The 428,441-nt window shown below is 38.8% G+C and overlaps 3 protein-coding genes and 1 long non-coding RNA gene across 17 annotated transcripts; 3 read left to right on the plus strand and 1 right to left on the minus strand.

Moving 5' to 3' along the window:
• Nucleotides 1-13,600: 13,600 nt before the first annotated feature.
• On the minus strand, nt 13,601-64,513 carry LOC114224711 (uncharacterized). 9 transcript variants are annotated; one of them, XR_003612444.2, is made up of 6 exons: nt 38,240-38,258; nt 28,062-28,164; nt 20,129-21,081; nt 16,860-17,010; nt 15,062-15,223; nt 13,601-14,740 (listed from the first exon to the last, which is right to left on the minus strand). It is a non-coding gene; the product is annotated as an uncharacterized LOC114224711 (long non-coding RNA). The 9 variants fall into 9 exon arrangements; XR_015767037.1 differs by having other exon boundaries at nt 13,601-14,326; nt 14,660-15,223; XR_015767039.1 differs by lacking the exon at nt 38,240-38,258 and adding an exon at nt 64,465-64,513 and having other exon boundaries at nt 13,601-15,223.
• Nucleotides 64,514-99,326: 34,813 nt separating this feature from the next.
• On the plus strand, nt 99,327-141,022 carry NDUFV2 (NADH:ubiquinone oxidoreductase core subunit V2). Of its 3 annotated transcripts, XM_088019723.1 has the most exons (11): nt 99,327-99,553; nt 106,511-106,584; nt 107,747-107,879; nt 112,660-112,800; nt 116,503-116,568; nt 118,001-118,063; nt 118,147-118,263; nt 121,434-121,602; nt 122,890-122,999; nt 131,068-131,144; nt 137,207-141,022. In XM_088019723.1, exons 4-11 carry the CDS (start codon nt 112,798-112,800, stop codon nt 137,298-137,300), a joined length of 699 nt encoding a protein of 232 aa, XP_087875849.1. In that variant the 5' UTR covers nt 99,327-99,553; nt 106,511-106,584; nt 107,747-107,879; nt 112,660-112,797; the 3' UTR covers nt 137,301-141,022. The 3 variants fall into 3 exon arrangements, with proteins under 3 accessions (XP_087875849.1, XP_027979732.1, XP_027979731.1); XM_028123931.2 differs by lacking the exon at nt 107,747-107,879; XM_028123930.2 differs by lacking the exons at nt 106,511-106,584; nt 107,747-107,879; nt 112,660-112,800 and having other exon boundaries at nt 99,328-99,553.
• Nucleotides 141,023-142,058: 1,036 nt separating this feature from the next.
• On the plus strand, nt 142,059-264,404 carry ANKRD12 (ankyrin repeat domain 12). 4 transcript variants are annotated; one of them, XM_028123916.2, is made up of 13 exons: nt 142,059-142,363; nt 174,977-175,114; nt 186,649-186,796; nt 193,159-193,227; nt 197,210-197,356; nt 200,971-201,171; nt 204,102-204,244; nt 215,648-215,795; nt 241,358-246,060; nt 253,577-253,675; nt 256,132-256,275; nt 259,025-259,120; nt 259,729-264,404. In XM_028123916.2, the coding sequence occupies exons 2-13, from the start codon at nt 175,028-175,030 to the stop codon at nt 259,912-259,914; spliced, it is 6,171 nt and encodes a 2,056-aa protein (XP_027979717.1). In that variant the 5' UTR covers nt 142,059-142,363; nt 174,977-175,027; the 3' UTR covers nt 259,915-264,404. The 4 variants fall into 4 exon arrangements, with proteins under 4 accessions (XP_027979717.1, XP_087875850.1, XP_027979718.1 ...); XM_088019724.1 differs by lacking the exon at nt 193,159-193,227 and having other exon boundaries at nt 241,358-241,444; nt 242,033-246,060; XM_028123917.2 differs by lacking the exon at nt 193,159-193,227.
• Nucleotides 264,405-282,477: 18,073 nt separating this feature from the next.
• TWSG1 (twisted gastrulation BMP signaling modulator 1) lies at nt 282,478-352,963 on the plus strand. The gene is made up of 5 exons (XM_028123966.2): nt 282,478-282,619; nt 284,519-284,672; nt 313,808-313,907; nt 348,464-348,730; nt 351,432-352,963. The coding sequence occupies exons 2-5, from the start codon at nt 284,550-284,552 to the stop codon at nt 351,611-351,613; spliced, it is 672 nt and encodes a 223-aa protein (XP_027979767.1). The 5' UTR covers nt 282,478-282,619; nt 284,519-284,549; the 3' UTR covers nt 351,614-352,963.
• Nucleotides 352,964-428,441: the final 75,478 nt, after the last annotated feature.

Raw genomic sequence — 428,441 nt, forward strand, 5'->3', positions numbered from 1 at the left:
GGCACAGAATAGCCTCCATTCTTCTTCCCTTGGCATGGTAATTGCTAGTATTAGAGACCCTGTATCCTCTTGTCTTGGGTTCAATCGGAGGCTAGTGTGTCCAGTGGGCTCAAAGGTTATCTGAGCCCTAAGCTTGGAGAGTATGTCTCAGCCCAGGAGAGGGATGGAGCAATCAGGCAGATAAAGGAATTCGTGTCGGACCTTGTGGCCCCCGAGTTTGCACTGGCGAGCCTGGCAGAAGGACTGTGGTATCGCCCGTGTCCCAGTGGCCCCAAGTGGTCGCGACCCAGTGGTCACAGTCCTTTTGCTGAAAGGGGCCACTGGGGAGGTGACAACAGAGTGCTCGGCCCCAGTATCAACCACAAAAGTCACTGGTTGGCCCTCCAACTTCATTGTGACCATGAGCTCATGGGGGCCAAGGAGGAAAGAGCCCGGTCCCCCTCAGTCTGAATCCATTCCCGCAAGGCCTATGAGGTCCTCCTTTCGGGGTTCTTCCTTGTAGCAGCTGGGCTTCTGAGCCTTTCCCTGGTTGGGACATTCGTTTTTCCAATGCCCTTTCTCTTCAAAGTAGGCACATTGTTCCCTTGCCAAGGGAGTTCTGGGCTCCCCCCTTTCACTGGTCAGGGTCTCCCCACCTTTGTGTTGTCCTTTTCTTCCAGGGTGGCAGTGAGGAGGCTGACTTTCTTTTTCATCTTTTTGTAGGCTTCCCGTTTGGCTGCGACCCCCCTGTTCATGTAGACCTTATTGGCAATCTCTATTAGTTGGGTGATGTTCATCCCGGCAAAACCCTCTAGTTTTTGAAGTTTTTTCTGATGTCTGGGGCAGCCTGAGCCAGGAAGGAGGTGTTTACCATATGTTGGCTTTCCTGTGCCTCGGGGTCAAATGGAGTGTGTAGGCTGTACTGTAGGCTTCACATAGTCTTTTGTAGTAGTCCCCGGGGGACTCCCCTGGTTGTTGAGTGACTGAGGATACCTTAGTCATGTTCATGGGTTTCTTAGCTCTTGCCCGGATTCCCTGGAGGAGGGCTTCCTGGTACCGGCAGATGTGGGCCTGTCCCTCGGATGTGGTGAAGTCCCATGCTGGGCTCCCCTTGGGTGCGGCCGCATTAGCCCAGGCAGCAGGGTCGATCACTCTGCAGGTGCGTGCTCTTCCAGGGACTGCTGTGCACCTTTCATTATTCTCCTCCTTTCCTCTCTGTTAAACAGGGTGTGGAAAAACTTTGGCTGTCTTCCCAGGTTGGCTGATGAGTCTGGAAGAGGGATTCTACGAGTTCTACCATAGCCTGTGGCTTCTCAGAGTAGGATGGGGTGTTATGTTTCCAGTTGAGGAGGTCGGTGATGGAGAAGAGCTGATAATACATCGTGGAACAGCCGGGTTGGACCGTCCCATCTTCATCGTGCCTCTCGGGTTCGTGCGTCTCTCGTACTGGCATTTGGAGGGTGCTTGCACCCAGCCTGGGACATAGCTTGGTCGCCAGTCCTGGACAAAGTGGATCTTTCGGCCCTGGGGGCACCAGTGAGACTGATGGTGGCAGAGTGTCTGGAGCTGAAGGGCCAGGTGTAGGCGATCTTGGGGGTACGTACGGTGTGGACAAGGACGGTTCATCCTCGGGATCTCCGGCTAGGATTTGTGGAGACTGGGGCTTTTGCTGATTTTCTTTAGGATGCTTAGATGAGGCAGTTAAGACCCTGGCCTGTCCCTGCCTATTGCAAGCGAATTGCACCGAGGGGGGAAGGGTCTGAGCAATTTCTAGCCAGGAGTCAATGTACAGAAACTGGTCAGGGTGTCCTGGGTCTCCTGTTATGACTCACCATACTCGAAGAATCGTTGGGACCTCCAGTGTCCCTTCTGAAGGTCACCCGACATCAAAGGTGAGCCATTCCAATTCACATAGAGTTCTCAACTTGCCGGGGTTCATCCTGACTCCATAGTCTCCCCAAAACCCCTTCTTGAAATTTTTGATCATGGTCTCTAGAACTGTAGGTTTACTCTGCCCTCACCCCATGGTGATGTCCCTGTGTGCAGTGGTACAGAGACAGAAAAAAGTGGGGGGGGGGGTGCCTCCTGAGGTGAGGAGGCCAATCAGATGCCCGTCTGGCCGTGTCCCAAAGGAGCTTAGGTAAGGCTTAGCCGTAGTGGTCTCAGCATTGTGACTTATGATCGGAAACTATTCTGATGCCACCATAGACCATATGCCATTCACCACGGAATCACAGACAGGCCCACTCAGACTCCGTAGGCTTCTGGGGACTTTAAGGGTGCCCGCCCGTGGAGTGACAGAATCAGTCTGCATGAGCAAGCCAGGTCGGACTGCACATTCATCACACATTCACTCCAGAAGTTATTACATTCGCTCCCTGGGAATACCTACGTGTGAGACCCCTAAGAGGTCTCTGGGAGATGATTAGGCTCCCCTTCCACCCCAGTGGGGGTGGACCTGTCTGGGTCCTGGGGCCCCAGGCCTTACCGGAATAGGATGTTGAGACCAGGTCCTCACCTGTCAAGTCTCCTCGAGTCCGGCAGGAACAGTGGAGAGGGGCCAGCCCGAGTGACTGGGGTGGGAGACTGCCGAAAATTAGGTAGGGCGTGCCTTCTCCATTATGATCCCTTGTTCCGTCACCGCCCTGCCATTGCCCCAAACTGGTGGCCAGTGTGGTTGGGTTTCCTCGTCAGGGAACCAAATGTTATGGAACATGGACTGGATCGCCCGAGGGAAGAACCAAGCGGCACCCCGAGATCTTGGAGGATGGGAGGTTTATTTAACGCCGGCGGGCTCAGAGGAGAGTGGTCTCCAAAGGTCTGAGCACGGAGAACAAACAAAAGGGAGCAATTTATAGGCCTCTACTTCCGCATACTTGGCACTTTTGGCACATGCGCAAAGGGGGGCGGGGAGAAGAACCTGGATTGGTGTGCGTGGGAAGCAGAGCAGGGAGAAGAGCCCAGAAGAGCCCCGGGGCAAGGACTGTGACTCTCCCGCTGGCTCCATCGGCCATCTTAGGACACAGATTTTCCTTATCAACCTAGCGGTATTGGTCTGCTTTCCTGACTGTTAATTAGCATATTCCAGGGGTTTTGTGAGTTGAACATTTCAATTGTGGAAATGTCACTTTGCCTCTGAGCAGTTTGGTCAGAAATGTGTGCTGCCTCTCCTTTTCCCATGACTGACCGGTCTGGTTCAATTTTTCAGGTTGATTATTCTGTCTACCCCCACACTGTTTTAGGCCAGGGAGAGTGTACAGTGGGGTCCACAGCAGGATCTAAGCTTCCTAGTGGAGGTCATCCACCCCATTACTACCATTCAGGGTTCGATACCAAGTGTCTAAAACACTGTTAGCACACATCCTTAGGTTGCAAGCTCAAGCCCTGTTAAAAAACAGATGCCCCAGGGAGGCCCACGCATTAAATTATGGATTACTAAGCCCTGCCAAGGGCTTGTAGGAACTCCTTTCCAAATGGTATTTTCAGAGATGAAGGCCTGGAAAGAATGGAGATGGGGCAACACAGAAAAGTGTTCTGAGAAGAGTGTAGCAGAAGGACAGACTTTGTGGGGTGCAGAGGGTGGACCCAAGTGGAGAGGGTGTGGCCATGAAATGCAAAGGATGAAGGGGGTTGATTTTAATTGAGCCTTTATTCTATGCCAGGCATTACACAAAATGTTTTCTGTGTGTTTAATCCCTTCAGTAACCCTGGGGAGTAAAGTGTATGCTTACTTCACCCATGTGGGAACCACCAGTCAAGGTGGTTGATGATATCCCCAGGATCACACAGCTGGCATTTGATGAAGCCACCACCTGAACCCCAGTCTCCTTCTAAAGCACTTACAGCCATGCTGTAAATTGTCCTGGATCTCAACACCAATTATTTTAAAACAATAGACATTTATTTTTTATAACTCCAGAGGCTAAGAAGTCCAGGATAAAAGTACCAGTAGAGTCGGTGTCTGGCAAAGGCCCTCTTCCTGGTTGGCAGACAGAAGCCAATTCTAATAGCAACCTAATAACCGCATGACCAAATCTTGTTGCTGCAGACTCTGAGATGATAGACTTTAAAAATTAGGAGCTAAGAAGACAGTTTGGCAATTTCCCCCCAAATTAAACATAGCCCATCATGTGATCCAACAAACCTACCACTAGGTATATACCTAAAAGAATTGAAAGCAGGGACTCAAACAGATATTTGAGTACACAAATATTCATAGCAGGATTATTCACCACAGCCAAAAGTAGAAACAACCCAAGGGCCCATTAAAGGATGAATGGATAAAAAAATTATTACATCTATACTACCATGGAATATTATTCAGCCTTAAAAAAAAAAAAAAGGAAATCCTGACACATGCTGTAACAAGAGTGAATCTTGAGGCTATTACACTAAATGAATAAGCCAGTCAAAAAAAGGACAAATATCATATAATTCCACTTATTTGAGGTACTTGAGTAGTTAAATGTGTAGAGGCAGAAAGTAAAATGGTGGTTGCCGGGGGCCGCGAGGAGGAGGAAATGCCAAGTTATTTAATGGGGACCGAGTTTCTGTTTGGGATGATGAAAAAGTTCTGTGGATGGATGGTGGGGTTGGTTGCATAGCATTGTAAATGTACTCAGTTCCACAGAGCTGTACACTTAAAGATGATGAAAGTTCCTTGGTATATATATTTTACCACAATTTAAAAAAAAAATGCACAAGGACAGGAATTTAGAATTTGACCTTAAATATCTTCTTTTATTCATGAGCACAGAGCATATTCCCCACTTTATGCTATTCTGCTCTATGGTCATGAGATGGTAGAAGCTGGTAGAAGCAGTGAGCCTGACAAGATAAATACAAAGTTTCTGATGGTGAATCAACTGGTCCTACCAACTAATTTTGCAGAAAGGGAAACTGAGAGCTGAGATAACTTACCTGAGGCCACGCAACAAGGCAAGTCAGCCTTCAGTGGCCAAGGGGCACCTAAAGCCTTGGCTGCCTGGCCAGGCTTTCTCCCCTAGAGCCAACTTAAGAAATGCAGAGAACGAAGCGAATGGAGTGGTGTGCTCATGTGCACACTTACCTGCCCAAAGGTAAAAGCATGGAAATGATGTAGACATGAGAATCTAGTATAATTAAATTATTTAAACCACTTTATTTTGCCAAAAGATTCCAAAACCAAATGCTTATTTCTTCCCTCAATTACTGCACCTTGACCTTCTTCATCCCTGCACAAGGGGTGAGTCCATGTCCGAGCTATGAACTGTCAAACAAATTCCTGCTGAACAGGGGGGAAAAAGATTCAATTGAAGTAAAACTCATTCCATTTTTCATGCGCCAAGTATTTCTTGAGCACCTAATTTATGCCAGAGACTATGTATCTCAAGGAGTATAGCAGAGAACAAGCCACGCTTCGTCTCTGCCCTCATGAAGTACTGGCCTCAGGGCAGGGCACGGGATGCCAGACTAAGGGAAGCCTGCATAACTTGGTGAGACTTGGAGAGTTGCAGGAAATGACAGCCCAGTGTTGTAAAGGCGATGATGTGAAGTCTGGATAGTGAAGGAATGGTTGGCATGATCTAACAGGGTTCAGAAAAGCAGAGCCACTAAGAGATAGACAAAGACCCAGGTGGTCCCCTCTAAATTCATACACTGAAACCTACCCCCAATGGAATTGGACTAGTGTCCTTATAAAAGAGAGCCCAGAGAGCTCCCTCTCTTGTCCACCTGGTAAGGACACAGTGAGAAGACAGCCATGAATGACGAAGAGGGTCCTCAGCAGATGCCAAATCTGCCAGAGCCTTGATCTTGGACTTCCCAGGCTCTAGAACCATGAGAATAAATTTCTGTTGTTTATAAGCTACCCAGGCTGTGGTACTTTGTTATAGCAGCCTGATCTAAGATAGGTAGGTAGGTAGGTAGGTAAATAAGTAAATAGATAGATGATAGGTGGTAGATGATAGATAGATAGATAGATAGATAGATAGATAGATAGATAGATAATAGATAGATGATAGATGATAGATAGATAGATAGATAGATAGATAGATGATAGATAGATAGATAGATAGATAGATAGATAGATAGATAGATAGATAGATAGATGATAGATAGATAGATGATAGATTTGTTACAGGGACTGGCCTCATGCAATTGTGGGAGCTGCTAAGCACCTTCCATCTGGCTGTTGTCTTCACATCCGAGGCTGGAGCCTGAAGAGCTCACAGGGCAGGAAATTGGGGAAAGAAAGTTGGATGTAAAGTGGGGGAGATAAAGAAGCCTTCTTGTTGCCTCCCAGACACCCCCTCAGTCATGGACAAAAGCATACATCTGGCCCAGGAGTCGGAGAAGCTGGAAGGGAGAAGCACTCAGGGCCAGCCCCTGCCTCCCGCCAATGAGGTGAGCCAGCAGGTGCGAGACCACGTTGTCAGCTCCAGAAGCGCTGCTGCCTCATGTCCACCCTCCTCACCTCCTACAAGAGTCTCTTTTGTGGCTCATCATGACTGGACACTTATAGGGAAGGGAGTTCTGGGAGATGTGGTTGTCCTCATCAAGCTGACAGATTTTAAAGCCACCACGGGTGACAACCTATCCTAGACTGGGGGCTGGGGGAAGTTTCCAGGAGGAAGTCACATGGACGCTGAGACCCAAAGGATGGCAGGTGGTGGCCACATGGAGCGAGGAGAGAGTTCCACGAGTGTCAGAACCACAATAAGAAACAGACCCTGTCTGAGAAAGTTGGCATTTTTAAAAGGAAATGGGAACCAAGAGGAGAAAGATGTGCTCCCAAAGGATGAACTTGTTCAAAACCAAGAATATAGCACATTTTTCTAGATCTAAAATAGTGAATTGAAGCCACTAAAACAGTGGAGGAGCGGCTTTCCCAACCTGTGGGGTGATTCACAACTTTCTCTACTTCCCATCTGTCCATCCTTCCTACTTCCTTCCAGGAGTAAGGTTCCCGTCATCTGTCCCCACCAGAGCCCTGTGGACAGCACTTCATTCTCCCAGGAACAAGGTGTGAGAATATGTGCCAAATATTGCCAATTGAGGACATTTACGTGAGCCTTGGTGTCCAGAGACTTTACTGGGGTCAGTCACGGAGGCATGGGGTACCTTCATGACTGACCTTAGTTATTCAGATTCCAGCATCTCCAAACTGGGACAGCATGGCCAAGGTCCCCACCATAAATCGCACTGTGATCACAGATTATCTGGCATGGCCCAGTGCCCCAGGTAAATAAAGACCGTCTTGTCAGGCAGAATATTCCATGGGCTTAGAGTTCTCTCTCAGGAACCAGTCAAGTGCTAGACCTTTCTTCGGAATGTGCTGAGTTTGGATAACCCAAGCCTACTGGGTCAACCATGTATTGTTCATCCACACATTTTGTTCACATTTTGTTCTGAGAGGGAAATACCATGGTCCAGAGTGGGCGACACTAGTCAGGACGCTTCCTGTCACTAACCCGCCAGTGACCTCAGGTTAAGACCTATCGAGTCTCCTTCCCTTAGTTTCCTCGGCTGTGAGGTGATAGCAGTAATGCCCACTCTGAATTTCCTAAAAGGTGCTATGAGAGTCAAATGACACAGTGGATGAGATAAGTACTAAGCCTCCCGTACTTGCTAATGTCAGGGCTAATAAGGTGTCCAAGTCAAATGGCACTCTAGGGATTTCTGTCTATTTTGCAGCCATTTTGTTTTTCCCCCTAATAGTTATAAAGTGCTTACTATGTGCCAGGTACTAGGCCAAGTGCTTATGTGGATTATCTTATTTAATCCTCATATCAATCAAATAATAATTATCTGAGGAGAGTACTATTATTATCCTCATCTGAGAGGACTGAGTTTCGGTAAGGTTACCCGAGGTCACATCTCTTCTTAAATAGCAGAGACAGCTTTGAAACTGAACAAAGATAACCAGAGCCAGAAAAACCAAGCTAAGTTGGTTGCTCGCCAGACAAGGGAGGGCTGCTTCGCTCACCCAAAGGCGTTTTCAGTGACTCTCTCTCAGTTAAAAGGGAAAAGACTAGATTGGGACACAAAGAAAAGGCTTCGGCTCTCAGAAGGTGGGATTCTGAAGTGTGTCATTTCATGGTTAAAGGAGAAAATTGTGAAACCTTTGGAACTGTTCATCGCTCTGGTTTTTACAACAGAAGCCCTGTTGTCGACAGGTCTAAATGGGTTGCACAATTAAGATTGCACTGGCTCAGGTCATAGCCGGTGAGTTTGTGGGCACCTAAGAATTGGGGACATCCCTCTCCGCAGAACTGAGGCTGTCTGTCTCCAGGGCTGGAGATCGTACATTCCCGTATCTGGCCACCTTTGCTCCGTGTCAACTGTCTCCCCGCCAGCTCCCAGCCACTCTTAGCCAAACATGTCAGGGAACTCGGACTGCCTGGAGAATGCTCATTTTGTCAGTTTTTAACAGTGTCATTGTTTTTAAGGAAAAACCTCATTTTTATTAGAGAACTGCAGAAGTAAATACTCCTGATTTCTTCTACCATAGGCTCATCTGCTGTTCCTTGTCCTCCAAGATAAATCTAGAAGAGGAGACAGCTGTTCAGTTGCTACAAATCATAGGAACACTCTGGTGCAAAAATCTCCATAGAAGACTTCAAAGAAGATTTATGCCTTGAGGCAGAATTCAGAGGAAAGGCAAAAAAAAAAAAAAAATCTTGGCAAGAAGCTGCAGAAGGCTTTTACACAGAGGCACGTCTGAAACTCTGAAGAGAAAGAGAAAAGGATACCCACCATGGGGAAAAGGGCAGGCGTCCAGTGTCACCCTGTGCTGCCCCAGACTGGGACCTGTGGATGGGGAGAGCAGGGGCAAGGCCTCTAAATGGAGCCTGGACCAGAAAATCCGCACAACGAGGAGTATTTGGAAGGCGTCCAGGACGTGGAGATTGCCATCAGAAGAATCTGCTTTGGAGATGAGAGAGCTTAGAAGGGCCCCAAATGTCCAGGAAAAAGAAGGGTGGTTCAAAATAGCCAATTTTCAATAAGCCACTTTGGAGATTACCTGGAATGTTTAGTAGTAGGAATAGGAGTAGGAGTAGCAGCACTATTATAATTCCAGAAATAATTAATGTGTCCTTGAATAAGTAAGCATTACTCACAAATTGGGATAGGATTCTAAGTCTATTGCTCTTGACCCCCCCCTCCCCCGCCCCAGACTCCCATCTCCAGTCCTGGAAATGTTTGCAAAGACACCCCCTTTCATAGCCCAAAGAAGACCTACATGCTGAGAAACTTGAGTTTCTGATTGAACATGGTCTATTTTTCCTGCCCGCATGACCTACAACCTGGCCTTCTGGGAGGTGTTTCTTTTTCTGGGATGGACGATGCCTGATCCAATGAGAACAGTGTGCAACACGCTGTTCACCTCTGCCACTCACCCCCCTGGGTTAGCACAGACTCCACAGGTGAAGGGCACACTCTCCATCCACAGTGCCTCACTTCAGACACCAGCTGCTAGTTTGGGGGTCCCCAGGTCACCTGTACTTCTGACCAGTTGGCTATGAAATTGGGGTTCCCATGACCCCCTCAGGTTTAATAATTCACTAGAATGATTCCTAGAACTCAGAAAGTGCTATATTTATGATTATGGTTTTACTATAAAAGATACAAATCAGGGGGTGCCTGGGTGGCTCAGTTGGTTAAACATCTGACTCTTGATCTCAGCTCAGGTCTTGATCTCAGGGTCTCAGAGTTCAAGTCCCACTCTGGGCTCCACACTAGGAGCTTTAAAAAAAAAAGTAAGATACAAATCAGGAATAGCCACATGAAGAGATCAATAGGGTGAGGTTTAGAATGGTCCTGAATAAGCTGCTTCCATGCCCTCTCCCTGTGGAATCAAGATGTGTCACCCTCCCGATACTTCAGTATGCTCATCAACCTTGGGGCAGCTTTGGGTATCCAGTGTTTTCATTGGAATTTTATTACGCAGACACTATTGACCAAATCATTGGCCACATGACTGAACTCAAACTCCAGCTCCCCTCCCCAGAGGTGGGGAGGTCAGGCTGGTACCACAACTGGCCCTATCCTGAGTTACCTGGTTAGCGTTAACTCAGGTGTGGTCCAAGGGCTCCTAGCATTCAGGAAATTCCAAGAGTTTAGAACCTGAGACAAAGAGCAGACAAGTGCTTTTATTATACAGCACAATGACAACAACTAACATTTAATGAGGGTTTTCTAGGTACTAGGCTCCGTGCTGAGTACTTGACATACGTCTCCCTTGATCTTCAAAACAATCCTATGTGCCAGATTTATTATTATCCCCATTTTACAGACCACAAACTGAGGCACAGAGACGGGAAGTAACTTGCTTAAATTCACACAGCTGGTGAGTGGTAGAGCAGGGGTTTGAACTCATATTTGTCCCGTGGGCCACTGTGTCCCTCTCGGGCTGATTATAAAAACAGAGAAGCCCAGAGGACAGCCATTGTCCCTAGAGAAGAACTTATATATAATGCAAGGACCCAGAGTGACTTCAAAATCTTGGAGGAAAAATAATCTAAGCTTTGCACTTGAAAGAATTCAGTCTTTAGAGGCAGAAAATCTGCTTTAAATTCCACCTCTACCAACTGAGAAAAAAGCACTAAACTTTCTGGTCTGCTATCCCTTCCTCAATTAAATGGAAATTCTAAATAACATCTACCTACGAGTTTGGTCTGAAGAATAAAGGAGGTCATTTATTTGAAAATGAAGAACACTAGACCCGTGCAAGGCTTTCTTTTTTCTTTTCCACTCAGTCTGTCCCTGGTCTTTCCCCACAGAATTTATCTTCTCTCCACCCAAGCTATTTATTCCTTGTGCCTCACATGATACCCTTCAGCCTCTCTGATTGCCTTGGATTATATTTTGGTTCTCTTAGCTCAATTATTTTTACACTATTCACATGGACTATTACTTCAGCTGCGGAAAACACCAGCCTTAAAAACATGTTTTAAGCACCTAATTATACATGGCACCACACTTGAAACATAGCCAACAGGGGTCCAGGCCCGGTGGCACAGTGGGAAAGGGTGGGGCATGTCTTCTGAAGACTTGGGTCTGGTCCCACTTCTGCCTCCTCCTACCTTGTTGCCTCGAAAAGGACACTTAGCCTCTCTGAGAATCAAACTACTCGTTTATAAAATATCACCAATAATTATGCTTGTCTTGCTAACCTCATGGGCCGGGGGGAGGGTTGGATAAGAAAATGTTTGTGGAGTCTTTTGAAACCAACAAACCTTTATATGAATAGAGAGAATAATTATGTAAGACAGCAACTGAAGCAGATATTGAAGCCCACATTAAAAAGATCTACGAATGGGCGCCTGGGTGGCTCAGTTGGTTAAACAACTGCCTTCGGCTCAGATCATGATCCCGGGGTCCTGGGATCGAGTCCTGCATCGGGCTCTCCCTGCTCTGCAGGGAGTCTGCATCTCCCTCTGCCTGCCACTCCCCCTGTTGTGCGCTCTGTGTGTGTGTGTGTGTGTGTGTGTGTGTGTGTGTGTGTCAAATAAATAAATTAAAAAAAAGATCTACGAAAATCCTAGAACATTCCCATATAAGGAGCATACAGAAAAAATGGCACAAGACATGCACACAAATAAAGTCAAGTCAGAGTTGGGCTCATTTTTGGAAGGCGTTTGGCAGGGAGGGCTGGAGAAGAGGTTGAAGGATGTGTCAGTGTTTACAAGTGCTACTGTCTGGGAGCAGAAACACATGCGAAGCTGGTAGCCATATGGAAAAATCTCATGGCAAAAAGCATGAATATCCGTAAGTGTGTCTTGGACATTATACTGATGTGATTCCTGAGGTATCACTAATGCATCCCATAATGGTATTCAAAGAGCTCAACTCTTATAATGAATATGGATTTCTGTGGCTACCAACAATTGAACCCACCTCCCTGTCAGGTGGATAGAGAGAAACCCAAAGCTGCCCAGGGAGTTGGTTCAGATGAAAGCCACAGGGCTTGCTTCATCTACAGAAAATTTCCAAACACTATTTCCTCACTGGACACAAAAGAGATGAATTGTCTATATTAAAAAAAAAAAAAAAGCTTTGGGTGATACATAAGGTGGTGCTAAACTTGGGGTAATACACTTCCTTAGACCTCTAGCTTTAGCTACTTTTATCCATTCACTAAAAAAAAAAAAGAAAGAAAGAAAGAAAGTTTATTTAGAGCTCTGGGTCGCTCAGTTAAGCATCCGACTCTTGGTTTCGGCTCAGGTCATGATCTCAGGATTGTGAGATCGAGAGAATGCTGGGATTCTCTCTCCCTCTCCCTCTTCCCGTCCCCCTACCCGCCCCGCCCCATGCAAGCACTGTCTCTCTCTCTCAAATAAATAAATAAATTAAATCTTCTTAAAAAGATATTTATTCTGTGTCATTGGGAGGCAGGTAGTCTTCCATGCCACCGGGATACCCCAGGGAATGTAACTGACAAAAGCCCCTGCCTTCATAGGGCTGGTGGACTCTCGTCAGGGGCTGGGAAAGAGGCAGGGAGACAGACCATATGTGATAGACCCAATGAAGAAGGAAGCTACAGAAGAAATGAGGACTTGGTCGACACCACAGAGAAAAGGAAAGACCATGAGGGGGATTTGAAGGGCAGGATGCAGCAGCTGCCGTTTCCAATCCGGGGGCCCTCCTGAGCACGTGACTTAACCTCCCAAGGCCTCCCTGCCTTTCCCATGAAATGGGACTAATATGCGCCTCCTAGGGGCACAGCCACGGTGGAATGAGGTAGTGCTGTGCACACAGTCGGGACACAGGAGCGCCCACAAAGTCATCATGGGCAAGGCAAAACTTGAGTTTTGCACGTGGTAAGGGGAAACCGATACACACAGGAAGAGAAAGTTAGTAAGCGGGTGATGTATGGAGCTTATATTCTCTCTCCCACTGGCACCACGGAGCCTCGATCTACTTCAAGTAGAAGCAATGACATTTTGATCCACAGCAATAGAAAAGGTTGTGAGGGCAGATACCCTTGAGATGGAAAACGTAGAGACTGAACGCCGTTCTTTGACTCCTGTGCCACGGAGAAGGGGAAATGAGGAGGGAAGAAGAGAGCACAGGAGCCCCGAGGGCAAGAGCAGAGAATACTGAGAGCTGGTGGAAGGGAGAGAGGCACAGGCCCCGAGTGTTAGCGGGCTTCCAGACTTTATTTCCAAGTGGCTCTGCCCAGACAGATGCTCGGCAATGGTTTGTTTCATGAAATGCCAAGTCTCCCCCCAAAACTGAGACTTCCAGTCACTGGGCAGGACTGAGGGGACCTCAGTGAACATCAAGGGCCTGCTCGGTCTCATGGACTCTATGGGGCGGAGGAGAAGCCGCTTGCACTGGAGAGGGGGAAGCCTCAACCCACAGCCTGGGAGCAGAAGGAATACGGGATTAATCACTCCTGTGGTTAGGTCAGGCCAGTTTACGCCTCACAGCACCCTGCCGGGAGCAGGCTCTGTAGGCTTAATGCTAACATGTTGGTGGTTTCTTACCTAGCTGTTTACTTTTCACACATATCGTAGGGAACTAATCAATTGAACATTCGCATAGAGATATATTTCTATGTATTTGTATAACAAATTTTATAAGTGTATTTTATTTTATTTTTTTAAGATTTATTTGAGAGAGAGAGAGACAGAGTACAAGCAGCAGGGGAGACAGAGGCAGAGGGAGAGGGAGAAGCAGGCTCCCCGCTGAGCAAGGAGTCCGATGCGAGGATCCATCCCAGGACCTGAGCTGAAGGCAGACGCTTCACTGACTGAGCCACCCAGGCACCCCTATAAGTGCATTTTAATCGTGTCTCTAAAAACAATGCTTTTCATGACTTCCCTGGGTAACAAGTAGGCCTGGGAAGGGGATCAGCTGTATCAGATGCTGTGGGGGGAGCCGATCCTGGAGGTGGGCAGCTGCTAAGGAACCATTGGATGGAAGTACAAGTTCATCCTAATTTCAGGTTACTGGTGGCGGCGTGGTAGCTGCCCAAACAACCACCCACCGGGTCAGGGGAGTCCCCTTGACTCCACCAGTAAGGCAATGGTTTCCCATCTTTTCAAGCATGTGACTTAACCCCACCAGGCCTCCCTGCCTTGTCCATAAAATGGAAAAGACTTGTCATCACATCAAAAAGGTTTATAGACCTCATGAATAGTACTTGCATCATTTATTTTCAAAATACAGGCAAGAAGCTACAATATGTATGGTAACATCTTAAAGTTAATTTTGTGTTTTGTAGATTGCAGCAGGACCCTCTTACTCTGTGTACCACTCAACTTACAGTGCTTGGGGGCATATCAACAACGTGATGCGCTGCACAGGCTCTTCAGACACGGTGTTTGTGGAAAACAACATGGGGGTTATTTTAAAAGAACTAATGGAAAAAACAAACCACCGTTTGTCAATAGTCAATAGTTAAATAGTTAAAACCGATATATATGGGGGGAAACCCAGTACCTATGGAAAACTATGAAAATATCAAGCTTCTGTTGGATTCTGGCATTAATCCTGTCCTGGTGCTGATCCTGAGCTACATTTTTTTGGTTGGAGCTCTTTTTTTTTGCCCCCAACCTGATCTGTCTCCCCCAACCTGGCCTGTGGGGACATTCATGCGGCTGTGCTCTGGCAGAGGGCACTCCATCGCTTTGCATTTCTCAACACGCAGTTTGCCACCCCAACTTAGCAGAACAAGACTGTCTCAACTGACCTCATTCTTGCTCTCTCTCTGTTCCTGCATGTTGAGATCCATAATCCTAGGGTTTGCAGGCAATGACCATGGGGACAGGACCTGTGGTGGGAGGGAGAGGTTTATAAACCTCAGGGCTTCAGGGGCACCTGGGTGGCTCAGTCAACTAAGCATCTGCCTTCAGCACAGGTCATGATCCCAGAGTCCTGGGAATCTGCTTCTCCCTCTCCCGCTCCCCCTGCTTGTGTGTGTGCTCTCTCTGTGTCAAATAAATAAAATAAAATCTTTAAAAAAAAAAAACACGTCAGGGCTTTAGATTTCGTGCTGTCTGGAAGATTATCCTCCATCTTCAGTGGCCTTCCCCTGTTCTCACTACAAATATGGGAAGCGTGAAGAAGCACCTGTCCCTGCTCATGAGCTTACCTCAGCCACGGAGCCAGAGCTTGGTCACCTCCTGCAGGTCGCCCTCCTTACAGGTAGGTGGCAGACTCAGGCCCTGGAGAGACAGGGTCATTAATGAGAAATGTGGGGTACCATCGTCAGGATCTGGGCCCCTGTCAGCGTCTGACCAAGCTTCTCAGACGTCTGCTGAGGAAGAAGGAGAATTCTGCTGAGAAGGGACCAAAAAATCAGGAGAACCATTCAGCCTTTCCTCCTCCCTCACTGTCCATGCTGGGAGCCTTCGTGCTGTCAGTCCTTAGAATCTGTGCCTGAGCATCATCCCAGATCCAGCAGAGCCTCAGTGATGGGGATGAAGGCGGGAGGGGGCAGTTCTTGACTTGTCTGACTCATTTTATTATTATTTGGCCAAACCAGCTTCTGGGAAGCAGTCTAGTTAAAAGTGGAAAGAAGTTCAAAGTGGCAGCCAGTACAAATCCCAACTCCATCACTTACTAGTTGTTTGGCCCTGCAAACCCCTGGACCTCTTTTTTCTTTTCTCGCTAATTTGAGACACGGTGTTTTATTATCTATTTTTGTATTGAAGTATAATTAACATACAATGTTCTATTAGTTTCAGGCGCACAACATATTAATGCGTCGATTCTATTCATTACTCAGGAAGTGTAATCACCATCCGTCAGCATACAAGGATATGACAATATTATTGACTACGTTCCCTATGCCATACTTTTTGTCTCCGTGACTTATTCATAGTATAACTGGAAGTCCATACCTCTGTGTCTATTTCACCCAGCCCTCCAGCCCCCTTCCCTCTGGCAACCACCCCTTGGACCTCTTTATTTCTCAGTGTCTTCACCTATAAAATGGTAGTCACAGCAGCACCCACTTAGAGGATCGTTATGGCAAATAGGCTTACAAGGAACTTGGGGTATAATTTTAGTGTGACTTGGGACTACAGGTTAACAAGCTTGATTCTAAATATAGCACATAGTGGGCCCTCAATAAATGTTAATTCAATGAATCAAGATCAATAACAAATTCTTCAGGAGAGGTAGCTGGAAATGAACATTCACAACTGATAAATTATGTGCGGGGTGAGTTTTACAAGGGAATGCTGATAATTTGTGAGTTGAAATGGCACTGTGTCTTAAATAAAGGGAAATTTTCAGAAAATTGATTCTGTGGGAATGACCTTGGCATCCACATACCTGAATTCTATTCCTGATCCCGCTATTAATTCGCTTTGTGGCATTGAAAAACCCCGCTTCATATTCAAGGTGTTTTTGTAAACTGAAGAAGTCGGACCAGATTATGTCTAAGGTTCATGTCTACTCAGTGGATGGTTCAGTAATGGTCTCTGGTACTTCTGCCAGAAAAGCTAATTAGCTTAAGTGAAGTGAGTCAAAAGTGGTTTTAAGGGGGAAGAAGAGATCTGTGTGTTATTGAGAAATATACCTAATTCTCACCAGGATAAAAGTCACCATCACTGTGAGTCAGGATGGTCGTTATCGCCATCATCATTGCCATCACGTACTGTGTACTGCACCAGACACTACCCTAGGAGCGTGGTACACGCATCATTTCATTCAACCCTCTCAGTATTTCTTAGCACCTCACCAGATCCATTCAAGAAGGAGAGATTTATGTTCCCTAAAAAACGATGGGATAATTACCAATTACAGGACTAAAAGCTATCATTAACTAATGATTTCTGACAATGCCAGGTGCTCTGCAGACCTCTTCCCTAATCCCCACAACAACCCTGTAAAGTAGGTAATGTGAGTTCTGAGTTCATTTCTATTGCTGAGGAAAATATTACCATAAATTTTGAGGCTTCCATGGATGAAGACTCCAGCAGGGCTTCGTGGGTCCTCTGTTCAGGGCCTCACAAGGCTGCAGTCAAAATGTCAGCTGGGCTGTGATCTCATCTCATCAAGCCCACTGCTTGTGGTCCTCCAAGACGGCCTTCCCTGAAATGATAGCCAAAGTTCCCTATGGTGGCTGCACTCGGTCCCTAGCTTTTTGCTGACCTTCCGTTGGGGTCGTCCTCTGGCATGTGGTCTTCTCCACAACATGGCAGTCTGCTTCTTCAAGGCCATCAGGAAAATCCTCCTGACTTCTGTCTCTGACCTCTCGACCCTCTTTTCAAAAGTATGCCTGATTAGGTCAGGCCCACCCAGAATAATCTCCCTTTTAGTAACTCAACATTAACTGACTCGGTACCTCGATTACCTCAGCAAACTCCCCTCACCTTTGCCATACCATGTAAGAGAATCATGAACATGCTATCCCACCATATTCAAAGGTCCCACCACATTTGGGGGAGGGGATTATCCAAGACATGCATCCCAGGGACAGGAATTTGGGGGACCACCCTGGAACTCTGCAACAAGCTCTGTCTTAGAAGTCATCAGGTGCATGTCTAACGAGTCATAAGGAGCAAAACTGGAGTCGCAGTCAAGTGTGAGAGTCCTGAACCCAAGACCCTTCTTGCACATCACACCCCCGTTCTAATAGCAAACTTCATATCCCCAAAATAAACATTTTCTGAGGTCATCCAGGGCACTTGCAGTTCATAAAATACTTTATGACATGTAAAATTCAGTGTGCTTAAATCAAATTCAAGATTTCCCCCAGGAGCCCCTCTCAGCACACATGTCAATCAAATCCAGGCTGAGCCATCAAACCCAATTACCCAGAAACCAGCTGACACCAGCTATTAATAAAGCCATGTGAAGCAGGGGGGCAGACGTCCTCACTGCAGCTTTTCTCTCTCCCTCTCCGCCCCTCTCCTCACTGTCTTTGCCCAGGTGTCACACCATTGCTCCTGAAGCTACTGCACTTGGCCAGATTCCCACCTGGTCTTGTCTTGATCTCCCCTTCCCTGACCCCCTGCCCCACATGGATGGAGCGCTCAAGACATGTCTGTTGGACTAAACTCTTCTCCTCACCTCGTAATAAGCATATTTCAGACTATCTCAATTTCCTCCCCTATGATTTCAAGTGTTTGGGGGCATTTGAATTAACTGATATTCCCTGCGTATGTCCATATAGACAATGCCTCTTGTGCAGTGGCCGCGTCCCCAGCCAAGGACATGGAGTATGTGGACACACTTCCCTCCTTCCTCTTCCTCCTAGAGAGCAGAGACTTGGGAACTAACACCTGCTGAACGCCTACTGAATGCCACATACTGCAAACGTACAATTATGCATTACCTTTTAGAGCCATAGAACCTGCGCCTTGGAGAGATTAACTCATCTGGGCTCATGCCACTGATCGTGCTGCAGCTCAGAGCTGAACCCAGACTCGATGATGGCAAAGCCATACCTTATCCAGAATTCACTGCTGAGTTGGGGCTTTTTTCCTCAAATTGAGTGTAGTCCGCAAAACGTTGAACAGTGTTTAGACAAGTATGAGTTTTAAAGGAGGCTTCAAGTGTTCAAATGAAACCTCATCTTAACAGATATGCATTTCTCGAACATGGCAACCTAACAATTAATGCCACATTTAAGACTCAGTATTTATATCTATAGAGTTTTCCATACATTTCTGCTGCTTGGTACCTATGCCTGCCTGAGACATATTAGTCTTTCAGGAAATATTTGGAGAAAGAAGCCAGGAAGGGGTGAGAGTGTGAGCCCATGGGGTGTTTGGCGGTGGGGGGGTTTGGATGCTCCGTATAGGTGAGCAGAGCAGGGCCCAGGGCTGGCCTGTCAGCACAGCGAACATTCTCCCTGCTTTTGCGTGCTTCCATCGCCCCCTAGCCATTATGGGGAGAAATACCCGTCTCCGGGAAAATCCGTCATTCCTCCAGAATGTCACTTGTGAATACTTTTAGCCCCTTGAGTTGATGATCTTTGCTACAGGGTATGCCTGCGTGCTTTGTCTTTTTCATTAGCAGCTTTCTTTAGTGGCTATTATTAAAAAATGGTATCACTAAGGGTTGGCATCACTTATCTTCTCAGCCCAAAAGAATGGGATTTGTCAGTTCTTTAGAAGCCCTTTGCTAGTTAAGACGCAGGCCTGGTTTGTCTCTGAGTCCCCAACTGCACCATGAACTGTCCTGGGGCATATGTCCACATGTGCCTTGGCTTTAGGGTCAGACCAGGTGCTGTCTCCTCCATGAAGCTCACACAGCAATAGCTTCTGCTAATTCCCCATTTACCATGTGCTAGGGACCTGACGAGCATTGTCTCACATAATTCTCATGACGGCCCTATGAGGTAGTATGATTATTCCCATCTCACAGTCGGGGAAACTGAGGCATGGTGGGGGCACACACCTTGGCAAAGCCGAGATTCAAACCCAGCTGCCTCCTCCCCAGGCCTAGGACCTTCCTCCCAACACAGGCCCTGGGAGTCCCCCGGCCACAGTGGTGTCTCCATCCTCTGCTGCCATTCCTTTCTGACTCCTTTGTGTCATTTTTCACTTCTTCTCCTTGCAGGTTGTATTTCTTCTTTCTCTAAACCAGAAACCCAAACCCCAACAAGGACGTTGTCCCCCAGCATGTCATCTTTGTGCACACCGAATCTCATATGTGGTGGGTACTCGGGAAAGGCGTGTGTCCATCCATGTAACTTGTGAAATTGCAGCTCCTTTGATGACTACAGTGTTGTTAGTTCTGAGTTCAGTTTTCCCAAGGAGAGACCTGAGGACACCTGGCATCAGAATAACCTTTAGCTGGTTGTCAGCTTACAACTATGCTCTCATGGGAGGGAGGAGAGTGAATGGGGGTGTTGCCTGGGACAAATGCAAAGTAGGACTTATAACTGAGACGCAACAAAGGGGAAGGGGGAGCTGAAAACTGTCTGAAACCAGGCTCATCTGGGAACAGTGAGGCTTGGTTTACTTTTTTTTTTTTTTTTTTTGATAAATGGATTAGCAGGCAGGGAGCAAAGAGGTCAGTCTGGAGGCTCTACCCTTGAGTCGGCTGAATAGAGGCATCCAAGAAAACAATTCCCAAAAACCTGGGAAGTCTGGCTGTGGTGTAAGTGACAGGCTGCCTATGTGATGTGTCCAGAGTCCTCCCCCTTCTCTGATCAGATTCCTTTTCGGGGAGGTGAGCACTGTCCAGCTATTGATCTCACCTGTCAGGACAAAAGCAGAGGAAGGTGGGCCGTTCTTCAGCATGGGAAAGGAGAAGCAGCCCAGGATTCTGGAACAAAGAAGACTGGCCTGTAGGTTGTTTGAGGGATCGTAGACTAAGGGAATGGCCAAAAGCAGAATTGGGGGTCAAAGGCAGGAAATTAAGGTCAGAGGGAGAAAGAAAAAGAAAGAGGTTCAGTTCACAGGTTCAGTTCACAGCATTGAACAACAGCGTGGGGTGGATGCAGGTCAATCTTTAGACAGTGCTGTACTCCTGAAAGCATGAGCCCTTCACCCCTCAGACCCTGGGGAGGGCTAGGGGGGCCCTGGAGAGGTGCCTGGTGGTAAGTCTGGGGCTCCAGCACTGACTGCTGACCAGTACAAAGAAATATAATATTTTATCAACCACTGCTCTTCATCAGGTATACACTGACTGAATATCTGTACTGAGATGAGGGCAGAGGGAAGAGAATGTGACTATCTGGAATCATTAATGGACACGGAGGCCAACGACAAAGGGAAATTGGCAGCAACATGGAGGAGCTGCCCTTCCAGGTTCCCTGTCGCCCGTCATGGCGGGTCCAGCGGCCCCTGTGGTCCTAGCTGTTGACCCTCCCCACCCGGGGAGGCAGCCCTGGCAGGAGCACCCAGCCAGCTGGCTGCACGGCAGCCCGAATTTCCAAGGCAGGGAAACCGGCTGGTCAGTTGGGCCAAAGCCCAGAGTGATGCTGATCTTGGCAAGCTCTCCTGCCTTCTCATCGCTGCTCACGGGCCACAGGTGGCTCTACTCCACATGCCCGAGTCAAAAACAAAACCCTCAGCCGAGAAGCAGCCACAGAGCCATTTGCCACTGGGCTTCACGAAATGTGCAATGCAGATCACACTCCCCTCCGCAGAATTGCTGTTAGAAGATCCGGAATTTCTGACTTTCCAAGAAGGAGCCCAGCATCCGTGCCTTTGTGAAAAATGACAGGAATGAATATTTTCAGATTCAGTTACTCAAAGTCCACAGGTTCCAAGAAGTTGCAAGACCATCATCACCTCTCTCCACATTCAGCAACTGTTCCCACAGCGTCCTGAGTACATTTTCGTGGCTGTTTCTAATTACCCCCTGCACTTGGGGAGTTCATCTTGCGTCACAGTTTTGCTTTGGGCCATCGAAAACTATTTCTGTCTTCCCATATGCGTTTGGCTACCACTAGTTGGGGAAAGTTATTTTTAGCATTTCCTTGTCTTTCCATCTTTGCAAATCTGCCCTATTTAGGGAAAAAAATCTAGAAAAGAGTAATTTTTCCCCCTAAGGAATACCAGAGATGCTTTTAAAGTTCTACAAGCAACTTTTTCATGTTCAGTGTAGAAGTCAGTAAAGGGGAGCAAGAATCCCAAATCCTGGATTTTCTCCTCTACCATGTGTGCTGGCCTAGAAAGAAAACGAAGGATTCTTTTCCTCCTTCAAAACCCAGGTTGGTGTAGATCCTATAGCTCCCCCATCCCACTCCTGCTTCGGGCAGACCCACCATCCCTACACTTCAACAATCACACTAGAACTATACCTTGCTCTACTTTTTTATATTTCAGATACTACTTGCACCCCCAAAGAATTCTGTCAAATTTTTAGGTGTTTTTTAAAACACTGAAGATGAAGGATTTTAAACTACGTTTACCTAATCTATACCAGAAGCACCTTCTTTTTATTAATTAGTCATTTGGCAAGCTGCTTTAGTTATTATTTTAGTACTTGAATTTAAAATAATGGCAGCATACAAACATCTGTGTGTTGCTGCCAAAATTAAGAAATGGTATTTTCTTCTCATTTGGTTTAATATTTTGTTTTTAACTATCACTCGTCAAACATAACAAAAAAGCAGTTTTTGAACCACATGGAAACATGAATCTTTGATGAATTTTGGTCAAAGATAGACCTAGCAGTGTTACTCAGAAATGGGTTCTATTGAAACAGTTTCATTTCCTCTGTTCTTCATTACTCAAAACTCATAATTAAGACTTCTTTCAAATATGTGAGCAGAGAGCTTCATGAAAAATTAATTTGAAATTACTTAAGCTACCCCTCACCTATTAGAATGGCTCAGATCCAGGCCACTGATAAGGCCAAATGCTGGCGAGGATGTGGAGCAACTGGAACTCTTATTCAGTGCCGGTGGGAATGCAAAATGACACAGCCATTTTGGAAAACAGTTTGGGATTTCTTACAAAACTAAACAGACCCCTACCCTATGATTCAGCAACAACACTGCTTGGTGTTGACTCAAGGAGCTGAAAACTTATTTCTACATAAAAACCTGCACATGGATGTTTATAGCAACTTAATTCAAAATTACCCAGACTTGGTGACTTTCTGCCTATTATTATGTTATGAATATTTCTCCCAGTTGGCCTCCAAGTATATAGATATCTTTGTGTGGTGGACATGGAGCTGCAGTACCTGCAACCCTTTCAAGGAAAGACAATCACCAGCTTGCCTCAGTGGCAGAGAGCTGACTTGACCAAGAACATGCTCTTCCTGGGGGACCCATATCCATTGACTGGTTGTGGTAGGAGACAAAGGCCCAGCCATTTCAGCCCAACATGGGACCACTCTGACAGGCCATTTCTGCTCCAGAGCTCTCCAAAGCGTTCCTATTGTTGGCCTGCACTGTAACTGGATCTTTCCCATGAAGAAATCCCACTTCCTTCACCTCCTTTCCACAGATGATCTCCAATAAACAACATACACATCAAACACCATCTTGGTGTCTATTTCTGAAAAAAAAAACAAAAAACCTGTGACAACTTCGAAGTTAATTGTTTAATTAATAGCTAACATAACATACACCTTTACGTATAAATACACTATGCTAGAAAATAGTGTGTTTTTTTTAATCATAGAAGAAACTGGCTCTTTCATAGAATGATTATTGGAATGAAAGATTCAAAAGTTGAACACCACACCTGAAACTATTATGATACTGCATGTTAATCATACTGGATTTTTTTTAAAGGTCTTAATTAGCTTACATGAGAAAAACTAGAGTGATATAGTTGGGACAGTGATTATATTGCTTTTCAAACCTTGGTCCTAGTCATGAAATCAGAATATCATTTCATCTTTGAGTTTTAATGATCTCAAATAAGATAATAGTACATTATAACTTAATTTGTAAGCCTACTTTTGGAAGGATATATAAATTATCTTTGTGGAATTGTATAGGACCAAATTGTAATAAATGATGTAAGTCAATCTAAAATAAAACAAAACAGAACACTTGAGTATCAAAACAGTATTTTTCTAACAGCTATTATGCAAATCACCTCTTTATTTGGGAATATAATCCTTGTTATTTGCTGCCCCCTTTATCTTGCTTTATTTTTCTTAATAGCACTTTTTTTAGTATCTTTTATTTCAATATCTGCCTCCCCAGCACCTAGAATGGAGCATGACATACAATAAGTGTTCAATAAATATTGGCTGGATAGCTAAATGGATAGACGAATAAATGAAGAAAAAACTTAGGGCCAAAGGCAGATAAAACATATCCAGACCAATAATATATTTGGCCTCCCTCTTCAGGAAAATGAAGCATAGTATTAACTTGCGTTGTATAAAATTGCCCAAAGTACTCATTGTATATGCACAGATGTATCCAGACCACTCTGGAAACCATTTTTCTTTGCTCCCTTCTTCCTCCCAGCCCCACCCCTTTGATGCAGGCTGCCTGACCGCATAGCTTCAGGGGAGCTCACAAGAAGGTTGTATTCAGAGGATCAAGAATGGTAACAGATGGCTGGATGCCCTCATTCTGCAGATGCCTCTGTATCTGTGCTGCTTAAAAGCATTTTAACTAGTATAGGGTGAGACAGGTATTATCTGGTGGCAGCCCAAGTTTCTAGAATCCCAGATTAGTGCCTAGTCCCCTCAACCTCATAGCTGCTAATCCTCTGTGACAGCTCCTGTGCACCTGTTGGTGTTGAGTGCTTTCAGACTTCAGTGAATTCTGCTTCATTATATCTTGTTTGGGGTTGGATTTTCCCCAACATGAGCTCTTTGGCTAATGTAGCTGGCTCATATTTTTGTTAGACTATTTAAAGACAAGTGAATAAACTTGGAGAGGGTAAGGAAAGGTGACACAGGAGCCCTGAGATTGAGCTAGGACTTTGGCCATCCGTCCTAGTCATCAAAAGCAGTCATTAACCTTATTGTTGTTCTGACAAGATGGCAGAGATTTAGAGATTCAGTCCAGGGACAACAGCGACTCCCCAATTCTTTTGTGGAAAGAGCTGAGCAAAGAATATAACAGAATTGCACAGAACCTCATAAAAGCAATCTGTGTTCATAGTTAAGTTCACCTACAGCATTTTTGTCACTTCTGGCTACAATCAGAATGACTTTAAGGCCATAATTTTCCAATAGCTTTCCATATGAATGCAATGGATGTTTGTTATGCTAAGTCTGTAAGCAGTAGAATCTTTCTTAGTTTCTAAATGAACCTTTTCCAGTTTAAGTAATTTGCATGGAGGAAAATGTCATCTTTTCCTCTTCTTTTGCTCAGAGTGAACTGATTAGAACAAATGCAGGAGACCCCAAATGTTGAAATCAGCAGACCTTTAAATTGCATGGAATGAGATTTCTTAAAACATAATTCTACCTGGGTTGCTGAAAATGGAGCTAAGAAATCCATTAGCTCTTGGCCCTTTTCCCACTTTTATAATTATTGTTATATCTTCCTCTATTGTGAAGTGTCTATTAAGCAAATCCCATTGGGAGTGGCTTTTCCATCATGATCAGCTCATTGTTGCTATCAGTACAGAGCCCTCTGGAGACTTCACCGAGAGTCTACCCAGAAAAGAAAGGAAATGTGAGTTTGAGGAGTTTTGTTAGCATGAGATGGTGCAGTCTCCATTGTAGCAATGCTTTGCCAAAACTTTTCAGGATGCCCCTGACCTGTGAAATCACCTCAGAGAAATTATACAGGGTTTGGTGTATATTCCTTCCTTTTTTACAGAAACATGACCAGTCACATTTTTATGGTCACAGAGGGAATAAAATCCTTTCCTCTGGTGACAATTATTTTTGTTGGGCTTATAATTTTAAGGTCACTGATCGAGGTGGGGGGTGTCCATTTCCCATAGAAGGCAAGTGTAGTGAAGAACCTGATAGATCTTCTCAGAGAGGAGGACCAGATAGAATGTAAAATTATAATCATGAAGAATGTGACCATTCATCCATCAATAATCTTTTATAAGCTCAGACTTAAAGATGTCTCTCAATTAGGAAAACAAGGTAGTACGGTGTAAAATAGAGAACACAAGCTTTGAAATTAAAGGACTGTTATTGGCCATTAAAGGGAACTAATGAAGATGGGGGCCTTCCAGAATTATGATTTGGGGTCGATATAGTAGACTGGGTGGGCATGGAAGAGATTCACTGCCCTCTCCCACCATCTTTCTCTAAACATATATAACCCCCTAATAACAGACTTAAATGGGTAGCCCAGTTTACAAGATTTCAGAAACTGGTCCAATATATAAAGGAAACCAAAGCCAGAGTGGTAATGAAGAGCAGAAGCAGCATGGCCTGGGGGTATCATACCCAAATAAAGGTCTTATCAGCTGGGAGTTGAGGTTTTAACACACTGAGACAGAAGATTTAGTTCCCAAACCATGGGGAAAAGATGGTCATGAATAATGTCAGGAATCTCAAATTTTCATTTCTTTCATGAACTTATGAGTAGAAAATCTCTTCCTATGTGCCTGGAGAAGAAACAAGAAGATAGCCACCTACTCTGACCCTCGGACCAAAAGGGCCACCCACAATATATCAGAATAGAGGTGTGAGGTCTGAATTTACAATTTGAATATGGTGAGACAATCCTCATGCTAAGAAATTAATATAAAAATTCTGAAATGGGTGAAGTCACTAGAAACACAGAGGAGGCCCTGTAAATCTGTTCTTAGAGACATTTCTTTACCCCCTGTGATGAACTGAATTATAACCCCCACAATTCATACATTGAAGCTCGAGCCCCTTGTGTGATTATAATTAAAGACAGGGCCTTTAAAGAGGTAATTAAGGTTCAACGAGGTCATAAAGATGGACCCCCGATCCAGTAGGACTGGAGTCTCTCTGAGAGGAGGAAGAAGCATCAGGATGCACACACAGAGGAAAGACCATGTGGGGATGAAGTAAAAAGGGCCAGCTTCAAGGCAAGGGCAGAGGCCTCAGGAGAAACCAAACCTGCTGGCAACACCTTGATCTTGGACTTCTAGCCTCCAGAACTGTGAGAAAATAAATTTCTATGTGGAAGCCACCCAGGCTGACTGACACTCCTGGTTACATGGCAGTCTGGATACACTCACTGAAGATAAATTCACAAGAAACATGTATAGACCTTACAAAGAGAGGGAGTCAGAAGGAACATCAAACAGGAGAATTTGCACTCCCCAAAACTAAAGGTAATAGGTTAAGCTGAAAAAGGTTATAAAATAAGTCTGTTTAAAATATTTAGAGACAAAAGAAGGTGTACAAACTGTAAGTCAAGTACCGGGTAATATGGGAAGAACATGTTTTTGAAAGGAAACTATATATACACTGTAGAAATAAAAGGTATAATTATTGAGGGGCACCTGGGTGGCTCAGTCAGTTGAGCGTCAGACTCTTGATCTCAGCTCAGGTCTTGATCTCAGGGTCATGAGTTTGGGCCCCACATTGGGCTCCATGCTGGGCGTGGAGCCTACTTAAAAAGGGGACAGTATAATTACTGAAATTAAAAGTGTACTACAGGGGCACCGGGCTGGCTCAGTCAGTAGAGCAGCCCACTCCTGATCTTCCAGTCGTGAGTTAGAGCCCCAGATTGGGTGTAGAGATTACTTTTTTTTTAATGTCATAGGTGGGAAAATAGCCCATGAGACCCAGGCAAATAGAAAATTAGTGAATTGAAATATAAATCTTAAAAAAAAACCTTGCAGCATAGGATGAAAATAGAAAAGAGAGGCGGGACGCCTGGGTGGCTCAGCTAGTTAAGTGTCTGCCTTTGGCTCAGGTCATGATCCCAGGGTCCTGGGATCGAGTCCCGCATCAGGCTCCCTGCTCAGTGGGGAGCCTGCTTCTCCCTCTGCCTGCCATTTCCCCTCCTTGTGCTCTCTCTCTCTCACACAAAAATATAAATAAAATCTTAAAAAGAAAAGAAAAGAGAGGCTACGATACATAAAGGACAGAATGAGAAATCTCAAAATATGTCTGGTAAAAATTACCCAAAAAATCAACAGAAAAAAATAGAGGAGGTGGTGGTATTTGAAAAGTTAAAGGCTGAAAATTCCCTGAATTAAAAAAGGAACCTGTCTTTGGTTTAAAGGAACATATCGGTGATGTGGAAAACAAAGGCAAAAGAAATGTAGCTTAAATTAAAATCTCTTTGCAGCTTGCAGCCCATTGACAGATGCCTGAAACACACAGGGCATGACCTTCCTCCAGGAACCCGTAGCTACCTTAGTGGCTTAATGTTTAAAAGGAACCTTATCTTGACAGCAGCTGATCCCTCAAGGTCCTGAAAGACTTGCTTCCAGATTCCTTGGAGACTGGTGCTATCCCTCACCCCCACTAATTAAAAAGTACACAAGTAGTCACTCCTCACAATCCCACTGTAGCTCTTTCTGCCCACAGGTCCTGTCCCGTGAGTAGAGTAAGGGTTAAGGTGCAGGCGGTAGAGCTAGGAGGCCCCTGACTCTCCGACTGGGCTTCGAAACTACCCCTGGCAGGTGGAGATGCTGAGGCAGAGCAGAACAAGACATAAGAGAACAAACCAAGAAGGTACAAGAATCTTAAGGCCACAAGCTTCCCAGTCAGTTCTCAACGAAAGACTTCCATTAAAAGCCCTCAGTGGCAACCCATTCAGGACCCTTCTCACTCTAGAGAGCTTTTTCTTTCCTTTATGTTCTCACCTTCACTTAATATAACTTTCACTTCACTTCACCCTCTTGTGTCCATGAGATTCCTTCTTCAACTCCGTGAGACAAGAACCCTGCAAGCCTGCAACATCAGGGCCTAAGCAGGAAAAATAAAAACATAATCCCAATGAAACATATCATAATGAGCTAGCAAATATAAAAAACAAAGAAAAAAAGTCTTGAGAGCCACCAGATTATGTATCAGAGAATGGCAATCATACTGGAGAAAACTTAACAACAGTAGTCAAATGACAATGGAGTGATATTTCAAAGTTCTGAGGGGGAAAAAACTGTCTCCCCAGAATTCTATCCCAGTGACACCATCACTCAAGACCGAGAGCAAAATAAAGATGCTTTCAGAAAAGCAAGTTTACTATTTACAGACATGCTTGAAATAACTGGTTAAAATGTACTATATAGGAAGAATGGATTTGAGTGGTATGCCAGAAGCAATGGTAAGGGGCGCCTGGGTGGCTCAGTTGTTAAGCATCTGCCTTCGGCTCAGGTCATGATCCCAGGGTCCTGGGATCGAGCCCCACATTGGGCTCCCTGCTCTGCAGGAAGCCTGCTTCTCCCTCTCCCTCTGCCCCTGCTTGTGTTCCCTTTCTCGCTGTGTTTCTTTCTCTGTCAAATAAATAAATAAAATCTTTAAAAAAAAAAAAAAAGAAGCAATGGTAAATACATTGGTTATCTTCATCAGCATTTACTGTAAATAATAATGATAGCACTAAGACTGGCAAATGAGGTGAAGGTCAGGGAGAGGGGAGAGACCACAGTAAATGGAAAACACAGAATAAGATAATAGAAAAAAAATCCAATGTATCAGTACACAACATAAATGTAAATAGATCACATTTGTCTATTAGATTTTGACTCCAGGGGTGCCTGGGTGGCTCAGTTGGTTAAGCATCTGCCTTCAGCTCAGGTCATGATCCCGGGGTCCTGAGATCGAGTCCCACATCGGGCTTCTTGCTGAGCAGGGAGCCTGCTTCTCCCTCTGCCTGCCTCTGTCTCTCTCTCTCTGATAAATAAATAAAATCTTTAAAAAAAAAAAAAAAGATTCTGACTCCATTTACAAAATCCAGCTGGATATTGTTCTAGTCTTTGTGGCTTGCATTCATACTAATGAGAAGTGAGTTGGCTGTCATTCTTATCTTTGTTACTCCGTAATGTATCCTTTTTCTCTAGCTGCTTATGAGATTTTTTTTAATTGTTTGTTTTAAGTAATTTGATTATGAAATTACAGTAGCACTTATCCCCAAATTGATCTATAGATTTAACAAAATCATAACAAACTTTTTATAAGAATTTTTAAGGTAGAGATTGATAAGTTTATTGCAAAATTTATATGAATATGAAAAGGATCTAAAATAGCCAAAACAACTTTCTAAAAAAGGTTGGAGGACGTATAGTACCTGATTTATACTAATTGATCTCAAATCTTATTATAAATCAGTAATAATCAAGACAGTATAATCAAGACAAATGGATTAATGGAACAGAACAGAGTCCAGGAAAAAATCCACATATATGTGGTAGACTGATTTTTTTTGACCAAAATACAAAGGCAATTCAGTAGACCAAAAACTAGTCTTTTCAACAAATGGTGCTGAAACAGCTGGATATGGATTCACAGTAAAAAAAAATGAACTTCAATCTATATCTTGCACCATAGGCATAAATTAAATGGATCAGAGATCCAAATGAAAGAACTAAAACTACAAAACTTCCAGGAGAAAACATAGGAGAAAATTTTAGTGGCCTTGGTTTGGCAAAGATTTCTCAAATAAGTCACAGCAGCACAAACTATAAAAGCAACCCCCCTCCCCCGCTCCACATCCTTCTACCTGTTTCAGAGAACCACTGATCTGGTTTCTGTCTATGCAAGAGTTTCTTTTATTTTTTAGAAATTTCATATAAATGGAAACATAAATAGACAGTCTCTCGTGTCTGGGTTCTTTTGCTTAGTATGTTTTGTTTTGTCTTGTTTAAAGATTTATTTATTTATTTATTTATTTATTTATTTATTTATTTGAGAGAGAGAGAAAGCATGTGCACATGCACGCATGAATAGGGAGAGGGGCAGAGGGAGAGAATCTTCAAGCAGACTCCCTGCTGAGCACAGAGCCTGTTGCAAGGCTTTATCTCACAACCCATGAGATCATGACCTGAGCCAAAACCAATAGTCAGACACTTAACTAACTGAGCCACCCAGGCGCCCCTCACTTGGAATGTTTTTGAGCTTCATTCTTGTTGCATATATCAGTAGTTTTGTTCGTTTGTTTAATCCCAGGTACTACTCCGCTGGCGGGAGACAGTCCACCTTCTGTTTATCCATTCTCCAGCTAATGGACTTTTGGGTTGTTGCCACTTTGAGGCCATTATGACTAATGCTATTATGAATAGTCACAAGTGAAGGAGTACAAGTCTTTGTGTGGATGTTAGGTTTTCATGATTCCTGGAGTTATTCACTTCCCTAGGAATGGAATTGCAAGATCGCATGGTAAGTGTATCTATTTAATCAACTTCAAAAATGATTTACAAAGTCGCTGCTATTACTTTACATTCCACCAGAAAAGTAATAATGTTTCAGTCTCTCCATATCCTCATTAACACTTGTTATTGTCTGTTTTATTGAGTAGAGCCAGTATAGTGGGTGTATAGTAGTACCTTATTTTGATTTTAATTGCATTTCCCTAATGATGTTGAGTATCTTTTTATGTACCTATTAATCATTCCTATATCATTTCTGCTGACTATTCAAATATTTTGTCCTTTTAAAAAATTGGGTTTCTGGGGAGCCTGTGTGGCTCAAAGTGTTGAGCCTCTGCCTTCGGCTCAGGTCATGATCCCAGGGTCCTGGAATCGAGTCCCATGTCGGGCTCCCTGCTCAGCGGGGAGTCTGTTTCCCCCTCTCCCTCTGCTCATACTCTCTCTATATATCTCTCTCTGTCTCAAATGAATAAATTTTTTTTAAAAATCTTGAAAAAAAATAAAAAATTGGGTTTCTTATATTAGTACTGATATGAGAGTTCTTTATATATTCTGCATACGAGTTCTTTGTCAGATGTATAATTTGCATAAATTAACTCCTAGCCTGTGCTTTGTGGGGGTTTTTTTTTTTTCATTTTTAATGTGTCTTTTGAAGAACAAAAGTTTTTTCATTCTGATGAATTTTTGTGTACCAATTTTTTCTTTAATATGTAATACTTTTGGTGTCATATGTAATAAATCTTTATCTTTTCTAAGAAGACTCTACATAATTTCTCCTCTGTTTCTTCCCAGAAGTTTTATAGCTTTAGTTCTTACATTTAGATCTATGATACAATTTTTATTCTTTTTTGTGTATTGAGTGAGGGGTTTTTTTGTTTGGTTTGTTTTTTAGCACATGTACAGTTTCTGCACTAGATGTTGAATAACAAATACAACAAAGAAAAAAGACCAGAGAGAGAGAGACTGTCTTTATATATAAGATAGATTGAACAGTCGTATATAAATATAATCGTTAGTCTGGAAGATTTTATACTATCTCAGGACCTTTTGTAAGAAACGGGAAGCATTTTGGGGCTCCCATCTCATGTTGGCTAAAGGTTTGCCCTTTGGGTGTTAAACCCTCGTGCTTTCAGTTTGCATATATGTGGACACACGACTATTTCTGAGTTCTACACCATGGGGTCAACGGGGAAGCCCCAGGACCGGAAGCTGGAGACTACAGCCTGTGCCTGAAGCAAGATGCTTGCAAGCTGCACCCTCGTGAAACGAATTAAAGCCAGGAGAACTGGTCACAGAGGCAGGAACGAAGCTCAGCTAAACCAGGAGATCTTGCAGTGACACACAAGAAGTGTCTAATACCATGTCTTACCTCTCCAAAAAGAGGATCTGTAGTTGCAGGAATGTTTTTCTGGACCACAAAGTGACAGAATGCAAGGCGGTATGGTTGCAATCCGATTACACAGCAGTGATAGTGTGGAGCAAATTATCTGTGTCATAGCAAGGGAGACAGCTGCGTTAGCTCGGGGACGTAGAGATTAACCTCCGCAAGGAGGCTAGAGGGAGATTAGGGACAAGACCAAAGGGCAGTATCAGCAGCAGTGACGCTTCTGAGTCCCCTGGCATAATCAATGTCTGCCCAAGGCTCCCTGGTGAGTGCCATGGGAACCAGCAACAGTTGGGTCAAGTACAGAGCAGGAGGGTCATGGGGAACAAAGGGAGCAAGATCTCCACTTTCAAGACCACTGTGGCTTAAGAGGCAATTGGGAACTTCATTACTTAAACCTATCAGGCAGGCAGTATCCCTCATCTCAGGTGTTGCGGGAATGAAAATGACCCCCACCTGTGGAAAAGTGCCTTGGGGAGGAGGCTACAGTGGAAGCAGGAACAGCGCTTCCTGGCACTGGGGAGGCTAGATGGTGTCTCCTCCATCGGACCTGGGGGAGTCAGAGAGGTCTGACTCCTCCAAGGGAAGAGTGAAACTGAGGTTGGGGGATGAGAATGTGTGTGACAATGATTGTCTGATCCCAGGGTTACACTCAAAATACTTAACCTCAGCCATGGCATGGGCACTAATTAGTAAGAACAGATGCTAGCAGTAAACAATCAGTGGGTCATAACTCTGATGAACACTGGCCCTGACCCAGGCCTTGCCTTGCATCAGCTAAGGCAGCTTACAGGAAGGGTAACATTAGGTGACAGATTTCCTCCTGTGTGCCAACCTTCATCTATTCATAGCTACTGCTTAGAGTGCTGTGTTGAGACAAATTCTAGCGGTTATATCCCAGCTTAGTGGGAATGATCATTGTGATCCGTGATCAACTAGTGATGTCTGCTACAGTCACAGGGCTGGAAATGTCAGCAGATGGGCTGTGTGACAGATTAACTGCCCCTGGGTTAAATGTTTACATTCAATCCATCTTACAAACATTTATTGGTCATACACTGTGTGATTGCCCTTGTTAAATACAAAGTTGATACAAACATGAAAACGGCACAATTCCTATGCTAAGGAAGACCTCAGTCTAGTTAGGAAAATAGATATATAAACAGAAGTTTAACACAAATGATCATTACATCAATAGAGATATATACAAGGTATCATTATAAAAACACAAAGGAACACAATGTTAATAGAATTGTCCAGGTATATTAATTGAGATAGGATCATAAATGATTAAAATCATAGAGCTCATGTAAAGAAAAAAGAAGAATTAGGGCAGAAAATACCCACTTTCTAAACTTCCCTGCAGGGAGCCTGGGTGGCTCACTCGGTTAAGCATCTGCCTTTAGCTCAGTTCATGATCCCGGGGTCCTGAGATCGAGCCCCATATCAGGCTCCCTGCTCAGGGGGAAGTCTTCTTTTCCCTCTGCCCCTCCCCCCTGCTTGTGCTTTCTTTCTCACACTCTCTCAAATAAATAAAATAAAATTTCCTAAAATAAATTAAGTAAATAAACTTCCTTGCATAAAGTACAGAAGGCATGGGAAATGAACACTTGGAGTTGTCACCATCTTTATCCTCCAAGCCTGTCTACATTTTGGGGTATTTGTAGCTTAGGTCTACGGCAAACTGGTGGCCAACTAGTAAGCTTCCAGTTCTCACACAAGTACATTTTCTGTAAATTTGTCCACGCATTCCCAAGGTTTTGTGGATTCTGGGGCAGACGGCACTGCCATCACACTGTGTGCACACCTCCAGGGTGGGCTGTTTGTCACTGGCAGACAGTGGAGGAGAGAGAGCTGGGGAGCAGAGGAACGGGCTTAATAAAACTTCTTTAATTCTCAACTCCTTTAAAAAGAGAAATACAGAGATGAAAAGAAATCACTAAATCTACTTACTCCTTCAGTGAAGGCCTTGGAAAACAGCATTTTTTTTTAAAGCACATGAGATCAGAACTAAAGACAGTAAATTCCACCAAATGGATGGAGAAAAAAAAATACATGTTCTCTTCAGTAAGAGCAAATGTGACTACATTCAGTTATCCTGTTTTTCCCACCCTGGGTGTGGAGAGGAGCCAAGGATTCTGACTCTGCTTTCCCTGGCACATACCAGCTGAACGATGGGCTCCATGAACCAGCTGTGCCAACCTTCACCTTGAGCTGAAGGCAGAGGTGTGACGAAACTGAAGCCCAGAGAGGTCAAATGACTTGCTCCAAATCATTCATTCATTCATTTCACAGATATTTGTGAGCATCAACTCTGTGCTGGGTTCTGTACAATACCTGCAGACCCCATTACAGAGGCAAATTCCAGAGTAGAATCTATAATCTTAAATACTGAGATCAGGGGCTTTTTCTAGCACTGCTTTCCACCCTGGCAGTCCTGTCTATGGGTATTGAAGGCACAGGGGAATTTGATTCCAGGAGACCTGGGCTGCAGGACCAGGGCTGTAGGACAGAGATAAGCAGCAGAGTCTCTATCCTAGGTGAGGGAGAGGCTCTGACATTCCTTGGATACTGAAGAGAACAGAAGTGAGTACAGCTTCGAACATTCTCATAGTCTCGGAAGGGAGTGAAGAGTGAGCCCAGAAGGAGAGGGACCTCCTGAGTTTCAGAACCCCATATGGGGGCAGAACCTCAGGGGCATGGGCTGGATGGTACCCCAGAAGGGGTTGTGCCTGGAGTCCTTGGGTCCCAGCCTCAGCAAGCCTGTTCTGGGCTGGCTCGTCATGGAAGTCCTGGCCTCACCCAGGCTTTAAGGGCTGTAAGAGCTCATACCCAAGAACAGAAGGCCCCCTCCCCCAACACTGGCCTGCATGAGACTGGAGGACTTTGCAGGACCCTGATGGTCAGGCAAAAGAACCACAATCACGACCAAGATTAAATTTTTAACAATCTCTAGAGAATGAGAGCTTGGGGATTTTCTTTTAAAAAATGAAATAATCCATTGTCTCTTGGTCTGAGGCATGACCCATATTTATAGAGCCAGGCTATTTATTTAGACCAGTGTTTTTCAAGCTCTATGGCCCACTAATAGGTCATGAAATCAGTTTAGTGACTCTTGACCAGCCATTTTTCATTAACTGAAAAAGAAAGGAAAGGAAAACATCCCAGTGCTGGTTCAGGATTTCTTTTTTCAGTTACAGGTCAGTATGTGTATATAGGGTAGCAAGGTAAATATATTTTATAGTCTGGGTCACGGTCAAAAAGTTTAAGAGGCATTAAACTAGACCACATCACTATGGGTGAATAACTCCCTGCCAGCCAGCCACTCGTATTCTCTCTCCTGTTTCTACAGGAGGAATTAGGCTAATGCTTCCCAATCCTGGATCCTTAAGTATTGGGGATATTACAAGCTATTTTCAGTAATCATAACCAGCACTTAGGAAACCTATCCTGGGCAAGGGGCATCCACGACACTTCATCTCCATTTTCTAGTTAAGCTCACTCAGACCTATGTATTTAGTGGAAGAGGTGGATTTTAAATCCAGGTTCTTCTGACTCTAAAACAATGCCTTTTCCAATATACTACACTGTGTTCCCTGTCCTTCAAACACTCATAAAGTTTATTGAAATATAAAAGAGCCTACAATAAGGCTGCTCAACCCAAACAGAACAGGCTTGAGAATATTTTGTCAAGTTGGCAGATTCATGTAATAAGTCAAGTAATAGAGGACGTGTATGAAGAATTCTATAAATTACACAGCAAAATTAAAACAGCAGGTGGTATCAAGGTCAGACAAGACTGTTCTGGAGTCTTTTCCTCAGAGCTCTCAGACGCAGTAAGTTATTCACCACTTAGGATTGGCCTAATCATGCCTACTGGTGGCTTCTTTCTGGAAATTTCCATGGGCATGGGAGCCTACGTTTTGCCATCTCCTGCTTCTTCCTGTCCTGCTGTGGCTGCCTCCACTAGCTCTCCCCTACTGCCTCATTTCCTCACATCAGAACTCCTTCCTTTTCCCCTGAGCATCTGTCCCTCTCACTCTGGACCCCGGCTTATCAACTTACCAGGTTTCTCTCTTCTGGCAGAAAAAGAATTTTATGGCCCATCAGAGTGCATTTTTGTATTAACCTCAGGCTCCATTTCCTACTTTATCCTTGTTTTTATTTTTATTTTTGTTCTCCTGCTTAGGGCTATGTCTTCTTGCTATAGTCACTGTATCTCTGTAAGCCACCTTAAAGCCTTTGGGGAACAAGATAAGGATAGAAATAAATTTTTTAAACCTACAAATAGAGATAGTTTCATGTCCCTGTTTTTCCAAGTCAGTAATGTCTTTCTTCCTGTGTTTCATGTAGGCTTGGTGGAACGGGTCCCCAGCATGGAAAATTACTGAGTCACCTCATCTCATGGATCCATTAGGAGTCTGTTCTATTTTGCAACTTGGCATCTTTTTTCCTCTGGATCCAGAACAGTTATGTCCAGAATTGTCCAAGAATTGAATAGACACTCCCAGCCTGAGAGCTAACGCTCACCTGGTTGACTCTAAAACAACCTCATCCTCGGGTTTTTGTCCTTGTTTATTATTTTAATAATGTACCTTCAAAAGTACACCAATAAGATTCATCATAGTATTTTTGTCCTTAGCTTCGAGCTAACATCAAGAGGATGTTTATTAAAGGAAGAAGGAAATCCACAGCATGATTAAAAAGAAGAAGTCACCAGGAGCACAGTTCCTCAGAGTCTACTAACTATAGACTCACAGAACACTCAGTGGGGGAAAATCTAGCCTCCTGCACATGTGTCTTCCACAAAGACTACTCAAAGCTGACCCAGTGTGTTGCTGGTTTGCTCACACAGCCCTGAGCCATCTAGTAAGTAATTGATGTTTACTGAGTTCCTGCTATGTGCTAGAAAAAATGGTGCTTAAGTTTATATTTCTAAGCAGGGGAATCTTTTTAAAAATTGAAACATTACACTTAATGTACCTTTTCCCATTAGCATAAAGGCACTGCACCACTCCCAGCTGGTGTGCCTCCCCAGATTTGCTTATCTTGACCCCTGACCCCTGGGCTCCAGGTCCTTGCTCCAGGAAGAGCCACAGTTGCATCACCACTACCCGGCACTGCCTCCGGCCTTGCCTCTCTTGGCCAGCGGAGGCCACCTAACATCTGCCACAGCCCCAGCACCCTGGTGTGAGCCAAACAGATTCCAGGGGCTCTAACTGGGGCTGGGTAACACACACACAGACCCAGGGAGTTAATGCCCCAGAGAGTGTGCTTTGGCAATGAGAGGAGATAGAAGGAGCTGACAGAGAAATTGCTCACTCTTGTTCCCACTCCAGTGGCAGTCTGCCGTCCCCAGAGCAATGATTCCACACAGCCTCTACAGAATGTCCTGTGTGCAACTGCTCTCTTCTTGGGACGCTGGGGCGGACTCTGAATTACACCACTTTTTATTTGTTTTCCCTCCTTCCCTGCCCCCACCTCAGTCCTTTCCCTGCACCCTCAAGCCCTGGGATTCCCCACCTGCCACCCATACTGTCTGGTGGCGCTGTTGTCTCGGGAACCTGGGTGGAGGCTGGTGATCCTGGTCTAGTAGCCTCCCTGGACCAGTCTGCACTTAAAATTATACATAGAAACACACATCAGATTCCAACACATTGAAAAGCAATTTGGATCTTCACAGAAGTATTTTAAAGCTACTTAAAGAGAAGGGAATTTGCACCATATTCCACGTGGAAACTTTCCCCAAAGTCCCATTTCAATATCATTTTCTCCCCAAAGTCCCATTTCCCATTTCAGCAGCTCAAATTTCCCCACAGTACCTCCAGCCCCTCAAAGCCCTGTCAGCCTCTCTCCCACTCAGTTAGAAATCTTCTCTTAACTTTCCTCTCCCTTCTCTCACCAAACTTGAATTTTACAAACTTCTCATTTGAATTACGCCCTTCCCCACCCGCCGCCAAGAACAGCCGATACACAACCGTATGAAGGAAGGCTTCTCCATAGGAGGGTAACAGAGGGCTATGACTGATAAGAGTTATAATCCAGGGGTAAATCCCTTAATACTATTACTACTTTTATTGTTACTATCCATCCGCACCTTCTTACACCATTTGACCTCGAAACCAGTGGCACGTGCTGGGAAGAGGGCTGGCAAGGTCTAAGAGAGCCATGTGTGGTGGGGACACAGTGTGCACCCAGCTGGCACACACAAGGGGTAGATCAAGGCAGACCCAGGGCTCCAGGCCGCCCAGCCTCGGAGCCCAAGGGGTCCTGCTCCCGGTCCAGGGCTCCTCACCTGCACGCAGGGATGTCTGTTCTCCCCCACCCCCATCTCCTGGGGTCACCTAAACCCAGAGAGGAAGGAAGTGACTGGAGCAACCCGTGGACAGGAGGCAGTGTCCCCGCCCCGATGACGGACACAGCCAGGAAGCAGCCAGCCCCCCCCCCACCCCCCACCCCCGCCCAAGTCACGCTGAGCGGGCCGTGACTCAGCCAGAGGCAGCAGGTCCCTTGATGAAACCCTTTAAGTCTGCCCCGGGGCTGATTGGTTACTCAGCAGAGGATGTGCCCCGCTTGTTATCTGCGGAAAACAGGGCAGGGTCCTGTTAGACTGCCCCTTTTGAACAATGAGCAATCTTCCCCCTCACAATGCAGTTTCCCTCTGATGCAACCAAAGATAAAGCAACGAGGCGCTTCCGCCCAGAGGAGGGGGAGGGGCCGGCCCCGGGGCGCCCAGCACGTCTGCGTCTCGTCTGTCCCCGGGGAAAGGACCAGCCAGGAAGGGACAAAAACCTTCCGGATCAGCACAGCGCCGCACGATGAAACTGGCACTCCGGGGGTTTTTCCCCACCTGCCTTCTCTCCACGGGTTCCCTCGGAACTGAAATGTGAGCTCCTGAGCAGCACACGCTCCAGCACAGTCTGGTGCACGTTGCCTTGGCAGGTGGTCCTGGAGGAAGTTTTCTCCTCTTGGTTTGGTGACTCAGGGCTGGCTCGCGCACAAACACCAGGCAGCAGCCCCAGGGACTGGAGGAGCCATCCGTCCCCGCTCCTTCCCGTCTTCGTGGGGCCCACAACCCCCGAAACCTGCGTCAGTGCATTTGGTTTCCCAGTGAGAGAGAAAGCTTTAAAGGTAAACTCTCTCCCGGAGGTGGAGCGCACAAGCAAATACCGAGAACTGGCTGCCACTTGTCATAAAATCCATGAGACAAGAAACAACCAAACCCACGGAGAATGAGGCCCCAGGCTGGACCAGAACTATCCCTTTCATCACGTTGCTTCTTGCCATTTCACTGGAAAGAATTAAGACAGATTTCACAGCTTTGTGTATATGGAATGTCTGGTTCACTGCATGTAAGTGAACTCATACCATTCTGATTTTATAGTCAGTTCAGCCACTTTAGAAGAATTATGCTGTTATCTCCATAGAGTCCAGAATTTGCAAAAGTCTAGGTACCTAGCAGGGGATACCTGAAAATCAGCAGGCCCTACCTTTTAAACTGTTACTATTAATTTTATTTTGAGTAGATAATACATTCATGTATTCAAATACCAAATCCATATAAAATAATACACATTCGGAATTCTTCCACCCTGGGGCACCTGGGTGGCTTAATCGGTTAAGTGTGGACTCTTAATTTCAGCTCAGGTAGTGATCTCAAGGTCCTGGGATCGAGCCCAGCATCTGGCTCTGTGCTCAGCATGGAGTCTGCTCCAGATTCTGTCTCTCCCTCTCCCTCTGCCCCTCCACCTGCTCTCTCTCTCTCTCAAATAAATAAATAAAATCTTAAAAAAAGGGGGCACCTGGGTGGCTCAGTCGGTTAAGCCACTGCCTTCGGCTTGGGTCGTGATCCCGAGGTCCTGGGATCGAGCCCCACATTGGGCTCCTTGCCCTGCGGGGAGCCTGCTTCTCCCTCTCCTCCCCACTTGTGCTCTCTCTCACTATCTCTGTCTCTCTCTCTCTCTCAAATAAATAAATAAAATCTAAAAAGAAAAAAAAATTAAAAAAAAGAAAAAAAGAATTCTTCCACCCTGTCCACACTCCTCACTGTCCCCATAAGTCACCATTTTTATTACTTTCTTATCTAACCATTCAATGTTTCTTTATGCAAGTACAAACAAAAATAAATATATTAACATGATAGTCCGATTAATGGCCGCCCAAAGATGTCCTGGAACTTCTGGAACCTGTGACTCTGCTACTTTTTGTGGCAAAAGGAGCTTTGCAGATGCGATTAAGTGAAGGATCCTTAGATGTGGAATTACCCAGGTGGGCCCAATGTCATCCTTACAGGAGGAAGGCAGGAGGGCCAGAAATGAGAAAAGACAACAGAGACACTGGAAAGTACTACACTGCTGGCTATGAAGATGGAGGAAGGAGCTGTGAGCCAAGGAATTCAGGCAGCCTCCAGAAGCAGGGAAAGGCAAAGACAAAGATTCTCCCCTGGAGCCTCCAGAAGGAATGCAGCCCTGCCAATCCATTTTATTTTATTTTTTGTTTAAAGACTTTATTTATTTATTTGTCAGAGAAAGAGAGCGAGCACGAGAACAAGCCCGGGAAGCTGCAGGCAGAGGGAGAAGCAGACTCCCCACTGAGCAGGGAGCCCAATGCTCGATCCCAGGATCCTGGGTTCATGACCTGAGCCAAAGGCAGATGCTTAGCCAGCCAGGCATCCCCTGCTGATACATTTTAGACCTCTGACCTCCACAACTAGCAGAAAATAAATGTATGTTGTTTTCCACCACAAAGTTTGTGGTAATCTGCTACAGAAACAACAGAAAACAGACACAACTTATCTTCACCCTTTTCTTAAAAAAAAATTAGCACACCCGGGTTGGGCATTCCAAAGTCTTGGTGCAGTTTTAGGCTTTAGTAACTTCAGAAGTACAAATACTATAAACTTGCAAACAACATCATTTGAAAGTTTTATTATTTGAATCTCTTTTAGTCTTGTTTAGTCATGTAAATTTTATATAATACATATTTTTAAAATTTTGTTTCAGTATCTCTGATTGAAGATAAAAAACACTGAAACAAAAGCATTGATGTTAAAATTTCTTATTCCAAATTCACAGGACTAAATAGTGAATAAGAAATGTATACAATTAAGGGGTGCCTGGGTGGCTCAGTCAGTTAAGCACCCAACTCTTGGTTTCAGCTCAGGTCATGATTTCAGGGTTATGAGATGGAGCCCTGCATAGAGCTCTGCACTTAGCAGAAAGTCAGCTTGAGCTTCTTTCCATCTGCCCCTCCCCCCCATTCTCTCTCTCTCTTTCTCAAATAAACAAATAAATCTTTAGAAAGTTTTTATTCTGGGGCACCTGGGTGGCTCAGTCAGCTTCCATACTGCATGTACTGCTTTCAGCTCAGGTCATGATCCTGGGGTCCTAGGATTGAGATCGAGCCCCGCGTCGGGCTCCCTGCTCACAGAGAATCTGCTTCTTCCTCTGCCCCTCCCCCTGCTCGTGCTCTCTCTCTCTCTCTCTCTCTCAAACAAACAAATAAATAAAATCTTTAAAAAAATGTATACAATTAAGTTTTTGAGTCATGTCTTTTTAAGTTTATAGCCTTTATACTTCTGACATTATTAAGGTTTAAAACTGCACTGGGACTTTTGGGACACAGTGTACATTCTTAAGCACTTTGATTTTGTTAGCAATATGTCCTAGAGATCTTTCTGTCTAACATAAGAGTTTTGTAAGTCCTCTTACAGCTGCACAGCGTCCTGGCATGTTGGTGGATTAGCGTCCTGTTAATGGATAGTTGGGTTGTTTCTAATCACAAAGAGTGCTACTGTAAATAATCTTGTACATATATCATTTTATATGTATGCAAGTAGATCTGTAGAGCACATTGTCAGAAATGGGAACATGGGGTCAAACCCTACTTTTTCACAAGAGTAGGGTTTGGCAGATTGTTATCAAAAAGGGTTATAGTAATCCCTCCCATCTCTGTGCACATATCTGTTGGCAATGGAACTTTGCTGCTCCTGTCATCAAGAGGTAGAGTTTATTTCCCCACCCCTGGAATCTAAGCTGGCTTGTGACTTGCTCTGGCTAACAGGAATGTGAAGAAAGTGATATTGTAGGATTTCCAAGCCTGGGCTTGCAGCAACTTCTCTCTCTCTCTCTCCTTCTCAGAACCATGAGTCCTCTACATGAAGAAACTTGGGCTAGCCTCCACAAAGCTAAGAGACTAGTGGGAAGAGGCACAGCCAACTGTCAGCACATGTGAGATGAGCCCCAGTGGCACCAATGAATGATTGCAGACACATGCATGACCTCAGGAGTGACAGCAGGAATGCCGAGCTAAGCCCAACGACCTGCTGTTATATAAAACTACTCATTTTTGAGGTGATTCATTATGCGACAATAGACGATTGATGCCTCAGGAAAGTAGTTTTTCTTAACAAGACTGATTTTGAAATGATGTATAATATGTTAGCCACAGAAACCAATAACCAACTTATAGAGCACTCTGTGGACTCTCAGAAGTTTTCTGAGCAAGTCCTATTCAGCTAGTCTTTTTTTTTTTTTTAATTTATTTTAGAGAGAGAGAGAAGTGGGGAGGGGCAGAGGAAGAGGAAGAGAGAATCTCAAGCAGACTCCACATGGAGTGCAGAGCCTGACATGGGGCTTGATCTCAAGACCCTGAAATCAGACCTGAGCTGAAACCAAGAGTCAGATGCTCAACTGACTGCACCCCCACAGGCACCCCCCTATTCAGCTAGCCTTGTGTTTAGCTGTAGGTGTTGTAACTATTCAGATACACCCCAAACCAGAGCATGCCAAAAAAAAAAAAAAAAAAAAAAACTTGCTGGCCCATCACACTTTCTCACTTCCAGAGATAATAAAGGTTTAGTGTGTGTCTGAGCAGTGGCTACAGTAAGGGATTCCTCTCCACGAGGCATTACATTTCACAACTGGACAATTTCTATCATTAAAGGGAAAAACTCCACACCTACATCATCCCTTCTCGCACATACTAAGGCCTTTCTCAGTTCAAGAAAGAAAATGAAGAGTCTGAAAGTGCCCTGGTTAGCTTAATCTGGCTCAAAGGAAATGGTACATTTGATTTCAATTTATGAACTAGCACACCAGTATTTTTCAATGTCAAGAAAATCAATTTGATGTGTTGCAACCAGCATTTTTTAAATCATATATTTGTACCCATGTTTATAATAGCATTATTCACAATAACCAAAATGTGGAAGCAACCCATCAGCAGATGAAGAGCTAAGCAAAATGTGGTTTATACATACAATGGAATATCATTCCTCCTTGAAAAAGAAGGAAATTCTGACACATGCTACAGTATGGATGAATCTCGAGGACATTCTGCCAAGTGAAATAAGCCAATCACAAAAGAAAAAAGGCTGAATGATTCCATTTGTGCAAAGTACCTAGAGTAGTCAAATTCATAGATACAAAAGGTAGATACAAAAAGTACTTGTCAGAGGCTGGAGGGAGATGGGGAATGAGAGAATATTGTTTAATGGGCACAGAGTTTCATTTTGGGATAATGAAAAATGTCTAGAGATGGATGGTGGTGATGGGTACACAACAGTGTGAACGTACTTAATGCTATAGAACTGCATGCTTAAAATTTGTTAAAATGGTAAATTGTCTATTATGCATATCTTACCATAATAAAAAAAATAATTACAATAAAATGAAATACTATAGAGGGCGCCTGGGTGGCTCAGTTGGTTAAGTGACTGCCTTCGGCTCAGGTCATGATCCTGGAGTCCTGGGATCGAGTCCCACATCAGGCTCCCTGCTCAGCGAGGAGGCTTCTCCCTCTGACCCTCCCCCATCTCATGTACTCTCTTTCTCATTCTCGCTTCTCTCAAATAAATAAATAAATCTTTAAAAAAAAATGAAATAGCATAGAATAAAACATAGGTTACTTAGATGTGTTCCCTGTGAAAATTCATCAAGCTCTTCACTTACCATCATGTAATGTTTCTATATATTTGCTACACTTCAACAAAAGAATTATTTAAAACTGTAATAAAATAGAAAATGTCAGTTTTGATGACCCTTAATGAGAGTAAATGTTGTTTTGTGAAACTTTGGTTATAGTTAGGGGTGTGTGTGTGTAGTGAATCATGATGTAAAATGTATTTCTGATTGTGGTTTTAAAAATTTTTGAAAAAAACATTTGCTAGGGGCTAGTCTCCATTTCCTCTTGTTGTGGTTCCTTCCTTTTTGAATTTGACAGGCTTTTCCCAGTGGAAGTGATTTAATTTTATTTATTCAAGCAGAAAAATCCTTTCCCCGGGGTCTTCTCTTCGTCATAATCATTTTTCTCCATCTGACTGCTCATGGTAGCTAGATTTCATATGGTAGATTAGCCAGCAAAGTCATGTACAGACATTCTATCATCTTGCTCCATGAACTGTTCACAGAAGTATTAGCATACATTGTGATGAGAGATGATGATGTGGGCTTTCTGCTTCAACTCAGAAAAACTAGCGTTTCCTTAAGTCACAGAGTGTTTGAATTTAAAAAGCCCTCGGTGGTTATGGCTTCTAACCCCCTTCCACTCAGGTATGCTTTCTATAACATCCAAAACAGTGGGTTTTTCATCTTATGTCTAAACACTTCCAATTACAGTAAGGCACCTCAATTCATTGTAGAGTAGCTTCCATTGCAGAAAGTCTGTAAGAGCAGTTTCCTGGTAGAACTGGGTAGCAAATCTCTCTAGAGCCTGTAGAGACATCACCAGTCATCTAACAAACAGATTCTTGGACATGTTTAGTATCCACATTTCAAAGGCATCCTTCATGGAGAGTGTGTACTGGCTTATGAGTGCCCTTTATTATTTTGCTGTGCCAGCACAGTTATCCCAACACCATTTATTGAAGAGACCGTCTCTTCCCCCTTGTCTATTCTTGCCTCCCTTGTTATAAATCAAGTGATCATATAGGCATGGGTTTATTTCTGGGCTCTCTATTCTGTTTCATTGATCTGTATGTCTGGCATTTTGTTTGCTTGTTTGTTGGTTTGTTTCAAGTAAACTCCACGCCCAGGGTGGAGCCCAACACAGGACTTGAACTCACAATCCTGAGATCAAGACCTGAGTTGAGATCAAGAGTTGGATGTATAACTGACTGAGCCAACCAGGCACCCCTTTTTTTAAATTTTTAATTACTCTCCACACCCAACAAGGGGCTTGAACTCACAATCCTGAGATCCAGAGTCACATGCTCCACTGACTGAGCCAGCCGGGTGCCCCTACCTATGTGTCTGTTTTCATGCCAGTTCCATACTGTTTGTATTACTATAGTTTTATAATATAGTTTGAAATCAGGAAATTTGCCCTTCTTTCTCAAGATTCTACCTCATAGTCCCACCACTGCCCTAAAATTATACAAACAGCACCAATAATACCCCAACTCTCAAATTTAATAATCATGATCCAGACATGTAGTATTTCACTGCCCCAAATTTCTTCTCCTTGAATATTTTTAATCTCTTGATAGGGACTATGTTTTAAGTATATGTCCATATTATTGCCTGGGAGGGAGCCTACCATGGTGAATGCATAATATATTTCCAGCTTTGGATATCTGGGTTAAAACTCAGGCTCTAAATAAAGAAATGATGACCACCAGCCCAGTACCAGATTGCTGTTTTTATGAAGTCAACATACAAACACAAACTTGGGAAAGTCTGGGAACTTTTAAGGTTTTTTTTTTTTTTTTCTATTCTTCAGGTCCAAGAGCTGTTCCTTGAGTATTTAGAACTCTGCTAAAGGATAACTGTACTAGATCATGGCCATTTCCCATTTTATAAAAATCAGTACTTTCTGTTTCTTGGTAACATATTAATTTTCAATGAAGTGATTAAAAATCTTAATGAAATTATTTCTCATGTGTGACACATAGTAGTGACAGGTATATTAGATATAATTGAAGGACTCATTTGTCTTGCATAAATGAAAATCTCTATAATACCCTCTTATGGACACTAGATTTTAAAATACATGTCTACCAATCATTCAGCTGTGTTAAGTCCTAAGTGCTCTAAGTACACTGAAATACTTTGGAAAAGTGCAGACTTTGGAGCAGTGGACCTATTATCTTTGCACCCCTCTTCAGGATAACAAAAGAGAGTGTCAACCTATGAAACAGGACACAAAGCAAGAGTAGGTATGGACCCCTTAGGGCAGTGTGAAAAAAAGAGTAGTGGAAGCTTCCCATTGGCCTTCACAAGGGACCATAGGAAATTAGAACTGAAAGAAGCAAGTCAGGCCAAGAGTAACAATCAGGAGTGATGGAAACCACTTGGCACTTTGGTAGTTGATTCTAATGTACAGACTGAGGCTGATGATGAGGCTGGACCTGAGGAGTGGATGGAAACAGAAGACAGAAGTGTTATGCTGCACATCACTAGAAGAGTCTGGACAGAGATTGGATTACCCAGTGTGTGTCCACAGGTGGCCTCGACATTATTTTCATGCTTCTCACCCCTATTTCAATAGTAGACAATTTTCACTGAATTGGAATCCACTTTGTTTTAGCCTAAAAGTGAGTTTCAATAGTGAAATTGGAGACCTAACAACTTGACACAAATATGTATATCTTTGATTTATCTCTGTAGTTAGAACATAAACTCTGAGGGAGATGAGTCTTCATCAAAAAGAAGGCATGATAGAGAGGCATTAAGAATATTTATGCAATCATAATACAGAAAATGATTAAGAACCCAGGAGACAAAATATTGGCCTCCAAAGTATGAAGACAAAATTGATTTTTCAATGATGCCCTATAATATACTTTAACAAGATTTTTTAGGAGACAATGTACACCACTCTAGATATTGCTATTGGCCAGTATTTGCTGGAGTTTTAGGTTTACCAATATTCCAAGAAATTGAAACCCTTAAATGTAGATGTAGTTAGAGAAAGAAATTCAAGACCAGTATGAGAGAGAAGTTAGTCACCTTTGGGATTATTTGCCTATCACTGGGAATGTAAAATGTAGACAAGAAGAAAACATGATGATTACCATCTGCTTCATACATTTCAAATGTTCACCCCTATCCATGAATCCATGGGACTGCTACCACCTGAGTACCCCTCTGTTAGGGAGACAATGTTAGATTAACATTACTCGTGCCCCCCAAACTTCAGTTTGTTGCTCCCACAATTTGTGCAGATAACACACATTTGTGTGTGTTGATGTGATATGAACCTGATCTTTGGCAATACTAGTGGCAGAGATAACCTGGCACAGTATTACCTACCAGAAAGATGGCAGCTTCTGCCCCATTACTATGTGTGGTAACTTTAATTCCATCCTTGTTCTCTACTTTGTTTCATAAAGGAATGAAAATTGAATTGTGAAAACCTTGTTGTAGGAGAGGTACCTGGCCAGGAACAGTCTATAGATACAAAGGATTTTACCTCCTTTACATTACCCCTCAAACCTAGGCACCTCAGAGACCTGCGGTTATGAAGTAGAGCAAGTATTAAAAGTAGAAGAGAAAGGTGAGAGGTGCCGGGGTGGCTCAGTCAGTTAAGCATCCAACTCTCGGTTTTGACTCAGGTCATGATCTCAGGGTTGTGAGATCGAGCCCTGTGTTGGGCTCTGTGCTGGGCATGGAGCCCGTCTAAGATTCTCTCTCTCCCCCTGCCCTTCCCACCCCTCTCTCCCTCTCTAAAAAAAAAAAAAAAAAAAAAGACAGGTGATAAGACACAAAGTGGGAAAACACAGAAGTCCTTGTGACTCTTGAAAAACTTCATCTTCAAATGTACAGCATCATTTTAGCTCACCTGTTTACTCACATCAGTTTTGGTCACTGGAATTCCAGGAGTGAACATTTGTCTTCATGAAGTCCCAACCATGCATAATACTTTCTACTTTTCAGTAAAGGGATAAGTCACTGGGCAACTTGGGTGAATGGCTTGAATTTCCAGCTACACTATCACTACAGAACAAGACTTTTAAGTTCATGAACTTCCAAGTGAAAATAATTGCTCAGCTTATCTGCCCTATTGGCAAAGTTCAGACTCGAGCTCTCACAACCCTTCCATGAGATACACAATTTTCTTTCCATTCTTTTTTTTCTTCAAGGAATGTGAAGCTGATCCTAAGAGTTTGCATGTTCTTTTATTAAATTTCCATTTTGGAGTTTTTTGAAGAGGTTACATTAAATGATTACAGGGCTTTTTTGCTTAATGAGATAATTAACTTTACAATAACTTTTTTCAATTATGAAAAATATTTGCCAGACTAATAAATGGTTTTATTGTAAAAGAGATGTAAATGCTTTTATATTTCAAATTCTGGTAAAATTGACAATGGTTTTAAATGCAATGTACCTGCTTTAGTCCTCTTTGTAAATATCATGGTTTTAGGAAGTTATACCATGATTCGAAGTATTTTTATTATGACTCTAGCAAACCACAGCTAGTTTCCTTTTAGAGGCCTAATTTTATTGGAAGAATCTTGAGTTTGTAGAATACTAATTAGTTCATCTCAGAAATCATTATGAGTTGTTCACAAATGTCCAACAAACCAGCTTAAGTAGTTCTTGTAAAGGCGAGAGATACCTTTTTAGACAGTAAAAAATATGGACTTTTTAATCTATCTCATAATCCTCCTTAACCATCTAATACACCTGCATTTGCTGGAGAAAATTCGGAGAGACACAAGCCCACCATCATTAGGCAGAGGACAAAGCACTTCACACGGGTCCATTCTTCTGGTCTCTGTAACCTGACAGAGACATTGACTCCAGAATTCTGCCTTTGTGTCTCTGGTTTTCTTTTTCCATTTTTTAGTCAGTCTCAAGAAAAGGTCCCTAAGTTGGGATACAAGTTTTATTTTACTGAACAAATTTATAAAAATTTATTTTATTAGGGGGGCGCCTGGGTGGTTCAGTCGGTTAATCACCCGACTCTTGGTTTCAGCTCAGGTCATAATTTCAGCGTTGTGAGATGGAGCCCTGCATGGGGCTCTGCTCTCAGCAGAGAGTCTGCTTGAGGTTCTTTCCCTCTGCCCCTCCCCCCATTCTCTCTCTCTCTCTCAAATAAATAAATAAATCTTTAAAAATTTTTTATTTTGGGGCACCTGGGTGGTTCAGTCAGCTTCCATACTGTATGTACTGCCTTCAGGTCCTGGGATCAAGCCCCATATCTGGACTCACCACTCAGTGGGAAAGTCTGCTTCTCTCTCTCCCTCTGTCCCTCCCCCCTACTTGTGCTCTCTCTCACCTCTCTCTCTGTCAAATAAATAAATAAAATCTTTAAAATAACTTATTTTATTAGGCAAATTGTCTTGAAGCATAAGCTGTTCTGCCTTGAAAATGTGAGGAAATAATGGTGAAAAACTGGAAAGCTTTCCCTCCTAAGATTAGGAACAACATAGGGATACCTGCTTTTGCTACTTCTCAACATTATATTGGAAATGATAGTCAGTGTAATGAAGCAAGAAAGAGAAATAAAAGGCATCCAGATTGGTAAGGAAGAAGCAAGCCTATGGTACAACCAAGCCTCTTTGCTTGCTTTTGGTTTCCGTCGTTTGCTGCCATTGGTTGCAACACATCTTAGCGTATTCCACTCTAGGTTGCATGGAGTTAGAACTTTCTCAACTTTAAAAACATTATTACCTATAGGTGTTTCATGCAGACTATTCAAGAGCTAATTCTTCCGTCACTTTACTGTTTTTTAATTTATTTTTAATTTTTTTTTAAGTGGCCTCTATGCCCAATGTGGGGCTGGAACTCATGACCCCAAGATCAAAAGTTGCATGCTCAGGGTGCTTGGGTGGCTCAGTGGGTTAAGCAACAAACTCTTGATTTCAGCTCAGGTCATGATCTCAGGGTCCTGGGATGGAGCCCCACATGGGGCTTCTTGCTCAGCGGGGAGCCTGCTTGAGGATTCTCTCTCCCTCTCCTTCTACCCCTTTCCCTGCTTGCACTCTCTCTCAAATAAATAAATAAATCTTAAAAAAAAAAAATTCGTGCTCTACTGACAGAGCCAGCCAGGCACCCCTCTTTAGTCACTATAAATTGCCATTAACTCCTCAAACAAACAACAAAAACTGAACATTTTCAATCCCATCTGTCATCAAGGAAAACCATTTGGAATCATTTTCCTTTTTTAAAGAATTGATGTTTTCCCCAATATCCTTTATTCGGTGTTCACACCAAAAGGATTATAATCCTAAACAGATTTATTTTCTCTGTACTCATTTTGGCTGCTACAATCAAACATGATTTCATTAACTCCCCATAAGTCAATGGCTTTCCTTGCTTGGTTAACAAACGAGTCATTCAGAAACATAAAGTCTCATTTCCATTTTTATTTTTGTGAAGAAATTCATCTGATGAGATATCGCATTTAAAGTTTTCTAATTTTTCGGACTGTGGCTTTCCTATGAGTTGGGACTATTGTGATGATTGCTTATTTTGGTGATGTCGATATATACTGTATTTTTCAAGCAGAGGTTATAGTGTCATTGTATAATAAACATGAACTTAACTATCATCAGTTCCACAAAATTTTTTCAGAACTAGATAATATCCTGATTTGCACTACTATACAGCTGTTTTGATGACTCAGAGGTGGTAAGATTTTATTGCAATTTTTGAGTTTAGGATGTAGATTGAAATTTTCTTGAATCAGAAGAATCACTTTCAACCACTATTATCAAGCACTGAATGGCTTTAGTGATTAGCTTTGCTGAAGATTTTTCCACATTATGGAAATGTGTTCTCTGTCTTGTTATGTAAGTATTATATAATATCCTCAGTTTTTCCTCTTGTTCCTCAAAGCCTAAAATACTTATTATCTAGCCCTTTACAGAAAATATCTTTTTTTTTAACTTTTTTTTTTTTAAAGATTTTATTTATTTGACAGAGACACACAGCGAGAGAGGGAACACAAGCAGGGGCAGTGGGAGAGGGAGAAGCAGGCTTCCCGCTGAGCAGGGAGCCCGAGGTGGGACTCGATCCCAGGACCCTGGGATCATGACCCGAGCCGAAGGCAGATGCTTAATGACTGAGCCACCCAGGCGCCCTACAGAAAATTTCTTGATCCCTGATTAAAGACATTGGAATAAAAGAATTCTGTGTATTTTTACTGAGCAGTATTTCACATTTAATTACAGATGTTTTAATGATTTTTTTAAGAGTGCTTCATCTTAAGTAGGAAATTGGTAGACTTAGTTTATAATCTTGAATTTCAAGTTTTTTGGACCAAAGCATTTATTTACTGCAGTGATTTTTAAAAATAAATAAATCAGCTGAACACCCTAAAGAAGGCATGTGGGCAGTGGAGATATGCATGGTAAAAATGGTAACAAATAAGAACTTAATAATGTTCTGTATATCACTTTATAGTGTTTTATTTACCTTATTAGTTAGAGTTCCAGGAATTTTTTATATTTCTTTTTAATAATTTTGCAGAATTTTATTATGACTGCTTGCTCAAAGTAAATAAGCGGATACAGTTGTCGTCAAATTGTAATTATAGACAGTATAATTATCCCTTTTTGATGTTAGGGAGTGACAAAAGAAAATGCATTCAATTTATCATTTTTGTGATGTTTTGGAGGATTAGCAAATAACTTGATAAAGATATTACTGCTTTAAAAACTAGTGTCCCTGAAAACTTATATAAAAAGCTAATTTTGTACCCCCCCCCAAATTTTGGATTTAGGTCTTACTCATATGCTTCATTTTGAGTTAGTATATAAAATTGCACTCCATTTTAGCTTCTTTATCCTATAGAATGGCCCATTATTTTGTCCTTTAGAGACCTAAGGGCCAAAGTAACATTTCTCACAGATTCTTAAAACTGTAATAGAAAGACTTAATTGTCTTACTTAACTCTTTTGATAAGAAGAGTCTCTGACAGTCCTGATCTTATCTGTAAAAGCAATAAGATCTGTTTAATAACTTTAAAATATTGAAAAAGGCAAGGAGCATGCTTCTCCCTCTGCCTGCCACCCCCCCCCCCGCTTGTGCTCTCTCTCTCTCTCAAATAAATAAATAAAATCTTAAAAAAAAGAAGTAATTTTTAAAAAATAAAATAAAATATTTTTTAATTTAAAAATCCCACCTTTTAATTTTAAGATTGAAGTCCACTTTCCAGACCAAGTACCAATGTAGAAACTTCTAGTACATAGAATATAGTCTATTATATATTGTCATGTTTGTGAAACATATTATTCAGTATTATTAGGATGCCAAGTCTCCCCCAAATTGGTCTATGTATTCAACAAAATTCCAGTCAAAATCCCAGGAGTTATTTTTAAGAAATTAACAAGCTGACTCTAGAATTTATAAGGAAATCCATAATATCTATAATAACCAGAATACTTTTTAAATAAATACAAAGATGGAGGACTTACCTTTCCTAATTTCAAGACTTGAAACTATAGTAATTAAGACAGTGTGGTATTATTATCATTGGATAAACATAGAGATCAATGGAAGAGAATATACAGTCCAGAAATAGATGCACATATATATGGTCAATTTTTTTTTAAAGATATCAAGGCAATCCAAAGGGAAAAGGATAAATTTTTCAACAAATCTTGCTGGATATCCAGTTAGATAAAAATTAACCTTGACCCTTACCTCATACCATACATTAAAGTGAACTCGAAATGGATGATAGACCTACATCTAAAATTCAAACCTATAAAACTTCTAGAAAAAAAAAAATACCTTGGGCAGGCAGAGATTTCTTAAGACACCAAAAACATAGGTCATGAAAGAAAAAGGAGATAAATTAAACTTCATCAAAATTAAAATTTTCTGCTCTTCAAAAAACACAAGTAAGAAAATGCAGACAAGCCACAGACTGGGAGGAAATATTTACAGGATCTGACAAGGGTTTTGTACTCACAATATGTAAATAATTTTTACAACTCAATAATAAGACAAATAATCCAATTTAAACTGGGTAAGGGATTTAAATGAACCCTTCACCAAAGAAGATACACAGATGTCAAGTAAGCACAGGAAGTGGTGCTTAATGTCATTAGTCCTCAGGGAATGCAAATTGAAACCACAAGGGCACCTGTACACACCCACAGGTATGTCTTAATTAGAAGCTTGAAAATACCAAGTGTTAAGGAGGTTATGAGGCAACTAAAACTCTCATACATTGCTGGTGAATATTTAAAATAATATAACTTTTGTAAAACAGCTTGGCAATTTTTTTATAAAGTCAAACATACCATTACCATAGGACCCAGCTATTCCACTTCTAAGAATTTTTTCCAAGAGAAATGAAAATCTATGTCCAAAGACCCATACAGTAATATTTACAGCAGCTTTACCCATAATAGCCCTAAATAGAATACAACTCAAATGTTCACCGACAGCTAAATAAACATATTGTGTATATCCTATATCCATGTGGTAGAATATAAATCAATAATAAAAAGGGCGCCTGGGTGGCTCAGTCATTAAGCATCTGCCTTCAGCTCAGGTCATGATCCCAGGGTCCTGGGATGGAGCCCCGCATCGGGCTCCTGGCTCGGTGGGAAGCCTGCTTCTCCCTCTCCCACTCCCCCTGCTTGTGTTCCTGCTCTCACTGTCTCTCTCTCTGTCAAATAAATAAATAAATAAAATCGTTTAAAAAAATAATAAAAAGAACCAAATTCTTGATACCTAGATGAATCTCAAAAAATATGCTATGCAGAAGAATCTGCAAAAAAGTACATACTGTATAATTCTATTACTATGAAACTCTAGAAGAGACAAGGCTAAATCTTCAGTGACGGAAAGCAGATAGGGCAAAAGAGGACTTTTGGGAGTGATGGCAATGTGCATTAAACGTCGTCACACTGGTAGTTACGTGGCTGCATACAATTGTCAAGACTCATTAAACAGGACACTTAAAATGAATGCGTTGTAGTGTATTTAAAGGATACTTCAATAGAGTTTATTTAAAGATAAACTCCTTTCTCTGGATTTACCTTCTTCCCAAATCAGCTGACTTAAGTTTCCTCCCTTACTCCTGTCTCTTCTTATACTCGATTCCTTTTTGAGGAATATTACATTTGTTCCCTTCCAAAATAAATTGATTTTGACAGCCCTCAGCAACACCAGCTTTTGCTGATCTGCACCACCGAAAGTGGCTGTGGCAAATAAAAGACCCTCCCTCCTTGCAAGGTAAGGGCTGAAAACTATAGATATTTATAAGTTGATATTTTTTTTTCTCAGCTATATTCAAATAAGATGCCCAACGGCAGTGATAGAGTCATAACTACACCCCAAATTGCCCTATTTCCCCAGCTTAGTGTCTTTCCACCGCACATACAAGCTGCCTCAGTCAAGACAAATCTCATGGCTGCCAGAGAAGGAATACTGTGGAACAGAGAAATTGCAAGGGTAAAATAGAAGAGCATTTTCTGTTAGAATGAACATGTTTCTGGTGCCAGCTGAAGCTTAGCATGCAAAACTCCCCTTTTTGTCTCCTTGTTTAACACACAATATTTCAATAAACATCAGATAAGTCCCATATTTTCTCCAGCAGTAGAAGATGGGGAGGTTGGGGGATGTTATTTGCAATCACGGCAAATGTCATGTCACCCAGGCACACTGCTTTACAGAGAAATCTAGGTAATTATCACAAGCAAAGAGCACACACAAATCAAAGGTCATTTGAGTTAAGTTATCTGATTTAGGAATTTGGTGATGTTCTTTGCTGTTGCTGCTGCTTTTTTGTTTTCTTCAAAAAAAAATAACAAGCAAATGAACAAATTTAAGATATTTTAGGGGTGCCTGGGTGCCTCAGTCAGTTAAGTGTCCAACTCTTGATTTTGGTTCAGGTCATGATCTCAGGGTCCTGGGATCGAGCCCTGGGAGGGGCTCCCTGCTCAACACCGAGTCTTCTTGTCTCTCTCTCCCTCAGCCCTTCCCCCTGCTTGCACTCGCTCTCTCTCTCAAAAAAATAAATAAATCTTAAAAAAAAAAAGATATTTTGGGGCCCTCCCCCTGCTTGCACTCTTTCTCTCTCAAAAAAAAAAAAAATAAATCTTAAAAAAAAAGATATTTTGGGGCCCTCCCCCTGCTTGCACTCTTTCTCTCAAAAAAAAAAAAATAAATCTTAAAAAAAAAAGATATTTTGGGGCCTTTGGGTGGCTCAGTCGGTTAAGCATCTGCCTTCAGCTCAGGTCATGATCCCAAGGTCCTGGGATTAAGCCCCAGTGTCAGGCTCTCTGCTCAGCGGGGAGCCTGCTTCTCCCTCTCTCTCTGCCTGCCATTCCCCCTGCTTGTGGGCGCTCTCTCTCTGACAAATAAATAAATAAAATCCTTATTTAAAAAAAAGAAAGAAAGAAAAGAAAGTGCCTTCCCTATTCCCAGAAGAGAGGAGCATTCTTACTTCCCAAGACAGAGGGACTCAGAGAAATTGGAAGGAATGCCTTGCTAAGTTTCCCCCAGTTTACTACCCTTAACTCAGATCCTTTATCCTATTTTCCCATGACGTCCCCCTCTTCATCAAACCCAGCATAAAAACATTCAAGTCTGACAGTTTCTTTGAAGCCTTCATTTCCTTATGAAGATTTTTAGGTCTCATAAATTTATATTAAATAAATCTGTAAGCTTTTCTCTTGTTAAATCTGTCTTTTGTTACAGACACCCTGCTGAGAACTTAAGCTGGGAAGAGGAAAGCTAGTTTTCTTTCCCTATATTACCAATGAAGTTAGATTTTAGACTCCCACAGGTTGGATATTTCATAATTGTTTCACTGTCTGGAAGCTTTGTGTTCAAATATTCTGTTCAATTTAAGAATTATTCTAAAGATCAGGACGAATGAATAGATCCAACAATCTCTCCCCAGCCCTTCTGAGTTCTCCCTGCTACAAGATTAAAGAAGAAAACAACTCAGACCTAACTGTCTCTGAAAATAGGACTAGAGAACTTTTTTTTAAATCAAGAACTATTAAATCCACAAGATTTAATCAGTTATAAGCCACCTCATTTTGTTTTTCTGCTTTTTTAAAAAAAGTTTTATTTTTAAGAGAAAGATATAAAATCTCCCACTTATCTGATTTGTATGTGAATAAGAAGAACTATAAAGCTTATATATTAGTTAAAATACATTTTGTTTTTCTATTAAGCCAGTTACAGCAGAGAAACAACAGCCGGGGAGGAAAGTAGGATGAGAAGAGAAAGACGCAAGGATTCACAAGGACCACATGGGGAGAAAACACAGAACACAGCAGGGAGTGTAGACTTTCAGGGAGCAATAGTCCCTTTCCCCCCACGACGGCTCCCCAGTCTGATATTTCCCTCAAGACTTCCAAAATCCTTGTTTCAGTACAGACCTCAGCATAAATATCAATATCACCAGGATCCAAAAATACTTGGGGATGAATGTGGGTCTGCTCACTGGAGCTATGAAATTTCCATCTATGAAACTGCTCACTCCACCTGCCCAAGGGCTTTAAATTATCTTTAAACCTTGCCTTTCAGGATTCGGTAAATGAGGAAGTCCAAAAGCCGCCAAGACTCCAGATCAAGTCCTAGGCAGCACTGGGTCCTTTCCTCTGAGCTTTTGACATGTGGCTAGGAGCAATGGAGGGCCCAGCACTTCCACTGCTAGTTAAACAGCCGAGGAAAATGAGAACGAGAACTTGTACTTGAGTGTGTAGAACAGCATTATTCATTATATCCAAAAGGCGCAAACAACCTAAATGTCCAACCATGAAAGTATGGATGAAACAAAGGTTGAATATGCATATTATTTGGCCATAAAAAGGAATGAGATCCTGACACACGCTACAACATGGACAAAACTTGAAGACATCATGCTAAGTGAAGGAAGCCAATCAGAATTATAGAATTCCATTCATGTGAAATGTCCAGAACAGGCAAATCTGTGGAGACACAAAGTAGATTTATGGTTGCTTCCAGCTGGGGATAGATGGGTTGATAGAAGGGTGATAGCTAAAAGGTATGAGATTTCTTTTTTTTTCTTTAAATTTTTTATTGTTATGTTAATCACCATACATTACATCATTAGTTTTTGATGTAGTGGTCCATGATTCATTGTTTGTGCATAACACCCAGTGCTCCATGCAGAACGTGCCCTCTTTAATACCCATCACCAGGCTAACCCATCCCCCACCCCCTCCCCTCTAGAACCCTCAGTTTGTTTCTCAGAGTCCATCATCAAAAATATGAGATTTCTTTTTGAGGTCATAAAAGTGTTCAAAATTGACTGTGGTGATGGTTGCCACATCTCTGAATATGCTAAAAATCATTTGTACATTTTAAATGGATGAATTATATGGTATGTGAGTTTATAGTTCAATAAAGCTGAGGAGGAGGAGGAGGAGGAGAAGAAGAAGAAGAAGAAGAAGAAGAAGGAGGAGGAGGAGGAGGAGGAGGAGGAGGAGGAGGAGGAGGAGGAGAAATAGGCCTTTGAAGATCCAGAGTACGTCGCATAAAGCAACATCTCAAGATTTGGTTGTATCACCAATGCCTCATGCATTGTGGGTGCTGAAAAATGCTGAACTACATTTGCTTCAAGCTCCGTTTCAGAGAAATAAGCATCTGGCATAGCTATTTTTTTTAGAAAAGCATCAATCTGAATCCTAAACACATTCTTTCTCTTCAAAGATCTGTTGCTTAAAATGTCACACCTCTATAGGTTACCTCCTCACCAGAGAAGCTGAACCCAAACCCAGCATGGATAGCAGAGTAGATAGATATTGTATTACATAAAAATTTCGCATCACCCCCACAAAGACATTATATATGCCAAAATTGCCTCTGTAAAATGAGGACCTAACACCTATCTCATAAAGTTAACTTGAGAATTAAATAAAATTATGCATGAAAGTAACTGGAACAGAGTAAGTGCTTAGTAAATGGTAATTATAGCTATTATTACCCCCTACAAGAAAATTTTTCAAAACATTCTTACTCATGAACCTACCTATCCAAACAAGAACCACATTTCAAATTGTACTAATTTATAATCATTTCAATTTCTTCCACTTTCTGACTTGAAGTGATTTATTTAAGCAAAGTACTTAACAAAAATTCACTTATTTAAAATTGGCTAATGATAAAAGAAGAAATAAAACATGGAACACTTTAATAAACAAATCACTTTTGGGGCATCTGGGTGGCTCAGTCGGTTAAGCAACTGCCTTCAGCTCAAGTCATGATCCCAGGGTCCTGGAATCGAGCCCTGAGTCAGGCTCCCTGCTCAGCAGGGAGTCTGCTTCTACCTCTCCCTCTGTCTCCCCCCAACAGCTCGTGTGCTCTCTCTCACTCGCTCTCTCTCAAATAAATAAAATCTTAAAAAAATTACTTTCTTTGAAGTACAAAAAGAATTCCAATTCTACAATTTATCTAGACAGCTAAGGAGCTGTTCCGTATTTGTGGCATAGTCATGTTCACCTCACTGGGTGGCCACAGCTACATGAAACCCTCTTTTTAAAATTCTATGAAAGGGCGCCTGGCTGGCTCAGTTGTAGGAATATGCAACTCTTGATCTCGGGGTTGTGTGTTCAAGCCCCACGTTGGCTGTAGACATTACTTAAATAAACTTTAAAACACATACATACATACAATTCTACACAAATTGCAAGTATTAAAGTATTGGTTTTATACACATAGAAAGGATACAAGAGGGAAAGAGCTTTGCCTTACTACATACCAAAGGAAGGCCACCAGCCCTGAATATTTTACCTCAAAAGCATATTTTAAAATATTTTTTAAAAAAGAAAGAATGAAAGTCAGAGAAGTATTTTTTGTGTGGAGTCTGCAGTAGAGTATTACTATTGCTACCATAGCAACCAGATCACTAGATGGTTTTGCAAAGGAAGTGTCTCCCCAGACCAGCTGCCAATGTGAAGGACAGCAACTGCATTGCTACTCTGTTCTCTTTGCACCTCCCCTACTTAAGTGTTTCCAAAATGTTTCCAGAACATTGAATTCAATTTCTTGGAACCTCAGTTAGGACCCTCTCCCTGTTCCTCTCTATCCCACAATCAACTCTCTTACTCAACAAAATTCAACTTAACTCAGTTCTCCACCTCCCCACCCTGCCTTGTAGAAGGTAGTGATTGATCATGTGATAAACCAAAGGCTTCCATTGGACTTGGAGGCAGCCCTTTTGTACCTTAAAATACAATCTTGGGCTGAGACCCATTCCCATTTTTTTTTTTAAAGATTTTATTTATTTGAGAGAGAGAGATTGAGAGAACAAGTGGGAGGAGGGGCAGAGGGAGAAGCAGACTCCCTGCAGAGCAGGGAGCCTGACAGAGGACTCGATCCCAGGACTCTGGGATCATGACCTGAGCCGAGGGCAGACATTTAACCCACTGAGCCACCCAGGTGTGACCCATTCTCATTCTTAGTTTTAAGGCACTGCTTGCAATTATTGAAACTAAAGCCAGTTCTTGGAGAATGGAAGCAGTGAAAAATAGTGGCTAGGGGCTTAGCCACTACAGTTATATACACTTGATGCCAAAGGTCAAGTATCCCCTGCCCCACCCCTCCTCCCTCTTACCCTCCATTGCCAAACCACTCTGGGCCAGGGATGTTTATGCAGGGCTTTACTGGGGAACACTGCCTGTAAGAGGAAAGGGGAAGCAGGATGGGGCAGAGGGAGAAGTTCAGTTGCAATTCATTCCCAACAGAGGCCTCAGCTGACCCTGCAGGGAGCAGTGGAGCTGTTATGGTCCTTGAAGTTCCACTTCCCGTTGCCTCTCTTTGCCAGAAATCTGAATTGGCAAAAACAGAGACTTGCAGCTCAAAGGAGGTCGTTTGGATTGTAGGATCTCAGAGGCATCCGGGTTCCCTAGCACCTTTAAAACAAACTCTACCTGGCAGCTGCTGATAATTCTGGCTTATGTGAATATGTAGTAACGCTGAAAATCATCGATCTCAAACGGTGTCCGAGTGTTCAGTCTCTTCAGCAAGGACATCTGTGCTCCCTGCAAGTAGCTCCAGAAATAATTCCAGACTTTTGTCAAGCACTTCAGAGCTTAATGCTAAAGCTGTAAAAAATTACTTAAAGGTATTCTAGAGAGTGAACCCCTAAGGCCTAAGGCCTGGATCTCCCTGTGCCTACTACATGATTGGGAATTTCAATTAATAATAAATAAAGATGTGATTTTTATGTGCCACTCACATTGGTCTTTTTAACATTGCTTCCTGCAGTATTTGTGTTGGGATTTTATTTTTGCAAAAACCAGTAGAATTTTCCCTACATACAGATATGTGAAAAAAAGGGAAGTTGTTTGCGTGCTGACTCAAATTATTCTGTATACAAATACAGCAAAGTTATCCTAGTACCTGGGTTTTCTTTAAGCTTTAAGCCAAATCCTTTAGGAAGACCAAAGCAGTGAAAAACAATGCACTTTAAAAAAAATGCTGCATATAAAATGTTTGAGAAATTTAATTTTATTTCACATGTGCAGACACAAAATTTGGGTGAATACAGCAGTCAGAACTAATTTTTATAGATACCCATTACACTTCTTTACTCTGTTTTAATGTCAGTGTATATTCTACAAAAGAAAAGGGTTTCATAAATTAGTTAATTTAAAACTGAGTGCCAATGTTTTTATTTTAAAAATTAATTTTATATAATGAAATCTAAAAAAAATGTTGCTGGACAGCTTCTAATGCAGCAAGTTGGTCTGGGCCCCCTTGAAGGATGCTAATTTGGGGGTTTGTTTTCCATTGCCATGAAACAAATTGCCACCAGCCCAGTGGCTTAAAACAACACCCATTTATTAGCTCACTGTTCCATAGATCAGCAGGTTGGGTGAGCTTGGCTAAGTCCTTTGCTTAGGGTCTGACATGGCTGAATTCAAGATGATGGTCAGGCTAGACTCTTATCCGGAGTTTGTTCAGTTGTAGGATGGAAGTCCTCATTTACTTGCTGGCTGTTGGCCAGGGGGTCACTCTCTGTCCTGGAGCGAATCTCCAATGCTTCTACATAGCCCTCCTCCATTTTCAAAGCCAGCAAATGGTGCCAAATCCTTCCCCTGCTTCTTTTCTTTCTGACTTCCTCTTCTGCTACCAACTGATGAAAACTCAGGGCTTTAAAAGGCTTATGTGAGGTGAGGTGCACCCAGATCATCTCCCTGGGTTAAATGCAAGTGATTATTAATCTCAATTACATCTGCAAAATTTTTGCCACGTAACATAACATAATGGCGGGAGTAAAACCGGGAGAAGGTCGTGGGCCATCTTAGAGCTCTGCCTGCCACAGCCAGAGCACCAAACAGACAGCCAGAGTACTGACATGTACTGTCTCCAACACAATAGCCTCCTTTTTGGTGCCCAGAGGCCCGATAGATAGCAATTTTTCCTTGATCACTGGAAGGACTGATCATCGTGTATCTACTCACATAGTCCCAAGAAAGCTTTTTGGGGGAAGCAGAATGTTGTTGGGGTTTATCAGACACTCCTGCAGAGAGTGGTGTGATTACACAGAAGTCTGGGTCACTGAGACTGAGACTGCTGACTTGTCACAACAGGATATCATCTCTTTAGTGAACATCAGAAGGTAGAGGCACTTGTACTAAATCCTGACTCACTCACTAGTGCCAAATGGCAGGGAATTTTGCCTCACCAGCACTTCCTGCCCAGTGGCTCATCCAGATCAGAAGGATCCCCAGCGGTACTTATTACCCCAGGGGTAGGGAAGTACAAGTCTCTAACACATCAGTTCTTCCTATACATTCAAATGTACATGTAACAACAGTGTGCTGACTTGCCCCAAAGTCCCCATCCCACAAGTTCATGGTAGCCTCCTTTTCCTGGTGCGATCCCTCCCCAAATCCCATCAGCCAAATCCGAGTGCCTTCTCCCCTAAAGATATGATGGTCACTTGGGTGCCTGTATTCAACAGAGCCATAGGAGTTTGAGGCATTCTCCACTCTACCATCAAAGTTCCCCAGAACACTTGGATGGGTGTATATGACCTCTGTTCTCCTTGGAGACAGGGAGAACTTAGTCCTGCCTGTAATCACTTTTTTTCCTTAAAGCAGCTGAAAGCCAGGGAGAGGAAGATGAAGGGATCAGAGGATACAAGAGGAGAGAGCTGCCCTAGCCCATAAGCAAGGCACATTTCTTTTCATTTTCGATGGCTGCCTGCTCAAGCTCAACTGAACAACTCTCATTTTGGGCCCACCCAAAATTCTGTCCTCATTGCTGACACTGTTTATTTTAGTGACTCAGCAGCCAGCCACATTGCCTTTGGGCTGGGATCAGAGGGTATGATAATATCCCTGCCCCCACCTTACACCTGTCAGGGCGGGTACTACCAAAAGACAAAGAAAGACAGTAAGTTTTGGTGAGGATGTGAAGAAACTGAGAGCCTTGTATGCTGTTGGTGGCAATGCAAAATGGTGCAGCTGCTACGGAAAACAATAGGGAGGTTCCTCAAAAAATTAATGTAGAAATATCATCTGATCTAGCCATCCTATTTCTGGATATTTATTTAAAGGAATTGAAATCAGGAGCTTGAAAAGACATTAGCACTCTTGTGTTTATTGAAGCACTCTTCACAATAGTCAAGATATATAAACAACTTAAATAACCATTCACAGATGAATGGACAAAACAAATGTAGCATATTCATACGTGGACTATTATTCAGTCTTAAAAAATAAAGAAATTCTGTAGTGTGTGACAATAAGATGAACCTTGAGGACATTATGCTAGATGAAATAAACCAGTCACAAAAAGACAAATACTGCATGATTCCACTTATATGAGGGACCTAAAATTGTCAAATTCATAAAATCATTCAAAGAATATAAAGGTGGTTTCCAGGGGCTAGAGGAAAGGAAAAATGGGAAGTTGTTCATCAATGAACAAAAAGTTTTGGTTGAGCGAGATGAGTAAGTTCTAGAGATCTGCTATACAACATTGTACTTAGAGTTAACGATACTGTATCATACAACTAAAAATTTGTTAAGTGGGTAGATCTCATCTTATGTGTTCTTGCCACAATGATATAATTTTTTTAAAGAACAGAAGAAGAAGAAGAAGAAGAGGAGGAGGAGGAGGAGAAAAAGAAGAAGATTCCCTTTCAAGGCACTGACCCTCTTCTTTTTAACCAGGGTAAATAGAGACGTGGAATAGCATAATGATTATGAACCTAGATTCTAGAGACGCACTTCCTGAGTTTGAATGCTAGAGTTTCCAACCTGTTAGCTGCGTGGCCTTGGGCAAGTTATTTAACAGCTCTTTAACTCCATTTCTCCAGCTATGAAATGGGGATGATAGTATCTTGTCACCGGGGCTCTGAGGATTAAAGGAGTCAATCCATGTAGACACTCAGGAAGGCCCTGCATTCAATAAATGTTAGTTACAACCAAAGGAATTACTGCATGAATGATTTAAATAATAACTTCTATGGAATGTGGAAATCAATTAAGTATTTCTTCCCAAAGGAAAAGAACATTTGGACAAGTGTAGTTCTATCCTTTATTTTCTTTTACTGGCCAACTAACGATAATGACGGATATAAGTGTATGTTTTCTTAATAGGAAAGAAGAAGGCTTAGGTTGACTGACTACTGTTTGCCAGGCACAGTGTAGCCACTTCCACATATATTGATCGTTTCAGCTTTTTCTCACAACGAGTCAGAAAATTGGGCACTTGCCTAAAGTTGAGTAACTTGTTCCCAATCACAGGGCCTAGCAAGGTCTATGAGTTCAGGTCTGGCTACATCAACACCGATGTCCATAAATTTGCTCTGCAGGTAGTCACCTGATTCATCAATGGATAGGATGAGTTGAAATCATTATTTTTAGAGGAATTCAGTACCAGTAAGAGTTAAATTATGTATTGGCTATGCCAGACTGTATGGTTTCCTATTTAAACACACCTAGTCTAGGTGTAATTCTCTAAATGACCAAATCTTTGGTTTAATTGTTAAGGGACGTGTCTTACAAGAAAGTAAAGTTATGAAAGAAAAAAATTGCTGGGATTTGAAGGATAAATTGATGGGATGGGGTTAATAGGGCAATAATTTCGGGAAATATAACAACCAAGAAACACACTATCACTATTACTGAATTTTATTTTAGTCAATATTCCCTTGGCACATACAGACATGAACTACTACTGGCTACCAGTGAAATCTACCCTTTCCCTGTCATTTGGAAGGTATCTTGGAGGTTCCCTGGAGACAGTTCTTTAAATGTTCAGAAATAGAAGCAACCTTCCAGTGTCAGAAAAGTAAATCAAGTAAATAAAAGAAAATGTCTTAAATTCTTGTTGCCATGGAATTGTCCTTAGCAAATTATTAGTGTTGTACTAAAGAGGCTCGGGATGTATTTCACTTATTTGTTTATGTAATTTTTACTCACTATTTTCACTTTGTGGTGAGTAAAGGGAAAAGGGAAGTAAGAACACGATGACCTTTCCATTTTGTCCTAACACAGAAAACAGGAAGAGTTAGCACTGCCATCTTTTGGTTACACAATATAGTAATTGAAATCATTACACTTAACAGCCAGAAGAATGCTGTTAGTCATCACCAGGAGAACAGAAAACACTTACTTACCCAGCGTGAGTCAATTCTTTGGATGATCTCCTCAGAACATCTTTCTTCTGGAAAGTAATCACAAAGTTCCAAAATCTAAATTTTCTTTTAATAGTAGACACAGAGAGAAAGTGCTGGTGGGTTGTCTAGAGTCTCTTAAAGACTCCCGACAGTTCTAATTATATTTGATAATTCTAAAGCATTCAGAGTGGACAGAGAAGAGAAGTGGAGAATTTTTTTGTGTAATCACTGAGGCCAACTTCACAACTGCCCCAGGGGCCAAGGACTTGAATGAAAGGCTAGACTTTCTTCAATGAGGAAATACTATGGCAGAGGCTACCAGATAGACACCGCTCCCGCATCATCTCCACCAAGCAAGAGACAAGCTATAGGAAGTCTGGACGGGTCACAGGCACATTCCAGGGATGTTTTATGCTGTAGGGAAACACTGTGCTACTATGGAAGGAAGCTCTGAGTAGTTTACCGGAGGGGACTGTTTGGGGCCAGCCTCTCAGCTGCCTTAGTGGCAGAAAGGCCATAAGACACTGTTGTTACACGGCATGGGTTTTACCGACAGCAGCCCTGACAGACTTGGAGCAGGTAAAGGGTACATATTTTGAAGAGGAAACTTCTGAATTTGAAGAAAAGAGGACTCCGCAAAGGAAATATAATCCCCTCAGATCATGTGTGGATCCAGAGAAGAAGATATCAAAGTAAGTTTTTTAAAAGCCTCATCAGGGTGCCAGAAAATAGAATATAAGACCCAAATGAGGATTTTAGGAATACTGGGGATAAAAAGGAAAATATGGAAATATCAGAGCTGTTGAGTCAAAGGAAGTGACCTGAATTTGACCTTTTTTTTTAGATATCCTCGAGTGTCTCCTGATATACCCTCTTTTTGCTGTAGAGACACGTATCACTTTTCCATGTATACTGACATAGTTTTGAAGATAAAAGAGTGGAATTTACTTCTTATTAAAAAACAAAACATTTCCATAGGGTACCACAGAGTAGACTGGGTAGGGGGACCTGGCTTCCAGTGTTATGTCTTCACTGCCCTGAAGCCACCTAGGCTCCCTGAGCCTTGGTTTCCTAAATCCATAAAATAAGTTTCTTGGATTCTATCATTGCTTCTCAAGCGGGGCTCTGCAGACTCCTCTACAGCTCTAGATTACATTCAAACTAGGTTCTCTAGTTTGAGAAATATCAGATTAGATAATTTCTAATGGCCTTAGCTCTAAAATTCTGAGAGGAAAAAAAAATCTTTTTCCTTCATTAAATTCCTCAAGACCTAGAGGAGGAAGAAAAGCCAACACATTTGTCTTTTTCCCTCTGTGTTCCTTCTCCTTTTCTGACATGCAGTTAATCTATTGTTCTAAATTTCTAGAGCAGTGCTTTCCAAAAGAAACACATCTAACTTAAAATTTTATAGTGGTCACCTTTTTAAAAGAAAAAAAGAGACAGGTGAAGTCAATTTTAATGTTCTATCTTATTTAATCCAATATATCCAAAATATTATCACTTTGATATGTCAGCATTATGAAAATTAATGAGATGGTTCAGCCTTTTTTGTCATACTAAGTCTTTGGGATCTGGTGTGTCTTTCACACTTACAACACAGCCCAATTCAAGCTGGCCCCTCAGAGTGCTCAATAGTCACACGTGGCTGGTATTGGAGGATCCTATGTTCTAAGAGCGGACAACAGATGAATAGAGCCCTCCAGGGAGAAAGCTAATGCTCTGCTGTCCATGATTTCATGTTTTCTGAAACATAGCCCTGTTGGCCTACCCAACTCCAGAACCTGGAGAAGGTCTAGAACCCACAGAAAAGGCTCAATTAGATTTGCCATACTGCATAAAGTTGGGACATTACTAAATTAGTACTGTACATTTCTGAAAAGCTGACACTTACTGAAATGATGTCCCCCTCCACTGTTCCTTTAGACAGCCAGTGACTCTTCTAGGTCTTTACACCTGCTCCCCCACCCCAGCACAGCACTTACTATGGGTATCTGCTGGCTCCCCGTTCCACAGGGGAGGGAGGTGATCTCAAGGGCAATGAATGTGAATGGGGAAGGTTCAGTGCCCCAGGGGCCTAGCCAGTCTTGAGTTTCTTAAAAATAAATGCAGATAGATTCTCTTTGTAAAAATAAAGGTGTCACATTTTTTTGTGGCCTGACTACCTGTCCATCCCTAGGCAAAAGTGGACCAGGATTTCCTTGATCCTATTTTCAGCAGCCATGATCTGCTGCCTTCACCCTAAAACTGACCTTTCTACCTGTCTCCATCCTTTATCCAATCGTAAGGAATTGTAGAAAGGACTCCCATTTACTATATGGTGTGTAAAGAAGTATAAACAAATTGAAAATTAGCGTAAGCCCTTCAGCTCCATGTAATTGGTGTTCTTCATTTTTGCCCCATCAAGTACTTCATCCAGAAGCACAGTCCGCAGGAGGAAATAGAGTCCTACCCTGGGCCTGGCCATCTGCCCAGATCCTCTCTGTGTGTCACTCAAGCTATCTCTCCATCCCAGCACGGGCTTCAGACAACTCCTTTGAGGGAGATGAGGCCTGTCAAGGAATGTGAAGGGTCTGAAATTTTACCCAACTTATACATTAGCAAGTTACCCTGTTCCTGTTTCCTGGCTGCTGGCAGAAGACACGAAACTCCTGGGTCAGAGACAAAGGACTTCATTACTAACAACAGAGCAAATAACACTAGCACCTTTGCTTTAGTTCCCTTGCCTGGATGTAGCATAGGGATTACACCATGGTCCCACATGATACCTGAATATGCAGTGGGTTGCCTTGAAGGAGAGAAACATGAGGTCAAGGCCCCAGCCTTTAAGCCAGCAACACACAAGCCATTCCCCCTCTGCCGTGACCTACTTAAAGTGACTAACTAGAGAAACTGCTCTGTATCAGCAGATGCATCAACCTAACAGTCCAGCGCACTCAGCAGGAGGACTTGGGGATGTTCAGGGCCCAGGGCAGACTGCTTCTCCAGACAGAGCTCCACATACATTTTAGAATTCCAAACTTTCCTTCAGAATTACCTTAATCCCAAAACCCACAACACTGAGCACTAATGTTATAGTCCTTGCTCAAGAACAATGGGATTGTGGGTGTAAATCTGTCTCCTTTTTTTTTTTTTTTTTAATTTCAAGTAAACTCTATCCCACACACAGGGCTTGAACTCACGACCTCAAGATCAAAAGTCACTATGCTCTTCCAACTGAACCAGCCAGGCGCCCTTGTCTCCTTATATTTAAACAAAAACACTCAAACCCTCCCCTCCCTTCCACCATGGTTTCAGTTCCTGCCAGACTGTTAACGAAAATTTTCAGTTCCTGATAGACTGTAATACTGAAAAAGAAACACCACCAGCTCTCCAATTTGGATGGAGAATTCAACATAAAAAAGAAAGACATGCCTAATAAGGAACTTAAACTTATTACGTCCATAACCAAACTCCTGGGCTTCCCACACAGTGCACATGCTCCCCTTGTGCCCCCTGGAACATGGCTCCATCCTCCAGCCACACAGACCAATAGCCTTGGGGTCGTGCTCACCTCCTCTCACTGTCCCAATTCACGGTCTGCTCAGTGAATCCAGAACCTGACATGGGCACTCCCTCCATGGGTGAAGCTGCCACAATTTCTTGCCTGGATGGCTTCATTAGCTTTCTCACTGTCTTTGCTACTTTAGTCTTTGCTTTCTCATGCTGGTTCTCAGTCTAGCAGCCAGAAGGAACTTTCAACTTGAAAAGCTAGGTCATATCACTCTGCTCAAAACCGCTCATGGACTCCCAACTCATTCAGAATAAAAGGCCAAGCTCTTACAGTGACCTGCCAGGTCCTACCCAATCTGCAAGCCCCATTTAACCTCTCTAACCGAAATCCTCCCCTGCTCTAACCGCCCCACGCCACTCGCTCTGTACCCCCCGCCCACCCACACCTGCTCCTGAAACATGCCCAGCCCTTTCAGACCAGAGCACTTGCTCTGCAATTCCCTCTGTTGGTGCTTCTCCCCAAGATTCAAAGGGCTTGCCCCCGCTCCTCCTACAGGTCTTTGCTCTAAGTCACCAAGCATTTATCATCTGCCTTTTCAGTTTGCAGTCCAAGGGGGAGAGAAACAAATCAGCAGGTGCTTAAAATACAGTGGGTTTCAGGCCACATCTGGAAAAGTGTAGGGCATCGCTTCTTGGCCTTTTGGCTAAGATCAAGTGTGGAATAGTGTAGGGCATTACAGGCTCAAAAAGGAGGACTAGACTGGGGAGAGCCAGATGGAAATTCTTTTAAAAATAAGGACCCTGTGGCACATGTCCCAGTAGTGTGGCATACCCAGCATCCTAGCCCACCCAAGGAGTTCTTTTATTTTTTTAAGATTTGTTTATTTATTTTAAAGAGAGAGAGAGAGAGAGAGAGAGAGAGAGTGCAGGAGTGGGGTAGAGGGAGAGGGAGAGAATCTCAAGCAGACTCCCCCACTGAGCGTGGAGCCTGACTCGAGGTTCAATCTCACGACCCTGAGATCATGATCTGAGCCAAAATCAAGAGTCTGACACTTAACCAGCTGAGCCACCCAGGCGCCCCACCATCTAAGGAATTCTTGTGTTTTTGTTTTAACTGTGATTATATATATATATATTTTTTGTTGTTGTTGTTAAGAAGGAAGGACTTTTTTTTAAAGATTTTATTTATTTATTTGTCAGAGAGAGCGAGAGAGCACAAGCAGGGGGAACAGTAGAGGGAGAGGGGTGAAGCAGGTTCCCTGCCAAGCAGGGGCCCCAATTCGAAGCTCAATCCCAGGACCTTGGGATCATGACCTGAGCCGAAGGCAGACGCTTAATCATCTGAGCCACACAGGTGCCCCTAATTGTGATTACATATACATGTGTCAGTCACTGCCTTGATAGGTAACAGCAAAATGAGGGAGCATTTACTTATCAAAAGTGATAGCCCAGGAATCAACTAAAACAATGCTAAATCAATTAAAACAATTTTAAAGTAATTTTAAATTATTTTCTAGGGTTTACATACTTTTTATACTGAATTTAAGTATCTTCAGAATCATTACCAAACAATATATTCAAATTATGCCAATTCTTTTCTAATTATTGTCAAGGTGGGTATAACGTTTCACGACATTGTTAACTGGGTGCATCTACATACTTTTTAAAATCTATCCCTTTTCATGGACTATCCCTTCCTTTGCACATACCCCTCCATCCCACGGGCTGTTTGGCTTTCCCACTTACCTTCGTTCTTCCTATTTCTCTGTTTTTGTCTGTGGGGTTTTCTTCCTTCAAACGGCCTTGGTTCAAATAAGCTGTTAATGACGTTTTCCCTGTAGGCCCAGGGTCACAAAATCACCGTCTCTCACCATTTCCCTCGGTATCTTCCTCCTCCTTCTTCCTCCCTTTGCCTTCAGTTCCTAGAGGTTTGCTGGTTTTGTTGGGTTTTTTGTTGTTACTATTGTTTCTTTTTTCTCTTTTTTTGCTTTCTTTCTTTCTTTCTTTTTTTTTAACTGGGACTATAGATGACATAAGCCAACCTACAGTTTATTTTCCCAAAGACGCTGGAGCTTTGCCTGTGTGCCCCCTGGCCCCACCTTCTCTTCAGCCTTCCTTCCTCTCCCACCAGGCCCACGGGGAAGCAGGAATCCCCAAACAAAACCCCCCCTTCAGATTCATAAAAAAAATAGCTAACAGCCAATATGTATTAAGTCCTGACAATGTCCCAGGCATTCTGCATATACTCTGTCACTTGGTCTTCATAACACCACCAGGACACCGGCACAAATGCAAAAACACCAGGCTCAGGGCGGGTAAGCATCTTTTGTGCGGTGATGGGTATTGAGTGGTGGAACAATTTTTTTTTCCTTTCGAGGGTAAAAATTTTCTTTTTGCTCAGGCATCCTTGAAAGTGGGATTTAACCACTTTAAAACACTGGGATCAAGCCCTGTGTCAGGCTCTCTGCTCAGAGGGGAGTCTGCTTCTCCCTCTCCCTCTGTCCCTCCCACCTGCTTGTGCTCACTCTCATGTGCGCTCTCTTTCTGTCAAATAAATAAATAAAATCTTCAAAAACATTTTTTAAATTTCTTTTTAAGGAACATGATACTGCACATTTTCAAAGAAAGTCACATAAGGAAACAAAAATGGTATCGTCCTTCATCCTAGAAATAAATAAGAAGGGCATAAAATTTCCTTTTAAGTTACGACACTTGGAAGTTTAGCACCAGCATCCAAAATGAGCAGAAAAGGGGGGAAAAAAAAAAAACCTTTTACTATATGTTTTAGATTTCTTGGTTGGGAGTCTCCCCCTGTGTTACCTGGTATTCCTTCTTTCAACTCATATTACCCAAACAGTAAAAACCAGGCAGAAAATATAAGCCTAGTGGCTGCTCTCTTGTCTTCCATGCAGACATTCCCAGGATCTCGGCTTGCTGGAAAAATCTGCTGACATTTTCCTTTTCTAGTTGTCTGTTTCTTAAGGAACAATAGCAAACATTCAAATGTCCACATCTTGGTGAGTCTTCCACTTTATTGCTTGGATGTTTCTTTGGTGCTGGTAAGGCCGTGGTCTGCTTTTTTGCCTTGTTTTATTTTTTGAATGGTTGTTAATTTTTTTTAGGTCATCTGCTGCTGGTGAAGTTGCCTGGGGAGTCTGGTGTTACCAAAACCAAACTCCAACCATCGGGCAACATTGGTCAGGGGAGCTGACAGGGGGTAACAAAGCAGTGAGCAAAACTACAGCATCACAAAATTTCATTAGGAATTGTTGATTTGCAGAATACTGATGGTATCTGGCCCTTGTCTTTGAGAAAAGTTAAGTAATAGGGTTACTTTCAGAATGGCTCTTTTCCCAGTCCCCTTGGTTTCACTGTAGGGTGAGCCCCATCCACTTTGGGTTTTTTTGTTTGTTTGTTTGTTTTGGTTTGAGTAGAATGTTCTGTGAAGCTCCCCAGAGTTAGGTCCCAGGATGATTCAAGTCGCATCACTGATGAACACAGGGGTGGGATCCTCAGCAACATAAAGGAACCGCCTCCTTCTGTCTTCTCCCTTCCCATCCCCATTACCCCCAGACCGACGGCCATGCTTTATTTTGTCTTAGCAGACAATTGAGGACAACAGACCCTACAGGATTCTTCCCTGGTCTTTGGGCTTTCTACCTAAAAATGGCCCTTCTCTATCTGGTCCCAAAGTTTACTCTCCTCAAATTCACACTAACTTTGGCCTGAATTGCCTGGGATTTGGCCTCCTTCCCCTACACGAGTCCCACCACAGAAGTTGTTACGGCGACGGCCATGCTTTATTTTGTCTTAGCAGACAACTGAGGACAACAGACCCTACAGGATTCTTCCCTGGTCTTTGGGCTTTCTACCTAAAAAAGGCCCTTCTCTATCTGGTCCCAAAGTTTCCTCTCCTCAAATTCATACTAACTTTGGCCTGAATTGCCTGGGATTTGTCCTCCTTCCCCTACACGAGCCCCACCACAGAAGTTGTTACGGCTCTGGCTTCTAGAAAACCAGAAACTGCCCTTGCCTCTTCCCTCTATCCTGTTCAGTTTGTCGGAAATATCCACCACCAAGGCATTCTGGCTGGTTCGTCCTTCACTGAGTCTCAGCGCCTCTTTGCTACACTATGCAGTTGGCATCTGGGTTACCACAATGGCAGGTGCCGCTGTTGGGGAATCCATCTGCCCTACGTAGGATCTTCCAACAGCAGCTGCTACTTCCTGTTTGAAAGCTCAAGCCCCAAGTAGACCCACCAGTAAGTCAGAGTTTCCAGGCAGAGGGACTTTTCTAGTTCTCAGTTCATTTGCACAACAGAGAAGACACTAAACCCCAGGCGCACGGGGCCCCTCCCAGGCCACGCAATTGACTCTGCCAATCCCCTGACTCTTCCCCTGGCTCTCTCTGACGATTCAACTGTGGGTTATACACCTTCCCCATAAGAGAATTTTCCTCCTGTCTAGACTCCACCAGGACATTCTCCCAGTATTGAACAGTGTCTTTCACACCTCAGTCTTTCATATACTGTACTCACAATTTTTGTCATGGTTGAGTATCACTTACACTATTTATTGTATTTCTTTGATCAACTCAGCTTTTATCTTTAAACTTAATTTATTTCTGTGTTGTCCTAAATAATATCACTTTCAAGATCAATGGTTTGAGGTACCAATTATATATTATGAAATACACATTAACTAAACACAAAATTATGAGAACTGAGTCCATCTGTGTCAACATAAAACAACCATTTGTTCCAGAAAATCCTTGCCCAGGAAAATAAGATCATACACCAATAAATAACTTTACTGTTTGCTTCAGGAAATTTATGCCAATGACTTCATTCAGGAAAACAGTGTGCCCACCTGAGAAAACATTAGATAACAGTTTACTCCTGCAGATCTTCACCTTGCTGCGTCCGCCCATCCCAAGCCTAGCCCTGGTCCATTCTCTGCCACAACAGACCCATCTTTGACCACTTGAGCCCAGACCTCAGAACCCTATAAATATTCTCCCTTGAGCTCTGTCTCCTGACTCACAACTAAAACTGCCAGAGGGGTGCTCTCTTCTTTTGCACTAAGTCTAATAAACACCTTTGCTTGCTCAAAATTTGTTCTGATGATCTTTTGGGAGCTGACCATTGGCAGGGATGAAACTTTAAAATGTTCACCTGTGTCTCATCTAAAATCATCTCCTTCACTAGAAAGAGCACACAGAGTACAAGTTGACCAAGATTCCATCTAAAAACGGTAAGCACTCTAGTACTTCACTCTCAGCCACTCCCTGCCCTTCTCTTCCCCCTCCCTGCCTCCTCACCCCCCATCCTCACCCCCAAGACCTTTTCTGCACCTGAGCTCCCTGCTTTTTATGACTCTGAAGGCAGGACACAAATGAGGGGGCAAACATGATGACCCGCAGGTGAGCAGATCATATGATAGGAAGAGATATGAAGTAATAAGCAGTCTCTGTGTTTTGAAAAGAGTATTCACTTAAAACACAATAGTGGACAATTCATGGAGTCGGTTATTACATTGCTCTCTCTGTAGCGAAATTTCAAGTAAATTGGAAAACCACCACTCCCAATACAGAGCAGTATTTTGCCCAGGTGAATGCCCACATGGTATGATTTCAGAGTTTCAAGAAGGCTCCTCTACTCCAAATTTTTTGTTTTTCCCCATTTTCCCTACAACTCATAGGTGTTATAAAATTTCAACTTTAACTTTTTAACTTTAAGGACTACCTTTCTGTGTCCTTCAAGGGCACAAAATCTGGGGAGATGGGACTATAACAACCACTGATATTAACTGATCATTGTCTTAGTTCTAGCTCTGTAATGAAAGTAGCATAGACTGGGGGGCTTAAATAACCACTGGTCCTCACAATTCTGGAGTCTTGAAGTCTAAGATCAAGGTGCTGCAGATCTGTATCTGGTGAGGACTCTCTTCCTTGTTTGCTGATGGCAACCTTCTCCCTGTGTCTTCACTTGCTGGGGAGAGAGAGCAATCTCACGTCTCTGCTTATAAGGGCACTAACCCTATTCATGAGTGCTCCACCATTGTGACTTAATCACCTCTCCAAAGCTCCACCTCCAAAGGCCATCACAGTAGGGATTAGGCTTCAATGTATGAATTTTGGGGAACAGAAACATTCAGTCTGGAGCAATTATTCACTATGGCTAAGACCTATTTCAAGGCATCTCCGTGCACTACCTGTTCTTTTTTTTTTTTTCTTAAGATTTTGTTTATCTATTTGACAGAGAGAGACACAGCGAGAGAGGGAACACAAGCAGGGGCAGAGGGAGAGGGAGAAGCAGGCTTCCCGCTGAGCAGGGAGCCCGATGCGGGGCTCAATCCCAGGACCCTGGGATCATGACCTGAGCCAAAGGCAGACGCTTAACAACTCAGCCACCCACGCGCCCCTGTGCACTACCTGTTCAAAAAGAGTCCTGTGAAGGGTGGGCACCATTTTCCACAATTTAGAGATGAAGAAACTGAGGCTTGACAGGCTGGACAACTTGCCCAAGGTCACACAGACCCAGGGACCTTTATCACGTTAACACTTCACCAACATTACCATGAATGGATTCATAATGTAAAAAAAACACCTGACGTTGGTATAACCACCATTGTTCTTACAGCTTGTACATTCATTTTCTTATTTCCTCACCAGGATCCCCTCTTGAGGAGGCATGATAGGTGGTATTTTGAGCAGTAGTTTGTCAGTTTGGTTTCCTCTGGGATAAGGCTGCTGCAGGTTGCAGGAGGAAGGAGGAAGAATTAGAAAGGGACTGAGGAGAGACCGAGCTGAAGGGAAGGGGCACAAGATAGAGCTGACCCCATAGACACAGAGAACGGACTGGTGGTTGCCAGAGGCAGGAGGTGGGAGTAGGCAAAATGGGTGAAGGGGGTCAAAAGGTCCAAACTCTCAGTTATAAAATAAATAGGTCCTGGGGATGTAATGTGCAGCATGGTGACTCTGGTTAACAACACTGTATTGTACGTGTGAAAGTTGCTAAGAGAGTACATCTTAAAAGTTCTCATCACAAGAAAAAAATATAACTGTGTGTGGTGATGGTTGTTAACTAGAATTATTGTGGTGATTATGTTGCAGTATATACAAATATTGAATCGTCTATGTTGCACTCCTGAAACTAAAATAATGTTAATATGTTGATGATATCTCAGTAAAGGGACTGAAGCTGGGTCCTCTCTCTTCTCCCAGGACCTGCTCTGCTCACACAAAACACTGTTGTTATGTTTGGGTAGTAAGGCCCCCAGGATGGCATCCCACTTTGAAAAGGAAAAACCAGGCGAGATCCATGTTCTCTGTAAAATATAGAAGGCACTACAGAAGCCAGGAATACAGTTCCACTGAGATTTACAATAAATTAAACACAGACATAAGCAGAATAAGAGAGTATAGCATTAAGCTTTCACCAGACTGCCCTGAAGAAGAAAAAAGCCTTAGTGAGGTTCCAGTTCAACTGTCGGTTTTAAATTGACTTAGGGATATTTGCAATTCTAAGATATAGAAATTTAGGGCAATAAAGGAAGATAAGAGCTATTTAAAATGTTGTCAGTGAATTGGTGACTCATTGTCCACATTAGCATTAGTTTCTCACAACAGCTTCATGCGGTCAGAATCATTGGCTTCATTTTCAGGTTAGGATGCTGACACTCACAAAGGCTAACGTGCAGCTAGAAGTTTCTGTAGCAGAATTCGAAACCAGCTTTGTCCTGCTTCAGAAGCTCTGCTCAGCACAACGAAGCTCCCAGATCAGTCCTACCTTATCTTTCCATGAAAGAGAAAGCATAGATTGAGTCAGCAATTTATGTGCCTCTAAGTTACGTCATGTGCTGCCTCCAGGAATCTCAAACTGCCTTGTTTGGGAATAGAGAAGCATGTTTACATACAAGGAAACCTAATTCAGTTGAAACACAGCACCAATTTTAGCTTTAGTTTAATTTTGTTTTGAGAACAATAGAGAAGAGGTTTTCGAAGTTCTTTGAACTTGACCCACAGAGTGAAAAGCCCTTAACATCACTCCCTAGTATACACAAACACACGTGTGTAACAGAAGTTTCACAGAATAATACTCACTTAGCATGTGAGAAGCACTCTGACATTTTAGATTCTAGTCTAGTCTTTCTTTCCTCTCTTTTTTTCTTTTGTTCATGGTCTTCCTTAATAATTCTTTTTTTTTTTAATTGTGGTAGAAACACTTAACATGAGATCTACTCTCTAAACAAATTAAGTGCATAATACAGTGTTGTTAACTCTAGACACAATGTTGTTCAACTGATGTCCAGAATGTGTTCGTCTTGTGTATGTGAAACTTTATATTCCTTGAACACTTGCCCATTTCTCCTTCCCCTCAGAGCCCCTGCAACTACCATTCTACTCCTGCTTTTATGAATTTAACTATTTTAGATACCTCGGATAAACGGAGTCCTGCAGTGGAAAACGGTAGAGAGTCTCCTCAAAAAATAACAAATAGATCTTTTCTTTTTTTGATGCTGGTCATGACCCATTATATTGATGTCAGGATCCACAAATGTGTTGTTACCCATTTGTAATACAATGAAAGAAAACTTGGTGGCATCTGGGTGGCTCAGTCGTTAAACGTCTGCCTTCGGCTCAGGTCATGATCCCAGGGTACTGGGATTGAGCCCCACATCAGGATCCCCTGCTCCATGGGAAGCCTGCTTCTCCCTTTCCCTCTCTGCCTGCTTGTGTTCCCTCTCTCGCTGTGTCTCTCTCTGTCAAATAAATAAACAAAATCTTTAAAAACAAAAACAAAAACAATGAAAGAAAACTTGAATTCTTTTTTGTTTTAGATTACACCGAAGATTTGTGAAGTAGGTAGGAAGAGGTGGGGGAGGAAGGTAAAAAAGGATATTTAAAAATTAATTATTGATAGCAACTTAGTGGAAACATTAACGTTTATGCACTTTTAATTCTTGGAAAGAGGAAGAGATGGTGCTTATAAAGGCTGATTATTTTTCCTACCAAAGATGATGAAATGCCAGATTTACTTCACTAAACAGACATTTTAAAGTCTGAAGGAAACCAAAACTCAAAGGTTAGTTCATCTTCTGTGTCTCCTATAATATTCATCAGCTAGCTTGCTAACTAGGGCAAGTCTCCCTCCAAAGCAAATACACCTAGGAGCATGGATGTCACTATCCGCTAGATGGCGATATAGAACAGGCGTAGCCCCTTCCTTAGCCTTGTTTACACGGACATGCCAGTTGATCTATGCTGCAAAAGAATCTAGAAACCCATGGTCACCCAGTAATTCACACGAATTTAGCCTGAAAGTTTACTCAACGCTCCTGGCGTGTTTCTGCCTTTTCCTGGAACATCCCAGGAGGTTAGCCTCGTTCTTGATGACAGGCTAGCATTTACAATTTGTAACATCCTTGGCTGTTTCCTTGTGCAAGTACAGAGGAATTGCTGTTATATAAAGTCAAAGCCAGCATAATGTCTGTATTTATTAATAATCTGCGAATGCATATGCCATGAAACTTGCATTTCTTGCCTCTTCCGTGTAACATTTAAGAAATACCGTAGGTCCTCGCATCATTTGCCTTGCTAACAATTTCTTTATCTCTTAGTTGTTCTACATATGGTAAAGCCACTGGAAATAGTTAATGGACATTTTAGTTCTTCTTTTCCAACTGAAAAGGATGATCCTCTCAAATACACAATGGCAAGCCATTTTCCCTGAAAGAACTAAGTTGAAAATGTATCATAAACAAAAATGTGTGTTTTTTGCAAGGTAGAAGCAGTCTTTTGAAATAATCCCACGTATGAGAGATTTTTAAAGTTGTCATCAAGTGATGCCTGTTTATAAGACTTGTTTATATTTACTTGGCGGTCTTATTTTTACAATCTTTTGGTGTAAAAGAATATATTTATGGATGACTTTCTTTTGCCACTTATTATATTTGTAAATCATTTGAATTTTTGTGAATACATACTACTTTTACAAATGGGAAAGTAAAGATTTTTTGTTATTAAAATAATATGTAACTATGAGGGAAAACAGAGATTTTAGTATGTCATCACGAAAGCCATTACCAGTCGATCAGTTGAAGGCTCACATAATTTAAGGGCTGTGTGGGTTAATCCTGACTGTGGATTGCTGATTTAGAAAATGATATTTCTGAATTTAGGTCACGTCTACCATGTTCCTGTCTGCTATTAAGTATCCTTGTTAAAGTGGAAAGAATATCAAGTTGTTCATTATTCTAAATGTAAAACAATTAGTAAGAAACTGATAGTGTGGTCAGTTGTTAAAAACAGCAAAATCAATATATCTAATATTTTACCGTCCTTCAAGCTCCGTAGTAAGCCACATGCATGCGGTGGTCCATAGGTTTAGAGCAGGAGAAGTACTTGCATTCACATTAGCCCACTCTGTACTCCTTGTAGGACAAATATGGGGCATATCAGGGCTCTAAGATATAAAATTCTGCCTGTAAGGTCCTACGTCTGATAAGTTACAGAGCCTGGAAGGACCAACCATGTGATTCTGAGTTGAAAACTACTTGTCTTCCATTTTTGTGGGCTTGAAGGCTATGCCTACAAATGCTCCCCACGTGAGGAAGAGGAAGAGGAAGTCGTTTTAGCAGGCATTTAAAGCATTGCTTTTTCTGGCTTTTCCTTTACGTGCATGTGGGGAGTGAGCCAGGAGGCAGGACTGGAATAATTCAGAAGAGACTGTGCAGCCCAGTCATCCTCACACCCAGTGTCGAAAGGGTTCTTGGTGACACCTGTGGGGTAGACTGCACAGGTCCTAATGACGCTGAATCCTGATGCCACATTGATTTGTGACATTATACACCACCTTTCAAACTGCAACTCCTTGAGGCACAGCGGTGTGTTCATGGAACCAGTAAGTGTATGCTGATCACCTCCCCAGGGCCCCGGGCTCATGGTCTGGCCGGGAACACAGAATTGGGCACAGCAGACAGGCTCCCTACCCACATGGAGTTTGAAGTCCTGCAGGGCAGAGAGACATTAACAAATAAGCACACGGACAAATATATGTGATCAAATCACTAATTCTACTGTGAGACAAAAAGTGAAAGCTTTATGACAGACAACAACAGAATAAAGCATAATTTAGATGGGATGAGGGGTGTGTCCGGAAGTTTCTCTCGAGGAGCATTTTTCAGCTGAGACCTAAACAATGAGTAGGGATTTATCAGGAAAGATTGTAGGAAGAGTTCCAAAAAGAGGGACTGTCCTATACAAAGGCCCTGAGGTAGGAAAATGCTCTGCTTGTTGGAGGATCCAAAGCTCATGTGGCCCCTGTCCAGTGAGCCAAGGGAAGGTGATGGGAGATAGGACAGAGAGGCAGGTAGAGGGTCCAGCAGTGGAACTTTGTTGTCCATATGAGGAATAGTGTATTTTATCCTAACAACAGGGGCAAGCCATTAATGAGGTTTTTTTTTTAAGATTTTATTTTTTTATTTGACAGAGAGAGAGACATAGCGAGAGAGGGAACACAAGCAGGGGGAGTAGGAGAGGGAGAAGCAGGCTTCCTGCCAAGCAGGGAGCCCAATGCAGGGCTCAATCCCAGGACTCTGAGATCATGACCTGGGCCGAAGGCAGACGCTTAACAACTGAGCCACCCAGGTGCCCCCATTAATGAGGTAAAGAGGAGACATAATCAGATTTATGTTTTTATGTGTGGTTTTTTTTTAAGGATTTCTTTGAGAGAGAGAGAGAAAGCATGGTGGGGGGTGGGCAGAGGGAGAGGGAGAGTCTTTAGCAGACCCCAAACTGAGCTCAGAGCTATGAGCTCACAACCCTGAGGTCATGACCTGAGCTGAGATCAAGAGTTGGACACTTGACTGACTGCGCCACCCAGGCGCCGCTGGAATTATGTTTTTAAAAGATGACATTGGTGGCTTTGATTCAATGAGAATGGAGTGAGAGTCTTAGACCAGCTGTGAGGCTCCCACGTTGGTGCAGGGGCAGATGACAGACCTCCGCAGGGGTGGGGAAGGGAAATGAAGGAAAAGAGAAACACCCCAGCAGGGGATCAAATAGTGTGGAAGGGATGTGCACTTGTTAGGAACGAGCTCATGGGGGACGTTCAAGTGGAGATTTCATGGAGGCACGTGGCTTTAAGAGTCCCTTGTCGCAAAAGAGAAGATTAGCCGAAGTTAACGGCTTTGGTTAATATCATCCCTGAGATGAGACCCAGACCCAATGAGACCCCCTTGGGAGAAAGAGCTCAAGTAAAAGAAAGGAAGGCCCAGAACTCAGCCCAAAGAAATGTGTATGTTAAAAAGTAGTTAAAGGAGCACGAGAAGGGGCCAGCAGAGAAGTGGGAGACAAACCAAGAGAGAATTGTGAGGAGGAAGTGGCCAGTGTTGCCAAATGCTGTGGAGAGGCCATCAAGGCGAGGACCATGACCTATGTCTTAGAAATGCAATTAACAGTAGTTCACAGAGGAGAGCAGTACGTTTTAGAAATGTATTTCAACTAGAATGAGCTGCTATCCTTCCTTACTTTCAAGGAGGGTCTTTTACCCCTATAGCTTTAAAACTAGCCTGACCGGAATATTTTATTTCTGAGCACTCAGATTTCTGGGCTTTCTGTAGCAGCCAGACTGGTATAAGCTGTCAGTACCACCTTTCCTCCTTCTAACATCTAATTATGAAAAATTTCAAGCATACAGAAAAATTTTAAGAATTATACAATGAATACCCGTGTTATCTGTCAGCTAGATTCTACAATTACCGTTTTGCTATACCTGCTTTATCACACGTCTATCCATTGAACCATCCCTCCATCCACCCACCAATCCATCTTATTTTTTGGATGCATTTCAAAGTAAATTTTAGGCATCAGAACATTTCACAACCAAACACTCTAGCCTCTATATCATTAATAAGAGTTTATATCTGTTTATGGTTCAATTTCCTTTGAAGTGTTAAAAGAATGAAACTTTAAATCTTTTTTTAAAGATTTTATTTATTTATTTGAGAGAGAGAGGGAGAGGGAGGGAGCACGAGTGGGGGAAGGGGCAGAGGGAGAAGCAGACTCCCTGCTGAGATGGGAGCCCAATGCTGGGCTTGATCCCAGGACCCTGAGATCATGACCTGAGCTGAAGGCAGACACTTAAACTACTGAAACTTTAAATCTTAGTGTCCCAGGGGAGGCCTTTTGACAAATGTATAACCTTGTGTATCCATGCTATTAAGTTAGAGAACATTACATCATCTCAGAACGTTTGTCCCTGCTGCTTCATCTTTCAGAAAGTGCGGATAACGTAGGTAAGGAATCCTGATGGTGGACTTACAGTATGAACAGGGCAAGCATTAAATTCTCTTTTCCCTTCTGCCAAGGGACTCTGCCATTGCTCGTATACATTCAGCCACATTTTTCACCACAATAGAAATGGACACTGACCTCTTCCTAAAAGTGCTTTTGTAAACATTTCACAATAAACCCTTTGTAGAGGACAGTGGTGTCCAGTGAACCAAGCCCAGCCCAGGAAATCATAATTCCTCACTCAGAAGTCTGCTCTGCTGGTGCTGAGCAAGCTAATGTCATAGCCCTCCTATTTATAAAACAGGAACAATAGACATCTATATCGTACAAGCGTGAAAATTACCTTGGTGTTTTAGTATAAGAACTAACATAGCCCTGGGAGAAGAGGTAAAAAGACTCCAATGCTAGGCTGTAAGCATTATGACTAACCCGCCATATTTTCAGTTTGCCCCATCGGTGCCCTGTCCTCACCTCATTGCTAGAGTGAGAATAGGCAGAATCAGGGACATTCTGGGCACAGGGTTGCGCCTGCTTAGATTTGGCACCAGAATCAGAACTGGAGTTGCTAACTTTGTCTTACCAGTTCGAATATCCATTGTTAACAACCCCTGAAAGAGACTGTGAGGTGACTTGAGTTGTTTATTTTATTTATAACCCTGGGCTTCGGGAAGATCAGACATGAGACTGATGTGTTGGAATGAGTAGAGGATTTCTCAATCGTTGGTTCGAAGGAATCCGGAGACATAAGTTGAGGTGACAGCAGTTTTTGAGAGTTAATTGAAACTTGCTTGAGCCTTGTTCCCAAGCTCTATGCAAAGTCTAATGATCTCCCCAGACTTACCTATTAGTTACTGAGATTGTACAGGCTTGTGTTTACTTCTAGTCCCAAAGCCCCGCTCCTCCTGAATTCATGTCTCTCTTGGGTCCGCTTCCACTCCCGCCATCTGTTTTCCTGTTCTGGGCCAGCCCAGACTGGAATTCAGCCTCTTTTCTTTAACTTCTCCCATGACGACTTTCCAAAGCAAAGCCCTGTGGAACCCCATCTCTCTTTCTTTAATCTCTCCCTTCTGCTCTCTCGACTCCCAAATTCCTCTTGATGGTTAGATTCGGATTAGTTGAGCTGTGACTTTACTTCCATGTATTCTTCCATCCATAGCCCCAGGGCCTTACTTTCCACCCATAAGTGGAGAATCACGATATTTTTCTAAACAAAGGTAGCTCTCTAAGAGGATCTCTGGTGCAAATTCTTTAATGTACATACAGCCGACTCTTGAACGGCACAGGGGTTAGGGATGCTGACCTCCTGGTCCAGTCAAAAAACCTGCATAATTTTTGACTCCCCCAGAACTTAACTACTAGCAGCCTATTACTGAATGGAAGCCTTACCAATAACACAAACAGTTGATTAACACAGATTTTGTATGTTATATGTACTAAGTACTGTATTCATACAATAAAGTAAGCTAGAGAAAAGGAAGTGTTATAAGAAAAATCATATGCGAGAGAAAATACATTTGCAGTGCTACACTGTCTTTATCGAAAGATAAAGTGTGTGTGTATAAAAGGACTTATGTAGTTCAAACTGGTGTTGTTCAAGGGTCAACTGTACACACACACACACACACACACAGTGCATGTGTGGTTATATGTAAGTCATATGCATGTGCAGAACATACAACACGTAGAAACATGTAGATCATTACTTGAATGTATGTAACTAAATATATAATCCATGTCACATGTATCTACACACAAACACCTGATTATAGCCTATGTCTTCCATCCACAGAGGTCTAAACCACTTTTACCATGGAGCTGGTGAACTCTTCAGCTCCTGCTTTGTGCTCTTGGATTCTCATCTTATTTCTTCCTTGCCACCGATCCTCCTTTAGGACTGAAATGGATCCCATCTGGTTTGCATGGTTTAGTTTAGAAAATGAGAGACTGGAAATATCTGTTCGGTTCCTTGTTTGTTCAATCACACATTCACTCCACATCTGATAACTGAGCACCTACAGTGGATTGCCCTATTAGATCCTATAGAAGAGAAGAGATGGGCAAAGAAAGGAGGGGTCCATGTCCGCAGAAATTTAAAATCCAGCTGGGTGTGCAACACTTAGCACACATGAAACAACACATCCTCAAATGCACAATTCTCATCAGAAAAACAGCAAATTAGAGCAGAACGCTGAAGCCTTGCAGTGTAGCCCAATGCTGCTGTTTCAGCAGAATGAGCAGGAGGAAAAAAACCACTGTGGTCGAAAGAAACTGCTGGCTTACGGATTTTTTTTTTTTTAATTACAATTTGCATGCTCTTCTAACAGTGTTAGTTCTGCTTAGATGGCAGAGTGGCTTTCATGAAAGTATGAGCTCAGCCTTGTCTTATGCCTGTTGAAAAAAAAAAGAGGGCAGGTAAAATGACTGTAGTAACAGCACCAAGTTAGCTGAAAACCACAGTGTCTTTCAGATGAGACAAAAAAAACGCACACTGGAAATTTTTTTTTTGCTCGCTAAAAACCCCTTGAAGTTGTCTCAGAAGCACACACATAGGCGATTTCCTCTTTTCTTCTTAGGAGTGTCCTCAAGGAAAACAGCTTTCGCAATCCGAAGCGTCAGAGCAGTAGAGCCGCGGAGAGGCCTGGGTTAAGGTTGATCGAGCAGCAAGTGCCCCCTGAGTCTTAAGGAAGCACGTGGTCAGGAAGACCTTGGAGCTGGTCAGTGTCTGAATCAATCACATGTGCTTGAAGAGAAGTCGTTCTGATTCACCCCGGTCTGCACAAACTCAGAAGTCACAAGTACTTCGGAATCCAGTCTCGCTGGCATGCTGGATGCTTCGGGTTGTTGTTTTCTTTTCTGCCAATTTGGCTTTAGACTGTGGCAAAAGGGGAGACTGGAGAACTCAGACAGGGTAAAGTCAGAGCAGATATATCTACATGGCCATATTTCGGGAGAGGGACTTAATCTTTATGTAGCTCTTCCAAATCTCTTCATACAGTACAGTAATTTATAACTGAACTCTACACTGAATATTATCATTGAAAACATCCTAAACCACTTTGGAACAGGAATGAGTAACATCTGAATATGTTTTCAAAAAACCATGTCATATATACCGAAGGATATCTACATTAAAGCTGACTAACTTCATCAGTGTTCATTAGACATCAAAGTGGACCCAAGTTCAGAAAACCGAAGGACTCTCATTCTACAGGCAGATCAACATGGCCTATATGTGGTTTTGACTATTTTTTTATTTTATTTTATTTTTTTTAAGATTTTATTTATTTGACAGAGAGAGACACAGCGAGAGAGGGAACACCAGCAGGGGGAGAGGGAGAGGGAGAAGCAGGCTTTCCGTGGAGCAGGGAGCCCAATGTGGGCCTTGATCCCAGGATCCTGGGATCATGACCTGAGCCGAAGGCAGACGCTTAACGACTGAGTCACTCAGGAGCCTTGATTATTTTTTTAATTAAAAAATCAAATGTACTTTTAATGTGTGCATGGAGGAAGTTACATACGAATTCCATGAAGAATGGGAAATATTAAGATAGTGAAGGGTGATATTTGTGTATGCAGAGGAAAGATACAATCTCCTATTTCTTGGTGGTAGTGAAATATGAGAAATAACTTTTCAGGGTCAACTAACAAAAGAGGCAGAGCTAAAAGAAAACAAAAGCATTTCCTTGGGCTCCCAGAATTGCAATTTGGGGAACACAGACTTGGGCAGCAACCCAAATAGTGTCCTCTCAGGGAACAAAAGTCAAGGGTTTTAAAAGAGGGAAGAGAATGTTTGTGTAAGTTGTTTACAAAGACTTTTGATTGGTGTTATTCCTAGAAAATTAATCTTCTCTGAATACAATTGGTATTGTAAAAGCTACCACTAAGCTAAAGTCTGTTACTGTAACAAGTTGTAATTGTTTGTGCTGAGTCCTTGGAATATTTTCGGTTTGACCCAGTGCAAAAGTTCTTGGTTCCACTGGTGAGGACATGTGTAAGGCCCACCACTTCTATAGCCTCCTGGCTCCATTTGAAAACCCCTGGATGCAAGTGACCCCACTCCATTTCACCTTTCACACCACAGAGCCTCCAAAATGGACTGACTGATGCAGGTTTTCACATTCTATCCAAGTTGGACAGTGCTTTTCTAGGAATTGGCTCTGTTTTTCCTTGTATATCTCTGTGACAAAATTTAAGATAAATTATTTATTAGAGGAAACACAAATGGTCTAAATTTGAAAACATTTAGCAAGATGAACCTACCATGCTGAGCATGATACTAAGAGAAATTGGCCCTTGTTTCATAAATCTGTAGTCTTTGTTCTCGTGCTTCCTTAAACCACAGAAAAACTGGCCATTCCTGGGAAATCCTTAGTTCTCACATGATGCTCCTACTTATTCTTTTTACTTATTTATACGCTTAATGAAATCACGCAATCACATGATGTACTCAAACTTGAAAATTCTTTAAGTTGATACTTCAAATTCTATAAATTATATCCAGATCTAGTGTTAATTTTCTAAGTTTCCCTGAATGCGACCCAAGTCCTCTCCCTGTATGACAGAGGTGGTACCATAAACAAGTGGGAAGAGTCCAGACAGTCGGCCAACGATGTCGAAAATCTCAGTGGTGGCTGTCTTAGGGCAACAGGCTCTCAGGTGACTTTTAATGTGTTTCTTCATATGTTAAATAGTTAATTGAATTTTAACAGTGATCATGAGTTGTTTATATAATCAGAAAGCTATTTCCATTGTAAAAATTACAGTATTGGAAAAATTCACTTCTAGGTGTAAATAAGTAAAATTAGATTTTTATTACCTAACACCCTATGCACAGATAAGTTACCGAAAGAGTAAAGACCAAAGACGAAAATATGTGAAGCACAACTTTTATACTATTAGAATGAAATATATAGATTGTCTTCATGAACTTGAGTTAAACAGAATTTCTTAAAACAAGACAGAAAGAGCATGAATCATAAAAAAAGATTTATAAATTTGCTTGTAATTTTTAAATGATGCCAAAATTACAGCTTAGCTTAAAAATCTGGTTAAAAAACAAGCCATATGGGGCGACTGCGAGGCTCAGTCAGTTAAGCAAATGACTCTTGATTTCGGCTCAGGTAGTGATCTCAGGATCATGAGATCAGCCTCATTGGGCTCTGTGCTGGGTTGTGGAGCCTGCTTGGGATTCTCTCTCGCCCTCTCCCTCTGCCCCCCCCACCTCCCCCCATGCACATGCATAGTCTCTCTCTAACTAAAAAAAAAAAGAAAAAGACAACAAGCCATAGACTAGGAGAAGATATTTATAACATGTATTACAAAGTATCTAAGATATACAAGGAATTAAGATTATTAATAAGCAATAAAACAAAACCCCCAATTTTTGAAAATGGGCAAAAAATATGCACAAGAAACATAAAAGGAAAACAAAGTCACCAAAATGCACAAAAATATGCTCCTCCTCACCATACTGAGAGAAATACAAATTAAATTAGATCCTTCTTTATATCCATCTGATTGTCTACAAAATGTTTAATCGTACAATATGAGACATTGGAAAGATAAAAACTAGAAACTTGCAAAATCTACTAGTGGGAGTGAAAATAAATACAACTATTTTTTTTAAAAGATTTTATTTATTTATTTGAGAGAGCTAAAGGGAGAGAGAGCATGAGTGAGGGGCAAGAAGCAGAAGGAGAGGGACAAGCACACTCCACATTGAGTGCAGAGCCCAGCTCGGGCTTGATCCCATGAGCTTGAGATCATGAGCTGAGCCAAAACCAAGAGTCTGACACTCAACCAACTGAGCCACCCAGGTGTCCCCAAATACAACTATTTTGACATCAAATTAACAATACCCAGTAAAGGGGCACCTGGCTGGCTCAGTCAGTGGAGTGTGTGACTCTTGAGGTGCAACTCTCGGGGTTATGAGTTCAAGCCCCAAGTTGAGCATAAAGTTTATTTAAAAAATAAAAAATAAATAATAAGTAAAAAGGTAACTGCTTAAAAAAAACAAATAAACAAAAAAAACCCAATATCCAGTAAAGCTAAAAATCTACATTTCTTGTGACCTAAAAGGTCCTCCTGTAGAGAAACTTGCAAATATGTGCATAGGAAACAGCTATAAGAAGCTGAGGATGATCTGAAACCCATTAGATGCAAAATGAAATATAAAGTTTGTATTCCCAAGAACATTCAAATGGCAATTTAAAAAAATGAACTAGGTCTCTCTATATTAATGTTGTAACTAGATCACAAAAACATACTGTTAAGAGGAACTAAACCAGGTTGCAGAAATAAACGATATGATACAAATTATTTTAAAATAAAAAACACTGTATGTATTGATGATGTATACATATATACATAATAACTAGAGTCATGTACTGGAGATACCCCTGGGAGCATTTGGGAAGGAAAGTGAAAAAAGGTAATTAAGGAATTTTATCTGAATATTATATTACTTTTATTAAAATATAAAGCATATTGTAAGACATAAAAGTAATGACTTAGACTCTCATTCCTGCTTGACCCTGACCAGATGAGCAGAACCGCAATGTCTAGGCTATAGGAAGAGAACCTACAGGGCCTCTGTGTGGAGCCACACTTTAGTATTAGGGGCGCTGAGCAGTGGTCAACCTCAATTTCCCTTTATAATCATGACATGGATAGAACACTACTGAATGCCCAGCATGAATCCAGATGATGCCCCTCGAAGCGTGCTCACTGTGAAGAGCCATCTCACTCACAGATACCACAAGATACTAATAGTTTCTGAAATACATATCCATACCACTGGGGGGCAAAAATAGCTCTCAGCCCGAAGAAGATTACACTGAAAGAAGAAATTGAAGACTTTTTGAAGAAAACTCAGATCAGACATGGAGTTGGTCAAGTCAGTCTGAAAACTCCCCTCCCCTCCAAAAGATTGCCTTTATTTATTTATTTTTTTAAGATTTATCTTTATTTATTTGAAAGAGAGAGAGTGCGCACGTGAGCGGGGGTGGGGGAGCAGAGGGAGAGGGAGAGAGAGAATCCCAAGCAGATTCCCAGCTGAGCATGGAGCCCAACACAGGGCTTGAACCCATGACCCTGGGATCATGACCTGAGCCAAAATCAAGAGTCAGTAGCTTAACCAACTGAGCCACCCAGGTGCCCCCAAAAGACTGGAAACATGGAAAGCACATGGCCTCTCTTGGCATGAGGAAGGAACACATATGCTATAAAGAAAAGGGGGCATTTTCTCAGCAAAATTTCCAAAGGTTTTTCTTCTATCTTTGCTGCTTTCACATCTGCTGGCCATGGGATGGGGATCTCTGTCCGAAGATCAGACAACCTCTATCAACCCCTTTGGATGAACACTTGAGATCTGACTGTGTTCACAAAGCGGAGGCTGTCAACTGAAGACTGCACTTAACCATGCTATTTATTCTTGGAGAAGCAGGAACTAGAAAGCCAAGTGTTAGATGCAAACTCCACAGCAGAGTTCATACACTAAAATGCTTGTGCTTTCACATATAAGGACTGAAACTTCCAACTGTGACTCAGTTAAGTAACTGTTAAGGGTTGGTTTTCTGTCGGAGGCACCTGCCCAGTCCAGTTTCAGACTCTTCCTCAGTGTAGTTGCTGTATTTAACTGTATCCTTTGTGCTGGACTTAGGGGGGGCTCTTAGAATCAGTGTTAATCTGTGTGTGCATTAAAAAACTGAAAGAGAAAAACAAATAAATCTTCGCCAAATCCTTCAGATTAGTATATTCGCATATGGTTTAAAACCAAACTTTATCAAAGCTTTTGATTAAACCAGAAGAAAAGCAATTCGCGTCGTGGCCTTTTGGCGAAGATCATGTGTAAAAATAAACATCTGTACTTCCCTGGTGCTACTAGGGACCTTCTGGGCTTGGTTTGGGTGATTATCACTGGAGCCAGGCACAGCGATGGAAATGACCCTATTTTGAGCTTTTGCAATTCAGTGGCTGGGAGGTTGTAGGATGTCCAGAGGCCAAAGCAAGAGCATAACCACCTCTGGGACCTTTCTGGACCTTGCTTGGGGCAGAGGTGGGGCTTGATGAACGGACTTAAACCTTCTCCCATCTTTGCTGAAGGAAATCAAGCCCTAGGTTGATTGATAGCTATTAGTGACTATTATATTTGTCAATATTCTAAATATTATTAGGAAGTCTGTATCATGAAAAAAATTATCTATCAACCCAGGCCCCGGTGTTCACTCCCCTTCCCCCCCCCCCCCGGCAGTGAGCAAATCAGCTTCCAAGTCATGCCGCCCTACCCAGGCTTCCCAATGGATCACACTTCACCAAGTTAGGCCTCGTTCTTTCCTGAGATGTTTGAGCAAGACAGAGTTCAGCCTTAAGCCTCCTATTTTAGTTTATTTGTTAAGCCAGGTTTTCCCAGAAACCAACTTTGAGACAAAGATTTGAATCCAAGTAGTTTATTTTGGGGTGACCCAAGAAAGTGTTATTGAGTGGGTTACCCCTGTCAATACCTGGGGGGAGGGGTGTCAGTACCACTGGGGAACTATGGATAACAGCAGAGAATACACCTCAGAGTCATCCCACCAAAGGAGGGCAAGAAGTTCAGGGATTTTTCCTCCCATTCAAATGTCAGTAGCTGAGGGCTGCACCTGCACTCCTGGATGAAACCCCCAAATGGAAAATTGTGGGTGCTTGCAGTAGGTTGCCCTGGCATACACTGTGATGGCCAGTACCTGGGCCAGAGAGCAGTCAGCAGCTGCTATCAATACAAATAACATTCAGGGCTCTTGTTTTAGTGATGCTAGAAGCCTTCTGGGGGAAGTGTGCAGTGTCACGGGGACTATTACCCATGGGAGTCTTCCAAGGTTGCTTATGTTTGGCTTAAACTGTGCATCAGAGCCCTGTAGAGGACTGCTTTCGCAGGCCCCTCACCCCACCCTATTTCCAGGACATGCACCAGAATTCTCCGGTCTTTCAGGAAATTCCAAAGTCTTTCATGTGTTTTTTGCTCTTTTACTAACTGTGAGATTATAGTTCATCAGTCATATGAAAGGGCATGTGAAAAAGCACAAAGCATAAAATACTCTTCCTACCTTCAAGGACCATGTAGTCCAGTTGGTCAGTTAAAATGTGTACCATTATTCTTCTTTTCAGGTGGAATATGGGATAAGAACTAAAGGGACCAAGTTGCTCAAAAGCCTTTCCAGCTGGAAAACCTATAAAAACAGAAATCAAGTTAACTTGAGATTAGAATTGAAATGCCAGAATCGCAGAATTCTGTCCCTGATTGAAACCACCTCTGCTGAGTTACTGAAGATGACACTACTTTCAACATTGTGTTATAGTTAGTGTTTTGTCTGGCTATAGCTAAACTGTCAATTCCTTAAGAACAAGGATGATTTCCATGTTAGTTATCTCTTGCTACATAACAAATTATCCCCAAATTTATAGCTTAAAACAAGACAGATTTATTATCTCACAGGTTCTGTGAGTCAGGAATATGGGCAGAGTTCACCTGGGTCCTCATTCTCAGGGGCTTCCAAGCTGACCTGATTGTTGGCAGGATTAAGTTCTTCACGGACTGATAGACTGAGGGCCCTGGTTCCTGGATTGTTGTTGGTTGGAGGCCACCCTCAGCTCCTTGCCAAGTGGGCCTCTCCCATATGGGAGTTTGTTTCACCAGAGCTTGCAAACCAAGAAAGCAATAGAAACAGAAGTCATAGTCTTTTCTAACCTAATTATAGAGTGACAGCCCATCACCTTTGCCATATTCTTTTGGTGAGAAGCAAGTCACTCAGTCCAGCCATGCTTAAGAGAAGGAGATTACATAAAACCAAGAATACAAGGAAGCAGGGATCATTGAGGGGGGTGGTCATCTTATGGTTCTGCTTGCCTTACCACCTGGTATAGTAGGTGCTCGATAATGTTTATTATTTTGAACGTTTATTGTTCCTAAAACAACCGGACAAGTTGCAAAACTGCACCACAGCAAAAGAACATTAAATTTCAGAGGGAGCAAATCATATAATAGGAGGGTTTGGAGTTGTACCTTCTCTTTAGTGGACAAATCCACTTAAGAACTCGATCATGTACTAATAGCAAGACTGTGAGCTCCTTGGGGTGGGTGAGACTGTGTCCTTTATCTCAACATCTTCAACACTTACTGCCCTTTACCTGACACATGAAAGGAACTTGGCAAACATTGAATGGATTGAAGAATGATTTAGTGAATGACAAAGTCTGTCTCTCTTAGGACTTTTTTCCCCCAGGCTACACATTTAACAAAATGTTACGCCAATTTAGAAAGCAGCCATGGGGCCGTGGGGAAGTCTGTTATTGCAGAAACACTAAACAAATATTTGATTAGATGAATGTCAACAAGGTATTCCCTATGATGGCTCTGGTATCTTTATTTTACAATACCTTTCAAAATACTAATCTGAGAAAACCTATAATGTGGAAAAATAGAAGTGATGTCCAGTAAAATCTGCACTTGCTAATACAGTCAGAGTCTTCATAGCACAGGCACTGGAAAGATAGAATTTACAATGTAGTTTGATCTGGAGGTTGACTAGCAAAGATTTGGATGCTAGATGTACTCTGGGGAGTAGTGTCTCACAGATTTCAAGTTGGAGTTCAGCAGAAGAGTGAATCCATGTGAAAATTAGTGCAAACCCTTTTCTACACAAGGTCAGCTGTAAATTTTTGTAAGCCCTTAGAAGACTAGGATTGCATTGGGTTTTAAGAATGTATCAGATGAAATGCTGGTTAGAAAAGGAACTGCTTTTATTCAAAGAAACTAATCCTTAGTCTCAGAACTGATATACATTCTCCCAACCCTCTGTCTGTCTGTCTCTCTCTCTCCTTCACTCCCCCCTCACCATCTCTATATCTCTATCTCTATCATTTCCTCTATTCAAGGAAGAGTGATTTCCTGATTCTATACACATAACATATTTATGGAAAGTCACAAACATTATTGGCCAATTCAGCCTTCTTATTCTGTTTTGGGTGACTTAAACCATACATATTAATACCAACATTCCTTGGATGTTGATAGATGAGTAAGAATCAGATTGTGTACTTTGTAAGAATGACAGGGGGGTTCCCAAGAGCTACAAATTCAGCAGAACAAATCCCTTAAGTAAATAATGGAAAATGATAGTTTATTTTAAGCCCTTTGAAAAGTTGAAAAATGATGCAAAAGGAAAGGGCTCATCTGTTCTTAGTCAGCTTTTGACCTTTGACTATATAAACACAAGATACACATGAGCTAGAGCTAGGAAACAGCATTATTTCTCTACTATGCAGATGGACAAAACGAATCTTCCCATTGAGTTTTACAGAGATATACTACAGCACTATTACACAGAACATTACATTTAATCACTTATTTTTAAAGAAGGCAATTAAGATTTTTGGCAATCTCAGTAATTTTTTTTTTTTTAACCTATAAAATGAGGAGATTGCACCGGATCTTTTCCAGTCTTTCCTGCTCTAAAATGCTAATACCAGGACTCACTGAGTCAGGCTATCTCAGAATCCATACAGTAATTCTTTTATTTTGTTTTTAAAGATTTTTATTTATTTATTTGTCAGAGAGAGAGAGAGAGAGAAAGCACAAGCAGGGGGAGCGGCAGGCAGAGGGAGAAGCAGGCTCCCCGCTGAGCAAGGAGCCTGAAGCGGGGCTCAATCCCAGGACCCTGGGATCATGACCTGATCCAAAGGCAGACGCTTAACCAACTGAGCCACCCAGGCATCCCTCCATACAGTAATTCTTGTCCTTCCACCACCCTAATACCACAGCCCCTTCTAATTCTATCTAATTCTATCACATGCCATCTTGACATTAACATACAACTGTTAACACACAGTAACGTACAAGTCCCTGCCAGAAGATCTCGCTTCTAGAAAGGACAATGAAGACCCCAGCACCACCATCAAGTGCCTTTGTTACTATATGCTGAAATTACCTGGTAGGAAGTGGGCCACAGAAGAAGCAGGGAAATGTCTCTTCTAAGCTTTTTTATTAGCAGGAAGGGATCAGTTTAAAAGGTTAGCTATTTGCCACCTTGAACTTTCAGCTCCTTTCTACCAGCACATCTCTTTCATTTCCTTCAGGTAGAAAACCTACCCTCAGGAAACCCTATTTATGGCAATTCCTACATAGCCTTCCAGTCTTAGCCCGACAGGAACTCCCCCAAGAAGACTTTGGCACTTCTTCTTCTAAGTCCTCAATTCGTCTTGCACACATACTCTGCATTATAATCATTTCCTTGCAGTGTGTTAGGTCTTCCCAAGAAGGGCTATGGTCTGCCATTTTTGTATCTTCAGCGCCCTAGCGCCTAGTGTATAATTAGGGCTGGAAATATATTTGTATAGCCCATGGATGAATGAAAAGACTTTTCTGACCAATTTCACCCTGCTCTGATTACTCTTTCATTACACAGCTTAGGCTGCTTGCACCACGCCACACAAGTACATGAAGCAACCGAACTACTTAGCTGCAATATAATATTTCTTAGTCAAGGAATATTTTATATGAGCAAGGAGAATTGACTATTTAAAGAAATTTTATATAAATCTTTTTATAACTGGTCAAATTCAGATTTGCATAGGAATTTTAAGGAGCAGCCTTGTGGGAGAGAGTCCAGAGCTGTTTCTTTTGTCTAAAATTAAAACTGTCCAAAGAGCCTAAGAATTGGCTTAATTTCTTCTTCGCAGCCCACACTCACTGATGCCCTAAATTAAAACTTGAATTAATAGCAGAAAAAGGAAATATACTCTGAAGAGGTTTTCAACCACTAAAAGGGAGTATAAAAGAGAGTTATCAACTTTTTCACCCTTCTATTTCCTTTATTACACTCTTTCTCAAAATGAATACAGCTTTAGTTTCTTGTGATAAAAATAACACGTTAATTGAAATAAATTCAGACAATACAAAAAGTGTAAAAAAATGAAAATTATCTTTTTTTTTAAGATTTATTTATTTGACAGAGAGAGAGGGACACAGCGAGAGAGGGAACACAAGCAGGGGGAGTGGGAGAGGGAGAAGCAGGCTTCCTGCCAAGCAGGGAGCCTGATGCGGGGCTTGATCCCAGGACCCTGGGATCATGACCTGAGCCAAAGGCAGACACTTAACGACTGAGCCACCCAGGCGCCCCAAAAATGAAAATTATCTTATATCCAATCACCCAGAGAGAACTCTTGTTAACATTTTGATGTGTATCTTTCCACAGTTTTTTCTCTGCACATACAAAAATGTGGTCATGTTATACACGATGTTTTATAAAATCTTAAAAATTCAACTTAACATATCATGGGCATCTTTCCTTTAAAATAAATATTGATCTTTGTTATTGTTTTTAAACCTGCAGAGCAACATCCCATTGTATGGTTGTATTGTGATTTGTTTAATCAACTCTCTGTTGATGATAATCATTTACATGGCTTCCAGGATTTCAGTATTATGAATAACACTGTGACGAACGTATCTGTTTATACAACTTTGTAGACTTTTCCAGTTATTTCCTTAGGATAAATTCACAGAGGTAAAATTGCTGGATATAAGAGTTTGCATATAAAGAAACTCAATATATATTGCCAAATTACCCTCTGGAGAGGATAATCTTATTTGCTTTACTATATCATTGCATGAGAGATTGTTACTCCACATATTACCAATACCAGCAGTTAACAATCTTAAAATTTTACCTATCTATTGAGCAAAAATTATATTCATTGTTTCATTACAATGATTACTTGATAGGGAAACATTGATCAAATTCTTTTTTTTTTAAGATGTATTTATTTGAGAGAGCGAGAGAGTGCACACACATACTTGCATGCGAGCAGGGGGAGTGGCAGGGGGAGAAGGAGAGAGAGAATCTCAGGCAGACCTCCCACTGAGTGCAGAGCCCAATGCTGGTCTCTATCCCAGGATCCCAAGATCATGATCCCAGCCAAAACCAAGAGTCCAATGCTTAACCAACTGAGCCACCCAGGCACCCCTCATTGATCAAATTCTTAGAGGAAATTTCACTTGAGTCTTAGAGGCTACTAAGATTCAGTCCCACATTAGGGAAGTAACAGAGTGACCTGAATCTGATAATGGCTCAGGTGACATTCTGCTTATTATTTTTTTAGGCAGTTTGTTCTTGAGGTCTGTATAGTTAAATTACTGGCTGTTTTGATTTTCATTTTCCCTTTTGGTCCCACATATCCAACATTACCTTGAGAGGAATTTGGAAAGACAATGAAGAGGTTATTCATTACCCTTCCATTTCCCCCTCATCTCAGAGTGAAACAGCATGAAACAGGTCTAACACCTCAGTGTACCACTGTGACCACATCACCCTTCTTTGCATCCTCAAATTGCCTACTTGAAGGACCTTTATTCCCTTCTCTCTCTAAAACTATCTCTTACTCATCCAGCAATAACCTTATCTCTTTTTTCCCCTTCCTTTGAGTTTGATTCAGTTCCTCTTCTTCCCTCAAAGCAAGACTGACGCTGCATTTCATGTTATTCATTAGAAAACCTGATGAGGTCGGTCAGTATTGTTAGAAGGCATGCGAGAGGCAGAGCACGCTATGATGTGTCTGAGACTGCTTTAATAAGTATGATGTGATCTAGGAGGATGATTTAATGTTCTAATTATACTTGCAGAAATTGAGGATCAAAACTTCACAGAATCTAGTAAGAGATGAGGTCAGAATTGCAATCCAAGTCCCTCTGATTTCATGGTTTTCATTATACCATGTCCTCACTAGTGCCTGTTTGTGATAGTTTAAATGGAGAAGAAATCATAGAAATGGCAAAGCCCAAGTTCCCACATTTGGTCATTCCCTTTGACTTTATTCCAGTTCTCCTAGCTCCTAGTCCCCCATTCCTCTCTGCTCCCCAAAACCCCACACACATTCTTTAATTAAAGGGTTGACCACTATAGTTAGGGCCAACTTCCCTGGGCTAATGGTAGTTGCACTAATTTCGAATCACGGAATATGTCTAATCAGGCAGATATAATATTCATTACAGTATGTAATCAAGCCATTTTCAATCAAGACTATGTGGTTAGGTCACTAACATTTAACTCACTGGCATGTGTTGGTTTGTGACTAGAAACAATGGCTTTGAGAGTGGAGGGAAGAACAGGGATTTTTCACACATCCCCTACAATTCTATCCTAAAGACTCTGGGAAGAATAGTTGATTATGTATTAGGTTACTTTATAAGTGGGGTGACTCTAGAAATGAACTCATGTTATCAGGTGTGAGGAAGATTAATCCTAATGTTTTCACTTGAGAATTATGTGGGTTAAGGATAAGCCAAAGTCATGCTGGACATTAACAGATCTTTTGGATTGGTGAACGAAGTGGTATTACACTTACTGCCATTGAATGACTGTTGAAAGCATTTACTTTCGGTATCATCTTCGAGGGAGTGTTAACAGACTAGACTCTCCTTTAGCCCTGATCCTTACTTTTTTTTTTTTTAAAGATTTTATTTATTTGACAGAGCACAAGCAGAAGGAGAGAGAGGGAGAAGCAGGCTCCCTGCTGAGCAAGGAGCCCGATGTGGGACTCGATCACAGGACCCTGGGATCATGACCTGGGCCAAAGGCAGCCACTTAACCGACTGAGCCACCCAGGCGTCCCTGATCCTTACTTTTTGAACATTACTCTTTGCACTCTTTGGTTTTGCTCCTAGGTAACAGAAATTAGGGACACCTGCTTAGTCCTTGCTTGGACTATTAGAAACCAATGAGATATACACCTACTCCATGGACTGTGAATCCACAAGAGGCTATCCTACTACAGAGGACTCCCAAGCTCGATCCCAGGACACTGGGATCATGACCTGAGCTGAAGACAGACACTTGCCTGACTGAGTCACCCAGGTGCCCCTATGCTCAGTACTTTTAAAAAGAACTTTACAGGCATTAACTCATTTTATTCCCATAATAAAGCAATGGGTAGGGTACTATTACTAGACAGAAGCCCAGAGAGACAAACTTGCCTAAACTCACACAGCTACAAAGCAGTAGATATAGGATCTGAACCAGTAGTCTCATTCTAGAGCCTGTTCTCCTGGCCACCATGACAGGTATGGCACTGAGATAAAGAAGTCTGCTGGAGGAAGACCTGAGACCCCTGAAAGGTAAGAGTTCTTTTTCTTCCTGGGGAATGTTGTAATCTGCATATGATACTTGGAATTGTTGCGGCCATCTTGTGACCATAACAGAAGTTACAGCTCAGTATGGTGGAGTAGAAAGATGGAAGGCTCTCAAGTTTTTAAGGACATTCTAGAGTAACTGAGTTATTTAATCTTGGAACTGCTCTACCTTTGGAACTCTTTTCATGTGATATAATGAACTCAAAACTGTTTAATTTCCTTCCATTTGCTTTCCTGTTACTTGTATGGAAAAGCACTCTCACTGATACACATGTATCTAAGCATAATCCAACCAGAGACATACAACTCTTTCAGAGAGTCCACATACTTGCACCATGTGTAAGATTTTCATTCAGTTAGCAAGTATTGAATGTCTTCCATATGCCGGGTACAGTTCAAATTGTTGAATCAAACAAGTTGGGAAGGGCTGGATTCTACACCTATGGGAAAATAATAATCTGGTGGTAAATGTGGTAATGAAAGTGGAGGCAGGCATATATAAGGAAGGTATCATGAGAACTAATCTAGACCAAGAGGTCAGAGAAGGCCATGATAGAAATCAAGTGAATGCACATGTACCAGATTCAAAGAATCCATGCCATATCAGTATCATCCATTTGTATTTAATTTGTAATATATTTTGGTTTTAGTTGTATAAGACACAGTGTTATGTGTATAATAGTGTTGGGTGTATATATATTTAGGTGACTTTATAATACAATAATTATTTATTTTTAAAAGCAAATTCCTGATTTTTTTTTAAAAGTTTATTTTTTTTAGTTATTTCTACACCCAACGTGGGGCTTCGAACTCATGTCCCTGAGATCAAGAGTCACATGCTCCTCTGATTGAGCCAGCCAGGCGCCCCTATAATACAATAATTTAAATCAGCATGGAGGCCCAGAATATTTTTCCCTTTCAAATGTAAATACTGAAACCAATTTAGGAGAAGCAGACTAATATAAAAGATAAGCAAAGAAATGCAAATGGAAGCATTTGGTGTCTATTTGTAGCTCATTAGCTGGGAGCCTTCTTGTGACTTGAATTTCATAATTTGTAAAATATGATTCATAAGTGGTTGCAATGGAAAACTTTAGAGTTCTTAAATTAATGAAGAATAAAAATTTAAAATTCCTATACTGCTTTGAAAGTTCCAGAGATCATTCATAAGTTTAGCAAAGAAAATGGGCAAAACGAAGGGGTGGTACAGGACATGACACACAAGAAAAGAAGGCAGTGAAGGGGAAAATCAAGAGGCAGTAAAGTGCTTGGTAAACTCTACACAGCAGGAAACAGCACTGTGCATATTATGGCTGTTACTGAGTAAATACTTGCTGGAATTTCCAGAGATGACCAAACAAACATCAAGAAGGAAGTGGCTTTTTTGTTTTGTTTTATTATGGAAAATTTCTAACATGTACAAAAGTACTGAGAACAGTCATGAGAACTACCGCATCTTCAGTCATTACTCATAGCCAATCTTGTTTCATTTATATCTTCATTATTCTGAAGCAAATTCCAGATATATTATTTCACCCCTAAATATGTCAGCATACATATCTAAAGAAAAAGTCTGGGAAACAAGGCATTTAGTGTCCACCTCACTCGGTGGCAGTCTTCTGCATCTTCAAGTCTATAACTTGTAAAATATGATTTACAAGGAGTTACAACGGAATCTTTTTTTTAAGTAACCACGATAAAAAAAAAAGTAGGTGGTTAAATCCCCAAAAGGCTCTCTAGGATGGAAGCTCACCCCATAAATCCAGATCGGCGTTACATTCCCTAGAATCCCAACGCAAAGCTCACGGTCGCTTCCTTTCAAGGTTGAGACCCCAGCCACAGCCGGTGGGACCCAGCCTTTTATGGACCTGGCTGGCCTTCGCCCCGCCCCTTCCTGGGGAAGTCTCCGCCCACTGGGCCCCAGTAGCCCCCTCGAGCCTCCGCGCGCCCCCGCCGCCTCGTCCTAGGGAGGGGCGCGCCGCCCTGGACTCCATAGGCCTGGGCTCGGGAGCGCGCACGCCGTGCGTCCCAGGCTCGCTCGGGATTCTCGCCCCTTGCCGCAGGGAAAGGCCAACGGTTTGGTCCGCCATGTTCTTCTCCGCGGCGCTCCGGGCCAAGGCGGCTGGTCTCACGGCCCTGTGGGTAAGGAGGTTCGGAATGAGCCCAGGCACTGCCTCCGCCCTTTTCTCTTTCTCGATGTCTCCTTTTGTGGTGGGCACACGAGAGCGCTTGGCTCTGGACGGCCTGCAGGCGGCGGCAAGGACACTGCGGCCTTCGCCCTTTTCCAGCCAGGCAGGCCGCCACAGCTCCACTGCGAACGAGGAGCTCCGAGGGAGGGTCGCAGTCGTAGCTGCGGCGGGTGCGTGGCCTCCCCCACAGAACTGGGAAGTTTACGCCTAATGTGGTCAAGGAGAGGAAGAAGGAGGGGCCGCCCGGTGGTCTGTTGCTCTTTCGCCCCGTCGCGGAACAGGGGCCGGGCCTACGTCGGCCAGATAGGTTTCTAAGACCCCCCGCCCACAAAGGAGGCACCTTGCCTATCAAGCCTGATGACCTTCTTGCTGTCAGGTTGCAGCGCACTGGAGAGGACTCTGAAATTGTAGGCTCTGGCTTGCGTGTTGAAAGCGTAGAGAGCGTTTCCTTAGGCGGAGAGGTGTTTGATATAGTGAAGAGCGTATTTTGCATATCGGAAAAGTTCGGTAAATAATCGTATCGTACTATGTGAAAGAACACCACCACAAATACTGCACCCAGAAGGATTTTAAGAGCATGAATGGGCTTCTGAGTTTCAAGTACATAAACTTATTGTAGGCAAGGAAATTGAGTCTCGGGTCGAAACACTCATTCAGGTTAACTTAGAAATGGTGACTCCAGGAATGACGATTTTAACAGCATTTACTGGAAAGACGCTTTTTTTTTTTTCCTAGCAGTAAAATAGAAAGGTTGAGTCAGTTCTTAGTAGAAGACAGGGAAATAGTGCATAGTAGTATAGCATACTTCAGGGCTTTAGAGTTAGACCTGAGTATGTTTGGTGGTTTCCCTGCGTTTTCTAGCTTTGTGACACTGGGCTGTGATGTCTCTCACTTAGTTTTCTTGGTCATAAAATGGGAGGGATATTCCAATTTGCAGAGTTTAGACTTTCAGTAAACATTTGAGGTCCTGCACTGCTGGTGGATAATAATGATAGGTAACATTTGGTGAATACTTCCAGGTGCCAAGCACACGTTGTTAAATGTTTACATTCTAAATCTCATTTGTGAGGTTGGTACTGTTATTTCCCCATATTACAGATAAACAGATTTAGACAATCCCTGTTCTTGTGCAGTCGATAGTTTCATGTAAGAGAAACTTTGAAGTAAATATCATACAGTGTAAGAGTACAGTGTTAAGAGATATGAATAAGGTCAGTTTGGTTTGAAAGTGGTGTAAGATTTTTCCTGGAGGCGATACTAACAAATTGGTGACAAGGCCACATATATTAGGGAGAGAATATGATAGGTAGAAAGGACAACATAAGAAAAGTCTGTTGATAGTTGGCAGGGAAAAGCTTGGTGCATATAAGAAGTCTCAAGCAGTGTTGCTGGACTCCATTGTTGGAAGTAAGGTGAATCCAGAGATGAAATAAGAGGTGGGCAGGGCCCGGATGTCGGAGCTCCTTGCATGCCATGCCAAAGAATTTGGCTTTATCTTAGAGGCAGTGCTGAGCCATGAAGGATTTTAAAGGAGCAGAGAGACAAGGTCAGGTTTCTCTGTATTGGGTAGATGGCTGGATGGGAGTGAGGGAATATGTTTGATCAGAGCCAGAGGCAGAGAGACTAAATAGGTAAGAGACTCTTGCAGAACCCCAGGTGAGAGGTGATGAGGATCAGACCTTGTCTACTAGTAGAAAAGATAGAAATAAGAGTACAGATAGATTTTAACTTCTTCAGTTTTTGAGGCAAAGGGTTATTAGAGGTATACATTGAAAAGCAGTTTAAACAATAGAAAAGAACATATTCAGGTAGTGGAAGAAAATTTCAATCAAGTCTTATGTTAGTTTCTGCAGCTGTTTTTTTCTTTGTACCAATATTACCTGAATCATATGTAGTATGAACCCCAGAAATACTTGTTGAATTGATGAATAAGTCTAAGTTTTTGTTGTTTTTCATTTTTTTTCTAGTTTTATTGAGCAATAATTGACAAATCTCGGAAGTTTAAGGTGTACAGCATGATGGTTTGATTGTAGGAAAAACATAATATTAGGAACAGCAAACAGAATAAGCTCAAAAGATAAAAATTACCCATAGTCTCATCAGCCTGGAAATGACCAAAATGTTAACATTTTTGTGTCTGCAATTAACAGGCCTGATGGGATTTTTTTTTTTTTTTGGTAAAATTGGATGATATTGTTCACATTGTTTTGTAGGCTGTTTTTTCTCACAAAACATTTTTGATCCACTTTCCTTACCAGTAAACATTTCTGTACTGTCATTTTTAATGCTGTGTGGCATTCCATTGTGAGGATGTTTTTTATAACTTACATAACCAGGCCCTTCTAATCTTTTTTTAAAATAGAATACCAGAATGACCTAGGAAAAATCAGGAAAAGTGTAAGAGGTCCTACTAATAAAGTTTCTTTGCTAAAAGAGAAACCATTAAGGAAACCATTTACATTTTCAAAGAAATTGCTTATTTTGTTATAATTTCTGTTGTATTAGCTAACTGCCAATTTCTTTAGCTACAGACTTCAGTTTATCATTGCTTTAAAAATACCCATAACTTAGTTCTGTCTAGAAGTGCCTACAAGACAATAGTTGCGTGACCTTGAACCATATTTCTTAATTTCTTAAGTCTTATTTTTTTTCCTGTAAAGTACAGTAATACCTTAGTTAGTGATTATCAAGAATTGCCTAAAAAGTGAATTATGGAGCAGTAGATACACAGAATAGGCTTATTCTCTTCTTCAGTAATTTCCCATGGCTCTCTGTAATGTTGACATCACTTTGCAGCTCATCAGTGCCTCATTCCCAAGCCACTGCTTAGTTCAGTCGGAGTGAGGGAGTTGTGGTGTTTTTAAACATTGTATTTTCAGCTTTAGAGTTTTGGTTCTTTTTTATAGTTTCTATTTGATTTTTTTCGTTTACTGAAGATACATTTTTTTATGTCCTTAAGCATGGGTTCAGCAGTTTTGAAATTGTTGCGTGGTTGATTGTCTTTTTTTTCTGGAAAATGGGCTGTTTTGTTGTTTTATGTTGAGTAATTTTGGATTTTATCCTGGACATTGTGAACGATATGTCATAGAAACTCTAGATTTTGTTAATTCCTCCGTTAGTGTTTTTGTTGTGGCAGGCTGTTAACTCAATTGAACTCGAACTATAATCCAACTCCCTTTTGGGCAGCAGCTCAAATATTGGTTCAGTTCTTTTAGCTGGGCTGCTTGGAGTTGGCCCCATGTGTATGCATGGTTTGGGGTCAGGCACAGAACTTGGGGCTTCCCTCTGGCTTTTCCTTTTCTTGGATTTCCCACTTTCCCATCATGCCTGTGGTTGTCCCAGACTGTCCTGTGGTTCTTCAAGCCATTAAGGCTACAGGTTTTCTCTTAGAGTTTTAGCTGCCCAGCGCAGGATTGACAGCGGTCTGCCTTCAGGCTAAAATAATGTAAAGTGTAAAGCAAAAAAACTTTCATTGGCTTCATCTTAAGTATAGACGCCCCTTCTGTGTCTGTCTGCATTTCGTTGTTCTCCAATGCCTTCGGAAAGTGTTTTGGGTTTTTTATTTTTTAAAAAATAGTTTGTCCAGAGTTTATAGTTGTTAGTGGTTTGGCCTGATAATATCTACTCAGCTACTCTACAAGTGGAACCTCCTGTGGTGGCATTTTTCTTTCTAAATTTTAAGTTCTGTAGAATGAAATGTTTTCCCATTCCATTAGAGGTTCTTAAACCTGATTTTGCAGTGTCCCAGGGTATCTCCATTTTGGCTCAAGGACTCTAAAGGAGTTCTTTTTTTTTTTTTTTTAAGCATTTATTTTACTTTTCTGTTGTTGCTCTAATATATTACCACAAACTTGGTGATATAACATAACAGATTTATTATCTTGTGATTCTGTAGGTTAAAAGTTTGACATGGGTCTCACTGGGCTAAAATCAAGGTGTTGGCAGAGCTACTGGAATACTGTAGGGGACAATCTGTTTTCTTGGCTCTTCCAGCTTCTAGAAAAAGCTGCCCTTATATGTTGGCTCATGGCCCCTTTCTTCCATCTTCATAGCCAGCAAGGGCAGGTTAAGCTCTCACATCACTGACTCTGTTTCCATCATTTGTGACATATCCTTTCTTTTGCTCCCTCTTCCACATTTAAAGGGCTCTCTGATTGCCTTGAACCCACCCTGGTAAGTCAGAATAGGAATCTCCCTATTTTAAGGTCAGCTGATTAGCAATCTTAATTCCATCTGCAGCCATAGTTCTCTTTTGCTATGCATATTAATATATTTACAGTTTCCCAGGATTAGGAAGTGGGTATTTTTTGGGCATCATTACTCCACCTGCCATGGCCTTAAATACTTAAGGGGAAAGAGAAAATGTACAAATTTTTTATTCAGTGAGGTTCAGCAGGCCACTGTTGCACATTACAAATTCAGATCTTTGTATTGGACATGTGAACTCAGTCTGCATTTCAAAGATATGAATAGCTGAATTTCCCTTCTCTTTGGCCACTGTTTAATATCAGCCCAGTACTTTGGGTAATAAATTATAGATTCATTGACCATGTCAGTTTGGTTTTCTATTGAGAAACGTTGACTTACCCACCACTTTCAGGTCAGGAAACATAGTTGTAGGAAATTATTTTCATTCAACAAGCACTAAAGACAACATGTTTAAACACCTTTTTTTTTTGCCTTGTTCTTAGAGAGGGAAAGTGCTTTATATGTGGGATACTTTCCTGGGTGTTATCCCATTTTGTAGGTGAGACAGCTGAAGATTCCCAGACAAATATGCCCAAAATTACACAGTAGTAAGAGCCTGAACTGGCTTTGTTTGCAAGTCCCATTGGTTTGTTTTTTTCTTTTAAGTGCTTTTCTAAGTTCAAGTTTACTGAGGAAAATTGGTATATATGGTGAAGATTTAAACTTAATAGATGCTGTAATAGTAGAAGGGTTTGTCATTGTGAACAGACTAGAGAAGTGATTTCACTGTACTTAAGGAAGAGAGCAGAGGGGAGGAGAGGAGGAGGTTAACTTCTGCATGATGGATACAGTTTTGTTCCTAAGGGACTATCATGATAGTACCATGAAAAAATTACAGTTTGAAAAACACAGGTAATGTCATGCTCTGTTCAGGTGGCTACATTTATAGCAATATGTAGTACATATCCTCAATATTTTGAAGTATGGAGAAGGAGGTTCCTCATTATCACTGACTAAATACTTCTTAATATTCTTTAGTACTTGCAAAGATTCTGGGTTGGAAAAGATCGCCTAGCATTTCTTGTTCTTGGCATCATTACATTTTGAAGACCAGTTGTAAAATCCATCACCTGCATGCTAGGGTATAGATACCATATAGCCTAAAGCAGTAATTCCCAAACTGGATCACAAGAATGACCAATGATGCTTTAAAAATACACATACAGAACTCCTCCTGGTCATAAGCTTATTAAATTTTAAGTAATATATGTTTATTTTGAGTATTAGTCCTTAGGGCGAGAAAATAAAATAGTTTACATTTATACAGCATTTGCTCATGTTTGTTTGATTTTCAAGTTAAACCCCCTCAAAAAACGTGCTTAAGTTTTACCAGTTAATTCTTTAAGTTAAAAGCTCTTAAAATCACTTAAACTTGAACATGAATGTTTGCTCTTAAAATTAACTTGTAATTATTTAGGGTCTCATCTGTTTTTGTGATTATTGAGGCATATTGCCTTCATTTTAGGGGCATAAGAAGAAAAGAAAATTAGGAGACTGGAGTGTTACTATTTAAAGTTCCAATAATAATAATAATGATAGTTGGCCAGTACATGAGTACTATGCTTTGATTTTATAGGTGAGCAAACCTAGGTACAGAGAGGTAGAGTAACTTGCCCAAGGTTACAGTACTATAATTGGTGAAGATGAGACTGAACCTAGGTCTACTGACTGAAATGATGTTTGGATGTTTCATTTCTACGAAGTATTCCTATCCTTAGAACAAAAACCTGGCTTTTGGTGTAACTTTTTTGGCCAGATTTTGCTTGTTAATTCTCTTACAGTGCTAGAAAAATCACTTAGATTTCTTTAATCTGAATTAACATTTTTAGTTAAATTATTGTTGGAACTTTATTCGGAAGACATTTGTAAGAGCCCTCCCATGTATATTTGAAAATATAACAAAACTTAATTTTAGTGGTTAAGGCAAAGTGAAGGTTAAGGTTCATGTCAGGCAAACCTATGTTTGGCTTTTCATTTATTTAACACTGTGATCTAGGGAAATTTTTTTCCTTTGTTCTTTGAGCCTTCGTTTCCACATCTCTAAAACAGGATGATAATAATACCTATATGGTAGGGTTGCTGGGAGGAGTAAATGAGTTATAGTATTTATAAAGTTTGTAGCACAGTATCTGATGGAGAGTAAGCACTTGTATTTATTATCACTATCCTTGAAATAGGTATCACAGTTTTTATTTGTGCAGCCATTATCTACTTTATTAAACTAGAATGTACTGAAAACTTTTATTTAAAATGTAGAAATACCAACTTTGAGTGTATCATATCCAAAGACTCTTGGAGCTTTTTGTGTTCTCTGCATGTCTTTGCTCTAGAAAGCTGAAAGAAATGGCTTTTGCTTGAGCTGGCAGTGGGGGAGGCTGTAGGTAATAGGCGAGTAGGTAATTGGTGAACAATGGCAAGAAAGTACAGAGGGAGCCAGTATCACTTTCCCTTTACCTGATGTTTCACATGTGAGTTGTGACCTCCCTGCAGGTGCACACATATATTATGGATTTAATTAGTAAATGTTTGGGGGTAGTGTGAGAGGTATATTCCTTGCCTGAATTAGTTGCTAATAAAGGAAAACACCGATTTTCAGTTGCTTGACCTAGGTCCTGTTTTTCTGACTAATTAGGTTACTGATTCTGTCAGTTTTGTTTTGCAGCTTCCTTATCCTTTATGAAGTTCCTCTGGCTGGATGTGGCCTTTCATAGTGCAAATAACTGATAGAACTGAAAGGTGAGCAGAGTGGATACTGTTAATGTTTGAGCAACAGAAGAAACTAAGAAAACAAATGTAGGGCCCATGAAAGATTCTGTTCTTGGGGAGTGGGTGGAAGAATATAAAATTTAATTTTTTTTCATTTCGAGCTAGTAGTATTGGTAATGCAAATGATGATTAAAAAGAGAAGGGCTAATAGAGCAGATGACTTAGAGCCAAAAGGCCTGGGCTCAGACTTCATCTCAGTCACTAATTGTGTGGTATAGGGCAGGTTACTGTCTCTGAGCCTAAATTTCTTTAAAAGTAAAATGGAAATAATAATAACTAACCATAGATTTTTGAGGAGTCAGTGGAAAAAAGGTATCTTGAAGTACTTAACACAGAACGATTCAAGTTGAATTTAAAGAAAACACTGCCATTATTTGCCCGTTGTAAATCTCTGTTCCTTCTGAAACACTCGGAAAAAAGAATAAGCTGGAATTGAAGTCCACTGTTAATTCTGTGCTATATGTCAAACTATTCTTGTCTATTTAAAAAAAGTTACTTGAATTTTCATTGGCGTTCACTGAATTCAATAGATACTTTAGAGTCTAGTGAGAAACTAGACTCTAGTCTGGTGAAAAGAGTGTACTTTAAGGGGGAAAACTGCTTACTCTTAAAATCAGTCCAGTCCAGCTAAGTTGTTTATTTCCAGTTCCAGCACCAATAATTGGTCCTGGAATGCCTCTTCATTCCAAGGTGAAACTAAATTCAAATGGCTTATTAAGTAGTGTAAAGATGTTAATTCAGACTTTTTATATCTTAATTTATTCCTTTATTGCAAGTGTCTGATGTGGATGTTATAATGAATGTAAAATAGTTCGTGAAGCTCTTAAAGATGTCAAAAAACAAGGCAGCTTTGAAAATGGCCATGTGCTAACTTGATAGGAATGAGTAACAGTTTATGCCAGTTGAGTAACAATGAGGGCTAATATTGATCAGTTTACCCTATTTTGCTTGTTCATTGTTTTATAAACAAATTATCTGAGCCTTTTTCCTACTGTTTTGAAGAAGTTCTGGCTTCAGACATTGAAATTTAAGTTGCTTAAACGCTATGCTAATGTATATATATTTAGGTTTTCTTTTTCTTTTTTCTTTTTTTTTTTACAACCAACACATCTTTTATTTACTTGATTGAAAGTCTAATGGTACATATGAGGTTTAATCGAGTTGCTCTCCATTTTATTCACACTGACTCCACGGAGTTGTATTTTCAAGCGTGATTCCGCTCAACTGCTGCTCTTGCTGGGGCTTTGTTTTCTTTCAGGGTCAAGGTGGGTACTTTCATACAAAATCTTATTTTTAATTCCCTCTCTGGCAATTCTTTCCTGGATTCTTAGCTTTGCATAATTATACCTACAATGGAACCAGCATCCTAAAGTCACCAGGATAAATCCTCCTACTCCAATGTCACATGATCTTCTAATCCTACTAGTTAACAAAAAATGTCCAAGGCCAGCCACAACAGGTCCTAATGAACCATACAATATCGAATCCCGTGCACAGGGAATGTTTTCAACACTTAAAATTCCTAGGAGCTTAAAGGGCTGTGATAAGAAATTGCACTTGATTTGATTCTTTGTTGATACGACATGGCAGCTACACCTAGGCGGGGAGGGTAGGTGTGACGGGAAAAGCTGGAAATCCAGAGTTGGGTTTTTGTCTCTGCTCTGCCACTAACTGGGATCACTTGTAGGATATATGTATTTTTTTTAATCTCCGTGGCCCTCCATCTTCCCCTTGGCGGGCTCGCCAGGCTCCGGTGCGGTGGCCATAGCATCTGGTGGGTGCCTGCAGCCCTGCCCCGCCCCGCCTTAGGTTTTCTGTAGGAACAGAAGCGTGATATTTACTGTTGTTTTTTTTAATGTTAACAAACTGAGGGTTCTAGAGGGGAGGAGGGTAGGGGGATGGGTTAGCCTGGTGATGGGTATTAAGGAGGGCACATTCTGCATGGAGCACTGGGTGTTATGAACAAACAATGAATCATGGAACAGTACACCAAAACAAATGATGTAATATATGGTGATTAACATAACAATAAAAAAATTAAAAAAAATAAAGGTCTAAATGTTAGCAACAACAAAAAAACAGTAAATAGCTTGTTTTAAATAGAGGGCATATGTACATACTTCTGTCTGTAAATGGGAACATGTGAGCCAATGGAGGAGGCAGGTCTTTTCATTTCTAATCTGTCTCCCTATATATGGATGCATTCCAGGGTTTTCTTCATTAAACTGCTTGATTTCCTAGATCTACTCTATACTTCTAGAGCTCGCATTATCATCAAATAGTTCCATTCAGGTGGCTAATAATAAGCCCATAACCTTGTAAGCATTAGCCCTAAGATCCAGTGTGAGTTCTACCAGTAATTAGTTACATGATCTTGAGAAGTTTTCATAAGTCATTTAAATCTGGAAATAATACCCATCTTTCATGAAAGTTGTGAGAATTAAATAATGTGTAAAAAGCTTAGTGACTGACAGATAGTACTTCTATAATAATAGGTAATGATAGGTAAAACTAATATAGTACTTACTACATGCCAGGCAGCATATTAAGCACTTTACATAGATTATCTCTTTTAATCTTTACAACAGTCTTATGAAGTATGTACTGTTGTTAGTACAATTTTATAGATGAGGAAAGTGGCTCTGGAGCTGGGCTTTTAACAACTCAGCTATATTGTCTTTCTGCAAATAGTATATTTATGGAATATTAAGTACCAGGGATAGATCCCAATTCCCAAGAAGTTGAACTGTGGAAAATGTGGCTTTTAGAAATGATGAAATTGACCTGTTTGGTATTGGTCCCTTTCCACTGTCAGAAAGACAGTATTTCAACAATTAGTTTGGCGACATTAGGCAGGATGCTTTGGACTAGGGAAGAGTCAGCTAGAAAGCTATTAGAGTAATGCACAGGCCTGGAATAATGTCTGAAATGGAGTAGTGATAGAGAGGAAAAGGACTAAATATTCATTTTTAAAAACTGAAATGTTGGGGTACCTGGGTGGCTCAGTCAGTTAAGTGTCTGCCTTTGGCTCAGGTCATGATTCCAGAGTCCTGGGATCAAGCCCCACATTGGGCTCCCTGCTCAGCAGGGAGCCTGCTTCTCCCTCTCCCGCTCCCCCTACTTGTGTTCTCTCTCTGTGTCAAATAAATAAAATCTTAAAAAAAATTGAAATGTAATACATATACATGACAACTGAAACAGTATGCAAGGATATATATATTATAGTAAGTATAAAATATACATTAAAGAATGGGGTACAAGGATATATATATATTATGGTGAATATATTAAATGTATTGCATATATTAAAGAATAAATTTCCTTCCCACTCCACATCTTGATCCCCTTCTTCAGAGACAGCCACTGTTACTGGTTTCTTGTAATACCTCTATATTCTGTATTTTATAACATTTTCTATATTTTGAAAAATTAGTGGGACATGCAGACTGGTGTATTTGTAGATTTTTATCTTCTTGTCAAGAACTGTGAAGGCTCTGAGATTTTACCCTACTTCCCAGCCAACAAGTTAAACTGCTTGAGTCTAGTAGATGCTGACTGAGACTCCTGGGTTAGAGACAGAGGACTTTATTACTCAGGCCATGCAGGGTAGCATAAACTTCGTGTTCATATTGGTTCTCCTTCACCCTCACATCCCATGGGAGTGACATGGAGCAACCTCGGGGAATGCTGTGCATCGTAACTGAGGAACCCAACCCCAGCTGCAAGAGAACTTGCCCAGTGTTGGCCTGAGAGGGAGATATCCTCTACAAAAATCCTTGAAAAGACAGTCTGGAGCGAGAGGTGTCAGTGGCTAGTGCCTCTTCTCAGGTGCAGAGATGTGCAGAAACATGAAAATTGTCTACCAGCACTATTACTTATTCCCCCACTTTAAGTAAAAAAAGATTTATAAGTTAATTTCACTGATGAGAGAGGAGATAGTATTTTTCAACCATCTATAATATACTTTCACCAGAAAAATTGATGGTCTTATGTGGATATAAATAAAAATAATTATGTGGAAGTTCAGGAAGCTATCACTAATCTTTTCTTTGTGACAATGTGATAGTGACTCTGAGTCAGCTAACAAAGTGCACTTTTAAAATCTGTTTAGTTCTTAAAATGCAGTTGTTTAAATCTTCCATTTTTCAGTTATTAAATGTTTTATCCTATTAGCTAAGCAAATGTGATAATGCTTTAATAGGTTATATAGTATTTTCAGAGAAACTTTATTATTTGAACCTCAAAGCACCCCAGTAAGTAAACATCCCTGTTTTATAGGTGCAGAAATTGAGTCTTAAAAAAATTAAGTGACTTGTGTAAAGTCACATGTTAGTAAAAAAAATTTTTTTTTAAATCTGAAACTCCAGCATTTTTTCTTTGGCTTAGCTGTTTTTTTCCTGACTGTTCTCAATCAGTAGTCTGTTTTCAATGATTTGGACTTTAAAACACATAATTTTGGGTAGAAGGGCCCGTGTGTGTAAACTCATGTGCATATCCAGAATTACAGGTCAGCCAGAGAGTGCCTCAAAATAGATTTTCCAATATATAGCTACCTAGCCCCAGAGACCAATTTTCAAGATTATCTCGGTATTTTTCTTTTTTCCCATATTTTTCATTTTAAGTAAAGTTATGTGACAGATACTGAAATAATGAGGAAGGGATCAAATATTGACCCGAAACTGAAGGTATTTTAACTTAGAAATTAGTGGTGTTTAATTTGATAATATATAGGGAAGTTGGAAGGGTAAGTAGGATTAATAGTAGAGGTGGTAAATTTCATTTTGTACTTGATGAATGTTTTATTGTTTTTTAAGATTTATTTATTTGAGAGAGAGATTGTGTGTGTGCGTGCACGGAAGGGCAGAGGAAGAGAATCCTCAAGTATACTCCCCGCTGAGTGTGAAGTTGCACCTGGGGCTCTATCCCAGGACCCTGAGTCATGACCTGAGCTTGAATTAAGAGTTGTGTGCTTAACTGACTGAGCCAACCAGGCGCCCTGATGAATGTTTTGTTTTAAATAAGATTTTTTGTTTGTCAATTAATCCATGCTGCATAAGAAGCATGGAAAATAGAGAAAAATACAAGAAACAGTATGAAAATAAGACTCCCTTATAATCTTGTTAACATCATAATAACAGAGATAAGCACTTTAAATTGTTATGGCCTTCCAATCTTTTCATTAGTGTCTATATTGAATAAATCAGGATGGTAGTTTATGCTTTTTTGTTTTATAACAAAAAATATTTTCCTGATATTTTCCAGTTGTGATTGTGGCATAAATACATCTTTCAGTGTCATTATTTTTAGAAAATACAATTTTTGGCAGCTACACAGTATGATTTTTGTTGGAATTATTATTTAAAACCTTTCTATGTTGGGCCTTTTGGTTGCTTGTGTTCTGTAAAAACAATACAGAGAATATATTTCTGTATATACCCTTATCCTCATTTTATACTGTTTTTTGGATAAAATTCTAGCAGTAGAATTAGTAAATTAAAAGATGGAAGCTTTCTTTAGTCTGTCCATACACCATATCAATTTGCTCTCCTAAAAGGCTGTATCAATTTTTACCTAATGTATAAGCATACCTACTTCCATACACTCAACAGAACTGTTATCTTTAAAAAAAAAAAAAAGAAAAACCGGTACTAATTTGATAGCTGGAAATGTTATCTCATTTAAACATGCCTGTTTTATTATTTTTATTTTTTTAATTTAAATTCAATTAGCCAACATATAATAAATCAGTAACTTTTGATGTAATGTTCAGTGATTCATTAGTTACGTATAATACCCAGTGTTCATCACATCACGTGCCCTCAATGCCCATCACGCAGTTACCCCACACCCCCACTCACCTCCCTTTCTGCAACCCTCAGTTTGTGTTCCAGAGTCAGGAGTCTCTCATGGTTTGTCTCCCTCTCTGATTTCTTCCCATTCAGTTTTCCCTCCCTTCCCCCATTATTCTTTGTACTACTCCTTATATTCCACATATGAGTGAAACCATATGATAATTGTCTTTTGCTGCTTGACTTCTTCACTTAGCATAATCCCCTCCAGTCTACGGCCATACCGCCCTGAACGCACCCGATCTCGTCTGATCTTGGAAGCTAAGCAGGGTCAAGCCTGGTTAGTACCTGGATGGGAGCATAATCCCCTCCAGTTCCATCCATGTCAGTGTAAATGGTAGGTATTCATCCTTTCTGATGGCTGACTAAGATTTCATTGTATATATAAACCACATCATCTTTATCCACTCATCTGTTGAAGGACATCTCAGCTCCTTCCACAGTTTGGCTATTGTGGACATTGCTGCTGTGAACATTGGGGTGTATGTGCCCCTTCTTCTCACTACATCTGTATCTTTGGGGTAAATACCCAGTAGTGCACTTGTTGGGTCGTAGGGTAGCTCTATTTTTAACTTCTTGAGGAACCTTCATGTTTTCCAGAGGGGCTGTACCAGCTTGCATTCCCACCAACAGTGTAAGAGGGTTCCCCTTTCTCCACATCCTTGCCAACATTTGTTGTTCCCAGTCTTGTTAATTTTAGCCATTCTAACTGGTGTAAGGTGCTATCTCATTGTGGTTTTGATTTGTATTTCCCTGATGCCACGTGATGTGGAGCATTTTTTCATGTGTCTGTTGGCCATTTGTATGTCTTCTTTGAAGAAGTGTCTGTTCATATCTTCTGCCAATTTCTTGACTGGATTATTTGTTTTTTGGGTGTTGATTGAGTTTGATAAGCTCATTATAGATCTTGGATACCAGCCCTTTATCTGTTATGTCATTTGCAGATATCTTCTCCCATTCCATAGGTTGCCTTTTAGTTTTGTTAACTATCCTTTGCCATGCAGAAGCTTTTTATCTTGATGAAATCCCAGTAGTTCATTTTTGCTTTGTTTCCCTTGCCTTCAGAGACATGTCTTGCAAGAAGTTGCTGTGGCCAAGATCAAAGAGGTTACTGTCTGTATTCTCTAGGATTTTGATGGATTCCTGTCTCACATTTAGGTCTTTCATCCATTTTGAGTTTATCCTTGTGTATGATGTAAGAGAATGGCCCAGTTTCATTCTTTTGCATGTGGCTGTCCAATTTTCCCAGCATTGAAGAGACTGTTCTTTTTTCCATTGGATATTCTTTCCTGATTTGTCGAAGATTAGTTGACCATAGAGTTGAGGGTCCATTTCTGGGCTCTCTATTCTGTTCCATTGATCTATGTGTCTGTTTTTGTGCCAGTACCTTGCTGTCTTGATGATCACATGCATGTTTTAAATTACTAGTTAGTTCATTAGCAGTTATATTATGACATTTTTGTTCATATTTATTCATTTTCCTCATTGACTTATATGTGTTTATGATCTCTTCAGGCTGTTAATTTTTGGTCATCAAATGTGTGTAAGATCCAGGAGTCATCAGCATGGAGTTAAACATGAGAATAAATAAGCTTGAAGGGGCAAAAAAATCTGTGGAGAAAAGAACCTAGGACAGAGCTGAGCCCTGAGGACAACCTCCCCTGAGGGGTGGGTAAAGAGTCAGTAAAGTAAACAAAATGTTAGGGTTCAGAAGTTAGGAAAAGAGGAGACTGGATGCTTTCTGTTCTCTTAAATCCATTCTTCTTTACTTTATTATGAAGTCTTTTGTTTCTTCTCAGAATTTAGTTAAGTAATTCACTAATGGTACTCAGTAAAAATTGTTCTTTGATTAAAAACAAATCTCAGCTAAAGTGATGGCAGGGACTATCTTCTAAATTTTAGTTTCAGTTAATTTTTCAAAGCTTTATGCTGGTGGTGTTTTTTTTAACAGTATTATTTGGGAACTATGGCCTTAGTTTTATGTTTATCTCAGTCTAGGTTCTGGACAAGCAAATCAGGGGTATAAGTATAATCTTGTATTTAATTCATAGATTGATCCTGAAGCGGTTTGGAAGAATTTGAATAAAAGTACAAGAACCTAAACAATCTCCTTGATGTGTTTTATTTTTTTCTTTTAAATTTTTGTGTGTTTAAGACACAGAAAAGCAAAAAGAATATAATAAGCACTGCGTTCCTTTTGCTGCCCAAGAAAGAAAACAAAAACAACCAGAGTTAAAGCCCCCTTATGTACTGATCAAATTCTCCCCTCCCTGCCCCCATTATCCTGAAACTGATATTTACCCTGTATTTTATACCTATGTCCCACATTCTTTTAAAAATTTTTTTAATTTAAATTCAATTAACATATAGTGTATTATTAGTTCCAGAGGTAGAGTTCAGTTATTCATCAGTCTTGAATAATACCTAGTGCTCATTATATCAGGTGCCATCCTTAATGTCCATTATCCAGTTACCCTGTCCACCCACCCCCCCAGCAGCCCTCAGTTTGTTTCCTGTGATTAAGAGTCTCTTATGATTTGTCTCCTCTGATTTCGTCTTGTTTTATATTTCCCTCCATTCCCCTATGCTCCTCTGTTTTGTTTTTTAAATTCCACATATGAGTAAGATCATCTGTTAATTGTCTTTCTCTGATTGACTGCTTTCACTTAGCATAATACCTTCTAGTTCCATCCTCATCGTTGCAAATGGCAAGATTTCATTTTTGTTTGATGGCTGAGTAGTATTCCATTGTGTGTGTGTGTGTGTGTGTGTGTGTGTGTGTGTGTGTGTGTGTGTGTGTATACATACACACCACATCTTCTTTATCCATTCATCTGTCAATGGACATCTGGGCTCTTTCCACAGTTTGGCTATTGTGGACATTGCTGCTATAAACATTAGGGTGCAAGTGCCCCTTCGGATCACTACATTTGTATCTTTGGGGTAAATACCTAGTAGTGCAAATGCTGGGTCATAAGGTAGCTCTATTTTCAACTTTTTGAGGAACCTCCATACTGTTTTCCAGAGTGGCTACACCAGCTTGCATTCCCACCAACAGTGTAGGAGGGTTCCCCTTTCTCCGCATCCTCACCAACATCTGTCATTTCCTGACTTGTTAATTTTAGTCATTCTGTATGTGCCACATTCTGTACTTGGATCTTTTCTTGTTAAACAAGTGTTTACATAAACTTATTTCTTCAACTGAAATATTTGGACCTAGGGAAAAGTTAAATACATGATTGTATCACTGCTTTTACTTCTCTATTATATTTGCTTTCTTTGAATTGTCCAACTTTTGCTAGTTTCATGCTTGGTTTAATCCAGTGTTCTACCATTGTGTGATTAGTAGAACTCAGAAATCAGAGGCTTTCTGAATAGTGATTGAATTGCTTTTGGTGGTGGCAGGGAGGGTGGTAAGGGTGTTGGGGGGAGCAACAGGGCAAAGAGAAATAAAATGCAACGGAAAGTAATCAAATGGATTCCTTCTAAAACGGCTGACTATGGTCACCGCTTAGCATCATAAGCAGCTTTCTGAAACTTTATGGCTGGAGTTTCTAAACTAATTCATAAAGAATTGAAAAGGGGGCTATACTTGACTCATTTGTGCAAGAGTATATGACTCATTTGTACAGAATGAAAACATGTTTATGAAAGCCCACATTGAATGAAAGCTGGCATCCAGCTTGATTCAGAAAAAAGTGAAAGGCCATAAATTAATGGAATATCAACTCTCCTAATGCATGCTGACGAGAGTGTAGTAGAAAGGGTACATGACTTAGGAGATATATAGGTTGTGGACCTGGTTCTTCCATGGACTCATGTGTTATCTTAGGCAGGTTAATAACCTTACCTTGGATTTCCATTTCTTTATACCTCTCCTGAAATAGAGATGGGCAGGGTGTAGCACAGTGAGCCATATCTCCTAAGATCTTTTACTTATATAAATTGAGTCTGTTGTTTTAAATTATGGATCTTAAGGTATTTACTCATGAAAAATTTCTTAAGGCTTATGATTTACTAAATTTTCTTAAAATTTTAGGGGAGACATACAAGGAATTTACATAAGACAGCTGTGCAAAATGGAGCTGGAGGAGCCTTATTTGTGGTAAGTAATTACTCCAATTTCTTCAGAATGGAAAGACTTGGAAATTTGGGTAAAACTACTGTAACAATCCAAGATATCTTAAACACCAATGTCCTTGGTATATGCTAGCCATTGTGGTGATTTAAGTATAGCTAATTGAATTCATTAAATTTCAAAAGATGTGTGATTCCAGTTGAACCTCTTGAGTTTAAGTTGACACCAGGGTACCTCTGAATTGACATTATTTTTTTGGTGAAATTACTGTGAGCCCTAAACTGATTTCTAGTCTCACTTTGGGTTCTTAAAAATCAGTCATATTGGCTGACGAAAGATTCTGTGGCTGCAACTTGGGGAATCCCAAAATGGCACTAGTTTAAAACTCATGGATTTTAGTAATACAGTGAATACATTAGTAGTTCCTTTATATTTTTGGTTTCCAGGTTTTAACTACAGGTAGATGTCCATGAACTCACCAGCTTAGTTGTACAATTCAGAGATAAGATAATGTATCTCCTTTCTGTGATAAGGCGCAGTTTTCAGGGATCAATCTTGTGTTGTTTAAAGGCAATTTAGTGGCCTTGTAGGATGATTTAGAGTTAGTGGTACAGTTTTGTTAACTGAATTATTTCCAGGCTGAGTCTTAATAAATGAGTTAGCCATCTATTGAGTAGATTCCTGCTTTATATTTTTTCATGTTTGTCTAAAAGTATTAAATTTGCCACATATTTGAGATCATTGTCCAAAGTTTCCATTTTCTTTTCCTCTTTTATATCTTTGAAAAAGCAGAACTTTAAGAGTTAACATATTGAGGGATTCAGTTCTGTGTTCACCAAACATACTAAACATTAATTGATGTAAGTGTTAATCTCAGTGTGACTCATTTGATTTCCTGTTGACATGCCATTTCTTGTCAGTTTTTTAAGAGGGCCTGTTCTCTTTGTAGAAAAGAAATAAAGCTTCTTGCCATTAACTAGTTTTTGTTATGTGGGGAAGAGGTCGTGCTTGTGTACCTTCCTAACACAGTGGGTCCTTTTGATAATCTGATACACACTTTTGGAACAATGCATGTTACGTGCATACTCAAAATTTTGTGTCTTGATTTTATAAGTCTTCCAGCGATTGGGTTTTTGGTAATTACATTAGAAGATCCTGTTCTCTAATCAAGTTGGATAATACTTTTTTTGGGTTTGGTCCTACAACTAGTTCTCATAATTATTAAAGAGTGATTTCTAAAACTTTTCTGAAATTTTGAATTCTGTTAACATTACTTTGTTAATCATAGTCATGTGTATTTAATAATTAGCCATTCTTTTTGATGCAAGGATAGATTATATAATGTCAGAATTAAAGTGAAGAAATTAAGTCATCAGTAGTAGTATAGTAATATACAGAGCTGTTCATACTTTTGAGGGAATTTTGATAATTTTGGAAAATATTTTTTCCCTTTATATAGCACAGAGATACTCCTGAGAATAACCCAGATACTCCATTTGATTTCACACCAGAAAACTATAAGGTATGACTAAATTAACAGTATAATTTATAAAATATTTAATATTTTCCAGATATATCAAAATATGTGCTTTTTCTTTGATACAGAGGATAGAGGCAATTGTAAAAAACTATCCAGAAGGACATAAAGCAGCAGCTGTGCTTCCAGTCCTGGATTTAGCCCAAAGACAGAATGGATGGCTGCCCATCTCTGCTATGAACAAGGTACCAAAATCATTTTTGTGTTAGTTTGAAAAGAGGAGAGACTATGAATTTCTTCCTTATGTAGAAATTCCTCTGGCGGTTATTAATGTTAGAATCTAGGAATTTGAAGCTTTTAATCATTTATGTTTCCTCAGATGTGTGTTTTTGTTGGTTCTCTTAATGTGGAGAACTGAAAAGGTTGAGCTTCTTATCCTTGCAGGAAATAGTAAAGGCATTATAGTGAAAGTAGTTTTCTCTTTTTTCCCTTTTTGAAAGAAATGGCCATAGTAAAGATAAAAGATTCCACATGTGTATAATTTGCTGTCAAGATATTCTGAAAATTAATGTGCTGTTTAAACACTAAAATAATGGAGAAAAGGATCTGCTCACAGCTAATATGAATCTTTTTATTATTTTGCATCTTTGGCTACAGGCTTTAATAAAATTTATATAATACATAGTATTTGATGGCACCCTAGGCTTGATAATTAGCAACATACAGAAATGGTATGGGTGACCCATTTAAAGGTTAGTCTATTCATACATTTTTAAGACTCATTTTTTCTAATTGTGGTTTCAACAGTAATCCATATTTCACATTTGTTCACATATATATGAATATAGTTATATTATTAATATATATTAATTATGTTTTTGTGGTATTATGTTGCAGGGTATAGTTATGAAATGCCATACAAAAATCATATGATTCTTATGAGAATCACACAAATAAGAAGCAAGTGTGATATAATGGAAAATACATTTGACTTTGAGCTAAGAGATCTGGTTTTTCTGTGGACTTACTTCGTCATCTGTAGTGAAGATTTTGAACTAGTGTAGATCTCTACAAATTATTATGTTATGATTCCTAAGTGATAGAGTTGGGACTGGACCATTTCCAATTCAGTGCATTTGCTACTTGACTATTGCAGAGATTCTACTATACTTCATTTCTCTTTTTCACTTTCTAAATTTTATTTGGTCTATTCGGCTAGACCATTATCATCTTTCTTAAAGAATAGGAATGTCTTCAGTTGATCTAATGGAATGCCGTAGGCAGATTTTAGATTTTGTTCGTATCTCTTAATTTGCTTTGTATAGTATTCTAACATGGTTATGGACCATTATTATTTTATTACTATTTTAATTATTTTTGACTGAAAAATGTTACAAAGCAAGTTTCATTGGTACTATACTTAGTAAAATATAGTCAGGTGTTTTTTCTTTTCCAGTAAATCACATAGCTCTTTGGGTGTTTCTAAATTACTTAACATTGTTTTTTGTTTTATAATAGCAAACTTTCTAAATAACGATTTAGGTATGCTTTTTTCTTTTCTGCAAAGATTGACGTTTTTAAAGATTTTATTTTATTCATTTATTTTAAGATTTTATTTATTTATTTGACAGAGACACAGCGAGAGAGGGAACACAAGCAGGGGGAGGTAGGGAAGGGAGAAGCAGGCTTCCCGCCAAGCAGGGAGCCCCATGCGGGGCTCAATCCCAGGACTCTGGGATCATGATCTGAGCTGAAGGCAGGTGCTTAATGACTAAGCAACCAAGGCGCCCTGATTTTATTTTATTTTTTTAAAATAATCTCTGCACCCAACATGGGGCTTGAACTTAGAACCCTGAGATCAAGAGTTGCATGCTCTATTGAATTGAGCAAGCTAGGCGTCCCCAAAATTCAGTCTTTAATAATGGCAAATGTGTTGGAAGTCTTGCTGAATGGCAAGCTTAACAGAATGAAATAAAATAAAGACAACCAAGGTGAAAATGTTTCATAAGTATTGTCCTGTTCTATTTAGAATTGAATGTATATGTGTGAGAGGCAGGAAATAGTGTACAGAGAATAGAATCAAGATTCTATTTTAATATTTGAGACTTTAATGTTACTGTTTGTTTGGCTCCCCGCCCCCAGAGGAAAACCCAACCTTACGACCAAAACAATACCCAGAAGCTCACACGTTAGTACCTTAACCATCACTAAGGTGTAGGGAGATAGACAGCAGCATCCCCAGGGGAGCTTTTTCAGTTAGGCATCAGTGGTAGAGCTCCAGCGTGTGTATTTTCTGGCTCCAGCATGTGTGTTTTGAGAGAGCTCCCAGATTCAGAGGTACATGCCTGGTTTAGTGTCACCAAATTAAATTTAGCATAGTTACGTTCACAAGTGAGCCATGATTAGATGTCTTTTGAGAATACATATCCTTTAGAATCTCTAATATGAGAAAGTTCAACATATTTGTCATCTGAAATGCCATTTAACAAACTCATCTTTTATGTCAAAACATGGAAATATGCATAATTTTTAAGAATGCCAGATATCAAATCTTATGACCAGATAGATTAATGATGTTAGGTCACCTGTAAAGTTGTAGCCAGGATGATAGTCATAATAGACTATATGTGGACTATCCCTGGCAAACAGCTAAAACAACCTTGTTTTCCTTAATAGACTTGCCCTGATCAAGAGAGTTGTGCTCAGATAATGATTCCCTTGGTTCTGAACACCACTGTGTCAAAAGAAATATTTACTATAAATACCTTGATTTGAAGGGTTGGGAAGTACTAGTCCATACGATTTTTGTAGAGTGTTGCAATTTGAAATAGAAGTAGTGTTTTTGGATTGTTCTGGAGAGTTATGTATGTGTTGTGTGTGTGGTTTGTGTGTATATAAAGTGTGTAGATATGTAAATCAATACTAATAGGTGAGTTTTGATTCTCGCCCCTTTTTTGTGTTGCCATACCATTTGCATGCAGTGTACATCACTAGTAACATCAAGGCTTTTTAAAAAATTGGTGAAGGGTTGAAAACATACAAGTATTTAATTTATTGGGGCATGGTCACCAAATTTTTGCTATTTAGAAATTTTAAATTATAAAATATGAGAGTTGAAATGATCAAAGTAGAAATTCTTAACAGTGAAAGACTTAAAGATTTAGAGAAAAAGAAGATCATTTTTGCAGAGATGGGGCATGGGGTAAAGTGGAGGAGGTGCTGTAACCATTAGCTTCTGGGCTCTGCGCGATTTAAGTGTAGAAGGACTTATACCTCCCAAATATCAAGTACAAGTATATTTTCTGATTATGAAGAAGTTTTACATTTTTACCAAATTGAAATTATGCTCTTTACAACATACCTAAATCTCAATTAATAAACATTGTAATTATTTAAAAATTTCCTAATATTTTAGGTTGCAGAAGTTTTACAAGTACCTCCAATGAGAGTATATGAAGTAGCAACTTTTTATACAATGTATAATCGAAAGCCAGTTGGAAAGTATCACATTCAGGTCTGCACTACTACACCTTGCATGCTTCGAAACTCTGACAGCATACTGGAGGCCATTCAGAAAAAGCTTGGTATGGGACACATTGTATTTATAACTTTTATGAAAAATAGGATTGTCTTTCTAGATTTGACCCATTTCTACCCGAGTTTTCCAGTGTTTGCCATCTTATTGGATCTGATCTGTACTTCAGTAAATTTTTGTCTTACTGTGGTTGCCCACCTTTATTTGTTCTTATCTTGTATTTTTCCTTAGTTCTCAGCCTCAAAGTTGAGTTTTCACCTCTTTTTCCCCATAATCATTAAGTATGTTTGAAAAGCTTCTAGGGGTTTTAAAGTTTTCATTGTTTAGAAATTAAGTTTCACTCATTGTGTAATAATAGCATGTGGTACATAAAAAAGTGATTTTATTGTCCTTGTATTCTTCCAAATGAGTCTTGGAACAAATAAGATATGAGAACAGTAAGAATGCTTCAGAAAGGGAAATTTGAAATAAGATGTTATTAGAGTGGCATTTATAAAATTATAAGAACATTTTTCCATATAAAACTGCCATTGCTGCATTTATAGCTCTACATATCAAATGAAGTAAAAGGAGGTATACTTTAATCTTGTTGCTACCGAATATAAAGTATTTGCATGTTGTAAAAATAGTTGGGCTCTATTGAAGTATATAAAACAGAAAGCTGGAGTCTGCTCAAAATTTCACCCTTAGAAATTCTAATAGTTGGGTATAATTGGTTTTAGATTTTATGTTGTTTTGCTTATTTTCATTATTAAAAACACAAATATGTCTATTTGCTTTTTGTACTTTATTTTGGCTGTAGCATATATATGCCTGCCTTGTTTTTCTAAGTTATTCTGCAGTTACTTTCATGCATACATATCTTTGCATGATTGTCCTATTGTATACCGAGGTTGTTTACAAGAATAGAATTGTTGAGTCAAATTTTACTATATTTTGCCAGAATGTCTTCCCTGAAGATAGGAGAGTATGTTTTCTTTGTAGTCTTAATGATCTTTGACATTAGCAGTTTTCTGAGTCTTTGGCAATCTGATAGTGTGACTGATAATAGTACGTTAACTATCACAATCAAAATGAACATACTATATTCTGATATACTGCTCTATAACAGCAAACACTGGAGATGAGTCCCCTGAAATCTTAACTGTTTTTAAAGGAATAAGTCCATTTAAGAAATCCTTGAATGTTCTGGTATAATTATACAGAGTTGTTTTGTTGAAGAAAGTTAATGTTCTTCAGTACTTTTTGTATACCTCTGTAATTTGTTGTTGTTTTTTTAAGCCACATTGCTATTAAAATATAACCTGGTCCTTACAGTGATTATTTATATTTTTAGGAATAAAGGTTGGGGAGACTACACCTGATAAACTTTTCACTCTTATAGAGGTGGAATGTTTAGGGGCCTGTGTAAATGCACCAATGGTTCAAATAAATGACAACTACTATGTGAGTATTTAATATAAATTAAAGTTGTATGATCTCATATTTAAAATATTTTAAATATTTGGTTTCCTTTCCTGTAGATGTAAGTTTCTGAATTACTCATTTAGAAGAAACTGCATAAATATCCAGAAGGTTTTTTTTTCTGTTTTCCAAAGTTTATTAAAAAACAAAGAATTGAAAAGCTTTGCATAAAAATATGTCAAGTTTAGCTTCCACATTGTTGTCCACCAGAAGGTTTTTAAAAATTATCTTTAAACATTTTGCATTTAACTCCAGGAGATGATGACATATTTTAAAAGCTTTTAAATTATGAAAAATAATTTACATAGAAATACAGAAAATAACCACCAAGATTTAACAGATATAAAATATCTACTTACTGTTACTAGGTATTATTGTTTTTATCATCATTATTATTATTTGTAGAATAGAAGTAAGCTTCAGATGCAGGTAAACCACTCCTATGCCCCCAAAATCCTATTCCTTTCATTTCCACAGATAACCACTGTCATAAATTTAGGGTGTATTCTTCCTGTCCATGTTTTTAAACTCCTTGAGTATATGTATCCAGCCATACTAATATATTATATTGCTTGTTTTAAAAATTTTAGAGATGGTATCATTCCTATAAGTACTGCTTTATAGCTGGATCTCACAAGTTTTGATAAGTAATATTTTTATCATTTAGTTCTAAATATTTTTAAATATGCATTTTTAAAAGATTTTATTTCTTTATTTGAGAGGAAGAGCGAGCATGCATGGGGGGGAGGGAGGCGCAAAGGGAAAGGGAGAAGCAGGCTCCCCGCTGAGCAGGGAGCTCAACGTGGGGCTCAGTCCCAGCACCCTGGGATCATGACCTGAGCCAAAGGCAGACGCTTAACCGACTGAGCCATGCAGGCACCCCTAAAATATGCATTTTGATTTCTCCTTTGGCCTGTGATTTTTAGAAGTATTAGTCTCCCAAGTGTGTGGAATTTTCTAGTTATCTTTTTAAAAAGATTTCTTGCTACCGTAATTATATATAATGGTTTTCATACATTATTAGTTCATACTTCTGAGAAATTTATTCGTGGAAATTGATTCCTGCACTGTGTGTGGATTCATCAGGAAGGTATTTGCTTTACTTCTTTCTTGATCCTGTAAATACTACTGTTCCAAAAGAAAGCTCCTCTCCTTATACCATCCCCTGTTGCTCCAATGTGTAAGGTTCTAGACTAGCAGTTCTTTTTGAGGAACAGTTTAATATCTAGTTTACTCCTGAGGCAATAGCCTTTTAGGGTCTTAACTTTGTGTGTTTGGTATGTGTCCTATAGCCTGCAGCTTTGTCCCTTGACCCTTTGGGCTATGAAACTCTGAAACGAGGTTTGCTTGGTGTTCCACTTGTCTTCCTAGGTTTTCTTTCCTTTTTTTTTTTTAATTTTATTTTGTTATGTTAGTCACCATATAATACATCATTATTTTTTGATGTAGTGTTCCATGATTCATTGTTTTTGTATAATACCCAGTGCTCCATGTGGTACGTGCCCTCCTTAATACCCATCACTGGGCTGACCCATCCCCCACCCCCCTCCCCTCTAAAACCCTCAGTTTGTTTCTCAGAGTCCATAGTCTCTCATGGTTCATCTCTCCCTCCGATTTCCCACCCTTCATTTTTCCCTTCCTTCTAATGTCCTCTATGCTATTCCTTATGTTCCACAAATAAGTGAAACCATATAATAATTGACTTTCTCAGCTTGACTTACTTCACTTAGCATAACCTCCTCCAGTCCCATCCATGTGGATGTAAAAGTTGGGTATTCAGCCTTTCTGATGGCTGAGTAATATTCCTTGTATATATGGACCACATCTTCTTTATCCATTCATTTGTTGAAGGGCATCTTGACTCTTTCCACAGTTTGGCTATTGCAGACATAGCTGCTATGAACATTGGGGTGTATATGGCCATTCTTTTCACTACATCTGTGTCTTTGGGGTAAATACCCAGGAGTGCAATTGCTGGGTCATAGGGTAGCGCTATTTTTAATTTTTTGAGGCACCCTCCACACTGTTTTCCAAAGTGGCCGTACCAACTTGCATTCCCACCAACAGTATAAGAGGGTTCCCCTTTCTCCACAACCTCTCCAACATTTGTTGTTTCTTGCCTTGTCAATTTTTGCCATTCTAACTGGTATCTCAGTGTGGTTTTGATTTGAATTTCCCTGATGGCTAATGGTGATGAACATTTTTTCATGTGTCTGTTAGCCATTCGTATGTCTTCTTTGGAGAAATGTCTGTTCATGTCTTCTGCCCATTTTTTGACTTACTTGTTTTTTGGGTGTTGAATTTGAGAAGTTCTTTATAGATCTTGGATACCAGCCCTTTATCTGTAGTGTCATTTGTAAATATCTTCTCCCATTCTGTGGGTTGTCTTTTCGTTTTGTTGACTGTTTCCTTTGCTGTGCAGATGCTTTTTATCTTGATGAAGTCCCAAAAGTTCATTTTTGCTTTTGTCTCACTAGCCTTTGGAGATGTATCTTCAAAGAAGTTGCTGTGGCTGATGTCAAAGTGGTTACTGCCTTAGGATTTTGATGGATTCCTGTCTCACATTGAGGTCTTTCATCCATTTTGAGTTTATCTTTGTGTATGGTGTTAGAGAATAGTCAAGTTTCATTCTTCTGTATATAGCTGTCCAATTTTCCCAGCACCATTTACTGAAGAGACTGTTTTTTTTTTTTCCATTACGTATTTTTTCCTGCTTTGTCAAAGATGATTTGGCCATAGAGTTGAGGGTCCATATCAGGGCTCTCTATTCTCTTCCATTGGTCTATATGTCTGTTTTTGTGCCAGTACCATGCCGTCTTGGTGATCACTGCTTTGTAATATAGCTTGAAATCAGGCAACATATGCCCCCAGCTTTGTTTTTCAACATTTCCTTGGCGATTTAGGGTCTTTTCTGATTCCATACAAATTTTAGAATTGTTTGTTCCAGCACTCTGAAAAATGTCATTGGAATTTTGATTGGGATGGCATTGAAGTTATAGTTTGCTCTGGGTAGCATAGACATTTTAACAGTGTTTATTCTTCTGATCCATGAGCATGGAATGTTTTTCCATCTTTTCGTGTCTTCTTCAGTTTCTTTCATGAGTGTTCTGTAGTTCCTTTACCTCTTTGGTTAGGCTTATTCCTAGGTATCTTATGGTTTTTGGTGCTAATGTAAGTGGAATCGTTTCTCTAATTTCTCTTTCTACAGTTGTGTTGTTAGTGTATAAGAAAGCAACTGATTTCTGTGCATTGATTTTGTATCCTGCCACATTACTGAATTGCTATATGTTCTAGTAATTTGGGGGTGGAGTCTTTTGGGATTTTCCACATAAAGTATCATGTCATCTGCGAAGAGAGAGAGTTTGACTTCTTCTTTGCCAATTTGTATACCCTTTGTTTCTTTTTGTTTGATTCTGTTGCTAGGACTTCTAGTACTATGTTGAACGATAGTGGCGAGAGTGGGCATCCTTGTCGTGTTCTTGATCTTAAGGGAAAGGCTCTCAGCTTTTCCTCCTTGAGGATGATATTTGCTGTGGGTTTTTCATAGATGGATTTTATGAACTTGAGGAATGTTCCCTCTATCCCTATGCTCTGAAGAATTTTAATCAGGAGAGGATACTGTATTTTTGTCTAATGCTTTTTCTGTGTCAATTGAGAGGACCATATGGTTCTTCTCTCTCCTCTTATTAATGTGTTCTATCACATTGATTTGCAAATGTTGAACCACCCTTGCATCCTGGGGATAAATCCCACTTGGTCGTGGTGGATGATCCTTTGAATGTATTGTTGGATCCTATTAGTTAGGATTTTGTTGAGGATTTTGGAATCCATATTCATCAGGGATATCAGTCTGAAATTCTCCTTTTTCATGGGGTCTTTGCCTGGTTTGGGGATTAAGGTAATGCTGGCCTCATAGAATGAGTCTGGAAGCTTTCCTTCTGTTTCTATTTTTTGAAACAGTTTCAGGAGAATAGGTATTATTTCTTCTTTGAATGTTTGGTAGAACTCCCCAGGGAATCCATCAGGCTCTGGACTCTTGTTTTTTGGGAGGTTTTTGATCACTGTTTCAGTCTCGTTACTGGTTATTGGCCTAGTCAGGTTGTCAGTTTCTTCCTGTTTCAGTCTTGGGAGTTTATAGGTTTCCAGGAAGGCATCCATTTCTTCCAGGTTGCTCAATTTATTGGCATATAGTTGTTGATAATAATTTCTAATAATTGTTTCTATTTCCTTGATGTTAGTTGTGATCTCTCCCCTTTCATTCATAATGTTGTTAATTTGGGTCCTTTCTCTTTTCTTCTGCATTAAGTCTGCCAGTGGTTTATCGATCTTTTTTTTTTTTAAAGATTTTATTTATTTATTTGAGAGAGAGAATGACAGATAGAAAGCACGAGAGGGAAGAGGGTCAGAGGGAGAAGCAGACTCCCTGCTGAGCAGGGAGCCCGATGCGGGACTCCATCCCAGGACTCCAGGATCATGACCTGAGCCGAAGGCAGTCGCTTAACCAACTGAGCCACCCAGGCACCCTGGTTTATCGATTTTATTAATTCTTTCAAAGAACCAGCTTCTAGTTTTGTTGATTTGATTACTGTGTTTCTGGTTTCTAATTCATTGATCTCTGCTCTAATCTTAATTATTTCTCTTCTAATGCGTGGCTTAGGCATCATTTGTTGCTTTTTCTCTAGTTCTTTAAGGTGTAGTTAGTTGGTGAATTTGGGATTTTTCTATATTTTTGAGTGAGGCTTGGATGGCTATGTATTTCCCCCTTAGGACTGCCTTTGCAGTATCCCATAGGTTTTGGACTGATGTGTTTTCGTTCTCATTGGTTTCCATGAATTGTTTAAGTTCTTCTTTGATTTTCTGGTTGACCCAAACATTCTTGAGCAAAGTGGTCTTTAGTTTCCAAGTGTTTGAATTTCTTCCAAATTTTTTCTTGTGATTGAGTTCCAGTTTTAAAGCATTATGGTCTGAGAAGATGCAGGGAATAATCTCAGTGTTTTGGTATCGGTTGAGACCTGATTTGTGACCCAGTATGTGGTCTGTTCTGGAGAAAGTTCTGTGTGTGCTCGAGAAGAATGAATATTCTGTTGTTTTAGGGTGGAATGTTCTGTATATATCTGTGAGGTCCATCTGGTCCAGTGTGTCATTCAAAGCTCTTGTTTCTTTGTTGATTTTCAGGTTAGATGATCTGTCTGTTGCCGAGAGTGGCGTATTGAGGTCTCCTACAATTAATGTATTGTTATCAATATGATTATTTTGGTTAACAGTTGGCTTATGTAGATGGCTGCTCCCATGTTGGAGGTGTAGATATTTACTACAGCCTTTAGTTTAAAATCTTATTTGTCTGATATAAGAATTGCTACCCCAGCTTTCTTTTGAGGTCCATTGGCATGGAAGATGGATCTCCATCCCTTCACTTTCAGTCTGGATGTATCTTTAGGTTCAAAATGAGTCTGTTGTAGACAGCATATGGATGGGTCCTTTTTATCCAATCTGCAACCCTGTGCCGTTTATGGGAGCATTTAGGCCATTCACGTTGAGAGTGATTATTGAAAGATATGAATTAATTCTCATCATGGTGCCTGTGAAGACCTTGTTTTTATAGATTGTCCCTGTAAATTTCTGTTGTATATCACTCTTGGGGTCTTTCTCCTTTTATAGAACCCCCCCCTTAATATTTCTTGCAGGGCCGGCTTAGTGGTCACATATTCTTTCAGTTTCTGCTGGTCATGGAAGCTCTGCATCTCTCCGTCCATTCTAAATGACAGCCTTGCTGGAAAAAGTATTCTTGGCTGCATGTTCTTCTCATTTAGTACCCTGAATACGTCTTGCAGCCCTTTCTGGCTTGCCAGGTCTCTGTGGATAGGTCTGACGTTATTCTGATATTCCTCCCTCTGTAAGTAAGGAATCTCTTCTCCCTAACTGCCCCTAAGATGGTTTCCTTGGTTCTAAGATTTGCAAGTTTTATTGTTACATTCGGGGGTGTGGGCCTGTTTTCCTTGATCTTGGGAGGGGTCCTCTCTGCCTCTAGGACATGAATGTTTGTTTCATTCCCTAGATTAGGGAAGTTCTCAGATACGTTTTGCTCAAATATATCTTCTAGTCTTCTCTCTCTCCATCCCTTCAGAGATCCCAATAATTCTGACATTGCAACGTTTCATGGTGTTACTTATTTCTCTGATTCTATTTTCATGGATTCGGAGTTGTTTTTCCCTGGCCTCCCCTTTTCCTTCTTGTCTATTAATTGGTTTTCTAAATCACTAATTTGTTCTTCTGTTTCGCTTACCCTAGCTGTTAGATGATCTAGATTAGATTGGATCTCATTGATAGCATTTTTAAGTTCTGCCAGTTCGGTTTTCATTTCTGCCCTTAGAGACTCTATGTTGCCATTAATCGATTTCTCCATCCTAGCATTCGTCTTCACAATTGCCAGCCTGAATTCCATCTCCAACATCTTGGTTATATCTGCATCCATTTGTAAATCTGTGGCATAAGTCATAGTCTCTGACTCCTATTTTGAGGGTTCCTCTTAGTCATTTTGTTGAGGGGTGGTTGAGGGAATGTATAGAGTCCAAATTATTGACCACAACCCAAGCGAGATGCACCTGTTTTCTAGGGACCTTGAGGTTGCTGGTCTCTTGTTTTCCCAGCCTGTCTTCTGGGGGAGGGGCCTGCCGTGCTGTTACTCAGGCAACCCTGTTTGGGCAGAGTTGCCCTGCTCCCTGTGGCTGGGGATAGGCTCAGTGGAAACCGTTTTTTGGGGGCTTTTGTTCTCTGGCAGCTTTCCAAGTCTCTTCCAAGAGAGCACAAGAGACTGTTTCCAATCCCCTGCCTCAGAGCGGAGAGATCGCAGACTGTTCTTCAGTGAATTCTCCAGGCCAACTATCTCCGTTTCTGTCTGTGCTGCTGTACTGCAGCATCCTGGGTTGTTGAATACAGGTGGTAGGAATATGGGTATTCATGTATTGTTTTTAAATTTTCATAATAAAAAGTTGGAGATAAAATCATTAGATGACTTAAAGATTCCTTTTAGGTATGAGGTTCTGAACATTTGTTGAACCCAAGCAGTTTGAAAGCAGTGTTTTATTTTTATAAATGTTTAAGCATTGAACAAATATTAAAGAACTTCTATGTGGTGAGGCACTGGAGATGCAGTGCTGAATCACGATTTCTCTAGCATAGTATCAGAGTCCTATAAAACATTTTCTTAAGTACTTAACAGTTTTAGAGAGGGAGTAGGAGTATGGTTTAGGCATTTTTCTTTTAGTTTAATCTTACCCATTCTATTTTGACTCTTTGATTAAACTTAGGGTGCAGCTAGGCACATGGGCATGTGTATCTGTGTGTTTCAACTGTTATTATTTTAAATATCAGAACCCTTGAGGTAAAAATTTTACACAGGTACATAGTGTATAAAATATAGAGCTGCTGTCATTGAAATGGGGACTGGAGGGTCAGGGTCATTAAGATATGTTCCAAAAGTAATTTCTTTTACCTTTCTGTTCAAAAATTAAGTGAATTTGGAAACGGTGAATTTTACATGGGAAAGAAGGAAGATATCATGAGAGTATTTTATCTTTAGATTAGAGATAGATGTTAGGCATCTACTTTTATGTTATTATGACTGCTGGTGCTAATTACTATTTGTACCTCACTCTTCAAGGACAGCATTTGTTGAGCATGTGTCATGCACTGTTCTATGTATTTTCTCACTGAATCCTCAAAAACATTCTTGAAGTACGTTTACAAGTGAATAAACAAACTTAAGGAGGCTGAATAACTTATTTAAGATTACTAACTATTAAATGTTGGGAGTCAGGACTCAAATGCAGAACTCTTTCACTTGAAAGTACTACTCTGTATTGCCTCTTCAGCCGCAGCTCTTCTTGCATACTGCATTTAACAGTATATACTATACATAGGAGTTAATCAGTTACTGCTACCTTGGTGACTAACTTGGGAGCTGAGAAAAACAGAAAAACAATAAACTAACTGATATTAGGGATTTATATAGATTTCAGTAATAGGAAGTAATTTTAATTTTTTATTCTAGGAGGATCTGACACCTAAGGATATCGAAGAAATTATTGATGAGCTCAAAGCTGGCAAAATTCCAAAACCTGGGCCAAGGTATGCTTTTATTTCTATACAATAAATTTTAATGGCTTAACCTAATGTAAACTTAATTAAAAAAAAAAATTATCCCTAGGGGTGTGTGGGTGGCTCAGTCAGTTAAGTGTCTGCTTTCAGCTTAGGTCATGATCCCAGGATCCTGGGATTGAGTCCCCCATTGGACTCCCTGCTCAGTGGGGAACCTGCTTCTCCCTCTCCCTCTGCCTGCAGCTCCCCCTGCTTGTGCTCTCTTTCTCTGTCAAATAAATAAAATCTTTTTTAAAAATTAAAAAAAATTTTTTTTTAAATTTTATCTCTTAAGGGGCAGCTGGGTGGCTTAGTAAATAAAGCATTGATTTCAACTCAGGTCATGATCTCAGGGTTGTGAGATCGAGCCCTCCATTCCAGTGTGGAGTTAAGATTCTCTCTCACCCTCTCCATTAACTCCTAACCACCCCCCTCTCCCTTTCTCAAAAAAAAAATTATCCCCTAAGTTGTTGGAGCTTTGGAGTTGTCAGGAGCTTTGGATAGTATTGAAAGCAATCTGTCATCTAAAGCAACTATTTTTTTCCCTCTGAAATCCTCTCAGATAATCATCTGGTATCTACTTGAATATTTAGAGAGAAGGGGAATTTACTACAAATAAAAATCTATTCCACTGTTTAAAGGTCATACTGTCTGCCAGAAGATTGACCCAAAGTCTGTCTCCCTCTAATTTCCACCTACATGTCCAATTCTGCCCTTTGAACTGACACAAGGTAACTTTTATACCTCTTCTAAATGATAGCTCTTCCTTTACTTAAAATAGATGTCTTCTCTTCCCCAAATCTTTTTCTCAGAATTAATGTCTACCGTTGCTTCATTTTTTTTCTTTATATGACATAGTTTTGGTTTCCCTCTTCTGTAGCTTTTCTGGCTGACTTTCTTAACTTGATACTTCCACTAATCACAGTATTTGAGATATGTACTGAGCGGTGCAGAGCATTGTGGGACTATCTTCTTTGTTCTAGACATAAATAATGCAGCCTAATTACATCAACACTCACTTCAGGTACATTTCACCAATAATTGTACTTATAGTCAGTCAGAATGCTTAGATCTTTTTTAACTTACTGTTCATCCAAGTTGCTCCCATCTTGCAGTTGTGTTATACTAATTACTTTTCTTTCAGTTATGAACCTGAACTTTTGCTGCTAAACAAACCCCTTGTCCATATCTGAGTGCTTATATTGCTCAGAATTTTTTTCTAATACTAGCAAGTGTTTGTAGTTTTATGTAGTTTTAAGCCCTTTGTTTTTTTCTGTTTATGCCATATAATTTTCCTTCTCTCAATGTATGTGTAGGGTTTAATGGCCATGTAGTATTTTAATGTATTAAAAGAACTATAATGTGCCCTTTATTCCTGTTTTAAATATGTTTTCCTGCTCTCTAGCAGTTCTGTGTATGCTCTCAAGAGGTAGATAGGGGCCCATATACATAATTTGAGTTGAATTCTAAATATAATAAAAGCTGTTGTAGGAGTGTTTTCAAAAAGCAGGAAATGATGTGTAATCTTGTTAAAATTATTGTGCTAGTTACTGTGTGGCGAATAGTTTAAAATTTAGTGCATGTTGTGGGGCAGAGGAATTATGAGTAATTTCTAGCTTTTTGGTCTGAGCACCTCAATGGTTCCTTTAAAAAGGAAATTTGGGATAGAGCAAGTTTGAAGAAGAAAAGTCACTTTGTTTGGGACAGGTTAAAGTTGTGATGCCTCCTAGACATCCATGGTAGAATGCTGAAAGGTATATTTGAACCTGGAATTTAGGAAATAGATTAGGACTGGAAATATGAATTGGGGATTCATCAGTTATTATAGATGGTATTTAAAGCTGTTAAGGCTGGATGAGATTACTGGGGGTGAAATTAGTTTGTTGGTGTTTTTAACATAGGATACTATAACATCATTGTATTTTAACATTAATAAGTACCACAGTTAAGCATTTTTATTTTTTATTTTTTTAAGAATGATATATTTTTTTAATATTTTATTTATTTGAGAGAGAGAGAGAGAGAGCGCATGAGAGGAGAGAGGGTCAGAGGGAGAAGCAGACTCCCCGCTGAGCAGGGAGCCCGATGTGGGACTCGATCCTGGGACTCCAGGATCATGACCTGAGCCGAAGGCAGTCACTTAACCAACTGAGCCACCCAGGCGCCCCACAGTTAAGCATTTTTAAATAGAGATGTTGCTTGTCAGTAATTGTAAATAGTTCTTCACTGGGATTTTTTTGAGTGTTCTAGATTTGAGCCAAAAACTTCAGAATTACTGGTTTCTGAACCTATTTTTATTTCCTTTGTAGCCCCTCTTATTTAAAAAACAGAGATAGGGGCACCTGGGTGGCTCAGTCAGTTGAGGGGCAGCCTACACTTGGTTTCAGCTCAGGTCATGACCTCAGGGTCCTGGGATGGAGCCCCAAGTCAGACTCTGCACTCAGTGGGGAGACTGCTTGAGGATTCTTTCTCCCTCTGCCCCTCCCCCCCACGTGCTCTCCCTCTAAAATAAATAAATCTTAAAAAAAAAATAAAAAGCGGAGATAAATCTACTTACTTTTCAGTAATTGCAGAGCACCTACAAGTGGTGTCTATAGAGACTGTATTTGGACACGGTAGTTCTAGAATGTCTTCCCAGCATTGGAAGACAAAAACTTTTCCTCTCCTCCAAGTTTTTTGGATATATAGTATAATGAAAGAGACTGCAATTATAGTAGTAACCAAAATATAATTATAGTTATACTCCAAAATACTATTATAGTTACACTTTAAATTAACCAAAGCTGGCTGATTCTTTTTTTATTACTATTTTTATAATAAAGCACTCTGCTCACATATGTAAAAGAGGTGCTCATTGTGAGTCCTTGAAAAACTGGAGAAATTAAACTGGTTCAGCAGTACCTGATTTCTGAGTACCATTACCAGATCTACCCTGGCCAAAATCAGGAAAAGATTCATGTCTCTATGTGGTTCAGAACTGCTTTCTTTATGTTTTTGGTAAATGATGAGTAGAAAGGAAATATTAAACTGATGGTAAGGCAGTGCTTTATTTTGACATTAAATATTTGTGCTGAGATTGTTATTTTCATTTTCTTTTAAGTACCAAAAATAACTTCTTAACCTGCTTTGAAATTACTAATTAAAAAGTAGAAGTTGTTTTTTAGTATGGTTAACTAAAACTAATTTTAAGTCCAGTTTGAATTCTTCATATTTAGTTTTATAAAGATACCTTTTTGCAGAATTCTATGGGGTATAGATAATATGTGTAAAGAAAATATAGGTGGTTGCTTATGGATAACTCTAGACTGTAAAGTCACTTGTTTTTTTATACTAAAAGTAGAGGGCAGTGGTGGGTGTATCTTAGCAATATTAAAAAGATAAGCACTAATCTTTCATAAAGTGGCTTTTCTTTAAAAAGTACTTCTAAGCCATAATGTACAGAAAGGCCAAGTTTTCTACAATGCAAATAAGTTAAAATGATGAATGTACAAGTAGTGTTGGAATGGTTAAAAAACCAGATTTACCTTTTGAGTTGTAGTAAGAACAAGGTAATTAATAGATGGCATTTTAAGCATAACACTTGAGGCGCGAATCATTTTTTGTTTTTTATGAAGTGAAAACCCTAGTGTAAATTGTGAATGGAAGGGCTAGATCACGTGATGCCTCTGGTGTTTGATGTATATTTACAGATAAAATGAGGGGAAAGTTATATGATTAGTAGATGAAACACAATCTGTGGACTTTACAGCCTTTATAGCATTTTAATGTGCATTTTGTGAAGGGTGAGGGAAAGAGAAAGTTTGCAGGCAGACATAAAAGGCCATTGAAACCTCCCCTGCCCTCCCCCCCACTGAAGTGTAGGTCATGGGACTATAATTGCATGGAATAAACTTAAGAAAATGGGCCAGATTACTCTTGAAATTACTTTCTTATACAAAAGTCCAAAATTCCTTAAAGAGTTCAGGCAGGGGCGCCTGGGTGGCTCAGTTGGTTAAGCAACTGCCTTCGGCTCAGGTCATGATCCCGGAGTCCTGGGATTGAGTCCCACATCAGGCTCCCGGCTCAGCGGGGAGCCTGCTTCTCCCTCTGACCCTTTCCCCTCTCATGCTGTTTCTCTCTCTCTCAAATAAATAAATAAATAAAATCTTTAAAAAAAAAAGTTCAGGCAGTGTGCATGATTAATTCTCCCATTTATTGTTCTCAAAACCTCAGTTTTTATAATCTTCCTAAGTGAATCCTTTGTGTTGGTAAAGAAGTAGCTGAGCTTAAACCATAGAGGGAACCTAGTAAAGGGGAAGAAGAAAGTTCCTCCAAAATAATTTCATTATTTCATTAGCAAAGAGCAGCAAGTATACCTGTGTTATTAGTTAACATAAAAAAATTACAAAGCCAAATACTGTTTTTTATTAAGTTTAGATACCATTTTGCCACTTACCCTACATTAATTTTAGATTCAGACAGATAGTTCACAGTAACTGTTTTTTGATCTGGTTTTCATAGTGAACCTATAATGCAAATATAATTTCTGACTTTGTAGGCACTCTTCATTACAATACATGACTTAGTTACTTGCATTGTGTAACGTAATAGATTATGTGGTATCCCTGTCCTGTCCCCTGAACAAAAAATGATTTCCTGGGGCTCTAAAAAGAAACTTGTAAGATTGATGACAAATGTGAAGGGCAAAGCAAGAAGGAGTAAAAAAAGATGTAAACTGAACAATTCTTCAGCTGAAATCTGTGGCAGGAACAGGTAAATTAACAAAGCCAGGAAATAGGAGGGGCGAAATAGGAGAGTGGGTGTGAGCCTGGGCTCTAGCAACAGAGGTCAGACAGGGGCAGAGGTGAGTGATTACCTGGGAAAGTATGTGTGGGGGTGAACAAAAGACAGGTTCTTCTACCTCTCTGCTTACCTCTCTTCATAGATTCTACCTAAGGACCTGTTCCTGTTTTCTTTGTGGCTGTGGGTAGCTACTCTGGTCTGGAACCTGTTTTTGAAAAGTTAATACTACTAATACTGCTTTTAAAAATATGAATACCAATATACTGTTTTCAGTATACCAAACAATACCAATTGTTTTCAGTGCCTCTAAGGAACACCCTTCCTAAATCTTCAAATTCCCATTTCCTTTAATTCCTCTGTTTATTTCTGAATATAACGTATAAGTCTGTATTCTCTTCTGTTCACTGTGATTGTGGATCTCAATCTAAGTAAAATTCAAATATAAAAAGAATAAATGTAATGCTCTAGTTTATTAAAACAGGATTTTTTTAAAAGATTTAATTTTTTTTTTTTTTAAGATTTTATTTATTTGACACAGAGAGAAAGAGAGCACAAGCAGGGGGAGCAGCAGGCAGAGGGAGAGGGAGAAGCAGGCTCTCCACTGAGCAAGGAGCCCGATGCAGGGCTCCATCCCAGGATCCTGGGATCGTGACCTGAGGTGAAGGCAGCTGCCTAACCAACTGAGCCACCCAGGTGCCCCTATTTATTTATTTTAGAGAGAGGAAGAGAATCTCAAGCGGACTTCACGCTGAGCCCAATGCAGGGCTCCATCCCACAACCCTGAGATCATGACCTGAGCTGAAATCACGAGTCAGATGCTTAACCAACTGACCCACCCAGGCGCCCCTAAAGCATGATTTTTAAAAATGTTCTCTGGGCCTGTGTTATTTTCTTATAGTTCTTAGCTCTGATCCTTGGACAGATGGTGAATCCCCTAAGCCTTCATTTTTATATCTGTAAAATAAGGCCAGTATTACTTGACTCATGGCATTGTTGTAAAGATTAAATGAGCTAATAGTATATGTACACTGCTCAGTAAATGGAACTAGTAGTGTTATTTTTCATATTTATGGTGAGTTTTGGTATGTCCGTTTTCATATTTAACTTTTGAAAATCTTGCAGCAGTTGAAATATTTGAATTAAATAATCCATGTAACTCTTGGATGAGAAATAGTTACTTAACTGGGCTGTTGTGAAGTAACAATTATTTTTTTAGGTAAAGATTTATAAATGGTAATCATTAATAGTTTAATGTTACTTGCTCTTTTCAGGAGTGGACGCTTCTCTTGTGAGCCAGCTGGAGGTCTTACCTCTTTGACTGAACCACCCAAAGGACCTGGCTTTGGTGTCCAAGCAGGACTTTAATTTATATTCAAGTGTGAATATTGTCACTGGAGAAATAAAAATGAATCTCCTATCTACATAAACTTTTTATATTATTTGTTCATTTCATGGTGTATACCTAGCAACTTGCTATATAAATGTCATGTTGAAACTTCGGAGTACCATTTTAGTCTTTTGCTATCTCTGGCTAACTATGAAGACATTATTTTATAATGTAGTTAACAGTCACTCCAATGTCATCCATTTTCAACTGCCAGGTCACTTTTATCAATATTAGATTATTGTGAAGTGAAAACTGTGTCAAATTTCACATACATTTTGCTTTTCCATCTTTAAAGCCAAGTCTTAACATGATCTTTCTATAGACCTTGTTTATGTTAGTCCTCCCTTTAAACATTTTTAAATTTACAGCGCATAATTGTTAACTATATTTCCAACTGGTAAGTGACACCTCAAGCAGAGGTGTAAGAGGGATAAAGTAGTTGTCTCTAGAAGTATTATCATTTTTTAAATTTTTTATTGTTATGTTAATCACCATATAGTACATCATTAGTTTTTGTTGTTTATCATTTTTATAAAAGGAAGGCACTTGGTTATTGTATACTCCAAGTATATAGAAACTGGGCAAAGAGACGAAGTACAATCTGAGTTGGAAAGAGCAGTCGATACGCAAAATACATTCTTCAGTTGAATGCATATTTCAACTTAGAACAAAGGATAAACCTGTGTATTATATACATTCAGGAAACTAGCTATGGTGCATTAGTTTTGCAAGTTGAAAAGAAAATTAATAGCTTGAATGCATGGATAAATCTAAATCAATCATTTCAGGATTTCTCAAGTCCTTGTTTGGCCTTGTTCTTCTGGCAGACTAACCAGTCACTAGTAGTAATTATGATGCTTAAAAACATGATTATTTTTAAAAATATCTTTAAAAATTAGTTTTTGTTTTTTACATGCGAAGGTAAACAATAATTTCTTAAGTGGCATAGAAAGGTAACACAATGAAAATGCCTCTCTTCTATCCTAGGGCCCTCCTGACCTATTGACTTTTATAAAAATGCCTTACTTTGACATTTTTTTTTTTTTTTTACTAGAAGAAAAATTAGAAGTGGGGAAACTTCAAATACTGGGTGAAAAAAAGATGTATTAAGGATGTGCACCTATTATCAATTTTTATGTAATATTTTAGAAATAGAAAATTAATTTTAGATTATTATAACTATAGGCATACTGTTATACCATTATCAAAACATATTCTGTAGTTCTTAGATCATCACTTATGTTGTATTGCAGTAGTAATATATTAGGATTTTGAGTCTTGCTTAATTTTTTTGCCTATTTTTCTTACCCTATCAGTGTTAAAATACTGGTTTTAATGGTAGTTTTCTGATTAGCTTTTAAAAACACCTGGCAGGTAAAATTTTATTACAGTAATCCAGGATGGTTTTAAAATATATATGAACGCACTGATTAAAATTTCCTTACCCATTTTCAGAGATGACAGCTAAACCTGGCCTATTTCTCAAACCTGTAGGGAGAGGTAGGCATCATTTGTGTGTTTACCACCACTTGCTCCCTCATTTCCTCTTCTCAGTTCCTAACTGTGCTGTTTTTCAAAAAGGGGGTATTTGAGGAGGAAATCTTACTGCTCTTTAATGACAAAAATAAACAATTTATCATTCTCTCCACTGACAATCTAATACCGGTTTTTTGTAGCAACTACTAAAAGTTGCTAGAGGAAACTACTGATTGCTCACAATTACTTGCTGTAATTGGATGGGGCCACTGCTCCAGAAAATCCAACACCACATAATGTAACAGTTAAAAGCGTATTTGCTACAGAGGCATTACATATGTATAGACTAAGTCATATAACAAGCTATGATCTGAGATTGCATTTTTCATTTATTACATTCACCTTCCTGAAATATGGCAGGATTTTTTGAATGATCTGAACTGGACTTAATGTAGCAGAACTTAATTATAAAGCTGTGAAGAACTAAGTAAGATGGTAAGAGGGTATATTTTGCAGAATGGCTTCTAATTCAGATATCAAATACAGTTGACTCAAACAATGCCCTGCGTTGGGGGGCTGGGGTGGGTAGTAGGGGCACCAACCCACCTCTCTCCGAATTGAAAATCCTCCTGTAACTTTTAACTCCCCTCAAAATTTTACTAACAGTCTACTGTTAACTGGTAACAGAAACAGTTAACACATATTTTCTATGTTACATGTGTTATATACTGTATTCTCACAATAAAGTTACAGAAAAGAAAATGTACATCTACCTTACCTATTAAAAAAATTTCATATATGAGCAGACCCATGCAGTTCAAACCCATGTTCAAGAGTCAACTGTATACGTGTTTTAAGTGTCTGCTTAACTTTGGCTAAGACTTGAGTTTTAATGCTTAGGGTCCTTGACCTTTTAGTACTATTATGAAAACTTATTTTACCCACTTGCTGAAGATTTGAGCCAACAAAAGACAGGGCTATGCAATTAAGTCCCAGCAGCTTACTAACCAACTAGCTTGTGGATATAAACTTGTTTTCTTCAGACTTCTTTTGAGACATCTATCTGTAATAGCTATAATTTCTTGATTTGTATTTCTAGTTTCACATTGAAAAGGAAAATTAGCTCCTCTTGCCTTCCTAAGTATCATGCGGACCTTTTGAATAATAAATTGTGGCTCATTTATAACTTGCCTGTATCTTAATATGAACATTAAGAAATTTTTTTGCACCTGTCCCATTGAGTGTAGTCAATACAGTGCCCTGGAACACAGCTGTCTTAGGAATCTTTCATATATCCAGTGATTTTTTTTTTTAAAGATTTTATTTGACAAGACACACACAAGCAGGGGGAGTGGGAGAGGGAGAAGCAGTCTTCCCGTCCAAGCAGGGAGCCTGATGCCAGGCTCAATCCCAGGACCCCTGGGACCATGACTTGAGCTGAAGGCAGAAGCTTAACAACTGAACCACCCAGGCACCCCATATATTCAGTAATTTTAAGCAATACGGTTGTACATACAGTTATTGCCATAAATTATGGCTAATTTACTTCAGCAAATTCACGATTACTTACCTTTTAATTTTGAAGTGAGGCACTGCTATAGAAATAGCAATTGCCATTGCCATCAATACTAATGACCATGATTTAAATGAGAACTCAATGACTTGAAGGTATGTTAGTTGGTTAAATTTTTAGTGGGTTTCTTTGTATTTCATGCCATTAACAGTAGGGGCACCTGGGTGGCTCAGTGGGTTAAGCATCTGCCTTCAGTTCAGGTCCTCCATGGGGCTCCCTGCTCAGCAAGGAACCTGCTGCTCCCTCTCCCACTGCCCCTCCCCCCACCCATAAGCTCTCGCTCTCACTCACTCAGATAAATAAAATCTTAAAAAAAAAATGTAACAATATTCCACCTCTAGCCTAAGGTGCTCTTTTACTCTTCACATTGAATCTAATGTTTTATAGGTGGGAGAAATCAGGAAACTAGGAAGGGAAAAAGTAATCATTAATGCAAGTTTATAATTTATATAATTTGTTGAGATTTAGCTTTGTGTCCAGTAGTGACAAATTTGTAACTCCATTAAGTCATAAATAGGTGCTGTAGTTTAGAGACCATTATTGATGAGGGAGGTGGTTTCCGTCCAATTATGTAACCCCTCTGGTGGTTAAATAAAAGCATGTACAAACTGTGGCAGATTAACCTCGATGTAAATAAAAGTCAGAATAAAATGGTTTCCATCTGATTATGTAACCCCTTTGGTGGTTAAGTAATGTACAAACTGTCGCAGACTAACCTCGATGTAAATAAAAAGCGTCCATAAATAAGAGTACCCGCTGCTGGTAGGCCGAGACCTTAAATTTTCCTCACGCACTCTTCTCTAGTACTCGAGCAACTAGTTCCCTCTGAAATATTATCTCGGATGTGAAGAGAATTGCTTCTCTAAAAAGGTCACTCGAAGGTGTGAATGGAAGAGAGCGTACTCGGGGGTTCACGGTGTCCCCGCGACAGATGCACGTTAATGCACTTTCGAACTGGCACTGGGACCCCGCCTGGCGCAGGTGAGAGCGGGCGCATCGGTGCGCCGCCGAGCTCCCGGCACGCGTCAGGGTCCCCTGGGCTCCAGTACAGGTGCTGTCCCGCCGGCGCGCAAGCGCACTGCCGCGCGGACGGGCTGGCGGGGGGGGGCGCCCGACGCGTCCAGCCGTTCGCAAGTGAGAATTTAGGGGGCAGATACCCTGCCTCTGCCTTTAGACATATTTTTCCGGGTTCGACCTCACAAACTCGCCCACCCGCCCTGCAAAAATAACATGTGAATACCCTATGTTCAGCCTCTTCACCGCCGCCGCCATTTCCAGAAGTTTCCAGTCACATCCACTGCCATGGTCGCGACAAAAAGAGACTTCACAGCTCTCCAGCCCCGCAGCGTCAGCGGAGTCTGCGCTGCTTTCTTGCGCATCCCTAGGTTCCCCCTCTGTTTTCGGGCCGATGACGGCGGAGGGAGACGGCGATACTGGGTGGGTGCGGTAAGAGCCGAGCAACTAGAGAGGAGTTCCGGCCTGCACCCCCGCCGCCTCTCACTTGGTACCTTCCGACTCCTCCGCCCCACGGCTCGGGAAGCTTCTCCATAGAGTTGAAAAGAGCGGCGGGGTAGCGGGGAGGGGCCGGCGGAAGGGGCGGGCAGGCACTGGGGGCGGGGCGGTCACGCCGCCCGTCCCGTGCCCGCGGAGTCACGTGCCTGTGTCGCAGCCAATCGCCGAGCGGCGCTGTCCTGGGAGCGAGGAGGCTGTGGTGAGAGACGGACGGAGACCGGAGATGTTTTCAAGCCCGGCCTCCGCGGCGTTCGTGGCGGTTGCAGCGGCGACGAAGACAACGACAGCGACGGCATCACCGAGGCACTCGTTCAGGGGGTAAACCCTCCTGCGCCGATCGTGCCTCGGGTCCGTGAGGGTGAGGGGGGCGTGGCGACAGGCGAGGAGGAAGGAGGGGCGCGGTTTCGAGCCCCGTCCCCGGCGCTTGGGAGGAGACCCCTCAGTTCTGCGCTGCTCCCGTCCCCCCGTCCCCAGAGCAAGGTAGGGGACGCGCCCTGCCCACCCTGTCTCGTGCCGGCCGGCCTGTCCAGGAGCGGCCCGCGGCGCCGCAGGCCTGACAGTGACAGGCCGTTAGTGGCCCCGGCGCGGGTCCGCCCGCCCGCCGCCGCCCCTCCAGGAGTCCGGAGGAGCCGCGGCGCGGCCGGGAGCTGCTAGCAGGGCGGGGGCGGTGCGGGGGGACTTGGCGGGGCATCCCCCGCCGCCGTTCCCGGGGCTGGGCTACCGCCGCCTCCCGGAACATGGCGGGGTCGGAAGGAGCGTGCGTGCGAGTGTGCGCGGCCCGAGAGGGCGCCGCCGGCGTGCCGCGGCCGGACCCGGCGGGGCGGGGCGGGGCGGGGAGGGTAGGGGCGCGCCCGGCCCGCCGCGCGCGCCCGCCCGCCGCGAGCCAGGGTGCGGGCGCGGCCGCAGGACACCGCTGCGGCCCCTCCCGGAGGGAGCGTCGGAGGTACCGGGGTCCAGGGGAGAGGAAGATGAAAGGGAGAAGGGAAATTGCCGCTTTAGTAGTCAGAGGGGAAAGGAGAGCGGCACGCTGCAGCTCTGTCTTAAATGCCAGTGTAATCTATCTTTGCCGCATTGGGCAATTGGTTCTTTTCATGGTTCTGCAAATGCTCATTCTAATGGTGTTCGTAGACCCTTGGACCACGTCAGGTTCTTAGATCTCATTTTGAGGGGTAATATGGTGTGACGCATCCTCGAGGATCCCAAAGCGTTTAATAAACGGTTGTACAAAGAGGTTACCGAAGCCCAGCTGACAGCTGTTTTAATAATAACAGAAACAGTTTGGGATGGGAGTTAACACTATTGCACCAGTTGAAACCGTAGGAAACATTTTAAGCAGTGTAGTCGTTGACATTGTAATTTCTACTGGACACCCGCGGCTAAACTGCGAACGCGGGTGAAATGGGTTGCAGATTCAGTGATGTGTAAAGCCTTGGAATTATCTGTAATCCTAAAGTTGAAATGAACCTGTGTTCTTAGTCGTACTCCTTTTTTATTTTAAAAAGGTTTACGTAAATTATGAAGGAAGGCGAAACGGTAAAATAGCTATTTTAAAATAAATTGACTCTTTATTAAAAACATATGCTCAAGTAGGCTGTTACAAATCTCGGGCACTGATCTGTTTCAGTTTCTTCAGTCATTATACAAAGGCTTTCCTGGAGATTAGCTCAGAACTGGCAGAACATATGCTCTATTGGTGCCAAGTGGCTTAAAAACAAAATGAGATAGTGTTGACTATATAAGATCAAGTCATTATATTAACTAATCTTGTTGGGAAAAGTCTTTAATTTGGGCTAAACGCAAAAAAACATTTAAAGACTCAAAATGTTTCCCCAGATTATAGGCAAGAGGAGAAAGGTTTTACTAAAAATCTTTTATAAAGTTGACACCAAGTACTAACTAAATTTCTTTTAAAGGAAGGTGTGCAGTCGGTTTGACTAAAATCAAGCTTAACTACTCAGGATATGTGTTATATTTTAGGGGCAGGCAAGGTGTTAAAATTGAACTAAAATCTAAGTGTTAAGTGGTATTCATGGAAGGAAAAAAGGAAAAAAGAGAAACAGGATGCCTTTAATGTTCTTCATCTCATAGTTGTTAGTATGGTTTTATGAGCAAGCAGAGCTGGGAAAGTGAAAATCTAGGGTTGAGTATTCCATTAGGAATATTTGAGGAAGAATAGAGAGAACTAAAATACTCCAATGAGGAAACAACTTAATAGGTGAAAATATGTTATTCAGTCTCTCTGGTTTTCTTGAATATCAGGAATATCAGGAAGAAAAGAAAAAAAAAAGCCAGAATTTTGTTTGGAGACAAATGCCTCCTCAATGGAATGAATTTAAAATGAAGATGTTTTTATCAAGGTGCTTATATATTCCTTTTTGGTCCTATAGAAGTTGTTGGAAAATGTGATAGTCTTCTGAGGTAGATTGTAGAAAATGGGAGTCAGTGGGATATTTGAAAAACACTTTGTTGGAAAAGAGGTCTTTATTCTAAGGAGTAAGAAGAAGAATAATAAAAATGTTCAATTTGTTGGCATTAGTTGACTGGTAGTTAAATTTTCCTCATTCTCATGTTTAAGAGCATTATTACACTGAAAAGAGAATGATCTATGAGATTATTTCCATCATAGTCAGTAAGAGGTTTAGGCTGTTTTCTGTATATAAACTTGATGATACTGAATCCGTATCTATCAGAAAGGCATGAAAAAATTGTCTGATAATTCGAATAGGTTGCTTAAGAGTTGTTCACATCATTTTGTGACTTGGAACTTTTTGCTAAAATTAACGTTGAAATGTATTTCTAAAATGCCTGTGTTGTGTAAAGGGTACAGTCATGGTGATTTGTCCTTAGAACTGGAAGGGAACTCAAATTTTCTGGTCTCTTTTCCTCAAGAGAAATTAAGTTCTGGTAAGGTGAAATGACTTACCCAAGTCAGTACAGCCTATTTAAAAAGTCTGTGGTTGGGCCTAGAGATTCCTTTCTGTGAAAATGCTAATACCTCTTTCTTTAAGAAGTAGTTTTATGGAGTAGTGGAAAAAATACTGAAATATAAGTGATAAGGCCTCAGTTTAAATTCTTGATTTAAATAAAAAATCTTGATTTATTACTTCCTAACTGTGGTTCTTGACAAATCACATTAACTTTGAGAATCTTCTTAATCTACAAAAAGTAGTTTTCCTAAATAATTTACAGGGTTGTTGGATGGAACAAGTATGATTACATATGGAGAGCACAAGGTAAAACAGTAAACTTCTATACATATAAAAAGTGGCAATATTTAAGAAATAGTTTTACTGTGTTACAAGGTGCCTAGATCCCTAGGTTTTTGCTTAGCCTTAGCTTTATTGTTTCCAACACCTGCTGTTTTACAGATTATAACTCCCTGTAGATACATTGTCTGATCCCCACTTAGTTCTAATCTTAGTAAAGTCTCTTATGAACCTTTTAAATATTGCAGTTGTTAGAGCCTGACTTCCTCTGGAGAATATGAAGTTTCTCCATATAGCATTTGAAAACATTCTCATTTACACTCATGCATACATAATCTGTTTCTTTAACACTGGCTTTTAAAAAGTAATAGTGAAAGTATCTTAGTTGCAATGTTAATTTGTCTGTTGCTAGTTTCCACATATGGCAGTAACAGGAGATAATTTCCTTCCTAAACTCAGCTTTTGAATGGTGTGTTGAGGTTATCTTGTACATCTAAAAATATAGAAATGTTCAGACAGTTTTTGTTTGTTGGCTTTAGGTGTTATGTTTAAAGACCTTTTCTTCTAGTGCTTTAAATTGATAATACTGGAAACACATATGTGAATATTGTTTATTGTGTTATGTAGATTACCTGTAATCTTGAAGCTAAAAGTTATGAAAAACATTCATTGAGCACTTAGAATATGAATGTATCTGTGTTCAAAGTTTTAAGTAAAATATTTAAGATAATTTTCAAAATAACCCTGTTAAACAGGTACTATTATTATTCTAACATATGGCTGAGGAAAATGAGGCTTTGAACTGTTAATGCGATGTGTAGATATTCACAGACCTAAAAAAAAGTGACAGACTGTTATTGTTCCCGTTCTTAACCGTTTGTCTGTGCTCTGCCTCTCATTAAGAGTGTTTAGCTGATTTTGAAGTTTTAAGGCAGTGTTTCTTAAATTTCAGACTTTGTGAAAATGTCTAGGGGCCAGCTATTCTACCTTCTACTGTGTTGGTCAAAAAAACAAAACGAAAAGTAAACGCTTTATGAGAATCTTGGAAGGTAGGCAGCAAGCCTTTTCTGAGATGTTGAGATAACTTGGGGTTTTTTTATGTTAGTTGTCAGAAGCAAATTAATCTCACCAGCTACAGAAGGACTAGGGTTAACATTACAAGAGTTGATTTTAACAAACTCCACCTTGATGATGGTGCCATTTTTCTAAAAAAATGTATGTGACTGGAGAAAAAAAGATCACTAACCAGACTCATTTAGGACTTTTTATAAGTAATTTACTTTTATAGTAAATTTGTCCATTTTAGAAAAATTGCATCTAAGACTAGATTTTCCAATTAATGAGACCCTCCAAAATTCCAAGAAATTCAAACTCTGAAATTCTTAGAAAATTAAGTTTAAACACAGAAATGCTTCCAGATTGAGATAAGTAGAAGAGGTAAACATGAAGCTGCAAGTAATAAGGTGGAAATAACTTCTTTTTCTTTGGCATCTTAAGTACCATCTCTTCGTTGGTCAATACCTTAATATTTGCTTATTGCACAAAAATTGTTTCAAAATATGTAGTAGTTTACTTTTCTGGCTTTGGTTTGTATTTGGGCCATAATTGGGGGAAGTGTCACAAATATTAGTGATAAATACCATATTTTCTCTTTTTAAAGATTTTTTTTATTTTTGAATAATGTCTATACCCAATGTGGGGCTTCGAACTTACAACCCCAAGATTGAGTCACATGCTCTACTGATGGAACCAGCCAGGCATCTCCAAATATCATATTTTTAAACTATTTTGTTACTTGAGAGAGGTGTGAGAGAATCTTGTAGCTTCTCAGATTGTTCTTCCTCCTACATAGGAGTTTTGTCTGCCTCCTGAATTCTAATAGAGAATGAAAACCATGCATGTGTGGTTCTCTTTTCCTAGAAATAGCTGTATTGACTCAGGATACAAGATAATAGTATGTAAGAATTATGGTGCTGTGTACTTCACGAAGAATTTTTTTTTTTAATTTATTTGAGAGAGTGTGCACAAGCATGAAGGGGGGTCGGGGGGGAGAAAATCCTAAAGCAGAGTCCCTGCTGAGTGGGGAGCCCAGTGTGGGGCTGGATGCCAGGACCCTGAGATCATGACCTGAGCTGAAATCAAGAGCCGAAATCAAGATGCTTAACTGACTGAGCCACCAAGGCGCCCCAGTTCATGAAGTACTTTTTATATCAGATCCCTTGAATTTCCCAACTACTGTGAGATCAGTAAAACATCAGTTAACCTGATGGTGTTGAACCATGGGTAGGATCCAGGTTAAAATTCTCTGGCAAAATGCTACTCTTGAAATTCACTCGAGAAAGAGAAGCATTAGCAAATCTAAAGGAAGAGAGAAAAAAACACACATACTTTTATTCTCTTTTCTACCAAAGGCACGTTGTACACAGCTTTCATTCTATTTGTTATACTTTTTCTGTTTGAAACTTAAGCAGGTAGAAATACTAAAAACCTTCTTTATACCACTTTACTAATTAGTGGTGATGATAATGACAGAGGAGAAAATTAAAATTTTACAGAATGTTTCTTACCTTAATTTGCACAAAAATATTATAAGGTGGAAAAAAGCCTTGTTACATTCTGTTGTTCTATACCAAAGTCTTGCAACCTCTGAATTAAAGTAAGTCCTTTTTACCAGAGTTTAATTTTGAGTATTTGAAAGTTACTTGGTGATCAAGTTTAATTTTATTGAGCTTCTGTCCTTAAGATACTGTTAGATACTTTCATATATGTTATTTTAATCAATGATGAGAGTAGGTATGTTACATATCTAATTACGAAGATACTTCAAAAAGGTGTCACTGGAATATTTCCAACTTTATCTAAAGTTGGAAATGATACTAGTACTCATGAACTAACTTGAAATTTGTAAGTGCTATATAAATGTAATTTTGTTACTTTAAGAGAAATTTTTCTTAAGATCAACCTAATTCATTCATAGATTTATGTTGAGGTGGGTCATTCAGTGGTGGTTATTGAACCTTCAGAAATTATCCCTGACTTCCCGTGTTCATCCCAAGAATAAAGATGGATGTTCTCTTTAAGTTGCATTGAACAGGACAAAAAAAATATCTCTTTACTGAGTTTCTATTTGTCCTCATATCATTGAAAGTAAACAGGAATGTTTGACAGAAAATTGGCTTACTCATTCTTCCTTTCCTTTGTCCTTTTTCCTCCTCCTGGCTCCTCCTTCCCCCTCAGACGCCAGTGTGCCTTTGCTTTTGCAAACACCCAGTGGAAAAAATCTATACCTGTTGGTTGACAATTTAAATTTGTGTTATTAGATTTAAGTATTACCGCTATATTTTATATTTCAAGGCTTTTGTCTTTAATTATGGTATGAATATTGATTTTAGCTACAGGAATTTGGGTATTAGCTAATATATCAGGAAATAATCATTTGCATTTTGTCTTCTGTGAATTGACACTTCATATCCTTTGGCTATTTTTCTCTCTTTGTTCCTTCTTATTGGAAATCTCCAAGAGTGGCAATCAAGTATTTAAACAATTTCAAAAACACTTTTATTGTGTTTTTAAATTATAAAAATAATATATGCTTATTATTAAAATAAAAAACTATGTAATGAAAGAGTTAACAATTCTCCGACCTCCCCCTCTGGTTATTCTTTGTATATTAGAGATTGTTAATCTTCTATATGTTATAATTATTATAACATTCTGTATGTTATATTTATCATTTGAATCAGAACTTGCATTTTGCAGCCTTTTGGCAAACCCCAGAAGAAACTGGCTCTCTCCAAACTGTTAACCTTACTGACATGATAACTCTTTGGGCTTTTTTATTATGCCTTCACACCCCGAGTCCAAGAATTTCTCCTGTCTATAATTTTTGTGCACTCAGATATTAGGGAAGAAGTAGCAGAAAACAGAATCCTTTGAGCATAGTGGAAAACTGGAGTCTAACATTTAAGTCATGTTTGTTATGAAGTACCTATGGACCGATACAGGTGTAATTACAAGTGTTCTATGATTGGTAATAGGCTCTCCACATAACCTTTCATTCACTCCTAACAGTGACCTTGTGAAGTTTATCTTATTCCCATTTATTTTTTTTATTTTTGAGTAATCTCTGTACTCAACATGAGTCTTGAGGTCAAGACCCCGAGATCAAGAATCACATGCTCTACCTACTGAGACAGCCAGGCACCCTGTATCTGAGTTCCATTTTAGAGATGAGATTTGTTTTAAAATCTGTGGCTGTATTGTTTTCTCACAAAAGTACACCTTCAAAGAAGTTGGTGATATTATTAAGAGAAAAAAGGATAAAATAATAGATACGTGTTTACCCTTTTAGGGAAAAGTAATTATTTTGTGTTACGGATTATGGATTTTTATGAAGAGTGAAAGGGCTTGAATGATCCACTCTGACAGTGTGATAGTTTATCTCTGGGTATTGAATTTGAAAGTAACTAGAATTTTTATCTTTTTACTTCTGAATCTTCAAGTTGAACAAATATTACGAATATAATAAAGATTTTAAACATTTCATAGTTAACAAATTTTAAATAAATGTTTCTATGAACAGCATTGCACTTACTGTTGAGGCAGATGTTTGGGAAAATACACACAAAGACATTATTATGGTCTCTGTCTTTTTTAAGGGTTTACTCTTAAGTGAACAAAACAAAGACGTGAAATAGGAGGACAGTTTTGTTGTTTTTTTTTTAAGATTTTATTTATTTGAGGGGGGTGGAGAGCATGAGCAAGGGAAGAGCAGAGAAAGACTGACAAGCAGACTCCGCACTGAGCATAGAGCCGGATGTGGGACTCAATCCTATGACCCCAAGATCATGACCTGAGCTGAAATCAAGAGTTGGATGCCTAATCGACTGAGCCACCTGGGCATCCCACGGCAGTATTGTTCTTAAACATCTAAATTGCTTTCTGGTTGGTGTAGAAAGGAATGTGGTAAGCCCTGCAAGGACGTAGATCGTGTCTGTCTTGTTCAGTGCTGTACACCCAAATTTCATCACACTGTAAAGAGTCACTATATTTATTGAATGACCAAGAATCACCCCAATGCCAGTGACAGGAGAATGATTTGATTGGCATAAGAAGACTAAGGGAGGAAAGATAGCACATGAAATTACTAGGATGAAGAACTTAATAAAAATGAATTTGCAAGATGGGAAATGATGTAATGCAGATTTTCTTAGAAAATAATTGTAGAAATTGTATGGAATTCAATGAGAGACAAGAAGATCATTGATAAGGTTGTTAGGTTTTAAGGTTTTAGGTCCCAGTGCTCTAAGCACATACCTGAAGAAGATGACATTCTCTGCTTGTATGGAGCTTGAAATCTAGCAGGAAGAGATAGTTACTTAAAGCAAGGATCCATAATTAGGAAGAGGTTTTGTAAACATTTTGAAATTATATTGCAAATTCCTTAATGAATATGCTTTCAGGGTCTGAAATAGGTCTGTCCAAAAGACTAAGAATCACTGACTTGAAAATTTAAGTTCAGTTTTGATCTAGAATTATTATATTCTTAAATAGTCCTAAACTTGTGTTTTTAGGCATTATTTTTATAGTATATTTCCTTTTGATAGATAAAGCTGTTTTAATATTGGTACTATCAGTGAGATGTGCCTCTTTTTTCCCCACTTTATAACTTTTGTGTGGTTATGTATCCAGAAATGTTTTCTTTTTTTAAAAGTAAGACAAAATATGCATGTATTCCTTCCTGTGGGGATTGGAGTTTTCACTATACTACTGTTTTCTTGTTACTTTCTTACAGTTATTTTAATACATGGGATTTACTCTGTTCAGTTCCCCCATTACCGTATTTCTCCTTATCACTTTCTTCAGTATACTTTGATAAGGAACCAGTTTATAATCCTAAATTGCTGTGGCCAAGAAAAGCTACCAGTAATACATACATACATTACCTTAAGCCAGTTAAGAGCATGTTTTAAGTGCCCTGAAATCCCTGCACTTATCCTGAATTCTTGTGTGTAGTATAGTAGGTAGGTTATGTTGGACAGTATGCAGGATACAGAAAAAGTGAGGTAGCAGATAACTACTAAAATAAAGCCCAAACAATTCAACCCTGGTGTGAAGTCATATGAAAGCTATAAATTTTGGCTCTATTTTGAAGCAGTGTTACAACTGATGCTGTAGTTGGGTCAGGGTAGGAATAGTGTGGTATGCAGATTAGAAATAATTTAATACTTCCACTAGCATTGCTCTCTCATAAGGTACTATTTTCAGCAGCTTCTCAGCTGCATAAAGAGTTTGGGCATAGATAAAGATGAGTTTCAGGATCACAGGTTTATAATTACAGAAGCAGTGATTCTTGTAAACTATTTTTTTTATTAATGCCATGATCTTTATCCTAAGTCTCTTATATTTTTATGTACCATTGTCAAAAGTATACTAGATTATCTAAACAATTAAAAATCCTTCCATTTGAAGGTAATGTGCCCTGTCATTTTAAAAGAAAGAAGTAAAAGTAAGTTAGGGCATTACTTGGAATTAAACTGTGAGGAGTATTTACAATGGCACCAGATTTATGTTGTCTTTTGAGGGGCGGGAGAGGGGGCAAAGTTGAAATATCAAAACCTTTTTATTTTGAAATATTTCAATAATATAAAAGGTACAGGAAACAGCATAGTGACCTTTCTGGGTACCTATCACCAGCTTAAGAATTAAACATTACAAATTCAGTGGAAGCCCCCTATATGCTTTTCCTGGATCTGTTTCCTCGCTCCCTCAGGCTATCTCCCTTTCTTTGTACAAACTTCCCAACAGTGGCATTTCCCTTTCTCTAGACCTATGTAATTTTGGTTCTTTCTTCAAAGTTCCCTTCAATGACCTCTTTCCATTTTAACTTTATTCTGTATTGTATATGATAGTATATGTATAATAGTAGGAGTGGTCTGAGAAGGGGAGTTGAAAATAAGGTTGTATACATGAGGTAAAAATCTATCTTAAAATCTAGGAAAGGGAAAGTCAGATTTCAACACTACTATATGCAGAACAGAATTGATAAAGTAGACGTAAGAATAACCTAATTGTTTTTAGGAAGGTTAGTCTGATAGGAGCAGTGTGGTGTAGTGGGTCTGAAAGGAAGTGATGATTTGCTAACTCATTTTGATTGACTTTTTTCCTCCTTATTACTATATATTGGTGAGATTTTACTTGGCCTCCCAAAACACTTTATTACTATTTTGGCAGAAGACAAAGGAGCTGGTGGCAAAATGCTTAATAATGAGTGTTTCTAGTTTTCAGGATTTGGGTAATTACTCCTGACCCCTTTTAGAATCTGTTGACAGTGAAGTGAATACATAGATTCTATTAGATTTCTACTTTAGCCATTGGTAATTTTTTCAGCTCCCAGTGCCGGCGAAGCAAGGAAAGCTACGCCTAACCATTTTCTCTGAGCTTTTGCAGCCCTCTACTGGTCTATGGAAGTTACAATTTAGAACCTTGTGGGGCTAGAAAGAGGTCAGGAACTCAGCAGCTCATTTTTAGAATCTTCAAACTTTAGAAGTCATTTATGCCACCTCTCTCAATGGCAGATAAGTAGTTTATATAATACATCTTAACAATTCTGGAAATAAATGTATATGTAGATGTATTAGATACCCAGGGCAAATAGATCATTGTAAACACAACTGCCTGTATTATTTTCTTTAAAAGTCTAAATATATTGTTAGAATGTGGTCCTTTATGGTCCACTGTTTGGCAGTGTCAAAAAACATCTTTTTATCACTAATCTCTTTTGTAAATATTGTCTAATAAAGCAATGAGAATTTTGTTTTTTAAAAATTTGAGATATTATTTAGTTGCTACTGTTAGGAGATAAATACAACAGACATGCTAATTGCTTCTTTTAAATTATTTTCTTAAGATGTATTTATTTGAGAGAGTGCGCATGTGCATCAGGGCAGGAGCAGAGGGAGAGGGAGAGAATCTCAGGCAGGCTCCTCACAGTATGTTGCACACTGCCCTGCTGCCAGAAGCGGGGCTCGATCCCACGACCCTGAGATCATGACATGAGCTCAGATCAAGAGTAGGATGCCCAACCTACTGAGCCACCCAGGTGCCCCTTGAATTGTTGTATTTTAAATTACTTTCAGCAACTTCCTGTTGCTGGAGCCAGAAACTTGGGTGTCATTCTAACCTCCTTGCTATTATTTACTATTCTCCCTACCTCACAATCTGATCATTATACTTTAAGTGGTCTACTTGTCATTCATCTGATTTCTCTTTAGTCTGTCTTCCAAAGTTTCATCAGCAACACCTTTCTAAACACTATTTGAATTATGTCACTGCCTTTTTAAAAGTCTTAAAGTGCTTTTTGTCATCACTAAGATGCTACAACATAATCACAAGGTGCTTCATGATGTGATCCCTTCCTTCTTTCTTTAGATTCATTTTCTACCCATTGTGCTTTAAATTTTGTTATCCTTTCAATATGGCCTGCTTTCTTGTGTGGGAGTGTGTGTCCAAACCTGTGCACATGCTTATCCTTCTCCTTGTGCAGCGCTGTTCATATCTACCTGCCTGGTGGTCATCCTCAGGACTGTCTTAATGTTACCTCTTCTTGAAATTCCCCAAGCACACCCGCATATACATGCACCGGAGTTGGGTAATCTCTTTGTGGTAGTGCTGCCTTATTTCTGTAACATTGTTCCATATAGTAATTACCTTATCTTTTGTCCCTTAAAAACAGTAAATTTCCTTTAGGCTAGAATTGTGTCTTGTTTATCTTTAGTTCCATTGCTTAGCATATAGATGCTTAGTAAATATTAAGTGATTGAAAATTGCATGAGCGGGCGCCTAGGTGGCTCAGTCAGTTAAGCGTTTACCGTCGGCTCAGGTCATGATCCCAGGGTTGTGGGACCCCCCCCGCCCCCACATCAGGCTCCTTGCCAGCAGGGACTCGGCTTCTCCCTTTCCCTCTGCCCCTCCCTCTGCTTGTGCTCTCTCTCTCTCTATGTCAAATCTATTTTAAAAAATTGCATGAGCAAACTGGGATATGATAGCTAAAGGAAATACCCCTAGTTAAATTGTTTAGCATCACATATTCATTTTTTGAAGTTATGAGGAGAATCAGTTCTTCTAGACCAATGCTTGTTGGACATACTTTTCACCTTCTATCTATGTTGAGGAAAGAGGTGGGGGAGATAAAGAATGGTAGAATTTTAGAGCTGGAATGGACCTTATTTAAAAATGACAAAACTGAGACCCAAAGAGTTAGAGTTACAATAAGAACTCAGGTCTTCTGGTACTTATTTTGCTAAATTTCTCCTAATATGTTTTGCCTTAGGCTTGGCTGGGATTAGTAGATATTGGTTGTTTATATTTCAGGCAATTGGGGTATCTAAATATTACTCTGTTTTGTACCATAGGTTTACTTTTGTGTAATTTTGAGAGTAATATACACATATAGCTAAACCAAATTGACCATTTATCTTGTATTTGTTTTGTTTTGTTTTTTAAGATTTTATTTATTTATTTGAGACAGCGCGTACAGGCAGGGGGAGCAGCAGACAGAGGGAGAGGGTGAAGCAGGTTCCCTGCAGGGCAAGGAGCCCCGTGTGGGGCTCGATCCCAGGACCCCGGGATCATGACTTGAGCTGAAGGCAGATGCTCAACTGACTGAGCCACCCAGATGCCCCTTGCATTTACTTTGAGTAGTCTTCTGAATTACCTGCCATGCTTAAATTCCTGAAAGATATAATATTTAGCAGCACCAGCCCAAAAACAGCCCATATTTACTGGATTGAGCTTCTGTCCTGAATCTTTTACTTCCTTTCCTATTCTGGTGGCTGGGTTAGAAAACATAAAACACACAAAAGTACCTTTTACTTTCCCTCTCCCTCTGTCTGAGGCAGGCTTTCGCCTGTCATCTTGTTATACTTTCCCCTAGAACATCATAGTTCTCCAGAGCAAACCAAATGGAAGTTGACCTATTTTATTATTTTTTAATTTTTATTTTTTTAGATTATACAAGTACTACATGATCATTATAAAAGTTAATATAAAACTATAAAAATAGACCATAAACTTAAGGACTTTTAAGAACATTGTTTTAAGGACATTGTTGAGGACAGTTTATTTTAAAGGATGTGGATGTTTGTCTTCATCTTTTGCTTGCTGTTGGTTAAATTTGTCATGTTTATGATACTAATCTCTTGGTCTGGAATACAACTGTCATATTCTTGTGGGAAAATATTATGGAATAGCTGCCAGAAAATTTTGTGGTGAAAATCGGCCATTGGTATGATAAAGAACGCACAATCCCCTCTCATAGACTGAATTTTCCCTTGAATGGTTTAAGTAGGTAAGGGGGGGGAAGTCCAGTTAATATCTCAGAAGCATGCATTGTGAGGCCTTTTCCATTATTTTTTTAGAACCAGGTTTTTTTTGTTTTTTTTTTTTTTTGGTCAGATTGAGAGAGTGAGAGAGCAGCAGGCAGAGGGAGAAGCAGGCTCCTCTTTGAGCAAGGAGCCTGTTGCAGGACTCGATCCCAGGATCCTGGGATCATGACCTGAGCCAAAAGCAGACTGAGCCCCCCAGTCATCTCTTAGAGCCACTTTTAAAATGTGAGGGAATTAAGCTGTATGGTCTTTAAGTAGGAAATACTTAGTACTTATGTGTAATGGCTTATACTTTTTTGCGTGTGGGGGGGACAGCAGTAAGGATGTCATAATTTTTTAATAATTTAAGCTATCATTTTTGCATTCATAGAAAAATAGAATTTGGAGTGAAATTATTCTAAACCTCTTATTCTGGAATCAGAATTTTGGAAGGATAGGAGATCTGCATTGTCATCTAGCTTAACATTACTTTCAAGAAGAGACAGAAATACTGAGATGTGATGAAGGTCAACCAAAACATCAGTGGTAGGTCTCAGAATACAGTCTTGGATTTTAGGTTCCAAGATGAAATCATGGAGAAAGTAATGGTTACTTTCCTAACTGAATGACTCTTAAGGATCATTGAATTCTGTTGCTATACTTTGGTCCTTTACTAGTTGCCTTTAAAAAAAAAAAAGCAATTTTGAAGGAAGCATTTTTACCCCCAAAGCAGCTGCAACCCAGTGAAAGCTGAAACAGGAAAAATGGAATTCTCATTCCATGCTTATGGTTTTATCTTTACTTTCTTTGGGTAGAATGTAAAATTAGTGGTGAATTTAGAGGGCAGTATTTGAATATTTTATATGTACCAAGGACTATGCTAAGATACCATTTTATTTCCATTTCTTTATCAGTTGAGCTTTATCATTTTGTAATATAGATGAAAAATTTAAGTAACTTTAACTTTGTTTTTCAGTTGTAACATAATCTAAAGTGGATGTTTTGGGGACTTCTAGACGAAATGGTAGACTGGGGAAGCTGCCTTCTTTTTCAAATATCTGGAAATGCTAGATAAAAATAAAACATATAAAAAATTCACAGCTGAGTTTGAAAGCTAGAAAGAGGAATCTGCAGGTGCCTCAAAAGGAAAAAGGACTCATCATCATAATAGAAAACAGAAAATGAAGCCCTTTCCTATAAAGGAGACTTAGCCTGTGAGCTTTAATGCAGTGGTGGAATCCACACACCCAGGAACCGCAGGGAGCTGAGCCCAGACCAGGAGAGGTCTGAATTATTCATGAATGGGGTAAACAAAGTCTACCTGCCTGGGTTTATTTTTCCTGGTACATCTTCTTACTGTCTTTTTATTTTCAATCTTTTTAGTATCCTTTTGTGGTTTCTTTTACAAAGTATATTGCTGGATCTTATTTTTATCCAGCCACAGAGATTCTAATCTTTTGATTAATGAGTTTAATCCATTTTCATTTATTATAATACATTGGAAATTATTTACATTCTGTTTACTAAATTTCTAGTTTCTACAGTTTTTTAATCCTAAATATGTGCACACACACATGTGGGTGTGTGTGTGTGTGTGTGTATATAATATATATCTTCCCTCCAAACAAGGCAACTACTTTAATTGCTTTCTCACTGTCCTCTGGTCTGCTCCACCCCATTCTCCATCCTCAGTTTCCCAGTAGCCATGTTCATGTTCTGTTGAATTTTAGTTCTGGATTGTGAGGGGTTTTCTTCATCCTTTTTCTTACTTTTTATATAAAATATGCTTTATTAGGTTACTTACGCACTCCTACTCGCATATATCATGTAGTGTCCTCGTAGTTATTTCAGTTCTTATTTCAGTGCCTATATAAAAGCAGTTTCAACAGGGTGTTTGTATGTAAACATTCGAAGGCTTTTTTTGCCTGAAAATACCTTTAGGTAACCCTCACTTTTAAATAATAGATTAGTTTAATTACAGATTTTTGGTTTGAAATTCTTTTCCTTTAACGTTTTGAAAATATTACTGTATTATCTGTTGCTTTTTGGAAGTTCTGATATCCATTTGGTTTCTTTTCCTTTCAGTGTGACCTGTACTTCCTCCCTAGAAGATTTTGAAATTTTTGTCTTTTCCAATTTATCATGAGTCTGGGTGTAATTACTTTTCTGTCTTATTTCATTCATTCATTCAGCCAATACTTATTCGGCATCTACTGTGTGCTAGGATGTATTCCGGAAACTTTAATCTGAGGTCTTTCATCTTTTCCTCAATTCTGAAAAATTATTGGTCATTTTTTCAAATATTTTGTTTCTCCATGTTTTTCTTTCTGAGAATTTTATTATATGGATTCTGCCACTTCTAACTTCTTTATATCTCTTAATTTTAATATTTTCCCCTTTTTTTTTTTTAATCCCCTCTTAATGCCTTCTGCAACTATCCTCTACCTGATCTTCTGGCTCATTAATTCATTCTTTGGCTTATCCATTCTATTATTTATCAAATTTGTAAAGTTCTTTATTTCAGCCATTATACTTTTCTACTCTATTTCTTGTTGGTTCTCTTTAGTCTTGCTGCATATTATCAGTCTTCTCTTACCTCTTTGAGGATTTTGAATGCTTTAAAAATTGTTCATAATTTACCTCATATAGTGTACATAATTTAGAGTTTAGATTTTACTCAAAGTTCAGTGGGAAGTCAATAAAAAAAAATTAAGCAGGGCAGTGGTATCATCCAATTTGTAGTTTTAAAAGATCCCTCTGCTGCCTGTAGAAGGTGTGTATAGGGGTGAGAGAGAGAGAGTGAGAAAGAGAGGAGGAGGAAGGAAGAAGTGGGTAAGAGTAGAAGGAATGGAAATCATTTGTGAAGTTTTTGCAGTGAGCCTGTTCAAATGATAATAGTAGCTTGGGATGGGTCGCAATCAAGATGAAAGGACATGGATTTAATTTGGGATATGTAGTAGAGATAGAGTCATCATTTCTGGATTTTTGGCTTAAGTGATGGATGGATGGTGGTGCTATTTCTTGAAATGGAGAAGGTGGATGAGAGTGTGGAGGAGAAAATTTGACAGGGAAAATCAAGAATTCTCTATAGTCTTTTGGTTTCATATGCCTATTCATGTGAAGATGGCAAATAGACAGTTGGATATACAAATACAGAGTTTTAGGTAAGGATTAAAGGTACAGAGTTAGATGTCACTGGCATTTCAATGGTACTTAAAGCCATGAATCTGGATTAGGTCATTTAGGGAGTGTGTTAGAGAATAGAAAAGGGTCTAGGATCCAGTCCTGAGGCACTCCCAGCATTTACAGGTTCTACAGAAGAGGGGATGCCAAGGAAAAAATAGCTTTTTTTTTTTTAAAGGGCTTGTTCTTTTGTTTGCACAACTTTCAGCATAAAACATGTAGTATACTTTTTTTTTTTAAGATTTTATTTATTCATGAGAGACACACAGAGAGAGAAAGGCAGAGGGAGAAGCAGGCTCCCAAGGAGCAGGGAGCCCAATGCGGGACTCAATCCCAGGACTCCAGAATCATGACCTGAGCCGAAGGCAGACGCCTAACCATCTGAGCCACCCAGTACTTTGTTTAACCAGATATTTAGATTCTTTTCCCCCAGTGTTTAGGGCATACAAGTAACATTTTAGTGGATGTCTTTTTTTAAGATTTTTAAGATTTCATTTATTTGAGTGAGAGAGAGCACTTGATTGGCAGGGGAGGAGCAGAGGGAGAGGAACAAGCTGACTCTGAGCCCTCTGTGGAGCTCAATCTCACAACCCTGAGATCATGACCTGAGCCTAAATAAGAGTTGGATGCTTAACTGACTGAGCCACCCAGGTGGCCCCTGGATGTCTTTCTTTATAATCTTTGCATATCTGTGTAGCACACATGTAGGATAAATTACTAAGAATTGAATTATTAAGACAGAAGACTGCATTTATATATTAATGACTCAACCAAATTCCTTTCCAAAGAGGTTATCCCAATTTCATCACCATCAGCAATGTATGAGTATTCAGGTTTCCCTGAACCCTTGCCAGCACAGCCTTAATCTTTATCAAGTCTTTGAAGTGAGAAGGTGTTCCATCATTTTATAGTTTTAAAATTATGAAATGGATTTGAATACTTCTGTGTTTTCTTTTTCCTTAAACTGCTTCTTCATAGCTTCTGATTTTTTTTTTTTTTCTGGTAAGTTGTCTGTTTTCTAGTGATTTGTTTAAAACTCTTTGATTATTAGTCCTTTTCCATTTGGGTTGCAAATGTTTTCATTTGTTGTCTGGTTTCTGTTTGTGGTATTTGCATTTCTGGTTTACAGTTTTTATTTAGAATTTCTAACAAAATGACTTTGAGCTTTTATATCACATTTTAGAAAAAACCTAAAGAATTTTTTCTAGTATTTTTTTAAAGATTTATTTATTTATTATAGAAGAGAGAGCAGGAGCACAAGCGGGAGGGGCAGGAGGAGAGGGAGAGATAATTTCAAGCAGACTGCAGAGTCTGGAACCCAGTGCAGGTCTCAGTCTCACGACCCTAAGATCATGACCTGAGCCAAAACCAGGAGTCTGGCTTAACTGACTGCACCACCCAAGCATCCCTCTAGTATTTCTGTGGCTTAATTTTTATGTTTATTTCTTTGACCCAGATGTCAACATTTTTAACTTGTCAGAATTATTCTAAAATTTATTTGGTGAGAATTGGAAAGATAATTTTGGAAAAAAATGATGGATTAAAATTTATTATAAAGCTATACAAAAAAGTATAAAAAAATAAGATACTCAAATGCAAAAAAAAAACACAAAACCATAGAGTATTGGTATAAGAATGGAAATACTGAGTACTGAAACAGACTAGAAACTCAGACTAGAAGACAGATTTGGGCATATAAAGGAATAAGAATGATACTAAAAAATTGGCGTTACAGATAGATGGGAAGAGTTAAATGTCAAAAGAAATTAAAGGAAATAGGAGTGAATATATTCTCTAATCTTGAAGTAGAGACAGTTTAAGCCTTAAAAAAAAAAAGGATTCATAAGGAAAATACAAGCATAAAAATGTATTTTTGATAGTACATTGTACAGTCAACTGGGCACCTGTGTTCATAGCATTATTCACAGTAGTCAAGAGGTGGAGACAACCTAAGTGTCCATCAATGGATAAATAGATAAACTAATTGTGGTATATAAATGCAATGGATAGAGTATTCAGCCTTTGAAAGGAAGGAAATTCTGACACACGTTACAACATGGGTGAACTTTGAGGACATGCTGAGTGAAATAAGCCAGTCTTAAAAAGACAAATATTATAAAATTTCACTTATACATGGTATCTAAACAGTTAAATTTAGACAGAAAGTAAAATGGTGGTTGCCAGTGAATGGGAGAATTGGAAATGGGGAGTTACTGTTTAATGGGTATAGAGCTTCAGTTGGGGGTATGAAAAAGTTCTGAAGATGAATGGTGGTGATGCTTACACGACAGTGTGAATGTACTTACTGCCACAGAACCATACATTACAAGAAATAACAAGTGATTGTGAGGATGTGGAGGAAAGGGAATCCTTGTGCAGTGTTGTTGGGGATGTAAACTGGTGCAATCACTATGGAAAACAGCATGGGAATTCCTCAAAAAATTAAAAAGAGAGCTGTATGATTCAACAATTCCAGTTCTGGGTACCTTTCCAAAGAAAATGAAAACACTAACTCAAAAAGATTTATGCACTACCATGTTCGTTGCAGCATTATTTGCAATAGCCAAGATATAGAAACAACTTAAGTGTCCATTGATGAATGAATAAAGATGTGGTATATGTGTACAATGAAATATTATTCAGCCATTAATGAAGTCTTGCCATTTGCAGCAACATGGATGGGCCTTGAGGGCATTACACTAAGTAAAATAAGTCAGAGAAAGAAATATTATATGATCTCACATGTGAAATCTAAAACAAAACAAAAACACAAAGCTCCATAGATACAGAGAACATATTGCTGGTTGCCAGAGGTGGGAAGTGGGGTTTAGGCAAAATAGATGAAAGGTTAAGTTGGCTTGTAAACAGATGGCTTCACTGATGAATTTTACCAAACATTCAAATAAATTCATACCAATTATTCTCAAACTCTTCCACAATATAGAACAGGAGGGAATTCTTCCAAAATAATTTTATGGGGCCACCATTATCCTGATACCAAAACCAGACAGGATATCACAAGAAAAGAAAAATTGCCACTGCTATCCCTGATGTGAATGTATCAATGTACATAAAAAAATTTTCAAATATTAGCAAACCAAATTTAACAGTACGCTAAAAGGATCATACATGATGATCAGATGGGAGTTATTCCAGGTATATGGTGATGGTTCAGCATCCTCAAATCAGTCAGTGTGATATAGCACATTGAAAAATGAAGGGTAGAAATCATATTATCTCAATACATGCCAAAAAACATTTCACAAAATTCAACATCCACTTAGGGAAAAAATAATACACTCAACAAAAGCAGTTATAGATGGAATGTGCCTCAACATAATAAAGGTCATATGTGACAAGCTCAGAGCTGACAATCAGAGTCAACAGTGGAAGGTTGTAAGCATTTCATCTGCAATCAGGAGCAAGACAAGGATGTCCATTCTTGCCATTTTTATTCAACGCAGTATAGGTAGTCATAGCCAGAGCAATTAGGCAAGAAAAAGAATTAAAAGACATCTAAATTGGAAAGGACGAAGTAAAACTGTCATTGCAGATGACATAATATATATCGAAAACTCTACCAAAAACTGTTAGATCTAGTAAACAAATTCAGTAAAGTTTTGGGATATAAAATCAATATACAAAATCTGTTGCATCTCTGTATACTAATGAACTATAAGAAAGAGAAATCAGGAAAACAGTCCCATTTACAATGGCATCAAAAAAATTACCTAGGAATAAATTTAACCAAAGAGACGAGGCCCTGTATATTGAAAACCAGAAGACATTAATGAAAGCAGTTGAAGAAGACACAAATGGAGAGAGATTCTGTGCTGATGGATTGATGAAATCAAAATTGTTAAAATGTCCATACTAGCCACAGCAATATATAGATTCAGTGCAATCCCTATCAGAATTTCTGTGGAACCACAAAAGACTTCAAGTAGCCAAAGTAGTCTTCAGGAAGAACAAAGCTGAAGGCATCACCATGCTCCCTGATTTCAAACTGTATTACAAAGCTATAGTAATTAAAACAGTGTGTTACTGGGCGCCTGGGTGGCTCAGTTGGTTAAGCGACTGCCTTCGGCTCAGGTCATGAACCTGGAGTCCCGGGATTGAGTCCCGCATCGGGCTCCCTGCTCGGCAGGGAGTCTGCTTCTCCCTCTGACCCTCTTCCCTCTCGTGCTCTGTCTCTCATTCTCTCTCTCTCAAATAAATAAAATCTTTATAAATTAAATAAATAAATAAATAAATACATACATACATACATACATACTGTGTATTACTGGCATAAAAAGAGGCACAGAGGTCACTGGAGCAAAGAACCCAGAAATAAACTCATACATACGTGGTCAGTTAATTTACAACAGAGGAGGCAAGAATATACATGGGGAAAGGACAGTCTCTCCAATAAATGGTCTTGAGAAAACTGGACTACTATCTTACACCCTAAACAAAAATTCACTCAAAGAGCGTAAATCATGAAACCATAAAATTCCTAGAAGAAAACAGGTGTTAAGCTCCTTGACAGATCTTGGCAATGGTATTTTGAATCTGACACCTAAAGTAAAAGCAAAGATAAGTGAGACTACATCAAATTAAAAAGCTTCTGCACAGCAAAGGAAACCATCAACAGAATGAAAAGGCAGCCTACTGAATGGGAGAAAATATTTGTAAATCCTATATCTATTAGGGACTAATATCTAGGAAATATAAAGAACTACAGCTCTAGCAAAAAAGAAAACAATCCAATTTAAAAGTAGAAAGAAGATCTGAATAGACATTTTTCCAAAGAAGGACCTGCAAGTGGCCAACAGGTACATGAAAGGATGCTCAACATCATTAATCATTAGGGAAATATAAATGAAAGCCACAATAAGATATCTGCTCACACCTGTTAGAATGGCTATTATAAAGGCAGGAAGTAAGTATTGGTGTGGGTGTGGAGAACAGGGAACCCTCCTCATGCACTGTTGGTGGGAATATAAATTGGTATAGCTAATATGAAAAATAGTATGAAGGTTCCTCAAGAAATTAAAAGTAGAACTATCATATGATCTAAGAATTCCACTTTTGGGTATCTATGCAAAGAAAACAAAATGCTTGGAAATATACATGCACCTCCATGTTTATTGCAGCATTATTACAATAGCAAATATATGAAAAGAGCCTGTTTGTTCATTGATGGATGAATGGATAAAGAAATTATGATATATACAATAGAGAAGGAAAAATTCTTTTTTTGCACTTTAAGGTTTTACAGCTGGACTAAGAATTAAATTTATGTGAGACAGATTAACAGGAGAAAAAACCCAAAGTTTCATTATGTGCTCACGGAGGCCCAATAATGAAATGAGATCCAAGAAATGAGCAAGGCAGGCAGTTTTTCTACTTTACAGACAAAGACAATAAATTTGTGAGGAATTGAGAGGATGAAGAAAACATGTTCGGGAACTTCACATAGTAGGAATTCCAGGTGAAATTTGGGCTGAGGTAGTAGATTCATCTCTACAGCTTTTTCATTTTTGAAGTCCATATCTCTGATTAATAATAAGGATGCCTTTTCACTTAGTACAGGGAAGGTGCCTTTTATATGGGAGATATATTTCCTGCTTTTAGGGGGACAAAAGAGTGTGTAAGTGTCTTTGCACGGACTGTTTCCCAAGTAGCTGCAATTCAAAATAATCGATACGCCATTGTGGTAGATTTTGGGTGGCCTTACCTTGGCCCCTACAAAACACACACACACACACACACACACACGGGAATATCATTCAGCAGTAAAAAAGAATGAAATCTTGCCATTTGCAACAACATGGGTGCCCCCATGAGGACAGTTGTGCTAAGTGAAATAAGTCAGACAAAAAGACAAACACCGTATGGTCGCTCTTAAATTTAGGATCTGAAAAAACAAAAACAACAACTGACAAAAAAGCAAGTTCATGGATATAGAAAACAGTGGTTGCTACAGGTAGGGGGTAAATGGTGAAGGGGGTCAAAAGATTAAAAAAAAAGTGGGAAATTAAAAGTCATAAAGATGTAATGTACAGCATGGTGCCAGCATAATATACAGCATGGATAATATTGCAAATTTGAAAGTTGCTAAGAGTATATCTTAAAAGTTCTCATGAGGAAAATAATTTGCAACTGTGTACGGTGACAGATGTTAACTAGACTTATTGTGATTATTTCACAGTATATACAAATACTGAATTATGTTTTATGCTTGAAACTAATGTAATGTTACATGTCAGTTATACCTCTATAAAAAAGTATTTAGGGGTGCCTGGGTGGCTCAGTTGTTAAGCGTCTGCCTTCGGCTCAGGTCATGGTCCCAGGGTCCTGGAATCGAGCCCCGCATCGGGCTCTCTGCTCCACAGGAAGCCTGCTTCTCCCTCTCCCACTCCCCCTGCTTGTGTTTCCTCTCTTCCTGTGTCTCTCTCTGTCAAATGAATAAATAAAATCTTAAAAAAAAAAAGAAATTTAAAGTGGTAAATTTTATATTAGGTATATTTCACCACAATTTAAATTTTATATATATTTTAAATTTAAGTTATATTTAATTATAAATGCATAGTTATAATTTAACCACAATTTAAATTATTGTAATTTAAATTTAAATTACATGTGATTACATAAATACACAGGCATACTTTGTTCTATTGGTTTTGCTTTATTGCGCTTTACAGACCCTTTTTTTTTTTTTTTTTTACAAATTGGATGTTGTGGCAACCTTGTGTTGAGCAGGTCTGTCAGTGCCATTTTCCCAACAGCATTTGCTCACTTTGTGTCTCTATCACATTCTGGTAATTCTTGCAATATCTCAACCTTTTTCATTATTTGTCATAGTGATCTGTGCTCAATGATTACAACTCGAAACTCAGATGATGGTTAGCAGTTTTTAGCAAGAAAGTATTTTTTTTAATTAAGGTATATCCATATTTTTAACTTAATAGACTACAGTGTAGTGTAAAACATACTTTCACGTGCAGTGGAAAACCAAAAAAATTCATTTGACTCATTTCATTGCAACTTTCACTTTATTGCAGTCGTCTGGAACCAAACCCACAGTATCTCTGAGATATACCTGTGTATGTGTGTGCATGTATGCAACAAAAATGGCAGCATTGTTTTTCTGCTTTTACAAGACAATAGAAAAATCGTAAATACCACAGTAGAAAATAGCAAAGGATACTAACAAAAATCTGAAGAGAAAAAAATGGAGTAGTGGCTAAAGTGGGGTGAAAAAGTTTTTGATAGAAGTCCAAGAACCTAAGGGATCAGAGCATGAGATGGGATATAGACATAAACTTTGAAGAAAACCATGATGGGGGAGGGATTTGAGGTAGAGATAAAGACTAAGTGATAAAACTCAATATGAGGTAGAGTAACTGGGAGGTATGTAGGTGCTTGCAGTAAAAAGGGTAGAGGAAAAGTTATTTAATGGTTCCCAAATCATTGAAATTACCTGGGGAGCTTTTTTATAAGTAAACATTTTACTTTAAAGTAGTTTTAGATTTACAGAAAAATTATAAAGACAACGTGGAGTTTCTATATACCTCACACCAAATTTTCTCCATTATTAATATCTTACATTAGTATGGTACAGTTGTCATAATTGATACATTATTATTAACTGAAGTCCCTACTTTATTCCGATTTATATAATTTTTACCTAATGTCATATTCCTGTTCTAGGAATCCCATCTAGGATGCCACATTACATTTAGTCATCATGTCTCCTGCACTCCTCTTGGCTGTGATGGTTTCTCAGACTTTTCCTTGTTTTTGGTGGTCTTGACCATTTTAAGGAGTACCAGTCAGGTATTTTTGTAGGGTGCCCCAGTATCGAAATTTGTCTTATATTTTTCTTGTGATTAGATTAGGGTTATGTGTTTTAGGGAGAAAACCGCCTAAGTAAAGTTCCGTTTTCATCACATCAAGGGTACATACTATCAACATGACTTATCACTGTTGATGCTAACTTTAATCACTTTGCTGAGATAGTATTTGTCAGGTTTTTCAAGTTTCTTTGTTTTCCCTCTTTCCATACTATATTCTTTGGAAGGAAGTCACTCTGTGCAACCCACAGAGTGGGGAATAATGCTTCATTCACCTCCTTGAGAGCAGAATATCTGTATAAACTACCTGGAATTCTTCATGGAAATGGACATAGATATTTATACCTTGGGTGATAACCCAGTACCACTTTACTTATTTATTCTATTGCTGAAAGTGTTCCAACTTTACCAGGTGGGACCTCTTACAGTTGACACCTGTATCCCTTTGACACATTCCCATTGTTGAATTTATAAATTTATGTTCATTTTTTTTGAGGACTTCCTTACTTTATAGTACAAGAGTCTCCAAGCTCACCTTGTATATTTCCTGTCTCAGTCCTAGGGTCAGCCATTTTTCTAAGCCCTGGTTCCTTTGGAGAAAGGTACTAGTAACCAAGATCTTGGTGTTAGGTGTTCTCCTTGCTACTGGGGTGTTTGTTGTTGCTACTGGGGTGTTTGTTGTTGCTCCTGGGCTTGCTAGCTGATATAGGAAGGAAATCTATGTGTGTAATCTAATTCTACCTATGCATATCTATAAATATTTTTGTATGAAACCATCTGTGTGTACATTAAGCTAAACATGAGTTCATACTCTCTCAAACAATAATTCATTATCACATTTCAGCCTTCTCCTGACTTGCCTTTCTGCAGTCTCCCACTCAAGCAGTGAGAACCATAGCTCCTACCATTCACTATCCATTTACTTGAGTGTTCATTTCCAGAATACAAGATCAGTTGACCCTTAAACAACACACAGAGGTTAGGGGTGCTGACTCCCCACACAGTTGAAAATCCACATACAACTTTTAACTCCTTAAAAACTCCTTTTAACTCCTTACTAATAGGGAGAACCACAAGAGATCACTTTTTACTGCGATGCTCAATTTATGTAGAGATGATTGGCATGACTTGACATTTTAAGTGGATACTTGCAACACTGAACCCACCAGTAGTAACAGGATGTGGCTGTGAAATTATTACGGTAGTACAAGATGTGTGTGCTATAGTTAATTTTATGCAGTTATTTAATACTCTATCTTTACATTTGTTTTCATTTCTCTTGACTAAATGGTACCATGTACAGTCTCTGCATGTGTACATTTTGATAAATTAGTTTTTTATTACAGATTTCTGTATATTTTATGGTAATAAATGGTAAAATATACTAGTATCTACATATTTTATGCATACATGGGATACCTAACTCTTTTTTCACTATTTCTGGGCTGTGTAGTTCTTGTGTGAGTGTTTTCAAATTGTTGCAAATCTCTTTAATTTTTCTAATATGTAATTATTGAAAAATTCCACATATAAATGGACCTGTGCAGTTCAAACCCATATTGTTCAGGGCTCAACTGTATAGTAGTTTCAGAATTGTTAAGTTATACCACCAGGGACCTTTTTTTATTGAAATAAAATTCACATATAATTCACTATTTTAACCATTTTAAAGTGTACCATTCAGTGGTTTTAGGTATATTCACAATGTTGTGCAACCATCACCATTACCTAATTCTAGAACATTTTTAATTACCCAAAAAGAAACCTGTTTCCCTCTTCTCCCAACCCCTGGCAGCCATTAAAGGCAGCTTTTTTAAAAAGTGGTATTTATTTCCCTTCCCAGATATTCTGACTCAGTAGTTCCAAAGATAAAGCTAGAAATCTGTATCTTTAAAAAACAACAACAACAACAACAAACCATTCTGCTTTGCTTCTGGTAGTCAAGCAAGTTTGAATTACCGGGTTGCATAAGCCTAAAAGAACAGCATATTTTGAGTAAATTGAAATGTTCTGGAAGCAGTAATGTGAATCAAAGAGGATCTCATCAAAGCTAAAAACAAATGCCAACGCAGTTTGATTGTCTTTAATTTAAAAGTCGGTTTAGGCAGGGTTGAAGTGAGGGAAAGAAACCATTTTATAAAATGTCAGCTTGTTGCATCTGTGTTTAGATTTCAGTTAACTTTTAATCCATGTAGTCTGTATTCATCCATTACTAAGTTTTGGTTTCAGTACTTTGTTCTGCTTATTTTCTCTTGGGTGTTTTTCCCCCCTGACTTTTTTTTTTAAAACTTCTGCTTATCTTAGCCCACTTAGAGGAAAGCTTCCCCTGTTCCTGCCACCAAAACCTTGGTAAAAATGTACTCTTAAAGGATGAGTACTAATTGCCAAGTAGGTATGGAGCTGTAGTAGTAAAGCTAAGCATATCTGATGACTTAATTGGGAAAGATTTGCTGACAGACTTTGAGTTTGATACCTTTTTGTTTTGTAGATAGAAGCTAAAGACAAATTCTGGTATTTTGTGATACCCTTATGAGGAATTTTGAAGTCAGACTTATAGTTGGAAAATAGAGTGACTAGACTTATAATTGGAAGATAGAGTAACTAGGGCTAACAAAAAAATAATGTTTAAAGCATTGATTCTTAGGGTCCAGTGGTCACTGAATGTTACAAAACTATAAAGTGATCTAAAAATACAGAATTTTCTTTAGTTTCTTTAGAGGAACACTTCTGTAGATTTTCACTTTTACATTATGTAATCTTTTACATCCATAGCATATAACTTCACAAATTCCATTATCTACTTCTGTTCTCCAAAGTTCTCGTCTAGCCATACTACCAACTAGCGGTGTTCTTTTTCTTTCCTCCCTATCTTGCCAATAGTCTACCAGTCTTTTCTCTCTTCTTGGATTTCTTCCCTTAACCCTCACTTGTTTTGTCGTGTTGAGTAGCTTTTCCCTACAGACTGCTCCCAAGGCTTATTCCTTCTTCATTGGTTTTTCCAAAGCATTTTCTCAACAACATTTGGCTTCTTGCTATGGGCGATTTTTACTCTCTGCTAGGAAGATAAAGTTTTCTCCAAATTGTTAGCCTTAGGATGAAGAGTAAGTCATAAACAAAAAAGAGCAACTTACTAATATTTCCTGAAGAACTGGTTTTGTTATTATACTAAGAAGTCTGACTGTCAAGCAAGACTTGACATTGCAGTTACCTCAGCCTTCAAGAAGGATGCTTATCTGTGTAATTATTCTTGTCGAGTTAGCTGTGTTGTTTGAATCTGCTCTTTTTGTTATTAAATTATAACAGCATTAGTTTAGTGACATTGCTACTGGCTAAATTAGTTTTACTTGCTTGGTTAAACTTTACATACGGATTTTTATCAATAGTTTTTAGCAAATTTCCAGTAACTGGACTTTTTAGATATGCATGCATTGTGCCCCATAAATGAGTCAGTTAGACTCCTTTTGCTAAAGCAAATGCATATGTAATCCAAGAAAGTGTGCTTATAGAATATTTTTCTACTGGAAAGAAGGATTGGGTAAGGTAGATGGGTACCACCTTACATAGGTCAAGAGGTTTAAGATACAGTAGTTTTCTTCCAGTTATGTGATTTCTCCTCCCCATCCCTCACCCCCCACTCCACATCAAAAGTAGTTTCTAGAGATCCCAATGAAGGAGGCTTTGAAAAACCAGTTTGGAAAATACTGTTTAAAGTTCTATTTAAATGTAAAGAATTGTATAAAGCTTCATTTTTTCCTTATAATCTGAAAGAAAGAAATATAATCTGTGGTTTGCAAGCTTCTTCTAAGACGATTTTAAACTTAAAAATCTAAAGAGGGCAGTAATTGAGTAAGCAACAAATTTTCTATCTAAAGTGGAGGGAAGAATAAACTTCCAGAGAAGCCAGTGTTAAAGGTGATAATTAAGAGGCAGTGATAAGAAACTAATAGTTGCTACATATACTTCCCAGAAAAATGGAAACAAGTCAATCTAAGAGAAGAAAGCTATGGAGCATTTATGGCATAAGTAACAATCAGTAGAATAAAATAAATATGATGCCAGTGTTTGAATGCTTTTTAGGATCAGTCTTGTAAGTTAAAGTACTCTCACAAAGGGTTACCCTGTGAAGAAAGGCAATGACAGTTAAAAAATTTTAATGAGACTCTCATGCTGCTTAATGTAGTTATTTTTTTAAATTAAGATGATATCCCACACACCCACATGCATGCATGTTGTGTATATATATGATTTAATATGGTAGAGAAATCCCGTCTTTAATGAAATGAATCCTTTTCTAATGAGATCATTTATAATATCAGTAAAAATACTAATTTAATTTGTTTTCAAATTTTCCTAATGATTAAGAACCACTGGGATACTTATTAGAAGTACAAATTCTTGGTTTTATTTCAAACCTACTAAATGTGTATTTTAACCAGCACTCCAGGAAATTTGTATTAAGTAGAACTACATTAAACTAAAAACCTTTTGCACAGCGAAGGAAAACAATGGAAAGGCAGCCTTTGGAATGAGAGAAAATATTTGCCATACATCTGGTAAGGGATTAATGTCCAAAATATATACAACTCAATAGTAAACAAATTCAGTTTAAAAATGGGCAAAGGACCTGAACATTTCTCCAGAGAAGACACATAAATGGCCAAGTATATGAAAAGGTGCTCGGCGCCTGGGTGGCTCAGTCGTTGAGTGTCTGCCTTCGGTTCAGGTCGTGTTCCCGGGGTCCTGGGATCAGGCCCCGGATCGGGCTCCCTGCTCTGCAGCAAGCCTGCTTCTCCCTCTCTCACTCCCCCTGCTTGTGTTCCCTCCCTCACTGTGTCTCTCTCTGTCAAATAAATAAATAAATGAATGAATAAATTAATTTTAAAAATCTAAAAAAAAAAGGTGCTCAACATCACTAATCTAATCATTAGGGAAATGCAAATCAAAACCATGATGAGATCTCACCTTACACCTTTTAGGATGGCTGTTACCAAAAAGACAAGAGAGCAAGAGTTGGTGACCGTGTGGTGAGAAAGGTCCCTTATACACTCTTGTTGGAATGTAAGTTGGTGCAGCCACTATGGAAAAGAGCATGGGGGTTCCTCAAAACATTAACAGTATAACTGCTATCTGATCCAGCAATCCCACTTTTAGGTATATATCTAAAGGAAATGAAATCAGTACCTCAAAATGATATTTCTACTAATCTGTGTTGCAGCATTAGTCACAATAGCCAAGTGTAGAATCAGCCTAAATGTATGTTGATGGATGAATGGATAAAGAAAATACGGTCTTCATATTTACCATGGAATATTCAGTCATTGAAAAAAAGGAAATCCTCCCATTTGTGCTAACATAGAGGAACTTGGAGGACATTACGTTAAGTGAGATAAGCCAGAGACAGAAAAATAAATACTGTATGATTTCATTTAACATGTGGAATCTAAAAATGAACTCACGGAAGCAAAGAGTAGAATGGTGGTTGCTGGGGATTGGGGGAAATGGGGAGATGTACAGCATGGTGACTATAGTTAATAATGTATTATATACTTGAAATTTTCTAAGAGTATAGACTTAAGTGCTCTTACTACACACAGATAAAATGTGTTAATTATGTGATATGATGTTTTAATTAGCTTGATTGTAATCATTTCACAGTGTATACATATATCAAATTACCACATTATACACCATAGATACATACAGTGTTTGTCAGTTATACTTCAGTAAAACCAGGGGGGAAAGATGAGGTTTGATGAGAGTGTACATTCTTGCCTCATTGTTGATCTTAGGAGACAAAGAAAGCATTCAAGTTCTGTTCTATTACTGGGAGTTGTTTGCCATTAATCAGTATTAACTTTTATCAAATGCTTTTTCTGTATCTGTTGAGACTACCATTTGTTTTTTTTGCTTTTAGTCTGTTAATACAGTGAATTGCATAGATTGATTTTCACGCATTAAGCTGACCTTCAATTATTGGGATAAATCCTACTTGTCATGATGGATTGTCCTTTTTATATATAGTTGAATTTAATTTCCTAATATTTTATTGAAGATTTTTTGGTATATGATGATGAGCTGTTGTATTGATGTGTAGTTTGTTTGGGAGCCCAACATGGGGCTTGAACTCACAACCCTAAGATCAAGACCTGACCTGAGATTGAGTCGGACGGTTAACCAGCTGAGCCACCCAGCCGCCCCACTGTTTGTTTTTGACCCATGACATGGCCTATCTTGGTGAATATTCTGTGTGCCCTTGAAGAGAATGAATATTTTCCTGTTGTTGGGCAGATTTTTGTACAAATATCAGTTAGATTTTCTGTCTTAGAGTAGTTGAAGCTTTCAGCTGTAGTTATGAATTTGTCTATTTCTCCTGTCAGTTTTGCCAGGTTTTGCTTCCTGTATTTTGAAGCTCTGTTGCTAGTTGCATACACATTATTTAGTGGACTGATCCTTTTATCTGTGTAATATGTAAAGTTCCTCTTTGCTCTGAGATCTTTTTGTCTGATATTAATGTAGTTACTCTAGCTTTCCTTTGGTTAGTGCTTGCATGGCATATCTTTTTTCCATTCTTTTCCTACCTTCTATTTGGTTATTTGTACATTTTAAGATACTCTGTTTTAGTTTACCTAATGTGATTTTGATTATCCTGTGTATAGTTTGTATATTGGTTGCTCTAGCAGTTACATTATATAGCATAGGCTCAGAACCTAACTATATATTACATGCTTATTATTTATTGATGGACTATTTTTAGAATCTGATTTTGATTTTTATTCTGAAATTTTCCAAATAAAGTTACTGAAAGGTAATACAACCTGTTTCTGACAGTTCATAAATAGAATATTATTGCAGTTCATAAATAGAATATTATTGCTATGTATAATTTTCTTAAAAAATATTCATGACAGTCCTACATTCACCAATAACTTGCTTTGCTTGATCTACAAAGGAGCTAGTGGTTTATCTTTATAGTCTCACCTACACCAATGCCTGGGGTTGATATTATGCAGATCCATTTTGCTTTTGAGTCAGAATTTATCTGTTTATATATGACTCATAACTGTAACTCTGTAGGCTTTACACAAGGCTAGTTTTGAGGGCAGTGCTATGTTTAATGATTCTATTTATATGGTAATAGTTGAAACAGTTGAATGATCCCAAGGTAAACTGTGCCTCATGTGTATAGTATCAAAAAAGTTTCTTTATTCAAGTTTATTTCCTCCTCTATAAATGAAAGATTTGAACTATTTGAACTCTGGCTGTTTTTTTCTGTTGGAATGTATTCTGATTTGGCTATGTTCAGATTAATTTAATCTAGTTTTGATAATCTACAAGTTAAGTCCATTCATTTAAGGGATTTTGGGGTTTGATTCACCTATTGAAATCAAACATTTTAAAGCACCGATAGAACAATTTGAAAAACGTAGAAGATTTTATTAACCCTCTGTTCAAGGTGTCTGGGTTTTAATAATTCACATAGATGCTAGAATGTAGCTTACTTAGACCTGTAATATCCATCTATAGGAAATTTATTGCATGAAATAATTAAAAATTAGGCTTGTCAGTCATTCTGCTTAATGTTGTGGTCTAAGTCATGCTCCTGTTGGCCAGCAACTTCAGTCTAGCCCAGTGCTATACAGTAGAGCTCTTTGTGATAATAGAAATGTATATCTGTATTATATAGTAGTTACTTTAGTTAGTTTAACTTTTAACAGCCACATGTAGTTAGTAGGTCGTCAGACAGCAACGCTGGTCTAGTCTCATGGCTTCCCTTTTTATATGTAAAACTCCCTTCTTGGAATTTTTTTGGATTTCAAGTGTAAGCTTGTATATAAGCATAAGCTTCTAAGAAGGTTCTTGACCTATTGCAGAGCAGGAAACAGAAGGCTGAACAAATTAGAAAGAAAATGATATATGACATGATAATTACAGTATGATAAACATTAAGCAAATGGATAGGTTGATAAAGTGACTAACTGCCTGGGAATGTCTGGGAGTTGAGTGAAGGTGAATAAATACTCCAGGAATTTTAAGTAGGAATGGTTTCATAAATTTAAGTTAATTTAAAATGGAATTAGATATTATAAAATTGCAATCAAACCTATCAGATTCTTGGTTGGGTCTTCAGAAGTATATTCCAGACCAGTGCAGAACTACCAGAGAATCTGCTAGGACTTTCTACCTGTGGAGACAGGCTGAAATGACAAACGCTTTGTTACTGCTTTCATTTCTACTGCTTGTGTTTCCTTGGAAAACTGGATATTAGATATTAGTCTAGAGAAGATGGGAAGAAATATAAAAGTAGTTCTCTTTTCTTCTTTTCAGTGACAAGCTGAGTGGACTTTAATTAGAAGCTCAAATTCTTAAATGAAAACTTAGTTTAGGCTAGGACTTACAGAGACATAGAGAATATCAAATTGCATTAATTGTGGTATATACTCTTAAGTAAGTTTCATTGCATATGTATACAAATAACCCTTATATATCCATTCTTTACAGATCCAGGATGAGAAGACTGATAAAAGAAGAAGCTAGCTGAACAGCTGTAAGATGCCCAAATCTGGGTTCACAAAACCAGTTCAGAGTGAAAATTCTGACAGTGACAGCAATATGGTAGAAAAACCATATGGAAGAAAGGTATATGATTATACTAAAGATGTGTTGAGTCCTTTGGAATTGGCAAGAACTCCCCATTTAGTATTTTTAGTAATTACCCATAAAATAAAAAGCAGTTGGGTGCCAGATAAATCCAAACCATATATCTAAATCTTTTAAAATTAAATTGGATCCCTAGGAATAAGATTGTTTTTCATTCCCTGAGATAACACAATTACTAATATGTCATATTTACTTAAGAAATAATCAGTGAGAGGGGGTGAAAAAAAGATCCAAGACCTCACAATCATTTGGCATTTCTTTCTCCACCTCCTGACCCCCAGGAGCAAAACACACATATACAGTAGCAGTTGCATTTTCCATAAATTTAACCTTGGGTAAATTTACGTAACTTTTCCAGCCTCAGTGTCTCTCTGTAATGGAGGACAAGAGTACTTTAGAGAATTGTTGTGACAGTGAAATGGCATAAGTATAGTGCCTAATGCAATGCTTGTTACATAATATGTGCTTAATAAATATTAACAGCTTTTGCTTATTATTTATTATTACTAGTCATTGCCAATGACCTGTGATTCTTTTTACATCTATCCTTCTTCATTCCTAACTGGTCTCAATCTCCTTTATCTAATTAATTTTACACATTATCTTTGAATATTTCCTTTTTGTTTTTTTGTTTTTCCTTTTAAGTCTTTTCTTCCCCCAAGTCATTTTCTTATTGAAGGACATCTGAAATGTTTCTGGTTTTTCGCAAATATGAATAGAGCTGCAATGAACATTTGTGTACAAATGTTTTTTAATCCCTTTATTGAGGTATAATTATATACCCTTAAAATTCACTCATTTAATGTATAATCTAGTGATTTTTAGTAAACTTATAAAGTTTTGCAGCCATCATCACAATCCAGTTTACACCCTTTCCATCATGGCTAAATGATGCTCATGCCCATTTGCCTTCAGTCCCTATTCTCACCCCAACCCCCAGACAACCCCAGATCTGCTTTCAAAATTAGGAATTTTAAGTTTTCAGAATTTGTTTTCAAAACTGTTTTGGCTATTCAGGGTCCTTTACATTTCTAGACAAATTTTAGGATTAGCTTGTCAGTTTCTACAAAAAACCTGTTGGGATTTTTAATAAGGATTTTATTGAATAGATCAGTTTGGATAGTATTGGCATCTTCCAGTCCATCACCACTGAATATCTCTGTTTATTTAGATCTTCAGTTTCCTTGAGCAATACTTTATAGCTTTTAGTGTACAAATCTTGCACTTCTTTTGCTAAATTATTAGTGTTTTTTTCTTTTAGATGCTATAATAGTTAATTTCATTTTGGGTTTTTCATTGCTAGTGTATAGAAATAGAATTGATTTTTATGTAGTGATTTTGTATTCTGTGACCTTACTGAACTCATTTATTGGTTCTAAAAGTCTGTGGATTCCTTAGGATTTTCTACAAATGGGATCATGTTCTCTCCATATAAAGATAATTTTACTTTTTTTCCAGTATAGATACTTCTGTTTTTTTCTTGCTTGATTGCACTGGCAATCTCTGCCTTTGATTAAAATGATTAATCCATTTACATTTAATATAATTATTCATAGGGTTGGATTTAATCTGCCATTTTGTCTTGTGTTCTTTTTTTAAAAAATTTTTTATTGTTATGTTAATCACCATACATTACATCATTAGTTTTTGATGTAGTGTTCCATGATTCATTGTTTGTGCATAACACCCAGTGCTCCACGCAGAATGTGCCCTCTTTAATACCCATCACCAGGCTAACCCATCCCCCCACCCTCCTCCCCTCTAGAACCCTCAGTTTGTTTTTCAGAGTCCATTGTCTCTCATGGTTCGTCACCCCCTCCGACTTACTCCCCTTCATTCTTCCCCTCCTGCTATCTTCTTCTTTTTCTTTTTTCTTAATATGTTGCATTATTTGTTTCAGAAGTACAGATCTGTGATTCAACAGTCTTGCACAATTCACAGCGCTCACCATAGCACATACCCTACCCAATGTCTATCACCCAGCCACCCCATCCCTCCCACCCCCTACCACTCCAGCAACCCTCAGTTTGTTTCCTGAGATTAAGAATTCCTCATATCAGTGAGGTCATCTGATACATGTTTTTCTCTGATTGACTTATTTCACTCAGCATAACACCCTCCAGTTCCATCCACGTCGTTGCAGATTTGCCGTGTTCTTATATGTTTCATATTTTTTTTGTTTTTCTCCCATCTGTGCTGCCTTTTTTTATTCTAAATATTTTTCATTGTACTATTTACATTTCTGATTTCTTAAACTTCTTAAATTTCTGATTTCTTGAATTGTAATCTTAAGAAGTTGATCTCTGGATTATAATATGCATCTAATTATTGTAAGTTAATATTGACGTAATTCCAGTAAAACATAGCAACTTTGTTCCTGGATAGCTCCATTTCTTCCCCCTTTTTTTGTGTATCTATAGATTCATCAACATTTGTTATTAACTCCAAAATAGACTGTTAGGATTTTGTACAATCTTTAAAGAAATGAAAGAAGAAAGGAGAAACACATATTCATACAGTTCTTTTTACCTACAAATTTACCAGTTTTTGTCACTCTTAATTTCTTCTTCTTACAGACTCAAGTTACTGTCTGGTTGTTATTTCCTTACAGTCTCTAGGAATTTCAGTATTTACTGTAAAACAGATCTTCAGCCATGATTAGATTTCTCAGTCTTCATTGATCTAGGAATATCTTGGTTTTGCTGTATTTTAAAAACAGCTTTATTGAGATATAATTCACATACCATATGATTCACTTATTTTAAAGTGTACAATTCAGTAGTCTTTATTATATTTACAGAGTTGTGCAGTTATCTCCACTACTGATTAGAGAATTTTTACCCAAAAGAGAAACCTGTGTATCCATCAGCAGTCACTCCTCGCTTTGTCCCCAACTTTCACAGCCCTAGGCAGTCACTAATCTACTTTCTGTCTCTGTAGAATTGCCTGTTCTGGATGTTCCATACAAATTGAGTTATAGAATTGTGGTCTTTGGTGACTGTTTTCAAAGGGCAGTTTTGTTGGATATAGATTTCTTAGTTGACTTTTTTAAAGAAAAAAAATTGATTGAATGTCACCCTACTTCTTTCTTGCTTTAACTGTTTCTGATAAGTCAGCTGTTTTGTACACTTGTCAAGATGAATTTTTTTTTTTATTGCTTCTCTCTGTCATGTGCTTAGGATTCCCTTGTATTTATTCTGTTTGGGGTTTCTTGAGCTTCTTAGATCTGTAGATTAAAGGTTTTCATGAAATTTGGAATAATTAATTTACTGATTTTTTTTCATCTCACATCTGCTGGTGAACATTTCTAAGACATTTTCAGTTACTCTGCTTTTCAAATCCAGTATTTCCATTTGGTTGTTTTTGTAATTTTTCTTTATTAATATTTTCTGTTTGATAAGTCATTGTCATACTTTAATTTTTTAAACATTGTTTTATTTCTTTATAATAACCGTCAAATCTAGTATTTGGGCTTACTCAGAGAAGTTTCTATTGAATACTTTTTTCCTTGCTTTTTTTGTGTGTCTTAATTTTTATTGAAAACTGGACAATTTAGGTCATATACTGTAGCAGTTCTACAATCCTGGGTTCTCATTATTTCCCACCTGAAAGTTGTAACTGTTGCTGAGTTTATTTATTTATAATAAAATGTTAAGAATTTATCTGCAGTATTTGTCTCAACCACTGGTATCCATTTTTTTTCCTTTTTCTTTTTTGGTCTTGCTTCCACAGGGTTACCCCTGTGTCTGTGTAGATTAGTCAGCAGCAATTGATTGGTCAGAGGTTTTACTCAAATACTAGGAGCCATAAGACTTCCACCTTCTATTGACAGACTTGCCTGTGTGTTGAGGAGTGCATTCAACATTCAAGCATTTTTGTTTTGTTTTGTTTTAAGATTTTATTTATTTGACAGAGCACAAGCAGGTAGAGCGACAGAGAGGGAGGGAGAGAGGGAGAAGCAGGCTCCCCACTGAGCAACGAGCCTGATGGGGGGCTCCATCCCAGGACCCTGGGATCATGACCTGAGCCGAAGGCAGACACTTAACTGACTGAGCCACTCACACGTGCCCCTCTTCAGGCATTTTTGAAATCTGCCCTGGTATTTACTTTCTGTTAGGCTCACCCAGGTCTTCCCTTTGCTTGTGTGCAGTCAACTAAGGATATGTGGAGAGCTTGGACCCTCACAGATTTCCTCTGCATGGTACACACGATCTCCCAGTCAGTGAGGGATATATGGAGAGCTTAGCCCTTCTCAGATCTTCCCCATACATTGACATAGCTTCCCCTCTCAGCCAAGGATGTGTGCAAACAAATCTTATCTGGTACACCCTATGGTTCTTTCATTTCTGCAGTCTCCTTGGTAAATTTCTGGCTTACGCACCAGCTGCTGCTCTTCTGCAGCAGGATCACAATCTTAGGCTGATAGGACTATGCATTGTGCCCCCTCCAGTTGTTTCCTACCCTGTTTGTTATTTTTATAAACAGTGCAGCTGGGTGTGGGCTTTTGGCCTTCTATACCAATTCAGGTTGACACTCTTCGGCAGCAAAGATGCTGGTTTTCATTGCCAACCCCACCCCAGTAGCACTTCTTGCAAACTAAGCATCAGCCAGGGAATGAAAGCATTCCCCAAGCAAGAATGCCAAAGACACTCACCGTTCTTGAAAAAAAATCATTTTTCTTGAAAAAAGAAAAAGTTTTCTTGAAAATTTAGGCAGTTTTTCTTGAAAGAAAAAGACTTCTCAATTTGTTGTTTGCTTTTTTCAATTTCTAGAGCCTTGAAGTGGTTGTTTTGACAATTGTCTAGATTTATCGTTGTTTCTTGGGGAGATAAATTGCCAGTATCTTCACTCCACCATAGACAAGTTTCCCCAAATGTATTTTAATGCACCAAATGTGACAAATCCTAAGCAGAATGATTTCATTATTAGTTTTATCTAACAAACTTTATATGGGATTCTTAGTGTATTATATACTGTTTTATGACGCTAAGCATAAAACAACAGGTGGTTAAGGTATGATTTAAATCTTTATGAAGACTCTTAACTAATTACTCTTCCTGTTTGTCTGAAATGTTTTGCTCTCAGGACCCCTTTAGCATAATCAAAGATCCCAAAAAGGGGCACCTGGGTGGCTCAGATGGTTGTGTCTGCCTTCAGCACAGGTCATGATCTCCAGGTCCTGGGATCTAGCCCCACATTGGGCTTCCAGCTCAGCAGGGAGTCTGCGTCTCCCTCTCCCTCTGCCTGTTTGTCTGCTTGTGCTCTCTCTGTTTCTCTCTCTCAAATAAATAAAATCTTTGGGGGGGAAAAAAAATCCCAAAAAGTTTTTTTACATGTGGGTATATCTGTTGATATTTACAGTATCAGAAATTAGAACTGAGAAAAAATTAATTTTATATTAACTGGTTTAAAAAAACAGTAAAACTATTACTACATGTTTACACACATGATATATTTTCATGGAAAACAACTATATGGGATATATAGCTATATAAATCCAAAACAAAAACTATTAGAAGAGTGTCCTTGGTTTTGCACATATCTTTAATGTCTGATTTAACAGAAGACCACTGAATTCTCATCTGCTTCTGCATGCAGTGTATTTGGATATCACTTGTCATGTAGCCTCTAGAAAACTCTAGTATGTATTCTTGAGAGAATGAGCAAAGTACAGTAACACTGTGAGCATATTTCTGACCTTGCAGATCCTCTGAAATGGTCTCAGGTACCATACTTTGAGAATTGCTCTACCATTGTAAGAAGCACATTAATGGAAATATTGAGTGTACAGTGATGGGACAAAAAAGGAGAGAAGCAATCAACTGTAGAGGGTTCAGGGATGGTTTCACAGTAGAAAAGATACTTAATCTGAATTCTCAAGGATGAATGAGTATGTGGCCAGCAGGAAAGTAGAAGCGGAGGACAGTCCAAGATGTAAAAAAAGACATGAATTTTAACGTTACAGTAGTACATATAAAGTCAGGATGTAGCCTGTGGAGGATGGAGGGTAGGAGATGAGCATTAGACAGGGGCCGATTCATTATGGCCTTATGTGTCTTGCCAAGGAACTTGAAATTTATCCTGTAGCCATTGAGTCAAAAGGGAAGGGCTATGGTAGAAAGCAGTTAGAGTGTTATTTTAAAAATCCAAACTAAAGGCAGTGTGGGCAGCAGCTATGGGGATAGAAAGAAGTTGGCACATCTAAAAGATGTTGAATGAATTAAACTTGAGTATGTAGAAAAAGTAATCTGGGTCCACCCTGAGGTTTATTATTCCCTGAGAAGGAATCCAAGAAATGGAATGGGTTGTTTTGAGAAGAATGTTTGCTTTGTACTTGTTGATTTGGCCATTGGAACATCCAACTGGAAGTATTAATAAGCAGTTAGATAAAAATCCAGAGCTCAAAACAGCTTATTGGAAATAAATATATGAGGACTAGTGGAAAAGTAACCACATTATTATGGAGATGTCACCCAAAGAGAGTGGAGAGAGAATGGAGGAGAGTATACCCTGAGGAATTCAAATATTTAAGAGTCATCAAGAGACAGGAAATGAGGACAGAGAGAACCAGGAGAGGCTAAACAGAGAAGAGTAGCTAAGGGAGTCTGTATGCCAAATGCCACAGAGGTTAACAGGAAGGGTGAGGCCGTTGGATTTTGTCAATTGAGATACCTTAAAATGACTTTGCTTGGTAAAGGTAATTTCAGTAGAGTTTTAGGGACAGAATGCAGTGCTAGATTTAAGAAGACAATTAGAACTTCTTTTTCTAAATGTTTGAATATAGTAAAGGTTGCATTTGTGAAATTATATCTGGGTTGCTTGATATCATTTTGGGGGTTGAATTTATATGGCTGAACTTGTTAAAACTTCTATTCTTCCTAGGTACTTTGTATGTATCTTTTGAAAGCTGCCACTAAATAAACAGTAGTGGCTAAGCATTGCCTTCATAAAAGTGTAGAAACAACTAGCAAAAAGCAAACACTTTTCACTAACATACTTCTATTAAAAACATTGCTTGGTAAGTTAAGAATGCTTATTAATCATTAGATTTATACAATAAATGGGAAGAATAATACAGACTACTGTGTTTTTCATTTATTAATTTTTGGCTTACCCAAAGTGATATATTTAACTCTTCTCAATCTCTGTACAATCACTTAATCAAGATCACATACTTGTTTGTTTGGGTAAGGATCAGAAGCTCTTCTGAGGCAATGTGCATGGTGCTCATTGCCATGTTTTAGGATTTCTGAGCAGGTTGACATTGAAAGCTGTTGTTAAAAGTGATTTTCTTCAGTGTTAGATATTTAACTTAGTGAGTAGATTGGCCTTGAAGCCAGCCTCAAGCTTCTGAGTTTTTTCTTCCATACGGTTTTAGAAATGAATACAGAGTTGTTCTGATAGAGATCTTATTTACAGTTTAATATGACACAGACTATTGCTGTTATGAGATCCTAACTTAATAAAATAACCTGAATCAAAATTTAATTTCTTAAATGATTTAAGTAGAGCATTATTTTAAATAATAATCACATTCTATAGCAATATGCGTTTAATATAAAGTGCTTTCATTACCTCATTAAATATCACAGTAGGAGTTCATCAAAAATGTCTCCTCACAATTCTTCAAGTATTTTATCCTTTCAGTGCTAATCTGTAGGGTTTTTTTCCATTGATTTTAGTTTAGAAATTATTTTGTACCATTTTCAGCTGTAAGTTAGTATTTATGATCTGTAAAAAAAAAAAATCTTTGATAAAACCTTCTATAAAAATCTTAAATCTAGGTTAAATTCATGAAGTGTGAAAGTGGATATTAATCATTTAACCTGCTGAGTAGCTGTCTTATCCTTTTTATCAACATAATTCAGACCGTCATTATTTTATATCCAAGTGATAAGAGAGAAATTTTTATTTTACTGTTCAAGTAATATAATACATGTTGGTTGTAGAAAAATTAGAAAATACATAGAAGAATAATGAAAATAGAAATTGCCTTGTAAAAAACCATCAAGAATCCGAGATTGCATTGTACACTGTCCTACTTGCAAGCTAATCAGTTTCATGGATGCTGGCAGGAGATGCGAGACTCCTGAATGGGATATAAAGGAAAGTTAATTTCTCATAACAATAGCAGTAGCCGTCTTATCAGCATTTGTGCCTGTAACGTGAGCCCTGTTTCTCACAAGGGGATGCGAAGAAGAGAGCCAGGTGACAACTACATAAAAAGGGGGTTGCAGTGCAGGAGAGAAACCCCTGATCTTTTATAATGGGCTGCCTGACTTACTGCCCCTAAAGGGAGAAATTATTTATTATACAGAACAGTATACAGACCTGCCTTTGTGCTCCTTCCAATGCTACCTTCCAAGGCTGTTCTCCATATAGATATTCTTGAAAAGATAGTCCAGAACAACGGGAGTTAGTGCCTCTGTAAGATGTGCAGATATGCAAGAGAGCCATGGAGAATTCTCTCCCAACACACCAGTAATGCTGCTACCTACAGATAGCTCTTCATATTTAAGGTTGTGTCCTTCAAGAGTTTTCTATTTTTTTATTTCTCGGTAAATTTTTACCTCTTCTTTTTTCCATCTTACTGAGTTGGTAAAGGCTACCAGTATATTGTCTAACAGTAACAGTGATAGAAGGTCATACTCATCTTGCCATTGATTTTTGTTGTCATTGTTTTTTTATTAATGTATAGTAGGCCCCAGATGTTTACATTGATTTCATTACTGTGTATCTTAGCTGTTGTAGGTTATTGAAAGAATAACAGAATTAACATAAATGAAAAAGACTTAAAATATTTTAAAATAATTTAAGAGTTCTAGACTTTTCTATGTCATGGGTATGGAAGAAGAATGTGCCAGTGATTTGGTAATACAGAAATTTCAAGACAGTCAGATGTAACTATTCATTTTGAGTTTCTTTCCCCAGATCTGAAAATAATTTTTAAAGTGTTTAAGAATCTCACAAAAACCCTTTGTTCAAGTAGTACTAACCAGGATAGTTTATTTTACAGAGAACAGAGCTGGTTGGTAGCAGTTAGAAATATTCACACTGATCACCATATTGCAGAGGAGAGTGTGACCAATATGTTCTTGTGAACATTTTCCACTTGTTATCAAATTGGTTTCTTTTAACTTGTTTTATGGCACAGAACAGTATCTTTACTTACACAGATTTGAGGGAAAATGGACATCTTCACATTTTTCTTAGATTCTGTTAATAACAAAGATTCCTATTTCTAAGGCAAGTCTCTGGAATTTCATTGGTTAATCTTTGTGTTAATCATGCCTTTTTATTTCTGATGCTTTGACATCTGGGGCCTGCTGACACCAGGGAGACTGCCGCTTCCAGGGCTAGCCAATTCCCAAAGATAGTAAACAACTCATTTATGACCAACATTTCATATGCAAACCAACCAATCCAGAGTCCAGACCCAGCCACCAACCGTATCCAACTCTTCCACCCTGGCCCACTGTTCCCCTGCCCTAATAAATCACTCTAGAGCCGGGTACCAGACAGTAAGAGAAACAACGCCCATGGCCCAGAAACTGCTGACGTTACTAAAAATACCCAATCCTGAGCCCACTTACTGTGCCTTGTCTTTTCTTCCCTGAGGAAACCACAATAAAAGCTTTTCCCCTCATTTCCCTTCTCTCTTTCTGCCCCCTAACCCACCGTGGTGCTACCGTTTGTGTCCCTGTGTAGTGTGGCGTGCCCCCTCATCTTGAGAACTGTAACAAACTGTCCTTTCAGTGGCAGTGGTCTCCTTGTCTGTTGGCTTCACCATACCTGAGTAATAATAAAACCTACATTCTAAAACAACCTTATAAAGAAAATACATGCCTGTGAAGCTCAGTGTCAATGGCAGAAGTGGAAAAACAGCTCAAGAGGATTTAACTTTATAACTGAGAAATAAATAATATGAGGCTGTTATTCTTCAGTAATCTTTATCAGTTAAGATAAAAGAAGTCACATTCTCTTCCTGATTTTGTTAATAGATTTATCAAAAATGAATGTAGACTCGGTCAAAATGTATTTTTGTCACCTGGTAAGTTCATCGTATAGTTTTTCTTTAATCTTTTGATACAGTGAATTGTCTTAAGAGATTCTCTAATAATGAACTATTCTTGTATTCCTTGGGTGAACCCTGCTTGATTATGATATATTATCTTTCTAAGTTCTAAGACACTACATCTGATTTGACAGTTTGTTTAGGTAGTTTATTTTTGTGTTTATTTCATAACCAATTTAGTTGATAATTTCTGTCTTATATTCCCTTCTGGTATCAGTTTTATTTTAGGCTTATAAGATGGACTGTTGCTTCTTATCATATCTTCATGCTTATAGTATTTATATGACCCGTGAAATATCTGTCCCTTGAATTTTTTTTACTCTCTTGTAAAATCTTCTGGGCTAGGTACATTTTTTAAGCTTAAAATCTTTAGCTGTGGATTTATGGTCTTTTATGATGTTTGGTCTGTTCTGTTTCTTTCATGAACCAATTTTTAGTAATGTTTTCTAAGAGAGTAGTCTGTTTTTCTAGGCCTCTTAAACTTTTGGTGGTATAAAAATGAATACAGTATTTTTTTTAACTTTTTAATAACCCCTCTAGGGGTTTGATTTTATTGATAAATTCTACTTTTTAATTTTTAATGCCTGTTCTTCCCCCCTCTTCCTTCATTTTCTGTCTTGGGTTGAGAGCTGGTATCTTCTGCAGTCTGAGTCTATTAATTTGCTTCCGAGAGTCTCTGTAATTATCATATCTGTCATTTATCATCACTATTCTTTTTTTTTAATATTTATCTTTTTGAAAGAGAGAGAGAACAAGCAGGGGGAGGGGTAGAGGGAGAAGCAGACTCCCTGCTGAGCAGAGAGCCTGATGTGGGACTCCATCCCAGGACCCCAGGATTATGACCTGAGCCGAAGGCAGACACTTAACCAACTGAGCCACCCAGGCGCCAGTCCTATCACTATTCTTTTAAGCTCTCCTGCTAAGGTGATAGGGCTTAATTCTTAGTATCTAGCGGGTTTTTCACAAAGGAGTCGTTATAGCCCAGTTTATATGTGCAGTACCAATTTAGATATTTGGATTATAAATGTGAACTTGATAATGGTTGTAGACCATGAAGGTAGGATACTCACCTGAATGGGTGGGCACAGGATATTCACAAAGCACAGTATGTTTAATTATATACAGAATCGCTTTTTCAGGTTTATGTATTTGTTCGTTGATGATTCATCTATATTATACTTAGATACAGAGTTTTATTTATATTCAAGATATTTTGTTTTATTGTTATTTTAAAATTCTGTCGTCAAGTAAAAGTAAGGGATATGAGACAAGTTAAAAACTGATAAATTTGTTGAAACTGGGTCTTGAATACATTGAAGACAGTGGTTTACAATACCTCTCTACTTTTGTATATATTTGAAACTTCTTCATTAATTTTTAGGTACTGTATTGCCTAGCTAATATTGTTACAACTTTATTCATATTTGATTTTTAATAGAGTAAAGACAAGATTGCATCATATAGTAAAACTCCAAAAATTGACCGAAGTGATGTGGGCAAGGAGATGAAAGAGAAATCATCCATGAAACGTAAACTTCCTTTTACCATTAGCCCATCAAGAAATGAAGAACGAGATTCAGACACAGGTAGAATAATTTGTTGTTCTCTGGTAAAATCTTAATCATTCTTTCACTATGATTTTCTTCATATCATTCCTCTTGCACCCCATTTTATAGAGAAATATTTGTATTTCAGTATTTCAGATTTATCATTTTGGGGCAGAAATTCATACATTTCTCACCCAAACATGATCTCTAATCAGATAACAACAATTTGCCTCTTTCCTTACTCTCCGTGTTTATTACAAATCTCTTACCACTTTCAGAACTTAATTTCTTGGGGAGCATTTCAGTGATGAAAATTTACTGTGATAAGGAGCATAGGATATGTTAGAGGTGAGAAAAAGTTGTTGAATTTTTGTGGACACACTATTGAACCCACCAGAGAAAACAGTATAGGCAGTTTAGATTCAGAAATGAATCCGAAATATGCCCTCCCCAACCCTGAAAAAAAATTACTGAGGTTTCTTGCCTAAGCCCAATTCATGGTACTTTTTTTCCTCAGAACTCTCATATGTCAAGAATGGTCCTTGACATCAGTCAGTCCCAGTTGTTCACAATAGATTAGAACCTCATTACCACTATCTATTAAATCACTACTAGATTGTGTTGTAGCCCTGAACTAATCATTTCTTGAAACTAAACTTCAGTGTTTGATATGTATTTATCATAATTGTTTTATCCCTTGCATAAAATACTAATAATGAACTGTTTTTAAGAATGTTTCAGCTTCACTCACAGAAAGTTAGCGTCCTAATCTGAGTTTATGTACAGAGATTATATTCTGCTTATACTTTTCTAGCCATTTTAATCATCAATATGGAAATGATCTTGACTCTGGAATCTGAAAATACTCTATAAAGACTTTTGAAACACCCTATGCTAACATAGCTTTAGAAAGTACTTAAATAACTTTCAGGAGGTAGGCCTCCTTTTGTGTATTTTGCTGTCTCTCTTAGCTTGAATTAGAAATTCTTATATGTGACATTTTTAATCCTTGAAAATTGTTCTTTTTTGCAATGATTAAGATATTTTGTGCTTTGTTCATTTTAAGTTACACTGACTTCTAGAGATTCAGTCTTTTTTTCTGAAGAATGACTCCTTATCCTTAAGCAGTATTCTCAGCCGTTTAGTTGATCACTTAGCTGAGAAGGTGCATATGTGCCTTTAGATAGATAAGATTTAACTTTTCTCATATTTTTTCCCTGGAAGTCCTTTTGTTTGTCATTTTTAAAGTACTTGCATTAACCAGGTTTTGTTTTCCAGTGACAGTGATATTTCTGCTAGTAATTGAAGAAGGGATTTAGATAAATTCAAAGAATGTTAATTAATTTTTAGAAGTAAATAAGATTTCAAAATAATAAACTTCCCATGAGAACCTTATCAGATCAGCTAGATTATTTGTCTTTTATTTATTGTAAAATAAAGGAGAAAATGTTACTTAGGCACAAAGTTTAAGCACTTGATAAACATAATCTAATTTTTTTTTTTAAGATTTTTTATTTATTTTTTGACAGAGAGAGAGAGACAGTGAGAGAGGGAACACAAGCAGGGGGCCGTGAGAGGAAGCAGGCTTCCCACGGAGCAGGGAGCCTGATGCCCAATGCGGGGCTATTTACTACATTATATACTTTTCCCCTGCTATAATATTCCGACTCCCTGAATGTAGCAGAATGTTACAGCTCGCTCTCATTAAGATTGTTTTGTAACAGACTCTTAAATATCTTTTGAAAAGGTTATATGCTAACACTAGACAAGATTTGGATGGATTTAAACATATTTTTGGTAGGCTAAATTTACAAATTTTAGTAAAAAGTAGATGTAGGCTTTAGTTTTGCTTGTGCATACATGCATGTGCGTGCGTACACACACACACACACACACACACACAATTTTAGTAAAAAGTAGATGTAGGCTTTAGTTTTGCTTGTGCATACATGCATGTGCGTGCATGTATGTGTACACACACACACACACACACACTAGTTTTGCTTGTGCATACATGCATGTGCGTGCGTGTATGTGTACACACACACACACACACACACACACACAATTTTAGTAAAAAGTAGATGTAGGCTTTAGTTTTGCTTGTGCATACATGCATGTGCGTGCATGTATGTGTACACACACACACACACACACTAGTTTTGCTTGTGCATACATGCATGTGCGTGCGTGTATGTGTACACACACACACACACACACACACACACACACACACACACACACACACACACCCCAGAGCATTAATAAGAATTTCCCCAGGCCCAAAGCAGAATGTCTTATTTACAATCCATCTGTCTTATTTTCATAATTTAAAAAAAAAATAGAATCCAAAGTACTATCAAGTGGTATTTTCCATATGAAAATAATTATAGCACCAAGACCCACATTTGACATTGATCTTTTTTATAAAATGTATTTTAAATGATTACTTGAAATTATAAAGATATAAAGGAAATATTTACAACATATATGACAATCCTTGTTTCTTAATATATTTAGTATTTAAAGGTCTCTGAAATGTGAAGAGAAAAAAATGAGAAAATGGAGAAAATATAACAAGTAGTTTAAAACAACAGAATTGCTCTTGGCAAAGAAATATATATATATATATTCTTAAGATTTTATTTATTTGTGAGAGAGAGAGAATGAGAGAGAGAAGAGAGAGAGCATTGGGGGGAGGGTCAGAGGGAGAAGGAGACTCCCCGCTGAGCAGGGAGCCCAATGTGGGACTCAATCCTGAGACTCCAGGATCATGACCTGAGCTGAAGGCAGTCGCTCAACCAACTGAGCCACGCAGACGCCCAGCAAAGAAATATATTTTTAAAATATATCAATAATAATCAAAAACAATATGTAACAATTGACATAATTGTTGACCTAAATCGTACCAGGTGGTCAGTGGCCAGAAATAGGAACTTACTTTAGTTGGTCTAAATAATAGGAATATTTATTGGAGGTAAATATGAAAACATTTATCCAGAACTAAAGTTTGTTAACATTTGACCTATTCTTTCTTTTGGGATTTAATCTATATAAGTAATTGATGACAATGAAAATTATCTTTATCTCCACTTCATGTATAATAGCAAAAATTAAACCCAGGAAAATAATGTCAAGTAATAGAGAATTTTTTTGATTATGGTAAATCCAATGAAGAAATATAATTTTTACTCTTAAGAATAACATTGTAGAAGAATACATGAAATGGAAAGATATTCATAGCATACAGAATTTAAAAATAGGTTATGAAATAATATGTACTGTTTGAAAGCTTATGTATATTTATATTTGTATGGATGTGTACACAGGGCATATATTAACACACATATTGAAAGATAAGATTGTTTAAATATAAAAGACTATTTCATTGTTGGTATAAGTAGTTCAATAATGCCATCAGGGACTGGGGTGTTTTTCATCGTTCTGCTCTCTCACCCTGAACTCGTACATGGGCTTTGTTCTTAACATTCTGCTTTTTATAGTCACACAATATCTTCTGCCTCCTCCTGGGCAGAAAGTAGGAGAGGAAGGACCAGCGACAAAAGTATCTTTCTTCCAGTGAAACTTTGCCTTTTTATTGATGAAACAACATCCCTAGGAACTCTTCTGCCTACATCTCATTGATTAGGCTATCCTAGTTGCAAGGAAGTCTGGAAGGTTAACTCCTTTTAGCTGGGCATATTGTCACCCTGATCAAAATTGGAGTATTTCTGCTAAGAAGGAGAGAATGAATATTGGGTAGGCATCTTACAGTACTGACACTGTATGTAGTTTTTAATATGGTCATTAATAACTGAAAACTGCGGTTCTGTAAGAGTTACTCATGTTTCTACCTAAGTTATCTTTATTCCTGCATTGTCAATCAAAAAATCATACTTTTCTAGTCTAATGGCATTCAAGGGAAAGCCACAATCCCTCGATATGAAAGTACTAAACAGCTCTCTTCAGGGTATACGTGAGAGTCTCTTATTGGCCTTGAAACTAAATTTGCGATTATTTTGTTAGGAATAATGACATCATGAGCATCTTTGCAGATTGTATTTTTATTATACCCTGAATTCTTTCTTATTCATTCCCAGGAGTGGGATTACAGAATTAAGGGTTAAATATTTCTGTGATGTTTCTCCAAAGTAATTATATAGAGGTACAAAACCACCAGCGGTATATGAATGTTCTTTAACCTCAAATAACATTGGGGCACATGTTTTTCTTTAAGTTTGATTGATCTAATATTCTATAGAGGTAAACCAGTGGCACTTCATCATTTTAGTGTGTATGTTTAAATAAGTAGAAAGATAGTGTCCTTCACTTTTTAAAATACTTGTTTTCTCTTTATAAGCATTATTTACTTACTATTTTTTTCTTTTGGCATGTATAGATAATGCGGCATGAGAAAATCCAAAGAGGCACAGTATGATCTGTTCCCAAAGTCCATGGTGGCAGTGGTGGAGCATGTTCACATGTTTTAAACTAAATCTTCTCTGCCATCCAGCCTTAGAAGTTCTGTTTTCCTGATGCCACTGAAGGGTTTACCCTGATTAATAGGACTCAAACAATTTTGGAGAGAAGAACTTTTTAAAAAAAAAGAAAACAAATATAATTTCTCTGGTAACTACGTTAAAGTAGCAGATAAAATCAGCGCTTTGCTTAATAAGAATGATCACCTTTTGATGATTTTCATGGAGATTAATTATTACAGATTTTCTCTTGTTCCCATCTATAAAACTTTCACTTTAAAAATTTTCAAACATACAGTGCAAACCTTTTTAATCATTCTTGATTTTTTTCTCTTACTCTCTTGCAACCTGAAACAATATTAAAAAGATGGCTTTTAAAATATAAGTATTATTTGTCTTGGCTTGCTGCAGAGAACATACCAGGGAGAGAGATTTGCTCTGCTTAGCACTCAGTGTTTTATAAAAACCTCATAGGGAGCACTGGTCTCAGTATAGCACAGAGGGAAAATGGGCGAGTCAAGCGACAAGATACAGAATCTCCTGAATTAAAATCTTTGTAGAACAGTCGTTCAGATGCACCAAATATAAAAATACTTATTTGAGTAAAAGCCAAAGGGTGTATGGAGTCAGGGTGGATTAATTTACCACCAAAGGAAGATTTGAATAAACTGAATAAACCACTTCCTTATATTAATGAATATAAGTTAAAGTTCAGTTTATCCATTGTGCTTCAATCTGTTACAATAATATGATCTGCTTTCAGTAATCCATTTAATTCTATTTGTTGGCATAACTTATTGGTTGCTGCCTTTTCTTTTCTTTGCAGTATATGGGGGCCATTTTTGCTTGTCTTAAATGAAATGTCAAATAGTTGTCATGGAATTTTTCTAATTGCTAACCTAATGTGTTCAGTTTTGAAATACAGGTGTTCATTGAAAGGCTTGTCACTGAATCCATTTACCCACTTGGTTTAGAATTGGCCTAAATGTTATTTTATCAGTTATTTCTCTTTCAGTTGAGTGAGCCTTCTCATCACTAAACTTTTAGGCTTATCTTTAAAAGTTTCAAGCACTATGTTTTATTTGTTCTCTAAATTGCTTCCTTTTTTTTCCCCAATACTTTATACCTAACTCAACTCATGAATAATATCTATACTAATGATCCCAGAAAGAAAAGTGTATGTCAATAAGTTGAGTATATGAAGATCAAAATAATATTGTGTTTAAAACGGCATATTGTTTGCAAGTAATTCTATCTGCTCTGGCCATACTGCCAAAAGTCAATTGGAAATATTTTTACTTGTCATAAATTGTTAGGCAGAATTCCGTATTCTTATCTTAGCTGATAAACTTTGTTTTGATTTTAGGCTGTTTTCTTTCTAACAGGTCTTACGTAGAGGTCAATGTAGTAATTCATGTCACTCAAAATGTGTATAATTTATAGAAAGGTCTGTGGTCTAGAATGATACTGCTGTCCAAAGTGTTCATTGTCTTCTGAGTAGTTTGACATTCATAGAACAAAAAGGGTCCTTTATTCAGGTTTTCTAAAGACAAATTCTAAACAGAAAAACAGTAATAGAGTACTGCCTCTTTTATCGTATTCAGAAATTGAAAAAATACATAGCCTTAAAGGAGGTATCTTTTAATAAGCAGCATCAGTAATATCTATTATTGCAAACTGCATGGTTGACTTTCTCAACTTTAATATTCCAGTTGAAGAAACTGAAATCTTAGCCAAACTGAAATCTTCAGCCAAACCTGTGTTTTAAATGTGCTTTTGGCTTTACTTTAAAAATAATCTTTTGGAAAAACAATGATAGATCATTGACTAACTAGTGATCCTTTGAAAAATGTTGGTTTGTTGAATTCTGCATTTCCCTTCGTGTGCTTTTTTTCTTTTCTCCTGTCTCTTCTCATTCTGTAGATTCAGATCCAGGACATACAAGTGAAAATTGGGGGGAGAGACTTATATCTTCTTACAGGACATACTCAGGTAATTAGATTATCAGGGGCACCTGTTGAGCCAGTGGTTTCTTTCACATTTACAAGTAATTATTGTACTATAAATAACTTCCTTTCAAACCAGTATATAGATGTCTTTGGTTAAATAAGTGAATTTACATGAGTGACACTGAATTTTCCAGTTTTTGTTTGAGGTATCTAGTGCATCATATGCCACATAGTAGTTGTATAGCACAATGTGGGGGGCACCGTTCACATAGAAAACAATATAAAAGTCAGCCCCTTGGCAGTGCAGCAATCCCTATGGAAAGATACCCAAGGTCTTTGATCTCTTTTGCTCTGTACTCGTCACAAGATATACCAAGTCTGGTCTTGATAGACAGTGTCATCTTATGCTTTAATCATGCAGTGTTTTTTTTGTTTGTTTTTTAAATTTTGGTTGAACTATCTTTAGTCTATTGACTTTGCTGCCCATGTTGAATTTAACAGTGGATTAAAACACCAGCTTTCCTGGAGAAATGCCATTACCATTAACTGTGTTGGAACAACTCTATTTGGCTATGGCACCAGGTATAATACTTCATAATTGCTCCAGATAGAAAAATATTGGAGAATATATATAAATACCATCTAGTATGTGAAAACTAATTAGTTAAGTGTTTTGATTATCCTGTTTTTTTAAAAAAAAATGGGCTTACATTTTTATCTCTTAACTTTTTTGTAATGTAAAATATTATTTAGTCCCTGGGTATCCAAGTGTCCAGCTTTCAGCATATGACATTTAGCTGTAAAAACTTGAAAGAAACCTTCTGTTTTGGGTATATTTTTTATTATTTTATAAATTTGTGCAGTTTGGGTGAGGGTGATATAGAACCAAATAATTATTGTTAAAATTATCCTGAAAGCTATTAATTGAGCTGATAAGTCTGTAGTATTTGGTTATCAAAATTTGGGAGTGAAGGACATGTTTACAGTCAGCATTAAATTTAAAAGGCCTACACTTACTGTGGAGTTAGGTGTACTTTTCTGAAAGAGCTATATGGGATGAAACCATCCATGATCTGAGTATAGGTGCTGGAAATCAAAAGATAAAAGCACGTAACTTTTAGAGATATGTATAGATGCTTTAGAGCCGGAGAGCAATGGCAGCATTTTTTCTCAGAATTGAAATATACACATTCCAGTTGAGTTATAGCTCCATTGCTCCATTCCTTCCACAATGACTGCTTTGTGGGAAAGTATCATATTCTTTAGTTTCTGAGACACTGATGGATTATGAACTGTTCCCCAAGTAAGAAATTTTGTCTCTTCTCCTTAATATACTCTACACTTGAGATGTGACAGTGTTGACCTTTCTGTTTATTCTGACTAGTCCTGAAAAGAAAGCATTAATTTTCATAATTATAAGACTGAGACATCTCTATATTTCTCAGTTCCTCTGAACCTTGAAATAAAAAATGTTGGATTGTTCAAAATCCATTTCTCTGTTTTTCTTTAATCTTAAGTAAAGCACTTGGATTTTTCTTTCAAAATCTCTTGAGTGGCTCAGGGGAATTTCAGGTCTATAGGAGACTGTGCTAAATGAGCACATGTGTCAGTATGTTTAAATTTTAAAATTCTGACCCATTATTTGGACAAATAAGTACATATTTCAGTTATACTTGAAAAGCACCAAACTTTCTCAAATTTATATGATCATTTTTTATTTATGACAGACCAGGAAACAAGTTCTTCACAGAATAGATCCTAGACAAAATTTCATTGAATACTTTAAACTTGAAAAAGCATACTTTGGGACGTATTAATCTAACAAAATTTTGAAGAATGGTATATAGTTATCTCTAACGTAGCTACCAGCATCTGTTTTCTTACCTTCTTTTCCTATCTCATGGAAACCATGAACTCAGACAAATGACTAACATAACTCAAAGGAAAAAAAAGTCCAGATTGGATACTAGTATCTAATTTGAATTTTTTGCTTGAATATTTGGAATATGTACAATTATATTCTTTTCCAAAATGTAATCAGTCTTTGATCATTTGGCGGTTGAATGCTCAAATGAATTTATAAATATCTCACTTTTTCCTGTCAACTCAGTATGTATCACCTTAGAGCATATTCTTTTTAAAATATTGCATGAAAATGCCATTAGGAAAGCAGAAAATCCATTATTTTGCAAATACAAAATTTTCTCCCGAATTTTAGAAAATATTTTAAGAATAGATTCTATGTACATTTTCTTCATTTTGTTTCCTTCAATTACTAGATTTTACTTTTTTTTAAAAATTCTACTTTCTATAAAATTTTTACACTTAAATATTTTAATTTTAAGTAAGAAGTATGTTCATTATATTTAAGGATTTGTTATTTAGATGGAAAATTGTTAAAACAATTATGGTTCCTCGTTAAATATGAGAGAAATAAAGCATACATAACATTATTAGAAGAAAGTAAATGTTTCAGGAAAAAAAGGGGCTCCTCTTAAAAACCTGTTAAGGACTTTTAATTAACAAATTTAGTAAGTTAGGTGAAGTACTCTGCTGAAACTGGATTTATACTAAACAGGCCATTAATGATTAATTTCTCATTTCATTAATGAGAAGTTTGAAAATAAAAGAATATATTAGAACTATTAAAGGCTGACTTAAGTAAATCTTTAATTTTTTTGTTTTATGTAAAATATCAATACAGTGGACATTTTGGAGCTATCGAAGTTTGAGTGTGATTTGTGGGCAGCAGAATTTAAATATTCTGATCTCTTAATTTTTCTAGGCCATTAGGATGCCAGCCATTGTATCCTAATTAAGTGGTACACTGCAAGAATTACTACTTTAAGTTCTTATGCCTTAAATAATAATATTTAATAATATTTAAATAATATCAAACTATTACTAGTTTTTTGAAACTTGCTAGATGCATAAATGCTTATTATCTCCTAGAGTAGTCTACTCGCTGGCCCCATCTGCCTTAAAAAAAATGCAATATTGACTACTGAGCCTTCCCTTTTTCCATTTTTGCTGTGTTTTACACTTTTAAAATTTACTTATTTATCTTTGTAGCCTGTCTTTGCAGGGACCCTCAAACCCGGATCAGTAAATCTCAGATATTTATGTAGGATTTCCCAAGAAATAGATGCCTAGACAGTTAACAAGCAGACCCTCTGCATTAGCTCTCACCTGAATTATCTCCCAGAGAAGTCCTACAAGATAGATACCTGCATCTTGTTGACTTACAGAATCCAGTTCCATCTGAAATTCCTGGGACTTGATGGGGAATGCTGGCTGTACTGCCGAAAGATTTCCCAAATAGCTCAACCTAAGAGCTGGCTTTTTGATGGATCAAATCTCTTTGAGAAAAATTCTTAAGGCATTTTTTAGATCTTTGCAGAATCTCTGTTAAACACCCCCCACCTACCTACACACACACAGAATCTTTAATTTGCTCAGTTTTAGCTTTGATTAGTATCATTCCATGTTCAACTATCCTGTGTCTGGAATAAAGTGATCCTTTGCTTTTTTACAATAATTACTTTGTTTGATGAGACTTGTCTTAAATACTTATCTTGTTAGAAGATTGTACAAATCATCAGCGGAATTAGGGAAGTAATTTGAAGGAACATTGCTGTAAGGACTTAGCAATAATTAAGAATAAAATTATAATGAATGAAAGAAGTTTCAAAGATAAAATACTAAGGAATGTTTGAAATATTGAAGAAGTTAAATTTTAAAAGAACAAATCATTAAAATACAAATTTCACTAGGAATGAATTTCCAAATGTTCTTAATTTTCAGAAAACAGAATTAATAATATATTTTTTTTCAAAGCATTCAGGAAGAAATCTGCTTACATAATAAAAGTCTAGTGCTCTTTTGTCAACATATTGCTGGTCTGTATATTATACATGTTTCTCATATACATGTATAGCATCTTTTTTTTTTTAAAGTTTTCCTATGTTTTGCTTTTTAGTACTTACATTTCTTTCAAATTCTTACATACTTACTAATAATTCCAGAGAAAGAAGGTCCAGAAAAGAAGAAGACAAAAAAGGAAGCTGGAAATAAGAAGTCCACACCAGTTAGCATTCTTTTTGGTTATCCACTCTCTGAGCGGAAGCAGATGGCACTTCTCATGCAGATGACAGCAAGAGACAACAGTCCAGGTGACATCATCTTTGAGTACATGTGTATTCTTAGTTTTACTCAGACTCTCTACCCTTAACAGCTAACTACTTTAAACTTTTAATTTTACATTTTTCTTGGATTTAATAAAAATTTCTTATAACATGTTTGTAATTTTACATTTGTGTGATAATTGTCTATTTGTGTATCTTCCACCAGATAAGGATCTATACAAAAGCAGGGATCTTTGCACTTAGCGGACATTCAGAAAATATTTGTCAACTAAAATGGGTAATTTAGAAATGGTCAGTTGACTTGAGAAATCCATTGTAGCACTGTGTGCTTTCACCTTACTAAAGAACCTTTTACCACAGTTTCTGTAAAGCTGCTTCTAGGTTTATAGTTAACTTTTAAGTTTGCTAGCACCCTGCTGATAAAGTGGTAATCTTATCACATGAGTACTTTTAGAAGCAATAGTGTAATCCATGTTTTTTTGTTTGAGATCTAAATTATTTTAAAAGGAAAAATGTCTGCAGCATACTCTGTAAATTTATCTTGTATTTCATTGCACACTTCCAATTAAGGTGGTGTACTACGTGTATGTTGGGGGGGAGTTATTCCTGTACTGTGCCCTCCAAAAATAATTAGATGGGTTACAGCAGAACCAAAACAACAAGGGAACAAAAGTACCCAACCCGCTAATTAAATAAAGGAGCTGTAAAAATGTAGATAAAATCCAGATAGCTGGGCTGAGATGGTAATTACTATTGGGCATTGAATGCATTCTGGCAACAACACAAAAAAATTTTAAGTTGTACAGTTCTGATTGATAAAGTAAATCAGTTTTGTCTAGAGAAAAAAATTGGCTCTGAATTCAAGGCATCTTTATATACGATTTTGGGTAATGTAACAGACCCTGTTGAAATGCATTGAAAAGGACAGTTGACTCTAGTGAAGTTTTCTCATATTGGCTCTTTTTTAAAAAAAAAACTATGCCAACATGGTAAAATTCTTAGAGTTTCTTTGTATTATAGTTTCCATAAAATCATGATCTGCCTGGTATCTTTTACTAATAAACACATTTTAGGTCTTCCTGCTTTTTTAATTAAGAGCATGTTGTTTGGGGTTATTCTCCTACCTTTCCACTCCCAATTTCTGAAAGACTATAGCCAAATTAAAGATGTTATACATTGTTAAAACTTTAAATGTTCCTATAAAATGTTGACCTTGTGTCAGATTTAATAGAAGACTTTTATTTTTTTAATTTTTTAATTTTTCTGAGAGAGCAAGCATGCGTGAGCCTGGGTTGGGGGACAGGGAGCAGGGCAGAGGGAGAGAGAATCTTAAGCAGGCTCCACGCCCAGCAATGGGCTTGATCTCGTGACCCTGAGATCATGACCTGAGCCAAAATCAAGAGTCGGACCCTTACCAACTGAACCACCCAGGCGCCCCGAGAAGACTTCTGCTTTCAAAACTCATTTTCTTAATACCAGGAACCTCCATTCTTAGAATTAATGAAAAGACAAAAAGTAGGGGTGCCTGGGTTGCTCAGTCGTTAAGCATCTGCCTTCGGCTCCGGTCACGATCACAGCGTCCTGGGATAGAGCCCCGCATCGGGCTCCCTGCTCCGCGGGAAGCCTGCTTCTCCCTCTCCACTCCCCACTGCTTGTGTTCCCTCTCTCGCTGTGTCTCTGTCTCTCTCTGTTAAATAAATAAATAAAATCTAAAAAAAAAAAAAAAAGACAAAAAGTTAATCTTGCCTCATCGCTATTTTTTCTTCTAGAAATTTTCTAGGCATAAACATGCAAACATATACTTTTGTTGTAGTTTGTATTTCTTGTTTTGTGTTTGTGTGTGTGTGTGTGTGTGTTTTAAGTAAACTCTACCTCCAACATGGAGCTTGAACTCAGCAACCCTGAGATCAAGAGTCACATGATCCACCAATGGAGCTAACCAGGCACCCTGTGTTGTTTGTGTTTTTAAAATATAAGTAAGATCACACTATAATGCAGTTGATTCTTTTCATTTAAGGATTTTTAGCCAGCTTTATTATATGTCGAACTAGGGAGGAAAGCTTTTGAAATACAGAGTTGGTTGCCAGAATATAAACATACTTGCGGTTTAGGGTTCATTATTTTCTCCATTACATAATTAATTTTCCATGTTTATGTTACGTTTACCCTGATTGCCATTATGGACAATACTCTTATGTATGGGAATATTACTTTGAAATGGCTAATAAAATTTTGTCTGAATTAATTCCTTGCAAGTTGTATGAAATAAAAAGTATGTCATTTCGTTTTTAAGAAGTTGAACAGCTAATTTTCTTAATAAATAATTTGACTCTAAAGATCATAATAAAATTCATGGGGCACCTGCGTGGCTCAGTCAGTTAAGCATCTGACTTCAGCTCAAGTCATGATCTCAGGGTCCTGGCATCAAGCTCCACACTCAACAGGGCGCCTGCTTCTCCCTCTGCCCCTCCCCCTACTCCCCTGCTCGTGCTCTCTCTCTCTCTCTCTCAAATAAATAAGATCTTTAAAAAAAAAAAAGGATTATAGTAAAATTCATTTACTTATTTAACAAATACTGCGTGAGTACCACCATGTGCCAGGAAGTCTTCTGAACAGTTGAGAAACAGTAATGAATAAGGTAGACAGCTGCCCTTGCTCTTATGGAGTTGTACATTATAGAAGTACAGATAGGAAACTGTTACTGATGCAATGTACTTTAAAATCCAAAATGTAAATTTTAGACTTTTTTCTTATTGAGGAAAGAATGATAGTACTTTAGTGCTCTAATCATGTCAGTTTGCAAGAAAATTATGATGCTGGAAATTTATTTTCCATAGATTTTTCTCTTAGAATAGTTGTTTCTTTTAAATACTTGTGAATTTTCAGAATTAATTATTAACACTATACATATGTCTGGAATCCTTAACAGATTGAGAAACCTATTATGTGTTTTGTTTTGTTTCCAGTAGTTCTGAAATTGGGACAAGAGGGAAAACTTTGGGCATCATCTTACTTAATTTTTTTGTTTTTGGTATGGCGATCAGAAAAAAAAAAGAATGAGAATCAAAACAAAGGAATTTTTTTCTCTTTTATCAGCCCCCTTTTTATTAAAGGCCTTCCCAGGCTGTCCTTGTTTCTTATACATGTTAAGCTTCATTTTTATGCTAAAATCATCCATGACCTCAATTTGCACTTAATATCAGAATAGAACTCTAATACTTTGTCTGAGTTAAAAATGTGAACTCAAGCCTTCGATGTCATTTCATCTAGGTGTTGGAATAATAGAATAACATGCCATGAAAAATACGTTGTTGTTGTTGTTTTGTAGTTTATCAAATTATTCATTGAGCAAACACTTTTAGGGCCTATGCTTGATACTTTGTTATCACTTCAAGCCAATTTTATGAATTAACAGAATAAAACATTTTTTCTAAATTTTCTCATGCAATATTTGATAACCCTAAAGGAAGACTTACTCCATATATTTGGTTAAATTATTAATATATCATCTAAACCAAGTTTTGGAGTGTTAGGGTGAGAAGATATTCCCCCATTCCAGGAAATTGCACATTACAAACCTTTCAATGAACATAGAAAATATCAGTCTTAGAACTTTTGTTGATTTCTTTTTTTTCTTACAGATTCCACACCAAATCATCCATCACAAACAACACCAGCCCAGAAGAAAACTCCCAGTTCCTCATCTCGACAAAAAGATAAAGTTAATAAAAGAAATGAACGTGGTGAAACTCCTTTACACATGGCAGCTATTCGAGGAGATGTGAAACAAGTCAAAGAATTAATAAGTTTAGGGGCAAATGTGAATGTGAAAGATTTTGCAGGTAAGATTAGTAATTAAAGACTAATGCTCAGGAACTCAAATTTATCATCTAGACAGATTTCTTGTTAAAATATAATGTGTATTCCTGTATTCCTCTTGCTGAAACAAAAGTGTTCTAAAAGTGTACTTTACTACAAAATTCTTTCAGACTGTGTACATAAAACCCTGATCCTCTGCTGAAAATTCCAAGTCAAGAACTACTCAAATTTTTAAATGTTAAACTTCTATTTTAGTTGATGTATTACCATAAAATTCTTTATCCAATTTAGGTTCTATTCTAGATGAATTAAAGTTATATAATGTTTTCAAAGTGTTAATTCATAAGTCTTTCAAGAACATTTATTCACTTGAGCATGAGGACTTTAACAATGTTGGTGTTTCATTTTAATTACTCAAATACCATACCAGTACGTTCTTACTGTAAAGAATTCAAACAGTAAAAGCATGTAGGGAACAATATAGAGATTCCCTTTAGTTTCACATACTACAATATAGTTTCTTTTTTTGCCACAAAACTATTAACAATTTGAAGGTTATCCTTTCTGTGCATTTTATTATATATGTAAAATGAACATTTATTCGTAAATAGGCTTTTTTAAAAAATTAAGTCATCCCATTTATATTATCAGTCTGTAGTTCTACAACCTGCCTTTTTAATCTCTTACAGACATTTCTGTCAGTACATACAGGTAGGTCTATTTTTTTCATTTCAACAGCTGCATACCATTCCATAGTATAGATTCCATGGACAATACTTTAGTGAACACTCCTATAGAAATAAGTGTATAGGGGCGCCTGGGTGGCTCAGATGATTAAGCGTCTGCCTTTGGCTCAGGTCCTGGGATCGAGCCCCACGTCATTGGGTTCCTAACTCAGCAGGGAGTCTGCTTGCTTCTCCCTCTGTCTCTCCCCCTGCTCATGCTCTCTGTCTGTCTCTCAAATGAATAAATAAAATCTTTAAAAAGAAAGAAAGAAGTGTATAGTTATAGAAGGATTTCAGAATTTCAGAATGGAAACTGTTAAGGGGATACATATTTAAAATTTTTGTAAATACAATCAAGTGGCCCCCCCAAAAATCTTTTATCAATTTACACTACCATCAAGAGTATATAAAAGATCCCTTTTCCTCACATCTTCACTGAAACTGGATATTATCAATTTAATTATTAACAATCTGACAAATAAAAAAAGACCTTATTTGGATTTTCTTAGTAATGGCAGCGAATATTCTTTCTAGTGCATACTATATATTTATGTGTATATTTGTGACTTGCCAGATGGAGTCTTTTGCCCATTTTTCTTACGGCAGTATTATTAATATGTAAGAGCCCTTTGCTTAATGTAGGTTTTAATTCTCTCAAATATGTAAAGGTTTTCACTGTGGCTATGTTTGAATTTTCATGTCACTGTTGTTTATTGTACTAAAGTTTTAATTTTTTATGTTATGTCGGTTAATCTTTTTGTTCATGGATTCTTCGATTTTTTTTTTAAGAAGGCCTTCTCTTTTCCTATGTTATAAAATTATATCCCTTATTTTGTCATTTCCAAACTTTGTTTTTGTTTTGCTATTACGTGGAGTCCTATTAGAATACATCTGGAATTTATTTCTCTATTTGGAGTGGAAAAGAGGACAATGAACAGGGTCTGCTTTAAAGAATGAAACTTAAAATTCATAACATCCATTCTAGAAAAAAACTTGGTATTATGTATCAGAAACCAAAAAGTACTTTGCTCTAACGATTCCACTTCTAAAGACTTACTTTAAATATTTAGTCATGGCTATGCATGAAGATTTAGTTGTAAGGTTATTTGTTGCAGCATTGTTTTTAATATTTTAAAAATTAGAAAAAGTGCCTGGGTGGCTCAGTTGGTTAAGTGTCTGCCTACAGGTCAGGTCATGATCCCAGGGTCCTGGGATCGATCCCTGTATCAGGCTCCCTGCTCCGTGGGGGGCCTGCTTCTCCCTCCCCCACCCCCACCTCACCACTCCCCCAGCTTGTGCGCTCTCTCTCTTGAATAAATAAATAAAATCTTTAAAAAAAAATGAGGAATAATCTAAATGCCCAGCAATAGGATCTTGCTTAAATAAATATGGTATATCAATCAGTGTTATACTGTGTTGTAGAAAAGTGTAATGACATGGAAGATTATTTTCACTGCAGTAAGTAGAAGAGGGTTAAACAACTTTCCCAGTTTCATTTTAAAATTATAAATCTAGTGGTGCCTAGGTGGCTCGGTCAGTTGAGTGTCCAGCTCCTGATCTCAGCCCAGGTCTTGATCCTCAGGATCATGAGTTCAAGCCCCGTGTTGGGCTCCACACTGGGCATGGAGCCTACCTTAAAAAAAAAATTATTATAAATCTAAGAGGGAGAGAAGTTAGGATTTATACTAGAGTCTTCAAATTATTACATCTGGGTGGTGGAATTATGGGTGATGCTTCTTTTCTGCTTTGTATTTTTTGTTTTCTAATTTTTCTTTCATGAACATGTAACTTTTTTCATCACCAAAGTTACTGCAATGGTAAATTTATTTTAGTTAAAGTAGGTATTAAGTCTGGAAAAGATGAAAACCCTTAAACATGGGGGTTTTTGTTTGTTGAAATCCCCTAACAAGCTTATTAATATTTTTATCCCCTTCTGTTCTTTTTCCATAGTTTAGATGATTATTAAAAATTACAGCAAGTTTATATTGACTGGATAAGCTTAAATGTTTAATATTTTGGTAAGATAATTTAGCACCAGTGGAAATAATGTTAACATAAATGAACTGTCTGTAGAATTGGTGATGTTCTTAGGTATTTATTTCCACTAACTTGTTCATTTTCCTTCTGTACTATGTGCATTAGAATCAGTATATCTCACATGGCTATGTATATAAAAAGCACATATTTTGAATTAGTACATATATATTAAATTAATATTCTAACCTTAGGCTGGACACCATTGCATGAAGCTTGCAACGTTGGATATTATGATGTTGCTAAGATACTTATAGCAGCTGGAGCAGATGTTAATACACAAGGATTAGATGATGACACTCCACTCCATGATTCTGCTAGCAGTGGGCACAGAGATGTAAGTATGATAGAAAAATCAATATACATTTGCAAAATATTAATTCAGCCCAGAGTCATTTATTTCACTTTTTAGTCGTACCATCTCATTTCCTATTTCACTCAATGCCTGGTCAGCTCATCTGTGTTTTATTTTCCCTTTTTTCTGCCTTCTAATTGCTAATTCCTATCATAGTCAGATTTAGCATTATCTTTTCATAAAATCTATGTAACTTGACAATTAAACAGGTTGGCAAAATTTTTATTGCAAGGCCTTCTGTCAGATAACAAGATATAGTGGTTGAAGCAGATTTTACTTAAAATAAAAATTTTACTGAGTCCCCTCCCTATATATTTTTTAGACTTATTAATATTTAATTATCTCTTGCTATACAACCTTCATTCCTGAATTTTAGCAGACATTATTTAATATATTCGGATGACTTACGTGTATAGTACTAAAACATAATCAAATGTGATTATATATGCTTACAAACTAATGGCATCTTTGAACATCATGTTTAATTTGTTTTGATACAATTTTATGAACCATGGTAGGTTTTAAATCCATTTGCATTTTCAGTGTTTGACATGTTGATATCAAAGCTAAACCCATCTTAAAAAAGCTAAACCCATCTTTGTTGTAATGAAGCTCAGGTTTTAAGTGTGTTTAAGGCTTAAATTGCATTGCAGTAATCTGCTTGCAATGAGAACACACCAACCTGGGGCACTGTTAGCAGTGGTTCTAAAGCAGGATTTTGTTTTCAAATAAATAGGTTTTCTCTTTACATAGTTTTTACTTTGGTCAAAGAATATTTGGACATAGTTTAGAAAGTTGAAAAGTACTATTCAGCTTATAAAGATAACCGCAGGCTCCTTCCCGTTCTTCCGCATTTCCCAGTATCTTTCGCCAAAAGCAATTATTGTAGGTGTTTCTTCTAGTAGTTACTTCTGTATTTCTAACAAGATGAAGCTGTCTTGCTTTTTAATTTTTAGTTATTATTTATTGACCTCCTGCAGAGGATTTTATTGCTGCCCAGAGACTCACAAAATCTATACTGTCTAGTCTGTACTAGTCTATACTGTACTTTCTATAATCATATTTTCTTTTTTGGGTTTTTTATTACCTGGGTTAACACATTCTTGTTCTTTTTTTGTTGTTGTTTAGTTTTCCCATGCATCTATTTTTGTTCTTCTTTACTCTCTCTGACATAACTCTAAAATGCCTCTAAGGTAAAGCACATTGATCAGCTTACTGTTTTTGAGAAATACCTGTGGGATTTCTCATATCCCTGTATATAAGATATCTTGTATCCTGATCTAATTGGGACTAGTTGCTCTCTAGATCCTGTAGCATGGATGCTATCCTGGAATATTGCTTTACCATTAATCCCATGCGGGATTCTCAGTCTGTCCATGAAATTTCCAGTTCCTGGGTGCCCATCTTAACTCTCTGAGGATATTAATTAAATGGTTTGCTCCGCTTCCTGCATGGTCACAGATTTCCCCCAAATCCTTCACGTTATTGCTCTGATTTGGTATATTTCTCACAATAGAGATCTTTTGTTAACTTGCGCTCATTCATATTTGATTGAAGCTCTGAAAAGCCTGATTAAGAAGATGTGTAATATCCAGAGCATGTTGGCTGGTTGGCTTCTCTGTAGTATGTCTGGTGGACAAGATGGCTGTTTTGTCAGAAGTCTCCTAAATGTCAGTATTTGTAGGTCCTTCTCTTGAGACAGTACTTTCTCCAGAAAGCAATATTCTACGACATAAGAATGTTTTCTAGCACTTTAGAAGCCAAGCATAGGGGGAATTTTTGTTTGACAGCTGTGAGGGGAGACTATAAACTCATTCTGTCTTAGAGAAACTTTTATTCAGTCTTCCTGACTTAGGTAAAATACCATTAAGCTGTTCTCCACTGTGCTATCTAAACCCAGAAACTTACTCTTATTTTGAGAAAAACCTCTTCTTCAAGGTTGGGGAAGGTACATTCTCCTGGTTGTGAGAGAGAAGAGAAGAGAAGCAGTCATTATAATTAGTACTTCCCCAGGACCTCTCAAAGGCCTGGAAGTTTGAACAGTTACATGACCATCATATGCCAGGACTATCCATATTCCCATCTCATGGCAGCCAACATGTAATCCAGTTCAGAAATCCTGTTCTAGGGTTTTTAGAGTCTGCAGCTAGGACCACTCTCACATGTACCATAGGTTGGGTGCCCTGGGATTCTGAGACAAAATTTGCTGGTGATTGCAGAGGATGGGAGGAAAGGGGGATGTCAGGAACAACACCTGTAAGGATGTGACAGGAGCAGGATAGAACAAAGGAAGAAGGTGAACTGCGGATGCACTTCTGAGATGCTCTGATTTGAGGTAAGGGCTAGGTCTGTGTGCCGCCACATGGGGGGGATGCAGGCTGCTGACGGCAAGGAGGCATACCCTTTAAGTGCTGCCGCGCCTTTGGCCATGGCAGTTTCTCATGAGGAACTTAGCTAACAGTTGTTAGTGAGCAATACTCCCGGCATCTGAAGGTATCAGTATCTTGGTGTAGAAGAGGGTATTTGAGCAGTGCACAACATCCACTATAAACTTCAGATGGAAGCTTCAGCCCGGCACTGTTAATGTTACCTGGCCCTGTTGACACATATGCAGCTGCCCCTCCACTCCAATCCACAGTACAGGTGTGGCCCAGAGAAACACACACCATTTCCCACCACTAGTGAGCATGCAGATCTGTTTCATGACCGCCCTCCTTCCTTGCTTATCAGCAGCAAATCCAGTCAACCCTTCACTCTCAGGTTTCTCTAGGCAAGAGTCAGACACTGGCCTTTGTGAATCCAAACTCCTGACACTCAGGTAAAACTTTTATTTTCATGATGACCTAATCCCAAGTGAGCCTCATCCGGTATAGGGTCAGGAAATTCCCTTTAAAAAAAATGTCCTCATGTATTGTTTTACAACTGAATAGACCAGCAATAGTGATAAAAGAAGAGGAGAAGATTTGGGTATCTTTTAGCAAGTCTGGCATTATATGCAGCATTTCTTTTTAAGCTGGATGAACACTTAAGTCTTCACTACCATCACGTTTAATATCTTGTACTCTGAATTCCATGAACTCAGCAATTTCCTCTGCTTGAAACTGTGCCATAAATAACATTTTCTTTGGGGAGTATTTGAACAGTCTGCATGTAAGTGGCACCATTTCATTACAAATGAAGATACAATTGCTTATTGGTCTGAAAAAGATTTGGAACTACTGAAATTTTTTACATCAAGGAAGACTTGATAATGGAGTGTCACATAAATTATTTATCTGAGGTTCTTGTAACTTTGCATTTTCAGGTAGTTGCATTTACTTGTCTTCTTTGACTTAATAGGTTTTAGTGAATATTTCCCAGAGTTAAATAATAACGAAAAACCAACTGGGTGACAAAAATGAAAATTAGATTTTTACAGTAAGAAAAATCCTCGGTATTCACATGATAAAATGACTAGGGTATGAAACTAAATATGAGTAACTTGCCCTCAGTGATCATTTATTTTGTGTTATTTTGTGAATACATTACATTAACTTCTCATGGCAGTATTTGTGTTTTCACTGTGGGACAAGAAGTGCTCCAAATGTTTTATATGGATTGATTCTTTTAATCATCACAATAAGCAAATAAGCTTCTGGTGTGTCTTGTTAAGACTGTGTGGCCTAGGGACACCTGGGTGGCTCAGTTGGTTGAGCATCTGCCTTGGCTTGGGTCATGGTCCCAGGGTCCTGGGATTGAGCCCCGCGTCAGGCTCCCTGCTCAGCGGGAAGCCTGCTTCTCCCTCTCCCACTCCACTTACTTGTGTTCCTGCTCTTGCTGTCTCTCTCTCTGTTAAATAAATAAATAAAATCTTTAAAAAAAAAATAAAACTGTGCGGCCTATTACATTTCAATACCCTCAGCCTCTCTGTGAGCCTGGAGGAGCATTGACATAAGAAGTCCCACTCTTCCAGGACACTCCCAGATTTATCAAATTAGTATGACTCCAAATTAAGGGACCAGAAGGGACAAATCTCAATGTCTTTTTTTAAAGTTTATTTATTTATTTATGTAAGAGAAAGAGCACAAGTGGGAAGGGAGAGAGAATCTCAAGCAGACTCGACACTGAGCACATAGCCTGACTCACGCTCGATCTTAGGACCCTGGGATCACTACCTGAGCTGAAACCAAGAGTTGGAAGGTTAAACAACTGTGCCACCCAGGTGCCCCTTAATCTCAGTGTCTTTTTAAGACAAAAAATGAAATGATGATTCAGTAATCTGGGAGAGTTGTTATTTAATACAGTCTCCACTCTCTAGTGAGAAAGATAGGACATGCTTTGTAATGTCTTAGTTTGGATTTTGATATTATCTCATACCTTTCTGCTGGAAAATCTCTTTTTTTCTCTCTCTTTAGCAGCAAACATCCTCTGCCTTATTTTCTTTTTTGACATGCAGTAAAAATTTCAGTGTCAAGCTGCCTATCTAAAAAGCCAAATTTTACTCTGGTTGAGAAAAAATGGAATTTGAAGTGAAAGTAGATAATGAATTCAACTGTGGTCTGGCCAGTTAACCAACTATGTGATTTTGAACAAGTTACTTTTCTCCTCTGAATCTCCATTTCCCCTTTTTTAACTTATGTAATAAATAATACCTATCTAAAGGGGATATTTTGAAGGAAAAAAAGACACTGTGCTTGTAAACACACCTTGAAATCTAAAATGGTATAGAAATGTCAGAGGTAAAAGATTATATCATGTTACTGTTTTTCAAATATACCCAGATATTTTAGAAACTAAAATTTGGAAACTGAAAATACTATTTTTCTTTCTGACTTTTTTCTCTAAGGTATTTTTCATGATTCTCGAAGTTCTAATTTTGAAGAAAAATGCAGCCTATAAATATTACTTTTCCTAAACTGGTTTTTGCTTACTGTTGGACCAGTCTTTTCTGCTCCGTTGACAATTTGTATATGCCTGTATGATAGCACTTACAACTTTTTTTTTTTAACCGATATATGTTTCCTACACTGCACTGTGAGTACCATGGCATACAAGGCTTTTTTTGTATTGATTTGTGTTAGTGATCCCTGGACCTTCTTGTCACAGAAGACTTAATATTAACACATCATAATAAATTTGCCATGGTGCATGTGTAGGTGGTTGGATGAATACATAAGTGACCAAAGATAAGCAGAATACCAAAGACTTAATTTATAAGGCCTGACAATATATAGGGTACATTTCCTTTTCCACTGCATTTATCAGAAAGTGACTTTTCTGGCTGTGATTTTTTTTTTTTTTTTTTTTTTTTGAGAGAGCATGCACGTGTGGGGGATGGAGGGGCAGAGAGGGAGAGGATCTCAGGCAGACTGCACACTGAGCACAGAGCCCAAAGCAGGGCTTGATCTCAAGATCATGACCTGAGCCAAACCAAGAGTTGGACCTTTAACGGTTGGAGCTACCCAGGCACACCAGCTGTGATATTTTACTGTACTTTGCTCTTCTTTTTAAAAGCATTATTATTGATAGTTTATCAGAGATGAATTTTTTGTCTTTAAAGTAATAAACATTTCCTAATTTCTAAATATAATGTTAAAGAATTATGCCTTGTTGGACATGTTTCTGTGAATACAAGTTTCTAAATGTGCGCAGAGCTGCAAATATTTCCAGAGGCTGACCTTTGAGCTCCTATACACAGAGACTCAAACACTATTTCCTCACAGAGGGAGACTGGTATGCTACTTTTAAGAGACCTTTGCTTTTTCCTCCTACCAACATGCCTAGGATAGTAGGAGTCACAATTCAGAGCTATTGAGAGCTATTTTGTCCTTGTTCTTTTACTTATGCCTGAGGAGGAGGAGGAAAATGAGAGCCACCAGACTCTCATGTGTATATATCTGTACCATTTATTAGGAATCTCTAAGAATTGGATTTCTTTCACTCAGTAGTACGACAACTTCAACCATCCATAAAACATTTCTAAGGTGGGAGAGGCAGAGAGATAACAGTTTTGTGTCCTTTTCTAACTATTTAGAGTAAGGACTAACAGCTTACTAAGAGCCTGATCTTTAGCTTACCATTTGCAAGTGTATATAGTACTTAATGACATATTTTTGTAATGCTTTATTTCTAGTTCTATTTTAGTTACCTATCTCTAATTTCATTGTTTTTACCTGTTTAAAATTTGTTCTCTCTTGTGTTTTAAACAACTTTAGTTTACTTTATAAATCCTTTTTAGAATAAATAATTATTTGCATATGAGGATAATCTGTAAAGGATTATCCAGGTTGAGGTTTTAGTAACATGTTTGAATTAACCAGCTGTCCCTGACTCATCATAGACATGTAATAAATATTTGCTGATTATTTCCTGCTGGGTGTTGAAAGTTTTGAGCAATATCAAGATCCTGCATTCTATTTTCATATCCTAGGCTCTAGCCTAAGGAAATAAGCCTAAAAATGTAAAAATTTCAACTCACAAAGATGTACCCTACAGTATTATTTATAATAACTAAAAGTTTTTATTTCTGTAACTTCTCAAACTCCTAAAATGACAGTCAGAGGAGACTCATTAAATGACAGGTACACAAGGACAAAAACAGAAGAAACAAGAAAGCAAACCAATATTTTGGAGATGGAAACTAGAAGAATGAGTGGTTACTGATCTAGAACAGGGTTGGCAAAATTTTCCTGTAGAGGGCCAGATAGTAAATATTTTAGATTTTGCTGTCCACATGCCGCCTCCAACATCCCTTCCTTTCTCCTCCCTCTTTTCTTCCTCTCTCTTCCTCTGAACTAATTCTCCTTTATGAATCCTTTCTAAAGTAGCAGAGAGAGAGGGAGAGAAAGAGAATCTTACACAAGCTCCGTCCTCTGTGCGGAGCCAGATGTGGGGCTCGATCTCACAACCCTGATATCATGACCTGAGCCAAAATCAAGAGTCGGAAGCTTAACCAACTGAACCACTCAGGTGCCCCTAAGGTTTTTTAAAAGAATATAAAAGCTATTCTTCATCAGCAGGCCAGATTTGGTCTATACACCAAATTTGCCAACTCCTGATTTAGAAAAGCAAAATTGAAACCAGAGCCATTCCAACACAGAATCCCAGAAAGAGTAAAGCTCAGGAATTGATGGTACCTGGAAGTGTGTACCACCTTCTATTGGTACTTCTGGAAGTGCTTGTTAAGCTAGAACTGAAAACGAGAAATGGATCAAAGTCTTTTTGACCCTTCTGTCCCCTTCCTCACCTTACATAGCCAGATGACTGCACCTCTCTGACCCTGGCAGAAGAATGGGGGTTGATTTATTGGCAAATATGAACCGTATATTCTGGACTGACATACCACAAGAATAGGTGAGAGTAAGGATTTAAGTGTAAGTTAATTAAGTGAAACATACTGAATTTTAAGACCCCAGCTTCCTTTCAGCAACCGGAATGCTGACCGTAAGGCTTACAGTTTTAGGTGTAAATTGGAAGATTTCTCCACAGGCAACTGAACTAGCCAAGAGGGGATTCTGATGAAATGGACCTGTCATAAAGTCCATCTCTCAGCAAGTCCTAACCATGCCAACAAAACTTTCATTGCCTTACTCTTATATGTGGACAGCCAATGATCCACCTGCATTTGAAAAAAGCCTCTAATATAAGATGACAAAGACCAAAACAAGCAAATAGAAAAGTAGGAACTTGGAGGACAGGATAATGCCATGAGGAACTTCCCCAAAATCCCATCAATTTCCCCAAAGAGGTAAGAGTTTATTGTAGCTATGAAATGAGACCTAAATGCATTAAGGAAGGAACAGTCAATGAAGGAAAACACTTCTTGGAAATTAATAATATGGTAGCAAAAATGAAAAATGGATTATAGTTGACCCTTGAACACAGATTTCAACTGCATGGGGCCACTTACATACGGATTTTTTTTGATAAATGCAGTACAGTACTGTATTTTCTTTCTTGCCATTTTCTTAACATTTTCTTTCCTCTAGCTTACTTTATTGTAAGAATATAGCATATGATACATAATAACATGCAAAGTATATGTTAACTGACTGTTGATGTATTTGCTAAGGCTTCCAGTCAGTAGTAGACTATTAGTAATTAAGCTCTTGGGGAGTCAAAAGTTGTACATGGATTTTCAACTATACAGGGGTAGTGTCCTAACGCCTGCATTGTTCAAGGGTCATTTGTGTCGAGGAAGTCTCCCAGAAACAAGGAAGCAAAAAGATAAAGGTGAAGGAGCGGAAATGAGAAAAAAGATTATTACTTTAGGAGATCTAGTATCGTAGTAAGAGTTCTTTGAAGACAGAACAGTGAAAATTTAGGAGATTAACAAATAAAACTAGAAATTTTCCTAGAATTGAAGGAACATGGGTCTTCGGATTGAAAGGGCAGTTGAATGCTCAGCACATGGATGTAAAAAGACCAAGATCAAGTTGTATTTATCCGGGGGGGGGGGAGGCGCCTGGGTGGCTCAGTCGGTTGAGTGTCCGACTCTTGGTTTCCTCTCAGGTGATGATCTCAGGGTCCTGGGATTGAGCCCTGTGTTGGGCACACCACTCAGCAGGAAGTCTGCTTCCCCTCTCCCTCTGTCCTTTCCCCTGCTCACATGCTCTCTCTCTGTCTCAGATAAATAAATCTTTAAAAAGAAAAAAAAAAGATATATTCATCCTGGAATTTCAGAACAGTAGGGGCAAAGAATGTCCTGAAGTTTACAGAGAGAAAAAGCAAATCGTTATATAAAATAAAAAAATCAGAGTGGCATCAGATTTTCCATTAATAGCACTAGAAGCTAGAAGATAATGGAGTGATGCCTTCAAAATTGGAGGGAAAATTGTCTTTTATCTAGACTAAGTATTAATCAAGTGAAGATAGAATAAAGATATTTCCTGACATGTAAAAAATCTTTACTTAGGAATTTTCTGGAGTTGGTGATTCAGCAAAATGAGGGAGTAAATCAGAAAAGAAGGTAGGATTTAAAGAATCCAACACACAAAATTGAGGGAAGGGTATTTCTGGGATGATAGGATTGAAAGGAAGTAACAGCTGGAAAGCAAATCTAAAGGGTATCCAGTCCACTTGAGAGCACATTAGAAGGTTTGGAGAAAGGAGTCTCTAACAACAAAAAAAAAGTGATAGTGTATTAAATCAAAGAGATCTGTACTTAAAGCAGAATGGGGGATGAATTAAAGATAATTATGTAGAAGACTGAGCAAATGAAACATCAAGGCATTTAACTCCATGGGGAAAATAAAGTGGTGTAAGAATGGAAATTTAGTCATAGTGCACTACTTGATTCAACATTTTTATTAGTCCTAATCGCAAGAAATACATAACTATATTAGAAAGCTAGGAGGAAGGGAAGTGTATGTGTATGGAAGGAGAGGGGATGAGAGTTGGTGAAAGATGTCTGAATCCACATGTTCCATTGTGGGACAAGAGGCAATGCCTAAAACAAAAATACGGAAGCAACAAGCTCAAATCTGTTATTTAAGTATATTGGAGATAGGTTTTGGAGATAGTTGTTCTTCACCAGTGGCCTTGAAAAGCTAGTTGATCTTTTAAAATCACAAGCATGTGTAATTTGAAAAAAATTAGTGAACAAAAAGGGAGATAAAATATTAACAGTTGGGGTCATGAGTAATTTATTTTCTTTATACATTCTTACATTTCAGATTTTCTGTATTGATAGTTTACTCTTTCATAGTCTAGAAAAAAATGTTCCATTATTCAGTATAGTCTTATTATTAAATATTTTTTCATTTATTAGGAATTCCTAATTTTCAATATTTTGTTTAATATTGTTCTTTAAAAAAGACATGATTTATTTCCTAAATACCAGAAAACACCATAGAATAGGTGTTGGGACTAAATACTTGATCACTCATGAAGTTTATGGTCTAGAATAAGGAAAGAAATGTGTTAATTATGGTATAGATTTACATATGACAAAACACATTAATGTCAATGGAAATAGAAGGTGAAAACAAGAGACAGTGAGGAAGCAGAATTAATAATACTTGGCCACCTATTTGACATAGGGGATGAGTGAAAAACAAGTCAGCGATGACTCCCAGCTTTCTGGCTTCAGTGACTGGGTATATTTTGGTGCCAGTCACTGAGAATAGAAATGGATAAAAGATAAGGTGCAAGTTTAATGAACTGTGTTTGGAACCTATGGGTTTCAGCTGTTGCATTGAAATGCAAATACACTCATCTAGCTATATCCAGGATGTTTGTGTTTGGAGCTCAAGAAAGAAGGCTGAGAAAGAGCAAGCAGGAGAATGAAGATAAATGAATGGATTGCATAATTGTCAATCACATTCAAACAGAGTGGGTGAGAGCTCCAAACAGATGATGTAGACTAAAGCATGAGAAGTGAATCAAGGGCAGAGCCCTAGGGAAAACAATCATTGGCTTAGATCTTTACAGATCTTAGTAGACCCGTTTCATAGGACTGATGTTAGCATAATTGTAGGTAGAATGAAGAGCCAATAAAGTCAAGGCTGCAAGGGTGAATATCTTTTCATAAGCTTGACTGAAAAGGAAAGAAGACCGATTTAGCTAGAGGAGGGGAATACAGGTGTCTTGTTTTATCTGTTTCATTTCTTTATTGCCTTTTTTTTTTAAGATGAAAGAGCCATGAGCTGGAAAGACTGGCTTCTAGAAGGGAGCCAATCAGAAAGAGGTTTAAAAACATAGAAGGAAGAGGATAAAAACAACAAACAAAAGAAATGAAATGACTAACCAGGCACATCCCAGTTTCGTGGAACCCAAAGCTTACTTTATGTGATAGGGGAGGCAAGGGCTTAAGAAAAAAGTCCAAGTAATGAATACAAAATTAGATCCAGGACACTATAAGGGGACCATGAAAGTGATGGCCTTAAAGTTTGATTCATTAGTTTTGAATAAATTCATGTCAGTTCCTGATAGTTTATATTCCCAGAAGATGGGAAATAAGATTAAGAACATTGGTAGTGATATTAGCCTTACAGAGAACGGTAATACTTCTTTTGAGATTCCCTCTAGAATACACATTATAAGAGGCCAAGAAGCTTGTTACTCTCGTCCATTGATTTATCTGTAAAACTTGGAATAGTGCTTATTAATTAGGTCCTCAGTAAATATTTAGTGAACATATGATGGAACAGGAAGAAAAATGAAGAGATTTAATGCTCAAAGAACCCACCTTAAATTTTAAAGAGGAAATGTTTTTGTAGTAAAGATCATCAGATGGAGGGTGGATGGCAATGAAAATGGAACTTGAAGAGAGCAATCATGATTTAGAATAGACACTGAGGAAGGGAGGCAGAGTAGATGAGGCAGAGGGATATTGCATTATCAAGAGAATGGTTGAAATGATACAATCTCTGAAGAGACTAAATCTTCTACTGTTTAATATTGCAGATAGTGAAACTGTTACTTCGTCATGGTGGAAATCCGTTTCAAGCTAATAAGCACGGGGAGCGTCCGGTGGATGTAGCAGAGACAGAGGAGTTGGAATTGCTGCTAAAAAGAGAGGTGCCTTTATCTGATGAAGATGAAAGTTACACAGGTTCGTTTCACATATTCTACATTCAACTGTTTGACATGGTATTTAGTAGAACATTCTGATTCTGCTTTATGATATATAAAATGTTTTGAGTTCCTTAGAGTAATGCTAGCCAGCTATTAAGAATGATGAATTTAGTAACCTAGGTATTTGCTACATGTCCACTGTGTAAGTGAAAACATAATGTCATTGCCCTGTTTTCATGACCCCCCCCCCCCGCTGCAAACTGCTATCACATTCAAGTCTACTGCAGAACCTTTCCTCGTTAACAGCTATCAGCACTGCTACTCTGACTTTTTTCATTCTTTTATAAATTAGAGAGCCAAACACTTCCTGTTTTTCCTGGCATTAATGAATCATCTTTGCATTTTTATTTCTTTGATTTAGGTGGTTGAACTCTGGTCATTTTTGCAACATAGGGCGCAGTTTTACAAACACAGTTTTAAAAAGGAAAGATCTAAAAGAATATTTCAGATAACTCTTGGCATACTCCTTTTTCTTTTAAACATAAACCATTAAAAATGTAACAAAATTTCCTTCATTGAGGAAAGTCTTTTGTGTGCAGATTGGAAGGTTCATATTTTCAGGCAAAAATCAATGAAAAAGAATTGATTCAGAATCATAACTGGCCAGGTGCCTGGATGGCTCAGTCAGTTGAGCATCTGATTCTTGATCTCGGCTCAGGACTTGATCTCAGGGTTGTGAGTTCAAGCTCCACATTGGGCTCCACACTGGGTGTGGATCCCACTTTAAAAAAAAAAATCATAACTGACCATATTCTCACAAAATTTTAAAGACTTTCTACAAGAAATTAGGTAATACTACTTCTTATATACAAGGAAATAAAAATCAAACCATACTCATTTAATCAAGCCATTGCCAGAAGGCAATAAAACAATACCTATGATATAGTTTTGAGGCAGAAAGATCTACCTTTTACTTTTTTTTCTGAGGTATAATTGATATATAACATTATATTAATTTCAGGTGTACCACTTGATTTGATGTTTGTATACATGGCAAAATGATCACTACAGTAAAGCTAGTTAAGGTCCATCATCCTATATAGTTACAGTATTTTTTCTTTTTTTTTCTTGTGATAAGGAATTTTAAGATCTACTGTCTTAGCAACTTTCAGATATGTAGTACAGTATTATTAACTGTAGTCACCATGCTGTATATTACATCACCATGACTTATTTTTTTACTGAAAGTTTGTACCTTTTGACCCATTTTGGCCAGCATCCACTTCTGGCAACCAATAATCTGTTCTCTGTATCAGTGAGCTTGGTTTTTTGTTTTGTTTTGTTTTTAGATTCCACATATAAGTGAGATCATAATGGTATTTGTCTTTCTCTGACTTATTTCACTTAGTATAATGACCTCAGGGTTCATCCATGTTATTGCAGATGGCAGGATTTCATTCTTTTTTATGGCTGAGTAATATTAAATGTATATACCATATCTTTAGCCATTCATCCATAGATGGATACTTAGGTTGCTTCCATATCTTGGCTATTGTAAATAATGCTGTAGTGAACATGGGGGTGCTATATCTTTTTGAGTTAGTATTTTTGTTCTTCAGTTAAATATCCAGAAGTGGAATTTTTGGATCTTATGGTGATTCCATTTTTGATTTTTTGAGGAACTTCTATACTGTTTTCCATAGTGGTCGCACTAATTTACATTCCCACCAACACTACAGGAGGGTTCTGTTTTCTGTACATTTTTTCCACGTCTTTGCTAACACTTATTTTCTTGTCTTTTTGATAATAGCCGTTCTCACAGGTGTGAGGGAATATCTCATTGTGGTTTGCATTTCCCTGATAATTAGTGATGTTGAGCATCTTTTTATATACCGTTGGCCATAGGTATGTCTTCTTTGGAAAAATGTCTATTCATATCCTCTGCCCATTTATTAATTGGATTGTTTGCTTTTGAGTTGTATGAGTTCTCTACATGTTTTAGATATTTTTATGAGCTGTAATTTCCAAATATTTACTAGGTTGCCTTTTCATTTTGTTGATAATTTCCTTTGCTGTGCAGAAGTTAGAATCCCAGTATTCTATTATGAAAATGTTCAAACATACAACAAAGTTCAAAGAATTACAGAGTGAACACCCTGTACCACCAACTACATTTTTTAGTTATTAACTTTTTTACTGTATTTCCTTTATTACATTATCACAGACCTAACCCATCTACCCAAAATCCATCTGTTTTTTTTGATGCCTTTCAAAATAAGTTGCAAACATTTCTAAATACTTCAGCATGTATTTCATTAACTAGAGTTCAATTTTTGTGTATTCTTATTTAATAATTTATAAATTATTATTTACACTTGTGAAATTAACAATTATTTCTTTAATGAAACATTCTGAGTTTTGAGAAATGTGTAGACCTGTATAATCCAGTCTTATCAAGATACAGACTATCTCCGTCACTTCAGAAATTTCCTTAAGCCCTCTCCTAGTAAGTTCCCACCTCTACCTGATACACCCTTTATGGTAAAAATGATTAGGCAAGAATCACTAATGGTTGATAATTTAGAGGGGATTTTTTTTTTTTTTTTTTTATAAAGAGCAGGATATTTACATGGCCTCTTCACGTTTACAAGCAAGGAGGGGGGCCGGGAAAACAGTGATGATAGGGAAGAGAAATTTAGCACTACCTGAACTGTGTGATTAAAATTAACATCATCAGGGGCACCTGGGTGGCTCAGATGGTTAAGCACCTGCCTTTGGCTCAGATCATTGTCCCAGGGTCCTGGGATCGAGCCCCACATCGGGCTCCTGGCTCAGCGAGGAGCCTACTTCTCCCTCTCCCTCTGCCTCTCTTCCTGCTCATGCTCTCTCTCTCTCTCTCTGTATCTCAAACGAATAAATAAAATCTTTAAAAATAATAAATAAATAAAATTAACATCATCAAAGGAGGGACAGATGCACATCATGAGCCTTCAGATGTGGTAGTATGAGAAGGATATAACATTACTCCTGTAACATTCTGGCTGTGAATGCATAACCATGAAGAATGTTTTGGTTTTTTTCCTTTTTAAAAGCCAATGCCATGAAAGATTAAGAAATGTCAATGTCATAAAGTGATAGAAATGTTCCAGACTATGTAAAGAGATAATTATTAAAGGCAATACCTGTTCCTTGGCTGTATCCTATACTAGAGGGGGGAGGTGACCATAGAGGACATTATTAGATCATTTAACAAGGAAAATGGACAGATTAGTGTTGTATCAATGTAAATTTACGAAGTTGAAAATTATGCTGTGGTGACAAAGAATATCCTTATGTATTAGGAAATACTTATTAGGAAATATTCACTGAAGTATATAAGGGTAAAGAGCCATGATATATGTAATTTTCCTTCAAAAATGTATATATACATACATGTATAGAGAGAATGCAAATTATAAAGCAAGAGAATATAACAATAATAGGCAAATCTGGGAAAAGGATATATATATATAGTATTCTTTCTAGCTTTTTGTGATTTTGAAATTAATTCCAAATGAAATTCAAAATAGATATTAATACATAAAATTGCCTTGCTTTGTCCATTGAAAAGATATAAAAGTAATGACATTAAGACAGTAAGCAATAATCATTCTTAATGCCCAGATTATAATCTTGAAATATTTACTACTAAAAGAAAACCAGGGCTTCTTGGAAAAAATGGATGATTCTATGTCTGGGACAGGAAATAGATAAGCTTGAAACATCTTGTCATTACAGATTCCAAGGAAACTGTCAAAGCCTTGTCAAAAAGCCTTAGGAGACAACTTGGAGTAGTTCCCACTGGCCAGAGATGGGATAGTTTGAGTTTCAATAAGGGTATTAATTACAAATATTTAAAACCCATCATTTATGTTTAAATCCATGATTCTACAGTGATAAATTTTTTAATTAATTCAGCATAATCAGAGAACGAATTTGTTAAAAATTAGGCAGAACTGGAAAAAAATGATTTATTTTGCCTTTGAACTTTATCATTGGGTAACCTCATTATAGGTGAGAAGTATCTTCTTTTAAGATTAATCCAGCCGAAAGAATGAGGAAAAAAGATTAACTGTTTTGCAACCCCCAGTTAGTTAATATATCTAAGCATTGAGGATCAGTAATTGCTAACGTTAAATTAAGAGAAAATACTGCATGCCCCCTATGAAAGAATACCAGTTCTCAGTCCTCAGGATCCAGCTGCAACGTACAGGATATACCAAGGTTAGAGGGATATACTGAACTGTATCCAGCAAAATCTAGACTGTGGAAAACCCAAACAGCTCCAGTTCTTCAACAGATTGTATGCAAATGAAAAAGGATAACCCATAGGAAAAAATTAAAATGTTTAAAAGGAGTAAAGACTAAAAAATTAAGCATGTATTTAATAGGTGATTTTTATACTTTTCTGGGGGAGTTTTGTGCAAAACTCAGTCACAATAAATGACACATAGAAGATCCAGGATATTAGGTTTTTTTAATAATAAGAAATTCTTAAGATGATATGTTAGGAAAAGCCTGATATGTTTTAAGTTTTTTTGAGAGGGACCACCAGTAGTGTAGTGCCTTTATTTCACTTAGGAAATGATCGGTGCTGTTACTATCACCTATCCAAAAGTGGGACTGATTATAGGAAGAGGAGATGGGGGTAGGACATTGTAAATGAGAGAAAAATATAATGTTGGTTAAAGGGTTGATAGCAGTATTTGGTGTAGTGGTAATGTTAATGAATGAAACTAAAACTGTAGGCAAAATTGTAAAGGTGGCAACATTCCTTTTAGTATCTATTTTCATCTCTTCCCCATCCAGTAGCTATAAACTCTGTAAGTGGTTCATACACTGCTTGGTAAATATTTGTTGAATTGGTGGGGAGGGGTTACTGGCCCTTAGGGATTACGCCAGGACTCCACAAATCCAGGGAACAGCTGAACCTGTAGGCTGAGTTCATCCATTACTGAGATTAGGAAAGTTTGAGAAGACCTATAATCAAACACCAGAGAGCCTTCCTCCTGGTACTTTAGCTGCTAACTGGCAGTCCCGGGGTGAAGGCCACTTTACCTTCCACTACTCAGAGGAAAGCTGCTGCTTTGACCACTCCAACATTGGGTTATAGTGTGCTAACAAAGAAAGGCAGGCCTTCAGAGTTGCCTACAAATTCAAGAGAAAGATCATTCTGAACCAACAGAAAAAATAAAACTATATAAAACTACTAGAGGAAACAGATAACTTGAACGATAAAAGTGAACACTGAAGGAAATGTAGGTACAGCTAATAAAAATCACAATTATGCAAGCAGAACTGCAGTGAGGAGTGATCATTGTTGGGACTTAAATTATTAGACTGGAAAATCAAGTAAAATAAATCCTCACAACACAGCAAAAATACAAAGGAGAAGAATCCTGAAAGAAAAGATAATAGACTTTAGGGAATAGATCTAGGAGACCTAAGAGATCTAACATGTGAATAATATTTATGGGAATTTAAATGGGAAAAAAGAAACAGGTGAAGGATAGTCCGCAATTAAACAAAAAGAAGAAAATTTTCCTGAGCTGAAGATAGCCTGAGTCCATCAATGATAAAGGTCAGTGAGTTCCGGATGGTTTAATGAAAATGCACACACACACCCAGACATATATTGGTCAGTTTCCTTCATTCTGAATGTAACAAGTTATCTACAAGGAAATACTGTCACATTGGCATTGGACTTTTTTTTTTTGCGGCTCCAGCTTCCTTTATTGGCTTGTCACGCCCAGCCCCTCCCGCGTCGAGCCCAGCTTGGGCGGGTCAGGAGTACTCGCACAGGTGGCTGTAGCCCGCGGGGCATTGGCAGCTGCCCTCCAGCCATTTCATGATGTGCTGCAGGTGGCCACCATGGCCGCAGCCCTGGCACCACACGAACAGACCCTTGACCATGTGGTGGCACACGGCGCACATGCTGGCGCAGCAGTGGCACCAGTCACAGACCCAGCCGTGGCTGCTCATGGGCTGCTTGCAGTGGCTGCAGTTGATGTGCAGAGTGGTGGACACCTGGTTGATGGCGTTGGACTTCTAACTTGTAAAAGTGGAAGATAGGATCTTGAGAGAAAAGAACCACCGTAAAAATTCTGTACCTGACCAAGGTATTATTCACATGACAGGGTAAAAGAAAGATAATAGCAGACATTTAAGCATTTAGAAGATGCATCAATATGTATATTTTCTTACATTTTAAAAAAATACTGGAAAAAATAAACCAACAACTTATAAGTGGTTACCTAATAGGAGAAGGGATCAAAGGGGAGGTATATGAATTGTCAGTTTTTTTGAAAAACAGTCTAACAACAGCTAACAAAATACAAGAGCACTTATCTTTTAGAGATAGATCCTGAAACATTTCTAGATGAAATGAAAGATTGAATGGGATGTGCTTCAAAATGATACAGGGATAGGATGAATAGAGGTATGGATTGGTCAAGCATTGATGGCTATTGGAGCTGAGTTAATGGGTACCTGACATGGTGGTTTAGTATAACATAGTCTACTTTTGTGTAAGTTCAAAATTTACCATGATAAAAATGATTTTTAAAATACGTATGCTCTTTGGGGCACCTGGGTGGCTCAGTTGGTTGAGCGACTGCCTTCGGCTCAGGTCATGATCCTGGAGTCCCAGGATGGAGTCCCGCATCAGGCTCCCTGCTCAGCAGGGAGTCCGCTTCTCCCTCTGACCCTTCCCCCTCTCATTCTCTCTCTTTAAAATACATATGCTCCTTGATCTAGCAATCATGCTTCTGGGAACATCTCATGTTTATTACAGCACTGTTTTTAGTTGCAAAAGAAAAAATATATAGTGATAATAAGGGATTGGTTGCATAAATTGAGGTAGATAGCCGCACAATGGACAATTTATTGTACAACCATTTGAAATAGCATGTCTTACTGCTCTTACTTGGAGAGATTTTCATAAGATATTTTTGAGTTAGAAAAATCATGATAAATAATCGTAATATCTCTTTGTAAAATGAATAATGTTTTTAAAACCTCTGTGTATGTTTGTATATGTACATATAGTTGTGTAAAATCTTTAAAGCATGGAGCAGAATCTGAAAGGATATATACCTAGCTAAATATGCTCTGTTGAATCTGTTTACTAACATCACACATGATCTTCTAACTGCCAGATCCTTTAGCTGCCTTTTCAGTCTTTCTGTAGATTTTGACAGTGTTGACCAAGTTCTTTCTGAAATTCTCCTGTGTTGGTTTTTGGGATGTAATTCTCTCCTGGCTTTCATCTAGCTTCCTGGACTGTTTCTTCTCAGTTTCCTTCTAGAATTTCATCTTCATTTCTTACTCATTCCCATCACCCTGTGTTGGTTTTTCCAAAGATTCTGCTTTCTGGACTCTTTTCTCATGACACATATTCTCACAGATAAATTTCATCCACACTCACAGTTTTAATTACCATTAATGTGGTGAGGCCTTCCAAATAATCGCTCTTTCTCTTAAGCCTCAAACTTGTGTATTAGCTGCCCTCTGGATATTACCGCTTAGAATTGCACAGAAGTCAATAGCCCTAAATAGAACTTCTTTTTCTTCCATTTACACTCCTTTTCTTGTTTTTCCTGTCTCAATTGGTGATAGCATCATTCACCTATACATATGTCACTTGTTAGTCGTCCTAAGCTCTTCTTCCTCGTTGTCCTTCAGTTCAGTTATTCAACAACTATTTTGGAGCATTCATTATGTGTTAGGCATTATTTAAGTACTAGAGATACAGCTGATTAGGCAAATGGGGATACTAATGTAATCATCCACCTATCCCTGTCAGTTTCTACTTTTAAAATATTTGTAAATCCAGGGGCGCCTGGGTGGCTCAGTTGTTAAGCATCTACCTTCGGCTCAGGTCATGATCCCAGAGTCCTGGGATCGAGCCCCACATCAGGCTTCCTGCTCAGCGGGGAGTCTGCTTCTCCCTCTCCCGCTCCACCCCCCGCTTGTGTTCCCTCTCTTGCTGTGTCTCTCTCTGTCAAATAAAATAAAATCTTTAAAAAAAATTAAAAAAAATATTTGTAAATCCATCTACCAGTTATATGCTGCAGGTCATTTGAACATCTTTGTGCTATATGAAATCAAGACCATAATAGCTGAAAGTACACTGGCTTTCATAAGAAAGTAAGAAAATAAGATTTGAAATTGAGAAATGTGATGTTATATGATATGTATATGATAACGTTAATTTTCCCATTTATTATGGCTACAAACTCTATAATTCTGGTCTTTTCAGAAAACAGTAGCTATAAAAAGCAGCTTTTATTATAAAACTTTCCATTAGAAAGAGGTGCTACAGCAAATTTTTCCCATGGAAGAGGGAAGTTATCTTATTTAAACTTAAATGTTTAGTTAGAGAGAAACACATCTTCTGGAACCTTTTTTGATTTTCACTGATTTTGACTGTTTCATGTGTTCATCAACTATGTATTGGTTTTTCAGAATATTTATTTTCCACATGATGAATGTGCCTGAATTATTGCTTGATCAAAGTCCCTCAAGGAATGATGCAAAAATCATCAGTAAGTATCATACAAAGATTTTGGAGTTGCTGAAAAAGACTGATAAAAATACCCAATTCATTGCTTAATTTACATGAGGTCCTTGTTAGACTTAACTTTATCAAACTTCATCTGATCTAAATTTAGAATGTATTACTATCTAATAATTAATTTAACTGCCCATAGCTGTTTGTATGTATAAGGCCTGATAGCATCATCACCCATCCAGTATATCACATCATCCATGTGACAGATACACTTTAAGTGTTACAAAGTTAGAGAATATAACCAAGACATTGAATTTCAGAAATTAATAAATTTGGAGGAAATAAAGGGTGTTAAATATGTAACATTTTAAATATGGTTTATTCCATTAGGCATTGTGCTTTATGACAGTGCTACTCAGGTCAGGGTAGCTGTTCCACAAACTGTTATTGGTCCTCAAGATAAGGAGCTTGTGCCAGAATGTAAATCAATGCATACCTTCCTTTTATAAAAAAGGAAAAAAGGCTGTGAGTAAATATCAGCTGAGCTAACCAGTGTGCTAGTGACATAATTGATTTCTATTTTTGGTGCAGGCTCCTTATTTCTTCACATATTAGTAATAAACAGTTTGCAGACTGGCCTCAGTTCAAGGACAACACTGAATAGCTGTCCTATGTCATACACATCAAACATTTATGATATTGTTGCAGGAATACAGTCCTGGTTAGTACAGCTTATTTGTATACCAATGTGCAGCACTTTTAAATTTGCATAATTCTTTAGTCTTTCCCCCCTCCCACCCTCCAACTTCTACCCTTTTCCCAGTCTTATTCCATATTATCTTCCTGCACAGAAATTCTGTCTAATAATGGTGTTTGCTACAAATATTTGCTTCTTGCTACCCTGCTGAGGACTCAGTCATAGTCAGAGAGCCATATCATGCTCATGAAACAACAATTATGGTGTAGAGAAATGGGTAATTCTGTGTCACACGGTGCCCTCCCCAGTATTTTGACATTCATTAATTGCCAAAGTAGAGATTCTGTTGTAAATTTGCAGACGTTGATTTTATTACTTAAAGTGGCCAGTGAACAAAGTTGAAAATGCCAGTCATTGTCAAAAAAGTTATTCACCTTTTTCTTTTACTTTGACCACCAGAAATCTGGCCTTGTTTATTAAGCAGCTGCTATAAACTTTGCTCACTTGCATACTTCAATTTAAGCAAGGAGATGCTCCATCATAATAAATAGATGAGCTACATTTTAGCATCTGCTGTAAAACAGATTAAGAAACTTTTAAAAAGACATTGATATACTGTTACCGCTGATGTTTACTGAGTACATTTCTGTGTCATAAAATACACAAAATGACCAGTATTTTGAAGCCTTATTTTCTTAATAGTAAAATAGTAAATTGTTAACTATTCTAAATATATTGTCATAATTTGTGAAATTCATTTCCTCAGGTTTATATTTCAGGAGCTATGAAAATATGACTGGTTGATACATGCATATATGGAATTATAACAGTTAATAAAGAGATTAAAAAACAATTATTTAAGTCAAAATATACCAGAAATTTTTATTAAATGGATTATGTGATGTTAACAGTTTAACCATAGGAAGAAGCATCACCTTAGGAAACCGTTTAACAAAGCAAACCTTTTAACCTTAGAAGTATGAAGGTATCTATAGGAAGAAATTACATAAGATGTTTTTAGATTGTTAAAATATGTATCAACATACTTGATCATTAGAAGTTTAGACTTGATAGAGCATTTTATAGGATAAAGGAGTTTGCATGTTAGTATACCTAAAATTAAGGATTCTTTTGTTTAAGATGTAAAGAATATTTTTATCTTCTTGCTTTCCAAATGGCATTTTTAAATCACTTCCAGTATAAATGTTAGGAAGTGGGTTAGGTCAAGTGTGGAAAACTATAACCCATTTATAATCCAAGAACCTTATTTTATTTAATTAGGACTGTCAGCACCCTCTTTGATTAAATCTTTTTCTGAAATTGTTGAGTGGCAGCAAGCACAGTGTTGGGTGTTCAGCACCCTTTATCTTTCACATATCCCTGTAGTACCAGTGCTTAAAAGAAATGAAAGACACTTAGGTAACCATAATATATGGAGGGCTGAGCATACAGCATGATAGGCAATGAGATATTTTTTGATATAATGGCCAACCAGAAGAAATTCCATAGTGTTTTGCATAGTGTTTTCGCATGCTCTGCTTTTTCTCCTCTGCTTTGTGACATATGGTACACTTTACACACACAGTTCTGATTTTAATTTTTCAAACATTCTCCTAAATATCACCAGCTGCTGCTTCCTGAATCCTAAACAAACAAAAAAACCCTCTACACTTCTCTTATTTGAAAATCAGTACTTTCAAATCAATACAGATTTTATCATATGTCTTATGTGGATTAATTATAGCAACCTAGTTCCAAAGCTTAAGAATTTTTAATTCTACACAGAATGTTTTTTAAAGAAAAATATATATGTCAAAGTTAAGTGGAGAAAAAGGAAACAAAATTAACTAAATTACCATTTACTATAGATACTCACTTTTTAGCAGTGTCTATAAAAATTACACAGTTCTATATTTTTTACTTGCTCATATATCAGAAAAATAAGTGGAGAATTGTGGTTGCAGCTGAGATGTTTTTTGGATATCTGCAAATGAATACTTTTAATAAGTCTTGAAATTCTATGTTACATAAAATAATAGTCTGCTAAATATCCCTCTTTGAAGTTCATGTACATATAGTAAAGATATTTCAAGTGTATTTACCCAAAATCTGTAAAGTTATTTATCATAAATACCAAGCTAATAGGTTTTTTGTTAGTAATATGTTAGCTTGATGGTTTTCATTACAAACTGAATTTCTGCCAGTGTCTAGCAACTTAAAGTGAGTCTGTCACATAATTATGGTAGTTGAGATATTACTGAATATTTAAGACTAAAACTCTGTAAAGGGTACATTTGGGCAGACCCTTAAAGACCTTTGACTTTTAAAAATATTTATTATATATGCATACATTTGAATGAGTTCAGCCTTAGTTATATCATCCTGTCTGCAGAAAGATGTTTTATCTAGTCATGGTTAAAAGGACCTCCATGTAATACATATACATATATATATATGTGTGTGTATATATATATACATATATATATATTATAGTACTATATATATCTTAACAGAATTAGCTGAGACTGGGTGATTTTGTCAGTTTCCTTTAGTGACATCAAAGTTTTTGTAGTGATACTAGTCTTACTTTTAGGAGAAAAATCTTGATTAATTTATACTTTATAGAATTAGTTTCTATGTTACTGACATTTTAGTAGAAAGGCAGTGTATAACTAATTACAATTAAGTGAGGGAGTATACAGAGTGTTGTGGTACTTGATTTTATTTCCTATGTAGATTTTGCTTTGAGACTTCATATTTTCAACTGTTGATTATATTCTCTTCCTTCCCCAGCTTGCCCCTAAAGTCTTGACTTTAATTCTCTTACCTACAACTATTACTATAGAAATACAGTGAGAATATGTCCTCATATGGCATACTTATTTCCAGGTAGATGTATGACTTCTCTTCTATAAAGCAGAATTAAAATACCTAAACTTTGGGGCACCCAGCTGGCACAGTTAGAGCGTGCAACTCTTGATCTCAGGGTTGTAAGTTCAAGCCCCACGTTGGGTAGAGAGATGACTTAAAAATAAAATCTTTAAAATGCCTGTACTTTACTTAGGAAAATTGTGGCTTAGACGTTGAGATTTACAAGAGACTATATAAAATTACCCGATGTTTTATTTCCCGGTCTCCAAGCTACATTTCTCAATCAGTTTAGGGATATGAAAGCTGTAATGATTTGTTTCCTAAAATGCAGGTGTATTTTTTTTTAGTGTTACTTCTTTGGCTATATAATATAAATAACTTGTATAGTTAGTCCTTAAATATGTTAGTTGCAGTTAGTGAACTATTACAGAGCAAAGGAACAACCCAAAATATGTATGAGAGGCTTGCAGCAGTTGTGAAGTACTCCTCCATGAAGCCCCAGAGAATCTCTGAAACTTAGTTTTTTCAGGAAACAGTATCAGCAGAAGACTGAGATTAGAGTGAGCCACAGATCATTGCAAAGTCCTCTCAGGGGAGGAGAGGCCTATTGTAGAGATTCACCACAAAACTGCTGAAGAAATGAGTTTTCCCCTTTATCAATACAAAAAGAAATACAGAGATTTAAGGAAAGTCAAGTGAATGAAAGACAAAAGGGCCAAGATGAACAAACAGAACAGTTGATCTTGGAAAATATAAATAATGTAGAAAGCAGAAGGATAAATTCTTCTTGGAGAGCCTTGGTGGGCAATAACAACAAAAGGCTGCTGTGAAAAAGTAGACCTGGAAAGTCCTTGGAACCCAAAATATTTATCATTACTGAAAATAAATATTCTATACAGGACTAAAGAACAGACTGGACATTGCTGAAGATCTTGAGATCAAAGAGAAGAGCAATGTATAAAACATTTTTAAAGAGACATTGGAAATATGAGAAAAATGATAACAAAAACAAAACACATGCCCAGGATAATATAGTATTCATCTTACAAAAAGAGCAAATGCTAAGAAAATAGGTTTTTTATTTAAAGAAAGATTTACGTTTGCGGAATAGAAAGGAAGAAAGGAGAAAAAAAAAAACCTCCACATCTCGATACATCTCAACTTCAAGGATAAAGGTTTTTTTTTTAAATCCTATAAGCTCCCAGAATCACAGGGAAACATGTTACCTACAAAGGAAAGAGATTGGCATCAGATTTCTCATCCTTAAATGTTTTAGAAGACAGGTGGAGCTATAGTTACAGCATTCTGTGAAATACTCTTTTTGAACCTAGAGTTCCATTCCCACCCACTCATCACTCAAGTGTAAAGGCTAAAGAAAACCTCCTTGGACATGCTTTCTATTCTTTTTCTGAAAAAATCACCCATTCACATATATTTCTCTTCAGTGACACAAAATACAAGTCTAAAAGGAAGATACAAAGACTAACTCGGGATTTTGGTGAAAAATTCCAGAGTGACAGCAATGAGCAATTAGCATATTTTTGAACATAATGTCAGCTTTATGAGGAATGTTAACAAGAAAAGAGTAGATAACAATACACATGTTGTGTGAACTAGATTCTGAGAGTTCACTGTGTCTGGTATTATTGATATGAAGGCATATTGTCTGAGCTGATGAACAAGAAAAAAGGTGAAAACTCCAGGGAAAATAAAACATAGGAACAATTCATGGCCTAATTATAAAGCAAGCTAAAATGTGACATGATTTTGGGCTGCTCATGGAGCACATGCATGCTTTCTGAAATGGCAGTAAGAGGTGTCTATTGGTCAGGCAATTTAGACGAGTCAAGAGAACAGATCTGAAGTTCAGAAATTCTGTTCCCTTTATTATTTCTAAGTTAATTAAATCCAAATAAAATCAAATGTAGTACTTTAGTTATGAAGAACGGTTCTCTTGGATGGTGGGATTATTTTATGGGTAGCTTTTTTTCTTTACCCATCTCTGTATGTCTCAGTTTTCTGTCATGAACTGTTTTACTTTTGTAATAAAAGAATAGTAAATGCTCCTTGAAAATAAAGGAAATGAAAACAATCTTTATAATAAATAAAGATTACCAAAGAGTTATAGCTTAGGACTTTTAATGCACTAGTCCATCACTGAATAAAAATGACATACAAAGGGTGCCTGGGTGGCTCAGTTGGTTAAGCGGCTGCCTTTGGCTCAGGTCATGATCCTGGAGTCCCCGGATCGAGTCCCGCATCAGGCTCCCTGCTCAGCAGTGAGTCTGCTTCTCCCTCGGACCCTCCCCCCTCTCATGCTCTCTCTCTGTATCTCATTCTCTCTCTCAAATAAATAAATAAAATCTTTTAAAAAAGAAGACATATAAGCAAACAACATTCCAAATATAAATTTTGTTTTTTTAAGTAATCTTCCTTGTGTTAAAAGAATACGTAGTTCTGTTTGAGTACATTACACACACACACGTACAGCTTTCAACATTGTAGATATTTTGGTAATGGAAATCAAGTCATAAAGCATTTTTTTCTATTCTTTTTGAAATGGCTGTTTAATAATAAAGCTCAGATTTTAGTATTCCATACTATCTAGATTTGATCCCTGGATCTCTAATTGTGGGCAAGTTAGTTAACCTGTATATGCTAAGTTCCATATCTGTAAAACAGAGATTACAGTACAAACCTCATGGAGGTGTGATAAAGGTTAAATGAGTTAATATATGAACGCATTAGAATATCAACTGGCACAGAATACACTTGATAAATACTAGTTTTAAAAATAGTGAAAATACCGGGCGCCTGGGTGGCTCAGTCATTAAGCGTCTGCCTCCTGGGATCAGGTCCCACATCGGGCTCCCTGCTCAGCGGAAAGCCTGCTTCTCCCTCTCCCACTCCCCCTGCTTGTGTTCCTGCTCTCACTGTTTCTCTCTGTCAAATAAATAAATAAAATCTTTAAAAAAATAAATAAAAATAGTGAAAATATGAAATAAGGTTATCACATTAGACATCCAATTATTTAAAATGATATATTGAGAACCATACTTATATAATATTGTAGCTTTGTAATCTTTAAAAAATGTCATTTGTATTTACCATTATAAAGATGGAAAATCGATTAGTTCACAGGTTTGTAGTCATTTGAGGTAGTCACAACATAGCTGGTTTTCCTTTATTTTTTTTATTTCTAGCTTTATTGAGATATAATAGACATATAAGTTGTAAATGTACAGTGTATAGTGTAATGATTTCGTATATGTGTATACTGCAGAATTACCACAGTAAGTTTAGAGGACACGGCCTCATAGCTACAATTTCATCTGTGTGGTGAGAACTTTTAAAATCTACTTTTAGCAAATATACAATACACTGTTGTTAACTGTAGTCATCATGCTGTACATTATATCAGAACTTACTCATAACTGGAAAATTGTACCCTTTAACTACCTTCACCCATCTTCCCCATCCCCTGACTTTTTTTCCTTTATAAATTGTATTAATAGTCAATGAGTGAGGTGTTTTTAATCTTTTATTTCATGTATTTATGGAATATAGAAATCAAAATACTGTATATCTAAGATGTGAATATCTCAAAATCACAGAAAGAATAGAGAGCGAGTTCATATTTGAAATTCAACTGTAACCTCAGGTGGGTATGTTTAACACCATTATTTGTTACTTTCTTAGTTCAAATATTTTACATGTTAGGTTAACAGTAAGTCTCATTTAATATAATCCTTTATTGTAGAGCCTAGGTTTTTGTGGCATTTATTTTCTTGATATACTCCATCATGAAATAAACATAAAGAAGTAGAAGGTTTTCATATGAATGCTTATGGATTATGGCATGGTTTTACTGGGTGTATAGTTCATCTTGACTATATTTAAAGTTTTTATGTACTCAGAAGTAACAGCATGATGGTTGTGAGTACCAATATTAGAGTCAGAGAAATGGGTTTGAAGACCTAGCTCTGCCACTTATTAACTTATATGGTCATGGACAAATGAATTATTAACATTATTACATAGTAGTACCCTAGACATATAAGATGGGTACAAAAATGAATGAGGTAATTTATGGACTTGCATAAATATGGTATTTTAAGCTTTCCCCATGGATTATTTTCAGCAAAAAGTTCTCATCTACTTATTAAGTTGTAGGAGAAACACTTATTTTTAAATCATTCTATAATGGCATTAAATTGCAATTAGCAAATGAAATAATTCTGTAATTGTGTCTCCCCTTCTCTGTTTCCGTTCCCATTTCCCATCCCTTCTTTGAGGAATACTAAAAAATCTTTTACGTAAGTAGTTGTCTTTTTATGACTAGTATTTTTATGTTTAAAAATATAAATTCCACCAGACACTAATATAAGAAAATTGTTTCTTGGTTCACTCTATTTCTCTTTCCCCTCACTGCCTCCACCTGCCCCTCCTCCTTACCCCAGGAAAAGTCTTTGTCTACATATGTCCATTTTTTACTTGAAAGACTGGTGGTTTCCATTGCCCTCATTCTGAAGGACCACATACCTCCACTGTAACCCTGTAGTAAGTGAAATAAGTACCTAGAGTCAGCTTGAATCTTTTTGTCTTCAATTTTCTGATACTAAATTAAATACAAAAGGTTATGGGATTCAATTTTGGCTTTTTAAGTTAACGTGTGCTTTATTTAATTTGGCGTGTTAAGTGTACTTTTTATTTAAGTGCTTTTAATTTAACGATATATTTTTCTCTTTTTATCTAAGCAATAAGTTAATATTTATCACATGCATGGTATGTACCAGGATATACTAGGCATGTTATGTAAATTCATCTAATACAATAGCCCTGTGAGTTAATCCCTAATATTAGATTACTGACTGTTAAGTGACGGAGCAAAGATTCAAACCTAGGGCTAATGACAGAACCAATGTCCTTTTCCATTGTACCATGCTGATTGTCACTGGGTGTGAAAAGTTCTGAGTCTGATGATGCTGCTATCAGCATAAAACAACAATATGAGTTTAGTGTAGATTTATTTGACTTAGTGATAACTGTTCACAGCGTGCCGTGATGAAACTCTGTTCATTATGATTGAATGTGGCAGCTTCTGTTATCCAAAAAGGGTTCTGAAAATGAAATAAAATAGCTGGTGGTTTTGTTTTTTGCCATAGAGTCTACCATTCATTATTTTAAAGTCTTCAGTGAAAATTTACATTCTCATATATATAACATTCTTGAAAATGTACTTACGTGTTACCTGACTCTGTACTCAGAAAATTAAGAAAATTATTTAAAAAAAAACAAACCTCTGGGCACCTGGGTGGCTCAGTCAGTTAAGCGTCTGCCCTTAGACTCAGGTCATGATCCCAGCCAGGGTCCTGGGATGGAGTCCCACATCAGGCTCCCTGCTCAGCAGGGAGTCTCCTTCTCCCTCTACCCTTCCTCCCTGCTCATGATCTCTCTCTCTCTCACGCTCATGCTCGCTCTCTCTCAAATAAATATGTTTTGGTTTTCTATTTTATTCTGTATATTGCATAATTATTCATTTTTAAAATTTTTTAAAATATTTTAAATTACAGTGTAATTGTAAACAAATTAATGATTTTACCTTTATTATCAAATTTTTCAAATATATGCAGAAGTAGAAAGAACAATATTATGAAGCAATATGTATTGATGACCCAGTTTTGCTAATTACCACCTTCTGGCTAATTTGTTTTGCCTCTCTCCATTCTTTCATACTCCCATCATTTTGAAGTCATCTCAGTGGAAAATGTTTCAGTATTTTTCTATAAAAGAAGGAAATTTTTTTACTTTAAACATAATCACAATACCATTATCATACCTGAACTGACTAAATGTTATTACTATTAAATATCCAGTTATTGTTCCAAGTTCTGATTGCCTCATAAAATCAAAAGGTTTTTTCTTTAACTTTTTCAAAGTCAGAGTCCAAATAAAGTCCATATATTGCAAATTGGGTTCTATGTCCCAAGTATCTTTTAATCTATAGATATCTCCCTTGCATTCTTACGTTCTTGCAATTTTTAGTTGAAATACCCTGATCATGTACTGGTAAATTTTCCCAAAGTCTGGATTTTGCTCATTGCATCTCCGTGATTTCATTTAAGGAAAATTATTTTTCCAAGTGTTATCTTGCCTGAATTTCAAATTTTCTTAGTTAACCTATAGTGAGTTTAATGGTAAACTGGCTTTAACATTGAGAAGGAAAAGTCATTTGCAGTTATTACAAAGAAATTTTGCTGGAGGTTGAGCAGATTATTTTAATGGTTCTGATCAGTTTTCTTAATTTTTGTCAAGACTGAGGTAAACATTGGGCTTCTTTTGAAATTGATTTCTAGCAGTATTGGCATAAACTCTTCATATAAATTATTAAAATATTTTACATGCTGATTTTTCCCATAATTTTAAAACCTTATTTTCATAACTACTTTTCAGAATATCAACACACTGGGGGCGCCTGGGTGGCTCAGTTGTTAAGCGTCTGCCTTCGGCTCAGGTCATGATCTCAGGGTCCTGGGATCGAGCCCCACATCGGGCTCCCTGCTCAGCGGGAAGCCTGCTTCTCCCTCTCCTTCTCCCTCTCCTTCTCCCGCTGCTTCTGTTCCCTCTCTGTCCAGTAAATAAATAAAATCTTAAAAAAAAAAAAAGAATATCAACACAGTGTACATACATCTAGTATTTCATATGAGTTCTCTAATTTTCCTGTGTTTCAGAATTGAAGTCTTCATTGAGCTTCTGAAGGAGGCTAAAGATTTGCTACTTTTTTTATTATTATTATGTTATGTTAATCACCATACATTACATCATTAGTTTTTGATGTAGTGTTCCATGATTCATTGTTTGCATATAACACCCATTGCTCCATTCAGAACATGTCCTCTAAGATTTGCTATTTTTACTACATCTATCAGTTTCTCTCTTAATTGTGTTATTACCAGTATCAGCAGTTTTTCTGATAAATACAAACAAAATACATATGTATTCAAATAGCTGTATAAACACTATATAAAAATGGTGCCATTGCTTAAAAATAAATTTCTGGCTGACTAAAAAAGTTCAGCAGCTGATATATAAGAGCATGAGGTCAATATAGGAAGATAGGCATGTTAGTGCATAATGTGTGAAAGTGCAAGCTATATGAAAATTCAAGGTGGCTTAAAGCAAATCAAGTAACAGAGCTGTGCTCCACATGACAGGTGATATGGGAACTAATGGCATGTGGAAGAAATGTTCGCCACCTTTTCAAATTCCTGAGTTTAAAGGGGACATCAGCAATGAATTACCCAGATGGTATCAGCGGCAACATCATTTGCCGCCTGGATGCTATACAAACTTGTAGAGTGGTTAAATTTGCATTTCTTGTTTATATCCCTTTCTACAGTCCTCTTGTTCTACCCTATGTACCCCCACTTGATTTCTTGATTTTTTTTTTAAAGTTTTTATTTATTTGACAGAGAGACACAGCAAGAGAGGGAACACAAGCAGGGGGAGTGGGAGAAGGAGAAGCAGGCCTCCTGCTGAGCAGGGAGCCCGATGCAGGGCTCGATCCTAGGACCCTGGGATCATGACCTGAGCTGAAGGCAGACGCTTAACGACTGAGCCACCCAGGCACCCCTGATTTCTTGATTTCTTAATATGGTTCTAAAACGCCCTACTTGCATATTTATTCTGCATTTGTTAAGCACCTACTATATGTTTTAATGAAAGTCCCCAAGTGTAAGTCATGGACTTATGTTTAAAGTATCTGTTGAATAATGTGGGAAACAAGCAGAAAATTACAGCTACCTCACTGAAGGTCCCCTTCCCACAAAGGAGTGTCAAATTCCATAAAAGGCCATTTTTTTTCTCAGTAAGCATACTACCAACCCTACCATGCTCCATCCCACAAATATAAAATACAAGTTTTCATTCTCTGGATGCTATAAATTTAGGGAGGCACTATTAAAAATAAAGTAATGTATTATTGTAGGTTTATAGGAAGCTGAATCTTGTGCGTGCATGTATTTAAGCACATACACATCTAGAATAGGTGGAATGCATTGAGGATATAGTGGAACAGATAGCCTTCCCTTTGCCTTTTTGGGAAACAGACAGTCTTCAACCTCCCATATCCAAGGTGATGAGAATAACAGATTAAAAAAAAAATGCACACCTTTTGGAAGTGATGTTCCCAAAGGATAAATAAGTTAAGTGTAGCTCCTTCCAAACCATTCCAAATAAACATGTAATCTCCATAAATACCAATGCAAACATAGCCTCAAGACAAGTCCCCTACCCAACACCCTCCCCATAACAGGTGACTACCCCAAGCCCTTCCTATATATAAATTCTTGAAGTGCTCCTCCCCCTAACCTCTAATCTAAAATATCTTCTAGTTAAGTAGTTGGGAAATGCTAAAGAGCAGCTGATCATAATCCACATAAATATGCATGTAAACTTGGGGAAGAGTGAGTAGTATACTAGTATGGCTAATGCGAATAGCAAGAAGAAATGAGAGGTGGGAGACAATGTAGAAAATACTGTGAAGTCGGACTAGAGCATCCTGGGATAAATTTCCTAAGGGTGAGGTAACTTTGGACCAAGATGCTTAACTGGCTCAGACTCTGTTTACATGTCTCTTAAATAGGAATAATAATTGCTGTTATGAATAAATAATAGTAGGAGAGTGTTTTAGATTTTCAAAAGTCTCATGCCATCATCTCTGTAGTTTTTATTTTATCCTAGAGTAGGGAGCCCTCAGATGAAGAGAGACATAATATGTTCTATAATGCTGGCCACATTGTGGTTAAAGTGATAACTGATTTAGGCAAGAAATGATGAGAACCTGAGCTGGGACAGTGGTAGTGGAAATAGAAGATGGATTTAAGAGATAGTCCAGAGATTGAAACTTTGAACAGTTAATTTTGGAAGTTGAGGAATTGAGAATGTTAAAAATGGCTCAGAAGTTTTCAGCTGGAGTAAGTGGGTTGCTTGGTATGCTACAGAAGTGGGAGATAGTGGCTTTAAGCAGCAAGAGGAAAAAGCTGCAGAAGAGAAAGTAAGGAGTTGAATGTCCTCAATTTTGAGTTAGGATGGTTGGAATGAGTCCCAGAATGTCCAAGTTAGGCGTCTGAAGCTCTGAGGAAAAGTAGAGACCTGGACTTCGCTATAAGTTCAAGTTTTAGGGTCATGGTGTATTTAGTTTTGTATCATCATCCATCCACTCCCAGAATATATGTGACATTAGAATAATTATACGTTTCTTAAAACTTAATATAATTCAAACCATTTTAAAAGCCCAGCCTCTAGTGAATTTCTTATTAGGCTTGTGAGATGTAATTGATTTGTCAAATGCACACTGGTGATTTTGGAGAGATTTTGAAAGAGGGATTTACTTTATATATTACCATCTCTCTGCATTGGTCACATGTGCTCTGTTTGACTGCTGCCCGTTTTTGGATACCATACAAGAAAAGATGGAAATGTATGGGTAGCCTCAGTAGGGAAAAAAGTCAAGCCTAAGGATAATAGTGACCTCAAGTAACATTTAACTATTCTGTAAGTGTCACTAGTGTTTGTTGCAAATATCTAAAAGTGCCTTGAGAAGTACAAGAGCAAATTTCAAATACATTTAAATGTTTTAAACCAATTAAGTTTTCTTTTATTATTTAGCGTTTTTTTTATGGAGAAGAAAAATGCTTTAAGAAAAAGTTTAATGCTTGAATGATTGCTTAACCTTTGTATTTCTCATTTTCCTTCCTAGTTTCCCAAATAAAATTGTTTGAGATGATAAACAGAGCGAAGGTCATGATCCCGGGGTCCTGAGATTGAGCTCCCATGTCCTCCTGCTCTCTGCTCATCAGGGAGTCTGTTTCTCCCTCTCCCACTGCCCCTCCTCTCCTTGGTGTTGCCCCCCCCCCCAATAGAGAGCGAGCGAACGTGTATGAGTGGGAGAAAGGGAGGGAGAGAATCTTAAGCAGGCTTCATGCTCAGCACAGAGCCCCAATGCAGGGCTTGATCTCACAACCCTGAGATCATGACCTAAGCCAAAATCAAGAGTCAGACACTTAACTAGCTGAACCACCCAACCTCCCCAAACATTAACATTTTTTAAAGGAAATTTCTGTCAGAAATAATTTGATATATGTTTTAAATACAAATTCAAATTTACTGATTAGATAATTGAAGACTAAAAGATTGGGACAAAATGGAGAAAAGCTATAATAGCCATGCCATTTGACTATAAGAATTTGAGGATTTAGAGTGTCTAGGTGATTTTCTCACTATAAGCGATCATCTCCTAAGAAAAGGCAAAAAAATCTTAATGAGAACAGCACAGGATTATTGCCACCATCTGCTGAGAACCACCCTGCAGTGGAGCAAGCCCACTGGGCACATGCAACTCAGTGACCAGAGCCAGGTTACAGTCCTGCACTGGAGTAATGCCACACTCCCACCATGGACATTAATTAGTGTCAAGCTAACTTTCTCACTTTAAAACTTACATTTTTATTTTCCCTTTTAAAAATGTAGTCTTTGAAAAAGAACCATAGGAAAAAAAGTATGTCTGGGTTGGAGAGCACTGCTTAATTACCTTCAGTTGATGAATCAGGAACACAAATGACAAATCTTATATCTCTCATCGTACACATATGTGTAATTCCCTTAAAGAATTTGCACTAAATCTTGAATGTGTATATTCAAGGTAAGCACTATGATATAATAAGCAAAACATACATGAGATTATATGTGTGGTATAATTTAAATAATGTATTAATATGCATAGACAAAAAGACCAGGAGAAAATAGGCTGAAGAAATTATTAAGTGACATTTACACAGGAGGAAATACAAATACATGGCAAAATGAGCCACACCAATAATCAAAAAAATAGTGATGCTATTTCATACCTATTAGTGAACTTTATATATAATATATATACAGTTGGCTCCACACCCAGCAAGGAGCCCAACACGAGGCTTAAACTCAACCCTGAGATCAAGACCTGAGCTGAGATCGAGAGCTGGACACTTAAGTGACTAAGCCACCCAGGCACCCCCCTATTAGTGAACTTTAAAAAAAAAAATTTTTTTTCCTAATGATAAAAATAATATATCTGTTATGCTAGGAATTTGGAAAATAGAGAAAAGTTTGAAAAAGAAAATAAAAGTCACCCGTAATTACTCCAGAAAAAGTTCAGCACAGATACTCTTTTTGATGAATTTCTCATTTCTTTTTTCATACACAAATTGACATATTGCTGTTTTCAAGTAACATGTACAAAAAATTTTTCTACATTAGATATCTATATCTTCAAATAATTGGAAACAACCTGAATGTTTAAATGACTTAAATGAGTACAGATTAACTCAATGTAATATGCAGCCTTTAAAAATAGTAATGAAGATTTAATTTCAGGAGAAAATGTGATCTGTTAAATGGAAAAAAGCCTTATGTAAAATGGTATACATGCTGTAATTGGATCTGCTTGTTTAGGTCACTGTTATTTCCATGCCCTGAAATCCCTGTACGTCTTTCTTGCCTTAGCTTTAGTGCCACTTCTTTGAGAATCCTGCTTTCCTTCTCTAGTTCTCCCAAGCAGACTGCTTCCCACGTACACCCTTTCGACCTAGTATCTATTGCCTTATTAGCTATTATCAGGTTGTATAACTGTTAAAGAGGCAGGACTGTCTTTTTATCTTATCACCACCTGGCACCTAACACTGTGTGCCTGGTGGGACAGAATAAATACTTATTGAAGTCTGATTCTTAGTGTAGAACTGAGGTTTTGTGGGATATACAAAGGAAAAAAATCATTCCTAATTTCCAATAAAAGTAATCATCTAAGGGGAGACAATATATATAGAATAATTATATGTAAATCATAAAGAATTAAGTCCTTGAAAACTACACATAAAGATAAGTTCTCAAGAGCAAATTATAAATAAAAAATTAACAATAGAAAATAACACCTCTTGTATAAGTAACATATTCTTGTAGTCACTTAATCAGGGACCAAAATAAACACTGCTTCCAAAATAGATGTTCCTTTTTGCAACATAAAGTTCTGTAGTTTGATACTATATATTGCAATATTGATAGCTGGGAATGGGGAGTATTTGCAACATCTGTACAAGCAGTTATAATTCCAGAAATGTTCTTTTTTATACCGTGTGTCAGTATAACCATATCACTCATTAGAATATTCCTCTTCTCCAAAAGTAAGATTGTGATCTCTCCAGAGCTCCTATACAGTGCCCAGTACCTTATAGACACCCTAAAATGCTGCTGGAATTTGAATTTTTATGTGAGAAGAGTATTTGGAGTCTAGATCAGTTTAGAGGAAGCTTACTATATTAAATTTACAATTTTAATAAACAATTTTAATAAATACTTAACAAATTTATCATTTTTATAGTGAGTATGCTGTTTCCTCCTTGGTCAGAGGCCTCAGTTTTCTTTACCTTTAGTTAGAAGCCTGAGTTTCTTTTCAGATTGAGTCCCAATGTATACAACATACATTTCAACTAAAAAAAGATGCCCACCCCCACCTAGGAAGAAGAAAAAAACCTTTTTCTTAAAAATGATATAAGGGGTGCCTGGCTGGCTCAGTCAGTGGAGCATGTGACTCTTGGGGTTGTGAGTTCGAGCCTCATGTTGGGTATAGAGATTACTTAAAAATAAAATCTTAAAAAAAGATGATATAATGAAATAGAATCTGGCAATGTTTTGGCTACATTTATACAGCTTGAATGCAATTAAATTTCCATGTACTTAAAAGTAATTTTTGATGCACTTAAAATGTAGAAATTGAGCCCATTACTTCCCCCCATTGTACTAGAGTGTATATTAGTGTCAGGTCTAATATCTGTTACAATCTTGATTATGTAATTGGGAGATACATGACTTTAATTTTTTTAAGCAGATAGTCATGTGTCTTGTATAGGCAAAACCATTCACCTTTATTTAAGTTACTATATGAGACTCACTTGATCCCTCATGATTTTATTCATAAAAATTCTGAAATCTATAAGACAGTAGGTGATATATACTTAATTAGTCCCTTTAAGTTAGTGGGTCTTCATCCTTTTTGCATCAGAGAATCTTCAGTATTCTTCAGGAAAAAAAAATGTACATATATGTAAAATTTTATATAACCAGTGTTTCCCCTGAATTCAGTCCTCTGGATTTTCTGCTTTATACTATACATTTTTATATCATGTATCTTGATATATGAATTCTGAATTCATTATACTGTGTGCTTTTAGAAGTGTCAAGGGATCTTATTATGAAGCAGATTCTTTATAAATGTTTCCCAAAATACTGTAGCAGAGTTCTTACATATTTTATTGTATTATTCACATATAATTCTGAAATTTTTTCTGAATTGAAATAGTTACTTTATATGCTATATTTTTCTCTCAGCCTTATTTTTCTGGCAGTTGTCTCTTGACCAACAACAGATTTTCTCTTCTTATTCTAGATTCTGAAGAGGCTCGGTCTGTAAATCCTTCCAGTGTTGATGAAAATATTGACTCTGAGACAGAGAAAGACTCTCTCATCTGTGAAAGTAAACAGATAATTCCCAGTAAAGCACCTCTTCCATCTGCTCTTGATGAATATGAGTTCAAAGATGATGATGATGAAGAAATAAATAAAATGATTGATGACAGACATATTCTTAGGAAAGAGCTACGAAAAGAGAATGAAGCTGAAGTAGAAAAGAATAGTTTATTTACAAAACAGGAGAAAGCTTTCTATCCCAAATCATTTAAAAGTAAAAAACAAAAGCCATCTAGAGTTTTGTATTCAAGTTCTGAAAGTTCAGATGAAGAAATTCTTCAGAATAAAAAGGTTTCTGGTCCATGTTCTGTCCCTGAAACATCAAATTCTGATACACAAACCAAAAAGGAATATGGAGTTTCAAATGAACACAAACAGAAAGGCAAAGTTAAAAGAAAATTAAAGAACCAGAACAAAAATAAAGAGAACCAAGAGCTGAAGCAAGAAAAAGAGGGGAAAGAAAATACCAGAGTAACAAACTTGACAGTTAATACTGCACTAGATTGCTCAGAAAAGACCAGAGAGGAGGGGAATTTTAGAAAATCTTTTAGCCCAAAAGATGATACTTCGTTACATTTATTTCATATCTCCACAGGTAAATCTCCTAAACATTCTTGTGGACTAAGTGAAAAGCAGTCAACACCACTAAAACAAGAACATACTAAAACATGTTTATCACCGGGAAGTTCTGAAATGTCATTACAGCCTGATCTTGTTCGGTATGATAATACAGAATCGGAATTCTTGCCAGAAAGTTCAAGTGTAAAATCTTGTAAGCATAAGGAAAAAAATAAACATCAGAAAGATTTCCACTTAGAATTTGGTGAAAAGTCAAATGCCAAAGTAAAGGATGAAGATCATAGTCCAACATTTGAAAATTCAGATTGCACACTGAAAAAAATGGATAAAGAGGGTAAAACATTAAAAAAGCATAAATTGAAACATAAAGAGAGGGAAAAAGAAAAGCATAAAAAAGAAATTGAAGGTGAAAAGGAAAAATACAAAAATAGAGATAGTGCTAAAGAGCTGCAGCGGAGTGTAGAATTTGACAGAGAATTTTGGAAAGAGAATTTTTTTAAAAGTGATGAGACTGAAGATCTGTTTTTAAATATGGAACATGAGTCCCTAACAGAAAAAAAATCAAAATTGGAAAAAAACATAAAAGATGATAAATCAACCAAGGAAAAGCATGTTTCAAAAGAGAGGAATTTCAAAGAAGAACGAGAGAGGATTAAAAAGGAAAGTGAGAAATCTTTCAGGGAAGAAAAAAAAGATTTAAAAGAAGAAAGAGAGAACATACCCATAGATAAAGAAACAGAATGCAGTTCTTTAGGAACAAATGCCAGTGAAGAATCTATAGGGTTACACTCAATGGAAAAGGAAACAGAGATGGAAAAACAAGAAAAGCATATAAAAGAAAATAAGGAAAAATCTGAGAGGCGGTTTCAAACTAAAGAAAAGGATGTTGAGAAGACTGAAAGAAAAAATTCTGAAAAAGAGAGGAAGATCAAACATGAGCATAAGTCAGAGAAAGACAAGTTAGATCTTACTGACTGTGTTGACAGAATAAAAGAAAAAGACAAGCTGTATTCACACCACACCGAGAGGTGCCATAAAGAAGGCGAGAAGATAAAAAATATGAACACCATGAAAAAAACTGATGACAGAGAGAAAAGTAGAGAAAAGATGGAGAGAAAACATGACAAGCCTGAAAAAGAGAGGCATCTAGCAGAAAGCAAAGAAAAGCATTTGATAGAAAAAAAACCCAAACAAGCAGACAATAGTGACTCTACTAAATCAGAAAAAAGCAAAAGTAAAGAAAAAGACAGGGAGGTAGATAAAAAGGAAAAATCTAGAGATAAAGAAGGCATAAATATAACTAATTCCAAACACTTCCAGGAAGAGAAGAAGTCAAGTATAGCAGACAGTAGTAAAGCACAACATGAGAAAACTTTATCCCTTAAAGAAAAAACAAAAGATGAACCTTTGAAAACCCCGGATGGGAAAGAGAAAGATAAAAAAGATAAAGATATAGACAGATACAAAGAACGAGACAAGCATAAGGATAAAATTCAACTAAATAGTTTACTCAAACTAAAAGCTGAAGCAGATAAGCCTAAACTTAAGTCCTCACCAGCATCAAAAGATACTCGACCTAAAGAAAAGAGGTTAGTGAATGATGATTTAATGCAGACAAGTTTTGAACGAATGCTAAGCCTTAAAGACCTAGAAATAGAGCAGTGGCACAAAAAACATAAAGAAAAAATTAAGCAAAAAGAAAAGGAGCGGTTGAGAAATCGTAATTGTTTAGAACTTAAAGTAAAAGATAAAGAAAAAATAAAGCATGCACTAGCTGAGTCCAAAAATAAAGAACTTACTAGGTCAAAGAGTTCAGAGTTGACTGATGCTTATACCAAGGAGAAACAGTCTAAAGATGCTGTAAGTAACAGATCACAATCTGTTGACACCAAAAATGTAACAAATTTAGGGAAGTCATCTTTTGTTTCAGATAATAGTTTAAACAGATCTCCTAGATCAGAAAGTGAAAAGCCAGGTCTCAGCTCCAGATCTGTATCCATGATCTCAGTTGCTAGTTCAGAAGATTCCTGCCATACTACAGTGACGACCCCCAGGCCTCCAGTTGAGTATGACTCTGACTTTATGTTAGAGGGTTCAGATTCCCAAATGTCCTTTTCCCAGTCACCTTTTTTGCCAGTTGCCAAATCTCCTGCCCTTCATGAAAGGGAATTAGATAGCTTGGCTGAACTTCCAGAGCGGATTAAACCACCATATACAAGCAGACTTCCAACATCCCATCTCCGATCATCTTCTGTAGAAGATGTTAAACTAGTTATAAATGAGGGGAGACCAACTGTAGAAGTTCGAAGATGTAGCATGCCATCTGTCATTTGTGAACATACAAAACAATTCCAAACAATATCAGAAGAAAGCAGTCAAGGTGGCTTAGCTGTGCCAAGAGATGTTTGTCCTTCTCCCAAATCTGAGGTGTCCTTAAATGTGTCTGAAAGAGAACTTTCAAATATGTCTAACATACATTCCAGTTTTGCAGCCTCTCCAACTAGATCTGTAAGCAGCAAATATATTTCAGCTGATATAAATGTTATCAAGAGTACTGCTCCAGTGGGCACTTTAATGGACAGTCCTGTGCATTTAGAACCATCTAATCAAGTTGGTGTGATCCAAAATAAATCATGGGAGATACCTTTTGACAGACTGGAGTCATTAAGCACCAGTGATTTGATCTGCCCAAATTCTAGTACACCCGATCAAGATTCTTCTCTTCAGGGTTTTTGTAATTCTGAAAACAAAATACTGAAAGAACAGAACACTGATTTTTTCCAGACTGAACTGCCAGGAAACTCTTGTGCTCAGGACCCGGTGTCCTTTCTGCCTTCACAACAACCTTGCTCTTTCCACAGCCAATCACTTTCAGATGCTGAATCTCTTTCTAAACATATGTCTATGTCATATGTTGCCAATCAAGAGCCGGGTATTTTACAACAGAAAAATGCAGTTCAAATTATCAATTCTGTTTTAGATCCTGATAATGAATCTACGAAAGAGATGGAGAATACTTTTGTCCTAACAGATGTTCAAAAGGCAGATGCCTTTGTCCCAGTGTACTCTGAAAGCACTGTTGAAGAAGCATCACCAAATTTTGAAAAGGTTAATACTTTACCTGTATTACCACCAGAAAAAGACTTTAGTGGAAGTGATGCTTCTTCCCAGCTAAATGCACATTACACATTTAGCAAACTAATGTATAAGTCTTCCAATGGCCATGAGGTTGAAAATAGCACATCTGATATTCAGGTTATTTCACATGAAAAAGAAAACAAACTGGAGAGTTTGGTCTTAACTCATTTGAATGATAAATGTGAGTCTGATTTATGTGAAATGAGTACAGGCATGCCAAAAGGAAACCTAAATGAACAAGGTAATCCAAAACATTGCCCTGAAGGTGAAAAGTGTTTGCTTTCCATTGATGATGAAGAATCACAACAAAGCACTTTATCAAGTGTGGAAAACCATTTGCAACAATCAGCTCAACCAGAGATGCATAAATATGGTCAAGTAGGTAAAGTAGAATTAGAAGAAAATGCTGAAGATGATAAAACTGAAAACCAAATCCCTCAGAGGATGACTAGAAACAAAGCAACTACAGTGACAAATCAAAGCAAACAGATTCTTGCTAGCTGTACACTATTATCAGAAAAAGACAGTGAATCATCATCTCCTAGAGGAAGAATAAGATTGACTGAAGAAGATGATCCTCAGATTCACCACCCACGGAAAAGGAAAGTGTCACGTGTACCTCAGCCTGTGCAAGTGAGTCCCTCTTTACTACAAGCAAAAGAGAAAACTCAGCAGTCTCTGGCGGCCGTTGTAGATTCTCTGAAACTAGATGAGATTCAGCCATACAGTTCAGAGAGAGCAAATCCATATTTCGAATACTTGCACATACGGAAAAAAATTGAAGAAAAGCGCAAATTGTTATGTAGTGTTATTCCTCAAGCACCCCAGTATTATGATGAATATGTGACATTTAATGGATCATACCTCCTGGATGGAAACCCCTTAAGCAAGATTTGCATTCCCACAGTGAGTAACATCACTTGATATTCATCTGCAATACTGTCCAGTAGAAGTATAATGCGAGTCACTTAATGTAGTTTTAATTTTTCTAGTAGCCACATTTTAAAAAGTAAAAAGAAACAGGTAAAATTAATTTTAACATTTTATTTAACCCAGTATATTCAAAATCCTATTTCAAAATACATCCGTGTAGAGAAATTATTTATGAGTGAGACATGTTTTTTATATATATATATATTTTTTTTGTACTAAGTATTGGAAATCTGTTGTACATAATAGTACATCTCAGTTCAAACTAAGTGTGGCTAACATTTTCAGTAAGTGTTCAATAGCCATGTGTGGCTAGTGGCTACCTTATCAGTCAGCGCTGTTCTACAGTATTTTCTTTTTCCTTACCTGTTTTTCCTTTGATCCCAAAAGAGGTATGCTTTTATTACTTTGAAAGGTAACTCATTTACATGTGCTTCTGAAACGGTCTTCTCTGGAGCTTTCCTCTGTTGAGCCACTTCTTGCTGGTATATTTTTAATTTTCTCTCTCTAGTGGGTGGATACCTATTGACAGACTGGAGTCATTAAGTCAAACATACCTCTTGACAGACTGGAGTCATTAAGTACCAGTGATTTGGTTCTCCTTCATCCTGGGGAGAAAAAAGTTATCCCGTGACTGTGCCATTTGTCAAGATCTCCCTCTGTCTTTCCTTTACCACTGCACTCTTGAAGAGTAGCCTATACCTGATGTTTTCTCTGTTCATCCCTTAAACCATATGCACCGGCACAGATCACCAGTGAGCTTGTAATGCCAGATTTGTTGGCCTCTTTTTCTTTCTACTTGATCTTCGTCACATTCGACATTGTAACTGTCTTGTTCATAAAATTTGCCCCTCGTTGGTTTCATGATGGTACTCTCTTCTGGTTCCCTTGCCTCAATGACTTATCTTTTTCTCTCTCTTTTAATGACTCCTCTACCCACCCTTTAAGCATCAGAGTTCTCTAGGAATCAGTTCTTCAGTCAACTTTTTGTCATTGTGGTCTTGGCTATTCCTATGGTTTCAGTACTCTTCCATATGCCAGTTTAGTCCCCCAGAATTCTTACCTAGCCATGTCATCTCTGTTGACCACCACAATCAGCTGTAGGTGCCTCCTGGGTAGCAGCATCTAAATGATCTGCGGATACTGGTCATAGGTTTAGTTCCCTAGGAAATGAACCCTGAGATTGTGTGCAAGAAGCTTATTGGTGGGTGCTGTCAGGAACAATACCTGTAACCGTGTGAAGGAACCACAGTTCAGCAGAGCAAGAAGTCAAACTGAAATGTAGTTGCAGCACTCATTTCATCTGAACCCACAGGAGCTCTGGATTGGGGTGGCCCTTCTGACAGGTAGCCTGCCTCCAGGGAGGGAACATGACCTTGGGCATACCAACTGTCTTTCCTTCCAGTGTTCCCATTGCCAGTTCCTTGAGAGGAACTTCATTGAGAGCTTTCAGCCTCCAACACTCCTAGGAGCTGGGGGTTGAGTGCCTCATTCGTGAAGGAGGAGTCTAACCATGCGCCAAGTATCCACTCCAGCCTCAGACTCCCAAAGACCAAAAGAAATGATTTATCTCTCACTCTCTCAGAAACAAATCTTTATTATTATTAGTGATGACGCCAGTAACCATTCTACCTTAGAACTCTCTCCATTAACTGTACCTTCTACCACCACCCTGTTTTAGGGCCCTCATCATCATCTCTCACTTAGAACATTGCAGCAACTTTGTCACTTCTTTTTTTCTACTCTTTCTGCAGAAGCATTCTCTTTTGTTGTGAAATGTATATCCTTTTTAAAACAGTAAAGCGGCGCCTGGCTGGCTGGTTCAAGTCAGAAGAGCATGCGACTCTTGATCTCAGGGTCGTGAGTTCGAGCTCCACGTTGGTTTAGAGATCGCTTAAATAATGAAACTTAAAAAAAAAAAAAAACTATTTCCCTACTTAAATATCTTAGCTGTGATTAGCTGGCTTCCCATTACCTACAGCTTAAAATCTACATCTAATTTTACCATAACCATTCATTTTATAATTTGACCCCAATCTGCTCTATCCCTCCAGCTTTATTTTCTCACGACTTCCAAACTCACCCAATAATTCAGCCATACTTAACTCACTTCTCAACAGAAATCTCTTGTTCACTACTTTTGGTACTTACTGCTGTTCCTTCTACCTAAAATACTGTTCTTGCCAGGCGTCGTTTTCTGTCCTCTTCCATGCCTTTGTTCCAGCTGTGTTGTCACCTCTGTGCAAAATCTTGTCAAAGCAGAATTGTTTGTGTCTTCCTCATGCCTTCACTATATCACAGTTAACTGCTCACATGTCTGCTCATAATCTGATTAAGGGCTAGGACACTATTTATCTCTTGTAGAATGAGTCCCAGATTTATCTCCAGCTGTGAATACACTACTGATTTCCATAACTGTTTCTAGCTGCTTCTGAACATCACCTGAGTGTCCCACAATATCTATATAATAATCAGGTACCAATACCAGGATAAAATAATTATCCAATGCCAAACCCGTTTATCCTATCTCAAAAGTGCTCTTTTTGCCCTCTGATTTAGTTACTGTCATTATCTGCTCTCTAATTTCCCAGGCTAGGAACCCAAAATTCAACCTCCATCTCTTCCCCTCTGCCTTCCCATCATATCAGTCACTAAGTCATGTTCATTCATCTCACTTCCTTTCCCCTCTCTCTCTTACCACTGCTGTGTACGGACCACATTAGCTCCATAGACTATTCATTCACATATGTGAATATTGCATAATCAGATATTCAAAGTATTGTATAAACAAATAATTCATAACCATGTGCTAAGCATTGTGCTAACTGGATATCAGAAACCAGCAAAACAGGCATTCTTCTGAACAGCTGCCATAGGTTCTATTCTAAACTCTTCTGTCACACTAGCCTTCTTACTGTCTAGGTGCCTAATACATAAGTCAGATCTGATTCTGTGACTACCTGGCTAAACATCTTTAGAGACTCCCAGTTTTCTATAGAAAAAGTCCCCATCATTGTCTACAGGTCCTCCCACACTTCTCTAAGGCTTGGCTATAGTTACTACCCTATTAACTGTATATGATGCTTCCCCGGGCTATTCTATACTGTTTCACATCATGCCTTTGTACATGTTCTTTTTTCAAAGCCTAGTTCAGAGAAGATCAAAAAGTTACAGGAAAGATGGTTTTTTAGTCCCACATCCACAGAATATATCTGATGCTAGAGCCTTTAAATCTTAAAAGACAGGGATTTTGCTATTTATTACTCTACTATTAATAAGCAGTAATAGATTTAAAAGAATAGAGTTGTAAATAAGTAAATTTGTTGTCCAAATTCTTTCAGCAAAATAATTTGTTAATAACTTAAAGAATATAAAGCCAATAGTTTTCTTGTTCCTTTGTTTCCCCTTAAAGGGTAAGAAGTTTTAACTGAAGTATGTTGTATTATAGGCTTGAAAAATGTAGGTAAAACTGTGAAGAACCCATTTAAGTTAAACTTTGTACAAGCTATTTCACTAAAAACAATTCTAATGAACCATATAAGGTTGCCTTTTTAGCGCTACCTATTGAAAGATGCATATATAGTATGACACACATATTTGTATATATGTTGTGTGGGCTTGTGTGTGCTTGTGTTTATTACCTTTTCTTATTCCTTCAAAGGTGATATAATGCAAGTTTAATTCCCTTGAATCCTGGAGATATAGCTTTGATTAATCAGAATTTAGTTATATCAAATATTGTTTCAGAAAGGGCTATAACTGGAGCTGAGAATTTTTTCTGAGTGTAGCAGGGAGTTTTTTGTTTGTTTTTAATGAGAATTATTAAAGAAACACACAGCACATACATAGTAGAAAGAGCAGTAGTTTCCAGGTAGTATACATAAGTTTGTCTGGATTTTTCTACAAACCAGCTGTGTGATCTTAAATAAGTCCTTCTCTGATTCTTAAGTTTCACATCCATAAAACAGTAATACCAACTCTACCTCAAAGCAAGTTGAAATACATGCCAGAACCCGTTAAAAACGTTAAAATATTGTATAGATTTAAGAGATTACCATTATTTTATCCAGCTCAAAATAACTTTAAGATTCATATTTATTAGAGCTAATATGCAAACGCCCATCTTTTGCTCATAAAAGGCTGTGCTTTTGAGCTTACTGGACTGAAACTCATTTGTTCAACACTTCATTTCAAAAAGGAATGAAAAACCAGAATAACAAAAATCACTTTTACACTACATTATTTTTAATAGTTTCCAATATGATTTTATCCATTTGTTTCCACTGTCAGCTAATTGTCATTTTATTGAATTACTCTCTCCACATTTGTGTGATCTATTTATAGAACCTGTTAGAAATGTAGTGAAACATCTCCAAAGTCAATTTAAGTGTTTGGTCTTCTAGCAGATATTTTTCTCATAATTTAAACAGAATGCTGCTGTTTTTCCAGAGGAAGTCAAAGGAAGAAAAAACTGTAGGTCAGGTTCCCAAAAGGCAAATGAACAGGGGGAGGATAAAAGAAAAAGACTTGTCACATCCTGGTATCTACTGTGGTTGCGAGTACCAGCACACAGAGTCCCTACAGTGGGATTCTAAGAGTGGATGACAGGAAGGAAGAACATCCAAGGGAAGCTGTCAAGAGATTTTATATTCTGGAGACTCCTGGGAGTCACAGATCTTAAAAGACAAACTCACAAACATGATTCACTTAAAGATAGATGGGGAAAACAGGAAAGGGAAAGTTTCCTCAGAAAGTCTCCATATATTCCTTTTTGGTGGTTTTACCATTTCTCTATACATTGATAGATGTTTCAGATTTCCAAATTTATGTATTCTGCCCAAACCTCTCTCAACTTCTTTTTTGCTAAATGGATATAGCTCCACTTGAATGTCTATGAGCTCCACAGAGTTAACATGTCAGCACTGAACTTAACCCAAAATCCTATTTCTCTTTTCTCCTGTCTGCTCTCCACTGCTGGATTAGCTCTTATCAGCCATTTGGTCCTCATGCTAAAGGACCCACAAGTCCTCCTCAGCTGCTCCCTCTCTTTTATCTTTAATCACTGTGTTTTTAGACCCCTTCCCTTCCTTTCCCTCCTCCTCCTCATACCAGGGTCACAGTGATTTGCTTCCTTAATTTCTTGCCTGTAGTCTTGTCCTCCTAATTATCTGTTCTGCAGCACAGCAGTGAGCTGTAAGATCTTTCAGTGGTTTCCCACCACATACAAAATTTACCCTAATATGTTATGCATAATATCTGTTCCACAGCGTGTAATTAAACACATGGGGATGATGGTGGCGCAAGGTGGGGAGTGCTCATGCTCAAATACGTTTGGGAAATGAAACACCGTTAATCTAAAAATAAGGTTTCTTTCTTCACTGCAGAACTTCTCAGAACCATTAAGTTTAATTTGTTAATTGTGAGACACCTAGGTAAGGATATATGTACAGTGTTTCCCAAACTTACTCATTCTTGGAACCATTTCCTGCAAGTCATCTTTATGAGCCCTATGTTCCGTGGAACACACTTTAAGAAAGCTAGGGGTGCCTAGGTGGCTCAGTTGGTTAAGCGTCTGCCTTTGACTCAGGTCATGATCCCGGGGTCCTGGCATCAAGCCCCACATTGGGCTCCTTGCTCAGCGAGGAGCCTGCTTCTCCCTCTGCCTCTGCCTGCTGCACCCCTTGCTTGTGCTCTCTCTCTCTCTCTCTCTTGCTATCTCTCCCTCTCTGTCAAATAAATAAAATGTTCAAAAAAATAAAATAAAGCTAGTCTAAAAAAAGAAAAGAAAGAAAAGCTGGTTTACGGAATAGACTACAACCTTTATTACTTTGCCCCTGCTGCTCTCCCCATCTTCATGTCCTACCATTCTTTCCCTCAAAGTTGATGTCCCAGGAATTCAACTTGTAGTTGTGTCCAGGCACCGTCCTGTCTCTTTGTTTTGTGCACTTGATCACACTGTCCTGTCTTCTGTGAATTATCTCCCTCTCTTCTTTCCCTTCTTTTTTCCCCACAACTCATTTCTCAACTCATGATTCTGGCTCTTCCTTTAAGATGTAACCTCAGGTATCACCCTCTCCAAGAAGCTTTCTCTGCCAGGCCCAAAGGAGTAGATACTCTTCCTCTGGGCATAAAGGAGGCCTTTAAGATTTTGGAAAACTTTAAAACACAGTAGCATTAAACTTCACTGTTACTCTTACTAATTTAAAGACGTTTATAAGGCACAGACATCTAACAATTGTATTACTGAAGTTAGAGGCCTGAAAAATAATCCACCCCAATAAGTTACTTGTCCTGTAGAATTTTCCACATTGATTCAACTGAGTGAATCCTTATGATGTTATTTAACATCTTTTTCAGTCCCCCATAATTCCTGTAAACTGTTTACTGATTATAAGTATAGAGTCCTGATTAGATCCAGGTTTGATTCTATGGCTAGAGCTTTTCATATATGGTGTATAATTCCTTCAGCCCCACGTCGAGAAGTACATAGAATCTGCTTGTCCCACCTTCTAAAGAATCAGAAGAGCCAACTGTTATTCTATGGTGCCAAAACATACTGTGATACCTTACTTTGCCCCAAACGCTGACAGTAGTTAGAAGCTAGTTGGGGGTGGAGGGAGGAATATAGATACTCCAAGGGGCAGAGGGAGAATATTAAGGGATCACAGATACCTCTGTATTAACTGTAGAGCAGTGCATAGATGGCATCTTCTTCCTTAACCTCCAGCATCTACCAGAAAGCAGTCCACTGTAAGAATCAAATTAGAGATGAACCAACCGTAAGATTTTTGGAGTATGGAAAGACAAAATGGGTTATCACCTGTAATAAAGAAGTTTGAAAACTACAAATCTATTAGAGGATAATTCCATCTTTTTATAAAAGACTTAATTCAGTAAATGTAAAACTCAGCACTTTAGCATTTGGTTTGTATCCTGTCTACAAAGAGACTTCATGTTTACTACACTAAGACTCAGACTACTATAACCTTTAGGACTGTTTGCTTGGTGTTTTTCTGTTTTTGTGAACCCTCCCTCAGTATATGAGCTGTCACTTACTGATGCTCTAAAATGTATCTCTGTAATAAGGAACTTCCTTAGTCCTTAGCCCTTCTAATTTGCTCTTTGAAATTTGCCACAGCAAATTTCAAAGAATTAAAACATTGGAGTTTATCGGTATGCTATGCTGTGTTTAGACCGTTGAAATTGAGAACAAGTTGTATAATTGTTACTGTATTATCTAATTCAGAGTACATCATAATTGATGTTTTCATTAAGTAATGGACTAAAAGGTTTAATTTTATAAGAATAGCCCATTTGCCCAGCTGGCTCAGTCAGAAGAGCATCCGCCTCTGGATCTTGAGGTCACGATTTTGAGCCACTTGTTGGGTGTAGAGATTACTTAAGTAAATAAAACTTTTTAAAAAATTAGGAATAGCCTATTGTTGTAAATAAAAACTAGTATTTTTAACTAATGTGTTTTTTTAAAAATTAGATTACACCACCACCTTCCCTGTCAGATCCACTTAAAGAGCTTTTTCGGCAACAGGAAGTTGTAAGAATGAAACTACGTTTGCAACACAGTATTGAAAGGGTAAGAAGTACTTAAATTTATGCTAAAAATTACTCTATTTTAACAATAGATTATAATGACTTACATTATATTTTATGTATATATGTATATATTTTATACACACACACACACACACACACACACACACACACAACTCTCTTAGGGGATTTTCCTTATTTAGAACCATTTTGGGAAATGCTTTGATTTTGTTATCTTGTACCTGTGTAGTTAGGGAATTTTTAAGCCTGTTTTAGGGTAGCTGTCCCTATGTTACAGTTCATGCTGAGTGTATTTTTGATGTATAAAAATCTCTAATAATTAATTTCTTGTTATTTGCTGAATTTGTGGAACTAAAACGGTGAATTCCTAGTTAGACAGTTGGATTTCTAGCTCATGCCCACTCTGCCTCTCCAAGAACTAATAACCCAGTCTCAGAAGACATTGTTTGAGAAGCTGTCCTCTAGAAGTGCAAAGACATAACATTAAGAATGGTGACCTAAAGTGGGATATCTACACTGTCACTTAAGCAGCATACCTCTGTTAGTTATTTTAGGGGAGGAAGTCTGACTTCAAATAATATATTTCTTTCTCATGTAGTGTTAAGGGATTTTTGGTTATTGCTCTTAATCTGTACACGACTATGGCTAATCTTTTAGGAAAACTTCTATTTTTTCTTAGTATCTGGTCAATTTTTTGGATATTTTATCATTTAAAGTCCCACCTTAAACTTGTACTTAATAAATCATAAGTGTTAGACTTACCTCTTCTGAGTGTCATTTGTCACATAAAATTTAAAAGATTAAATAGGACTGTGTGTGTTTTCACTAAATTATAAATACAGTAAAACTCTATACAGTAATACGTATTTGGATATAATGAGGCCTCCGTGCTCCAGTAGGGGAAGGATAAAGTTCTTGTCAAGTCGAGAGAGACTAGGGAATGTGGTGGGAAGGAGACCAGCCACATCTTTAATATTTTCTCAGCCTAGCCTGCCTGACAGAACCAACAAAATGATGGACATCTTATAATGGAAGGATTCCTAGACTCACTACCTATGTCCTTGAAGTTCTAACGAGCCATAGGTCCCAGGGTTGTCCCCACTGATGTTTAAGCCAAAGAAGACAGTTACCACCAGATGACACAAGTCTGTAACCAGTATCACCATGGGTTGGGATCTGTAGCTACACCCTAGGAATTCCCAGTCTGCTAAATGCAGAGGATTGCCTAGATGATTTCATTAACTTTATGATAGGATGAGTTTGCATATTATGTAATTGGAAGTATTGCACCCCAGTTAACACATTTTAAGACAGGATTATACTGCGATTGTCAGAGGTTTAAAATCAGCATCGAAGTACAGTGTTTGTTTCCATGAAAATATTCATTATAAAACAAGCTACCACCACCATGGCACACCACTTCACACCCATTAGAAAGGCTATAATTAAAAGATAATAAGTGTTGGCAAGGATGTGAAAAAATTGGAACCCTTATACATTGCTGATGGAAATGTAAAATGATACAACTGCTGTTAACAACTCAGCAGTTTCTCACCAGGTTAAACATAGAACTACCATATGACCTAGTAGCTCCACTCCTAGTTATTTACCTAAGAGAAACAGAAAATATGCATCCAAGCAACAACTTGAGCATGAATGTTCATAGCAGCGTTATTCATGATAGTACAAAGCTAGGAACAACCCAAAAGACCATCAACTGATGAATGGATAAATAAAATGTGGTGTATTTATACAGTGGAATATTATTCAGCCATAAAAAGGGGTGAAGTACTGATGCATGCTGCAACAGAGGTGAACCTTGAAAACAAGTGACATAAAAGAAGCCAGTTACAAAATACCACATGTTCCATGGGTCCATTTGTAAGAAAAGGTTCAGAGTAGGTAAATCCATAGAAATAAAAAGTAGAGTGTAGTGGTTGCCAGGGGAAGAGGAGGTATATGGGGCATGACTGGTGATAGAGTTTCTTTTTGGGGTGATGAAAATGTTCTGAAATTAGTGGTGATGGTTGAACATCTTGGTGAACATACTAAAAGCCACCATTGTACACTTGAAAACTTAATTTTTTTAAAAAGCCTGCCACTTTTGGAAAGAGAACATTTACTTACACTTTTAGAACACTTTGAGTTCTCAAGTCTCTGAAGCTTTCTGTGAAGAAGAAACTTATCTGCGGGGCACCTGGGTGGCTCCGTTGGTTAAGCATCTGCCTTCGGCTCAGGTCATGATATTGGGGTCCTGGGATCAAGCCCCATGTCGGGATCTCTGCTCGGTGGGGAGTCTGCTTGTCCCTCTCCCTCTGCGCCTCCCCCCGTCATGCTCATTCTGCTCTAATAAATAAAATGTTTTAAAAAAGAAAAAACTTTTGAGATTCAGGTTCTTTAGTACATTTTAAGTTATTTGAAAAAAACAGGTGATTGAAGTATTAATGGTTTTTTTTTTTCCATTCTTGCTTCATCTAGGAAAAACTCATTGTATCCAATGAACAGGAAGTTCTACGAGTTCATTACAGAGCTGCAAGAACATTGGCAAATCAAACACTACCATTTAGTGCGTGCACTGTGTTACTGGATGCAGAAGTGTACAGTGTGCCACTGGACGCTCAGGTAAAGTGCCACTGATACAGTTAAAATGTTCCTAAATACAACTTGGGTGCATTTGTAATCTATTTCCATAGAAGAAACTTGAATTCAGCAATCAGTAAAACTCAAAGGAGAAAAACAATTCTTGCAGAATAAAGTACTTCTAGATCACTTGATCTTTTTTCTAAAATCCTCTAAACATTAGGCTTATATTATAAAAGCTGATATTTACAAAACCAATATGTGTTTAGGATAGTGCCCTTTTACATAATTTGTAATTTGTTTCTAAAGTGGATGTTTGTACCTTCAAGCAACTGGAAAGCAACTGTAAGCTGGAAAACACTACAGGCAGATTGAATCTCTAGATTGTGGTGGTGCTAAAATAAGATCAAAACAAATAGTTTGATATTGTTTGATCTTGTTTTGATCTTGGATATGGCTGGAATAAAGAAATATAGTTGTGGGGGAAAAAAAAAACTGTAGCTATGTCTTGAATAAAGTTTACTGCCATATAGAAATTATTTGAATTCAGAACTAAATATATCAGTTGTCAGAATTTCTTGTGCCTCACAAACTAGAATGAAATTCATTGGTCATAGAGAGAATATAATGATTAAAGAGTATAAGCATGGACAGTGAAGGATTATCACACAGAAATACTAGGAAATGCTGTTTTAAGTCAGACAGACTAGAAACACAAAGGATATAGGGTGTTTTACAGAGAAAATTACTTAGTTCTCTCTCGGCTTTATTTTTCTCCTCTTTAAAAAAAAAAAAAAAGGGCCGGGGGGGTGGGTGCTGCCTGCATGGCTCAGTTGGTTAAGCGACTGCGGTCGGCTCAGCTCATGATCCTGGAGTCCCTGGATCGAGTCCCGCATCGGGCTCCCTGCTCAGCAGGGAGTCTGCTTCTCCCTCTGACCCTAACCCCTCTCATGTGCTCTCTCTCATTCTCTCTCTCTCTCAAATAAATAAAATCTTTAAAAGTATATTTAAAAAAAAAAAAGATTACATTAGATCAGTATATTTCAAACTTTAAGTCACCAACTGTTTTACCCAAATGAAAGTATTCAGAGATATTTGAAAAGGCTATTAAGAATAATAATAATTGGTTAGGGGGAGCCTGGGTGGTTCAGTCCGTTGAGCATCTGACTCTTGATTTTTACTCAGGTCATGATCTCAGGGTCATGAGATCAAGCCCTGCATTGGGCTCCATGCTGGGCACAGAGTCTGCTTAAGACTCTCTCTCCCTCTTCCTTTGCCCCTCCACCCCATTTGTATGCATACTCTTTCTCTAAAATATTAATAATAATAATTGGATCTTAAGAAAGAACTATTTGACTCTAAGGAAATAAACACTGGAAAGGCCACTGAGGGAATTTACATAATTCTCAGCTTTAAAGAATTTAAAGGGAAGAATGAATGGTTTTTAATAATGGAAATTAACAGCTTAACTAAAGGCTGGACTAGACAGTGTAATATCTTGAGATCTTTTCAAGTTCTGTGCAATTGTAGAGTACTGACATCAATTTGAGAACAATATAAATCAAGCTACAAGGAAAGTCTCTTGAAGACTTCTGGTTCACAGTGGTTGGGTATACATACCTTTTTATTTTGTCTTCCTTCCAAAACTCCCTGAAATGACAAAAGACATGTAAAAATAAAAACCAATCCATAGCAGAACTGGAAATCGAGACACAAAGCCACTGGACCACCACATGATGAAACTTCTGATGAGCATCTGTTGCCCCAGATAGATGATAAGGAGAACATCAAAAATAAGTGAAGTTTCCCAGTAAGCCCTTAGAATGATCCCCAAGTCAGAGACTGAAAGAAGATTAGGCCATGATCGGCCTAGTAATTAAAGGACGGAAGAACTTAATCCTTCACTTGAGGAAAACTGTGGAACTCTTACCCATCCTTTTACTCTGGCTTTAGAGTAGACACTGGTCTCTAAACTGAGTAGCAGGCTCCTATGAGAATAGCCTGCAAGGAATTTAAGGAAAAGGAAAATCTACCTTTCCTGGCTAAGGGCTTGGGTCATCCATTAGTCTAAGTTTCTCATCAGACCTCTTCCTTTTCAAAATAAACTTGTAATATTAAAAAGATCCAACAATAAAATTTTAAAGACTCAAGACATCTTATGGAGGACCAAGGAGGAAGTGATAATGGCTCAGAATGTGGGCATCTACGTGATGCCTGCATGGCACTTTGATGGTACTGGTGGTAATAGTAGTAATAGTAATTACAGCAGACATTTATTGGAATGAGTGCTGCCTGTATGCCCAAGCGTTCTGATGAGGACTTCAAAAACTTAATTCTCAAAACAAGATTAAAAGAGGTATTCATCCCACTTTACAGAATGGAAAATTGAGAAAGTACGTAATTAGTTCAAGATTACATAGTAAGACACAAAGCTGGCATTTGAATACAGCCTGTCTTCATTCCAAAACTGGTATTCTTAAGAATTGATACAGAATTTCTTTACGATCACTCCAAAATATTGGTCCTGGAAAAAATGTTGGCCTCAAAGCCCTGTAGCCCACCTTAACACTTTTTCTCCCTACATATGGTAAACATTAACATTAAAATTAAAATGAGACACAAAATCAATTTTAATAAGAAAGTTGTAGGCATAAAAAATTATATTTTTATCCTTTTTCAAGTTCCATCATTCTTTCCATTATTCCATCATACCATAAAAAGATATAATGGCATATAGGTTTTAAAGTGGGTTCTTGCATAGTATTCAGCTACTTTCGATGTTCTCTTTCAGTCTGATGACAGTAAAACTTCTGTGAGGGATCGCTTTAATGCAAGACAGTTCATGTCTTGGTTACAAGATGTGGATGATAAATTTGACAAACTAAAGGTATGTATGTTTAGAAGCTCAGTTTAACTGGATGCTTCCCTCTTAAACAGTGCAGCTCTGTTAGGAGTGACTAGGAAAGGAGATAGCCATTAGTCATGCGTCCTCGTGCCAGCTACAGTGGGAAAGTAAAGGAAAATAAAGAGCACAAGTCCATTTTTCAAGACCAGTGTAGAATGAAAGATGAAACTATCACAGAAGAAGCAGTTTCTGATGGGGATCTTTATGCTTACTGTCCAGTATCCAAGTCTGGTGATAGTTCTGACTTATGAAAGAATGGGTTAGAGCAATAAGGAAAGAATATATACTACAAATAAGGAAAATTATTTGGTTTGAGATTTTAAACCGTTTCAAAAATCACTTCTTAGATGTTGGTGATTCTTCTGATAGTTTGAAATCTCATTATTTGAAAGAGCAGTTTCAAATTAAAGTCTGTGAGGTCAGACAGTGGTGAAGTTGCAGATCCAGAAATAGTTGTCATATAGATACAGGGTAAAGCAGAAATGGGTGTGTCATTCAAAAACTTAATCACTAAAGAAACTGTGGATGAGATTAATTTTTAAAGCAGATTTAACAGAAAAATCAATTAACTCTTCTCTTCTTCTCAATAGACCTGTCTTTTAATGAGGCAACAACATGAAGCTGCAGCTTTAAATGCCGTCCAGAGATTAGAATGGCAGCTCAAACTCCAGGAACTTGATCCTGCCACCTATAAATCTATCAGCATTTATGAAATCCAGGAGTTTTATGTTCCCCTTGTTGATGTTAATGATGACTTTGAATTGACTCCTATATAGCAGCCATTCCTTCTGGTGATGTCGTCTTAAACTCATGTGGCTCAAGAGTATTAAACTGTGGAACACTGCCTTTTGAGAAAAATACTGATATTATGCCTTTACAGTTGTTAGTAAAGTTTGACTGAAGTTGGTTATGTAGTAAACACTGTCATTTTATGAAAAATGAAAAGAATTATTTTGGATCCTAGATCCAAACAGTTTCTAACTGAAATCTATTTATATTGGTGAGAGGTAACTATGGCATTAGAGCATGTTGGCAAACTGTGGTAGATATTTTGAAAGCTGAGAATCTGCTAACAGCACTGGAAGTTGTTAGCCCTCTTAAGTAACAAGATAACCACTAGTATTCAAATCTTTCAAGTTTCATTAAAATATATTGGTAAACTAAAAGGTTCAATTCCTACCAAATAGTTTCTAATGTGGAAGAAAAACTTGGCACAAAATTTCTTCAGTTTATTTTATCTGTAAATTAATTGTACAGTTTTCTTTTCAAAGTTTTAATATTGTCTTCCTTTTTAATAACTTATTTTATACATATTGTGCAGATGTAAATCTTGTAATTAATGGTCAAAATGTATACAAAGGGATTGGTAGTCAAAACATGTACAAAGAAATAATTGTAAAGCTGTTGTGTCTAATGTTTTATTGGACCAAAGTTGTGGTTTGTATGGAGTGTACTAGTAATGTGTTCAGGTAGCAAAACTTTCAAATAAGGCATGCATGTGTTTGAGTTAGCTTGTTTTCATTACCATAACTGTAAAGGTTGTGACTTAGTTGTATTGCATGTTTCCTATAATTTAACTCTCTCCATAGGCGATGCCTAAAGTAGTGTAGGGTGTTTCATGCCAGTCTCCTGGGATAGTTCCTATGACTCCACTATGTTGGACACATTATTTAGAATTAGTCATGCAAAGAAACAGCTCTTTTTTTCATCTCACAGTGGAACCTATTCCCCTTTCCCAAAATGCCTTTGAATGAAAATTCTGAAATTGTAAATGTCTATTTTAATACTCAAGTATGAAAGAATCTGTGAATATATGTAAATATGTTTAATAAATTTTATTGGTCATGTTAAATCATTGTAAAACTTTTTTACATTGCTTAAATATAATGTTTTAAGCTTAATAACCTTTGCACTTTTAAAATACAAACTGAGTACTGAAATCAAAAAGATATTCGGTAGTCAAAATAAGTACAAGAAACAGGCATATTCTGATCAATCTTCAATATTTATGAAAAATTGATTAATACGTATTTTTTCCTTGTATCAAGATGCAAAACATAATTTTCAGAATTTTATAATTAAGATTTGGTATGCTGTTTTTAATAAAATAATTAGCAATATACTTAGAAAAAATCCAGTTTCTCCTATAACATGAAGTAGATTAAATATTCAGGAATATTTCAGGTCTGAAATCTGCTAAACTTACTAAACATTTTTGAAAGGAAAATTAGGTTATATGTAAAATTGAACATAAGTATATGAGATAAAATTTATAGAACTTTCCACAGTACTTTCTTGAATTATAAAATAATGCTGGATATTTTTTATTCTGATAGAGAAAAGTAAAAAGAATATATGAGGAATAAAGTGACTTAAACTCAGCAAGCAAGTTGGACATCCCAGCTAATGGGAGAGAATGTAAAAATTGGAAGTTTTGGAGTGCAAAGGTATATATTAAGCTTAGGGATTTTTGAATTTTTACGTCAGTTTATATTTTAATTCATACTGTACTTGGCATGCGCAATAAAGCAGCACGTGTAAAAGATACACAGTGCAAGGACTTTATTATAATGGTTGGATGTAGTGTTCTTTAGAAATTTAGATGAGAGACTTGGGCCTTTTTTATTGGATAAATGGGGCCAAGAAAGGCAGGGTAGATTTTGAAGCACTGGTTTTGTTGAAGTTAAGTTTATTAAGGCTGGGAACATTAAAAGCTAATTTATAAAAGCAATACTTTTTAATATGGAAAAACTCAATGCAAATTTTGTTTATACTTTCGCCTAAAGATAAAAAACCAGATTATTGAACATTGGAGTCATAGAAAAATATGAGAGGGGTAAATTATACAGCATTTTGTTCTGAGGGTCCAACTGGAAAAGGAGGGGAAATCACTGTTTGGCCACACAGAACAAGCTGCAGAAGAGAAAAAGCAAGCAAGCAGGAATCTGGCATATTTTAGTTGTCCCAGCTTTTTAAGTACTAACCCTAGTTCTCCCTCTTCAATGGTACCTCAAGTTGCTGGAGCCTCTCTGCCATGATTCTGCTTCTGGAGATTTCCTTTAGTAAAGTGACTCAAAGCCAATCGGATAGCCTAAAAGAAAAGTGAATGCCTTCTCGGTGGAATTTATATATAAGTAGTTAAGAGCTTTTGATATTAAAGATATTCTAAAGCTCTGAAATGCTAGGAAAAACCTTGGAATGGGGTATATACCTAAAAAGATTTAGGGTTCTGAAAGAGAAATAAAGGATGGTTAGTTTAATCAGTGATTTTTTTTTAACTATTCAAATATCATGAACAAGATATACTAAATTGTACCTAAGGATTTGTATTTCTTTAAATCTTGTTCTAAATCATATCTGTTTAATAAATGACTAGTTGATATTTGTGCATGTTATTTAATAAAGAGTTATATTTTTATAGAAAAAAAATAAGAGTGAAATGTGTGCTAAGTGTTTTTTTACTTTCCACTCCCATGTGACTCTAAGCCAAACACCAGTGTTTACTTAGGCAGTAGCAAAATTACAGAAATACTCATTTTGGGGAAACAACCTCTGAAGAATAGCTCAACTCTATTCAGTAATGAGGTCTCAAAAATGAATATTAAATGTTAGACATGCTGCAAACTTCATAACCACAAAAATCTCAAAGACCCCATGAGGCTCATTTTAACTGACTTAATAATTATACACTTATTCTAGAAATTGAGTGCAGTGCTAAGTATGTATTTTTCTTAGTTATCCAGAAAGCTGGCAATATTTTTTATTCTATTTCTGGTATCCTGATACATAAACCCACAAAATTTTATATAGAAGAAATTGACTAAACTCATGAGATAGTCTTATCTTCTTGTATTTTAAAGAGAGCATTTTCATAATTTTTCTAAAAATCCCTTTCAAACATTTAAGGCGAAAAGATTGATACAAGAGTTACTGATCTTTGGAAAAGTTTGTGTGAAGTTTAATGGATTAAATATCTTGTAATTCATTTTCTTGGTGGCTTTCTTGACACTGTAATCTCCATTGTACCTAAAATGGAGTTACAAAGCCTCCACAGTAGCAGTTACCTGAAATATTTCCAGTCAGTAAAACCAGAGTTCATTAGAACAAAGGCAAATAAAGTTTAAATAATTCCCTTAATATGGTGAAAAAAGCATGTAGAATTATAAGTATTAGCATTAAAACAGTGAAAAATACATCTAGAATGACTTTTCCCAGTGATGAAATGTTAAATACTACACAGTATCTGCAAGTAATGTGAATTTTTTATACATGTGCATATCTCCATAAGAGTAGCATATAAAATTGGGCACCTGGGTGGCTCAGTCGGTTAAGCGACTGCCTTTGGCTCAGGTCATGATCCTGGAGTCCTGGGATCGAGTCCCGCATCGGGCTGCCTGCTCAGCAGGGAGTCTGCTTCTCCCTCCGACCCGCCCCCCTCTCATGTGCTCTCTCTCTCTCTCATTCTCGCTCTCTCAAATAAAAATCTTTTTAAAAAAAAGCATATAAAATTGTTTACCTAAAGATAAATGCCTTTGCTTGCATGGGGATCATTAGTTACACAGAATTTAAGATTATTTATGAAACACATTTATTTAACTCCGTGACTTTTTAAATGTTTAAAAAAAAAGCTATATGCCATATCAAAATACGAGTAGTCCAGGTAAAAAGCTTTTAGGTAGCCACCGTTTTCCCCACTTCTGAAGAAAATTTTGCTGTTAATAGAATGAAGCAAGCTTTTGCGGCATACGTTTAAAGATTAAAGAACAAGACCTGTGTGCCCATCACTCAGCTTAAGAGCTCATTATCAGTACCTTCTCCGTTTTTCTAAACTGGTTTAAATCCAGTTTAAGCAAACAAAAAGGCCAGTCCTAACAAATGTATACACTGTTACCATTGCCTGAATCGTGATTGTTTCCATCACCAAAGTTAGGCGTCCCCGCCACCAGGTTCCCCTTTGCAGTCAGTACTCCCCATTCCAGAAGCGACCACTGTGATGGTCCCATCTCTGTGTGTTACTTGTACCTGTTCTTGAACTTCATATAAATGGAATCAAGCAGTATATACTATTTTCTTGTGTCTACCTTCTTTCTCCCAACATAAGGTTTTGAAATTCATCCATGTCGCATATATCAGTAATATGTTCCATTTTATGAATGAGCAGTAGTATATTGTACAAAGTTGTTTATTCGTTCTCTTGTTGGTAGACATTTGGATTGTTTCCAATTTGGGAGCTGTTGTGAATAAAACCACTGTGAATCTGCAAGTACTTTTTTGTGGATATATTCTTTCATTCTTGCGTACATACCTTGGAGTACTAGGTCAGAGAGTATCGTTGTGTGTTTAGCTTTATTAGAAACTGACAATTCTCCAAAGTGGTTGTACTATTTTATACCCCTATCTCATGAGAGACCCAGTTGCTCTGAATCTTCATCAATATTTGGTGGTGTCAGTCTTCAGTTTTAGCAATTTTGGTGGATGTGTAATGGTATCTTGTGCCTTTAATTTACATTTTCCTGATGACTAATGAGATTGAACATTACTTTTCATACACATATTGACCATTTGTACATATTTTGTGAAATGTCCTCAAGTGTTTTGCTCATTTTTATTGGGTTGTCTTTATTCCTGATTGGTAGGAATTCTTTATATAGTCTGCATATAAGTCCTTTGGTCAGATACATTTGTTTGTCCTGATTGTTTTTACCTAGTCTGTGGCCTGCTTTTCCATTTTTTCTTAATGACTAGTTTCTGGAGTCCTAAAAGGACTTTGAGAGCTTTTGTTTCTGTGTTATATTAGTTGATATTTACCGAAGTAGAAATTAAAACAAAAACAATTTTAAATGTATTAATAAGCCTATTTCATGTATATTTTTATGAAAAATAGATTTCCAAAATTAAAAGTTAGTAGGAAAAGTGTATTATTTTAAATTTTACAAATCTCCTTAATATCTGGCCAAATAGAAGAAAGCTAGAAATTTCGTATCTGCTTTTGCACTCAATGTGTTTTATCTATTATTTGTTTGGTTTTGGTTTGGTTTGGTTTGTATGAAAAAAATATGGCCTCACACAAATAATAGGAAAAGGGGGAGAATATTTAAAAATTTTAAATATTTAATAGACTTTCAAACAAATGTGGGCATTATTCGATTCCACATCAAAATGCAACAGTTTTCTTGTTTTTTAAGATTTTATTCATTTATGAGAGAGTACAAGCAGGGGGAGGGGCAGAAGGACAAACAGACTCCCTGCTGAGCAGGGAGCCCAGTGTGAGGCTCAATCCCAGGACCCTGAGATCATGAGCTGAGCTGAAGTCAGACGCTTACTAGACTGAGCCACCCAACAAATAGTTTCTAAAAAGTTAGTCACCTTGTGTAATCTGAAACTATATAATCAACTTTTGCTAACTCTGTTACATTAAATCTATTTATCTTGCACTTTGAGTGGATCTTTTAGCAATGAATGATTTTTAACATCGTGTATTGATCATTTAGAAAACATTGATTCACTGTGTTACGTGTGTCTTCCAAATGTTGACAGACCTCATTATATAATACCAAAATTCACACTTGTTAATATCACCACTGATTTCATCAGAAATGTCTTTTAAGTATTAGGAAGCTGTGAAGCTGTAAGTGACAATTACAAGTTTTCCAAAATTCTAATTTTCACTTGGAAGGTCAAACGTTATTGGCAACAAACACTGTCAGTTGTTTAAAGTGACAGGCTTTTGGGGTGGCTGAGTGGGTCATTTGGTTAAGCATTTGCCGTCCGCTCAGGTCAGGGTCCTGGGATCGAGCCCCACATCCGGCTCCTTGCTCAGTGGAGAGCCTGCTTCTCCCTCTCCCTCTGTCTGCCACTCCCCCTGTTGTGCTCTCTCTCTCTCTCTCAAATAAAGAAAATCTTTAAAAAAATAAAATAAAGTGACAGGCTTTTGACAAAAGTACCATGTGATATAGATAAATAGATGATTAGTTAGATATCTCACATAATGTTTTACTTAATAGCAAAATAATTTACCATTTCATTAAACATTCATCATACGGACATTCCATAATTTATTGAACCAGTTTCCTCTTAGACACTTAGGTATTTTGCAAATTTTTATTATCCAAAAAAAGATGTTCAATGAACATCTTAGTACTGAGATAAATTCTTGTGCTAAAACATAGTACCATCTCAGCAGTCATTCTTTTGCCTGCTTTCCCTTACAGAGAACTGAATATCTGGTTCCTTTATTTTTTTATTTTTTTTTTAAGATTTTATTTATTTATTTGACAGAGAGGGACACAGCGAGAGGGGGAACACAGGCGGGGAGTGGGAGAGGGAGAGGCAGGCCCCTCGTGGAGCAGGGAGCCTGATGCGGGGCTCAATCCCAGGACCCCGGGATCATGACCTGAGCCGAAGGCAGACGCTTAACGACTGAGCCACCCAGGCGCCCCCATCTGGTTCTTTTAGACCAAGGAGCAAATACCTTCTCAGATAGACTCCTCACCTAGCCTCATATTTTCAGTCCAGCCCTATTAGAACAAGTTGGAACTAAAAAATTCCCAGGCAGATGGAATGGATGACAGAGTAACTTTTAGAACTCTAGGCTGAACTAATAACTTTAGAATAGGCTTATGAGTCTAATTTCATTCAGAATTCCACAGCCATTACATTTTTCTGCATGGGAAACTAAGTATTTTGGATTATGCACAGGATTGTTCTAGCCAACAAGACAGATCCACAGTAGCAAATCTCCCAAATTCTCCACCATGAGAATTCTTCAATGTTGTGAAGATCAGACAGGGTTCACATATAGAACTCTGAACTCTGATAGGAAGACTGCCTAGCAGTCTAATGTCCTAATATTACAAAATATATGCTGCTAAAGATATGATTCTTCTAATTCTTAGGGTTATTTTAGAATTTTCTCAGGGGCTTTTTATACTCTCTAAGCAATCTTTTACTATACAGTGTATTTCCACTGGGATATGGTAAAGTCAACTCTCTTAATCTTGAAGCTCCTAATCATGAGTTAAAATAATTACCAAAGCAAGCTATCCCCTCTGTATATTCATTCTGAACAATACTACATGATGGCACCAATATTTTCCCCTACTGATTTTGGGGAAACAGGCTACAATTTTTCATGGCAGTATGTTAATGCTTTTTAATTCGAAAGTACATTTGTATTAATAGTCCAAAGCCTTTTCCCTATTAGTCACCTCTATACCAGAGTAAATACATTATAACATAATTCTCTTTGAACAGAGGCACAGAAATTTATTCTTTTTACATGCTAAATATAATTCTTCCACATTTTCACTTCCATTGATAATGAAGTAGCAGAACAATCCTATGACCTCACAAGAGGGTTGGGCATAGTTTGTGTTCCCGTCAGCCAAGGAGGAAAGATCTAATGGCCAGGGATTCAAATAGAGTACTCAGCAGGACATTGCATTTGTGAGGCCAAATAAGCCCTGAATCCCCTCTGGTTAATCCTAAAAATTAGCTTCAAAAAGATCAAACCAGGGGTGCCTGGTGGATCCATCAGTTAAACATCTGGCCTCAGTTCAGCTCATGATCCCAGGGTCCTGGGATCAAGCCCCACATCGGGCTCCCTGCTCCGTGGGGAGCCTGCTTCTCCCTCCCCCTCTGCCTGCTGCTCCCCCTGCTTGTGTGCTCTCTCTCTCAGTCAAATAAATAAAATCTTAAAAAAAAAAAAAGATCAAATCAGGGGCATCTGGCTGGTCCAGTCAGTAGTAGAGCATATGACTCTTGATCTCGGGGTTGTAAGTTTGAGACTCACATTGGGTGTAGAGATTACTTAAAAATAAAATCTTAAAAAATATATTTTAAAAAACTTAAACTTATTCCAGGTAACTCAATTGCACAACTGAACTTAATCCATCACTAAAGGAATACAACAAAATCCAGTAACCAAAAATGGAAAAATTGCAGTATCTAACATCCAGTAAAAAATGATCAGGCATATGGGGTGCCTAGGTGGCTTTCGCTCAGGTCATGATTCTAGGGTCCTGGGATCAGTCCCACTTCGGGCTCCCTGCTCAGCGAGAAGCCTGCTTCTCCCTCTCCTCCCTGCTTGTGCTCTCTCTCTTTTGCTATCTCTGTCCCTATCTCTCTCTCTCTCATATAAATAAATAAAAACTTTAAAAACGTGATCAGGCATGTAAAGAAGCAGGAAATTATGACCCTTAACCATAAAAAAATAGAAATTGGATGAGAAATAAAAACAATGATGGAACTAGTAAATAAGTATGTTAATAGAATTTTAAAGTCTGTGTATGTACAGAAAAGTAGAGGAAAATATAACCATAATTTGGAAAAAATGGGAGATAAAGTTTTTTTTATATTATGTTAATCACCATACATTACATCATTAGTTTTTGATGTAGTGGTCCATGATTCATTGTTTGTGTATAACACCCAGTGCTCCATTCAGTACACACCCTCTTTAATACCCATCACCAGGCTAACCCATCCCCCCACCCCCTCCCCTCTAGAACCCTCAGTTTGTTTCTCAGAGTCCATAGTCTCTCATGGTTCATCTCCCCATCCGATTTCCCCACCTTCATTCTTCCCTTCCTGCTATGTTTTTTTTTTTTTACATATAATGTATTATTTTTTTCAGAGGTACAGGTCTGTAATTCATCAGTCTTACACAATTCACAGGGTTCAACATAGCACACACCCTCCCCAATGTCTATCACCCAGCCACCGCATCCCTCTCACCCCCCACCACTCCAGCAACACTCAGTTTCATTCCTGAGATTAAGAATTCCTCATATCAGTGAGACCATATGATACACGTCTTTCTCTGACTGACTTATTTCGCTCAGCATAATACCCTCCAGTTCCATCCATGTCGTTGCAAATGGCAAGATTTCATTCCTTTCGATGGCTGTGTAATATTCCATTGTAGATATATACCACCTCTTCTTTATCCATTCATCTGTCAGTGGACATCATGGCTCTTTCCATAGTTTAGCTATTGCGAACATTGCTGCTATTAACATCGGGGTGCACGTACCCCTTCAGATCCCTACATTTGTATCTTTGGAGTAAATACCCAGTAATGCAATTGCTTGGTCGTAGGGTAGCACTATTTTCAACTTTTTGAGGAACCTCCATACTGTTTTCCAGAGTGGCTGCACCAGCCTGCATTCCCACCAACAGTGTAGGAGGGTTCCCCTTTCTCTGCATCCCCACCAACATCTGTCGTTTCCTGACATGTTAATTTTAGCCATTCTCACTGGTGTGAGGTGGTATCTCATGGAGGTTTTGATTTGGATTTCCCTGATGCTGAGCGATGTTGAGCACTTTCTCATGTGTTGGCCATTTGGATGTCTTCTTTGGAAAAATGTCTGTTCATGTCTTCTGCCCATTTCATGATTGGATCATTAGTTCTTTGGGTGTTGAGTTTAACAAGTTCTTTATAGATTTTGGATACTAGCCCTTTATCTGACATGTCATTTGCAAATATCTTCTCCCATTCTGTCGGTTGTCTTTCGGTTTTGTTCACTGTTTCCTTTGCTGTGCAAAAGCTTTTTATCTTGATGAAGTCCCAATAGTTCATTTTTGCCCTTGCTTCCCTTGCCTTTGGCGATGTTTCTAAGAAGAAGTTGCTGCGGCTGAGGTCGAAGAGGTTGCTGCCTGTGTTCTCCTCAAGGATTTTGATGGACTCCTGTCTCACAGTTAGGTCTTTCAACCATTTGGAGTCTATTTTTGTGTGTGGTGTAAGGAAATGGTCCAGTTTCATTCTTCTGCATGTGGCTGTCCAATTTTCCAAACACCATTTGTTGAAGAGACTGTCTTTTTTCCATTGGACATTCTTTCCTGCTTTGTCCAGTATTAGTTGACCATAGAGTTGAGGGTCCATTTCTGGGCTCTCGATTCTGTTCCATTGATCTATGTTTCTGTTTTATGCCAGTACCATACTGTCTTGATGATGACAGCTTTGTAATAGAGCTTGAAGTCCGGAATTGTGATGCCGCCAGCTTTGCTTTTCTTTTTCAACATTCCTCTGGCTATTTGGGGTCTTTTCTGGTTCCATACAAATTTTAGGATTATTTGTTCCATTTCTTTGAAAGAAGTGGGTGGTATTTTGATGGGGATTGCATTGAATGTGTAGATTGCTCTAGGTAGCATTGACATCTTCACAATGTTTGTTCTTCCAGTCTATGAGCATGGAACGTTTTTCTATTTCTTTGTGTCTTCCTCAATTTCTTTCATGAGTATTTTATAGTTTTCTGAGTACAGATTCTTTGCCTCTTTGGTTAGATTTATTCCTAGGTATCTTATGGTTTTGGGTACAATTGTAAATGGGATCGACTCCTTAATTTATCTTTCTTCTGTCTTGTTGTTGATGTATAGGAATGCCACTGATTTCTGTGCATTGATTTTATATCCTGCCACTTTACTGAGTTCCTGTATGAGTTCTAGCAGTTTTGGGATGAAGTCTTTTGGGTTTTCCACATAAAGTATCATATCATCTGCAAACAGTGAGAGTTTGACTTCTTCTTTGCCAATTCAGATGCCTTTTATTTCTTTTTGTTGTCTGATTGCTGTGGCTAGGCCTTCTAGTACTATGTTGAATAGCAGTGGTGATAGTGGACATCCCTGCCGTGTTCCTGACCTTAAGCAGAAAGCTCTCAGGTTTTCCCCATTGAGAATGATATTCACTGTGGATTTTTCATAGATGGCTTTTATGATATTGAGGTATGTACCCTCTATCCCTACACTCTGAAGAGCTTTAATCAAGAAAGGATGCTGTACTTTGTCAAATGCTTTTTCTGCATCTGTTGACAGGATCATATGGTTCTTGTTATTTCTTTTATTAATGTATTGTATCACATTGATTGATATGTGGATGTTGAAGCAACCTTGCAGCCCAGGGATAAATCCCACTTGGTCATGGGATTTAATGTACTGTTGGATCCTATTGGCTAGTATTTTGGTGAGAATTTTTGCATCTGTGTTCATCAAGGATATTGGTCTGTAATTCTCCTTTTTGATGGGGTCTTTGTCTGGTTTGGGGATCAAGGTAATGGTGGCCTCATAAAACGAGTTTGGAAGTTTTCCTTCCATTTCTAATTTTTTGGAACAGTTTCAGAAGGATAGGTATTAATTCTTCTTTAAATGTTTGGTAGAAATCCCCTGGGAAGCCATCTGGCCCTGGGCTTTTGTTTTTCAGAGATTTTTGATGACGCCTTCAATTTCCTTAGTGGTTATAGGTCTGTTCAGGTTTTCTGTTTCTTCCTGGTTCAGTTTTGGTAGTTGATACATCTCTAGGAATGCATCCATTTCTTCCAGATTATCTGATCTGCTGGAATATAGTTGCTCATAATATGTTCTTATAATTGTTTGTATTTCTTTGGTGTTGGTTGTGATCTCTCCTCTTTCATTCATGATTTTGTTGATTTGGGTCATTTTTCTTTTCTTTTTGATAAGTCTGGCCAGGGGTTTATCAATCTTGTTAATTCTTTCAAAGAACCAGCTCCTAGTCTCATTGATCTGTTCTACTGTTCTTTCGGTTTCTATTTCATTGATTTCTGCTCTGATCTTTATTATTTCTCTTCTCCTGCTGGATTTAGGCTTCATTTGCTGTTCTTTCTCCAGCTCCTTTAGGTGTAGGGTTAGGTTGTGTATCTGAGACCTTTCTTGTTTCTTGAGAAAGGCTTGTATTGCTATATACTTTCCTCTTACTGCCTTTGCTGTATCCCAAAGATTTTGAATAGTTGTGTTTTCATCTTCGTTTGTTTCCATGAATTTTTTTAATTCTTCTTTAATTTCCTGGTTGACCCATTCATTCTTTAGTAGGATGCTCTTTAGCCTCCATGTATTTGTGTTCTTTCTGACTTTCCTCGTGACTGAGTTCTAGTTTCAAGGCACTGTGGTCTGAAAATATGCAGGGAATGATCCCAATCTTTTGGTACCGGTTGAGACCTGATTTGTGACCTAGGATGTGATCTATTCTGGAGAATGTTCCATGGGCACTAGAGAAGAATGTGTATTCTGTTGCTTTGGGATGGAATGTTCTGAATGTATCTGTGAAGCCCATTTGGTTAGTGTGTCATTAAAAGTCTTTATTTCCTTGTTGATCTTTTGCTTAGATGATCTGTCCATTTCAGTGAGGGGGGTGTTAAAGCCCCCCACTATTATTGTATTGTTGTTGATGTGTTTCTTTCCTTTTGTGATTAATTGACTTATATAATTGGCTGCTCCCATGTTTGGGGCATAAATATTTACAACTGTTAGATTTTCTTGTTGGATAGACCCTTTAAGTAGGATATAGTGTCCTTCCTCATCTCTTATTACAGTCTTTGGTTTAAAATCTAATTTGCCTGATATAAGGATTGCCACCCCAGCTTTCTTTTGGTGTCCATTAGCATGGTTAATGGTTTTCCAAACCCCTCACTTTCAATCTGGGGGTGTCTTTGGGTCTAAAATGAGTCTCTTGCAGACAGCATATCAATGGGTCTTGTTTTTTTATCCAATCTGATACCCTGTGTCTTTTGTTTGGGGCATTTAGCCCATTTACATTCAGGGTAACTATTGAAAGATATGAATTTAGTGCCAATGTATTGCCTGTAAGGTGACTGTTACCGTATATTGTCTGTGTTCCTTTCTGGTCTATGTTACTTTTAGACTCTCTCTTTGCTTAGAGGACCCCTTTCAATATTTCTTGGAGGGCTGGTTTCGTGTTTGCAAATTCCTTTAGTTTTTGTTTGTCCTGGAAGTTTTTATCTCTCCTTCTATTTTCAATGACAGCCTAGCTGGATATAGTATTCTTGACTGCATATTTTTCTCATTTAGTGCTCTGAATATATCATGCCAGTCCTTTCTGGCCTGCCAGGTCGCTGTGGATAGGTCTGTTACCAATCTAATGTTTCTACCATTGTAGGTTACAGATCTCTTCTCCCGAGTTGCTTTCAGGATTTTCTCTTTGTCTCTGCGACTTGTAAGTTTTACTATTAGATGTCGGGGTGTTGACCTATTTTTATTGATTTTGAGGGGGGTTCTCTCTGCCTCCTGGATTTTGATGCCTGTTTCCTTCCCCACATTAGGGAAGTTCTCTCCTATAATTTACTCCAGTATACCTTCTGCCCCTCTCTCTCTTTCCTCTTCTTCTGGGATCCCAATTATTCTAATATTGTTTCATCTTATGGTATCACTTATCTCTCGAATTCTGTGCTCATGATCCAATAGCTGTTCATCTTTCTTTTTCTTAGCTTCTTTATTTTCCATCATTTGGTCTTCTATATCACTAATTCTTTCTTCTGCCTCATTTATCCTAACAATTAGAGCCACCATTTTTGATGGTACCTCATTAATAGCCTTTTTGATTTCAACTTGGTTAGGTTTTAGTTCTTTTATTTCTCCAGAAAGTGTTTCTCTAATATCTTCCATGCTTTTTTCAAGCCCAGCTAGTATCTTTAAAATCATCATTCTGAACTCTAGTTCTGACATCTTACTAATGTCTGTATTGATTAGGTCCCTGGCGGTCGGTACTGACTCTTGTTCTTTTTTTTTTTTGAGGTGATTTTTTCCGTCTTGTCATTTTGTCCAGAGAATAGATGAATGAGAGAACAAAATGCTAACAGGGTAACAACGTCCCCAGAAAATATACACTAAACAAATCAGAAGATACCTGAAACTGGGGGAAAAGGAAAAGAGAGAAAAACGAAAAAGAAAAAGATAAGGATAAAAACAAATAAACAAACAAAAAACAGAATATGATCAAATATGATCAGGCTGGTACATAGATCAGTGCCACACACTAGATTTTGGGCATATTTTGGTCCTTTAGAAGAAAGTGACTCTCAAAATTTTAAAGAAAGAAAAACATATATGTACAAAAATGAGGGTTAACATGACAAAGGGATGGAATATGACTGTAAAGATGAAAATATAAAAGATTTTATAAAAGGAATTTATAAGATAAGAAGTTGGTTGAGAAAAGAAAGAAGAGGATTGGGGCGCCTGGGTGGCTCAGTCATTAAGTGTCTGCCTTTGGCTCAGGTCATGATCCCAGGGTCCTGGAATCAAGCCCCACATCGGGCTCCCTGCTCAGCGGGACGCCTGCTTCTCCCTCTCCCACTCCCCCTGTTTGTGTCCCCTCTCTTGCTCTCTGTCAAATAAATAAACAAAATATTTTTAAAAAAAGAAAAGAAAAGAAAAAAGAAGGAAGAGGATTAAAAAAAAGGGGGGAGGGAGAGAATGTGACCAGGCAGGAGACTAGAACAAAGCCATACATTAGAGATTTAGGGTATATTTTGGTCTGTTAGAAGAAACTGTATCCCAAAATTTTAAAGATATATATATATATTTCAAAAGTAAGGTTAACTACCATGAAGGGATAGAATATGACTCTAAAAATGAAAAATAAAAAAGAATTTTTAAAAAGGGATTGATAAGATGTTGTTTGAAAAAGGGAAAAAGAAAAATTCAAAAAAAAAAAGAAAATTAAAAAAATTAACTTTGAAGGATTAAAGAATTATGGTTAAAAAAAAGCCCTGAATTCTATGTGCAGTATTGCCCTAGCGCTGGAGTTCTCCCGTTCTCCTTGATCGGTAGACTTGGTCTTGGCTTGCTGGCTGTTCGTGCTGATCTTCTGGGGGAGGGGCCTGTTGCCGTGGTTCCCAAATGTCTTTGCCGGAGGCTGAATTGTCCTGCCCTTGTCGGTCCGGGCTAAGCAATCTGCTGGGGCTTTGCCCTTGGGAGCATTTGTTCCCTGCAAGCTTTCCGTAGGGTTTTGGGGGACGAGAGTGAAAGGGCGGCCTCCCACTCTCTGCCCGGAGGAGCTGAGGACTCGGGGCCCTGCTCCTCAGTGCGCCCCCAGAGAAAAGCAGTCACTCCCGTCTCCCTGGTCTCCGGCCGCACTCCGTGCTCACCCGGCCTGTGACGGAGCGTTTCTATGTCTGGCACCCGACCCCGTGTGGAGTCTCCAAACCCAGCAGATCCCTGCGGTGCGCTCCCGCGCTGCTCCTCCCGGGGGAGGAAGGGGAGTCTCCCCGGCTCTGCTGCTTGTTGGGTCCCTGCTGGAGGAGCAGTGGCCCGACTGGGCCGCGGATCACAGTTTATGGCCACCCCGAGCTGAGAGCCCGCGCCTCGGCTCCGTCTCTGCAGCGGCTTCCCCGCTCCGATACCTGGGAGCTCGGGCGCACTCAGGCTCCCCCAGTCTTTCTGTGGCCCCAAGGGTCCTGAGACCACACTGTCCCGGGAGGATTCCACCCCCTGCTTAGCCACTGCAGCGACGTCCCTCAGCGGAGCTGACTTGTAAAAGGTCCGATTTTGTGCTCCGCGGCTCTAGCACTTGCCAGAAGCGGCCGAGGGAGGCCCCCTCCCCCACCATCTATCCTCCCGAATATCGCCTCGGATTCACTTCTCCGCACCACACGTCCTACCTTTCAGAAAGTGGTCGCTTTTCTGTTCCGAGAGTTGTTGCTATTCTTCTTTTCGATCTCCTGTTGAGTTCGTAGGTGTTCAGAATGGTTTGATCCCTATCCAGCTGAATTCCTGAGACCAGACGAAATCCAGGTCTCCTGCTCCTCCGCCATCTTGCTCCGCCCTGGGAGATAAAGTTTTAAAATAGTCAATAGCCAATGCCTAACCCAGTGCTTGGCACACAATAGATCCTCAACTTATTTGTCCAACATATATTTCTGTTGAATCATTCAATGCAGTTTTTCATGGGAACCCGTGGGAGAACTTTCTCTCAATAAATATTAGGAAAAGCAGTACTTCTAGTTCATTTTTATTCTACAAATACTGTGGATGTTGTGATGGGTTGTGTTTTCTTTCTTTGCGTTTGCTGTGAGAATGCTTAGAATCTGTCTGACAACGAGTCATTTTTGTGCCACTCTGTGCCCAGTGTTATTCTCTTGACCTTATTTTCCTTTCTTTCAAATTCCCTATGTGGTTATTCCCTATGTGGTTATTCCCTATAGGTTATAAGAGACCTAATAAGGTCTCTTGACCTTATTTTCCTTTCTTTCAAATTCCCTATGTGGTTATAAGGTTAATCGGACCTTCCTGTATCATTTGTATTTTTCTAGCTTCTTTCAATCCTTCCTGGAAAAAGCAAGCCATAAACATATGAAAAAAATAATTAGGCACTACAATGAGATACCATTTTGCACCCACTGGGATGCCTATAATCAAAATTATGTAAAATACAAATGCTGGCAAGGATGTGGAGAAATTGCAGCTCTCATACATTGCTAGTGAGAATGTGAAATGGCACAGCTGCTGTGAAAGGCAGTATTGCAGTTTCTCAACAAGTTGAACATAGAGTTACCGTATGACCTATTCCACTCCTAGTTATATACACAAAGGAATTGAAAGCAAGTGTTCAGGTTCGCCTGGGTAGTCAGTTAAGCATCTGACTTGATTTCGGCTCAGTTCATGACCTTGGGGTCATAAGATGGAACCCTGTGCCAGGCTCCACACTGGAGCCTGTTTAGAATCTCTCTCCCTCTCCCTTTACTCCTCTCTACCCCACAACTCTCGCTCACTCTCTTTCTCTTTAAAAGAACAAAAAAAATGTTCAAACACAAATTTGTACATGAATGCTCATAGCAATACTATTCATAATGGCCAAAAGTAGAAACAAACCAATTGTCCATCAGCTGATGACTAGATAAACAAAATGTGGTATATCATACAATGAAATATTGCTCAGTCACAAAAAGGAATAAACTTTTGTTATATGCTACAACATGAATGAAACTTGAAAACATTATGCCGGGTACCTAGGTGGCTCAGTTAGTTAAGCATCTGCTTTCTGCTCAGGTCATGATCTCGGGGTCCTGGGATTGAGCCCCATGTTGGGCTCCCTGCTCAGTGGGGAGTCTGCTTCTCTCTCTCCCTCTGCCACTCTGCCTGCTCATGCTCTCTCTCTCTCTCAAATAAATAAATAAAATCTTTAAAAAAGAAAAGAAAAGAAAACTTTATGCTAAGTGAAGAGGCCAGATAAAAAGGCCAAATATTGTCTGACTCCATTTATCTGAAATGTTCAGAAGAGACAAAGCCATAGAGACAGAAAATAGACTAGTGATTGCCAAGTTGGGGTGGGGGTTGTGTCATTGCTTAATGGGTATTGAGTTTCCTTTTGAGGTGAGAGAAATGTCCTGGAATTTGATAGTGGTGATGGTTGCTTAATATTGTGACTATACTAAATGCCACCAAATTGTATACTTTTAAGTGGTTAGAATGATAAATTTTATCTTACATGAATTTTAACACACACAGACAACATTAAGTTCTTAGGTTACTTGGTGCTCCTCTCTTGTAAGGTGGTGTGGCTCTGAGGACTGAGGGACTGAGGCTGTCCTGGGTGGTTTGGTGCTAGGACACTCCTCCTCCCAACCAGCCCCACTCTGGTCACTCACCTCTCATCACCTCCACCCCCAAATCCCCCTCTCTGCCCCTTCAAGTCTGAACTTCCCTTCAGACCAAGCATAAGCCTCCAGGAAGTCTTTCTGATTATTCCAAGCATCACTGATCTCTGCTCGCTTTCTTTCTTTTTCTTCCTTCCTTCCTTTCTCTTTCTTTCTTTCTTTCTTTCTTTCTTTCTTTCTTTCTTTCTTTCTTTCTCCCTTCCTTCCTTTCCTTCCTTCCTTCCTTCCTTCCTGCTTTCTTTCCTTCCTTCCTTCCTTCCTTCCTTTTTTAAAGATTTATTTATTTATTTGAGAGAGAGAGAGAATGCAGGCACATGCAGGAGTGGGAGGAAGGGCAGAGGGAGAGAAGTTCAAGCAGACTCCCTGCTATCACGGGCCTGCTGAATCTCATGACCCATGAGATCAGGACCTGAGCCAAAACCTAGAGTCAGTTGCTTAACTGACTGAGCCACCCAGATGCCCCTGCTTTTCCTTGTTTCTTAAAGTAACAATTAAGCTCTTGACTCTGTGCATCCTTATCATTTTCACTAATTGTTTTCACATCTTCATTACTGTTGTCATTTTGGCTAATACAGATGAGACCATTGGTCCTAGTTTTTGCAGATCTTCCAAGAGCCTGAGAATCCCTGCACACAGCGAAATGAGACATTAAAGACATGATTCCTGCCCTAAAGAAGCTTCTAAAATTAGTTGAGCAAACAAAACATATATACATTAATAGTGAAATGTCAGTGCAAATAAATGCTTTAGGATCTCAAAGGCTATTGGGGACTTTAGCCAGGAAATCATTCCTTTAATCAATTCATTCACTTACTATGTGCCAGGCACTGTGTTGAGCCACGAAAGATGATTTTTGATATCTGAATAGGGTGATATTTGAACAGGCTTTCAAGAGTGGGTAGGATTTATGTAGCTATGGAAAAAAGTAAGAATCCTATCCTGAGCAAAAAGAAGAATGTACAGAAATACAAGATTGGAAAAATACGAAGTGTGAAAATAAACCAGCTTAGCTTATGGAGAATATTTGTGTGACATCAAAAAAGATCTGCATATACTGGCATGAAAAGATGTTCTAGATCTGCTAAGTGGAAAAAGCAAGTTGTAGTGAAGTATTCTTTCTTTTTTTAAGATTTTTTATTTATTTGACAGAGAGAGACACAGCGAGAGAGGGAACACAAGCAGGGGGAGTGGGAGAGGGAGAAGCAGGCTTCCCATGGAGCAGGGAGCCCAATGTGGGGCTCGATTCCAGGACCCCGGGATCATGACCTGAGCCAAAGGCAGACGCTTAACGACTGAGCCACCCAGGCGCCCCGTAGTGAAGTATTCTTAACAAAATTTCATTTTTTGCAAACATATGTTAGTGTATGTGACTACAAAAAGAAGAAATATACTCAAAAGTAAGAGCAACCTCTGGGGGCTAAAATGGCAAGGGGCACTCATTATGAAGTTCCATAATCTAACATTTTCCCCCAGCTAAGCATGTGTTACTTCCATGATGAGAAGGGGACAAAAGGTAAATGAAGATAAATTAATAAATATTTTAAATAAATAAGTTACAGAGTTTAGACTTAATTTGGTAAGCAACAATGAGCCACGTGTAAATACTGAATTTTGGGAAGCCTTAGGGGCTTTTGAGAATGCTTTGTAAATATCTCAATAGTCCTTGATAGCCCTTTGCAAATCTCTGCTGAAATAGCATCTTCTCCAAGCAGGTGGGGTCTGCATGCTTCCCCAGTGGTCTGCTGGGTCTCCTGCAGCCCCTTGGCATGCCCACCCCAGCCCCTTACTCCCCACTCCCATGCAGAGGAGTACTGTTCCTTTTACCTGGTGGATCAACAACCATTCATAGCACAGAGGTAATGACAAGGGAATTTATTTATTTATTACTATTTTTTTAAAGATATTTTTAATTTATTTATTGAGAGAGAGAGAGAGAGCGCTCTCGCACATGGGTGCATGAGCAGAGGGAGGGGCAGAGGGAGAGGGAGAGAAATTTAGCAGATTCCATGCTGAGGGCAGAGCTGGATGAGGGGCTCAGACTCATGACCTCTGAGATCATGACCTGAGCCGAAATTAAGAGTCCGATGCTTAACGACGATTAACCAAGTGAGACGCCCAGGCGCCCAAGAAATCCATTTTCTTTCCTCATTCTTTAGATAGCTTTGCGGTAGATCCATAACAGAACAAATAGGAAGGCTAGAAGGGAAGAGAATGATGGAGAATGGAGGTTTCTCTTCAAATGGGCCTTCCATTCCCAGTAGATCTTCCCTTCCACAACAGCAGGCCGGGAGGCTGATAGGCTGTGGCTCACTTTAATTCAGATCTGTAAAACCAGATTGGCTAATTTAGTTGAGTCAGCCAAGTAGAGAGAGGTTGAGAATGGGACTGTGGGTTCCAAAACAGAATCCCCAGCCCCCAAAGTGCTGGCCCCTTGGGAGACAGAGTAGTTTTCCCCACTGGGAAAATAACTGTATACACTATTTTAATATTAATCATTCTAAAAATATATACACCGCTTTATTTTTTTTTTAAAGATTTTATTTGTTTATTTGACAGAGCACACAAGCAGGCATAGTAGCAAGCAGAGGGGGAGGGAGAAGCGGGCTCCTTGGAGGCAGAGGGAGAAGCAGGCTCCCCGCATCGGGAGGCTGATGCGGGACTTGACCCCAGGACCCTGGGATCATGACCTGAGCTGAAGGCAGACACTTAACCGACTGAGCCACCCAGGCACCCCTATCCACTACTTTAAAATGTTGATATATCATGAATATCTCCATGCCAACAATATTCATCTGCAATACTAATTCTCAAAGTGTAATTTGGGGACCCTAGGAGTCCCAAGACCTTTTCAGGGGGTTCATGAGCTCCAAACTCTTTTTATTTAAATTCTAAAACATTACTTGCCTTTCTCATTCTCCTGTCACAAGTTTCCTAGAGGCTACATAATACACGATATTGCAACAGTATAAATGCACAAGCAGACATAAAAATCCAGCTACCTTTATTAACTTTGACATTAAAGAGAATAGCACAAATGTAAAATAATGCCATTTTTTGGTTTTTGAATATGTACTTATTTTTCATAAAGTGTTGTTCATGTTACCATACAATAGAGTCTATTATTTTTAAGTGAAACAATGAACAAATATTTCTTAAATTTCTCTTTAAAACAGATTTTATTTATTTAAGAGATAGAGAGCAGGCATGCAAGGAGTGGAGGGAAGGGCAGAGGGAGAAGGAGAGGGAAAGAATCTCACACAGTCCCAGACTCAGTGCTGAGCCTGGAGCCCGACTTGGGGCTTGATCTTAGCACCCTGAGATCATGACCTGAGCTGACACCAAGAGTGGGAGGCTTTACTGATTGAGCCACCCAGATGCCCCATTAAATTTCTCAGTTTTAATGTAAGAAGTTTTGATAGACATAGCACACATAAAAGTACCTCTCTGGTGTCCTCAGTACTTTTCAAGAGTGTAAAGGGGTCCTGAGACCAAAAATGTGAGAACCTCTGATCCACAATATCATGTTTTAATAGCTGATTTAGTTCATTGCACTGGAGTATCGTAATTCATTTAATTAGTAAGTAATGCCAAAGAATAAGATCCTTAAAGTTAAATTTGTGTACACTCTTAATTACTTCTTTAAAATAATTTTCAGGGATGATTTTTAACATGCATACTTATTTACTTACTGTACAAAAATGGACTAACATCATTAATGTAATCCACCCCCTCAGCCAATCAACACTTTCCATTCTTTCTGTTTTGACTACTAGTTTAAGACTTTATCACTAGGTCACCATTTCCAAGGGGAAAGTACCTTGTGGCTCATCTAGCCCAGTGGGCTCCAACTTAATCACTTTGAAATCTTTTTAAAAAGCAAATTCCCAGGGTTGTGGGAAAGAACTGAGCATAAATCTCAAATGCCTTTATCTACATGTTTACTGTCGGTGGAATCAATTCATTCTTCTAAAGTACAGGCTGAAATGAGTGCTGCGTCATACATGCTCCTGGAGCCCTCTCCTACTGAGGATTGGGGCGGTGCGCTGTAGCCGTCTGTGTAGCCGTCTGTCCATCCTCTCCGAAGACCAGTGGCCTCCTTCTTGAACAGCACCCACGGCGCCTCCGCTCTTCTATTTCCCGTGCTAAGCCCAGGGCCAGGCACTCACTGAGGGCGCAGCAAATTTTCGTGAACTGCTGAACGAAGGCTCTACCCTAGCAGATCCTTATTCAGTAGGTCTCAGACAGAGCCCAGAAACGTGCAGTTTTAATAAATCCTGCCTCCGACGTGAGATAACAAGAGTTCAAGGGTAACGGGCTGGGCTGCTCCACCACTAGGTGCCTCCGTCTTGAATCCCCATAACGGGACAGATACAGCTGCCTCACAGGGTTGCCGTGGGGAGTCACTGAGCTAATGCACGTCGCATTCTCGGCTCCGTGAAGAACACACGCCAAGCGCTGAGAATGGGCCTCACAGAAAGTAAGCCGCAGCCCCAGGTAGGCGACAGAGAAATCCGAGACGGGGGCAGGGAAGGGCGGAGGCAAGGCGCGCGTGGGTGCCCGGGTGGGTGTCCCTGGGGGCGGGAGTCCCTGAGGGCGGGAGTGTGGCCTCTGTTGGGCGTGACCGGAGGGCGGGGTGGGGCCTTCGTGCGTGAGCGGGGCGGGGTCGCAGCCGGGGGCGGAGCCACGGCTGGGGGCGGGGCCTTCGCGCGGGCCACGCCGGGACCGGACTGGAGGCGGGGCGGTGGGCCTGCCGGGCCTGGCGGGCCGCAGGCGGGGAGGGGCGGGCCCGGGGCGTGCGCTGACAGGAGCGCCCCGGGAGTGAGAGACGCCTCCTGGCGGGAGCTGGCGGCAGCGTGGAACCGAAGGCGGGCGGAGGGACAGGGGAAACTGTGGCGGGGGGGGGGGGAGGGTGGCGGCGGGCCTGTCTCTTTAAGGTGCCCGAGGCTCGCGGGCGCTGCGTTGAGGGACGGCGCGGAGGCGCGGCCTGCCTCCCTCGCACAGCCCCGCGGCTCGCCCAGAGCTCGGCCGACCTGCGGGGGAACGAGGGCCAGGCGGCCTCGCGGCGCCGCGGCGCACGGTGAGCGGGAGCAGGCGGGGCAGGGTCTGCGGCCGGGGAGGGTCCGGGCCCAAAGCACTGGCCTCTGGAGGCCGAGGCCGCGGCGGACTCTCGGGGCCGGGAGAAATGGAGCAGCTCCCGCGCGGCCTGGGCCCCGCCTACGCGCAGGACAAAGTGGGGGCGCCGCCCGGTGGGTGCTGGGCGCGGGCACGCGGACCGGCGGCACCTCTGCGGCACCCTCCCCTGCCTCGCTGGTCAGCGGCGCGTCGGTGAGCCGAGGGTGAAGAGCCGCCGTGGCCTCTGCCTCCTCACCCGGCAGCAGGGGCTCCATGCAGCGCACAAAGGCTGCTGTCAGTGCCATCCCCCTGGGACCACACACACAGGTCGCCAGAGCCTGAGAAACTGGTCCCGACGTAGGAAAACAGTTCCGCTGTGGTATCGTTCCTCACTCCTTAGGAAAAAAAAAGGGGGAGGCCCTTTAAATAATTCTGCTGCTTGTTGTATATATGCCCTTATTTACTTGAATACTTTTTCCAGTAAGATTTTGGGAGTAGTATGAAGACAACCAGAAGAGATGGGGAAAAAAAATCCCATTTTTAGTGAGTGTGGGATGAAAACTAGTTATAGATAAAAATCACTTTTCAAATACCTTCTTTGGCCTCCACGAATATGCACCAGAAATCATCCGACTTTGTATGTGGTGTTAAATAAATTAGAAAATTGGGTTAGTAACGGTCTTTAAGAATAGTTTATGGGCCTCAGTAACAGTCACCAGGGCTTTCTCTTTCAAAATTGAGTCATCCCGGGTGCAAAGCCCTTTATTCTTTTCACCTTCTTATTGCTTTTGTTTTATTGTACTTTATAATACTTAGAATAAAAGTTTACAGTAATCATAAAGGCCCTATAAACTCACCTTTTATATATCCAACATCAGTAGCCATTTATTTTACTTGATTATATTTTTGGGAGGGTTTGTTTTAACGCCAAGAAGTTATATCTTTTAAAACAGCTTAATAAACATGTCTGTGGTTTAGCCACTATCAGGATTTGTGCTGGTCTTTTTTCCTTCTTTTTTTCAAAGTGTACTATCTTCTTAATAATGTTGAAGAATCTATGGTACCTTTGGTATAGAATTAAAAGAATATCTTCACATTTTAATAAATTACTCAAGAGTTCTTAATGCAATTAATAATTTACTATCCCCTTTCTTATTTGCTGGGTTATTTAAAGAATGACTGTCAACTCCTTTCTCTGAGTTGCTTCATTCTGGCTAATTATGTTAAGAGGTAAAATGAGATGGTCATAAATAATCATTAGAACAAATTGCATTTTAAAAATGTGTTAAATTGGGGCACCTGGGTGGCTCAGTCGGTTAAGCGGCTGCCTTCGGCTCAGGTCATGATCCTGGGGTCCTGGGATCGAGCCCCAGGTCCGGCTCCCTGCTCAGTGGAGAGCCTGCTTCTCCCTCTCCTTCTGCCTGCCTCTCTGCGTACTTGTGCTCACTATCTGTCAAATAAATAAATAATCTTTTTTAAAAATGTGTTAAATGTTTTAAATTATGATACAATATTAATAGTTTTAAATATGAGCTTAGAGTTGAATAATGGGCCTAAAACTAAAGTTGAATGGTAGTGGAACAGTATTAAAACTAGTTATTTGCCTCAGTAACCTGATGGTTTTTATATACATATCATATATGTGTATATATATGTATATGAAGTTGGCTGACAAAACATTACTATATAAAAATTGTAGTTTGTTTTGACTGTTTAATCATTCATTGAGAATGTCCTTTAAATGATCACTCAAAAGTCTTTTAACACGAGTCTTGTTTTGCTTTTCATTTCTGTACGTGTTCTTAATCTAGCCCTTGCCTTTGAATTAAGGTTTTTTTTTTTTTCTTTTTGTTTGTTTGTTTAGCTTCCTGGGAGTTGATTCTCTTTGAAGAAACATGAAGACACACTGTGTTGTTATGCTTACTCTAGCCATCCTGGTGTTCCTGACATGGGTCCCTGTGTCACTGAGTTGTAACAAAGCACTCTGTGCTAGTGATGTGAGCAAATGCCTCATTCAGGTAGGACTAAGTGTACTTTTTATTACTATTAAAATGTAAAAGAGATAAAGAGTGCATATATACAGATAGTGTGTGTGTGTGTGTGTGTGTTTGTGTGTGTGTGTGTGTGTGTATTACAGTGTAAGGCCTGAGTATTAAGTCAGCTCCTGAGGTACTGAACCATGACATACTGGTCTGGGTTTTTACCTCCATAGTTTTCTTGCATATTCCCAAGGTCAGATTCAAGAAGTTTGGTGCTGAAAATAATATCCAGTTTCATAAATATGCCATTACAAAGTGATGAGCGCTCCATTCAGATAAAGTAAAGGGTTTCCTTGTATTACCTAGTTTATGTACCAAAGAAGTTCAATTACTATATTTAGAAAAAAATTTAGCTAGTCAAATAATAGACAGATTGTTTGCTTATATAAAGTAATAGTTGTCCATTCTGTGCAACAGGTTATCCCAAATGTAGCAACTTAATGCAGTAAACATTTATGTCATGCAGTGTCTGAGGGTTAGGAGTCTGGGAGCAGTGGAGCTGGGTGGTTCTGGCTCAGGGTCTCTCACAAGATTGCAGGCAAATTGTCGGCTGAGATTGTGGAGAATCTGCTTCCAAAACACTTGACAATTATCTCTCTTTCAGTCATCAGGATGAGCCTAGGGATGTAGCTACCACTGTCATTTTTCTGAAGAAAAGATTGAGGTTAAGTAATTTGGTTAGGTTCATATAGCTAGTAAGTGATTGTAGAACGAGATCTTTAACTCCAAAGCCTGGGGCCTTCCCACCAACCATACTGGTTATTACTCCATAAAGTTGTGTTAATTAGTGGTGACCTTCACGTGTTATGTAGCTGTTCTTTCTTCTCATCCTGTTAGACCATCCGCAGTCTTGTGCCTTTTGTGTGTGTATTTATTAGCCTCCCTTTTAATTTTTGGTTGTTGGCTAAGAAATCCGGTAACCACACATATTAGAATTCTGTGTAAGGTAGGAGTCAGCTTTAATTCCAACATGGAGCAGTTGTGTGTATGTACTATAAGTGATAATGATTTTTATAGATTTGAGGTATTTTGTATTTATTTTGGACATTTTGGTCCTTCTCATTAATAGTTGAGATCCTTGGAAGCCTGGCCTTTATCTGAGTGTAGTTTGCCACCATCTCATACTCTCTTTACCCTTACTTTGCATTTCAAACCAAAACGTTGAAATAGAGAAGTTTGTTGGTTGGTTTGTTTTTATTTTTTTTCACTGTGGACATTTTTCAAGCATAAATAGAAGAAGAGAGGAGTACAGTGAAGGGCAGTCCGGCAATTAACTCAGGCTACCCATGTTTCATCTGTGTTCCTCTACACTGCCCACCCCAGCTATGTCTTAATTTTAGGCAAATTCCTGATACTGTTTTATCATAATTCTAATATCTACATCTTAAAGATAAGAACTCTAAAACACAGATATTAGCAATTTACGGGGTGCCTGGCTGGCTCCATTGGAAGACCATAATACGATCTCAGGGTTGTGAGTTTGAGCTCCACGTTGGGTGTAGAGATTACTAAAAAACAAAAACAAAAAACTCAAATAATCTTAAAAAGAATTAACAGTAATTTTAAATATAATCTAATTTTATACATGGAAGTCTTGATATGGCATGTCTGCTTAGGCTCATGCTGGCAGAAAATTTTGTAGTCTGTATATGAAGTCCAGCTTTGTGCTCTGGTCTGATGGGGAAGTGGTGCCCCTTCCCACGTAGCTTCAATGTAGCTTCATTATTATTAGAAATAAAGTATCACAACAATTGCTGTGTTCATGTTCAGGTAGAATTTCACTTAAATACCACATTATTTTTGACTCTCCAAATCTATAATTTCCATTAGTTCAAATAATTAAAAATTGGATTTTATTAAAATAACTTGCTTGGTAAAGGAGTATTTTAAAAAGAAAGCTTTTGGTTAATATTGATAAATACCCTCAAAGGTTTTTGGTTTGTTTCTTTTGCTTTTAAATTAAAAAATATGTAGGAGCACCTGGGTGGCTCAGTTGGTTAAGCATCTGCCTTCAGCTCAGGTCATGATCTCAGGGTACTGGGATCGAGCCCCGTATCCCATTCCCCACTCAGCAGGGAGTCTACTTGTCCCTCTGCCTTCCCCCCACTTGTGTGCACTTTCTGTCAAATAAATAAATCGAATCTTTTTAAAAATTAATTAATTTAAAAATATGTAATACAAAATACTTCAAAAAGTAAAGACTCCTATGAGTGTAAAAACTGGAAAATTGAGTGAGCTTCACCTGGTAAATGGTGACTCTAGTAAATTCATTGGAAAGAAGCTAGGACTTGTTTTCTTTACCATTAATTCAGTGATGCTAACATTTCTCAGATTCCTGTTGTTCCTTCAGAGCCAGGAGTCATCAAATCTTTTTCTGGAGTAGTAGAGACAACACTTCTGGTGCATAGTGGCAGAGTATTTGAAGCTAAAAATATTGTAGGCTTTAGGGCGCCTGGGTGGCTCAGTTGGTTAAGCGACTGCCTTCGGCTCAGGTCATGATCCTGGAGTCCCGGGATCGAGTCCCACGTCAGCCTCCCTGCTCAGCAGGGAGTCTGCTTTTCCCTCTGACCCTCCCCTTTCTCATGCTCTCTCTCTCTCTCATTCTCTCTCTCAAATAAATAAATAAATAAATAAAATCTTTAAAAATAAATAAATAAAAATATTGCAGGCTTGAGAATTGGGGATTTTCTTATTCATTTATTCACAAACACTTATTGGACGTTGAAGTAAAATGTGATTAGTTCCACCATTTGACTGATTTTGTGGTCTCCAAAACTCCAGCAGATTATTTCACATTCTGAGCTTTATTTTCCTTGTATTCCTCTTGCAATGGCTATGTAACCACCTCAGAAATCAGTGGCTGAAAACATCGTTGATTTTGCCCATGAATTTGCATTCTGCCGGGGTGGGTGGGGTAACTCATCTCTGCACCACACAGCACTAGGCCAGCTTGAAGGCTGAGGGCTGGGGTTATCTGAAGCAGCACTATTCTGTAGAACTTTCTACAATGATAGAAACAGTCTACATCTGCCCTGTGCAGAGCAGTAGAAACTAGCCACATGAGGCTATTGAGCACTTGAAATATGACTTGTGTGATTGAAAAATAGATTTTTAAATTTTATTTAGTTTTAATTAATTGAAATGTAAATAGCTACATGTGACTAGTGGCTACTATACTGGATCTCACAAATCTGAAGGCTCACTGATAAATCTAACACCTGGGCTAGAAAGATTCTTCAGCACTCTCATTCTGTCTCTCTCGCTCTCAGTCACTTACTTTCTCAGTTGTCTCTCTCTATGACCTCTCTAGTGTGCTGGTTTAAGACTAGCTAGATATCTTACATATTGGCTCAGGGCTCCCAAGATATATGCCTCATGAAAGAGAGCTAGAGGAATATGTATTGCCTTTTATGGTCTCACCTTAGAGGTTACATATTACTTGCACCATAGTCATTGGTCCACCTGGATTTAAGTGGAGGGAACATAGGCCTCTGATGGAGGAGCATAAAAAGAGCGTGTGGCATAAAATGGCATGGACAGCTTTGAAAAATACATACATATTAAGTGTAAAATAGATTGGCTGGCTAGGTGATTTCAGAGTTTCCTTCTAGTTCTATATAGTTCTAAAGAAAGAAAACAACTATTATGTGTTAAATAGTCTCTTTTTTTTTAAATCAGAGTAAGAAAGGCATTTCTCTCTCCTTTTTTATTGAAGTATAATTGACATACAATGTTACATTAGTTTCAAGTATACAACATGTTGATTTGACAATTCTATACATTAGTGCTCACTATAATTAAGTGTAGTTACCATTACAATATTACTTTTTTAAAGATTTTATTTTATTTATTTGAGAGAGAATGAGCAAGAGAGAGCACAAGCAGGGGAGAGGGGCAGAGAGCGTGGGATTAAGCAGACTCCCTGCTGAGCAGGGACCCTAACTCAAGGCTCCATCCCAGGACCCAGGGATAATGACCTGAGCCAAAGGCAGACGCTTAAGTGACTGAGCCACCCAGGTGCTCCTGTTATTGCAATATTATTGATTATATTCCCTATGCAGTACTTTCCATTGCTATGACTTATTTTATACCTGGAAGTTTGTAGGTATACCTCTTAATCTCCATTATCTATTTTCCCCATCTCTCCTTCCGCACAGCCATTAATTTGTTCTCTATATTTAAGAATGTCTTATTTTTCAGATTCCACATATAAGTGAAATCATACGGTATTTGTCTTTTTCTGTTTGACTCTTTTCATGTAACATAATACCCTCTAGGTCTGTCCATGTTGTCGCAAATGGCAAGATCTCATTCTTTTTTATGGCTGAGTAATATTCCTGTGTGTGTGTGTGTGTGTGTGTGTGTGTGTGTGTGTGTACACTACTCTTCTTTATCCATTCATCTATCTATGGACACTTGGGTTGCTTCCATATCTTGGCTATTATAAGTAATACTGCAATAAACATAGCATGTATCTTTTCAAATTAGTGTTTTCCTTTTCTTTGGGTAGTTGGATTATATGGTATCGTATGTATTTCTATTTTTAATTTTTTGAGTTACCTCCATACTGTTTCCTACAGTGTTTGCACTAACTTACATTCCCACCAACAGTGCACGAGGGTTCCTTTTTCTCCACATCCTTGCCAAAACTTGTTATTCCTTGTCTTTTTGATGGTAGCCTTTCTGACTGGTATGAAGTTATACCTCATTGTGGTTTTGATTTGCATTTTCCTGATGATTAGTGATGTTGAACATCTTCTCATGTGTCTTTTGGTCATCTGGATGTCTTTGGAAAAATGTCTCTTCAGGTCCTCTGCCCATTTTTAATTGGATTATCTGGGTTTTTTGGGTGTTGAATTGTAGAAATTCTTTATGTTTTGGATACTAACTCTTTATCAGGTATATTATTTGCAAATATCTTTTCCCATTTGCTAAGTTACCTTTTTGGTTTTTTCTTTTATTTTTCTTGCACTGTGCAAAAGCTTTTTATTTTGGTGTAGTCCAACTAGTTTGCTTTTGTTTCCCTTGCCTCAGGAGACATATCTAGAAAAATATTGCTAAGACCGATGTCCAAGACATTATTGCCTGTGTTTTCTTTTAAGAGTTTTATGGTTTCAGGTCTCATTTTTAGGCCTTTCATCCATTTTGAGTTTATTTTTATGTATGGTGTAAGAAAGTGGTCCAGCTTCATTTGCATGTAGCTGTCCAGTTTTTCCAACACTGTTTATTAAAGGAACTGTCTTTTCCCCATTGCATATTCTTGCCTCCTTTGTTGTAGATTAATTGACCATATAGGTGTGGGTTTCTTTTTGGGCTCTCTCTCCTTTTCATTGATCTGTGTATCTGTTTTTGTGCCAATACAATACTGTTTTGATCACTACAGCTTTGTAATATAACTTGAAGTCTGAAATTGTGGTGCCACCAGCTTTGCTTTTCTTTTTCAAGATTGCTTTGCTATTCAGGTCTTTTGTGGTTCTCTACAAATTTTAGTATTATTTGTTCTAGTTCTGTGAAAAATGCTGTTGGTATTTTGATAGGGATTGCTTTATTTTTTTTTAATTTATTTGAGAGAGAGAGTGAGAGAGCGTGAGAGCAGGGTGAGGGGCAGAGGAAGAAGCAGACTCTCTGCTGAGTAGGGACCCCCCCCCAATGCAGGACTCGATCCCAGGACCCTGGGATCATGACCTGAGCCGAAGGCAGTCACTTAACCGACTGAGCTACACAGGCGCCCGATAGGGATTGCTTTAAATGTGTAGATTACCTTGGGTAGTATGGACATTTTAACAATATTTGTTCTTCCAGTCCATGAGCATAGTCTGTCTTTCCCTTTCTTTGTATCATCTTCAGTTTCTTTCATAAGTGTCTTATAGTTTTAAGAGTATAGGTTTCTCACCTCCTTGGTTAAATTTATTCTTAGATATTCTTTCTGTGCAACTGTAAATGGGGTTGTTTTTTTACTTTCTCTTTCTGCTACACTATTATTAGTGTATAGAAATGCAATAGATTTCTGTTTATTAATTTTGCATCCTGCAACTTTATAGAATTCATTTAGCAGCTCTAGTAGTGTTTTGGTGAAGTCTTTAGGGTTTTCTATATATAGTATCATGTCATCTGCAAAGACTGAGTTTTACTTCTTCTTTACCAGTTTGGATGCCTTTTATTTCTTTTTCTTGTCTGATTACTACAGGTAGGACTTCCAGCCTGTTGAATAAAAGTAATGAGTGGACATCCTTGTCTTGTTCCTGATCTTAGAGGAAAAGCTTTCAGTTTTTTCATCATTGAGTATGATGTTAGCTGTGGGATTTTTCATATGTGGCTCCTTTGTGTTGGAGCATATTCTCTCCAAACCCACTTTGTGGAATTTCATCATGAATGTACTTTGTCAAATGCTTTTTCTGCATCTACTGAAGTAATCATATTGTTTTTATCCTTCCTCATGTTGATATGATGTATCACATTGATTAATTTGCAAATATTGAACCACCCATGCATCCTTGGAATAAATCCCACTTGATCATAGTAAATTGTTTTTTTAATGTACTGTTGAATTTGGTTTGCTAGTATTTTGTTAGGATTTCTGCATCCATGTTCATTAGAGATATTGGCCTGTAGTTCTCTTTTTTTGTGGTGTCTGGTTTTGGTACCAGGGTGATACTGGCCTCATAGAATGAATTTGGAAGTTTTCCTTCTTCTATTTTTTTGGAGTAGTTTGAGAAGAATAGGTATTAATGCTTAATTTTTTTTTAAGATTTTTTTTTATTTAAGAGGGAGTGGGGGTACAGAGGGAGAGAATCTTCAAGCACACTCCCTGTTGAGTGTGGAGCCTGAGATCATGACCTGAGCCAAAGAAAGATGCTTAACTGACTGAGTCACCCAGGCACCCCAGTGTTTCTTTAAGTGTTTGGTAAAATTCCCCTGTGAAGCTGACTGATCCTGAACTTTTGTTTTTTGGGAGTTTTTTTTTTTTTTAAAGATTTTATTTATTCATTTGACTGAGAGAGAGACAGCGAGAGAGGGAACACAAGCAAGGGGAGTGGGAGAGGGAGAAGCAGGCTTCACGCTGAACATGGGAGCCCGATGCAGGGCTGGATCCCAGGACCCTGGGATCATGACCTGAGCCGAAGGCAAATCGTTAATGACTGAATCACCCAGGTGCCCCTTGTTGGGAGTTTTTTGATTACTGATTCAATTTCTTTATTAGTAATAAGTCTGTTCAAACTTTCTATTTCTTCCTGATTCAGTTTTGGAAGATTGTATGTTTCTAGAAAATTAGCCATTTCTTTTCAAGTTGTCCAATTTGTTGGCATATAGTTTTTCATAATATCCTTTATATATATATATTTTTAAAGATTTTATTTATTTATTTGACAGAGAGAGAGACAGCGAGACAGGGACCACAAGCAGGGGGAATGGGAGAGGGAGAAGCAAGCTTCCTGCGGAGCAGAGAGCCCAATGTGGGGCTCGATCCCAGGACTCTGGGATCATGACCTGAGCCAAAGGCAGACGCTTAATGACTGAGCCACCCGGGCGCCCCGTCATGATACCCTTTATATTTTTCATGAATCCTTTATATCACTCTGGTGTTGGTTATTTATCCTCCTTTATTTCTGATTTTATTTGAGCCCCTCCCTCTTTTTTTTTTTTTTTTTAAAGATTTTACCTATTTGACAGAGAAAGACACAGCAGGAGAGGAAACACAAGCAGGGAGAGTGGGAGAGGGAGAGGGAGAGTGGGAGAGGGAGGGGGAGAAGCAGGCCTCCCGCCGAGCAGGGAACCTGATGCAGGGCTCCAACCCAGGACCCCAGGATCATGACCCAAGCCGAAGGCAGATGCCTAACCATCTGAGCCACTTAGACGCCCCTCCCTCTTTTTTTCTTGATGAGTCTGACTAAATATTTATCTATTTTGTTTACCTTTCCAAAGAACCACCTCTTGGTTTCGTTGATGTTTTCTATTATGTTTTTTCTCTTCATTTTATTTATTTCTGCTCTAATCTTTATTGTTTCCTTCCTCTTTCTAGGTTTGGGCTTTGTTTTTTTTTTTTTTTTCTTGAGTTGTAACGTTAGGTTGTTTATTTGAGATTTTTTTGTTTCTTGTGATAGATCTATATCGCTATAAATGTCCCTTTTTGAACTGCTTTTGCTGCATCCCAAAGATTTTGGACTGTTGTGTTTTCATTTCCATTTGTCTTCATGTGTTTTTTTATTTCCTCTTTGATTTTATGGTTGACTCATCTTTTGTTTAATAGCATGTTGTTTAGCTTCCATGTATTGTGGTTTTTCCAGAATTATTTCTTATAATTGATATCTAGTTTCATTTTGGTTAGAAAAGATGTTTGATATGATTTCAGTCTTAAATTTATTGATATTTGTCTCATGGCCTAACATGTGATCTATTCTGGAGAATGTGTACTTGGAAAGAAGTATATTTTGCTGTTTTTGGATAGAATGTTCTATGTATTTCTATTAGATCCTTCTGGTCTAATGTGTTCAAAGCCACTGTTTCCTTGTTATCTATCTATCTTTCTTTCTTTCTTTCTTAGGATTTTATTTATTTATTTGAGAGAGAGAGGGCACATGAGTAGGGGGAGGGGCAGAGGGAGAAGTAGACTCTCCACTGAGCAGGGAGCCCGACATAGGGCTCAGTCCCAGGACCCCGGGGTCATGACCAGAGCTGAAAGGCAGACGCTTAACTGACTGAGCCACCCAGGCACCCTTCCTTGTTGATTTTCTGTCTGGATGATCTATCTACTGATAAAAGTGGGGTGTTAAAGTCCCTACTATTATTGTATTGCTATCAGTTTCTCCCTTTATGTCTGTTAATATTTGCTTCATACATTAGGTGCTCCTATGTGGGGTGCATAGATATTGATAATTGTTACATCATCTTGTTTGATTGATCCCTTTGTCATTGTGTAGTACCTTCTTTGTCTCTTGCTACAGTCTTTTTTTTTTAATTAATTAATGTATTTGAGAGAGAGAGCACAAGCAGTGGGAGTGGCAGAGGGAGAGGGAGAGAATTTCAAACAGACCCAGTGCTGAGCACAGAGCCCCACACAGAGCTTGATCTCATGACCTTAAGATCATGACCTGAGCCAAAACCAAGAGTCCAGGCATTCAACCAACCGAGACACCCAGGCGCCACCCCTACATTCTTTGTTTTAAAATCTGTTTAATATTGCTACTCCAGGGTTTTCTTTTTTTTTTCCATTTTCATTGGCATGGTGAGTGTGTTTTCATACCTTCACTTTCAGTCTTTATTTGTCTTTAGGTCTGACATAAGTCTCTTATAAGCAGCGTATAGATGGGTCTTGTTTTTTTGTCCATTCAGTCATCCTTTGTCTTTTGATTGAAGCATTTAGTCTGTTTGCATTTAAAGTAATTATTGATAGGTATGTACTTATTCCTGTTTTGTTAATTGTTTTCTGACTATGTGGTTCCTACAGGACTCTTTAAAAAATCAAATTGTGGGGTGCCTGGGTGGCTCAGTTGGTTAAGTGTCTGCCTTCGGCTCAGGTCATGATCTCGGGGTCCTGGGATCAAGCCCTGTATTGGGCTCCTTGCTCAGGGGTGAGTCCGCTTCCCCCGCGCCCCATCCCCCACTTGTGCCCTCAAATAAATAAAATCTTTAGAAAAAATAAATAAAAAGTCAAATTGTTGGAAGGATACATAATGAAAAATAATCCCTTGAGTAATTCTCTCTACTCTTCATTTTGTTATTCAGGTTTAATCTTCCGAGTAATAGCTTCCATTTTTACTTCTTTTACTGTTAGTTTTTTTAGCCATATGGTTAAATAATATGCTTCTACTACTGTTTTTTAACTTACCAATTCTAGATTACGTATCTAAACTGCCTTTCTGCTCTATTTGATTAGGACATGGCTTACTTACCATTCTCTCCTCCCCCACTCCTACTACCCTGCCATAATTGTTGTACTGTTTTTAGTTTCTCTCATCGTTCTCTCTTTTCAGTTTCTACAATGTACTTAAACCTTTCTGTTTTGTCATATCATTTAAAAACACAATCTTTTGGTGGCGCCTGGGTGGCTCAGTCAGTTAAGTGTCTGCCTTCGACTTGGGCCCTGATCCCAGGGTCCTGGGATGGAGCCCCGGGTTGGGTTCCCTGCTCAGTGGGACGCCTGCTTCTTCCTCTGCCCCTCCCACCTGCTCGTGCTCTCTCTCAAATAAATAAATAAAATCTTTCAAAAAACCCCACTGTCTCTTGATTCCTTCTGTAAGAGAAGGATATTAGTAGACCTCTTTTTCTTTTTAAATTTTATTTATTTATTTTTTTAGCAGTAGACAGAGTATAATTTTTTTTTTTAAGATTTGTATTTATTTATTTGACAGAGAGAGACACAGCCAGAGAAGGAACACAAGCAGGGGAGTGGAAGAGGGAGAAGCAGGCTTCCCGCCAAGCAGGGAGCCTGATGTGGGGCTCGATCCCAGGACCCCGGGATCATGACCTGAGCCGAAGGCAGATGCTTAACGACTGAGCCACCCAGGCGCCCCTGACAGAGTATACTTTTTAAGAACTGTGCATGTGACTACCGTTTATCACCACACTTAGTATCATAGAAAGCAAGGAAATCAGTTTTCTTGCATTTGTGAATACTGCCCTCAAAATTTTCTCCTTTTGGAGTAACTTCTGATGGCTGTCTCAAAGTTTATGGGGAATGGGGTGTAACCTGTACTTTTATATCATCAAGCTTGATAACGTCTATATTCTGAAGGCACTTAGTATAATAGTTAAGAGCATGAACTCTGAATCCAGACTGTCTGAATTTGAATCCAGTTCTGTGATGTACAAGCTATCTGACCTTGGGCAAGGGAGTTAACGTTTCAGTGCCTCAATTTCCTTGTCTGTGAAATAGTGATAATAACCATACCTACTATGTGTGGATATTGTGAGGATAGAGTACTTAGATCAGTTACTAGTATGTAAGTGCTGTAGTCGTAAATATTATTAACGTTAGTTCTTTGTTTTGTAACCAGTTTGAATCTTCCATGCTTTATTTACAGATATATTCTAAAATTGACGATCAATAAGCCATGTGTATTCTGTAATGATTTTATAAATATTGTTGACTCTATGGTCACACAGGGCACTGTGATTACATTTCCTTTCTTGAATAACTTTGCTTTTCTTGAGTTTCTAATTGTCTTTCTTGATTTTCCATCATCAGTCATTAATACCTTATGTTGTTTTAAATTCCTAGTCTGTTTTTTTCCTACAAAGGAGCCTCCTGTGTTATGGTTTCTAGACTTAACTGATTGCTGTCTAGGTCTGATGCAAGCTGTCCTGTAGTGCATCCACACCGTTACTTTCCTAAGTTGGCTCCACTATTTCTTTGATTCCATGTCTTGTTCTTTATTTTTTTTTTTAAGATTTTATTTATTTATTTGACAGAAACAGCGAGAGAGGGAACACAAGCAGGGGGAATGGGAGAGGGAGAAGCAGGCTTCCCGCCAAGCAGGGAGCCCGATGTGGGGCTCATCCCAGTGTCTGCCTTTGGCTCAACGTGAGCCGAAGGCAGACACTTAACGACTGAGCCACCCAGGCGCCCCTGTCTTGTTCTTTCTTGATTTAGTCTCATTTTGTTGTAACATGTCCTAGAGTATTTTCTAACAAAGGCAATATTGGGAGGAAATGTTCTGGGTGCTATATCTCTTTAAAATGCATTTATTCTCATTTTATTTATAGCTGATTGGTGATTTCCCTGAATATAGAATTGTTACATTATTTCCCCTGGGAACTTTGAAGACATTTTCTAACTGTTTTTTTTTTTTTAAGATTTTATTTATTTATTTGAGAGAGAGAATGAGAGAGAGAGAGAGCACGAGAGGGGGGAGGGTCAGAGGGAGAAGCAGACTCCCCGCGCAGCAGGGACCCCGATGCGGGACTCAATCCCGGGACTCCAGGACCATGACCTGAGCCGAAGGCCGTTGCTTAACCAACTGAGCCACCCAGGCGCCCTTTCTAACTTTTTATGCTGCTGGCATTCTATATTGCTAGTAGGAAGTCTGATGCCAATCTGTTTTTTATTCTCTGTAGGTGACTTTGTTTCTTCCTTCTCTCTGGAAACCTTGAGTTTCATCTCCTGATCCTTGGTGTGGGCATTGTGATGAGCGCCTTATAAATCTCTTTTAGGAAACGGGGTTTGTTTTGAGCTTAAGACTGGGATATTCCCTTTTATTACTATGTTTATATATAACGTCCACCTCTTTTTCCTGGAACTCTGGTTAGTGTAAGTTTAAGGCAGATTCTCTAAGTCTTAGTTTTTTTAAACAGCTTTATTGAGATATAATTCTAATACTATAAATTGCACCCATTTAAATGTGCAATTCATTGGTTTTTAATGTATTCACAGAGTTATACAGCCATCACCATAATCCAATTTTAGAACATTTTGATCACCCTAAAAAGAAAATTTATACCCATTAGCAGTCACTCCCCAATCCTTCTTCCCAACCCCTAGGCAATCACTAATCTACTTTCTGTCTTTCTGTATGCCAATTTTGGACATTTAATATGAATGGAGTCATATGATATTTTGTGTTTTATGTCTGGCTTCTTTTTTGAGCGTAATTCTTTCATGATTCATCCATGTTATAATAAGTATCAGTACTTCATTATTTTATGGTCAAACAGTATTCCACAGTATAGATATACCACATGTAATTTATCCGTTCATCAGTTGATGAATATTTGGATTGTTTTCACTTTTTGGCTATGGCAAATAATGCTGCTGTGAGTATTCATGTACAAGTTTTTAAGGTGGATGTATATTTTCATTCTTTTGGGTATATACCGAGGAGTGGAATTTTTAGGCCATATTTTCTGTGTTTAACATTTTGAGGAACTGCTAATGACTTCATACACTCCCAGCACCAGTGTATGAGGGTTCTAGTGAACCTATGCCCATTTTTAAATTGGCTTATTTGTCTTTTCATTGTTGAGTTACAAGAGTTCTTTATGTATTATGGATACAAATCCCCTATCAAAAATATGATTTACAAGTAATTTCTCTCATTCTGTGGGTTGTCTTTTTACTTTCCTGATGGTATCATTTGCAATACAAAAATTTTAAATTTTGATATAGTCTACTTTATCTAGTTTTTCTTTTGTTGCTTGTGCATTTGGTGTTTTGGCTATATTAGCCTAATTCAAGGTCATAAAGATCTACTTGTATATTTTCCTCTATTTTATTTTGTAGTTTTAGCTCTTATATTTAGGTCTATGATTTATTTTGAGTTGATTTTTGTGTGTGCAACTTTATTCTTTTGTGTATGGATTGCCAGTTATCCCAGCACTATTTTTTGAGAAGACTATTTTTTCCCTTGGAATTATTTTTGGCACCCTTGTTGAAAATAATTTGACCAAAAGGATAAGAGCTTATTTCTGAACTTTCACTTCTTTTCCATTGATATATATGTTTATCTTTATGTAAGTACCATGTTGTCTTGATTACCATAGCTTTGTGGCATATTTTGGAATCAGGAAGTATGAGTTTTCCAGTTTTGTTCTATTCAAAGATTGTTTTGACTATTTTGGGTCCCTTGTATTACCATATGAATTTTAAAATCAGCTTGTTAATTTGTGCATTAAAACCAGCCAAGAATTTTTTAAAAAATAATTGACTTTTTAGAGTAGTTTAAGGTTTATAGAAAAATTCAGAAAGTGCAGAAAGATCCAGTATACCCTTTCCCCTACACACACCCACTGTTTCCTCAATTATTAACATCCTGCATTAGTTGGTATATTTGTTACAAGTGATGAACCAGTACTGACACACTATTATTAACTAATGTCCTTAGGGCTTATATAAGGGTTCATTCTTTGTGTTGTACAGTTCTATGGGTTTTGACAGATGCATAATGTCATATATCTGCAGTTACAGTATAGCAGAATAGTTTCATTGCCCTAAAAATCCCCTGTGCTTCCACCTCATCCTCCCTTCCTTCCCCTTCCCCCCCACCCCTCCCCAGCCTTTGGCAACCACTTATCTCTTTTACTATCTCTATAGTTTTGTTTCCAATCTGTTGCATAATTGGAATTATACAGTATATGGCCTTTCCAGGCTGCTTTCTTTCACTTAGCAATATGCATTTAGGGTTTTCCCGTGTCTTTTTATGGCTTGATAGATAATTTCTTTTTATTGCTGATTTATATTCCATTGTATAGATATATCATAATTTGTCCATTCAATTGTTGAGGGACATCTTGATTGCTTCCAAGTTTTGGCAATTAACAGTAAAGCTGCTACAAATATCCATATGCAGATTTTTGTGTAGACAAATTCTCAGCTCATGATAAATACCAAGAAGCACAATTGCTAGATCATATTCTAAGAGTATGTTTACTTTTGTAAGGAACTGCCAAACTGTCTTCCAAAGTGGCTCTACATCCTTGTCAACATGTAGTGTTCTCAGTGTTTTGAATTTTAGCCATTCTGAAAGGTATATATTGGTGTCTCATTATTTTATTTTATTTATTTTTTTAAGTAGGCTCCTTGCCCAGCGTGGGGCCCAACACAGGGCTTGAACTCACAACCCTGAGATCAGGACCTGAGCTGAGATCAAGAATCGGTCCAACTGAGCCACCCAGGCACCCCAGTGTCTCGTTATTTTAATTTGCAGTTCCCTACCAGCATGATATTGAGGATCTTTTCATATGCTTTATTTGCCATCTGTATATCATCTTTGGTAGATGCCTATATCTTTTGCCCACTTTTAAATAGAATTGTCCATTTTCTTACCATTGAGTTTTAAAAATTCTTTGTATATTTTGGATAACAATGTCTTTTGCGAATATTTTCTCTCAGTCTGTGGCTTGTCTTCTCTTCTCATTCTCTTGACAGTATATTTTGCAGATCAGAAGGGTTTTTTGTTGTTTTTGTTTCTTTAATTTTTTAAAAAAAATTCATTTAATTAATCTCTACACCCAATGTGAGGCTCAAACTCATGCCCCAAGATCAAGAGTCACATGCTCTTCTGACTGAGCCACCCAGGTGCCCGCAGAGCAGAAGTTTTTAATTTTAATGTGGTCAAACTTCTCCATTTTTTCTTTCATGGATTGTGCTTTTGCTGTTGCCAGCTGGAATTCTGAAAGGGATTGCATTGAATCTGTAGATCAGTTTGGGAAGGCTTGCCATCTTAACAGTGTTAAGTCTTCTGACTCATGAACATGAATGTCTTTCCTTTTATTTAGATTTTTCTTTAATTTCTTTCAACAATATTTTGCAGTTTTCAGAGTACAAGTCTTATACTTCTTCTGTTAATTTATTTGTAAGTATTTAATTCTTTTTGCTGTTGTTGTAACTGGAATTGTTTTCTTAATTTCATTATCAGATTGTTTATTGCTTGTATATATTGTAATAGATCTTAAATCTGTTTTCACCATTCTTTTCTTCATTCTGGGAGAATTCTGTGCCAAGAATTGTTAACTGAGGTTACTGGATCCTTTAAAGGCTTTAGGGGATCCCCAAAATTACATTCAAAATTGTATGTGTACAGTTTTCGTGGAAGAAACGTCCATACCTTTTAGAAGGTTCTCGAAGTGGTTGATGGCTCTGGAAAGGTTAAGGATTACTGAGGTTTTGCTTTCCATTGCACATACTAAGTTATCACTAAAATTCTTTCAAATTGGGGAGCCTGAATGACTTAGTCGTTAAGCATCTGCCTTTGGCTCAGGTCATGATCCCGGGGTCCTGGGATCGAGCCCTGCACTGGGCTCCCTGCTCGGCGGGAAGCCTCCTTCTCCCTCTCCCACCTCCCCTGCTTGTGTTTCCTCTCTCTCTCTCTCTCTCTGTCAAATAAATAAATAAAATCTTAAAAAAAATAAAAATAAAAAAATAAAATTCTTTCAAATTCAGCCAAGTACAAGGCATGTTGACATTTTAGATGACAATAATAGCTTTTCTCCTTGAACTGTGGAAGAAGAACAGGTACAGAAATGAAGGTGGGAGATAAGTACTTTAAGAAGGGCGATGCTATAGAAGTTTAAATTTTTTTTTTTTTTAAGATTTTATTTATTTGAAAGCGAGAGACAGAGATAGCGAGTGAGAACACTGAGCGGGGAGGAGAGGGAGAAGCAGGCTCCCCACTGAGCAGGAAGCCTGATGCGGGGCTCGATCCCAGGACCCTGGGATCATGACCTGAGCCAAAGGCAGCCGCTTAACCAACTGAGCCACCCAGGCGCCTCCAATGCTATAGAAGTTAAATGAAAGAAACTACTTCCCTCTTACAGGGAATTTTGATTCTCTTTTTGTAATTTTGGTTTGGTTTGAGCAACATCTGTAGTGTTGAAATGATGTACTGTGAGGAAAAGCTAGAATATTTGTTTATGTTGAGCCCTCTGCAACTCATGAAATAACAGTATAAAAAATTTTCCCTGGAAGCTCATAGTCATGTAAATATTTGTTACCAGCGTGGTTGCAAGGCAGCGTGGTGATTCCTGCCACTCCTACAAGTTGCTATGCATAAGGGTGGTCCCTGTATAAATATTTATTTTTTGCTTCTGGGAGGAAAGAAATCTAACTTTAAACATGAAGAAAGTAAAATTGTTGTCTTGGTCTGTTTCCTTGTTCATATAATGAATGGTTTAGCTGTTCTATTTCGGGGGAAAAAATGGTCATATAAGATTTTGCTTTTAACTAGATCTTAACTAGTTTTCCTTTTCTGTGAAAAGAACATTTAACATTTGTATTAATATTGTGCTTCTACCCCAGAAATCTCAAGACCTGTTTTTTATCATGAATGGAAAAACTCCTTACTGACTTTGGCTAACATTTATGGTCATATTTAGGATCATATAAACATATTTCATAAAAATACTCAAACTTACGTTCAGAGATCATTGATGCATTATTTTAGCACTTTACTGGTTATCTGAATATTTATTTAGCACTCTCTGTACTAAATCAGCAGTCTGCTTTTTTTAACTGTCAAATCTTAGATTTTCTGAAATAAGTTGGGATTTCTAAATAATTTTTTTATTAATCTAGTTTCTACAAGTGTATTTTGTCCTAAGTTAAAAATGTAAATAGTTCTGGGGCGCCTGGGTGGCTCAGTTGTTAAGCATCTGCCTTTGGCTCAGGTCATGATCCCAGAGTCCTGGGATCGAGTCCCACATTGGGCTCCCTGCTCGGCGGGAAGCCTGCTTCTCCCTCTCCCACTCCCCCTGCTTGTGTTCCCTCTCTTGCTGTGTCTCTCTCTGTCAAATAAATAAAAACTTTTAAAAGTATATATATATATGTGTGTGTGTAGCTCAGATAATTTCAGGGCTTTTTAATCACAATAAACTAAAATATTAACTTTTCTTCCTTTTTTTTTTTTATTCATTGCTAAATTCCACATTAATCTCTTGCTACGGTTATCTTGATTTGTTATTATACTAGTAATACTTTGGTTTACAATATACAGTGTTACTTCTTTTCTTGAAAAAACATTACCTTATTTTCCTGTAGTGTTTTTTCCTCTTCATTCTACTTCACTGCTCTTAAAAGTTATGGCTGCAATTCATTTGTGTACTGTTTTGCTGCAACTCATTTTTGTACTGTTTTGCTTTGGTTAACACCTCATGAAAATCTTTGAAATTAATGTCCAAAAGTAATAAGTTATGCCTGATGTAATTAAGGAAAGAATAAGTCATTGTCTCCCTCTCAAATGTTTAATGTGGTTAGAATAGCTGCTAAAATAAACTAAAATGTATTTTCATTGGCTGTTTCACATGTTGACTTATTTTTATTCTATTTTATTTTTTAAAATATTTATTTATTTTAGAGAGAGCAAGCATGAGTGGTAGGGGGAGAGGGAGAGAGAATCTCAGGCACACTCCACGCTGAATGGGAAGCCTGACATAGGGCTTGATCTCATGACCCTGAGATCATGACCTGAGCCAAAGCTAAGAGTCTGATGCTTAACCAATTGTGCCACCCAGGTGTCCCTCACCTGTTGAATTATTACATTAAGACAAAGATGAAGATTTCATTGGGACACTTGGGAATTTTCAAATATGCATATAATAGGGAGTATAGTAAAATACCCCCACACCCAGTTTACTTATCACTCAGATTCAACAGTGATCCACAAATGGCCAGTTCAGTTTCATCCATCCCCCACTTCACCCCATCTGGATTATTTTAAAGAAATTCATTGGGCCACTTTTAAGGTAAGTAGGATTAAAATTTTGTGACTATGTTTATATAAGAAATGGGTGCTGTTTGACATATTTTGATAGTTCATACATGAACTCATATGCTGATTTATTTAACCAAAATAATAAATTCTGTTTTCAGTAGTGTTTCACTTAAGTTTATATTATTTTTAGGGCAAAAGTTTACTAATCAGTTAGAATTTATAAAGAGCAACATGATAAAAAGATTCACTTTAGCTATTTCCATTTGAAGTTTAAGTTTGTTGATGTTCTTACAAAGTACTAATATATCATAACAGATTTATTGTAACCTAACAATTATAATTATGTTCATTCTTTTGAATAAATTCTGATTTTTTGAGAATGTCTTGTTTTATATGTTTGTTTTTAAATATCCATTTGAGGGGCGCCTTGGTGGCTCAGTTGGTTAAATGTCAGACTCTTGATTTCAGCTCAGGTCACGATCTCAGGATTGTGAGATTGAGCCCTGAGTCAGGCTCAGATTCCCTCTCTTCCTCTACCCCGTCCCCACTCTCTCTGTCTTAAAAAAAAATAAATCCATTTGACCTAAGTAAAGGTTGTAAAAGTACATCAGCATAGGTATAACGTAATGTTTGTTGATTATTGATGCTTACAGGTTATACAATTACTTAATTAACTTTGTTCTTACCCTGCTGGCATATTTTTTTAAATTTTAATTCCAGTTAACATACAATGTTAGTTTCAGGTGTACAGTATAGTGATTCACCAATCTGTACATTACTCAGTGTTTATCATGATAAGTGTATTCTTAATCCCCTTCACCTGTTTCACACATCCCCCCACCTACCTTCCTTCTGGTAGCCATCAGCTTGTTCTCTATAGTTAAGAGTTTGTTTTTTGATTTGTCTCTTTTTCTTTGTTCATTTGTCTTCTTTCTTAAATTCCATATGAGTGAAATCATATGGTATTTGTCTCTCTATCTAATTTCACTTAGCATTATACCCTTAGATCCATCCATGTTGTTGCATATGGCAAGATTTTTCATTCTTTTTTATGGCTGAGTAATATTCCAGTGTGTGTGTGTGTGTGTGTGTGTGTGTGTGTGTGTGTGTGTGTGTGTGTGTGTGTAGACACACACACTGCATCTTCTGTATTCATTCATCTATCAATGAACACTTAGGTTGTTTCCCTATCTTGGCTATTGTAAATAATGCTGCAGTAAACGTAAGGGATACATACATCTTTTCAAATTAGTGTTTTTGTAATCTTTCATAAATATCCAGTAGTGGAATTACTGGATCATACAGTAATTCTACTTTTAGTTTTTTTGGTAACCTCCAAAATGTTTTCCACAGTGGCTGTACCAGTTTACATTCCCACCAACCATGCACAGGGTTCTTTTTTTTCCCACATCCTTGCCAACACTTGTTGTTTCTTGTGTTTTTGATTTTAGCCATTCTGATAAGTATGAGGTGATATCTCATTGTGGTTTTGATTTGCTTTTCCCTGCTGATTAGTGATGTTGAGCATCTTTTCATGTGTCTGTTGGCCATCTGTATGTCTTTTTTAGAGAAAGGTCTTCTGTCCATTTTTAAATTAGATTATTTGTTTTTCTTGGTATTGTGTAAGTTCTTTACATATTTTGGATACTAACCCTTTGTCAGATATATCATTTGCAGTATCTTCTCCCATTCACTAAGTTGCCTTTTTGTTTTGTTGGTGGTTTCTTTTGCTGTGCAAAGCTTTTTATTTTGATGTAGTCTCAGTAGTTTGTTTCCCTTGCCTCAGGAGACCTATCTAGAAAAAGGTTGCTATAGCCAATGTCAGAGAAATTACTACCTGTGCTCTCTTTTACAATTTTTATGGTTTCAGGTCTCACATTTATGTCTTTTATCCATTTTGAGTTTATTTTTGTGAATGGTATGAGAAAGTGGTCTAGTTTTATTCTTTTGCATGTAGCTGTCCAGTTTTCCCAACACTGTTTATTGAAGGAACTGTCTTTCTCCCATTGCATATTCTTGCTCTATTTGTTGAAGATTAATTGACTATAGAATTGTGGGCTTATTTCTGGGGTCTCTATTCGGTTCTGTTGATCTATGTATCTGTTTTTGTGCCAGTACCATATACTGTTTTGATTACTACACCTTTGTAGTATATCTTGTAATCTGGGATTACGATACCTCCAGTTTTGTTCTTTTTCAAGATTGCTTTGGCTACTCGGGCTTTTTTGTGGTTCAGTCCAAATTTTCAGAGTATTTGTTCTAGTTTTGTGAAAAATACTATTGGTATTTTGATAAGGATTGCATTAAATGTGTAGATTGCCTTGGGTAGTATGGACAGTTGTACGTTCCCTCTAGACCTACTTTGTTGGGGAGTTTTATCATGAGTGGATGTCTTACTTTGTCAAATGCTTTTTCTACATCTGTTGAAACGCTCATATGGTTTTTGTTCTTTCTCTTGTTGATGTGAGGTATCATGTTGATAGATTTGTAAATATTGAACCAGCCTTGCATCCCTGGAATAAATCCTACTTGATCACGGTAAATATTTTTTTTAATGTATGTTTGGATTTGGTTTGCTAACATTTTGTTGAGGATTTTGCATCTGTGTTCATCAGTGATACTCGCCTATATTTCTTTTATTTTTTGGTGTCTTTGTCTGGTTTTGGTATGATGGCAATGCTGGCCTCATAGAATGAATTTAGGTTTCCTTCCTCTTTAATTTTTTGGAATAAATAATAAATACAAAGAAAGAATTTTAAAAGCAGCAAGAGAGAAAAGAAAAAATTCAGCATACCAATAAAACTCACCCAGGGGATTATTAAATTCAAAAAGACTAAAGTCCTACCATGCATCTTTTCTGATGACAATGCTATGAAACCAGAAATCAAGCACAATAAAAAATCTGGAAAAAAACACAAGTACATGGAAGTTAAATAATATGCTACTAAACAATGAATGGGTCAACCATGAAATCAAAGAGGAAATTGAAAAGTACATGGAGACAAATGAAAACACAATGATTCAAAATCTTTGGAATGCAGCAAAAGCTGTTCTAAGAGGGAAGTTTATAACAGTGCAGGCCTACCTCAAGAATTTGTTGAGACTTGTTTTGTGACCTAATAAGTGATGTGTTCTGGAGAATGTTCCATGTGCACTTGATAAGAATCTGTATTCTGTTGTTTTAGGATGGAAAGTTCTGAATATATGTATTAGATCAATCCAGTTCAATGTGTCGTTCAAAGCCACTGTTTCCTTGTTGATTTTCTGTTTGGCTTATCTCTCCATTGATGTAAGTGGGGTGTTAAAGTCCCCTACTATTATTGTATTATTATTGATTACTTTATGTTTGTTCTTAGGTGCTTTATATATTTGGGTGCTCCTATATTGGATGCATAAATATTTACAATTGTTTTATCTTCTTGTTGGATTGTTCCCTTTATGATTAAATAGTGTCCTTTGTCTCTTATTACAGTATTTGTTTTAAAGTCTATTTTGTCTGACATAAGTATTGCTACCTTGGCTTTCTTTTCACTTACATTTGCATGATGGATGGTTTTCCACTCCTTTACTTTCAATCTGCAGATGTCATTAGGTCTGAAATGAATGTCTTGTAGGCAGCATATAGATAGATCTTGCTTTTTCATCCATTCTAGCACCCTGTGTCTTTTGACTGGAGCATTTAGTCTGTTTACATTCAAAATAATTATTGGTAGGTATGTATTGCCATTTTGTTTCTTGTTTTACGGTTGTTTTTGTAGTTCTTCTCTGTTCCTTTATTCTCTTGCTCTATTCTCTCACAGTTTGCTGGCTTTCTTCAGTGATATATTTGGATTCCCTTCTTGGTTTTTTGCATATCTGTTACTGGTTTTTGATTTGTGGTTACCATTAGGTTTATATATGACATCTTATGCATATAACAGTCTATATTAAGTTGATAGTTCCTTAAGTTTGAGCTCATCCTAAAAGCACTAATGTCCCCCCACACACACACATTTTAGGTATATGGTATCATATTTTTCATCCTTTTATTTTTGAATCCCTTATTACTACTTCTGTGCTTCCTGCATTTCTTACTCCCACTTATGGTCTTTCCTTTCCACTCAGCAAGTCCTTTTTAATATTTCTTATAAGGCTGGTTTACTGTGATTAATTCCTTTGACTTTTGTCTGTCTGGGAAACTCTTTATCTCTCCTATTCTGAATGATAGTCTTGCTGGATAGAGTATTCTTGGTTGCAGGTTTTTCTTTTTTTTTCAGCACTTCGAATATATATCATGCCACTCCCTTCTGACTTGTAAAGTTTCTGCTAAAAAAATCAGCTTATGGGACGCCTGGGTGGCTCAGTCATTAAGCATCTGCCTTCGGCTCAGGCCATGATCCCAGCGTCCTGGGATTGAGCCCCACATCGGGCTCCCTGCTTGGCAGGAAGCCTGCTTCTCCCTCTCCCACTCCCCGTGCTTGTATTCCCTCTCTCACTGTGTCTCTCTCTGTCAAATAAATAAATAAAATCTTAAAAAAAAAATCAGCTTATAGCCTTACTTGGATCTCCATTATCTCACTTGATACCAAAGCCTGTAATGGAAAATCCAGCAGTACCATCCCCTTTTTATGACTGAAAAACGGAGAACCACTGTGACACACTGCAGTTTATAAGCTAGGACTTGAATCTAGATCCTGTAAGCCCAAGTCATTTCCTGTCTACTAGACTATCATGTTCTTTTCAGTGATGTTTCCCAGTTTTAACAACAGTGCTAACAAATTTCTAGATCTTGGCAATGGTTAGAGAATGGAAATATTTATCAGTAACCAAACACTGAAATATAAATAAGGTTCTTCCTTAAGTTATTAGTTTTCCATTGCTGGCCTGGAAATTTGGAAGATCAAAAAATAAACTTTTTTTTTTTTTAAGAGAGAGTGCGAGCAGAGAGAGAATTTTTTTTTAAGATTTTATTTATTAGAGAGAGAAAAAAGCATGCACAAGTTGGGGGGGGTAGCAGGCTCCCTGCTGAGCAAGGAGCCTGATGCAGGACTCAATCCCAGCATCCTGGGATCATGACCTGAGCCGAAGGCAGACACTTAACCTACTGAGCCACCCAGGCATCCTGGAAGAGGGAATCTTAAGCAGGTTCCACGTCTAGCACAGAGCCTGTCACAGGGCTCTATCTCATGACCCTGAGATCATGACCTGAGCCAAAATCAAGAGTCAGATGCCTAACCTACTGAGCCATACAGGTGTCCCAATAAATTTTAACTCTTAAAGTCTAGTCTTAGATGAACTCCACCCCCCCAGTTTATTTTGCAGACCATTAAGATCTCACCAAAACCTTAGTTGCATAGACAATAGATTTGATGGACTCTTGATTGAATAATTATGTAAAATCTCTGTCTTCTGGCATTCAGAGATTTGAAATTCTCTGAGATAGTCAAGGTTTTTCTAATACAAATGTAATAATGTTTTAAATTATTAGATTCTCCCTAAAACTTTTCATCTTGCCAGATTTTATTTTGTATATAAGCTTTTAAAACAGCTTGCCAAAATTCTGAATACTCATGCTGGTCAATACAGTATAACCCAAATGTAAAAATTTCTGTTTCTCCTTTAGTATAAAGTTTTGACTTTTTCCATCATAAGTTTATTGAACACTGTGATTACTTTACGAACATATAGCATAGTACTTCATACAGAGAACAGATGTCTTATTCCATGTAACTCTGACTCTAGCATGTAAGAGTAGTGCTGGTAGAACAGCCTTGAGTCAGAAGACCTGATGTCAGAGCCCCAGTTGCAAGAACTCAGACAAGTCACTAACCTACTCCTCAGCCTTCTCAACTATACCATGAGCAACATCCATACTTTCTCTGAGCCTTGCAGACTAGAGAAGCAGACGATGTGGTCATTAACTGGCTGAAGCAACAAAAGAATTAAGTATTAAATTCCAACTCACTGGTTTTGCAACTCTTAGCCAATGATACTTATTTTACCTTTACAAACAATGATTAAAGTTGGGCAATAGCACTTCTAATTGTATTCAAGTAGAGAGTGAAAGATATAATAATGCCTTTGATTAAACAACCTAAAGGGTTGTTTAAGTTTAATTATGGGTTCATTCTCTCTAAGAAAGTAATAACTATAATTATTGAAATGCTAAATTAATAAGAAGCTTTATATTTCTCATTCCAGTGTTTAAAAAACAAGAATATCTAACCAAAACTGGGGTCAAATCTCAGCCCCTTACTAAATGATGTACAGATTTTAAAATTTTATTTGAAAAATGAGGATAATAACTGCCTTGAAAGGGCCTTTATGAGAGTCAAGATAATGCATATTAAATGCCTAGCACAGTGCCTGTTAGTGTTATATAAAACCTACTTAGGAACTTTAGGGGAGGCAATAGCAGTAAACAAGTGGAAGCATTGAATCAGCCTTTATTTTGGACTTCTGTGAACTCTGTATTAGGTTGTGATCACATGTTCCATCCAACTGAGCAGTACTCAAGTTTGGTCATGTGAGGTTAGGAAAATATATAAATAGCCAGTCCAAACAGAAAAATTCCACATCTCAAGTCAACCATATTTTCTACTTAAGTAGAGAAAGATAATAATCAAATTTTTGATAAAGAATAAGAAAGTGGGGGGCCCAACCACATTCCTTTGCATCTGCATCTGCCTGTGCACTGGAAGCATTTTCTACAGCAACACCTCGACCTCCTCGATGTCCTTGACCTCTGTGTGGGGTCATCTGGGGTGTCAGGATCCGACGAGCCAGGCCCAGGCCGCCGTATAGCACACCCGAATGCTGCTCCAGCACCCTCTCCTGCTGCCGTGTGGTTTTGGAGGTGCTGCAGGTGGCAGAGCAGCGCCGGTGCACCCCTGGGGTAGCCATTTAAAAATACTAAATTTTAAATTAAAAAAAAAGTGAACATGATATGGAAGGGATCAGGATTCAAGGTCTATTTCTGAATTTTGGTACATGGAATATCCTATTATGCAGTTAATAAATGATGTTGACAGAGTCTCACAATAGGGAAATGCTTATTTTTTTTTAGATCAGGAGAGTATACGGTCATGATTTTGTTAGAAATGTTTAGGAATTTACCAAAGTGGGTGGAATTTGGGGTGTTTTTCCTTCTACTCTAGTATATATTTTTCAGTATTTCATAATTAAAAAACATACTTAAATTTTTTTGAAAGTGTCCCTGTTACCTTGACTGTAACCTCTTTAAGAAAGCCTTTCTGCTTACTGAAGATTCATTTATGTCTTCATAACTAAAACCATTAAAGATAAAGTTTTCTTTTTAAGTTAAGCTGGCTTTATTTTTTTTTTTAAGATTTATTTATTTATTAGAGAGAGAGAGAGGGCATGTGCATGCAAGCTGGGGGAGGGGCAAAGGGAGAGAGAGAGAAAGAAGCACACCCCCTGCTGGGTGCATAGCCTGGTGTGCATCTCACCACCCTGAAATCATGACCTGAGCCAGAATCTGGAGTTGGGGGCTTACCCGACTGAGTCACCTAGGCACTCCTCTGCTTAATTTTTTTTTTAAAGATTTTATTTATTTATTTGACAGAGAGAGAGCACACAAGCAGGGGGAGCAGTGGGCAGAGGGAGAGGGAGAAGCTGGCTTCCCGGGGAGCAGGGAGCCCGATGCAGGACTCGATCCCAGGACCCTGGGATCATGACCTGAACTGAAGGCATTTGCTTAACCCAGGCACCCCTCCTCTGCTTAATAACATGGAGTAATTTTTAATGTTTTTCTGTGATCCTTGATACATCACAGAGTTGCATAGTGAGTTGGGTTTTTTTTTTCTTTTGTATTTCCAATACTTAGGTTCAAAGGATGTTAAAAGTATTTTTCATATTTAGAAACATTCATCCTAACCATAGTTTTCTTGCTGTCAAGAAAATTATAGTGTACGTTTCCAAAGATGTTCAATAATGTGATTTTGGAAGACATGACAAGTGAACAGAAAAGAACGAATTACTTGGTGAGCCACAGATGGTTGTTATTCATCATTATTTACACATGGAAATTCATTGCTTTCTATTTTTTTCTTAACAATAGTCATAAAGCAAATGCTTTCCATATATTTTTGCTCTCTTGATGTGCAGTGAGGTTTTTGAGATCCTAAACGCCATATATTAAATTTGCCTGGAATTTTCTCCTGGAAAATGAAAAGTTAAGTGTGTGTTTGAAAATTGAAAAGGCACAAATCCTGACTAAAAGGTTGGTTTGAGGATCTCATTTTGCTTATTTTTCAATCTCCTGAAAAGAATGCTGACATGAGCTTTCAAGAGTAGAGATCTGATATATTTTTAGACTTTACTCTGTAAATGTCTTAATTTATGTGATTAAGTTTGTTTTATTAGGACAAAGATTTTTCTTTCAATCTTTTCTGTAGTAACATGGAAAGAAAGAAAAATATTAGTTGGCATATTGTTACTTTGGCATTCAACCAGTTTTCACAGTAATTTTTACCAAGAAAATCTTTGCCTGGATTTTTATTGTTTTAATAGTGCAGTAACAAAGCTTATCTTCAAGTTATTTCCCTCATGCCTTGGCTTCCTGTAGCTTCTCCCTTTATATCTTATCAGTAAGTTATAAATCATTAGGCATATTACTAGAGTACATTATTCCATCATATTGACATGTAAAAGTACAGGCATCTATTAAGAGGGTGTGAAATAGATTTAATCTTGAGGGCTACATAATCCAGGCAAGTTGAAGCAACTTTTAAATAGTCTTAGTTTTAACTTTCCATTAGTTCTCAGTAATCTTAAGTTATCACCACCCTTTCATTCCAATTTTAAAACACCTTGCAGATCCCTGACAGTAAAAAGGCATAATGAATGCTTTAATGACTCAGACTGGAAGCCGCCATTACAGTGACATTCATTTTCAAATTATTTAATGTGATATACAGTCATTCATTTAATAAGCTATTATTTGGAAGCTTCTATAGATAGAAAAGGAGAGAGATATTCTTTGAATAAATTTATTTTCTAATTTGCTTCTCCTGAGCTAAATAGATAATGTAAATACAAGCAACTAAGAGAGTAAAAGGTTATTTTCTATGTATAATGTAAATTAAAATTTAAAAGAAGCTTTATTTCTTGTGACTAAGTGGCAACCTTAAAGCTAAAAAACAGTAAGTATCAATATCCTTGACTCTGGTGGTGTTTTTAAAACATGTATACTCAAAAAATGTTCTCTCATTCCAAAGATAGAGAAACAAGTCACAAAGTATATCTTTGGCAACTCTGATTTTCTAGGTTTCCAAGTAAATTTGAGCTTGTCTAAATTAAGCATCACCAGTTCTATGATGAAGCATCTGTACTTCTCAGCAAGTCCCTGCCCTCTTCTAGTCCCTCTCTTTCTATGAGACCTAGCAAAGTTACCTAAGGTCTACAGTACACGAATTCAGCCTGACTAGACAGAGTTCCAAAGTACTAAAATATTGCTGCATGGGGCGCCTGGATGCCTCAGTTGTTAAGCGTCTGCCTTCGGCTCTGGTCATGAGCCCAGGGTCCTGGGATCCAGCCCCGCATCGGGCTCCCTGCTCCGCGGGAAGCCTGCTTCTCCTTCTCCCACTCCCCCTGCTTGTGTTCCTTCTCTCCCTGTCTCTCTCTGTCAAATAAATAAACAAAATCTTAAAAAATAAATAAAATATTGCTGCTTGCGTATATCATCAGGTTACAGGTATACGCTGACATGAAACTCAAGAGTTAGAAAATAGCACAAGTGTTGATTCTCGAAAGTTCTGTGAAATAGCTAAGGGACTTTTGGAGAAGAAGAAACAAGGAATTAAATATCAGTGTTGCAAAAAATCATGTCATACTAGAATGATGGAATGACTCCAGTAGTCTAGAAATGTAATAAGATAAACAATAGGGATAAATATTATGTGCCATGTTTAAGTTTTTATAAATGCATATGGTATCTCATAACCCAGGGAAAGCTGAGTAAGCAATGGTGGCTACAGAATTTCTCTAAGTTGGCTTTGTTTAGGAGTGGCTGGCTGGTGGAAAGGACTAAAGGAGTTACCTTGAAGCCTCATTTAGGAAGCGAAGTTTAGTGGCTTAAAACAATAACCATTTATTTAGCTCTTGTTTCTGTGGGTTGGCAGTCTGGGCCTGTATCAACTGTATGGTTTTTCTAGGCTCATTCTGTGTCTGTTGTCAGCTGCTGGCTGGTTGGAGGCTGGAGGAGATACCATAGCTTCAAGTGGACCAACTTGCCCATGTGTCCTTCTCCCAGTTACCCATGGCATATGGGAGAAGTTCAGAGAGGAAGAGGAGGGAGAGCACTCAATGCTGTGGAGACCCAGGCTCAGAACTGACATGGTGTCACTTCCACCACATTCTGCTGATTAAAGCTGTTCTGAAAATAGACACCATCCCTTGATCAAAAGAGCTGCTGTTACATTGCAAAGAGGGTGGGTGGACACAAGGAGGGAATAATTGCTCCCTTCTTTTAAATAGTCTACCACACCAAGCACACTGATTTAATATGTTGTAGGTCAATAAAAAGAGCAGTTTTTGAAAGATGCTTTTATTCATACTCCACATATTGAGAAACCACAGCTCCCACTACAAGCTGGCTATTCATTTAATTTGGACAATGAATTTAATAGCTGAAAAGCAGGTTTTATGCTTGTACTGAACTATTTTTCAAGGTAGTTTAAGGGGTAAAGAGTTATGGGTTATAAAGTAAAATGTTTTCTCTGTTTCAAAATAAGATAAAAGCATCCAAAATAGATCCACTGAATGCATCCAAAAGAAAATATAAATCTGCTTGACGTTGTAGGTATTTGTGTTCCTACAAACAATTAATTCCTACAAATGTTAATGATCTTAAAAAAAAACTGTGTGAAGAGTAGGTTGCTATAAATGCAAATGTGGGGGCTTTGCTGTAAAAAACTAACAATTTTAAACATAGATGTTTGAAATTTTAAGTTTGAACATCTGTCTTGTTTCTAGGAGCTCTGCCAGTGCCGACCTGGAGAAGGAAATTGTTCCTGCTGCAAGGAGTGTATGTTGTGTCTTGGGACCCTTTGGGATGAGTGCTGTGATTGCGTTGGTAAGTTGACATGCAGGAAAGTTTCATATTTATCACAGAATCTTTGACTTTAAGAGACTTTAAGGAATATAACTGGGATGCCTGGGTGGCTCAGTCAGTTAAACGTCTGCCTTTGGCTCAGGTCATGATCCCAGGGTCCTGGGATTGAGTCCCACATCAGGCTCCTTGCTCGGCAGGGAGCCTGCTTCTCCCTCTCCCTGCCACTCCCCTGCTTGTACTGTCACTCTCTCTCTCTCTCTCTAGCAAATAAACAAAATAAAATCTTAAAAAAAAAAAGAATATAACTATTTTATGTGTATAGACTAGTGTGGATATAGATGTAGTAGGTGCATAGAACATTATTGCATTTGCTTGGATTGAATGATATTTACATATATGTGCAGTTTTATTTTTATAGAAAAGGTCTGGAAGGAAATTCAAAGTGCTTATTCTAGGGAAGTAGGAATGGAGGAACAATGGGAATATTTTTACTTTTTATTTTTAATATTTCATAGTGTTGAATTTTTAATAAGAAGCATGTGTTATAGTTCCAAATAAAAATAAATAGAGTTCGTATATTTAAAATAGATTATCTTCCTTTTATGTAAGACTTCACTATGAGGTGCCTGGATGGCTCAATCGTTTAAGTGCTCAACTCTTGATTTCGTCTTGGGTCTTGGTATCAGGGTCGTGAGATTGAGCCCTTGTTGGGCTCCACGCTGGGCTGCAGACTGTTTGGGATTCTCTCTCTTTGTCCCTCTCCCACTGCCCCTCCCCACCTCAAAAAAAAAAAGACTTCACTAAGAGATCCTTGAGAAATTAAAAGCTTTTTTTTTTTTTAAACTAGAAGTTATTTTTAAGTGCTTTCTGAGGAATAGTGTCCAAGATGTAGTAAGTGAAAAAAGGATGGGGGTGCCTGTCTGGCTCAGTTGGTTAAGTAACTGCCTTCGGCTCAGGTCATGATCCCGGAGTCCTGGGATCGAGTCCTGCACTGGGCTCCCTGCTGAGCAGGGAGTCTGCTTCTCCCTCTGACCCTCTCATGCTCTCTCTCTATCTCATTCTCTCTCTCTCAAATAAATAAATAAAATCTTAAAAAAAAGGGACACCTGGGTGGCTCAGTCGATTGGGCTCCCAACTCTTGATTTCAGCTCAGGTCATGATCTCAGAGTCATGGGATCAAGGCCCCCTTTGGGCACCGCTCTCAACAGGGAGTCTGTTTGAGATTCTCTCCGTCTCCTTCTCCTTCTGCCCCTCCCCCCACTTGTGTTCTTTCTCTCAGTCTCTCTAAAATAAATAAATCTTTTTTTTTAAAAAAAGCAAGGTGTACAAAAGTGTGTTTATGGGATGTTATCACTTGTGTTTTCAAAAGAAAATTTACATGTATAGACTGCTGATGGGAGAAACAACTCATCATCCTCTCTCCAACCAGTTAACCCTTTTTCATCCTCTAAAACCACAGTTCAAATGTCCCCTTGTCTCCCAAACATCTCTTTTGACTGAGGATCCTCTACATTATTCAGATTGTCTGCTTCTGTTAAGCCATGTACTGCATACTACTATAATTGTTTTTAATGTTTCTTCCAACAGACTGTAAACTCCTTAAGGACAGGATGGTGTCATTTTGATCTTTTAAAATTAACCACTATCTTTATCAGAGTGGGGTATATGTACATACTTGGAGTACGTGCACGTTGTACTAAAACAACCCCCTGGCTTGCTTGTTCCCAACCCTTTGGTCCTGTGTCAGAGACAACTTCCAGCTCTTTGGTATTGTCTTACTTCCATAATTTTAAATAGTATCTTTATTCTGTTCTCTCGATTCTTTGAATTTAGAAACTATTCATTGACTTCTTATTATGGCAGATGATGACTTAGCTTTCTTATCTCTTATCTTCCCGATATAGTTATCACTACTTCTAGTTAAATCAGTAATTACTTTAGCAATCCATTGAATAAATTAGTGTTACATATTAGTTTGATGCATGATATATAAACACTAGTTTATTAAATGAATAATACTATTATGTCTTCTTATATTGGAGTATACTTCCTGAAAGATTTCTTAATCTTCTAAACTTTGTATTAGTGTTTAAAATTTTGGCTTTCATTTTTGATTTCCAAGAGCCTTTCTCTGCTTGTCCTTTTTGGGGAGCATACTGTTCTTGTTTTATAGATATTTTTCTTATCTTCCTGGGACTGTTAATTATGGAGCTCAGCTGTGGTTGCAGTTTTTCCTTCTGCTCTTTGCACTGTTTCCATTTCCTCAATTGCCTGCTGATCCTTGGACATCTATTGATATATAAAAGACACTCTGATGCTAATTGGGAGCCCTGGGTTCACAGACAGGGCATGGAATCTAGTTTGCATCACTGTCCGGTGGTTGCAGACTTTTTCACTGACTCATGTTTTTTTACATATGTTTAGTGTTTTAATCAGTTGCTGTCATTTTTCTTTTTGCTCAAATTTTCTCATCTTTGGTTAGTAGGAACCTTTTCAGCTTAGTGCTTGAGTCCTTTTGACATCGTTTCTATTCTCTTTGTTAGCTTTAGAAGCTGTCCAAGGCTCATCTTGTATATCTTACGTATGTAATTAGCCATTTCCCCCGGGGGACTTTGGTTCCCAATAGAAGAAAATGGTGGGTAGAGACCACAGTCTTGCCATGAGGACTACTTGTTGCTACTACTAGCTTTTTTCTAATCCTTTCTAATGGGCAGAGCTAATAAATAACTACAAGGGAAAAAACTTTTTGAGTTTGTAGTAATATTGCCAATTCAAACTTAAGATGACAAGGACAACTTTTTGAGTTTGTAGTAATATTGCCAATTCAAATTTAAGATGACAAGGTCTTTACTCCTTTTGATTTTACATCTGTAACTCATGCTGAAATTTTGGTTTCTAACAACATTAATATAATTACTTATATGCTTTATTTATAATACATCATGAGACTATTAAGTGGCAGTTAAGATTGTCCTTGCCTTTTGTCCTTGAATATGTATTGAAGATGTAAAGGCCAAATACTATCTTCCGAAGTCAGTTGGAGTATTTTCTGCGAGTGGTATGTGACCAACTTGATATAAAGTTAGGTTCATTTATGTTAGTTTTCAGTTTTTAGGGATTGTTTATTTCCTTTCTGATTTATTTTTGTGTTTTGATTATGTAAAATATTTACATAATTAGAAAGATAAATGTATGTGACAGTGGTAAAGCAGCTCATATCCATCTCTGTCACTTCCACTCTGTTCCTTCCCTCAGCTATAGATAAGGTGACCACATAACTTATTGTCCAAACTAAGACATTTTTGAGAGTTAAACCAGTACGATAAACCTGAACCTGAATTGGCTTAAGGAAACTGGGATGAATGGTTTCATCCTACCTATAGCATTGTTTATAACTTTTGTAGGCATTTATATTTATTAAAAAACAACAACAACAACATTCATTTGTTACATGAAACATTATGCTTCATTTTTTTCTTTCTTGTTTTTGTATTTTCATTTACTTGAATGTTCTGGAACTTCTTCCATATTAATTTTTTTTTGGTACGTACGTAGAACCCCATTGTTGGCTAAAACACTTTATGTATTCATTTGTTGATAGATGGACATTTGGGTTATTTCCAATCTTTTACCATTACAAATAACAGCATAATGAATAATCTTGTGTAGTCAATTCTATGTAATATTGCTAGATATTATCCATTTCTCCTCCAACAGAGTCATAATATTTGCATTCTCACCAAGGCAATGTTCCCCCACAACACTTCCAAAAAATTACGTTGCCAAACTTTTGTTGCTATCGTTTACCAAAGTTTTGGGTTTTTGTTAATTTGTTAGGGAAATGGTATAGTTTAGATTTTCATTTCTCTTACTATTAGTGAGGTTGAGCATCTGTTCATATGTTTAAGAACTGTTTATATTTACTTTTTTGTAAATGCCCATTTTTTTACTGGATTATTAGTTTTTTATTTACTATTTAGAAGTTTAAAAATATGTTAGGTATATAACCCCAACATTTATGTTATAAATTATAATTTTGTTTCCCAGTTGCTCATTTGTTTTTAACCTTTTTTGTTTTTAAGATTTTATTTATTTATTTGAGAAGGGCAGAGAGAGAGCATGAGCAGGGGAAGGGAAAAGCAGACTCCCCGCTGATCAGGGAGCCCGACACAGGGTTTGATCCCATGACCCCAAGACCATGACCTGAGTCGAAGGCAGACACTCAAGGGACTGAGCCACCTAGGTGCCCCTTCTTTGGTATTTTTTTATCCTGAATAATTTTTTTAAATTTTATATAGTCAACTTTATCAGTGTTTTCTTTCATTGTTTCTAGATTTTGAGTCATAATCAGGTTTTCCCCCTAGTCCCAGATAGTACTTGTATGGTTTTATTTGTTTATTTATCTACATATAACTCTCATACATTTGGAATTCATCCTTATTTATGTATGAACTATGGATCCAATTTTTTCTTTTTCACACAATTACCACTATTCATTTAAATATTACTTATAAAGTCATAAAGCTATTTATTTAAAAGTCTTTCTTCCACTGATTTGGGATGCCATCATTATCATATGTACTTTGCTTTATTTCTGGGTTTTCTATGCTATGCCATTGGTCTCTGTTCATGCATCAAAACCACACTTTTATTTATAGAAGGCTTATAAATGTTTTAATATCTAGAAAGGCTAGGCATCCATCCATTGCTCTTCTGGCCACAGTATATTAATTTCAAGCATACATACATACATACTAGAGTTAATAAGAGGATTATTTTCTTCCCTTTAGGTTTGCATGTGCTCTTTGTAAAAGACTTTCCAAACAGGGTTAGCTTTTGAAAACCGATTCTCCAAAAATTTATTAATATATTAGGCTGCCCTTTTCCCCCCTGAGATTTTCTGCCCTAAAGTGCAGAAACAGACCATTGAAAATATTGTTTTTGTGTAAATGAAATGCTCAATTTTGTATTTTGGGGATTAGCCTGCAATTTTAGAATAATGTGCAATGAAAACAAGTGGGCCTAACAACTGAAAAGGAGCCACTGGCCAGAATAACAACTTGGTCCACCTAAACAAAATCTAACCTGAACTAAGATGGCTTCCTGCTTTGACTTCTATTCTTATTTACTTGTCTGCTTTATAGTTTCTAACCCTTAATTCCCATTTTATGGCTATTGTTCTGACTTTATCCACTTAGATTAGTTTTGCTTGTTGTATAATTTCACATAAATGTAATCATACAGTATCACATAGTGGTTTAAAAGGCATTTTAGAAAATTATGAAATGATTTATAATATAATAGGCTCTACGATTAACCATAAAAATAAAATTGTCAGGTTTTTTATAAGCAAAAATGGGTTTATTTAGGAATAGCAGAGAATTGCAATTTGGGATATGGAAGCTACAGCAAAACCATAAGCAAGTCCATAAAACAAAGGAGAGGAACACTCTTTTATAGAGGACAGGGAGGAGTTAGGAGTACTGTTGTAAACAAAAAGTCCACTGCAGTAAGCTAGGAGTTGAAAGTGTAGGAGCTTCTCATTGGCTGAATTGGGACAGTCTCATTGTCTGGGCTGTTGTGGGGGAGTAGAAAATCTTCCTCTCTCCTGCTGGGGTAGCAAAGTATAGTCTTCTTCTTCCTGTTGGGAATTCAGTGGTGCACTGTTTGGATAATGTTGGTTTGGACACACTAGATTCTTTCCGATACTGAGGTCACTTCTAGTACTTAATGAAAGTATTATAGATTCCAAGACTAGACTGGGAAGCCTGCTGAAAAACTGCTTAGCAACAATAACTTGAACCATTTTGCCACATCATTTCAGAGACCCCAGATCTCACCCAGGTGAAAGAAAAACCTATGAAAAGGGCAAAAGAAGGTGGGGGTGTCAGGTAAGAGGCAGCGCCTGCAAAACCCAGGAAAACAAGATGAGACAGCTAGGCACATGATACTTGGAACACAAACTTGAGCGTTAAGATATAGGCTCTGCCATCCTGTTGATTACATGTTCTTCTGTATTCCTGCTCCTTTATCTGCCTTATGAATTCCTTGAACTCTGACTTTCAACTCATGGTTCTCGTTCTGGTACCAACTTGACTGGGGCTTGGCCTCTTCCTTTTAGGACATCCATGCTTTTTTTTTTTTTTTTTTTTGATTCTACCTTTTGTAGCTCAGATCAAATCTAGGTGTATCCATTGGCTACCACACAGAATGGATTTCTGTCTTGCTTTACATCAACACTTGTTACTTTCTAATATTAAAGAACGAGTATGTGCTAAGAGTTCAACCAAATACTAGTGTGGTAAATGTTTGTTTTCTTAGTTGTTTTTAGACGCAATCAAATTACATTCCTAGTTCAGGAAAACAGGAATAAAATTAAGAGTACAGCAGAAAGCACCTTGGTTGAAAATAAATGACTTTGGGACCCTATCCAAGCATAACATAATTTTTTTGTTTTAATTTTTATTTATTTACATTTATTGAAGTATAGTTGATAGAGTATTACATTAGTTTCAGGTAGAGAGTATAGTGTTTCCTCAACTCTGTACATTATGCTATGTTCACCACAAGTGTAGCTACCACCTGTCATTATAAAATGCTATTTCAATACCGTTGACTATATTCCCTATGCTGTGCCTTTCATCCTAGTGACTTATTCACTCCGTAACTGGAAACCTGTACCTCCCAATCCCCTTCACTTATTTTACCCATACCCCCACCACTTTCCCTCCGGTAACCATCAGTTTGTTCTCTGTATTTATGAGTCTATTGTAGCTTTTTTGTTTCTGTGTTTTTTAGATTTCACATATAAGTGAAATCATATGGTGTTTATTTTTCTCTGACTTCTTTTACTTAGCATAATAACCTCCAGGTCCATCTATGTTGTTGCAAATTCTTTTCTATGACAGTGCATGAGAGTTCCCTTTTCTCCACATCCTTTCCAACACTTGTTATTTGTCTTTTTGATACTGGCCATTTTGACTGGTATGAAGTGATATCTCATTGTGGTTTTTTTTTTAGATTTATTTTATTTTATTTTATTTTTTATTACTATTTTTATTATTATGTTATGTTAATCACCATACATTACATCATTAGTTTTTGATGTAGTGTTCCATGATTCATTGTTTGCATATAACACCCAGTGCTCCATGCAGTACGTGCCCTCTTTAATACCCATCACCAGGCTAATTCATCCCCCCACCCCCCTCTCCTCTAGAACCCGCAGTTTGTTTCTCAAAGTCCATAGTCTCTCATGGTTGTCTCCCCCTCCAATTCCCCCACTTCGTTTTTCCCTTCTATCATTTTGCCCTACTATCTTCTTCTTCTTCTTTTTTTTTTTTTTGCAGAGGTACAGGTCTGTGATTCAACAGTCTTACACAATTCACAGTGCTCACCATAACACATACCCTCCCCAATGTCTATCACCCAGCCACCCCATCCCTCCCACCCCCCACCACTCCAGCAACACTCAGTTTCTTTCATGAGATTAAAATTCCTCATAAGAGTGAGATCATATGATACATGTCTTTCTCTGATTGACTTATTTTGCTCAGCATAATACTCTCCAGTTCCATCCATGTCATTGCAAATGGCAAGATTTCATTCCTTTTGATGGCTGTATAATATTCCATTATATATATCTATATCTATATATACATAGATACACCCCACATGTTCTTTATCCATTCATCTGTCGATGGACATCTTGGCTCTTTCCATAGTTTAACTATTATGAACATTGCTGCTATTAATGTCGGGGTGCACGTACCCCTTCGGATCCCTACATTAGTATCTTTGGGGTAAATACCCAGTAGTGCAATTGCTGGGGCATAGGGTAGCTCTGTTTTCAACTTTTTGAGGAACCTCCATACTGTTTTCCAGAGTGGCTACACCAGCTTCCATTCCCACCAACAGTGTAGGAGGGTTCCCCTTTCTCCGCACATCCCCGCCAACATCTCGTTTCCTGACTTGTTAATTTTAGCCATTCTCACTGGTGTGAGGTGGTATCTCATTGAGATTTGGATTTGGATTTCCCTGATGCCGAGCGATGTTGAGCACTTTCTCATGTGTCGGCCATTTGGATGTCTTCTTTGGAAAAATGTCTGTTCATGTCTTCTGCCCATTTCTTGATTGGATCATTAGTTCTTTGAGTGTTGAGTTTAACAAGTTCTTTATAGATTTTGGATACTAGCCCTTTATCTGACATGTCATTTGCAAATATCTTCTCCCATTCTGTCGGTTGTCTTTTGGTTTTGTTGACTGTTTCCTTTGCTGTGCAAAAGATTTTATCTTGATGAGATCCCAATAGTTCATTTTTGTCCTTCCTTCCCTTGCCTTTGGCGATGTTTCTAAGAAGAAGTTGCTGCGGCTGAGGTCGAAGAGGTTGCTGCCTGTGTTCTCCTCAAGGATTTTGATGGACTCCTGTCTCACAGTTAGGTCTTTCAACCATTTGGAGTCTATTTTTGTGTGTGGTGTAAGGAAATGGTCTGGTTTCATTCTTCTGTATGTGGCTGTCCAATTTTCCAAACACCATTTGTTGAAGAGACTGTCTTTTTTCCATTGGACATTCTTTCCTGCTTTGTCGAAGATTAGTTGACCATAAAGTTGAGGGTCCACTTCTGGGCTCTCTAGTCTGTTCCATTGATCTGTGTTTCTGTTTTGTGCCAGTACCATACTGTCTTGATGATGACAGCTTTGTAATAGAGCTTGAAGTCCAGAATTGTGATGCTGCCGGCTTTGCTTTTCTTTTTCAACATTCCTCTGGCTATTTGGGGTCTTTTCTGGTTCCATACAAATTTTAGGATTATTTGTTCCATTTCTTTGAAAGAAGTGGATGGTATTTTGATAGGGATTGCATTGGATGTGTAGATTGCTCTGGGTAGCATCGACATATCCACAATATTGTTCTTCCAATCTATGAGCATGGAACGTTTTCCCATTTCTTTGTGCTTTCATGAGTATTTTATAGTTTTCTAAGTACAGATCCTTTGCCTCTTTGGTTAGATTTATTTATTCTTAGGTATCTCATGGTTTTGGGTACAATAGTAATGGGATCGACTCCTTAATTTCTCTCTCTTCTGTCTTGTTGTTGGTGTATAGGAATGCCACTGATTTCTGTGCATTGATTTTATATCCTGCCACTTTACTGAATTCCTGTATGAGTTCTAGCAGTTTTGGGATGGAGTCTTTTGGGTTTTCCACATAAAGTATCATATCATCTGCAAACAGTGAGAGTTTGACTTCTTCTTTGCCAATTCGGATGCCTTTTATTTCTTTTTGTTTTCTGATTGCTGTGGCTAGGACTTCTAGTACTATGTTGAATAGCAGTGGTGATAGTGGACATCCCTGCTGTGTTCCTGACCTTAGGGGGAAAGCAATCAGTTTTTCACCATTGAAAATGATATTTGCTGTGGGTTTTTCATAAGATGGCTTTTATGATATTGAGGTATGTACCCTCTATCCCTACACTCTGAAGAGTTTTGGTCAAGAAAGGATGCTGTACTTTGTGAAATGCCTTTTCTGCATCTGTTGAGAGGATCATATGGTTCTTGTTATTTCTTTTATTAATGTATTGTATCACGTTGATTGATATGTGGATGTTGAAGCAACCTTGCAGCCCAGGGATAAATCCCACTTGGTCATGGGATTTAATGTACTGTTGGATCCTGTTGGGTAGTATTTTGGTGAGAATTTTTGCATCTGTGTTCATCAAGGATATTGGTCTGTAATTCTCCTTTTTGATGGGGTCTTTGTCTGGTTTGGGGATCAAGGTAATGGTGGCCTCATAAAACGAGTTTGGAAGTTTTCCTTCCATTTCTAATTTTTTGGAACAGTTTCAGAAGGATAGGTATTAATTCTTCTTTAAATGTTTGGTAGAATTCCCCTGGGAAGCCATCTGGCCCTGGGCTTTTGTTTTTTGGAGATTTTTGATGACGCCTTCAATTTCCTTAGTGGTTATAGGTCTGTTCAGGTTTTCTGTTTCTTCCTGGTTCAGTTTTGGTAGTTGGTACATCTCTAGGAATGCATCCATTTCTTCCAGATTATCTAATCTGCTGGCATAGAGTTGCTCAGAATATGTTCTTATAATTGTTTGTATTTCTTTGGTGTTGGTTGTGATCTCTCCTCTTTCATTCATGATTTTGTTGATTTGGGTCCTTTCTCTTTTCTTTTTGATAAGTCTGGCCAGGAGTTTATCAATCTTGTTAATTCTTTCAAAGAACCAGCTCCTAGTCTCATTGATCTGTTCTACTGTTCTTTTGGTTTCTATTTCATTGATTTCTCCTCTGATCTTTATTATTTCTCTTCTCCTGCTGGGTTTGGGCTTCATTTGCTGTTCTTTCTCCAGCTCCTTTAGGTGTAGGGTTAGGTTGTATATCTGAGACCTTTCTTGTTTCTTGAGAAAGGCTTGTATTGCTATATACTTTCCTCTTAGGACTGCCTTTGCTGTATCCCAAAGATTTTGAATAGTTGTGTTTTCATTTTCATTGGTTTCCATGAATTTTTTTAATTCTTCTTTAATTTCCTGGTTGACCCATTCATTCTTAGTAGGATGCTCTTTAGCCTCCATGTATTTGTGTTCTTTCCAACTTTCCTCTTGTAATTGAGTTTTAATTTCAAAGCATTGTGGTCTGAAAATATGCAGGGAATAATCCCAATCTTTTGGTACCGGTTGAGACCTGATTTGTGACCTAGGATGTGATCTATTCTGGAGAATGTTCCATGGGCACTAGAGAAGAATGTGTATCCGTTGCTTTGGGATGGAATGTTCTGAATATGTCTGTGAGGTCCAGTTGGTCCAGTGTGTCATTTAAAGTCTTTATTTTCTTGTTGATCTTTTGCTTAGATGATCTGTCCATTTCATCGAGGGGGGTGTTAAAGTCCCCCACTATTATTGTATTGTTGTCAATGTGTTTCTTTGCTTTTGTTATTAATTGGCTTATATAATTGGCTGCTCCCATGTTAGGGGCATAGATATTTACAATTGTTAGATCTTCTTGTTGGATAGACCCTTTAAGTAGGATATAGTGTCCTTCCTCATCTCTTATTACAGTCTTTGGTTTAAAATCTAATTTGCCTGATGTAAGGTTTGCCACCCCAGCTTTCTTTTGGTGTCCATTAGCATGGTTAATGGTTTCCCACCCCTCACTTTCAATCTGGGGGTGTCTTTGGGTCTAAAATGGGTCTCTTGCAGGCAGCATATCAATGGGTCTTGTTTTTTTATCCAATCTGATACCCTGTGTCTTTTGTTTGGGGCATTTAGCCCATTTACATTCAGGGTAACTATTGAAAGATATGAATTTAGTGCCATTGTATTGCCTGTAAGGTGACTGTTACTGTATATTGTCTGTGTTCCTTTCTGGTCTATGTTACTTTTAGGCTCTCTCTTTGCTTAGAGCACCCCTTTCAATATTTCTTGTAGGGCTGGTTTCGTGTTTGCAAATTCCTTTAGTTTTTGTTTGTCCCAGAAGCTTTTTATCTCTCCTTGTATTTTCAATGACAGCCTAGCTGGATATAGTATTCTTGACTGCATATTTTTCTCATTTAGTGCTCTGAATATATCATGCCAGTCCTTTCTGGCCTGCCAGGTCGCTGTGGATAGGTCTTTTGCCAATCTAATGTTTCTACCATTGTAGGTTACAGATCTCTTCTCCCGAGCTGCTTTCAGGATTTTCTCTTTGTCTCTGAGACTTGTAAGTTTTACTATTGGATGTCGGGGCGTTGACCTATTTTTATTGATTTTGAGGGGGGTTCTCTCTGCCTCCTGGATTTTGATGCCTGTTTCCTTCCCCACATTAGGGAAGTTCTCTCCTATAATTTACTCCAGTATACCTTCTGCCCCTCTCTCTCTTTCTTCTTCTTCTGGGATCCCAATTATTCTAATATTGTTTCATCTTATGGTATCACTTATCTCTCGAATTCTGCCCTCATGATCCAGTAGTTGTTCATCTCTCTTTTTCTCAGCTTCTTTATTTTCCATCATTTGGTCTTCTGTATCACTAATTCTTTCTTCTACCTCATTTATCCTAGCAGTTAGAGTCTCCATTTTTGATGGTACCTCATTAATAGCCTTTTTGATTTCAACTTGGTTAGATTTTAGTTCTTTTATTTCTCCAGAAAGGGTTTCTCTAATATCTTTCATGCTTTTCTCAGGCCTAGCCAGTATTTTTAAAATCATCATTCTGAACTCTACTTCAGACATCTTACTAATATCTGTATTGATTAGGTCCCTGGCAGTCGGTACTGCCTCTTTTTCTTTTTTTTGAGGTGATTTTTCTGTCTTGTCATTTTGTCCAGAGGGGAATAGATGAATGAGAGAACAAAATGCTAACAGGGTAACAACGACCCCAGAAAAATATAAACTAAACAAATCAGAAGAGACCTGAACCCAGGGGGAAAGAAAGAAAAAAGAAAAAGATAAAAAACAGAGTATGATCAAATATGATCAGGCTGGTGCACAGATCAGTGCCACACACTAGATTTGGGGCATATTTTGGTCTGTTAGAAGGAGGTGCCCCCCAAAATTTTAAAGAAAGAAAAACTTATATATGTACAAAAATAAGGGTAGATACGATGAAGGGATGGAATATGACTATAAAGATGAAAATTATAAAAGATTTTATAAAAGGAATTGATAAGTTAAGAAGTTGGTTGAAAAAAGAAAGAAGAGGATTTAAAAAAAAAGTGGGGGGAGAGAATGTGACCAGGCAGGAGACTAGAACAAAGCCATACACTAGAGATTTAGGGTATATTCTGGTCTGTTAGAAGAAACTGTATCCCAAAATTTAAAGAGAGAACTTATATATATATATACCAAAAATAAGGTTAACTACTATGAAGAGATAGAATATGACTCTAAAAAAGAAAAATAAAAAAGATTTTTTAAAAAAGGGATTGATAAGATGTTGGTTGAAAAAGGGAAAAAGAAAAATTCTGAAAAAAAGAAAAAGTTAAAAAAATTAACTTTGAAAGACTAAAGAATCATGGTAAAAAAGCCCAGAATTCTATGTGCAGTGTTCCCCTAGCACTGGAGTTCTGCCGTTCTCATTGATCGGTAAACTTGGTCTTGGCTGGCTGTTCGTGCAGATCTTCTGGGGGAGGGGCCTGTTGCTGTGGTTCCCAAATGTCTTTGCCAATTGCCCTGCCCTTGCCCGTCCGTGCTAAGTAATCTGCTCAGGTTTGCTCTCGGGAGCTTTTGTTCCCTGCAAGCTTTCCCTACAGCTTTGGAGGACGAGAGTGAGGAGCTGAGAACTTGGGGCCCCACTCCTCAGTGAGCCCCCAAAGAAAAGCAGTCAATCACTACCTTCTCCCAGGTCTCTGGCCGCACTCTGTGCTCCCCCAGCCTGTGACCGAGCATTTATGTCTCTGACACATGACCCTGTGTGGAGTCTCCCAACCCAGCAGATCCTTGTGGTGCGCAACCGCGTCGCTCCTCCCGGGGAAGGGAGGGGAGTCTCCCCGGATCTGCTGCTTGTTGGGTCCCTGCTGGAAGAGCAGTGGCCCGACTGTGCCTCGGGTCATTGGTTTATGGCAACCCCGGGCTGAGAGCCCACTCCTTGGCTCCATTTTTACAGCTGGCTTCCCCGCTCCGATACCTGGGAGCTCTGTCGCACTCAGGCACCCCCGGTCTTTCTGTGACCCCGAGGGTCCCGAGACCACACTGTCCCCGTGAGGTTTCCACCCCCCCCCCCCACTTGGCCACTGGAGTGACGTCCCTCAGCAGAGCCGACTTCTAAAATTTCGGATTTTGTGCTCCACTGCTCTATCATTTGCCAGTGGCGGGTGACGGAGGCCCCCTCCCCTGCCATCTATCTTCCCGAATCTGCCTCGGATTCACTTCTCCGTGCGTCCTGCCTTCCAGAAAGTTCAGAGAGTTGCTGCTATTCTTTTCTTCTATCTCCTGTTTAGTTCATAGGTGTTCGGAATGGTTTTATCCCTATCTAGCTAAATTCCTGGGACCAGAGAAAATTTAGGTCTCCTACTCCTCCACCATCTTGCTCCTCCCCCCTCATTGTGGTTTTGATTTGCATTTCCCTGATGATTGGAGATTTTGAGCATCTTTCCATGTGTCTGTTGGCCATCTGGATGTCTTCTTTAGAAAAATGTCTCTTCAAGTCCCTTGCCCGTTTTTAATTGGATTTTTTTTTTTTTGGTGTTGAGTTGTATAAGTTCTTTATATATTTTAGATATTAACCCCTTATCAGACATTTTATTTGCATATATCTTCTCCCATTCGCTAGGTTGCCTTTTTGTTTTCTTGGTGGTTTCCTTTGTTGTGCAAAATCTTTTTATTTTGGTGTAGTTCTACCAGTTTGTTTTTGCTTTTGTTTCCCTTGCCTCAGGAGACATATCTAGAAAAATGTTTCTAAGGGCAATGTCCAAGAGGTTATTGCCTGTTTTTTCCTTGAGGAGCTTTCTGGTTTCAGGTCTCACATTTAAGTCTTTCATCCATTTTGAGTTTATTTTTGTGCATGGTGTAAGAAAGAGATCCAGTTTCATTCTTTTGCATGTAGCTGCAGTTTTCCCAGCACTATTTATTGAAGAAACTGTTTTTTTTCCATTTATATTCTTTTGGGAAGGAGGGAAGGAGGGAAAGGGGGGGAGAGACAGAGGCAGAGAGAGACACTTAAGCAGGCTCCATGCCCAGTGCAGAGCCCCATGCAGGGCTCAATCTCACAACCCTGAGATCATGACCTGAGCCTAGATCAAGAGTCAGATGCTTAAACCAGCTGAGCCACCCAGGCGCCCCTCCATTTATATTCTTGCCTTCTGTGTTTGTAGATTAGTTGACCGTATAGGTGTGGGTTTATTTCTGGGCTCTGTATTCTGTTCCATTTATCTATGTGTCTGTTTTTGTGCCAGTATTGTATTATTTTGATTACTATAGCTTTGTAGTATGTCTTGAAATCTGGGACTGTGATACCTTCAGCTTTGTTCTTCTTTCTCAAGATTGTTTTGGCTCTTGAAGGGTGGTTCCATACAAATTTTAAGATTATTTATTCTAGTTTTGTGGAAAATACTACTAGTATTTTGATAGGGATTGCGCTGAATCTGTTTTTGCTTTGGGTAGTTTGGACATTTTAATAACATTAATTCTTCCAATACATGGTTTGTCTTTCCATTTGTTTTTGTCATTTTCAATTTCTTTCATCAGTGTTTTATAGTTTTCAGAGTACAGGTCTTTAACCTCCTTGGTTAAGTTAATTCCTTGGTATTTTATTCTTTTTGGTGCAGTTTTAAATGGAATTGTTTTCTTAATTTCTCTTTCTGCTATATCATTATTAGTGTATAGAAATGCAACAGATTTCTGTATATTAATTTTGTATCCTGTAGTAAATATTTATTTTTAAATCCTTATTGACAAATATGATTTTCCATTTTTTCTTTTAAAATATTGATCGTATTTAAGAAAACTATGTATATTATTTAGATAAATTATGGTCTCCACCAAATCCAATTTTTCTAAGTGTTGCATTGATTTCATACATATGCCAGAATTGATAATGTCAAGAGACATAAACTTTTTTTACTTGGTTTTATTTTGCTAAAAATGTTTGATAGGCTCAGATGTTTATAACTGTTACCCAACAAGTACTTAAGGACACCCAAGACTACAGTCATATATGCCTATTGAGAGTTCACTTTTAAAGCTAATTTATTGATTTAGAAAAGTGATAAGTAAGTAACAAAACTGAATTTAATTTATCCACTGGGACAAATAGCCCAGGAGCTAATCTCAAAATCACCCTGGACACAGGGGTTTTCTATTAGTTATAGTAGCTTCTTTAGAGTGAATTTTTCTTCAAGGAGAGTCATTAAATATCCTTTACTTTCAGCCTACTGTAATCTGTTAGGTATATCAAATATGAGTCATAGCATAATATTCAGGAACAATTTCTTTTTTTTTTTAAGTTTTTATTTATCCATTTGAGAGAGATGGACAGAGAGAGCACAAGCAGGGGGAGAGGCAGAAGGGGAGGGAGAAGCAGACTCCCCGCTGAGCTGGGAACCCGAAGTGGGGCTCGATCCCAGGACCTGGAGATCATGACCTGAGCCGAAGGTAGACACTTAACCATCTGAGCCACCCGGGCGTCCCATTCAGGAACAATTTCAATTACCAAAACAATTTGCAATTCCCAAAACTGTTTTTCCCCCCAAAATAAGCTATGTTAGGCAATTGTTTATTTACTTATTTTTTTTGTCAAAATGGAATAGTAATCACTTAACTCAGGTGTTTTTTTGAGAAGTTGAATAGCTATACCTTTATTCCAAATTAACCTTTAAAAAAAAGATTCTCTTTTGTGATACCCATTGGACATTATTCTTAGAAATGATCATTGACCCCACATTTCTAAAGTAAATTGCTTATTATTTACAAGTCCCTTAAGTTGTCATAAAAACCGTTTTGGAGGGCACCTGGGTGGCTCAGGTTGTGGTCCTAGGGTCCTGGGATCGAGCCCCACATCGGGCTTCCTGCTCAGTGGGGAGTCTGCTTCTCCCTCTCCCTCTGCAGCTTCTCCTGCTTGTGCATTCTCTCTCTCTCTCTCTCTCTCTCTGTCAAATAAATAAATAAAATCTTTAAAAAAAAAAAAAACAGTTTTGGGAATTGCATTATGAAGTTATTTTGCTTTTATATTTGTGTATAAGCCCCAGCCAAAGCAAGGGGCCTACTTTGATTGAAAGGATTTTGAAAATCTCTCATGTGCATAGTTCACCTTCTTTATTCAAGAAAGAACTTTGAGTTTGTTTGTAGTATATGTCCTATATATCTTCTGCCTTTTAAAAAGACATTTTAAAAGGGGATCCTGCCCCAGTACCATGAGTACACTTTGCACTCAGATCTTGGTTTCTAATATCATTCTCCAATAAGAGGAGCCAGACTCCTTGGAAAAACAGCTGGTTCTAACACTGAGGCAGGAAATACAAATATAAGCCTGGAACATGTTAAAGTGCCAAAAGCTAAGTAAGGATGTGCTAAAAAGAAAAAAAAATACCCATATTGGTATGTGTGTGTCAGCTTTACAGGGGAGCCAACTGAAAGAGCTCCTGGTGGCTAAAGCTGGAAAAAATAAGCAACAAAATAAATTAGCAATGGATTATAACCAAGAGTATAAAATAAATATTCATGAATCTATACTGATATAAATAATTAAATTAACTAGTGGAAGACAAGCGACAGATCTCTAAGGCAGAATTCAAAATAACTATGTAGATGCTCTGCCCTCAAGGAGTGGGAGCATAACTGCACCCTTCATAGGTATGGGCTACTCATAGTGACTTCCTTCTGAATGGTACAGAACAGGAAGGTGGGGAAAGAGTAACTTTGCAGTGGAGAAATCTGACATACACTAGTTCAAGCCAATATAAGCAGTCATAAATCTTGTTGGTAGTATGTACATTTTATCTGATTTGATGAAAATAGCACTTTATCTCTGTGGTCCTCCTCCCAATAACCTATAACCTGAATCTTATTGTGAGAAAAACATCAAACAAATTCTAAAAGTAGTACATCCTGCAAAATACCTGACTAGTACTACTCAAAACTGTCAAAGTCATTAAAAACTAGGAAAATTGAAAAACTGCCACAGCCATGAGGAGCCTAAAGAGACATGATGGCTAAATTCAGTGTGGCATCCAAATGGGATCTTGGAACAGGAAAAGGATATTAGGTAAATACTATAGAAATCTGAGTTAAGTATGGGCATTATTTAATAATGCATCAATATTGCTTCCTTAGTTATAACAAATGTACCATGCTATATATATGATGTTAATAATAGGGGGAAACTAAATGTGGGGGTATTATACTCTGTACTATCTTTTCAGTTTTTCTGTACAACTGTTGTAAAAAACAAAACAAAAAAGTCTGCTAAAAAATGGGCTGTAGAGAGGGGCACCTGGAAGGCTAAGTTGGTTAAGCGTCCAACTCTTGATTTCAGCTCAGTTCATGATCTCAGGGTCTTGGGATCAAGCCCTGCTTCGGGCTCCACACTCATTGGGGAGTCTGCTTGAAATTCTCTCCCTCTCCCCCTGCTCCCCCCCCCCGCCCCATTCTCTCTCTCTCTTTCTCTCTCAAATAAATAAATAAATAAATCTTTTTTAAAAATAGCTTATAGGGGCGACTGGGTGGCTCAGTCGGTTAAGCATCTGCCTTCAGCTCAGGTCACGATCTCAGGGTTCTGGATCAAGCCCCGTGTTGGGCTCCCTGCTCAGAGGGGAGCCTGTTTCTCCCTCTCCCTCTAACACTCCCCCTGCTGGTGCTCTCTAGTGTACTCTCTCAAATAAATAAAATCTTTTTGAAAAACAGGTTATAGAGGGGAAAAAAGGTTATAGAAGAAAATAGCATGGACAATATGATCCTATATAAAAGAAATTTTATCCATGTATCTAATTGTCAAAGAGAGTTATTTAAAAGAAACCTTTGTAGGATTTTTGTTGGAAGTACACTAAATTTACAGATACATTTTTGGAGTGTTAATATAGTTTCAATATTGAATCTTCCTACCCATAAGCATGGTATTGCTTTCTATTTAGTATCTATATTGTCTTTAATGTCTTTCAATGAAGATTTACCATTGTCAAAACAAAAAAATTAAGTTTAAAGTGTTTATCAATGCATTAAACAAAGGACAGTAGTTTTGGTGGTACTGTAAAATTTGGGGAGATCTGATGAGATTCTGCTATTGAATGAATTAATTATAGACATTTGTAACTTGATGGTTTTTTTTTTTTAAGATTTTATTTATTCATGAGAGACAGAGAGAAGGGCAGAGGCAGAGGGAGAAGCAGGGAGCCTGATGTGGGGCTCGATCCCAGGACTCTGGGATCACTACCTGAGCCAAAGGCAGAGACACTTAACCAACTGAGCCACCCAGGTGCCCCAACTTGGTGCTTCTTTAGTTCAAGATGTCTTGATTCTTAGGCCGTGCATTCCATATATACTAGATGACTTCCTAAAGAATTTTATCTAGTGAAACATTTTTTAATTCTTTAAAATGTCAGTGTAGCAGTGTCTAAATTGGGTTAATCTAGTCAGTCAAGGAATACTTTCTAAAAAAATAATAGCTAATGCTTATATAACATATTTTATGTGTCAAGTAGTTTCCGTATATTAATTCATTTAGTCCTTAAAACAAACCTAAGGAGTATGAGGGTGTTATTATCCCTCATCTGTTTACAGATGAGGAAACAGACCAGAGTTTAAATGACCTCCTTTAGGTCAGACAGCTAGTCTGGAAGAAAGCCGGGGCTCAAGCCAGGTAGTCTGGCTTTCAAGTCCATGCTCTGTGACGTGTTACATTATATGGCTTCTTGTATGTTACACATTATATGTTACTCAGCTTCTTGTGACGATGAAGGCAAAGACGGTGTCATTCTAAAATCGTGTAACACAGTAGCTTTCGTTTGTAGCCATTATAATTATCACTCTTAAGGTAGTAAACGATGTTGGATTTAATAAATAGTTATTTACAACTACTAATTTTTTATGATCTCTGTAAAGATAATTGGGCTTGGGCACAAAGCTGTATTCTGTGAACTCTGAATTTTCTCTTGGATTTAGCCAGACCATCCAGCTGAGAACTGCATACTTAGACTCTATTGTTAAAGCCCTTCCTAAAGCTGCCTCTGCCCTGCTATACTTGGCATTATGCATTGAGTCTGCCTTGAGAGGCATTGTATTGCTATGACAACTCATGAGAGGACAGATGGTGGTGGGATTTTTATGTTTATAAAAACAGGGCATGGATTTTAAAAGATTAAGGAAAGCAGCTCTAGACAATGGCATGTCCCTGTTTTTGTTTCAGTCATTATTTGTCTCACTAGTGTCCTTTTTTGCATCACTGTATCTTCTGCATATCATCAGACAAATTATTTCCCTTTTCTTTGTAATCTGTAGTTTGAAAACAATAGGAGTTTGTTTTCAGGAACAGATAATTATAGTATTAACTAAGTATTGATTCTTTTTAAAACTATACATACCCACAGGGGATTCTGATTTACTTCTTATATTCTAAAAGACGAAAACTTCCATCCATTCTCATATCCCTCTCAAAATTCAGATCACATGCTCTGAATCCCATTGCCCTTTCTGGATAACTGTAGGGCACATTCTGCCTTAGAGATCTAGCTACAGTGGCCACAGTCTCTTTCCATCTGTTCTTCTAATGCAGCTGTTTCCCCCCCCCAATTTTTTTAAATCTCATAACCCCTTTAAACTCTGAAAAATTCAACCTTTAGTGATCTCTTGCTGTGGTTGAAATATATAAAGAAAATCCATCCTCACACAACTATGTAATTGGAGAAGAAAAGAGTTTTTTAATAGCTTTTCCAGATAATTATGTATATTCTTCTTTGATTCTATACCAGAACTGGACAAGTGGCAATTTCTTAAACGTTAGTTACAAAAGTAGAATCTACAACCAGATTCTAAAATTCTTTATACTCTGTTACATCAAAATCCATCGGTCTGTCTTGAAACTTCGAATAATTTTTACCCATGTATAATTTTGTAACATGTATCAGTCATTTGGAAATTATGAGTTCACTTAGTTATACAGATTTTCCAAATATTGACACATTCATTATACAATATATATTTAAAAAACCCACATTAGTTAATTTTACCACCAATCTCATTAGAAAAGTATGTAAGTTTTGGGAAACGATTGAATCATGGTGGCAGACAGAAGTTCTCAAATTCTAATTTTTGCTTGAAAACTTGTGTTTTATTATCAACAATACCGTGAGTTACATCCTTGAAGCAGCCTGTTCACTTCATGGATTTTCAATAAAATATCTCCTAGATACATAATTCTTCATAATCATAGATTTTCTGGTAGTCATTTTTTTCTTAAGTAAAAATAGTATTCTAAGGAAAAAGTAGATAATTCAGCTTGCAATTCAATAACTGATTTCCTTGACACAGGCGTTACACCTAAGTGTGCAGCAAGTATTTTCTGCATATTTCCCAGTTCATCACACAGAATATTAAAAAGTCATGCATTCAAGGGTCCCCATTTAATGAAATTAATAATTGTTATTGTTTCATTAAGCATTGTCTTAAGTGAAACTGGTCTTTTAAAAACAAAACAAAACTGTACTTGGTGGTGAAGAATACAGTGACTACTAGTAACAGTTTGGTGCCACTGCCTTGATTCAGGCTAAAGTGCCAAGTGTTATACCCATCATTGCTTTTGCACCATCAGTGCAGTTGTCAGACCTGTAAAACAGACAAAGTCTTATGAAAATTATTTTGACTCTATGAATCCTCTGAAAGGATCTTGAAGACTCCACAAAATTCTTAGACTATACTTTGGGAACTGCTACTCAAATGTATCCTTTTTAAAAATACCTGGAGTATTATATTTATATATTCAGTATTTTAAAGAAAACTCTTGGGGCGGCCTGGGTGGCTCAGTCGTTAAGTGTCTGCCTTTGGCTCAGGTCATGATCCTAGGGTTCTGGGATCGAGCCCCGCTTCGGGCTCCCTGCTCGGCGGGAAGCCTGCTTCTCCCTCTGCCTGCTGCTCCCCCTACTTGTGCTTTCTCTCTCTCTCTCTCTTTCCGACAAATAAATAAAATCTTTAAAAAAAGAAAAAATTCAAGATATGTTTAGAATAATTTTATTTTTACTGAGAGCAGAAAGCATCTGTTTTAAAAATTTAAATTCAATTTAGTTAACGTATAGTATATTATTAGTTTCACGGGAGAAAGCATCTTTTAATAATATTTTTGGTCATTTTTCTTTCATTTAGGGAAAACATTTAAGAGAATGATAAGTCTCAAAGAGCTTTTGTTTCCTCCTTTTGTCAATACTGGAAAATTCTAATTTTTGAAAGAGCTAACAAGAATCAATCTCCAACAAACTTTAGAAATCATTAACTTTAGTTAACCACCACCAACAAAAGATTGATGTGAACCACTGAATATATCAAAATATAAGTGTTTTAAGTGCGATTGCTAAAGATCCAAAGTTGAAAATAGAAAGATCAGTGTGGCTCGATGTTGGTGATCAAGAGGAAGGGTAGAAGGAAAAGAATGAGAGAAGTGGGTAAGGGACAGGTCTTGGAGGACATGAAAAGGAGTTTGGATTGCACCCCACGTGTAATGGAAACCAACTGGAGAATGTGCAGTGGTGATATCAGAATTACATTAAATGATCATTCTGGCTACTGTGTGGAATATGGACTTTAGGATATGAAGAGAAGAGATAGGGTGGGGGGGTCAGTTAGGAGGCAGTTGTAGTAGTTGAAGTAACAGATGATAGCAGAGTAGACTAGATTATTGATATTAGTGGAAATGGTGCAGCTCAGATTCAGGAGATATTTTGGAGGTGAGCTGTCAGAATTTTATTTGAAGTGGATCTAGGATATGAGGAAAGAGGAGAATCAATGCTAGACCTATGAGTTGAGTGACTGAGGTGGGGTGGATTTACAAATCATATCACTAAGGAGGTCTAGCAACAAAAGACCAGGGTATTAGGTGGATCTTCAATGTGAATATTGAAATTGTCAGGAGTGATAGTGGGTCTAGGGGTGGAAATGAGGTATAGTGATCCAGGTATTGAAGTTATTGGTTAATGAGGAAGAAGTATGACTGAGTGTACAGAATATAATAGCCAAAAAGGAAAGATAACAGATGGTAAAATTCAGTAACATGCATTTTCTGAGGGAGTTGTTGAGGGATAATGGAAGATAGAGTTTAAAATACATCAAAATACAGTGTTTCCAGGTCTAGTCAAAATTTGATGGGGACTCGGTCTGGAGTGATAGCAAAGGAGATGAACAGATGTGGCCTCGGAAAAATAATTAGAAGGTTAACTTTTTTTTTTTTAAGATTTTATTTATTTATTTGACAGAGAGAGACACAGTGAGAGAGGGAACACAAGCAGGGGGAGTGGGAGAGGGAGAAGCAGGCTTCCCATGGAGCAGGGAGCCCAATGCAGGGCTTGATCCCAGGATCATGACCTGAGCCGAAGGCAGACACTTAACTGACTGAGCCACCCAAGTGCCCCTAGAAGGTTAACTTGACCACACTTGGTGACACTTTGGGAGTAGGAATTGAGGGGAAATGGGAGCCAAAATAGCTTCTGGGTTTCTGGCTTGTGTGGCTAGATGTATTGTGACAGGAACTAAGATAGAGGGTGCCTATATAATGTCCAGGTATGTTGGGGAAGATGACTGGGACAGTTGAGTTTGAGGGGCATGTAAGGTTTTCAAGTGGAGATGCCTGTAGGTAGTTGGATACAAGAGTTTCTGGGGGAAAAAAAAGATGAGATAGGGGGTACAGGGAGAGGGCAAGAGTCAGAGCACAAGCGAGAATGAAAGAGAATATGATTCATCACATTTACAAACACTTAAAGAAAATGTGACTTCTGGTTCCACACGGGTCTGTGTTCACGCATATTCTCCCTTGTACATATTAGACTCCACTGAAAATGAAATAAAGGAATACAACTGGAGGTAAACTTTAACAGCAAAGAGAGAGGAAGAAATTATAATTGGAGAAATATCTAAAAGGAAAGATGGAGAATCATGCTGTTTAGTAAACAGATTGGAAGAAACACCAAAATAATATGCAAAATAAGGGGTTATGGTAGGATTAGGAGTGACCTTCCCAACTAACCCCCCAAAGAATCTTCAGGCTCAGCTTTGGCTTTTGTGGCATGTTGAATGAGAAATGGATCTGAAAATAGCAAGATTATTCGAAGACCTGTCTAAAGAACAGCTGTATGATTTGATACCCTACCCCCTCTCTCATTCTGAAGTTCCAAATAACCTAGATTAAAAAAAAAATTGGAGAGATTCTCTCTAGAGAAATTGAAGGAACTAACCAGAAAGGACTAGAAGCTCTGGTGTGTTGTTGGCATTCCAGAGTCAAAAGCTCCTCCCAAAAAAAAAAAAAAAAGAGCGAGCGAGAAAGCGCTCCTCATTTAGGCATTGCAGGAGAGGTAGATGTCTCCAGCCTAATACCAGACATGCAAGCAAAGTAGAACAAGTACCTTGAAGGGAGGAACAAGGTAACACAGCAGATCAACTGACCATGGAGGAAATCTTTAGGAAATAAATCTTTTTTTTCACTTTAATTAACATTTATTATATTTTCTTTAAATTTTTATTGTTATGTTAATCACCATACAGTACATCATTAGTTTTTGATGTAGTGTTCCATGATTCATTGTTTGTGTATAACACCCAGTGCTCCACACAGAACACGCCTTCTTCAATACCCATCACCAGGCTAACCCATCCCCCTACCCCCCTCACCTCTAGAACCCTCAGTTTGTTTTTCAGAGTCCATTGTCTCTCATGGTTCGTCTCGCCCTCCAATTTCCCCCCCTTCATTCTTCCCCTCCTGCTATCTTCTTCTTTTTGTTTTTTCTTAACATATATTGCATTATTTGTTTCAGAGGTACAGATCTGTGATTCATCAGTCTTGCACAATTCACAGCGCTCACCATAGCACATACCCACCCCAATGTCTATCACCCAGCCACCCCATCCCTCCCAACCCACCCCCACTCCAGCAACCCTCAGTTTGTTTCCTGAGATTAAGAATTCCTCATATCAGTGAGGTCATATGATACATGTCTTTCTCTGATTGACTTATTTCACTCAGCATAACACCCTCCAGTTCCATCCACATCGTTGCAAGTGGGAAGATCTCATTCCTTTTGATGGCTGCATAATGTCCATTGTATATATATATGCCACATCTTCTTAATCCATTCATCTGTCGATGGACATCTTGGCTCTTTCCACAGTTTGGCTATTGTGGACATTGCTGCTATAAACATCAGGGTGCACGTGCCCCTTCGGATCCCTACATTTGTATCTTTGGGGTAAATACCCAATAATGCAGTAGCTGGATCGTATGGTAGCTCTATTTTCAACTTCTTAAGGAACCTCCATACTGTTTTCCAGAGTGGTTGCACCAGCTTGCATTCCCACCAACAGTGTAGTAGGGTTCCCCTTTCTCCGCATCCCCACCAACATCTGTCGTTTCCTTACTTGTTAATTTTAGCCATTCTGACTGGTGTGAGGTGGTATCTCATTGAGGTTTTGATTTGGATTTCCCTGATGCCGAGCAATGTTGAGCACTTTTTCATGTGTCTGTTGGCCATTTGGATGTCTTCTTTGGAAAAATGTCTGTTCATGTCTTCTGCCCATTTCCTGATTGGATTATTTGTTTTTTGGGTATTGAGTTTGATAAGTTCTTTATAGATTTTGGATACTAGCCCTTTATCTGATATGTCATTTGCAAATATCTTCTCCCATTCTGTCGGTTGTCTTTTGGTTTTGTTGACTGTTTTTTTTTGCTGTGCAAAAGCTTTTTATCTTGATGAAATCTGAATAGTTCATTTTTGCCCTTGCTTCCCTTGCCTTTGGCGATGTTTCTAGGAAGAAGTTGCTGCGGCTGAGGTCGAAGAAGTTGCTGCCTGTGTTCTCCTCAAGGATTTTGATGGACTCCTGTCTCACAGTTAGGTCTTTCAACCATTTGGAGTCTATTTTTGTGTGTGGTGTAAGGAAATGGTCCAGTTTCATTCTTCTGCATGTGGCTGTCCAATTTTCCAAACACCATTTGTTGAAGAGACTGTCTTTTTTCCATTGGACATTCTTTCCTGCTTTGTCAAAGATAAGTTGACCATAGAGTTGAGGGTCCATTTCTGGGCTCTCTAGTCTGTTCCATTGATCTATGTGTCTGTTTTTGTGCCAGTACCATACTGTCTTGATGATGACAGCATTGTAATGGAGCTGGAAGTCCGGAATTGTGATGCCGCCAGCTTTCTTTCCTTTTTCAACATTCCTCTGGCTATTTGGGGTCTTTTCTGGTTCCATACAAATTTTAGGATTATTTGTCCCATTTATTTGAAAAAAGTGGATGGTATTTTGATGGGGATTGCATTGAATGTGTAGATTGCTCTAGGGAGCATTGACATCTTCACAATATTTGTTCTTCCATTCCATGAGCATGGAACATTTTTCCATTTCTTTGTGTCTTCCTCAATTTCTTTCATGAGTATTTTATAGTTTTCTAAGTACAGGTCCTTTGCCTCTTTGGTTAGATTTATTCTTAGGTATCTTATGGTTTTGGGTGCAATTGTAAATGGGATCAACTCCTTAATTTCTCTCTCTTCTGTCTTGTTGTTGGTGTATAGGAATGCCAGATTTCTGTGCATTGATTTTATATCCTGCCACTTGAATGAATTCCTGTTTGAGTTCTAGCAGTTTTGGGATGGAGTCTTTTGGGTTTTCCACATAAAGTATCATATCGTCTGCAAACAGTGAGAGTTTGACTTCCTCTTTGCCGATTTGGATGCCTTTGATTTCTTTTTGTTGTCTGATTGCTGTGGCTAGGACTTCTAATACTATGTTGAATAGCAGTGGTGATAGTGGACATCCCTGCCGTGTTCCTGACCTTAGGGGGAAAGTTCTCAGTTTTTCCCCATTGAGAATGATATTCGCTGTAGGTTTTTCATAGATGGGTTTTATGTTATTGAGGTATGTACCCTCTATCCCTACACTCTGAAGAGTTTTGATCAAGAAAGGATGCTGTACTTTGTCAAATGCTTTTTCTGCATCTACTGAGAGGATCATATGATTCTTGTTCGTTCTTTTGTTAATGTATTGTATTACGTTGATTGATTTGCGGATGTTGAAGCAACCTTGCAGCCCAGGGATAAATCCCACTTGGTCGTGGTGAATAATCCTTTTAATGTACTATTGGATCCTATTGGCTAGTGTTTTGGTGAGAATTTTTGCATCCGTGTTCATCAAGGATATTGGTCTGTAATTCTCCTTTTTGATGGGGTCTTTGTCTGGTTTGGGGATCAAGGTAATGGTGGCCTCATAAAACGAGTTTGGAAGTTTTCCTTCCATTTCTATTTTTTGGAACAGTTTCAGAAGAATAGGTATTAGTTCTTCTTTAAATGTTTGGTAGAATTCCCCTGGGAAGCCATCTGGCCCTGGGCTTTTGTTTGTTGGGAGATTTTTGATGACTGCTTCAATTTCCTTAGTGGTTATAGGTCTGTTCAGGTTTTCTATTTCTTCCTGGTTTAGTTTTGGTAGTTGATACATCTCTAGGAATGCATCCATTTCTTCCAGATTATCTAATCTGCTGGCATATAGTTGTTCTTATAATTGTTTGTATTTCTTTGGTGTTGGTTGTGATCTCTCCTCTTTCATTCATGATTTTGTTGATTTGGGTCCTTTCTCTTTTCTTTTTGATAAGTCTGGCCAGGGCTTTATCAATCTTGTTAATTCTTTCAAAGAACCAGCTCCTAGTTTCGTTGATCTGTTCTACTGTTCTTTGGTTTCTAATTCATTGATTTCTGCTCTGATCTTTATTATTTCTCTTCTCCCACTTGGTTTAGGGTTTATTTGCTGTTTTTTCTCTAGCTCCTTTAGGTGTAGGGTTAGGTTGTGTATTTGAGATCTTTCTTGTTTCTTGAGAAAGGCTTGTATTGCTATATACTTTCCTCTTAGGGCTGCCTTTGCTGTATCCCAAAGATTTTGAATAGTTGTGTTTTCATTTTCATTTGTTTCCATGAATTTTTTTAATTCTTTTTAATTTCCTGGTTGACCCATTCATTCTTTAGTAGGATGCTCTTTAGCCTCCATGTATTTGAGTTCTTTGCGACTTTCCTCTTGTGATTGAGTTCTAGTTTCAAAGCATTGTGGTCTGAAAATATGCAGGGAATGATCCCAATCTTTTGGTACCGGTTGAGACCTGATTTGTGACCTAGGATATGATCTATTCTGGTGAATGTTCCATGGGCACTAGAGAAGAATGTGTATTCTGTTGCTTTGGGATGGAATGTTCTGAATATGTCTGTGAAGTCCATTTGGTCCAGTGTGTCATTTAAAGTCTTTTAGGAAATAAATCTTTAAAAAAATTAATGGCTGGGGCACCTGGGTGGCTCAGTCGGTGAAGCGTCTGCCTTCGGCTCAGGTCATGATCCCAGGGTCCTGGGATCGAGCCCCACGTTGGGCTCCCTGTTCTGCTGAGAGCCTGCTTTTCCCTCTCCCTCTGCCTGCTGTTCTGCCTACTTGTGCTCTCGCTCTGTCAAATAAATAAATAAAATCTTTTAAAAAAATAATGGGTATATTTTAGAGGAATTTGAGAAAATATATCTGTATTGTCAAAAACAGAAAAAGAAAGCATTTGCAAATTTAAATTTTGATTAGAAAAGTTGTAAGTTAAGAGAGGTTAAAAATAATACTGGAATGTCGTAGAAATATAGAGCAAACAGACAGATGGAGAATGACAAGAGGGGCACCTGGGTGGCTTAGCCGTTTAAGCATCTGCCTTCAGCTAAGGTCATGATCCTGTGGTCCTGGGAATGAACCCCACATCAGGCTCCCTGCTCAGTAAGGAGCCTGCTTCTCCCTCTCTCTGCTGCTCCCTCTGCTTGTGTTCTTTCTCTTGCTCATTCAAATAAATAAATAAAATGTTTTTTTTAAAAAAGGAAAATATGACAGGAAAAATAGATACTCTGGGAAAGAATAAAAAGTAAGAGGGAAGAACTTGTCAAAGAAATAATAGAAGAAAACTTTCCAAAGCTGAGAAAAAAACACACATCCTTAGACTGGAAGAATCTACAGAATGCTGAGCAAGATTAATGAGAAAAGACCTACATCTAGACACAGCCTCATACAGTCTTACTACTGCCAAGTCAAATAATATTCTGAAAGATCTCAGAAATAACAATAGAGTTTATGTACAAGGAATATGAATCACACTGTTGGGGCATCTGGCTGGCTCAGTTGGTAGAGCATGTGACTCTTGATCTCAGGGTTGTGAGTTCAAGCCCCACGTTGGGTGTGGAGCCTACTTAAAAAAAATAAAAATAAAATAAATCATGAATAAAAAACCTGAGTTAAAAAAAAAAGAATCACACAGCCATCAGACTTCTCATCACTGTCATTTGACCAATGCCTCAAGTGCACAGTTGAAAAATTACTTTGAACTGACAAATTATTGATCAAGGATGTGAATGTAAAATTAAAAACATTTTTAGACAGCAAGAACTCGAAGTTATTTCTCACACACCAGATTTGGTATGAATAATAAGGCAGAAGACCAAGAAAGAGAAGAACATGGGTTGAATGAAATAGCTTTAACCAGGAGTTGATTTAAGGACAGTTATAAGATGATAACTACATTGAAGGCTGTTCTGTGGTCAGTCAGGTGTGGCCTCAGAGGAGGCATAGGAAAGGCTCAAGGAACAAAGTTCATTATAAATCACAGGTCTCAGAGAGGGGGTCACCGCATGCCACGCAGGATCACAGAAGCAGCACCAGGTTTTTGTCAAGTGACAGAAAGACAGGAGCAAGAGGAAAATCTGGGCCAGAATCTTCAGTGAGGCTTCCACAGGAAAGTCAGTGCAGGACAGGGCAAGCAGTTTCTGTCTGGCTGGTTTGAATCATTCCCAGGGGCTCTAGGCTCTGCAGGTGGTCTCTAGTTGCTTAGTACTGGGCCTGGCTTGGTTAGGCACATGCCTCCTGGGTTGCTTGGGCTGGTGGAGGAGGTGTGGCTCAGGACTGATCAGTTTGCATATCCAGAGCCTGCTCTTGGCTGAGCCCTTTGCTGGCTCCTAGAATTGACTAGCCCAGGAAGCAGTCTCTCTCCAGCCAGAAAGCTTTTTATGAGATGTCGAAACATCATGAAATACAGAAAATTAAAAACATAAATAATACAGAGGCTTAAGAGACAACTAGCCTGCCTGAAGCAGTAAGTGAGGGCCCTGAGAAGTATCTCTCTGAGAAGAAAATGAGTTCCATAGGGTATCAAGCATACAATTGAGAAGCAGAATAATTTTTCAGGATTTGTTATAAGCTTGTTATTTGTGGTACACACACACACATTCCAAGAAAATTCCAAGTATAGAAATAGCAAGAAAATACAAAAGTTCAACAAGAAAACGTTAGTCCTAGGAATTAAATATGACAGTTGGTTTGCTATTATGAAAGTATTCACATATACAGAGAAGCAGAGAGAATAAAATGGCGAATTCTTATATACCCATCACTGGATTCAACAGTTATAAAAAAGTACACCACATTTGTTTCATCTATCCACTTTTTTCTGACTTGGCATATAAATATTTAAAAGCAAATTATAGACAGTAAATAATGCATCTGCATCCTTCAGTTTCAATCTCTAAAAGAAAATAAAGACATTTACTTTTTTAATAATAATGTCATTAGGAAACCTATAAGATTAACAATAATTTCTTGGTATAATCTAACATTCCAGTTCATAATCAAGTTTCTCCATTTGTCTCAAAAATGTATTTGTATATTTGATATGTTCAAATTGATCCAAACAAGATCCTTGCATGGTATCTGGTTGTGTGTTGTTGTGTTTTCTCATGCCATTTGACATATTGAAGAAACACTTTGCCTGTAGAATATCCCACATTCAGGATTTGACTGTTTACTTCCTTGAGGTTGTCGTTTAACTTGTTCCTCTGCCTTTCTGTATTACCAGTAATTTGAAGCTAGCTGTTAAAGTTTGAATGGATTCAGGTTTTATATTTTTTGGCAAGAAGACCAATAGGTCAATGCTATGTGAAATAGCTGATTTTCAGTATTTTATGGAGTTCATGGAAAAGTTCATTTTATCTTAAAATTAAATATTTTCCTCTGCTAATATGGCATTGGGCAAGGAAATCCTATCATACTTTCTGTTTTACAGTGAACAATATTCATGGGGTCATGTTAAGGTAAACTGCTGTTTGCTTGTTTTCAACTTTTAGAATCAGCTTATAGTAAGACAAGAAGTTTTCATTGTATTTACGCAACAGAACATAGTTATTAAGTTTGTCAACATAAGTTAGGAGAAGTTGGGTGGAAAGTGGGAAAGACACCTGCATCCTTATCTGCAAATAAGGGAATTAAGACATGTGGAATAAAAATCAGAAGTTTAAGTATATTTAAGATTGCAAAGGAAACAAATTATGGTATTAGAATAATACAATTACTAGAAATACAGGAGAGAGGGTTAGTATAAATGAACTTTAATTTCATCTCTCATATAAGAGGATTAATAGATAAGATCTAAAGATGTTTTTACTGCTTTTGGTAAATTAATCATTTTTATTTAAATTCTCATAGAGGTAACCACCAGACAAACTTAAGAATAGACTTTTAAAGTGGCTGTGTCTGGAGAGTGGAGTTAGGGTTGAAAGGAGTGGAAAGGAATTTTTCTTTTTATTATACATTTTTCTGGACTCTTGGTTGTTGCTGTTTAACCATGCACCTTCATTAAGGAAAGTAATACCTTTTTCCCCTTAGTCTTAATTTCTACCCTAAAATGTGGTTTTCATCAAGTAAAGTCTACTTTAACATAACCTTAGTTTTCAAAGTTATGACAACAGGTCAGATATGAAAGAATTAAGTACACATTAGAAAAACAAAGTTCTATGCACTTAAAGGATTTGAAATGCTTGCCTTTTCAGTTGTTGCCATTGGTTTCCTGATTTGGGGACTCTCTGTCATGTGCGGAGCCAGTGTCTTTAAAATTTTAGTATAATTAGTTTTTAAATTTCAGTGTAGTGACAGCATGCCACAAAGTAACCAACTCCCTCAAGAAAATGATCCTGGAAAGAAATGAGAGCTCCAGAAATAATCTCTGTAGTCAACTAAAGAAAAGCTAGCAATGATAAACTTCAGGAGGATGATAGATGCTTCCCAGAGAAGTTTTACTAATTGTTTTAAACTGTGAGTGGTTAGTAACTCTCTACCCAGAAATTGATCCACTGTGCATAATGAATATAGACAACTGAAGAATTTCCAGAAATTTCAGAAGGTTGCTTTTTCTGAAGGAGATATCTCTGCAGGAGAAATCCCACATATCATTGGAAGATCAGATTTCATAACTCACCATGTTTGAAAGAATGCAGAATTGAAGAGTGCTTCAGGCAAGAGAGAGAGGGTCAAAATCCGCATTGCCCAAGAAGAGTCTCTAGTGCTCTCTCTGGACGTGATCCTAGTTGAAAAGAGAAAGATATATGAAAGCTTTAAAACAATGCCATGGAAAAATATTAAATAGCAAACATTTACTTCATGCTTACTGATTTTAGTGCAATGTATTCAGATTTAAATTACAAATGTTTTTGGCCTAAGTTTGTTAAATGCACAAAACTCCCCCCTCAAAACTTTTTGTAATGTAATCTCTGGTAATTAGCCATGAAGTTCCTTTAAAGTCTCAGTAGATGTTGAGTTTAGCTCTCCTGTTGAACTCCGTTGTTTGCTTTCTCGTCTCAGATTACTAATTTTCATTCATTATAAAGTCTGGCAGAAGAATATATTATGTATATTTGTATAATTCACATATTCTAAGTATTATTCACTTTTCAGTGCCACCATTTAATGATTATTTATAGAATGTGGTTATTAAAATGAGCAGCACATATTAAATCAGACTGATTCATAAACTTGGCTCTAATCCTAGATTATATAACAGTGGACAAATCATTTAATTTATCTGGGCCTACTTCCTCTTTTGTGAATAAAGGAGTCAGATTTGACCCTTTAATTCATGATTCTGTTTCACAGTCAAAATCGTTAAAGTTCATATGTAATGAAAGATTTTATGAAGAGTCTGCACAACCTTATCCTCAGCTCTTGCCATGTTCCTTAAAGTAATAAAGTGTCATGTGGAAAACATGAGGTGATTTTTCCTTCTGCCTAAATTTATAAAATGTCAGAATTTATAAATTTGGTTTAACTTTTCAAAATTTTAGTCTGAGGAAAAAGAAAAACTCCATATTAGGCCTAATAAATACTAAACCAAAATGAAGTATAATTTAATTTTTAAAAGTATCATTCACAAAAGGAAATCCATAGGGCTCCTTTCCAGTTATTATTGCTACTAAACATTATACCCCAAAACATAGTGGCTTAAAACAGTAATAATCGTTTAATTAGCTCATGAACCTGTGTTCTGGGTAGCTCCCTTCTGCTCCACATAACATCAGCTGGAATAGCCCGAAGATTGGGGCTGATTAAGCATTTTCTCAGCTCTCTCCTCTCAGCTCTCCTCAGCAAAACACCCCGAAAGAGTTCTCTATCGTCACTATCCCTAATTTTCTTCTGCCATTTTCCCTTTTTAAGATTATTTTTTCATTTTGAAATAATTTTCAAATGTAGAGAAAATCTGCCAGAAGGGGAAAGACTCCTATATCCCCTCACCTAGATTCCCCAGTTACTAACATTTTATTGAATTTGTTCCGTTGTTCATTACTGCTTCCTCTCCCTTCAGACACGCCCCCCAAACATGCATGATCATTCATCCTTTTTTGAACCTTAAGAAATCAAGCTTTATACATGATAGCCCATCACTCCTAAATGTTCCAGTCTGTATTTTCCAATGAGAACATTCTCCTACATAACTGGCATGCACCCTCCAAGTAAGGAAGCCAACATTGTTACGACACTGCCACCCAATCCACAAACCTCATTCATATTTCGCCAACTGTCTCAGCAGTATCTCTTGTGATATCTTTTCTGATCCAGGTTCCTGTCCAGAATATGTGATGCATTTAAGTGTCATGTCTGATCAGACTCATTCAATTTGAAACAGTACTGTGGTCTTTCCCTTGACAGTTTCATTGAGTACAGACTTTACATTATGTAGGATGACCCTAAACCTTGATCCACCTGATGTTGACTGATAACCATACTTAAATCAGACATTCTTGGCAACAACAGCACTGAAATGAAGTTATGCATTACATGAAGTGATACATATCAACCTGTTGCATCACTGGTCATATTATTGATTTGATTTCCTGATCACATTGGCATCTACCAGATTTTCTACATTAAAGTCACCTTTAACCTTTTTGTAATTGGTTAGTATTTTGTAGAGAGTTTTCCAAGAGTATTTTAATATGTTCCTCATCTAACCTCCACCCACCAGCTTTGGCATCCATTGACAACTCCCATCTGAATCAAACACCTCTGTGATAGTTGCCAGCTGGTAATTTTCTATTTCCTTCATTCCTTCTACATTTATCAGTTGGATACTCTACTAAAAGGAGGAGCTTTGCCTTCATTTATTTATTCATTTATTGATAACATAAAGATTCATTAATTCTTATTTTATTTATAGGGGGTAATCCATTATCATTATTTATTTTGATATTAAAATTGTCTCTTTGGCCAGTGGGAGCCCCTTCTCGTTGCTTCCTGTGTTTTTTGGATACATCCCCTCATTCACTGAGCATTTCCTTACTTTTAGGCATAGACAGTATCCCAGGGTCATTTTGTACTTTCCCTGGCCCAGCCCTGGAATCAGTCTTTTCTCCATATAGCTCTGGTTCCTCTTAGCAAAGGATAGGTATTTAGAAAACAACCTCTGGGCACTTGATGTGCTCGATGCTATAGGGGTGTCATCACTTCTAGGGCCCCTCAGCCAAAAAAGTTAGGAAAATATCTACATATAATGTTGGAAGCAAATTAATTTTAATATGTTGGAGCTTTGATCTCAAGGCACTAACTAACAATATTGCATGGTATTCCAATCAGTGAGAAAAATTAACTTTTATTTTCTTTGTTCCTCCTTCCCTAGGTATGTGTAATCCTCGAAACTATAGTGACACGCCTCCAACCTCAAAGAGCACCGTGGAAGAGCTTCATGAGCCAATCCCTTCTCTCTTCCGGGCACTCACAGAAGGAGACACTCAGTTGAACTGGAACATCGTTTCCTTCCCTGTTGCAGAAGAACTCTCACATCATGAGAATCTGGTTTCATTTTTAGAAACTGTGAACCAGCCACACCATCAAAATGTGTCTGTTCCTAGCAATAATGTTCACGCACCTTATTCCAGTGACAAAGGTAACTACCCACAGTTGACTTTCTATCTTGCCCTCTCACTTACTGTGTGCTTCTATTACGTTTTAGAGCAGTTTTTGGCTTTGAGTTTATCTAGTCTTAAGTAAATTATGGACTTTAATAACCCCAGTCTTTAAGTAGATAAGGAGGTATGTCAAGCATATTGTCACCACTCAGTGATAGAGATTGTGTTGGAAGGTAGATAACCTGGTTCTAATTTTGATGTTTATTTGTGTTAGGCTTTAATTGTTCTTTCCATAAGATAGCAGCAGTGCTGCTTGCTTAATATGGTATTGCTCACTGTCAGATAACATTCAGACAGTCCCAAGAAGTCACGTTTTTGTAATAGCACTGGCAGTACAAAGGATGCCAAGGTCATCAGTTAAATTTCTTTATGGGCAAGTTGATATTACAGATATCTAATTTTCAGGTATAAACTAACTCCAGTACTCTTGGTCAGAAGGGGAACTAAACGGAAGAATGGCTTATATAACTTTGAGAAGCATATTAAAGAATGCTTATCAGTGAGAATGAGTCATTCCTTAATTTTGGAATGTACAGGGTATGTAACTTTTATAAAGTCTTTGATATTTTCAAGTAAAAGCCTCTGCACAATTTTACTGTGGAAAAATAAGGCAATTATGAAAATTGCAGTTATTTCTTAAAATATGAGATGAATTATACATAAATAGTATAATTTGTACTCTTTTTGTAAAGATTTTATGTGAGAGAGAGAGCATGAGCAGGGGCTGAGGGAGAGAGAGAGAAGCAGACTCCCCACTGAACAGGGAGCCTGACGTGGGGCTTGATCCTAGCACCTTGGGATCATGACCTGAGCCAAAGGCAGACGCTTAACTGAGCCACCCAGGCGCCCCTATACTTTTTTTATTTGGCTTTTTGTTGTGCCCTCTATTACAGTCCTGCCTATGTGAAATAGTATGAACTTTGGACATCAGTAGTAAAAGCAAAACAACATTTGTTAATGATACTCAGATTAAGAATTCTTATTGGGTTTTTTTTGTTAAACTACCTTAAAAGACAAATTCTAGATTTTGGAAAAGATCAGAAATATATGGAGTGTGCCTTATTCAGATATTTTGCTACCAGGTTCCCCATTAAAATATAATCTACATAATAGATATTAAATAATTCATAAATTTTGTTCAAATATTATTTAATTTAATGAAATAATTACCAGGCAGCCAAGTTTCCTGGAAATACCAACTATCTTTCAAGACAGAGTTAAAATTTTTCCTCTTTGACATCTTCTCTAGGTACCCCTTGCTCCCAGGTGGAATAAACTGCCTCCTATTCCTATAATTACCTTCTCCCCGTATTTATTTTTCGATTTGTTGTCTGTTTTTAACTTCTAGGTCTACCATTTTCTACTTAGTTCCTTGGATTCTCTGGTTACTCTTTGAGTCCTAATGGCTATTATTCCTTAGTAGGTGTTCAGTAAATACTTGTTGAATAAATAAATGAAAGGAAGTTGGTAATCACCTGAGATTCAAAGCTCCCCTGTCCTGCTCACTGCCAATCCCTAGTCTGCCTGGTCTCGTGCTATACTGGCCTCCCTGTTTTCCGTTTTGACCTGATATTCAGTAGTGGTTCTGTTGTCTCCTGATGCTAACCATTCACTGCAGTGGGCTTGCCTCCACTCCATTCCCCATGCACACTACACTGATGTCCTTGTGAGTTTCCTTATTTTGTTACCTGGTAACTTTGCTTTTAATTCTTCTTCCTAATACAAGTCCAGATTTTTTCATTAATCCTTTCCTTACTATTCACACCCCTGGTGATTTATCAGTTCTGTAAATGGCTCTGTAAAATAACAGACTTTAATCATACACTCTCAATTAATGGTTTTTATTGTTTTTTATTTATTTCATGTACCTTATTCTCCTACCACGGTCATCAGGTGGCATTAACTACCAGGAGAACTGAAAATTGAAACAATCAAAAATAGTTGTGTTGAAAAGCAAGACTAGAAATCGCTACTGATAATAAGAGTATTTTTTAATAGCCAGTGCTGAATTGTGCCACGTGTTGCTAACCACTTTGCATCATTTGAATTGTTTGCTTTATTTTATTGTAAATTCTCAGTATAACTTTAGAACAGTATTTTTTTTTTTTTTTTTTTTTTTTTAGAGAGGGAGTGAAAAGGGTGAGGGGCAGAGGAAGAAGGAGAGAAAGAATCTTTTTTTTTTTTTTTTGAGAGAGAGAGAGAGAGAATCTTAAGCAGGCTCCATGTCTAGCATGGAGCCGGACTGTGGAGCTCAATCTCACGAGCCAAAGTCAAGAGTTGGACGTTCAACCTACTGAGCCACCCATGTGCCCCTAGATCATTATTTTTCAAACTTCTTTTAGCTGGAGAATTCTCTCCTCTAAGGAAATCTTATCAGAAATCCCCAATTTAAAAGTCACAGCTCTGAAGCATATCAAATGTTAAGCCCAGTAACCTTAACTTTGAGATCAAAGTCTAGAATCTAAGGAAGCCCCTTTACCTTCTTCAGCTGGAGTGGGGGACTCTGACTTCCTTCTCAATATAATTAACATATGTGATCTTTTTTCCTACACCTCATCCATTGTCCTATGCAGAATAGCAGTAAGGGAACTAAGAATATCTATTAATATCAGCCAGGTATTAAAGCATTTCCTGCTTTACCTCTTTCTTGCTCTGAGCTCTTAATTTTTTATTTTTCAGAACACATGTGTACTGTGGTTTATTTTGATGACTGCATGTCCATACATCAGTGTAAAATATCCTGTGAGTCCATGGGAGCATCCAAATATCGCTGGTTCCATAACGCCTGCTGTGAGTGCATTGGTCCAGAGTGCATCGACTATGGTAGTAAAACTGTCAAATGTATGAACTGCATGTTTTAAAGGAGAAGAATGCAAACCAAAGCAATTTAGTCAAGAAGAAAGATATAAAAAGCTATTTGGTGAGGTCTACTGGTTGCACCAGAATGCCAGCAGGTTAAGAAGATATAAAGAATTTGGACTGAGTTGAAGTATGACAAATGCAGTAATGTGTTAAATTATAACTGCTCTGGTTGATTTTATAGCCCACTGGCAATAAGCCCCTTCCCCATATACATTTACAACTTTGGTCGTATGAGAAGCAAATACACAGAGAATTCCTTGAAAGATCTGAGGTCTCTGACATAAAGCCTGATGTCATTTTTTTCTAGCATTCCAAAATCCTTTGGTTTTGAAAGTGTTAGAGCATGTTAATGTAAGTTATGATTTCTTCATTTACTACTACTGGGACACTGAGTTTTTCCAGTTGTACGCTAGACTTCATTCACTGTGCCTTGACTCATTTATCTCCTTTATCTAGATATTCAAATATATCACCCTGAGAACTCACATAAAAATCACCATTAAAAGCTTAATTTCAAACCTTGTAATGTTGGTTTTAGAAAGTAAATGCTTAATACGTTTTACAGTTTAAAACTTTTATACAGTAGAATCCATCCTGTAATACACATGTTGACAGAACTTTGGGGAAAGTTTCTCCTTCTCTTACACCCCCTTGCCCAAAGGACTGATGTAGGTAGTGATAAAAGAATTTTGAACAAGAATTTCAAGGCACACCTATATCACTGCCTTAAATATTCTGCTAAGTAAGTAATGAGAAAGTTAAAGCATTTCTCTGACTTAAGGTACCAGCTTAAAGAGCACTAGGAATGGGAAATGCCTGCCAAATCAGACGCTACTTAGAGCACTAGGGAAATGGCTTGTCCCATTGTACAGAGATGGCAAGGCATGCTGCTGGGTAGAGAGAACGAGCCCACTCAGCCTTAGCATGGGCAGAGCCATGTTCCCCAATGATGAGTGATAGGGGATAAAGAAGAAACTTAATGGGTATGAGCAGGGAGGGTTGAAAGTGCTAGCAATTTTTATGGGAAACAAACCTAAAACTATTTACATTAATTATTTTATTATATTGTAATCTTTCCTTTAGGTTTCTGTCTGGATTGAATGTTCTTATTAAACAAATATAATCCTACAGTGGGAGGTTAAGATTATGAAATGAAAAAGAGATCTGTTCAAGATGATGTTAACTGTAGACTGTTCTGTTTTACATGTTTCAATAATGATAAACTTAAATACTATGTACCCTTCATCATAATAAAATCCCAGTCTTCAAGCATGAATCTAAAACATAAATATTTATATTACAGAGACTCTTAATTTTACAAAATTATTAATTTCTTCAGTACATTATGAATTACGAGTAACTTGTAGAAATATCTTTTTATATGTCTAAATATTTTAGTACATAAAAATAGCTAATGCTCTTAGAAACTTTGTATTCATTATATGAATAGTAGTTACAAGATCATATGTAATATCATGATTAACTGTCATAAAATCTAAAGCCTTAATACCTTTTCTGTTCTTTCAGACAACTCTAATGAATACTCAAGGTACTTTAGCCTTTTCAAAAACTTTTGGCTTTTCAAAAAAAAGGCTAAAATTTAGCTCTTGTATGTATTTTTAAAATAGGAAAACATTGGGATATCTTTTTCTTCCTTTTATCTAGAATGCCTCTGTTTAAAAGTGCCTTGAAAACATTTTAGCTCCCCTTCCTCATTAATGCCTATAAAGCTAAAGGTTTTCTTAAAACCTTTTAAACTTAAAAAAGAGAAAGTTTTAAAAGAATCTGCATCCAGCTTCTTCATTTCCACTTTGCTATTCCTCAAAGTAATTTCATACCTATGAATAAAGAAATCGTTTTTTGTTTATTGACAGCCTGCTTAATGTTGCCTTAAATATGTCAACAAATGTTTTTTAACTGCATTTATCACCTTGATTAGGCTCTTGTTATTAAATTTTCAAATGTAATATCTCTTTTGCCCCTATACTGGGAGGGTAATTTCTTGAACCATGTTGTTTTTGATCTGGTTTTCCTTTTATCTTTTTCTCCCAATAGAAATTACCCCAAATGTAATGGTAAATTTTATATTCAATTTTACTTAGTTTTTGTGGTTTATGATGGGGTTGAAAGACAGAGTTCACCTAAAAGATTCCATTTCCAGTTTATAATGTATTTCAGATTTTGAACAACAATGTTTTCCAAATTAAAAATATAACATTTGAGAAATCAGTAGCCCCACTAAAATTTAGACCTTTTATTACTATTCTAAGTACAATTCACTTCTATATTGAAGCTCTGGTAAAAATTCTTTCTTTTTTTAAATGAAAAATTAGGTTGTTAACTTTTTTATAACTAGATAAAAAGAACTGAAATAGTAGGTATTATATAAGCCATATATAAAAAGTTCTTTCCTCCTAATTAGTTTTTTGTCCCTCCCCACCCCAATTAGCATCAAATTATTGCAGAAATTGTACTCAAAATAGTGGCACCAAATCAAATGATAATTCAAATAAAGCAAGTCTTTGTTTACATAGAATGCTATAAAGAGAGGCTTTCATTTAAAAAAAACTATTTCTAAAGATTCAGAAAACAAAATTGGTAAGATATTAGAATATTGGAACAATTACTTATAAAGCAGAGTAGCATCAAAATAGAGAAAAGAAACTCAGACTTCTGAAAAATGAGGTAAATATAAATAAGCCACATATTTAAAGTTTGTTTTTGCAAAAGCTTCTTTGAAGATTTTAAAAATCTATTTTACATTCCCCAGAGTCTATGTTAATTGTATTTCACATGATCTACAACATACAGAATTATGTATTTTTTCTTTGGTTGTCCCTATAAGCAAAAGAGTATTTTAATAAAAAATTGAAATGAGTGTGTCATGCTTTTTGTTAACTTCAGCATAGTAACACCAGAATAAGTTTGACATTTCTGTCTAGTGAAGTTATAGTTTAAAGGAACCATGTCCCCTTCTCTCTGGATGTCCCTGTGGGTTGTGTTGAAACAAAGGCTCTTTAGCAGTTTGCTCTCTGCTTTTTCAAATGCTTTATTCCAATAAGGGGGAAACTTTGAAATGAAATACTTAACATTCTCCTTGTTCTGCGAGCCTCAGGAGAACTATCTGATGGTTGGAAGGAGTTATAGGAAGGTCAAGGTAAGAAAATCACTCCTCGCTCTCCCACAGTGAGTCTCACAGGGTTATGTTGTTAGAATTGAGAGCCATAGGCTATCCCCTTACGGTAGAATCAGTGTTATTTCACAGAATCTACGTTCTGAAAGCCTAGCGGACAGGAGGATTTAGAGAGGGAAGAATTCAAGAGGACAGGTTGCCAGCCTGAGTGACTTAATGGAACGAGAGATCTAAGGAATTTGGGGGGTAGAATTCATTTCAAGAAGGACTGCCCATGGGGCGCCTGGGTGGCTCAGTCCTTAATTGTCTGCCTTCAGCTCAGGTTCTGATCCCAGGGTCCTGGGATCGAGCCCCTGAAACGGGCTCTCTGCTCTGCGGGAAGTCTGCTTCTCCCTCTGCCTCTCCCTCTGCTTGTGTTCCCTCTCTCGCTGTGTCTCTCTCTGACAAATAAATAAAATCTTAAAAAAAAAAAAAAAAAGGACTGCCCTGCTCAGCGGAGAGCCTGCTTCTCTGTCTGCCTCTGCCTGCCGCCAGGCCTACTTATGATCTCTCTGTCAAATCAGTCAATCAATCAATCTATCTATCTTAACTGTACATTTGATGAGGAAAGTTGTTCTTTTGCTACAGGCGTCCAGTGGCAGTGAGCCACGTGGCACGGAGAGGCAGAGGGTCAATCTGGAGATGCAGGGTTGGGAGGGAGCATCTCAGCTAGGGAAATCAGCAGGCGGGCAGGCTGTGGTATGGCCAGCCCCACCCAGCACCCACACCTGGTGGGTTTTGAGTTCCTTAAGCTGGCAGCTAACTCCATTAGCTTGTAGGTGTTATGAGTTATGATTCTTAGGCCTCTTATATTTTACCTAACCAATTAAAAAAATTGATTTTACATCTTTTTATTTTGAAGTCTCTGCTTGAAGGATGGAGTCAGCAACAACTCCAAGGTACAGCTTTTGAGGTGAGAATTCTCAGTGCAAAAGCAAAGAGAAAAGAGTTCTGCCCTCCTAGAGGGGTGCTGTGACCCAGAAAGGAGCCTGGAAAAGTGCGGAACTGGAAAAGCGAGGATCCGTCATGGTTGAGGATGTCAGAAATGCCCTCAGTTGATTGAAGTTAGCCACTGAATTTAGACAGTCACCACTGAAATTCCTTTGTGGCAAAAATGGTTGCACTGTTAGCCCTCCTAATGCACATCATGCTGCAGCCATAGTGGTCATTCTAGAATACATGTGCAGGTAATGACTGCCCTAACCACAGTTCCAGTTCCCAGCAAATTGCAAGGCCTTTGTGCTCCTTTGCCTCAGAGGGCTCGGGTTACCTAGTAGGAAGTAGGAGCAAAGCAGACAACCTGCCTTTTGTTTTCCAGCAGTTTCACCTGCTTCAGGGGCTTCTCTGGGGATGGGGGCAGTGCCGAATTGAGTGCATTTGCCAGAAGACGAGAAGAGGCCCAGGTCTCCCAGACCATAGGGACTGTGCCCCAGGCCTCAATGTGCCCTCAAGTGCCTGGCTCCAAAGTCTGAACTTGCCTCTTTCTAGGGGTTCCAACTTTCGGGTATTAGCAGCCCAGCCCTCATTGTCTAGGGCCCTCAGACTTGCCTCAAGGATTCTGAGATCCAGGGTAGGTAACAGAGCCTTGCTCTTGGCAGGTATTGGATGTGATAGGGCTCTGCATCAGATTTTACTTGATTTAAAGAAAATAATGAGGGGCGCCTGGGTGGCTTAAGCAGTTAAGTATCCGACTCTTGATTGCAGCTCAGGTCATGATCTCAGGGTAGGGAGATGGAGCCCTGCATCGGGCTCCACGCTCAGCTGAGAGTCTGCTTAAGATTCTCTCTCTCCTCTCTCTCTGCCCCTCCCCCCACTAGTGCTGACTCACCCTCTCTCTCCCTACCTCTCATAAAGAAATAAAGAAATATCTTTAAAAAGTTAAGAAAAGAACTATGACATGTGGCAGAATGGCGTTTCCTTCTCTCACCCTCCTCCACGGGCAACCTTACTGTCGTCTCTGCCTGTCTCACCACCTTCTCTCATCCTCCTGCTCCCCTCAATGCAGGCCTTGCCCTCCCTCAGCACACCAAGTCTATTCCACCCTCGGGGTTTGCATGAATTGTTTCCTCTGCTGCCCTCAGCTGCTTACCCAGATTTCGCTCGCTTGTTCTTATTCAGGGCTCCTCCCAGATATCTCTATCACCATTTCTTAAGTAGCAGGCCCTCCCCAGTCACCCAATCCTATTACCACTTTACTTCTTAATATCAGGTAACTCTCTGAAAGTATTTATCAGTTACTTATCATTTGTTCTTCTCTGTTAGCATGTGAAACCCTTGAGGGTAGGGAACTTGTTTCTTTTTTTTATCACTGCCTTAAACACAGTTCTCCAGCACCCTAAAGTGTGGGACGCATGGCAGGCACAGATGTTTTATAGAAGAATGAAGGATAGCATACTTCCATACTACCATACTTCCGCTTAAAATGGTGGCCCCTTGTTGAACTCAGATAAAGGCCCATATCCTCAGCAGGCCTCTCAGGGCCCCATGGTTTCCTCAGCCAGGCCCACCTCAGACCTTTTCATTTTGATGTGGGCTAGTTGAGCACAACAGTCAAGAAAGAATTCTTGAGGGGCGCCTGGGTGGCTCAGTTGTTAGTATCTGCCTTCAGCTCGGGTCATGATCCCAGGGTCTTGGGATCGAACCCTGCGTTGGGCTCCCTGCTCAGCGGGAAGCCTGCTTCTCCCTCTCCCACTCCCCCTGCTTGTGTTCCCTCTCTCGCTGTGTCTCTCTCTGTCAAACAAATAAATAAAATCTTAAAAAAAAAAAAAAGAATTCTTAAGACCTTTATGGTGCAACTTAGTTTATCTAAGTAGCACAGGGACAGGACCCATGGGCAAAAAGAGCTGTGCTTTTTGCTGTGTGAGGCTGGTGGTTATATACTTAGTAATTGAAGGGAAGGGGGTATGCAGGGAGTGTCAGATTACAAAAGTTTCTTTGAATTTCTTTTATTTTCTACTTGTAAAACTACTTTTGCAAGATTTCTTTGGTGCCTATCTTCAGTTTGATATTAACTGTAGGTGAGATATACAGGTAGTAATGAGACCCTTAAAGAGTGTAGCAATGGGCACATATTTGATGCTTATCAAAACTATGTAGGCTTTAGGTCAGCCTTCTGGACTAAGGGTAAACATTTTCCTGCTTCTGTCCCCCATTTTCTCCACTGACCAATTTTCGGTCCTTAAATCTTTAAGGTTGCTGAAGGACAAAGGGCTCGTCTTCTGTAACTTCAAGCTGACAGGGGGTTATAGAGATGTCCCTACCTATGGAGCAAAATTGGTCACTGTCTGTTCCTATGAATAGTAATCACAGAAGACCACTGCTGCAGAGTCCAGAGTGGACATCAGGAGATTATTTCGTATAGTAAGGATCATCTGTTGACTGGGCAAAGGAGTCAGGAACTGTTTACATATACCTCGACAATAGGAGAGAACAAAGCAAAAGAGACAACACATTAGGATTAATATGATAAAAATAAGTGTGATAAGACCCTTTAAGGTCCATCTCCCAACCAATCATTAAGTGACAATGTAGGGTCTTTAAGAGCACCAATCTGGTTAGTAATATCTGTAAGTAACCCTGTTACATTTTTGTCATAATCTGGAACGGAGACACAACATTCCGTTTTAATAATGACACATGTTCTTCCTTGTGCTGCTGTTAAGACATCTAATGCCATTCTATTTTGTAGAACTGCTTTAAGCATTTGAGTTACATTAGTGATTAATAAATAATGTAATGCTGGGATACCTGGGTGGTTCAGTCGGTTAAGCATCTGACATTTGATTTCAGGTCGTGAACTCAGGGTCATGAGATTGAACCCTCACTGGGCTCTGCACTGGACGTGGAGCCTGCTTAAGATTCTCTCTCCCTCTCCCTCTGCCCCTCCCCACTCCACCCCCCACCCTGCTCTCTCACACTTGCTCTTTCTCTAAAAAAATGGTAATAATGTAACTCTGTTTTGGAAGTCATTAAGCCCTTAAATATATAGCATGTGGTGTTACCCATCATATAGACTGTTTTGTTTAGCAAGCAATCAGGTAATTAAAAGGCACTTTTATGGAAACAAAAGAAAACTATAAGTCAATGGTTAGAGCAAATTACAAATCCAGTCTGAGTCTCAAGTGCTCCTGGTAAGATTTTTTTAGATGTCAGGCTTGCAAGCATTCTCATCTGGTGTGGCAGCTGAAATCAGGTGAAACAGGCAGTGGGAATCAGATGAAATTTTCTGGTTTGTAATTGTCTCTGGTGATCCTTTTGAATGGCCTGTACTTCAGCAGGCACAAAGATTGTCTATACATGAGTTTTGTGGCAGTTTCTCTGAAGCTGACCTCAAATTGTCTAGCATCAGTTTTCAGGGTTTTAGGAAAAAGGACAGTTTTCATTTTTAATGACTTTTGTCAAGAGAATGGAAGAATATTGGAAACCTTAGTTAAAAAGCCATAGCCAGATATTTGAGGAAACCAGAAGAACTCAGGATCTAGTTTAGCTTATAATAAGTAGTATTAAAATCAAATCTCTACAAAGATGTGTTATTGAAACGTATTTTCTCTCTATAATTACCATCATTTTTATCAACTAGCCAAATCAAGACTAATTTGTTTGTTAAAAAAAAAGTCCAGTTTTAACAACAAAGATGGCCTAATTATTTGCATAAGCTTAGTAAGAATTGTGATTAATTATATAGATCTTTTAAAATCTGCTTTCCTAGAACTTTTACTTAATTATTATTAACATATAATGTATTATTTGTTTCAGAGGTACAGGTTGGTGATTCATCAATCTTACACAACACACAGTACTCACCACAAGACATACCTTCCCAATGTTCATCACACAGCCACCCCAGCACCCCTACCTCACCCCCCTCCCCTCCAGCAACCCTCAGTTTGTTTCCTGAGATTTAGAGTCTCTTATGGTTTGTCTCAAACCGTTTCTCTGGTTTCATTTTTTCCTCTCTTCCTCTATGATCCTCTGCCTTGTTTCTTAAATTCCAAATATCAGTGAGATCATATGATAATTGTCTTTCTCTGATTGACTTATTTCACTCAGCATAATACCCTTTATTTCCATCCACATCGTTGCAAATAGCAAGATTTCCTTTTTTTTTTTTTTTGGATGGTTGCATAAAATTCCATTTCACACACACACACCACATCTTCTTTATCCATTCATCTGTCAATGGACATTTGGCTTTCTCCATAGTTTAGCTATTGTGGACATTGCTGCTATAAACATTAGGGTACAAGTGCCCCTTCAGATCCCTACATTTGTATCTTTGGGGTAAATACCCGGTAGTGCAATTGCTGGGTTGTATGGTAGCTCTATTTTCAACTTTTTGAGGAACCTCCATACTGTTTTCCAGAGTGGCTGCACCAGCTTACATTCCCACCAACAGTGCATCCCTGCCAACATCTGTCATTTCCTGACTTGTTAATTTTAGCCATTCTGACTGGTGTGAGGTCTCTCATTGTGGTTTTGATTTGTATTTCCCTGATGCCGAGTGATGTTGAGCACTTTTCATGTGTCTCTTGGCCATTTGGATGTCTTCTTTGCAGAAATGTCTGTTCATCTCTTCTGCCCATTTCCTGATTGGATCATTTGTTCCTTAGGTGTTGAGTTGGTAAGTTCTTTATGGATTTTGGATACTAGCCCTTTATCTGATATGTCATTTGCAAATATCTTCTCCCATTCTGTCGGTTGTCTTTGGTTTTGTTGGCTTTTCCTTTGCTGTGCAAAAGCTTTTTACCTTGATGAAGTCCCCATAGTTCATTTTTGACGTTGTTTACCTTGCCTTTGGCGATGTGTCTAGGAAGAAGTTGCTGTGGCTGAAGAGGTTGCAGCCTGTGTTCTCCTCAAGGATTTTGATGGTTCCTGTCTCACATTTAGGTCTTTCATCCATTTTGAGTCTATTTTTGTGTGTGGTGTAAGGAAATGGTCCAGGTTCATTCTTCTGCATGTGGCTGTCCCAATTTTCCCAACACCATTTGTTGAAGAGACTTTTTTCCATTGGACATTCTTTCCTGCTTTGTCAAAGATAAGTTGACCATAGAGTTGAGGGTCCATCTCTGGGCTCTCTATTCTGTTCCATTGATCTATTTGTCTGTTTTTGTGCCAGTACCATACTGTCTTGATGACCACAGCTTTGTAATAGAGCTTGAAGTCTGGCATTGTGGTGCACCAGCTGTGGTTTTCTTTTTCAATATTCCTTTGGCTATTTGGGGTCTTTTCTGGTTCCATACAAATTTTAGGACTATTTGTTCCAGTTCTGTAAAAAAAGTTGATGGTATTTTGGTAGGGATTGCCTAGAATATATAGATTGCTCTAGGTAGCATAGGCATCTTCACAATATTTGTTCTTCTAATCCATGAGCATGGAACGTTTTTCCATTTCTTTGTGTCTTCCTCAATTCCTTTCATGAGCATTCTATAGTTTTCTGAGTACAGATCCTTTGCCTCTTTGGTTAGATTTATTCCTAGGTATCTTATGGTTTTGGGTGCAATTGTAAATGAGATCAACTCCTTAATTTCTCTTTCTTCTGTATAGGAATGCCACTGATTTCTGTGCTTTGATTTTATATCCTGCCACTTTACTGAATTCCTGTATGAGTTCTAGCAATTTTGGGGTGGAGTCTTTTGGGTTTTTCACATAAAGTATCATACCATCTGCAAAGAGTGAGAGTTTGACTTCTTTGCCAATTTGGATGCCTTTTATTTCTTTCTGTTGTCTGATTGCTGAGGCTAGGACTTCTAGTACTATGTTGAACAGCAGTGGTAATAGTGGACATCCCTCCCGTGTTCCTGACCTTAGGGGGAAAGCTCTCAGTTTTTCCCCATTGAGAACAATATTCGCTGTGGGTTTTTCATAGACGGCTTTTATGATATTGAGGTATGTACCCTCTATCCCCTACACTGTGAGGAGTTTTAATCAAGAAAGGATGCTGTACTTTGTCAAGTGCTTTTTCTGCATTTACTGAGAGGATCATATGGTTCTTGTCCTTTCTTTTATTAATGTAATGTATCACATTGATTTGCGGATGTTGAACCAACCTTGCAGCCCAAGAATAAATCCCACTTGGTCGTGATGAATAATCCCTTTGATGTACTGTTGGAACCTATTGGCTAGTATTTTGGTGAGAATTTTTGCATTCATTTCATCAGGGATATTGGTCTGTAATTCTCCTTTTTGGTGGGGTCTTTGTCTGGTTTTGGAATCAAGGTAATTCTGGCCTCATAAGAGTTTGGAAGTTTTCCTTCCATTTCTATTTTTTGGGACAGTTTCAGAAGAATAGGTATTAATTCTTCTTTAAATGTTTGGTAGAATTCCCCTGGGAAGCCATCTGGCCCTGGGCTCTTGTTTGTTGGGAGATTTTTGATTACTGCTTCAAGTTCCTTGCTGGTTATGGGTCTGTTCAGGTTTTCTGTTTCTTCCTGGTTCAATTTTGGTAGTTCATACATCTCTAGGAATGCATCCATTTCTTCCAGATTGTCTAAATTGTTGGCATATAGTTGCTTATAATATATTCTTATAATTGTTTGTATTTCTTTGGTGTTGGTTGTGATCTCTCCTCTTTCATTCATGATTTTATTTATTTGGGTCCTATCTCTTTTCTTTTTGATAAGTCTGGCTGGGGGTTTATCAATCTTATTCTTTCCAAGAACTAGCTCCTAGTTTCATTGATCTGTTCTATTCGGTTACTATTTTTCATTGATTTCTGCTCTAATCTTTATTATTTCTCTTCTCCTTCTGGGCTTAGGCTTTATTTGCTGTTCTTTCTCCAGCTCCTTCAGGTTGTGTATTTGAGACCTTTCTTGTTTCTTGAGAAAGGCTTATATTGCTATATACTTCCCTCTTAGGACCACCTTTGCTGCATCCCAAAGATTCTGAACAGTTGTGTTTTCATTTTCATTTGTTTCCATGAATTTTTTTAATTCTTCTTTAATTTCCTGGTGGACCCATTCATTCTTTAGGAGGATGCTCTTTAGCCTCCTTGTATTTGCGTTCTTTCCAACTTTCATCTTGTGACTGAGTTTGAGTTTCAAAGCATTGTGGTGTGAAAATATGCAGGGAATGATCCCAAACTTTTGGTACCAGCTGAGACTGATTTGTGACCCAGGATGTGATCTATTCTGGAGAATGTTCCATGTGCACTCAAAAAGAATGTGTATTCTGTTGCTTTGGGATGGAAAGTTCTGAATATATCTGTGAAGTCCATCTGGTCCAGCCCTTATTTCCTTGTTGATCTTTTGCTTAGATGATCTGTCCATTTCAGTGAGGGGTGTGTTAAAGTCCCCTACTATTATTGTATTATTGTCGATGTGTTTCTTTGATTTTGTTATTAATTGGCTTATATAATTGGCTGCTCCCATGTTAGGGGCATAAATATCTACAATTGTTAGATTTGCTTGTTGGATAGACACTTTAAGTATGATATAGTGTCCTTCCTCATCTCCTTTTACAGTCTTTGGTTTAAAATCTAGTTTGTCTGGTATAAGGATTGCCACCTAGCTTTCTTTTGATGTCCATTAGCATGATGTCCATTAGCACCACCCCCTCACTTTAAATCTGGAGGTGTCTTGGGGTCTAAAATGAGTCTCTTGCAGACAGCATATTGATGGGTCTTGCTTTTTTATCCAATCTGATGCCCTGTGTCTTTTGATTGGGACATTTAGCCCATTTACATTCAGGGTAACTGTTGAAAGATATGAATGTAGTGCCATTGTATTGCCTGTAAGGTGATTATTACTGTATATTGTCTCTGTTCCTTTCTGGTCTATGTTACTTTTGGGCTCTCTCTTTGCTTAGAGGACCCCTTTCAATATTTCTTGTAGGGCCGGTTTGGTGTTCACAAATCCTTTTAGTTTCTGTTTGCCCTGGAAGCTTTTTATCACTCCTTCTATTTTGAATGACAGCCTAGCTGGATAAAGTGTTCTTGGCTACATATTTTTCTTGCTTAGTACCCTGAATATATCATGCCAGTCCTTTCTGGCCTGCCAGGTCTCTGTGGAAAGGTCTGCGGCCAGTGTAATGTTTTTACCCTTGTAGGTTATAGACCTCTTCTCCCGAGCCACTTCCAGGATTTTCTCTTTGCCTCTGAGATTTTTAAGTTTTACTATTAGATGTCAGGGTGTTGACCTATTTTTATTGATTTTGAGGGGAGTTCTCTGTGCCTCCTGGATTTTGATGCCTGTTTCCTTCCCCAAATTAGGGAAGTTCTCTGCTATAATTTGCTCCAATATACCTTCTGCCCCCCTCTCTCTCTTTCTTCTTCTTCTTCTGGGATCCCAATTATTCTAATATTGTTTCGTTTTATGGTATCACTTATCTCTCAGATTCTCCCCTCATGATCCAGTAGTTGTTTATCTCTTTTTCTCAGCTTCTTTGTTCTCCATCATTTGGTCTTCTCTGTCACTAATTCTCTCTTCTGCCTCATTTATCCTAGCAGTTAGAGCCTCCATTTTTTTATTGCATCTTATTAATAGCCTTTGATTTCAACTTGGTTGGATTTTGGATCTCCAGAAAGGGATTCTCTAGTGTCTTCTATGCTTTTTTCAAGCCCACCTAGTATATTTATAATCATTATTCTGAACTCTAGTTCTGACATCTTACTAATGTCCATACTGATTAGATCCCTGGCAGTCAGTACTGCCTCTTGTTCTCTTTTTTGAGGTGAGTTTTTCCGTCTTGTCATTCTGTCCAGAGATGAATTGATGTACAAGAGAACAAAATACTAAAAGGGCAACAATGACCCCAGAGAAATATACATTAAATAAATCAGAAGTGACCCAAAACTGGGGGTGGGGGGGGAGGGGACAGAGAACATAATCAGAGAGGTGTGCAGAATAGAACAATATGCTGGATTCTGTGTGTATTTTGGTCTCTTTTTTAGAAAACTAGATCCCAAGAGTTAAAGAAAAACTTGTATATGTACAAAAATAAAATTAAATACAATGAAAGGATAGAATGTAACTGTAAAAATGGAAATTAAAAACAAGAAAAAACAAAAGACAAAACAACAACAAAAGGAAGGGATATAAACAGGTGAACAGAACAGAGCAATACACTATCTCCTGAGTGTATTTGATCAGTTTGTTAAAGGAAACCACATCTCAAAACTGTAAAGAAAGAAAAACATATATACAAAAATAAAATTAAATACATTGAGAAGATAGAATGTAACTAAAGATGAAAATTAAAAAACTCTTTAACAAAACAAAAAACAAAAGGAAGAGAAGAAAAAAAAGAGAGAGAGCATATGATCAGGCGTGTGAATAGAACAGAGCCATACACTAGATTTTGGGCGTATTTTGGTCTTTTAGAAGAAACTACATCCCAAAATTTTAAAGAAAGAAAAACATATAAAATGATAAAATGAAAATTAAAAAAGATTTTAAAAAAGGAATTGATAAGACGTTCGTTGAAAAAGGAAAGAAGAAAAAATTTTTTAAAAAAAAATTTTAAAAATTAAAGACTAAAGAGTCATGGGAAAAAAGCCATGAATTCTATGTTCAATATTCCCCTAGCGCTGGAGTTCTGCCCTTCCCATTGATCGGTAAACTTGGTCTTGGCTGGCTGTTCTTGCTGATCTTCTGGGGGAGGGCCCTGTTGCCATGGTTCCCAAATGTCTTTGCCGGAGGCGGAATTGCCCCGCCCTTGCCAGTCTGGGCTAAGTAATCTGCTCGGGTTTGCTCTTGGGAACTTTTGTTCCCTGCAAGCTTTCTGTACAGCTTTGGAGGACGAGAGTGAAAATAGCAGCCTCCCAATCTTCCCCCTGGAGGATCCGAGAACTTGGGGCCCCGCTCCTCAGTGCGCCTCCAGAGAAAAGCAATCGCTCCTGTCTCCCCGGTCTCTGGCCACACTTCGTGCTCCCCTGGCCTGTGACCAAGCATTTCTATCTCTGGCACACGACCCCATGTGGAGTCTCCAAACCCAGCAGATCCCTGCGGTGTGCTCCCGCGCCGCTCCTCCCAGGGGAGGAAGGGGAGTCTCCCCCGATCTGCTGCTTGTTGGGTCCCTGCTGGAGGCGCAGTGACCCGAATGTGCCGCGGATCACAGTTTATGGCAATCCCGAGCTGAGAACCCGCTCCTCGGCTCCGCCTCTGCAGCCGGCCTCCCCGTTCTGATACCTGGGAGCTCTGCCGCACTCAGGCACCCCCAGTCTTTCTGTGACTCCGAGGGTCCTGAGACCACACTGTCCCCACTTAGCTGCCAGAGCGACGTCCCTCAGCAGAGCAGCCTTCTAAAAGTTTCAGTTTTGTGCTCCACTGCTCTATCACTTGCCGGTAGCAGCTGACAGAGGCTTCCTCCCCCCACGGTCTATCTTCCCATATATTGCTTTGGATTCACTTCTCCGCATGTCCTACCTTCCAGAAAGTGGTCGCTTGTCTATTTGTAGAGTTGCAGCTATTCTTTTCTTCGATCTCCTGTTGAGTTCGCAGGTGTTCAGAATGGTTTGATAGCTATCTAGCTGAATTCTGGGAACCAGATGAAATTAAGGTCTCCTACTCCTCCACCATCTTGGACTCTTCCCTGCTTTTTTTTTTCCTAGAACTTTTTTTTTTTATTAAAGATTTTATGTCTTTATTTGACAGAGACACAGCGAGAGAGGGAACACAAGCAGGGGGAGCAGGAGAGGGAGAAGCAGGCCTCTTGCCAAGCAGGGAGCCCGATGCGGGGCTTGATCCCAGGACCCTGGGACCAGGACCTGAGCTGAAGGCAGACGCCCAATGACTGAGCCACCCAGGTGCCCCTTCCTAGAACTTTTTATAAGTAATCTCTAGGTTGAGATTTTTTTTTTTTTTTTTTGACAGAGAGACACAGCAAGAGCAGGAACACAAGCAGGGGGAGTGGGAGAGGGAGAAGCAGGCTTCCTGCTGAGCAGGGAGCCTGATGTGGGGCTTGATCCCAGGGTCCTGGGATCATGACCTGAGCTGAAGGCAGACGTTTAACAACTGAGCCACCCAGGCACCCTAGACTGAGCTTTTAATAGCTTCTCGAATCCAGAGCCAAACCAAATACTTGCCATCACACTTTGCCTGCCATACCTATAGATTTGGGTGAATTTCTCTCTTCTCAAGGTCTTCAACATATCCTGAAGTTCCTACACCTGCCAGGAAATGACCTTCTTTATTCACCAGGTAAGGCTGCTGGGAACTCTGCAAGCTCGTTATCACACTGACATTTCCAAGTGCCTTTTTGGCTCCATAAAATCAATCTGAGTTTCTTAAAGCTGTCTGGTCATATCTGAGTCTATGCATGTCTCTCTCAAATATGACATGCTAGTCAAAGCTCTGGTAATGTAACCAGTGTTTCCAATGGTGTCCTGTTACAAGGGTGTTTCCAATGGTGTCCTGTTACAAGGAGAACAGAGTTTTATTGAACCTATGCAAATAATTATATTGCTATGAAAGAAAGAATACTCACTGAGAGTTTCTGAATTTCAGAGGGTCCAGGTAAGGAGAAAAGGTAATGTTTCAATTTGTTCCCAAAAGAATATATTATCATAGTTCTGTAAGTTATAGATATCTTAAGAGAAAAAACTCCTTAAATATAAAAAAGCAAATATTAGAGAACCAGCAATGTTCCAAACAAGAGTCATAAAAAAAACAATAATCATCTTCCTCAATTCATTCAGTCCCATGTTACTAATTCTTGCTTTGTTTTGATGCAGCTTTCCCATTAGTTCTGGAAATTCTTATCCAGTTTAATTTTATGATCTTAAGGATATCAAAAACCTGTTTGTTAGAAAGTCCTTTTCATAAATCTCCTTGAAGACAAAACTCATTCTGCAAGAGCATCAGAATGATAACTATAAATGATAAAAGACTAAAAAATGGACATGGTTAAAGATCTGATGAGAGTTCATGATAATGCAGTTAACAAGGAAATCAGCTTATTTCTGTGACACATAGCATTTTAATAATTAGAATGTCAAGTGATGACTTTATACCAGAATGTATTTGAAACTTTAGAAATTTCATGTATTTTCTAGAACAGTTATAGCATTTACCCAAACAACATAACCTAAGGTTTATCATCATTTATTTGACAATGCTTCCCAAGTAATTTAACATATCAAATAAGCCTAATTAGTTGAAAAGACTTCATTTAGAATCGAATCTTGGGAACTTTCAAAGCACATGCCTAAATAAGATAACAGATCAGTATAGAAAACTCAATACTTAATTAACCATGCTGGCAATAAGAGATTCTACAGAAGGTTATACAGTTGTTCACAAAACTTAGCTCCTTCAATATTGAGAAATTTTAACTTTTTTTAAGTAATCGAAGACCTGATAAAGACAAAACATGGAAGCTTTGGTTTTCTGGGCAGATAAGAAAAAACTCTGTTTACAATTTCTTATCAAGAGCAGATCAATAATCCAAAAAAACTGTCTTTTTAACAGAGAGAAAAACAGAATTTCAATCTTATGCCAGTATACTTTTAAAATCCATTTATTTCAGTTTCAGTCTTGACCACATATAAAATTCTTTCCAAAGATTTCCCTTCATAAATCTTATATACAACTCTCTTTTTCAGATTTTGTCCTAAGCCTTTTCTCTCTAAATAGCCAGTCTGATTTTAGGGCACAATTACTTTTTTTTTTCCCCTCAACAAAATGTATTATCATTTCTTATACCTTCCTTACACATTTCCTACTTTGCTACATACAGACTTTCTTTCCTTATCATTTCCATCAGTCTTAATTATATTTAGCAGAATTTTAACTTAAGAAACCTTAGTCTCCAGTAAAAATTAAGTAATAACTGATGTGGAAATGTTGAGGTTCAGAGCCAACAGCCAAGAAAGAATTCTTGAGACATTTTTGGTGCAAAAAGGTGTTTTTTATTATAGCATGGGGACAGGGCCTGTGGGCAGAAAGGGCTGTACTGGGATTGTGAGGAGCAATTGATTATATACTTTGGAGATGGGGGAGGTAAAGACAATGGGAAGTTTCCAAAAAGTTTAGAAGATTTACAGGATGCTGGAGGCCTAGCTATTGTAAGTTAAGGTTGCTTTTTCTTCTAGCAAGGTAGTAACATTAAGACAGTTGGGAGTTCCTGGAGGAATGTCATACTCTGCCAGTCTCAAATATTTGTCAGTGTGCTGCAAGTTAGAAGGAAATCTAATTTTATACATTTCCTTTTGCCTTTGTTCTCCACATCATTCCCCGCCGAACAGTTCTGACCCTTAAATCTTTAAGGTTGTTGAAGTTGGAAGGTCTCATCTTCTGTAACTTCTTCCTGCTGAATATGGGTGTAGAGATGTCCCTACCTACGGGTGAACATTGGTCAGTTGGGGGTATATATAGAGAGTTACCAAAGTCAAAGGCAGCCAGTCCAAGGTGGACAACATATATCAACCTTCTTGAGTAAAAAGGAACATCTGTTGGCTTGAAGTTATGGCAATGAAGGACTCTCAGCACCAGGCAGGAAGACATTGGAAAAGATAACAAAATATGGTTTTTATTATTATGAGAAAGAGAAGCGTGAATAAGAGACCTTTGATAGTTGACCAAAATCTTTTCTCCAGGCCAGGAGTTAAACCAATCACTAAAGAAAAGAAAGATCATCTAAAGTGCAAATTTGGGTATTTATTAAGGACCTCCTTATGCCAAATTACTTTCTAATACTACAGATGGAGGAAAAATGGATGCCAAATGATCATACCAATGAAAAACAGATCATGTCCATCTTTATTTTAAATTGGGAAGATTAGCTGGAGTAGTGATAGTTTTGGGAATGTACCCATGAATCCAGGCAAAACCTAAGGTACAACGACCTATCCACCCTGGAGGAAGCCAGGGCCATAGATTAGTCCCACATAACCAGTGGGTTCCATTGGGAGCTAACCATCTGGTTCCAGGTCTCCTTCTCCAATCAGTAGCAAACCAGTGAGTAGCCTGGAGTACAATGGTTTGAGAACATGCTTCTGATGGTAGCCATCCTAAGTGACGTGTGCTATTTACCCAGGTATCATATGTATGATTTCTTTGTTCCCAGCATAAAACTGCCTTTTGACTGAGCTGTGCAGTGGTGGGTGTGAGCCATAAATATGCATCCCAAATTTGATATATGCCATCCTCAGTATAGCGGTAAGTAGGGTTTTGTAATTTAGGCACTCATTGGCAGGCATCAATTTGTGGGTTTGTAAAGTCAGTTAATATTTTAATAGTTTGATGGTATGAAAAGGTCTGGTTATGTCCTGGTAAGTTCCATGTCCTATTGATCATGGGCCAGGAAAAAACATTCTGATTAGTGATAGACTGATCATGAAACATGATATCATTATGTATTATTTCTGAAATGTAATTATATAGAGAGTGCCAATCAGTGCCTTGAATAGGAGAAATCCACCAGGATAACCCAGATGTACTGGACAGAATTCCACAAGCTGTTTGGTTTTGTAGTTTAGCGTAATGTTGTGCCCACTGTAGAAAGGAATTGTGACCTAAGATAGATGAATAGAAAACAAAGAGAAAATATACAACCTTCATTGTCGTCTGAAGAGGAGTTTGAGATCTTCTACAGGTTCACAGGAGTTAGAACGCACATTAATTTGTTCATGGGTTTCCTGTGAAGGAGTTACAGGTTTTATTCTAGATATATGAGCCCATGAAGAGTGTCCCTCTAATTTTACTGCAGTGAGAGTACATAATATGATCTGATATGGACCTTTGCATTTTGGACTTAAGTCCCCTGCTATATTTGACTTCCAATCTCTTAAATAAACTATGTCTTCAGCACTTACATGGGGTGGACTTTTAGTTATAGTTAAATCAGGTTTTGGGAGCATGTGATCAGTATACTTATTAAGTAACTCATGAATTAAACCAGCCTCGAGTGAATAAAGCAGTATAGTCTTTCTCTATTGATAGGTCTACCAGTGAGATAAGGCTTTGCATATACAAGAGTTGGGGGAATCCATCCCATTTTCCAGTTCACATAATCATATGCCCAACGGTCTTGTTATTATCTTCACAGAATAACAAGAAGATTGTCTATACATGAGCAGTTTATCTCAAGTTGTCCAGCATCAGTTTTTAAGGCTTTAGGGAAAAGGGCAGTTCTAGTTTTTAATGATTTTAAGTCAAGAGGAATGGAAGAAGATTGGAAACCTTAGAGAACCATAGCCAGATATTTGAGGAAACCAGAAGAACTCAGGATCTAACCTAGTTTATAATAAATAGTGTTACAATTTAACTCTGCAAAGATGTGTTTTTGAAACACAATTTCTCAGGGCACCTGGGTGGCTCAGTCAGTTAAGCATCTGCCTTTGCTCAGGTCATGATCCCAGGGTCCTGGGTTGGAGTCCCACATGGTGCTCCCTGCTCAGCGGGGAGCCTGCTTCTCCCTCTCCCTCTGCCCTTATTCCCTGCTCATGCTCTCACTCTGTCTCTCTCAAATAAATAAATATCTTTAAAAAAACACATAATTCTCTATAATTACTCTCATTTCCAGAGATAACCAAATCAAAACTAATTCATTTGTAAAACAAATCCAATTTTAACAAACTTGGCCTAATTATTTACATAAGCTCAGTAAGAATAGTGATTGATCATACAGATCTTTTAAAAGTTGCTTTGCTAGAACTTTTTATAAGGAATGTCGATCGAACTTTTAGTAGCCTCTTTAGGCCAGAAGCCAAGCCAAGTGCTTGCCATCAGACATGCCTGCAATACCTGTAGATTTGGGTGAATTCCTCTTCTTGAGATTCCCAAAATAGACTGAGGTTCCTGCACCTGCCAGGAAGTGACATTCTTCACTCACCTGGTAAGGCTGCCGGGAACTCTGTAAGCAAGGTATCAGGCTGATATTTCCAAAGGGCTTTATTGGCTTCATGCTTCATAAAGTCAACCTTAGTTCCTTAAAGCTGCATGGTCATATCTGAGTCGATGCATGTCTCTCAAATATCACATTCCAGTCAAAGCCTTGGTAAAATACCAATGTTTCCAGTGGTGTCCTGTCACAAGTAGAACAGAGTCTTATTGAACTTATGCAAATACCTATGATTGCCATGAAAGACAGAATACTCAGTGAGAGTCTCTGAATTTCACAGGGCTCAGGTAAAGAGAAAAGGTAAATGCTTCAATTTGTTCACAAATGAATATTTTATCACATTTCTATAAGTCATAGAGATATCTTAAAATTTCCTTAATCTGGAAGAGCAAACATTAGAGAACCAGCAATGTTTCAAACAAGAGTCACAAAAACTGCGGTCCTCTTCCTTAATTTATTTAGTCCCATGTTACTAATTCTTCAGTTTGAATGCAACTTTTAGTTTGTTCTGGAAATTTTTACCCATTTTAGTTTTATTATCTTAAAGATATCAGAAAACCTGTATTTGTCAAAAGCCCTATTTATGAATCTCATTGAAGATGAAACATGTTTTGCAAGAGAATAACTATAAATGACAAAAAACTCAAGAATGGACATGGTTAAAGATCTGATGAGAGGTTACAGTGTAGCTAGCAAGGAAATCTGGTCATTTCTATGACACATAATGCTTCAATAATTAGAATGTTAAGTGACAACCTTATTACCAAAACATATTAGAACTTCAGGAATGTCATATATACATATATATGTATATATTTGAACAGTTATAGCATTTACCCACCCAATACAACCTAAGGCTTACCATTATTTGTTTGACAATTCTTCCAGAGTAACTTAACATACCAAATATACAAGCCTAAGTGGTCAAAAATTAAATTTACATTTACAATTTAAAGCCAGAGAAATTTGTTTAAAAACCTTAGAAAGTTATAAAACACATGCCTAAATAGGATTTCAGATCTTTACAAAATTTAAAACTTAATTATTTATTTAACCAAGGTGGTAATAAGAGATTCCAAAGGCAAATACGTAGGGTTATATAGTTAGCAAAACTTAGCTCCTTTAACAGTGTGATTTAAGTAATCAAAGACCTGATAAAGACAAAACATAGAAACTTTAGTTTTCTGGGCAGACAAAAAAAGAACCTTTGTATTTTCTTTTTTTTTTTTTAAAGATTTTATGTATTTGACAGAGAGAGACACAGCGAGAGAGGGAACACAAGCAGGGGGAGTGGGAGAGGGAGAAGCAGGCTTCCCGCAGAGCAGGGAGCCCAATGCGGGGCTCGATCCCAGGACCCTGGGATCACGACCTGAGCCAAAGGCAGACGCTTAACTGACTGAACCACCCAGGTGCCCCTTGTTTGTATTTTCTTATCAAGAGCAGACCAACAATTCAAGGAAAAAAATTTTTAACAGAGAGAAAAGCAGAATTTCAATCTTATACCAGGGTACTTTTAAAAATCCGTTCATTTCAGTCTTAGTCCTGACCACATATAAAATTCCTTTCCAGAGATTTCTCTTCATAAACCTACAACTTTTTCATTCAGAGTTGCTTCCCTTATTTCCATCAGTCTTAATTACATTTAGCAGAATTTTAACTCTTAGAAACCCTAGTCTCTAGTGAAAACTAAGTAGTAACCAACTGTGAACTGTTACACCAGAATTCTTTAGATGGCAAACTAATGAATCTATTAAGCACAAAGCATGTTTTCCAACAGACCCAAATATTCTTATTTTCTCTGCAATAAGAAGCAGAAAGTGCAAACCTACATTCAGTAATCAATATTTAGCACTTTATCCTATTTGGGAAAGACCTAGATGTCCAACAAATTCATTTATCCAAGCAAAACTTTAAAGTTTCAGGTTACCGAAGACTTGGAAAGCTGTCTTAACAATTACCCATGAAAACTTTGAGACATCCAAAATTAACCATCATTTTAAGTCATCTTTTTGCTAACAAAGTGCAAGAAAGATAACAAGCTTATTTGACCTTCAGTAATCGCTGGTGGAATAAAAGTTTCATATTTAATGCTGATAACTCTAAAGTCATGTCTATTTCAATTAAACCAACAAACTTCAATTAGTTTAAATACTGAATTATGTTCCACTCGAGTTCACTGTAAAAGTCAAAAAGTCAATGAATTTGTTCCCCATTGCCAATTTTCGCCTGGGACACTGCTGGGGAAATCTGAAGTGGGTGGTGTAAGTGCAGTGGGGTGCTCTGGACTCCTTGACAGTGAGGGGGGGAAGAGGAGCCATGGTGCTGGAGGCACCCAGATGGTATAGGAGCCAGTTATGTAGGGTGCACCCAAGGTGGTGCAGAACTGGGAGGAAGGGGAGGGGAAGGCAGAAGGGGTGAGGTGCCTCCAGGGAGGCTGGAGGTGGATAAAAGCCAAGAGGGCAGAGAAAGAGGTCTTCCCGGTCCTAGAGCTCATCAGCTTGGACAGATGAAAAAAACAGGCAGTCCACATCAGGCTGGAGAAGACCGAGAACTTCCCCATAAACCAAAGGAGTTTCAGCAGCTGCTTGGGAATATTCCTGAAAATCCCCGTCCTGAGGGAGACTAACCAGAGACAGCTGGTTCCAATTATAGCCATTAACCTGGGAAATGAGTGAGGGAGAAGCCCCCACATACAGCTAAAGTAAGCTGGGCCTCTTAGGAACAGTGAGAGAGTCAGGGTCCCCTTCATTAGGAATGGCCTGTGTTTCCTCCAGCAACCTGCATTTATTTGGAGGAGGCTTATTTAGATAATTATCATTCACTATGTCAGGAGGGAGTTTATCAGCCTGGTCCATTTGCCCAGTTTACTGCAGAAGAGACCTGATACAGGAGGTCAGTCCTTTCTTAAATTTTACAATCTGAATTGTTTCCAGTGGGTTAAAAGGCATTCCAAGGGAGAGTCCTTGGGAATTGAAGAAGAGAGAGGGTGGGTTACCAAAAATCTCCCCTCCCCCCCCCCCGACTCCCAGGTGACATCCCACACAGGATATGTCAGAAGTTCCAGGTATCAAAAGTGACTGGAGGAGTCCTTCAAACGAAATCACCATTGATCACTGTCCCACTGTAAAGGCCCTGTAGGAAGGATGCCGGCGCTCCCCCCACCCTTCCCCATTGCATCCTAAGCTACAAATGGGTGCTGGAGAATGGACCGAGATATCGTACATGCCTTGCCTTGCCTTGCTGTGAAGGCCGTGCCCTGAAGGCCATGAAGAACCTGCCATTTTTAACCTATGAAAAACATTAGCTAAGTTTCACAAGGGGAAACTTCCCAATTTTGTAATTTAAGTAGTCAGTAGGTGACATTGATGGAAAACAGTAAAGATAGAAACCCATAATGGTTTAAGCAACATGCCAAAACATGTAGTTCTTATAGCCAACTTCCCTAGGAAACGATCCCCAGTTGGATTTTAATTCATTCAGGTACTGGTTTTGGCTGGCTCCAGGTGGAGGTTTTGTGGCCAGAGTGGCTAGAGACATGGAGGGGATCACATTAGACCAATGAGGAGGGAACCTCATGCAGGTGTCCTAAGATCAGCAGCCGTCCTGGTGACTTAGGTGCTGTCCTGTCCCAAACAGACAACTTTGTATAAGGACAGGAGTGAAGAGAAGGCATTAAGTTTCTGGGTCTTATTACCATTCCAGCCATGGTACTAACTTCCAGCCAAAAGGCAGGCTTCTCTTCCTCCCTGTAGAGTAGCCACGGACTAGAGGACTGCAGCCTGAGCAATCAACATGAAAGTGTTTCAATAAGACCCTACTCTTGAAGAGCCCCTGAAATGAAAGTAAAGGAAGAGAAGAGGAATTACTCACCAAGTTTGCACTGAGGCTTCGAAGTCTCAGGCCGCACGCTGTAATGCCAAAATGATGTGGAAATGTTGTTGTTCAGAGCCAACAGTCAAGAAAGAATTCTTGAGATGTTTTTGGTGCAAAAAGGTGGTTTTTTATTATAGCATGGGGACAGGACCTGTGGGCAGAAAGGACTACACTGGGATTGTGAGGAGCAACTGATTATATACTTTGAAGATGGGGAAGGTAGAGACGATGGGAAGTTTCCAAAAGGTTTTTCATGTGTTAAAGGAGAGTTACAGGATCCTGGAGGCCTAGCTATTGTCAAGCAAAGACATATTGGTCTTATGTTAAATAAGACAGTGGGGAGTCCCTGGAGGAATGTCATACTCTGCTAGTCTTGAGTATTTGTCAGTGTGCTGCAGGTTAGAAGGAAATCTAATTTTATCTACCTTTCCTTTCGCCTTTGTTCTCCACATCAGTAAATGATTGTGAATTGTTACACCAGACTGGCAAATTTATGAATACATTTCATAATTTCTAAAAACATATGTTTTCCCATAGTACAGTCTTTCAATAAAGCATAAAGCATGTTTACCAACAGACTCAAGTACCCTCAGTTTCTCTGCAATAAGAAGCCAAAAGCACAAACCTATATCATTAATCTTTATCTTATTTGGAAGACTTAGATATCCAATGAATGCAATCCAGTTTATCATTTGACTTAACAACACTTCTAAGTTTCAGGTTACCAAAAATTTTGAAAGCTATTTAAAAGTTTTACCTATAAACCTTTTTATTTATTTAAAAATCCTGCTTATTCCTAACAATTACCCATAAAAGCTCTTATGAGACAGACAAAATTAACCATCATTTGAATCCATCTTTTGCTGACAAATTGCAACTTATTTGAGCTTTAGTAAGCCCAGGTAAAAGGTAACTCTAAAGACGTGTCTATCTTAAACTAACAAACTAAAATTAGCTTTAATACAGAATATATTGCACTTGTACCCACTAAAAGTTAATCAATTTGCTCCCCACTGTCAATTTTACTTGAGGCATCTGTGGGAAAATTTGAAGGGGTGGCTTAAGTCCAATGGAACCCTTGGGCCCCTTTGTGCTGATTTGGGAGGTTCTTCAGTTTGGACCTCAAAAGGAGTTGTCCCAACAGCTTGGGGTGCTCTTCTCTCCTTGATAGTGAGGATAGCAGGAGCCAGAGGCCTGGAGAATGGTGCAGGACCAGGTTATGTAAACCACACCCAGGCTGGTGCAGAAACAGGAGGAGGAGGGGGTAGAAGCAGAACAGGTGAGGTGCCACCAGCAAGGCTAGAGGCAGATAAAAGCCCAGACAGAAGAAAGAGGACTCCTGGTCCTAAAATTGGTCAGCTCAGACATCTGAACAGATGCACGTTTTCTGTCCACCAACAAAAAGTGAAAATAGGCAGTCCATGTTGGGCGGGAGAAGATGGGGAACCTCCCCAAAACAAAAGGAGTTTCAGCAGCTGGAATATGTCTTAAAGTCCCCATACCAAAGTAGACTAACCACAGACAACTGGCTCCAAGAATCGTAGCCATTAACCCAGAAACAAATGAGGGAGAAGGCCCCACATACAAAAGAGTCAGGCAACATTCATTTAGTCCTCTCAAGATACATTTCAGATCTGACATACAAAAGAAGCACACAAAGAGGAGATGAGGAACTCGGGAAAGAGGGACGCATGTACCTGATCTTGGCAGCAACCTGTTTACAAGAGGTGGGGGGCGCCTAGAGAACGTGATGGAACACAGGTGACATGACAGATTAACAGAAGTAGAAGGGCCTGCAGCAGCTGAGCTGATGGTGGATTGAGGAGTAGAGGCTGAGGAGAGGGGTGTTCTCAAGCCACGTAAAGGAGTATGGACAGATCAGTGTTTGATACAGGGTCACAAAGGCCTGACCATATGGGATTTTTGTCCACTTTTCCCGTCCTCTAGTTCATATTGAGGCCAACATGGTTAGAAAAGAAGCAGACTTGGGAAGGAAGCATATGAGGGATCAGGGTTAAACAGGTGTCAGTTTCTCAAGATGCATCCCAAGGGAGTGCCAGATGGAATTGAGGATTTGGAGGAAAGAAAGACAGTGAGAGTCTCCTGGACTAGAGGCATCCCTGCTAAACCCCAAGAGCATCACCTTGGATAGTCTGGACTCCAAGAACATCTCCCTGGAACCATCAAACTATCATCCCTGGTGGAGGAAGGCATCCCCAACCTGCCCACCTCTTCAACCTCCTATACCTCCCGAAGATGGAACCTTTGCCCATCCTTCCTATCAGTCAACATGAGTTTCCTTGGGAGACAGGAAGTCTCCCCTGCACTGAGATTGCATTTAAACTGGTGTACCACCGATTTTTGTTTCCTTTTTAGGCCTTTCCCCAGGTAGATCGGAAAGAGAGAGGAGAACAGAGGAGAACAGTGACTAAGCAACTCTCCAGCACAAGGAAGGAGAGAGTTGGAGGAGACTCATGGATGAAGAGGGTCACTCAACCTGCTGTTACCTTATCCCTCCGTGGTCATCAAAAAGATGTTGCCAGGTGAATTGGGGAGACCCCGGGCCATGGGGCCTTGACCCAGCCAGATCCAAAGGAGTGGCCAAAGGTTCTTGGTCTTGTCATGAGAAGGAATTCAAGGACAGACATGGAGCACAGCACACAAGTAACAGAAGCGGGAAAGTTGATTAAAGTGAAAAAAAAGGTACACTCGAGATCTGAGAGTAGTCAAGCTCAAGAGAGAGCTGCACATCCTGGGGAATGGGTTTCTATCTTGACAGTTGTTCACTAGGGGGTGGAATGTTTATTATTTGGGGCAGGAAGTAGGGTTTGGCACTTTTTTAAAAAATTCAAACTGACTCATATGTTAGGAGACAGCCCAAAAGGGAATTTTTTGACTGAGGAAGCTGATCCCATAGTTAAATCCAAGAAAACAAGGAAAATATATTAACCAAGAGTCCATTACCAAAATCCCCCTCAGCTTCCGAATGGCGTCCCATCAGGAATATTGCTGAAGGTTCCTGGGGTTAAGAGTGCCAAGAGGCATCCTTCTTCCTGAAGGCTCTGACACCCTTGTACTACTTGAGAGAAGGGATGTTGATTTCCCTTTGCTTCTCCCACTGCATCCTTGGCTACAGTAGGTGCCAGTAGATGGACTGAAATGCCACAAAGATTGAGGCTGCCTCTTTCAATTTTGAGGGAGTCAATATATTTGGTGGCCAATAATAATACCCTTTGAAAGCCTCTAGATGTAGTATTAATGGGTGAGGTAGCAGTCCTGCCCTTTGTTGAGAAGGTGCAGCTATTTTATATTGTATTAAGCATCCTATATCTAAGCTAGAAGTACCTTTAATCTAAGAGCATGACCAAGAACACCAAATAGCCCACGGGTAAGAACAAATGAGAGACATGAAAAAACGAAAGTATGGGACTCCTATTTAATCCAGGCAACTTTCTCATGAGGCTTATTCATGATCCAGTCCCAAGGGAGCAGTCACCTATTGAGGAGTGCCCCAACTGGGTAATAGCTCCAACCTGTCCGTTTCTAGAAGCATGTGGTCTGATGCATCTCGGATTTTATGCTCATTCAGTGATCTCACCACGTTATTGAGAAGGAAACCTTCCTCGGGAGTCTTAGGATTCACGGCCGTCCTAATGACCCGTATGGCTAGCTGTCCAATGCCCTAGAAGAATACAGGTATTCAAAGAACAGGTAAAACAGGGAAAGCCTGATTTCTGAGCCCAATGCCATTATGGCCAAGGTACTAGTGTCCAGCCGGGTGGCAGGAGTTTGTCCTTCCCTGTAGCCACAGGCAGGAGGTTCTCTACCGAGCACTCAGACAAGGCACATTCTGAGGGGTCGTACTATTCAGGACCTCTCTGAAAAAGAACAAATAAGAAACAAAGATGGGGGTGGGTGTGTAAAGACTTACCAAGCCACGCTGAAGCTCTTGGATTCTTTTTGTTGCTGTCCCTATACAGGCCCCCCAAAATGATGCGCGGTTGTCAAGTGCGGCAGTCAAGAAAGGATTCTTGAGACCTCTACGGTGCAACTTAGTAAGTCTAAGTAGTACAGGGACAGGATCCATGGGCAGAAAGAGCTGTACTTTTTGCTGTGTGAGGCTGGTGGTTATATACTTAGTAATTGAAGGGAAGGGGGTATGCAGGGAGTGTCAGATTACAAAAGTTTCTTTGAATTTCTTTGAATTTCTACTTGTAAAACTACTTTTGCAAGATTCCTCTGGTGCTTAACATGCAGTTTGATATTAACTATAGGTGAGATATACAGGCAGTCATGAGACTCTTAAAGAGGCACATATTTGATGCAGTGAGCACATATTTGATGCTTATCAAAACTATGTAGGCTTTAGGTCAGCCTTCCCGGGTAAGGGTAAACATTTTCCTGCTTCTGTCCCTCATCAATTTCACAATCCTACTGAACCACTTTCGGGTCCCTTGTAAATGATATTTTATCAGCCTGGGACACTTTTCCCTTTGTGCCTACCCTTCACCCCTTTCACTGGCTGACTAATGAAAGTCTCAGGCTTTAACCCCAGGGAATTCCTCAGCAGCATCTTAACCTGAGTCATTACCCTAGTCAGGAAGTAACCAGGCACTGTGAATTGCCACTCTTTCAGCCGGTGTCTGGGTTTTGAGTGGGTCATATGTAGGTGTTGCAAATGCATCTTTGCTGTGTGGCTTAGGGTTTTTTTAGACTGCTGGTACTCTAGGAGACTTGGAGATCAGGGGACTTCTCTAGCAACCTAGGAAGAAGACCATGTACGTTGTTGATACAGTTTTTGGTATCTTTGAGGGCAATTTCTGTTGCAGAAAAGATGAATCAGAAATTAATATGCATTTTAAAAATTAACATTTAATTTATTTGATTTACAAAATTAAAAAACCTAGCTAATTCTTCCATAAGTTTTTAAAAATACTAAATATTATTTCCTAACAGTTTAACAATGTAGGTATATATCTAAAAGTTTTCAAGGCTCTCTTTCTTTTTTTTTTATTATGTTATGTTAATCACCATACATTACATCATTAGTTTTCGATGTAGTGTTCAAGGCTCTCTTTCAATGTTTGCTTAGTCCTTAGACAACAATTAATTTAAACTTATAATAAAGTGAACCTGTTGAAAGTTCCAATTCTACACACAAACTTGGGAAGATTTCGACTGAAAATTAAGCCTAATTCAATTTCTCAATTACACACTTTGGATTGGATATGTGTGGCTGTGTTCTAATAAGTGTAAGTGAGGAAAGAAGACAGGGAGATTGGTAGGCACCACACAGTCTGCTATGTGTGGATGACTATAACATCCTAAACACCTCCCATTCATAGTATTTTCTACTCTGTGTTGTAGTTGCCTGTTTACTTGGCTGTATATCCCCTTCACCAGAATGAGGTTGTATGTCTAGCTTGAAAACACAAAACTAGCCCCTGTCCTAGCTAGGAAAAGCACTGGTTCTAGACTGAGTGCCTGGTGGAAAGGATGAGGTGTTTATGACTGCCAAAAGGGGCATGACTTTGAACGATCCAGAATAAGCTAGCTAATAGTTTCTGAGTGGGTTGGTTTTGAAGTATATAGGAGTTGAATAATTTTTCAAGAGTTAACAGTGGCCTTTTTAATGGCATTTCTTATTTAATACAGTTACATTTTTCTCTGGCTGATTTCTGTAGAAAAGATTCATGTTCTCTCATTTTCTCTGCCTTATTTGTAGGTGAAATAAATTATTTCTTTTAAGCCAAAGAAGCATATGTAATCCATAATTGGACCAGTTTACTAAAGCTCATAAATTAGTCTGTAGTGGTTTTCATTCCTGAACAAGAGAGCTTAGCCTTGAGATTTTTTCCATATTAAAATCATGGACCAAGGAGTCTTCCCTTTGGATTCTGAAATAGTCATGCAGAACAGAACTATCTAGCATAATACTGCCCAACAGAAATATAATGCAACACACAAATGTAAATCACATATGTAATTTAAAATTTTCTGGTACCACATTTAAAAAGTCAAAAGAAACAGGTAAAATTAATTTTAATAATATATTTTCTTTAATGTAATATATACAAATTAACATTTTGTCAAAAGTTCACAAATAACAGAAGTAAAACCAATGGATCACTGAAGCACTAATTAGTAAAAGTTTATTGTACATGCACTAAAAAGTTTGCAAATGGGGGCACTCAAACCAAAAACATGGAATGGAGCTCAGGGGTATATATAGTGAGAAAACAGTGACTGTTTATTCTTCACAATTAATTAGTTATAATATGAGAATTCTCTTTCTTATTTTTAAGCATTGGAATATTTTTAAGTGAGAGGGAATTAGTCAGTGGTTACCTCATGTCAACCTTGGGATACAGTTTAAGTTTTGCTTATGATTTTCAGAGGCATAAGCAAGAAGTGACCCAGGTCTAGTTAGCCTTACAAAATAAGATAAATAAAGCTTTTTTTGTATGACTGAACTGGTTTTGTCTGCCCAGGGAATTTTCAAGGCTGATTTCTAGTTGTTTTTGATTTAACAGTTTCAACATGGAATTCATATAAAAATTATTAGTGGCACATTTTACATTATTTTTTTGATATTAAGTCCTTGAAATCCGAAGTATGTGTCACATTCACAATGCATTCCAATTTGGACTAGTCACAATTCAAGTGCTCTCTAGCCACATGTGGCTAGTGGCTACTATACTGGACATCACAGATCTGGAGGACATACCATCTTAATTCTGTCACTTATTATCTTGTTGATCTTCTGTCTATCATAAGTCACTTATTTTCTGGAGCCAGGGGGTCTTGGCGTCGAGATATCTAACACCAGTGGTCTGGAATATGCACACGATGGCTTTGCCTGGTCATTCCTAATTGTTCTAGACTTTTGAAAATTAGTTATTGAAGTCTCCAATATTGTTGTATTGTCTGTCTTTCCTTTCAATTCTGTCAGCTTCTGCTTATTGTATTTTGGGGCTCTATTGTTAAATGCATATATGTATGTGATTGTTACATCTTCTCGACGGATTGACGCCTTTATCATTATAAACTGTCCTTCTTTGTCTCTAGTAGCAATTTTTTATCTTAAGAATTATTTTGTCTGGGGTACTTGGGTGGCTCAGTCGTTAAGCATCTGACTTCGGCTCAGGTCATGATCCCAGTGTCCTGGGATCGAGTCTCACATTGGGCTCCCTGCTCCGCGGGAAGCCTGCTTCTCCCTCTCCCACTCTCCCTGCTTGTGTTCCTGCTCTTGCTATCTCTCTCTGTCAAATAAATAAATAAAATCTTAAAAAAGAAAAGAACTATTTTGTTTGATACTAGTATTACCATTTCAGCTTTCTTTTGGTTGCTGTTTGCATGGTATTTTTTCCATCATTTTACTTTCAACCTACTTGTGTCTTGGAATCTAAAGTGTGTCTCTTGTAGACACCCTATGGTTGGAACTTGTATTTTTTTAATCTATACTACCAATCTCTACCTTTTAATTAGATTTTTAATCCATTTATTTTTAATGTAATTATTGATAAGGAAAGATTTATGTCTGCCATTTTGTTATTTGTTTTCTATGTCTTATGTCTTTTTTTCTTCCCATATTTCCTCTATTACTGCCCTTTAAAATCTTGGAGGGGCATTAACTGTATTTTCTTTTAAGATTTTATTTATTCATTTTTTTTAAAGATTTTATTTATTTATTGGACAGAGAGAGACAGCGAGAGCAGGAACACAAGCAGGGGGAGTGGGAGAGGGAGAAGCAGGCTTCCTGCTGAGCAGGGAGCCTGATGTGGGACTCGATCCCAGGACCCTGGGATCATGACCTGAGCCGAAGACAGATGCTTAACGACTGAGCCACCCAGGCGCCCTTATTTATTCATTTTAAAGAGAGAGAGAGAGAGTGTGTGTGTGTGTGTGTGCAGAGGGAGGAGAGTATGGGGGAAAGAATCTCAAGCAGACTTCATACCCAGCAGAGAACCCAATGCAGGGCTCAATCTCATGACCCCGAGATCATGACCCAAGCTGGAACCGAGTCAGATGCCCAACAAACTGAGCCACCCAGGCACCCTTAACTATGTATTTTCTAGTCTCTATTTTAATTCTCTTGTCATTTCTTTGACTATATATTCTTCTGAATTATTGTCTTAATGGTTGCCTTGGGAATTACAATTAACATCTTAATTTATAACAATCTATCTACTTCAGATTAATGCAATTTATTTATTTATTTGTTTGTTTGTTTGTTTAATTTATTTTTAAGTAGGCACCATGCCCAGTGTGGAGCCCAGCACCAGGCTTGAACTCATGACCCTGAGATCAAGACCTGAGCTGAGACCAAGAGTTGGACACCCAACTAACTGAGCCACCCAGGTGCCCCCAGATTAATGCCAATTTAATTTCAATAGCATGCAAGAACTTTATTTCTGTGTAGCTCCATTTCCTCCCCCCTTTTCCTACCCTTGTAAAGAAAACACTTACTTGCTTAATGCATGACTGTATGCCACTCTCGATACTTTACTTCTGACACCAAATGTGTGGGGTTTCCCCACACATCAAGCAGTGTTCCAACTTTCTGGTGAACACCCACTAGGTGTTGTATAATTCAACTCAATTCTGACACTCTTTACCTAGAGATGGCTTTAGATCCCACACAGGTTGAGGGCTCAGTTGTGCAGGACGGCCCCTCCCCCAATTTAAATCCAGGCTGTTACCTGTGCGTCTGACTGGCTATAAATTGTGAGTTCCCACTACCCCATCCTCAGATTTCATTAATTATCTAGACCACCTCACAGAACTCAGAACACTTTCCTTACTAGATTACTGGTTTATTACAAAGGTTAAATGATAGGAATGAACAACCAGATGAAGCCATACATCAGGTGAGCTTCAAAAGGGTCCCAAGCATAAGAGCTTCTATCCCCATGGACTTTGGGATGCACCCCCCACCCCGGATATGGATGTATGTATTCTTATTCACCAGCCCAGAAGCTCTTTGAGTCCTGTCCTTTGGGGTTTTTATGGAGCATTTATTACATAGGCATGATTGACTAAATCATTGACCATTGGTGACTGAACTCAATCTCCAGCCTCACCGCCCCTCTCCAGAGACTGGGGGTTGGGGGTGGGCTGGAGGTGTGGAAGTGTGAGCTAGTCTCAGGTGCTTTCCAAAAGTCACATTGTTGGATCACCTGGGTGGCTCAGTCAGTTATGTGTCCAACTCTTGATTTCAGCTCAGGTCATGATCTCAAGGTTGTGAGATCAACACCCACCTCAGTCTTCTCCCTGGGCATGGAGCCTGCCTGGGATTCTCTCTCTCCCTCTTTCTCTGCCCTTCCCCCTACTTGCTCCCTCCCTCTTTAAAAAAACAAAAACAAAGCAAAACAAAACAAAAAAACAAAGTCACATTATTAACACAAACTCAGGTGTGGTTATGAATAACAAAAAAACACCTTTATGGCTCTTAGCACATAGGAAATTCCAAGGGCTTTTAAACCAAAAAAAAAAAAATCACAATTTCACATCCCTCTTTTGTGACGTTATTGTCATACAAATTACATCTTTATATTTAATGTGCCCATCAATACAGATTTATAATTATTCTTGATGCAGTTGTCTTTTAAATCAGATAAGAGGGGAAAAAAGAGTTACAAACAAGAAATACCTTTATGCTTTTTTAAAAATATTTACTTTTTTAGTTACCTTTACCAGTGTTCTTTATTTCTTCATGTGGACTCAAGTTACTATCTAGTGTCCTTCATTTCAGCATGAAGGACTCACTTTAGTATTTCTATAAAGGCAGGTTAGGTTGCAAGTGGCAAAAACCCAATTCAAATCAGCTCAAGAGGGGAAAAAAACACTGGAAGGCTCACATACCCCAAAAGCTCAGGAATATCATAGCTTCTGGAGTGGCTGAATACAGGAAATGCTCTCTCTTGCTTGCAGCTCTATGCTGGGTTGGCACACCCCCAGACAGCTGTCTCAACAGCTGGCTCACTCCTCCAGTTGGCAATGCCAGCATGAAGAGCTCATCACTATGCAGATAGCTCCAGAAGAAGTCCCAGGTAGCATTCATGGGTCCAAAGGAGGCCCCCCAAATCACATGGATAGAGTTGGGGAACAGTAGGTCTCCAGAGAAATACAGAGATTACTCAGAAAAGGAGGCTTGGCTAGAATATAAGTAAAAACTAAAGGTCTCCACTAGGTCAGCTTTAGGAAATGTTTCAGCTTTATTAAGTTGTTCTCTTGACAAAAACCTCTTCTACACAAGGCAGATTTTAGACTTGGAAATCCAATTTTAAATAACTGTATTTTTTTAAAAAAAAGAGGGGCGCCTGGGTGGTTCAGTCAGTTGTGCATCTGACTCCTGATTTCAACTCAGGTCATGGTCTCAGGGTTGGAGTCAGCTTGAGATCCTCTCCCTCTCCCTCTGCTCCTCCCTGCCCTCCCCACCTGTTCATGCATGCATGCACACTCTCTCTTTCTAAAATAAATGAATAAGTCTTAAGGAAGGAAGGAAGGAAGAGAGAGAGAGAGAGAAAGAGAGAGAGAGAAAGAAAGAAAAAGAAAGAAAGAAAGAAGAATGAAAGAAAGAAGAAAGGAAGGAAGGAAGGAAGGAAGGAAGGAAGGAAGGAAGGAAGAAATGAGGTTTCCAGAGAGCTCTAAGCTTTTCTCAACTCCATATTTTGGTGCATTGTGCTGCTTCTTTCAGGAATTTACTCCCCAGGTGCCTGGGTGGCTCAGTTGGTTAAGTGCCTGCCTTCAGCTTGGGTTATGATCCCAGGGTCCTGAGACAGAGTCTCGCATCAGGCTCCTTGCTCAGTAGGGAGCCTGCTTCTCCCTCTGCCTCTGCCTGCCGCTCCCCCTACTTGAGCTCTCTCTCTCTCTCTGTCAAATAAATAAATAAAATCTTAAAAAAAAAAAAGGAATTTACTCCCCAACTCTCCTTCTCCTGTCAACTGGTGCATTCTGAATTGTCCTTCATCACAATTGTCCCTATTTGTCTCATCTCCTCTGGGAAGAATTCATCGTCTCCAAGGCTGGGTTAAGCTTCTCCACTGAAACTCCTTTAAAATTTTCTCTTCATTCCATCATGGCCTTTATACTCTGTTGTAATTGTTGGCTTCTTGAAGTTACAGGATATACTTTGTTCACCATCATATACCCAGTATGCAGCATAGTCTGTCACATGCTGGGTCATCATTGTATAGTTATTGAATCAATAAAGTCATGACAAATTAAAAAAACCCTGCATTTTTATTTGAGGCCTGTCAGTTTTTTTCCTTGCCTGACATGTTAAAAATTCTTACTAATGTAATCTAGTAAATCAATCAAGAAGTACTTTAGCTAAAGTATGAAAAGAACTTCTGTGAAGGCGCTAATTTTAATCTCAAGTATGTGATATATTTTCTGAGGATAAAAAATGTATTTTGAATTCTAATAAAGGGCATTATAAACACCCATAAGCAATGCCCTATTCTGCAGTTGCTACAAGTTGTACTATCTTTTTAAGCTTATCCATAATTCATAAAGGGGTAATGCAGTAATAATATGTTATAGTTTTTTATTTTCTTTTTCCAGATATGTAGTAGACACTAAAACTGGATAGCCAAAAGATTTAAGAACTTTGTCTGATCCAATACTTCAGCTGCAGGGAACCCAGAAAAACAGGTTGCTTTTCTTAGGTCCTCAGTGCAGTGTACAAGCAACTGTGTTGAATATTCCTTCCATTCGATGTGGGTCTAATCATGTATTCATTTGCCTTGGGATAAAAGTCCAAGATCCTGCGCTGTATTTTCATAACTATTTTGGATTTGCCCCCTGTTTAAGTAGCTTTTCTCCTGGGATTATTGCCGAGATTTTCTTCAGAATACTGCTAATAGAATTTTTTATTTTTTATTTCTTTTTATTTTTTATTTTAATTCTAGTATACTCAACATACAGTGTTATATTAGTTTCAGGAGTACAATATAGTGATTCAACAAGTTTATACATCATTCACTGCTCATCATGATAAATGTACTCTTAATTTCCTTCATCTATTTCACCCATCCCCCACCCACCTCCCCTCTGATAACCATCAGTTGGTCCTCTATAGCTAAGAGTTTGTTTTTTTGGTTGGTCTCTTTTTCTCCCCTTTGTTCATTTGTTTTGTTTCTTAAATTCCACATATGAGTGAAATCATATGGTGTTTGTCTTCTCTGACTGGCTTATTTTACTCAGCATTATACCCTCTAGATCCATCCATGTTGTTGCAAATGCCAGAATTTCATTCTTTTTTATGGTTGAGTAATATTTGTGTGTGTGTGTGTGTGTGTGTGTGTGTGTGTGTGTGTGTACCACATTTTTATCTATTCATGTATCGATAGACACTTGGGCTGCTTCCATAATTTGGCTATTGTAAATAATGCTGCAATAAACTTAAGGTGCATGTATCCCTTTTAATTAGCGTTTTGTATTTTTTGGGTAAATACCCAGTAGTATGATTCCTGGATCATAGGGTAGATCTATTTTTAACTTTTTGAGGAACTTCTAGACTGTTTTCCAAAGTGGCTGTATCAATCTGCATTTCTACCAACAGTGTATGAGTTCCTTTTCCTCCACATCTTTGCCAACACCTGTTGTTTCTTGATTTTTTTATTTTAGTCATTCTGACAGGTGTAAGGTAATATCTCACTGTAGTTTTTGTTTGCATTTCACTGACGATTAGTGATGTTGAGCATCTTTACATGTGTCTGTTGGCCATCTGGATGCTCTCTTTAGAGAAATGTCTGTTCCTTTCTTCTCTTTTTTAATTGCATTATTTGCTTTTTGAGTGTTGAGTTGTATAAATTTTTATATATTTTGGATATAAAACCTTTGTTGGATATTTCATTTGTAAGTATCAAGTGTGTTTATCATTTCATTAATTGAGCCTTTTATCTCTGCTTTGTTATTCCTTATTGCTGTGTTAAGGGTCTCACTCGTGTCTTCCCCTCTTTCCTCCAGTCCAGTGAGTATCCTTATTTATTATTGTTATTATTTTTTGAAAGAGAGAGAGTGTGTGAGAGCACACATGAGAGTGGGGGCGGTGGAAGGGCAAAGGGAGAGAGAATCTTAAGCAGGCTTCACGTCCAGCGAGGAGCCCAATGCGGGCCCTGATCTCACGATGCTGGGATCATGACTTGATCTGAAATCAAGAGCCAGATGCTTAACTGACTGAACCACCCAGGCGCCGCCAGTGAGTATCCTTATGATCACCACTTTAAATTCTCTATCAGGCATGTCACTTATATCTGTTTCACTTAGATCTCTGGCTGTGGCCTTGTCCTATTCTTTCCTTTGGGATAAACTTCTCATCTTCTCATTTTGTCTAAGTGTTTGTGTCCATTTCTATGTTAGGGAAGTCGGCAGTGTCTTCTGTTGTTGAGGGTAATGGCCTTATGAAGTTTCTGAGTTATTTTGGTAGTAGGACAATTGTATTCTGAGGGTCTCTCAGCATGTAAAGTGTGTGTTTATGTGTTGGATGGTCAAAGGATGTAGGCAATTAATCAAATAGTAATGGTGCCCATAGATAGTTGTTGTAGATAAAGATTTTGCCAGAGTAGCATTCTGTTGGTTTTCATTCCAGTGGTTAAACACTTCATGTCTATGTCACTCATGGTGGCCTCTTTCTACATACATTTTATACTTTTGGGGGTAAACTTGTGTTCAGCAGGGCTCTGTGCCCTTCCTAGGAGACCTGGGTTATGGATATATACTTTCTGAGAGGATTTTTTTTTCACGTCTGCAGCTGCTCCAGGGTGTTACCAGCCCAGAAATCCTTGATGTGAATTTCTAGCTTTATAGTTATAAGCATAAACTGGTAATAGAATTTGAACTCCAGAGCAGCACGAAGACAGGCTCATGGTCATGAACTCTCAAGGAGATGCTTGCCCCATCCAGACCAACACAGAGTGTTGTTCTTTTGCCCTTTGTTCTCCTATTGTCAGAGGGAGAATTTTTTCTAGTTCTCTCCTTCTTTGGACTACACCCTTTCAAGAGTCCCAGCTTCCTGGGGGTAGGAGAGGGCCTCCAGTCTATAACCTGTTTTGTGTGGTCCAATGCTTTGTCTCTGTCTTCTCGCTCATTAAGACCTGAGTCTTTTGATTATTTGAGATCAGCTAATACTCTCAGGGCCGGGGTGACAATAGTGCCAGTGTGGTTTTTAGCTTCAGCATCAGGTTTTTCCTTCTATTTTTTTTAAAGACTTATTTATTTATTTTTAGAGAGAGAGCAGGGGGAGGGGCAGAGGGAGAGAGGAAGAGAATCCTCAAGCAGACTCCCTGCTGAGTGTGGAGCCCAACACAGGGCTTGATCCCAGGACCCCAAGATCATGACCTGAGCTGAAATCAAGAGCTAGATGCTTAACTGACTGAACCACCCAGGGTCCCCTGGTTTTCTTTTCTATTTTTAAGATTTATTTATTTATTTGAGAGCGAGAGCGAGAGAGTGCACACATGCACATGTGAGTAGGGGGAGGAGTAGAGGGAGAGAATCTTCAAGCAGACTTCCGCTGAGAGTGGAACCTGATGTGAGGCTTGATCCCATGACCCATGATATCATGACCTGAGCCAAAACCAAGAGTCAGATGCTTAACTGACTGAACCACCAAGGTGCCCCTTTTCGTTTTTGAATCTAGGGACTTTCTTTAATTTTTTACAAGTGCAGCTATACATTGAACAAACAAACAAACAACACATTGGTTATGTTGTATCAGCATTTCTTGTTATTTTTCATTTGGAATTTTTTTCCAGGATGCTAAATTGCTTAACATTTGCTTAACATTTGCTTTAGTTTCGTTCTTTTTTTTTTTTTAATTAGCATATAATGTATTATTTGTTTCAGGGGTACAGGTCTACGATTCATCAGTCTTACACAATACACAGCACTCACCACAAACATACCCTCCCCAGTGTTCATCGTGCAGCCACCCCCTCCCCCCCACCCATGCCCCTCCCCTCCTTCAACCCTCAGTTTGCTTCCTGAGATTAAGAGTCTCTTATGGTTTGTCTCCCTCTCTGGTTTCATCTTGTTTCATTTTTTCCTCTCTTGCCCTATGATCTTCTGTCTTTTTCTTAAATTCCACATATCAGTGAGATCATATGATAATTGTCTTTCTCTGATTGACTTATTTCATTCAGCATAATACCCTCTAGTTCCATCCACGTCATTGCAAATGGCAAGATTTTTTTTTGGATGGTTGCATAAAATTCCATTGTGTGTATATATATATACACACACACACCACATCTTCTTTATCCATTCATCTGTCGATGGACATTTGGCTCTTTCCATACTTTGGCTATTGTGGACATTGCTGCTATAAACATTGGGGTGTAGATGCCCCTTCGGATCCCTACATTTGTATCTTTGGGGTAAATACCCAGTAGTGCAATTGCTGGGTCGCATGGTAGCTCTATTTTCAACTTTTTGAGGAACCTCCATACTGTTTTCCAAAGTGGCTGCACCAGCTTGCATTCCCACCAACAGTGTAGGAGGGTTCCCCTTTCTCCACATCCTCGCCAACATCTGTCATTTCCTGACTTGTTAATTTTAGCCATTCTGACTGGTGTGAGGTCTCTCATTGTGGTTTTGATTTGTATTTCCCTGATGCCGAGTGATGTTGAGCACTTTTCATGTGTCTCTTGGCCATTTGGATGTCTTCTTTGAAGAAATGTCTGTTCATCTCTTCTGCCCATTTCCTGATTGGATCATTTGTTCTCTGGGTGTTGACGTTGATAAGTTCTTTACAGACTTTGGATACTAGCCCCTTCTCTGATATGTCATTTGCAAATATCTTCTCCCATTCTGTCGGTTGTCTTTTGGTTTTGTTGGCTGTTTCCTTTGCTGTGCAAAAGCTTTTTACCTTGATGAAGTCCCCATAGTTCATTTTTGACGTTGTTTACCTTGCCTTTGGCAATGTGTCTAGGAAGAAGTTGCTGTGGCTGAAGAGGTTGCAGCCTGTGTTCTCCTCAAGGATTTTGATGGTTCCTGTCTCACATTTAGGTCTTTCATCCATTTTGAGTCTATTTTTGTGTGTGGTGTAAGGAAATGGTCCAGTTTCATTCTTCTGCGTGTGGCTGTCCCAATTTTCCCAACACCATTTGTTGAAGAGACTGTCTTTTTTCCACTGCATATTCTTTCCTGCTTTGTCAAAGATGAGTTGACCATAGAGTTGAGGGTCCATTTCTGAGTTCTCTATTCTATTCCATTGATCTATTTGTCTGTTTTTGTGCCAGTACCATACTGTCTTGATGACCACAGCTTTGTAATAGAGCTTGAAGTCTGGCATTGTGGTGCACCAGCTGTGGTTTTCTTTTTCAATATTCCTTTGGCTATTTGGGTCAGTCTTTTCTGGTTCCATACAAATTTTAGGACTATTTGTTCCAGTTCTGTGAAAAAAGTTGACGGTATTTTGATAGGGATTGCCTAGAATATATAGATTGCTCTAGGTAGCATAGACATTTTAACAATATTTGTTCTTCCAATCCATGAGCATGGAACGTTTTTCCATTTCTTTGTGTCTTCCTCAATTTCTTTCATGAGCGTTTTATAGTTTTCTGAGTACAGATCCTTTGCCTCTTTGGTTAGATTTATTCCTAGTTATCTTATGGTTTTGGGTGCAATTGTAAATGAGATCAACTCCTTAATTTCTCTTTCTTCTGTCTCGTTGGTGTATAGGAATGCCACTGATTTCTGTGCATTGATTTTATATCCTGCCACTTTACTGAATTCCTGTATGAGTTCTAGCAATTTTGGGGTGGAGTCTTTTGGGTTTTCTCCATAAAGTATCATATCATCTGCAAAGAGTGAGAGTTTGACTTCTTCTTTGCCAATTTGGATGCCTTTTATTTCTTTCTGTTGTCTGATTGCTGAGGCTAAGACTTCTAGTACTATGTTGAACAGCAGTGATGAGAGTGGACATCCCTGCCATGTTCCTGACCTTAGGGGGAAAGTTCTCAGTTTTTCCCCATTGAGAATGATATTCGCTGTGGGTTTTTCATAGATGGCTTTTATGATATTGAGGTATGTACCCTGTATCCCTACACTGTGAAGAGTTTTAATCAAGAAAGGATGCTGTACTTTGTCAGATGCTTTTTCTGCATCTATTGAGAGGATCATATGGTTCTTGTCCTTTTGATTTTGAGGTGGGTCCTCTGTGCCTCCCTTATTTAGGTGCCTGTTTCCTTCCCCAAATTAGGGAAGTTCTCTGCTATAATTTGCTCCAGTACATCTTCTGCCCCCTCTCTTTCTTCTTCTTCTGGGATCCCAATTATTCTAATATTGTTTCATTTTATGGTATCACTTATCTCTCAAATTCTCCCCTCGTGATCCAGTAGTTGTTTATCTCTTTTTTTCTCAGCTTCTTTGTTCTCCATCACTTGGTCTTCTCTATCACTAATTCCCTCTTCTGCCTCATTTACTCTAGCAGTTAGAGCCTCCATTTTTTATTGCATCCCATTAATAGTGTTTTTTATTTCAACTTGGTTAGATTTTGGATCTCCAGAAAGGGATTCTCCAGTGTCTTCTATGCTTTTTTCAAGCCTAGCTAATATCTTTATAATCGTTATTCTGAACTCTAGTTCCAACATCTTACTAATGTCTGTATTGATTAGGTCCCTGGCAGTCAGTACTGCTTCTTGTTCTGTTTTTTGAGGTGAGTTTTTCCAGTTTGTTATTTTTTCCAGAGAAGAATAGATGAACGAGAGAACAAAATGCTAAAAGGGTAACAATGACCCCAGATAAATATACACTAAACAAAGCAGAAGAGACCTGAAACTGGGGGGCAGGTGGGGGCAGGGAATGATCAGGCTGGTGAATAGAACAGAGCCATACACTAGATTTTGCGTTTATTTTGGTCTGTTAGAAGAAACTGCATCCCAAAATTTTAAAGAAAGAAAAACTTATATATATACAAAAATAAGCTTAAATACAATGATAGGATGGAATATGACTGTAACAATGAAAATTTTAAAAAGATTTTTATTTTATTTTATTTTTTTAAAAGATTTTATTTATTTGAGAGAGAGAATGAGATAGAGCATGAGAGGGGGGAGGGTCCGAGAGAGAAGCAGACTCACTGCTGAGCAGGGAACCTGATGCGGGACTCGATCCCGGGACTCCAGGATCATGACCTGAGCCGAAGGCAGTCACTTAACCAACTGAGCCACCCAGGCGCCCTAAAAAGATTTTTAAAAAGGAATTGATAACAAGTTGCTTGAAAAAAGAAAGAAGAGAAATTAAAAAAAAAGAGAGAGAGAGAATGTGATCAGGTGGGTGAATAGACACTAGATTTGGAGTATATCTTGGTCTGTTAGAAGAAACTGCATCCCAAAATTTTAAAGAAAAAAAATTTATATATATACAAAAAATAAGTTTAAATACAATGAAGGGATAGAATATGACTGTAAAAATGAAAATTAAAAAAGATTTTTAAAAAGGAATTGATAAGAAATTGGTTGAAAAAGGAAAGAAGAAAAAAAATCAAAAGAAAAAAAGAAAAAAAGAAAGAAAATTTAAAAAATTAAAGTTGAAAGACTAAAGAATCATGACGAAAAAGCCATGAATTCTATGTGCTATATTCCCCTAGGGCTGAAGTTCTGCAGTTCTCATGGATGGGTAAATTTGGTCTTGGCTGGCTGTTCTTGCTGGTCTTCTGGGGGAGGGGCTGTTGCGTTGATTCTCAGGTGTCTTTGCTGGAGGCGGAATTGCACCGCCCTTGCCCGGGGCCAGGCTAAGCAATCTGCTCGGGTTTGCTCTCGGGTGCTTTTGTTCCCTGCAACCTTTCCATACAGCTTTGGAGGACAAGAATGAAAGTGGCACGTTAACTGGGGCAATTTCCTTCTCACCATGACCTTTTCACTGTGGCCTCTTCTGTGTTGATCCAGCAGGACACTCCATCACTAGCTCAAGAATTTGGAACTTGAAGATAGTGACCCAGAACCTCAGTCACATTCCCGGCACCACTCTGGAGAGAAGCTCTACCAACGGAATTCTCTGGAGTTGACCTACTTCTACACAGCCCAGTTTGGTTCCTTTGATTCTGAGACCTACCCCAACAACCTTCCAGTTAAAAGCTTTTCCTGGCTTAAGAATCTGTTTCTTGGGGCGCCTGGGTGGTTCGGTTGGTTAAGCATCCAACTCTTGATTTTGGCTCTGGTCATGATCTCAGAGTCACGAGATGGAGCCTTGCATCGCACTCTGCACACTGGGAGTGGAGCCTGCTTAAGATTCTCTCTCTCCCTCTCTGTCTGCCCCTCCCCCCCAGTTGTGTGCTCACCCCCTCTCTCTCTAAAAAAAAAAGAATCTATTTCTGTTGCTTGCATCAAAAGAACACCAATACTAAATTGCTTATAAAATACACTTAAAATCAGGTGAGGGATATTAAAACATAAATGGTATGGTAATTAAAACAGTGTGGTACTAGCATATTAACATACGTATCTATGGTATGGGTATGCCCAGAAATAGTTCTAAATGCAAAAATGTAAAGAATAAGGTAAAGGTGATGTTACATACCAGTACAAAATTGTTATTAGATAAATGTGGGAATGACTGGGTGACTTAGTCAACTGAGGTTGCTGTAACAAATACCACAGACTGGGTGTCATAAACAATAAACATTTATTTCTCGGAGCCCCTGGGTGGCTCCATCCATTAAGCGTCTGCCTTCGGCTCAGGTCTTGATCTCAGGGTCCTGGGATCTAGCCCCACATCAGGCTCCCTGCTCAGCAGGGAGTCCACTTCTCCCTCTCCCTCTCCTCCCCACTTGTGCCCCCACCCCATCTCAAATAAAAAAGTAAAGTATTTAAAAAAATAAAATAAAATAAACATTTATTTCTCACAATTCTAGAGGTTGGGAAGTCTGAAATCAGGCTACCAGCAGGGTCAAGTTCTTGGGGAGGGCCTTCATCCTGGTTATGTACTCACATGGTCTTTCTTTGGTGTGTACACACAGAGAGAGATCTCTGTCTCTTCCTTTCTTTTATAAGAACACTGATCTCATCATGGGGGGCTGTACTTCCTAGACCTTATCTAAACCCAATTGCCTCCCCAAAGTCCCACCTCCAATACCATCACACTGAGGATTAGTTAGGGCTTTAACATATAAACTTTGGGAAGGGCTCAGACTTTCATTCCATAGTGTTAACCATCTGAGAAAGAATAAAACTAAAATCATACCTCATACCTTATACCAAAATACATTCTGTATCAAAGATTTAAATATAAAAAAATTGAACTACAAAAGCACCCCCCAAAAGAGAATTACTTTTTAATCTTCATGTATGAAAGGCTATTTTAAGTACAATTTAAAAGTTTTAACAACTAGTAAAGAGAAGACTGATACATTTTACTACAAAGCCAAAACTTGAATTTGGGAATTAAAAAAAAAATCAAACAATGAAAAAGGCCCTTACTTTAGAAAAATTATTTTTTTGTCAGTAAGAAAAAGAATTACAACCTGATAATAAAATAGTTGAAGTATATAAATGGACTATTCAAAGAAAAGGAAATGCCAATAATTATGGAAGATTCCTAACCTCTCTCAAAATTTCAGAGATGCAAATTAGAATATGAACACATAAAAGCATGGAAATACCATTTTCGTGTATCAAAATTGACAATGATCAACATTTTTCAGCTACAAAATGTTCAAAGAGTTCAGCAATGTTCCAAGAGTCATATTACGCCTAACATTGAGAGGTTGCAGGAAATCAGTCATGGGTCATGCTGTTTTCCACAGTCTCTTTGCTGGGGAGGGGTGCACTTGGCAGATCTGCATTGATCCAGCTATTTATCCTACAGATACTACTCCCAAGGGCATCCACTCAACATTGTAATGCAAAGTCTTGGACCTAATGTCCAACAATAGTAAGTGAGTAAATGATGGTACATTCTTATAATGGAATAATGGTGCAGAATAGTGGAGACTGTCTAAGATATATTGTTAACAGAAAAAGGCAAGATGTAGAAATATGTATAATATTCTACAGTTTGTGTAAAACAGAAAAATTTATGTACATAGTAGCTTGTATGCAAGTAAGTGTCTGGAAGGAGTCACCAGAAAATGAAAACATTGGCTGCCTCCAGGAAGGGGAGATTAGAGGAGGCTGAGGGACAGGGTAGGAAGGAGACTTTCACTGTATGCCCTTTTTACCTTTGAATTGTGAGCCATGAGAAGGCATTACCTTAAATAAAATTTAAATTTTAAAAAGACATGAATAGATATTTTTCCTAAAAAAGTCCATTTTGCAGCAAAAAAACAAAAACAAAAACAAAAATGTCTCTGTGAGTGACTAGATACCCAGAGTCTCTAATAAAAATGTTAACCTAAGGAGTCTTGATTATTCTGATAAACTTCACCTGTTGATCTAGTCCTGTTTTGGATAATGACATATTTACAGTTCTCAAATTCTAATAAATAGTTTCCAAATAGGATCTAAGAGTTGAGCAGTAAGATTTTAGGACAGTTTTAGTCATGTGGTTTGTGCCTTTTACTATCATGGGATTTACTTCTTTGTCCTTACAGAAGAGGTCAGGAGTATAAATTCAGTCTGTAGCATTCATTTAAACGGCTGCATTCCACTTCCTTAAACTAATCACAACCAACAAAAACACCAGCAAGAAACTCCAGGCCTTCATTTTAAAATTCCGGGAGAAGGATCTTTAAGAAGAATGTATTTGTGATCACAGAAAACATGCTAAGCAGTAGTTCGCCTCTGTTGAGATGACTGCCTCCTCATGACTTTTCTATGTCCCCAGTTCCTCCTGCCCGGATAAAGCGGCCTCCGTCACATTCTTGCCTTGGCATTTCCTTGCGATTGCCAGTTTTGTAAAAAGCCCAGTGCCTGTGGCCAGACCCAGAACCCCCAGGGTGGAGAGGAGGAAGCACAGGAGTGTAATCATTTTAAGGTAATTGTTAACTTATTAAAGCAAACCTTGTCTAGCAGAGTGTTTACAACTCTCCCTTTTGTGAGTGGTTCTGTATAGACGTACGAGATTTCCTCCGAAGGACCTTGTTACACAAGTACAGAGCTCCGAACAAAGAGCTCCTTCCAGAAGGGTCCAGAGCACAGCCTGGGGCTAGAGGCGTGATGCCAGCCACTCTCAGGCTCCAGGCTCCAGAAATGGATGCGACCTCTTGAAAGAACACATTCTCGTATTGCTTTGGAATCCTGAATGAAATTCAAGAGGTGCAGGTGTTCGGCAGTTCTGGAGACAAAATTCAGTCTGCAGAGCGCCTGCCTTCCCCTGTGGCTACCTAGGAGTCTGGTGCGCCGAGCGAGGCGTGCTCACCTCCGCCGAGAGGCACGCCTCCTGCACGTGCGTCTCCTGACATCTGTGGCTCTTGGTCATTTCTCCCATCCCTCTTCTGTTTTCTAGGCCTCGGTAAAAAGAAAAACAAACAACCACCTTTTTTTTTCCTTAATGCTTGATTTTCCTAAGATGGATAGAAAAAACAACTCACAATCCAATCGTCCTCAAATTCAGCTTTGCTGCTGGAAAACAGGGAAACTGAGCAGAGAGGCCTGGCAGGCAAGGCTGCGGGTCCTCCTCTGGGTGCTTCAAGCCCAGACTAGATGTGGAGCAAGACAGCAGCCTGAGTCACTGCACGTTCTGCCGGCCGCGTGGGGAAGGCACGGGGAGTGGGCGCAGAGCCTCAGTGGTGACCGTGCTCCCAGGAAGGGTGCCCCGTCAACAGCGCGGGCTGCTACCCTTCCCGATCATTCGCCTTTCAGTCAGCTGAACATGTTGTGGGGCTGGTCTGATTGCACCTTCGGTTGCTCCACCGGCCACAGTGCTGAGGCGCTAAATCAAGTCACCACGTTAGCCTGGTCCTTACAACGTGGAGCAGGGGCCCAGGGAGCCCGATGCAGGCTAATTTCCACGGGCTGGGCACAGACAGGCTGGGCCAAGAGTGTGCCTCTCCTGGGTGTCAGAACCAGGAGCTGCTGAGAGAGCGGTGGCTACCAGGGGGACCTGGCTGAAAGAAGCACACTTGGAGGATCAGCGCAGCCCCGATGGGTCCTGTGCAAGCCCAGATTGTGGAGGAACGTAAGGAGAAGGTGTGAGGAAACGTAAGGAGAAGGTGTGAGAAGGCGAGAAACTACGGAAGAGGGTGTGGGGAAGCTGACTGGTCACGCCCGCAGAGCAAAGCCTCCGGAGGTCCGCCTCCTATTGCTGAGGCCTCTGGACCTGCCTTGATTCCAGAATACTCCTCACTCCTACTGCTTCCCAACTTTTCCCATGTCGTGGTGCAGGTGTTTCCTTGCAAGGAACCTGGTTTGGCTTTTTGTTTGTTTGTTTTTTGAGAAATCTTGGTGAGTCTGTTCTTTACAGCCCCCAATCCTAAGGAATACAATGCCCTCCCAGTCGCCCTCCCCACAAACGGACAAAACTGGATCAGAATGAACTGTGATTTTTAACTTGACAATGTGTGTGGGAAGTCTTCTAAATATCACTGAAACTTTATAGAATTTCCTTGCGAGGTACCCAGACTTCTGAATAGCAGTCATCACAAAGCAAAGTCCAACGTGCTGCCATCCTGCTGTACAACTATCTGTGCAGAAACCCATCAAGAAGTTGAGTGACATTCTCTCCCTGTCCGCGTTCCCTGGAGCCGCTCCAGCCCCAGCCCTTGGCCATTTACTGCCTTTCCAGCAGCTCTCACTTTCTCTGTCCCAAATCCTTTTCTCAAGAGCACAGACATACTGGAACTGTCAAAAGGACCTGAAACGAGCCACAGAAAAGCAGGCAGCATCACTTACAGTTCTATTTGTTCTGTGACATTTTAAAAAGAGCAAATCTGTCATCAGGATAAAAAACAGAAAAGCTGAGCTCTTTGGTATAACTCGAGGGAAGATGACCCTGCCGTTGAACCATCTCCCAGGGCTATCAAGAAACAAGAAATGCAGGCCATTTAAACAACTCCAGTTACCTTCTGCCTATAACTTTCATGCTCCTCTGGCTTTAAAGTCCAGCTCCTGAAGCCTCTCTCCGTGGCAGCGGCAGGCAGGAGGTGCGTTAGCTGCACGGCCGCCGTGGGCCTAAGGACCCTGGCACCGGGAGCCCTGGCCTTTCGGGTCCCGCGTGGGGGCACCGGATGTCTCTGGAACCCTCCGAGCCCTCCATGATCCCGTGGCATTACTCACCTGAGCTGCGAGGTGGTGGCCTCTGTTCCTGGCCATTGTTGACACCTGGACTGAGCTCCAGCCTCATCTCTGCACTTCTGGAGGGGATGAACGCTGTCACTATGTCAGAGGTCCTTGCCAGGAGCGCTCGTGGGTGAGCACTGTGAGCGGTGAGTAGCTGAGAAATGTCCATTGAGTCTGACCTCGAGCTCACAGCCCAGACGGCCTCCCAGGCACTATCATTCCTATTTCATGGTTTGGTGGTCAGGCTGCCATTGGGAGGGGTGATGCCATGATACTTGGCACGGGGGTTTGCTCCTGTGCCTTCTCTCTCTGTTTTCCCTTGGGTCATCTGGAAGATTGGGGACCAGGAAGAAATCGGAAGGCTGTAATGCTTGCATTGTTCCATGGACAACGTGTCTTAGGTGTGTGGGAGGGAAACAAGAAAGAAAAATGTTGCTCTCTTCTCCCACTGTCTGCACCTGGAATTACCTGTCAGCCACTGTCCTTGCGGTCACACAAGGGTTACACAGTGGTCAGAACTCACTGGGCTGATCAAAGGGAATGAAATCTTGCCATTTGCAACAGCGTGGATGGAACTAGAGGGTATGATGCTAAGTGAAGTCAGTCAGTCAGAGAAAGACAAATACCATGATTTCACCCATATGTGGAATTTAAGAAAAAAACGATGAACACAGGGAAAAGGAAGGAAAAATAAAATGAGATAAAAACATAGAGGGAGACAAACCATAGGAGACTCAACTCTAGGGAACAAACTGAGGGTTGCTGGAGGGGAGGTGGGTCGGGGGGATGGGGTAACTGGGTGATGGGCATTAAGGAGGGCACTTGATGGAATGAACACCGGGTGTTATATGCAACTGATGAATCACTAAATTCTACCTCTAAAACTAATAACACACGATATGTTAATTAAATTGAATTTGAATAAAAAATTAAAAAAAACCTCATCGGGCTGAACACTTAGCTCTTATGCATTGTATCGTATGTTCATTATGTCTTCAGGTTTTTTTTTTTCAATAAAAGTTAAACCCCAGAACTGTGCCACATCCTGCAATGTTAAGATGGAAATAAATTCACCTTTCTCGCGGGTTTTGTGACTTGGACCTCGCGGCCCAATGTTCCTTTCCAGCCCCACCCTCTCGCCCTGCCTCATTTGGCCAATGTGTAGCCTGCCAGTTGATCCCTCTGCCCCTGGTCTTGGCACCATCATTTCAGCCACCAAATACCCTTTAAAAATGCAAATATTTCCATATTACTCCTTGCTTAGAGTCCTCGGAGCCTTCCCATCTGCTAGTGAGAGGATAAAATCCAAGGTCTTCATGGTATACAAAGCCCTCCTCTGTGCTGGCTGCTGCCCGCCTCCCTGGCTTCGGCTCTCACTGCTGCCAGACTCCCATTTCCCTGCTCCAGAAATATAAGCTGCTTATAATCCCCCACACTCCCAGTTTGCCCCTCTGCCGGAATTGCCCTTTCCAAAGTTGCCAAATTAAAGTTGGTGCCAGGACAAACACATACCGTGCTTATGGGCTTCCAAAACAGTGGTCAAGTGGGTTCTCCTTAAATAGAGACATCTCCCCCGTTTTGTATCTGAGCCAGCTGTGAAGGTGGGCTGGGGGCCACGGGCCATCGTTCAGTGCTAGAGCTTTGCCCCTTTCTGACTACACTCCTTGGGCTGCTCACTTAGCATGTCTGAATCTTACTTTCTTTTATGGAAAGCCAGGGTTATAAATATTCACCTTAAAGGAGGAGGAACACATGAACTGTTGGATGTCAGGCGACGTTGGGAACTCTTCAGTGCTGCACAAATGCATTCTGAGCTTAAGGCGATCCAAGTGCAGTTAGCAGAAAGCAGCAGAGTCCATTGTGGGCCCTGCACAATGTTTTGCTGCCTGGTATCTGTTGGAGAATGTCTTGAATCCTGGGAAGAATTTTCTGTGGCCAGCTCTGGCTGTTCCATCAAACACCATAAGGATTCCTTCTCCAAGGGCAAATTTAAAAGAACGCAACATCTGCCCTTAATTATGGTTAATGGTAATGGGAGCACATCTAATGTGCTCCAACATGGACAGGCTGGGGAAGGATTTAAGACACAGCGGACAGGAAAAAAAAAAAAAAAAAAAGACACAGCGGACAGAGCACTGGATGCAGGAGAATGATGTTCTAATTCTCTGCCACCAGCTTGACTTCCCTGGTCTTAATTCTCTCATCTCCCAGGGCTCAACTAAATTAGTGCTGGGGCCCTTCTAGTTCTTATGTTCTATGTATAGCCAAGATAGAGTGGTGCAAAATGGCTGCTTTATTTATTTTTTAAATTTTTTTAAAGATTTTATTTATTTATTTATTTGACAGAGAGAGAGATCAGGAGAGCACAGGCAGCAGGAGCGGCAGAGGGAGAGGGAAAAGCAGGCTCCCCGCTGAGCTCCCCGATGTGGGGTTGGATCCCTGGTCCCTGGGATCATGACCTGAGCTGAAAGCGGTCGCTTAACCAATTAAGCCACCCAGGTGCCCCAAAACTGGGTGCTTTAAAAACTGAGTTTTGGGGCTCCTCGGTGGTGCAGGTGATTAAATGTGACTCTTGGTTTCAGCTCAGGTTGTGATCTCAGGGTCGTGAGATCAAGCCCCTCATCGGGCTCAGCATTCAACGCAGAGTCTGCTTAAGATTCTCGCGCTTTTTCCCCTCTGCCCCTCCCCACCACTCACTCTCTCTCTCTCAAATAAATAAATCTTTAAAAAAATAAATACAAACTGAATTTTGAGTAACATCCATCGTTAGCTCCAGGATCAATCAAGCCACAGACATTAATTGACCTACAATATACTCAGTATGTAGTCCAATCTAACTATTCTTACCAGAAGTGCCATCAATGAAAAACACTGATAGCTCAGTCTGTCTATTCAGATGCCAATTTCTCAGGAGAAATCTCCTTTTTGCCAGACTAAGTGGTGCCTCCATTTAGAAGAGCTACTATTGACCTTGAACAACACAGATTGGATCTGCTCAGCTCCACTTAAATATGCAGATTTTGTTCAATAAATACATACAGTACTGTAAATGTATTTTCCTTATGATTTTCTTAAAGATTGATTTATTTATTTGAGAGAGAGAGAGAACGCATGTGCATGAGTGGAGGGGAGGAGCAGAGGGAGAGGGAGAGAGAAAATCCTCAAGCTGATGCCCTGCCAAGCATGGAGTCCAACTGAGGGCCCGATCTCACCCCCCAGGAGCTCACGACCCGAGCCAAAACCAAGAGTTGGACATTCAACCTACTGAGCCACCCAACCTAGGCGCCCCTCCTTATGATGATCTTAACAACAGTTTCTTTTCTCTAGCGTCCTTTATTGTAAGAGTACAGTGTATATTATGGATACACAGTATGTGTTAATGGACTGTTTATGTTCTCAGGAAGGCTTCTGGACAACAGTAGGTATTAGCAGTTAGGTTTTGGGGCAGTCCAAAGTTATATGCACATATTTGACTTGTGGGGAGCCAGAGCCCCCAACCCCTGTGTTCATGGGTCAACGTAGTTAGAAACTAGTTATAGTCACTGCCTCTGGGAGCAAAGCTTGATGGGAGGGGGACAGGGGAGCACCATGACTTCCTTCTTCCCGATTTTGCTTCCTACCTTTTGAATTTTGTGCTGTTTACATTGAGAAAACTCTAAAATAATCACTAAAGTATTTACTGATGAAATAATAGGGTGTCTGGAATTGCTTTCAAACACTCCAGTGGTAGTTGGGGGGATGATGTAGGCTCTGCCATGTATTAATCATTATTAAAGTTGGGTGATGGATACATGGGGCTTCCTTATACAGTTTTTATTTTTAGAGATGTTTGAAATATCCCATTATGAGAATTTTTAAATAATAAACATGTCAATTTGTTGAAAAGCATACTTAAAATTAGTCATATACTACAAAATTTTGCTTTATTTCACCTTTTCCTTGAAACTTTTTTTACCATAAATGAAAACAAAATGAACGTTCCCTATGATGAATCAGTTAAATTATTCTAAGAGGAATTAGAGAAACCAGGAATGAGACTAGAGTTAGGGGTCAGGACCCCCCCCACCATAAACAGAATGTCTGTGTCTCCCCCGCCACAAATGCATATGTTGAAATCCTAACCCCCAATGTGATGGTGTTAGGGGTTGGGACCTTTGGAGGTGATGAGGTATGATCATCACTCTCCCTCACCACCCTCATGAATATGCGATTAGTGTTCTTATAAAAGAGACCTCAAAACTCTCTGCCACATGAGGACACAACGAGAAGTCAGAATCTGTAACCCAGAAGAGGGTCATCACCAGACGATGATGGCACCATCAGCCATCTGGCACCTCGCCCTTGGACTTCCAGCCTCCAGGACTGAGAGAAAAATGTCTGCTGCTCATATGCTGCCCAGTCTGGAGTAGTTTCAGCAGCGAGGATGGACGGAGGGGTCCCCTTAACTCCTGCTGGGTGTCAAAGCCAGCTAAGACAGTCACTCTGCGGCTTGATCCTCTGCTCTTCTTCTTTTGTTTTCTTTCTTTCTTTCTTTCGTTCTTTCTTTCTTTCTTTCTTTCTTTCTTTCTTTTTCTTTCTTTCTTTTCTTTCTTTCTTTTCTTTCTTTTTCTTTCTTTCTTTCTTTCTTTCTTTCTTTCTTTCTTTCTTTCTTTCTTTCTTTCTTTCTTTCTTTTTAAAGATTTTATTTATTCATTTGAGAGAGAGATAGGGCATGTGCAAGGGGGAGAGGTAGAGGGAGAGGGAGAAGCAGGCCCCCTGCTGAGCAGGGAGCCAGACATGGGACTCGATCCTGGGACCCTGGGATCATGACCTGAGCCGAAGGCAGATGCTTAACAACTGAGCCACCCAGACGCCCCTCCTCTGTTATTCTTGACCAAGTGTCTCAACATAGACACTCTTGCCAGTTGAGGAGCACATCATCAGATATGTCGGGGTCACCTGGGGTTACTGACTGGACAAGCATCTTTGCTTTTCCTTTCCTTCCTCACTAACTGTCCTTTAAGGAAAAAAATGGAAGAGGTCAGGCCATTAAGCAGACAGGGACAGTAAAATGGAATCAAAGGAGCACGCATGAAATGCATTCTCCCTTGTGAATTGGGAAAATGGGCTTTTATAAGTGCACACCCAATAAGTGTGTACTTATTAACTGTAATATAAGTGCACACTGCTGTTGTTTTCCTCATTTACTTAGCAACGCATAAAAGAATGAATATATAAACAAAGATTTCTGGGCTTTAATATCAATAGTAATAGTTTTTCTTTAAAGATTTATTTATTTATTTGGGGGGGTGGGGAGGGGCAGAGGAAGGGGGAGAGAATCTCCAGCGGGCTCCCCGATGAGCAAGGAGACTGATGTGGGGCTTGACCCCAGGACACTGAGATCAGGACCTGAGCTGAAATCAAGAGTTGGATGCTAACTGACTGAGCCACCCAGGTGCCCCAACGGTAATAGGTTTTTATTGCTGTTCTTAAATCACCACTATAAACTCAGTGGCTTAAAACAACATAAATCTGTTCTTAGAGTTCTGGAGGTCAGAAATTCAAAATTAATTTTATTGGGCTAACTTCAAAGTATCGACAGGGCAGTTTCGTTTTGGAGGCTCAGAGGGGAGAATCCATTTCCTTGCTTTTTTCAGCTTCCACTGGCTACCTGCGTTCCTTGGCTTGCAGTCCCTCCCTTAGTTTTGAAGTGCATCACTTCAAACTCTGCCTTCTCCAATGTTCCTGACCCCTCCTGCCTCCCTCTTATAGGAACATTCTGAGATGACATCGGTCCACCCAGATAATCCAGAATCATCTCAAGACTCTGAACTAATTTAAACCTGCAAATTCCCTCTCCCACAGAAGGTAATATTCACAGGGAATTAGGAGGTGGATGTCTTTAAGGGCCATTATTCACTGACGTGACCAACCACGGGAGAGCATCTCAGGAAGCGCCTTGCTGGTGGTCCAGAAGTGTGTGACTCAGGTCACATTTCTCAAACTGAGTTATGTGCACCCAGGGCTGCTGGGCCAGGCCACGCAGTTCTCTAAGCCAGAGGGAGAACATGGAACATGAACTTTATTTCATGAGAAGTGATTTAAGACATGACTTTAATATTTAAATAAACATAGATATGTTATAGAATAGGATGCAAAATTCTCATGTGTTTTAAAAATGTAAGTCTTCAAAAAGAAATGTACCCTCTAGTGATGTGGTTCTTTGGGTTTCATCCCAAGACCCTTGGGTTGGTTGGCTCTCCTCTACCACCGGGGACACTGCAGGAACCAACTCTTCTACACGAGAGGAAGTGCGGGTCCAAGAGCTTACAACTTTTACAAGCACGTGGGGGCTGAGCAACGGCTGGGCTGCATCTCGCCTGATGGCTGGTGGTTTGCTGTGTGTTGGTTCCATAGAACCCACCTCATAGGCCAGAGACAGACACATGAGTGGGTGAAACTGAGGTGGAAAGAGCCCAATGTGTCTCCTTGGCTGAAGGAGCTGTGTCCCTGTGTGATCTGGGGGGCACATCCCACGTACCACCTGCCTCAGACCTCTCTGGTGGGGCGATGGGGTCTCAGAAAGGCAAATTTTCTCAAAGGGAAGTGAATAGGAATGCCAGGCACAATTTGCCCACCTGCTAAATTCCTGATTGTTTCCCTTTAGAAAAAAAGAAGTCAGGTGACTTCATTCCTTAAAGCTCTAACCCCCAGTGGGATGATATTAGGGGGTGGGGTTTTGGGAGGTGATTAGGTTTAAATGAGATAATGAGGGTGGGGCCCCCATTATCTCATTTAACCCCCTACATGAGGAGGAGGAGGGGGAGGAAAAGGAGGAGGGGGAGGAGGAGGAGGAGGAGGAGGGGGAGGAGAAGGGGGAGAAGGGGGAGGAGGAGGGGGAGGAGGGGGGGAGGAGGAGGAGGAGGAGGGGGAGGAGGAGGGGGAGGAGGAGGGGGAGGAGGAGGGGGAGGAGGAGGGGGAGGGGGGGAGGAGGGGGAGGAGGGGGAGGAGGGGGGGAGGAGGGGGAGGAGGAGGGGGAGGAGGAGGGGGAGGGGGGGAGGAGGGGGAGGAGGGGGGAGGAGGGGGAGGAGGAGGGGGAGGAGGAGGGGGAGGGGGGAGGAGGGGGGGAGGAGGGGGAGGAGGGGGAGGAGGGGGGAGGAGGGGCAGGGGCAGGGGGAGGGACTAGAGGGCCACCCCTCGCCCCTCTGCCATGGGACAACACAGCAGGATTGTGGCTTCTGCAAGCCAGGAAGAGGGCCCCCCCCCAACAAGGAATCTGCCAGTAATTTGATCTTCAACTTCCAGCCTTCAAAACCGTGAGAAATGAATGCTTGTTGTTTAAGCCACCCATTCTGTGGTGTTGTGTGACAACAGCCCAATCTGACTCAGATGATGAGGATTCTGACCGGGCAAATGTTTACAATGTTTACAAGCATTCATACGGGAAAAAAATTGGTAATGCTTATTTTAAAACAGTGGGTTTGAATCTAATACCAGTTTTCCTTTGGAAGACCATATCCTTCAGGATTTGACTCACTTGAGAAAGTAAGTCATCCATAGTCTAGTCCTCCTTCTCCTCCCCTCTCCTCTCCAGATACCCTAGATTTCCTTTGCTGCTCCCTAAAGCAGTGATCCTCAACTAGGGGGGCGAGCTTCTCCTCTTGGAATGAGATCTGTCAGATTCCTTTAGAAGATAAATATGTAAAACTGCAGATCATGCTGGGATGGTAGAAATCACAAATGGATACAAGCCTCAGCCGGTGTGAATCACTCCCCACGGTGCATGATCGCCTGCATGTGTTTGTAGTCGGAAAGTTCTTTTGGAATCCAACCTGACCAGCACAGGTGTGTTAGGAAGGCCAGAGAACCGTGTGTCCTGGTGAATTGCGTGCAGCCGAGGTGAGCTGTCTCCATCCAGGTGGGTGGTCAGGGCTAAATTTGCAGCCCACACAGGGCTACGGGGTCTGGAATGCCGCGGCTTTCTTTGAATTCGGTCAGCTCTGTTCGCACTTTGGGGATATTTTACTTCCTCAGAAAACTCTGTATGTCTCCTGGCATGACCTGTAATTTTCTGTGTGCCAAATGAAAGGCACACACAGAACAGTGACTCTGGTTATGACAGGTAACCAAAGATGTCCAAAACCGAGTACCAAAACATGGTAGGGTGGGGGTATCTTATGCTTGACAAGCCCTTGCTCAAGCATCCTTTCAGGTTGCCTATTTGTGGGTCAACAAAAAAAAACTCCATTCAGTAGCTGGAAAATTACTGAAAACTTGGATATTGGCAAATGGCAAAAAAAAAAAAAGTTGGAAGTAGTACAAAAGAGGTTTTGACAAGCTCCCTTGTGAAACAGCATGACCCATTTCAGAATTCATGAGGCTCCCAAAACTAGGTTTGCATGATGCACAGATGCTTCAAAGCATCTGTGAAGCAGCAAACACATTGAAATCTTATTCAAAGCAAAACCACATTTGCATGACGAACATCGGAACATTGCTCTAAACAAAGGCCAGTCCCTGGAACTTGATGAAAACCTGGGAATGCAGAACAGTGTGTCTACTTACAGCAAGTGGGATCAAAGGCAAGATGGTGAACAACTCCAAGAAAGCAGATCTTCCTTTTTCAAATGGTTCCACCTCTATCTACCTTGTGTACGTTTTGCATTATCTTAGCCCAGGTAATCTGGCTGTCCCTACTACAACCTCCACGGAGCACAGTTAGAAACCAAAGTCCCCGGGCACCTGGGTGGCAGAGTCAGTTAAAACCTCCGACTCATGGTTTCCACTCAGATCTTGATCTCAGGGTCTTGGGATGGATCCCCGCCTCCGCCTCCACACTCAGGATGGAGCTGGCTTAAAACTCTCTCTCTCCGCATCCCTCTCCCCAGCCCCACCCCATGCACTCTCTCTCTCTCTCAAAAAAATAAAAAATGAAGGAAAGAAACCAAAATCCCTTATGCCAGGCTGTAAAGTTGCGCCATCCAGTATATCTTTAATTTTTTTTTAAGATTTTTATTTACTTCTTTGAGAGAGAACGAGTGAGCTAGCAGGCGAGCCCACGCAGGGGGAGGAGCCCACGCAGGGGGAGGAGCCCACGCAGGGGGAGGAGCCCACGCAGGGGAGGAGCCCACGCAGGGGGAGGAGCCCACGCAGGGGGGAGCAGATTACCTGCCTGCTGAGCAGGGAGCCCACCCTGGGGCTCCATCCCGGGACTCCGGAAGCCTGAGCCGAAGGCAGCCCCTTCACTGAGCCACCCAGGTGCCCCTCCAGTATATCTTTAAAATGGCTTATTGTGTCAATCTCATTTGTCTTAACTCTCCATGTAAATGGCATATAAACATATTCACTTTTTTGGTCATGTCCGATACAATTCATGCCAGCATTCATAGTGGCCACATTTGCAATCAGGGCTTCAGGCTTTTTGTTTTGTTTTGTTTTACTAAATTAATTTTGTCCACGAGGAGGTTAGTTGTTTCATCTGTATTTGATTTCACTAACTCATCAGGTGCAAGCTCTATATTTATTTTCTAGGTTCATACTCCTTACATAATATTTTTCATTTTCTTATTCAAATGTTGCTGTAATACTAACAAAGAGTAGTTATAACAATGTGCTGTGCAGACTACTGTTACTTAGCTAATGGTTTCAGCAGCAAGAATAATTGTTCCCATTTTTACATCCAAGTTTCTAATTTTTCAGCTATTATGTAAGGTTTCTCTTCTCTAATCCACATCACCCATTAGTCAACATTTTGGTCTTATGGGGGAGGCGTTTTTGTTTTTTGGAAAAATTATACTAAAATTCCACATTCTAAAAATGAACGAAGGAGTGCCTGGGTGGCTCACTCGTTAAGCGTCTGCCTTCGGCTCAGGTCATGATCCCAGGGTCCTGGGATCAAGCCCTGCATTGGGCTTCCTGCTCTGCGGGGAGTCTGCTTCTCCCTCTCCCACTCCCCCTGCTTGTGTCCCCTCTCTCGCTGTCTCTCTCTCTGTCAAATAAATAAATAAAATCTTTAAAAAAATAAGAATAAACGAGGACCTCATCTGCGATATTCGTTGGTTTCACATCAGTGATAACCTCCTTGACCTTCTTTGGCCAGATTTCGATTGTGAGCAGATTCTTCTGATTACTGCTGAGCTTTGTAGGATTTCACAGCCAGTAAGACAAAATTGATCTGGGTGCTTTCCTTATATATTTATATAATCAAAGTGGCTCTGGACGCACGCTGCCTCTAAACTGAATTATCTGGGGCACAAATGGCAGCGAGTTTGAGGAAACACTGTGCCTGACAGCTGCCTCACGTTGTTGCCCATTATTTTGCACGATCTCTTCACTTCAGAGAGTATTTCTGGTCCATGACAAGAAGGCAAAGTAAAAATGTATGCATAAACCCACAACTCATTTAACCAACCGAGCCTCTATTTTTATTTTTGTAATTACACAAGTAAAAAACGAATTCATGATCATTGCAAAACATGCAACACCACAGAAATATATGGAGTGAGAAGTGAGAGCTCCTTCACACACTCTCCTCCCCATCTTACCCCTCCCACAGATCCTTCCAGACTTTTCTCAGAGGATTCATAAATTCCATAGATAACTTCCCACTCTGGCCCTTAGAAAAACTGGTCCCTCCTTCTCCTCCTCACTCACCAAGATCACAGAACCAAAAAGAATTTTATTCTGGAGCACTTGTTCAAGTGGCAAAGGAGGTGCAATTTCACAAAGTAAAGGGGGAAATCCCAAACCCTGCCATGCACTGGAGGGGGGAGTTTGGAGAAGACCGATGGCGGGGGGGGGGTTGTCTAATGGAGGGGCCAGAAGAGGGAAGTGTTTGAGCAGGTGATGAGAATCTGAGCTGAGTCTGCTTAGACAAAGGGCAGGGCACCCACGGACCATGTCTTCCCAAGGAACAGCCCCCCTCATTAGAATCAACCTTTTCAGGTCCCGGAGAAGGTACAAGGTAGTGAGAATTCTTCTATGCCTTCATTTCCTACCTGTAATTGTATCCATCCTATGCCGTCTTGGGTGCGAGGCTGGAGGAGACCCAAGGTGACCCTCTGTCACTGGGTGCTCCGGCAGGCTCCAGGAGGTGGCCTCATGGCAACCCTGGGGGGCACAGCTGAGAACATTCCAAGCAGGGCATGCTCAGAGGACAGTGTGTGGACCTCACACAAACCTCCGACTCATGGTTTCCACTCAGATCTTGATCTCAGGGTCCTGGGATGGAGGACCTCTTTATGGGCTTTGTTAAAAAAAAAAAAATTCTACTGAGTGAATTTTAATGATCTTATTGGCTTTATTCAATGATTCATGAATCAGGCAACAGCCCATCTAGCAGATGGAAAGGAGCAGTGAGTAGCTGTACACAGTGAAAGACTCGTAGGTAGAAGGGACTGGGAACCAGGAAGTTACACCAGGCAAAAAAATCAGATTGGTTACTGAAAGGTCACCTTCGTTTAGGGGATGATGATGAGGTCTATCAGGCAGATTACCTCTCTAGTGCTGATCAGGCGATTCCTGACTGACTGGTTTAAGATTCCATTTCTGGGAGAGCCAAAACCATAATTAAGTCACAGTTTGGTGATGTGGGGCTTAGCATAAGGGACTCCCTTTGGGGCCTGCTGTTTTGCTTTTAGCTTTTTTTTTTTAACATATATATGTCTGTGTGTGTTGTGTGTATGATTCCTTTTTTTAAAACCATGCATGCACACACACACATTTTTTTAAGCATGAATGGAATAATTGAATTTATTTTTCTGTGACTTGCTTTTTTTCACTTAATACACTACAGTATTTCATGTTAGTATATGTAGAGTTGCTTCTCCTGTTTAACACATATTGCCTATCTTTTAAAATTAGAAGATGGTTGTTTGTTTATGCTCTTTTCGTTGTTGTTGTTGCTTTAGGATTAGGAGGCAGGCCATGAGAATGACCTGGAGACGACCAGAGAGGCTGGTGAGGCCACATGCTTGGCTATTTGGGGACTTGTGGGAGGGAGACTTGCTATTGAGCAAGTGATGTCAGGGGCGGGGGACACTAATGTCACTTGGCCTCAGCCTCTACATCTCTGCAAAGGAGGGTGGGGAAGGTTAAGGAAAATCCCCAAATTCCATCCTTTTGAACAATGTCTCCATGCCATTTTAGGTTTTCATAGCACAAGTCTCGCAAAACTTCTGAGATGTTTTAATGATGTCAAACGACCTTCCCTTCTTTTTTATTTCTTTTTCTTTTTTTTTTGAAAAAATCAAAGACAAACTTCATATGTTTAGAATGCCAACTTCATCCCAGTTCAATGCTTTCGTATGTGTTGCAGAGAAAGAAACTCCCAGAAGCAAACATGTCAAAATGATCTTTGTGAAAGGAAGAGAAAAAGCTTATTTCAAATGTCAGTGGTTAGCAATATCCTTGAAATAGAATTATAGCCTTTGAAAATCAGGTTTCGTAAAATTAATTGTCCCAAGATCACAGTTGGGCTTTCATTTCACAGAACCTTCAAACAGCCTCAAAAGTACTGTTAACTGATCATTCACTTTCCATAAGAATGGCGCTGACTCTCCTTAGTTAGCCTGACGAAGTTAATCAATGGGACCAACACCAGGAACTGGGGGGGGCAGGACTTGGGGCAGGGGGCCAAGCAGATGTGTCTTTTGTGGTCCCCACTCCAGTTTGGAGCTTCTCCAGGACACTTCTGCTTTTTTTTTTTTTTTTTTGCCTTTGAATTCACTTGTTTGAACAACTGCCAAGACATCAGGGGACACCTAGGAGCCAGAGATGGAGAGATAAGATTCGAATCATCCTCAAGTCAGTGCAGAGGGGATTTCACAAAAATGTCATTCTCTTGGCAAAATGCCAATGTCATTTTTCAACTGTAAAACCATATTTTCAAATTCTCCTCACCAGTGTGGGGTAACAGGACCCACATAAATGGCTCCTCCCATAGAGTCTGAGAGGGAGGAAATGTTCGGGGAAGGGGGAGAAAATTCTAGAACGGCATTTTCCACACCTGGAGAGGGAGCCCCCTGATGAGTCCTGGATGCTTTCAAAGCAGTGACTTCACAAATCAGATTTATTGTAGCAGGACAGCATTTCCCAACTGAAGGGTAAAGGGATTCACTTTGTTAAAAGATAGAATGATCACTGTTCTATTTCAATTTTTAAAAATAATCCAGTAATTACTTTAAAAATTTTTCATCCTTAAAACAGAAAGTTTGAGAGCCATCCAATGCTTATCCAATGAGCAGGTCAGAGGAACCAGCTCACTTATCAGCTGCTATGAAGGGGAGGGGGTTTTAACCACTCAGTGGACACAGCTGGCTCATTGGGTGGGGTGGGGTGGACCATTATCCTTAGTTCTGCATTGTTTAACTTAGTCTGTGTAAAACTATGGTGTAAAGTGGGGGAGTGAACAGGAAACCCACTGAATGGGAGAAAATATTTGTAAATCATGTATCTAATAAGGAATCAAGACCCAAAACATATAAAGAACTCCTAAAACTCAATAACAAAACAAACAACCTCATTAAAGATAGTCAATCATCTCGAGTAATCACTTCTCTGAAGAATATATATAGGGGCGCCTGGGTGGCTCAGACGTTGAGCATCTGCCTTCGGCTCAGGTCGTGATCCCAGGGTCCTGGGATGGAGCCCCGCATCGGGCTCCCTGCTTGGCGGGAAGGCTGCTTCTCCCTCTCCCACTCCCCCTGCTTGTGTTCCCTCTCTCGCTGTGTCTCTCTCTGTCAAATAAATAAATAAAATCTTTAAAATATATATATATAAATATTTGGCACAATCAATAACATGTATTTATCTAATCACAGTTCTTACAGTGCACATCGAACTATCTCTTGTTCTTCACAGATCAGTATTAAAAGAGAAAATGTAGTTTTAAAAGCCCAATTTTCACTTTTAGTGAAAAAAATCTTCTATTCATGATGTATGGTTTTTGAACAAATAATAACAAATAGCAGTTTGAAACTTCACAGAAAACTTATAAAAATAAACCAACTGGCGTTTTTCAACCAAGAACTGCAAGCATTTAAGACAGCTGCTTTGGTCTATTTTTGATGCCACTATGCCGATACATTTCAATCTAAATTTTATTCTCATTTAAACAAAATTTTATCAACACAGTAGATGTAAATTACTTTTTAAAAAAAACAATCGCAAGATTTGTGATGGAAAGCATCATGTCTCTCCCCACTCCAGGGCTGTTCCCATGGGCAATAAATTTTATCAACATAGTAGATGTAAATTACTTTTTGAAAAAAAAAGTCACAAGATTTGTGATGGAAAGCGTCCTGTCTCTCCCCACTCCAGGGCTGTTCTCATGGACAATCACTTTTTTATTTTCCATACTTCTGGTAGTTACCTTCATAATTCTAAATATTGTGTCCACATCACTACTTCTAAATTAGATAGATATTATCCAACAGCTCCCTCCTCCAAAATGTAAAGATTTAACCTACACGATTGATCTTCTCTTTTCAATTTTTGATAGTTATTTTAGTTCTTTTTTTTTAAAGATTTTATTTATTTGACAGAGAGAGACACAGAGAGAGAGGGAACACAAGCAGGGGGAGTGGGAGAGGGAGAAGCAGGCCTCCCGCTGAGCAGGGAGCCTGATGCGGGGCCTGATCTGGACCATGACCTGAGCCAAAGGCAGACACTTAACGACTGAGCCACCCAGGCGCCCCGATTTTAGTTCTTTTTTATAACCTTTGTAATTTGAAATGATACACTTAGACCTCTATTTCTTGTTCCATTAATTTTATACAGTATTTCTTGTCTCTCCAGGAGGTAAAATTAGAATTCTTCTCCAAATTTTACCTCTTGACTTAGGTTCTTACTAAGTATTTTGTGGATTGTCTAAAGGTTCTTTTTCAAAGTTGAAAACCATTAAATGGCTTACACATTATTATAACTATGTGGGTATTATTAACTGCAGAGATTTTTTTAAAATGCTAGGATCCCAGGGGCACCTGGGTGGCTCAGTTGGTTGAGCATCTGATTTTTCATTCCAGCTTGGGTCATGATCTTGGGGTGGTGGGATCAAGCCCCACATTGGGCTCCATGCTCAGCATGAAGTCGGCTTAGGTTTCTCTCCCTCTGCCCCTCCCCCAGCTCACGCGCTCTCTCTCTCTCTCTCTCACTCTTCTCTCTCTCTATAATAGATGGATAAATCTTTTTTAAAAAAAGAAATAAAATGCTAGGATCCTATTTCCTTCTGTACATGGTCAATGTCAACACTCCAGAGTTACCTGAAAGAATGTTCTTAGAATTATAAGCAAAACCTATTCTCTTTTCTAATATTCTACCAATTGCTCAAACTTATGCTACTTTGCAGGTTGCTTCTTGTTTGAACCATGACTATCCTGTACAACTTTCTGGGTTTTTTTCTGGAGTTTCTAAGTGCCTTTATTCTATCTTGTCAAAAAAAGAAAGGTGCCTTCTTCTCAACAGGCTTTTGGGTCAGTTTCACCCCTTCCTGTATCCCATGTTTTCCTTTTTCTTGGCTTTCCACTCATCTCAAGAACTTTCTGAAAAGGAATATGTGGGAGCTACATTAAAAAAATTCTTGTATGTGTGCAAATATCTTCATTTTTTCATTCAATTGATAAGTTGACTGTATATAGCATTTTAAATTGAAAATCATTTAAAATTAATGCCAGGATACCTTGACTTACTACTTGTCCCACAATAAGTATGCCTGTTTATTTTGGTATTTTCCTTCTTGCTGCTTATTTTTTCATATATCTGGGGATCCTTAATTGGTCATATTTACTCTCTGGCCACCTACAATTCATGAAACTACTCTTCATGAAGTGTTGCCATGCACTACCAGATGGTAGAAGAGACCTTTTGTTAGTCAAGCTAATTTTTCATTAATAAGTTTCTCTGACACAAAAGATCATCCTAAACCTAATGTCCTGGAAGCTTTGCAATCAAGAGGCCATAATTTCTTACCTCTGCATTTTACAACATTCTGTAAGTAGTAAAAGTGACAAACTTATTAATATATCAAAGTCCCAGAAAATTTTAAGACAACAAAAAGCATTTCATGAGGATATAAATGTTATTCAGTAATAAGATAGATATAATAACTGAGAAGTCTGCTATTTCAAAACATTTGGCAAATGAATTATTGTTTCCATGATGGAAATTTTAAGGTGACAAGGGAGAAAATATGCATTAGGCAACTTTAGTAAAGTAATAAATATTAAATAGTGATTAGCCAACTTAATTGTTTGTATACTTGATATTTACTATCGATTTTTAATATTGGCCTATTGTTTCTCTCAAGATTTTCAGATATTTTTACTGTTAAACTTTCAAAAGTACATGTTGAGCTTCTGATAATTCTTCAAAGGTTTTCCATAATTTTACTTTTCTATTTTGTTTGATAATTCTTTAGTTAGAATAAATTATTTAGTTAGAAATGCCACTTTAGGTAGGAGATTCAAATGTGTTATAATTAGGTGAACATCAACAACATAATGACTACTTCATTTATTCTTTAATTTGTTTCATGCTCACTCTAGAACATGACTATTCTAATTGGGCAAATTGAATCAGTCTAATAAGTCTAATCAGAATATCCTATTCTAAAGAGTCAAAACAAACACGTCATACTGTCAGGGTTTTCTTACCTAATTAATATTAATCAAATTACATGGCATCATTTAACTTGTCAAATAAATAAAAAATACAAGTTGTCTTATGTATATGGATTTAGAAACATAAAATAATTAAGAAAATTATAATGCAGTTATTTAAATGTTTTTCCTATTATACTTAAAATAACTTCTCTATTATATACCACACAAAAACTAAATATCTATCTATCTTCCAAAGAAATTCTAGAATTTCTATGAAAAGGCACATGACCTGGATTATCCAAAGTAATCTTGAAAAAGAAGAACAAAATTTAAGAATTTACACTATCTGACTTTAAGATTACTACTAAGGTATAGTAATCAGTGTGGTACTGGTGTAATGATAGAGAACTGAATAGAGAGCCTAGAATTGACCCACATTTATACAATTATTTGAGTTTTACTAAAGCAGTTCAATGAGGAAAGGAAAAGTTTTTCATAAAATGGCACAGGGACAACTGGATATTCGTTTGGGAAAAGATGAACCACCTGTATCTCATCCTTACCCAACAAATAATTCAAAATGTATCATAGACCTAGACTTAAGAGTTAAAACTATAAAGCTTCCAGAAGAAAACATTAAAAAAAAAATGTTCATGTCCGCGAGGTAGACAAAGATTTCTGGACAAGACCCAGAAGGTGGTAACAATAAAATTAAAAGTTGATAAATTAGGGGCACCTGGCTGGCTCAGTCAGTAGAGCACGTGAGTCTTGATCTCAGGATTGTAAATTCAAGCCCCATGTTGGGTGTGGAGCCTACTTAAAAAAAAAAAAAGGTTGATAAATTGGACTTCGGCAAAAATTTTAAAATCCTATTTCCTGAAAGGCACAGTTAAGATAAATAAACAAGCAAGAGGAAAATATTGGCAAAATATATATTTAGTAAAGGATGTGCCTCCACAATATATAGAGAACTCCTACAACTGAATAATAGAAAGACAAAAAACCTATTTTTTTAAAAAGCAAATAATTTGAGCACACACTTTCCAAAGGAAAATGTACTAGTGGACAAAGAGCAAATAAAAAAGGGTTCAACATCATTAGTTGTCAGGAAAATGCAAATTAAGCTACAATTAAGTTACCACTATAACTAACCAGAATGGCTCAAATTTAGAACACTGACAACACCAACACAGGGAGAGTGGAAAGAATAAGAACTCTCATACATCGTTGGTGGACGTATGAAATGGTGCAATCGCTTTGGGAGAAGTTCTGATAGATAAACATCTATCTTATGACTTAGCAATTCAGCTCTTAGGATTTTACCCAAGGGAAATTTAAAAACAGGTTCACAAAAGGACTTGGGCAAGAATGTTTTGTTAGGAGACAGTTTTCCACGGGTCTCTGGTGTTATGCATGGCTTGCGAGCAGAAGCACCAGCTGCTTTTTGTTCTGAGCTATGTTTGATAGAGAACAGCCTTGGAAGATAAAGATAAAATCTCCCTCTGGGCAATCATAACAGATTCAGGTTCTCTAAGCTCAAGGTTTGTACCCTGTGACATAACTCCTGTATGCAAGCATCACTTGGCCCTGTATGTCACTCCATAGAGATGGGCTTAGGGAAGTGGTGCAGATACTGATACTCTGGCTATCACCATAGCTGTGAGCAATAAAACCCTTTGTGTCTGACTTCGGAGTCTTGTGATACACTTACATGATGGAATACCACTCAGTGATAACTAGAAATGAACTACTGAAACACAACATGAATGACTCTCAAAAACACACTGAGTGGAAGAAACCTTACACAAAAAAGTGCTAATCGAATGATTGCACATATCTGCAGTTCTAGAATAGGCACAACTAATCGATGGTGTACAAAATGAGGACTGATCTAGATAAGGGTTGGACTGAGTGTTGTATTTTTTTTTTAAAGATTTTATTTATTTATTTGAGAGAGAGAGAGAGAATGAGAGATAGAAAGCACGAGAGGGAAGAGGGTCAAAGGGAGAAGCAGACTCCCTGTGGAGCAGGAAGCCCGACGTGGGGCTCGATCCTGGGACTCCGGGATCATGACCTGAGCCGAAGGCAGTCGCCCAACCAACTGAGCCACCCAGGCGCCCCTGAGTGTTGTATTTTTTAAAACTCATAGAATGGTGGTACACTTCATGTTTGTCTATTTCATAAGCCAGTATTATAAGCAAATATTAAGATCTATTTAAGTACATGTGAGCTGAAATGTTTAGGGATAAAGTATACTTGGGTCTGCTGTTTACTTTGAAATTCAGAAAGAAATGGGGCGCCTGGCTGGCTCGGTCGGTGGAGCGTGCAACTATTGATCTCAGGATCGTAAGTTCGAGCCCCATGGTGGGTATAGAGATGACTCAAAAGAATAAAATCTTTAAAAAAAAGAAATACATAAAAAAATAAGATGGATTGGTGGGTGGTTAGATACATAGATGGAGAAAATAGAGATCAAACAAATGATCAAACAAATACAGCAAGATATTAATATTTGTAGAATCCAATAGTGGGTATACATCACTGTACAATTCTGCCTGCCAACTTTTCTATGTAAACAGCATTTTTCATTTACAAAGTTGGGGGAAAATACACATAAAAATTCTAATGGGGCTCGAGATATATTTTATCATGAAAGGAGTCTGTGAATGAAAATGATGTTGAGGAAATCTTACTCAATTCCAGATATGTCTGTCTTTTCAGTTCTTGCAAACAGATCCAGTATAAACCCAGAGATGTCTCTCAGACAAGAGAGAGACAGAGGGAAAGGGAGAAAAATGAAAGATGAAGTCAAGGTTTCCAGCCTCAACATCAATAGAATTTTTAAAATTTGTCCATTAGCTACATAAACTTTACTAATAAAAAAAGTATATTTTAAAATGATCATGGACAGTTTATTAGCAACATGATCCATAGAAGTCATCCCCAAGTCCATCAAGATTCTAATAAGCCAATCAAAGTTTTATGAAATAATTAACATTTATTATATATTAATTGTTTCAGTTTAGATAGTTCAGATTTATGACACTGCTATATTTTTATATGTTGTATGTATGTCTTTTTAAACTTATGACATGATTTTGATCATCACTATAATGCTTTTTATGCTGAAATAAATTATTGTGTTATATATTTCCCTTGAAAAAATATGTCATTTACTTTGTATCACTGTTCTCAACAACACATTTTGGAAAAAAATGTACTACTTTTTTTGGGTGCTACTTGTATTTTTAAGTAAAGAAGTATGTTAGATGAGTTTTAAAAAGTGTCTTACTATCTATATCCCATGTGAGGAAACTGGATCAGATGACCACAAATCTGTTCAGCCCGATGGTCTGCTCTTTGCTCTGTCTTCTGAACAGTGAAAATACAAATTACGGCTGCTTTCCCTGCCCAAACAGAAAGCATCATTATTTTCCTCCTTTATAATGTATCATTTTCATAAATAGTTCAAACAATACAGGGACAGGGAACACATTCTCATACATATTCTGTCCAGATAACTAAGTTTGCTGTTTGTTGGATATCATGGACATCTCTCATGCCAAAAAAAAAATACTATGTATTTTTAAAAGATACACTGTATTCTACTGCAGTGAATATATCATAATTGATTCAATCAATTCCTGGTTGATAGACCTTAGGTTTTAATGCTTTCATTGCTAAAAATAATAATATTATAAATATTCTTGTCCATCCCACACTTGTCCTATTATACCATTGGAATAAGTTTTTGGATCACAGTTTATATATGCTTTAAATTTTGTTAGATACCCTGAATTTCTCTCTTGGAAGTCTGTACCAATTTACAGTTCCACCAACCGTGTAAGTTTTTTAGTTACTCCTTCAGCTTCTAGAAACCTGCAGAGTAAAGTAAAGTAAAGTAAAGTAAAATATTTAACAAAGGAACTCTTAAATATTCACTAGAGGGACATTTCTCATCCTTTATTTACCAGAAAGACTTCCAACCATTTCAATCAAAGACTCTATAAAGGTTATTTCAATTGATACTCCTTTGTTGTAATTAGACCCACACATAAACTTCCCAGGAGATGGTAACCTACTTTATTTTTAAAAGCCTGTCTAGTTTTAAAAGCTTTCAACAGCCACTCTAAGGAAATCCTTTTGATGGCAAACTTCAAAGCCTTGTTTTGGTTAAGGCTCTTTTCTTTCTGTTTCAACTTCAATAAAAAGATGGAATACCTGATTCCTTTACTTGAAAACTAGATTTTCAGTCACTAAAAGCATGTCTCCACAAGCATAGCTAAATCCCACAGGATTGAGATGCTGTATTCATTCAACAAGGTCTGACCTTTCTCCTCCTGTCTGGAAAGCTCTGTGATAGGCACCAGAGGAAGGAATAGGAGGGTGGGAGGGGCAGCAAGCTAAGGCCTGTTTGACACAAGGACAAAACAAAACTATTAAGTGCTTTGGAAAGACTAGGAACTAAAGTGAATGTTTTTGGTTGAGTCACAAATGGCATATTTGCGCTGCTGCAACCAGAGCCAGAACCATAGTCATATCAGTGAACCAGAAATTCTAATGCTCCATTTAACAACCCTGTGCAAATTAAACTTTTCAGGCTTTGTCCAATCCAACCAGACCATAGAGCTTAGAGAAGTTTAGAAACTTCCCCACAGGTTATCTGTAAGTAGTTAGTGACACATCCCAGACTCAACCCCAAAACTATCTGACTTTGGGGAGCATTTCACTGCCTTGGGTCATTTTTTTTTTCCAGCTTAAAATAGGAATTTTATTTTATTTTTATGTAGTTGACATATAACGTTACATTATTTCAGGTATACAACATGATTTGCTATTTGTATGCATTGCAAAATGATTCGTATAGTAAGTCTAGTTATTAGACCCATCACCAGACAGTAACAAATTTTTTTGTTTGTGATGAGAACTTTTAAGAGCTATCAAATTATTTCATATAAGGGCCAGAACAACCTTAGAAAGTAGTTAGCATTAGGACTGTTTTTGCAAATGATGTAATTGAGTTAAGAAAATATATTCATAGAACAGAGGTCAGCAGAGTACAGTCCATGGGCCAAATCCAGTCCTTCACTTGTTTTTCTAAATAAAGAATTTTTGGAACATAGCCACACTCACTTAGGTACGTTTTGCCTATGGCTGCTTTTGAGTTACAACAGCAGAACTGAGTAGTTCTAACAAAGACCATACAGCCCAAGGAAATCTAACAAACTTACTATCTGGCTCTTTAAGGAAGAATTGCTGATTCTGACGTACAGTGGGAATTAGAGTTAACATTCAAACTCAATTCTGTCAGATTCCAAATTTGTGCCCATTTACCTAGTCTAATTATACCTGTTTGTCGTGTGTACAAATTCTTGCAAAGTTTTTGACAGTATTTCTCTTCTTGCGGACATGTCAGAGTGGTATGGTCTGGGTGATAGTACACTTATGTGTTAATTCGGTGTCTGTGGGTAAAGATCATCCTACAGTCACCCCAGCTGAACTCCTTGGACCTTACCCATCACTATGGTAACTGCAGCCTCCCGGCTGCTGGAATTAAATGCAGCCACCTGTCCTCTATTGCTCTGGGGCCCCATCTTGCTCAAGAGTATTGATAACTTGGCTCTGTGCTTTCCTACCATCATCCCTGACCTGCAGAAACTCTCGCTGAACCCCTAAGTGATGCTGGTGCCCCTCTAACTAGCACATCTCTAATGGCCTTGCTGACTGGTGTGTCCTGGGACCCTCCTGTGGACCATAATCCTCTGGTGGGTCTTCTGGTCACCCATCATATATCCATTCCAACACGCCTGCTTCCCTCAACCCTTCTATTCTTCCCTCTACCATGTGCCAGGGAAACTCAGACATTTCTGCTTCACTGAATGTTGGTCATTGGTTTTTTGCAAGCTTCTAATTAATTGTTGCCTGAGCATCAGGTTTGCCCTATTCCTTTTGCCAGTCAATTCAAGCAACTCTTTTGGTGGAGTCTCTTTCCTCCATTATCAGGCCCAGCATGTGCCCATCCAGGTGATTGCCCTGGCTCCCAGGATGGGTGGTGGGAGCAGCTCCTGAGGAGTATGCTGGTACTATGTAGTGATTTCCAGCATGACAGAAGTATCAGCTAATACGAGGGAAGGGTGGAACATTTGGAAGTTGTAGGGTTAAGAGGTATCTACAGAGTTAACATCCTCAGTGGCATACATCCATTTGTCTTTATTCTATATTTCAGAGTCCCAAGTTTTCCCAACCAGGACTTTGACCTTAGCATAGGAGATGCCTTTGGCTGAGAATTCAAACATCCTGGAGCTCATCTGTGTCCACTCTTCTACTGCAAAAGATAAGGACCTTTTTGTGTGCTACTATGAGTCTTGGCCATTAACTGCTTATTAATGGTGCTCAGGCTTTAATTATTCCTCTGCAGGGTATTAATACAATTTATCAGCAACCATCTAATTCAACTGTCATGGAAGACATGGTTCTCCTCATATTTCTCAAATTCTTGAATCATTTTATCTGCAAGACTGTTCTCTCCCTGGAAATTTTTCCAGCTCACCACGGGTAAAGTCTTTAGCAACTGGGTCACAATCTTGTGCCAGGAGTATCTGTGCCCACCTACCACTCAGGATAGCATTTTCAACATCTGCCAAGTTGTAAGTCAATAAATCCCAAATCTCATCTTTCCATCTGTTTCCTCAGACTCCAATTTCTGTGCCATTTGCAATAGTCTGAGTCCTCTGAGAGGTACATGCCAGTATGGGACAACATATGGAAGAGATTTATTAGGGGAAACAGCTATGAGAGAAAATGAGAAGACTGGAAGAGCTATCAGTCATGATACAGGTATGACCCTTGTAAAGGAGGGAGGGAGGGAAGGAAAAGGGTAGAGAGGAAGGAAGGAAAAAAGGAAGAATGAAGAAATGGCCATAACTACAATGCAGTTCTAAGAAAGTTTTGGCAAGACTATGGGCATCTTCAAGTCAAATACACCCAGAAGAGGAATCCTGCATCTTGCAGGAATGGGCTTGCCTTAGTACTCCTGCCACTCTTAGTCACTGACTGGGGAGCAGCCAATGTGGGAAGTGCGGCCTTGGGAAGAATGCAGTGATGCATCTGGAATACATCATCTGGGACCATCAGTCGATTAGGGTCCCTACAGTCAGAGATCCAAGAAGGATGTGTCTCCACTGCCACACCCCACATGTCAAAGAAAAAGGGGGATCCTTTCCTTTTTTTTCACAAGAATTTACTTATTTCCAGTTTTATTGAGATATTATTGATATATATGTTAAGTTTAAGGTATATAACATGATGATTTCATACATGTATCCATGGCAAAATGATTACCACAATAAGGTTAGTTAACTCCTCTGGGGGAAACATCTTTTAGGAGAAACGAGTAGGTTGACACACTCAACAAAATAGCCCAACCAGACCCCCCAAGAGGGAATGAGGTCCACAAGTCCCAAGCCCCATATACATACACAAGCTTTTTAGCTTCACACTTTCAAATATAGTTAGATAGCCAAAAGTCACTGCACACTTAAGGAAAATCTCTCATATGAAAAGCGGAGACCCAAATAAACACAATGGTCACAAAACCATCAAATCACAACCTGAGAAGAATCAGAGATTATGCAAGGAGAAGAAAACTTCAACGTATGTGTCACTGATAGGCTCAGGAAGAAAAGATAGGTTATAACATCCAAGAATAGAACAGGATGCTATATAAAAAAAATTAAGAGAGGGCGCGTGGTTGGCTCAGTTGGTTAAGTGACTGCCTTTGGCTCAGGTCATGATCCTGGAGTCCTGGGATCGAATCCCACATCGGGCTCCCGGCTCAGCAGGGAGCCTGCTTCTCCCTCTGACCCTATCCCCTCTCATGCTGTTTCTCTCTCTCTCTCTCTCAAATAAATAAATAAATAAAATCTTTAAAAAAATTAAGAGAAATTAAAAATATGAAACCAAATGAAAACCCTAATACATAGGTTGAAAATATATTTGAAGAAATTTAAGTAAAAAGACAAAGAGACAAAAAATAGGAGATAAAAGACAATAAAAGTAGAAGAGCATTATAAGGATTCAAAAGCAAATTACAGGAATTACAGAAGTACAGAAGAGAGAAGTGGATGGGCAAAAAAGTCATCAACGAGATAATCCATGAAAAGATCCCACAATTGAAATGCATGGGTTTCTGGACTGAAAGGTCCTAACCCACAAAAGAATAAAACTAATCCCAGCTCAAGACATATCACTCTGAAATTTCATAAAACCATGGGCAAAATAGAGAATTTAAAAGTATTTTTTTCTTAAAGAAAAAAAGTAAGGTTTTTGATGGTTTGTTTACAAAGGATCAAAAATCAGAATAGTATTGGATTTTTCCACAGCAATACTAGAAGCTAGGAATATTCTTCAATATTCTGGGGTAGAATGATTTGTAATCTGTACTTGGCCAAACCAAGTCTGAATTGTCAGCATAGAAAAAAGATACTTTAAAATATGTAAGGTGTGTTGGGGGGCCCATAGCTGGTGTATTAAATTAAGAATATGCAGATTATGACCTGCTGAGTGAAGAGGCACAAGCCACCCACACAGCGTCGGCAGGTAACTCCCTCAGCATTTGAGCTCCCACTTTGGGAAAGAGAAAACCTGGGGGCCCTTTTGACTGAAGGCACAGTTTATTGTTTTATTGTTTTTAAAAAATTTTTAGAGCGAGTGTGCATGGGTGCTCCCACATGGGGGGAGGGACAGAGGGAGAAGGAGGGGGAGAATCTTCAGCAGATTCCCTGCTGAGCACAGAGCCCAACTCTAGGGGCTGGATCTCACTACCATGAGATCATGACCTGAGTCAAAACCAAGGGTCCAACACTCAACCTGCTGAGCCACCCAGTGCCCCTGAAGCTGCAATTTTAACACAAAGAAAGAAAGTAAAACCACAAGATGTATTACTTACAGCCCCCAGAAGGAGGTGCTGAGGGAGGAGGTAGGGAGTGCAATGAGCTGCGGGGAGGGCAGTTCTCTGTCCCAGGTCACAAGGAAACGGAGGAATACTTTTAGATGTTTAGGTTTATCTAGACCAAAACTATGATCCATAAACTCATGATCCAAATTATTATTATTCTAAATAACCTCAGTGTTATCACTCATAACTTTAAAAAACAAATGTTATACTTTAATTTATGACATAAATTTTACCATTTCTCCCCCCAGAAATGATTACATGAAGCGGCATATGATGGAAATGGAAAAAATTTTGCTAGATCAGATGGAAGCTTATAAGGTAAAATTTTTATCTGAATCAGCTTTGTAGTTTATTTACTCCTAGAAAATCTTTAGGATTAGATAGGACTGGAGGGAAGATACTAGAATGCAGTTTATACTTACGTTTGATTTATGATTGTTTCAATCAAAAGGTGTCAATTCACACTAACTTACAGACCTTGGAGGTTATAAAGTCATTCCTGCAGGAGCCAAGGAGATTCAAGAATTCTTGTCATAGATTGCAAATAAATGGGCACAAATTCTTTCAAGTGCCTCGGTGTAGGTGGAGTCTATTTCTTCATCTCTTGAATCTGGAGCTTGGCATATGACTTGCTTTGGCCAATGGGACATCAGTAAATGACCTGCAAACACTTAAAAAGTGTTTGTGTGCTAAGAATACAAACTAGCCTTTGGAAGATGAGAGATCACTGCAGAGAGAAGCTCAGCCATCTCAACTGCCCCGGCGAGTCTAACCCCCACCTAACCCACCAACTGACTGTAACTTCAAGAGCAGCAGAATAGTTAAAAGGCACTGAGTTGTGGGGTAAATTGTTGCAAAGAGTAAATGTGAACTCATATAGTTCTGACATCTGTTTTTGTCATGAGCTCTAAATAGTGTATCTTTATATGATCCGTAAAACTATAACATTTTATTATATTATTAAACATATATTTAATAATAAGAAATAAGAAATTTCAACTATGTAACAGTGCTATGACCAGTGAATTGTTTAGTGCCAGTCCCAAGGATACAGGCAACAGACACTGGATCTTTCTTTCTTTTTTTTTTTTTTTTAAAGATTTTATTTATTTATTTGACAGAGAGAGACACAGTGAGGGAGGGAACACAGCAGGGAGAGTGGGAGAGGGAGAAGCAGGCTTCCCACAGAGCAGGGAGCCCAGTGCGAGGCTCGATCCCAGGACCTTGGGATTATGACCTGAGCTGAAGGCAGATGCTTAATGACTGAGCCACCCAGGCGGCCCAACACTGGATCTTTCTACTCCATTCATCCAAGCGTGGGGTTACTTTAGAATATTTAATCCAGTTCTCATATCTTTAAAAAAAATAACAGTATTATTGAGATATAATTCATGTACCATAAACTTGACCCTTTTAAAGTGTACAATTCATGAAGGATATTCTATTTTTTTGTGATGTTGTTGGTTTTGTTACCAGGGTGATATTGGCCTCACAAAATGAATTGGGGAGTGTTCCTTCCTCATCTATTTTTTAAAAGAGGATTAATAGATTTGGTATTATTTTTTTTCCTTTAAAATATTTGATATTTTAAGGGAAAATTCACCAGTGAAGACATTTGACCTGGATTTTTCCTTGTGAGATTTGTATTTACTGATTCAAGTTTTTTACCCTGATACGTCTATTCAGATTTTTTACTTTTTTCTTTAGTTTTGGTAATTTGTTCTCTCCAGGAATGCCTCCATTTCCAGCTATTTTTAAAAGTATCAGGATTATGATGTTCATAATATTCCCTTATAATACTTTTCATTTTTGTAAGGTCTATAGTGTCGTCCCTCTTTCTCATTTTGGTAATTTATGTCCTTTTTTTCTTAGTTGGGCTAAAAGTTTATCAATTCGATATTTTCAAAGAGCCAGGTCTTGGGTCCTTTTCTCTCTTTCCTTTTGGTTTAGATTCATTGATTCCTATTTTTATCCTATTTCCTTATTTCTACTAAATTTAGGTTTGATTCACTCCTCTTTTGCTACTTTGAGATAGCTTAGATTATTGTCTTCCTTCTAATGTAAGCACTTACTGCTATTAATTTCCCCCTAAGCACAATTTTGGCTGCTTCCCTTAAATTTGATATATTTTTGTTTCCATCTGTTCCAGACGTTTTCTAATTTTCCTTGTGACTTCTTCTTTGGCCCATGGGTTATTTAGAAATGTGTTCATTTCCAGATATTTGGGGGTTTCTCAGATTTTTGTTTTTGCTAATTTAATTCCACTATAGAAAGAGAACATGTCTTGTATGTTTTCAGTCCTTTAAAATTTATAGAGATTTGTTTTGTGGCTTACTGTATGATCTATTCTGGACAATGTTTCATTTGTTTGAAAAGAATGTGTATTCTGCTATTGTTGGAGTTTTCTGCATATGTCAAATATTTCAAGTTGGTTGATACTGTAATGCGGGTCTTCTATACCCATCTTGACTTTCTCTCCTGTTCATTGCTGAGACAGGAATTTGAAACCTCCAACCACAACTGAATTGTCAATTTATCCTTTCAGTTTTTATGATTTTTGTTTTACATGTATTAGAATTTCCTTCCTTTTTAAAGCTAATATTGAACATGCTAATAATTGGTAATTTAAGTGCTCAAAGCACTTAAAGAAGAGCTGTACAAACCTTGGCCTCTAAAACTGAAACCAGAGTCATCATGCTGTCAGCTCTTGCTTTCTCTCCCTTCCCATCCCACCCTCCCCTCCGGTTTTGGCCTTATTGTTACTGCAGAAAAGACTCTTTATGTTGTGAAGAACATGGCCATCAGCAGTTACCTCAATAAAAAGCCTTTCCCCCCCTCCCTTTTCTGTGTCCACATAGCGATTTCAAGCAAGGGCTCAATAATGCCCAACTCAGGTCAGTGCCTATCCCTTGGCCCAATTAGTGTTGCTAGAAGCAAATAGTATTATTAACTGGCATTGTGACATGCCCATCTCAGTGGTCAGAGGACACTCTTCTGTTGCCAGCAGGGCAAAGAGAAAGCTTCTCAAGCAGTCAGAAAACAATGGCTACTATAGACCATGTTGGTATCTAATCGTAGGAGGCTCCTCAAAGTCAGGCTTAGGGGGCTGAGTAGAAAACGTGTACAAGGAAGAGACCTATTGTCAGATCTGTCAGTTTATCTGGGAGCAGGACGGATTACGTAGGTTAATCTACATTATACAATGAAGTTCTAGAGTATTGCACGTAGGAATGGAAGTAATTGGGAAGGGCATTTATCCCAAATCATACCTTTCCCCTAATAATCAGCCAACTTTTATAAAACAAGAAC

This window comes from Eumetopias jubatus, unplaced genomic scaffold (genome assembly GCF_037043125.1).
Source record: "Eumetopias jubatus isolate StellerSeaLion01/CBP00866 unplaced genomic scaffold, mEumJub1_p1.0 scaffold_16, whole genome shotgun sequence".
Classification (NCBI taxonomy): domain Eukaryota; kingdom Metazoa; phylum Chordata; class Mammalia; order Carnivora; family Otariidae; genus Eumetopias; species Eumetopias jubatus.

Coding starts and splice junctions, on each gene's coding strand:
- NDUFV2 (XM_028123930.2), top strand. CDS start 99,500: ATGTTCTTCTCCGCGGCGCTCCGGGCCAAGGCGGCTGGTCTCACGGCC. Junction 99,554..116,502: donor CTGGTCTCACGGCCCTGTGG/GTAAGGAGGTTC, acceptor TTAAAATTTTAG/GGGAGACATACAAGGAATTT. Junction 118,064..118,146: donor TCACACCAGAAAACTATAAG/GTATGACTAAAT, acceptor TCTTTGATACAG/AGGATAGAGGCAATTGTAAA.
- ANKRD12 (XM_028123916.2), top strand. CDS start 175,028: ATGCCCAAATCTGGGTTCACAAAACCAGTTCAGAGTGAAAATTCTGAC. Junction 186,797..193,158: donor AGAACGAGATTCAGACACAG/GTAGAATAATTT, acceptor CTCATTCTGTAG/ATTCAGATCCAGGACATACA. Junction 259,121..259,728: donor ATAAATTTGACAAACTAAAG/GTATGTATGTTT, acceptor TCTTCTCAATAG/ACCTGTCTTTTAATGAGGCA.
- TWSG1 (XM_028123966.2), top strand. CDS start 284,550: ATGAAGACACACTGTGTTGTTATGCTTACTCTAGCCATCCTGGTGTTC. Junction 313,908..348,463: donor TGAGTGCTGTGATTGCGTTG/GTAAGTTGACAT, acceptor CTCCTTCCCTAG/GTATGTGTAATCCTCGAAAC. Junction 348,731..351,431: donor ACCTTATTCCAGTGACAAAG/GTAACTACCCAC, acceptor TTTATTTTTCAG/AACACATGTGTACTGTGGTT.